This window comes from Balaenoptera borealis (genome assembly GCF_965194805.1).
Source record: "Balaenoptera borealis genome assembly, chromosome: 11".
Taxonomy (NCBI): domain Eukaryota; kingdom Metazoa; phylum Chordata; class Mammalia; order Artiodactyla; family Balaenopteridae; genus Balaenoptera; species Balaenoptera borealis.
Window position 1 is genome coordinate 100,393,772 of NC_138868.1, and position 576,716 is coordinate 100,970,487.

The following is a 576,716-nucleotide window of genomic DNA, read 5'->3' on the forward strand; positions in this document are numbered from 1 at the left end:
AGCCAGCATCATCCCTATTTCATGTACATTCCTGCAAAATAAATGGTCAAAGAAGTACCTAAGCAATCACAGCTCAACAGTAAGATATAACGTGTATGGAGCTGAAGTAATAGTACGGCATAATGTGAAATGCATGGACTTGACTTTCGTGCCACATTGACCTGAATTCCAGTCTCAGCCTGGTCATTTTTACTAATGGTCTTGGGCAGATCACTTAACCTCTATGAAGCTCAGTTTTTAATTCTATAAAATACCTACTTTGGGAAGGTGGTAAAAATTAGAAGTAGCATATGTACAGTGCCTGTTATCTGGAAGGGGCTCAATAAGGGGCAGATGCTATTAACTACGTAGGTGTTGGAGCACCGAAAGCTCAGGATGCCACAGGCCTTGTGAAGAGGACACAGAATAAAGGCCAGAGTGCTACCACATCCTTACACAAAAGCATCTTGGGATTGTATCAGATTACAGCCTAGAGCTCGCTATTGAGGACACTGAAGACAGAGACAGGAAGTGAATTGATCAGGGTCACACGGCAAACTAGTGACAGAATCAGGACAAAATCCTAAGTAAGTCTGGAAGGTTCAACTTAATGCTCCTTTTCTGTAAGACAGCACCCTCGCAGAGGCCCGGGCTCTGCTCTGACCTGCCCCTGTTCCATTCTGATGTGACAATTTGTACTCCTCCTTTGCACCCAGTGTGTCCCCTCACGACGGGCAAGAGAAAGAGCAGATGAGGTGTGTTTCTAGGGTCGACCAGGCCGGCACAGACATCCCCGTCGCCATGGCAACCCCAGCTCGGTCGGGGAGGACCCGCTCCTCCGGCGCCCCCTCCCAGTCACGCAGCGGACGTGACACGTGCGACGGGGTCACGTGTTGTTGTTGGGCCGGGAAAGCTGCTTCCGGGTCAATGCAGGACACTGGGCTCCGGCGGCCGGAGTGGGGGACGAGGTGAAGCGGATCCGGTCTGCGGCCGGCCGGGAGCAGGCCGGAGGCTGAGCGGCGGCCACGGCGGCGGCCGGGAGGGGGGAGGAGAGGCGCAGCCCGAGGAGCCGCCGCAGGAGCTCCCCCGCCTCCCGGGCTGAGGGGTGAGTGGAGCCCGGGCCTGCCGGCTCCGCCGGGTTCTCGAGGCCCGAGGGGCTCCCCTCCGGAGCCGGGGTGCCGTGCGAGGAAACAGCGGGAAGAAGTCGGAGCGGGACGAGGCCTGCCTGGGCGAAGGGGAGGATGGGACATCTGCCCGGTCCGGAGGGAAGATGGGGCCGGGCCTGGGCTGAGGCGGCGCGGGGAGGGCCTGGGCTGGGAGAGGGAGTCGGGGCCCGGGTTGGAGGAGGGCGTCTGGGGGAGCCTGTCCGAATTCCTGAGAATCCGGACTTCTCCCTGTGCCCCGGGGGCGTGGGGGATGAGGAGAGGCCCCCTGGCTGGTAGGAGATGGAGACGACTCTGGGGCTGCTGGGGAAATAGGAAACTTGCCTCTGAACCACTGAATCAAAAAAAATCAAAAAATCAAAAATAAAATAAAGGACGTTTCCCGAGGGAGGTTTGGTGGGGCACGGAGCGGACTGGCATTCCCAGGCTCTTGGGACTCTAGGCCTGCTCCTGCCGGGGGCTGGTAGAAGGATGCGGTAGTTTAATAAGGACTTTTGGGAGAATCATTTTGCCCCCAAGACAATTAACTGACAGTGAGGCGATTGGAGTAGGATGGGGCCTGGGAGGAGGGTACCCCGTCCTGGGATCTGGGAAAGGGGAAGGGTAGGGATCTGTGAGGAGCTTCATTCTCCGCTGAGAATGGGGAGTACAGAGTTCAAGGTCCTCTTCTAGGTAGACATACTGGGAATTGGTGAAGCGAGAAGGAGATTTAATACTGTCTTCTCTTGGGGCACAGTGATTCTAGAAGTTGTAGTTCAGGAAAGTTGGTTGGAAGACTAGAACTGTTTATAGTCAGTGGAGGAAGGAGGAGCTCTAATCTGAAGGTTGCTAAGCTACCAGAAGCTTGTAGGCACCGCCTAGGTCTGTTTGGGGAAGTCAGCAGTTCTTTGAGGTCCAGATACAGGTTTAGTTGAGGCATGTCCCCATTCTTTTTATGCTGCCCTGGAGCTCTTAAATTGGTTTCCACGAGTCCATCTTGAGCTAAGAGATTATGTGTCGGTTCGGAGGACTAATGAAGACATTCAGCCTTTGAGTCCTGAGGCATTTGATCTAAATCTCTAGGGTAGGAGCTTTCAAACTTTTTAAAAAATCATGCTCCATAGTTAGAAGTACATTTTACATCATGATCTAGTACATACCGACATAGGAATGAAAAGTTTCACAAAGCAGTATTTACCCTTGTTACTAATGATGCATACTGATAATTTCTATTATATTTCATTCTTTTCCATTAAAAAATGCTGACTAAATCCACTAAATTGATACATGGGTTACAAGTTGCAGTTTGACAAACACTCTCGCTAAGGCACATTTCTTTGGCTTCAATTAGTGTCTTCATGTATGTTTCTAGAGAACAAGGATGATTATAAGGAGATGGATGGGGAGGTGGGGAGGTAGAGTGGAACCCACCTGGTGCGACTGACTGCTTCATTTGTTTACATATTTATAAGGTGTAGCAAATTGTACCATAATCTTCATCATTGATAGCTTAATGTTGCCTGATCATTTGTGAAATTTTTGAAATAAGTGTGTGCTTTAATTTTCTCTATCCTTTGCTGGGTCTGAGAAATATGAGAGGCCTAGTTCCATATAGTTGATTCATCCCTACAGCATCTTTAAGGTAATTTTATTTTAATCTTACAGTGTTAATACACTAATTTTGCTCTTCTGCTATTTAAAAAATCTCAAGCTGAAACCCATACTTCCTTACTCCCATAATTAATGTATGGTATACTTTTTCTACATGATTAAAGGTGCAGGTTCATGGCTTTAGTAACTTAATCATAAACTTAAGTATAACTTTGAGTCAGTTAACATCTTAATTACCCCCATAAAAATGGCGTTTTCATCTGTTTATAAAATAGGTTAGGTCCTTGTATGAGTAGTATTACGATAAACGTTAATGAGTGTTGGTGAACAAAGTGAGAAGCCTTCATGTGTTGCCATGTTTAAAGTCCTTTTAAAAGTTGTCACACAGCCTGTTGTTACAGGGAGTTGAGTGTCAAATGATGTTGCCTGATTTCAGTAGGTACCTTTATAGGGTGTATTTAAGACCAGTTTAATAGTTTTAATTTTTGTTGAGGATGCCTTTGTATTATTTGGAACATGGAATTCAAAGGCACAGCCATCAGGAAAGTATTGCCCAAATTAAAGTTTACCAGTGGGGCCACATTCTTGATTAGATGCCTTATGAAAGCACTCTTAATATCTTCAAACTTTGTGTGTTATAAAATATATCTTTCTTACCTTTAACTATTGACTATGTCTTGGTTACTGATGAGAGGGGCTGTGCTGGCATGTATCAGCCGTTCTTTAAAAATTACCTTCTAATCAGGTAAATATTTGTTTTAAAATATTTAGCTTTAAAGAATGTTTAAAAGTTTTCTTTTTGTGGTAGGTGTTTGGGACATTAAGGAAGATTCTCATTAATTTCATTTTTCTGGGAATCATGTGTACCTGTCAATAAACAGTTGTGGAGAATTTACCCTGAGTGATTGTGTGTGCTTTTTTTATAGTTTTCATTTCTTCTCTTGAACCTCAGACTCTTAAGTATTTCCATTTATAGCAGGCTCTTTTCCCCTTCTAATATTTGCTTCCAAACTGCTGTGGGTTTGGAAATTAGATGCTTACCTTTGTTAGAACTTTGTGTAGAATGAGATTATATAGCTCTGAATAAAGTTCTTTCATTTATATATATGTTAAATATAATATATATATAAATACTTTTTTAGTGTATCAACTATGTGACATGTATTTTGGCTGCTCAGAGACCTGTTAGCTGACATCTTAGTCATGGGCTGTGTTTTAAATAAGTGAACTCTGTATATTTTGGGCCTAGTTGGCTGTATAGAAAAAGTTGTAAAGAGTAATATGAAACTGATAGTAATACAATTTGGACCTAAGGGGTGAAGAAATCATGTAGCTGTGATTGTTGCCTTTGTCCTGCATGCAATTCATTGTTAAGAGGTACCGTTCTTCCCTTTTTCTTTGCCACTACTGTGTTCTAGCTTTTATTTCTTTGGGATTGGAATGCTAACAGCCTAACTATTCCCGTTGTTCTCAATCTACTTGATCTTGCATAGCTTCATCAGAGGACTCTTCCAAAGAATATTGCTGTAATTTATAATTTCCCTCCTCAAAGACCATTAGCAGTTTCCCAGTGCCAGCACTGAATAAAGCCCATAGTGTTCAGGTTGACATTGAGGGCATTCTACAGCCTCTACTTTTTACTGACATTATTTTTGCATTCCTAAATGCAGATCCTCTGTTCCTGCCAAGCTGTCTACTTGTCGTACCTTCCTTTGTATGTAACATTATTCCTGAAAGTCTGTGGGAAACATGTTCCCTTTCTTCATGAAATCCTACTCGTCTTCATTTCATTACAGATGATCCTTCTTCCTTGAAGTTTCTCTTGCTGTTTTGTTTATACTTCTTTTCCTGTATTGCTTTGTATTTACTGTTTGTGTATCTTGTTTCTGTCTCTTTTAGATTGTCAACTCACGGAGACAGAGGCTCAAACATACTCAGATCTCTAGGACACCTAGCACATGTTTTATCACAGGATAGTTCTTGGACCAAGTGAATCGGAATTGATTGAACTAATGGTTAAAATTGCAGATCTCTGGAAATTCTGCCCTAGACTTACTGAATCAGAATCTAGGAATCTGCCCAGGTGATTCTAATGTACAGTAAAATTTGAGAATTGCTGACCTAGCATGATGCTTTAAAATACAGTAGGTACACATACAATTTTTTAGCAAATGATGTAAATGAACTGAGCAGTTTCAATTCAGCAGATTGGTTTGATTTGAGGGCTTTGGAGTCAGCCTAGATTTGAATCTTCTTTCACTCACTAGCCATCTGACTAGCCTCTCTTTGCTTTAGTTTTCCGATGTGTAAAATGGGGTTAATAATAGTACCACTTATAAAGGTGTTGTGAGAATTGAATGATATCACAAAGAAAACAACATACTCCAAGGTAAATAGTGAACTCAGTAGATATTATCTGCTTTTGTCATTATGATGATCATGATAACAAGGCTCATCAAAGTAATGAAACTTGAGAATAGATTCAGTGTCAGTCATTGTTAAGCAAATTGCTCGTGTTCTCAAGAATTTAGGCTTAACATTTATTTTCCATTTTAGACATAACAGTTGGTGGACCTATATGGTGTTTAGGTTTAAATTCATAAAAATGTGTTTTGCCTTCTTTAGAAGGATTGGTACCAAATTAACATGTTAGATTTCCACCCCCCCCCCCCCTTCATCTCCCTGAAGGATAAAGTGCAGACTTGTAAACAGAGGACCTTAGCCTCTTGCCATCTGGTCCTGCAGGCCCGTCTTCATCTTCCAGCCCTTCTCCCTCACACTCCACACCAGCCACACTGCATTTCTCACTTTCACTTATTTGTGCCTTTCCCCCTTATTTTTCATCTAGGAATTCCTGTGACCTCTTTTAAGACTCAGGTTTATGTGTGGCTGACCTTCTTGAAGAGAGTCACTCCCTTGGTGTTCTCAAAGTGCTTTGTCCATACTTACGTATTACCCTTGTGTACATTGGTCTTCTTTTTGGAGGGAAAAGGATTTAGTCCTGGCCTATGGTCCCAGTACATTGTATATAATTAGTCTACCTCCGCTAGAAGCAGAGGTGCCTGGGGGTTATTTGACTCATAAGCTCTCCCATTTTTCTGGACTTTCCTACTCAGTTTTCATAATAATAACTACAATTTACTGACCACTTGCTAGGCCAGGTGCAGCTAGATGCTTTAAAAACGTTTTTTTTTTCATTTAAACTTCACAATGACTCTATGAAATAGCTATTAATAGTTTCATTTTACAAATGAGAGAGCAGGCATAGAGAGGTAAATAACTTGCTCAAATTTCAGTGCAGATTCATGATTGAACTCAGGTTGAATTAGGAGAGTTAAACAGATGACACACCTCCGTAGCTCAGGACTCTGGCTATGTGAAACTTTCACTAATTATTCGTTAATGGTCCTTAGGATGTGATCTATTACTAGTACTGTTGAGAAAAGGCTTCAACTAGAATTCCTCTTAGATTAATGCTTTTCCAGTGATTTTCAAAGTTTCTTTCCATCTGTAATACCTCTCACTGGTTTTTCTGATTTTCACGTCACTGTCAGAAAATACTACATATTTATTTAAAGTAAAAATTCACTTTTTTGTTCATCCAACAGATATTTGTTGCCATGCGCCTGACACTGCTCCGTACCACACTGAGCTGGACTGACAGATCCCTGCTTTTGTGGGACTTTGGTTCTGGGTGGAGTTTATCACTAAACTAATAGATCGGGATAAGTGCTGTCAAGAATGAAAGAGGGTGAAGTGATAAGTGATTGCTGGTGGCAGTGGTGCCATTTTTAATGGGCGGGTTAGAGGCAGCTTCATTGAGAAGGTAACATTTGTGCTTACATTTATTTGAGGCTTAAGTGCTGAGATGAAGCCAGCTAAGCCAAGAGCCAGGAAAAGGTCATTCCTGTAAAAGCCTTAAGAGGGGGAATCAGCTTGGCAGGTTTGAGAAGTAGAAAGCCATGCTGGCTGAAACCTAGTGAGCTAAGAAAAGGGTGTGAGGAGGTAAGGTTAGAGAAGTAAGCACAGAACAGATAAAATGAAGCCCTGAAGACTATGATAAAGATTTGGATTTTATTCTGAGTGTGAAGGGAAGCTTTTGGACAGTTTAAAGGACATGATTTGACTTAGATTTTGAAAAGATCGCTTGGATGATCTTGGAGAATGAATTATATGGTCATGAGTGACCCGGAGGAAGCTATTGCAGCAGTCCTAGCGAGAGGTTGATGGAGGCTTAACCCAGAGTAAAGTAGAGGAAATGGCAAGAATTGGGCAGAATTGGGGTGTTTTAGAGGTTGGTTAATTACAGGGATGTGAGAGGAAGAGAAAAATCAAATGTAACTCTGGAGGTGGGGACTTAGTGGAGGAGGAAACAGGTTTGAGGAGGGAATTAAGAATTCTGCTTTTGCCTCCTGTGTGCCTCTCCCCGATGATACACCCCCACCCTCCAAGGGTACCACAGTTCTGAACTTTGTGTTTATTATTCTCTGACTTTTCTTTACAATTATCACCTATGTATGTAACGCCAAACAACACCATGATTAATTTTCTATTTTTTAAATTTTGTTTAAGTGGGATTGTGCTATGTATATTCTTGTGATTATTTTATCCATTTAACGGTGTTTTTAAAAGTCATTCATGTTGCTAAGGAAGCAGTCATAGTGAATGATCAAGTATTATGTGTTGTTGCTGTGTAAACATTTCATTTTATGAATATAATGCAATTTATCCCATTGCCTATTCTTGCATGTAAGGGCATTTTTTTGGTCAGGATTTTTGTAATTTCAAACAATACCGTTGTTGTGGACATTCTTGTACTTTTCTCCTGGTGCACATTACAAGTTCCTGTAGAGTTTACACTGAGAAGGAGAATTTCTGGGTCACAGGGAATGTGCATCTTCAACTTCACTAGACAATGATGAATGGTTTTCCAAGGTATTTGTACTCTCACTAGCAGTAGAAGAGTTCCTATTCTTCCACATTTTCTCTAGCACTTGGTATTGTCAGAATTTTTAAGCTTTGCTAATTTATATAAAATGGTAGTTTGTTGAGATTTTAATTTCTGTTTCTGAATATTATTGAACTTGGACATCTTTTACATATATTCATCAGTCTTTTGAATTTTATCTTCTGTTAAATACTTGTTCATGTCTTTTGTCCATTTTTCTGTTGAGTTGTTTGCCTTTTTCTTATTGGTTTTAGGAGTCCCCCATGTTAGTTACAAGTGTTGCAAGTATCTTCCAGTTTTTGGCTTGTCTTTTTCGGTGTTTAAAGTCTTTTGATGATCAAAAGTTTTTCATTTTACTTCTCCTGTATGGTTTCTTTTTGCATTTTGCTTATGAGATAGTTCCCTAAATCAAGATCTTAGAGCTCTTTTCCTATTTTAAAAAAATAACTATTTTCTTCTCATAGGAGTAAAGTTTGCTTTCCACACATTAGCTGGATTGAATTTTTCTGTGTTGTGAGATGAGGATTCCCTTTCATTTTCCCCAGATTTATGTTCACTTGTCCTGGGACAGTTCTTGTGTAGTTTAACCTTTTCTTACTGATGTCTATGACGCTTGCAGCTACATTTACATAGGCCTGTTTCTGGGCTCTCTTTTCAATTCCACTGATCTATTTTTTTTCCTCCAGAGTTTTCTTTACAAAGTACAGTTGATTCTTGTTATTCATGGTACTTATGTAAAGTTGCCGTGAACACCAAATTAGTGAATATGGAACCGTTGCTCCCAGGGGAAATGTAGGGTTAGGGTCCTGCCAGTCTTTGCACACAGTATTTTCCTCAAGTGATCAATACCTGACTTTGTTTTTTGTTTTTTTTTTAAGACATCTTTATTGGAGTATAATTGCTTTACAATGGTGTGTTAGTTTCTGCTGTATAACAAAGTGAATCAGCTATACATATACATGTATCCCCATATCTCCTCCCTCTTGCGTCTCCCTCCCACCCTCCCTATCCCACCCCTCTAGGTGGACACAAAGCACTGAGCTGATCTCCTCCCTGTGCTATGCGGCTGCTTCCCACTAGCTAGCTATTTTACATTTGGTAGTGTATATATGTAAAATGATTCTGAAGAACCTAGGGGCAGGACAGGAATAAAGATGCAGACGTGGAGAATGGACTTGAGGACATGGGGAGGGAGAAGGGTAAGCTGGGACGAAGTGAGAGAGTGGCGTGGACATATATACACTGACTTTGTTTTATATGTGTTTCTGTTTAAAGACACCTTATTCAATATATATTGTTGATTCATTAACTTTGGATTCATAGTGAACAGCACTATAGTTAGAATAAATCTCATCTAACACCTATTTTCTCCATAAGGCACATAACAACCTTCCTGTGCTTAGGGACATAGCATCGCACTGAGGGGCCTTTTTCAATAGTAAAATCAACAAAAAAGCACAAAAATATGAAAAACCTGGCACTGAATAGACCGTGAAAAGGACACTTGTTTACAGTATGAGAGCTGAAACAAGAAGGCAGAGTGACGCCTTGTTCTGTCTCAGCTGGAAATGTACATGTCTGTCAGGTGACTCAAATTTTTTCTTACTCTGCAAGTATCTGCAGATGACTGTGAAAATGTTGCAAGTATTGATTTTGGGGTTACAAATTCGAGTAGGTGAATTTGCAAATAAAGAATTTGCTAATAATGAGGCTCAACTGTATTATGAAGTCTGGGGAGGCAGTTTTTCAGGAACTTTAGCACTCTCCCTTCCCTCTTATGCTTAGACATATATTTATAACATTTTATTTTAAAATAATGATTTAATGCAATGAATCTCTCAAATACTAAGTTCTGGTTGACGGGTGCCATTATCTCAATGAAGATAGTTCATTTTTGAGAATATTTTTATTATTATATTTATAACATGGTATTGTTATTTAGTTATAGGTAAATGAATAAAGAATTTTAGGAAAGAATCATGACTCTTAAAATGTTGGAAACAAGTCCAGATTATTAAACCCTTATTATTGTGACTTATATGAGGATCATATTTTCTCATAGGTACTATTGGCAACTTAAGGCATACATTTTATAAAGGCAGGTCCCTTTGGAGATTGTAGTTTAAATGTTAGCTCTATTAATCCCTCATCCATTAGTGACATTCTTCCATGTGAACACCAGTAAAGGAATCCAAGAAAAATGTAGGATTGTATACATTATAAATCATATCTCCTACAAAATGCGTTTATTGAGACTTGGCTAATTTATCCCTCACTTACTGTTTAAGATCCTTAAGTGAATTGTTGGCATTAATTTGATAACTGCTGAGAGAGTAAGAACCAGACATTTTGGACTTGACCTGTATTTATCTTTTTTTTTTTTTTTTAGTATAACATATTTTATTTATTCCCTATTTTTTGAAGTATTTTTATTGTGGTAAAATATATATAACAAGTACCATTTTAACCAATTTTAAATATACAGATCAGTGGCATTAAGTACATTCACATTGTTGTACCACCATCACCACTGTCCATGTCTAGAACTTTTTTGTCCCCAAACTGAAACTCTGTACCCATTAATCAATAACTGCCTATTCCCCACTCTCCCCAGCCCCTGGCAACTATCATTCTACTTTCTGTCTCTGTGACTGTGACTACTCTGGATGCTGCATGTAAGTGGAATCGCATAGGATTTGTCCTTTTGTGTTCGGCATACTTCACTTAGTGTTATGTCTTCAAGGTTCATCCGTGTTGTAGCACGTGTCAGAATTGCCTTCCTTTTCAAAGCTGAGTAATTTTCCATTGTATGTACATACTGCATTTTGCTTATCCATTCATCTGCCTATGGATATTTGGGTTGTTTCCATCCTTTGGCTATTGTGAATAATGCTGCTATGAATATTGGTGTACAAATAGCTATTCAAGTCCCTGCTTTCAGTTCTTTTGGTATATACCTAGAAGTGGGATTTCTGGATCATATGGTAAATCCATGTTTAATCTTTTGAGGCACTGTCATGCTGTTTCCTACAGCAGCTGCACCATTTTACAGTCTCAGCAGCAATGCGCATATATTCCTCTTTCGTTACTTCACTGTGCCTATTGGTCTGAAGTATGGCAGAAATGATTAACTCTTGCATATAAGACATGTAGTATAGTATAGATACCAAAGTTATATATTCAGTATTAAATCTACTGTGGCTGTAGTTTTTGCAGAAGAATTTAGCTTGTGCTCAGAAGCAAGTATTTCTGGCTCTGTTACTGATTCATTGCCCTATCATGTGATCTCTTACTTTTGGAATCCCCATGGAGAGGTAGACGTAATTAGTAATTCAGTGGTGGCTCTGATGCATTTTTGTTCGTAACTACTCTGAGCTGAGTTTATTAATACACCTGCTTTTCATACTTTATAAAATACATTTGATATGCACAATCAGAAGCGATTAGAAAACTCACTGATTAGCATATTTATTGAGTGCCAATTATGTGCAAAGTTTCAGTCCATGATAGGTAGAAAGAAGCACTGTGATATGGTTCTTACCCTCAAGAGCTATACAGTCTAAGGATATAAAGCAAACAAAAAAAAAATCACAACACTATGCATGAGTTAATAAAGGGACAAAAATGAAAAGAATCCATGCCAATATGTGATTGATTAATTGCCCACTGAATATTTTAGGCAATAAATATTTACCATGAGCTCAGCTCAGAGGAAACAGATCATTATGGCAGGAGGTATCTGAAAAGGCTTCATCTCCGAAGTATATTCTGAGTAGGGCCTTGAAGGATGCATAAAATTTAGACAGGTGGAGAAGGGAAGATCTTCTAGTTAAGGAGGAGTGACATTATAAATGTCAGACATTTTACTGCCTGAACATTGGTGATGGGAGTAGTAACAGTGGTAGCAGTAGCAGCAAGAGTAATAGTAAGCCAGTATTTAGTGAGTGCTCTCCATGTGCCAAGCACTGAATGAAACCTGTTTTACCCATGTTATCTCCATTCACTCAGCAACCCTATGAGCTAGGAGTTAGGGGCTATCTGTTACCCCTTTTATAAGTGAGGCAGTGGAGACTTAGAAACCAAAGTAACTTTCTTGTAGTCAAATGGAGTGGTGGAGTCCGTCATGATTTACATCCCGGCAGTTTGGTTCTAGAACCAGCACTTATTACCACTAGGCAATATCACCATAGGGCAATAACATTACTATAGCACTAAATATGAAAAGGGCTAGTGAATTTTTTTAATAACCTGTAAACTTCGGCAACCTCTCTGCGTGGCTGATGTTTACATTCTGGCAATTCTTCGCTGTGAGCCAGAATGGTCTGTAAACTCTAGAAGGCTGCAGGGTGATGAACTAGTAGTCCGTTCCTAATGAGGCCTTGCTTTAACTTGATAGCCTCTGTAGTTACTCACAAGTAGAGATGATGGGGTAATCTGTTCTATAAACAGCTGAGTTTATAGAACAGATTGACCTTAAACTTGTGTATTCAGAGCTGAAAGATAGCATGTGTATACAATTTTCTTCTGATGAAAACCAATCCATTCGAGAAACTAATATTTATTGCTTTTTGGCAGGAAAGGGAAGTTGAGAATATTTTTTTCCCCTTTGGTGACTAGACCAATCAGTACTGCTGCTTAGTTTTGTGGTTCAGTTACTTTGACATGGTTACAAGAGGTATTTTGGCTGTAATGAGTTTCATAAATTTTAATAAGTTGTGTTTCTATGATTTGTGCATGATGCTACATACTGTTGACATGAATTTTTTTTTTTTTTTTTTTCTTTAGTGAAGACAGCATGGCTCAACAGATTAGGGATACAGAAAGTATGACTTAGCCTGCTGGTTGGGCCACAGAAACCTGAGCAAGTCACCTCAGTTTCATGTCCTGTAGATAGAGATAAGTGTCAGTTTGTCTGTTTCAGAAGATGGTTGTGGAAAATTACTAGGCTTTCAAATGATTGTTAATCTCAGTTTGGGGACACTCGGCTTTTGGGGAGCATCGATTCAAGAGTAAATGTTTCTACTCCTGAATTTCGAGTAAGTGCAACATAAAAGCCTTGAGATTTTCCCAAATTGAATCTGGGCCACATAGAAAGGTAGGGATGGATGCAGACTTGTTTGTGAAGGGGTTGGGAAGGGGGATAAGGGTGGACTCTCCTTGGAATTTATTGAAGTAAGGGGTGTGGTGAATATTAAAGTTTTTGTGTTGTTCTTGTGATTGCTGAAAGTTGGTGGAAAGTGCTTTTCTGCATTCTAAAGTGCCTAATTTCATAGGGATATAGACAATTGGTGTAAGCCAACATTTCTGGACAGTTAGAAGGTACAGGAATTAAGAAAGAAGTTCTTAGAAATATTTTCACACAAAGAGGTACTTACATCTAAATAGTAGTATTTTCTTAAATTTTTTTCCTCTCAAATACTTTCTCATCAAAATAATAAAATTCTTGGGCTAGTGCATTTGCATCAGAAATTTCGAGTGCTACGTAGAATAGACTACTAGCGTGAGAATCAGTCCTGTTTGCTAATTTGCAGTTGTAGATGAGAAAACTTTGTCTTTTGTCCAACATCAAATGTGCCTTGTATGCAGTATAGTTCTTTAGTAGAAAATACAGACAGCTCTGGGGCCGTACTCACTGATAACGTAGAGTCACAGTTTTAGATATTTTGGTGCCACTAATATAATGAAATAAAGAATTTGGGTTAGATATTTTAATACCTGTGGCACTTTTAAGGAGTGCTATGATAAGTGAAGAGGGTAACAGTGCCCTACTAATAGCCCAATTCAAGGACTGACCAGGAGTCTGAATTCACATTTCATTTGGCAATGTTGGATTAAAAAAAAAAAAATTTTTTTTTTAATTAAAAAAAAATCTACCAAGAAAAGTTGATGTGCTACATTATTTCACTTGGTTATAGTTTAGTATACAGTTGAGAAGGAGACTTTGAGAAATAGGGTGGTTCATAGTAGGGTGTGAAATCATGGTGGTGTGGTGTGTTATGATAATGGACTTATCAGCTACGCTCAAATTTTGCACTTGGCATGCTCAGAGTCAATTTGTGAATTAGTAAACTATAATTCTACAGAAGAGTTCTGAAAGGTTATTAGAATTAGTTTATTTTCCTTACTTCTCATCCTAAGAAGGCATCCACTTAGGTATATTACATAATGCTCAAGGAGATAACTGAGATAGAATTGTAGATATATGTACTTTATGATAAGTGAAGGTAGAAGTGCCATACAGAATGAGACTGTCTAGCCTAAGTATGTTGACTTGGACAATGTCTTTAATGTGTTTTTATGGGAGAGATTGCTGTCATTCATGAGTTCAGCTGCAAAAGCTTGTTAATGGAATACTCTACAGACTTCAAAAATGATTGTATATGTATATATTTATGGATATAGAAAGTTTTTCATGAGCTGTTTAGTGAAAAGGCAGGTTACAGAGCTATATATCTAAAAGTAATTTAATCTTTGTGTAAAAGTCATGTATCTACATAGCATGGAAAGAATGGTCTGAAAAAATATACACCATAAAGTGCATCCTCAGGCTTTTAATCTACTCTCTAAATCTGTCAACCAAAGCTTCCTGGTATGGCTGTGGCTCTAAATATGCTTCAGATAAGAAAAGCTTTTTGGTAACACTTATTTACATGCTTAGCTTAGCTAATGAAAAGTGAAACTACATCTACATGGGGTTATAGGTTTTTTGCTTATTTTCATTTGGTAATTTTTAAAAATTCAGAATGTATATCGCTAGTGTTTTTAAAGCAGTTATTTAGAAAAAAGCTTATCAATAGACCCTTTTTTCCTTTATTTTTTAATTTAATTTTTAATTGTATAGTTGATTTACAGTGTTGTGCTAATTTTTGCTGTACAGCAAAGTGACTCAGTTATACACATGTATATATTCTTTTTTAATATTCTTTTCCATTATGGTTTATCTCAGGGGATTGGATTTAGTTCCCTGTGCTATACAGTAGGACCTTGTTGTTTATCCATCCTAAATTTAATAGTTTGCATCTACTAACCCCAAACTCCCAGTCAATCCCACCGCCCCCCGTTGGCAACCACAAGTCAGTTCTCTATGTCTGTAAGTCTGTTTCTGTTTTGTAGATAAGTTCATTTGTGCCATATTTTAGATTCCACATATAAGTGATATCATATGGTATTTGTCTTTCTCTTTCTGACTTCACTTAGTATGATAATCTCTACCTGCATCCTTGTCTCTGCAAATGGCATTAGTTTGTTCTTTTTTATGGCTGAGTAGTATTCCATTGTCTGTATGCACCACATCTTCTTTCTCCATTCCTTTATTTGTTCATTCATTTTTATCTTTCCTGGAGGTAAAAATATGTAAAATACACATCTACTTTCCCAGAGTAATTATGTTTTATTGGGTACACTTTTGCTGAGGATCAGAAAGATTTAGGAAACAAAACAACAAACTAAAGTCCCAGCTACCTAAAACGTCCAAGAATCTGGCAGGGTTTAGATATAGTGGAGGTCTTTCACAAAAGGAAGCTTTCCAGGGGTGAGGTTAGAAGTCCATAAAGTAAAAGTTAAATGGGCTTAAAAAAAAAAAACTTCCAAAAATTGAGAAAGCTAGTAATACTAAGAGATTCTTTGATGCTATCCAGATTTTCCTCCTTAGCTTTGTTTTTTTTTTTTTTTTTAAATTAATTAATTAATTAATTTACTTTTGAATTCTATTTTATTTTATTTTTTTTATACAACAGGTTCTTATTAGTTATCTGTTTTATACATATTAGTGTATATATGTCAATCCCAATCTCCCAATTCATCCCACCACCACCCCCCTCTCCCCCCACCTTCCCTGCCCTGGTATCCAAACGTTTGTTCTCTACATCTGTGTCTCTATTTCTGCCTTGCAAACCGGTTCATCTGTGCCATTTTTCTAGATTCCACATATATGCATTAATATATGATATTTGTTTTTCTTAGCTTTGTTTTGTTAGTTTTTTGACCTGCTCCATGCCCCTACCCGCCAAACTCAGCCTATAAATTCCTCTTTTGTTCTTTTAAAAAAAAGAACAAGATATAACAGCTCTCTCTCTCTCTCTCTCTCTGAACACTTGGTTTTTCTTCATCAACTGTCCCATCTCTTCTGTTTTCATCTAAGCTTCTCAAAGGCATGGTCTATACTTACTGTCTTCATTTATTTACTTCCTTAACTCCCTAAACTATGGTTTCTACCCCCTTGTCTGTACTGAAAGTGCTTCCACTAAGGTAAACAAACTCCTACTTGCCCAGTCCTTTAGTGATTTTAAAATTCTCATCATTTTTGACCCCTTGATATTCTACATAAAGATCGGTCACCTCCATCCTTGCACAATATTCACAGCAATCTATCAAAGATTTTCTTACTTTTATCTCTATAGAATAAAGTCAAACCTGAGCAAGGTCAGGCATGAGCTGACTACTGTCCACCTTTCAGTCGAATCTCCTGTCTCCCCTGCTCCCCACAAATATTTTATGTTGTAGCAATACCGCTTAATGTCTCTTGTGCTGGTTTATTTTCTATTGTTTCCTGTGCCTGGAATGCTCTTCTCCACCCTGTTAACCTAATCTTTGTCATCTTTCAAAATGGCTCAGGATTCACCTCCTACTTCCTTGATCATACTTCCAAAAAGTTAATCACTTCTTGTGTTTGAATTCACAATTTCTGGGTGGCTTATTTCAGGTATGCATTATCTTCCTGTATTTCCCTCTAGGTTTTGGATGCCCTGAGGGCAGCATTTGGATTTTATTCATTCTCACTTTCTTTAGTATTTAGCTTGGCACAGATTGGGTGTCTGGTTCATGTTTGTTGAGTGGAATCACACGAGACTGTAAGCTTTGTGAGGGCACACATTTTATGAATAAATGGGCAAATAAGCCTAATTGGAACCACTTGATAAGATGCAAAAAAGAGAGAAAACTAGATATATTTGTTGTCTCCATTTTTATTAAACAAGTGGTAAAGAAATTCTTATTCTCAGATTGTCTTGTAAAGGAAATAGGCATCTGAGAAGAGAAAAATGCCTGGAATGAAATGTCATCTGACCAAAGGAACCCTAAGGTGAAATTGTGGAGCCTTTGGCCAAAATGTTTAACCTAAGTTTTATTTTCACATATTTGGTAGCAAAATATTGGCAGGTAGCTTTTAGAGTGTGGTTTTTTTCTGCCCTTCTCTGATGAATAGATGAGATTGGTTAGTTGTATATAAATGGGTCCATGTCAAATGACTGAAAATAATTTTAAGCTACTTGGGAGTGTTTCCCTCCTTTCTATTATTTTTATGCTATGAAAACTCTTCCTGGGTGTTTAGCCTCATCCTACATTAATGCATATTTTGAATTATTGCAATTTATTTTTTAGAACTCTAAATCAGTTCCCAACTGTTTATTATTCCAATAACTTGAATCTTGCTGTAGGACGCCCCACTCTTTTGTTAGTCTCCACAGCAGGAGGCAACTGGGAGGCCTGAAGCTCCCCAGTATCCTTAGGCTATGGCTTTGTAACCTCTGCCTGCTGGGGCCCTTGTAGTTCCAGAGTCGCAATAGTTTGGATACCGTTTGGGTAATTTGGATGAACTATTTGGGTAACTTTTATTCACACATTTAACTTGGCTAGCAAAGGAAGCGACATGGAAGATCTGAGGGTGTTCTTCCCACCCCTCTGTACACTTCATAGTGGAGCTTTTGCTTTGCCCTTGTTAAAGCCACGGTAATGACTGAGAGTGCCACGAATCATTTCCCCCCCTTCTTCTCAACCCTACCTCTCATTCTGATTGTAGTTTAGTTCTGAGGCTCAGATGTGTTTTGTTCTGCTTTCTTTTTCTTTACCAATGCTCTTTTACAAAAGTATTTCCGTTTGGCCACCCATTTTATTTCTCTTTTCTTCCTCAATTCCCAATTCCTTTAAAAGTTATTATTAATATTATATATTTCACATGGTCGAGTTTGGCATTTTTTTCACAGACAGTTGATAATATTGAGGACTTAAAAAACACTTTGACAAATGATTAGGTCATTCCCAGATAAATCACTTAAAAATGTTTTGTATTTTGAAAAGATAATGTATGGAAAAAAAGGGTGTGTATGCACCTGGTGAGTTCAGGCGGTTCAAATGGTTGAACAGTGAGAAGGAAATCTCCTTTTCACCTTATTCCTCATTTCCTCTCTTTGGAGTCAACCACAGGTATTAATTTTACTAATTTCTATTTTATCCTTCTGGAGATAGTCTATGCATATATAGGCAGATAAACCTATTTTTTGTAAGATTTAAAATGCATGTTTTGGGACTCTGGGGTAGTATTTATATTTTTTGGAAGTTGTGAGTGAGGCTGGTAGTCTTCCCACTGTATGAAGTGTGGTACTTTACCATAAAATTTTTTGGTGAAGTAAATATTGATCTTGCATGCCAGCATAAGGCTATATCTTGCATCTCTTCCACTGTTCGTGGTCAGACATGGCCTATTTTCTGTTTCCAATTGTGTTGAGTTTCATACTAATTTTGACCTGACCTTGGGAACGGAAAGTACAAATTGATAGCGATTGAGGTTACTTAGATGACTGGGCTGAGCACCTTATCCTCCAACTTGCACTTTTACCAAGTGCTTTATGAAAGCATATTATAGTCAGGATGTGAGGCACAAAGGAGTTGAGATTTTCGCAGGCACACTCCATGACTTGGTAATGGAACCAAGGAACATCAGCCCAGATTCCTGGCTCCCTGGCTTTAAGCACCAATTCAGCACACTTTTACAAATGTATTAGACCTCTGCCAACTGTAGAAGGTAGTCAGATGTTATTTGACACTGGTTCTTTCCAGAAAGTCATAGATTACCCCTCCACCTCCAAAAAAACCTTTTAAAAGTCTCCAGTTAAAGATCTTCTTCCGTCCTGTATGTCCTCATTTTTCAATCTATTTGGTTTTCAGTTTTCCTTTCCCACCTACTGTTCCTCCTCCAACTGCCCCAACAGATTTTGAGTAGATTTATGTCACTGATCCGTTTTGCAATCTTAATGTTCTAATTCAAAACCCATGTATTATTGTGTACACTATCTGCATGCCGGGAATGCTGTTCCAATAGAGTATCCTGGAAAATGACCAATGAAGGTGACTGGCATTGCTTTTAAGTCTTTAGGAAAAAAAAAAAAAGCAGACTATTTGGAAGAATTGTGAAAGCATGGGGCCATAAGGAGTAACTTTTAAGTTCCCATGATTGCTTGCTTACTAACACTTATTTTGACTTGCCTATGTTTCTAACCTCACCATCCCTCATATCAATTTTAATAATATAATAGCCAGTTATTTAACCAGCAAAAGCCAGTTTATTTGGGAATAGACAGAGGATTTGCAATTTGAGATATGCAAACTGTGGCAGACCACAGGCAAATCCAGAGAACAAGGAAGGGGAACTTGCTTTTATAGGGGAAATGAGGGGAGGGGGAGCGTGTTACAACCAAAGAGTCCATTGGGGGAAGCTGGGAGTCCAAAGTGTGGAGGTTGGTTTGGCTGCTGTGGTCTCTGATTGGCTGGGCTGTCATTGAGCAAAGAGTTTTCTTCTTCCTGCTGGATAGTAAAGTAGGCAACACTTTCCTGTCAGAGATGTAGGCCTGCATCTCTTCCCGTTTGCAGTAATTAATGTTGCATGGCAAGGGTGAGGGCTCTGCCTATAGGTTTGTCCAGACTCCAATTTTAGCTGAGGTTTCTTTAATTCCACACTCAGCTTGTCTATATTTAAATTGTGTATAAGATTATTGCCCTTGGATTGAAGAGGTTGGAGTTTAAGTGATTCTGAAGCTTCCAGTTAAAAGATGCTATTTAAACTCGGTGACTATTATTTTGACACTGACAGTTCAGCACCCTCCCACACACTTTTTATTCTTTTGAACTGCCAGTTGTATGGAAGATAGCAATGTAACTTCTTTGACTTTTTGTTAAACATTTCTGAAAATTCTGTTGGCATTCTGCTTGAGACAGGTCTTTGATAAGAACTATGATGCCTGTCACTAGTGGCATAGCGCCTGCTCTGTGTTGTCTGCTGTTGGTGATGACTTTACATTGAAAAAGAACCGTTCCACCTGAAAGTTCCTGGAGTCCTAGATGAACCCACACAGTTCACTTTTGACACAGTGCTGGGATAGAGGACAGCAGCATATACTTACCACTCTGGATAGAAAGAACAAACTCTCTTGTCCCAAAACAGGCTCTGTTCTTAAGCTCCCAAATGATGACCCTGACCAAGGGCAGCCCTATATTTTCAAGGTGACTTGTGATATACTTGTTATGAAATGTATTACATAGTCTAAACTTTGATAAATTGTACAGGTAAAACTTTTGGACATGTGCTCAATGAGTGTCTACTCTGTGTTCTAGGCATTTGTGAATTGATTTCACAAAGTACAGTAGTCGTGGTCCTGGTAGTAATCTAGAAAATGGGACAAGTTTAAAGACCACTTTTATATTTATGCCCTTTTCAAATTCTTGTTACAAACCCCAGAGGAAAATTTTAGCTCATCCATAGTGGGAAAATTAAAGTAGAGAGAGGTTAGATAACTAGCTTATGTTTTACCCAGCTAGTAAATGACAGAGCCTAAGTTTTCTCTTTATGTGCTTTCTACCATACTACAAATTCCTTTTATAATTAATAACATTTGTGTGTTTTAGAGCTTTACAAGAGCCCTATAATCTCAATAGTGCACTTGTACATTTTAGAGCTCTACAGTAACGCTGAACTCCAAGCAGTATGGATATTAATATCTTATTTTACAGAATAAGACGTTTGAGTCCCAGAGAAATACGCCGTCTTGCCTGATGGCACAAAACTCTTAAGTGGTAGAAGCGGGTGGGACTTAAACCCCCTCCTCATCCTGAATCTTCTGCTCTTCTGCTCAGCATACTGGAGGCTCGTGATTTTAGTTCTCAGCAGCATTTACTGAGCCTTTACCGTGTGTAGTGTACTCTGCCAGATGCTATGAATCAATACTGAAAAAGTAGAATCACATAGCATTGCTCCCCTTCATAATGTAATGGTGGAGTTAGGACAATCGCATGAGAAAAATACCTAACATTCAGTATAATTAAACTGTATAAGCAAAAGTAAACCAGTGCAGCATAGTGAAGTAAATACATCACCACCAATGGTAAACAGTTTGGAGTACGATCTGGGTCGTACCAAACAGCCTTTTAGAAGTTTTTTAATGCTCATTCCTGCTGGTTTATCCTAGGACCAGGTACCAGTAGTCATTCTCAGACTCTCCAGCTGTACTTGCTGCTTCTCTATAATCTATAACCATATTCAGTTCTCTCCTAATTTAAGAGGAAAAATCTTGGCAATTGCCCCCAATCCTGTACTCTCTCCTGTTCCTGCCTACCTTATCAGCCTATCTTCTTCCTCCCCTTCTCACCAAAACTTCTCAAAATGTTGGCTATACACTTCACTCTCTGATCATCCTTTTTACTTTTCCGTCATGACTTTGCTTCCTCTGCCTGTATCTTAAATATCAGTGTCCCAGAGAGTTCTAGTGCCCTACTATTCTTATTCATGATATTTCCTGATGAGGTCCAAATCTTCGCCTCTAGCTCACATTTCTCACCCAACTTCAGACTGTTCCCCTGAAACAGATGCCTCAGACTGAACATGTATAAAATAGAATTCCTCAATTTCCTCCTTAAAACTAGATCTCTCCATATTTTCTTTTTTCTTAGTTGTGTCACTAGTCACCTAATCACCTGTACTAGAAACCTGGGGGTCAGCCTTGACTCCACCTTCCCCTCAGCCCCTATAACTCCTGAAAAGCTTGCTTTCTAAGTTGATCTTAAATCTATTTGTACTACCACTGTACCACTTTGGCCCTCATCATCTTTCCCCTGTATTTTTGCAGCATCTAACTCTTCTCCCTGCCTGTCTTACGTGTATGCAGTGCCTAGCTTAGTACCTTATAAATAATTTATTCTCAATAAATATTTCTTGTATGAGTAAATAAATAAATTTTGATGATTTCTTGGTTTCTTGTAGAATTTTAGGAAAGGAAGATGGATCAACCTAGTGGGAGGAGTTTTATGCAAGTATTATGTGAAAAATATAGTCCTGAAAACTTTCCTTACCGCCGTGGGCCTGGGATGGGAGTCCATGTCCCAGCCACACCTCAGGGCTCTCCTATGAAAGGTAAGAAAGATGGGGCCTAAAACATTTATTTACTGGAGCTTACTTAGGACATTAAACCAGAATATTGCCTTATTTGCAAATGATTCCCTTTATTTTGAATTATGAGTTGAATAGTCTTTCTCCCTTGCTGTGAGTTCAGTTTTTTTGAAAACCTGAAAGGATTTATTTTCCTGCAGATTGGCCAAAAGCTATTTTAGTTGCACTCATAGGGTGAGAGCAATATTTGAGTGATAATATTTCAAGGAACTTAGAGGGTGCAGATGGTACAAGCCTGGCCTGTGCCCTCAGTGACCTTACAGCTTATTGGATTACAACATATTCACATTTACAAAAATATATAATAACACAAGGTAGTTTATGTTGAGTCAAATGAATGGCACAGTGATTGGGAAAGAAATTTAGAGAGTTAATTTATATGATCAAGAAAGGGTTCAAAGCTATGGGATTTGAACTAACCCTTCAAGAATGTAGAATTTGGTTAGAGAGGAGATAAAGACATTCTAGGAGGGAGATTATTATGTGAGCAAAGATCTACAACTAGAAACATGCAAGGCATGTTTTTGGTTTGCATTTTAGCTTAGTGTTGTAATTAACTTATTGGAAGCATTCTTTGTAGTTATGGGAGATTAATATTGAACAGTGTTTTTGTTCCTGTGTCCAAAGGTTACTGAATGTTTATTATTTCTCAATGCAACTATCTTATCAATCCATATAAACTGAAACAGCAGAAAGAAGTGGACTTCTTACTTGGTCATTTTTTTCAGGATCCACTCCCATTCTGAGAAAATTGATTCTGTGAAAAGTACTAAGTTGAAAGTTCATATTATTTGAGGCTTCCATTAATGAAATATACTTTTGTGAGCCTTGGCTTTATACCAAGTGGGAAAAGAGTGGTTGAATTCTCATATTTATCCTTTTTATTAGAGATAGGAAGAGTAATTTTATTGACATATTTTTTTTTAATTCATGTGAATCACTTTATTTTGATATTTGCTTTATTGAGGTGGTATTGACGTATTTTTGAACAAGCAATAGTTTGACTGAATTCATTGAATGGTTTAAGACTCTAAAACATTTTCTCTCATTATAATTATATACTTTTAAAAGTCTAATTTTCATAAGGGACAAATTCTACATGGATATGAAAGGGGAATGATTGATGGACAAGTATGGGAGAAAGATATAGATTTTTAAATGGATCCACGTAAGCGAGGAAGATTCCTTGAGTGATATGAACTTGAAGAACAGAAGTGGTTTAGCAGATAGACTGTCTAATGGTTTGAGATAATTTCCAAAGGCAACAAAAGGTGAAAATACAAATCAGACAGAGAGAAAAGAGCTATCCAGAATGATACTTTTGAACTAAATTTAAAAAAGAAAGAATTGAGGCCAATAAGAACACAGTGGTAGCCCTGACATGAATCACATGGATCTAGTGTCACATGATAAGGTGACAGCATGGATGATGGTTCTGTTGTTGGTAGTTGGGATAAACAATGCTGCCAGGGGGTGAAGCCTCCAGGACTTTTTGGGGGGTACTGGTCTAGTACTTCTGATCTCCTCCTGGGCCATATTTGGCTGTCTCCCCTTAGAATTCAGTACCCTTGGATCCCAGCATATCTTGTATTTTCAAGGTCCTTGTGTAATTTCACACAATTTGATTTTGATTCCTGGTGGCTGAATGTATGTAGACAAGAATTAGGCTGACGTAGAAAGTATTTTGTTTCTCCCATGATTCAGATCGCCTCAACCTCCCAAGTGTACTGGTGTTGAACAGCTGTGGAATAACCTGTGCAGGAGATGAAAAAGAAATTGCTGCCTTCTGTGCTCATGTGTCAGAACTAGATCTTTCTGACAACAAACTCGAAGACTGGCACGAGGTAAAGTTTTTATACTGCTGCATTTTGGTGAAGTGCAGCAATAACTCACTGTATTATTGTTTATGTTGTTACGTATGCTGCTGAATTCTGGTTCTCACTTGAGATTCTTCTCTGTATGTCTCAAGAGAAATAACTGCCTGCTTCAACTGTTTCTATGGTGATTTTTCAATGAACTTTGTTATTGCTGATTTGTTTTTCATTAATGTGAAAAGCACTGAGGAACTTTATTCCAGGCACCAAGAGGTTAATAAGACCACAGAGGTTTAGATTGCTAACAGTGCATTAAATGCTCTACTATTTCACTAGTTTACACATCCTGTGCCCATTCTCTGCTACTACTTCAACATTTATTACTATAAATTGACATAAAAATTACTGGAGCTCGAAACTAAGGTTATAAAAAATTTATTCTTGTTACTGAAATTTATTCCAAATCTTTTAGAACTTTTCCTTATTTTAAGTTGCACTGGTAATTTGACATAACTGATGCCTTTGACCTCAGAGTAACTCTAAACCAAGTTGCACAAATAAAAGTATTATGACATTTTCTCTTATTATTATATATAACATTACCTACCTGATTATAACATGACCTGATAGAAGCTAGCCTTAAGAATAAGAGAGAAATAGTTCTTCCTACTTAATTTCCTGCCTTAATTTAGGTTCTTATTTCCTGTTTGGAAAAGTGTCCTAGTGGGTTTTCCTGACTCTGGTTTTACTCTGCTTCCTCTAAGCTAACCTTCTACGGTGCTACCAGACTCCTTTTAATAAATGAACTGTGAGTGTGAAACTCTCCTGCTTCAAGTCCCTTAGCTGCTTTTCACTACCTCCAAACTATGGTCTGAACTCTCTAAGTGTGACCCTCTATCATACGGCCCTTTGCTATTTCTAGAGTTTTATCTCCATCTTTAGCCATGTGCTTTTCTTGCAGCTCATGATAAATCTGGACATGAAAAGCTTCCTTGCTTTTATTCATTCTAAATCTACTGTTCTCTTTCTCCTCTGTCTACCCAGTTGCTTCCTGTGTATCTTTCAAGACTTGGCCCAAGTTGCTGTTCCTCTCAAACTTTCCCTGACTCTCACTCAGGCAGAATTAGATTATCCTAACACCTGTATCATGTTGCTATAAAGGGATTCATTACATTGTAGGACAATCACTTGCTTACTTGACAGTTTTCCTACTAGACCATGAGCTTATTCAGGGTTTTGTTTTTTATCATCAGCACTGGCATTCTAAGCATTCAAATGTTTGCTAAATGCCTTAATGAATAAATGATTGTATCTTCAGGTTTGATCAGGCCCACTTGTTCTAACTTTTCCTGTGATCTTAAGACATTCACTTAATCCTTCATCATCCATAAGACAGGACTGTTGATAAAATTAATCATCGAGACACTTGGTAGATATTAAATGTGATACAGATTCTAAGACAGCTTTCTTGTTTAAGAAAAATCTATCTATAACCCATTTTTCTTTAGCTTTTCTTATATTCATCTATTTCATAGCCTTGTTTAATCTGGTATCTGTGCTACCAGTTATATTTCCTATTTTTATTAAGATGTTTACCAAAATTCTTTGAGATGCATGTCACTTGATTTCTAAGTCATGTGTTAATATATACAGATTTACTTGGCTGTTCCAAGAAACAACCTCTATTTGTCCACGTAATTATTGATTGATTTACTTATCCAAACAACTATTATAGTTCACTGTTCAACAAATTGCAATCTGTGCCTTCTGGGTCCTTTGAGATGCTTAATTGACACGCATGCTCTGTCCACACTGCACAGATGCAAAAAGAACTACCTTGTTAGTCCTCCTTCTCCACAATTCCCTCAGTAGTCCTGCTGAACCTCTGGTGAGATTTTTGACCTGCATGGGTGACAAGTCAGACCAACTCTTACCCTGAATCATTTCAGCTCCTATGTTCACAGGCTGATTCCCCTAAATTTATTTCTTTGGGAGTAAAAATCTCGTAAAGGTGTTGTGCTTTGTGCTTTCACCTATACTTTGACCACATACATAAGCTTTTGCTAACTGGTAGAAACAGTTTAATAGTGATATAGTTGCTACCTCAGAAGAACAATGTGTGTCAACATGGATCAGAACACAGAGTTTACACTAGGTAATTCAGCCTTTTCTCTGCTTAGACAAAGGTCTCCACTGAAAATTTTCCAGCTCACATTGACAGATACAGCCAGAGGGTCACATGTTTGTTTGTACTCTATTGGTGCTCGGTTTGTATATTCCTGTAAGTGCCCTATAGTCCGATTTCAGGCAGTTTTCAAATGAATGTTTGTTGCTGCTACCTTTCAGGTTTCCGTTTATTTTTGTTTTCATCATTCCTTTATGTTTTGTCCTTAACCTTAACTGTAGTTGATCCCAATCTTCTAGAATATATATCAGAACACAGAGAGATGGGAGAAGTACTGACAACGAAAGAATACTGATTTTTAGGATTGATTAAACTCTTTGCCAAGCTGCAAAATACCTCATAGGTCACAGTTTTAAGACATTACATTTCAACCCATTGCAACCCGTGTATTTGATTACCTAGAAGATCATTTGTCCCTGGCCATTAACTAAGTTTATTTCAGCCAGTATTTGATATACCAACGTGGAACAGAATAATCTAGTTGGTTCTTTTAGTGTTTTTGAATGATCACTAATGTTATGAGTATCTTCTTTTATAGTTTAAACTACTGGCTGCTTTATATTCAGAGACTAATATAAATATGAGTGAGAAGTGTAATACTTTGGGGAGAGGCAAAGATTTGTCTCCATCCATCTAAAACTGGGCATCTATGTATAAAAAAAAAAAATGACGCATTTTTTTAGCTTTTGATTTGAATTTTTTGGCTAAGTAGATTTTTGACTTTTCCCAAGGTACCTCTTTTTTCCTCCTTTCCTTATCAAAACCATTTTATAAAAGACATTACGCTAAGCAGTTGAGAGGAGGGAGGAATTCACCATGGGTGAGATAGAGAATAGCTTGGGTATAAATTACAGATTGTTATCTTACTACCCTTTCCCCATTTTTCTTAAAACTTTAGTTTCTTCCTTTTCAAAAGTCAGAGTAGAGGGTCCCCTATTAAATCATAGAGTTTTGGAGATCTAAAAGGTGATCTAAATTCATCTCCATGTTTCTGCACATGAGTGTCCTGAACTCACTCCAGCTAGAAGTCTTTATTTTTAGAATTTAAAAAAGAGAAGTCAGTATACTGCCCTAGACACTCACTGAATAATAATAGCCTTTACTATTAAGACATTTTCTACCATGAATACATTTACTTGTGTAATGAATACAATATTTTCCAGAATATTATCATTAATTTAAGGTTACACAAAATCCTTTTTAATTTTAACCTTTTAAAGAAAATATTTACTTCTAACATATATTATTTTTCCTGCTTGGATTATTAAACTATAGTCCAATTTTATCTTTTTTAAGATATTCTAGGGCTAATGAGTCATTATTTTAAATCTTTATTCTCATTGGACAGTAGTACAGATGCAGACTATGAAGAAGATCACATCATGTATCTGCTAGCCTTGGGAATTCTTTCAGAAATTGCTTCAAAGACTCTGATAGTATCCACTTTGGGGGATGTTTTCTTCTTTATTACAAAAATAAAATATGAAGGGTTGTGGTTAGCAAAGGTTTATGTGTTGTTTACTTAACTAGGGTTGCACTATAATTAGCAGTTATTCTCCATGCTGTAGTTGGAGCACAATTCCTTTTCATCTTTTTTTTGCCCTTAAAAGAGGTGAAGCAGATGTGACAGGGTGAGAGAGTGTCATGGACATATATACACTACCAAATGTAAAATAGATAGCTAGTGGGAAGCAGCCGCATAGCACAGGGAGATCAGCTCGGTGCTTTGTGACCACCTAGAGGGGTGGGATAGGGAGGGTGGGAGGGAGGGAGATGCAAGAGGGAAGAGATGTGGGAACATATGTATATGTATAACTGATTCACTTTGTTATAAAGCAGAAACTAACACACCATTGTAAAGCAATTATACTCCAATAAAGATGTTTAAAAAAAAAAAAAAAAAAAGAGGTGAAGCATAGCTAGTCATCATCTTATGTATGAAAGGCCTTCTTCATATATTGGTATCCAGGTGGTAGACTGCAGTGAAGGATTGGTCCTTGTGTGGACTGTTTAGCTGTGTTGTGGCCACACACTAAACTCCAGATCCTAACCATGTATCACACAAATGCTTGTTACCATTTTGTCTCAGAAGAGACCAAACAGGAGAATATATGCTGACTGATATGAATCTCTTATATTTTAAACTGAAGCCTAGTGTATTTTCCTCTGAAAGATAGCTTAGTTATTCATTTATAAAATGAAAATAAATACGGTACTACTTCAGAGGGTGTGTTAGAATAGATGAACTAGTGTGTGTGAAGACCATTCCCTCTGACATACTTCTCCGAACCTCCTTGGAATTAATTTACTTCTCACTGATTTTAGAGCTCCTAAACTGTACAGTACATAGTACACAGACCTAATGTAAAGTACAGACTCCCTTTTCTTTCTCCCCATAGTCCTCGACACTGGATACATTTTTGTCATTACCTATGGAGCTCTGAAAAGAAACAGATATCCAGGTCCCAACCATGAAGCTTGTCCCACCTGTGAAGCTTCTGATTCAAGAGTTTATGGTGGCTCCTGGGAATCAATATATTTTTTAAATTCTACTAATGATTTTAAATATGACATATTTAAATAAATATGATATGACATATAATCAGGGTTGAGATACTGGTTCATACTGTACATATCCTATTAGTCATAGTTACATTTATTAAATGGTTTTGTGCCATTAATTTAATCAACAAACATTAAGTGCCCACTTTGCAGTAGTGAACCAGGTAAGTACTATCCCTGCTTTTACATTCTCTTGGGCAGTAGGTAAGGAAACAAGTTTCTAAAATATGTACCAATCACTGTTGAGTGCTTTACACATGTATCTCATCTAATCCTACCAACAATACTGTAAAATAGGTGGGAACTGTTTTCTCTAGTTTACAAGTGAGGAAACTGAGATTCGGAAAGGTTAAGTAACTTGTCAAACCACACAGCTAGGAAGTGTTAGATCCCACTTTGAGTCCAGGTTTTCTGATTCTAAAACCAATCCTAACTATTCTGTTCTACTCCTTTTCTCATAACTTCTAGTTACCATGTCGCCTGGCTGATTGACGCTTAATACATTTACTGGGCTTCTAGTGTTTATATCATACTTGTTTAAGCTAGTTCTTCATTTTTTCTGGTTATATTTATGATTTACTTGTTGTGGTGTATTGGAAAGAACAGTGGCTCTGATTTTTAAATCCTAGATTTGGCTTTTGTGACCCTGAAACCTTACTCAAATTATTTAACATCTCCGAGCCTCAGTTTCCTCATTTATTAAAATAAAAGAATATTAGTTACCTTGCAAGTTGCTTTGAGAATTTAGTGAAATAAGTTATATTTTAAAAACCTAGTACAATGCAGAGCAAATAGTTAAGGTCAGTAATCAGTAAAGCTCATTTCCTTTTCTTTTTCTGTCTACCAAGATGCTAGCTAAATCATTAGGTTGATGATCATGTTTTCTCTTTTGTAATATAGTTACGGATGCTTTTTATTTCTGAGTAGATATATTTTAAAGTTTGGGGCATCTTTGAACCAAGCCAAAACTGTTTTCCAAGTGATTGTGACTATGTGATCAATTTTGAATACCTGAATTGTTACCATGTAGTCTTTAATAAACCTTCAATTAGCCTTAATATTCTACTGAGGATGGAAGGAAGGAGATATTCAGAGAGAATTACTGTACATGACCCAATCCCAGCTCTTGAAAACTTGTAGCCTAAAATGTCATCTAAATGATCTTTTCTCCAAAATATCATGTAGTGATATCAAAGAGAATATTATACAGAGTAGAATCAAAAACTTTGCCAAAGGTAACATGGAAAATTTTTCTTTTCTTCCATTAATTTTCAGTTATGCTACTATTTCATAGAAAGAGATTAAATTATTTGCCATGATTTGTCGCAATTATTTATGCCTCTCTGCGGGTACCATCACTAAATAGGACTCCATAATGTAAATGGCCCTTTGCCCGGAGACCCACTCACTTAGGTTTTCTTGAGTATGATTGTTGTTTAAAAGCTCTGATTGCTGCCTGATATGCTTTTCCTTCTTTTCTCCACAGGTCAGTAAAATTGTGTCAAATGTTCCCCAGTTGGAGTTTCTAAACCTGAGTTCCAACCCTCTGAATTTATCGGTTTTAGAAAGAACGTGTGCTGGGTCCTTCTCCAGGGTTCGAAAACTTGTTCTCAACAACAGCAAAGCTTCTTGGGAGACAGTGCACACGATACTGCAGGAGTTACCAGAGTAAGCCCAGAGAGCGCGACAGAGAGGGGGCCATGTTGCCGTCTGTGTTAGTACAGAGAGTTACTGCTGGTCTCCCATCTCAGAAATACTAGAACTGCAGATTGAATGGAGAATGAGGTTAGAAAAATGGAGTAATTAAATGAGGCTGTGAGGGTAATCTAGTAGCATTTTCACTGGAATACTTGTTCAGTGTTGGGTAGCACCAAGACATGGGATATGTCATCCTTTGGCGAGAAGATATCCCTGAGAAGCACTTATCGTTTCGAGATCAACCCAGACTTTTTCCATTTTAATCTTCTGATTACCTGATTCCAGAATTTTGCCTTAGCACTTTTCCTTGGGAGGAAAAAAAAATCATAGTGTCTCTAAAATATATTAACACTCAGATGATTAAGTGCCTACCTTGCATGATGGGAAAAAGGACCTAGTATTCCTTTCAATAATTTAAGCAGGAAATTATACTTTTGTTTGTCAGCTTAGAAATGCTCTGTTATGTTTTGTTTATATCTATCTTTGTATATGCACATAAATATTAAAAGGAAGTAGTTTAAAGAAATATATGAAGCTGTAGTCTCCTTGACTGTCTAAATATGGAAATTATAAAAAATTATAAAAAAAAAATTACGGAATCTGGTCTCAACTTACTTATTCCATCTTAGTTTCTCACTCTCCCTCTAATGAGATTGGTTTTCTCACTGCATGCAACATCTAGCATGGCATGGAATGAGCTTTTAAATCCCACTTCCACTTACTATCCTTATGACCTTTGATAAGCTTTTGTCTATAAAATGAACATAATTGTCTATAAAATTGCAGAAATAGAAGTACAGTCTATAAAGCACCTGCACAGGACCTGACACAGGGTAGGAATTCAGTAAATGATAGTCATTATTTCTTTTTCTAAATACTTGTCATGTTGTTTCTAGAATTTCCTTCTGTGTCCTCTCAATTTACCCAAGTCTACCCCTCCTTCAAGGCCATGCATCCTTTCCTGACTATTCCAACCACAATTTCAATCCTATCCCTATATGAAGTACTGTTGTACTTACAGTTAGTGCTGCTTCATTTAGCACTTATTTACTTAAGCACAAAATTAATTTAGTACTGGGTTATATCATTCTCTGCTGTTTTATGTATTTTAGGTTTTGTCTTCCCAGCTGTACTTTAAGCTTCAGAAAGACATCTTTATAATTTTCTCTACAACACCTAGCAGAGTCTCATACATAGTAGGCGCGTATTTATTGAATGACTGAAAATAGGTGCAGAGTAGAATCTTAACTGCTGTAAACAATGCAATATTTCCTTTTTCCTCTGCAGTTTGGAGGAGCTCTTCCTGTGCCTTAATGACTATGAAGCAGTGTCTTGCCCTTCCATTTGCTGTCCTTCTCTTAAGCTACTACACATAACAGACAATAACCTCCAAGACTGGACTGAAATACGCAAGTTAGGGGTTATGTTTCCTTCGCTGGATACCCTCGTCCTGGCCAACAACCATTTGAATGCTATCGAGGAGCCTGATGATTCATTGGCTAGGTTGTTTCCTAATCTGCGATCCATCAGCCTCCACAAGGCAGGTGAGGAACAGGCCTGTTCTCATTCTACATGCAGATTGATCTGAACTTATGCATGAAATACAGTGAAAGTGTATTTCTGTCACTCACAGCTCTGCCTTCTTACAGGATGAATTTCAAGAGTGACATGCAGATGCCTATTTTTTTTTAATTAATTAATTTATTTATTTTTGGCTGCGTTGGGTCTTCGTTGCTGCGCACGGGCTTTCTCTGGTTGCGGTGAGCGGGGGCTACTCTTTGCTGCGGTGCGCAGGCTTCTCACTGCGGTGGCTTCTCTTGTTGTGGAGCTCGGGCTCTAGGCATATGGGCTTCTGTAGCTGTGGCTCACAGGCTCAGTAGTTGTGGCTCGCGGGCTCTAGAGCACAGGCTCAGTAGTTGTGGCGCACGGGCTTAGTTGCTCTGTGGCATGTGGGATCTTCCCGGACCAGGGCTTGAACCCGTGTCCCCTGCACCGGCAGGCAGATTCTTAACCACTGCACCAACAGGGAAGCCTGCAGATGCCTAATGATTAGCTAAATTTAAGGCATTCATTTCCATAAATGCTCTGATAAATATCAGCATTTATCAAATATTTGTTTGGCATAGCATTATATTAGCTATTAATATTTTGTATATTAAAGGGGTCATGCTATGAAAGGAGTGAAATGAAATTGATGAGTTGGATAGTAAAAGGCAGGGTAAAAAAAGTACAGAGAATTACAGACTAGACTGTTTTGTCTGGATTTAGGTTGAGGAATCCCAACCTGCTATGGCTTTCAAATTCTCACTTTCCTTTTCTAGTGTTTACATATAATTGATTACCAGTTTGTTGCCATCTGATTCTGTATATCACAGGAATGAATATTTTAGCCTATTTTTTAAAATTAATTAATCATTTTTTAGAGTCTTTATATTCACAGCAAAACTGAGCAAAGCTCCCATATACTCCCCGCCCTACATGGGAACAACCTCCCCCGCTATCAACATCCCAGCACCTAAGTGACACCTTTCAGTTTACCTGCACTGACACGTCATCATCCAAAGGCCATGGTTTACATTAGGGCTCACTCTTGGTGTTGTACATTCTGTGGGTTTGGACAAATCTGTAATGACACACATTGTAGTATTGTACATAATATATAGTTTACTGCCCAAACCATCTTCTGTGCCTATTCATCCCTCCCTCCCCCCTAATCCCTGGCAACCACTTATCTTTCTGCTGTCTCCATAGTTTTGCCTCTTCCAGAATGTCATATAGTTGGAATCATACAATATGTAACCTTTTCAGATTGGCTTCTTTCACTTGGTATTACGTATTTAAATTTCCTCCATGCCTTTTCATGGCTTAATAGAATGTTCCTTTTTAAGCACTAAATAATATTCCGTTGTCTGGATGTACCACAGTTTATTTATCCACTCACAAACTGAAGGACATCATGATTGCTTCCAAGTGTTAGTTTAATTAATAAAGCTGCTGTAAACCTCCATGTGCAGGTTTTTGTGTGGACATAAGTTTTCAGTTCATTTGGGTGAATAACAAAGAGTGCAGTTGCTAGATCATATGGTAAGAGTACATGTAGTTTTGTAATAAACCGCCAAACTCTTTTCCAAAGTGACTGTATCATTTTGCATTGCACCAGCAATGGATGAGACTTCCTGTTGCTCTGCATCCTTTTTTTTTTTTTTTTTTTTTTCAGTTTCAACATTTATCAGCATCTTGCTTCCTGTATTTATCCCCCATACTGTTTTTCCTTTGGGGGGAATATTTTAAAAGCAAATCTCAGCAATCATGTAATTTCAGCCTTAAAATCTTCAGTATGTATCTTTAACAGATAAAACGTACTCTCTTAGTCTACAACAACCCTCTTACCTGCACCTGATTTTTTTTCTATTGTCCCTTTCTACATTTATGTTGCTTCATGTCCTTGACAGCATTTGGTGCTGTGAGTGTTTTGGCCTTTGGCCATTCTAATAGGTGTATAGTGGCATCTCATTGTTGTTTTAATTTGCATTTTCCTGATGGCATATGATGTGGAACATCTTCTCATATGTTTTACTTGCCATCTGTACATCTCCTTTGGCGAGGTGTCTGTTCAGGTTTTCCACCCATTTTTTAATCGGATTGTTCATTTTCCTGTTGTTGAGTTTTAAGGGTTCTTTGTATATTTTATCAGTATGCCTTTAGCAAATGTATTCTCCCAGTGTATGGATTTTCTTCTCATTCTCTTGGTATTGTCTTTCAGCCTATTTTTAAAACAACTACATAAGTAAAAATAATTCTGACCCATAACTGAAAAAACATAAACGGTTTATTCCACCATGGAGATTATATGGACAGGAATTAAGTCTTAAAAACAAGTGATTTGCATAAGGAAGCTGTTTATTTCACAACTTGACATCCCTTGAGCTAACTCTATTCTTCCTCCTAGATGGCAATGCCATTCTGAAGGGAAGAGGACAGTGACCTGGGATGGTTTTGCACCAGGGTCCTCACAAACTGCTCCTCTGCCTTTACCCTTGCTGAAGGTTGATAGAAATAGGAAGGGACTACGTTGTTTTCTGCAATGGATTTAATGTGTCGTAAAACTGACCAGCTTCATTATTACAGGGATATTTTTCCTACCAGTGCCAAGTATTGACTTGACTTGGATGATACATTTGTTCACAGCTATAGGAAGAGTTTCCTTTTAGGTTTGAACAATCTTAATTTGTTTCATGCTTTCCTACCCAAGGGTTCAGTTTTTTTGTTTTTGATTTTGTTTGTTTGTTCTAAATTTTGAAACTGATTTCCCTGTCCCCAAAATGAGGACAGTTGAAAGATGATATTTAGTTTCGGGTTCTATTGACCTTGCCCATTTTAGTGTTTGTTAGGTAGACATTTACTCTGGCAGTGTCCACTCTGATCAACAGTTATGTTCTCTGAGTCTCTGTCTGATGAAAGAGTTGATCACATCACTTTTTCAATTATGTAATCATGGCATCCATCCTGCTTATTAAACCACCAGTGACCCCCTTTACCAGCCATTTGGGTGGAGAATCAGTAGATGAGTGGCTGTTGGAGAATAAAGGGGGTCCCTCGAGCACTGGTATCACAGGGATAAGAGAGGTTACAGGGGAGTTTTTATGGTGTTTTATTCCATTCTTTCCTTGGATAAAGAAAAATTTCAGGATCTCTGATAACTAGTTTATGATCATTTTAACATTTCAGAACCTATTAATGGAAATAAATTTTTTTGCTATGTTTATCTTCTCATTTGTGCGCTTTTCTGGATTTACTTAAACAATATATTTCTCAAATTAGGTTTGCAGTCCTGGGAAGACATTGACAAACTAAACTCATTCCCTAAACTTGAAGAAGTGAGGTTGTTAGGAATTCCTCTTCTTCAGCCATATACCACCGAGGAGAGAAGGAAATTGGTAATAGCCAGGTCTGTTGTACTGATTATTCTGCTTTCTTTTCTCGGGGCTTTGTTGTTTCATTTAAGGGATAATGCACTGTTTGGGGGTGAGGGGAGCGCACTGTATGTTTATCCATCTCTAGAACAGACTGCTTGAAGGAGCTGCTTCTGTAGCTCCAAATCCTAGAGGAAAAGGAATGCAATATGATGAGAAAAATGTGAAATATAATTGATCTGCCAAGACCACTGAAAAATTCCCTCACAAATCTATTCTATTTTTATACTTTTCAATATTTACAATATTTGAAATCCTGTTTTGGGTCATGAAGAAAAAGTAGGTATAATAGGGAATCAACTCTATTTTAGTTACCCTTATTTTCTGTGTTAACATAGAAGTCATTTAAAGTGTAAATACCTGAAAATTGGGCTGTTTCATTAGTGTAAAACTTAAGAGAGTAGCATCTGTGTTTTCGTCTTCAATGGAGATTGACTTAAATGTGACCACCATGCTGTTACCTTCTTCCTCTGACTCCCCTGCCTTTCGTGTCTCAGCCTCTGCCTCCCCCAGACTACTGAAATGTCCCATGAGGGTTTATTTTTGTATGTGTCTTTAGCAGCAGTAAGGCTTGACTAAGATGTACAGGGCCATGGAGTTTTGATTTGTTCTCTCGTGTACTATACATAGTAGTTTTGACAGGGGAACAGTAGGCTTTAAGGTTCCCTAAAGAAGAGTGGTTCTATAAACCAGTTTGATCTTTCTGACCAACTAATACCTAGCAGGTCTTTACTGCTTTCCAGTTGTTAACATACACAGTAATGTCCCACTGAAGAAATAAATTTCAGCATACTTTTCTTCTACGAAGAGTAAGTCTTGCAGGCCTTGTAGTTTATTTTCTTTACACAGTTCTTTTGTAAATATAATAAATGAATTCCTGAACTATATGACCAACTTGTACTGACTGCTTTGTAGACCTGTGCTGTCCAGTATGGTACAATCAGCCATGGGTGACTTTTGAGCACTTGAAATCATGGCTAGTCTGAATTGAAATGTGCCGTAAGTGAAAAAGACACACTGGATTTCAAACACTTTATATGAAAAAAAGAACATTTAAGTATTAAATTAAGAACATTTAAGTATCTTAGTTATTTTTTTAGTATTGATTATAGATTGAAATGATTGTATCCTGGTCATATTGGGTTAAATATAATATACTATTAAAATTAATCTTATCTGTTTTACTTTTTAAAATATGGCTACTAGAGAATTTAAAATTACGTGTGTGGCTTGCATGATACTTAAGTTGGACCGTGCTGCCTAGGATCTTATTTTGAAAGGTGAGGTATGGTTGTAAAAGGTCAGTGTCACATCCAAAAATGAAACTTTAGATATTTTTGGTCCTTTTATTTTATACCACGTTAGTTCATGCTGGTAGTTGTACACGAGGAGAGCTACATCAAATGAGTCCTTTCAAGAGAATAAGACTGGGCCTCAAACCAATAATTTTATTTCTAAGGCTAAGTATTTTTATTATCTTAAAATGTCTCTTTTGCTTTTTATTTATAGATTGCCATCGGTTTCCAAACTTAATGGCAGTGTTGTCACTGACGGTGAGCGAGAAGATTCAGAGAGATTTTTTATTCGTTACTATATTGATGTTCCACAGGAAGAAGTGCCATTCAGGTAAAAATCCCTCATCAGCTTAGCAACACTTTAGCAACTATTGAGGCAACCTAAGAACTATTGCTTTAGAGCAAAATCTAATAATTTGTTGTTGGACTCTCTCAGAGAACTTTGGTGATAGGTTAAAAAATAAAGGAAGAAACGCAGAAAGCAAACCTGCTTTATCTCATTTTCCACAGTGTATTTCTTCTAGCCTTGCACTTGTATTAAGAATGGCTGGGTAAGTACGTATTTGACTACTTCTAGTAGTTCCCACTCCATGTTCCTTATCATCAATTCCTTTTTGATCCTCTTCTCCAGGAGCACATTTTCACCCATCCCCAAAACTGGTTTCTTCTTTCGCATTGCATCTGCTTTTAAGATATACTATGTGCTGCAGTTTGGAAGATTTGACAACTGTGCACGAGGTTTAGAGAATATGAGAAAGGGACTAGAAAATAGACTCCTGAGGGAATATTAAAGGAATTAGGATGGTTGAGTGGGAATAGAAATGCTGAGGCCTAAATTAGTACCTTTAAGTATATGAAAAGTAAATATGTATTGTTTGGTGAGAAACTACCTTCATTATTCTGTAAATGTAAAGGAAATGTAGCAGATATGATATACGTAAATATAAAGGAAAAAAAGACCCCCCCCAAACAGGTTTCTGGGTGTTGGAAACTAGAATCAGTTACCCCCAAATTTATATTCTTTTCTTAATGACTTTAAGAATAATACGAAATCCCACTCGGCAGGAGGAGTTTCAAACCAACAAGATGCAAGTTAGCACTAAATGTGAGTCAAATCACATTCTAGTTATAAATTTCTTTTGTCCTTCTGGTTACAAATTTCTGTGATTCTAATTCATTCTTACTGAACATTACTTTTTCCCAAAGTTCTCTATTATTTACAGACTTTAAGGGGGTCGCCATTCTGTAAGGCTCAACCAGTGCTGTGTAAAAATATCTGTGCTATTATCAGTAGAATTTTAAAGCTTAAGCATTTAAAAAATATTAGACAAATTAAGTAAGGATTTTGAAGCTAACCTTTTAAAATTAGCTAAGAACAGCTAGGTAGGGAGAGATATGACTGCCTTTTTAACACAACCCAGAAATGTTAGGTTAAACCACATGAAAATTTTTTCGGGTTAAAAAAATGGTCTGATAACTATAGTTTTCATTTGATTCAATCTAACGTATTAATAAAAGAAGTAAATATTCTGGATTTGAGCATACGTCTATCATTATAGTTTACTTATCTTCCAGTCTGCTACAGGAAGCAGTATATACATAGGCAGTAAATTGTTTCTGTCCCTGATGGCATAATTATCCTAAAGTGCATTTATGCCTCTGTAGTAGTCAGTGTGCTTGAATGCATGTCATGGAAACCATCTTTAATCAGGGGAGGACTTTACTGGAGGGATATTGAGAAACTAAAAGAATTGCTAGGTGGGCTAGAGAACCCGGTTTAGACAGGAACCAAGGGAGGCAAGGATAGCCAAGGTTTCGACTTACAGTCTTCTTTATATATTTCTGTTGGCACTACAACGCTGGACTTAACCACTGAACACTTGCAGCCGTGTCATGGAGTTTTGATTTCCCCATAAGTGCTGAAAATAATCCCTCGCTGACCTTTGCTTCATTCCCTAAGGGTCAAAACTATGCATCTGACCAATTGATTGGGTATGTTTAAGGCATGTGCCCACACTCTGTCTCCCAAGAGATTAGGGAAGACAGATTATCTTCTCCACTTTGGCTTCTGCAATGAGAGGTAGACTCTTGCTTCCCCTGATCTTGGGACTTCCCCCCAAATAGGAACAACTCAGCAAAAAGGATGTCTACTATAGTCCGACACTTTGACTTCTTTGACTTTCCCCATAGTTATATATTAAAAATTATTCTTACCTATCCTAATAAATTTCTTGTATAAATGAAAACACATTTCTCTCTCCCTGAAATGAGATAACCTATTCTAATCCTACATAGACTGTGAGCAATTAGCTACTGCCAAAGATTTATACAGTCAAGGTATTTTAATTACCACTCTGGCCTTGCTGCCTATTTATGTAATTATGCCTCCTTTCTCACTCAGTAGTAGTTAGAGGCCACTGCTTCGTCTCCTCCTTCCTTCTTTTTTTTTTTATTCTTATTAGTCATCCATTTTATACACATCACTGTATACATGTCAATCCCAATCTCCCAATTCATCCCACCACCACCCACACCCCCCGCCACTTTCCCCCCTTGGTGTCCATACGTTTGTTCTCTACATCTGTGTCTCAGTTTCTGCCCTGCAAACCGGCTCATCTGTACCATTTTTCTAGGTTCCACATATATGCGTTAATATACGGTATTTGTTTTTCTCTTTCTGACTTGCTTCACTCTGTATGACAGTCTCTAGATCCATCCACATCTCTACAAATGACCCAATTTCGTTCCTTTTTATGCCTGAGTAATATTCCATTGTATATATGTACCACATCTTCTTTATCCATTCGTCTGTCGATGGGCATTTAGGTTGCTTCCATGACCTGACTATTGTAAATAGTGCTGCAATGAACATTGGGGTGCATGTGTCTTTTTGAATTACGGCTTTCTCTGGGTATATGCCCAGTAGTGGGATTGCTAAGTCATATGGTAATTCTATTTTTAGATTTTTAAGGAACCTCCATACTGTTCTCCATAGTGGCTGTATCAATTTACATTCCCACCAACAGTGCAAGAGGGTTCCCTTTTCTCCACACCCTCTCCAGCATTTGTCGTTTGTAGCTTTTCTGATGATGCCCATTCTAACTGGTGTGAGGTGATACCTCATTGTAGTTTTGACTTGCATTTCTCTAATAATTAGTGATGTTGAGCAGCTTTTCATGTGCTTCTTGGCCATTGTATGTCTTCTTTAGAGAAATGTCTATTTAGGTCTTTTCCCCATTTTTGGATTGGGTTGTTTGTTTTTTTAATATTGAGCGGCATGAACTGCTTATATATTTTGTAGATTAACCCTTTGTCTGTTGATTCGTTTGCAAATATTTTCTCCCATTCTGAGGGGTGTCTTTTCGTCTTGTTTATGGTTTCCTTTGCTGTGCAAAAGCTTTTAAGTTTCATTAGGTCCCATTTGTTTATTTTTGTTTTTATTTCCATTACTCTAAGAGGTGGATCAAAAAAGATCTTGCTGTGATTTATGTCAAAGAGTCTTCTTCCTATGTTTTCCTCTAAGAGTTTTATAGTGTCCCATCTTACATTTAGGTCTCTAATCCATTTTGAGTTTATTTTTGTGTATGGTGTTAGGGAGTATTCTAATTTCATTCTTTTACATGTAGCTGTCCAGTTCTCCCAGCACCGCTTATTGAAGAGACTCTCCTTTCTCCATTGTATATCCTTGCCTCCTTTGTCATAGATTATTTGAACATAGGTGCGTGGGTTTATCTCTGGGCTTTCTATCTTGTTCCATTGATCTATAGTTCTGTTTTTGTGCCAGTACCATATTGTCTTGATTACTGTAGCTTTGTAGTATAGTCTGAGGTCAGGGAGTCTGATTCCTCCAGCTCTGCTTTTTTTCCTCAAGACTGCTTTGGCTATTTGGGGTCTTTTGTGTCTCCATACAAATTTTAAGATTTTTTGTTCTAGTTCTGTCAAAAATGCCATTGGTAACTTGATAGGGATTGCATTGAATCTGTAGATTGCTTTGGGTAGTATAGTCATTTTCACAATATTGATTCTTCCAATCCAAGAACATGGTATATCTCTCCATCTGTTGGTATCATCTTTAATTTCTTTCACCAGTGTCTTATAGTTTTCTGCACACAGATCTTTTGTCTCCCTAGGTAGGTTTACTCCTAGGTATTTTATTCTTTTTGTTGCAGTGGTAAATGGGAGTGTTTCCTTAATTTCTCTTCCAGATTTTTCATCATTAGTATATAGGAATACAAGAGATCTCTGTGCATTAATTTTGTACCCTGCAACTTTACCAAATTCATTGATTAGCTCTAGTAGTTTTCTGGTGACATCTTTAGGATTCTCTATGTATAGTATCATGTCATCTGCAAACAGTGACAGTTTTACTTCTTCTTTTACAATTTGTATTCCTTTTATTTCTTTTTCTTCTGTGATTGCCATGGCTAGGACGTCCAAAACTATGTTGAATAATAGTGGTAAGAGTGGACATCCTTGTCTTGTACCTGATCTTAGAGGAAATGCTTTCAGTTTTTCACCATTGAGAATGATGTTTGCTGTGGGTTTGTCATATATGACCTTTATTATGTTGAGGTAGGTTCCATCTATGCCCACTTTCTGGAGAGTTTTTTTCATAAACGGGTGTTGAATTTTGTCAAAAGCTTCTTCTGCATCTATTAAGATGATCATATGGTTTTTCTTCTCCAATTTGTTAATATGGTGTATCACATTGATTGATTTGCATATATTGAAGAATCCTTGCATCCCTGGGATAAATCCCACTTGATCATGGTGTATGATCCTTTTAATGTGTTGTTGGATTCTATTTGCTAGTATTTTGCTGAGGATTTTTGCATCTATATTCATCAGTGATATTGGTCTGTAATTTCCTTTTTTTGTAGTATCTTTGTCTGGTTTTGGTATCAGGGTGCTGGTGGCCCCGTAGAATGAGTTTGGGAGTTTTCCTTCCTCTGCAATTTTTTGGAAGAGTTTGAGAAGGATGGGTGTTAACTCTTCTGTAAATGTTTGATAGAATTCACCTGTGAAGCCATCTGGTCCTGGACTTTCGTTTGTTGGAAGATTTTTAATCACAGTTTCAATTTCATTACTTGTGATTGGTCTGTTCATGTTTTCTGTTTCTTCCTGGTTCAGTCTTGGAAGGTTATACCTTTCTAAGAATTTGTCCATTTCTTCCAGGTTGTCCCTTTTATTGGCATAGAGTTGCTTGTAGTAGTCTCTTAGGATGCTTTGTATTTCTGCAGTGTCTGTTTTAACTTCTCCTTTTTCATTTCTAATTTTATTGATTTGAGTCCTCTCCCTCTTTTTCTTGATGAGTCTGGCTAATGGTTTATCAATTTTGTTTATCTTCTCAGAGAAACAGCTTTTAGTTTTATTGATCTTTGCTAATGTTTTCTTTGTTTCTATTTCATTTATTTCTGCTCTGATCTTGATGATTTCTTTCCTTCTGCTAACTTTGGGTTTTGTTTGTTCTTCTTTCTCTAGTTCCTTTAGGTGTAAGGGTAGACTATTTATTTGAGATTTTTCTTCTTTCTTGAGGTAGGCTTGTATAGCTATAAAATTCCCTATTAGAACTGCTTTTGCTGCATCCCATAGGTTTTGGATTGTTGTGTTTTCATTGTCATTTGTCTCTAGGTATTTTTTGATTTCCTCTTTGATTTCTTCAGTGTTATTTAGTTATTAAATAACTTGGTTATTTAGTAATGTATTGTTTAGCCTCCATGTGTTTGGGCTTTTTACGTTTTTTTTCCCTGTAATTGATTTCTAATCTCATAGCATTGTGGTCAGAAAAGATGCTTGATATGATTTCAATTTTCTTAAATTTACTGAGGCTTGATTTGTGACCCAAGATGTGATCTATCCTGAAGAATGTTCCGTGCGCACTTAAGAAGAAAGTGTAATCTGCTATTTTTGGATGGAATATCCTATAAATATCAATTAAGTCTATGTGGTCTGTTGTGTCATTTAAAGCTTGTGTTTCCTTATTAATTTTCTGTTTGGATGATCTGTCCATTGGTGTAAGTGAGGTGTTAAAGTCCCCCACTATTATTGTGTTACTGTCGAGTTCCTCTTTTACAGCTGTTAGCAGTTGCCTTATGTATTGAGGTGCTCTCATGTTGGGTGCATATATATTTACAATTGTTATATCTTCTTCTTGGATTGATCCCTTGATCATTAGGTAGTGTCCTTCCTTGTCTCTTGTAACATTCTTTATTTTAAAGTCTATTTTATCTGATATGAGTATTGCTACTCCGGCTTTCTTTTGATTTCCATTTGCATGGAATATCTTTTTCCATCCCCTCACTTTCAGTCTGTATGTGTCCCTAGGTCTGAAGTGGGTCTCTTGTAGACAGCATATATACGGGTCTTGTTTTTGTATCCATTCAGCACGCCTGTGTCTTTTGGTTGGAGCATTTAGTCCATTCACATTTAAGGTAATTATCCATATGTATGTTCCTATGACCATTTTCTTAATTGTTTTGGGTTTGTTTTTGTAGGTCCTTTTCTTCTCTTGTGTTCCCCACTTAGAGAAGTTCCTTTAGCATTTGTTGTAGAGCTGGTTTGGTGGTGCTGAATTCTCTTAGCTTTTGCTTGTCTGTAAAGCTTTTGATTTCTCCATTGAATCTGAATGAGATCCTTGCCAGGTAGAGTAATCTTGGTTGTAGGTTCTTCCCTTTCATCACTTTAAGTATATCATTCCACTCCCTTCTGGCTTGTAGAGTTTCTGCTGAGAAATCAGCTGTTAACCTTATGGGAGTTCCCTTGTATGTTATTTGTCGTTTTTCCCTTGCTGCTTTCAATAATTTTTCTTTGTCTTTAATTTTTGCCAGTTTGATTACTATGTGTCTCGGCGTGTTTCTCCTTGAGTTTATCCTGTATGGGACTCTCTGCGCTTCCTGGACTTGGGTGGCTATTTCCTTTCCCATGTTAGGGAAATTTTTGACTATAATCTCTTCAAATATTTTCTTGGGTCCTTTCTCTCTCTCTTCTCCTTCTGGGTCTCCTATAATGCAAATGTTGTTGCGTTTAATGTTGTCCCAGAGGTCTCTTAGGCTGTCTTCATTTCTTTTCATTCTTTTTTCTTTATTCTGTTCCACAGCAGTGAATTCCACCATTCTGTCTTCCAGGTCACTTATCCGTTCTGCCTCAGTTATTCTGCTATTGATTCCTTCTAGTGTAGTTTTCATTTCAGTTATTGTATTGTTCATCTCTGTTTGTTTGTTCTTTAATTCTTCTAGGTCTTTGTTAAACATTTCTTGCATCTTCTCGATCTTCGCTTCCATTCTTTTTTCAAGGTCCTGGATGATCTTCACTATCAGTATTCTGAATTCTTTTTCTCGAAGGTTGCCTATCTCCACTTCATTTAGTTGTTTTTCTGGGGTTTTATCTTGTCCCTTCATCTGGTACATAGCCCTCTGCCTTTTCATTTTGTCTGTCTTTCTGTGAATGTGGTTTTTGTTCCACAGGCTGCAGGATTGTAGTTCTTCTTGCTTCTGCTGTCTGCCCTCTGGTGGATGAAGGTATCTAAGAAGCTTGTGCAAGTTTGCTGATGGGAGGGACTGGTGGTGGGTAGAGCTGGCTGTTGCTCTGGTGGGCAGAGCTCAGTAAAACTTTAATCCACTTGACTTCTGATGGGTGGGGCTGGGTTCTCTCCCTGCTGGTTGTTTGGCCTGAGGTGACCCAACACTGGAGCCTACCTGGGCTCTTTGGTGAGGCTAATGGCGGACTCTGGGAGGGCTCATGCCAAGGAGTACTTCCCAGAACTTCTGCTGCCAGTGTCCTTGTCCTCACAGTGAGCCACAGCCACCCCCCGCCTCTGCAGGAGACCCTCCAACACTAGCAGGTAGGTCTGGTTCAGTCTCCCCTGGGGTCACTGCTCCTTCCCCTGGGTCCCGATGCACACACTACTTTGTGTGTGCCCTCCAAGAGTGGAGTCTCTGTCTCCCCCAGTCCTGTCGAAGTCCTGCAATCAAATCCCGCTAGCCTTCAAAGTCTGATTCTCTAGGAATTCCTCCTCCCGTTGCCGGACCCCCAGGTTTGGAAGCCTGATGTGGGGCTCAGAACCTTCACTCCAGTCGGTGGACTTCTGTGGTATAAGTGTTCTCCAGTCTGTGAGTCACCCACCCAGCAGTTATCGGATTTGATTTTATTGTGATTGCGCCCCTCCTACCATCTCATTGTGGCTTCTCCTTTGTCTTTGGATGTGGGCTATCTTTTTTAGTGAGTTCCAGTGTCTTCCTGTCGGAGATTGTTCAGCAGTTAGTTGTGATTCTGGTGTTCTTGCAAGAGGGAGTGAGAGCACGTCCTTCTACTCCGCCATCTTGAACCAATCTTCTCTTCCTTTCTTCTTGAAATTGAAACGGGCAACCTGATTTTAGTGTATCCTACCAGCATCCCTGGCCTGTAGAATGTTTTCCAAAGATGTGAGTGTTCTACTCACTAATGTATTTTTCTTTTTTAAAAAATAAATTTATTTATTTATTATTATTGATTTTTAATTTATTTTATTTTTGACTCTGTTGGGTCTTTGTTGCTGAGCGTGGGCTTTCTCTAGTTGTGGCAAGCGGGGGCTGCTCTTAGTTGTGGTGTGCAGGCTTCTCATTGCCGTGGCTTCTCTTATAGCAGAGCTCGGGCTCTAGGTGCGCGGGCTTCAGTAATTGTGGCACGCGGGCTGAGTAGTTGTGGCTCGCAGGCTCTAGAATGCAGGCTCAGTAGTTGTGACGCACGGGCTTAGTTGCTCCGTGACATGTGGGATCTTCCCAGACCAGGGCTTGAACCTGTGTCCCCTGCACTGGCAGGCGGATTCTTAACCACTGTGCCACCAGGGAAGCCCAAATGTATTTTTCAAGGCCTTAGAGAAGGAAATGTCTCTGAGTCCTTTTAGGGTCCATAGATGGAAATGGGTAAAGGGGTAACATGGGTGACAATAATTTCCATCATTCCTGTATCCTGAAGTTTTTGAATTCCTCCTTCCACATTATCTCAAATAATTTATGACATCTCAACTTCCTTTAGCATAGACCACCATTGAGTCCAGTTTCCAGTCAGTCAACTAGACAAATACTTAGAACCACTCTAAATGATTCTAAACCACTGAAGCTAGCCACTGAGGCTAGATTTTTGAATTCAGAACCTTTGGTAATATACCTACACAAAATCAGCTGGATCTAGAATTGCTTTTCTTTCCTTGGTTAACACACTCATTTCCTATATTCCCTGTATTTATTTCCTATATGCTTGTCCATATAAGTGACCAAAGTCTTGTAAATGTTTTGATATTTTTGTAATTCACCCCACAGACCATGCTGTGATCTGATGGTAGTGCAGTAGAGTACATATGTGGAAGGATGAGGCAAATGGGGAATTAGTTTACACTTGCAAGGTAATTCCCTCAGGCAAGGGGATTTTACTGCCTTTTCAAGCAGAAGGGGAACAGTCCCACTGGACCCAGCTAGCAAGGGGGGCCTCAGTGAGGTTTAGGGATTCAGGATATTCCCAAGTCCTCAGAATCCTCCCTTATACTGCCATCCAATTTGTTCTCTCTCTCCAATCAATGCTCCAGCTTTCATAGAATAGTCCCAATATGGATGCAAGTTTAACTGACCTCTAATTCAGCAACCTAGAGCATCAAACCTTGTGTATTTGTTTTCATAGCTACCTCAGCTCTGTTGTTGTAAGACAGAAAAGATCCTTTTCTTAAAAGTACCTGGGTTTCAGTCTGTGCCTGAAGCCTAGTTTATAGGAATTTGACCTTAATATTCTCTTTATGTAAGCTGTCTTGTGCGCTTAGAATAGCAGATGCCCATAGTCTTGAATCCTTCATTCCCTTCATGTTGTTTTATTCTTGACAGCACTCTCTCAATCTCCTAGATCATTTCATGTGAACTCAAGTGATAATTACTTATTTCACCACTCCATGTCAAGGACTTGCAGAATCCCTTCTATGAAAACTAATATGATATTCACTGGCCTCTACTAGGCCAGAAACCAATCCCAAATTGCCCTTAATTACCTGAGGTACTATTGCCAGTAATCTACTCCCTAGTACCAGTGCACACAACAGAAATCAACTCTGGCCAATTTAAGTAGGATAGGAATTTAGTAAAAGAATAATGAATACTATGTAGCACACAGAATTGACAACATTAGAGAGTTAGGCTTGGGCAGGATTGAGGGGAAGCAAGGCACAGCCAAGATTTCTGTAGACCTCACTATGTAAACTGTGTGCTTCTTACACTGGTTACTACACAGTCATCAGCAAGCTGCTCAACTTCATTGCCCTCAGACATTTGCAGCCATGTCTTTGCATGCTTGACTCTTCTCTATCTTCTGTGAATAATCTCTGTCAGACCTTATGTCCTTGCATTACATCTTAATATTTAAAATCCCAGCTATATTTAGACAGGTTTATGTCACCTACCCATGTTCTAAATTCCAGGGAGTGGAGGAGGAGAATATCTACTCCTCTTTAGCTTCTGTAGTGGGAAGTGGTTTCTGCCTCTCATCTGTCTTGGGTTTCCCTCAAATCAGAAGGGCATTCAGATGCTGGACAGCCAAAGCTGACGTATACCCACTATAGTACATGTTCCCTAGTAGTTTTCTTGTAAGTTTCCTGGTGGAATGTTTTTTGAGCCATTGTGATGTGCCAGGGACTGTGTTAGGCGTGTTAAAAAGAACTAAAATAGCTTTCATGCTGATGCGAGATGAAATGGTGAATAAGCACAGAGGAATTTATATTAAAATACATTCATTATGAATTAAGAGTGATATATAAACAGGGTATTAGTACCATACTTACCATACCTTTAAATTGTCTTCCAAGTTATATGCATAATTTCTCTCCAAAATGCCAATGAATAGTGAATAGCACAGTGCATAGTTAGTAAAAGGTGAAGACTTGACTGCCTGGATAATTCAGTGTTTCATACAGAATCACATTTGAGCCTTAGTTTCCTTGGAGGGATTGAGGTATCCATTCATTTTGAGGAAAAAAAATTTCCTTTCATTTGACCATGGGTTTTTAAAATCAGTGTTTAACTTCATTTTCCTATAAATTCTAACTTCTACGGCATCCTTCCCTAGTTGTTATGTTCCCTGAGCTTCTCCTCCTCCTCTCATTTTCCTGTCTTGTGCCGTTCAACACCAAATACCTTTGCTCAACTTAGACATAAGTAAGAAACATTAGCCAAAATGTCTTTTGAGGTCATGAATAAAAAGCATTTATGATCAGTTTAGTGTCCTTTTTGGTAGCAAAGTTATTTTGTGAGTCAGTTGGATTATTCACACACATCTGTTTCCATGTGATTAGTCATTTTGGCAACAGAAGACTTTAAAGATGATCCAGAAATTTACATATTCTGTTTTTCTATCTCAGAATAAAATACAAGCTCCAGTTACCTGTATGACTTCAACTTTTTTCGATGAACAGAATAAAATGTTTAGAGGACTGACAGGAGACATACTTATTAAGAGTGTTATAATTCCTTACAGGTGCTCAGGTATCATCTTTATTGCCTTCTACTGTCAGGTGGAGCTGGAAGTTTAGCCTCTCTACTGTAGCTGTTTATGGTGATAATGGACTAACACACCCACAAAAAGTGAGGAATCGCCCATATGTTTCATGTTTATTTACTTTGTGAAACAATAGGAGACGAAAAATCTCTGTTTCATGATTCTTGGCCTTTAAACATCATAGTGTTTGCTTTTCCAATCAATGGACTCTTTCTTTTAGAGCCTTCCTCTGTGCCTTTTCTCTTCATGGCTTGTGTAGCAGTGGTGTGCTATTTCAAAATCAGTTCAGTTTGTGCTGCAGGTGGTTGAAAAGATGTCCTCACTGGGTTGGTCATATTTCAATCATTGAACTCTCATATTTTACCAGGAGACCTTCTAGGAAATAACTCTAGATTCTAATAGCTGGGTTTCAAAGGACAGTTTAATTTATTTACTGAATACCTACTATGGACTAAGAGGCTTAGAGCCAGAAGCTGAAGATAAGACAAAAAAAGCAGTGTCTACTCTCAAGAAGCTTGCCATCTGGACTAAGCTAGAGATATATTTCCTCTGCTGGAGCCTCCTCATGTGCCCAACCTCTAAAAACTCAGTTATCCCAGGATTTGGTGCTTGCACCTCTTCTCTTCTGTACTCATCCCCTAGGTACTTTCATCCAGTCCTGTGGCTTCCCATGCCTTTTGATTTCAAATAATTGCCAAAATTTATACCTTCAGCTCTGATCTGCCCCTAAATTCCAGACTAGTATTTCCAGATACCTACTTGACATCTCCACCTGGACGTTTAAACCTAATGTGTCCAAAACTGAACTTTGGGTCCCTCCTTTCCCTTTCCCTGGCCCCTTCCCCTCCCCGCCTTATCTCCTGCTCTGCACATTTTTCTCCATCTCTCCATTTTTCCAGTTGCTCAGGATTAAGAGTTGGGCGTCATCCCTGATTTCTCTCTCCCACACCCCACGTCTAGTCCATTTGTTCTTGTTTTTATTTTCAAGCCTGCCTTCAAAAATATATATAGAATCTTACTACTTCTTAGCGTCATTTTAGTTCAAGCCTTCCTAATCTCTTACCTGTGTTATTGTAGTAGCCCTCCAATTGCGCTACTGAGACCACGCTCGTACCGCTCACTGTACAACAGGTCAGTAAATCGAGAGAAAAGTTGTTGGGACAACAACAGCGTTATTTGGAAGGCCAGCAGACTGAGAAGATGGTGGACTGGGGTGCCAAAGAACCATCTTACTTGAGTTAGAATTCAAGCTTCTTTTATATTAAAAGCGGAGGGGTGCGGCTGCTTGTTGCAAACTTCTTGGTGTGGGAGTCATTTGTTCTTGCAGCCGTCCAAATAGGTCAGGTCAGGTCAGGTCACGATGTTCCTGTAAACCTCCAACAAGACAAATGTTATTCTCTGTTCTGCAACTTTTTAATCTCTACATGAATGAAGAGTGTTGTACTTTTAATGGTCAGAGCCGTGAGAATGGGCTATCCTATATATTTCAGGCTATAGGCAACATTCTTAACTTGTAGCAAAAGCAATAGAATACAAACGTTAAGTAAAAGTAACAGATCTAATATGGAGTCAGATTTGTTCTTCCTTATTGCAATTGGCCTGCCTATATCCACCCTTGCCGCCTATAGCTTATTCTCCACGTGGCAGCCGGTTTATAAGAATTCAAGTATATGAAAAAAAAAGCCTTGCTGTTCCTCAACGCACTAAGCACACTTCTACCTCAGGCCTCTGCGTTTTTTCCCCTGTCCAGAATGCACCAGGTTAACTGCTTGGCTCTCTCCCTCTCTGATGCCTCATCAGAGACCCCCTCCCTGACCAACCTAGCTAAACTAGCACACCTCTGTCTCCTATCATTCTCTTAACCTACCATTCTTTTTCTTATTTATCAACACCTAACTCACATTTCTTATATATTATCGGTCTCCCCTGCACTGTACTGTAAGCTCTGTAAAGGCAGGGACTTCTCTTTTGTACTTTGCCCTATCCTCAATGCCTAGAGCAGTACCTGACGATATAGCAGCTGTTCAGTAAAGTGACTGAATCTTCAAATTATGCTCTGGGAGCACAAAGGAGTACTTAGCTCTGCTGGAAGAAGTGGGACTTTCTAGAAAATGGCAGTTAATCTGGTGAAGGTGAGGGGAGAATATTCCAGACAGAAGGGAGTATGTGGGAAGTCAAGGCACAGAGGTATGAAATAACTCTTTATATGTAGTGAACTACAGCAGTTTCAGTATGACTTAGTGAAAAGCAATTAAGTGGGAAGTAGTGGCAGATAACACTGGGGAGGAAGGTAGAAAACAGGGCAGGTCATTCGAGACCTTGGTATGCCATGCCAGACTAGGACTTTTTCTTGTGGGCCGTGGGAAATCATTGAAAGGCTTCAGTGGGAAAGTTATGTGGTCAGATTTTGGTTTGTATCTAGAAGGAGAAGCTGAGAGAGACCCAGGGACCTAGTTAATAACTGAGACTTGAGTAAAGGAGGATATGTGTATCGGAGGTCCTTTATGTCTCTTTACATAAGACTGAATTTCACTGCAGAATTTGAAGTAGTCCTTAGAAAACACCTTGTGAAATTCTACGTGTTTTCTGGTATTTATAGCCCTGATTTCTCTAGGGGTATAAAAGTACCATTTAGAGAGAAAGAAACCTCTACGTTTATGAATCTGGAACATTTTAAAGTGTACCTGTTTATTATTTCTGCCTCGCCATTTATCAGATGTCTGTCCACATTGCCTATATTTATCAGTTCTTCTTTTATTTTGTATTTGCTTTATCTCTGAATTTCCTGAGAGATTGAATTTAAATTACTTATTTAGTACTTAACTAATACACAGTCCCCCTCTGTTTATTTTTAAAGAGAAACAAAAAAGAAAAACCATGTAACTTTTCTTTTAGAAATCAACATATCATGTATCTTTTGGGGGTCCAATGGTTTCTTTTTGTTTTTGAGGACAGTCAGGGAAAGTAAATTCATTGATTTGGGATGTCTTTTTCCAGACTTTAGAATTTTGGTTTTCATGAAGAGAAGTTAGAGGCATAGCTACAGTGAACAATTATTTGACAGGAGGAAATGCTGTTGTCAGAGACAGAGTGGCAAAGCCAGAAATAGGTTTTCTTAAAGGCATTTCTTTGCTTTTATTCTACTTTAGTACCTCACTTTGTGTTTGTCCCAAGGAGTCCCTAAACTGTGCCCCGGGAAATCCTTATTTATGATGTCAAGGATTGTAGTAGGCATTCCTCACATGCTTATTGGATTGTCATTAGTGGTAACCAGCTTTTTAAAATATGGAGAGTATGTTTTTTCCTGATTAAGACTAATGGCTTTTCTAAATAGAGCTGATTGTATCTTCATGTTATTGTGAGAGCAGGGCAGCAGCCTGTATTTGGACACCACCTCAATGAAGGCTTATTTTGTCTTGGATGCTGGAGAAATCCTAGTGTGCTGTGTCCGTTACCTCATATTCCTTCCAGACAGAGGACCTGCTGTTGTGAAGGAACATTCCTACATTGGACATGAATCTCCTGGGGTTCTCCATATTGCCAGGCTCCATCATCCTCTGACAAGGGCCGTGACACAGCACTCCTCACATTCAGCTGCGAGTCTGATGAGGAACAAAAGGGGCTTTCTCCTTGGCACACCATGGACGGCCTCTGAAATGTTAGCTCTCCCTGTTGCTTACAGCTTTTGTCATTCCGATTACCTTGGACTTGATTGTGACTTCTTTCCACTTTCCCAGCCCAGCAGAAGATAGGCTACCTTCCTCATCTTGATTAGAGTTATACATGAGAATTTGAATATAGCTGCAAAGGAAAGAAAGAATAAGAGCCAGCCTTCCCAAATCATGGTCTTGGGGGAAATTTTCTTTGGTGTCTGAACTTTTGTTTTGGCCAGGGCAGGGAGCCAGTTTTATCTTTTTTGTTTTTGCCTGCTTTTTAGATTAAAAAAAAAATACTGAGAATAATAAAACAAACACTCATGTTCACATTGTTCAGAGCTGATGATTTTTAATATTTTGCCCTTTACTTCAAGTTTATTTTTTCATTGAAATAAATAATATTACAGATAAAATTGGAGTACCTTTTTGCCTCTGTTCTTAGTCCTATTCTTTACTCTAAGAAGTAACCAACCACTGGCAAGAATTTGATGTATATCCTTGATGTCTACTTATTATACTTTATATATCCGTTAAAATATAAAGTAGGATCTTATAATTCTTTGTCAATATACATTGCAATTTCTTCTTGTGTAGCTTTTCAGTCTGATCTTTTCACTTTGTATTTTGTTGAAAAGAAGTTTTAAAAACTTAATATGACATGTATCAATCCTTTGCTCTACAGTTTATTCTTATTCCATCTTATTTAAGAAATCATTTCCTTTGCAAAGATCACTGAAGGTAATCTTCTGGACTTTCTTCTAAAAGTGTTTTCACATTTATGTCTTTGATCTATCTGGAATCTATTTTTGTGTTTAGTGTCAAATAGAGATCTAAGTCTTGTTTTTTTTCTTCCATATTGATAATTGGTATTCACCATTGATCTGTAATGCCAGCTCTGCTATAGATCTAGTTATTTTATGTGCATTCATGGTTCTTTGTCAGGGTCCTGCTCTATTCCATTGATGTATTTTTTTTTTTATTGGCGTATAATTGCTTTGCAATGTTGTGTTAGTTTCTGCTGTACAATGAAGTGAGTCAGCTATATGTATATCCCCTCGCCCACATATATCCCCTCCGTCTTGGACCTCCCTCCTACCCCCACCCCCACCCCACCCATCTAGGTCGTCACAGAGCACCAAGCTGAGCTTCTTGTGCTTTATAGCATGTTCCCACTAGCTATCTATTTTATGCATGGTAGTGTATATATGTCAATCCTAATCTACCAATTTGTCCCACCTTCCCCTTCCCCCTCTGTGACCACATGTCTGTTCTCTACGTCTGTGTCTCTATTCCTGCCCTGCAGATAGGTTCATCTGTACCATTTTTCTAGATTCCATATATATATGTGTTAATGTACAATATTTGTTTTTCTCTTTCTGGCTTACTTCACTCTGTATGACAGACTCTAGGCCCATCTACATCTCTACAAATGACCCAATTTCGTTCCTTTTTATGGCTGAGTAATATTCCATTGTATATATGTACCACATCTTCTTTATCCATTCCTCTGTCGTTGGACATTTAGGTTGTTTCCATGTCCTGGCTATTGTAAATAGTGCTGCAGTGAACATTAGGGTACATGTGTCCTTTTGAATTATGGTTTTCTCAGGGTATATGTACATTAGTGGGATTGCTGTGTCATATGGTAGTTCTATTTTTAGTTTTTTAAGGAACCTCCATACTGTTCTCCACAGTGGCTGTATCAATTTACATTCCCACCAACAGTGCAAGAGGGTTCCCTTTTTTCCACACCCTCTCATTTGTCCATTCCTGTACCATTACAAAATTGCTCAATTATACTGCTAAATTATAGTAAGTCTGAATTCCCAAGTTGAATTTGGTTGTAAAATATTAAGTGTTCTTTTTCAACACTGCAGAATTTAATTTTATAATGTTATTTGGGAATGTTTCCCTATATTTTCATATTTTAAATTATACTATAATATTCTTTTCTACTGTTCTTTTCTGGTTTGAGGTTGGTAATTTTATATTTTTCTATGAAATTATTTTAAGTTTAAAATTCTGTAGTCAGGGACTTCCCTGGCAGTCCAGTAGTTAAGACTTCACCTTCCAATGCAGTGAGGTATGGGTTCGATCCCTGGTCGGGAAGCTAAGATCCCACCTGCCTTGTGGCCAAAAAAACCAAAACATAAAACACAAGCAATATTGTAACAAATTCAATAAAGACTTTAAAAATGGTCCACATCAAAAAAAAATCTAAAAAGGAAAAAAAAACTTAAAAAAAATTTTATAGTCGTTCATAATATTCTTATTATTTGAGGGTAGGTGTTTAAGTTTTTAAATTATTTTCTTCTATTTAGTTCTCATTTGGACTAAGTAATATTTCCACATAATACCCATTTGAAAATTTTTAAAAAGGTATAGACCAAAACCCACTTTTGGGTTTTGTTTGGAAAACAAAAGTTTTCTCACTTTTATCCTTAGCAGCCACTCAAGTGTTTGGTCCCTAGGCAACTACTGACACTAGTTTCTTATTATAGTTCTCATTGCTATTCAGTGCATATTTTTTTGTACATAAATGGTACAAAGAAGTACACATCTTGCCTTTTTCATTTATCAGTAGATCCTCAATATCATTACATGAGGGATATTTGTGATTAAAAAATGTCCTATATCAGTATTTATCTCCTTTTTCTTTCCTGTTAATGTTTATTTCTGCCTTTCTCTTTATTCTTCATTGGTCCTCCTAAATGATTATTTTTTAGTAGTGTCCTTTGTTTAAAATCAGGTTTACTGAGATATAATTGACATATAGTTCTACCCTTTTTAGTATACACTTCTGAGTTTTGACAAACACTACAGTTACATAACCGCCAACACAATCAGAATATACAACAGTTCCATAACACCCCCCCCCACAAAAAAATTTTGAATTCCTCAAACCTTCGTGTATTCTGCTGTTGTTGGATGGAGTGTTCTATATATTTCAGTTAGACACTGTTGATTGATTGTTTTGTTCAGATCTTAATCTTGCTAATTTTCTGTCTAGTAAGTCTATCCTTTTCTGAAAGGAGGTGTAGGTAGCCTTTTTTTTTTTTTTTAAATCAATTTTTTTTTTTTTTAAATTACACTATACTAGGTGTGCTTTATTTATTTATTAATGGCTGTGTTGGATCTTCATTTCTGTATGAGGGCTCTCCCCAGTTGTGGCAAGCGGGGGCCACCCCCCATCACGGTGCGCGGGCCCCTCACCATCGCGGCCTCCCCCGCTGCGGAGCACAGGCTCCAGACGCGCAGGCTCAGCAATTGTGGCTCACGGGCCCATTTGCGCCGCGGCATGTGGGATCTTCCCAGACCAGGGCTCGAACCCGTGTCTCCTGCACCGGCAGGCAGACTCTCAACCACTGCGCCACCAGGGAAGCCCTAGGTAGCCTTTTGAGTCTGGTTTCTGTTACTTAGCATAATGCATTTGAGATTTATCTATCTTGTGTGTATCACTAGTGAGATCCTTTTTACTGCTCGGTAGTACACAGTTTATTTAGACATTTATCAGCTGAAGTACATTCTGGTTGTTTATCCTTTTTTGGCAATTTATTAAGAAAGCTATTATAAACACTCACCTATGAGTTTGTGTGTGAACATAAGTTCTTATTTCTCTTGGGTAAATACCTAGAGGTGGAACTGCTCAGTCATTTGGGAAGTGTGTGTTTAACTTGTCAAGCTGTTTTCCAGAGTGACTGTACCATTTTGCTTTCCCATCAGCAACATATGGGAGTTCCTGTTGCTCCACATCCTCACCACCACTTGGTATTTTCAGTTTTCTTGTTTCTGTCTTTAATTTTAGCCATTCTAATAGATACATCATGGTATCTCATTGTGGTTTTAATTTGTATTTCCCTTGTGACTAATGGTGTAGAGCATCTTCTCATGAGCTTATTTGCTATCCAAATACCTTCTTAGATGAAGTATCTGTTAAAATCTTTTGCCCACTTTTGTACTGGGTTATTTGTTTTCTTATTATTGAATTTTGAGGGTTCTTTGTATATTCCAGATATATGTCCCTTACCAGACATGTGTTTTGTAAATATTTTCTCTCAGTCTGGCTTGTTATTTTATTTTTTATCAGTTTCTTTCAAATAGCAAATGTTTTTGTTTTTTTTTTTTAATTAATTAATTAATTTATTTATTTTTGGCTGTGTTGGGTCTTCGGTTTGTGCGAGGGCTTTCTCTAGTTGTGGCAAGTGGGGGCCACTCTTCATCGCGGTGCGCGGGGCCTCTCATTATCGCGGCCTCTCTTGTTGTGGAGCACGGGCTCCAGACGCGCAGGCTCAGTAGTTGTGGCTCACGGGCCCAGCTGCTCCGTGGCATGTGGGATCTTCCCAGACCAGGGCTCGAACCCGTGTCCCCTGCATTAGCAGGCAGATTCTCAACCACTGCGCCACCAGGGAAGCCCAGCAAATGTTTTAAATTTTGATGACATTCAACTTACTGATTATTTTCTTTTATGGATTGTGCTTTTGGTGTCATATCAAAGAAATCTTTGACCAACTTAAGATCACAGGGATTTCTTATGTTTTCTAGACGTTTTATAGTTTTAGGTTTTACATTTAAGCACATTTATTCATTTGAGTTAATTTTTGTATATGGTTTAGGATATAGGTTAACTTTTTGTTTTGTTTTAATTTGGGTATATGAGTGTCATTGTTCTAGGGGTATTCATTGATAAGACTATCTTTTTTCTATTTAATTGAGTTCATACCTTTGTTGAAAATCAATTAACCATATAGGTAGACTCTCTATTTCTGGGTTCTCTGTTCTTTTCCATGATCTATGTGTCTATCCTTTTGCCAGTATTATGCTGTCTTGATTACTGTAGCTTTAGAGTAAGTCTTGGGATCCAGGTAGTGTGGGTCCTCCAACTTTGATTTTCTTTTCAAAGTTATTTTGGCTATTCTAGTTCCTTTGCCTTTACGTATCCACATTAGGATAAGCTTGTTGAATTCTAGAAAAAAAATTTCTGCTGGCATTTTGATTGAGATTGTGTTGAATGTGTAGAACAATTTGGGTAGAATTGATATCTTAATAATATTGAGTCTTCCTGTCCATGAACCAGTATATCTCTTGATTTATTTGTCCATGAACCAATGTATCTCTCCATTTATTTTTCTTTGATTTCTTTAAGTAATTGGTGTTTGGTATTTTTTCACAAAAATTCTGCACATATTTTATTACATTTTTACTTAAGGATTTCATGTATCTAAGTCCTATTATAAATGGTACTATTTTTTAATTTCACTTTTCAATTGTTCATTGCTAGGTATAGAAATACAATTGTTTTTTGTATATTGACCTCGTATCCTGCAACCTTGCTAGACTTATTAGCTCTAGTAGTTCTTTTGTGAATTCATTGTCGGCAATCATGTTGTGTATGATGAGGCACAGTGTATGTCTTCTTTTCCAATCTATATGACTTATACTTCATTTTTTTATTTTCTTTTTTTTTCTCTTTCCTTTTCTTTTTCTGCATCTCTTGAGAAATTCATGTAGTTTTTCTTATTTAGTGTCCATTACAGGGAATTATATTAACTGATTTCTTAAAATGTTTAACCAGCCTTAAATTCCCAGGATAAATCTCATTTGCTTATTATGTATTACCTTCTTATATGTTGGTGGGTTAAACTTGCTAATATTTTGTTGAGGATTTTTATGTCTGTTTTCATGAGGGATATTGATCTGTAATTTTCTTTTAATGTCTTTGCCTTGTTCTGATACTAGGATAGTGCTGGCCTCATAAAATGAGTTTGTGAGTGTCCTTTCCTCTTCTTTTTTCTAAAAGAGTTTGTGTAGAATTAATTTTTTTTTTCTTAATTATTTTGTAGAATTTATCAATGAGGCCATCTGTGTCTGGTGTTTTCTTTACTGGAGGTTTTAACTATGATTAAATTTATTTAGTAGATATAGCGTGATTCAAGTTATTTGTTCCTTCTTGAATGAGCTTTGGTAATTTGTGTCTTTGAAGGAATTCATCCACTTCATCTTAGTTATTGAATTTATAGGCATAAGGTTGTTCATAATATTCATTTATTACAAACCTTTAGTGTCTGTAGAGTCTGTAGTGATGTCTCCTCTTTTAGTCCTGATATTGGTGTCTTCTTTTCTTGATCAGTCTGGCTAGAGGTTTATCAAATTCACTAACCTTATGGACCAGCTTTGGGTTTCATGGTTTTTCTGTTGTTTATATGCATTCTATTTCACTGATTTCTGCTCACATCTTTATTAGTTCCTTCCTTCTTCTTGCTTTGAGTTTAGTTTGCTCATCTTTTTCTAGTTTCTTAAGGTGGAAGCTTAGATCATTGATTTGAGACCTTTCTGCTTTTCTTTTACAGACATTTAATTCTACACATTTTCCTTTAAACACTGCTTTAGCTACATTCTATAATTTTTGATATATTGTATTTTTATTTTCGTTGAATTTAGAATATTTCCTAATTTTTCTTGTGACTTCCTCTTTGACCCGTGGGTTATTTACAAGTGTGTTGTGTATTTTCCAAATTCTTGGGGATTGTTGTTGTTCTGTTAATGATTTCCAGTTTAATATCATTATAATCAGATAACATATTTGTATTATTTCAATTATTTTAAACCTATTAAGGTATGTTTTGGGCCTAGAACATGGTCTATCTTGGTTAGACTTCCATATGCACTAGAAAAAAATGTGTGTTCTGATGTTGCTGGGAAATGTGTATTAAAAATGTCAGTTAGGTCAAGTTTTTAGTGTTGGTCAAGTCTTTACATTGTTAACAATTTTCTGTCTGCTTGTTCTATCAATTACTGAGAAAGGAGTACTGAAGTCTCCAACTGTAATTGTGGATTTGTCTATTTCTACTTCCAGTTCTATCAGTTTTTGCTTCATTATCTTGAAGCTCTGTTGTTAGATACATACACATTGAGGATTGTTATGTCTTCCTGTTTGAGCTTACCTCTCCCTGTCTAATGGTTTTTGCATTATCTCTAACCAGCTCCCCAGACCCCTGGTCTAGAACCAGCTCTTGTAATGGATTTTGGAGACCCTATCCCACGGATTATAGAGTTAGGATAAATCTAGTCACCTAAGCAGCAGGTGATTTGATTCAATTCCTGTTGGTAGAGCTATCTTATTACTTCTTTTACCTAGACCCATTGATCAAAAGAGGTAGCCCGAGGCAGTGGATCTGCAGCAGTTTTTTGCCTCCTTGTTTCATGCAAAATAAGAAATCTTATTTTCTTATTCACGTCACCCTAACCCTACCCCTCCTTCAGGCAGTGAACCTGTCTTGAGTTCCTCTCTCTCCCGTGGAGTATTTTTAATCTCCTTTGCCTAACAGGAACTTAACTCCTGACTGCTACTGCCTGCTTTGGACCTGGGGTCCAGTGGTCCTGTGGTTTCAGTTGTATGCTTTGTATTTCTGTTCAGTTTCTGGTCCATGGAGATGTCTGTTGTTTTTGAGCCTGGGTATGTCTTCTTGCAATTCAACCCCTTCATATTTTATCCATTTTACTCTGTATTTGGAGCAGAAGTGCATTAAAATGTCAATTTATGGAGCCATTTTGATCAAGGTTTTAACCATATTGATAAATGTAGATTAAAATAATTATTTTAACTGCTGTGTGGTATTCCATTTTATGACTAGGTATCTTTATCCATTTACTAGGCAATTTTGACAACACTTGAATTTAAGAAATGGTGAATTGAAACAAAATTCTATGACTCAAGCCTTGATGAAAAACTATATGGAAAATACTAAGTTCAGTTTCAGATACTTTGCTATGCATGAAAGATGAGAATAAATAATTCTGGAGGTAGGTGGATTACAGAAGCTTGAGGAAGACAAGTGGGAAACATCTGTGGCTTAAGCTAAGTAAGAGAATGAGCTCTGTGATGGAAGATCACAAAGAGAAAAGGGAAAAGAATCGGAGTGAGTTTTGAGTGCTACCCAAGTGTAGATGGTAAAAAGAGAACCTGTAAAGAGAGATTGAAAGGGGACATTTGAAATGTAGAAAGGAGAAGAGAATTTCTAGAACAGTATTCATTATTGCAGCAAACCATTAAGATGATGAGACCTGAGAAAGAATGATGGTCTGAGAACAAGACCTCAGTTCTAATTTCCACCCTTGCATTCACCAGCTAATAGACTTTGGGCTAGCAAACTGGCCCTCTATTACTATATCTGTAAAATATGTAATAGATAATCTCTACGATCCTTTCTGCCTCTGAAATGTGATGTTTATGTGTTTTAATAAATAAAATATTGGTGACCTTGAGGAAACTGTTTCAGTAAGAGTGTAAAAGCCCAGCTGTAGAATGCTAGGGAGATTTCTTTGATATGCCATGATATGATACCATACCAAAAAGAGAGAAAGCATACCATACAAGAGGGACTAAATAACAGCAGTCAGATATTTGAAATGTATTTTGAATCCTTCGTAATGCCTTGGGAAACAAAGTAAATTTCGTGAATGTTTTTCCTCTAGTTATACTTAATGATTTGTTTCAACCCAGGGAACCATAAGAGATTTTTCATGTTTTATTTGTTGCCTTCCTTAAAGAGAGAGATGTATGTACTAGGGATTTATTTTGGAGTAAAATAGCTTTATTTAGAATAAAGACTCCAGTTGGTTCAATATGGGTCTGCATTTGAGAATCAATAGAGTAATAGAATTGTTAGCTTAAGACTACTATAGGCCACCTGTGAGCACACTACTGGGATACCGGTAATCCCATTGTGGTATATGTACCTGCATAAAATGTAAATCCCATCATTCTTCTCTAGGATGCTCCTTGAGATTGCGAGCTGCTTCTTTTATGGATTTGGAGCTATGAGGTCCAAATGTGTGAGCTTTCTGCCAGCTCAAAGCCTTTGGTTCTAGGCCTCCTTTAGTCTTCCAGGTTCCTAAAAATTATGTAAAATATTTAATGTTCATATTATTTAGTTAGAATAGGTTTTAGACTAGTTAGAGCTGAAAATGAGTTAACCTTTAGTCTCTATCCATCTTTGGGTTTTAGGTTTTGTCATAAGTTCACCCTCAGACTAAGATTTATGGTAGGAACATTCAGTCTTTTTCAAGTAGTGTGCCAAGTCTTTATTCTAACTTCATAGACCTGTGACTGATTGTGATTGAGGAAATGCTCCCAGCTATCTTAGGAATCAAGAGTGAAAATGAGCAATAAGAGAAAGGGGCATACCTCTCCCAACCTGACCATCATGCTACTAAAATCTGCTCGTGTGTCTGTCACATCAGGCAGGTGTGCCATGGACCAGGAACGGCTAGTGTGTGAAGGATTACTTACGTGCACTGGGAGTGGAGCTGCCCTACCCTAGCTCCACTAAGCATGGGTTCATTCCCCAGTCCCCCCTTTGTTAGTGCCACCTTCAGCCCCACCCTACCAGTAGCCTGATTTTTAACTGCTCACCATTAAAAAACCCTTAAAGTTGAAAGAAGCTTTTCTCCTTGTGGGTGTTTTTATTTAATAGGAAGAAAAAAAAAGCACAGTGCCAGTTTGCCTGTGGGTAGTGTTCTTCACAAGGTTTCAGCTAGCATTTGGTTCCCATTTATCATTCTCAGTTGCCCATGTGGTCATGCTGGCCTTCATGCTGTGTGTAGTAAATTTTGTTTTTGTTGTGATTGATCATTTTCTGTTAGGAGATCATGGGGGAATGATATTCAGAAGTTCTGAACACAAACACAGACAAATATGTATTACAATTTAACATTTGCTTAGTGTAGTACATCCTTGTCAATAATATCATCCAAGGTAGACTTATAGCATTTTGCCCACTTCAGAAGTGAGACTTATAAATATTAAATATTTTTTAATAATCAGATAGAAGTACTGACTGGTAGAATATAAATTGAGATCATTAATTTTGAAGACTACTTAGTCATCAGAAATCATTTACCACTTACGACTATAGCTTTGGGAAGAAAAAAAGCCCTTTACCTCTTAAGACTATAGCTTTGGGGCTGATGCTAAGCAAAGCTCAGATAATACAGAATACACAGATATAGTTCACACATAGTTTAGATGAACTTTTGAATAATGAATAAAATATCTAAGCTGGAAGACTAGGTAGAAATTGGTTTCTAAAATTTACTGGGCATTTTGTAAAATCATGATTTCTTGTATCTACTGATTTGCCCTGCTTAAAGATAATCCAAAATAAGATACTTAGGAGTAAACATATTATCTTAAAATCATGATCTTTACTTATGTAACTTTTAGGGGAACATATTCAGTGTATATAGTGAGTTATAGTGAGTCACAACTCTAATGCTTTTTCTTCATTTTTACAGCATAAAGAGTGAATATTTGTTACCCTAGTCCCTATCCAAACTTTTATCCATATGTAAAACCCTGCTGGATTTACCTGAAAATTAATAAGTAAACATTGCTTTTAAGATTAAATAAGTGGAAAGCAAGTACAGGGAGTGGTAATGTCAATGGCACAAAATAAATTTGGAAAGTTAGGTAGGAACGAAATCATGAAGGGCCTTTTATAATCAATGTATTAGTTTTCTATTGCTGCTGTAACTAATTGCCATAAACTTAGTGGCTTAAAACAATATATACTTATTATGTTATAGTTTTTATGTGTCAAAAGTGTGGGCACAGGATGGCTTAACTGGGTTCTCTGCTTAGGGGAGCCAAAATTTTGCCTACCACAATTATGTTAAAGAGTTAGGGCTTTATTCTGATGGGTCTTGTGTGATTTTAAGTAGAGGAGTGTTGTGGTCAAATTTGTGTTTTATGACAATGACCTTGGCTGTGATATAGACAAGGGTCAATTGGGGACCACCCTGAAGTCTTGGGAAACCATTTGAAAGAGTATCATTTGAAATTCAGTTATAGATAACAGAAGCCACAAACTAGCTATTTTAAGAAGAAAGGGATTTCATACAGGGAATAAGGTGCTTACAAAATCTTTGGAAGGGCTGCCTCCCTAGGATTATCCCTAGAGCAGTACCGCAGAACTAGCCCACCAAGGGCACTGCTACCTCTGCTAGCATCAGGTAAGGGGAGACTCAGGAAGCTGCTGTCCCCGGTGCTGGATCACACCACCTTAGCTGTGATCTGGAGATCAGCAAGCTGCTGCCAAGGGTGTTGACTCCAGGCACACACTGCTTGAACCACAATCTGGTAATTAGGAAGCCTCTACCCAAGCTGTTCCCACTCCATGTCTGCTAAATCCACTATGTCTCTCCCCAGGGCTGTTGAATGAGACTGATGGAAGTTAAATCTTACTTGCAAAGGAGTGTGGTAAATGTAGTTTTCAGCTTTGCAGCACAGAAAGGCATTCTAGGAGGAGGCTGAAACAAATACTGAGGAAAATTACCCAGCTTATGCATCCAAAGAAAGCTGTAGCAATCCAGGTTGTTAATGACAGTGGCTTGAATTTACAAGACAAGTGGGCAAGAGAGATGAAGATAGATTCATGAAATATTTAGGAATAGAATTAGTATGACACGGCAATTGATTGAGTGGGAGAAGTGGAGAGGAGAGATAGGAAGGAATCAGGATGACTATTCAGTTTCTGGCTAGGCTGATTAGACAGTTTCTGGTGCCATTTGCTGAGATAAGGAAGACTAGAAAAGATGGTTGGGGAGTAACAATGAATTATTTCTGGACATGTTGATTTTGAGAAAACTGTAAGACCTTTTAGAGTGTCCTAATTTATAGGTCATTTAATTTGTAGCTAGACTTGACCAGTTGCAGACTAGTTTCTGCACAGGGACCATAATTTTGTGTACAAATATGTTTGTGCTTGAGATAAATTCAGTTGACTATAGTGTCAAGTATAAATAAGTCTAGGATTATGCAGTTATTATTTTAAGTTTCAGTTTTATATTTAAATAGATTCAGGGCTTAACACTAGTTCTTTAATCTCATTGTTGAGTAGTGTTTTTCTTTTTCAGAAGGACTCATGGGTGCCCTGTTCCCTAAGTTCTTGTTTCAGAATATTTGCTTGTTAAATTTATTTCTGAAAAAAACTTGGTGAGGTATAATATTCCTGGGTCATACTTCCTAATTTACTTACTTGGTAGGTAATGTGTTATTTTGCTCCTGTTTCTTTCACTGGTGCTGAAATCTCCCTTTTCATCTTATTCTGCTGTTTATCATTTATCTTTGAGCTCCTGTTTTATTATATTTATGCACTTATTAATTTCTAGACCTTAGAGTATTTGTGGGGCATTTTCTTTTCATTCAGTTATGTTTTCTTTCAGATTGAGTTCTGCCTCTGCCTTTTACTTAATGTGTTTCTCTCTTTTATTCCTTTTGCAGTGGTATGTGCTTAGTTGCCATTTTGTGTCTTATGTTCTTGCTTATGTATAAAAGTGGATACCTCTATCTACACCATCTCTTTACTGAAGCATAGTATAAGTAAACTCCTTGACCCCTTTGCCATTGTTCCTTTTGTCCCTCCTGGGCAGAGCTTGAGAGCCTGAGGTATTACAATTCTATCTACTTTTCTGTAGTCTGAAGGGAAAATATCCGTAGAATTGGGTTCAGCTTATTTGACCCCTAGGTTCTGCTGTCTTTTCCAAGATTTTATTAAATTATCATAACCTACTTTCACTTACTTAAAGGCATATGCTAGGAGATTGGGTGAAGGAAAGGTACCTTTGGACTTTGAATCATTTCACTTTTTCAGTTTGGAGCCTTGGAAAATTTCAAGTCCTGGTAGTTTTGTATTTTGTTTGTGTGGACTGTTTTGTTTTGTTTTGTTTGCCATTGCTAAGATCCTGACATCCTGGCAGTGGGATGTAGAGACTTCTGGTCCCAAAGGTGTTTCCTCAGTCTTCCAGCTGACTCCTCACCCCCCAGCCCAGTTTGCTCTAGATTAGGAAGTATTGGTCAGTATGCTCAGGATTTTGTTTCCTTACCTTCTTTCTCCATAATGGCTTCTGGGGGTTGAGGTAGGACCCTTGCTTAACAGAACCACATGGTACTTTTGGTTCCTTTTAAAAGGTTATGGCAATAAGGCAGTTTCCTCTTTTCCTGTATTAGTTGCTGCTGGTAATATTTTACCCTTTTAAAAGAATACCATTTGGGGCTCAAGTCCTGGGAGAAGACGATTCTATAATCTGTTTCATCGTACCATCACCTTTTCCAAGAAGTCCTACCTAAGTAGATTTCAATCATATATTTTCTTAGTGGTGTGTGTGTTTTAATAATGTAAGTCCCAGACAGCAGGAATGTAATGTTAATACTTTTTATTTGCATATGAACTTAGAACTTACAAAGTGCTTACTCATCTGTTATTTTATATGATTCTTATGACTGTCTTATAAGGTAGGAAGGGCAGACTTATTATCCCAGTTTCACTAGTGAGGAATCTGAGATCCAAAAGGATTGAGTGAGTTGGTAAGTCACACAGCTAATTATAAGATGGAGTCAAGACTCTGAAGTCAGGTCTTCTGACTCCAAGGCCAGTGCTATTTTACCATACCTGGTACTCCCCTTCATGGACATGATTACTTCCATCCCTGACCACAGATGTCTTACTACAGCTTCCGTGTTCCTACCAACCTTATTATAACACTGACTTTACTGAGTTAAAGCCAATAGTAGGGTGGAGAACGTGGCGGGGGTAATCTTATGACCATTGTATTCTGATCCCGAATTAACCTCAGTATATCTTGGTTATAATAAAGCTAATATTAGATCTTTTCAGCATTTTCCCCCTCTCTGGTTTGTAGGAAACTGCTCAGCTTTCTCAATGAAATCAAACCTAGATCCTCCAAGGCTGGCAGCGGAGACAAGATTTTCCACATGGAAACTTGTCCTCCTGGGCCCTAGTCTCACCTCTATAATTCACTTTCCTCTTGGTGTCTTTGGCTGTTTATTCCTGCCTTGATCAAGGAACTTGTGTCCCTCATTTACCACTTTTTTTACAAGAACGTATTCTTGACTCTTCCACAAACTCCTTGTGTTACAGTCAACTAGGCTAGGCTGGAACATTCAACAAAGCATCACTGAAAAAGCTGAGTTAACAGCTAACATACAACTAGATGTTTTTGTTTGTAACTTATGCCTTCTCCAGGGGTCAGAAACTGCTGGCCTACATCCATCTTCCCATCTGTTACCAAGGAACACGTGCTTAGATATCTGCCTGCCTTGATGATGATGCCCAAGCAAGCAGGCTCTACAGAGTGATTAGACTTCTCTCTATAATCTTTGTAGTGTCTACTTTTCTTCTAGGTTCTCCTTTCCTTTCTAAGCTGATTCTTATGTAAAGATTAGCAACAGGCATGTTGGCCATCTTTAGGAGACACTCTTCCCCGATCCACAAGAATGGGGTTTTACTGTGGCCTCAAAAGGGCAACGATTTCAGATCACAGATTCTACAATAGTCACCCAATAGGTAGGTAGGCAGGTAAGTAGATATCATATTAGACTAGAATATTAGAAAGATGTTGAGAATAACAGTGTAGTTTACCTGTAGTTCTGAAGAAGTCAAAAGTTCATGCGCTAGTGGCTTAAGTTGTCACTGTTTTGTTTTGTTTTGTTTTTTTATCCTCCTAGGTATCATGAACTAGTCACAAAATATGGGAAGTTGGAGCCTTTGGCGGAAGTGGACCTGAGACCCCAGAGCAGTGCGAAAGTAGAAGTCCACTTTAACGACCAGGTGGAAGAAATGAGCATTCGTCTGGACCAAACAGTTGCAGAACTAAAGAAACAATTAAAAACTCTAGTGCAATTACCCACTAGCAACATGCTTCTCTACTATTTTGACCATGAAGCGCCCTTTGGCCCAGAGGAAATGAAGTACAGCTCTCGAGCCTTGCATTCTTTTGGCATTAGGGATGGAGACAAAATTTTTGTGGAATCCAAAACAAAATAACCTCCGCCAGCCTTGTGAGAACACACACATTAGGACTCGCAGGGCATTTGTTCCCATGAGGTTTCCTTCAGGAGGGAGAAGTTTGCTCTGTTTTGTTTTGTTTTCTTTTCTTTTGTTTAGGTTTCAGGGGGGTTTTGTATATCTCCCCCTAGAATGGGTAGGGGGCTGTTTTTGGTATTTTCTACCACAGATTCCTTCTACTCCGCCACCAGAATTGGCCACATCTCCAGTTTCTGTGCCCTCCCTCATGAGAGGGGACCAGGCAGCCGCCGACTTCTTACTGTGTTCACTGGGATCTGTCTACCGCTTGGTCCTCGTGACCACTTAGGTGTACTTGTGACGATGGCGTGAACAGCCTTGTCCCCTCAGAAGAGCATCTTGCACTTAAATCAGGAAACAAGGAATCCTTCCAGGAAGGGCCAGCACATCTCTCTCCCAATTCCTCCTTTTTCCCCCTCCCTCTCTCTCCTTTCCTTCTCGGGTTCAGTTTTTCATTTTGACTTGTGTCCATACATGTTTACCTTAGTTTTATTCTGTCCATAATGAACTCCTTATTTTTCAACTTGGGTAACTTTTTTCTTCATTTCTCCCTTTTGAAATAATTTCAAGTGTGTCAAGCATTTGTCAACCTGATTCTGATCTCAGGTACTCAGTTAGAACCTATAGCTCTGTTAGGGTCTGGAAGAAGAGCAGATGGAATGTTAGAATTCCAGGAAGCACAGGCACAGCAGCCTGACCACTCTGTATGTAACTATCTCAATTTTAATGTTCCTCCCACAGTATATCAGCCATTACTGACATGAGCTACGTCACATTCCAGAGTTCTTCGCTTTTTGAATGTATTTCTTCGTATCTATCTATCTTTTTCATAACTTTAAACTACTGGGAATGGAGGCCTGACTTTATGAAGAATCCAACAGAGCAATGGATATACGTGCCAGGAGAGCTGAGAATTAGCTAATAAACTCTCTGTAGTGTGCATGAGGGAGTCAAGTGGGGGGGAGTACGGGAGAGCGAGTACTGTGACTTTCCTGCCTGTCATCATTTGAAGCTTTTGCTCTTGCACTTTGCATTCGAAGTGGGAATTTTTAATCAAAGGGAGCTTTGATTCCTAGTTTTTCCCTGGGATTTTGTGATGTCATAGTTGGACAATTCTTTTTGTTTTACATTTCAGTTTAGTTGCCCCTACAGAAGAACAACTCTGACTAATCTCTGAGTAAAGCATTAAGTGTCAAAACTTCAGATTTGCCTCCAAGTCATATTTTTTGCAGAAATGTATTTAAAGCACTTTCCTTTAAAAGGTAGCCCTTACCTGCCCTGAAATCTTTTTGTTTGTTCTTCTATTCCTTTGTTAATCAGTGTAATCTCTTTCTTTAATATATGTCTTTCTGGATCCACCATGTTTACAGATAGGAGACTTAAGAAGGACTTAGTGCACCTGGGGCAGAAAATGTGCACATGAAGTATTTTTCAAAGAATGTAATTGTTACCCGATTGCGTTTGACCTTTTGACCTTTGTTACATGATTCCGTCCCTCCTACAAATTCTTTCATTTCTTTTGAAATTTTTAGGTGACTCTTGTAAACTCTTCACGGATGCTACTTTTTAAATTGTCCTATGCCATGATAGCAGATGTTTATTCTCTTAATGCACTTCAGGTTCAGTATCTGTAAAGCCTTTGACCCAGGCCTGCTGAGTCAAATCTACATTCACTGTAACATTGAAAGTGGAAACCAAAGGGTTTGAGGAAGATGCATGATGCCTGTTCTCCTTCTGCTTTATCTTTCAAAATCATAAAATCATAAAAATGAGCAATGGAGATCCAGGCTGGGTATAGACAAGAATAATTATTTTGCAATCACATTTTCCTGACAGGTTTTTGGAAGTGGGAAAAAAGTGTGGCAACAGTGTCAGGAAGATTAAAACTGTGGATGCTTTGTGTATGTGTGTGTGAGTGCAGACGAGTTTGAGAGAGAAACAGTGTAACTGAGCTTTTGTCAGCCTGAGAAACAGATGCCCCCTTATTTTTTGAGGTTGTATGACCCCCGACTGTCCCACAGCAGAAAGCAGAGCGAACACTTATGCTTTAATCATCAGTGGAATGATGACAATTAATAAGATATTTTATATATGACAAAGTTTTATGAAATGCTTTTTTACTGTTAGAGACCTGTTCCTTCTGCTATTACACACCACAGTGCTCCACAACTGCAGGCATAATTCTCCGATTACACAGTTGCATGTCGGGGAACTTCTCATTTAATTCAGTGGCCGTGGGTATTTTTAGGGCATTGTAATTGATTGTTTTAATAATTGCTAAATGATTTTTGATGGAGACAAGATCTAATGCAATTACCGGTCTTTTAGAGTTACAGAACAGAAGTAAATGAGAAAAGATATTTGAGCATGTATACGTGTAGACTGATTTGGGTGGCTGAGGAAAGATGCTGCTTTTGAAATAAAATTGGTGCTGTGTAGACACTTGTAACCAAAATTATTTTTATAACAGGTCAAAAAGAAGGAGAGGAGAGACCATGGACTTTTGAGTCTACAAGTTATGCATAATTGATTGTAGCTTATCTGTATTTTAATGTTAACTTCATCCAGATTCAGTGAGAGCATATTATTGACATTCATGAGGCAAAATTCTGTCATAGCCAGTGTTACAGATATGTTGCTACAGGCACAGTGTATAGAACATATCTTTTCTAAAATAGAAATTTTTGTCAGTTCTGAAAAAGGAAAGGAGTAATAAAAGAAAGCCAAGTAAAAACTGAGGCATCATTTTCATGTGGGCATGTAGCTGCTGACACCACAGTGGAAATCAGTTTTTGAATTTGAATTTTTGAAATATCCCAGATTGCTTTAAAGAAAAAAAAAAGTTCAGAGTCATATATCTTTTTTTATTATTGAAAGTTTCTATTGTTTCTGCAACCTATTGCCACCATGGCCATAAATACATAAGAAAGCAGCAGATATTATATAACTCTTGTTCCTTTAAGACCTTTTGGTGAAAACAAGCCCAAAACATGAGCTATGTGTAACAGAGCCGAATGTTATGATGCTATGTTTTAAAAGTTTGTTTACTTAAAAAAAAAAAAAGAAGAACGTTCAGTTCTAACCAGATGTTTCACCTATGATGCTAAATTACTAAATCAGCAGTGTTATGAACAGGGAAGACTTGTTGCACAAGGAACTATCACCATTTGAGGCACGCAGGTGATAGTTTTACGAGCGCATGTGTGACGGTGGCTTGCTCCATGGGAGGTGCTAGGCTCCAGGGCAAATAAACAAGAGTACAGAATAATAGATTGTTCTAAGCAATGTCATTTCTGTTTATGAATTTGATTTTCCCCTCATTTCATGTTAGATTGACATGCAAACAAACTGCTTTCAAGAACACCCAGAAGCTCTCTTGTGTTACCAGGTGTGTTGTGAACAATATTTTTCATAGGTGCTTCCTTCAAATATATGTCCATTGTAGTGATGGAGAGGGACTGGACTCTCTCAGGCTCTTTACTTGCCAGTTGTCTCCTGCAGTTCATGGAAATATATATTTTATTTTAGAATATAATTTAAACATGAAGGTCTATTCTTTGCACTTTTATTAATATATATATAGATATATAGATAATCTTTAAAAAAATTAAAAATCTAAAAGTCCACTTTCTCTTTGTGTTCTGATTTTTTCCTGGAGTCGTGGGGGTCAAGGTGCATGTTTATTTTTATACAGCAGAAAGTCAACATCAGTGCTGTGGTTGAGTCCTCTGGGGAACTGGCCTAAGCTGGTAAAAGAGTTTGACCAGCGTAACAAATTTAGTTGGCATCTTGCCAAAGTTAGAAATTAAACCGGCAAAACAGAGGTTCATAGGAAATATGTTATTGCCTTTTTGTTAGCAAAGTTTTATACTTCTAACATGCTCTTTTAAGGATGAAAACCCACGTTTGAGCTATTCGGCATCCCCGTTTTTGAGTAAGAATCTCATTTTGATGAATTAAAAATTTGCGACACTTTTTCACGTGACATTTCTTTCCTTTGAAAAATAATTTTCTATAAGAATTAGGGTTTGGGGCACTTGAACCGTATCTGCTTATCAGTAATTTCTTGGTAATCTGTTATGAATTAGCCTTGTACCAAGAACTAAGGTCCAAGAGCTATATATATACTTTATTACTGTATTTAGAAGACAGAATCTATTAAATTCTTTCTCAGTGCTTCAGAAGTGCGTTAAGTATCGCGATCTGTTTAAATGTAAGATTATTTCTACCTCTTCAAATTTCAAAAAATTATAGTTTTAACCTCTGTGCTAAGTTCTATTTAGTATTTATTATGAGGGTCTCTGAGTTCTTGCAAGGTAGACATATGTCAAGGCACCCAATACCCATTGGACTGAAAAATGCTATAACTTCCACCAGAATGCATATAAAAGAAGGAGGTTAACCCTTGAAGTCACATTTGTCTTTCCAGCTCTTCTCTGGAAAAGAAGTTATCTGTGTTCTCCAACTTAGACTTAGGATTTCAGGATTCAAATTTAGCCAGATAACTTTTAAAACACATAGGTCATGATAGATATTAACATGAGTCATTTCATCTACTTTTAAGTCTTTAATGTAACTAAGATTTAGGAATTGAGTTAATACATGAAAGGGATAGCATACCATATTATATCTCCTTAAAATATAATGAATTTCTGAATCCTTTTCCTTCAAAAATTTGAGAATAACACTAAAAATGTGTAGTTTTTTTTTTTAACAAACTGATCTATTAAAATGTTCAGCTATATATACTTGCCTAGACATATGAGTATAGAACACGTGAACATCTTATGCTTCTCTTCAGTGCGGTTTAGGCACCTGAGCAATTTGCGTTCTGTTTTAAGGCACACATATCAAGAGGGGAGTAACAAACTCATAATCCAAGAGGGAGATGAGACAAAAGCGCAGTTGCTGGTCCTGTGAATCAGTGCCAGGGATCCAGGCTTACAATTTTCATTCTCATGTTTCTTCTAAACATTAACAATGAGCGTTTATTATCAGCCAGGGCCCAATCTAGATGCTCTACCTATATTAAACCCTTTTGATGTTCACGACATCCCTGTGGTTCAGCACTGTTAATTATCCCCATCTTCTTAACTTGCGAGGCACAGATAGGTTGAGTAACTTGCCAAAAGTCACACCGTTGATAAATGACAGCAGAGCTAGGATTCAAACCCAAGCAGTTTGGCTGCAGTTGAGAGCGGTACTATACTACCTGCTGCTAAGGTTCTCCTCCATAGCCCTCCACAGTCACACCATTATTGTTAGTCTTTATGTTTCACTAAAACACTAAAGTGAGATGTTCGTCCATATTCACTTACTAAATTGATTTGCTCTATAACAAAATCACTGATGCGGCTGATAGCTCTAAATCCAAATTGGAACTTGTCCTCATGCCATTTTCAGAATTGTAACACTGTGATTGGTGTACATCCATTGTCCTCCTTACTCTCCTGGGAGGAGCCAGATTGGACACTTGTCATGGGTGCTGTTGACAAGAAGAAGTGAACCTGCAATATGACGCTGAACACCGGTCACTTGGTCTTCAACCTGAGGACATTCTAGAGCCTGAACACTTTGTTTTCCGTGAACAACTAAAGGTGAGACAGGTCACTCAGTTTTGACTCAGACTTTTATTAAGGAGGCATCCGTGTTCAAGTGAACTTGGTGTTTATAGGGGGGAGAAAAAGTAGATAATCTAATGGAGGTTTTGTTATGGGAAAGGTTGAGGCTGTCACTTTGTTCCTCTTTAAAATTCAAGGCAGAGCCTTGTGAGGAATATAAATATTGCTCACAAAATAGAGGAGGCAGTTTATCTATTATGGTCTGTGAGATCTAGGTCTGCCAAAAAATTACAATGCAATTTCAGTTTACTGAGTCTTTCACAGACTCTTCATCCTTGAATGCTTCTTAGTCACTATAAGTAATACAATTAAGGTGTTAAATAAATACGAATGGGAATAAGAGGAGGCAGACATTAAAAAAATACAATGTTTTCTGAACTACCTGATACATTTGAGGGCAGATGTAAGCCTTATTCCACTGTTAGAGTATACAACTAAGACATTATAAATTGCTTTGGTTGTGTTAAAATTTTATTTGGTTTATAGTTCAGTTTGTTTACAAAAAGACATCTTTTAAAAACCATTTGTATTTCATTTTAAATGGAAAACATTCACATGATTCAAAAATCAAGCAATATAAACAAAGTATACACTGGAAAATTCTACTCTAACCCCTGTACTCCATCTTTTATTAGCTTTTTGTGTGTCTTTGCCGAGTCAACACAAATAATAGCAAATGAGAATATACTTACTGATCCCTTTTTATACAGCAAAGTTAGCATATTATATACCATCGTGCACTTTGCTTTTTTTCACTTAAAATGTATCCTGGAAATCCCTCTATAGCAACATATACGAAATCACCTTACCCTTTGTTTACAATATAAGATATAGTATTCCATTTATAGATGTGATTTATAATTTATTTGACCAATACCTTATTTGATAGACATTTGACTCTTTCGTTGTTCTCTCTCCCAATCTCCCTCCCTCTTTCTTTCTCTCTTTTTTACTTTTTTCAATTTGCTGCAGTAAAAAGCATACGTTCTTTTACATGTTTGAAATAAATCTGTAGAACACATTCCCAGAAGTGGGACTGCTAGATCAAAAGGTCAGAGTGTTTGTAATTTTGGTAGATATTGCCATATTGTTCTCCACTGGAATTACATAAAAGAACATTTTTTTTTTCTGATTTTAATACTTGTCACATCCCTGCAAAGTCAAAGACTTTACTGATCTTGGGCTTGATACGTGATTCCTGGTTAGTGCAACCAAGATGGCATTCTTCCCAATTAGGCATGCAAATCTAGGCACTTGAATTCAACACATAATAGATTTGCATGAGCCATGCATATCGTCTGTCTTATGAGCTCTCTTTCCTTGGAATCTGCAATTTTTAATCATTGGTGAGTGAGATTTCACCTCTGCTGGAGAAGGTATATGTATTATTTATCCTTAACAATGTATGAGCATTTGTTTTAGCTGAGTGCCCTTGAAAAGTGATAGACAAATAGCGCTAAAACCCTCTGTTTATTGTCTGCAGTAAGCTTTAATCAGAGCTGCTTCTTGCCGACCAGTGAAATTCTTCTGGAACTACTTGGTGCTACTTGGTGAATAGGGAATATAGAGTGTCCCTCCACTCCCCCTGCCCCTTTTCAACATTATTGCTAATGTGCTAACAAGGATGTTAGAATAAGACCAATTGTGAGGTTTTTTTGGTTATGTTGGTCTACTTAGAATTAGCTATTATAAACTCCTTGCCTAGAGATAGATACTAGAGTTACTTTCAGAAAATATCTGTGAGTCCTTGTTTAAATTTCAGAGCTGAGCATCGTTTATTATTGAGATCTTAGATCTAGAAAATCCTGCTAGTTAATAAACATTAATGTTACTCAATGTGATTTTCAAAGAGCCAATGCCATTTTTCTCATAATTAAGAGTCCAGTGTCTAGAGTAAGATCAGCACAAAAAGAAAATTACTTAGAGGCAAATAATATTAATTCTTTAAAAAGACATGTTCTAGAGCATTTGTGCTACAATTTAAACTCCTAATGCTTGCAGCTTGCCGTTAAATGATTATTACCATGACACTAGTAAATATGAAAATTTTAGAAATATGACATCAGGTTTTTAAACATTTTTCTCTTAAGAATGAAAAACAGACTTCAGGACAACCCATGAAAGTTAACCCAGGTGTCCAAGAATGAAGATTCCAAGGCAATAAGAGAAGCAAACTTCCAGATGTGGTGCTCTTCAGACCCTTTCATTGTGAACATCTTTACTGTTCAGGAGAAGTCTTCATGAGCATAATTGCATTTTCTATATCACCTCATCCATTTCAAGGATTCTGCTATGGCTAACTACCATTTTCAGGGAGAACGTAAGCATAACCTTCGATGTAATCACCTCATCCAGCTAGATCTAGGAGGTTGAATATTATTCAATCAGTGGATAAGTGGTAGAAACAACTGCACTACAAAAATATCTGGAATCTCCATGGGAGATTATACAATGAAGCAAAATGGCTTGTATATTTATCCAAGACACCAATGTTGCAGATTCAGATGGCTAGGAAGAAGATGCTAAGGTGGAGTTAGGAGCGCAAAAGGTTTATTGGGGAAAAAAAAAAAAAGTTTATTGGGGAATAACACCTGTGAAAGAAAAGGGGAAGAAGAAAGATGGGGCAGGAGGGGGCATCACACCATGCAGTAGCCCTGACAAAGTCTGCAAGCCCAATAAGATGTTCTGGAGCAAAGATTTCCTATTAGAGGTGTCCCACTTAGGTCCTTTTACCAAAGCTTTTCTCAAGTCATTGATGGAGGAACACAGGAACATGATCTCAGCTTGAACACTGATGCAGACACCAAAGGAGCCAACAGTTGGGAGCTGTCAGCTAACCATACTCCTCGTGGCTGGAAAGCATTCTTTTCTTGAAGGTGGATCTGAGTGGTGCACGTCTGTATGTACCACAGTCCACTCCGTGCCGTGTGTCGATGCAATTCTCCATCCATGATCAGGGCCAGCTCGTCCAGGGCTCTGGCAGGCTTCTCTTCCTGAGGGGAACCTCAGAAAAGGGAGGTTAGGGGAAAGAACTACAGCCCATGACACTGCAGATGGTTTCAGAGTCACGACTGGTACCCACCGTCTCCCTCTTCCATTGTCCGTTCTATCACCTCTGCTGGTCTCAGTGGTTTACCTAGTGGTTTATCCCAAACCCTGACTCCTGAGGAATCTGAATCCCTGGTAACTATATGCTGCTCAGACTTGGGTTGCTATGCTTGTCCATCACATTCACAACTGGGCAAGGGAGTAGCAGCAAGAGCCACCATAATGGGTCTCCTGAGTTCCACACATCTTACCCCTTGAACCTGTCATGCAACAGCAGCTCCACCTCCTCCTGCTTCTCAGGGCCGTGGATTCCTAATAGGATGGTGGCTCATCTTTCCTGCTGGTCTCTGCAACAAGGAACCCAAAGTACCCAGGCAGCATCACAGCCATAGCTTGTAGGTCTGTGGGACTCTCTCCGTGTCCCCTGGTGAGAGCATGCCTTCTTGGGAACCAGGATGTCAAACTCTGCACAACCTAGAGATGAGGGGTTGGGAAGCCAAAGTCCCTCAATAATCATTGGGAGTACTTGCAGGTGGGGCTACTCCTGCTTCCACACTTTGGTGCCTGGACCCATGCATTCCTCCAACTGGGGACACTGCTCCAATCAGGGGCTCCTACTGTAATCTTGGGCCCACACTCACATCCCCTTTTTCGTAAAGTGGCTTCCCTAGTTGGATGCTATTTTGCATGAAATTCTATGCCTGTGGATCAGGCATTCTGCAAGCCTCTCACTAGTGGTGCTGGCTAAGGCCCTGTGGGCAGGAAAAGCATACACATATCCAGAGTCCAGGTCTATTCCTGGGAAAAGGAACCATTGGCCCTTCCAGGATGAAAGTGGTCCAGTGTAGTCATTTTGCCACCAAGTGGCCAGTTGGTCTCCCCGAGGAACAGTGACAGACTGAGGGCTTAGCTTTTGTCTCTGTTATTGGCAGGGTGAACATTCAGAGGCCAGGGTAGCTAACTCAGCCTTGCTAAATAGGAGTTCATGCTATTGGGCTCCTGCATAACCTCCATCCTTGCTGCTGTGGCCACTTCATATACGTGCCCATCATACCAACACTGACAAAGGCTGCTTCACGTCAGCTGCCCAAGTCATTTTGTCTACTTAGTTGTTTAGTCCCTCTTCTGTAGTGGATGCTTTCTTTTGGGTGTTAACATAGGACACAAAGATCTTCACACTTCATGTCCATTCCCATCTGTCTATCCACATGTCTCTACTCCAGGCCTCCTTGCCACTTTTTTATTTCCAGGCCCTTGTCCAACTGGATATGTGATTCACCACTGCCTACGAATTTGTACATGTTCTAACATCAGACCACTTTGACACAGAGTACTTGGGGGCAAGATATAATGCCCCCAAGTCCACCCATTGGGAAAATATTCCTCTATCATTGTCTTTCAAGGCCACCCTTGCATGAGGCTGTAGTGTGGCCACCATATGCTTTGGGCTTGCAGACACACACCAAGCCAATCCATCCACACTCCAAGCTTAGGCTTTTTCGTCCTCCTTCAGCTTGTCCTATGCACCGCCCACCTCGCACTTCACATAGGGCCATATGTGTTATCTGGGTCGTGGGGGGGTAACCAGTATAACTCTGAAAGGTGACATGGATTCTGGGCTACCTAGTCTGGCAGCTTGCTCATTGCCAGTCCAAGACGTGCAGATATGCCATTTCCATCTTAGGGTAGATTGCTGCTGGGACCCCCTGACTTTATGTCTTGGAGGGTCCAACAGGGCCCAGAAATTCATGAGGGGAATTTCTGGGCACGTGGTCACTTGTATCTTGGTCAAATGTTCCATCACAGGGTTCATTCTCATGCCAGGAGCTGATTTTCAGGAGGTGTGTTATTTTTTGCTGTGGATGTCATGACTTTGCTCCAGAACTCCAGGGACCTGAGTTATGGTTTTCCCACTGGGGTTTGCAATAAACAGCACATTTCATCTTTTTCTGCCCCTAACATCTCCGACAACAAAGCACCTACTGAACATATGACCCAAGTGGCAGGGTTGCTTGCATTACAGTCTGGAGCTGCTACAAAGCTCTTTCATGCTCTCAACCCAAGTCAAAGCTGGCTGAATTCTGTGTCACCTGGTATGTGGGCTGGAGCAGTTTTTGTAGGTACGGAATATGTGGCCTTTAGAACCCAAAGAAAGCTACGAAGAGGGAAGAATTTCTTTGTAGAGAGGTTGCAAGATGCAGCCATTTGTTTTTTGCTTTGGAGGGGAGATCCCAGCATGTCTCCAACTACTGGATTCCTAAACGTGTTACTGAAGTACTAGCCTTGAATCTCTGAAGAATGTAACTCCCACCTTCTGGAGCACATGTGTGTCACCCAGGCCTCCGGCCACTTCTTCCTCATTGTGCCAGTCAACGTTGTCAACGTTGTGAGTCAAGGTGATGTTCTACAGGAGACATTCCATCCAATCTCAGCAAAACTATAAATGTATATTGCTGTCTGTTCCATTTGAAAATGAACTCTTTTTCTGATCCTCATGCCTGAATCAGATAGGGAAAAAAATGCATTTGCCCAATTAACGGCCACATGCCATGTATCTGAAGCCATGTATCTGAAGCCATCTGTACTAACGTAGTATCTCCAGCAAAGATACGTTAGTACAGCAGATGCAAACCGGAGCTACTACTTGGTTGAGCTTGCAGTAGCCCACAGTTATTCTTCAGGATCCATCTTGCCCAATTAAATGGAGATATGATAGATCCCACCACCCCTGCTCTCTAAGAGTGACACTAATCTTCACCATCTTCCCCCAACCCCAGAATGCAAGACTCTTTTGTATTTACTACCTTGGCTGGAGTAGAAGGATCAATTTCCTTCCTTGCTATGGTAGCTTCTACCACACAGACCAAGGAACCAATGTGTCAAGTATATTAAACCCAATTATATATAGGGACTTGGGAACTGACATCCAGGTAGGTCTGCAGCCCCTATGGGCCTGCTGGGACTTGGCCAGGTCTCCTTTTGTTTCCTTGGCCTCTCTGTTTTCACTCTAACAGGGTCTTTGGGTATCAATGTTAACTCAAACCCCTTGTCCAACAGTCCACAAGATATCTAGGCACTCCCCTCCCCCAGTCTACAGTCAATCAAGTAAATGACCATAGGTCTTTTGGGGGAAGGACTGAGAGAATCACTACTGTACACACTTGTCATGATGTTGCAGGATTCTTCCCTTTGGTAACCTGGTTACCTTTTCAGTCTATGGATTCCAGATTTGAAAAACTGACTCAGATCCACAAACTGAGCAAGAGATCAAGACCTTTCATTGGGGCAACTGTCTTTGGCCTCTTGCTCAACCATTCTTGATCTTTTTTATTATATATAGTAAGCAATACCCTTGTTGGCTGCCCATCTACTTTGCCCCTTGGATGCCATGCTCTATTAATCATCTCCATAACTCTCTATGGATCAGGGCCTCTTGGCTACGAATCTGACCTGCTTGGTTATTATGAAGATTCGACCCCCTTGGCTTCAGGCAGTAGAGTGCTGCTACCTGGTCTCTGTTGTTCCAGGTGCCCATCATCCCCATTGCAATCGGACAGTCAAGTTCTGTGACCACCACTCCTGCCATCAGCCCTGACCTGCAGAGCTGACCTGACCTGACCTGCAACCCTGACGCACTGAGCTTGTTTGTGATGCTGGTGCTTCTCTCACCAGCATATTCCTGCTGCCTTTGGTGGATGATGTGTCTGTCCTCTGGGCCTTTCCGTGGAACATGATCATCTGTTGGGTCTTCTGGAGTCACATAATATACATGCGTGTCCGTGTCTCTGAGAATTTTAATCCCTTCTTCTGCCATCTGCCACAGTAATTTGGGCATTTCAACCCCAATGTATATACATTATATACATATATATATATATATATATATATATATATATATATATATACACACACACACACATATATATATAAAATCCCAATGCATAAAATTATATACACAAGTCCAAGGTTTTCCCAATTAGACCCTGATTTTGGCATAGTAGAGCTGCTTCAGTTGAGCCCTTGACATAGCCTTTGTCACCTCAACTAGGTTCTCCAGAGCAAAAATTGCCCATTAGGGGAGTCCTGCATTGGGTGGAAAGTGCTGAGGCAATTGTCCCACCACCTCGCCCAGTCACGGATGGGGTTGCCCTTGGCTCCAGCAGTGAGGCTGAGCCTGAAGGAGCTCACAGCTGGAGGCTTGTGGCCGTCCACACTTCTCACTGCATCATTTCAAACTAGCTCAGATCTGACTATTTCTTTCACAGAGGGTGTAAGAAACTTAAGAAAACAAAACAAAACAAAAACAATCAGGATATAAGGCTTATTCTACTCATTTTTAGGAATATTTTTTTGTTTTGTGTTTCGTTTGAACTGCCTTTCCTCCTGCCTAAAAAGCAGCATCCGTTTATGCCATCTTTGTAAAACACAAATTGTCTTGGGTTACTAGCTCCAAGCCACGCCCACACCACCTTTGGTCTAAATCTTGTCAAATCTTGGCTCACTTCACCCCTTCAAACAGAATAAACCCTCCTGCCGACATGGCATAAAAAGAGATTTTTGTCACTTTTTCCTCTGTGACCACTGAGTGTACACCCGGAATACACACTCACTAACTGGCTCCCCAGCCCAACCAGCGATAAACCAGCTCAGTCTGTCCTCAAGCACCTGGCACTTGCTTGCACCCAGATTCTCAGTCATTCTGATCCACTTATGCCGCCATCTTGTGTATCTGGTTAGCCCAGGTGGCATTTATCCCAGGAGCAGTCCTGCCCAAAAAAGGATGAAACATTTAATATGGGTCAAAAGGCTGAGATACAAATATCCACGAGTGCATGAAGAAAGTAGACCAAAGCAATTACTATGACACTAGCAGTTTTTAAAATAGAACCAACTATTTTGCTTCACAACATTTAGGTTGACTACTGGACTGAAACCTTAACAAAGGCTGGGCAAGGAAATGCTCTTTGAGGTGAGTCTTGGATTTGAGTTTAATTGTGTTTCGAACAGGCACCCAAAAACTCAGATTTTCTGTTACATAAATATGTGCCTTTGGGAGGAAAATAGTCATTTGACATCTGTAAGTAAATACATGTGGAGAATTCGTAAAACCTACTGAATTACCACGGGATTATGGGGAAAATATTGAATAATTTAGACTGAAAAACTAGTTTCCCAAACCTCTTGTCCATTTTAGAACAATTTGCTCAAAACTGGAACTATGTCTTTTAATAGAGTTGGCATTTAAATGTCTGGTCAGAGAGAACTTTGAAGCAATTTTTAAATTCCCATTGATTTACAGAGAGTTTTCTCCTGCTACCTTCAAATGATTTCCTTTTTTTAACAAGTCTCACTTTAAATATTTTGGATAGTAAACTTGGTTTCTGCCTTAGCCAATGTTTCTCATTCTGCATCGAACCAGACACCTTTTTACCTTGTTCACGATGCCTTTTAAATACTTACTGCAAATTTTCGTCAGGAGGGGTCTATCTGTCCCCACTCCCTCCAAGGACCCTCGCTGGGTATCTGTGGAGGTTTCCAGAGCCCTTGGTTTTTCCCTTGTGAAAGATCCTGCCTCGCGCTGGTTACCTGTCCCCTGGCCTAACCCCCTGCCCTGCGGTGTATCAGAGGGAAAAGGGCAGGAATAAAACCTAGAAAAGTTTGAGACAGTTTCTTTCAATACTTCATGCATACCTGTGAAAAAACAGGGTAGAGCCTATTTGTGGCAGCTGTTCAAAAGCAGAGAAACAAAAAAAGACTTTGGTAGAAAACCAACTTTATTTAAATATTGGAGGCAGCAGCTTTGTTTGGCGTTTGAATCCCATGCTGGTGGATGCTAATTCCGTAACATTATACAGTTGCCTTTTTTTGGGTACAAAGGTAGAAGGGGGGTTTTCTTCTGTGTTTTTCAGTGCAAAGTGATTCCGATCAGAAAGGACCAAGGTTTCAGCTCCAAGTAACTGACATTTCCATCTGAATCTACTCTCTCTTTTTTTTTTTAAGGGGGGAGAAAAAGGTCTAGTTTTTCAGGAAAAGAACCTCTCTACGCAATCCTGAAACTGATCTTTAGATTTACTTTTCCTTAATCAATAGAAGAAAAACTTGATTGCAACTCAACACTTATGTGACTCTAGCGCAGGACTAACTGAATTTTTGGTTTTGAGAGTAGGGGATTCAGACATCATTTCAGGAATCAGAAATAATTGGCAGCAAGTGGGGGAGAACTGACATGACTTCTTGTTTTACTTAATTTTTCCTGGCTTACCAAGATTTGGCTTAATATTTCCGACTCCATTCCTCCAGTCTCTGCAGAACAGGTTAGTGACATTTTTCATAAATACAAATATTTAAATGAATCCTCCTTCCTGCTCTCTGAACTGCTTCCCTAAGGACTCCAGTCTTAAACCTGCCTGACATCTCCTTCTGCTAAAAGCTGTGTGTGATCTCTGCTAAAGGCTTACTCCCATTTTCAGCAAAACTGACTAATATTTATTATGTGCTTAAGATTTCAATGTGTGTGCTTGACAACTGAAGATTTACAGTAAAACTCACAGAGGAGATTCACTGATTTTCCATGGAAGTCTGGCTGAAGAATTGTGATAGCTTCCAATAATTAGAGAAGGGTTTTTAGTTTTAAGAATGCTATTGGGAGCAAACTTCAGTGTCTACCCATGCACTTGGTGCTGACGCAGGAGTATGTATAATTTGGAGCTTGCATCTCAGCTCTACAGAGCGGCACAGATCATCCAAGGGGTAAAGCCACGGGTCCAACGGATTGTAACTAAAATGAAAACAAGTTCATTTTTGTGATGTTCTTTCTCTAATTAATTTGCTGTGACTAATTACTTGCTTGTGTACCGGATTCTATTTTTATTGTAATTCCAAGGAGCCACCCCTGGCATGGTTCTTTTTTTATTACATGTCTATTATTCATTTCACATACGGAAAGTCAGTGGACAGTCTTCTACAGCCTGTGACTCTGGTCTGTACTTCAGAGTGATGGACTGGCTCTATACTTTACAGAAGGTGATGGCAAACTCTAAATCCTCCTACCTGTAGGACCACATTGTGTTTTAACTGACTTTTATGGGATCCTGATTGAAAGCTGTTGTGAAAATTAGGAGAGCCTGGTCTCACAGAGGATGGATATCTGTTCTAGAGACATAACAGGCATCTTTAGAGTGGGGTCCTGTTTTTCAGGGCTTTAGTAGCTGGAGAGTAGATGCCTTTCCTTGACTCATTGCCGTGCTCATTGATTCTTTATAACTTCCTGACAATTTGAATGATCTCATTACACTTCCAGACTGCTTCTCTCGGGGGAATCTAATTTGTTCATGAGGTGTTGAACATAGGAGGGCCCGCCAGCATCCAGGGCATTTCATCCTGGCTCAGAACTGTTGATGTCGTTATGTGAATGTTCTATGATGGTTGTGATGTGTCTTGGGATTTGCCACCAAACACACCTGGTGTTCTATTTACTCTGGCAAGCTGGGGATTTTTTTTTTCTTTTTCTTTTTAAAATTCCAGGATGAATTATTCATCATTACTTAGAATTTGGGTCTCTTTCATCTTCGCACTTGTACGGCACCAAGGTGAGTACTACAAAATTCCATAAAGCTCGTGATTAGCATGCCCTTGAACTTATAAAGAGACGCTTTTGTTGGAACTGTAATTGTCAGGGCAGGTGTACATGTGTCTACAGTTACAACAAGAAAAATGTAAATTAAATTCTGCCGTCAAGGGCAAAATACATTAACTTTGAATGATGTTCATTTACATTCCTACTTTTTCTTATTTCACTTTGAACACAGTTTGTATATACCAAGTTGCCCCATGTCAATGGAATAAATCTTTAAGATAATGCAAATTATTTTCATTAAAAGTACACGGGGTAGGTGTGTGTGCATGCCATGCCTGATGATTGATCCCAATGACGGCATTTAACTGGTGGCACAGACTTTAAAAAATACACTTGTTTAAGCCAAAATCAGGGAGTTCCAATGGCATTAATGTCAGTGACTTGAGTATCAGTGGCCATTTACAATGGCCAAAAATCTAAAGCTGCAAGTGAAATAAGAAAAATTTTCCCCTCCGTGATTCCTCCTTTTTCTCTATGTAGTATTGCCCCGGGTAGGTAGGAGATCACATGCATTTCTTTCTACAGTTTTTGAATTTTAGGCAAGAAAGGTGGAAAACTCTATATCGATTTGAAACTTTTATGGCTAAAATTCTAGAGCATCTTCTTTGTTTTGTTTGTTTAGTTCAGCGGACACATGATTACAAGTCTGAGTGAACAGATCTATAAGGCGTGTGGAGCCCTAACATTTTTCTAGGATTGGATAAATTTAAGCAGTTGTAGCAGGCAGGCTATAGTGTGAAACCCCACAGTAATGAGTCCCACTGCCTCTAACCTCGTACTCCTGCTCTAAGAAAGTATGTCTTATTTGGTGAAAAAAAAAAAAAAAAAGTTCTGGTAACATAAAGTTTATTGTAACATTCCTGGCCTAAAATCAGCATGGGTAAGGAGATTCTTTCTTTTGTTAACTCTGATTCTGTTGATAGGCTATGCTGTTAACAAGCTATATTTTTATAATAGTAATGATTTCTAAGGTAGGAATTACTGTAGTTTAAACCTACTCCCTTTTATTAGTCATTTTTTTAATTCAACAACTATTTGATAAGTACTTACAATATTAGATATCTCGATTATTTGTATTCTTCTTAAAATTGAAAATTGTTGATTGTCCATCCTTTCCTGTTCAAAATCATGAGCTGGTTAGGATCGTTCCTGAAGGGATGAATCTTGCAAATTTGTGTCACCTTTGGAGCAGAGAAAGAAGTTAGGGACAATCTCTCTGACCATAGTTTTCTGTCTCCTCAGGAGGGGCATGGATTTCTCATGTCCTAGGCAGATTGGCCAACACTGCCCCGAATACCAATTAATCTTTCCATTCAAATGATTACAATTCAGCGTGAATTTGAGACCTTGTTCACACTTGGACATCACTTCTAAAAAGTTCCCCATGAAGGATAAATCCATGACACGATTTGATTTATTATTATTAATTTGAGAATGTTCATTACCCTTCACATTTAATAAGTACCTGTGTATAATTCTATGATAGGGATTATGAAGAGATTTTTTAAAAAATTGCTTCCTTCTAGGAATTTGGAATTTGTTACTTCTATGTAATTATGACTGTTAGAGAAACCTTTTTTGTCTACTGATTGTGACATTAAATAAACCACGTGGGCTGAGTGCCCCTGTGATAAAACTAACTACAGCACCTCCCAAAGATTTCCTTTGGTTGGCTTCACAGAGACTTCTGAAGGTTGGGGGGGGGCGATGCTTATACACTAATGACCAGGTTCGTTTTCCCCACTTCCCTCTGATGCTAGTTAGCCCTGGGAAACAGAGCAGCTCTTCCTCCAGGCAGACCTCCCCTCATTCCCTGCTCCACGAGGAGAGAAGCTGGCACTTGGCCAGGCACTACTGAGCTGCTTTCTGGTCACTCGGCCACTCTCTTACATGAGCTGCTCTCTGCTCACTTAAAGGCTCCCAAAAGAGCAGGGCAGCCCTTGGTGGTTTCTCGCCAGCCTATCGGCTCCATCAGCACAGAGCAGGGATTTTCCCAAGGAGGGGCCCCCCGACCTGAGGATGGGGCATCAACATCTGCAAGCAGGTGCCTCACGAACTGTCAGCAGAAGCCCCAGATGGATTTGCCACACATGATTTAAGAAGATGGAAGCATAGATGATGTTCAATTGCTCTATTTTCATCCAAGAAAAGAAAGGACAGAGGCAAAGAAACATTACACCCCAGATATAGATTATTTCATAAATGCCATTGGACCTGATCATCAGAAATGTAGACCCTGGGGAAATTGTCTAATTTCTCTTTCTGAACTGGGCCACCCCTTGCAAGAGCTTGGATGAGAAACTTCCGAGAAACAAGCCAGCTTGCCAAGAGAGGTGGTGACACGGTTACAGGAGGGGAGCTGTGTGTCTGTGTGATGACTCTCACCTTTGACCAGGATGATGAGTAAGCGCCCCGAGCCTCCTCCCCAAAGAGTGCTCAGAGGCCCAACCTCCTTGGCCCCAGAGGCTCCCATGTCTGTCTTTGTAAACAGGAGCTGGGCAGAGAGAGACTTCTCATGGGGCCGGAGCTCAATCAAGGTCATTCACAGGCCAGTTACTACAAACCCTCTCTTCCCACTCTTGTCCCAGATCCAACTATTGTTTATTTCCTCTGTGATCTGGTATCTTCTCCTATTGTGCATCTGGAGGAAGGGGACTCCTTTCAGGAAAAGACTTGATAGTAGAATTCTTGAGCTAGAAGGGAGTCTCGTAGCCACCGGCCACGTTCTCTGTACATTGCCTTCCGATCAAGGATTCAGCGGGCTAAACCACACCAGAGCTAGAGGCACCTCTCAGTGCTCTGAGAGCCCCAGGCAGGGCTGACTTCACAACCTTGCAGCCAGTGTTAACCACTGCTGTCTCCTAAATGTATGGAAACGTAGAAATGAAGCGGGAAGTGATTTCTCTTAAGGAGAAATGCCATCACTTCCACGCTCCCCTTTCCAGAGGCAGAAGATAACGCACCGTGTCCAGCTGAGGTTGAGGATAAATGAAAAGGCTGTCTGACTTACACGTCGTTTGTAAGACTTACTGAAAGAAGCTGGCTTTAGTGGGTGGGAGGAAAGCAGCCTGCCGAACCGAAGAGGGATCGGCCGTCTACCTAACCGCCCTCTCTCTTGACAGTTCAGCCCAGGGAGCTCATGTATCCATTTTGGCAGAATGACACCAAAACCCCTAAAGTAGACGACGGAAGCTCATCTGAGATTAAGCTGGCCATCCCCGTCTTCTTCTTTGGCGTTCCTTACCGCACCATCTATGTAAGTGACAAGCGGCCCATCTGTTGCTCTAGGGCTCTCCCACCTTGTTGGTCATTAAGGAAAAGTATTTTAAATACTTTCTTCCAGGGCTCTGGGAATGGAGGATTTGTCGGCAGCCCAGATGACGAGTTCTGAGATTTCATGAGGTGACAGGTTTTATGATTAAGAAAGTCAAAGGTATATTTCATGGCTAATGTTCATAGCGGAGGAGTATACAGAGCAATGGATTGCTTTTGCGGGTGATTAAACACCCAAGTGAAGCAGAGGCCCCAATGCCAGGAACATCATTTCTGCCACTAGACAAGATAAAAAGATACAATGAACCACAATAGGAGCAATAACAATTTTCTTTCCCTTCTTGGGGTGTGAAGACTTTAGGCATCTGCTCTTCTTAGGCTTCCTACCAATTTGGAGCAGAGTCAGAGCAGAGGGGTACTCAACTATTATATAAAGGTTGTTTGCAGAATTGGCCAACCTCACCGGGTCTGAGATACGCCATAGGGTCTCATTGTCAAAGCTGCATGAAGAAATGGTGTCATTTGCTGTCAGAGCTCTGCTGGGCACCTGTGTTCTCAGGTTATTTTTGATTTTTTGATAATTGGAATTGCTGCTAGTGAGACTACAGCACATTGACAAGAAGATTCAGAGCAACTGAACCTGTCTTGATTTTCGGCCTTAAAAGAATTGAGTGAAGCAAATGTAGATTATATTACAGCCTATTCTATTCTGCGCCCTGCCCTGGAAGAAGAAATAAAACTCCAGGCACCTCCATCTCTGGCTTCCTCTGCATCCGGGACCTCTATCTTCCCCAACTTTTGATTGATAGCTCAAGGCTGACTCCCACTAGAAAAGAGTTCCCTCTTCCATTACGTAACCTGTGGGCCTTGAACTTGCAGCATCAGCATCACCTAGGCACTTGCTAGAAATGTCACTTCTCAGGACCCACCGCAGACCTACCGAATCTGGGAGGGGGCCCAGCTATCTGTTTGAACAAGCCCTCCAGGGAATTCTGATGCCCACAAAAGTTTGAGAACCACTGCTCTTAACTATAGAATATAATCAAAACACATCTGAGTCATCACCAACTTCCTCTGCTAGTCTGTGTGTTTTAATTACACCACTGTTCCCCAGAAAACACATTGCTCCGGCATCCTGAAATGCCTCTTATGCTCTACTCACTGTAGAGCCTCCTTAGTCTATAACAGCTGATTGTACGTTTCTGAATGTGTTGACCTGATTTTGGAGATGAGAGGGATGCACAGGATTTCCATTCTGGAAGCCTTGGTCTCCTAGACCGCTAGAGCACATGTATTTAGTCAAGCTCCTCTTTCTCCTCCATTGTACTAAGTGACATGGAGTCTGAATAATTCTTGCCTTTGCAGAAGGAGGGTCCTTAATTTGGGGGAGGCTTATTTGAGGGCAAATTTTTCCTTGGGTTTCCAGCACTTTAAGTCATGCAGTCTTGTTCAGGCTTCTGGGTTGTTCACTGATACTTGCAGACAGTAGACTCTCAATGTCCTTGTAGCTGGATCTCCAGCTTCCTTTCCAAACTGCACACCCTTGCTTCCCAAATAGGTTGACATACCCTTGGCCCAGGTACGATAACTTATCTCTGGGATCTGGGTCACTGTTAATGTCCATAATATTACTAATTAAATATGAACCTAACAATAGAATGTTCTCTATTGAGGAATTGCAAGTATTCCCACCACAGACACTCCTGCTGTTGAAACCATACAAGCCTCTGGGTTAAATTAGCTTCATGTACCAACATATTGAGCTGCAGACACAGGCAGAGGCAAATTGTTTACAGATCCTGTTTATGAGTATATATATCGGCTTCTTATTTGCAGTAAGGTTTAGTAATTTAATAAGTTTACTAAGCCATTTACAAATCATGAAGAAATCACCATAAGATAGTCATTTACATATACAATGTAAAGTTTTCATGTCTCCATTTTGTGCAGAGACTATACAAAGAAGCTAACAAACTACAAGAGCTGTAATGGAATTGGGCTTATCTGTAGATTGTAACCTTACCTTTTTCTGGGTACCGAGTGGTTCTGACATCAATAGAAATCCTTTAAATGTCTCATCCAGGGTGGGATATGGTTCATCTTGAGATCTGAGTTTGGTGATGGAGTATTTGATTTACCTTTTACTGACACTCCTCTTTTGTCATGTAATAGGAATGAAGGTCTAATATAGAGTTCCTCAGTTTTTTAATCTAACTTTCTGCTTCCATGTTTTTTGGTTTCTTTCCTGTCTATTTTGCATCTGTAACTCTGGATCTTCTTTACTGCCTACATAGGCCACTGCCTAGCCCAACACACACACACACACACACACACAATCCAGTAGCATTTGATAAGTATAAATAAAGACAGGATAGAGAACATGAAAATGAGGCTGATTATTAATAAGAAATGCAGCTGGCTACAAATTGAAAGTGAAAGGAAACCAATGAGTTTGTCTGGAAGCAAATGAACCTCCTAGCTGAGAAATGGAAGCTGCTGTTTGGGGGTTCTGGTTCAGTAGTTTAAAAGTCGTTTCCATTCAGATGATTAGGCAAGCGTCTGTCTTGGTTTATGACTCTGAAATTGTCATAGTCTCAGATCCACTGTGCAAAACCTCTTTTATTTTTGTAGGTCAATAACAATGGAGTTGTTTCATTCAACGTGCTAGTGAGCCAGTTCACGCCCGAATCTTTTCCCCTGACGGATGGGAGGGCCTTCATTGCTCCATTTTGGGCAGATGTGCACAATGGGATTCGAGGCGAGATCTATTACAGAGAGACCATGGACCCTGTCATCTTGAAAAGAGCCACCAAGGACATCAGGAAGTATTTCAAAGACATGGCAACCTTCTCTGCCACTTGGGTTTTCATTGTGACCTGGGAGGAAGTCACGTTTTATGGAGGGAGCAGCACCACACCTGTAATCATTCAAATTTTCCCTTTTCCACTTCGTATTCTGACGTCTAATTCTTGTCCATCTTCACTACTGTGAAGGAGTCTAATTGTTAGAGCTGAAGAATGTCAGTTTCCTTGAGTTAAACTGAGGAGTCTTGCTACCCACTTTCCAGGAAACAGAGGGAGCTATCACACCTAACCAGTCCAGTCAGCTGTAATATTTCAGAAGATGTGTCATCTCTATCACGAACCATTACAAATGTCTAAAAAGAAGCCCTCCACAATTTTCTTGCAGTAGGTAGCATTCCTATTTTGCAGGAGAGTGATTGAGGCACTGAGACCCCATACGATTAGGGACCCACCAGGAACCCAAAGGTTCCTTTTCCTTACCAGAGGGCCAAATGCCTCTCTCCATCAGCTAATTTCCTTTTTTTCTTTTTTCACAAAACCTGATAGGAAAAGGAAACTAGGGTGTCAGTTTGGAGCCAAATGATCTGGCTCATTTTATTATGTTATGACCTTTTTAAAAATTGTGACCAGAGCTAGAATTATTCATATTTGATGCTAATTGGATTGGGCAGTTAAAGTGTTTCATGAATAAAGTTTCAGCATCTGCTCAGAAATCCTAAATGGGCAATCAAATAAAAGTCATATAAGAAAGATTATCACTGGCATTATTATAGAGATCATCAACACTCTACATAAAGGGACAGAACATTAATTTTCAGGAAAGCCTGCAGTTTGTTTGGATGACTTTGGCAATGGAGTTTTTTGAAGCAGCAGATGCGTCTTCAATGTATAATTTCCAGTAAGCAAAGACACTCAGAAATCTTCCCTCCGCTTTCTTAGGATTATTTCCAATTCCATCTGTTTTCCGATTTCCTTGGCGATGAGTCAGTTGTTTCAGGGTGGAACAGAAACTACTGAGTTAGAGACAGAGGTGGAGAAGTGCTGGGCTTGCATTTCGTAGCTGCCCTGCTGTGAGCACCCGGCCTCTTTGCACCGTCTGACCAGAGCATTGCAATGCACTTTATCACTAAGAGGTTCTGGGGAACAGAAAGATACAAGTTTAAACAGTGGATGCACTGGCTAGAAATAACCTCTAAAGAAGCAAAAATTTCCCTCTGTCATGTAATGGATTGCTAATGACTCCTTGGGTGATGTTTTATGTCCTTGAACCTCATACCTTACAGCTTTAGGATGCAGGATGCCAGCGATCGATAAATTTTAGTGTCAGAGGGAGAAAACAAAAAGAGAAGAACTGCCCATCAAATGCTGACCACCAGTTTTTCAAATAAACTTCTGTTGGCAGTAAAAATGGCAAGACAATTTAGATACTTCCTGGTTTGTACTTTGGCGTAAATTTCTGGACTAGGTGAGGACTCTTTCAGTGAGGATGAATGAGGTAACATCTAAGTGCTTTGAGCTCCTTGGAGAAAAAGATGATAAAAATCCTCCAGAGCTGCGGGAGTGTCCATCCGTCCCTGTCTTCGAAATCGGCCCCCTCTTCCATCTCCCATTATCCCAGGCCCCCCCTTCTTTAGAGGAACACGTATCAACAGACCAACTAAACACTGGGCATGAGAGACCTTTTAGAAGCAGAAGCCCAGTAGAAAGTCAAGAGGATCTGTTTACTTTAAGGAAGGAAAACTAATATTTACTGAGGCTGACTGTCAACCCAGGGCTGTGATAGGCTATCTTTGCAAATCATTTAACCCTCACAAGCATGTTCCCAAGGAAGCTCGGCCGTCCACTTTAAAGGTGAGGGAACAGGCCCAGAGAAGTTAAGTAACTTGCCCAAGTGCCAAGAAAAGGGATTTGAACCTCATATGAGGCAGAGCAGGGTGCAAACCCAGTCTCCTAACTCTGAATGCTAAGCTCTTTCCTCAGCTGCCCCCTCCAGGTAGCGTTAGAAGTCCTCTGAAGTATAAAAGGGCTTTTCAAGAATTAAAAACATGGTTTTACAAGAACAGATCCAGAGGAGTCTTACAACCCATGTTGAAGAGTTACCTGTGGGGGGGTGGGGTGTGAGAGTGAGGGAGAAGGTGCATGAGGGCGAGCCAGCTTCTGGAGCGTTCTTAGGATGGCTGGCTGGTTTTAACGTGACTTCTGGGATCAGACATGGGTTGCTTTCAAGACCTGCTTGGACCAAAGATATTTCCAACTTCATTTCAGGGGAAGGAATTCACATCCGGAAGGAGCATCCTGGTCTGAAGGAGGGTTTAGTTTTGGTCCTTGTGTGACCTTGACTTTATGCCTTTCTCTTGAATCTGACCCCACAGCGGCCATATAGGTGACTGCTCGGTCCTCTCTGTGTCCCACTTTGCCCTTTTGTTGAGCGGGGCCAGAGAATGGAGGCATAAACCTGGGTGGCTCTATCATAAACGCCATCAGCTGTGGCAAGCACAGAGCTTGAGGAGAAAGTTCTCGTGTACAAAAAGGGCTTTTCTTTACTTGCACCTTTTCTCCCTCCCTGGGACTGTCTAGGATGGGAGATTTGGGGCTTCTAAGATCCTTTACCCCAGTTTGATTACACAGGATAAGGATGTGGGTCTTCCTCTGCATCTGACAGAATGTTAACCAGGACGGTATCGGGCAGCTAGGAAAATGCTAGGTTTGAATGGAAAAGGTCGAAGCAGCCTCTCCTTTTAACTCTATTTTTTACTTGAATTTCCTGAAAACATGCATCAGGGGGTAGGGATTAGCAAAGGGAAATAGTAAAGGACAGAGTTTGCTACAGCTTGTTTCTGGAAACTGTTTGCAAGACTGATTTGAATGTATATAACATCTCTGTCCTAAAAAGTTGAAACTTAAAACCGTGTGTAATGACAGTGCACGAAGAGATCAGACTGGGAGCTCTGGCTCCAATTCTGTTTTCTGTTGCTGGGTCATTGTGGAATTTCCAGTAATTCATTTCCCTGAGCCCTCAGTTTTCTTAGCTCCTACGATGGGAATGGGCCAAAAATGTGCCCGTCTTAGCATTGGTTGAGGTACAGATGGGCGTGGAGAATTTTGCAGATATAAAGTGACGCATAAATGCTCCATTAGAGGAGCAATTTCTCCCCACAAAGTGCTTTTTAAAAATCACTTTCCAACCTGCATTTAAAAGAGGGGGAGACGTCTCACCAAGATTAGCGGAGTGTTCCAGGAAGCGAGAGAGCAGGGCCCATCCCACCACTAGAGTCACACCGACTGGCATTTTCGTGCTCTGCCCTCTCCCTCCCCATCCCCCCACCCCACCCCCACCCCCGCCCTACCCCACCTGCTCTGGGAACAGGTGCTCACAGCCCTCTCCCCAGCTCCACTAGTTCCTATAGTTTATTCTCATGCTGCCATCTATAGGTGCCCACGTATTATCACACGCTGAGTCGGGCCGCTGACTTTCCTGTCTGGTACCTGTCAGAGATGTAAGAGGGACGCTGAGTCAGCCTCTAGGTTATTCTCAGGCCATTTCTCTTCTGGATGCACAGCCCCACATGTCTTGCTTTTCCCACTGGAGGGGAGAACATATTTGGAGAGAAGGCGGAGCACCGAGGCTGGGGTCGGAGCAGCTCTGAGCTGCTTGCGTGGGGAGGGGGCAGGGTAAAGGGAGCTGCTACCGGGGAGAGGAGCTCCTGGGGGTATGAGTCCTGAGCCCGCCCACCCATTCGCATCCTGCAGGTGAACACCTTCCAGGCCGTCCTGGTGTCTGACGGTTCCTATACGTTCACGCTCTTCAATTATTACGAAATCAACTGGACCACGGGGACGGCGAGCGGCGGTGATCCCCTGACGGGTCTTGGGGGAGTGATGGCACAGGTAGGCGCTTCTCTGGCTCATCCTCCTATGTGTTTCTGAAGCACTGCACTCTCTTCTTATGCTCTCAGCATCTGGGGGGGATCCTGCTTTGAACTGGAGAAGCGTGTCTGACCCTGCAGGTTGACTGAGGGACTAGTGTTGCCCATCTTTGATACCTGGATCCGGGTGTGGCATGAACTAGCGGGCCTTTATCACCTGAAATGGGGGCCCCAGAGACTCCAGGAAAAGGGGTCTCTTGATTTCAGGTGTGCTGAAAACAAGATGGTGGGCGAGTAAACCAAGGTCGGGGCGGCGGGTTGGGGGGGAGTTGATGTGTGTGCTCGAAAGTCTGCTCTCCCTTTTGTGCTCTAGGCAGGATTTAATGGTGGAAACCTCACCAATTTCTTCAGCCTTCCGGGGTCAAGAACCCCTGATATTGTGAATATCCAAGAGACCACAAACGTCAATGTTCCAGGTCGCTGGGCATTTAAAGTTGATGGGAAGGAAATTGACCCAGCCAATGGCTGCACCTCCAGAGGTAAAGGCATTTCCTCTTCTCTGAGGCAAAGCAAGGTTTGTTTCGTTTAGATAGACAGGCAGGCTTTTAAGCCACGGTGGGGGGGACTCATTGCTGATGCTTTACCCTTTGAAGTCTCCCGTCTGGGTTATGGAGATCAAGGTAATTTTCGCATGCACCTTCATCACTCCAGGAGCTGAAACCCTGCGCTGGCCATACTGTGGTTTCTGAAGTCTTTGCCTGGGGTATGAACACAGGTCCCCATTGGGAACTGCTCCAAAGTGGATGAGGCTCTTGAATGATTCCTCAGCCGGAGGGACAGAAGGGAGCCCTCCTGTTTAACATTATTTTTGTTGTCGTTGTTGTTGCCATTTCCCCCTTTAAATTTTCCTTCTCTTCTTTACTCCTGCTCTGCCATCTGCACTTTGTAGATCCATGGGAGTGGGTGAACTTGGAGCATCACCAAGTCTGTACGAGAGTAAACCAGTACTTCCTAGTATGATTAGAAAGAAAGGAAAAAACATGTCATAGTCTTTAGGGTAGCTTCTCCTAAAATCCTCCAAGCAGCAGCAAAACATGCAGGAATTTAGGGCGAAGCAAAGTCGGCTTTAGGTCTGTGTGAACAAGCTGTAGGTGAACCTCAGTGGGTTTCCTTTACATGGGCATCCAAAGTTTGGAGCCTCCTCTGAAACGTCAAAACCCCTTTGGAGGTACAAAACAGTCCAGGACTCTCACAGGGACGCCATGGTTTATAGATTCCTGCTTCTTATATGTCTAAAAGTATTCAGAAAACAGGATTTCTGGGCATATTTCTGCCTCTAGGAGTGGAGGCTATAGCAACTAGAATTAGTCAATCATCTATCCATCTGTCTGTGCATTTATCTACCCATCCACTCACCCACTCACCTACCCACCCATCTACCCATCTACCCATCCGTCCATTCAGCCTTCCAGCCACTGCATCTTTCCAAATGCGCTTAGCCACTCTCTTAGGTGCTGAAGATGGTGCTTGCTCTGGACCCCCGTGACCCTACCATGGTAGAGAAGACAGCACAGAAACAGTGATGACACGATGTAAGACCTATTATGAGAGACATGAGTGCAGGGTACTGTGTAAGCACAGAAGATGACCCTGGGGAAAATGCTTCCCGATTCCTAAGAAAGTTATGGGTTGGGATGAAAATTTCAGGAGGTCTCTTGCCCCCCTTCCATTGAGAGCATGGCCAGGTGACCTCTGTGTCTCAGCAGGCCTGAGGGCTTTGATTTGTGTAATAATCAGAAGAGCCATATTCACCTGATCTGAAATGCCCACACCCTCTGCCCCCATCCCCTGCGCTGTGGTCACCCTTATCAAACCTCTGCTTTTGCTCTGAGGAAAGGTCTTTTGTGAAGATGGCCTGCCTGGGCATCCTTGCTTCTGTGGACTCTGTAAAGTCCTCCATGTTCAGAAGAGCAAATAAATGTTTAGAGCTAAGCCAGTATTAAACTGGACAGAAAAGAATCTAGCTCCAAAGGTCACCAGGATTTCAGAGATTGCGCTCTCCTCCCTTACAGAGTGTAAACACATCTTCATCTAAGGTCTGTGAAGATACCAAACCAATGCTCCGTTATCTCTCTCGCTTTTATGGCCTGGGCTAGGGACCTACCCAACGTCTCTCGCCTTTGTCCAAGTGTCATGGAGCTGACTGGCTGTGGCCGTGCTACCTAAGTGCCGGGTGACAGCCTCTCCTTGAGTCCCGGGAATGAAATGCTGTGATAATGGAAAACACTGGCTCGCAGAGCTGTGGGGTTGGTCAGATGCCAGCTGCGTACAAAGTCCTCACTTTGACTTCATTCTTTCCCTCCTGAGTTATGGCTTTGGGTTTCATATACAGGACAAATTCAATCTCCTCATACAGGCTGCTGTGCATTTTAATGTGCCACTGGACATACATCAGTCTAATGAGATGGGAATTTGGCCTGGGCAATAGCAGGGGAAGTGTTGCATAGAGCTGGTTTATTATATCATCATTTTGCAAACAGAATTATCTCAGAGAGTCTACCTTTTTGTCCAAACCTCCTCTATTCAAAGGCATTTCTCCCTCATTTATTGGAAGCCTGAGAAAGCGGAGACTGGAAATCATACCGAGCAGAGGCTGCTAGAATATGTGCAGCCTGGGTGAGTGCCAGAGGGCATTGAGGTTGGAGGGGCCTGTTTTCAGGGCTGATGCATCTGACCTACTGGGACTGTGAACACATCTATTATCCCGTCCAGGGGCCGCATGAAACATAACTGCCCGCTGAGACATAATTGTTCCTGTCGGACAGACATTGAAAGGACTGTCCAACTGCCATGCTTCTGCCTGGGTTCACCTGGCAGCTTTGTGCTCTGCACTAGGTATTCAGTTTTACAAAAATTTGAGAAACCTTTTCAAACTACAGTTTCAAACTATAGTTACTCCTGGTGTATGATATTGTTTACAATTCTTAATGTTGTATCTTTGATACCTTCCTTTTCAGACAGTCTCAATGTACAAATACTTCTACCTTATTGACCTGTGCCAACTTTTTATAGCATCTCTGTTCCCCAGGAGGCAGGGATGAGAAAATAACCTTGTCCACATTCTATGGGTTAGAACATGAAGACAGGTGGAAGTTCAGTCAGTAGTCTTGGCAGTTGATTGCAGACTTGTGACCATTGCCCAGTTCTCTTGACTCCAACCCCCAACCAAGGATTAGGTCATAGCCCCCAGCCCAGAGATGCTCCCGTTGTCAGCTGAAGGTTGATGTGAAGAACTGGTAGATTTCAAGGTTTTTGGTGGGGGAAATCATTCATTTAGAGAAATGGTTTTAAAGACTGAATGCCTACCAAGGCAATAGAAGTATTTAAAACATTAGCACATCCCTTAGAACCATTTCCCCTCCCCATCTCACTCTCCTCCTGACCTAGATTCTGTCAAGAAGTTCTGTCCAGGGGATAAAGAGAGAGGAGTGCTGGACTTAGACCGGGCCTAGGGTGAGGGGAGAAGACAACTCGTGTAGGTGTAAGTTTTGCCTAAACAGTGTCTACAGGATTTATGAGCCCGGGAATGTGGGAAGCCAGGGGTCAGCCCTTTCCAGAATCTTCCCAGGAGGCCTGGGATTTATTTGTGGGTCTGACTCCTGATTCTTTTCTGGCACGTACTGAGCCCCCAACAGCTGTTTGTTGAGTGAGTGGATGAGTGAATGAATGATCACGTTAGCAAATGAACCGACAGTGTTGCCAAGTTACCCAGGGTGTGGGGGAGGGCCTTCTTTCGGAATACCCTTCCTCTTATCGCCGAAAGGAAGGCAAGGACTGCCGTGTGTCCTGGTGTATCCCATGGAGTGAGACAATGTGTCTTTCCTTGAATGAAAGTGTGCTCACCAGTGGTGGTGACAATAATGTCAAGAGCTTAGATTGGATTCAGACAGACTTGGCTTGGAATCCCGGCTTCGCGGTCGAGTTGCTGAGTGATTTGGATGAATTACCTAACTTCTCTTAAGCCTCAGTTTCCTCACTTGACAAGTGAGGGCAACACTTCATATCTAATCGGGTTCTTTTGTGGATTAAACGGTATAAGGCAAGTAAAGCCTTTAGCCCGATGCTGGGCACAGAAGGTAAATGCTCAATAAATGTTAGTTCTCCCGTCCTTATTCCCCAGGACAGTTCCTTCGGCGAGGGGAGGTGTTCTGGGATGACCTGAACTGCACCATCAAGTGCCGCTGTCTGGATTTCAACAACGAGATCTACTGCCAGGAGGCCTCCTGCAGCCCCTACGAGGTGTGCGAGCCCAAAGGCAGATTCTTCTACTGCAGCCCGCTGGAGACCAGCACGTGCGTGGTATTTGGGGAGCCGCACTACCACACGTTTGATGGCTTCCTCTTCCACTTCCAAGGCTCCTGTGCCTACCTGCTGGCCCGACAGTGTTTGCACACTTCCAGCCTCCCCTTCTTCAGTGTGGAGGCCAAGAATGAGCACCGGGGGGGCTCAGCCGTCTCCTGGGTGAAGGAGCTCTCGGTGGAGGTGAATGGCTACAAGATTCTCATCCCCAAAGGAAGCTATGGAAAAGTCAAGGTGAGCCCCTCTCCGTCCTTCACGGGGAGATGGAGAAGCTGGAGGTACTTCAGCCTGGGGAAGACGTTCCCAGATCTACTGCTGTTTGCCCTTTGTACCAAAAGATGCATGGATCTTTGTAAAGATCCATGCAAATATCTTGTAAAATTCTTTACTAGGCTAAATTTCGCTTGTACAAGAGCTAACCTAAGCTTTCTCTTTGACATGTCTATCTGCTGTTTATCTTAAAGTACATTTAAGCCCTTAGTTGACACAAACACACACACACACACACACACACACACACACACACACACACACACACACACATCCAAGCTCAGACGTAACTGGGAACAGAAGTAAATTGTTTCTCATGAACATGGCTTGCAACAATGGTAGCCACATGGCCATGCCCTGGAGACAGTGTAAACACAAAGTACAAACCTGTAATTCACTACAGCTTTTGATTAACAATCCTCACATCCCCCCATCCTGTTTACCCAAGAGCTGTGGCTTCATTCTCCGGGAAACATCCAAACTGATTGGTGTAGCCATAGGCACTGCCTGCCTGTCCAGGCAGCTGGAGTGGGCTCGGTGACTTCTTTAGTGAAGCCTGGGTGGAAAGTTCCCCTGAAAGCTTTACCCAAACACCGCTTTAACAGAATCCCCCACTCCTGCTTGGAATGGGAGAGAACACGGATCTCTGTGGTTCGTTTAGCATATGCAAATGACTCCTGTCCCTGTCTACCTGGATTTCAGGCTGGGGCATTGACAAAAGAGGGAGAACAAAAAGCCAGTAGCAATTACTCAATTTGTGGAGGCCCCAAGTTTCATGATGTTAATGGAGACCTCGTGGCAACCGTATATTTATTCAAACAATAATAACCAGGACCTCAAGGGGTTGATTGCTGCAACCCTATGCAGTCCTTAATCCCCAAGCATGGAGGTCATCACAGAGATTACAAACCAGAACTGATGCCAGTGCAGGGAGGTCTTTCTTTTTTAAAAAAACGTGTTGTAGTTTTAATTGATGCAGCGTGTCCAACAAAAGGCAGGACCGAGGAACTAATTCCACTTTTTCTGGCTCTGCCCTTCCTAGGTCTGTGCAGCGTATCAGTGTCATAATTAGAAAAGTGGGCTATTACAGCGGTTAAAATGCCAATTTGCTTGTTATTTGGTTAGTCTCCCTAGAGACAGCTCTGTAAATCAAATCAGAGGTAAGAATTCGGCTGCAGAAGTTTGGGGTTTTTCCCTTTCAAATTTCTGCTGTGCTGTTGAGCACTACACTTGTCCTTGTAGGTAGATGCTAACGTTTCCAGCTAGAAAAGTGTTTGCTAGCTCTCCCCTACTTCCTTGTCTTGTGGGGATGATGTGTACAATATCTGAAGTTGGAAAAGAAAGCTTCACGCTGTATTCCTAGTTTCCATTTTGATTAAAATTCTTTTCCCTTCACAGTCAGACTCTTTTTTTTAGAAGGAAAGGGGCACCAGCAGCTCTGCTAATTTTGCGTGGCTCTCTTCCATCGTCCGAGCATAGGGCATGGATTCCTCAATTTTCTGTAGCGACAGGGAGATGTGGACGTGAATGTAAATGTTTCAGAAAGAAAAGGTTATGTGATTCCAACTGCAAGCAAACAATGGCTCCCTTTTCCTTTTGCCAAATGGCTTCCGAGCGTCTCTGAATACACCTGCCCTGCTGGGGAGGGTGCCTCCATGGATGACAGAGACCCCACCCGGGGTGAAGTGGGGACAGGCAAGGGGGGGTGGGAGGCAAGAAGAAGCCTGATTTGCCGACTTCCAGACACGCAGGGCGGGGCCTTGCAAACAGATCTTAACGAACAGGTTGCCTTTCTCCATATGCTGGGGTTAGGAACTTGGGCTCTGAATATGCATTTTCCCCCTTTGAAATGTTCTCAAGTGACAACATAAACAATTTAGGATTGTGTATGCTAATGCGGCCAAAGAAAGCCAGCTAACATCCGTATATAGTAAATGTCTCCTTTTAACTAATACTTATCAGTTTTCATCTTTCTCCCCCAGATAAAACTGAGTAGTTTAGGGTACACCAGGGAAAAGAGTGCCAACGCCAAATAGCTGATGGTGACAAAGAGCTCTGATTCTAGGGTCAGATCTGCACAAGCCTTGGGCCACCACTGCCAGCTGAGTGGCCTCTCTGAGCTTTACTTTCTCCACCTGTAAAACGGGGTAATCGTGTCATGTCTAGAAGGCAGGGCTCTTTGCTGTAGTTTGGACTTGGCTACCCCAACTCAGCACTGGACAAAGGCAGCAGGAAGCAGTGGAGGGTCTGGTCCTGTCACCCACAAATTATGAAAGCCCTGAATCTCAATTTCCTCATCTGCAAAAGGGGGAGATGGTAAGGACCTTCTTAGGTTGTTGTGAGGATGAAATAGGATAGCCACGTGTGCGACAGCTAGTACAAAGCCTGGCACCCAGTAGGCACTCAATACATGCTCATTCCCACACTGCCATTCCCACCGAAAGTTCTTCTCATTCTAAGACCTGTCCTACGATGCTACTTCTCTCTCCTAACCTTGCTCCCACCTAACCTTGCCCCTACCCACTCCTGGGAGAGACACGGTTAAAGGGGGTCCTGGCTGGTACACAGGGAGAAGAAGGGAAGCAAACAGGGAGACTCATCAACATTGGCGCATCAGGAGCTGAGGACTGGGACAGCAGGAAAGAAATAAGAAGCCATGGGCTGGGGGAGAGTCCCCAGCTGCTCCCACTCTGAGCCCTCTGCGGTACAAGCACAGGACTCTATAAGGTGTGGTTGAAACTGAGACATGCATGAGAAAGAAAGGGGGCGAAATGACCACTGAGGCTGGAAAAAAAAGGGAAAATCTGGGCAATGCCAAAGGGCAGCGTAGGGACACAGGCAGTGTGCGTGGGACGAGATCGGATGCAGCAGGGGGACGGTTGCAACATCCAGAGACAGTCCCCCCCGCCGCACCCCGTGGCTCCTGCTCTGAAGCACAACCACTGTCCTTTGTTAGCAGGGGCTGAGGGAGAGGAGAGGAGGGCATTCAGCGAGGGAGGTATTTGGCATTTATGATTATACCTCCTTGGAGAAGATTTCACTTCCTACATCTCAGCATAGAGCAATACACAATAATCACCCAGCGCTCTTGCTGGCTGACCTTCCTCAGAGTGTGGCTTTTCTCATCCTTGCTGGCTAACTTGCTACCTGGGAGATAAGGATAAATCAACCAACTCCTGGGTGTTTTTTTTTCTACTTCCTGCTCTCATAGGATGGCTTACATCTCAAGCCTGTTTTTTTGTTCCCTTCCCCAATAAGTCATACTAATTTCTAGAGAATTGCACATGCCATTAGCCATGGTAAACCTTGGGAGTGTTGCTTGGACAGTCTATTGTCTCACTTCCTAGACAACCCAGAGAGTTGCAGCAATGGTGGCACTAAAGACCCTTGATCTTCCCGTGTGCCAGAAATCAGTACAGGCGCAGGGCAGCCTGGATGTGCACTTACAGTCAGCCCACCCAGGGCTGTTCTAGGACTAACCGTCCATTCCAGCCCTCAAAAGCGATGTCTGGAGATGCCAGGCACGTTAAGTGTGAAAAGAAGAAAACTAACTCTGTTGGAGGCTTATCAAGCCGCTTACACGTGGGACTCACTCTTTTTTTTTTTTTTAACATCTTTATTGGAGTATAATTGCTTTACAATGGTGTGCTAGTTTCTGCTGTATAACAAAGTGAATCAGCTATATGTACACATATATCCCCATATCCCCTCCCTCTTGCGTCTCCCTCCCACCCTCCCTATCCCACCCCTCCAGGTGGTCACAAAGCACCGAGCTGATCTCCCTGTGCTATGCGGCTGCTTCCCACTAGCTGTCTATTTTACATTTGGTAGTGTATATATGTCCCTGCCACTCTCTCACTTCGTCCCAGCTTACCCTTCCCCCTCCCCGTGTCCTCAAGTCCATTCTCTACGTCTTCGTCTTCATTCCTGTGGGACTCACTCTTGATTCTTCCCCCATTTCTCACTCCCCACTGCAAAAAGCCCCAGGCCCTGCGGAGTGTCCTCCACAGGCTGTCCCTCCTCCACGTCTGGGTGCAGGTCAGGCCTCGCCCTCATCAGCCCTGGCCTCCAGCACCAGTTGCCCTCCTGATTTCTCTGTTTCTAATCTCCACCTACTTCAATACACCCTTCGTACTGGCCAGAGTGGACTTTTTCCAACACAAGTCTGACCATATCCTTCTCTTACTTAAAACTTTATGGAGCTCTTCCTACAGAAGAGAAATCCAAGTTGTTGTTTTTGTTTTTGTGGTGTTTCGTTTTCTCTTAAAAATCATGCTTCAAAGGGCCTCCAAGATCTGTTCCCAACACAGAATTCAGAGCAATTCTTCCAAAACGGAAGTCAGATCATGTCAATCTTTTGCTCTGGGTGCTCTCTTCGCTCTCGGCTTCCCTCAGAGTCACAGCCAAAGTCTCTACAATGGCTGACAAGGCCCTGCCTGTTCTGGCTGCTCTTATCTCTCTGCCCTCCCCGACCACTGCCTGCTCCTGGCGCTCCACTCCGGCCACACTGGCCCGTGCGAACCCAGCACCCAGCACACTCATCCCCAGGGTCTGGCCGTCCCCTCTGCATAAGCCAGTCTCACCCCAGATAACTGCCCGGCTTCTTCCTCATCTCAAATATCCCCTTCCCCGTGGGGTCTTCCTCGACCCTCCTGTCTAAAATTAGTAACCCTCTTCCCTAGCACTTTGGATCCACATTCCCAGCTTTATTTTCCTGCAGAACACTTTTCTGATGTCATTATGTATTTTACGTATTGGTTTTGTTTGCTGTTGGTCTCCTGAAGAGGAATAGACAGTTCCAAGAGGCAGGGATTTTCATCCGTTTCACTCATGGCTAATCCCCAACTCTTAGAACAAAGCTTGACACACAGAAAGGGCTGAGTTGACATCTACTGAATGAATGGACCCTGCCTGTGTCCAGCTTCCTCTCCAGCTGCCCCTTCCCTTCCCTCTGCAGTACAGTGACACCCTGATGACTGTCCCTATTCTCATGCAGCTACTTCTAACCACGTGATTTTATTCACTTGTCCTGGAATTCTCTGCCCCCTACTCTTCCTTCAGCTGCTTCTGTTTATCTCTAAAGACCTAGGTCAGACTTAACTGCCCCTAAAAAGCCTACATGACCCCCCCTCCCCAGGCTGGATCAGTGGTCAGGTACCATTCTCCCACTGCATCACTGCATCTCCTATGAACGCATATTTACAACTGTACGTCATAAATATCCATTTGTGTCCATCTTCCTCAGTAGACCTAGACCTCATAAGGGGCAGGGACAATTACTTTTTTTATTCTTTATTTCTCAGCACCTAACATCGTGCTTGGTACCCAGTAGGTGTTCGAATTTGTTGTGTTGAACGATGGTGTGACATAGGCCTGGTATCAGGAAGTGACAGGGTGAAACACTCAGAGAATAACACCAGGGCAGCCTCAAAGCTCGATGGTGGGGACAGTTTATAGGGCACCTTCCAGCTGGGAGGAGGGGTCGGGGGTGCTAAGGGCAGCAAGGGGGTCATGGAAAGTATGTGCCTTAAGCTGAGACTTAAAGAATGGATTTCGAGGAGAAAAGGGGAAAAGCCAGGTAACTAGTCTTTCAAGAAAAGACGTGAAGCTGGCCCAAGAGCCAGCCAGGAAGTGTTGACAACCACCTGGTCCCCAGAGGGGTTTAGAGTGGCACTAAGCAAGGCACGTCTGTCACAACTCAAACGCCAGCCTGCTCTCGAAGGTTCTGGGGCCTCTGCCTTGCTGGGAGGCAAGCCCGCTGGCACCCAAGGCTTTTGGGGGCCACTCTCTCTGTGGTGCTGAGTGGCTCCATCCCTCCCCCCTTTCCTGACCTCAGCTGGACCCACTGCCCTGGCCCCTGCTCACCTGCCTTTTTACTATTGCTGTTGTTGGCAGGTGAATGACCTAGTGGCTTCTTTGCCCGTCACCTTAGACTTGGGGGCGGTGAAAATCTACCAGAGTGGCATGTCTACTGCCGTGGAAACGGATTTTGGGCTCTTAGTGACGTTTGACGGCCAGCACTACGCCTCCATCTCCATCCCAGGCTCCTACATCAACTCCACTTGCGGGCTTTGTGGGAACTACAACAAAAACCCTCTGGATGACTTCCTGCGCCCCGACGGCAGGCCAGCCATGTCAGTCCTAGACCTGGGAGAGAGCTGGCGGGTCTACCACGCCGACTGGCAGTGTGACTCGGGCTGCGTGGATAATTGCACCCAGTGTGACGCGGCCACCGAAGCCCTCTACTTTGGCCCCGACTACTGCGGCTTCCTCAACAAGACCGACGGCCCCCTGTGGGAGTGTGGCACTGTTGTGGACCCCATGGCCTTCGTGCACAGCTGCGTGTATGACCTGTGCAGCGTGAGGGACAACGGGACACTCCTGTGTCAGGCCATCCAGGCCTACGTCCTTGTGTGCCAAGCCCTGGGCATTCCGATCGGAGACTGGCGAATCCAGACTGGGTGTGGTAAGCTGGCATCCTGTCCACACGGAAGGCCACGCCTGTGCAGGGGGTGCCGGGAGAGGGTTTCGGGGCTCCTCTGAGAGCTCCCTGTTAAGACACATTGGCCGAGAGTCAGGGTGAGGTTGAAATATAGCAAATGATAAAGAACGAACTGTAGAAGCATCTTGACCTTTCTCCTCACCCAGTACTGTGGCCAGAAAACAAGAAACCACTTAGTAAACTTATTAAACCACTGATGGGCATCCATGGTCAGGAGATACGGAATGCGTGGCCGGAAGAGGGCCCTTAGCAGGGATGGCCCGGGCAGAGTTGAGCAGGGAGGGGGCCGTTTCTGAGCTGGAGGTGGCCGTCCCCACGGCTGTTGGGGAAATGTGGACACTGGCCTGGGGAATCAAGAGCCGTCTTTGGGAGAAGAATGCACCTCCCAGATGGAACCCAGGGCATTTTTGTCCTTGGCTGTTTCCTCTCTACTTTCAGTGCCTTCAGGTTCTGTGACTTCTGCCCTAGAGCACTTCAGCTGGTCCAAAAGGGGCAGTAGACAGGGCAGGTAGCAGACCCGGAAGGAGGCCTTGTTCTAAAATGCCGGGTGGTGAGGAAAAAAGCCCCCAAAGTGCGGGAAATCCAGCTGTCCCCTTGGAATCACACTTTTGGATTGAGCGTTTGGAACAATTTAGCTATCTTATGTTTTCCTTCTATCCAACTTACACCTCTCTCACTTTTCCTAGTTATGTAAATGTTGAAAACGAGCAAACGAAAAACCAAATTGCTTCTTGGAATTTTGTTTCTTTCCTGGTCCTTGGTTTCCTCCATATGAGTAAACCGAAAAATATTATCCATGCATTTGAGAGTGCTATGGAGGTGAGATTTAAAAGTTTCTTTCAGTTCCAAGGCCAGAGAGCGATTTTTTTCTATCCGTATAGGTTGGATTCATATAAATCAATATGTATCAGAATCAATTCTTGAGAATTGATCAAGATACTAAAAGAGAGTATATTTAAATGTTTTTGTGTGTGTGGACTGGCCAGCCTCTATCACGCCTGGAGTATACAAATCCTGATTCAAGTTGAGATTGAATATGACTTCTCTTTGATCCTTGTGTAATCCAAGAGCATCCAATTGCCTAATTTTTTGCCTATAATGGCTATTTTTTTTCTAGTGGTACTACCTTCCTACCCTCCACATTCCTCTCCCTGTCTCTCATTTTAGTGGGATGAATTGTATTTAATTCAGAGAACTCGTCTACCAGGCTCTTGAGCCTCCGCCTGTTGGGGTCAACCAGACTCAAACCAGACTCAGATGTTCTTAAAATAAGAATCGAAGTTTTCCACGGCAAGAAGGGCCTTCAGAAGGCATCCAGTTCCAATTCAGTCTCCTGGGGGAATAGGCACACAGGTTCTTTTCAGATAGCTAAGGTTCTTTCTATTTTTGACAGAGAATTCATTTTCACAGTCTTCTTTGGTCCCTGTTTGAAAGTTCACTTTTTCAAATTCCTCCTCTAAGAGTTAGATTTTTCATTTCTCCTGTGAGTTGGATTTATTTCCTCCTAGGAATGGGCCGTGTTCTTTAAAGTCAGACCAACTTATATGCCCATCGGTTGAAGATCTTAAACCATCTCAATGGGTGTAGTTCACCCAGTACTAACCCTGTATTGAATAATCAGTCGAGTCTAGTTAGGATGGGAACCTGAAGTTTTATTTCAGTCAGGATGATCAAATGAGATCCCACTCCATCCCATTGCTCAGTAGTTACTACCAAAGCAGTTGCGCTCCTTGCACACCCTCCGTCTCCCTTCCCCTAGTGAGTGGTGGCTTGGCCCTCCGTCTAGGTGCCAACTGGTCCAGAAGGAGCGTTCCTCCTCCAGGCCCCCGTGCGTGGTGGATCTGGCCGGTTAGCCCCTGGGTCATTCACCTTGTCACGCTCTCTCCTCTCCCCCACGTCAGTGTCCACGGTGCAGTGCCCGAGCTTCAGCCACTACTCCGTGTGCACCAGCAGCTGCCCGGACACGTGCTCAGATCTGACGGCCTCCCGCAGCTGCGCCACGCCCTGCACGGAGGGCTGCGAGTGCAACGAAGGCTTTGTCCTCAGCACCAGCCAGTGCGTCCCGCTGCACACGTGCGGCTGTGACTTCGACGGCCACTACTACGCCATGGGCGAGTTCTTCTGGGCCACGGCCAACTGCACGGTGCAGTGCCTGTGCGAGGAGGGCGGCGACGTGTACTGCTTCAACAAGACGTGCCGTGGCGAGGAGGTGTGCGCAGTGGAGAACGGCTACCAGGGCTGCTTCCCCAGGCGGGAGACCGTGTGCCTGCTCAGCCAGGACCAGGTGCTGCACACCTTCGACGGCGCCGCCTACGCCTTCCCCGTCGAGTTCTCCTACACGCTCCTCAAGACCTGCCCTGAGCGGCCAGAGTACTTGGAAATCGACATCAACAAGAAGAAGCCGGACGCAGGACCTGCTTGGCTGCGGGGTCTCCGGATCCTGGTGGCTGACCAGGAGGTCAAGATAGGAGGCATCGGGGCTTCGGAGGTCAAGGTAAGACGCTTGCGGCCTTGGAGACTTTTCTGATGAGTCCCGCCAAGCGAAGGAGCCACGCTCTTCAGGCTTGCCTGGCTGCCTCTGACCGTGAGCGGATTCTAGGAAGGCAGTGATTCCGAAATGGGAGCATTTTCTAACTGTCAGCACCAAATAAACGTCCATCAGGTGGAGACCTGGAGTGAAGCTGGAATTTCTCGAATTAGAGCAGGACTAGCTCGCCAGAGTAGCAAATACTTACAGGATGCTTACTGTGTGCCAAGCACTATCCTAAGCAGTATCACATTCATCCTAAGAGGTAGATAACATCATTATTCCCATTTTACAGATGAGAAAACTGAGGCACAGAGAGGTTAAGTAACTTCCCCCGGGACACACAGCCATAAAGTGGGATTCAAGCCCGGGTCAGCTGGCTCCAAAGTCTGTGCTCTTTACCCTGTACTATGCTGCATCTCCTACCTGTAGATGGGAATCCGTGTGGAGTAGCAGAAGGGGTGCCTGCCATGGTGCCTCACGCCCCGCTGTCCTGGTCTAAAATATCCATCACTAAGCATGCAGACTCACAGATCATTAGTAAGAAGGAATCTTGGGCATCATCGAGTGCAACTCCTTGTTTTCACATGAGGCTCCCAAAGGGCTAAATGAGGGCTGTGGGCCTGACAGCTGGGAGGTGACAGAGCTGGGGTGATGGAGGGGGAGGGAGGAGCAGATCTCCCTCCTCCCAGTGCCATGTGCATTTCATAATATCACATGACATCTAATTTAGAAAACAAAAGTCAATGCAGTGAATAAAGCATACATCTACAAACTGAAAGGGTTGTGTTTTTACTCCCATTGACACACTGGCAGAAATTAATTTATCAAAATAATAATAGGTAGATAGGTGGATGGACAGCTAGATAATTAGATATATACTGTGTGCTTCCAAGGGGCTGAGACCCAGGAAAAGTAAAATTTGAAGGGAGAAGAAGGAGGCAGGACGTCGGGGGCAGGAGGAAGCCACACGTCTACGGTGACTGTTGCTCACACTTCAGTTGTGTTTGGAACTAGCTGAGGGTCTCACACACACACACAAATAAACAGCAAATGTGTTGGATCAGAGGAGCCTGGAAAGAAAGAAACAAAGATGTCCACGAAAAAAACAGTTGATGTCTGTGTGGTCTCCGCCCACTGTCAGCTTCTCGACCTTACTCCAAGGGCTAGCCATGGGGCAGAGCCACGTCTTTATTCACAGCCTAGGAAATTGTGGGCACCCTGTGTGTATCTGGAACTCATGATAGCGATTTGATTTTTCAGGTGGACGGTCAGGAAGTGGAACTGCCTTTCTTCCATCCTTCGGGGAAGCTGGAAATTTATCGAAACAAAAACAGCACGACCGTCGAGTCCAAGGGTGTCGTGACCGTGCAATACTCAGACGTGGGTCTGCTGTACATCCGGCTGTCCACCGCCTACTTCAACTGCACGGGGGGCTTGTGTGGCTTCTTCAACGCGAACGCCAGCGAGGAGTTCTGTCTCCCCAGTGGCAAGTGCACGGACAACCTGGCGGTGTTCCTGGAAAGCTGGACCACTTTCGAGGAGATCTGCAACGGGGAGTGCGGGGACCTGCTGAAGGCCTGCGGCAATGACTCGGAGCTGCTGAAATTTTACCGCAGCCGTTCCAGGTGCGGCATCATTAACGACCCCTCCAACAGCTCCTTCCTGGAGTGCCACGGCGTGGTCAACGTCACCGCCTACTACCGCACCTGCCTCTTCCGCCTGTGCCAGAGCGGGGGCAACGAGTCTGAGCTCTGTGACTCTGTGGCCCGGTACGCGAGCGCCTGCAAGAACGCCGACGTGGAGGTGCAGCCCTGGAGGACCCACGACTTCTGCCGTGAGTTCGGGTGACGCCATGGGGGCGGCCGGCCGGGGCGGGGCGTGGATAACTGAGACCCCGGATCTCCTTCTCTTCCTGGTGCAATCGCACTCAAGGACAATCTCATTAACCCTGTACATCTTCCCTAGTCTGATGTGTCTTCTGGAAGGCTCGTCCCCCCAGACCAGACTATTGCGCAACTTTATTGTTGTTTCTAATCACACCATCCCTCTTCGTTGTAGAACAATTAGCTATTTACCCTTGGTTATTTCTAGCAGAGGGAACACATCATGTCAAAGGACCGGAAATCTTTGTGATGGCTCAGTGGGCGCCTTCTCTCCTGGCAAGGCAGGACCCCATTCATTTCAGCCCACGGTGATCAGTCAGGGTGCCTTTCCCGGAGTAGAGATTAGCCCCGCTCCCCAGGGCAAACCTGACAATGGTTCTTGAGAGAGTCCCATGGGCCTGGTTGTTCATTTTGCCCCCAGAGTATCTGACCCCTCTCAGCAGTACTTGTAGTAATGAGAATAATTGCTGGGAAGACGAGACATATAATCCCCTCGGTTCTGGGGGAGCCCAGGGGGAGGAGTAAATGGAAGGGTAGAAGGAGAAGTGGCTGAGGGGGCGGGACCCAGGCCTGGGGCCAGGACTGCCCCACCTGGACCACACCTCCCACCCCTTCCCCACCAAGAAGGTCGGCCCTCACGAAGACCAGCGCCACCACTGAGATTCCATCCTTTACATCTGGTTATGTCTCTTCCATTATATTTCTTCCAACCTAAGTTTGTTTATTTTTTTAACTTTTTATTTTGAAATAATTTTAAAGTTACAGAAGGGTTACAAGAATATCTATATAGCTTTTACCCAGATGACCTGTTGTTAGCATTTTGCCCTGTTTGCTTTGTCATTCTCTCTCACTGACTCTCCGTTTGAAGGGAAGTTGCAGACATCGTGCCCCTTTGCCCCTAAATACGTTAAGTGTATATTTCCTTAGAATCAAGACACTCATTCACAGCACAGTACAGTTACTGACCTTAGGAAATTTAACACTGATGTGATAACTTAATATCCACTTCAATTTTGCCCGTTGACCCAGTCGTGTCCTTTATGGCTTTCCCCCACACCTCAGTGCAGATCTAGTCCGCGACCACATGGGGCATTTAGCTGTCATGTCTCTTTGGTCTCCTTAAGTCTGGAACAATTCCTTAGCTTCTTTGTCTCTTATGATCTTGTCATTTTTGAAGATTACAGTCTCCCCCCTTTTGAAATAGAATAGCCCTCCATTTGGGTTTGATGCTTCGCCATGGCTGGGTTCTGCTCTACATCCCACCCAGCCCCCTGCGTAGGAGAGGCGTGTTTTCCTCGTGGTATCAGGTCACATGTGGGGCACGCTCTGTCCAGCCTCCTCTCGTTGGTGATGGGCACCCCCCCTGGTCAGGGGTTGTCAAATATCACCACTCTGTGTCACTACGTTTCTATCTTGTGACTAATGAGCAATCTGTGGGGAAGTACTTTACGACCATGCAGCACCCTGCTTGTCATCACGATCCCCCTCCTCGACTTAGTGCCCACTGATGACTTTTACTTGTACTGATCTTCAGCATGACGATTACATGCTGACAGTTTACAGCTCCAGCACTCTCTCCACGTGTACCCGTCAGCAGATGTCATTTTACTGTAAGCCAGAGCCCTCCTATCTCTTCTGCCTGCCTGTCCCCTATCTATCATCCATCCACCCATCCATCCATCTATTTATTTACCTCAATCATCTATCTATCTCATCAACATGGACACACAGATACCTGTTTTTTTCAATGATGTATGTTTCATATCACATTTGTTATTTTGGCATTAAAATTATGACAGATTTGGCCTGTGGGTGCCCCTTCCAGGTGCCTCCTACGTCCTTTGGATATGCCTCTGTCATTTTCTTACTTTCCAGATTAACGAGATGCTCCACATCACCTCTTAAACTTCCCTGCCCCAGCCTAGAATCAACCATTACTCCGAGAACTCCTGATTCATTTTGGTGGGGAATGTTATTAGAAGCTAAGGTCTGGGTGAGGCTCACCCATTGCTACTGGGGTATCCTTACCTTGCCTCTAAGCCTTTGCAATAGTAACATCTTAGCCAGAGCTAAGAATATCCCCCCCGCCTCCCCCCCTACACACACATATTGTTATTTAAAAATAATGCTCTGATTTCTGAGCACTGGAAGCCCAAAGGAGCATTTGGAGTATCATCTCAGAGCTGGGCGGTTACGTCCCTGGTGACCCTAATCACACTGGGGAGGGATTCATAACAGAGGCTCTGAATCTGCAGGTGGAATTCTGGAAGCATGCTCTTTTCATAAAGTCACCTAAAGGGAGGGAGGCTGCCAGGTTTCTACTGACCACCACATCTAGTGGGACCTTAGAATGCCTTCCCAAAGCCTTCTCTTTAACCCGCTTCCCACATCCTCTTTCGCCCCGCCTCCAGCTTGTCTAAAATGACCTCCGTCCCTGCTTCTGTACTCAACTTTCTAGCTATAGTTCATTCACGTTACGGGATTACAGAGTCTGCCGCATACCAAAGCCATTTTGGTGCCAGGCCGTGTCTGTGCCATCCTTTTAGCCTATGAACTCCTACCCAGCAGGAAATGTCTCTGGATTGTTTTTTTGTACTGCACGAAGCCCAGTCTGGTGGCATGGTTCACGCGAAGTAAGTGTGGCGGGATGACAGTGATTCCCTCTTTTTCCGGGTGCAACGCCTGCTGAGACTCACTTCTCCCCATCCTTCATCAGGGCCTGCAGAGCTGGAGCAAACGCTCACAAGTGCCTTTTTTAGAGAGAGACTTGTGGATGGAAGCAGCCACGTGGAGCATGGCTTCCTTGGGTGGAGGGCCAGGGCTCACACTTGATTAATCAAGTCTCTGGGTACTAAGGGGTTAATCTGGTCAGGGTTTTGCAGAGAGTGGGGATTGGATTGAGTGACAGCTGCAAATCAGGAACACAATCTTCTTTGGACCTGGAGACAGGCAACCACTGCTTCTGTGTTCAGATATTTTTAACCAGCTTTCGCTGGCAGAGCCAGGCTGCCCAATTAAGTAATTTCAGAGGCATTTCAGGAGCCAGGGGAAGTTTTATTACTTCATGTCTGTATGTTCCAGACTTTCAGACACATTCAGACAACACAATAAGTCATAAAACGAGAGCCATTTAAATAAGTCATGTTATTTGCTATCACCATAAACCTGCAGTCAGTGTTATTCATAATTTAGAGACAAATGTGAAAATCGCTCTATACAGACATATTTAATCAGTGCTGAACTAGCCTACAACTAGTCAGTGGAGGTGGAGACAGTCCTTTAGCCCAGAGGGAAAAAAGATTGGCTTTCAGTCCATAGTGCAGAACTGTTGAGCTGGTACTTGTGGGCAGAGCTATTATTGCCATGCAATTTCTCTATAGTGTCCTTTGTGTCCTTGGATTATAAAACCCTCTTAAGGAGTGATCGTATGCATAAGACCTAAAGAAAGCCTTAAAGGCAAGATCTTAAACTCCCAGGAGATGGTGAGGACGTGCACAGATCTTGAGAAAACACAGACCTGTGGGTAGATTTCTTCTGCATTCCTGGGTTCATCCCGGCTCATGTCAAGTTTTGACAAACAAAAATAATAAAGAGGCATGGGAAGTTACACGGAATTCCATGGTGAGCCACATGTGCTGTTATTTTATGTGCTGTGCTTACTGACGCAGAGTCTTGATCTATCAAGGAAGGCTTCTGGGCAGAAGAGTGACTTGAAATGAAACTTGGAGGGTGGGTAGGATTTGGCTTTGTAAGGGCCGTGCAGGAGGGGGCAAAGGGTGTGAATAAAGGAGGTGGGCAGGACCATGTGCTGAGGTCAGTGAGGAGGTGGAAGGGGTCAGAGGACACCAGGAGCAGAGAGATGAAAGACACAGGGAAAGTCCAATGTGTAGAGTAGAAACACCTCCATGAAACCTATCTGTAATGGAGGGAAGTGCAAGAAGGGAAAGGGCACAGTGTTTATTGAGACCCTACTGTGGGCTTGATATATTACGTTATTAATCCTCAGAACAGCAGTCCTAGATAAGTACTGTCCTTATTTAATCAGAGAAGAAACTGAAGCTCAGAGATGGTACCCACAGGTCTCTACAGCATCAGAGCACTTGTTCCTTCCAGGACTCTCCATAGTCTTTGAGTCAGGAGACTCAGAGTCGGGAGATGCAGACTCGAATCTCTCTCCAGTACTTAACAGCTGGATTAAGTCACTGAACTTCAGTTTCCTCACTTATAAGACAGGGGTGATATGACTGTCCTTACCATCCAGATTGTTGAGAAAATTACCCTAAAATGCCCAGAACAGTGCCTGGCGTGCCGCAGGTGCTCAGAACAGGCCCATGGTCCCAGCATCTTCTACATGAAAAGCTAAGTGCGCTAGAGGAGCACGTGAGTGAGGGGCTCGCTGAGCCTTGGATCACCCCAAATGAGGATGGCAGTGGTGCCGATCACATGGCATTTGCTGAACTCACCGTGCTGGACAAATAAGTCCCATGCAGTATATATCCTTGCACGCACACACATGCACACACACTATGCACACAGCCATACATGCACACACATGCACACACCCATGCATACCAATGAGTGTACACAGACTCTGTCTCTGACCTCTGTCCCTTTCTCAATCCCATCTCCTCCTCGCCCACCCTCAGCTCTGGACTGCCCGGAGAACAGCCATTTCGAGGAGTGCATGATGTGTACAGAGACCTGTGAGACCCTGACGCTGGGCCCCATCTGTGTGGACAGCTGCTCCGAGGGGTGTCAGTGTGACGAGGGCTATGCCCTTCAAGACAGCCAGTGCGTCCCCCGGAGCGAGTGTGGCTGCAACTTTGAGGGACACCAACTTGCCACCAATGAGACCTTCTGGGTGGACCTGGACTGCCAGATCTTCTGCTACTGCAATGGCACAGACAACAGCGTCCACTGTGAAACCATCCCCTGCAAGGGTGACGAGTACTGCATGGAGGAGGGCGGGCTCTACTACTGCCAGGCCCGCACCGACGCCTCCTGCATCGTCTCGGGCTACGGCCACTACCTGACCTTTGACGGCTACGCTTTTGACTTCCAGACCAGCTGTCCGCTCATCCTGTGTACCACAGGAAGCAGGCCGAGCTCGGACGCGTCCCCCAAGTTCATCGTCACAGCCAAGAATGAGGACCGGGACCCGTCGCTGGCCCTGTGGGTCAAGCAGGTGGACGTGACCGTGTTGGGCTACAGCCTCGTGATTCACAGGGCCTACAAGCACACGGTGCTGGTGAGCGGTCACAGGCCAGACCCCAGGAGGGGAGCCGTGGGGATGTGAGGATAGGGGTCCCGGGTCAGCAAGTCAGGCTGCAGCTGAACCAGGCAGATCCAGAATCCAAGGAAAAGCAGAGGCTGTCAGAGCAGAGAGGGACCCTGGAGATTTCCCATCACTTTATCTTACAGATAAGGAAACAGGGCCCTCAGAGAGAAAACTGCCCAAGTTGCAGGCACCAAATTAGGGACAGATTCAGCTCTAGGAACGGTGCCTTTCATATTGTAGCAGAGTGTGTTGGAGACGGCACAGACCTAGATGGAGTCCCAGCTTGGCTACACTGAGCGGCCTCAGACAGTCGCTGTGTGTATACGAGAATGTGCACCTAGCATGGGCTAGGCGTCAGTCAGTGGTACTGCGGTCTAATCCACCTCCTTCCCTTCGTAGAGATCAAACTGTTTGCCTCCTTGGGCCTCCTTCTGCCTCTTTCAGTCTCCCTTTCGCTCCCAGGGGACCTGGGAGTTCAGGAGTCTTGTCCACATCTGGAGCACCCTGGGGCTCCCTTGCAGTCTTCTTACTTTTCACTCCCTTGACCATGAAGACAGGAGCAGGTAGGGGCTGAGGAGTTCCATGCACTCGAGTCCAGCCGGAGGATGTCAGCCCCAGCCACAGGCCGGCCACGCCTCCTCCAAGGGCCCGCCCTGAGCAAAACTTGGGACACCCGCAAGCCACTGCTTTAGCATTTTGGACAAGCTGACTTAGGATGTCAACCTTTCAACACCATCCTCCCAGGTCTGCGGTGTAATTTATCTCTAAGGAGGTTCCTCTTCCGCCCATATACGTTCCCTTTCAAATTCTGAGCCGTTAAAGACTTCCTTGGGCAACTCTGCTGATTTCTTTCTTTCCTTAGAATTTCCTTTAACCCCCTTCTCTGACAAAGAGAGGTTTCTGAGCTTCTTAAACTGTCTTCCCTTTCACGTTTACTGGAAAATGTGCCTTCTTAGCATCTAAGATGGAAGTCTCACTATGAACATTCTTCTTCCTTTTCTTGGATATTTTACCCAAACTGCCATTGTTTCCCTCTGGGTTTCACCTAACAGTTGGTTCCTCTATCATTTATGGCATTAATCATACTGTATTTTTCCATGATGTTCATGTCTAGCTCACTCAATACTCATAGTGGACTTCTTGAGGGCAGGAACCACACCTAATCCATCTTTATGTTAAATGAATATACCGTGTGCTATGACACTCAAAGCGTTTGTCAAATGAACGAAGGAGATGACATAATAAGCCCTTTCTTCCAAGGTTCCTACGACTTTTATTTTGCTGCTGGTCACTTCTTCAGCAATTTAAGAGATGAAATTGCCACCTGCACAAGTTAGGAATGCACCAGATGCCTTGCTTTTAGCCACAAAAGGTTTCCAGCAGATGTCCGGATAGTCAAAGCCGCTCTTCACAATAACTTCCCTCTCCTCCATTTTCATCAACTGTGTTAAAACAAACACATCAATCATTTTGTCCATGTGGCTGCATCATATTTTTCCTTTTCTCCTTTGCTCCTCCTCTGACATATTTCTACCCTTAGATTTATAAATTTGGATATCGTTCCTTATCTCTGTGACATTCAACACTTTTCCACCTTTCTACCTTTCAGGTTTTTTTCTTCTTCTAAAATATAATCTGTTAACAGGCCCTGTCCTACCCATTATACTATGAAAGCGTATTTTCTGCCTTGTGTTACATGCTCTCAAGGTTTAGGTATATAGACATCTGAGGCTACTCCTGTTTTCTGACCCAGTTATTTTCACATATAGACACTGGATCTTCATGAACACTTGTTCTTTTTCCTGCTCTCCCTTCTCTCCTCCCCGGTGGCTGATTATCCTCTCTCACCAGGTGTTTCCCTCCCTTTGGGTCAGCTCACCTTCCAGGCACGTGTCTCATGAGATGCACTCATGCCTAAAGTCAAGAGCCGTGAGAACCACACAGCTGGTTTCTTCCTCCCACAAAGAGATGCGAAGGGAAGGGTATATTAGTCCTTAGGGCTGCTGTCACAAAGCATCACAGACTAGGTGGCCTGAAACAGCAGAAACCTATTCTGTTACAGTTCTGGAGGCCAGGAGTCCTAAACCAAGGTGTCCTCAGGGCCATGCTCCCCCCGAGGTCCTAGGGAAGCCTCTGTTCCAGGCTTTCTTCCAGCTTCTGGTGGTTGTAGGTGACCCTTGGCTTGTGGCAGCATAACTCCAGTCTCTGCCTCCATATTTTCATGGCCTTCTTCCCTCTGTGCCAAATCTCTCCCTCCTTTTAAGGACACTAGTCACTGGATTGAGGGCCCACCCTTTCCCAGCATGATCTCATCTTAATGATTACATCTGCAAAGACCCTATTTCCAAATAAGGTCACGTTCACAGGTCCTGGGGATTAAGACTTCAATATATCTTCTGGGGGGACACAATTCAATCTACAACAGGGAGTAATTAGAGAGTAATGGGCATCAAGGAGGGACTGATTAAAGGGGTGGGGGGACCCTTTCCAAGGCTCGTCTTTCTAAGTCACCAGATGTCCAAAATGCCCAAGCTGGGAATAGAGTGTACAGCTTTCAAATCTCTGACAGGAAGACCAAGTTCAGGATGCTTGAAGGCTCTTTTCTTCTGGGGCCTAGGGGATAGATTTAGCATTTACTCTGAATTATTAATATGCATTACAGGATCTGCTTGTTCAATGATTTGCGTTTGTTTTTCCCATGATGTTATTATTAGTCACCATCTCTCCCTGAGAGAAGAATAACGGCCGTCATAATGACAGCGCGCGGTGAAGCGCCAGGCAAAACACAGCACAGAGCCCGGGTCACTGCTGGTGCTTGCAAAAACAGAGCTGACATGGAAGTGACTCCTTGGGACACCGGGTCCCTCTGTGATTCTGACCTTTCTCTGCATTAAGCAGTACTGAGGATGTGGGGAAATCCACCAAGCCGAGGGAAATTAGAAATAAATATGCTATGTGTATACCAGCCAGGGAGTGGGAGTGAGTGACAGAGGTGAGCCTCTCCCGGGCACCGCAGAGCCCGCGCCTCAGCCGTCCACAGCCCAAGCTCCACAGAGACGGCCTGTCTCCTCCATCTCCCCCAGGCTTCTGCACAGCCGGGTCCCGTGTGGTCCAGGCCAAGGGGAAGGCTCTCAGGACCTTCCAGAGCTGGTGTTTTTATCACTGACTGCCCACCCCGTGGCCATCAGAGAGGAGGGAAGCTTTGAGTATCACTCTGGCTCAGTTGCATCGGATGGGCTTGTATTGACAGGCTGTTCTGTGCCAAGCCCTGTGGGTAGAAACGTGAGTCAGACACGGCTTCTGTCCTAAGGGAACTCAGGGTCTAGTGGGAGAGACAGAGGTGTTCGCAGGGAACGTCAGCGTGATGTGAAGTCCCAGAAAAATGTGACGTGCAGTGGGGAAGGGGGGTGTGTCGTGAGAGAACAGGTTGCCTGAGCCGTCTGGGGGGATGGAGGGAAGGCTTTCTGCAAGAGATGACCCAGAGCTGAGCCCTGAAGGCATCCGTTGGCCAGGCCGAGAAAGAGGCAAGGGCGTCCTAGGACAAGGAAACGTCAGTGGAGACCCAGGGTGGGGGTGTGAAGGGGACCTCAGAACAGCTGAAGAACAGCTGTAGCAGCAATCAAGGCCAGTTGTTTAAAGGAAAGCTCGCTACTGAAAAGCGAATATGTGGCCTTATTTCCAATACTTCAGTATTAGAAACACATTTCCCCCACACATCCCCATGCCCTGCTCTCTTCCTCCTCTGCACCGGCCTCTTCCATCCATCCTTACCCACCCCTCCCTTCCTCTGCCTCCCTCTTTCCCTCCGTTTCACAGGGACAGACAGGGCAGTGATGTAGGGGTGGAGGTCGCATTCCTGGGGCCTGAGAGACAGGGAGAAGCCGGGCAGGCCTGTCTGCGTCGAGGCCTTCCTTTCCCAGGTGCTCCTGGGCCGTGACAGGACTCGAAGGCCTTCAGCTGTAATCCAGGCACATGGCCTCCCCAAGGTATCGCCCCCTCCTTGACACCCAGTAGCCAGGAATAGAGAATGCAGAGAAACTCGGGAGGAAAAGCCAGCCAGCACACATGAGCCCTTGGGTGCTCAGCCTTTAGTTTATCCTTGTGAGTCGTCAAGGCTCGTGGGAGTCCCCACGGCCTCTGCTGCCCTCAGTGACTTTGCGCACCTGTGTTCTCTGTCTCTGGGCCTCCCGGTTGAGAAAGTCATGCTCACCAGGCATGATCTCTCTCCTCCTCCTCCCCCCTCCATGCTGTCTCTGAAATGACCCATCACCATGTCCTCTTCACCTCCTCTCCTCGTTCCAGAGAACGAATTATCTCTTCCCCTCTCCATGGCCACTCTCCACCTGCACCATCTCTTTTTTGCCCTCTCAGGCTCTTGCCTTTCTGTCATCTCCTCCCCCTCCCGTGTCTTGGGCCTTTCTCTTCAACCCATAAACATATTCATTCTAAGATAAACCTTGACCCCGATTCAATCCAATCCCTCTTCTAACCAATCCCTCTCCTCCCCTTTCTTACCAAACTCCTGGAGACAGACATCTCTGCTTCCATATCCCCTGTTTGCTGTTTAACCTCTGCAACCTAGCCTCTGGTCTCATCACGCTACTGAAGTTCTCTTACTAAGATCACCGGTGACTTCTTCTTTGCAAAATGAATGAGTCTTTTCCAGGCTTGATTTCATGGGACATTACAGACGAGGCCCTCCGTGGTCCAGGCCCTCCCCGCCTCTCCATCTTCATCTCCCATCATCCCCGAGGTCACATTTTATGCTCCAGTATCATTCAATTGCTGTAATTCCTCATATTTATGAGGCGTTTCCCCTCCTCTTGGCCTCGGCTCAGGCTACACCCTTTTCTTGGGATTCCCTTTTCTTCACTCTCATTCCTTCTTTTTTTGTTGTTGTTTTGTTTTGTTTTTAATTTTTATTGAAATATAGTTGATTTACAATGTTGTGTTAGTTTCAGGTGTACAGTAAAGTGATTCAGTTATACATACATATATGTGCGTGTGTGTGTGTATATATGTATATATACATACACATATATATAGTCTTTTTTTACATTCCCTTCCATTATAGGTTATTACAAGATATTGAGTAGAGTTCCCTGTGCTATACAGTAGGTTCTTGTTGGTTATCTATTTTATATATAGTAGTGTGTATATTTTTTAAAATTTTTATTGGAGTATAGTTGATTTACAATGTTGTGTTAGTTTCTGCTGTACAGCAAAGTGGATCAGTTATACATATACATATATCCACTCTTTTTTAGATTCTTTTGCCATATAGGCCATTACAGAATATTGAGTAGAGTTCCCTATGCTATACAGTAGGTCCTTATTAGTTATCTAGTAGTGTGTATATTTTATTCCCAAACCCCAAATTTATCTTGACTGGCCAACATCACTCAGCCTCCAGGACCGGGCGTGGGCACCATCCTCTGCGGGCATCCCTGATTCTGTCCCCAGGCTGAGTCTGGTGCCTGTGCATCTATTTATCTCTATCGTTGCTTTTATCAGACGATGTTGTTATTACCTGTTTATGTACTTGTCTCGGCCACATGCCTGTGAGCTCCTAGGGAAAGAGTCCTATGCTTTATTCCAGCGTTTAGCACGGTGCTTGGTGCACAGTAGTGCCAAACTGATGGCTCATGGATGAATGAGTGAATTCTGCCTGGACCAATATTCATAGACAAGGAGATCGCTGAGTTGAAATTTGAAGGGTGAAAATTACCCCAGAGAAAGAGAGGATGGGGGAAGGGCACCATTGCTGTCTTAGGTTGGTTCCCTAGAGGTAGAGTCTGAGGTGGGGATTCCTGAAAGTGAGGGAAGAACCAGGGGCAGAGAGCTCAGCGAGGATGTGGTCTAAGTTGGACATCAGCCTGGGCCACCGGGAGCTCTGGTGCATGACCTGTGCACAGAGTTGGTCCCCTGTGTTGGTCAGTCATTGGCCGAGGGCTGCCCTTAGGGTGGGGGTAGGGCTGGATGGGGGGGTCATAACCTCCTGGGCCAAGGGGCCCCCGTTTGGCCAAGGCCAGCTGCGGGTTACCGTTAACTCACAATCACAACTGCTAAGGATGGACACAGAAAGCACCACCACACTCGCAGCAAAGGAAACAGCACGTGGAATGGGGCAGCTCGGTCCATCTGGGGAGCAGCAAAGCGCTGGGTATGGCTGGGGTGGAGGAAGTGAGTGGGTTGGGTCTGAGAGGCAGGGACCAGCTCCTGGAGAGCCCTGTACCATGTGCTAAGCGAGCCCCACATTTTATTCAAGCTGTGGAGGGGGTTTTAAGTATTAATTAATTGCTTTCAATTGCATTAAAAAATATTGGAGAGGCAGTGGTGAGTGGCTGGAGGAGAGGGGCAGTACCGGGGTAGGGAGACCAGCTGGGGGCATATTCAAGAGTCAAGGTGGAGGGTGATGAGGGTCTGAACTGAGGTGGTAGCAGTGGGGCTGGGGGCGGGGGTGTCAGATGGGAGAGAGATTAAGGAGGTCAGGAGGGGGGTTATTTCCGGGCAGGGAGCAATCTACGACCACCCTGTGGGCGGCCACCTTCTTCTTTCGGGAGGAAGACCAGCTCTCCTCTTAGCCCTCACAACAGTCTGTTTCCCATCAAGCACTCACCCAGCCAGGGGCTGCAGGATTTGGCTCATCTGCATCAAAATGGTGCAAGGGCCCTGCAGTTCTGGGGTTTGACGTTAAGGGATTTCCTTGCTTTCTGAATTTAAAATCTATGGGAGGACACATGCATCAAGTGCCCTCTCCATTGTGCTGGGCGCCCAGCAGGGAGTGAGGGGAAGGTGGATGTATAGATCAATAAAGTGTGGTCCCTGCCCTCAGGTTGCTCCTAACCTTGTAGTTGAGACAGAGGTGTAGACAACCAGCTATAATATAAGGCAGATGTGATGTGTGCTTCAATAGCAGGGTATACGTGCTTGATCTTGGCCAGAGGTGCAGGAGAACATGAGAGAAGTATAAGTAACATGTTCTGGTTGCCCAGACGAGGGAGTGATTCATCCTGACCACCAGCTCCAAAAATCTTGCCTTATAGAAGAGCCGACATTTGAGCAGGGTCTGGGGGATGAGAAGGATGTTGGCAGGTAAAGAATGGCATCCTAGGCAGAGGGGCCAGCAAAATCAAGTCATTCTTCAGGAAAAAGAAGATCCTAGAGGAATTAATAAATTGGGGCTTGTCTAAGATAAATCCACAGTAAAGGTGGAAATAGAAACACAAGAGTTTTAGGTTTGGGTATTTTAGTCTAAACTTTAATTGAATTCTTATTACCCTCTCATTACCTTGGAGAAAACAATTTGAACTCCTGGAGGGAATAATGCTATAAAGAGAAGGCACTGAAATAAATAGGTGTATTAGTGTACAAAGGATAGTCATTTAAGTCTGTCCAAATCCTAATAATAATAGTTGAGGGACAGAAACAACACTAAATGTGAAGATTACATTCAACCTGCTCCAACCCCCCGTGGGGCTGCCTCTCAGAGGCTAATCATTAGAAAAGCAGGGCGGGGCTGTCTGGGCCACCTGTATTTGTCTGTGCCGACCCTCTTGCTCTTGCAGGTCAACAATGAACGGCTCTATCTGCCCCTGAAGTTGGGACAAGGGAAGATAAACATCTTTTCCTTTGGCTTCCATGTGGTGGTGGAAACTGACTTTGGCCTGAAGGTTGTGTATGATTGGAAGACCTTCCTGTCCGTCACGGTCCCTCGGGGCATGCAGAACAGCACCTACGGCCTGTGTGGCCGCTATAACGGCAACCCCGAAGACGACCTGGAGATGCCCATGGGTCTGCTGGCCTCCAGCGTCAATGAGTTTGGACAGAGCTGGGTGAAGAGGGACACCTTCTGCCAGGTTGGCTGTGGCGACCGCTGCCCTTCCTGTGCCAAAGTGGAAGGTTTCTCCAAAGTGCAGCAGCTCTGCAGTCTGATCCCCAGCCAGAACGCGGGCTTCACCAAGTGTCACAGCAAGGTCAACCCCGCTTTCTTCTACAAGAACTGCCTGTTTGACTCTTGCATCGATGGCGGCGCCGTGCAGACCGCCTGCAGCTGGCTGCAGAACTACGCCAGCACCTGCCAGACCCAGGGGATCGCACTGACCGGCTGGAGGAACTACACGTCCTGCTGTGAGTCCTTCCCGTTGTCTCTGCTTCCATCTTGATTGGTGTGGGCAGGCCGGTCATCCGGTACAAAGTCAGAGCAAACTGAGTGGGGCAATTTCAGCAAATGCACTTTGGAATTGAGTTTGTTACCTGAAACAAGAGATCGAACCGCCCGGAGGCTCCGTTTTCTTATCTATAAAGTGGGGTTAATACCGCTTATTTCCTGTATTCCTCTGAGGATGAAATAAGATCACGTACATAAAGCACAGAGCACCACACATGGCATTTGGGCTCAGCAAGGGCACAATGAGATTCTAACAAAGGATGAATCGAGGGAAGAGTGAGCTAGTAGATCGCTTAGTTTGTTCTAGAACCTCATGGACCCGTCATGAAGTGTACTGATAATTTATACACTTTCTCTTAGTGTGTTTTTCTATTTGATTCATATATGTCATGTATCCATCTCTGCGTTGATGAAATATAGCAGAATGTTAAAAGCATTGGAAAAAGAATTAGATACACCTGAAATTAACATTAATATTGCACATCAACTATATCTCAATGAAAAAAAAGAAAAAAGAAAAAGAACTAGAGCTCCTGGATTCTAGCTTTGCTCTGTCCTTAAGGATCGGTGTGACCTTGAAGCATTTCACTTTTCCTCCCTGGTCCTTAGTTTCCCCCTGATAATGCTCTGCCTACACTCTATGCTACAGAAACGTCAGGAGGATCAAATTAGGTAACTGAAAGCCTGGCACACGCCATGCATGTTAAGTGGTATTGTTAACATTCGTGGCTCGCTTTGAGCCAAGCCCAGTGCTAAACACTTTATCAGCATTTGTTCCTCCATAACCCAATTAGTCAGGGAGAAGCTGAGACTCAGAGGAGTTAAGTAATTTGCCTAAGGTCCTACTATCTCAGTGGCAAAGTCAGGGTTTGACCTTCCAGCCCCAAAGCTCCTGCCCTCAACTCATACACGTCATAGTGGAATAATTTGTCTGCATTTAGCACATCACAATAGGAAAAGACGGGGAAGAGAAACCAGTATTGGTCTTAGGCCGATCTGCCTTGGTCTATTTTCCCATCTCAATCTCATTAGCTATAGCAAATTTCTTTTAGGCCTAACTGTATGAAAAAGGCTACAAATGGATGCTGAATGCAAAGAGCTCTAAATAAGTGACCCAGCAGGGGTCCCGGAGAGTAAACTCCCTTTTCATCCTGGGAAAGGGAGATTTGGATAAAAAACCAGAAACAGTGTTGTCGTTTAATGCTCACACAGTTCATTTACATCCCACATAATTGGATTCGTGTAGATTGGGAGGCCAGGGTGGGAGGAAGTGGGGAGGGGGAGGGAAAAGATGCCATTTCAGCCATGCTCAGTCCCTGAGTGAGGGGCTGGGGGGAGCGATGCCAGTAGGGGTGACTGTCCAGACTAATTGGCCTCTGGTGACTTTAGTAAAGTAAATATGCCTATAAAAAAGTCAGGGTCTGGATAAATCTCTAGAGCTACTCTGGATTCACTGGGGTGAGCTCAGTGGGGTGAGAGAGCTTGCCTTCCTCTAAATCAGCAGACGAGGCTGTAGACACAGGAGCCTAAAGATGGTGCAGGATGGGGAGACAGTTTTAGGAAGGAGACACTGCCTGCTGCCTCTTGAGACCTGCTACAGGGCGTTCCCTCTTTTCCTGTAGCCATGCCATGGCGACTGCACTGCTGTCTGGCGTGGCTGGGATGGGGAGCAAGGGATAGTGTATGCCCACATCCATTGCCTCTAGCTGCAATGGGCAGGGAGATCATAGGGAAGAATTGTTTTTAGAGGAGGCTAATTCCAGGAAGTCTCACCTTAATTTATGGGTATCAATTTTTGTCACTCACAGGAAAGAAAAGGAATCAAGTTAGTAAGCCCTCATGACCTTACCTTTGAGGAGGAAGGTCCCCTACTTCTCTGCAGCTTGGACCCATGGGGCTGAAACTGGTGCAGGATGGGGAAACAGTTTGGGAAAGGGATACCCTTCATAATGCATATGAAAACTATTTTTCTTGTCCGTCTGTCCCCTCCACCAGCAACTTTTCCTCTCCCCTCCTCAAAGTTCTGTCCAGACATCGGTTGCCTACTCTATACACAGTCACGGGGAGTTCCATCCAAGGCACTCAGAGCAGAGTCTGTCCTGCCTCACCCTTGGCCACGGGCCCCATCCGGGCCTAGATAACTGCCTGCCAGCAAGGCCCAGGCCAAGCGTCCTTACCACAAGAGGGATAGACCTTCCCCCACCTTGGCATTTCAGGACAGGGGCCAAGATCCAAAAGAGAGCTCCTGAAGAGGTGGTGGTGGTGACTGGCAAAAAGAAAAGCTAAAATAAGAGAAAAAAATTATACTTTAAAGACGGCGTGTGGGTGGAGATTGGGGGGCGGACACAGTTGGAGACAGCTTAGTTTTCCATTTTGAATTTCAGAACAGAGAAAAGCCGTGGGAGATGGAGTCCTAACTCAGCCAATTCAATCTGAGAGATCAGTGAACAGAGGCTGCCTTGAATACAGTTGTTTGTAACCATATCTGACATGACGTTAATCTCTGAGAAGCAAGGGCAGAAGAGCATCCCTCTGCCCACCCCCCGCTTCTACTAAGAATTAATCCATTTCAGCACTCACATGTTGAGATATGAGAATGGTGTTTTCAGGAGAAAAAGGATTAAACCAGAATTGCCCGTTAAATGTACGCTTTATTGGTAACAAGGTAGAATGCTGTTGGTTTTCAATGATATTGGCTGTTCCTATCAATGGGATAATTTATTACTCAATTACCTTCTTTGCAAATGCATTGGAAAACTCCTTCACCCAAGTTGAACAAACAGACTTGGGGTGGGGGGGAAAAGGGAGGCCGATTGTCTTAATTACTAACCCATCCCTAAAATTCTTTCAGCTGAATTTGTCATTCTTTCAATCCCTTAATGGAGGACCTAAAGTAGAGCACTGGATGGTGAGGGTACGGTAAGAGAAGCAAATAATAAATGCATAGCAGGTATTTAGCTCTGCCCACGTGCCAGGCACTATTCTAAGTGTGATATGAGTCCTCACTCATTGACTCCTGTAACTTTACAGCAACCCTGTAAAGTAGGCACCATTAATAGTCCCATTTTCTAGAGGAAGAAACTGAAGCTCAGAGTAATTCAGTGAGCTCGGCAAGGCAAGTGGCTCGGGTAAGTTGGAAAGTGCCTCCAGAGACAGTGCTCTCCCTCTGTGCAGTGCTGCTTCTTTTACCCTGGTCAGGCCAGGAGGCCCTGAGGAGCTGGGGAGCCCCCGGGTACTGCAGAGGGTGTACAGCTCTGTAGGATCAGGTCTGTGAAGGCATCTTCCAACCTCAGTGGGCCATCATGAGAATTAACTGTGATGATGTCTCATAAACCAGGCCACCTGGTGCCTGACATCTGGTACGTGGTCAGCCAAGTTTGAGTATCATTATCATTTTCTCTTTTATCAGAGGCAGCTTTTGCTACTTCAGAGTCCTGGGTCCAAAGTCTGGTAATTAGGGGGTTTCTTATATATTTCTCTGCAAACTCAATAAATTCTAGTGGAACAACTTTTAAAAATTCCTATTACTATTACTACAACTGCTCCTACTATTAATAACAGAAGCTTTCATTGAAGTACCAGGCACTGTACCAGAAGCTTTGCAAAATCACGCTTCATTTTATCTTTACTACTTATTATCCCCATTTTACAGATGAGGAAGCAGAGGTTTAGTGAGAGTAAGTAACCTGCCCAAGGTGACACTGCTAGTTAGTTGCAAAGCCAGGGCTCAAACAAGGTCAGTTCTATTGCATTGCTGCATTGCTCCTCAGAGGGACCCACACATCCTACCCACCTGGGGCACAAAGGCTACATCAGTCCACTGGCCACAGCAAGAGATACATTCGTGACCGTGATAGAAATCCAGGTGTAGAGGAATCATCACTCTCAGCTCTTAGTACTTCATTTGGGTGGAGAAAATCAGAATTAGGAATTTGGAAGTTTGTTTTCAAGAATCAAATATTTATTAACCACCTGTCATGTTCTCAGCACTGTTTTGGGGGCCATGGAAGAATCAGAAGTATAAAATAATGAGTGTATTGTCTAGTTGGGGAAATAGCACCAGCATACTTGAAACAACAGTGAACATCTCTAAATCGGTAGTATATCTTCCCAGATATTAAAATGTATTGTAGAGTTTCAGTAATTAAAACAAGTCAATACCGGCACATTCCCAGAAAGACCAACCAGTGGACTGATGAGAAAGTCCAGAAACAGGCTCAAACACTAAAGAGAAATTAGTATATAGTAAAGCTGGCATTTCAGATCCCTGGGGGGAAATGTACTATTCAATAAGGGACAAACTAGCGGGCGGAAAAATATTTAAACCCTTCCTTCATTTCCTCAATCAAAAATAAAATCCGGGGGGTGGTGGTGGGATGAACTGGGAGATTGGGATTGACATATATACACTAATATGTATAAAATAGGTAACTGATAAGAACCTGCTGTATAAAAAATAAATTAATTAAATTAAATTAAAAAGAAAAAGGAATGAAAAAAAAGTCCAGACAGAACCAAGATTAAACATAAAAATTTAAGTTATAAAACTACTAGAAGAAAAACAAAGGAGTATTTTTGGTAATCTTGCAGTAGAGAGGGCCTTTCTAAGCAAAATGACCAAAGCCATAAGGGAAAACCTGATAAACTTGATTACTTTAAATTTTTAAATTTCTACATGGCAAAAACATAATCAAAACCACAAACATACTAAAAAAAAAAAAAAAAAGAAGCAAAGTCAAAAGACAAATGATAAATATTTTTAACACATGACAGACAAAAGTCTATTTTTAATTTATAAAGAGCTTTTACAATTCAATAAGAAAAAAATTCAACCAACACAAAATGTGCAAAGGAGGTGAAAAGGCAGTTCACAGAAAAAGACATTCAAATGGATTACAAACAAATGAAAAGACAACCAACCTCACAAAGAATACAAATGAAATAAGGACATAGCAGATATGGCATTAAAATTGTTTTATTGTGGTAAAATACACATAACATAAAATTTACTATCTTAACCATTTTTAAGTGTACAGTTCAGTGGCATTAAATCCATTCACATTGCTGTGCAACCATCACCACCATCCATCTCCAGAACTCTTTTCATCTCGCAAAACTGAAACTCTGTACCCACTAAATAATAACTCTCCATTCCATAATATTCCAGTAATTCTCCACGCCACCCCACCCCGCCCCAGCCCCTGGCAACCAATGTTCTACTTTCTGTCTTTGTGAACTTAACTACTTTAGATATCTTAGAGAAGTGGAATCATACAGTATTTGTCTTTTTTTTTTTTAATTTTTTTTTGGCTGCATTGGGTCTTCATTGCTGCACGCGGGCTTTCTCTAGTTGCGGCGAGCAGGGGCTATTCTTTGCTGCCGTGCGTGGGCTTCTCATTAGGGTGGCTTCTCTTTGTTGCGGAGCACAGGCTCTAGGCACGTGGGCTCAGTAGTTGTGGTGCACGGGCTTAGTTGCTCTGAGGCATGTGGGATCTTCCCGGACCAGGGCTCGAACCCATGTCCCCTGCACTGGCAGGGGGATTCTTAACCACTGAGCCACCAGGGAAGTCCCCCAGTATTTGTCTTTTTGTGGGTGGTTTATTTCACGTAGCGTAATGTCCTCAAGATTCATCCTTGTAGTATACTGCAGAATTTCCTTCCTCTTTAAGGCTGAATAATTCCATTGTATATAGACATTTTGCTCATCCATTCATCCATTGATGGACACTTGGATTGCTTCCATGGTTGAGCTATTGTGAATAATGCTGCTATGACAACGTGTATAAATATCTCTTTGAGATACTTCTCTCAAATCTTTTGAGTATACACCCAGGAGTGGAATTGACAATAAGTTCATTTGTACCATTTTTTTAGATTCCACATATAAGCGATACCATATGATATTTGTCTTTCTCTGTCTGACTTACTTCGCTCAGTATGACAATCTCTAGGTCCATCCATGTCACTGCAAATGGCATTATTAGTTTCTGTAAAACTTTTAAGCAAACCTATCTTTAATGATTGGCTAACACTTACTGAACACTTAGGTGCTTGGCACTGTTGTAAGTACACAGACTCACTCATTCCCTCCCAACGAGCCATGAAGTGGTGCCGTGGGTATCTGTGTTGTACAGATAAGGAGCCGAGGCCCAGAGAGATTAGGTAATGGCTCCAGTCTCTTACAGCTTGGCTCCAGAGCCCAGACTCTTCACCAGGACCCCAACTGCCTTCCAGAAAAGCATCTACATGCATTTGAAAACCACAGAACATAGCTGACATGGGTCAGTCTGTATACACAGGCAAACACACAGTGCACGTTTGCCTTCTCAGAAATCAAGAGGCTCAGGGGCCTACCGTTTATAAACTACTGTCTTAGAAAAAGGTTCTTGAAGTTCTGAGTTGGTGTTGGTATAAGAGTAGGGAGTTTTGCAGATAAGTTGGGACTCCACCTGGGGCTTGAAGAATGCAGGATTTGGATAGGCTGGGAGGATGAAGAAGGGGATGGAGAAGGGAGAGCAACACACCTGGGGACCTAAAGGCAGGAGTGAATATAGGGCGCCCCCGGGGGGCCATCCAGTGACCCACTGGAGTCAAGATGCCTGTTGGGAGATGGGTTTAAGGCAACAGGTTCTAGAGGACCTCAGGAAACAAGGCTGAGGACAGGACAAAGATGGTGTGAGGAGCCTCGTAACCTCCATCTGCTCTTTGCTCCATTACTTCCGCAGGGATAAGTCCGATAGAGGCTTTCCATAAGCAGAGAGAGTAGGAAAGAGGGAAGGTGGCAAAGCTTCCTCCCCGCCGGGCCTCAGTCTCCGCAAGTGGGTGAGCGATGGGCCAGAGGAAAGCGTTGACCGTCCTGGTGACTCTTGATCTTGACTCTCGTCTCCCGTTCCAGCCGTCACCTGCCCTCCCAACAGCCACTACGAGAGCTGCGTGAGCGTGTGCCAGCCGCGCTGCGCCGCGATCCGCTTGAAGAGCGACTGCAGCCACTACTGCGTGGAGGGCTGCCAGTGCGACGCCGGCTACGTCCTCAACGGCAAGAGCTGCATCCTGCCCCACAACTGCGGCTGCTACTCTGACGGCAAGTACTACGAGGTAGGGGCGCCCCGCCCGCCGGGTCCTCCTTGCCGGGCAGCAGATTTCTCTCCCGCTCCAAGAGGAGGGCCACGGTGGACCCATCTTCCCACTTGATTACGAAGATTGTGGTGTGGATTCGCAGGAAGGCAGAGCGGGGGGGGGGGGGGGGCCGAGAGGTCAAGGACAGGTCTGGTGAGGCACTTGCGCACGGAGTACCGGATTGGGAAACTTGTTTGGGTCTCACTCTCCCACCCCTCCTCGCTAGCATTTGTGTTTCTCTCTCCTCCACGCCTTTCTCTAGGCCCTTCTGATTCCTTCTCCTGTAAATCTTAGTTAGAAAGCTTCTGATGTGGCCGCTGTTTGGAAATAGGACGGCGGTGAATCTGACATTTGTAGCTGTCTCAGCTAAGGACACTTTTAACTGGAAAAGATGGAGCTCGAGGCTGGCAGACGTGGCTTTCCCTCTTCTGCTTATTGCAGCTCCATTAGAGGAAGTGAGGGCTGCCATCTCTGCGTGCGTCATTTGTCAATCTAGTACCATCCCCCGAGAGCTGTGTCCTACCCTCTGCTTCTCTCTCTTTGGGGGCTTCACATAAAGCTGATGAAGATGCCCTTCTTCGACGTCATTGAGTAAAACATATTAGCTTACAAAATCATTTACTTTTCCACCCTGTAATCTTTCTTTATGTGCTGTAATGCTAGGCTAGAAGACATCTTTCCTGGAGAGGGTATTTAGCCCTTGGTTCTGCCTCCAGGCCATTCTCTGTTTAAAGGATATCAACACTGTACACTGGCGAGTAGACAGTTAACAATAGCATCGATGCAATAGCTGCTATTTGCAGATCGCTGTGCTAGTGGTATCGTTGGGGATGATAAAACATGTTCCCTGCCCTAAGGAACTTAAAAATCTATTCAGGAGAGGGGAAAAAAAATGCACTTTAAAGAACAAGAGGACAATTACAAAATAACATATCAACAAGTGAAATATAGTACCCTAGAGAACTAATCAATTTTAAGATGAAAAAGAGCCGCAGCATTAAAAAAATCTAATTGAAATGTCTGAACTGGAAATAAACTAGGCAAAAAATAAATAATGCCTCCTTTCTGTAAAGATGCATTGTTCTTGTTCAAGAACAACTAAGTTGGCTTTACTTTGAGAGGAAATAAAAGAAAATCAATATGGACGTTACCTTCGGTCTCATTTTCGGTGGGAAATTTGTTTAAATGTTGTATTAGAAAGACGGGGAAAAGTAGAGCAAAATAGTAAAATTGATCAAAGAAGGCTTCTTGGTAGAGGTGAGTTTTGAAGTTAAGCTCTTAGAAATATTGATTATTTGAAAGGAAGGGGCAGAACATGTGGGAGAAAATAATAATAGGTTCCGTTTTCCCACAACCTGGGAGAAGAGATAACCAGGCTCAAAACTGAAAAACACTATTATAATCTCTGCTCCCCTGTCCGGAGATTTACTGAAATGTATCCATCTAGCAAGTGTGTCATGCACCCCTCCACGGAGACCCTGAGTGTCTGTGACATAATGGAATGAGATTTGGGTTTGATCCTAGCTGAACCAGTGCTGGTGATGTGACATTGAGCAAACTGTGTCATTTCTCTGAGCTTCTGTTGCCTTATCTACAAAACATTACTAATAATACCAACTCAATATGGTCATTGTATAAATAATTTATGCCAGGTGCCTTAGTACCTGGCACCTAGTAGTAACTGCTATTGTTTTTGTTAATTCTCTTAAGAAGCATTTTATAAATGAAAAAACTAGGTGTGTTAATGAAATGATGCGTGTAAAAGCCCTTGGAGCTCTCAGGAAGGCACACTACAGCTCTCGGCAGCTATTAGCACTATAAACATTATTATCCACTTTTCATCAGAAAGTCAGTGGGTTTTGACAACAACATATATCTGGGAAGTAGCAAACTCACATAACAGATAATCCACATCTACTTGCCACAATTCAAACAAGCTTGGAGCCTTGTTTATTCAACAAATTTCTTTGGAAATAAAGAGAGAATACATCTAGCCATTAGCATGTAGGGTAATCACCCAGCTGTCGTTGTCAGGTCTAATTAAGGTGGAGAAAGCAGCACTGGGCCCGTCTCTTTACTGTGATGCTAGTTTCATGATCAGGTTCTCCTGTGGGATGAGTTATTTACCCTTGATCATATCCACATACGTCAGGTTATTTTTCTCTTTCCACCCATGTCATGTCTGACTTCTTATCAGAGAGAGGCCAGCCCATCCGCTCAATTATTCTGCAAATCTGATAAGAGAAAGAAAGTCAATATTTTACAGGTCTGGAAGGAGGGAAGACTTGGTTCCAGGAACTACTTCATTTTGAGAATGAAAGAATCAGCAGTGCCCTGGAATCTTGAAGTGCACCAGCCTGAGAAAACTTTTCCTGGGAGATCTCCCCCTCTACCTACTTACCCTTGGGTCTGAGTCAGATCTGTATTTGATATCCAGGGTTTTGATAAGTCTATAGTTAAAATGGAAAACGGTGACCAGACAGTAGCATAGGCCCATCTTGTGCCATTAAAACACCTCTGGATAGCACTGCTTTAGAAAATTGAATTAATGCCCCGAGTGGCCACATCTCTATGAACTAGTCCACTCGTTGGGACCACACTCCACTTGGACAATCATGACCAATTTCCAACAGTTCCCTGGCATTCTTGGTCTAGAACAAGTACAAGATCAAGAGCATGAAGTCCCCAAGCAGAGTCATGTCTACAGATTGCAGAAAGAGTGAAAAATAATAGCTGCCACCAACTGATGATACACTTGGTTGTAGTATTAAATATAACTTTATATAATTCCTCACTGTCTGAAAGAGGATGAGTGGTTCTTCTCCGGTAATAACAGCAGCTATTATTTATTGAGTACCTTCTCTCAGCCGGAAAATGTGCTTCACACGTCTTATTTAATCTTCACAACTGCCTTGCAAGACATTATTATTATCTCCAGTTTAGAGAGAGGAAACTGACACTCTGGGAGCTTGGTAGTGCCCCTCAGGGTGGCACGTGTAGAGTGGCAGGGCTGGGATCAAACCCCAGGTGGCCTGATCTCAAAGCTCTCCTTTCATGGAACCTCACTGTTATCTAGGTCTCTCACTTCAGGACATAGAAATGGAGTATTTGCAACAGAAGTAAATTAAAAGTAGATTAGATACAAGGAAAACCTTTGGAACAGTGAGTATTGTGGAATGTTGAAATGGTTCATCATAAGAGTTGGTGATCGCTTTCTTTTAACCTATTTAAGATTGAAGGGTGGGGTTTATCATTACTGAGTGAATTTAAATTTCTTCCTTCAAGTGGAGCTGGTACTTGTTAGATTAATTTCCTACCAAATTTTTTTCCTCTTCACTTAGTTCCTCTGGCAGCTGCCCATTCCAGTTGGTTGGCTGTGATTAGTTCTACAGTCCAGCCGTAAAGATTCCCAAATTCTTGACTGAAACCAATGAAGACTAAATTGCGTATTGTTTGGCATCTGAGTTACATGCAAGGGATGCAGCGTTTGAATTGAACCAGCCTCCCTACTGCTCCTTGTTGCAAATTCCAGCCCCATTGCTGATAGGCCAGCCCCGCCTGGAAAGGGTCCAGGTGGACTGGGGTTTGGGGTCCCCAACTCTGACCATAGCCTGAGTTGCATGCAAACGGCGCCTCTCTTCCAGCCCAAGCAGCTGTTCTGGAACAGCGACTGCACGCGGCGCTGCCGCTGTTTCCGGCGCAACCTGATCCAGTGCGACCCGCGCCAGTGCAAGTCAGACGAGGAGTGCGCGCTGCGCAACGGGGTGCGCGGCTGCTTCAGCACCAAGACCTCCTACTGCCTGGCGGCCGGCGGCGGCGTCTTCCGCACCTTCGACGGCGCCTTCCTCCGCTTCCCGGCCAACTGCGCCTTCGTGCTCTCCACCATCTGCCAGAAGCTCCCCGACATCTCCTTCCAGCTCATCATCAACTTCGACAAGTGGTCGTCCCCCAATCTCACCATCATTTCGCCCGTCTATTTCTACATCAACGAAGAGCAGATTCTCATCAATGACCGGCACACTGTCAAGGTGACGAGCCTGTCCTTGATTCTTAAGAAACGTACTCTGGAACGAGGGTGTGTCTAGGGGGCTGTTTGCTGTGGTTTTCCGTGAGGTTTGAGGATAATAGGCTGTTGCTTCATACGTACCATACACCGATGACCAGATTTTAAAAAATGAAAATATAAAGATTCTATAAGCGTAAGCGTGGGCCCCATTTAGTCCTTGACTAACGATTTCCAAAGGAAATGTACAGTGTCTCAGGGCTATAAGGTCGGTGTGGGTGCTGATAGAGCCTCAGGTGATAAAATGGTAGCTAAGTCAACTTTTACTCTGAATTAATTTCCAAAAAGCATCTCATTTGTTTTTAAGAGCCTTTAAAATTATTCTTGGCTCTGCCTACCTGTACCAAGACCCACTCTTTCGTCTCTGCCATCCTTTCTAGAAACTGAGAGAAGGCAAGCGTTTGCCTATAAACACAGCTACCTAAATAAAAACGGGAGGGAGATGCAAGAGGGAGGAGATATGGGGACATATGTATATGTATAGCTGATTCACTTTGTTATACAGCAGAAACTAATACACCATTGTAAAGCAATTATACTCCAATAAAGATGTTAAACAAACAAACAAAAACGGCAGGGAGGGATCATCCCTCGCTATGAGAGCGCCCCCTGATGACACACCAAGGGAAAGAAAACAGAGGAGGGATATGGTGGATTTCTCTTAGGTTGGCCCTTCCCTAGGCCTGCTGCCTGGCTTCTTGTGAATCTTAGACCCGTATATAAATAAATGTGAATCTCCAACCCACCCCCGGAACTAATACACCTCTCCAACTTGCATTCCTCCCATCCCTCCATTTAAGAAGATAATCTGCTCGGAACTAGTGCTGGTGACCCCCAGCCTCTCAGCTAAACCAGGCTGTTCACAGCAGACAGACCAGAGCCGTGGAGTCAGCACCCCCTACCCCGGGTTCCGGTTCCAGCTAGGGGGGGCCAGGGAGAGAGCCAGCACACGCATAGGAGCATTTTTGGAATTGAGTGTTACTGTACCTGCTTTCTACCACCGACCCAGATAATTGTGCACTGGGAGTATCTTTATTTGAAGAGTCATCAAATAGCTTAGTATCCAGCATTAGGGAAAAGACTGGCAGTATTTTGCAGGCTTAAAAGGAAAAGTCTGGATTTTAATACTGGTTTTTAACGTCAATGAAAGCTGCTACTGTTTCTGACACTCCAATTCCTTTTGCAAATTGGCCCACATAGACAACAACTGCATTGGTCCAGAATACAGCAGCAAGAAAGTGAAAAGGGACCACGTGAGAGCAAAACTGACATTGTGCTGAATAAAATACCCCCAGCCACCAAAATAGTAAAGAATCATATTTTTTAAAGGCTTCTGCTTTTTTTAAGAAATGAAAGTTACTAATAACCTGGGGTGGGGGGGAGAAGAATTTATTTTGTAAGTACAGGAAAGGCATGTTATGTTCTGTCCTAAGGGCTAAGAAAAAAAGAAACTGTTATAAAGCAAGAAAATGACAAATGGAGAAAATACTGTGCCTATAGGACCTCTGGGAGGGTACCTCCTGTTTCAACATTATAAACAAGAAAACAATTAACATAGCAATGATCCCCAGGTTCATTTTAACCGTGTTAGACCCTCCTTAGCACAGGATTGGGATTTCATTTTCAGTAATTGGTTTATGCTAGAGAGTGTTTTATACAAAAATCCAGCCATTTGTTGTGAGTTATACTTTTCCATCATTTTTTTTTTTGTATCTCTCTGCCTCCATATTTTGTTTCTTTGGGGGGAACTGTGGACAGTTAGATGAGTGAGGGCTCAAATTCTAGGGCGGGGGTCAGCAAAATAGGAAATTCAGCCAAATCTCCTCACTGCCTGTTTTTGTAAATAAAGCTTTAGTGGAACACAGCCTCACTCATTTAGTTACTATTGTCTCTGGCAGCTTTCCTGCCACGAGGACAGAGTTGACAGAGATCATATGGCCGCAAAGACTAAAATATTTACTCTGGCCCTTTACAGTAAATGTTTGCCAGCCCCTGCTTTGAGGGTCATATACTTTTTCTTTCTCCTTTGATAGGTGAATGGCACACAAGTGAATGTTCCGTTTATAACCGGGTTGGCAACCAAAATCTACAGCAGCGAGGGGTTCCTGGTGATCGACACCAGCCCTGACATCCAGATACACTACAATGGTTTCAACGTCATAAAAATCAGCATCAGTGAGAGGCTACAGAACAAAGTGTGTGGCCTTTGTGGCAACTTCAATGGGGACTTGACCGATGATTACGTGACCCTGCGGGGGAGGCCTGTGGTGAGCAGCGTGGTGCTGGCCCAGAGCTGGAAAACCAATGGCATGCAGAAGAGGTGAGAACTTGCAGCCGCTAGACTCAGGGGCCCCCGTCCTCCCACGTCCATGACAGGTGTTGCTGAGGAAGGGACTTTGTACAGCGTCACCCTTCCGGACTCCTACAAAGAGCTAAGCTGAAGGTCTTTGGAGTTTTCATCATACAAATAGGCACAGCAGTTTCTTGAACAGCAGAGGGAGGAACTAGGCTTAGATGATAAAAGTCTAAATTTTTTGTGTCATCCAGCCCTCGGCTAAACAGAAGCGTGTGCCCAAAATTAGAATTCTGAAACCATGGCCAGCTGCCCAACTGCAACCGGGCACCCCTGCTGGGGGGTGGGATTAAGATTTAACCCAGGAGATGAGGGCTATCCCTTGCTCCCCAGTGCTGAGACTGTGTGTCTGTGACTCTTACCAGAGGCTTGGTTTTGTGCAGGTAGAAGTTGGTGGGAATCAAGAAAGCCTTTTAAAAAGCAGAAGTCCGCGAGGTTATTCTCAGGCCCCTCTCTGGCCGGCTGAAATAGAATGAGTTAGACAAGTTACTCCAAAGGTGTTTAATTTAGGGCCCTTCTGGGCTGCTGAATTATGTTAATTCCTCTCAGGAGCTATAGATATGCTTCTCTTTCCTGGCATTTCTTTGCTTGTATAATGGTTCTGTCCCCTTGTGCTTTAATACGCCAAACATCAGCTGAATACCCAGATGTGAAAATGAAGCTCCAAACCCTCTTTGACCCTTCTGCAGGTGTAAACTGAAAAATGTGCCGTAAGTTAGACTATCCTGTGAATTATGGGACCCAGAGCTGGAAAGAATCTTGGGCACCATCTGGTCCAGTCTCTTTTCTAGGTGAAACAGAGGCTAGAGTGGAATGATTTACTTGAGGGGGTCCTATAAGTGGCAAAGCCAGGATTAGATTCCAGAATTCCTAATGTGATACTTTCTCTAAAATGTCACTTCTAGGACTCACAGTTAGAAAAATGACTACTTTGCACATTTAAGCTATTCTGGGGCTTCCAAAGGTGAGCAAGATTCAGTTCCTCCTAAGGAATTATGAGTCTGTTTAAGCTTCCTTTCCCTTCATTTCTTCCTTTATTTCTTCCTTTATAAACGATTTCAGCCTGACACCAATTTTCTTGTGATGATTTTACTTTTGGTCTCTGATAGCTAAACTGGAACTGGTTGAGAAGTTTCTGGACTTCCTTTCAAATCTTTAATTCTACCAACTGTCATTGCTATTATTATTAATAGTGATAGTAACTATCATTATTATTGGTGGTGGTTGTTATTATATGAACACCTGTTAATAGTTAATTGTATCAGTTATATCAAAGGTTAATGGTGATTATATCAATATCTACCTTTTGTCTGACACTCTGGCAACCAGTCCATCATTTTATTTTACCCTCATTTACCCCAGTGGTGTAACAATAGAAATTACCTTGACTTTCCTAAGGTCACATAGTCTGTTAGTGTTGGGATCAGCATTCCCACACTAACTTCTGGGTTAGCTAAGAAGGGCACTGCCATGGTCTGCCCTTTCATTGGCCATCTTGGATGCCTGGTTTTGCTTCCCACCCTGACCAGACCTCTCGCCCCCAGCTGCAACGAGCTGCAGTTCTCCCAGTACGCGGCCATGTGTGACAACGTGCACATCCAGAAGATGCAGGGCGACGGCTACTGCCTGAAGCTCACGGACATGAAGGGCTTCTTCCAGCCCTGCTATGGGCTGCTCGACCCCCTTCCCTTCTACGAGTCCTGCTACCTGGACGGCTGCTACAACCACAAGAAGTACCAGCTGTGTGGCTCCCTGGCCGCCTATGGGGAGTCCTGCCGCTCCTTCGGGATCCTCAGCACCGAGTGGATTGAGAAAGAGAATTGCTGTAAGAGAATTATTTTATTTCTGCAGACTCTTTGCTAAGTTGAAAGCACAGCTTTGCCAGTGGCATCACTGTGTCCAGGGCTGGCTGGCTGGTCTGCATCTCGACCCATAGATCTGGTCCCAGGGTTGGAGGGTGGAGAGCTGTGAGCTGTAGCAGATTCCATGGGGCGCATTTTCAGTGGAACCTGACTCCCCTCTAAGTGCCTGACCAGTTATGGAATTCGGAACACCAGCTGGGGAAGGTGAGGTTCTCTGGGTTGGAGGAGCACCAGTGTAGTTAGTGACTTTAAGATAGCCGGACAGAGTATAGGATTCCTGATTGATTTCAGTGCCCCGAACTCAGCTCTACACAGGCTCCCTTAACATGGGTCAGAGCCCAGATCAGAAAGAGAAGGCACATGGCAAGTGGCAAGTTGAGTTGGAATTGAGCTGGCTGTATCTGCCTGGATGCAAGGAAGCCATGCTTGGATTCCTAAAGGGATTACACGTATCTTATTGAGAAAATAAAGATCTGTCGATTCTTGCATTGTTTTTCTGTAGTAAGAAAACTATTTTGATCTGCGTTATCCATTATTCTCTTTGTTCATCTTCTTACCATGTTAATCAAATACATGGAGCAAATAAATATGTACATAATCACACATAAATTTGTCATATCCATATATCTGTGTGCATATACATAATGATCAATCTGTCCCATGAATGCAGTATGACATTGCGGCCGACAGGATGTGTGCCTGTCCCTCGACGTGCACCACCAACCCAATGTGCATACAGGTACCGCCATGAAAACTGGCCCTGTTCATTCCAAGGCTGAGCGTGCACATCAGTACCTTTGCAGACCAAACCTGAGCAAGAGTAGGGATGCACTTACTTCAGAACCTGAAAGCGATGTGGTTCATTAAAATATGCATTCAGTGATTTCAGAAACTCTTAACAAGCAAACGACCAGTCTCTGTTAGCAAGCAACAGAAATAGTTTGTTTGGTAACTTTAATATTTTACCCTGTTCTGTTAATAAACAATACTTTAAAAAAAACCTTAACTGTTTTGAACTTTAAAAATTGTCTGGATTTTTTTTTTTTAAAGTACGAATTTTTGCTTTTAACCTTAAAACTTCCCTCTGAATTGGGCATGTTGTATTTGCCAAGTGGTAGGTGGACCACCATGTTTGTAAGTGAGGTTCTTTCCTTCCTGGAAGCTGTAACCTCCACGCTTTCTTTCCCTTATTCTCTTGGGTGGTTTTCATATTGTGTTAATCAACCAGCACATTCATGGAGTGGCTGTTGTGTGCTTAGCACTGTGTTAGGTGCTGAACCCACTGGGCAAGTAAAAGGGTCTTTACAAAAGGAAGCCTTTAAAGAGTAAGTGTATTTAACTGATGCTGATGGTTTTCCTTCAGTCTTCTTTCTAGGAATTAAGACAGCCTAATGCTACGCCATACCTCTCCTCCCACCTATTACAATAGTTACTTAGCAGAGGGTCGGGAGAAGCACCTGCAGCTATGGGATAGCTCAGGGGTTTTGTTTTGTTTTTGAACTCTTGAAGAGAACTTGGCTCATGCTGGGATTGAATCATTGCTGTTTCTTCAACACTCACCATCATATGCCATGACGACGAGGAGGATTATTACACCTGGATAGGGAAACGGTCTTTAAATAAAGAAGTGAGTGTCTACTAAATCCTAATCTTCTCTAAAAGGAAGTCGATAGAGATCTAATACTGAAAAATCAAGAAAAATAGTACACTGTGATATTTCAAAATATGGATGTAAAAACTAGAAGAATTAAAAGATTTAAAATAGTTGTCTCAGCAGCATTAGAACTGGAAGATAAGAAGATTGGGACATGGGATTGCCATTCTTCAATACAGCATTATTTGACTTTTTACCAGTATTATTTTGATAAAAGTAAAAATTAAATGAAAACAGTTTTCTCTTACCATTTACAAACATAGAGTTAAATATCCAAAGAAACCACCAAAAGACTTTTAAAATGACTAAGAAAAATAATTGGGAAGTGGAGAGGGGCTAGGCAAGGGACTGCTATTTTTCACTTTAAGCTTCTCAGTACTACATGTTTTTTTTTTTTTTGGCATGGCAATTTGACAAAACTTTAAAAATTAAAATTTTCCAAGGGAAAACAATTAGAAATAACAACTGAAATACGTAAGTGAAATTTGCTTTTGTTATATTGAGTCAAATCATCAGAAAACAAACTCATATCAAGAATAAAATAAAGAACTCAAAAAAAAAAAAGTGAGTGTCTAAAAGAAATGCTCTCAATTAGTAGTTCTCAAATTGAGATGTTGACGAGCTCACAGGTGGCCTATGGGCTCATCTGCTACAGAAATATTTATAATCTGTTGGTGATGACACTTCACATACATTTGTATTTTACTTAGAGTTTTCCCCTTTTTGGTAAAACAGTACCATTAATCTAAGTCAATCCTGGTGAGTTGTGTGTAGATAGTTTGTCTATTTTTATAAAATTAAGTAGAAGTTTGTGGGGTAGCTGGACCATGAATCAAAAAAAGACTAAGAAGTCCTGGTTTGAGGGACCTCTCTGGGACCTTACTGGCCATAAAATCTTCATTGTTGACAAGTATTTTTTGAGCATCTACTATGAGGTGGCTGGGTGCTGGGAATCTAGAGGTAAATGGCTTGGACCCTACTCTTTATATAAATATAACGATACCAATGCGTATGATTGTGGTACAGAGCAGGAAGTGCAGTAATCTCGGGATGTCCTGGCCGTTAAGCGTGTCTGTGTATTCCATCTTCCCCACTTACCTTCACCTGTGTGTGACCTTGGGTGCACTTCAGCTGTGATGCCAAGTTACGACACTTAGCTGGCAGAGTTTGTAAGCGTTGGAAGAGGTAATGCCGCCAAAGCATGAAGCACATAGCAAGAACCTAATTACTAGCTATCGTCATTATTTCCCAGAAGGCTGCCCTGTCTGTTAATTTGCGTCTGCCATCTGACCACACCAGGTCCACTGAAGTGGCGAGTCCAGAGTGTGACCACATGCTGCCGTGCACTGGTGTGAAAATCAAGTTGTGTTTCTGTTTGTTTTCCTTTTTAGCAGGAGTGGTTGAAGATCCCTGTCTGGGGGCGGACTGTCCCAATCGAACCTGTGAGCTGGAAAACGGAGGGGAGCTGTGTGGCTGCGTGGAGCCCCCGCCCTACGGAAACAGTGAGTGACACCTGCCGCCCCCCCACCCCCAGCCAGACAGGCCCCGCGGGAGACGCCCGGCAGCCACGTAGGAAGGCTTTCGGGTGGGAGCCCGCACGTCCCACACTGTGGGTTAGAAACCCAAGTAACGAAGCTTTCCTGAGCATTTAAGCAGAACAAGGAAGGAACCCGACCTCTTCAAAGCAGGCTAATGTTCGTTTCCTTGTAGCTACATCCTTTTCTTCAATAAATGATAACACGCAAATTGGGACATGCATAGAATCAGCCAGCTCCATCTGAGTCCATGTTCAACATCAGAGGGATCCAAATTGATCTTTTAGACTCACAGGGAGATAAGGTGGTTTGACGAAAACATGAAAGAATCAGGACGAGAGTGCCAGGTGCTGTAAGACGTGTTTAAAGCCAGCTTTATCTGGCCCGAAGCTTTTCGGTGGGTCCTGAAGAAAACAGAAATGTTGAAGCAAACGGCAAACAACTAGGACTCCAGGTAGGAGTCCCCTTAAGGTAGGAATGGCCTTGTCCCCTGGCCAAGAGCGCACTCGTTTTGTCGGCTTGTGGGGGACCTGCTTTGCTTCCCAGCTCCGTGTCCTTGGCTGAACCGAGGAACTCAGAAGGCACATGCCACGTTTAGCATCATCAGAGAATGAAAGCCTGGTTGACCAGAAGGCTCCACAGAAGGGGCCCACATGTGCTGTTCAAAGGCTTCACCTAAGCAGATAAAAATATTTCTCTCTGTTTCTTTAGAGCTTATTAGCCTGTGTTTGTGTACTCACGGAAAATGTCCATTGGTGCATTCCATTTCAAAAAACAAGAGCTCCGAGTGCTGGCCTGGGTACCAGCTGGGCTGTGGAGTGGCCTGACCAGGGCTGCCCTTACTTGGGGCATGTTCTTTAGCCAGGCCACAGTGAGCCAGATGCGGTATGGAGCTTACAGGCAGTAGCTACCACCAAAGTGGGGCGGAAATACTGGGTTTAGGAAGAAAAGATCAAAGACACTTTGTATAGCATTTTCATCTTTAAAAAAAGGCTCTCTGGGGACTTCTCTGGTGGTCCAGTGGTTAAGACTCCTCGCTTCCAATGTAGGGTGCGTGGGTTCGATCCCTGGTTGGGGAACTAAGATCCCACATGCCGCACGGCATGGCCAAAAAAAAAAAAAAAGGCCCTAGCATTGCCCAAGTTATTGCTTTGAATGAGTTCATATACTCATTTAGTTTGATCAGAGCTTCATTAGAAATGCTGCAGCCTGTGTGTGAAGACCATCAGCCTCTTCTAAAGAGAATGGGGCGCCTCGCCCACCCACACAGCATGACCAACTCCCACTGACGTGCCTTTCATAATGACTGTTTCCCCACAGACTCCCACGACATCATTGACGCAGAGGTGACCTGCAAGGCTGCCCAGATGGAAGTGTCTATATCTAAGTGCAAACTCTTCCAGCTCGGCTTCGAGAGGGAGGGTGTGCGGATCAATGACAGGCAGTGCACCGGCATCGAGGGAGAGGACTTTATCTCCTTTCAGATCAACAACACCAAAGGGAACTGTGGAAACATTGTGCAGGTGAGGAATGAGGGCAGGAAAGAGCATCTGGCTGAGGTGGTGGCAGCTCCAGGTGTTGGCACATTGATTGTTCTTAAGCCAACTTCAGGGGTTCGACTTAGAAACATGCTCCTTGGAAAACAGCAAAAGGCATGCGCGAAAGGAAGGACAGCGGGAAAATAATCATTGGGTGCTAAGTGGTTGAACTGAAAGCAAGATGAGTGACATGCTTCCTTCCCTGGTTTGCGCTGTCTGCTGTCATCCTTTGCCCTGCATGCTGCCACATGTTTTTACCTCTCATGCTTCTGTTGTTCTTCCAGGTAAAGACAGCTGGGTTCAGCTATTGCAGGGTGTAAGGGTGTCCCAGACATCACTTAACAGTTGGCTGCAGAAATACAGCAAGGTCACAACATTTTGTGTCGGGTTATCCAATTCATAGGTTAGCAAAGCATCTCACTTCTCTTCCTCCTGTGCCTTCCTACTGTCTTTTTTTGATAACTGTGTTCATTAACACTTTTTATCAGGGAGTGAAAGGTGCAAGACGGTGAAACATGTGTGTGTTCATCTTGGTACTTGTGGGCATGTCTGGTACAAGATTTGGCGGAGGCTGGATTTTGAATTAAGACTTGAAAGAGAAGATACATATTACCTCAGGATGGCAATACTTCATGCTGTCCCCAGCTTGGGTTCCCACAGATAACTGGGGACTGGTTGTACTTAGAATTCAGTGGTACATGACATCGCCCTCCGTGGGCATTCAAGGTTATCAGACTGAAGGGTGCTGTTGACATCTATTGTAATACTTTTTTTTTCCAGTAAGTGCTGAGACTAGCTCCATCCTGATTTATATTGGCCTCTGGGTTATATATGAAATGAAGCCATTTTTCCACTTTCCGGCCAGTGGATTTGAAATGCAAGCCACATACTCACGCCCAGATTTAATGATTTCTGACCTCCCTTTGCTTTGCAGTCCAATGCCACTCATATCATGTATAAAAACACCATTTGGATAGAAAGTGCCAACAATACTGGCAACATCATCACCAGGGACAGGACGATCAGTGTGGAATTTTCATGTGCTTATGAGCTGGATATCAAGATCTCCTTGGACTCTGTCGTGAAGCCTATGCTAAGGTAGAGAATCTCGTGGGCTGTGCACGTTGCTCTGTCTTTTCCTTGACGGTTAAGGTTAGCACAATCAAAACTGCTAGCATCTGTCTTTGAAGCACTAGGGAGAGAATAATTCATATCTTCTGAACCTAGATGCCTTAGACCAGCATTGTTCGATAGAACTTTCTACAGTGATGGGAATGTCCTATATCAGTACTGTCCAATACAGTAGCTGTATGTGGCCATTGAGCACTTGAAATGTGCCAGGGGGAGAGAGGTGCTGAGGAATTGAATTTTTAATTTTAATTAAAATTAGATTTAATTATTTAAATTTAATTATTAGACTTTACTACTCTCTGCTTGGCCTTCCCTCTGCATTTTCAGCTTGGAAAACGGTAAGTAATTGAACAGATAACGTTGCTTGGGGTTCCCCGACTTACGACTGTTTCCCTTGTAGCGTCATTAACCTGACAGTTCCAACCCAAGAAGGCAGCTTCACCACCAAGATGGCGCTCTACAAAAATGCCTCCTACAAACATCCATACCGCCAGGGCGAAGTGGTGCTGACGACTCGAGATGTGCTGTATGTAGGGGTCTTTGTGGTTGGAGCCGATTCCACGCATCTGATTCTGACGCTGAACAAATGCTACGCCACCCCCTCCCGTGACAGCAATGACAAGCTCCGATACTTCATCATTGAAGAAGGGTGGGTAGCCTCTTCTTGGAGGACAGTCTCAGAGCCTTTAGTATCAGATTTGTCTACATTGTTTTTTAGGGAAGAGAATGAGAGCTAACATTTGTTGACGACCTACAGGGCGAGCATTTTGCACCCAAGAACTATCTAATCCTGATGACAACGTATGAGGTAGATATTATAAGCCCCATTTTACAGATGAGAAGGCTGAGGCTTAGTGAATCAAGCAGTGCTTAAAATCACACAGCAATTTAGTGGTAGATCACCAGTTCCATGTGGCATTAACTACAAAATGCTTTACTCTCAATGTGACCCAAGAGGGCATTCTGTCCTGCCTACTTTGAATTTCAATCTGAGTTGAATGTGGATTATCTGCAAATGAAAGGATGTAAGGAGAATAACTAAAGGTTGGTGAATAGGACATCTATGAAAATTAAAAAGGGATTAGAATAATAGCTTATAAACTTTTTTTTTTTTTTTTTTACTCACCAGTATATGCCCAGCACCTAGCATATTTCCTGAAACAGAGCGGTTATGCAACAAAATTATTGAATGAATGAATAAATGAATGGGTGAATGAAAAAGAAGAAAAGACTGTGGCCCAAACAGCAACCATGATAATTATCTTTATTTTATAAAAACACTTACTGGTTTTGTCAAGCAACAATACTTTTTTAACAGGTTTATTGCATACATAATTTATATACAATATAATGTACTTGCCCTAAGTGTAAAATTCAATGATTTTTAGTAAATGTACAGAGAAGTGCAACCATCACCATAATCTAATTTTGGAACATTTCCATCATCCCAGTACCATAATTCTTAAAAGCAGTTGACTATGTTAATCAAAATTCTTTCTCTTATAAGTGGTAGAGACCATTTCAAACTAGTTTATGCAAAAGCAAGGCACTTAATGGTTACAAAACCGAATCACATTAAGTAGTTGCAGCTTCAGGGATGATTGGGTCCAGGAAGCCAGATGCTGTCAAGACTCCCTCCCTCCCTCTATCCGTTGCTCTCTGTTTCTCTCTGTCTCTGTCTCTCTCTGTCTCTGTCTCTCTCATTGACCTCGTTAGACACTGGCATTTTTTTCTGCATTGTAACCCCCAGGAGTGAGCATTCCTTCTAACCCCAATTCAGGGAATCCCTGAGAAGGAGTATGATTAGCCTTTCTTGGATGGATTTCCTCTGCCTTGTTTGGAGGAGATGCAACATTAAATTGCCTGGTGTTGGGGAGGGCAAAGTTTTTCTTGACCCTCTTAGGGTTCCTGGCTGGGTCTGAACATTAAATGGACAAAGACAGATTAACAGGAAAAAAGCATAACATTTATCTAATGTAAGTTTTAAGTGACATGGGAGTCTTCATAAGGAAACGAAGACTCGAAGAAACAGTTCAAGCTGAGTATTGTTATGCCTGGTTTGATGAAGAGTGGACAGTCGTGGAGAAGGTCAAGAGTATGTGGTAATTGTAGTAAACTGTGGGGAATCTTAGCCAGACTGTTCAGATTCTTCTCAGTGTCCCTTTGTTTTCAGAAATAAGGATGCTCCTTTCCTTCTGGTATAGGGAGGGCACCTCTCACATAAGGGCTTTATGACCTGTTTCAGGTGAGAAGAGTGACCTTCCTAGTTCTGCCATTTTCTCAAACTCCTTCAGCTTAAAATATTCAAGGTGCCAGGTTTGGGGGTAGTGTTTCTTGAACCCTATCCCAGGCCTGAGTCAGCATGCCTCCCTGGAGTGGTCAGGGAGTGCTATGGATACTGTAATTATCCATAAAGTTGGGGAAGGAAGGAATGGTTCCCCCAAAGAAGAAGAGTACGGTTCTAGGTGGACAAACAATAAATAGCCACTATTTTGCACATGAACAGGCTCAGAGCCTGTACGCAGCTCACCCAAGGACACCCAACCAGCAAGGGGCAGAGGAGGAAATCTTTCAAGCACCAAGACGCATCAACTCCCTACCTGGCCAGGTGTGGCTTGTGGCCTGCGTTGCTGAGGCATAGAGTGGGATTTTCAGCAAAGCCCTCCTGAAGGCACTATCTTTTTGAGTTGATGTTTAGCCTCCCTAGAGGCAGAGGGAAGGACTTGGTGACTATGTGGTGTCTCTACAGGCCCAGATGCTCCGGCTAACATCACAGGTCTCCGTTTCTTCATCTGTTCCCTTCCTCCCCCTCCCCCCGCCCCAGCCATGGTCCTTTCCCAAAGTAAAAGAGCTACGATCTGAGCCGCTGTACAAATGCAAACCTGGGTGGGCAGGCTTGGGCCGCCTTTGAAGGACACTGTGGCATTTAGCATTTTTTAAATAGTATTTAATAGAGTTGACCCAGAGAGGGAGAGTAAGTGAGCGGGTTCGTAAATCTCAGCTCCCCCCAGGGTCTGGATGAAGGTCTTCAAATTAAACTGTTGTTGGGTGTGAAGTAATTTCATCCTGTGAGAGAATTTAATTCATGCGTCCTCTTGACCTTTCTTGGAGGGATGTGGTTATTGGTTTTTTCCAGTGAGCTTATGGGAAAACTGCTGCTCAGTGCTGAATGACTGAGCAGCAGAATGGGTCCGCATCAGAATCTCGGGGGAGGGGTCAGCCGCTCCTCTCCAGCTACGTTGGGGGCAGAGACGCCACCGCCATCTACCAGTGATGCCAAGGTCTGGGCACACGAAGGTCAGTTCTCTGTTCTCTTCATGTGCCCAGACAGAGGAAAGGACACTTGTTCCTCTGATAGTGGACAAAGGATTCTAGTGCTCGGCTGTTTTGTCCCCTGAAGGCGGCATCCAGACAGCCTGTCCCTGCTTCCCGAGGCCCCTTCCTTCTGCTTCCTGTTTTTCTGACACTTAAACCTCGAATCATCTCTCTGGGAGTTGGGGGTCTAGTTAAGACAGAAGGTCTCCGTGAAGACTGGAGGGCTGAGAACATTGTAGAATCCTTGGACCAATTTAGATTATTCAAATGAGTCACAGTGACAAGGAAAAGTATGGCAAGTAAGTTTTTGTTTCAAAGCATTTAGGAAACTATTGCCTTATGGACTAATTACCAAACTGAATAGGTGTGGAAACGCTGAAGGATAACTTCAATTTTTAATTTTCCTTATCACGAAGCTATTGAATCCTGGGGGCCAGGGGAAGGAAACATAAGGAAAAGAGTCACCCTCTTTATCTTGATAAGATCGTTTTAAAGAGTTTCTTGGCCACAGTGGGCCAACCTTGGCCATGGAAGCACAATTCATTCATTTACTCACTGATTCATCCAGTCTAAAAAAAGATTTTTTTTTTTGGCCTAAAAATTAAGTATAATTTTAATACCATATTTCAAACAAAACAGTTCTGAGAGTTAATACTGTACATAATGTTTCAAAAGTAAAAATACAGCTTTATATATACACATACACGTTCTCTCAGAGCTGAAAGATGGGTCATAGCTTTTATTGTTTCTCAGGCAAATATTTGTGTGAGTTTGACTAAAGAGCATCTAAGTATTCTTTTAAATTTATTTTTCATTTTTTATTTATTTATTGTTTTACAGTACATCCTTGTTGGTTATCTATTTTAAATATAGCAGTGTGTACATGTCAACCCCAAACTCCCAATCTATCCCTTGCCCCCAGCCTTCCCCCCCTGGTAACCATAAGCTCTTTCTCTAAGTCTGAGTTGATTTCTGTTTTATAAATAAGTTCATTTGTACCATTTTTTTTAGATTCCACATATAAGCAGAATATCATATGATATTTATCTTTCTCTGTCTGACTTACTTCACTTAGTATGATAATCTCCAGGCCCATCCATGTTGCTGCAAGTGGCATTATTTCATTCTTTTTAATGGCTGAGTAATATTCCATCGTATATATGTACCACATCTTTGTAAATACTTACTGCGTGCCCTCCAGTGTGTTGGAGACACAGTGAGGACTACACCTTGGTTCCTGCACCCCAGGGGCTCAGCAGGGTGTTGTTGGCAAATCCAGGCAAAGCCACCTGTTCCTGCCTGGTCAGGGCATGTTTATATAGGAGGGGGAGCCATAGACGGGCATTGGAGAAAGAGCAGGGTTAGTTAGCAGGGGAAGAAGTGCAGAGAGGCTTCCAGGTGGGGGAAACAGTACGTGAAAAGAACCTGGGGCATAAGAGACTGTGGTCCATTTAAGAAACTCTAACAGGTGGAGGTGAGATACCTGTGTCCCTGCCTGTTGGCTCAGTACCACAAGGAGAGGGGAAGGGAGTGATCCCTACATCCAAACAATCGTTCAGCTCATCTTTGACTGCTGGTCCGTCTTCTCCAGCTCCCACCTGTTTTCACCTGTGGGAAGATTTCCCAATAGAGCTTGAAAAAGGGGCCCCTGCCAAAACTGATAATTAACTGAAGAAAGTACAGAAGATGTAAGGACTCATCTTGTGTTTATTAAACTGATATCAGTAAAACACAGCATTGTGAGGGGGAGGAATGAGAAACTGGCGGGTAGGGAAATTGAGTGCAGGCCCTGTGGTCATTTTGTTTTTAGTTGCAGTTAAGATCCTAATTTGAGGTGCTATTTGCTTTTCCAACAAACTGAAACTATAAGGGAGTCGTAATAAATGACAGACCCACACACTCCAGAGGTCACCTTCAAACGCAAAGGCATTTTTACCGTTCATGATGGTTTTTGTATGAAACATGAAAGTGTGAAGCAGAGAGTCCCTTTTTTCCGAATAGGTGTCAGAACATTAAAGACAACACCATTGGCATCGAGGAAAACGGTGTCTCCCTCACCTGTCGCTTCCACGTCACCGTCTTTAAGTTCATTGGGGATTACGATGAAGTCCATCTGCACTGCGCAGTGTCCCTCTGTGATTCAGAAAAGTACTCCTGTAAAATAGTAAGTGAGAGCATGAAAATTCAGTGCTTAGCTTTATTTCTCTCAGTTCCAGTTTTCCCCACGTGGGGAGTCACGAATCCCAACGTCGGTGGCTCTTTAGAGTTCTTTAGGACTCACTGTATCTGGCAGTGGCTGAATTGGAACCATCTTCAGAGGCCTAGGAGTGGCAGTCGTCTGTGCTGGAACAATAAGAGAGCAGGGTAGAATGATGACCATTTACTCCTTTTATCTGACTTAGAAATGTCAGTCTGTTGTTGGCATAACACTAGACCAGGGTTTCTCAAACATCAGCACTACAGACATTTTGGACCAAATGATTCTTTGTTGTAGGGCTGCCCTGTGCTCTGTAGGCTGTTTAGCAGTATCCCTGGCCTCCACCCACTAGACCCCAGTATCACCTCCTCCCCACTTGCAACACCCAAAATGCCTCCTGACTTTGCCCAGTGTCCCTTGGGGGGCAAAATTAGCCCTGTTTGAGAACCAATATGCCAGAGTCTCAAGGAGCCAGGCCCCCTGCATCTGAGGTGAGCGATGGGGCCAAGCTCCCCTCCACCACAGAAGCAAACTCCCGGGCTCAGGATACACTTTATCCAGGTGTCCTTTAGACAGGGATTATCCCACAGATCATCCAAATCCACATCCAGGCCTGAGGCTCTGGAGGGGCTGGTGGGATGAGGTGACAAACCAATCATCTGGTCCATGCCAGGCTTACATCCCCACCACGTACGGCTATGTCCCTAAGACTTTATTGCACTAGTACCTGGTCCTTAACCTTTAACATTGCAGCTTTATGCTCGCCCCATGTTGGCCGAATCGAGATGTGAATTATGGTCAGAGCTACTTACAGATGCTGCTGAAAACATTGTTCTCTGATCTGATACAGGATCCTCCTCCCTGGGAAGGGAGCCTCTTTGAATCTAATTCTAGTGTGGAGAATATATTTAATTCTGTTCAACATAAAGCCCTGAGTCCCAGTGGGCTCAATGATCAAGAATGGATTGATTCTAATTAATCTGAGCTGCAGTCCTGCTCCAGGCTGAGCCACTGCCTCTTTTGGAGGTGGAAACGTGGTGAAGAATAAGTTATCAGCTTAATTGTGTGAAATTTTCCCTCCGGTGTTCTGTCTTTCAGAATTGCCCTCAAAATTCCAGGATTGCCACAGATTACGCCAAGGAACCTAAAGAACAGATCATTTCAGTGGGACCTATTAGGAGAAAAAGTATGTATGTTCCCTAAAACACACTATAAATGATTCAAACAGTGGGATTTGAAGGCTCGGGCTAAGTCTGGGGTGTGTTTTGCCTATGAGGTGAATCTGGTGAACAAGGAGCTTGAGGACGCCAGTTTGGGGACCCCAGTTTGAGAAGCCTGCCCGCTTCCATAATGAAATCTTTTCACGGACTATTAAAAACTCATGACAGTATCGGGATTTTTTCCTTCCACCCCTCTCTTGAAGGCCTTGCCCTTAGATACGAGTTGAAGAGCTGGACTGTCTGCAGGTAACTTGTCCAGCGGCTCTTTTTCAGGGCTGGACTGGTGTGAGGACAACGGAGGGTGTGAGCAGATCTGCACGAGCCGCGTGGACGGGCCTCTGTGCAGCTGCGTGACAGGGACCCTGCAGGAGGACGGCAAGAGCTGCAGAGGTGAGCACGACTCCCGTTCAGGGCCGGCAGCTGGGGACATAGGAAGTTCTTGACCCTGAGAAGGAGACAGTCCTATGTGAGGCCCACTCGGTCAGCAACTGATCTATGAGACTTCCAGAAAGTAAGAAGGAGAGATGAGGAAAACGCCTAAGGAATTCTAGCATCATTTTGGTTTTTTTTTTTAAACCTTTTGGTCCCTGCTCTTTTATCTAAAAGATGAAAGTGATTTTTTTTTAAACATCTTTATTGGAGTATAATTGCTTTACAATGTTGTGTTAGTTTCTGCTGTATAACAAAGTGAATCAGCTATATGCATATGTATATCCCCATATGCCCTCCCTCTTGCGTCTCCCTCCCACCCTCCCACAGCTCTAGGTGGTCGCAAAGCACTGAGCTGATGTCCCTGTGCTATGCAGCTGCTTCCCACTAGCTATCTATTTTACATTTGGTAGTATTTATAAATCCATGCCACTCTCTCACTTCGCCCCAGCTTCCCCTTCCCCCTCGCCGGGTCCTCAAGTCCATGCTCTACATCTGCGTCTTTATTCCTGTCCTGCCCCTAGGTTCATCAGGACCATTTTTTTGTTTTTAGATTCCATATATATGTGTTAGCATACGGTATTTGTTTTTCTCTTTCTGACATACTTCACTCTGTACGACAGACTCTAGGTCCTTCCACCTCACTACAAATAGTTCAATTTCATTTCTTTTTATTGCTGGGTAATATTCCATTGTATATATGTGCCACATCTTCTTTATCCATTCATCTGTTGGTGGACACTTAGGTTGCTTCCATGTCCTGGCTACTGTAAATAGAGCTGCAATGAACATTGTGGTACATGACTCTTTTTGAATTATGGTTTTCTCAGGGTATATGCCCAGGAGTGGGAATGCTGGGTCGTATGGTAGTTCTATTTTTAGTATTTTAAGGAACCTCCATACTGTTCTCCATAGTGGCTGTATCAATTTACATTCCCACCAGCAGTGCAAGAGGGTTCCCTTTTCTCCACACCCTCTCCAGCAGTTATTGTTTGTAGATTTTTTGATGATGGCCATTCTGACTGGTGTGAGGTGATACCTCATTGTGGTTTTGGTTTGCATTTCTCTAATGATTAATGATGTTGAGCATCCTTTCATGTGTTTGTTGGCAATCTGTATATCTTCTTTGGAGAAATGTCTATTTAGGTCTTCTGCCCATTTTTGGATTGGGTTGTTTGTTTTTTTGATATTGAGCTGCATGAGCTGCTTGTATAGATGAAGGTGATATTTAAAGAAGGAAGTTACCCAGCCATTTAAGTACCAAATATTGGCCTTAGATCTGGCCCCAAGTCTACCTGGGTTGAGCTGCGACTGGGGTGTGTGATCCAAGAAACAAGGTTTCCTGCAATAGCCTTAGCTGCCAGGTGTCCCTGGTACCCTCTAAGTTAGCAGGACTCTCCTAAAGGTTGGGTTAATTTCGCTTCCTTGCTACCTGAGTCCAGGCCATTTGGAGAAAGTGGGTTCTTGGCAATGAAGAAAGTAGGTTCCTTTACTGGAATACCACAAAGATGTCTGATCCATGTCAAACAGGTATATTTTTTTTCATAGGACTTACTATGTCTCTCTCTGTTCACAGCCTCTAATTCTTCCATTGAACTTCAAGTTTGGACGCTGCTTCTCATCATGACCCAGATTTCATTATGGCATTTTGTCTATACATCAGGCACGACCTCATAATTAACTCAAGGTTGCTATATAAAGTACTGTAATTTACTTACTTCAACTCCCTGTAGGATAAAAGGTGTGTGCCCTTAAGTCAAAACCTATTTGAGATTGCCCACTGTCTCAAAGTGATGCCACCTGCCCCAAACGGTCAGGGTTCCAGAAAAGAGGGAAGTGTCATGCTCCTCTTTCAAGGTATGCAACTGGACTTCTAAAAGCCAGTTGTGGAAAACATATATCTTGCTTAAAATTTCCAAATAGTTGTCACTAGAAACGTTGGTTCGCATGAAAAACCGGTAAAGGAAAAAATTCTGGTTAGACAAGTCTGTCGGAAATCTGACCAGAGAAATCTATCCCACCAGTGCTGTTTCTGTATCATAGTTTTTATAGAGAAAGGGCCTGTTGGAATAATATTGAGTACTCAGAAGCGGTGATTGGAAGGTTTGACTCCCTCTAAGGAACCTCTCTGGTGTTTGGAAGCATCTGACCTCGACGCGCCTGTGTTACTCCCCTCCCCACATCCGCCCCTGTGTCCTCCAGCCCTGCCGGGCCACGTGGCCCCCGCATGTATTGTTTGCAGACCTGGGGACCCCAACACCCCATCTGTCTCTTCAGACCCAAACTCTTCTCTCTCACAAATCAACCAAATCATTTTTAACGTGTTTTATGCTTAAATAAACTTTGTGTTCAATTATTCTCATTACTCTGTGGCTGGAATCATACTTATCGATGTTAAGCTTTGCACACTAAATAGCATCCTCTGATTAAAAAAAAAAAAAAAAAAAAAACAGCAGCAGCAATTGGAGCAGGTAGGCCCTGCTGGCCAGCGCTTTAATGCGTTTTGTTATGCGGCTATTTGTCCTGACAGAGCATTAGCAGGGCGTTTAGTGAGGTGCCATGTGGAAGAGAAGCAGGCATCGTCCTCTTCTGTATGTGGCACAAAAAACCCACATTTACTATAATTAACTACATAATAGAGGGCCTGGTAAATATATCCCTGGGGTGCCTCTGTTTTTAAGGTTAAAAACAAAGTAAACGCCACTTCAAGTTTATTTTGAAGTTGTTTTGGATTTAAGCTGATGGCATTTTTTTCTTTTTCTGGGAACTCTGGGAAACGCTGAGCAGAAATCCTAGCGTCCTTGACCGTGGGTTGTGGGTACGATTCCTGTTGTCTTACGTATAAAAGGCCCGGCATCACACTGTCACTGGGCTGAAGAAGCGGGGTATAGACTGAGTCTGCGCTGAGCGGCTTTGCTCTCCCAGCCCCGGGGAGGGTCCACAAGCTCTAGCCTGGCAGTCATAGATGCTATGCGGCCAAGAGGACAACCGGTATTGATGGAGAAAAATATGCATCTGCTTCAACTTAGACATCTTAGGATCTTTTGGGAAAATGCTGAACATTGAGATGGATTAAGGAATCAAACCATCTGTTCTAGGAGAGACACAGTATCTCTTCCTCACCAGGATGGAAATTGATGTTATGCACATGGTTTTTTTCACGTGAAAATCCTCAACTCCAGACTTTCCCCCACTTCAAGATCAGCAGATTCAGAGCTCCATTCTCATTTCCATAGTCTACGGTTTAGGTTTTCACAATCAGATTCTGAGTTGAACACAATAACATCTCATTTATTTTTTTTATTTGATTTCCTTAGATGAATTTTAACTGAAGACATACAAGGAGGAAATGTTTTCATATTTAATAACGTCTCTTTAATGATTTTCATATCAAAGTCACTGGAAATTTCTAAATTAAACACTATAATTGTTTTTTAGATTTTTTAATTAAATCCTTTCTTGCCACACTTTAATTCTTGGCCTTTGGTTTTCTCACTTGGTTGACATCTTTGTCTGTCATCAGGATAAGCTAGGTGTGGAGCCATATTAGAACACCCCAGAATCTCAGTGCCTTAAACAACAAAGATTTCTCTCTTTCTCACATCAGGGGGCTCTAATCCTTACTTCCATTCTGGGAGGGAGGTTGATGAGACTTTATTATCTTTTTTTCTCTCAACAGAACTTATTGAACAATTTATCCTTTCCCCATGGGACTTCAGTACCACCTCTATCATATATCAAGTTTCAACCTCTGTGGTTCTGTTTGTGAGCTCTTGATTCTCTTCCATTGGCTTATTTGTCTGTTCCTGTGTCAGAATCACATTATTATTGAGATATAATTGACGTATAGCATTACATCAGTTTCAGGTGTATGACATAATGATTCGATATATATATATATATTCACACTAGGAAATGATCATCACAAAAGTCTAGTTAACATCCATCACCATACACAGTGACAATTTTTTCTCCTGTGATGAGAACTTTTAAGATCTACTCTTTTAGCAGCTTTCAAATATGCAGTACGGTATTATTAGCTATACTCACCATGCTGTACATTACATCCCGAGGATGTATCTATTTTATAACTGGAAGTTTGTATCTTTTGACCCTCTTCACCCATTTTACCATGCCTCTAGCAACCACCAATCCATTCTATGTTTTTTGTTTTGTTTTGTTTTTAGATTCCCCCCTATAAGTAAGATCACAGTATGCTTGTCTTTCTCTGTCTGACTTATTTCATTTAGCATAATGCCCTCAAGGTCCACCCATGTTATTGCAAATGGCAGAATTTCTTCCTTTTTTATGGCTCAATAATATTCCATTGTATATATAGACCACATCTTCTTTAATCATTCACCCATAGATGGATACTTAGGTTGTTTCCATATCTTGGCTATTGTAAATAATGCTGCTGTGAACACGGGGGTGCAGGTATCTTTTCGAGTTAGTGTTTTCATCTCCTTTGGATAAATGCCCAGAAGTGGAATTGCTGGATTGTATGGTAGTTCTATTTTTAATTTATAGAGGAACCTCCATACTGTTCTCCACAGTGGCTGCACCCATTTACATTCCCACCAATGAGGGATTCCCTTTTCCCCAAGTCCTCACCAGCACTTGTTATTTCTTGACACTTCATTATCTTTCGATGCTGCCAGCTCAACACGAGGCTCTGGGGCTCACCGCAGCAAGGGGTCACACCCCAGAAGGGACACACACACTTCTGTTCCCATTTCACTGGCCAAAGCAAGGTACATGGCTGGAACTAACTTTCAGAGAGGGGCAATTGTGAACTTCCCATGAAACTGGGAGGGAGAAGAACTGACATCTGTGGTGATGGCTGCTAAGTAGTCTCTGAGCCAGTCATGCCTATCTGTATCAAAGAGAAACACATCTACGGAACTAAAAACAAACAGGCCCCTTAGCTGACTGTCTGCAAGGCAGAAGAACTGGGAGATGATCCTGACCCTTCTACTAATTTAATTCTCGGCTTGAAATAAATCATTTGAGATCACAATACCTTAACTTTCCTCTCTATAAAACAAGAACTTTAAGCTTTTTCAAAAATATTCTTAGGTTAGAAAATGACATGATACAAACATAAACCATATGATATCATATATTTAGAGAACTCCAGAACACTGCCTTCTCCTGCCACTCAAAAAGATTTGCTTCAAGGAAGCGGGGCAGGGGGCTGGGGGACTGGGGTGATGGGGAAGCACATGTTTAGTGAAGGTGAAAAAGGAAGTTAATTGGGAATCTTATTAACTTGGTATTTCTCTGATATCAAAAGAAACAACATCTCGGGGTCTGGCATTTCTGACAATTGAGAATTCTATAATTAGTTTCCTAACCAGTAGTAAGTATGCACTCTGCTCAAAATCCTAGTGCCAAAACTTGAAAGCACGAATTGTTTCACATTGTCTAATATTCTAGCTATTTTTAGAACCATTTGACATTTAGTGAGAGCTTGAAATCTAATAAAACTTCTTTCAACCAAGGAAATTAAGTAATTATCAAAAAATGACAATCATACACATTTAAAGTAATAAAGAATTACTTCTTTACTAATTCTGAATTAATTTAGCATCTACCCCATTTTGAACCTTCCAGCCTCTCTCCTTGAACTCAGGGGATTTCTGCATCCTGTATAGCAGTGCAATTTGGTCCTGGTTAGGAGAACACGATGGCATTTTTCAGGGCCCTGATTCACGGGAATCTGCAGCACAACTCAGTGAAAAAGAAAATCAAACAGCACCCTCTAGTGTCCGCGTTTTATTTTTGCATGAAACCCAAACGTATATTGAACGACACCAATCAAAATATGATTTCTCCCCCTCCTCGAAACCTTAGATGTGGAACATTACCAGAATATAGCTTTAGAGAACACATCAAATGCCAAGGACATTTCTGGAGAACAGTGTGAGATTTATTCTTATGCACCCAGTAAGTATCATTCCAGGAAAATATCAGCTCTTGGTATCCCATGCAAATTTTGCCCTTAATATCTATCTCTCTAACGTGTTGACAAAAATAGCTGTCGAGAAAAATTAAGTATCTCTTTAAAATGCTGAGAAATAAACAATGTGATCAAGAAAAGCCATGAAATATTTAGCGGTCTTTCTTTTCCCCCAGCAGAACGTGAAATACTTTCTTATGAATCTAAAGCACAACAACCGTAACTCTGGTCTGACTAATGGAAGACTCTGTTTGTGATGGTTTAATTATGTTTGCTGAAATATGACTCTCATATAAGACAACATCTCCGTGGCAGAGGGACAGATCTCTGTCTATAGACAGAAATAAAACACAAAGACTCATCGTTCCATGAATAACTCGGTAATCAAATTCTGTTTGCTAAGGAAACAAATGGAGGAAGAATGTTCATTGTACATTTTGCAGTGTGTTTGCTTGCATGTGGCCTCTGGCTTAGCTGCTGTTTCATTCATTAGCATAAAATATTGATGATGAAATAGTTTTGAAACTTAGACATTCTCTCATCAGATGAAATAATAATACCTTATGCTCATGGAGCATTTTTCATAACAAATGCTTTCCTACCCGTATTTACTATTATTCAATCCTAAATCATGCTGCATTTTGACAGAGAAATCAGAGGGAAAGTTTTAGGTTGAAGTTATAATGGTTTAAAGTACTAGCTAAGGAAGAATGCAAACCCACTCATATATGTGTGCTTGTGCTTATAGGTTTATTGAGTAATTTCCAGCTTCTTATGAGACATATGAGAATGATAGCAGTCTTTTCAGCCTTTTGTGCCTTTTAAGAACAAACAAACCATGACATACCATTCTTGATTTCCCCCACTAACTCCTGAATTTCTTTGGGGAATAGTTTAGGGTACAATAATCCACTGATATTACCCTATTTTTAGTTGGGCAAAAATATATGATTTTACTGAAAAGGATAACATATTTACTTATTGTTCTTTAGGTCTTGAAAATCTTTGCATTGGCTCTATCTAGAACTCACAAAATTTTTCTGATTTAAACACTCTATTCACATAGAAATATGCTATTAATTATATGTTAATCAAAGACAAAAATGCGTGGCTCCTGTACTTTCCTCTTACCTGCCACAAACATTCTCAATGCAACCAGCCGTCCTAGTCCTTGAATGTAGTTTAAATATCTACGTAGATCATTCAAATCAAGGAGTTACAAGTGTATATTCAATGATGTTCTCCATGAGTCTCTGAATTCACGACTGCAGAACGCTGTTAAGAAATATCTGCATCCCTGCAAAAGAGGAATTCTGCTCTCTTGAAGAGTCCTGATCAGAAAGCAATTTGGCAAACTAATTCGACAAGGGAAAATGATGAATGATAAATGAACATAAAATGTGAAAGTGTCTAGGTGTTGTAGCAGAATATTAAAGGCATAAAGTGAGAACAGTGGATAGCACAGAACACTTTTTTTTTTTTTCTCTAAAAAAGCCACAGATTCTAAATGCTTACTTTGAACCTCCAAGACAGGAGTGGAAATATTCTAAATATTAATTCCAGATTAGCAGAGTCTAGAGATGCTTGGCCCCTGTAGATTGTATTCACATCTCCCATGTGTTAACATTTATTAGTTGTACTTTTGCCCTTTTGGCCCTTTTCATAAACAATTACTTTCACTAGTTAACTTTAAGTGGAAATCAAGAACTAGGCCAACAGAGGGAGAGAAATCTTACCACATTTATCTTAAAAACCCACCACCACCTTGGACCATAGTGAACAATTTAGCGAATGACTGCAATCAGTTTAAATGCACACTATTTAGGCAAATTGCCCTGAAAGCACAGGTTGCCTAAATCCTAGGGAAACACATCTCCACACACAATTTTAAATATTTTTAATTTTAGGAAGAGCAGTTTACGACAGTCACAACAAATGAGGACTTTGTTGTGTTCCCAGGTATTATTATACTCTAGAAACACAAATTCATCAAAAGTCAACTTTCCTGGGTAGACCCCCAAAGAGGCACCCGTGACTCCTAGAAGCCAGGAGACCTCACAGCTAGAGCAGTATGAACTCTTTATATTTCCTCTGCCTTCGAGTTTTCCATACTGTGTTGGCAGCTTGAAACTATAGAACTTAAAATTGGATGGTGGTTGAAATTTTCCATAATAAAATGTTGTGGAATGTATGGGTGTATTTCTAAGTCTTCTACCAAAAAGTGTCATTCTGAGGTGCTTGAATATTACAGAAACAACACAATGCCTCATCTTTTAGTCTAATCTTAGAAGTGGGTTCTTTAAATGCCACTTCCAAAACATGAAGTGATCACTGACAATGCATGCTTCTATGGCAGCTTTATTTTTATCAACAACTGAAAATGCAAGCATTTTCACAAATTCCTACATTATTTATCCCAATCCTATTCTGGGTTTTTCCTTCTCACCAGAAGAATGTAAATGTTCATAGGTTGGTAAAATGAGAGTGGCATAACCTTTCAGTTTTGTGAAGGTAGGACAAGAAGATTTCACTCCAACATGTAAGAAAGTGCAGCTGAGGACAGTAGAGAGAACGCAGACGGATCGGGGTTGGCCCTTACTTCTCATGGGACCTTGAGAGAGCCAGGTTGACCAGATGCCATCAAAGGTAACTAACTTCCCCTTCTAAAAATGACAAGAAAAGGAAAGTTCTCTCTTGCGAAAACTCCTAAGCAGATTTCGTTAAAAGGTAGGAGAAAATTATCTTAATTCTCTTTCTGAGATGTTTGGAAATACTCTAAGAAGGAGAACCGTGACTCCCTCAGATTTAATTCAGTGAGTGAAAATCTAATGGAATCCAGATCCAAGAAATGAAATGTAAAGACTGGATTACCCTGAGGAAGAAAGTTTGAATTTAATAAAATATTCCTTGTAGACACTAAGCCATATAAAGGAAAGAACAAAGTGTCTTGATACAATTACCTTCTGAACAAATGCATATTTTAAAACAACACTAAACTGATTACGTTGCACAACAAGTAAATAAATATTAAGTCCAGTTCATAAGATACATAAGAAATACCAATAATTTCCCCCTAGGATGTTGTAAAACTGTTTCCTTGGCCATTCTCTTTTGCCTAAGTCCCAGTCATCGACAGCTAAGGTTCCATTTACTTCTACAGGTGTGTGTGTGTGTGTGTGTGTGTGTGTGTGTGTGTGTGTGTGTGTGTGTGAATGTAAGACTCCAGGATGAGTTGTAAGAAAAGACTCACATTATGATGAGTCTTAAAATTTGAAGTATTTAGCTCTGAGTTTTTCTTCTCTAAAATGTTAAATATTTAGCAAAAGTTCTATTTAATTTCTCCTGAGTTAGATGAGGAATCTATTGTTCAAAATCCATTCAACTCCATTTGTTATGTTTTCAGATTCTCAAAAATTTCCATGGTTCCCTCTGCCAGCTTGTCTAGTTTTGTCACGATAACATCCAAAACCTGAGAGACAGAAAAGAAATTCTGAGATTTTTTTCTTATGAAAGAAATATGGTCCTCTCAAACTGATCTCAAAAATAAAAAAATGGGACCCAAGACTCTCATTACACCATGTGAAATAGAGCACTTGGCAAATACTGGAAAGCAAAGTCCCCTGAGGCAAAAAAAAAAAAAAAAGGAAAGAAAAGAAAAATTCCTATCCCTAAATATCAGTGTGTGTTTGTTTTACTTTGTTGTTGTTGTTTTAGGCAGAATCAATGAACGGAATCAAACTTCTCTTTAAAAGTAATTTGGAAAAACATATATGTTGCTCCCTTTTTCTTGTATATTCCTCAAAGCTTTGTCGGAAATGTAAGCTCATGAACCAGACACAAATTCCAAGAATGGCACTGACTTCAAATCAGGACTGTAGCTGTCCTTTGCAATAAAGTGTAAACTCAATGGAAATTTAGAAGTCAGTTCGTCGACATTTAGAAGTTTCCTGTGGATTTCTCGGGTCCCCCTGAAGAGGCAACTCTCCTGCTTATTTTTTCCAGCTATCATTAGTCTTTGATGACTTGGCATGTCAATCCAGCTCATCCAAATCATGTCAGAACTGAGAAATAGTTTAAAAAGGAGCCCTGTTTAGTTAACCCTGAAGATTAGAGTTTTTAAATCAACCGAAGAATTAAGACTTTTTTAAAAGAACCACAGTTATTATTTACTTACCGTATTCCAACCCTGTGGTGAGGACTTTTCATCTATTTCCTTTATTCCTCCTAAATAATCCTATGAAATCATTATTTTCCTATTTTATAGATGCTGGTCTAAAGAAGTTAACTTGCCCGAAGTCATTTTATTTGATTTCCCAGAATATTTGACAAAGTTGAAAGAATTATTGCAAGGGATCTTGTCTGGGCATCTTAGCAAATAAAATGCCAAATATGACAGGTTATCCATACTGTCATACTGTATACTGCTGGATACTTTATGTTATCCAGCATCACTAAGAGAGAGGTCAGTCAAGTACTCTGTTGTCCTTGGAGGGTTATCATGTGGATTATCACATTTTAAAAGAATTTTAGATTTTTTATGCTAAAATTAATTTTACTCTAAAATTCCACTGAACAGGAATTGATTTTACTCCTAGCATAAGAGTTCAGAACACAGATTCTGGAGTCAGACAGATTCTGGGTTTGAGTCCTAGTTTCACCACTTACTAGCCAGATACATTTCATTCATTCATTCATTCATTTTTCAAATATTTATTGATTGCTTCCCTTGTACCAGGTATTGGTCTACAGCAGTAAATGAAAACTGATAAAGATGTAATTTCCAAAGGAGAAAAGTCCTATGAGAAAAGCAAATAGGATGCTATGGGGGGAAATGGGGGTAGAAAATTCATTTAGATACAGTGGTCAAGTAGGCCTTCTGAGTGGTATCATTTCAGCTGAGATTTAAGGGAAAAGAAGGAACCAAGCAAGCAAGAAGGAGGGGGTTCAGACAGGGGCCAGAGCAAGGGCAAGGCCCTGAGGCTTGAGAATGGCATTTGCAGGGAAAAGGACAGCTGGTGTGGGTTGCCACATGCTATGGCTGGAGAGGTAGGCAGGGGCCTTTTCAGTCATAAAAAATCTGAATTCTATGTCAAGGGCAATTGTAAGCCACTAGAAGATTGTTAGTAGGAGAGTGGTATCATCTAATTTACTTTTTAAGAAATACTTTATTTTTTAGGGCAGTTTTTGGTTCACAGCAAAATTGAGCAGAAGCTACACAGATTTTCCAAATATCCTCTGCCCACACACATGCATAGCTTCCCCCACCATCAACATCTTACACTGAGCTGTGCATTTGTTACAATCAATGAACCTGCATTGACACATCATCACCCAGAGCCCATAGTTTACACTAGGGTTCACTCTTGGTGATGTACGCTCTATGGGTTTTGGCAAAAGTATGATGACATGTACCCACCATTAGAGTATCATACAGAATACTTTCATTGCCCTGAAAACCCTCTGTGCTCTGCCTATTTATTCCTACCAATTTACATTAAAAAATAACTCTAAATGCTATATGGAGAATGGATTCGTAGAGAGGAAGCAGGAAAAACAAGTGACTTGTACAAGGCTGGGTGGTTGGCAAAAGCCCAGGGACTTAGGAAGAAATAGATGACTTCGAGCTATATTTTGAAGGAAGAAGCTATGAGACTAAGTCATACATGGGATTTGAAGATAGGGCAAAGATAGAAATCAAAACTGTTTCTGATTTGTACAGCAGGATGGATGATGATGTCATTTACTGAGATAGAAAAAGAGTGAGAAATAGTGTCAGGGAGGAAATCAACTGTTCAGTTTGGTACATGTTGAGCATGCAATGTCTGTAAGAGATCCAAGCAGAGGTGTCAAGTAGGCAGGAACATATATGACAGGAGCTTGTCAGACTAGTCTGGGGTGGTGATAAGCCATATATAGGAATCCTATACATTTAGATGGCATTTAAGCAGAGGACAGAATTAGAGAGAGAGAGAAGGGGCCCCACTTTCAGGGGGCCTGAGAATCTGCAGGATCAAAATTTAGAGGTTAGGAAGAGAGGGAGGAGTGACCAAAGGAAACTGAGGAATAGCCAGGAAAAGCCAAGCAAAACTCAAGAGGAAGTGTGACTGATACCAAGGAAAGAGAGTATTTCAAGCAGGATAGAGTGGCCAATCGTGTTGAGTGTAAGAAGATATCAGGCAAGTTATTTAATCTTTCTGAGAACCTACCAAATCTATAAAATAGGAATAATACTACTTATTCTCTATGCTTTTTCGAAGTACTTAGTGAAATGACAAATCTAAGCCACTTAGCATGGGGCTCTGTATATAATAAGTATACAGCAGGCTTTTTTTTTTTTTTCAATCTTCATTATCTCAATGCCATCTTTGTCGTTGTACTGCATGGAAGAGAAGTTAGCAGAGGACCGTGTTTCTAAGAATGCCAATTTAACTGCCTTTTACTATTTCTCTTTCCTTATTGACATTACAAATCATTAAAAAGGTATAAGAATAAATTTCTTCTTGTAGTAAAACACTGCTTTTCAGTGTCAGTGAGAGAGTATACCATGAATTACTTTAAAACCTGTTTTATTTGTTTACCATTCCCTAATACCCTTTGTCTGTCCTGTAAAGTGTTTGAGTGGCTTCTTTTTCCCAATTAATTTTAACCTGCAGAGGGACCAAATCAGCAAAGTTATTAACCTCTTAAGAATACTAGCCCACTTACTGTAAAAGCATTCATATAGATACCTCTTATTGGAATGTTCTCCAAAAAGCTTGCTGGTGTTTCTGAATGCTGAAGTACTGTCTAAAAGGGAAAATTATTGAGCATGCAGGCTTTCCAAAAAGGTATGAGACATTAAAAGCTATTAAAAACAGCAAAGCATTAATGAAAAGAAAATGAGCAGTTTTCATTTATTAAAAATTATGTAAACATACTCATTTCAGACCCATTATTATTGCACTTGGATATTTTTCCTAAATGTTATCAGCAGGTAGAAATATAAGATGAAAAATTGCTCTTAACTAGCACTTAAAAATAGAAACTTCTCTTCAAAATAGTGATCCTCACAAAGTCCTATTGAGGTTAGTTAGACTGATAACAATCCCATTAGCCTATGAAAATTCAACCAATGAAAATTTAAAGATTAAAATAAATTTTCTAAGAATCCAAGAGTAATTGAAGGACTGCTCCTCTATCATCCTCCAAATTGAACACTTGGAAATTTCCCCCAATTAATTAAAAAGATGCATCTCAAACCTTACCAGGTGTCCGCATCCCCCGGGCCACGGACCAGTACGGGTCCACAGCCTGTTAGGAACCGGGCCGCACAGCGGGAGGTGAGCGGCAGGAGAGCGAGCAAAGTTTCATCTGCTGCTACCCATCGCTCCTCGTCGCTCTCATTACCGCCTGAAACATCCCCCCTACCCCCCCCATCCCTCTGTCCGTGGAAAAATTGTCTTCCACGAAACCGGTCCCTGGTGCCTAAAAGGTTGGGGACCACTGCCTTATACGATGCAATGGAGACCAGTCTATAAGCAAAAATAACAGGTAATTCTCTATAAAAGAGCTTATTAATTTGTTAGTATTATAGAACTAGTGGATATATATAGAACTAGTGGATAAATATAGAACTAGTGGATAAATATCCATGAAAGAGAAAGAGAAATATCCATGGAATATGAACTGGCTACTTGAACCCTAATTCTGATTATTGCCCCAGGGCATGAATGAGCTTGAACTGACCTTGACGCTTTGGTCCCTTCTAGCTGCTCACTTTTCTTCCTCTTCTCATCCATGTTCCTACTCACTCACACCTTCTTCTTTCCCTTCCTCTGGCTCTACTCCAACAACTCTTTAAGGCAATACAGGAATATAGAAATAACCCCCAAATGCATTATTTAGAAGTAGGTGAGAAAAAGGGGTAAGAACATAAAATAGTATAAAAAATTATACGTTTTTTTTCATGTCATGAAATTCTACATAGATGCTAAGGAAGAGCCACTAATTTGGTTCTAAGCTGCGTAGGAAACAATGCAAAGTCACTCGATGGAGTGTCTATAGTATAAAAACAGACTACTTAGGATAAGTAAATAGGTATAATCATTTAGTAAGTCCAACTACTAGACTTCTGTTGGGATCTACATATTCGTGGGAGGTATCTTTTGTCACCATGACAGCCATTTAAACCCAGTATCAAAATAAATTGAACTAAGAAGGAGACCATCAAATTGCTGTATTATAAAGAATAGCATAATTATTCCCTATACTTAGAGCAGAAAGAACTTGCTCCTAAGTGCTCTCATAAGGAGAATTAACACATAAGACAGAATTATAACATAAGAAGTGACCACTTATTGAGTATGCACTCTGTGCCGGGCTTTATGATCTGCCCTCTCCATACATTATATCATCAATTATAGCTTCATCCCAGTTGCTGGCATGAATTTTAAAAGGCCATTTCCTTCTGCCAGAGCCCCTCAATGGCATCATGCCAAAGTTCAATTCAGTCAAAGCCATTCTGCACAGTCTGGGGACACAGCTCTCTAAAGATGTGGCTTGATTGTTGTCTAAACTTAGAGCAAAATTGCGGCAGGGGAACTACTTATATCAGAACAGCCTGGAGTGTGTATTAAAAATGCATGTTCCGGGGCCCTCTCCATACTAACTTAACAGAATCCTGGGGGTATGTCCAGGAGACAGCATTTTAAACATGTGCTCAGGTGACTCTTAGGCACCCTTGGTTACAGAGGGGCTGCCAAACGGTTTCTTGAGCAGTGGTCTTCAAATGTTTTGATTGCCCACTCAGTAAGAAATTTTCTGAGCATGCTCCAATATAATATTTATGCTTATGTACAAGTTAGATATCGGTACTAGTTTACTAATATATTATGTATATTATAAAGCATATTTTTTAAAGATGAGGCTTTAAGTAATTATTATGTAGGGATATCTTAGTAAGAGCAAAGTACAGAATAAGCTTCATTATTCTTGAAAATTTTCAATACTTAGCCAGAATTCTATAATCATCAGGCACATAGCAGCAAATTAATTGGGTTTTCTAGTGTCAATGTTATTTTTACTTATGAATGTGATTTCTAATTTATTAAAAGGCTTTGAGACACATGTTTGTAAATAATGGAAGAAAATGTCCAAATGTTCACTTTGCAGAATTGCAAATGTTTAATTAAAATTTTTGTTGTGAAGTAGGTTATATATATACAAGAGAGTGTATAAAGATAAACAATCATAATAAGCTGAACACCCACGTACCAACCACATAGGTCACAAAATAGAATATTACCAATACATACCTTGAAACCTCCCTGTATGACTCTCCCCAATCAAATCTATGCACGTAACCCTCCTCAAGATAATCAATATCTTTTAAATCATTCATATTTTCTCCTTTTAATTTTACCGCCTATATATGTAACCTTAAACAATAAATGACTTCCCTTTCCTTTGTTCAAATTGTATATAAAATGGATCACACTGTATGTATTTACTGACTTACTTTTTTCACTCAACACCATCATTTTTGAGATTCATCCATGCTAACGTGTGTAGCTCTAGTTCATTCATTTTTACTTTTGTATACAGTCGTCCTTGATATCCTTGGGGGATTGGTTCCAGGACCCCCCTCAGACACCAAAATCCACACATGCTCAAGTCCCTTATATAAAATGGCACAGTATTTGCATAAAGCCTACATACGTCCTTCCGCATACTTTAAATCACCTCTAGATTACTTATAATACCCAATACAATGTAAATGCTAGGTAAATAGTTGTGAATACAATGTAAATGTTGTGTAAATGATCGCCAGTCCACAGCAAATTCAAGTGTTGCCTTTTGGACCTTTCTGGAATTTTTTTTCCCCAAAATATTTTCAATTGGTGATTGATTGTATCTGCAAATGTAGAAGCCAAGGATATGGAGGGCCAACTGTAGTACTCCATTATAGGAATAACCCACAATTTATTTACTATTCTATTATAGAAGGACATTTGAACTGCATCATGTTTCTTTTACTGTTGTTATCAACAGTGCTACCACGCACATTTTTCCTTCCCAAGGTATATATCCAGGAGTGAATTTGCTGGGTCACAGGGGATGTTCAACTTTACAAAGTAATGCTAACAGTTTCCCAAAGTGATTGTATCCATTTGTTCTCTGAACCTCATGCATGAGAGTTGACATTGCTTGGCTTCCTTGACCAAACCTGGTTTTGTAAATCTTTTTTTATTTTTGCCAATTTGTTGAGTGTGAAACAGTATATCGTATTTCTTGTTTAAGTTGTCTAGATTACTATTAAGGTTAAGTATCTTTACATGGATTTATGAGTCATTTTTGTTTCTTCTTCTGTGCCATCTGTTTATGTCTTTTGCTCAATTTTTCTGATAAATTGTCATTCTTATTGATTCGTAGAATTCTTTTATATTCTGGACTCTAATCTTTATGATTACATATGTTGAAAATATCTTCTCCCAATTTGTGATGTTTTTACTCTACTGTTTTTGTAAGGAATACACATTCTTAATTTTAATATAGTTGATTTATCAATCAATAATTAGTGGCATCTGCCTGTGTGTGTTTTTAAAAATCCTTTCTTACCTCAAGTTCATAAAGCACTTCTCCCCAAAGTTTTAAAATTTCAAGTTTTATATTTAAGTCTTTAATCTACTAGGATTGATTTTTGTATGAGATTGGAATACACTTTTTCTTTTCATTTGGTAACAAATAGCCCAAGCACCATTTGTAGAGTTATCCTTTCTCCATTGTTTCCCAAAGCCTACTTTGTGTGCATGGATTATTTCTGAGTTCTCTATTTTATCCACTGGCCTATCTATTTATCCCTGACCTAAAACCACACTATCTTGATAACTTACAGCTTTATAATAAATCTTGATACCTAGAAGGACACATCCTTCGATTCTGTTCTTTCTATCAAGAATGACTTGGCTGGAGACCTTCAAGATGGCAGAGGAGTAAGACGTGGAGATCACCTTCCTCCCCACAAATACATGAGAAATACATCTACATGTGGAACAACTCCTACGGAACACCTACTGAACACTGGCAGAAGACGTCAGACCTCCCAAAAGGCAATAAACTCCCCACGTACCTGGGTAGGGCAAAAGAAAAAAGGAAAAACAGAGACAAAAGAATAGGGACGGGACCTGCACCAGTGGGAGGGAGCTGTGAAGGAGGAAAGGTTTCCACGCACTAGGAAGCCCCTTCGCGGGCGGAGACTGCGGGTGGCAGAGGGGGGAAGCTTCGGAGCCGCGGAGGAGAGCGCAGCCACAGGGGTGCGGAGGGCAAAGTGGAGAGATTCCCGCACGGAGGCTCGGCGCCGAGCAGCACTCACCAGCCCGAGAGGCTTGTCTGCTCCCCCGCCGGGGCGGGCGGGGCTGGGAGCTGAGGCTCGGGCTGCGGTCGGATCGCAGGGAGAGGACTGGGGTTGGCGGCGTGAACACAGCCTGAAGGGGCTAGTGCGCCACCGCTAGCTGGGAGGGTGTCCAGGAAAAGGTCTGGACCTGCCGAAGAGGCAAGAGACCATTGTTTCAGGGTGTGCGAGGAGAGGGGATTCAGAGCACAGCCTAAATGAGCTCCACAGACAGGCATGAGATGCTAAAGGCTGCTGCTGCCGCCACCAAGAAGCCTGTGTGCGAGCACAGGTCACTCTCCACACCGCCCCTCCCGGGAGCCAGTGCAGCCCGCCACTGCCAGGGTCCCGTGATCCAGCGACAACTTCCCCAGGAGAATGCGCGGCGTGCCTCGGGCTGGTGCAACGTCACAACGCCTCTGCCGCCGCAGGCTCGCCCCGCATCCGTACCCCTCCCTCCCCCCGGCCTGAGTGAGCCAGAGCCCCCGAAGCAGCTGCTCCTTTAACCCCGTCCTGTCTGAGCAAAGAACAGGTGCCCTCAGGCAACCTACACGCAGAGGCGGGGCCAAATCCAAAGCTGAACCCCAGCAGCTGTGCGAACAAAGAAGAGAAAGGGAAATCTCTCCCAGCAGCCTCAGGAGCAGCGATTAAATCTCCACAATCAACTTGATGTACCCTGCGTCTGTGGACTACCTGAATAGACAATGAATCATCCCAAATTAAAGGTGATGGACTTTGGGAGAAATTATATATTTTTTTCCTTTTTCTCTTTCCATGAGTGTGTATGTGTATGCTTCTTTGTGTGATTTTCTCTGTATAGCTTTGCTTTTACCATTTGTCCTAGGGTTCTGTCTGTCCATTTTTCTATTTTTATTACTTTTTAATTTTTTTATTTTTAATAATTATTTTTTATTTTAATAACTTTATTTTATTTTCTTTCTTCCTTCCTTCCTTTCTTTCATTCTTGCTTGCTTGCTTGCTTTCTTGCTTTCTTTCTTTTTTTCTCCCTTTTCTTCTGAGCCGTGTGGCTGACAGGGTCTTTGTGCTCCAGCCGGGTGTCAGGCCTGTGCCTCTGAGGTGGGAGAGCCGAGTTCAGGACATTGGTCCACCAGAGACCTCCTGGCTCCACATAATGTCAAGTGGTGAAAGCGCTCCCAGAGATCTCCATCTCAACACTAAGACCCAGCTCCACTCAATGACCAGCAAGCTACAGTGCTGGACACCCCATGCCAAACAACTAGCAAGACAGGAGCACAACCATACCCATTAGCAGAGAAGCTGCCTAAAATCATAATAAGGTCACAGACACCCCAAAAACACACCATCAGATGTGGTCCTGCCCACCAGAAAGACAAAATCCAGCCTCATCCACCAGAACACAGGCACCAGTCCCCTCCACCAGGAAGCCTACACAACCCACTGAACCAACCTTACCTAATGGGGGCAGACACCAAAAACAACGGGAACTAGGAACCTGCAGCCTGCGAAAAGGAGAACCCAAACACAGTAAGTTAAGCAAAATGAGAAGACAGAGAAACAAACAGCAGATGAAGGAGCAAGGTAAAAACCCATCAGACCAAACAAATGAAGAGGAAATAGGCAGTCTACCTGAAAAAGAATTCAGAGTACTGATAGTAAAGATGATCCAAAATCTTGGAAATAGAATGCAGAAAATACAAGAAACATTTAACAAGGACCGAGAAGAAATAAAGAGCAAACAAACAATGATGAACAACACAATAAATTAAATTAAAAATTCTCTAGAAGGAATCAATAGCAGAATGACTGAGGCAGAAGAACGGATAAGTGACCTGGAAGATAAAATAGTGGAAATAACTACTGCAGAGCAGAATAAAGAAAAAAGAATGAAAAGAATTGAGGACAGTCTCAGAGACCTCTGGGACAACATTAAACACACCAACATTCGAATTATAGGGGTCCCAGAAGAAGAAGAGAGAAAGAAAGGGACTGAGAAAATATTTGAAGAGATTATAGGTGAAAACTTCCCCAATATAGGAAAGGAAATAGTTAATCAAGTCCAGGAAGCACAGAGAGTCCCATACAGGATAAATCCAAGGAGAAACATGCCAAGACACATATTAATCAAACTATCAAAAATTAAATACAAAGAAAAAATATTAAAAGCAGCAAGGGAAAAACAACAAATAACATACAAGGGAATCCCCATAAGGTTAATAGCTGATCTTTCAGCAGAAACTCCGCAAGCCAGAAGGGAGTGACAGGACATATTTAAAGTGATGAAAGGGAAAAACCTACAACCAAGACTACTCTACCCAGCAAGGATCTCATTCAGATTTGACAGGGAAATTAAAACCTTTACAGACAAGGAAAAGCTAAGAGAATTCAGCACCACCAAACCAGCTTTACAACAAATGCTAAAGGAACTTCTCTAGGCAGGAAACACAAGAGAAGGAAAAGACCTACAATAACAAAACCAAAACAGTTAAAAAAATGGTAATAGGAATACACATGTCGATAACTACCTTAAATACAAATGGACTAAATGCTCCCACCAAAAGACACAGACTGGCTGAATGGATACAAAAACAAGACCCATATATATGCTGTCTACAAGAGACCCACTTCAGACTTAGGGACACAAACAGACTGGAAGTGAGGGGATGGAAAAAGATATTCCATGCAAATGGAAATCAAAAGAAAGCTGGAGTAGCAATTCTCATATCAAACAAGACAGACTTTAAAGTAAAGACTATTACAAGAGACAAAGAAGGACACTACATAATGATCAAAGGATCAATCCAAGAAGAAGATATAACAAGTATAAATATTTATGCACCCAACATAGGAGCACCTCAATACAAAAGGCAAATGCTAACAGACATAAAAGGGGAAATCCACAGTAACACAGTCCTAGTAGGGGACTTTAACACCCCACTTTCACCAATGGACAGATCATCCAAAATGAAAATAAATAAGGAAACACAAGCTTTAAATGATACATTAAACAAGATGGACTCAACTGATATTTATAGGACATTCCATCCAAAAACAACAGAATACACTTTCTTCTCAAGTGCTCATGGAACATTCTCCAGGATAGATAATATCTTGGGTCATAAATCAAGCCTTGGTAAATTTAAGAAAATTGAAATCATATCAGGTGTCTTTTCTGACCACAATGCTATGAGACTAGATGTCAATTAAAGGAAAAAAATCTGTAAAAAATACAAACACATGGAGGCTAAACAATACACTACTTAATAACCAAGAGATCACTGAAGAAATCAAAGAAGAAATTTAAAAATACCTAGAAACAAATGACAATGAAAGCACGATGACCCAAAACCTATGGGATGCAGCAAAAGCAGTTCTAAGAGGGAAGTTCACAGCAATACAATCCTACCTCAAAAAACAAGAAAAATCTCAAATAAACAATCTAACCTTACACCTAAAGCAATTAGAGAAAGAAGAACAAAAAACCCCAAAGTTAGCAGAAGGAAAGAAATCATAAAGATCAGAAATAAATGAAAAAGAAATGAAGGAAACAATAGCAAAGATCAATAACACTAAAAGCTGGTTCTTTGAGAAGATAAACTAAATTGATAAACCATTAGCCAGACTCATCAAGAAAAAAAGGGAGAAGACTCAAATCAGTGGAATCAGAAATCAAAAAGGAGAAGTAACAACTGACACTGCAAAAATACAAAGGATCATGAGAGATTACTACAAGCAACTATATGCCAATAAAATGGAAAACCTGGAACAAATGGACAAATTCTTAGAAAAGCACAACCTTCCAAGACTAAACCAGGAAGAAATAGAAAATATAAACAGACCAATCACAAGCACTGAAATTGAGACTGTGATTAAAAATCTTCCAACAAACCAAATCCCAGGAGCAGATGGCTTCACAGGCAAATTCTATCAAACATTTAGAGAAGAGCTAACACCCATCCTTCTCAAACTCTTCCAAAATGTAGCAGAGGGAGGAACACTCCCAAACTCATTCTACGAGGCCACCATCACCCTGATTCCAAAACCAGACAAAAATGTCACAAAAAAAGCAAACTACAGGCCAATATCACTAATGAACATAGATGCAAAAATCCTCAACAAAATACTAGCAAATAGAATCCAATAGCACATTAAAGGATCGTACACCATGATCAAGTGGGGTTTATCCCAGGAATGCAAGGATTCTTCAATATACGCAAATCAATCAATGTGATACACCATACTAACAAATTGAAGGAGAAAAACCATATAATCATGTCAAGAGATGCAGAAAAAGCTTTTGACAAAATTCAACACCCATTTATGATAAAAACCCTCCAGAAAGTAGGCATAGAGGGAACTTAGCTCAACATAATAAAGGCCATATATGACAAACCCATAGCCAACATCATTCTCAATGGTGAAAAACTGCAACCATTTCCACTAAGATCAGGAACAAGACAAGGTTGCCCACTCTCACCACTGTTATTCAACATAGTTTTGGAAGTTTTAGCCACAGCAATCAAAGAAGAAAAAGAAATAAAAGGAATCCAAATCAGAAGAGAAGAAGTAAAGCTGTCACTGTTTGCAGATGACATGATGCTTTACACAGAGAATCCTAAAGATGCTACCAGAAACTACTAGAGCTAATCAGTGAATTTGGTAAAGTAGCAGGATACAAAATTAATGCACAGAAATCCCTTGCATTCCTATACACTGATGATGAAAAATCTGAAAGAGAGATTAAGGAAATGCTCCCATTTACCACTGCAACAAAAAGAATAGAATACCTAGGAATAAACCTACCTAAGGAGACAAAAGACCTGTATGCAGAAAACTGTAAGACACTGATGAAAGAAATTAAAGATGATACAAACAGATGGAGATATACCATGTTCTTGGATTGGAAGAATCAACATTGTGAAAATGACTATACTACCCAAAGCAATCTACAGATTCAGTGCAATCCCAATCAAACTACCAATGGCATTTTTCACAGAACTAGAACAAAAAATGTCACAATTTGTATGGAAACACAAAAGACCCTGAATAGCCAAAGCAATCTTGAGAAAGAAAGCAGAGCTGGAGGAATCAGGCTCCCTGACTTCAGACTATACTACAAAGCTACAGTAATCAAGACAGTATGGTACTGGCACAAATATAGAAATAAAGATCAATGGAACAGGATAGAAAGCCCAGAGTTAAACCCACGCACAAATGGTCACCTTATTTTTGATAAAGGAGGCAAGAATATACAATGGAGAAAAGACAGCCTCTTCAATAAGTGGTGCTGGGAAAACTGGACAGCTACATGTAAAAGAATGAAATTAGAACACTCCCTAACACCATACACAAAAATAAACTCAAAATGGATTAAAGACCTAAATGTAAGCCCAGACACCATAAACCTCTTAGAGGAAAACATAGGCGGAACACTCTATGACGTAAATCAGAGCAAGATCCTTTTTGACCCACCTCCTAGAGAAATGGAAATAAAAATAAAAATAAACAAATGGGACCTAATGAAATGTAATTTTGCACAGCAAAGGAAACCATAAACAAGAAGAAAAGACAACCCTCAGAATGGGAGAAAATATTTGCAAATGAAGCAACTGACAAAGGACTAATCTCCAAAATTTACAAACAGCTCATGCAGCTTAATATCAAAAAAACAAACAACCCAATCCAAAAATGGGCAGAAGACCTAAATAGACATTTCTCTGAAGAAGGTATACAGATTGCCAACAAACACATGAAAGGATGCTCAACATCACTAATCGTTAGAGAAATGCAAATCAAAACCACAATGAGGTATCACCTCACACCAGTCAGAATGGCCATCATCAAAAAATCTATAAACAATAAATGCTGGAGAGGGTGTGGAGAAAAGGGAACCCTCTTGCACTCTTGGTGGGAATGTATATTGATATAGCCACTATGGAGAACAATATGGAGGTTCCTTGAAAAACTAAAAATAGAACTACCATTCAACCCAGCATTCCCACTCCTGGGCATATACCCTGAGAAAACTATAATTCAAAAAGAGTCATGTACCACAGTGTTCATTGCAGCTCTATTTACAGTAACTGGGACATGGAAGCAACCTAAGTGTCCATCGACATATGAATGGATAAAGAAGATATGGCACATATATACAATGGAATATTACTCAGCCATAAAAAGAAACGAAATTGAGTTATTTGTAGTGAGGTGGATGGACCTAGAGTCTGTCATACAGAGTGAAGTAAGTCAGAAAGAGAAAAACAAATACCGTATGCTAACACATATATATGGAATCTAAAAAAAAAGGTTATGAAGAACCTAGGGGCAGGACAGGAATAAAGACGCAGACGTTGAGAATGGACTTGAGGACATAGGGAGGGGGAAGGGTAAGCTGAGACGAAGTGAGAGAGTGGCATGGACTTATATATACTACCAAGTGTAAAATAGATAGCTAGTGGGAAGCAGCTGCATAGCACAGGGAGATCAGCTCGATGCTTTGTTACCACTTAGACGGGTGGGATAGGGAGGGTGGGAGGGAGACGCAAAAGGGAGGAGATATGGGGATATACGTATATGTATAGCTGATTCAATTTGTTATAAAGCAGAAAATAATACACCATTGTAAAGCAATTATATTCCAATAAAGATGTTAAAAAAACAAACAAACAAAAAAGAATGACTTGGGTATTCTTAGGCATTTACTCTTCTATATAAATTTCAGCATATATAATGTGCTCTTCCATATAAATTCACATAAACAAAAGTTATAAATTTCCCAAAGTAAAACAACACAAAAAAACCTGTTGGGGTTTTGACTGGAATTGCACTGAATCCAAAAATCCATTTGAGAACTGACATCTTTATAACATTGAGATTTCCTACCTGTGATTCTCTATTTATTTAGATTTTTAATAATTTTCCAAATATTTGCAATTTTTTTCTTCCCAAGGTTTCATATATCTCTTTAAAAATTCCTAGGTATTTGGTTATTGTTGTTATGTAAATGGTATTTGTTTCTGAATACATTATCTAACTGCTGCTGATGTGTTGAAAAACAACTGCCTTTTATATATTGAGTTTCTATCTACCAATTTCTACAAGCTCCCTAAATAACTGTGATATTTTATCTGTAGAGTCTTTGGGTGTTCCATATATACAACATATAATCTGAAAATAATAATTCTGTCTTTTCCATTGCCATTCTTATACCTTTTACTTTTTTTCTTTTTTTACTGTGTTGGTAGGATATCAGGGATGCTCTTCAATATGAGTGATGGCAGCTGCTTTTGTCTGATTCCTGATCACAAACGAAAATTTTCAGTGTGTCTCCACTAAGTATTATCTTTGCTTTCCAACTTTTTGTGAACACCCTTATAAGTTTATGCAAGTTCCCTTATATTTTTACTTTGTTAATAGTTTTCACTATGACTGGATGCTGAATTTTCTCAAATGCTTTCCCAGCATCTATAGAGTTGATCATATGATTTTTCTCCTTTAACTTATGAATGTGGTGAACTGCTTAATTGATTTTCTAATATGATGCCAACCTTGCATTCCTAGGAGAAATACAACTTGCTTGTGAAATATCAACCTTTGGAGCATTGTTGGATTGCTAATAATTAGTTTATATTGGCCTATAGTTTTTATTTTCTTATGCTGTCCTCATTGGAATTTTATACCAAAATTATGCTATAGTCATACAATTCGTTCCAGAATATTTCTTATTTTTAAAAATTCTTTGCAATTGTTTTTGGAAGACTGGAATTGCTTTCTCTTTTGATGTTTTATAAGAACCATGTAGCCCTAGAGTTTTCTTTGTGGAACAATATTTAACCACTGACTCCATTCCCTTAATCCCCAACTACTGTGGTTCTCTATTTCTTTGAGTCAGTTTTGTTTTTAATAAAATATTTTAATATTAATTATTATAATCATTATAAATTATAAAATAATTATAAAATAAATAAAATATTTATTAATATTTTTAATAAAACTGAATCTTAGCAGTTATATTTCTCTAGGGAGTTTTCCATTCTATTTAAATTTTAAATGTTATTGGCATTAAGTTGATTATATCTTTTTAATGTCTGTAACATCTCCAGTAATCCCCTCTCCCCTTTTTTTCATTCCTGACATTGATCTTTTGGGCCTTTTCTCTTTTTTTGTTAATCAATCTTGGCAAAGATTTGTCAATTCGTGTTTCAAACAATCAACCTTTGGTTTTGTTCATCTTTCCTACTTGTATTTATGTGTTCTATTTTATTAGTTTCTGCCTTTGTTTTTATTACATTCTTTCTTTGAGCTAATTTTGCTATTTCTTTAACTCCTCAAAATGTAGAATTAGCTAAGTAATTTTGTATAATTCTTTTTTTCTAACATAAGCCTTTGAGGTTATAAATTTCTTTCTAAGAACTACTTTAGCTTGATCAAAATTTTTGATATGTATTTTTATTGTTACTCCTTTAAAATATTTTCTAATTTGTACTGCAACATTTAGTATTAAGTTTAGTGAAATTTTATAAGCTGTACATAATACTGCATGACTCCAAAACTCACTTAAAATTGTACAGTTGTTTTCATATTATAGATGCTTGATTTTAATCTAATTATTGTGTGTGCTTATGCTTAAAATGTCGTTACTGTATTTTATCTATGATTTCTTTGTAGGAGTCTTTTTAGCCATGTTCAGTTGGAAACCATAACACTTAAAAGTTAGTGTAGGGGCTTCCCTGGTGGCGCAGTGGTTGGGAGTCTGCCTGCCAATGCAGGGGACACGGGTTCGAGCCCTGGTCTGGGAGGATCCCACATGCCGCGGAGCGGCTGGGCCCGTCAGCTGCAATTACTGAGCCTGCGCGACTGGAGCCTGTGCTCCGCAACAAGAGAGGCCGCGATAGTGAGAGGCTCGCGCACCGTGATGAAGAGTGGCCCCCGCTTGCCACAACTAGAGAAAGCCCTCGCACAGAAATGAAGACCTAACACAGCCATAAATAAATAAATAAATTAAAAAAAAAAAAGTTAGTGTAAACTGCCTAAGTCACAAATGATGAAAGGTAACGAATGAAAGTACCACTGTTAAGCCGTCCACATTGTGAAGGTCCCACTCTTTCCTCAGAATACTCAGGTAACTGACTTACAAATCAAGTGAGGGCATCAGTGTTAACAAATTTATTAATTATTATTAAGGTTTAGTTTGTTTCTCTTGTTAGCTAGAAATATTAATATAAATACAGTTTTCATGTTTTCTTCCCACCCACCCCCTGTGTATATTTGGAGACCACTCATTTGGAGCTGTAATTCTCATCCATGGGTGGTAAGAGCAGGACATCATCTCCCATGGGGACATATCAGTCTTTAAGGGGAAACAATATGTTTGTATAATAAAAAGTCATGTTTAAAATTATATTATACTTATATATTTGGAAAACAACAAAAATATCTGTTTCTTTTATAATACAAACCACACAAAAGATTGACATCTCGGCTGGTGGAAATTTGCAAAGGATGCAATGATTCTCAAGAGGAATGCACATCAAAATCTCTGGGAAGGGGGAGAGATTTTCATATTTATCATAGGAGGGCTTGGTATCAAAAAGATTAAAAAACATTGATCTATATTGACAAATGATTAGACTACATCTCTTTTGTCTTTGCTTTGCAAAAGTGCTTGCTCCCTACAGAACTACTGATAGATATTGCCTGGTAGACATCTGGAGGTCAGCTAGGCTTTGTTGCCAAGCAGAAAGAGAACAATCACTTTTACACATATTTGAGCTGAGAATAAGTCCTATAATATACATCCTCAGTACACACTGGCCATTATAATTCCCTTCTCCACTACAGTTCCCAAATCTCCCACCCTCCATTCTTTTTTCCATCTAAATTAAAAATTGAGAAAGGGTATGAGGAAGCCAAGGACATGACACACCAAGGGCCATGAGGCACTGGTCAAGAAATGGCTTTTATTTTTCAATATCTCATTCTTCAAAATGAATGTTATATAAAATAATTTAAATTATTGATGTTAGCAAATGTTTATGCGGTATGGAAAAAAATCTCTCACAGAAAAATATCCCATATAAAATACATATAAGTATATTTGAGTAATGCAGGCTCTCACTTTCCTAATTCAGTGTCCACCATTGCAAAATGATGCTTGAATGATTCATTCCAGAAAACACAGTCTCATGCATTTTAATCACTCCTATCAAGTGTTTCAGAAGAAACCTATCAATAAGTTGTTTACCAGCAAATATTATAACCTACACGATAGACCAGTCATTCTAATTACACTTTAAAAGAAAGAGAAATGAAAACCACTTACAGGAACTTCTCTTATTACTGTTCCTGCTGCTCAAGCATAGAAAACAAGAATTCCCCTTTCCACATCTGCTTGTACAAAGGGTCATGTTTCCATGCCTTGCCAGAAACTTATCTTAGCTCTTGGAATAGTAAATATAAAAAGAACTGAATTTTAGACTCAATGACAAGATTATTTTGATATATAAAAGTTAACCACCAGCAAATACAACCTAAAACCTACCAAATATTCCTTAGGTTGTCTTCTAAGTGAGAGTGTGCTTTTTTATTTTAAGAGTAGGTATCATCTTCTTGAGAAAGTCTTTGAGCCCAAAGATGCGGAAGGTGCCCACGTAGATGTTCCCTAGCACCTCGTACTTAGCACACCATATTGTAATTGCCCATTTACTGGTCTGTCCCACACTAAAATACAATCCTTCTCAAGAAGATACAGTATAGTTAATCTATTTTACTCTCAGTATTTAGCACAGTGTTTTTTGGTCCGTAGTAGGAATTCAATAAATAACTGTTAAATTAAATCTCAAAATTTCACAAGATTGCAGATTAATATAGATTGTTTTATCAAAAATAAGTCCCCGGTGTTATGGACTAACCAACCACTCCACTTACTCTCATCTTTAATAATAATGGTTTTCCAAGTGGTCCCAGACCAGCAGCAGCAGCATCACCCAGAACTTGTTAGGGATGCATATTTTCAAGGGACCCCTCCTACACTGTTTGTAGGAATGTAAGTTGGTGCAGCCACTATGGAGAACAGTAAGGACGTTCTGATCCAGCAGTCCCACTCCTGGGCATATATTCAGAGGAAACTATAATTCAAAAAGATATATGCACCTCCATTTTCATTGCAGCACTATTGACAATAGCCAAGACATGGAAGCAACCTAAAAGTCCATCAACAGATGAATGGATAAAGAAGATGTGTCATATATATATATATATATATAATGGAATACTACTCAGCCATGAAAAGGAATGAAATAATGCCATTTGCAGCAACATGGATGGACATGGGCCTAGAGATTATCGTACTAAGTGAAGTAAGTCAGAAAGAAAAAGACAAATATCATATGATATCACTTATATGTGGAATCTAAAATATGACACAAATGAAACAGAAACAGGATTAGGGACATAGAGAATAGACTGGTGGTTGCCAAGGGGGAGGGGGGTGGGAGAGGGTTGCATTGGGAGTTTGGGATTAACAGATGCAAGCTGTTATATATAGAATGGCTAAACAACAAGGTCCTACTGTATAGCATAGGGAACTATCCTGTGATAAACCATAATGGAAAAGAATATGAAAAAGAATATATATATATATATATATATATATATATATATATATATATATATATATACACACACACACACACACACATATATATATGTGTATATATAACTGAATCACTTTGCTGTACAGTAGAAATGAACACCACATTGTAAATCAACTATACTTTAATAAAATAAATTTTTAAAAAAGAGACCATATATTATATGAAATGTCCCCAATAGGCAAATCTCTAGAAACAGAAAGCAAATTGGTGGTTGCCTAGGGCTGGGGTTGGGAGGAAACTGCAAGTGACTGCTAAAGGGTACAGGGTTTCTTTTTGGGGTGATGAAAATTGATTCTAAAATTGATTGTGGTGATGGTTGCACAACTCTGTGAATATACTAAAAACCACTGAACTGTACACTTGAAGTGGATTCATAATATGGTACATGAATTATATCTCAATAAAATTGTTTAAAAAAAAAAAAAAGAAAAGCACATTTTCAAATCCCATCCGAGACCTACCAGATCAGAAACTGGTGGTAGGGCCCAGCAATCTGTGGTTTAACAAGCCCTCCAGGTGATACTAACATTTTTTAAAGTTTGAAAGCCACTACCCTATAAGGTTTTACTTTCCAAATGGTGTACTGCACTCCCAAGGCAGATAATTTCCTAAACACATACATTGATGAAATTGCTAATTGAGCTCACAGCCTTGCATAATGCAAAAGGGTCACATTCTAGGCTACATGTTGATTTTGCCCAAGACATAACAAGCTAGGTTGGACATTAGACTTAATTTTACACGCTCACAGGTTGCCAAGAAAGAGAATGTTGATATTGCAAGAGCATAACCAAACAGACTACAGGCTTTCAAACTGTCTTCCTTGGATCCCTAGAATTCCTTACAACTCTACAAGTGCCACTGCAGAATAGATGGGACTGCAGACCTCCCACCCTCCACTACAAATAGAGCATCTGTTTCTGTTTCCCACATTGGGGTTCTCCATATGATTTCACGTGAATAAAGGATTCAATCTCTGAAACCAAAAAGGTTTCAAGATTACTGACACAGTGTTCTGAATGGGTGGGAAAACTTACTCAACCAAACTCAAGTAGTTTTATTAGGTAACTCTTAATCTTTTCAAGCAATCAAGTGCAAGGTGAGTCACAGTGATCTGTTCCAAACAAGAGTGTTCACTATGAGAAGCAGAATTGGTTCTTTACATACGTGATCTCAGGTGTCTTCACAATGGCCTTATGACATAGGCACTATTTTGTCCACTTGATAGATGAGAATGCTGAAGGACAGAGGTCAAGTAACTTGCCAGAGCATCACACAGCTAGTACACAGTGAAGTCAGATTCTATCCTACACAATCTGGCTGCACAGACTCTGAACCAAAAGCAATATGTTAAATTGTTTTAGTTAAAGTGCTGAAATTTCCAAAAGATTTACTTTATGTATGTATGTGTGTATATATTCATATATACATATATCTGTATATATGTATATATATATATGAATTCTGGGAGACAAGGGAGTGGCATTATAGCGAGAATGCTGAGAATGTCCTGCCGCACAGCCCAAGTTTATCTCCCGCAATAGATCACAAAGAGCTACCTGTTAACTGTTAACTCTTCTGATGATTACAAATTACCACAGTGCATGACTTCCAAATTTGGGAGATGTTTGTCCAAATACGAATGTGCCCTTGAGAGTGTTTCCCGCATAAGAGAATTGTTTATCAAGCATGTCATGGCAGCAAAAAGGCTGAGAACTGACCGTTGCTTTAGAGGGTATACATTGCAGTTGTGTGCTGATTTTAATTATCTACCAGCCAGAGGATGCTGTGACCTAGTACACCTTTTTAAGATTCTAAAATGACTGAAAGCTCATAGTCTTGCAAAGAGACAAAAATGTTTGGGAGATTTTGTTGTATAAGTTGCAGAGTCATTTGTTGGAAAAGAAGAAAAGGCAAAAATTAAGAAGTGAGAGATGGGCTTCAAATGCTTAGGGGAGCTGGGAGCTGAATTTTCCAGAGAAAAATATTCCTCAGTCATCTTTAACATAGCCATCCAGGCCTCCTTAATTCCTAATAACATTCCTGATGTTTTATTAATAAATCTTGAGGAACATGGATTATTTATTTCTAGATTTAATTCATTTAATACATGAATAAACCTCTCCTCAAGCTGATATTTACAAACAGCACCTAGCCATATAGATCACTTACAGAATCAGGATGCAAATCAAACTCATCATACTCTCATTGCCTTTTCTTCAACATCTCATTGCACAATAAAATATTTGGCTATTGGAAGATCTACATCAACATTCTTTGTATACAGTGTACTCTTTCTCAGTACTTTGTATACAGACCTCTTTCTCAGTACTTAAAACACATTTGACAATATATTTTCAGTTTTAAAATCTAAGCTTAAGAAGACTATAAGGGTGATATCAATGAAAATGACCTCCAAAAATTCTCTACTCTATAAAAGAAATGGGAACACTGGCGAAAATTGTCATGATCAACTTTTCAGAACTCTGGAAATTAATCAAAGGCTATAAGCAATCAGGGAACATTTTTTCAAGAAAAAAGGCTGAATCTTGATAAGAACAATGAGCCTTGTGCCATTTAACTTGCCCTATTTCCATCCCTTTCTCACTCTACGATAACCCTGAAAACCAACAGCCCACAATCACAGTTAAAACCAGCAGCCTGGCAACCACTGAAGGTAGCAAAAAGGAGCTGGTGTTCATTCAAAACACAATAGGATAACAAAAAAACTGGGGGTAAAATAAAAAGTTGAGGAATAAGATATTTATGTGGGGCTTTGCAATTATCTGCCATATTCCTGGGAATCTAGAGGGCCACGTAGTTGCATAATGCTGTGCACATGCTCTCACCATGTCCATTTTACATTGTACTGGAGGTTCAAGCCAGGGCAAAATGGCAAGAAAAAAAGGAAGGCATCTAGCTAAGAAAGGAAGAAGCAAAAGTATTTCTATTTGCAGATGTCATGGTGTTATTTTTATAAAACCTCAAGAAATCCACATATGCAAAAAATCTATCAGAGCTAATAATCAGGTTCAACAAAGTTGTAGACACAAGAAACAACTGTATTTCTATACAATCCAATAATTTAAAAATTTAAAGTCTATTTATAATAGCATCGATAAGAACAAAATCCTTAGGAATAAATTTAACAGAAGAAGTGAAAGACGGGTATATTGAAAACTGTAAAACATCATTGAAAGAAATTAAAGAAGGCCTAAATAAGTGGAAACACATACCATATTCATGAGTTGGAAGATTTAATGCTGTTTGATTATGTATTAGTTTCTTACAGCTACTGTAACAAATTACCACAAAGTGGGTAGCCTAAAACAATAGAAATCTATTCTCTCCCACAGCTGTGGAGGTCAGAAGTCTGAACTCAAGGTGTCCTCAAGGATATGCTCCCTCTGAATCTTTCCTTGCCTGTTCCAGCTTCTGGTGGCTCCAGGCATTTTTTGGTTTGGGGTTGGTTATATGACTCCAATCTCTGCCTCCATCTTCACATGGTCTTCTCCCCTGTGTGTCTTGAGTCTTAAAATCTCCCTCTACCTTTATCTTATAAGAACAACTGTCATTGGATTTAGCTGTAAATCCAAGATGATCTTATTTTGAAGCCCTTAACTTAATTACATCTATAAAGAGTCACTTTTCAGAAAAATCCACATTCACAGGTTCCAGAGTTTAGGACGTAACCTATCCTTTTGGGGCAACCATTCAACCCATTACAGATGGAAGGACTCTCTAAATTGATTCACAGAGTCAAAATGCAATCTTTATCAAAATTCCAGCTACCTTTTTTTCCCCTAGAAATTGGGAAGCTGACCCTACAGTACATAAGAATACACAAGGGACCTAGATTGCCAAAACAATCTTGAAAAAAAAATAACGAACTTGAATGATTCACACTCTCCAACTTTAAAACTTAATACAAAGTTACAGTAACTAAGACTGTGTGGTACTGGCATATGCCTACTTAGATCAATGGGACAGAGTTGAGAGTCCAGAAATAAACCCATACATTCATAGTTTATTGATTTTTGACAAGGGGATCAAGACAAGTCAATGGGGAAAGAATAGTCTTTTCAACAAATGGTTCTGGGACAACTGGATATCCACATGCAAAAGAATGAATTTGAACCTCTCCCTCACACTATACACAAAGATTAATTCAAAATGAGTCATAGACCTAAATGTAAAGGCTAACAGTTACATTTCTTGAGTAAACTCTTAGATAATTATTCCTTTGGGTTAGGCAATGGTTCCGTAGATATGACACCAAAAGCAAAAAATAGATAAATTTGACTTAATCAAAATTAAAAACTTTTTTGCTGAAAGGGCACCATCAAAAAAGTCAAAAGACAACCCACAGAACAGGAGAAGGTATTTGCAAATCATATATCTGATAAAAGACTTGTGTCTAGAATATATAATGAACGCTAATAACTCGACAATAAAAAACCAAATAATCTGATTTTAAAATGGGCAAATTATCTGAATAGATATTTCTCCAAAGAAGACATACGAATGACCAATAAGGTCCTGAAAAGATGCTCAGCATCATGAGTCCTTAGGAAAATGCAAATTCAAACCACGATGAGATAACATTTCACTTTTCCACTAAGATGGCTAGAATAACAAAGACAATATAACAAGTATTGCCAAGGATATTAAGAAATTGGAAACGGGGGGATTAACCAAGATGGTGGAGTAGAAGGACGTGCTCTCTCTCCCTCTTGCGAGAGCACCAGAATCACAACTGGCTGCTGGACAATCACTGACAGGAAGACCCTGGACTTCACCAAGGAGGATACCCCACGTCCAAGGACAGAGGAGAAGCCACAGTGAGACGGTAGGAGGGGTGCAATCAGAGTAAAATCTAATCCCATAACTGCTGGGTGGGTGACTCACAGACTGGCGAACACTTATACCACAGAAGTCCACCCACTGGAGTGAAGGTTCTGAGCCCCACGTCAGGCTTCCCAACCTGGGGGTCCGGCAACAGGAGGAGGAATTCCTAGAGAATCAGACTTTGAAGCCTAGTGGGAATTGATTGCAGGACTTCGACACAACTGGGGGAAACAGAGACCCCAGTCTTGGAGGGCACACACAAAGTAGTGTGTGCATCGGGACCCAGGGGAAGGAGCAGTGACCCTGGGGGAGACTGAACCAGACCCAACTGCTGGTGTTGGGGGGTCTCCTGCAGAGGCGGGGGGTGCTCTGTTTCACTGTGGGGACAAGGACTCTGGCAGCGGAGGTTCTGGGAAGTGCTCCTTGGCGTGAGCCCTCTCAGAGTCTGCCATTAACCCCACCAAAGAGCCCAGGTAGGCTCCAGTGTTGGGTTGCCTCAGGCAAAACAACCAACAGGGAGGGAACCCAGTCCCACCCATCAACAGTCAAGTGGATTAAAGTTTTACTGAGCTCTGACCACCACAGCAACAGTCAGCTCTACCCACCACCAGAGCCTCCCATCAAGCCTCTTAGATAGCCTCAACCGCCAGAGGGCAGACAGCAGAAGCAAGAAAAACTACAATCCTGCAGCCTGTGGACCAAAAACCACAGTTACAGAAAGATAGACAAGATGAAAAGGCAGAGGCCTATGTACCAGATGAAGGAACAAGAAAAAACCCCAGAGAAACAACTAAATGAAGTGGAGATAGGCAACCTTCCAGAAAAAGAATTCAGAATAATGATAGGGAAGATGATCCAGGACCTCGGAATAAGAATGGAGGCAAAGATTGAGAAAATGCAAGAAATGATTAACAAAGACCTAGAAGAATTAAAGAACAAACAAACAGAGATGAACAATACAATAACTAAAATGAAAACTACACTAGAAGGAATCAATAGCAGAATAACTGAGGCAGAAGAACGGATAAGTGACCTGGAAGACAGAATGGTGGAATTCACTGCTGCGGAACAGACTAAAGAAAAAAGAATGAAAAGAAATGAAGACAGCCTAAGAGACCTCTGGGACAACATTAAACGCAACAACATTCACATTATAGGGGTCCCAGAAGGTGAAGAGAGAGAGAAAGGACCAGAGAAAATATTTGAAGAGATTATAGTCGAAAACTTCCCTAACATGGGAAAGGCAATAGCCACCCAAGTCCAGGAAGCGCAGAGAGTCCCATACAGGATAAACCCAAGGAGAAACACACTGAGACACATAGTAATCAAAGTGGCAAAAATTAAAGACAAAGAAAAATTATTGAAAGCAGCAAGGGAAAAACGACAAATAACATACAAGGGAACTTCCATAAGGTTAACAGCTGATTTCTCAGCAGAAACTCTGCAAGCCAGAAGGGAGTGGCATGATATATTTAAAGTGATGAAAGGGAAGAACCTACAACCAAGATTACTCTACCCGGCAAGGATCTCATTTAGATTTGATGGAGAAATCAAAAGCTTTACAGACAAGCAAAAGCTAAGAGAATTCAGCACCACCAAACCAGCTCTACAACAAATGCTAAAGGAACTTCTCTAAGTGGGAAACACAAGAGAAGAAAAGGACCTACAAAAACAAACCCAAAACAATTAAGAAAATGGTCATAGGAACATACATATCGATAATTACCTTAAACGTGAATGGATTAAATGCACCAACCAAAAGACATAGACTGGCTGAATGGATACAAAAACAAGACCCATATATATGCTGTCTACAAGAGACCCACTTTAGACCTAGGGACACATACAGACTGAAAGTGAGGGGATGGAAAAAGATATTCCATGCAAATGGAAATCAAAAGAAAGCTGGAGTAGCTATACTCATATCAGATAAAATAGACTTTAAAATAAAGAATGTTACAAGAGACAAGGAAGGACACTACATAATGATCAAGGGATCAATCCAAGAAGATATAACAATTATAAATATATATGCACCCAACATAGGAGCACCTCAATACATAAGGCAACTGCTAACAGCTATAAAAGAGGAAATTGACAGTAACACAATCATAGTGGGGGACTTTAACACCTCACTTACACCAATGGACAGATCATCCAAAATGAAAATAAATAAGGAAACAGAAGCTTTAAATGACACAATAGACCAGATAGATTTAATTGATATATATAGGACATTCCATCCAAAAACAGCAGATTACACGTTCTTCTCAAGTGCACATGGAACATTCTCCAGGATAGATCACATCTTGGGTCACAAATCAAGCCTCAGTAAATTTAAGAAAATTGAAATCATATCAAGCATCTTTTCTGACCACAACGCTATGAGATTAGAAATGAATTACAGGGAAAAAAACGTAAAAAAGACAAACACATGGAGGCTAAACAATACGTTACTAAATAACCAAGAGATCACTGAAGAGATCAAAGAGGAAATAAAAAAATACCTAGAGACAAATGACAATGAAAACACGACGACCCAAAACCTATGGGATGCAGCGAAAGCAGTTCTAAGAGGGAAGTTTATAGCTATACAAGACTACCTAAAGAAACAAGAAAAATCTCAAGTAAACAACCTAACCTTACACCTAAAGGAACTAGAGAAAGAAGAACAAACAAAACCCAAAGTTAGCAGAAGGAAAGAAATCATAAAGATCAGAGCAGAAATAAATGAAATAGAAACAAAGAAAACAAAAGCAAAGATCAATAAAACTAAAAGTTGGTCCTTTGAGAAGATAAACAAAATTGATAAGCCATTAGCCAGACTCATCAAGAAAAAGAGGGAGAGGACTCAAATCAATAAAATCAGAAATGAAAAAGGAGAAGTTACAACAGACACCGCAGAAATACAAAGCATCCTAAGAGACTACTACAAGCAACTTTATGCCAATAAAATGGACAACCTGGAAGAAATGGACAAATTTTTAGAAAGGTATAACCTTCCAAGACTGAACCAGGAAGAAACAGAAAATATGAACAGACCAATCACAAGTAATGAAATTGAAACTGTGATTAAAAATCTTCCAACAAACAAAAGTCCAGGACCAGATGGCTTCACAGGTGAATTCCATCAAACATTTAGAGAAGAGCTAACACCTATCCTTCTCAAACTCTTCCAAAAAATTGCAGAGGAAGGAACACTCCCAAACTCATTCTATGAGGCCACCATCACCCTGATACCAAAACCAAAGACACTACAAAAAAAGAAAATTACAGACCAATATCACTGATGAATATAGATGCAAAAATCCTCAACAAAATACTAGCAAACAGAATCCAACAACACATTAAAAGGATCATACACCACGATCAAGTGGGATTTATCCCAGGGATGCAAGGATTCTTCAATATACGCAAATCAATCAATGTGATACACCATATTAACAAATTGAAGAATAAAAACCATATGATCATCTCAATAGATGCAGAAAAAGCTTTTGACAAAATTCAACACCCATTTCTGATAAAAACTCTCCAGAAAGTGGGCATAGAGGGAACCTACCTCAACATAATAAAGGCCATATATGACAAACCCACAGCAAACATCATTCTCAATGGTGAAAAACTGAAAGCATTTTCTCTAAGATCAGGAACGAGACAAGGATGTCCACTCTCACCACTATTATTCAACATAGTTCTGGAAGTCCTAGCCACAGCAATCAGAGAAGAAAAAGAAATAAAAGGAATACAAATTGGAAAAGAAGAAGTAAAACTGTCACTGTTTGCGGATGACATGATACAATACATAGAGAATGCTAAAACTGCCACCAGAAAACTGCTAGAGCTAATTAATGAATATGGTAACGTTGCAGGATACAAAATTAATGCACAGAAATCTCTTGCATTCCTATACACTAATGATGAAAAATCTGAAAGAGAAATTATGGAAACACTCCCATTTACCATTGCAACAAAAAGAATAAAATACCTAGGAATAAACCTACCTAGGGAGACAAAAGACCTGTATGCAGAAAACTATAAGACACTGATGAAAGAAATTAAAGATGATACCAACAGATGGAGAAATATACCATGTTCTTGGATTGGAAGAATCAACATTGTGAAAATGAGTATACTACCCAAAGCAATCTACAGATTCAATGCAATCCCTATCAAATTACCAATGGCATTTTTTACGGAGCTAGAACAAATCATCTTAAAATTTGTATGGAGACACAAAAGACCCCGAATAGCCAAAGCAGTCTTGAGGCAAAAAAATGGAGCTGGAGGAATCAGACTCCCTGACTTCATACTATACTACAAAGCTACAGTAATCAAGACAATATGGTACTGGCACAAAAACAGAAACATAGATCAATGGAACAAGATAGAAAGCCCAGAGATTAACCCACGCACCTATGGTCAACTAATCTATGACAAAGGAGGCAAAGATATACAATGGAGAAAAGACAGTCTCTTCAATAAGTGGTGCTGGGAAAACTGGACAGCTACATGTAAAAGAATGAAATTAGAATACTCCCTAACACCATACACAAAAATAAACTCAAAATGGATTAGAGACCTAAATATAAGACTGGACACTATAAAACTCTTAGAGGAAAACATAGGAAGAACACTCTTTGACATAAATCACAGCAAGATCTTTTTTGATCCACCTCCTAGAGTAATGGAAATAAAACCAAAAATAAACAAATGGGACCTAATGAAACTTCAAAGCTTTTGCACAGCAAAGGAAACCATAAACAAGACGAAAAGACAACCCTCAGAATGGGAGAAAATATTTGCAAACGAATCAACGGACAAAGGATTAATCTCCAAAATATATAAACAGCTCATTCAGCTCAATATTAAAGAAACAAACACCCCAATCCAAAAATGGGCAGAAGACCTAAATAGACATTTCTCCAAAGAAGACATACAGACGGCCACGAAGCACATGAAAAGATGCTCAACATCACTAATTATTAGAGAAATGCAAATCAAAACTACAATGAGGTATCTATCACCTCACTCCTGTTAGAATGGGCATCATCAGAAAATCTACAAACAACAAATGCTGGAGAGGGTGTGGAGAAAAGGGAACCCTCTTGCACTGTTGGTGGGAATGTAAATTGATACAGCCACTATGGAGAACAATATGGAGGTTCCTTAAAAAACTAAAAATAGAATTACCATATGACCCTGCAATCCCACTACTGGGCATATACCCAGAGAAAACCGTAATTCAAAAAGACACATGCCCCCGAATGTTCATTGCAGCACTATTTACAATAGCCAGGTCATGGAAGCAACCTAAATGCCCATCAACAGACGAATGGATAAAGAAGTTGTGGTACATATATACAATGGAATATTACTCAGCCATAAAAAGGAACGAAATTGAGTCATTTGTTGAGAAGTGGATGGATCTAGAGACTGTCATACAGAGTGAAGTAAGTCAGAAAGAGAAAAACAAATATCGTATATTAATGCATGTATGTGGAACCTAGAAAAATGGTACAGATGAGCCGGTTTGCAGGGCAGAAGTTGAGACACAGATGTAGAGAATGGACATATGGACACCAAGGGGGGAAAACTGCAGTGGGGTGGGGATGGTGGTGTGCTGAATTGGGCGATTGGGATTGACATGTATACACTGATGTGTATAAAATTGATGCCTAATAAGAACCTGCAGTATAAACAAACAAACAAAACAACTAATACTAAACTTTCATTGGGTTATTTTTATGGAAATATGTTAATATAAATGTTTCAGACATTACATGAAATTTCTAAAAATCTAAAAAAAAATATATATATATATCATGATCTTCAACTTCAAGTCATTGCAATTTAACAAATGTTGCAGTGCTTACTACATGCAAGGCACTGTGCTAGCTGGTTAACTTCCCTCCTCCCCCACTCTCAGTGTTGTCAGACATGTGTCAGACATGGTCCTTTTAAAAATCCATTGTTGCTTTTCACTTGCCTCTCAGAGAGTATTAAAGATATGAATCGTGAAAAAAAAAAAAAAAGAAGACACTGATTTTCTGAGACAAACCTCTTGTACAAAATAAATTGAGAGATAATAAATCTCTATATAAAAATGATTGTACACACACACACTTATATGCCCACAAACACATATTTACCTTTCATTTTAAACAAATCACTAGGAAAATAAGGGTTGAAGGAAAAGTTCCTTGCTCCTTTACAAGGTAGGCAAATCAACATAGGGTAAAAATAATACCCCAAGTCACCTAATCTATTTTGGAATAGTAAAACCAAAAGAGATGAAGAATCAGTTTTATCTTGGGGAAGTTGTTTCTGATTTTAAAATGTAAGCACAATACACATGATGATAAAATGGACTTCTCAACTCAGAATAAATGAACTTTTATGAGTGTACATAACTCTAAAGTAATGATAATGAAGTAATTCAAATAAAGGGAAGGTTGGTGTGTGAGATGTCTCCAAAATTTTTCATAATATTTGGTTTTCCCTTTACTTAGGACTTCTTTTAAACAAGGCGAAAACTTAAGGTTTTCTGGCCTGTTTTGGACAAGTTGTTATGAATTTTAGCATCTCATCTTTAAATCTCTATTCTTGAACTCCAAATGTTTCCCTCGATTACAGTGTACAGTAATAAACAACTGCTACTCTCTGCTTGTTCCCACCCACTTGTACAAGTAAGTCTGTAGTATTTCAGGACCTCTGATTTGGTTTTCAAGAGGCTTTTTCTTGTCACTGGCTTTCCTCCATCTCTGCTGACCCAGGCCTCCAAGAGTGTGAGGGATAATGGGATACACTCTCCGAAGAGTTTGATGCCTCTCTTTTTGTTTTGCTCATCACTGTATTAAAAACATAAAATTCTAACTGAGTAAATTTGAAGATCGAATTGGCTTTATTCAATGATTTATGAATCGGGCAGCATCCCATTGAGCAAGTAGAAAGGAGCTCTGCGGAGCTGTAAAAAATGCAAGAACTTTACAGGCAGGAGGGGGCAGAAAAGGGAAGTTTCTAGCTAAGAGTGGATTGTTTCAGGCAGGGTCACCTTCCTTTTGGGGGAAGGTGGGGGGTCACCCCTCTAGTGCTGACCAGGTAATTCCAGATCTATTGGTGAAAGGTCCCATTCCTGAGAGAGGCTGAAACTGCAATTAGGTTAGCTATTAAGTCTTGGTTTGCTGATGTGGGACTTAGCACAAGTGACTCCATTTGGGGTTTGTTGTTTCTTTACTAACAACTGTATCTCATTCCTAGCTCTTAACCCCAGTACCTAGATACTTGCTGGTGAATGGATGACCAGACCAGTGAATTCAGAATTTCAGAGAAGTTCTTTATATTGAGAGACAGGCAGAGAAATGGCAGTTCTACCACCCAGTAAGTTTTGAACTCTTGCAGGTCTGATGCCCAAATCAAGCGTGGGAACGTGAACAGTGAGACTGAGTGAAAACACAGCAGTTCTTTGTGTTTCTGTTAGAGAAACACTGGTGGGAGACAGAGGACAAAGGAAGGAGACACAGGACTGGAGTGACCTCAGCTGGGGGCGGGGTTTCACAGTGTTGGGTGCTGCAGAGAGGTAGTCAGCAGGAGCAGGGGCTGTGTACATCATCAGAGGCATTTTTAATTTTATTTTATTGTTTTTATTGACGTATAGTTGATTTACAATCTTGTGCCAATCTGCTGTATGGCAAAGTGACTCAGTTATACACATATAGACATTCTTTTTTTATATTCTTTTCCATTACAGTTTATCACAGGATATTGACTCTAGTTCCCTGTGCTGTAGAGTAGGACCTTGTTGTTTATCCCTCCTATATATAATAGTTTACATCTGCTAATGCCACACTCCCAGCCCTTCCCTCTCCCACCCCCCTCCTCCTTGGCAACCACAAGTCTGTTCTCTCTGTCTGTGAGTCTGTTGCTGTTTCATAGATAGGTTTATTTGTGCCATACTTTAGATTCCACATGTAAGTGGTATCACATGGTATTTGTCTTTCTCTTTCTGACTTACTTCACTTAATAATCTCTAGTTGCATCCATGTTGCTGCAGTCATCAAAGGCATTTTAGAAGAGGCTCTGCTTGCCATAGCTTCTGGCAGCGTTGCTTCCTACAGTGGAAAGAAGAATGTTGTTGATGGGAATTCCCAAAGTTAGGCTAAAGTGGGGGTGAAGTAACTTTTCTAGGTGAAGAGGTGATCTTTTTTTTTTTTTTTTTTGATTTGTGTGTGTTTTATTATATATTAGTCTCTTAAATCAAATAGAAGACAAAAAGTGGAGCTACAAACCGAAGTTACAACAGTACTAGCTTTTCTCGTCGCCCGTCTGTCTACTTTTACCAGGGGTCTTTATTTCTTCATAAGGCTTTGAGCTACTGTCCAGGGTCCTTGACTGCAACCTGAAGAACTCCCTGTGGCAGGCGGGTCTGGTGGTTAAGAACTCTCTCAACTCTTGATTAACCGGGAATGTCTTGATTTCTCCCTAATTTTGGAAGGAAAGTTTTGCTAGATATAGGATTCTTGGTTGACGGTTTCTTTCCTTCAACACTTCAAGTACATTGAGTCATGCCATCTGGCCTCCGAGGCTCCTGATGAGAAATCTGCTCAATGACCTTCCTGGCAAACCTTCTCTCAGCTTCATAGACTTTCATAATGTACCGTATCATGTCTTATGCAACAGAACATTTTGTATAGTATCGTGAAGTCAGTTAAGTTGTCACGTTATTTTGAGACCAGAATTTAAGGAAAAGGAATTGAACATTTCAAGTGTAGACATTATGAGGTCTCTAAAATTATTACACATTTTCAAACTAGAAATAAAAAGGCCACTGAAGTATCCTGCAGATTTTTATTTATAACAAAGTGAATACCAATATCTAATAACACACGTAAAGAAAAATTTCTTTGGGATCCTTTTTCCTAAGTGTAAAGGGGCCTTGAACTCAAAAAGTGAGAAAACCACTGTGGTGTATCCCCAGCGGTGATGGGTCCATTTCTTGCTCTGACCTCAGAGTGCACCATTGTGATGTACTTCACAAAGCCCTATGAAAGAGAAAGGTGGGCCCAGGTTTTTGGTCCTTAGAGCCCAGGAAGCTGCTTTTGGTGACCTGACGGCCTTGGACCTACAGTTAGCTTGTGTTTTCCTTGTTTCTGCCATTTTGTTGATTTTCGTTTCTCTTTTCTCTACTCTTTTTTATTTGTGTCATTGTTCTTTCTGCAGTTAGCATAGTGAGTATTGTTGGTATAGTTAATACTTGATTAGCATAGTTAGTGTAGTTAGTACTAGTTAGCGCTGTTGGTACAGTTAGCGTAGTTAGCATTGTTAGTAGAGACAGCATACTTAGCCCTGTTAGTACAGTTTGCATTGTTAGTTAGCGTAGTTAGCGTTGCTAGGTAGTGCTGTCAGTCAGTGTAGTTAGCAGATCACCAGGATGCAGGGCCTCACAGCCAAATCTGCTGGCAAGAAGGCTCATATTGATGACTTCGAGATCCTCCACACCATTGGTGAAGGCACCTTCGGTAAAGTGAAGTTGGCCCGGCACATTCTGACCGGGACACAGGTGGCTGTGAAGGTCATAAAGAAAAGGCGTCAGAGCTTCTCAAGTGTCCAGGCACTTTTCCGGGAAGTGTGCAGTCTGAAGGCTCTGAATCACCCCAATATTGTAAAACTGCTGGGGGTGATTGACACAGAGGAGACATTTTTCGTGGTGATGGAGTACCTCAGTGGGGGGGACATGTACCGCTATTTGAAGACCCATGGCCGTATGACAGAGGCGGAGGCCCGAGGCCCGTTCCAGCAGCTGCTCTCCGCCCTGCAGCACTGCCACCGGAGGGGCATCGTGCACCGGGACCTGAAGCCACTGAGCCTTCTCTTTGATTCCAACATGAATATCAAACTTACAGACTTTGGCCTCAGCAACAAGTGTGATGACATTGTCCAACTGGACACGATCTGCGGCACACACCCTTATGCTGCCCCGGAACTCCTCCTGGGGCAGAGCTCCAGCGGCCCTGCGGTGGACGTGTGGAGCTTGGGAGTAGTGCTGTACACCATGGTAACTGGGTCCCAGCCCTTTGTGGGAAAAGACTCCCAGGAGCTGCGGAAGCAAATCCTACAAGGGCAATACCCCATCCCACCTTATCTGTCTTTGAAGATAAGGGATCTGTTACAAAAAATGATTGCCCTCAACCCCAGTGACAGAGGCACCTTACCTGACCTCATGAGGCATCCATGGGTCAACATGGGCCAGAAGGAGCCACTCCAGCCACCCTGTGAAGAGGACCTGGAGGTGACAATGGTGAGGACTCCGGGCTTGACTTGCGACCAGATCCAGGACACTGGGACAGGCAGTGTGAGCTCCAAGAAACCCAAGGTGGAGGTCTCCATCATAACTCTGAAGCCCTTCTCTTGCGGGGACCTCTGTGGCAGTGAACTTGAGGCTTCTCCAAGCCCTGTGGTGTCCTCCCTGCAAACCAGGTGGCTCTACCACAGAAAAAATGTGCAGCTGCAGGAAGACCAGCAGGCAGGGCAGAAGACCGGTGAGTCTGCCTGTCCCCCACCCAGCCTGGAGGCGAGGACTGCCACCCCCAGCCCAGCCCCCCAGTGTGGCACTGGGACATCCACCTCCAGCAGCAGCAGGATGGGAGCCCCAGAGGGAAGCAGCTGCCCCCTGGGTGTGTCCAACACTGGAAGGTCCTCCCACGCTGGGCAGCCTGAGAGTGTGTCCTCATCCACTGTCTCTGGCCAGAGCCAGAAAAAGCAAGGGGTGGCTGGGAGAATCTGGAACTTTATTTTGAAACATCTTTGTTGCAAGCTGCCCAGCATGAGGCGTCATAATAAAGTGAGCCCATGTGAACCCCATGCATGACCGAGGCAGGAAGGTCAGGCCGCCGCGCTCCCTGGGGCCCGGTCCAGTGGAAGATGGGTGTGTTCTCTGCACGGCCTTCAGAAGCATCGTATCCAAGACCCTGGCCAGCTCAGAGGATGGTCCGGAGCAGCCCGGGCGACCGAAAGCGAGGTCACTGTGGATGCAGGTCTGCCCCTCAACCCCCACCTGGGTGAAACTTGAGAGACTGGACTGTCATTCCTGGGGCACGTCTCCCCTCCCCTACTCTTCTGTCTTCCGTGTTGGTGGGGGAGGGGGATAGTTCTTGTTCCAAGAACTCCTTGGTTCTTCCAATTCTAGTTAATAAACTTGATGCTCCAGAGAGATGCATCACACTCTGCTTCGCGTCGTCCCTGCACAGAATTGGGGCTGTGCCTTTTCCAGTGAGACAAGCGTGCAGCCGTGGAGCTCTTGGAGGTAGTCAGAACAACTGAAGGGAAAAATGACCTAAGAGAATTAGCACAGCGACTCCCAACAGCAACAGCTGCCGCAGTGCAGGGCACAAATGCAGAAAGTGTGTATTCCCTTCCTGCACTACCATTCCCGAACATTTTCAGAAGGGCCGAGGGGAACTTTTCGTCCCTGCGGCCTGTGTTAATTACAACAGAGAGGCCCATTAACAGGATCACAAGGTCCCGTGAACCAGCCTCTGCGCGGTGTGGTAAGGTCCCTGTGCAGCTGAGTTTCATGACTGTCGTGCAGCAATAAAGCAGTCTTTATTGAATTTGTTACAAAAAAAAAAAAAAAAAAAAAAGAAATTGGAAACGTCATACACCGCTGTGGGGAGATAAAATGGTGTAGTGCCTTTGGAAAACATTCTTGCAGTTCCTCAAAACGTTAAACATAGAGTTACCATAGGACCCGGCAATTCTGCTCCTAGGTATACATCCAAAAGAATTGAAAACACATGTCCACACAAAAACTTGTACACTAATGTTCATAGCAATATTATTCATAATAGCCAAAAAGTGGAAACAACCCAAGTGTCCTTCCACTGATGAATAGAAAAATAAATATGGTATCTCCCTACAATGGAATATTATTCAGCAATCAAAAGGAATGAAGTACTTAAACATGCTGCAACATGGACATACCTTGAAAACATCATCAGTCACAAAAGGCTACATACTGTATAACTTCTTTAATGTGAAATGTTCAGAATAGTCAAATCTATAGAGACAAAAAGTAGAGTATTGGTTGTCTATGCTGAGGGAAAATGGGGACTGCCAATGGGTATAAGATTTAATTTTGAAGTGACGAAAATGTTCTAAAATTGAGTATGGTGATGATTGTACAACTCTGTGAATATATTAAGAACTACTGAATTGTATACTTTAAATAGGTGACTTGTATGGTGTGTGAATTATATCTCAATAAAGCAACAACAATAGATGAAATTGGGCAAAGGATGTAGGGATCTATTATCTTTTCAACTTTCCTATAAATCTAAGATTGCTAAACTAAAAAAGTATATTTAAAAAGATTATAAAAGTAATAAAACTATTTGTACGAACATTAGAAAATACAGTAAGAAAACATGAAGGAAAGAAATAATTTCCATACCTGGCCTTCACAAACAACTTTATTAATATTATTTTGATACATGTACTTCCAGATTTTTATCTTTGAATTTTTTAACAAGAATGATATTATAATATACATGATTTTTGTTCTTCTCTTTTTCTTTTTACTGAATAACTCTTCATCCTTATGACATACATCTATAATAACATTTATAATGGCTACTGAGCATTTTATTACCATAAATTATCTAAGTAATCCCCTAATTTATACATTTAGGTTGTTTTAAATTTTATTATTTTATTTTATTTATTTATTTTTTTAACATCTTTATTGGAGTATAATTGCTTTACAATGGTGTGTTAGCTTCTGCTTTATAACAAAGTGAATCAGTTATACATATGTCCCCATATCTCTTCCCTCTTGTGTCTCCCTCCCTCCCATCCTCCCTATCCCACCCCTCTAGGTGGTCACAAAGCACCGAGCTGATCTCCCTGTGCTATGAGGCTGCTTCCCACTAGCTATCTATTTTACGTTTGGTAGTGTATATATGTCCATGCCACTCTCTTACTTTGTCCCAGCTTACCCTTCCCCCACCCCGTATCCTCAAGTCCATTCTCTAGTAGGTCTGCATCTTTATTCCCGTCTTGCCCCTAGGTTCTTTGTGACCATTTTTTTTTTTTTTTAGATTCCATATATATGTGTTAGCATATGGTATTTGTTTTTCTCTTTCTGACTTACTTCACTCTGTATGACAGACTCTAGGTCCATCCACCTCACTACAAATAACTCAATTTTGTTTCTTTTTATGCCTGAGTAATATTCCATTGTATATATGTGCCACATCTTCTTTATCCATTCATCTGTTGGTGGACACTTAGGTTGCTTCCGTGTCCTGGCTATTGTAAATAGAGCTGCAATGAACATTGTGGTACATGACACTTTTTGACCTATGGTTTTCTCAGGGTATATGCCTGGTAGTGGGATTGCTGGGTCGTATGGTAGTTCTATTTTTAGTTTTTTAAGGAACCTCCATACTGTTCTCCATAGTGGCTGTATCAATTTACATTCCCACCAACAGTGCAAGAGGGTTCCCTTTTCTCCACACCTTCTCCAGCATTTATTGTTTGTAGATTTTTTGATGATGGCCATTCTGACCGGTGTGAGATGATATCTCATTGTAGTTTTGATTTGCATTTCTCTAATGATTAATGATGTTGAGCATTCTTTCATGTGTTTGTTGGCAATCTGTATATCTTCTTTGGAGAAATGTCTATTTAGGTCTTCTGCCCATTTTTGGATTGGGTTGTTTGTTTTTTTGATATTGAGCTGCATGAGCTGCTTGTAAATTTTGGAGATTAATCCTTTGTCAGTTGCTTCATTTGCAATAAATTTTATTATTTTAAACACTTTTAATGAATATTCTTGTAGATAAGTTACTGTATACACTTATGATTACTTACTCTGGATTAATTTCTAGAAAGGAAAGTGCTGGACAATAGGTATGTATATTTCTTCCAGAAAGACTTCTGCACCCACCAATCACGTATGTGACTGCTTGTTTCTTCGCATAACTTCCCAAACTCCCCAGCTTACTATCATTTTTGAATCTTTGCAATTTGATGGGTGGAACACAGTAGCTTTTCTAATTTAATTATCTGACTGTTAATGACTGAACTACCTTCTTTTCTCCCTCCCTCCCTCCCTCCCTTCCTTCCTTCCTTCAGCCATATGTGTGTTTTCTTTTGTAAATTGGCTGCCTTTAACCAATTTCATAATTGGGAGCTTGTCTTTTACTATGGATTTACTGATATTGAGAATATATCTTAAATAGATATATAAATGTACATTGCAAAGTTTATTCTCAGGTCATTCATTTACTTTTTAATTTGTGTGGGGGGGTTTTAAAAAATCTATACAATTTAAAATTTTATAGTTCGGGACTTTCCTGGTGGTCCAGTGGTTAAGACTCCATGCTCCCAATGCAGGGGGCCCGGGTTCAATCCCTGGTCAGGGAACTAGATTCTGCATGCTGCAACTAAAAGATCCTGCATACTGCAACTAAGACCCGGTGCAGCCAAATAAATAAATAAATATTTTTAAAAAAATTTATAGTCCAACGTTTCTGTTTGATGTCATATTTAGAAATCCCCCCCATTACATAAATATTTACCCATCTTATGATTTTATCCATGCCTTTTTTTCATAAGGTGATTCTCCTTTTTTTTTTTCTTTTGCTCAGTTTAGATTTATTTGTTTTTTCTTATTATTATTTTTTTTTTGGCTGCACCACACAGCATGCAGAGATCTTAGTTCCCCGACCAAGGATTGAACCCGTGCCCCCTGCAGTGGAAGCGTGGAGTCTTAAGCACTGGACCACCAGGGAAGTCCCTCTACTTTTTCTCTGGCACTATTTATAATGCTCTGTAGCTCTCTATGTTTACGTATCTTCAAACATATCCAGTGTCCCCCATTTCCATCAATGGTATCACCAGCAGTAGCCAAATTTGTCAATTCTTCCTTTAAAATTTAGCTCACATTTCTCCTTTCCTTTTCCATTGTTCTTAGTTAAGTCTCCCTGAGGTCACTCCGCTTCCAAATTGTCCTCCACGTAGAGTTCTCTTTCGAAATAATATTGCTGCACTGTTCAAAACCACCAATGACCTGTTTGCTGATATAAAATAACATCAAAATCCCTAGACCCTGTGCTCAATATCCTCCCCAGTCAGGTCATTCTAACTGCACATCCCTTGAAACACCTTCGCGAGGCTAGCTCGTCAAGGTACCTGTGCAAAATCAAGTGCAGGGCAGTGGGAGTGACACGCACCATGGAAACTGAAGCTGACCGTCCCCTCCCAGATACCACTTGTATTTTATTTTATTTTACATTTTTATTCTGGTTAAAAAAAAAAAAACCCCACACATATCACAAAATTTGCTAAACATTTGTTTTGGACTAATTTCAGACTTATAGAAAGGTTTAAAAATAGTTCAAAGAATTTTCCGATATCTTAGAAGATAAATCTTATGCCTCTTCCCAGATTCCCCAAATGTTAACATACTTAACAAAGAAACCATGCTTGCTCTAGCATTCTCTTGCTTTCTCTCTCTCCATGTTTGGACACAATGCTCCTTGTATTGTGGATACAGAGGAGGATGTGCCCGCACCCTCCCACCCTCTTACCGCCTGCTGTTGGCTGTGATTCATTTTTTCAGGGGTCTCTACCCAACTCGAATGAAAAGTCCCAACCTAGGGTTTTAGCATTGAAACTGAACTGAGAAAGAGTTCGGCCTCTCCTGTAGGAAAGGCATACTTGTCAAATGCTGGTGGCCTGTTTCCTGCCATGGAGGCGGGGACCATAGGGAGAGGTGGGTATGGGCTCAGCAAAGAGGGCAATTCCTCAGAGGAATTGGGACAGAGGGAGTCTGGGACAGAAATCCCCACACATGTTTACTCCTGCTGGAGTTCTTAGAGTTCTTAGAAGTAACTTCATTAAAAAGCATGGGAGATTAATCCTTTGTCAGTTGCTTCATTTGCAAATATTTTCTCCCATTCTGAGGGTTGTCTTTTCGTCTTGTTTATGGTTTCCTTTGCTGTGCAAAAGCTTTTCATTAGGTCCCATTTGTTTATTTTTGTTTTTATTTCCATTTCTCTAGGAGGTGGGTCAAAAAAGGGTCTTGCTGTGATTTATGTCATCGAATGTTCTGCCTATGTTTTCCTCTAAGAGTTTTATAGTGTCTGGCCTTACATTTAGGTCTTTAATCCATTTTGAGTTTATTTTTGTATACAGGGATATATGTATACCTATAGCTAATTCACTTTGTTATAACAGCAGAAACTAACACAACATTGTAAAGCAATTATATTCCAATAAAGATGTTTAAAAAAAGAAAATTAAAATCACCTGTTTTCCCACCACCCAGAAAAAAAAGGAAAAAAAAAAAAAGCATGGGAATTAAAAGCTAAGTGCAGATGTTTGGATACAACGACACAGGAAAAACTGAGCAAGTGCACAGGTGTTTTAGGAAGATGACCTCTAGCAGTGATATTCAGAATGGTATGGAAGGAAAGGCCTGGTGACAGGAGCCCACCACCTAGGAGGCTGTTACTGTAGCCAGGCAACTAGTCAATCTGCTAAATGCTGAATATTTTTCCTTTGATATGGCTCTTGAGCTCACCACTTATTACGTAATTCGAGCCCTCCTCCTAGCACCCACTGTGGTCTTGTACCTATTTGTTGAGAGGTCTACCTCCCTCCACTGGGTGATACCATTCATGGGGACCATTCACCTCTGCATGTAGTAAGGATCGTTGTAGGGCAAATAGGACATAGTGTTCATGCAGAAACCTCAGAGTCAACTTCAGACTTTTGAACCCCACTTGTATTCAGTTTTAATAACTATGAGATCTTAGGCAAGAATTTTTGAACCATAATCTCTTCATCTTAGCTTTAACCCTTTATCTGGCTACTGTGAAGAGTAAATTAGATTACACAGTCAAAGCATAAATGCCTGGAACATAATAAGATTCAATTAATGTTAATATTGATATTAATATTATAGCTAGCCAAGTGTCTGGCACATGGTAGGTATTCAACACGGTAGGTAATTGTTTTTAATATATTTATTAATAATAGATTTTTTAAATTTGAGTGATACCACAAGTAGAAATGAGGGTGCTGGGCACGAGTGTCTGCCCCACACAGTAAATGGAGTCTTGGCATAACTCTGAATAAAAATAGTTGGATCAGGCTTCCCTGGTGGGGCAGTGGTTGAGAATCCGCCTGCCGATGCAGGGGACATAGGTTCCATCCCTGGTCCAGGAAGATCCCACACGCCACGGAGCAACTAAGCCCATGTACCACAACTACTGAGCCTGCGCTCTAGAGCCCGTGAGCCACAACTACTGAGCCCGCATGCCATAACTACTGAAGCCCGCGCACCTAGACCCCGTGCTCAGCAACAAGAGAAGCCCCCAAAAAGAGAAGCCCGCTCACCGCAACAAAGAGTAGTCCCTGCTCACCGCAACTAGAGAAAGCCCTTGCGCAGCAAAGAAGACCCAACGCAGCTAAAAATAAATTAATTAAAAAAAAAGTTGGATCTTTGGGCCACATATAACATAGTTAATAAGGTTCAGCTGTTATTTAATCCCTTCAGTAGCAATTGCATTCACAGTGCTGTAAATGGCTGTTTGCATCAGGTTATCATCAAGAAAATCCTTCCAAACACTTTTAATCCCATCAGTAGAGAGCTCTCAAACTTTACTCATCCAGCAAAACATGATTAGGTGATTCAAGGTAGACTTGAAATCAATAAAATAGAGAGGAAAATTCAACACTTTAAGAATGTGTATACAATCTATTTTGTTTTCCTTCCTTCTCTCCACCTTCAAAACTATATAAAGGGGGAAATAGTATTTAGCGGTTCAGAATAAAGACAAGCCAGCCATCAGACTTCACAACTGCTCCCCTCCGTGTGGTTGTCACCTACTGAGTCCTACTTGGTCACTCGCTCTCATTTACTCGTACCTCTAGTTCTGGCTCACTTGCCCTCCTTTCTATCTCTACTCCTGTCATCATGCTTACTGATTTCAAATGCCTTGGACTTGTCAGGTCTCTGACTTCCACCTCCCCCTCAGCCATCATTTCCATTGTCATACCCTAACCCTCATCATCTAAAGAATTGAACCCAATCTCAAAGCTTGATTTCAAGCTTCACACTCCTGGACTACCATCTCTTAGCCTTTCAGCTCATTTACTCCCATTCTAGCAATTCTCTGATCCCGGCAGAGCCTGCAAGCTATTGATCTGACCACTTCTCCATCCATCACACCCTTCTTGCCATCATTCCCTTGTTACCTACCTTAGATTCTATGGTCCACTATATAACCACTCCCGTGCAACCACACTAAAACCTCTGCCCAGCTTTTTCTGCATAATCACCTGCAAAGTGTCAACCTTAGTTCAGTGCAAGATTCTGTGTTCTACATGCCTGCAGCCCATAAGCTGAGCACTGCTAGAGAAAGCCACACACATTTGCTCATTGGTTTCCCTTTGAATGAATGATTAAAAATTCTCCAGTGGGCAGTCATCTCAACCAGTTGTGCTATATTTTCTAGTGAATTCTCTCTCTCTCTCCAGAGACTGTTTCCGACCTTAATCTCCCTCCTTAAGCCTCCACCTTCTACCCCACTCATTCTTAATTCACTGAGAAAAACCAGCCATCAGATGAGCAATCCTTCACTCTCCCACCAGCAAATCTACCAATCTCCATGCATCTGTACCCACTTAACCTGCCTTCTCTCCTGTTACAGTGGACAGTGCACACCAGCTCCTATGAGAGGTAAGTATCTCCTCTTGTGCTTAATATCCCACATGCTCTCGCCTTCTCAACAACTTTCTCCGGCAATACTTTCTTTTTCTCCTGTATCATCAATCTCACTCTCTTTACTGGATCATTCCCATCGGCATACAGTTACGCCTTAATAACTTTCCCTTGACTTTCTGCCCCAATCTTTCCCTTGACTCCCACATGCCTCTCAAGTACCACCCAATTTCTCTGCTTCCGTTCATAGCAAAAATCCTTGAAGAATTATGTACAGCTGTATTTCCACTGTCTCAACCACCATTCTCTCTTCAACCTGCTTCAGTCAGGTTTTGGTCTTCATCCCTTCATTGAAACTATTCTTAATTAAGTCACCCATGACTTTTAATATTGCCATTTGCAATAGTCCCTTCTCTGTCCTTGACTTACCAAACTTCTCAATAGCAATGGACACACTTTTTAAAAATCAAATTTATTGATGTATAATTTACAGATAATAAAAGGTACACATCTTAAGTGTACAGTTTAATGAATTCTGACAAATATATACATCTCTGTAGCAACCACTACCACAAGTAAGATATAGAACATGTCCCTCACCCCCAAAGGTACCCTTATGCCCCTTCCAATCAATCCCCACAACCACCCTGATCCTAGACAACCACTGATACACTTTCTGTTATTATACTTTAAATTTTTCCTAGAGTTTTATATTAATGGGATTGTATATTATATTTTCTTTTTTTCTGACTTATTTTGCTCAGCATGCTTCTGAGATTTATCTATGTTATTTCATCTATCAGTGGTTCATTCCTTTTTATTACGAGCGGTATGGAAGCCATCTGCCTGTTGATAGACATTTGGGATGCTTCCCGTTTGGGGTTTCTACAAAGAAAACTGCTATGCACATTCATGTACCAGTCTTTGTGTGGACATATATTTTCATTTCACTTGGATAAATACTTCGGATTGAATTGCTGGGTCATAAAGTGGATCTTTAAATGTATGAGAAATGCCAAGTTGTTTCCAAAGTGGTTGTACCATCTTACATTCTCCTCACCAGTCATCAGAGTTCTAGTCACTCCACACCTCACCACACTCGTCATTGCCCATCTTTTTTAGTCATTCTAATAGATGTTTTGTGATATCTCATTGTGGTTATAATTTTCATTTCCCTGATGACTAACGATGTTTAACATCTCATGTGTTCATGGGCCATTTGCATATATTTTTTGTAAAGTGTTTGTTTAAATCTTTTGCTTATTTTTAATGGGCTGTTTTCTTATTACTGAGATACAAGAGTTCTCTATATTCTAGATAAGGCCTGGGTCACTTACATGTATTGTAAAATTTTTTCCCCACTTTACGGCTTGTCTTTCATTTTTTAAATGGTGCTCAAGAGAGCAGATTTTAATTTCAATGAAGTTCATTTTATGAATTTTTTTCTCTTATGATTCATGCTTTTGTGTCCTATCTAAGAATTATTTGCTGACTCCAAAATCTCAAAGATTATATTCTGTTTTTAGCTAGAAGTTTTGTAGTTTAAATGTTTACATTTTGGTCCATGATTTACTTTGAGTTAATTTTTATGTATGGTGTGAGGTAAAGGTTGAAATTCTTCCTTTCTATAAAAATACCGTGCTGTTCTAGTACCGTTTGTTGAAAAGACTGTCGTTTCTTCATTTAATTACCTTCTCTCTCTAATCAAAATCAGTTGACGATACATGCATGGGTCTACTTATGAATTCTATTCTGTTCTAAGGGCTTGATCAGAGGCTTCCCTCTTTTCTTCTGTCTATACCTTCTCCTTCCATCAGAGATTAGTAGGTGTTAATTAGAAAACATGAGTGGGAGCACAAGTGGGTAGAAGTAAGTGATGGAGAGGAAAAAGAATAATAATGTGTTAGAATGATCAGCATGGACAGAGTCCTGGAAGTGAGAGCGAATATGATACATGGAAACTGACTGAATATGCCCTCAGTCTAGAACATAAAGGAGGAAAAAGAAGCATGAGACAAGGGAAGGGAAAGTTTAAGAACAGTCTCGTAGGCCATGCCAAGTTTGTACTTAAACCTGAGAGCAATGGGGAATTGACGTAATCAGATGTGTGTAAAAAATAATATTTAATGGTCGTATATAATAAATAAGTTTGCAGTCTTTAAAATAAAGTTTGTGAAGAACATTTTGCCACTTCAGAAAATTCACATTGTTTCATTTGAAAATTAAGATCTGTATGAACTACGTAAAATTTATATTTTAATATGAGCATTTAAAAAAGACTAAAAGGAAAGTGTACCGACTGGTTAACAGTAGTTATTTTTGAGTATTAAGATTGCAGATGGCTTCATTTTCTTCTTTTTACTTTTCTGTAGTTTTAAATTTCTTACAATTAGTCTGTATTAAATCTGTAATAAGATATTTTTAAAAGCATGCTAGAGTATATGTCTTATTTTTAGAAGCGGTGCAAAATTACCGTTAAGAAAGATTATGCTGAGTGACGTGACCATCGTGGCAGAGTAGGAGACACCACCCTCCAGCCCCCGACAAAGACCAACAATTAGACAGCTATCCACAAACAAAAATGGCTCTGAGAGAGTTCAGAGTCCACTTAAGAAACTTCAGCAACACAGTAGAACAAAACACTTGAGAATAACCACACAAAAAAGGAAGGAAGAACAGAATCATGTTGCCTGCATCATCCCAGCCCCCAGGCGAACCCTGCTCAGCACCAGGAGGGAGCTCCCCAGCTTGAAGAGCTCCCCTCGCTGGGAAAGGGAGAGTGAGAGCTTTATCAGCTGCTTAGGGCACCGCACAAGGGACTCACTTTGGTCTCACCCCACCCAGAAACTGAAAAAGCTGAGACATATAGAGATAGCTAGGGACAAGGAAGAAAAGCAGGGCTACCAGTATTAGCCACATAGCGGAGCGACCGTGGTTCCCAGTGACCTGCTCTGCAGAGGACACCAGCAGCTTTTGCCACTGAAGAAACCAATGCCCAGGAGAGCCAGCATGGACCCCCTACAGAGTCCACCATTGAGACTTCCTCCAAAGGTTTTCCTGATCACAGATGCCAGCCACCTGAGCATCCATCCTCAACTTCCCTCACCCCCAAAGCCGGGCAGCCAGGCCCAGCCTCTGTGGCTATATGAATACAAGATGCCAGCCTAGACCCAGGCAGCGGACCCCTCCACACACTCTGTGCACATCTGGGGCTAGCTAGCCCCTCCAGCTGTGCACCTGCACACGCTTGGCCTGACTTCCATCACTAGTCTCCACTGCTATGTGCACACCCTTGAGGAGATCCTGCAGGCACAGGAGTGAATGCCAATAGCCAGGGGCCCAACAGTGGCTTGTGGGCCTGGATCCAGCCCTGTCTCCTGACACTGGCCTGTCCTGCTCAACTCACCTGCAGCTAGACCTTCCACCTATGCACTTGCCTGTCCCCAGGCCAACACCTATTGCTGGCCTCCACAGCTATGCTGTGCCCATAGGGAGACCCTGTAGCCACAGAGTGGACACTGACGGCCAGGGCCCCTGCAGCTGCCAATGCACCCATAGTTGGCCCTGGCACCTTGCTGCTGACCCTGACCACCACCACTATGTGCTTTTCTGTACCTGGCCCATGCCACTACAAGGCATCTGTACCCAGCCCCCACAGACAAGTGTCTGTACATCACCAGCTCTGGCCACCACCACTGCCTGCCCTGGTCCCTAGCCACTGGAACTGGAGGCACCAATGAGGACTCTAACAGGCCTTGCAGCCATTGCAGACCCTTGCAGTCCTTGTCTAGGACCACGCAGTTGTTGATGTCATGGACCCTAGCAGCCCAAGCTGATGAGACATCATAACCCCCCGACGTGGACCATCACAAGTTCCCACATGTGTAGACCTAGAGTCACAACATGCTCCAGCGTGCTGTAGAGGTCCTTCCTTACCAAGGTCAGTCCATAAAATCTGAAAGGGACTGTTTCTTCACATACAAGGCTAGAGAGATCACAAAGAATCAGGGAACCATGACACCACTGAAGGAACACAGTAAACTTCCAGTAACCTCAAGAAAATGAAGATACATGAATGCCTGATAAAGAATTCAAAATAATTGTTCTCGAGATGCTCAGAGAGCCACAAGAGAACACAGATAAACAATTTAAGAAAATCAGGAAAACAATATGAAACAAAATGAGAAGTTCAACAAAGAGAAAACACAAGAAAGAACTAAACAGAAATTTTGGAGATGAAGAATACAATGACTGACCTGAAGAATTCAACAGAGAAGTTCAATAGCAGACTGGATAAGCAGAAGAAAGCATCAATCAATAATTCAAAGACAGATCATTTGAAATTATCCAGTCAGAGGAACAAAAAGAAAACAAATTAAAAGGAATGAAACGAAGCCTACAGAACTTACGGGGCATCCTTAAAAGAAACAATTGATGCATTATTAGGGTCCCAGAAGGGGAAGAGAGGGAGAAAGGGAAAGAAAACTTACTTGTGCTCGCTTTGGCAGCACATATACTAAAATTGGAACCATACAGAGAAGATTAGCATGGCCCCTGCGCAAGGATGACACGTAAATTTGTGAAGCGTTCCATATTTTCTGAATTGGGAGACTGGGATTGGCATATATACACTAATATGTATAAAATAGATAAGTAATAAGAACCTGATGTATAAAATAAATAAATAAATAAAATTCAAAGAAAAATAAAATAAACTGAGAGAACAAGGAAAAAAAAAAAAAAAAGAAAACTTACTTAAAGAATAATGGCTGAGAACTTCCCAAAACAGGAGGGAATTAGACATCCAAGTTCATGAAGCTAACTGGTCACCCCAAAATTTCAACCCCAAATGATTTCCCCAAGATATATTATAATAATGCTGTCTAAAATCAAAGACAAAGAGAGAATCTGGAGAGCAGCAAGAGAACAGAAGCTTGTCACTTACAAGGGAATCCCCATAAAGCTATCAGCTGCTTTCTCAGCAAAAACTTTATAGGCCACAAAAGAGTGGGATGATACATTCAAAGTGCTGAAAGAAAAAAACCTGCCAGCCAAGAATACACTACCCAGCAAAGTCATCCTTCAGAAATAAAGGAAAGATAAAGACTCTTAGACACACAAAAGCTGAGGGAGTTCACCGTAACTACACCTTCCTTACAAGAAATGTGGAAAGGAGTTCTTCAAGAACTTCATGAAATGGAAGAATGTTAATTAGTAACATGAAAATATATATGAAAATACAAAACACACTAGAAAAATATATAATCAAATTCAGAATACTCCAATACTGTAACATGATGGGTGCTAATATTAAACTCCAGCATAAAGGTAAAAGGGCAGAAGTATTAAAAATAGCTATAGCTACAATAATCTGTTAATGGATACACAGCATAAGAACATGTAAATTGTGACATAAAAATAATAAGATGTGGAGGAGGGAATAAAAGGGTAGAGTTTTTACATGCAATTGAAATCAAGTTGTTATCACTTAACATAGACTCTTAAACCTGTCTATAAGAAGTTTCATTTAGGGACTTCCCTGGTGGTCCAGCAGTTAAGATTCCATGCTACCAATGCAGGGGGCCCAGGTTCAACCCCTGGTCAGGGAACTAGATCCTGCATGCTGCAACTAAGAGCCCGCATGCCACAACTAAAGATTCCACATGCCACAACTAAAAAGATCCTGCAAGCTGCAATGAAGATCCCATCCCCTGCAATGAAGATCCCGCATGCCCCAACTAAAGACCCAGTGCAGCCAAATAAATAAATTTAAAAAAATTTTTTTTTAAATTAAAAAAAAAAGTTTCATGTAAGCATAAGGGTAGCCACAAAACCAAATCTATAATAGGTAAAGACAAACTAAAAAGCAGGAAATCAAAGTACACCACTACTGAAAATACTCAATGCACAAAGGAAAACAGCAAGAGATGAAGAAAGGAACAAAAGAACTATAAAACAGCCAGAAAACAATTAACAAGATGACATTAATAAGTCCTTATTGACCAATGATTAATTTAAATGTAAATGGATTAAATTGTCCAACCAAAGTATATAGAGTGACTGAATGGATAAAAAAGCAAGACTCAACTACATGCTGTCTACCAGAGACTCACTTTGACTTTAAGGGCACACTCAGGGTCAAAGTGAAGGAATGAAAAAAGATATTTGATGTAAATGGAAACCAAAAGAGAGCAGGGGTAGCTATACTTACATCAGACAAAATAGACTTAAAGTCAAAAACTGTATTAAGAGACAAAGAAGGTCATTATAAAATGATAAAGAGGTCAATGTATCAAGAGGATATAACAATTATAAATATACAGGTATGCAACATTGGTGCTCCTAAATATATTAAGCATACACCAACAGATACAAGGGAGAAATAGACAACAATACAATTATGGTAGGGAAATTAAATATCCAGTTTTCAGCAAAGGATAGATCATCAAGACAGAAAATTGATACAGAAACACTGGACTTGATCTATATTTTAGACCAAGTGGATCTAGCAGAAATATATAGAGTATTCCATCCAAAAGCAGCAGAAGACACATTCTTAAGTGCACATGGCACATTCTCTAGGATAGATTGTATGTTAGGCCACAAAACAAGACTTAGCAATTTTAAAAAGACTGAAATCATACCAAGTACCTTTTCCAACCACAATGGTATGAAATTAGAAATCAATAAAAAGAGAAAAACTTGACAATCCATAAAAATGTGGTTGTTCACTCCTGAACAACTAATGGGTCAAAGAAGAAATCAAAAGGGAAATAAAAAAATATCTTCAAACAAATGAAAATGGAAACAACATACCAAAACATATGAGATACAGCAAAAATTGTTCAGGTGGGAAGTTTATAGCAATAAATGTGTATATTAAGAAAAAAGAAAGATCTCAAATAAACTACCTAACTTTACGTCTCAAGGAACTAGAAAAAGAACAAACTAAGCCGAGTCCAGTGTTAACAGAAAATAAGGAAATAACAAAGATCTGAGCAGAAATAGAGAATGGAACAAAATGGTTTTATGAAAAGTTAAATAAAATTGAAAACTTCAACTAGACTTACTAAGAAAAAAAAGAGAGGGCTCAAATAAATAATATTATAAATGAAAGAGGGGACATTACAACCAATACATAGAAACCCAAAGGATTATAAAAGACAACTACGAACAATTATATGCCAACAAATTGGACAAACCTAGAAAAAATGGATTAATTCCTAGAACTTACAACCTACCAAAACTGACTCAGGAAAAAAACAGGAAAACTGAACAGACCAATAATGAATAAGGAGAGTGAATCGCTAAACAAAAACCTCCCAACATAGAAAAGCCCATAACAAGATGGTTTCATGGATTAATCCTACCAAACATTTAAAGAGGAATTAATATCAATCCCTCTCAAACTCTTCCAAAAAGTTAAAGAGGTGGGAACACTCCCAAACTCATTTTATAAGGCCAGCATTACTCTGATACCAAAGCCAGATAATATCACTACAAGAAAAGAAAACCCTGATCAATATCAACAGGTCAATATCCCTGATACATATAGAGGCAAAAAATCTCAACAAAATACTAGCAAACCAAATTCAGTAGCACATTAGAAGGATCATACATCATGAGCAAGTGAGGTTTATCTCTGGGATGCAAGGATGGTTCAACACATGCAAATTAATAATGTGAATCACATGATCATCTCAATAGATGCAGAAAAAGCATTCGACAAAAGTCAACATAGTTTCATGACAAAAACTCTCAACAAAGTGGGTACAGAAGGAACATACCTAAACATAATAAAGGCAATATATGGCAAGTCCACAGCTAACATCATACTCAACAGTGAAAGGTAGAAAGCTTCCCTCTAAGATCAGGAACAAGACAAGGGTGCCCACTATTACTGTTCCTATTTAGCATGGTACTAGAAGTCCTAGCCAGAGCAATTAAACAAGTAGAAGAAATAAAAGGCATCCAAATAAGAAAAGAAGAAGTAAAATTGTCTTGGTTTGCTGATGACATAATCTTGTATATAGAAAATCCTAAAGACACCATCAAAAAACCATTAGAGGAAATTCCCTGGTGGTCCAGTGGTTAGGACTCAGTGCTTTCACTGCAGGGGCCCAGGTTCAATCCCTGGTCAGGGAACTAAGATCCTGCAAGCTGCATGGTGCAGAAAAAACAAAATTAGAACCAAATGAGTCCAGTAAAGTTACAGGATGCAAAATCAATATACAAAAATCAGTTGCATTTCTGTACACTAACAATAACTATCTGAAAAAGAAATAAAACAATCCAATTTACAATAGTATCAAAAAGAATAAACTACTTAGGAATAAATTTAACCAGGAAGTGAAAACTGTAAGACATTGATGAAAGACATTGAAGATGACATAAATAAATGTAAAGCTATTTCATGCTCATGAACTGGGAGAGTTGACATTGTTAAAATGTTTATACTACCCAAAGCCATCTAAGGACAGACTGCAAACTCCATCAAAGTTGTATTTTTTACAGAAATAGAAAAAACAACCCTAAAATTCATATGTAACTACAAAAGACCCCCAATAGACAAAGCAATCTTGAGAAAGAACAAAGGTGAAGACATCACACTTCTTGATTTCAAGGCAATTACTTCATGATACAGGCATAAAAAAAGACACAAAGACCAATGGAATAGAACAGAGAGCCCAGAAATAAATACACACATACACTGTCATCCAATATTTGACAAGGGATTCAAGAATACTCAATGGGTAAAGGACAATCTCTTCAATAAATGGTGATGGGAAAACTGGATAATCACATGCAAATGAATGAAAATTGATCCCCTATCTAATACCACTCACAAAAATTATCTCGAAATGGATTAAGAGCTTAAATGTAATACCTGAAACCATAAAATTCCTAGAAGAAACCATAGATAAAAATCTCCTTGATACTGGTCTTAGCAAGGCTTTTTTGATATGACACTAAAAACACAAGCAGCAAAGGAAAATAATCAGTAAGTGGGAGTACATCAAAGTAAAAAGCTTCTGCACAGCAAAAGAAACAATGAACAAGATGAAAGGCAACCTATGGAATAGGAGAAAATATTTGCAAACTATCTCTCTGACAGGAAGTTAATATCTAAAATATAAAAGGAGCTCATATAACTCAATAGCAAAATTAAAAACTCACAAATAATCCTATTAAAAAATGAGCAATGGGCCTGAATAGATATTTTTCCAAATAAGACATACAAATGACCAACAGGCACATGAAAATGTGCTCAACATCACTAATCATCAGAGAAATGCAAATCCAAATCACAGTGAGATATCACCTCACACCTGTTAAAATGGTCATTATCAAAAAAGATAAGGGCTTCCCTGGTGGCGCAGTGGTTGAGAATCTGCCTGCCAATGCAAGGGACACGGGTTCAAGCCCTGGTCTGGGAAGATCCCACATGCCGCGGAGCAACTAGGCCCGTGAGCCACAACTGAGCTTGCGCATCTGGAGCCTGTGCTCCGCAACAAGAGAGGCCGCGATAGTGAGAGGCCCGCGCACCACGATGAAGAGTGGCCCCCACTTGCCGCAACTAGAGAAAGCCCTCCCACAGAAACGAAGACCCAACACAGCCAAAAATAAATAAATAAATAAATAAAATTTTAAAAACAAAAACAAATTTAAAAAAAGATAAGAGATAACATGTGTTGGCAAGGATGTGAAGAAAAGGGAACACTTGTGCATTGTTGATGTAATGTAAATTGGTGCAACCACTGTGGAAAGCAGTATGGAGTTTCCTCAAAAAATTAAAAATACAACTACCATACGATCCAGCAAATTCCACTTCTGCATATAAATCCAAAGGAAATGAAATCACTATTCTGTGTTACCGCAGCATTATTCACAATAGCCAAGACATGGAAACAACCTACGTGTCTATAAATGGATGAATCTAGATTTAGATATAAATAGATATAGATATACACAGTGGAGTGTTTATTCAGCTTTTAAAAAAATGGAACTCTTGCCACTCTTGACAACATAAATGGACTTTGAGGGCATTATGCTAAATAGAATAAGTAGACAGAGAAAGACAAATGCTATATGATCTCACTTATAGTAAACTCTAAAAAAGCTGAACTCATACAAGCAAAGAGTAGAAGTATGCTTACCAGGGGCTGGGGATGGGGGAAGAGGAGATGTTGGCCAAAGGGTACAAACTTCAAATTATAAGAGGAATAAGTTTGGGGGGGGGCTAATGTACAGTATGGTGACTATAGTTAACAACATTGTATTGTATACTTGAAAGTTGCTATAAGGTTAGATTTTAAATGTTCTCACAATAACAACAATGGTAATTATGTGAGGTGAAGGATGTGCTAACTAACCTTACTGTGGTAAACATTTTGCAATATATACATGTATTAAATCATTGCATTGTGCACCTTCAACTTATACCATATTATATGTCAATTATATCTCAATAAAGCTGGGTGGGGGGAGAATAATTAAGCTGTAAATTTCTTGGATTACAAAGTTTGAGTCTTACGGTTTTGTTTATTTCTAGTTCTGAGCTCAGTGTTTTGTAGATCTTAGGCACAGCAGATGAAGAAACACAACTTTATGGGATCTCAATCAGTTGGTAAAAAGCAACATTTCTGAATTTAAAGAAACATTCCCTAAGGGACATACAAATCACAACACCCATGTCTGGTTTAAACCAATGTAGACTGCTGGGTATACTTCTCACCAAATCATGCTTTTGAAATATTTATTTATACTTTCTCTGCTTTGAATAAATGGCTGTAAATGAATGAGAGAAAATTTTGATATGATCTGATCACTTAGGATAAATATTCTACTTACATAAATACAAACTGCTGTTATTATTTTTGCACCTCACTCTAGAGGCCTGAGCCAGCTTTTAAAATTTTACATACAAATTTGCTCACGAACTGGTTAGCCAAATGGATAAAGCAAAGGCAGTGAGCCAGGAAAATTTGCATCTGGATTCTCTGTAGGACTCTGGGAAAGTGTTGCCTTGCAGTCTCAGAGGCAAATTTATTTGTGTAGTACAGATGGTTGCCTCAGAACAGTTTGTAACACAAATTGCTATTATAGTGTGTCATTCTCATTAATTTAGAACCATATCAGTTTTGTCCCAGTTACAAATGGATAAAAAGTCTGTTGATTTCAAACTTTCAATTATATATACATATATATATAAAAATAATAATATATATACACATATACATGTATGTATGTAGATATCTTAAAATATATCTACTTTAACTCAGGAGGTAAGATAAGGATATGTGAATGATTCTAACCCAAGTGTCTGCCTCCCTTTTTTATTTATTTGTTTATTTATTTGTTTGTTTGTTTGTTTTTGGCTGCGTTGGGTCTTCGTTGCTGTGCGTGGGCTTTCTCTAGTTGCGGCGAGCGGGGGCTACTCTTCGCTGCGGTGCACAGGCTTCTCATTGCGGTGGCTTCTCTCGTTGCAGAGCACAGACTCTAGGCGCATGGGCCTCAGTAGTTGTGGCACTTGGGCTCAATAGTTGTGGCTCGCGGGCTCCACAGCACAGGCTCAGTAGTTGTGGCGCACGGGCTTAGTTGCTCCGCGGCACCTGGGATCTTCCTGGACCAGGGCTCGAACCCATGTCCCCTGCATTGGCAGGCGGATTCTTAACCACTGTGCCACCAAGGAAGTCTTTTTTTATTTTTTTAATTTATTTTTTAAATTGAAGTATGGTCAATTTCCAATGTTGTGTTAATTTCTGCTGTACAGCAAAGTGATTCAGTTTTACATATATATACATTCTTTTTTATATTCTTTTCCATTATGGTTTATCCCAGGATATTGAATATAGTTCCCTGTGCTGTATATACAGTAGGACCTTGTTGTTTATCCGTTCTATATATACTAGTTTGCACCTGCTAATGCCTCCCTTTCTTGAGGGAGCACTTTCCTCTAGCACATTTAGGGATTGGTATTAGGTTGGTTCCTGGGTCAGTCCTTGTAACATCTGCTACCTACTCCTCTCTTCTGTTTTCTGCTCATTTTATATCTGATCATTACTCAGATTAACTTCTCCTGATGTGAAGCTGTTATATAGCCCAGAGGGTCTCCATGGAATCGTGCTTATGTGGATTCCGTTTGATGGAGAAGATCATGGGAAGCTCCTTAGAGGTACTTTCTCTTGAGCCAAGTCTTGTAGGATGCAAGGGAATAAGCTAGACACGTGAAAATACTTTCCAGGGAGGGGACAGCATGATGTACTTATTCATTCAGGCGAAAGGGTGAATTTGGAGCTGAAAGGCAACATTGATCACGGGCACAGTATACCCGTAGACACATGAATTGTTTGGCTTAGCTGGAGTTAAGAGATGAGCCTGCAGAAGTGACAAGATCATGAAGGGACTAGAGTATGTAATGAATATGATTATGCAGATACAGGCACTGTTTGCAGAATTTAGTGTGGTCGACAACTATTTCCCTTTACTTCATATTTTGATTACTTTTTTTCTGCCTGAGTTGAACCCACCTCAGTCTTTCTGGCATGGGTGATCTAGCAGTCTAGTTCTGTCTCACCTAGTTAGCAGTGCTCTTGAGAGTATTATTAAAAGCCCTCTGGCTTGTCTCACATTCTCCCAGCCTCTTTTCCCAACAACTGCCTGATTTGCTCCCTATTTCTAAAATTAAACCAATAAGAGTGAGAATTTAGATAATTCATCTCCTTTCTAGCAGAGCATTCCATGACAGACCATATCATGAGCTACTAGCCTGACTCTGGATTGGCTGCCCTTAGGTGAGGCCCCAGCCTCGGTGGTGGTAGGAGGGGTGGGTGGGGTAAAGATGCAGAAATCACATAGTACAGAATGTGCTACCAAAGGCTGTTCCCTCAGCAGGAATTGTGAGCCGGGGCTGTCCCCTTTGACCAGGCCCTGGGTGTGGCAGGCACTGTACTGGCATGGGATCAAGGCCCAGCTCCATCACTCACTAGCTATGCTGCCTTGAATAAGTGACTTAATATCACAGAGCAACTGGACCCAGATTCTTTAAACTGAGAATGAAAAGTACTTAACCTGCAGAGTGAATATGAGCTTTGGAAATAAATATATATAAAGTATCTGCTTCATAGCCAGTGCTCAATAAATGGTGATACACACACACCAAACTTTACTTTTTTAATTTTTAAGAAGCACATCATGCTTAACCCAGTTTATAGATGAGGCTTTTCCTAATCACTGCATTTATTGTTGAACAAGTTAAGTTTTTTCCAATTTCAACTTTATAATTTGACACTGTAGTTAAACATCATCATGAATATAGTCTTATCTTTTGAATTATTTTAAGATAAATCCTTATGATATGCTTCATTAGAACAAAGGATATGAATTTCTATGGATTTTTAATGCATATTGTCAAATAGGGATTCAAAATGAATTAAAGAATAATTCTTAAAAATGTTGAGCTTAAAAATTATCTTGGAGACACACCTAAATAAATATTACACTTGCTTTTTTTACTTTTTTCTTATTTATAGATGTAAGTGGTATTTTATTGCTGTTTAGATTTGTGTTACTATGATTACCAATATTAGATTTTAAAATGTTTATTAGTTGATTTTCCTTTTGTGTAATTGGACTGTTCATGTACTATACTGATGAGATTTACAAAGTGTATATATTATATGCATATACTTATAAACACACAAATACATATACACACATATTAATCTCATTTATGATACTCATTATATATTAAATTTTTATGTGTAATTTCATATATTTATAGATTTTCCACTTTGCCATACTATTTGAAATTTCTGTTTTTATATCAGTGCTAGATTTAAAATGCATTCTAATATATGGAATGAATAGTCCCTTTTCCTTACTTTCTTTTCTCTTCTTTTTTTTTTTTTTGATTATTTACCATCATCAAGATGGTTGCTTAGTGGGACTTCCCTGGTGGCACAGTGGTTAAGAATCCGCCTCCCAATGCAGGGTACACGGGTTTGAGCCCTGGTCCGGGAAGATCCCACGTGCCACGGAGCAACGAAGCCCATGCACCACAACTACTGAGCCTGCGTTCTACAGCCTGCGAGCCACAACTACTGAGCCTGTGTCCCACAACTATTGAAGCCTGCGTGCCTAGAGCCTGTGCTCTGCAACAAGAGAAGCCACCTCAATGAGAAGCCCACGCACAACAACGAAGAGTAGCCCCAGCTCAACACAGCTAGAGAAAGCCCGCACGCAGCAACGAAGACCAAATGCAGCTAAAAATAAATAAATAAATTTATAAATTAAAAAAAAAAAAAAAAAAAAGATGGTTGTTTAGTAAGACTAGTAAAGCGAGAGAAAATAACCTTGACATCATGACTGATAAAGAAAAAGTCAGGGAGAAAGTAGAAAATTGTTGGAATAAAAAAGGATATAACAAGTGCACCAGGGATTTTTAAAATAAAACAATATTGTGGACAACTTTCTGCCGATAAGTTAGAAAACATAGACAATTTCCTGCAGACACAAATGTTACTGACTAAAACTGACTTAAGGAAAAATGGAAAATTTCAATGTATCTAAAACCACGAAAGGAATTGAATTAGGAGTTTACAATCTACAATCAGCAGAGTAGATAGATACATAAGTAAAAAGCCAACGAACTTATATGTAGCTTCTGAGTCACAGTGTTAGTTTCTAAATTAAGGATCAGGACATAATGAAACCTGATATAAGATTGATTTTATTAAAATTTGAAAGAGGGCTTCCCTGGTGGCGCAGTGGTTGAGAACCTGCCTGCCGATGCAGGGGACACGGGTTCGAGCCCTGGTCTGGGAAGATCCCACATGCCACGGAGCAACTAGGCCCGTGAGCCACAGCTACTGAGCCTGCGCGTCTGGAGCCTGTGCTCCGCAACAAGAGAGGCCACGACAGTGAGAGGCCCGCGCACCGCGATGAAGAGTGGCCCCTCTTGCCACAACTGGAGAAAGCCCTCGCACAGAAACGAAGACCCAACACAGCCAAGAATGAATAAATAAATAAATAATAATTTAAAAAAAAAAAAAAAAAATTTGAAAGAGCCCTGTGATGCCCCTCTTTCTCTAGTGCCCTAATGCTATAGACTGGATATTTGTGCCCTCCCCCAAATTCATATGTTAAACCCTAATGTGATGATATTGAAAGGAGTGATTTGGGGGGAGGTGATTACATCATGAGGGTGGAGCCCTCATGAATGGAATTAGTGTCCTTATATAAAAGGCCCCAGAGAGATCTCTTACCTCTTTCTCTGTGTGAGGATACAGCAAAAGAAGATGGCCATCTACAAACCAGGAAGTGAATGTCTTCCATGTCTGTCTCACCAGACAGTGAATCTGCCGGAGCCTTGATCCTGGACTTCCCAGCCTCCAGAACTGTGAGAAATAAATGTTTGCTGTTTATAAGCCAACCAGTTTATGGTATTTTTGTCATAACAGCACAAATGAACTAAAACACCTGAACATGTGCTTATTTTGCTTAATGGTTAATCTAGGGTTCTTTCTCTGTCTCTAACAATAGAAGATTTATCTAGATTAGTGTTTAATACTATTCATGTTATACTCCATTCTATGCACTGAAAGTTTGTCTTTTCCAAATTCATATGTTGAAGCCCTAATCCCCACTGTGATGATATTTGGAGGTAGGACCTTTGGGAAGTAATTAGGTCATGAGGATGGAGCTCTCATGAATGAGATTAGTGCTCTTATAAAAAGAAACATGAGAGAGATTATCTCTCTCTCTCTGCCATGAGAGGATACAGCAAAAAGGTGGCCATTGTAAACCAGGAAGAAGGCTCTCACCAAGAACTTGACCATGATGACAAGTTGGACTTCCAGCCTCCAGAACCATGAGAAATACATGTTTGTTGCTTAAGCCACACAGTCTATGGTATTCTGTTCTAGCAGCCTGAACAGATAAAGACACTCTACCATACTAATACGAGAATGTAAAATCCAATCCTTCTTATGAATATCCATACTCTAAAATATATTTACACTTCTATAATTAAAATATTCAAGAAATTCATCCAGAGAAGGGTATTCAAGATCTAGCCTAGACATTGTGTAATTTATGTATTGAGGGTTTTTCTTACTGTTCTATTGAAATATGCTCCACGATGCTTCCAGTTGGAAGAAATAGAAAAACCAACCAAGCGCATTTGACTCAAACACTCAAAAACTGACCAGCTGGCATTTACACAAAGTCCAGAGATGGGGCAGCCTGCAGGGTTGATTGTTTGAGCAACTCACTTGTGTCATCAAGAACATAGGTTCTTTCTATCTCTTTGCTCTGTAACCACAGGGTTTGTATCATTCTACGACTGGTGACTGGTTCCCCTCTGGGTTGTAGGACAGCTGCTGGTTACAGTAAGGCCCGCTGACTTCTTTATTTACATCCAGCAGATGAGAGAAATTGCCTCTCCCTAAGACAACAAATGGAAAGTCTTTATCTTCAGCCTTTGGGGGCCAGTTTACATCCCCCCACACAACGGTAAGGCTAGTTCCTCGAAGTAATCCCTGGCTTCCTGACCAGAGGCCACCAATGGAGCTCAGCTCACTTCCTCAGAGCTCATTGCTGCCACACAATGGGAAGGGAGACAGAATGTTGAGGAAACAAGCATGCCACCCACTACAAAAGATCTGCTCAGAAAACACTCATGCTTTTGCTGAAGTGACACTTGATTGCATGTTCATTTGGGAGTTTGCTTTACAAAAGGAATTGTAGTGTTTCTTCCAATTAGAGTCCAAAGTAGATCGTGCAAAGGTCAAGTGCCGGTCAGAAATCGCTGTTAGATTTCAGGCAATTTATAAAGTATCAAGGCTCCAACATCAATAAAAAGCGTAAACTGATTTTTTTCAACCTAATTGGAAAACCATGTCAGCTGTCAGATAAATCATTTAAAGCTAAAGGTGCAGCTAAGTATTAAGGGCAATGAATATATCCAAAGACATGCAAGAGAGATTCTTTCAATCCAGGCAAGACCATTCCACTGACAATCTAAGGCTGCCTTATACCACAGCATTGATGTATAACCACTAAGACATAACATCCATTAGAAAGCATCAATGCTCTTTATCTGTAGGAAGCTTATTTATCAGTGTGATAGCATCTACATATATAGAACACACTTTTTTCTCTTTAAAATTTGTATGAAGTCATACATGCACATTGTAACAAAACTCAATCAGCATCAATAAATAGTAAAAAACCAAATGTAAGTTTCTTTCTCACTTAATTTCCCCAGAGTGCCCTTCCCTAAAGGTTTATCAGTTTCTTGTGTGTTCTTCCCCAGATATTCTATATAGGTGACAACATATACATCCTTTTAAAAAATATGAATGGGAACACATGCTATGTGCAGTTCTGTCCCCTGCCCAATTTCATTTAACGATATGTTCGTACATATAGAGGGACCTAAATCTTGAATAGCTGCCTGAGTACACCCCATGACTCTAAAGCAGAGGTGAGAGCAGCACTGAGCTCAGATGAAGAATGGGGTAGGAAAGAGTCATCCAATGCTCAGGCAGGGAAGATGCAGTTACTAACAGGAGGTCTGGAGGAAAGCACCGCAGCACCTGAAGTAAGGGGGGAAACCTGCCAACAAGGGGCAAAAGTGATGCAGATAAAGGAGGCTGGGGTCTCACAAATTACCTGAGGTTGAGTTTTAGTCTTTCAACCAGTTAGAGACAAACCAAAGAATTTTACCATGCGTCTGGAGACAAAGAGTTCTTCACTCAATCAATCAAGATTTTTTTTCTATTTGTGTACGTGGTTTTTGAATGGGCTATTTTTTTTTTTTTAATATCTGGGGAAAACCGTAATTCGAAAAGATACAGGGACTTCCCTGGCAGCCCAGTGGTTAAGATTCCGTGCTTCCAACGCAGGGGGTGCAGGTTTGATCCCTGGTCGGAGAACTAAGTTCCCGCATGCCGCACGGTGTGGCCAAAAAAAAAAAAGATACATGCACCCCAATGTTCACTGAATGGGCTATTTTTGAGTAAACGCCTTACATCCCAGTGTATTCCTTCAACTGGAGTATCCCTGTATTTGAGATTCTCTAATTCACCACTAGATGGACCTATTTGATATTTTGTCTTCCAAGAAAGAGAATGGTTTTTTTATTCAGTGAGATCTTCCTAGCAAGGATTTAGGCCACTGACCTTAACACAAGATTTATTTGAGTTTTTAAAAATATAAACAATTCATTCATACAAAATAATGAATAAACTGTACTCATATACTTAAGTGATGTTACTAAAAACAAATACCTCTATGTTAAACCTCCTGGTTTAAGAAATAAAACACAACCCAAATCTTTTAAGCCCACCATGCCCCCTCTCTGAGCTTTTCCCTCCCCTTTTCATCCATAGGAAACCAGCATTCTGAATTATAAATTACTAGCTACTTTAAAAAAGTTTTATTATGTATCCCTAAATAATATAATATCTAATTTTTACAGGTCTTGAAACTTATATAAAGAACTCATATGTATTTTTTAACATTTTTCTCACTCATCTTTCTATTTCTGAGATTCCCCCATCTTGATATGCGTATTTCTAGTGCATTTTTTAAAACTGCTCTATGATATTGTGTGGTATAAATGGATTAAAATTCATTTACCCATTTTACTGATTTGGGACTTGCTTTTATTTTCATTCAGTGCTATGATTTTAAGATTCTCATTTTCATTCATGCAGCTAAAATTTAGATAGATTAAACGTTCTTGCTGTGTAGTCTAATAATTCCAGTATCAATCTTGGGAGTCTGACACTTTAGTTTCTTATATTTTTTTCTGCTGACTTTTGTTTATTTGGGCTTGTTTCTTCATGTGTTTCAGTAATTTTTTTTTTAATTGTGAGTGCATGTTCCTTTGGTGGTAATTCTCTGAAAATAATGTTTTCTTTTTGTTTTCTCCTCCATGCTAATACATCTTTAATTAGCCAAAGAAGCTCTCTACTTCTCTCCTCTGGAAATCATCTCACCCATTGCTCTGTTTGGCTAATAGTCTTTGTCTCTGTCTTCAGCAATACTGAGGCAAGTACTCTTTCTTTGGTGCAGGGAAATCCATTGTTTGCAGTTTTCTCCAATGATGAATATGTTGGAAAAGCCTGGTGGCAAAGCTATTGCCATTGGCTTCCTACACATGACTCAGGTCAAGAGTCAGGTTCTCTCTCTTTCTGTGTGTGTGTGTGTGTATGTGTGTGTGTGTTGGTGATACCATCAATCTGTCCCAGGTTAGCACTTTCCATCAATGTACATGGGTTAGCAGAACTTGATGAAATGGCTAATTGATTTGGCCAAAGTCCAAATCAATCCAGAAGATGTCCATCTGGATGGTGCCCACAAAGATCTTCCTCACTTCACAGAACTTATACTTGGCCTCCTCAGGCACAATTTGATGAACAACTTGGGTCACAGATCAGACGGAAATTCCCACCACTCTTGTCAATGTTGATGACACCCATGCAACTGGCAGGGTAGCTTAGATCAGTGTGCAGCCTGCCCTCAATCTTAAGGAACCATGGTGTGCAGATCTTCTTTACTTTCTCTCCTGTACTGACACACTTGAGTCCCTTCCTTAGTAAAATGATGAGAGGGCCCAGTTGATGCATGAATGGCAAAAACATCAGTTAGGATGTCCAGCATCGAATGATTTGGAACTGCTGTGTACTTCAGGACCATAGGTCATGATTATCCTAGGCATAGGAAGAGCTGAAATCAATGCTTCACAAGAATTACACAGGGAAGATTTGACCCACTAGTGCCAGGCATCTGGTATTCAGACCATGTAGGTAGCATGAATTATGTCCCCAAATCAGCACTAGTGTGAGCTTTCTTTTCTTTTCTTCTTTCTTTCTCTTTCTTCCTTCCTTCCTCCCTCCCTCCCTCTTTCCTTCCTTCTCTTCTTCCTTCCCTCCTTTCTTTCTTTTTCTTTCTTTCTTTCTTTCTTTTTCTTTCTCTCTCTCTCTCTCTCTTTCTCTCTTTCTTTCTTTCTTTCCCTGTTTATCCTAGAGCCACACACAAACAGACAAACCTCCCTTTGAAACATTATTTTCCACATCAACCCTTCTTACAGTTCTGGCTTATGCTAGAATCTTGGATTCTACTTCCCACCATTCTTTGGATCCAGACTTTGTCTCCTATTCATTACAGGCCGTTAAAAGCTGAGGCCTTCTCAGTTCTAGTCACAAGGGTACCCTAACAATAACAACAAACCAGATAAGCTACAAAATCACAATTTTTTAAACCCACCAGAGATCTGAGGATAGAACGAAATCTAACCAAATGAAAATCTAGAAAGTAAAGAGGCCTTTCTTTAAGAGTAGAGACCTATAGGTGTTTTCATTCTAGCAGAGCAACTGAAAGAGGACAGAATACATCATAGTAGGTGATAAAGAGAAACCAGCCATATTTTAATGAATTTGTAAAGACCGCATGTGAGCTACCATGATGCATTAGAATCCCAAGGAACCCCAACCACAGAAAGAGTATGCACCTACCTGCCAACTATTTCCCACAGGCCTTCATCAAGGGCACATAGATAGTATGCTGAAGGCTGAAAGGAGAGCAAAAGAGCTTAGAGAGATCCCATATAAGGTGCTCAGATCTTTTCCGAGTTGAGACAATGGCCCATTGCAGAGAAGTAGCAAGGCAGAAAGAAGAGATGAGAAATCTCTCTGCAGCACTTGGGCTTTTACTGAGTGCAGAGCAGTAACTGCCAGACTGAAAGCAGGACAGTAGAGCATAGAGAGACCTCCTTAGGTACATAAAGGTAGGGATGGAACTGAAGGACAAAGAGATATTTCCAGTGACTTGAAAAGCTAGAATTCAGACTGTTAAGCAGAGAGGGAAATCACTCATGGCTCAGAAAGCTGTAAATTAACAAAGAAACATCTGATGTCTTACTGGTGCTTATTTGGTGCTTCTACAGGGCTAGGGATTCTTAGCATCCTGACAGAATAAGGGATGAGCGATTTTCTGGAGGAAATATTATTTACTTCAGCCACTAATGCTCTTTTATACACTATGTCCAATGTACATTTAAGACTATGAGACACACAAGGAAGCAAGGAAATGGACCCCATGATCATGGGAGGAAAGAAGCAGACTGGGAGATGAATCAGATATTGGAATTGTGAGAGAGGGACTTTAAAATAACTACAAAAATGTGTTAGAGGACCTACTAGAAAAGCTGGAGAACATTCACAAACATATGGGGAATGTCAGCAGAGAGATGGAAATGATAAAAATGGATCACATGGAAGTGCTAGAAATGAAAAATATGCTATTATAAGTGAAGAATTTATTTGATGGGATTAGAAGCAGCCTGGACACAAAGGAAGAAAAAGATCTATAAAGTTAAAGACAGTAGAAATTATATAAACTGAAATGAAAAAATAAAAATGAGAGAAAATACAATAAAGTATCTGAGATCTATGGGACACATAGATGTAACAATTAGAGTATGACAGGAAAAGGAGAAAGAATGGGGCCGAAGAAACCATTGAAGAGATAATGGCTAAGAATTTTCCAAAATTTTTTAAAGATTTCGATTAGCAAACTCTGAGCATGTGTGTGCGTGCACGCGCGCACACACACACACACACACACATAGAACACCACACACCTAGGCACATCAGACTCAAACTGCTGAAAACCATGATAAAGAGGAAATCTCAATAGCAGCCATTATATATTACATACAAGGAAACAACAGTAAGAATGATTGCTGACTTCTTATTAGAAACAAGGTGGGCCAGAGACAATGAAAAGACAACTTTTAAGCACTTGAAGAAAAAAAAGACAACCTAGAATTCTACATACAGCAAAATATATCCTGCAAAAGCAAACGTAAAATAAAGACATTTTCAGATTGACAAAAGTGAAGCAATTTCATCTCCAGAAGAGCTGCACTACAAGAAATGCTAAAAGAGTTACTCAGGCTAAAGAGAAATGATGTCAAATGGAAATTTAGAGCTGAAGGAAGGAATGAAGAACACAAGAAAAGTATGTGGGTAAATAAAAAAAAGACCGATTTCATTATGTTTAAGAGATAGACATACACTTATATCTAAACTGCTTTAAAAGACTATGGGCTACTTAAAGCAAAAACAATAACAATGTTTTGCGGTGTTTATAGCGTATGTAGAGGTAAAACACATGACAGAGCACAAAGGAAGAGGAGAGAAATAGAACCATATTGTTGTAAGGTTCTTATACTGCTCACAAAGAAGTATAATACTATTTAAAAATAAACTATGATAAGTCAAAGATGTATATTGTAATCTTTAAAACACCACTAAAAAATTCTTCAAATAGGAATAGCTAGAGAAGGTAAAATGGAATTCCAAAGAATATTCAATTCATTTAAAACAGGGCAGAAAGGCCTGGACCAGCTTCGGAGCAATGAGTGGGTCAGTGGGTGATGAGTGGGGACTAGGTGCAGTGGCCAGGGGCTGGGGGTAGACAGCCTGCCCCTCACGCCCAAGATCCTCAACTTGTCATGAGGTAGCAGTGTGTTGGCAGACTGGTAGCACCTGGAGTGACTGTAACTGCAGAAGTTGAATATCCAGGACACGTTGAGGTCCTTCATCAGGAAGAGGAGCCCCCAGAACATCTAGCTTTGAAGGCTTGCATGTGGGAGAGTTGGAGAGCTGTAAGAAACAGAGACTCCACTCTTAAAAGGCTCATGCAAAAACTCATATGCTCCGAGACCCAGTACGGAGGCAGTTATTTGAAAGACGCCTAGGTCAGACCCACTTGCTGATCTTGGAGAGCTTCCTGGAGAAATAGGAGGCAACTGGGACTCCCCGTGGGGACACAGTTGCTGGCAGCAGCCATTTTGGGGAGGTCACTCTACCACAAGGACGTTGGTGCTGGCAAGTGCCATTTTGGAGTCCTCCCTCTAGCCTTAGTGCCAGGGGATTCCCTGCCCACCAGACAGTCGGCACCAGTACTGGAACACCCCCAGGCTACACAACCAGCCACCCCAAGACCTGGCCCCATCCACCCGCAGCTGGCAGGCTCCAAACCAGGCAGGGCTTGGCAGCCAACTGGGCCAGGGACCAGCCTCACTTACCTGTGTGTCCATAGTAGTTGGCTCCACCACATCAGAAGGGCACATGCAGCCCACATAGGGGGCGCTCCTAGAGCACATAGCTCAAGGGACCAGAAGGGTGTGTGCTGCTGGACCCCATAGGACATCTCCTGCATAAACCCACTTCTCCAAGATCAGGAAATGTAACCAACCTATGCAATACCTACAAATAAACACAGAGAATTAGGTAAAATGAGGCAACACAGGAATATGTTGCAAACAAACGAACCAGATAAAATCCCAGAAGAACTAAGCAAAGTGAAGATAAGCAATCTACCCAATAAAGAGTTCAAGATAATAATCATAAAGATGCTCAACAAACCTGGGAGAAGAAAAGATGTACACAGTGAGAAGTTTTACAAAGACTTAGAAAATATAAACAAGAAGAACCAAACAGAGCTGAAGAGTACAATGACTAAAAATTACACTAGAAGGAATCAACAGATTAGATGATACAGGGGAACAAATCAGTGAACTGGAAGACAGAGTAGTCGAAATTACCCAAGCAAAGCAGAAAAAAGAAGAAGAAATTGTTCTAAATGAGAATAGTTTAAGAGATTTCTATGACACCATCAAGCATACTAACATTCATATTACAGGGGTCCCAGAAGCCAAAGAGAGAGAGAAAGGGGCAGAGAATTTATTTGAAAAGATAAAAGCTGAAAACTTTCCTATCCTGGGAATGGAAACAGGCATCCAGGCCCAGGAAGCACAAAGAATTCCAAACAAGATCAATCCCAAAAGGAATGCACAAAGACACACTGTAATTAAAATGGTAAAACTTAAAGATCAAAAGAGAATCTTAAAAGCAGTAAGGGAAAAGCAACCAGTTACATAAAAGTGAATTCCCATAAGACTGTCACTGACTTTCAGTAGAAAGTTTCAGTAGAAACTTTGCAGGTCAGAAGTGAGTGACATGATATAATTAGAGTGATGAAAGGAAAAAACCTACAGCCAAGAATACTTGGCAAGGCTATCATTCAGATGAAGGAGAGATAGAGCTTTACAGGCAAGCAAAAACTGAGAGTCCAGCAGGACTAAATTGGCTTTACAAGAAATGTTAAAGGGACTTCTCTAAGTGGACAAGAAAAGACTACAACTAGAAATATGAAAATTACAAAAGGAAAAATCTCATTGGTAACGGCAAATATATGGTAAATGTAATAGATGAGCCACTTTTAAAGCTTAAAGGTTAAAATAAAGATTAAAAGACAAAAGCAGTAAAATCATCTACAGCCACAATAAGTAGTTAAGATATACACAAAACAAAAAGATGTAAAATATGAAGTCAAAAACATTAAACTTGGGGGGGGGAGAGTAAACATGCAGGGTTTTTTTTAATGCATTTGAATTTAAGAGATCAATTTAAAAAAATTTCTTGTATTTAAACCACATGGTAACCACAAACCAACAACATATAACAGATACACACAAAAAAAGAAAGAGGAATCCAAACATAACACTAAAGACAGTCATCAGATCACAAGGGAAAAGAACATAAGAAGAAAAAAGGAATACAAAACAAACAGAAAACAAGTAACAAAATGGTAATAAGTACATACATATCAATAATTACTTTAAATGTAAATGGACCAAATGCTCCAATCAAAACACAGAGTGACTGAATGGATACAAAAACAACACCCATATACATGCTGCCTACAAGAAACTTGCTTGAGATGTACAGAAACACACATACTGAAAGTGGGGGGGATGGAAAAAGGTATCCATGCAACTGGAAACAAAATGAAAGCTGGGGTAGCAATACTTAGACAAAATAGACTTTCAAACAAAGACTATAATAAGTGACAAAGACATTACATAATGCTAAAGGGATCAATCCAACAAGAATATATAACAATTGTAAATATATATGCACCCAACCTAGGATCACCTAAATACATACAGCAAGTATTAACAAACATAAAGGGAGAAACTGACACAACACAATAAAGCCAGCATCACCTGTATACCAAAACCAGACAAAAGTACCACAAAAGAAGAAAATTTCAGGCCAATATCACCGATGAACACAGGTGCACAAATCCTCAACAAAATATTAGCAAACCAAATTCAACAATACATTAAAAGGGTCATCCACCATGATCAACTGGGATTTAACCCAGGGGTGCAAGTATGGTTCAATATTTGCAAATCAATCAATGTGATACACCACATTAACAAACTGAAAAATAAAAATCATATGATCATCTCAATAGAAAAAGCTTTTGACAAAATTCAATGTCCATTTATTATATTGATAAAACCTCTCAACAAAGTGGGTATAGAGGGAACAAACCTCAACACAGTAAAGGCCATATATGACAAGCCCACAGCTGATATCATATTCAACTGTCAAAAGCTAAAAGCATTTCCTCTAAGATCAGGAACAAGACAAGGATGCCCACTCTCACCACTTTTGTTCCAACATGGTATTGGAAGTCCTAGACTTATCAACCAGAAAAGGAGAAGAAATTAGAGACATCAAATTGGAAAGGAAGAAGTAAAACCATCATTGTTTGCAGATGACAGGATACTATACATGAAAATCCTAAAGATGCCTCAAAAAAATCTATTAAAAATAATAAATAAACTCAGCAAAGTTGCAGGATACAAAATTAACAAACAGAAATCTGTTGCATTTCTATACACTAACAACAAACTATAAGGAAGATAATTTTTTTAAAAAAAAAACTCATTTACATTGCATCAAAAAGGATAGAGTACCTAGGAATAAATCTAACCAAGGTGGTAAAAGACCTGTACTTGGAAAACTATAAGACATTCATGAAAGAAACTGTAGATGACACAAATAGATGGAAAGATATACCGTGCTCATAGATTGGAAGAATTAATGTCGGTAAAATGACCATATTCCCTAAGGCAATGTACAGACTCAGTGTAATCCCTATCAAAATACCAATGGCATTTTTCACAGAACTAGAACAAATAATTCTAAAATTTGTATGGAAACACAAAAGACCCCAAATAATCTTGAGAAGGAAGAAAATAGCTGGAAAGTATCATGCTCCCTGACGTCAAACTATACTAAAAAGCCACAGTAATCAAAACAGTATGGTGTTGGCACAAAAACAGACACATAAATCAATGGAACAGAGTAAGAGAGCCCAGAAGTGAACCCACACTTATATGAGCAATTAATCTATGACAAAGGAGGCATCATACAATGGGGAAAAGACAGCCTCTTCAATAAATAGTATTGGGAAAACTGAACAGCCACATGCAAAAAAAATCTAACTGGACTACTTTCACACACCATATACAAAAATAAATTTTAAATGGATTAAATACATAAATGTAAGACCTGAAACCATAAAACTTCTAGAGAAAACATAGGCAGTATGCTCTTGACATCAGTCTTAGAAACATTTTTTTTTGGATATGTCTCCTCAGGCAAGAGAAACAAACCCAAAAATAAACATTAAACTAAATGGGATTACATCAAACTAAAACTCTCCTGTACAGCAAAGAAAACCATTAACAAAATGAAAAGACAACCTACTGAATAGGAGAAAATATTTGCAAATGATATATCCAATAAGGGGTTAATATCCAAAATATGTAAAGAACTTATACAACTCAACAACAACTTAAAAAATACAACCTGATTTAAAAATGGGCAGAGGAGTTGAAGAGACATTTTCCCAAAAAAGACATACAGATGGTCAACAGGCACATGAAAAGATGTTCAACATCACTAATTATGAGGGAAATGCAAATTAAAACCACAATGAGATATAACTTCACACATGTTAGAATGGCTATTATCAAAAAGGCAAGAAATAACAAATGGTGACAAGGATGTGGAGAAAAGGGAACCCTCCTACACTGTTGGTGGGAATGTAAATTGGTGCAGCCACTATGGAGAACAGTATGGAGGTTCCTCAAAAAATGAAAAATGGAACTAACTACTGTATGATCCAGCTATCCCATTTATGGGTATTTATCCAAAGAATATGAAAACACTAATTAGAAAAGATATATGCACCCCTATGTTCACCACAGCATTATTAACAAGAGCCAAAATATGGAAAAAACCTAAGGGCCCATCAGTGGATGAATAGATAAAAAAAGATGTGGTATATATGTACAATGGAATGCTACTCAGCCATAAAAAAAGATGAAACCTTACCATTTGGACAACAAAGATGAACCTCAAGGTATTATCCTAAGAGAAATAAGTCAGACAGAGAAAGACAAATACTGTATGATTTCTCTTGTATGTAGAATCTAAAAAACAAACAAAGAAAAAAAACCAAAATAAATTAACAAACTAAACCAAACAAAAACAAATACATAGATACAGACAACAGAGTAGTGGTCACCAGAGAGGATGGGGCAAAATGGGCAAAGGGGATCAACTGTATGGTGATGGATGAAAACTAAATTTTTGGTGGTGAGCACGCTGTAGGGTATACAGAAGTAGAATTATAATGTTGTACACATGAAACATATAATGTTATAAGCCAACGTTACCAAATAAACAATAATTTTTAAAAAAAGAAGTAAAATGACAAGATCAGGGCTTTAAAATCTTGGGTCAAAGTACCAAGAGAGAACCATAGAACTTCTAGGAATCCCTTGAAAAAGTCTCTTATCTTTTGTAGTCTCAGGGGTTGATATGTCCAAAAAAACAAAAACAAAAACCCCAAAACACATTTAAATTATTATACTGAGGATTGCAGAATTACGATATACAGCGGTCACTTCCTTGTCAAGTCTCTTATGTAAAACTTTGGATGTTAATTGAAAAAGAGTGAGATCTTGAATACTGAAATGATGATATTTACGTGTGCATTCCAATGAACTGAGAAACTTGAACATCTGCATTCTTCTGTTCCAGTGAAATTAGCACTTCCTTTCTCCCAGGCTTGAAGACCCCACAATTTTTTCCCTTAAAGCAGATCCTGATTCTCCTCAAATGCACCTCCACCATCTCTCATTGCTTCTAGATATAAAACTAGAGTTATATTCTATTGTAATCTAGGGCAGGGATTGGCATTTTTTCTTTAAAGAGCTGCATAGAAAATATTTTAAGTTTGCAGGCCATAGAATCTCCGTTACAACTATCCAACACTGTTGTTGCAAAAGCAGATATAAACAATACGTTAAAAAATGGGCATTACAGTATTCTGATAAAACTTTATTGACAAAAACAGGTTGTCATCTCACAAGCCAGAGTTTGCTAATCCTTGCTCTATGGGGATGTGTACAAGGACTGACCCAGGAAGGTCATCAAAAGGATTGCAATATTTTGCCAATTTATACGATCAAAAAGCTGAGACTGAATTTTAAGAGCACTAGACCAGGTAGGAATTTATTGATAAGGGTAAATATATCAGAGCTTCTGTTTTCAATGTTTAGCTTGAGCAGCTAGGAGTGGCACCTACTCCTGATGAATTGTCAGCTCTCCTTTAACTCATCCCTATCACCAGTTAGTTGAGGAAGGAAAAACGCAGAACTAGTTTGCAGATGATGATACACCATAAATTGCTATCAGCCAGAAGTGGATAGCTGTAGAGTTAATAGCTGCACTCAGGGTAGCCCTGAATGACAATGAGGAAAAGGGACACTCCCACTGGGAGCATTCATCTCATATAAGCAGTGCATCTAGTTGTTCAGTTTGCCCAGAAAGAGAGATCGCCAGATCTATACAGACTTATTTAGATTCGTGGGCAGGGGCTAACGCTTTGGCCACATTGTCAGGCACTTAGAGGGAACAAGATTGGAAAGCTGGTGACAAGGAGGTCTAGGGATCAACTTCTCACAATGGACACAGTGTACGAGGACATTTGAGTCTCAAGTGAATTCATAGATCATTCATTGCTGAGGCAGCTTTCAATAATTAGGTGATCAAGATGTCCTGTTCTGTAGGTCATTAGCAGCCTCTTTCCATGGCCATTCAAGTATTTGCCCCGCAAGTTCAAGTAAAGTGGGTAGATGGCACACACCAAGGTTTTGCTGGGATCACCGACATGCGTGTTCCTCACTAAGGTTCATCTATCTAAGCCAGTGTGAAGGCCCAACTGTTAACAGAAATAAATGCTGAGTTCCTAACATGGCACAATTCCTTTGAGGGAACAGTTATCCACAGGGTAACAGGTTGATTTCCTTAGAAATCATCATGAGAAGGGCAGCAATTTGTTTTCACTGGAATAGATACTTATACTGGATAGATGTATGCTTTCCCTGGCCATAGCTCTTCTGCTAGCAACACCACGCACAAACTTCCAAACGACAATTTACCATCATGGTATCTCACGCAACACAGCTTCTGACAATGGATTTCATTTTACAGTAAAAGAAGTGATCGTACCCACAGGATTCGCTTATTTTACCATGTATCCCATCAACACAAAGCAGCTGGCAGTACAGAACAGTAGAATGGCCTGTGGAAGATTCAATTATAGCTGAATAAATTCAACTCAGTTCAGGTTCAGTGACAACATCATGAGGGGCTGACATGCCCTCATACAAAATATGGTATATGCTCTAAACCAGCAACAATCTATAATACTGTTTCTCCCATAGCCAGAGTATAATTTTTTCTCTCTCTCTCCCTTTTACTACTCTTCTATATAAGTCATAATGGTGAATATTAAAATTTTAATTTGCAGTTACATATCAAAGTATGATTGTGATTGTATTAGAAAAGAATGATTATTACCCAGATATAGCTAGTGACTCATGGAACGCTGAGGCTTCACTTTTGGGGGAAGAGGGTGGATGTTTTTGTTTGAAGAAGTGATAACTGCATCATATTAGGCAGAAATGGGATGCTTTGTTATTACTTTTGTATGGAAGATAAATATGGACAGGAGGGGTTGTAAGAATGGTGAGTAACCCAATGGTTGGACGGTGCCATACTGTCTGCTGTTAACTCAGCACTATCCTCACCCCTTTCTATCCTTTCCTCTTTAAGGGGCTGGAAGGATAATGACATTGCCAAGAATTCCTTGCCAATAAGCTTCCAATTTATAGGCAATTAGGAAGATGGAAGAGAAGTATAAACTATCATTTCTCCTCTCAAGAAGGTAGATGTACTGGCAAAAGGCAGATGCGAAGCTTGCAACAGCTTTTGGATGAACTTCTGCAAATCACCCAATTCAGTGTTATGGGCAGCTGAGATCACTGGCAACTGTTATCATGATTCTCTACTTTCTGAGTGTCTGAAAGGCAGCACCAGTTCTCCCTTGACTCTCACTTCCCCTCCCGCTTCGATGATTTTATAAGCATCAATTCACTGTACTAAAGCCCTTACTATTAAAATATCTAGAATGGTCTGTGTTTTCCTGAATGAACTGGGACATATATATGCAATAAAACATCCATGATATATACACATACATAACGATCATAATATCTGACTAAAATAATTTAATTTTCAGTTCAATTTTTCTAATACAAGCTTGTTTTCTAGTTCTTATACCTGCAATATGAGTCTGAAGAGCTAAGATGAATGACCTCATTCAAGGTTTCTCAATATCAGCACTACTGGCATAGTGGGCTGAATAGTTCTTTGTCATGAGGGCCAGTCTTGTGTACTGTAGGAGGTTTAGCAGCACCTCTGGCCCCTGGCCTCTACCCATCAGATGCCATTAGCACTACCTCTCTCCGCTCCCAAATTGTGACAAAGTAAAATGTCTTCATATATTCGCAAATGTCCTCTGGAGGGGCAAAATCACCCCCAGTTAAGAACTATTGGTATACAGGAACTATCTGCACTGTTTTTACAAATTTTTTGTAAGTCTAAAATCATTCCAAAATAAAAAGTTAACAAAAAAATCTTCCAGACACACATTGATTAGCTAGTGAAGTCTTCAAGCTATTTAAGGAAAGAAACAATACCAATCTTACACAAACTCTTCAAAGACTAGTAAAATAAATAATATTTTTCAACTTATTTTGAGGCCAGCATAAGCTTCATACTCAAATCTGTCAGAAATATTCTAAGAAAGGAAAATTACAAGCTAATCTCACCCAAACATATAGACAAAAAAACCCTAAACAAATATTAGCAAAGATTATCTTGGCCAGATATAAAAGACTACATCAAGGCCCAGTTATGTTTACTTCAAGAATGCAAAGTTGGTTTAATACTTTAATGCAGTCAATGGAAATTCACTACATCAACAGAACAAAGGTGAAAAATCATGTGGTTGTCTCAATAGATACAAAAAGAGGATCTGATAAAATTTTCAAAATTATTTCATAATAAAATATCTTAGCAAATCAGGAATAGAAAGAAACTTCCCTAATCTGATCATAGGTGTCAATAAAAAATTATAGCAAACATGGCATTTGAAGCAAAAGACTGGAAGCTTAATTCTTGAGAACAGGAACAAGACAGAGATATTCACTATCAACAATTCTATTTAATATTGTACCAGAGGCCCCCAGCCAATGTAATAAGGAAAGACAAAAAAATAAGTGGATTGTAAATATGAATATCATTATTCATATATGACAAGATCACATATGGAAAGCCAACAGGTCTCTAGAAAACTATTAGAACTAATGAACAGATTTAGCGAGATTGCTGGATACGAGATCAGTATACAATAATAAATTGTATAAAATAAAAAAATTTAAATACAGTAATACAATTTGCCCTTGGTATTTATCCAAAGGAGTTGAAAACTTATATCCATACAAAAATCTGCACACAGATGTTTACAGCAGTTTTATTCATAACTGACAAAATGTGGAAGCAACCAAGATATCTGTCTTCAGTAGGTGAACGGATAAACTGTGGTACATACAGACAATGGAATATTATTTAGCACTAAAAAGAAATGAGCTATCAAGCCATGAAAAGACATGGGGGAACTTTAAATGCATATTATTAAGTGAAAGAAGTCAATCTGAGAAGGGATCTAACTGTATGATAATATGATATTCTGGAAAAGGAAATAATATGAAGACAGTAAAAAAAAAATCAGTGGTTGCCAGGGGTCGTGGGGGGCAGGGGGGGACAGTGAAAATACTCTGTATGATACTAAGATGATGGATACATGTCATTATACATTTGTCCAAAGCCATAGAATGTACAACACCAAGAGTGAACCCTAGTGTAAACTATGGACTTCGGGTGATTATGATATGTAGGTCCATCAGTTGTAACAAATATACCACTCTCGTGGAGGATGTTGATAACGCAGGAGGCTACGCATACTTAGGGGCAGGGTGCGTAAGAGAAATCTCTGTATCTTTCTCCTAATTTTGCTGTGAATCTAAAACTGCTCTTAAAAAAATTTTTTTAAAAAGCAAAAAAATTTAAATAGCTTCAAAGGCATCAATCATCTAGGAAGGAATCTAATGAAAGCTGCAAGATTTCTACAAAAAAATCATTTAACATTATTGAAAGAAATTAAAGGACACCTTTAAAAAAATGGAAGGTCATACCATGTTCATGAGTCGAAAGACTCAATGTTGTGAAAGAATCAAGGCATCCCATAACAATCTATACACCCAAGGCAATCACAATCAAAATGCCAGAGGACTTTTTTGTTAAAAATTGACAATCTGGGGAATTCCCTGGTGGACCAGTGGTTAGGACTCAGCGTTTTCACTGCCATGGCCTGGGTTTGATCCCTGGTCAGGGAACTAAGATCCCACAGGCCACATGGTGCAGCCAAAAAAATAAATAATAATAAAATAATAATATTGACTATCGGATAATAAAATTTACATGAAAATGCAAAAAGGCCAGAACAGCCAAGATGATCTTTAAAGAGAACAAAGTTAGAGGGTTTATACTACTGGATATCAAGTCTTATCATAAACCTTCAGGAATGAAGACAATGTGGTATCAGTGCAAGAATAGTTAGAAAAAGCAATCAGATTCTAGAAACAGACCTTATATATATGGATACTTGGAGTGTTGACAAAGATGGCACTACAGAGTGATGAATAATAGACTTTATTTTTTTTCAGTAAATGGTGTTGGGTTAATTGGATAGTCATGGGTTGGGGTGGGTGGGGGATGAGTCTTGATTCTTATATCATACCGTACATAAAAATTAATTTCAGGTGGATTGTAGATCTAAATGCAAAAACTAAGACAATGTTTTCAGAAGATAATTTAGAATGTCTTCGTGACTTTGGGGTAAGCAAAGATTTCTTAAATAGAATCCAAAGAACACCAAATATAAAAGAAAGATTGATAATTTGACATTAGAACTACATTAGAACTGAGAATCATCCTCAAAAAACTAAAAATAGAGTTGCCATATGATCCAGCAAGCCCACTCCTGGACATACAACAGGACAAAACTCTAATTTGAAAAGATACATGCACCCCTATGTTCATAGCAGCACTATTTACAATAGCCAAGACATGGAAACAATCTAAATGTCCATTGACAGATGAGTGGATAAAGAAGATGTTGTATATATATATACAGTGGAATATTACTCAGCTATAAAAAAGAATGAAATAATGCCATTTGCAGCTACATGGATGGACCTAGAGATTATCATACTAAGCAAAGTAAGTCAGAAAGAGAAAGATAAATACCATATGATATCACTTATATGTGGAATCTAAAATATGACACAAATGAACTTATGTATGAAACAGAAACAGACTCACAGACATAGAGAACAGACTTGTTGTTGCCAAGTAGCGGTGGGAGGGTTGGATTGGGAGTTTGGGACTAGCAGATGCAAACTATTATATATAGAATGGATAAACGACAAGGTCCTATTGTATAGCACAGGGAACTATACTCAATATCCTGTAATAAACTATAGTGGAAAAGAATATGAAAAAGAATATATATATATATATATATATATATATATATATATATATATAACTGAATCACTTTGCTGTACACCAGAAACTAATACAACATTGTAAATCAACTATACTTCAATTTTAAAAAAAGAAAAAAAAACTGAGCAACATATCATTTGAAATAGCATAAAAATCAAATACCTAGGAATAAATTGAACAAAAGATGTGTATCAAAAGATGTCATTAAGAAAAACAAAATTCAAGCTACAGTTTGGGAGAAGATACCTGCAATACATATAATTGAAAAAGTATATTTCCAGAATATATAAAGATTGGCTACAAAGTAATTTTTTTAATGTAGACAATTCAGTAGGTAAATATAGAGGTGAAATGTCAGAAGAGGCACATCAAAAAAGTAGATATTCAAATGGCCAATAAACATGAAAACATTAGTCAATGAGGCAGTTTAAATTAAAACCAGTATCTATGTAAAATACCATTACATACCCAAAGAATAGTTATAATTTAACAAACTGATAGTATCCCATATTGGGTACCGCAAAAGAATCTGGAGCAACTGAAACTTTTATATGCTACTGTTGTTGGCACGAGGATAGACAAATGTATACCTCTGGAGGAAATGTAAATTGCTACAAACATTGAAAACTTGTTTGACAGTAATGTACTCAAGCTAAACATATGTAAAATCTAAGATCCAGCTATTTACTCCTACAGATATACAAAACAGAAATGCATACTTACATGTATCAAAGATGTATGTAAGAAAGTCCTTGACAACATTATTTGTAAGAGTGCAAACTGAAAACAACCTAAATGTTTATCAACGGTGTAATGGATAAATAAATATCATATAGTCATACAATGGACTACTATGCAGAAAAGAAAATAAAGGATTGCTACACTGACAATTTGCATTAACCCACAAACATACTATCAAATAAATGACACAAAAGACAGAAGAATAGGAACAGAATTATTCTAATCATGTAAACTTCAAAAACAGGCAAAACAAATCTATAATATTAGAAATCAGGGGGCTTCCCTGGTGGCGCAGTGGTTGAGAATCTGCCTGCCAATGCAGGGAACACGGGTTCGAGCCCTGGTCTGGGAAGATCCCACATGCCGCGGAGCAACTAAGCCCGTGAGCCCCAATTACTGAGCCTGCGCGTCTGGAGCCTGTGCTCCGCAACAAGAGAGGCCGCGATAATGAGAGGCCCGCGCACCGCGATGAAGAGTGGCCCCTGCTCGCCGCAACTAGAGAAAGCCCTCGCACAGAAACGAAGACCCAACACAGCCATAAATTAATTAATTAATTAATTAAATTTAAAAAAAAAAGAAATCAGGATGGTGACTACCTTTGGTTAGGAAGGAATGTAACTCGGAGGGGGCATGAGGAGGGTTCTGGGGTGCTGGTAATGTCTTCTTTTTTATCTGGGTGATGGTAACATGTGTGTGTTAATTTTGTGATCGTTCCTCAAGATGTACATTTGTAGTTTGTATGTTTTCATCTGTATGTATGCTATATGTCAATAATAGTTTATTTTAAACAATGACAAGTGCTATAACTGAGGCATATAAGATATGCATGGTGTGTATTGAGGCAGACAGAAGGGAGTGACCTAAAAGGCATGTGTTAGGAGTTGAATTGAGTTCCAAAAAAAGATAGGTGGAGTCCTAACTCCTAGTATTTCAGAATGTGACCTTATTTGGAAATAGGGTTGTTGTAGATAAATGTTAACTATTGATAAAATGAGGTCATGCTGGAGTAGGGTGGGCGCTTAATTCCATATGACTGATGTCCTTAATAAGAAAAGGGGAATTGGAGCAGACACAAGAGAGAACACCATGTAATACCAGAGGCAGACGGTGGAGTGAGGCAACTGCAAGGCAAGCAACACCCAGGATTGATGGCCACCACCCGAAGCTAGGAAAAGGCATGGAAGGCTCTTCCCTAAAGGTTTCAGAGGGAGCATGGCCCTGCCAGCACCTTGATTGTGGACTTCTAGCCTCCAGAACTGTCAGACAATACATTTCTATTGTTTTAAGCCACCTAATGCGTGGTACTTTGTTAGGGCAGCTGTTGAAAATGAATACAGTATGCATTAGTGTTCTATTTTTACATAGGAGGCAACTGAAGTTCTATGTCACTGAACTAGGGACCAGACTAAAAATTAGCTCTGGCATTTAAAGTCCATCGGTGACAAGCAAAGCGGTGAGTAAATAAAAGATGTTTGGGGAAAAAAAACCCAGCTCTCTGACATTTGGACCAGCCATTCCATGTTCTTTCCTTTACCCAACATTTTCTAAAGCAAAGATTTTGGAAATAGTTTTCTCAGTAGAGAAAAATGCCGGTAAATAAAATGCCAGCCTCTTTCATCAGAAAGATGACTTTCATTCTGTTTCTGATTATTTGGTGACCTAGGTATCTGGGTAAACTTTTTCATGAAAATCTCTCTCCCCACCTCCCACCCCTCACCTCCAGCCCCAGGGGACTCCAAAGGAAAGAAACACACTCACAACATGAGTGCAGCAAAGGGAGGGAATCACTGGTGAGAATTTAGAACTGAAAGCCAGCTCTCAGGCCAAATCCTTGTCATCTTGGTGGTATTAAACACTTCAAAATGAGAGTTGAAATTAGAGTGATCTTGGATTAGCAGAATCCCCAGAAGCCTGACAGAAGCAAATTAAATTCCCCCATGGAGAAATTCATCTCAGACCTCAAAGAATTCCAACAAATAGAACTCAACGCACGCAGCCCATCCTCCTCTGTCTCGTTTATAAAACGATGCTCAGCTTTAGCCACATTATAGTCACATTTTCTCATCCCAGAACATGCTACATGCTTTGATTTGTCACCCATTGCAGAGGCAGCTCCTCTGACCTTCTAGTCACATCTATCACCTGACACGGGTGACTCCCATTTCTCCTTAAAGTCTTAACTTGAGCTGTGAAGCTGCTTTGAGTTCCTTAGACAAAGTCAATATTCTCTCTGTGCTCCAATTCTATTCAGTCAAATTTTGTATTTACAATTCAAATTTCCTCAGGCCCCACCAGTCCACGGTTATGAATGCCAACACCTCAACATGAATAGTTCAAATGTCACAGATTATTTGCTCCTTGACCGTAGGTCTCACCCAAAGTCTCCCTTAGTTATTTCTGGGAACTTATGGGTGTGATGTTATGTTCTGCTGTGGCATGGCCTAGCAGGCGTTTGTTTACCTAACATTTGCTTTTCCATGTCCATGTGAATTGCCTTCCTCTCCTTTGCAGTCCTAAAACCACTACCTCTAACATCTTTTGTCTTTGGCTGAGGATGGTATTTAAGGTGAGGACTTTGGCCATTTTGGTGAGTTATTCAGATTTCCTGGGTCTCTCCCATGTGTACATGTTATTAAACTTTTGTTTGATTTTTCCCTGTTAATCTGTTTCATGTCACTTTAATTCTTAGACCAGCCAAAGGAACCTAGGATAGAGGAAGATCTCTTCCTTCGCAACAGCCTCATTTTATCCCCTGGTTCTGAAGCAGCATTTCTTCCATTCCCTGTAATTCACAGGGTTCTTTATGGATACTGCTCCTTCAACTACTACCTTGTTAAAAAACACAATTCAATCTGGCACATTTGAAGATCCAGTTGGCTTATTAAACAATTCACGAATTTGGGCAGCATCTCATCTGGCCAGCTGAGAGATACTCACAGGAGTTGTACAAAATGGAAGGTTTTTCCTTTGCTTATTTCTTAAGAAGAATTGTGTTTAGTGATTATTTTATTTTTTTAATAAGTTTTTTAAAATATAAATTTATTTATTTGTTTTTATTTTTGGCTGCGTTGGGTCTTCGTTGCTGTGCTCGGGCTTTCTCTAGTTGTGGTGAGGGTGGGCTACTCTTCGTTGTGGTGCACGGGCTTCTTGCAGTGGCTTCTCTTGTTGCGGAGCACGGGCTCTAGGCGCACAGGCTCAGCAGTTGTGTCTCACGGGCTCTAGAGCACAGGCTCAGTAGCTGTGGTGCAGGGGCTTAGTTGCTCTGCAGCATGTGGGATCTTCCCAGGCCAGGGATCAAACCCATGTCCCCTGCATTGGCAGGCGGATTCTTAACCACTGCACCACCTGGGAAGCCCCTATTTAGTGATTATTTTAGATGGTGATATTATAGCACTCATCCATGTGTAAATTATTTCACATAGGGAAGAGTTCTGACCTGTACCTATTATGGTTCTTATTGAAAACAAAACAGGATGTGCATTTCTGTCATGTTATGAATATATTTCTACTTTATTTTGAAACATTTGCCAAACTAATTACTATAACACTGTGTAACATTAAAAATGTTCAAGGACTGCTTAGCATTAGAAGCAGACTATATCCCCAAATTCTAAAACAGCAGCAAGTGTTGTTGCTTGTATAAAGATAAATGATAATTTTTAGACTAATTTCCATAGTGCCCTGTTGGCATTAGCACTACCATTGTACCCTGCTGTATAATAAACAATCTTAGACATTTATCAACTGTTGATACAAATGTTAGTCCTGTCAAATACAAATTGGCAGGTGCCATCTACCTCTACAAGGATTAAATCATGTGCTGCTGCAGTGGCTGACTTTCAATACCCCCCCGAAAGGAGCTCAGGGTGGAGAGCAGAAATGAGGCATTCCGTGCTCTGGGAAAAACTGGCAGAACAGATCTTCAGATAGATATTTTCAGGAGACGATTTTATGAGCCCAATTCTTATATCTCCTCATATCTAGAAAAGCACTAAAATCCTTCATGGTCATGTCTGCTCCTCATGACTAGCAGTACCTTCACAAGACTAGCAGAAACTTTTTGCAAAAAAATATGTGCTTGTTTGCATGTACTCCTGATTGACCAAAATCACATGTATACTGACCTTCCCCCCTACCTCTTTGGAGCAGTTTCTCAGAGCTATCTGAGATGCTATCTCCCGGGCTATAGTCCTCATTTTGCCCCAAATAAAACTTAACTCACAACTCTCACGTTGTGCATTTTTTTTAAGCCGGCAGTCCCTAACCACTTTTTATGTTTTAAATTTTTGAAATTCAAGTGTAACTGCCATAACATAAACACTAGACTGTAAAAAAACAACAAGAACAAAAAAACCGAAATGGAAGGTTTTTATAGGCAGAAAGAGGGTGGGACAAGGAAGTTAAAAGAGTGGGTTTTTTCAGGCAAGGTGACCTTCCCTTAGGGGAAGGAAGGGGTGGGGGGGGGGGTGGTCTCAGGCAGATTAGCTCACCAGTGCTGACCAGGAAATTCCAGACTGATTGGTTTAAAATTCCACTCCTGGGAAGGGCTGCAACAGCAACTCCTTCTTAGTTTGCAATTTTAGGGCAAGTGACTCAACCTTGAGCCTTTCAGTTTCTTTTGTAAAGAAAGAAGAACAAAGAGCATCTCTCACCACCCACATGGCAAGAAACCAATCTCTCTGACAATAGCCAATGAGAACCTAGCAGCTGCCAATGGCGGTGTGGGTGAGCTTAGAAGCAGAACTTTTGAGGTTGCTGACAGTCAACTGAGTGAGTTTGGAAGGGATTCTCGCCAAACACAGCCTTGAGATGACTGCAGCCCTGGCTGATACCTTGACTGTAACCTCTGAGAGATCCAGAGCAAGAGGCTCCAGCTAGGCTGCAACCAGATTCTCGACCCACAGAAATTGTGAAGCAAACGGTTATTGTTCCATGCCCTTATGTTTTGGGGTAATTTATTACAAAGTAATAGATAACTATTACAGAAATGGAAACTCTGACTTTAGCTGAACAAATACACTACCAGAATAAAGACTACATTTCTCAGCCTCCCTAATAGTTAGATGTGGTCATGTGACCGAGCTGTGGCCAACAGAATGTGAGAGGTAACACGTGGAGTTTTTAGATTGGGTCTTTGAAAAGCTATGCATGCTTCATACCCTCTTTCCTATTTCTCTATTTAATATGCATAAAGTTATGATAATGACAAAGCTACAAGATGGAAAAGCCTAGATTCCTGGATCACCATGTGGAGGAGGGCTACCCACTGACCAGGATCATCCATTTGACCTGTTACGTGAGTGAAAAATAAATTTCCACTGTGTCTCAGTCATTACAATTTGAGGGTTTATTTGCTACCATAGATAACTATGCTAATTTACACCTTTATGTGAAAGGAAAATAAACTTTTCTCTGGAGTAAATCGCTAATATTTTGGGTGTCTGTCACATGAAGCCTAGCCTACATTCTTATCAATATGTATACCTTAAGAATTTTATTTTTAATCTAAATATTTATTCCCCAGTCATTAAAGCCTTCTTTTGAGTATGGTTCTTCTGACTGGAGTTCTGAGTAGTCTTTCTTGTATAGACTGTACCTCTAGTGCTTTGCATTGGATTTCCAGTTTCATTTTGTTCAAAGTGGAGACAAATAAAGACTCTTGCAAAGCAGATTGAATGCAGACTACTACTAGATTTGAAGGCTTTTAAACAATTCTCTAGTCTGCTCATCAGTGAATTCGGTACAGTTGCAGAATACAAAATTAATATACAGAAATCTGTTGCATCTCTATACACTAACAACAAACTATCAGAAAGAGAAATTAAGGAAAAGTCCCATTTACAACCACATCAAAAAGAATAAAACATCTAGGAATAAATCTAACTAATGAGGTAAAAGTCCTGTACTTGGCAAACTATACGATGCTGATGAAAGAAACTGAAGATGACACAAACAGATGGAAAGATATACTGTGTTCATGGATTAGAAGAATTAATATTGTAGTATTAATAATACTACTCAAGGTAACCTACAAATTCAATGCAATCTCTATCAAAATACTAATGGCATTTTTCAAAGAACTAGAACAAATAATTTTAAAATTTGTGTGGAAACACAAAAGACCCCAAATAGCCAAAACAATCTTGAGAAAAAAGAACAGAGCTGGAGGTATCATGCTCCTTGACTTCAGGCTATACCACAAAGCTACAGTAATCAAAACCATATAATACTGGCACAAAAACAGCCACATAGATCAATGGAACAGAATAGAGAGCCCAGAAATAAACCTACACACCAGTGGTCAATTAATATATGACAAAGGAGGAAAGAACATACAATGGAGGAAAGACAGCCTCTTCAATAAGTGGTGCTGGGAAAACCAGACAGCTACATGTAAAAGAATGAAATTAGAGCATTCTCTAACACTATATACAAAAATAAACTCAAAATGGATTAAATCCCTAAATGTAAGGCCAGAAACCATAAAACTCCTAGAAGAAAACATTGTTAGAACACTCTTTGACATAAATCGTAGCATATTTTTTTGGATCTGTCTCCTAAGGCAAAGGAGACAAAAGCAGAAATAAACCAATGGGACCTAATTAAACTTAAAAGATTTTGCACAGCAAAGGAAACCATCAACAAAATGAAAAGAAAACCTCCTGAATGGGAGAAAATATTTGCAAATGATACAACCAATAAGGGGTTAATATCCAAAATATATATACAGCTCAAACAACTCAATATCAAAAAACAAACAACCTGTTTAAAAAAAGAACAGAAGACCCTGTATAGACATTTTTCCCAAAAAGGCATACAGATGGCCAACAGGCACATGAAAAGATGCTTAACGTTGCTAATCATCAGAGAAATGCAAATCAAAACCACAGTGAGATATCACCTCACACCTGTCAGAATGGCTATCATCAAAAAGACCACAAATAACAAATGTTGGCAAGGATGTAGAGAAAGGGAACGCTTGTGCACTGCTGGCGGGAATGTAAATTGGTACAGCCACTTGGAAACCAGTATGGAGGTTCCTCAAAAAACTAAAAATAGAACCACCATACCATCCAGCAATTCTACTCCTGGGTATAAATCTGAAGAAAACAAAAACACTAATTAGAAAAAATACATGTATCCCAATGTTCACAGCAGCATTATTTACAACAGCCAAGATACGGAAGCAGTCTAAGTGTCCATCAACAGATGGATGGATAAAGAAGATATGATACACACACACACACACTGGAATACTACTCAGCCATAAAAAAAAAAGAAATGTTCCCATTTGCAACAACATGGATGGACCTGAAGGGTATTATGCTTAATGAAATAAGTCAGAAAAAGACAAATATTGTATGTTATCACTTATATATGGAATCTAAAAAATAAAACAAACTAGTGGATATCACAAAAAAGAAACAGACTGTTATAGGGAACAAACTAGAGGTTACCAATGGGGAGAAGAAAGAGGGGCAAGATAGCGGTATGGAGTTAAGAGGTACAAACTACTATGTACAAAATAAAGAAGCTACAGGGATATATTGTACAGCACAGGTAATATAGCCAATATTTCTCATAACTTTAAATGGGGTACAATCTATAAAAATTTTGAATCGTCATGTTGTATACCTGAAGCTAATATAATAATATTGGGGCTCTTGCATGTTACCACTACACCAGCAGTGCTGATGTAAACCACTATAATATGATAAATCAACTGCATCACAATTAAAAAAAAAAGAATTGACACAAGGGTTAGAATTAGCAAACAAGAATATTAAAGTAGTCATTATAACTATGACACACACACACACACACACACACACACACACACACACACAAAAGAAAGGTAAAGTAGAGACATGGAAGATAAACAGTGCTGCCCAACAGAATTTTCAATGATGATGGAAATGTTCGATCCCTACAGGATCCAGTATGATAGCCAAGAGCCACAAGTGGCCAGTGAGCCCTCGAAATCTGCCTAGTGCAACTGAGGAACTGAATTTGTTATTTTTTAACTTATTTAAATTTAAGCACACATAGCTAGCCTCTACCATATTTGACATCACAACACTAGAAGGTCTAGGAAAAAAATATCATCATTGGGAGGCTCTCAGGGAAATAATGGTTCCTTTTCCTCTTAGATTAGGATGATTAAATCTTATCAAAACTAAGCTTGCACAACCAAAAGTAAACTTAACGTCACTGACTTTACTTCTTTACCAATCATTCTATCCGTGTTTTTGTACTAAACAATTCTATACATATGCTTACTGCTGCTAATATTACTGTAATTGTTGTTGCTGCCGCTGTTCTTCTTCCTTTACACCTCCTTCTTGGGCATAAGGGATACCACAGTGCAGAAATATGAGAAGCCATGGTACATATTATCCTAAGCATTCCAGAGCTTTCAATATGCTCTGCAGTAGTACTTCACAGAGCATTGAGTACAAAGGTCTTTTCTTAGCAGGCATGCAAGAAATGCTTTTGACAATAAAAATCTGAGAAGACAACACCTGAGAAAAAGATTGACTCAATAAGTAACTCTCTAGTTTGTTTCTAATTAGGCAAAACCATTTCAGTAAAAAAACGAAATTGAGGCATGCTCTCCACTGTGGACAACAGAAGTCAGAGGGGAAAAAAACATACAAGAAACGTCTTCCTAATATGATGAGATATTTCAGATACACAGAAGATATATGTTCTGTGTATCTGATGTTAAAAATTATGAGGCAGTAGAATTCCTATTATGGGAGATAATTTTTTTAAGGTCTAAATTTAGTTAATTTTAGTATTAATTTCTTGTCAACAGTTCTGGGTTACTTATAATTAATGTGATTCTATGCATATAATGTATTTATTTATTTTTTTAATTGAAGTACAGTTGATGTACAATATTATATGTTATAGGTGTACAATATTGTGATTCGTGATTTTTAAAGGTTATACTTCATTTATCGTTATTATAAATATTGGCTATATTCCTTGCATTGTACAATATATCCTTGTAGCTTATTTTATACATAATAATTTATACCTCTCAATCCCTTACATGGGAGATAATTTTTAAATACTTCATCAAAAAACCACTCTGGAATGTTTACCTTAACTATTAGTAAAGGAAATAGCAGTAGTACGATCAGAAAACCAACAAGTATTTTACTGAGGAGGGGGAGATAAATACTTAATGTAAAATTTAAACATGCCTGGATAATGTGATGAAGACATTTCTAAAATTGAGAAGGAAATAAATATACAACAAAATGCACATATCTTTAAAATTTCTCTAGACTTTTATAACCACCTGACCCACACCCAATTCAATGTGTATTTTATGAGCATTCATCCTTATCTGGTCTTTCTGAAGAATTCTTCTTAGTTTTCATAGAAACAACAATTATTTTTCTTGGCAGACTCAAATTTTATCAATTTATGTAATTTAATTTCCCAACCTTTCATAAATCTATCAATTTTTGTAACATAATTTCCCAATCTTTCAAGAGAAGTGTGTTATTTTTTTTAATCTGAAGTTAATTCAAGTAAAGGGGATAAATATACTTGTAGACTAACCAACCACGCAGGCGAGCTTTACCCTACAGCAATCACAAATCCGGAAACCTTGTACTAGGTAAACACCTTTAAACCACATTTTAATTTTCCCCAGAAATGAACGTAAAAATCTTAATCTCAAAAACTAAAGGATGCAATAAGAACAATAACAAAGGAAACAAAAGTGAAGAAATGTGAATTAGAAAGTAGGAGGTAATTTTACAATACATACAAATATCAAGCCATTATATTGTACATCTGAAACTAATATATGTTAATTTAAAAAAAGAAGATAGGAGGCAAGCCACAGATATTTAAAACAATACTCATATAAAAGGTTTTCATGATTAGAGTCTAATAATTTCTCCTCTTACACTGCAGCACTTTTGGTGATCCTATAAGGAAACAAATAATCTTCTCTAAAGTTAGTCATCTCTCACTTTCCGGTATTTTCTTCTATCTATCACTCTAGAGGGAACAAAATCAAAGGACTTTCTTCGGATTTTCTTCTGATGGTCAAATTCACTAGAACAGTGGTTCCCAAACTTTATCAAACATGGGAATCAATCCAGGGTTTGTTAAACCCAGCTTCCTGGGGTCCTCCCAGAGCTTCTAATCTAGCAGGTCTGAGGCGGCTCCCAAGAACTTGTGTTTCCAGGAAACTCTAAATTTGTTGGACACTGCTGGTTGGACTTTGAGAACCACTCCTCTGAGGCTTCCAGAAGGTTTATTTACAAGTGTGACCACTGCAATTCATATTTAGAAAAGCTAACAACGACAAAAATAAAAACCACACACGCGCGCAAAAGCAAACCTCTAGGAATCTACAGATACTCCCGTTTAGTCTGCATAGATCTGCTTTATCTGTACTACGAAAAGGTTTCTGGCATTTCAACACCTACCTAAACTGGTTCAGCCAAATTCTAGCCATTCAGTGTTATAGAAAAGAGCAGGCTGGGGTTGAGAAATACGTATTACCAAGTTGTCTAACAAGTATTGGCGCCTCCTTCTCTTAAGTAGAAAATGCTTCCAACATGCATTTCAAAAGAAGTATCATCTAGTTCCCTCAAGGCAGAGCAAGGATTGTTTGCATAAATAACGTAAACCTGCTCCGTACAAGACTTTGAGCTACACACACCAGCGCCAGTGAAAAAGCAAAGAAACAAATACAACCTGAAACTCCACCCTGCACCACCTTAGTACCTAAATCAGGTCCTCTCCTCTCTTCAGTCCCTGGGAACGAAGGGGGCGTGTTGGAGCGCGCGGCGCCCACGTGACCGCCGAGAGCCCCTCGCGGCCAAGTCACGCGATCTGCCGTCATATCGGCTTATGCCGCCGGCCTCTGATTGGTTGGCGGCGCCGGTCGCCCTGAGCGTGGGGTCAGGCTACGCCCTTCCAGACCTTGCTTGCTTGCTGACAGACGCGGTCCAGTAGCTGGAGCGGTTGGGGCCCCGCAGGAATCGAGTCGGCAGCCGGCGGCGGACCCTCTCTAGGTAGGGATGACAGGGGGGCGGGGAAAGGAGGGAATACACCTGAGCTGGAAGCGACAGAAGAGGAGGAAAAGGGGGTGGAGAGACTAAGGCAAGACGCAGGTGGGGAAGTTGAGAGTGCGTCTGCCCCCTTCTTCAGCTTCCCGCAGGCGTTCGTTGACTGCCTCCTAGATGTAAGGCACTAGGCAGACTCTGGGGTTCTGTCTGCGAAACTTGACCTGAGGACTCCTGCGCTGACCGTTAGCAGAGACGGCCAGGTAGCCGGATGTCCTGAAAACAATTGGCGAGGCGGCGGCTGTGATGGGGAGCGTGCGGGGCGCAGGGCACGCGCGCTGGCCGGGGCTGGCGGGAGGCTGGTTGCCGCCAGAGACCTCCAGATTAGGGGCCTCTGCCCGGACAGAGGCGGGGTATGTCAGGGCACAGGGAGAGGTGAAAGAAACAGACATGTGCATGGGCCTGAAAAAAATGAAATGTTTGATGTTGGCTATTGGGGATCTCTTATCCAAGGCAAGTTTGTCCACTGAACACTAATAAAGCATTTTGCGACGGATTTCCCTCTGTTCTTGGGGGGATTTTTTTTTTCTTTCAAGCAGCAAAGGAATTAGGTTGAAGCAAGCCCCAGTTACAGCAGTGTACTTAGGATGGAGGGACAAGCCACGGTTTGAGAAGACAAGAAGGGAAGGGAAATAACCTATTAGTTTAGCATCCTAATAGGAAGAATCATGTCTGCTAGCATCCCTGTGTAACAGCAGAGCAAATTTGGAGGTGGTATAGGAGATAGTTTACAAACTGGAAAGTTTGTGGTAGCCAAACCACCTGTCTTTATATCACCTGTAGGTGATATAACTTTATAACTACCTGTAGGTTACCTGTCTTTATATCACCATTGATTTTTTTCTTTTTAAGTTTCTAATGATAGGCACCTAAAAATAAATACATGACCCTTGCTCGTTTACAGAGTGCTTTCCCATTCATTATGTAATATAATTAACATGGGATAATCAGAATTCCGCATCTGCATGCCTACACCTAGATATTACAATGTAGTAGCTAGGAGAACAGGCTCTGGAATATACATCCCAGCTGTTACTTGTTATTTGTTACTGTTACATTAGTTAACAACTTATTTAAATATTCCTGCCTTCATTTTCCCTATCTTTAAAATGGGGGTTATAGAAGTATCTACCTCATAGAGTTGTGAGAATCAAGCGAGGTGATACATAAAAAGTGCTTTTTAAGTAATACCTGGTTGTCAATAAATGTTAGCTATTATACTAACAGTATATTATCTATACTTTTAAAGTAAAGCAGAATGACTCAAGTCATTTTAAGCCTAATTGTATTTTGTTGATAAGTATGTTTTAAGAAAAGGTTTCTTTGTTTCAGCCAAAGTAAAATAATGTAAGTTTCTATTTGTTAGGGGTACTTAACTTAGGGTCTGTAGAGCCCCTGACTTTAGTGGATATAAACCCTTTAAAATTATATGCAAAATGGGCTTCCCTGGTGGCGCAGTGGTTGAGAATCCACCTGCCAATGCAGGGGACACAGGTTCGAGCCCTGGTCCCAGAAGATCCCACATGCCGTGGAGCAACTAAGCCCACGTGCCACAACTACTGAGCCTGTGTTCTAGAGCCCATGAGCCACAACTACTGAGCCCACGTGCCTCAACTACTGAAGCCTGCATGCTCTAGGGCCTGCGTGCCGCAACTACTGAGCCCACATGCTGCAACTACTGAAGCCCGTGCACCTAGAGCCCATGCTTCACAACTACAACAAGAGAAGCCACCACAATGCATAGCCCGAGCACTGCAACAAAGAGTAGCCCCCACTCGCTGCAACCAGAGAAAGCCCACGCACAGCAACGAAGACCAACGCAGCCAAAAAATTAAAAATTTAAAAAAAAAATTCTGTGCAAAAGTATGTGAGCTTGTAGAGTCATTGCGAATTTAAAAATTTAAGGAGCTGAAGAGATACTAATGAAGAAGCAGTAGAACTTGGTTCAAGTCTGTGGATTTTGCAACTAGCCAGGGAGTGACTGAATCCCTTCTCCAGCATTTGTTTACTTGATGACTCTGGGAATTTTCTGTGTCCAGCTTTCTTATAAGACAAGAATAATGCTAGTACCTGACTTTTAGGGTATATCTTGAGAGTGTTAAATGAGTTAATATTTACAGTACCTCATATACAGTAAATATTGATATTAGAAATGAACTTATTTCTTTAAAACATCAAATGACATCTTTTTCTACTATAGGTTAAAGTGATTTTGACCCAGCTTTGGTTCCTGTAACAGTAGTAGTAATAGCTCCTATTTGTTGATGAGCTTCCCTGTGTCAGATAGTACCACACCACTATGTACTTCGTCTCTAAATCTTAGAACAATTCTATAAAGTAGATATGCTTTCTCCATTTCACAGATGTGGGTTTGAATATAAACTTCAAAGTTGAATTGCAGTTTTGAAATCATAATTGTTAGTGATTTCAAACTTTTTTAATGTTAGATGTCAGAAATTACAGCAATATATTTGTGAGTACCTAATTACTACATCCCACAGATAGAATTAATTGAAACCAAAATCTGAAAACACTTAAAAACAGGTTTCATCTCACAGTATCTCAACTGCCTCCAGATGGACGGAGGTTCATTCCCTCCTCCCTTCTAGGTGCTGGTTTACTGTCACAGCAGTTATGTACAGGGCATATGCAAATCAACACAACTCGCATGGTCTTCAGTTAAAAGCAAAATTAAAGAGTTTTTTATGATTAAGGACTGAGATCTTATTAAAGTTTTCACTTACATCGGATATTAAAGGTTGAATAAAGACGATTCATGGTTAATGTTTGAGTTATTTTTGGCTACACGGTGCTGTCCCAAATACTATATGGAATTATGGCTGTTGGCACTATAGGTAACATGCAAGACTAGTTCACCAACTCTTACCAACCTTTAGTGGTATAGCAATATTCTTTTGAATTGTTGGGTTCTTCTTCATTGTTTATGTTTCTGGTATTACTTTATGTATGTGACCTGCTGCTGCATCCCTTATGGCTTCAACTGTTGCGATACTACTAGGCTCCCTTTTGAACTTCAGATTCATATTTGCATGTAGTCTACTGCTTTCGCCTAGGAGCCCAGGTGAGCCACAGCAATTAGACTTAAGACCCAAACTAGGGACTTCCCTGGTGGCACAGTGGTTAAGAATCTGCCTGCCAATGCATGGGACACGGGTTCGAGCCCTGGTCAGGGAAGATCCCACAGGCCACGGAGCAACTAAGCCTGTGCACTGCAACTACTGAGCCCACGTGCCACAACTGTTGAAGCCCATGCACCTAGAGCCCCTGCTCCACAGCAGGAGGAGCCACCACAATGAGAAGCCCGTGCACCGCAATGAAGAGTAGCCCCCGCTCGCCGCAACTAAAGAAAGCCCACGCGCAGCAACGAAGACCCAACTCAGCCAAAATAAATAAATTAATTAAATTTTTTTTAAGAAGACCCAAACTGAACCCATCATTCCTCGCACCCTCAAAGTCCCTGTTGCACCCAAGTCTGCTAGCTCCACAGTGTTCCCTATTTTGATTATCATAGCATCACCATCCATTCAGGCAAGGTAAAATCTCACAATCAACATAGATTTCTTTCTTTCTTTTTTTTAATTGAAGTATAGTTGATTTACAATGTTTTGTTAGTTTCTGGTGTACAGCAAAGTGATTTAGTTATACATATGTATATTCTTTTTCATATTCTTTTCCATTATGGTTTATTACAGGATATTGAATATAGTTCCCTGTGCTATACAGTAGGAGCTTGTTGTTTATCCAGTCTATATATAGTAGTTTGCATCTGCTAGTACCAAATTCCCACTAGATTTTTTCTTCTTTCACACTCCAGTATCTAATCAGTTAATCAAGCCCCATGGGTTATCTTACTTGCTAAGTCTCTGATGAATGTGTCTATTCTCACAGCTATTGCCTGAGGTCAGGCGGTCATCTTCTCTAAGTTAGTCTACCTCAGGAGCAACCTAGACTCCCTGCTTCCCATCAGTACGATATATTCCTAATGGGCCACATCCCTTGAACCATGAATGGACCATGACCTTTCCATGCCTTTGCAGTTGTTATTTCTACTTGAAATAGCTATTCCTAACCTTATTTTTTTTTCTGGTAATGTCCTTCAAAGCCCAAATCAAAATTCTTCACTATACAGCCTTCTGTTGTAAGCTGAGGTAGCTGTGTTGTCTTTTCTGATTTCACACAATTTGCATATATATACCTTTATTATAGCACTTGTCATATTGATGTAACTATTCATTTCTGTAGTTGCCTTACCTTGAAGGTGGATTTAGACTATATCTTTTTAATCTTTGTATGCTCATCACCTAGTGCAGTGCTTGATAATTGTTGTTTGAGTGAATTAGCAATACATGATGAAGGATGTATGTCAATATCTGCATTAGTTGAGTAAAAATTTCTTTCCATGTCAATGTGAGAAAAAATGCTTGCAACTCATATCACAAACAAGGGGCTAAACACCCTAATAAATAAAGAGCTTCTAGAATTTGATTTTAAGAGACTAAAAACCCAGTGGCAATTTTCAGACTGGTTTTTTGTTATTGTTGTTGTTGTTCAAAAGTTTTAATTATAGATGAGAGGTGTTTGGAATACAGGACACATTTCCCACTACAAACAGTGCAGTGAAGAAGGAGGAAGTAGATCATAAATGATAAGAGTCAGTGGTCAGCTCACAGAAGCTGACCATGAAGTTGTGGAACTAGATTCAGGATCATGAATATAGAATCGACTAAAGTTTTTCAAAGTTTAAGCATCTGGAACAGGAGTTGGCAAACTTTCCTTTTAAAGGGCTAGATAATAAACATTTTAGGCTTTGTGAGCCATGCTGTCTATTGCTGTGACTCAGCCTTGACTTTGTAGTACAGAGAAGCAGCCATAGACAACATAGACACATCTGGACATAGCTGTGTTCCAACACAGCTTCTTTACAGAAACAGGCCCTGGGTTCGGCCCATGGGCCACAGTTTGCCAGCCCCTGACTGGGGTGGCGAGGAGGGGGAGGTGAGGAATAAATGTATTCTAGTTGTCACTGCCAAGAATACATCTCCCTTTGTTCTGTCAATGAGAGTTAGGGTTAGTCACGAGAATAGATAGTCCCTGACTTCTTTGGTTACAGTCACAGAATAGATACCTTTTAGGGAATTCATCTTAAGTCTCAGCATTGAAGCAAAAATCTCTGAAATATGAGTCCTTTTAGGAGAAAGATGCTGCTGAAACTTGCAGCTGAAGGGGTAAACCATTTGCCTGAGTACCTAGTGCCCTGTGTTCCACATCTTTACTATTTGCCATGTTTACTCTTGCCATATCCTATGGCAATAGGACATGGTGGAAGAGAACACTAAGGTGCAATTAGATCTTGACTTATGCTACCTTTCAGCTTGACCTTGGAGAAGAAACTTCCTGGGCCTCAGTTTCTCTAACTGAACTTCAGTGTCGCTATGTATTATATCAAGAGACTGAACTAGAGATGACATTGAAGATCCTTCTGGCTCTAGAGATGGCATTTAGTGAATTCTGGTAGCAGCAGACTTGTACTACATATACTTATGAAGGCAGGAACTTCATATATAGTGTTTCTGAAAATTTTTTGCTTTGAGAAATGTCAACATGGGTAAATAATTGTTGTACATGTTTATCCTTTAGGGGCTAAGATGGATCTTGTACTCAATGCTGCAGATTATTATTTTTTTACACCATACGTATATCCAGCCACATGGCCAGAGGACAGCATCTTCCGACAAGCTGTCAGTCTCCTGATTATAACAAATCTCGGTGCTTATATCCTTTATTTCTTATTTGCAACGCTGAGTTATTATTTTGTCTATGATCATTCATTAATGAAACACCCACAATTTTTAAAGGTAAGTGATTTTCTTACCTATTTTTTAATTATTACAGTAAAAATGACAATGTGTATTTGTGAGATTTTCAGATTAAACTGGTTTTAATCTTTTTAGAGTTTCTGAAAACAGCCCCAAATGGGTTAGATATTTTTGGAAAGGCTAATCCCCTCTCTGTTTTCTTTAATTTAAACGGATAAGTAAGCTGTACTTTTTTTTTTTTTAAGTTTTTTTTGAGGGTTTTTTTTTAAAATTTATTTATTTTTGGCTGCATTGGGTCTTCGTTGCTGCACGCGGGCTTTCTCTAGTTGCGGCGAGCGGGGGCTACTGTTAGTTGTGGTGCGCTGGCTTCGCATTGTGGTGGCTTCTCTTGTTGCAGAGCACGGGCTCTAGGCACGTGGGCTTCAGTAGTTGTGGCACACGGGCTCAGTAGTTGTGGCTTGTGGGCTCTAGAGCTCAGGCTCAGTAGTTGTGGCGCACGGGCTTAGTTGCTCTGCGGCGTGTGGGATCTTCCCGGACCAGGGCTCGAACCCGTGTCCCCTGCGTTGGCAGGCGGATTCTTAACCACTGCGCCGCCAGGGAAGCCCCTACTTTTTTTTTTTTTTTAACTGTAAGCCTGGTCTTGCTAGATACATAGACAAGAATTTCTTTGCTGATAGTAATGAATAAATAAATGTATACATTTGTGTAATTGTTTTGATATTTGACTTTCACAAACTGAAATTTGCTTTTACTATGTATATATTTTTTGACCAGATAATCCAAACTCAGTAGATTCAGACTTGTGTACAATCACTTTTCTATTTCAGTTATTTGTATTTGTCAGTCACTACAAGGACTGAAAAAAAATAGAGAGGGTTGGGTATGAAAGTTAATTATGAAAGAAATGATTATTCTCTAAATAGAACTTTGGAATAGAGATTTTGTGGGAAGGAAAAAAAGTTTCAGAATTTAAAATATTTGTTGCATTTGCTTCCTACAAAAGAAATGTTTTTCTTACACACCGACGCCCACATAGTAACACTTCAGTAGAAGCAATTTGGAGGTAAGCTCCTTCATATAAAAGAGATTTTAAAAATCCAGTCCAGAACAATTTTATGCTAGTTTTGTTTACCATAGATTTTATGGTTTGTAAGTATTGGAAACTTCATTTTCAGAACCAAGTCTATCGAGAGATTATGCATTCTGTCCAGTCAGTGCCATGGATAAGCATCCCCACGGTCTCAGTGTTCCTGCTAGAGGTGAGAGGTTACAGCAAACTATATGACAGCATAGAGGAGTTTCCATACGGTGAGTATATAGTGTAAATGTCGGGAACAGATGGGTTTCTCTAAAGAACCAAATCTGCTTCTTTAAAGTCTTTGCTGTAGATGAAATTGTGCCCAGGGGAAGATTGGCATGATCAGAGCTAGAGCCTTGAATTTGTTTCCTATTATCTTTATTGAATTCAAACATCTGACAAAAAAGCTCAAGTAGTACATGATATTTATAAAAAATCAGAAAACACCGATTTTTTAAAAATAAATCCATCATTCTGCTACCTGGAAACTGTAACTCTTTTGATGTATATTCTTTCACTTTTCTATGCCTGTAATACTTCGTTATTTACATTACAAAATTGAAACCCTTACTATGCATACTGGTTTGAACTCTGATTTTTTTCTCTTTGCAGTGTTTATGCCCATATTTTCATGTCAATAAATATTGACATTATACAGTATATATTTATAGTATTGCATTGTATAGATATCCATAGTTTATTTAAATGATCCATAATTTTTAGACCTTTAGATTGTTCTTGGTTTTCTATTATAAACAGTACTACAGTAACTAAACTAAAATTTTGTGAAATTCTGGAATTATTTCATCAAGATACATTTCTAGTATCTAGTATTAGAAAGTAAGAATCATAGTTAACATTTATTGTTGATATGTACCAGCGTCAGTTCTAAGCTTTTCACGTGTTACCAATCCATTTTATTCTATTAATTCTATGAGGTAGGCACTATTATGATGCTCCTTTTATAGGTGAGTAAATTAAGTGTACAGAGAATTTCAGTAACTTGCCAAGCTCACTTAACAAATAAGTGGTGGATCTGGGGCTGGAATCCAAGCTTGCTGGTGTCAGCACCCCTGCTCTCTAAGTAAGAGGTTAGCTATTTAAAGGAGGGAACAAAAATTACACACCAGGGTGCTGAATTGGCTCAGCCTTGGAAAGTGGATCAAAATATGAATAAAAATAAAAGGAGAGAGGGCATTCTAGATAGTTTGAGTAAAAGTATAGAGGTAAGACTTTGAAGATGTTGGGAGGATATTGAGTGAACCAGCCTGGTTAGTACACGAGCATATGAGGTTGGAAAGATCAGAAGGGGTTGGGTTATGGAGTAAATGCTAGGCTTACAGTATTTCAAGGGAAAATAAAATTCTAAGCAGGGGAGGTAATATGTAAAGATATGTTTTATGAAGATTAATATGAAGAAAAAATAAATAGCATTATTCTCCAGCATTTAAATGATAAAGATGCCATAGGGGTTTACTCTTTCTGTTTCATAAATATCCTCATAGTTTAATGAAGAAATATTGTAGGTGGGACTCTTCAAGTTTTTATGAGAGGGAAATGAGCAGATCCCAGAGAGTCAAGGGAGATGGAGGTTGTGATGTACTGAATTAACCAAAGCAGATAGTTAACAGGGTTTAGGTCTAGGATCAAATTTTGTCTTCTTAGATGGACATGTCAAAAGTAAACTCTGATCCTTGGAGCTGAATCTTGATTCTGCCATATCCTGTTGTCTCTTGTAGGCTGGTTTCGGTTAATTGCTAGTGTACTGTCCTTTCTCTTTTTCACTGACATGCTGATCTACTGGATTCACAGAGGCCTTCATCATAGACTTGTATATAAGGTAATAAGGTAGAGTCATTTGTAGGGGAAGAGAGAAAATACACATTTCAGCAATGTATAATTATAAATCCTGTCTCTGTTTTCAAGAATTTCTTCTAACTTATTAAATACCTAAGTAGCCTTAGTCATGACAGGTACAAGGTACATTTTGTTTGTATCCTTCTTTATGGGTCTGGAGGGGCTGTGTTAAAATCTTACTGTCTTGGGGTAAAGAAGAGGAGGGAATTTTATAAAGTAATTGGCTAAATTCGAAGGGATTTTTTTAGTTAGGTCATTTCTCACACCATGAGCATGAAAAGCTAAGTCAGTTGTTGCACTGGGTAAAGCCTGTGGCATTAATGTGGTCTTCTTTTCTTCTGTAGCACTTACACAAACCTCATCATATCTGGAAGATTCCAACTCCATTTGCAAGTCATGCTTTTCATCCTCTGGATGGTTTCCTTCAGGGTCTACCTTACCACATATACCCATTTATCTTCCCATTACACAAGGTAGTTTATTTAGGTTTGTACGTCCTGGTCAATATCTGGACAATTTCTATTCATGATGGTGATTTTCGTGTTCCCCATATCTTCAGGCCATTTATTAATGGCTCAGCTCATCATACAGACCACCACATGCTCTTTGACTATAACTATGGACAGTATTTCACATTGTGGGATAGAATTGGAGGCTCATTCAAAAATCCCTCCTCCTTTGAAGGGAATGGACCACTTAATTATGTGAAGAAGATGACAGAAGAAAAGCGCAACAGCCATACAGTAAGTGGTTGTAACAATGAAAAATTACTCAATGGAGACTTTACAAAGGCTGAGTAGATTATTGCCCAATTATTAAATATTTTTAACCAAGGAAAATAATCTACAGCCAGGACGCATAGCAAGTGAAAATCAGTATTATGGGTACAGGTGAGGAACGACCATAATGGTAGAACAAGGGAACATGCCTTGAGCACCATGACTTTAACCTCGTGCTCAAAATACTGAATGTTGGTCTAAGGGAGAAGTTGTGTCTTTCCAGCCAGTAGATCTGTAATTTGTATAGCCTCAACAACAGTTTTTTAAAAGGTAGAGGATAAATTATTGAGGGGACTAGGTTATGTCCTTTTGCCTTAATTCATCCATATTCATTAAGTAAAATTCATTGTGCTTAATGATATCAAGACTAAACACCATAACAAAGAAGTACTAATATGAAGATGGTTCCTTGTTTCAGGAATGATTAAGTACTCAGAATTGGTATGGTAACATCTACTTGTACTTTGTGGAAGTGGAAAAATCAGTGTGAAAAAAAATCGTGATATAATGTATTAGTAGCTCAGTGACCTGATTAATAGCAGGTGTTATAAGATTATTGTCTTCCTACACATAGAAAACTTATTCTCTGGAGACATTGTCAACTGTTGTGTTTTACTGATGAACAAATAAATTGGAATTTTAGAAAATATTCATACTACCATGATTTAATACAGATCTGGGATTATTTAAAGATTTTGATGGTTATTGTTTTCAACCATTATTTAATAAGTGTAAAATTATATGACCCTGATTATATTTAGAAAGGGAAATTTGATGCCCAAATAATATATTAGACACCATTGGTTTTTTAATTAAATTGATGCACTGCACTTTTGGTATGTTTCAAAGTTACAATCCTGTGATTTTCTATAAAAGGAAATAATTGCCAAATATTTAGGCCTATCACTGAAGATTAGTTTTGAAATCTTATTTCCCCTCCTCTTTCTTCATTTTTCCCCACTCCCTCTGCAAAAATATTTAACAAATACTTTCATAAAGAAATGTCATGTGTTGTAACATAAATATGTTGGGAAAACATGGTTTCCAAAGGCATTCTCTAAGCTGTTTATGTAAAATCAATAAAAGTTGATTGACTATTATTAAAGTGTATCAGTTAAATAATGTAACAGCACAAAGTATTCTTTACAAATTTTATGTCAATCTGAAACCACAGAAATGATGTGGGTTGTCAAAACTTTTAGAATATCTCCAAATGTTTGATATCAAGGGGAGAAAGAGAGAAGGGAGTATCACTGTCTTTTTATATTTCACATCTTTTATTAGATTTGAGTGTTTTAGCAAGAGACCAGTCATAAAAGTTAATGCTTGGAATCCAGAAGAAAATGTTGTTTCTGTTTGAGTTCCTGTTACAGTGTTGCTTTACTTAAACATACCAGTATACCAGTTAGTATTTTGTAACTGGTCAGTGCAGCTAAGTGCTTTTCACTAATCCCCCGTGGTCCCTGTGCTCCACTCTGCCCAAGAGAAAGAAGGAAATTAAGAAGAAGTAAACTTTGTTTCCCATAAAAATGAAAGCTAATATTTATTGAGCTTTTACTCTTGATAAGGCATTGTTGAAAGTCCTTGACATAAGGACAATGGGACCCAGTTGTGTAACTTTTCCGAGGTTATTTCTCTCTCATGTAAAGTCCAGTGTGGATGTTTCAGGTCAGTGGACAGTTTTCCACAGTCATCTGAGACCCAGGCTCCTTCCACCTGAGAGCTCTGCCGTCCTCCCAGTTTACAGCGTCTTCTCTGTTGAAGGAGCCTGTAGGGGAAGAGGGGAAAGTGCATGTGGAAAATTTGTATGGGTCAGGCCAGGATAGTTGTACATATCCCTCGCCCATGTTCCTTTGGACAAAACTTAGTTGTATGGCCTATCTAACTGGAGTAGATTCTGGGAAATGTGTCCAACTATGTCCCTGGGAGGACAGGGTAACCAGTTGCTTGACCAGCTAGCCATTTTGCCATTACTGTATAATTTATTTCCCTCTTTTTGAGGGTCCCAGTAAAGGTATTGAAGGGATGAATGAGCTCAAAAGTATTTCAAGTTATCCATGCACTGGATGTCTTAGTGCTCTTAATTCCATAACGTCAATTATGAGTGTTAAAGTTTCCTTAGATTCTTAATATTGTGTAGCTAATAGAAAAGAAAGGATATAATTGGGGTGAGGGAAGCTTCCTCAGAGGTCTTAGTAGTAATCAAACTAGTCTCTGTCCTCCCTCCTTTTTTAAGTGCTAATCTTATTAAGCAGTATTATGTTAAGTAGTCTGACCATCTTTTTGGTACCACCACATCGTCCTGTTCTCCATTAGAGGAATTCACAGCATTTATGGAAGTGAGGACCTAAATTCCTTCCCACGGGAATATCAAGTGAAAGACGTTCCCCCTCGACATTCAGACCTCCTATAGTTATAGAAAGAGAAAATCAAGATTACATTTTCCACTGTTATGGTAAGAATTGGGAAATGGATGGAGGCAGTACAGAGCACATTTGAAAAACCCAAAGACTTGGGACCTTCAAGATGGCGGAGGAGTAAGACATGGAGATCATCTTCCTCCCCACAAATGCATCAAAACTACATCTACATGTGGAACAACTCCTACAGAACACCTGCTGAATGCTGGCAGAAGACCTCAGACTTCCCAAAAGGCAAGAAAATCCCCACGTACCTGAGTAGGGCAAAAGAAAAAAAACAGAGACAAAAGAATAGGGATGGGACTTGCACCTCTGGGAGGGAACTGTGAAGGAGGAAAATTTTCCACACACTAGGAAGCCCCTTCACTGGCAGAGATGGGGGGAGGCGAGGGGGGGAAGCTTCAGAGCCACAGAGGAGAGCGCAGCAACAGGGGTGCAGAGGGCAAAGCAGAGAGATGCCCACACAGAGGATCAGTGCTGACCAGCACTCACCAGCCCGAGAGGCTTGTCTGCTCACCCACCGGGGCAGGTGGGGGCTGGGAGCTGAGGCTCAGGCTTTGGAGGTCAGATCCCAGGGAAAGGACTGGGGTTGGCTGTGTGAAGACAGCCTGAAGGGGGCTAGTGTACCACAGCTACCCGGGAGGGAGTCTGGGAAAAAGTCTGGACCTGCTGAAGAGGCAAGAGACCATTGTTTTGGGGTGCGTGAGGAGAGGGGGTTCCTGCACTGTGTGCCCACAGAAGGCAGAGCACTGCCTAAGCAAGCTCCAGAGAGGGGTGTGAGCCATGGCTATCAGCTCAGACCCCAGAGACAGGCATGAACCACTAATGCTGCTGCTGCTGCCACAAAGAATGCTGTGTGCAAGTACAGGTCACTACACACACACACAGATGCACACGCCCCCCCCCAGGAGCCTGTGAAGCATGCCACTGCCAGGGTCCCAAGATCCAGGGACAACTTCCCCAGGAGAACACACAGCGCGCCTCAGGCTGTTGCACAGTCACGCTGGCCTCTACCACCGCAGGCTTGCGCTGCGTTCCAATTATGACTACCGTACCCCTCCCTCTCTCTGGCCTGAGAGGGCAAGAGCCCCCTGATAAGCCACTGCTTTAACCCCCTCCTGTCTGGGCGGGGAACAGATGCCTGGGGGTGACCTACACGCAGAGGTGGGGCCAAAACAAAAGCTAAACCCCAGGAGCTGTGTGAACAAAGAAGAGAAAGGGAAATTTCTCCCAGCAGCCTCAGTAGCAGTGGATTACATCCCCACAATCAACTAGATAAACCCTGCATCTGTGGAATACCTGAATAGACAACGAATGTTCCCAAATTTGAGGCAGTGGATTTTGGGAGCAACTGTAGACTTGGGGTTTGCTGTCTGCAACTAATTTGTTTCTGATTTTTATGTTTATCTTTGTTTTTAATGCTTGTTAGCATTGGTGGATTTGTTTATCGGTTTGGCTGCTCTCTTCTTTTCTTTAATTTAAAAAGTATTTTATTTTATTTACTTTATTTTATTATTATTTTTCTTCTGAGCTGTGTGGCTGACAGGGTCTTGGTGCTCTGGCCCGGTGTCAGGCCTGAGCCTCCAAAGTGGGAGAGCCGAGTCCAGGACATTGGACCACCAGAGACCCCCCCAGCCCCACGTAATATCAATCAACAAGAGCTCTCCCAGAGATCTCCGTCGCAAAACTAAGACTCACCTCCACCCGACGGCCAGCAAGCTCCAGTGCTGGATGCCCCATGCCAAACAGCTAGCAAGGCAGGAACACAACTGCACCCATTAGCAGAGAGGCTACCTAAAATCATACTAAATTCACAAACACCCCAAAACACACCACTGGACGTGGCCCTGCCAACCAGAAAGACAAGGTCCAGTCTCACCCAGCAGAACACAAGCAGCAGTACCCTCCACCAGAAAGCCTACACAAACCACTGAACCAACCTCAACCACTGGGGGCAGACACCAAAAACAATGGGAACTACGACTTTGCAGGCTGCGAAAAGGTGACCCCAAACACAGTAAGTTAAACAAAATGAGAAGACAGAGAAATATGCAGTAGATAAATGAGCAAGGTAAAAACCCACCAGACTAAACAAATGAAGAGGTAATAAGCAGTCTACCTGAAAAAGAATTCAGAATAATGTTAGTAAAGATGATCCAAAATCTTGGAAATAGAATACAGAAAATACAAGAAACGTTTAACAAGGACCTAGAAGAACTAAAGAGCAAACAAACAGTGATGAACAACACAATAAGTGAAATTAAAATTTTTCTAGAAGGAATCAATAGCAGAATAACTGAGGCAGAAGAAAGGATAAGTGACCTGAAAGATATAATAGTGGAAATAACTGCCACACAGCAGAATAAAGAAAAAAGAATGAAAAGAATTGAGGACAGGGCTTCCCTGGTGGCGCAGTGGTTGAGAATCTGCCTGCCAATGCAGGAGACACGGGTTCGAGCCCTGGTCTGGGAAGATCCCACATGCCGCGGAGCAACTGGGCCCGTGAGCCACGACTGCTGAGCCTGCGCGTCTGGGGCCTGTGCTCTGCAACAAGAGAGGCCACGATAGTGAGGGGCCCGCGCACCACGATAAAGAGTGGCCCCCGCTTGCCACAACTAGAGAGGGCCCTCGCACAGAAACTAAGACCCAACACAGCCAAAAATACATAAATAGATAAATTTCTTAAAAAAAAAAAAAAAAAAGAGGACAGTCTCAGAGACCTCTGGGACAACATTAAACACACCAACATTCAAATTATAGGGGTCCCAGAGAAGAAGAAAAAAAGAAAGTGTCTGAGAAAATATTTGAAGAGACTATAGTTGAAAACTTCCCTGACATGGGAAAGGAAATAGTCAATCAAGTCCAGGAAGCGCAGAGAGTTCCATACAGCATAAATCCAAGGAGAAACATGCCAAGACACATATCAAACTATCAAAAATTAAATACAAAGAAAAAAATATTAAAAGCAGCAAGGGGAAAGCAACAAATAACATACAAGGGAATCCCCATAAGGTTAACAGCTGATCTTTCAGCAGAAACTCTGCAAGCCAGAAGAGGGTGGCAGGACATATTTAACGTGATGAAAAGGAAAAACCTACAACCAAGACTACTCTACCCAGCAAGGATCTCATTCAGATTTGACGGAGAAATTAAAACCTTTACAGACAAGCAAAAGCTAAGAGAATTCAGCACCACCAAACCAGCTTTACAACAAATGCTAAAGGAACTTCTCTAGGCAGGAAACACAAGAGAAGGAAACGACCTACAATAACAAACACAGAACAATTAAGAAAATGGTCATAGGAACCTACATATCGATAACTCTCTTAAATGTAAATGGATTAAGTGCTCCAACCAAAAGACATAGACTGGCTGAATGGATACAAAAACAAGACCCATATATATGCTGTCTACAAGAGACCCACTTCAGACCTAGGGACGCATACAGACAAAGTGCGGGGATGGAAAAAGATATTCCATGCAAATGGAAATCAAAAGAAAGCTGGAGTAGCAATTCTCATATCAGACAAAACAGACCTTAAAATAAAGACTATTACAAGTGACAAAGAAGGACACTACATAATGATCAAGGGATCAATCCAAGAAGAAGATATAACAATTTTAAATATTTATGCATCCAGCATAGGAGCACCTCAATATATGAGGCAAATGCTAACAGCCATAAAAGGGGAAATCGAGAGTAACACAATCATAGTAGGGGACTTTAACACCCCACTTTCACCAATGGACAGATCATCCAAAATGAAAATAAATAAGGAAACACAAGCTTTAAATGACACATTAGATAAGATGGACTTAATTGATATTTATAGGACATTCCGTCCCAAAACAGCAGAATACACTTCTTTCTCAAGTGCTCAGGGAACATGCTCCAGGATAGATCATATCTTGGGTCACAAATCAAGCCTCGGTAAATTTAAGAAAATTGAAATATCAAGTATCTTTTCTGACCACAATGCTATGAGACTAGATATCAGGAAAAAATAGAAATATGAACAGACCAATCACAAGCATTGAAATTGAAACTGCGATTAAAAATCTTCCAACAAACAAAAGCCCAGGACCAGATGGCTTCACAGGCAAATTCTATCAAACATGTAGAGAAGAGCTAACACCTACCCTTCTCAAACTCTTCCAAAATGTAGCAGAGGGAGGAACACTCCCAAACTCATTCTACGAGGCCACCATCACCCTCATACCAAAACCAGACAAAGAGGTCACAAAAAAAGAAATCTACAGGCCAATATCACTGGTGAACATAGATGCAAAAATCCTCAACGAAATACTTGCAAACAGAATCCAATAGCACATTAAGAGGATTGTACACCATGATCAAGTGGGGTTTATCCCAGGAATGTAAGGATTCTTCAATATATGCAAATCAATCAATGTGCTACCCCATATTAACAAATTGAAGGATAAAAACTGTATGATAATCTCAGTAGATGCAGAAAAAGCTTTTGACAAAATTCAACACCCATTTATGATAAAAAAAAACTCTCCAGAAAGTAGGCATAGACGGAACCTACCTCAACGTAATAAAGGCCATGTAAGACAAACCCACAGCAAACATCATTCTCAAAGCTGAAAAACTGAAACCATTTCCTCTAAGATCAGGTACAAGACAAGGTTGCCCACTCTCACCACTGGAAGTTTTAGCCACAGCAATCAGAGAAGAAAAAGAAATAAAAGGAATCCAAATAAGAAAAGAAGTAAAACTGTCACTGTTTGCAGATGACATGATACTATACATAGAGAATCCTAAAGATGCTACCAGAAAACTACTTGAGCTAATCAATGAATTTGGTAAAGTAGTAGGATACAAAATTTATGCACAGAAATCTCTTGCTTTCCTATACACTAATGATGAAAAATCTCAAAGAAAAATTAAGGAAACACTTCCATTTACCATTGCAACAAAAAGAATAAAATACCTAGGAATAAACCTACTTAAGGAGACAAAAGACCTGTAGGCAGAAAACTATAAGACACTGATGAAAGAAATTAAAGATCATACAAACAGATGGAGAGATATACTATGTTCTTGGTTTGGAACAATCAACATTGTGAAAATGACTATACTGCCCAAAGCAATCTACAGATTCAGTGCAATCCCTATCAAACTACCAATGGCATTTTTCACAGAACTAGAACAAAAAATTTCACAATTTGTATGGAAACACAGAAGACCCTGAATAGCCAAAGCAATCTTGAGAAAGAAAAACGGAGCTGGAGGAATCAAGTTCCCTGACTTCAGACTATACTACAAAGCTACAGTAATCAAGACAATATGGTACTGGCACAAAAACAGAAAGATAGATTAATGGAACAGGATAGAAAGCCCAGAGATAAACCCATGCACATATGGTCACCTTATCTTTGATAAAGTAGACAAGAATATACAATGGAGAAAAGACAGCCCCTTCAATAAGTGGTGCTGGGAAAACTGGACAGCTACATGTAAAAGAATGAAATTGGAATACTCCCTAACACCATACACAAAAATAAACTCAAAATGGATTAAAGACCTAAATGTAAGGCCAGACACTATAAAACTCTTAGAGGAAAAAATAGGCAGAACACTCTATGACATAAATCACAGCAAGATCCTTTTTGACCTACCTCCTATAGAAATGGAAATAAAAACAAAAATAAACAAATGGGACCTAATGAAACTTAAAAAATTTTGCACAACAAAGGAAACCATAAACAAGACGAAAAGACAACCCTCAGAATGGGAGAAAATATTTGCAAATGAAGAAACTGACAAAGGATTAATCTCCAAAATTTATAAGCAGCTCATGCAGCTCAATATCAAAAAAACAAACAATCCAGTCCAAAAATGGGCAGAAAACCTAAATAGACATTTCTCCAAAGAAGATATACAGATTGCCAACAAACACATGAAATGATGCTCAACATCACTAATCTTTAGAGAAATGCAAATCAAAACCACAATGAGATATCACCTCACACTGGTCAGAATGGCCATCATCAAAAAACCTCCAAGCAATAAATGCTGGAGAGGGTATGGAGAAAAGGTAACCCTCCTGGAGTGTTGGTGGGAATGTAAATTGGTACAGTCACTATGGAGAACGGTATGGAGGTTCCTTAAAAAACTAAAAAAAGAACTACCATATGACCCAGCAATACCACTACTGGGCATATACCCAGAGAAAACCATGATTCAAAAAGAGACATGTACCACAATGTTCATTGCAGCTCCATTTACAATAGCCAGGACATGGAAGCAACCTAAGTGTCCATCAACAGATAAATGGATAAAGAAGAAGTGGCACATATATACAATGGAATATTACTCAGCCATAAAAAGAAACGAAACTGAGTTATTTGTAGTAAGGTGGATGGACCTAGAGCCTGTCTTACAGAGTGAAGTAAGTCCAAAAGAGAAAAACAAATACCGTATGCTAACACATATATATGGAATCTAAAAAAAAAAAAATGGTCCTGATGAACCTAGGGGCAGGACAGGAATAAAGACACAGATGTAGAGAATGGACTTGAAGACAGGGGGAGTGGGAAGGGTAAGCTGGGACGAAGCTATTTTTGTTTGTATTATTGATTTTTAAGAATTCTTAATATATTGGCACAAATCCTTTGTCAGATATATATATATGATGTTAATTCCCATCTGTGGCTTCCCTTTTCATTTCCTTAATTGTGTTTTGATAAGGAAAATTATTTAATTTTGATTAAGACCAATTTTTCAGTTTTTGTCTTTCACAATATTACATTTTATGTCCTATCTAAGAAGTCTTTGCCTATCCCAATGCAAGACTGGAATTTGGGGGGGGGGGTATTTTTGATAATAAATTCAAACTCTTAATAGACACAGGCTTTTCATTCTTCCTCTTCTGTTTTGATACACTGCTTTTCAAGAAATTTGTTCATTTCATTTATCAAATTTATTGCCATAAACGTTGTTTGCGACGGTCCCCTATTACCCTTTCATTGCCAATAGGATGGGTAGTGATGTTTCTTTTTTAATTCCTGATATTGACAATTTGTGTTTTCTTCTTTTTCTTAATCAGTATTGCTGAGGGAATAAGAATCTTATCGATCTCCTTTAAAGAACCAACTTCTGACTTTGCTGATTTTTCTCCATTGCTTCTCTTCAATTTCATTAATTTCTGCCTCTATCTTTTTATTTCCTTTTCTTTATTTTGAGTTTATCTCTTTTTTACCCCCAGCTTCTTTCTTCTTTTAAGAGTTTTTGATGTGGACCATTTTTAAAGTCTATATTGAATTTGTTACAATATTGCTTCTGTTTTATGTTTCGGTTTTTTGGCCACGAGGCATATGGGATCTCAACTCCCCGGCCAGGGATTGAACCCACACCCCCTGTGTTGGAAGGAGAAGTCTTAACCACTGGACCGCCAGGGAAGTCCCATCCCCTAACTTCTTAATGTAGAAACTGACATCATTGGTTCATTTTTACCCTTTATGAACATAAACATTTAAATTCACAAAATTCCCTCTAAAGACTGCTGTGACTGTATCCCACAAATTTCGATATGTTGTGTTTTCATTATTACTCAGTTCAAAGTATTTTCTATTTTCAATGAGATTGAGTAACTGCTTTGTGCAATACCTGTGCACAGCCCTTTACATGCATTATCTCATTTAATTTTCGCCAGATTGGCACCAGTCCTGGAATGCCACAGGCCAGGCAGCTAGCTGGGTGGGGACACGACCCCACCTACCAGCAGGCCAGCTGCCTTAGAATCCCTTGAGCCGCCAGCTGCCCTGGGACCCAGCCCAGGGCTCCATTGGGCCCAGGACCTGGCCCCAACCACCAGCAGGCCAACACTAGCCCTGGGACCCAAACTCAACCACCAGTGGGTGGACACCAGCCCCAGAAGCCCCTGGGCCACACCTCACCCCCCCACCAGCAGGCCAACACTAGCTCTGGGACCACCGTGGCTCTGCCAGCTTTGTCAGGACCTAATGTACTCACTAATGGGCTGTCACTAGCCCCAGGACTCCCTGGTCTTAGCCCCACCCACTTGCAGCCAACTTCAACCCTGGGACTCCCCCAGGGCCCTGCAGCCAGAGACAGTGGAATCTGGTTCCACCCCCCACAGGGTCAGCACTAACCCTGTGTCCCCCTGGGCCCCAGTGGGTGGACATCAGCTCTGGGTCCCCCACCCAGCAGCCAAAGACCCCAGGACCCAACTCCACCCATCAGTAGGCAAGCACTAGCCTCTGGACCTAGCCGCACCCACCGAGTGAGGTGAGCACCAGCCTGGTGGGCACCAGCCTCAGGAGCATGGAGCTCTGGCCCTACCCACCAGTGGGCTGACACTCGACCCAGGACCATCATGGCACTGCAGCCAGCCACGTTAAGAATCAGGCCCATGCAGCAGCAGACCAGCAACAAAAGTGGGACTCCTTTGGCTGTGCAGGGTTAGGGTTAGGATCTGGCCACACCCCACAGAGACCAGCAGCCTCCACACAAGGCAAAGCCTGGAAACCAACCAGACCAGGGGCCAGCAACACCTGCCAGTGTGGCCACAGTCGTCAGCCAGTCACAACAGCAGAACCCAAGCAGCCCTCATAGATGGCACCTCTAAAGCATATGGCTCTGGTAACCAGAGGGGAGTGTACTGCTGGGCCTCATAGGACGTCTCCTACAGAGGGGACTTCTCCAAGACTAGGGAAATGCAACCCACCTACCAAATACATAGAAACAAAGACAGTGAATTAGGCAAAATATGATGACAGATGAATATGTTCCAAACAAAAGAACAAGATAAAACCACAGAAGAAGGACTAAGTGAAGTAGAGATAAGCAATCTACCTGACAAAGAGTTTAAGGTAATGATGAAAAAGATGCTCAAAGAATCGGGAGATGAATGCATGAACAGAGTGAGAAGTTAGAAGTTTTTAACAAAGAGTTAGAAAATATAAAGAAGACCCAAACAGAACTGAACAATACAATAACTGAAATTAAAAATACACTAGAAGGAATCAACAGTAGATTAGATGATACAGAGGAATGGATCAGTGAACTGGAAGACAGAATAGTGAAAATCACTGAAGCTAAACATAAAAAAAGAAAAAAGAATAAAAAAACTTGAGGACAGTCTAATTAAAGAGACTAGGACAACATCAAGAGTATGAACATTCACATTATGTGAGGTCCCAGAAGGAGAAGAGAGAGAGAAAGGGGCAGAGAACATATATTGAAGACTTCCCTCACCTGGGAAAGGAAACATCCAGGTCCAGGAAGCACAAAGTGACCCAAACAAGATCACCTCAAAGAGGAACACACCAAGACACATTGTAATTAAAATGGCAAAAATTAAAGCTAAAGAGAGAATATTAAAAGCAGCAAGGGGAAAGCAATGAGTTATATACAAGGGAACACCCATAGGGCTATCATCTGACTTTTCAGCAAAAACTCTGCAGGCCACAAGGGAGTGACATGATATATTTAAAGTGATAAAAAGGAAAAAGCTACAACTAAGAATACTCTACATGGCAAGGCTTTCAATCAGATTTGAAGGAGAGATCAAAAGTTTTACTGATAAGCAAAAGCTAAAAGAGTTCAGCACCACCAAACCAGCTCTACAAGAAATGTTAAAGGGACTTACCTAAGTGGAAAATAAAAGGCCACACCTAGAAATATGAAAAATACAAAGAGATAAGATAAATTATTCAATGTCACATTGAGAGTTTGTAGGCTGGAATGATAACTCTGGTGAGAAGGTTAAGAGAAAGACAAAATATCATAAATTGGGTGTTCAAATTCCCTCTAAAGCAACTATGCTAATGATATCATGTAGGGCAACTCCAATTGTAAACTTTTTTTGCGGTGCTGCAGTTGTGGGAAAAGTAATGCCTTGATTTATTTATTGGGCTGTTATGGGTAGTTCTTATAAAATTCTATTGTTCGAAGTCCCATTCTACAGGAAATTAAGGCATTTGCTCATCAGACTTCTGGATTAAGAGCTGACCTGGGAAGTTTCCACCCCCTTAGGGGTGCCAAGCTTCCAGCTGCTTGAGTAGCAATTAGAAATTAGGTGCTTCTTCTCCTGTACCCATAGTAGCACTATTCACAATAGCCAGGACATGGAAACAACCTAAATGTTCATTGACAGATGAATGGATAAAGAAGATGTGGTACATATATACAATGGAATACTACTCAGCCATAAAAAGGAATGAAATAATGCCATTTGCAGCAACTTGGATGGACCTAGAGATGATCATACTAAATTAAGTAAGTCAGAGGGAAAAAGACAAGTACCGTGTGATGTCACTTATATGTGGAATCTAAAATATGACACAAATGAACTTATGTATGAAACAGAGGCAGACTCACAGACATGGAGAACAGACATATGGTTGCCAGTGGGGAGACGGGGTAGAAGAGGGATGGATTGGGAGTTTGGGGTTGACAGATGCAAACTAGTATATATACAATGGATAAACAAGGTCTTACTGTATAGCACAGGGAAATATATTCAATATCCTGTGATAAACCATAATGGAAGAGAATATAAAAAACAATGTATATATATGTATAACTGAATCACTTTCTTGTACAGCAGAAATTAACACAATGTAAATCAACTATACTTCAATTAAAAAATAAGTAAATAAAAACTAAAAAATAAAATAAAATGAGGAATAGAAAAAAAAAGAAATTAGGTGCTTCTTGATAGAGAAAGGTCTATGGGGCCAACCTTAGAACTTGGTCAGGATGAAGGATGAGGATTCAAAGGGTTAAGGAAATGTTTTCTCTCTTCCTCCTCCTGTTTCTCAGCAATTCAGTCCTGCAGGTCAGGTAGGGTCGAGGAGGGAAGACCCCATGTCGGGGACAGTCTGGTTGCAGGCACTGGAGTTCCAGAAGGTTGAGGAGTGCTTTGTGGTCCCTGCGTGGTTCAGTATATGCATTACACTTCAAAATAAGGTTTCAGAAGATATTTGATTGATGTTTTTTTAATAAAAATAGTGAATGAAGAACTCACGGGGTGTTGTTTTAGAGAAGGTGGTCGAGGAAGCCCTCTCTGAGGAGATGACATTTGAGCAGAGACCTGGATGTAGAGAGAGAGCGAGCAAAGCCATGTGGTGTCTGGAGAAGAGCCTTCAGGGCAGGTCTTTGGTGTGACCTGAGCCTGGGGAGAGGTGGCAAGTTTATAGAACTGGGAAGAAGTTTATAAGGGCAGAGGTAAGGAAGTGAGGAGGCCAGAAGAGGGGCAAGGTGCATCCAGGTGGTCTGTAATACATAGGAGTGAGGACCAGGGCCTGTGAGCGAAAGGAGAAAGAATTTGAGGTATAATGTTTGATGACAGCACTGCGGGGTTGGATCAGTCTCAGAAGTAGAGAAATCTTCACACCTCTGTCTTATCGGTAGTCAAACACCTTGGTCTTGGCTTGGGTCACTGAATAACCATGGTCAGCTAACTCACCGGTCCAGGTGTTTGTTCCTCACTTGTCAAAGGAAGGGTCAAACCTTCAATCTCTTCCTTTTCTCATGAAATGGTCTTACCTAATACACATTAAATATATGAATGAATGTTGATAACCGTGCAAAACACAGATATGAAAGTTACAGTTGCTTTGAAAGGCTGGACTAAATGTAAATATAATTTGGGGAGAATTTTCTTTGTCACAGACTCTGCAATTATGTTCTTTCCAGTGGGTTTTTTCTCCCCTATTTTGTTCTGTTGTTTTTTCTGGCTGAGGCTGAACAGTTGCTGGGATCTGACTGTAGGTGGAGCAGTTATACTTCTCCCCACGTTATAGCAGGCAAAGCAGGCAGGAGCACCCACCCTTCGTGTCTAGACAGAGGACGTGCGTGGAATCATAAAATCTCTGGACAAGAGGGCTCTTGAAAGGTCATCTACTCCCTCATGTCTTTAGAAAATCCTGCTGCTCAACCAGCCAGGTGATGATGCACCCTCCCTGCTGTGTTCCGTTTAACTGCATTTAAAGCTCCACTGTTCCATTCCCAGTCATGTATTTTAGGATCAACAACAAAACACACCAAAAACACAACCTCCAATTAAAATCCAGCGTGTACCTGTGCGTATGTCCCTTCCCAGTGGGACTACATACCCCTCTTGGTGCTGCTGGAGATCAGGGTGGCTCTCTCCATTCTGATGGTTTACTAAGTGTCATCTCTGGATTCTCATGAAACAGTTTGTTTATCTTAGATTGAGATTTCCCAGTATTTTGGGTCCTGCTATAGAAAGGGAAAAATTCAGGCAAATATATGTACAAAATGGTAAAATCTGAAAATCAGTGGGGCAAGATCTGGACAGAAGCAACATCCCCACAGGGCCCCAGGAAGACCCCATCCCATCACTTGTCACTCACCCAGAAGCAGGCATATGAAAAGATTTTTTTTCAACTCTGTGAAACTACTGTGGTCCTAGAAGTGTTTCTATGAAGTCAATGTCTGTGTATCTAATCCTGTTTCTCCATTAGAAATCACAGGGTTTCCCCCTCTTTTGAAAAAATCTAGGTCTAAGAGTTAATACAGCCACATTTAAGGGTATCTTAAATATTTTTTAAATATTTAAGGGACAATGTTTTCATGATCAGCTATTAATCATAATACTCCAAGTAGGTTACAGAGAATATGTGCAAACCACTCAGCAAGACTAAAGGGAAAGAAAGCCAGTAGTTATTTAAATCAGATGTTAGACACCTTCTCAGTTAAACTCTCACCAAGTCTTCTACAGCAGGAGAGTAGCACAGCTGCCTTCGGTGTTGCCACCTTTTCCTCCCCAGTTTTATTCAAGTGCTTAATTGTTTTGCATGAACAGATTGCTTTAGGAGCACAGTTGATTTGCAGATGGGAGAACACAAGGCCCATCTTCCTGAAGGGATGTGAAAAGTCTCAAATATGTTCAGATAATGCTATTATTATTTAGGTAAATTTGTTCATTCAACTAGAACATAGTTGTGAGCACCTAATGTATATTGGGCATTGGGCTAAGAGGTGGGATAGAGCAGTGAACAATTAAACACGAACGTCATAAAGATATAGTGAATATTTTTATAGGAAAGGTACAGAAGTCAGCAGGACCTAACCTAGCCTGGAGGTGAGGACAGGTCTCCCAAAAGGATGCTGCACTTAACCAGAGACCTGAAGGTGACAGGTGGGTGGACCATTAGAGAAGGGCTCCAAGTAGAAAGAACTGGATGGAGAAAGGTTGAGAGTTGAAAGAGCGTGGACCATTAGAAACTGTGAAGGTTAGGTCTAGCACAGCCAGAATGTAGAATTCCAGGAGGACACTGGAAAGAGACTGAGGCTGGAGTATAAGGTAAGACCAAATCCTGGGGGGCTTTTCTGACCAGCAAAGAGTTTTGATTTTATCCTAAAAGCAATGGAACACATTGATGAGTGTATTCAGTGAAGTGATAGGATAAGATCTGTGTATGACAAATATGCTGCCTGCTGTGTGAATGAAAGGGTGACAGGGGGATATAGATTTGAAAACAGCATAGAGATGTTAATAAAAGCCATGAGAGAGATGGCCCAGAGAGTGGGTGTTGAGTGAGAAAAGGGCCAAGGACGGGATCCTAAAGGATATTTGAAGGACAAGCAGAAGAAGAAGCAGAAGCAGAAGCAGGAATGGGAGTGGGGGCAGGGGGTGGAGGAGGGGAAAGAGGAGAAGGAGGGGGAGGAGGAGAAGAAGGAGGGGGAGGAGAAAGAGGGGGGGGAGGAGGGGGAGGAGGAGAAGGAGGAGAAGGAGGGGAGGGGGAGGGGGAGGAGAAAGAGGGGGAGGAGAAAGAGGGGGAGGGGGAGGGGGAAGAGTGGGAGCAGGGGGTGGAGGAGGAGAAAGAAGAGAAGGAGGGGGAGGAGGGGGAGGGGAGAGGGAGGGGACGGAGGGGGAGAAGGGGGAGGAAGGGGAGGAGGGGGAGGAGGGGGAGGAGGGGGAGGAGGAGGGGAGTGACCAATAAAGGAACTTGGAAGGAGCCAGAGACCTGAGGTTATCCAGGAGAATGTTGCTTTGTAGGAGCCAAGGTAAGAGACTGCTTCAAAAAGGAGGGAACATTCTGACTTACTTCACTCTGTATGACAGTCTCTAGGTCCATCCACCTCACTACAAATAACTCAGTTTCATTCCTTTTTATGGCTGAGTAATATTCCATTGCATATATGTGCCACATCTTCTTTATCCATTCATCTGTTGATGGACACTTAGGTTGCTTCCGTGTCCTGGCTATTGTAAATAGAGCTGCAATGAACATTTTGGTACATGACTCTTTCTGAATTATGGTTTTCTCAGGGTATATGCCCAGTAGCGGAATTGCTGGGTCATATGGTAGTTCTATTTTTAGTTTTTTAAGGAACCTCCATACTGTTCTCCATAGTGGCTGTATCAATTTACATTCCCACCAACAGTGCAAGAGGGTTCCCTTTTCTCCACACCCTCTTCAGCATTTATTGTTTGTAGATTTTTTGATGATGGCCATTCTGACTGGTGTGAGATGATATCTCATTGTAGTTTTGATTTGCATTTCTCTAATAATTAATTGAGAGCATTTCTCAAATGATTAATTGAGAGCATAATGATTAGTGTTGAGCATTCTATCATGTGTTTGTTGGTAATATGTATATCTTCTTTGGAGAAATGTCTAATACCGTATGCTAACACATATATATGGAATCTAAAAAAAAAAAACAAAAGAAAGAAAAAAATCATCAGAAGAACCTAGGGGCAAGACGGGAATAAAGATGCAGACCTACTAGAGAATGGACTTGAGGACATGGGGAGGGGGAAGGGTAAGCTGGGACAAAGTGAGAGAGTGGCATGGACATATATACACTACCAAATGTAAAATAGATAGCTAGTGGGAAGCAGCCGCATAGCACAGGGAGATCAGCTCTGTGCTTTGTGACCACCTAGAGGGGTGGGATAGGGAGGGTGGGAGGGAGATGCAAGAGGGAGGAGATATGGGGATATATGTATATGTATAACTGATTCACTTTGTTATAAAGCAGAAACTAACACACCATTGTAAAGCAATTATACTGTAATAAAGATGTTAAAAAAAGACAAAAAAATAAAACTCAAAAAAAAAAAAAAAAAGGAGGGGACAGTCGGTGGTGACCATGCTGCCCGGCAGCCAAGCGAAGTAAGGCCCAATGAGCATCTAGAACAGGGAGGGCGTAGGTAAGCTCGTGGCGCCAGTCTCTGGAGGATGGTGGGGGCGGGAGCTCGACTACAGTGGGTACAAAACGAACGGTTGGCGAGGACATGCACTTCACGAAGTAAAGCTCCAATTCTGGGGATAAAATAGAGCCCGTAGTGGATGGTAGGGGATTGGGTCAGGTGGAGGGTGTTTTATAAGTATGAGTAATTTGGAGGATATTCAAGTACCAAAGGAAGTGAAAGATTGAGCAGATGGATGTTATTGAGAAGGCTGGAGAGGCTGAGATTCAGGGGACGAGTAAGGCAGTAGCTGAGGATGGGAGGAGGAAGGACCCTCTGCTGTCACAGGAGGGAAGGGGACAGAATGGGCAGGGACCCTGGGACGTTTGTGGGTTTCATGGCAAGAACTTGAGAGTGTTCAGGTCTGATGACTCATCTGCTCTGTGAGGGAAAAAAGGAATAAGAGTACCTTTTTTGACACAGCCGTTGTGAAAGTTTAAAATCCTAGCTGAAGAGGACATTTTTTTTTAAAGGGGTGGGGGGCTCTCCATTTCAGCTTGGTCACAACCTCTTTTTTTTTTCCCCCCCATTTATTTATTTATTTATTTTTGGCTGCATTGGGTCTTCATTGCTATGTGCAGGCTTTCTCTAGTTGTGGCGAGCGGGGGCTACTCTTCGTTGCGGTGTGCGGGCTTCTCATTGCGGTGGCTTCTCTTGTTCTGGAGCACAGGCTCCAGGCATGCAGGCTCAGTAGTTGTGGCACACAGGCTTAGCTACTCCGCGGCATGTGGGATCTTCCCAGACCAGGGATCAAACCTGCATCCCCTGCATTGGCAGGTGGATTCTTATCCACTGCACCACCAGGGAAGCCCTAGAGGACATTTTTTAAAAAGTATTCTTGATGTTGAGAGAGAGAGGGAATTCCTAAAAAACAAACTTAGTATTATTTATTTAGTATTGTATTTTTAAAAACAAATTTAGACACACGTAATTCACAGTCAAGACAGAGTTTGAAACTAAGAAACATTGTGAAATTCTGCTTATAACAGTTGATGGTGGGTGCCCTAAAAATATGAAGTCCAACTAAAATTGTATATCTTACTCTAATAAACATTTTATGATCAAACCTAATGGTTAGATGAATTCAAGAAATTCACCTTACATGTCTGTATTTCATGTGTTTTTTTGGATCAGTTGAACAAATACATAATCACTAGTTGCAGTAGGATTGCATTAAAATCAGATAGCTTGATAAACTTTATAGAACTGGATGATAACACAAGAACCTGAACTTAATTAGATATGTGTATAAAATGCTGGTGATAAGCAAGTGCCTCCTTTATAAATTTTTAAAAATATTTTATTTTATTTATTTATTTTTATTTATTTTATTTTTTGGCTGCGTTGGGTCTTCGTTCCTGTGCATGAGCTTTTCTCTTGTTGCGGCAAGCGGGGGCTACTCTTCGTTGCAGTGCGCGGGCTTCTCATTGCAGTGGCTTCTCTTGTTGCAGAGCACGGGCTCTAGGCGCATGGGCTTCAGTAGTTGTGGCACACGGGCTCAGTAGTTGTGGTGCACGGGCTTAGTTGCTCTGCGGCATGTGGGATCTTCCTAGACCAGGGCTTGAACCCATGTCCCCTGCATTGGCAGGTGGGTTCTTAACCACTGCACCACTGGGGAAGCCCCTGTGCCTCCTTTAATAGCCACTAAAATGCACTTTAAATGCATACTAAATAGCACAGCATGGTCCAAGAAGAATAAACACAAACAGAGTCAATGAAGTTTGAAGAAATTAGAATAAATGAATCATACTTTTATCCACAGGGAGCCCACCCTGGGGGAGGGGGGAGAGGCTGTAGGGAGGCCTCAAAAATTTTTTGTTTCCTTGTCTTATCATTACGCAGAATCCACTGTTCCAAACCTTTAAAGAGTTAATCCTCCTAAATGAAGCTGAGATCTTCTTTGTGGTATCATTTTTAAGAGGAGGAAGGCTTTGTCCTCTAGAAAGGACCTATAGAACATTAGGAGGTCTCCTGAACAGCAGGAACCAATGTTCCTTTTGTTATAACTCAACCTATAATTTTCTCTATTTTCTTTTTTTAAAATTAATTAATTAATTTATTTATTTTTGGCTGCGTTAGGTCGTCGTTGCTGCGCGTGGGCTTTCTCTAGTTGTGGAGAGCGGGGGCTACTCTTCATTGCGGGGCACGGGCTTCTCACTGCAGTGGCTTCTCTTGGTGCAGAGCACGGGCTCTAGGCGCACGGGCTTCAGTAGTTGTGGCATATGGGCTCAGTAGTTGTGGCTCACAGGCTCTAGAGCACAGGCTCAGTAGTTGTGACGCGTGGGCTTAGTTGCTCCGCAGCATGTGGGATCTTCCCGGACCAGGGCTCGAACCCGTGTCCCCTGTATTGGCAGGCAGATTCTTAACCATTGCGCCACCAGGGAAGTCCCAATTTTCTCTATTTTCAACCCAGGTACATAGTCAGGAAGAGTCCCCATAATGATTACAGGAAGTAATCATTATGATACTTCCGATCTGAGCTCCTTGGGCCTCTTCTCTGAAAAAAGTAACCTGGTATTAATTGTCCTCTATAATAAGGTGGGAAGGTTAACTTGAAACCCAGTTGTACAAGAGCACAGAAGCTGTCTGTCTCATTCTAAATAAATTATAATGACTTCAGATTTGGTGCAGCCATACTGGAAGCCTTACTCCCATGTGTTCTACTCCAGCGAATGTGCCAGGAACTATTGATGTCAGCCCCATTTCCATTTGTCACACTGGAGTTTGTCACACTGTTTATTCACAACAGCAGAGAGGAAACAAAGATTAACTCATTTCCTGAAAGTCACCACCCCGGTTCCTCAAGAATCTCAAAGCAACTTGTAGGTGCCTCAAATCCCTAAGCCAATAGTGGCTATGCTAAGACATGCGATATCTTGGCCATCCTTCTCATCCTTCCTGGCTCTATTTCAAGACGGAACCCAAAGGCCATACAGCTAATGGTGTTGAAGGGGCCAGGAGTGACCACCAGGGAAGCCCTGCTCATATGCTTCCTTCCTCTATCCCTCTCTCTCTAGTTAAAATCTACTGAACTACATGCATCTTCTTGAAAGGCTTTCCAATCAGCCCTGCCTACCCCTGTCATCTTATTCTTCTCTCCTCCATATATTTAATCACTTGGAAATGTCAGGCTTGCCTTTGCTTGTTGCATATTAGAGATTTTTTTGTATGTGTTGTGATGATGTGTCCCAAGGAAGGGATCCTGGGCAACTCTCCTTCTCTTCTTGTTTCCTAGGATGCTTATTCCAGGTTCTCCGTGGTGCAGGCTCAGACAATGCTATTCACAATTGGACTCTTCATTTGTAGCAGGGTTGAGTATATGAGTTCTGGCATTGAACAGACCTGGCTTTGGATCCTGCCTCTTGCCACTTGCTAAGTTTGGAGCCTGGGAAAGTTATTTAACTTCTCTGGGCCCCATTTTCATCATTAATAAAATGAGAATCATTATGGCAAGTACTACTGTAGTATTATCAGTATCCAGCAGACAGTGGGTTTTAATCCAGCTGTTATTAAGAGTCTGAGATTTGACCTTTACTCTTCACAGTTTTGTAAGGAAAGGAAAGAGACTGTAGTTTTTTGGTTCCCGTGCTGGATAAGGTATTGCTTTTGTAGATACTAGGAGCCCAAGGTGAAGGCATTTTCATTTCTCTTTTAAATAGTAAGAAGAACCGTCACCAACTACTCAAATGGAGATGAGCCTTAAATCAGACTGTATTAACCTGAATAATACATTATGATAATCTTATTCTGGGTCTCGAGTAACCCAAGGTCGAATGGCACCCAGCCTCAGCTAAATAAGCTGCATGAATTTCCTATAGAGATCTTACGACACAGCTGAGAAAGGACTCATGCTTTAGTACATTTTCCGTGAGTGTGTGATAAATGAAAAGGAAATAGTAACTTTCATTCCTCTCACGTAACCAATGTTTATTGGGCTTCTTCGTATTAGGTGAGAGTAACTGTGCTAGACGCTAGTGCCAGGGGACTTCCCTGGTGGTTCAGTGGGTAAGACTCCACGCTCCCAATGCGGAGAGCCTGGGTTCAATCCCTGGTCAGGGAACTAGATCCCACATGCATGCTGCAACTAAGAGGTCTGCATGCCGCAACTAAACAAGCCCACATGCCGCAACTAAATATCCCGCGTGCCACAAGGCACATGGCACAAGGAAGATCCCGCATGCCGCAACTAAGACACTGCGCAGCCAAAATAAATAAATAAATAAATATTTAGATGCTAGTGCCAGGATGACCCTGTCCACCTGCCCTTGTGGGCCTTAGAGTCATAGGTGATCCCACTGACAAGAAAACGAACAAATAAAAGAAGCTAATGTGGCCATGGAACAACCAGCCCACTGTAAGCTGGAGTCATAGCGGGGGCTCCACACTGGTCAGTAAAGGCCTGTAGAGGGGTGATAATTAATCCTGAACTTAAAGGATAAGAAGCCAACAACCAAGAGAATGGGGAAGAGGAAACGACAGGTGGGAGAGTCTAAGGTTAGAAAATCCTGGCTGTGGCTTTAGGAGCCAAAGGTATAAAAGAGTCAGGAGCTTGAGGTGGGAGGGGACTTTCTCAGAACTGATCTTGTTCCCCCTGCTGCCTCTCTGAGTATTTCAGGAACCCATTCAAAAATGTCCTCAGTGAAATGCAAATCAAAACTACAATGAGATACCACCTCACTTTGGTTAGAATGGCCATCATCAAAAAGTCTACAAATAATGTTGGAGAGGGTGTGGAAAAAAGGGAACCCTCCTGGACTGTTGGTGGGAATGTAAATTGGTGCAGCCACTATGGAGAACAGTATGGAGGTTGCTTAAAAAACTAAAAATAGAGCTACCATATGACCCAGCAATCCCATTCTTGGGCATATATCTGGAAAAGATGAAAACTCTAATTTGAAAAGATACATGCCCCCCAAAGTTCATAGAGGCACTATTTACTATAGCCAAGACATGGAAGCAACCTAAATGTTTATCTGCAGAGGAATGGATAAAAAGATGTGGTATATACATATACAATGGAATATTACTGAGCCATAAAAAAGAATGAAATAACGCCATTTGCAGCAACATGGATGGACCTAGAGATGATCACACTAAGTGAAGTAAGCCAGACAAAGACAAATATTACATGATATCACTTATATGTGGAGTCTAAAAAATAGTACAAATGAACTTATTTACAAAACAGAAACAGACTGACAGAAAGCAAACTTTAACAGATACACACTATTATATTATATATAAAATAGATAAACAACAAGGATTTACTGTATAACACAGGGAACTATATTTAATATCTTGTAATAAACTAAAATGGAATAGAATTTTTAAAAGAATATAGATATATACATATATAGGTGTAACAAAGTCACTTTGCTGTATACCTGAAGCTAGCACAATATTGTAAATCAACTATACTTCAATAAAAAGAAAAAAAAATGCTCTCAGAAAGCACCTTCCTACATATTTCACAAGTTAAAAATATGTTATTAAAACAAATTGAAAGTTTCAATAGAGCGTCACAATTTCTGGAAAGACGTTTCGGGCTGGGGAACCTGAACTGGTAACAGGAATTGCATTATTATTTTTAAATGGTCCATCTCCACCTTTTAGTATAAGAAATGATTACGCCTCAGATCCTTCTGTGTCAGGGATCATCTGGATATTTAGCTGCTAGAGACACCTATCATGTGTAACAGGCTTTCTCTTTTATGATGAATTGCAATACACTTGTGACTCCAAATTTTTCTCCTGTTCAGTTTTCTTTAATGTTTTTGAAAACAATCATTCTACATTTCTTTTTCTTCCAATTAAATAAAACTGTCTGAGAACTAAATGAAAACGTTTTGGGAGCACTCTGACAAGACTTTTAACACCATCGTTAGGCTCTCATCAAGCTTCTTCTTGGTTGGGTCAGTTTGACCTGCTGTGGGGTTTTTGCAGATTGAAAGTCCACAACCCCTCCTCCCTCCCACTTTCATTTCTGGAGAGATGTGTTCTCACAAATCACAGAAACTGAGAGACATTGCCCCAAAGTTGCACGCCTCCCATGCCACACTTCCCCAGCCAGTGCCACCGCCCTGCTCCGCTCAGGCCTGAGCCGGGACCCAGGGCCCAGCACTGAGGCAGCGAGAATGGCCCCACTCACTCACCGCCCCTCCCGTCATTCCTCTCTCAGCCCATTTCTCCTTCCTCTTTAGCTGCGTGAACTTCAGCCACTAGCACTGTCTTAGAAGCATCTCACTGACTTTCACAACAAATAATAGATCCTTCAAGAAGAAAGAAACCAGTCACCTTCCTTCATGGGTCTTTAAAACGATCATCGTGGGACTTCCCTGGTGGTCCAGTGGTTGGGACTCCGTGCTTCCACTGCAAGGGGCATGGGTTCGATCCCTGGTCCGAGAACTAAGATCCTGCATGCCATGGGGCCAAAAAATATAAATAAATAAATAAATAAATAATAAAAATAAAACAATCATCATAATGATAACGAAAGCAACAACTCCATGATTTACTATTAAATGAACTAACATATGTAAAGTACTTCTTAATGCCTGACATATATTCAATGAGCAATACATATTAAATATTAGCTATTATCATTATTATCATTTTCATGGATTAACATACTAAGTTTCAGGGGACTTCCCTGGAGGTCCAGTGGGTAAGACTTCACGCTCCCAATGCAGGGGGCCGGGGTTTGATTCCCTGGTCGGGGAACTAGATCCCGCATGCATGCCGCAACTAAGAGTCCGCATGCCGCAACTAAAAGATCCCGCACACGGCAATGAAGGTTCCGCATGCCGCCACTAAGACCCAGCACAGCCAAAATAAATAAATAATGTCTAATATTATATAAATTACAGGTATACAATATAGTGAGTCACAATTTTTAAAGGTTATACTCCATTTATAGTTATTATAAAATATTTACTATATTCCCTGTGTTTAAAATATATCTTTGTAGTTTATTTTATACCTAATAGTTTGTACCTCTTAATCCTCTAACCCTATATTGTCCCTCCCCCTTTCCTTCTCCCCACTGGTAACTACTACTTTGTTCTCTATATATGTGAGTCTGCTTCTTTTTTGTTATATTCACTAGTTCGTTGTATTTTTAAGATTCCACATATAAATGATATAATACAGTATCTGTCTTTCTCTGTCTGACTTATTTCACTTAGCATAATGCCCTCCAAGTCCATCCATGTTGCTGCAAATCACAAAATTTCATTCTTTTTATGGCTGAGTAGTATTCCATTATATATATATATATATATATATATATATATATATATATAATCTCACATCTTTTTTTATCCATTTATCGTTAATGGACACTTAGGTCACTTCCATACCTTGGCAATTTTACACCCGTTTTACAGATGAGGAAACAAAGATGGTAAGAAGTCAAGTGCCCAAATTCACACTGCTGATTCATTTTGGAGCTGGAGTCAAAGCCAGTCTCCATAGACTGTGATGTCTATCCTCTAAGTCGACTGTAGTTATGTTCAGGTGGGAATGATTTAGGGACAGTCTTTGAAAAAGCTTAGGGGGATCATCAAGCTGAAAGGTTCTCTTGGATTTGAAAATTTTATAATGAAGACTTAGATGATTCATTAAACATGGAATGCATCTGGGTGGGGTGGGGAGAGGAATAGAAGAAAGGAAGAAGAAAAGAATCATTAACTGAGTGTATATTTGTACATTTACATTTATTGTGCTCCAATTCCATAACTCTATTGCACTGCAAGTGCTTTAATAATAATTTCATGTTTTCCACTAAGACACTAAAACATCTTATTGAAGGAGGTCAGGAAAGTAGCTTCCTCAGAGTGCAGTCAGAGAAAAATTAGACAGTTGCATTTGGGGGACGGTTTTTCAATACAGAACGACACAGAGGTGTGAAGATGAATGAGCTGACCTCGTAGGTCCTTTCCAGTCCCGGAGCTCCAGAATTTATTTGCCAATGAAAATGTCAGGCTTTTTCTTCCATAAAATGATGTATGATGGTCTGAGTACCTTCCCCACTCCCACCCCCACCTCCTCATATCTGATTAAAAAACAAAGATTAAATCAGCAGAAGCGATGGAAAGGAAGATTTTCTCCAGGAGTGATGAGGTTTTCCTGAGACAAGGCAACAGGAGGAGTAGAGGGAGTTAAAAGAAAAGCATAGTGGTCTGGGAGGGACGAGCTGAGCCAGGCCTCAGCTGGGTGAAAGGATGGATCCAGGCACAGAGCAGGAGGATGGGCCCAGGCATAGAGTGGGAGGATGGGACAAAGGACAGATGCAGTTGAGTTATGAGGGCCACGACTTTGCATTAATCAACAGGCATAAAGTGTAAACCAGGTCTCTACTTTTGAGAAGAATATACTCTAGTTAAACAAACCAAATTAATGCATATGAAACAATTTGAGAACCATCCATTTTTAACCAGGAGATAAGAGGTCAGCCTTGAATCAGAACTCATTCATTCAACAAATATTCCTTGCCTCCTCTGTGCCAGACACCGTTTGGGGTACAGGGGATACAGAAATGACCCAAGCGGTCCTAATTCACTATCCTACTGGGGGAGACAGAAAATAAACAAGATCAGTAAGTAAGACACATATTATTCTAGTCAGTGTTAGTGCTAAGTAAAAAATAAAGCAGGGAGGGACTTCCCTGGAGGTTCAGTGGTTAGGACTCCGTGCTTCCACTGCCGGGGGCCGCATCGATCCCTGGTCGGGGAGCTAAAATCCTGCAAGCCGCGTGGTGATGCCAAAAATAAAAATAAAAGCTTTATAAAAAGTTTTATGAAGAGGGATGTAGCTGAGTAAGAGAGCTAAGGGCGGAAAGGAGAGGGTGATGATGAAATCTGGTGGAGGACTCCAGGCAAGGGAATGGCAATGCAAGGTCCTGGGGTGAGTGGACCTGGTGGGTAAGAAACAGTGAGGACACCAAGGTAGCTAAGTAGAAGGTGGAGTCAAAAAGTTCAGTGGCTAGGGACTTCCCTGGTGGTCCAGTGGGTAAGATTCCACGCTCCCAACGCAGGGGGCCAGGATTCGATTCCCTGGTCGGGGAACTAGATCCCACATGCTGCAACTAAGAAGTCCATATGCTGCAATTAAGAAGCCCACATGCTGCAACTAAAAGATCCCCTGGGACTTCTCTGGTGGCACAGTGGTTAAGAATCCGCCTGCCAATGCAGGGGACACGGGTTCAAGCCCTGGTCCAGGAAGATCCCGCATGCTGCGGAGCAACTAAGCCCATGAGCCACAACTACTGAGCCTGCGCTCTAGAGCCTGCGAGCCACAGCTACTGAGCCCAAGTGCCATGACTACTGAAGTCTGTGCGCCTAGACCCTGTGCTCCGCAACAAGAGAAGCCACTTCAGTAAAAAGCCCACGCACCCACTTGCTGCAACTAGAGAAAGCTCATGCGCAGCAACGAAGACCCAACGCAGCCAAAAATAAAATAAAATAAAATAAAATATCCCCCATGCTGCAACGAAGATCCTGCATGCCTGCAACAAAGGATCTCACATGCCGCAAGGAAGATCCCGCGTGCCACAACTAAGACCAGGCGCAGCCTAAATAAATAAATAAATAAATAAATAAATAAATAAATAAATAAAATTTTAAAAGAAAAACATTCACAGGGGCCAGATCACGTGGGACACTGAACGAATTTGAAAAGACTTGGGCTTTCCCATTTGGTGAACTGACAGCCACTGGAGGCTGCTGAGCAGAGGAGGGACATGACCTGACCTACATGGTAACAGGATCCCTCTGGCGCTGTGCTGGAAATGGGCTGCACCCCGTGAAGGGTAAAGCAGGGAGACCAGTTAGGACGCTGTTCCAATAATCCAGGCAAGAGATGATGTTGGCTGGGACCAGCAGTAGTAGCAGTAGAGGTGGGGGAAAGTAGTCAATTTCTGGATCTGCTGAAATGCTAGACCATTAGAGGAGAAAAGGAAGACAAGTCTCAGTGGAAGGAAGGAAAGCTCTTGCTAATGATCTGCCCCTCAATATTTCTGTCACATCTTGTCATCTCAGCCAAAGAAGGGTGAGGCTGTGTTGACTGACCATGTGATGGCCTAACTCGTGCTCTTAGTTGGTTTCCACTGAAAGTTGTGCCAAAGGGTCATATTTTCCATATTTGCAGGTGACTGACCCTTATTTGCACCAAGGGCTGTGCTGGGCACTTTGTATGGAGCTGCAAAGAGACATGAGACACAGTTCTTGGTTTCAAGGTGCTCTTAGTCTAGTGAGGGAGACAGGTGTACAGGCAACAATTTCAATGTGATGGAATAAAGGAAGAGCCCAGGGTACAATTAAGGGCACAAAATAGGGCATTTGGCTCAGCCTTCAGGGAGAAAGGTGGTTGGGGGGTTTTGCAAGATGTAGGAGTTAGCCAGGAGACAACCACGGGGAGGATATGTTAGGCAGAAGGGCAGCAAGTACAGAAGCACGGAGATGTGAACTCGGACAAGGCATGCGTGGACCTCTGTAGGCTGTGTGGGTCAATTAGCCCGGTAAAGCCAAGACTCACCTTGATAGTGAGCCATTTGGCTGCCCTGTGCTTAGGATCACAAGTAGAGGAGAAAAGATTCACCGTTCCTCCTAGAAAAATCAACCCAAGGCATATATTTTATCCCTGACTTGGATCACCAATGCCTTTAAATATCAAATTAATATTTGATATCTGTGTGAAGCCTGGAGACCAAATATCTAGTTTCAAGTCCTGCCTTTACTACTCGTCTGACCTTGAGTAAGTCACTATTTCTGTGACTCTCCATTTCTGCAGAATAGGAAAGCAATAACATATGCCTCATAGTGCTGCTGTGCGAACAAATGAAATAGGTCTGCAAAAACATTTCCTGAAATGTAGAGAGCTGTCAAATATTAGTTACCGTGTTAGAACTGAGTAATAGAAAAATACCGCTATCTGCTGATGCCCACTTCTCTTTCATGCCCTCATTGCCACCAATAGTATTTCATAGACCACTGAGTTCCTTGCTCTTTCCATTTTCACCCAGTTTGCAGGAGCCTCTAGTCTTCTCTTTCTTCTCTAACCCCGCCAATTCCAGGGTAGGTCACCATTTCCGTAGTTATTGTGTCCTCTCCCATTCTGCCTGGTGTTCATGCCAAACCTTCACTCCATTCTCAAGCCCCAACATTTTCTCAGCACATGACCTTGCCTCCTATTTCATCAAGAAAGCGAAGGCCACCAGCATGAACTTCTGCTTCCTCTGTCTCCTCCAGTCTCCACCCAAAACATCAACACAACGTTTATCTCATTTATAAACACACTTCACCCTTTTTCAGGTCTCAGGGAAGAAGGTATCTCTTCTCCTGTTCAAGATAATCCCCACCCCCCTCTGCACACTCACACACACCCTCCTCCCTACCCCCATCTCAGCTTTTTATTCATGATCTCCTTCACCCTGAGATAGATCTCGTTCCATCCATACTCCCTTTTCTTCTATAAATCTACTCTTTTGCTTTCTATTAGCTCATTGCCCTCAGCCTATAAATACATCAAGATTCACCTTTTGAGGAGCAAGTCTCTCTTGACCTCCCCTTGACCTCTCAGCCAAGCATCTTGAAAATAGCCCCAATAATTGGGGTCTTCACTTCTTCAACCCACTGCCACCTGGCTTCTGATCAGACCACTCAACTCAAACTGCTTTCAAGAACATCACCTCCAAATTGCCAAAGCCACTGGACACTCCCAGTCTAAGTCTACTTGGGCCTTTCTACTGTGTTTGACACTATTTCTCATTCAATTCTTCTTGAAATTCTCTACTTCTTTGACATCTCTTATGAGTCTCCTTCTACATCTCTGATGATTGCTTTTTGTCCTATTTCACAGAGTCTTCCTCATCTGCCAACTTCTTAAATATTTGAACCCCCCCCCCCAAAGGGCTGCTTTCTGCCCCACTCTTTCATCTTCCTACACTATCCCACGTGTGCTGGATCTTCTCCCCTGAAGTAGCTCAGGACTCACCTTTCTCGGGTAGATTGCCTATCTCCACTTCACTTAGATGTTCTTCTGGGTTTTATCTTGTTCCTTCATCTGGAACACACTTCTTTGCTGTCTCATTTTGTTTAAATTTCTATTTGTACTTTCATGTATGTAGTAGCTTAGTTACTTTTCTTGACCTTGAAGAAGTGGCCCTCTGTAGGGGATGTCCTATGTGTCCCAGCAGTACCCGCCCCTCTTGTCACCCAAGGGCCAGGGACCAGTTGGTCCCAGGGTAGGTTCTGACCTGTGTTTGCAGACTCAGTTCCCCAGGCTGCAAGATGGTAGTTTTCTTGCTTCTGGTGTCTGCCCCCTGGTGGGTGAGGCTGGTCTAGAGTCTTGTGCAAGGCTTCCTGGTAGGAGGGGCCGGTGCCTGCCCACTGGTGTGTGGAGCTGGATTTTGGCCCTCTGGTGGGCAGGGCCATGTCTAGGGGGTGTGTGTAGAGGGGCTGTGGGCTCAGGAAGTTTTAGGCAACCTGCCTGCTGATGGGTGGCGCTGTGTTCCTGCCCTGTTGGTTGTTTGGCCTGAGGTGTCCCAGCACTGGAGCTCACAGGATGTTGGGTGGGACCAGGTCTGGTGCTAATGACCCAAGCAATTTGTCTGCCGCCAGGTATAGGTGAACACTCCCCAATATGTCTGCCACCAGCTTTTATGACCCCAGAGAGAGCCACTGCCACCGCCCCCCCCCCAGGAGACCCTCCAAGACCAGCAGGTAGGTCTGGCCCAGGCTCCTATGAAGTCACTGCTTTTGCTCCGGGTCCCGGTGCACATGAGACCTTGTGTGCACCCTCCAAGAGTGGAGTCTCTGTTTCCCCCAGTCCTGTGGAGCTCTTGCAATCAAGCCCCGCTGGCCTTCAGAGCCAAATGTTCTGGGGGCTCCTCCTCCTGATGCCAGATCCCCAGCCTGACGTGGGGCTCAGAGCTCTCATTCCTGTGGGAGAACTTCTGTGGTACAATTATTCTCCAGTTTGTGGGTCACCCATCCAGGGGGTATGGGATTTGATTGTATTGTGAGTGCATCCCTTCTACTGTCTCGTGGTTTCTTCATTATGTCTTTGGATGTAGAACATCTTTTTTTGGTAGGTTCCAGTCTTTTTTGTCAATTCTTCTCAGATATACTCCTCAGCATTCACTCCAATTTCAGAACTCTCCAATTCTCCCTGAGGAGAAGTAAAGGGTGAGAGAGTGGGCAGGAAGGGATAGGGGAGTGCCCTCCATACGGGAACAAGCCACAGGAATGGAGAAGGAGTGTCCCCTTCCTGTCACCTCACATTGTGTGCCTTTTATCATTCTGTTTTGACTCCCCAGAATACTGTCCCCATTTTTCACCTGCCTACCTTATACTCATCCTCCAAGATTCAGGTCAGATTTGACCTCCTTCAGAAACCCTCTGTGAATCCCCAGGATGTGCCGCATCTCCTCTGGGCTCACATGTCTTTCAGAGCACTCATCTTAGTGCAGGGAATGTCTATTAAGTTGCCTGTTTTCCTTATGGGGAACATCATGCCTTTCAACCTTGTATTCCTAGCGCTCAGCACTGGTATATAGTAAGTACTCAACAAGTGCTCCATGGACTGGGCCAAGATCATCTAGACAAACCTCTTCATTTGATAAGTGACCTTGAAAAGCTCCATGTTGTATATTGAGGGTATCGGTAGCAAAAAAGATAAGACTTGGAGTCAGGTAGATTCAGTTTCCAATGCTAGACCTACCACTTATTAGCTGTGTGCCCTTACACCAATTACTTGTCCTCTCTAAATCCCAGTTTTCTAATCTGGAAATAAGGATAATACTACCTTCCTTACCAGGTTGGTATGATAATTAAATACGTTAAGATAAATCAATCACCAGCTCACTAGTGCTTGGCATCGCTTACACACTAAAGAAACAATAACTGCATTCTTTTATTGCTACTTTCATTAGTAAATTGTGTTTTATTTGAAAAAAAAAGCTTAGTTGAATGAATTTAGCAATAAAGGTACAATTCCCACCCTCAAGGAACTAAGAGTCTAGAGAAAGTGCTCGCAATGGGGATTCTGTATTTCTACAGAATTCTGTAGACCTCTGCGGATGATTTTGTATTTCCAGATTTATGAGTCAGCATTCTCCAGAAAAAGAGAATAGATAGGATCTATATAAAGAGGTTTATTATGAAGAATTAGCTCAGACCGTTTTGGAGGCTGAGAAGTATCATGATCTACTGTCTGCAAGCTGGAGGCCCAGGAAAACTGGTGGTTTGATTCTAGCCCAAATGGAAAGGCCTGAGAACTAGGAGTGCCCATAGTGTAAGTCCCAGTCCAAGAGCAGGAAAAGACAGATGTTCCAGATAAGCAGTCAGGCAAAGAAAGAGAATCTCCCTTCTGCCACAGTTTTGCTGTATCCAGGCCTCAGGGCTTGGAGGATGCCATTTCATATTGAGTGGGGCAATTGGCTTTACTCAATCAGATCCAAATGCTAATCTCTCCGAGAAACACCCTCACAGACACATCCAGAAATAACGTTTAACCAGATATCTGGGCACCCCATGCCCCAGTCAAATTGACACATAAGATTATCTGTCACACTGGATAAACTTTTGTAGTTTTAAAAGATAAACTTTATCACCTGAGAGAATCTTATTTATATTACTTATTTGGTTGTGCTGGGTCTTAGTTGTGGCTGGTGGGCTCCTTAGTTGTGGCATGCGAACTCTTGGTTGCAGCATGCATGTGGGATCTAGTTCCCTGACCAGGGATTGAACCCAGGCCCCCTGCATTGGGAGTGTGAAGTCTTTTTTCTTTCTAACATCTTTATTGGAGTATAATTGCTTTACAATGTTAGTTTCTGCTGTATAACAAAGTGAATCAGCTATATGTATACATATATCCCCATATCCCCTCCCTCTTGCGTCTCCCTCCCACCATCCCTATCCCACCCCTCTAGGTGGTCACAAAGCACTGAGCTGATCTCCCTGTGTTATGCAGCGGCTTCCCACTAGCTATCTATTTTACATTTGGTAGTGTATATATGTCAATGTTACTCTCTCACTTCATCCCAGCTTACCCTTCCCCCTCCCTGTGTCCTCAAGTCCATTCTCTACGTCTGCGTCTTTATGCCTGTCCTGCTCCTAGGTTCATCAGAACCAATTTTTTTTTTTAGATTACATATATATGTGTTAGCCTAGGGTATTTGTTTTTCTCTTTCTGACTTACTTCACTCTATATGACAGACTCTAGGTCCATCCACCTCACTACAAATAACTCAGTTTTGTTTCTTTCATGGCTGAGTAATATTCCATTGTATATATGTGCCACATCTTCTTTATCCATTCATCTGTCAATGGACACTTAGGTTGCTTCCGTGTCCTGGCTATTGTAAATAGAGCTGCAATGAACATTTTGGTACATGACTCTTTTTGAATTATGGTTTTCTCAGGGTATATGCCCAGTAGTGGGATTGCTGGGTCATCTGGTAGTTCTATTTTTAGTTTTTTAAGGACCCTCCATACTGTTCTCCATAGTGGCTGTATCAATTTACATTCCCACCAACAGTGCAAGAGGGTTCCCTTTTCTGGGAGTGTGGAATCTTAACCACTGCAAGGCCTCATCTCTCTTTATTGATTTACAGCAAGTCTTTATCTAACCCACTATTATACTGCCCATGTATATAATAGGGCCTGGCAGGTAAGAGAGGCACAATGCATTTATTTAATGAATAAATAAATGAATGAAAAATAGGTCTTCGATAACTACTTTAGAAACAAATTGACACGATTTTGATCATTATCTTCACAGTGTAGTCCAAGGACTCACCTCATTGCTTATGAGTCCTCACCCTCAGCCCCACCATCCACTCTGCTCCACATGGCCCTCTTGCTGCTTCTCACTTATGCCAGCAGCACCCCCACCCCTGCTCAGAGCCTCTGGACTCAGCTGCTCCCTCTGCTTGGAACATTCTTCACCTCACGGATAGCCCTGAATCACTCCCACACCTCCATCAGGCCTGTGCTGAAAGGTCACCTTTTAAGTGAGCCATCCCCAACTGTTCTATTTTAAATTGAAATTTCTACTCTCCACACTCCCTACCCCCCTGCCCTGCCTTTGATTTCTTTCTGTCACATATATCAGCATCTGAGAAATCATCTATTTAATTTATTTATTTATTTAGCATTCATTCATTTATTCATATGTTTACCCCTCTCTACCCTCCACAGAAAAAAACCTTGTCTATTTTGTTCACTGCTGCATCCCCAGTGCCTAGAACAATGTCTAGCATATAGTAGGCAACCAAAAATATTTTATAAATGAATGTGATGGAGATTACATTTCCCAGTCTCCCTTGCAGCTTATTTGGCTCTGTGACTGGGCCATGGGTGTAAGCAGAAGTGATGGCACAACTTCCAGTTTATTTCTAATTTAAAAGATAAGCAGGGACTTCCCTGGCGGTCCAGTGGTTGGGACTTCACCCTCTAATGCAGGAGTATGGGTTTGATCCCTGGTCGGGGACCTAAGCTCCCACATGCCTCCTGGCCAAAAAACAAAAACATTAAAAAAAAAAAAAAAAAAAGGAAGAAGCAATATGGCAACAAATTCAATAAAGACTTAAAAAAAAAAACAAACATAAGCAACTGTCTGCTCCAGCATGTAAGGAGCTTGGAAGTCACCACTCTATCCAACAAGTAAAAAACTGAACAAACTGGAAAATCAACAACTTTTCTTAGGTCTGTCAAAAAAGTTAGATCACAAGGCAAACCACTGCCCCTAAAATTAGAGAGAAAAATGGGCAGATACAGAGAACCACAACTTCCCATCCAATAGCAACAGAATACACATTCTTCTCAAGAGCACATGAAACATTCTCCAGGATAGATCATATGTGAGGCCACAAAACACGTCGTAGTACATTTAAGAAGACTGAAATTATATCAAGCATCTTTTCTGACCACAATGGTATTAAACTAGACATCAAAGACAGGAAGAAAACTGGAAAATTCACAAATATTAATCAACATGCTACTGAAAAACCAATGGATCAAAGAAGAAATCAAAAGAGAAATCAAAAAATATCTTGAGAGAAGTGAAAACAGAAATACAACATACCAAAACCTATGGGATGCAGCAAAAGCAATTTTAAAAGGGAAGTTCATAGAGATACATGCGTACATTAAGAAAAAAGAAAGATCTCGAATAAACAACCTAATTTTACATCTCAAGGAACTAGAAAAAGAAGAACTAAATAAGCCCAAAGTTAGAAGGAAGGAAATTACAAAGATCAGAGTGGAAATAAATAAAATAGAGACTAAGAAGACAATAGAAAAGATCAATGAAATTGAGCTATTTTTTTGAAGATAAACAAAATAGAAAAACCTATGTCCAGACAAAAACCTGCACACTAATGTTTATAGCAGCTTTATTAATAATTGCCAAAACTTGAAATCAATGACCATGTCCTTCAGTAGTTGAGAGGAATAACTGTGTTGTATCAGACAATGGAATATTACACAATGCTAAAAAACCAAGAAAAAACATGGAGGAAGCCTAAATGCATATTATTAAGTGAAAAAAGCCAGTCTGAAAAGGCTGAATACTGAAAAATATGAAAGGCTACATACTGTAGATTTCAACTATTTGATGTCCTGGGAAAGGAAAGGAAAACTATGGAGACAGTAAAAAGATCAATGGTTGCCAGAGGGTGGGGGAAGGAATGAATAGGTGGGGCACAGATGATGGTTAGGTCAGTGCAACTATTCTGTTTGATTCTACAGTGGTGGATACATGTCATTACACATTTGTCCAAACCCACAGAATGCACAACAATGTGAGTGAACCCTAACTTAAACTATGGTCTTTGGTTGATAATGATGTGTCCACGTAGGTACATAGATTGTAACAAATGTATTAATCTGGTGAGGGATGTTGATAGTGGGAAGTATGTGCATGTGTGGAGACAGGGGGGATATGGGAGCTTTCTGTACTCTGATCAATTTTGCTGTGAACCTAAAATAAAGTTATTAATTTTTAAAAAATGATAAGCGGTTTGCCCTGAAGTTCTTGTCTCTCAATTTCCCAGAAGCCGAAATACAGACGTGATTATGGCTCACCCTTGATCACGCAATGACATCACCCCACTATATGGCAGGTCACCGAGACTTGGGAACCTGGCTCTTCAAAAGAGCTCATGGGGCAGAGCCCCCTGCTCACCTGCCAGCCTGGGCTGCTCACATTGGGACTGTGTATATAAGAAAGAAGGGGGTGTCACTTTTTGTTACAGCAGCTTACCCTTTACCCAACCCATAGAATAAATAAATGAATGGATGAGTATATATATCACACTTTAGTACAAAAGGGCATCTAAAGTGGATTAGAATAATTTATGAGGTGAATTAATACAAGTCCACATAAAGATGGACCAAGTAAATAAGACATTATACACCAGCAGCAGGAGTAGTATGCAAAAGAACTGGGGATTAGAGAGTCACTGCACTGAAGCAATGAGTTTAATTCACAAAGCCTGGAAATTAAGGCAAAAAGAGAAACACATGTTCTAACTCGTGTCTGATGAAAAGAGTTATACATTTTCTTTTATATGATTTCAGAAAATTCAGGGAGTATGTATTTCTAGGGACTATGTATTTATAGCCATAGGATCCTACAATCACTGGTGGTTGGTGGGAGTGACGCTGGGAGGAGGGAAATTTTCAAGCACTAAAAGACATATCAGATAAATTATAAGCCCCTCAGGGTCAGAGACTGTGGTTTTTCCCTCCCCCCACCTCCCCTCCCATGCTTCCCCTTAGTACCCAATCTCGCCTTGGAAAGTGTGACTCTGCCATTCCTCCCTGGGGACTGGGATCTCTAAGAGCTGGTCCCTGAAGAGGAGAGAAGGCAATGAGGACAGCACTTGGGGGAATAAAAATTGAAGCCTGTAAAGCTGTGAGGAAATTCTGTTAATCATCAAACTGTAACTTCTCAGTAGAGGAAGTCACTTGATATTTTCAGCCAACTCTGGGAAAAGCAACACATCTATTTAATGCTGACCTTAGATCACCTCTTCATTCAGTAAGATCATTCCTCACCTCCCTGAAGAGATTTGCTGGCTTGGAGAATATCAGCCTCTAGATTGCTAGGAGCTTTGTAAGTTTTTCTTTCTCCTCTCCACCCCAGTTCTTCAAGTTAAAACAAAAATTACAGCCCTTGGAAGAAAAGAGGGCACATAAATAAGGTGGTTCCAGCTGATGAAAGGGACTCTTGTAAATAAGGTGAAGTTTGCCAGTTCACCATAATACCACACAAGTTTCAAAGTATTTGAGATCTGATAATAATTTTAATAAAAAATATTTCCTGGGCTTCCCTGGTGGCGCAGTGGTTGAGAGTCTGCCTGCCGGTGCGGGGGACGCGGGTTCGAGCCCTGGTCTGGGAGGATCCCACATGCCGCGGAGCAACTAGGCCCGTGAGCCACGATTGCTGAGCCTGCGCGTCTGGAGCCTGTGCTCCGCAGCGGGAGAGGCCGCGATAGTGAGGGGCCCGCGCACCGCGATGAAGAGTGGCCCCCACTTGCCACAGCTAGAGGGGGCCCTCGCGCGGGGGCAGAGACCCAACACAGCCATAAATAAATAAATAAATAAATAAATAAATAAATAAATAAATAAATAAATAAAAATTAAAAAAAAAAATTTCCTATTCATGGGCATTATAAACATTTTGGAAAACACAAACACAAAAAAGAAAACCTTATCACCAGCCTGCGATGACCACGATTACTATTTCAGGGTTTGTCTGTCTCTTGAAACGGAGCAGGACCCTACGGTCCTTGGCCCCCATGTCCTTAGCCGGGCTTTTGTCTGCAGAAAAACTTTAGCCAAAGAATAAGTTTAATCAGAGAAGTGAGAAAATGCAGAAACAAAGGAAAACAGTCAAACGAGACCAAATCATAATACTTTAGTCTTTAAGCAAAGTCAAGGACCTTTGGCTCCTCCTCAAGGGCTATAGATAATATTCTGAGCCACATCCTGTGAGCTGTCTTATAGATACTGAAACCCCCATCAGGTGGAAGAAGTTACTACATGATGACCAGACTGTAGCCATGACATAAGCTGCCACAATTCCAAGAACTGGCCTCAAATAAATGGGAACAAACCGATCCTGGAACTAAGGACTAACTGTACTTAAAACAATCAAGATGATGCGATCAGACCACCCCATGACCGATTTCAAGATGACTGTCAGAGCTGACTGTGCTGTTTCTGCACGTAGCCCCCTCCTTCCATCTATAAAATCTCTTGCCCACTGATTGTCCCTTGGGGGAGTTGGCCTTTGGACAGGTGTCCGCCCTCCCCACTGGTTGCCGGCCTCCGAAATAAAGCCAGCCTTCTTACTGGAGAACCTAGTGGCAGGGCAGGAATAAAGATGCAGACGTAGAGAACAGGCTTGAGGACACTGGCGGGAAGGGGAGGCTGGGACGAAGTGAGAGAGTGGCACTGACATATATATACTACCAAGTGTAAAATAAATAGCTAATGGGAAGCAGCTGCTATAGCACAGGGAGATCAGCTCGATGCTTTGTGACCACCTAGAGGGGTGGGATGGGGAGGGTGGGAGGGAGGGACACACAAGAGGGAGGGGATATGGGGATATATGTATATGTATGGCTGATTCACTTTGTTATACAGCAGAAACTAACACAACATTGTAAAGCAGTTATACTCCAATAAAGATGTAATAAATAAACAAACAAACAAGTAAATAAAGCCAACCTCCTTTCCACCAACCTTGCCTCTTTGTTGGCTGTTTGAGCGGCGGGCAGCTGGCCTCCACTTTCGGTAACAGTTTCGCGGCGCCTAACGTGGGGCTGTGCTCTCGCGACATCTGGCTCCCCGGGATTTCCGGAGCAGAGCCTCTGGCCGTGGCGTCGCGCGCCAGGATGGTGGCGATGAGCTCGCTGCTCTGGATAGTTGGCCCCGAGAGGGGGATTTGGGGGACACTCCTAGCAGCTGCTGAAACCATTTGTTTTGGGGATCCTCCCTGTTTCTCTCCTGCTCGGCGCTGGCTGCCAACGTAACGCTTTTCCTTGGTGGAATGGAAACATGCATCTGGATGGGCTGACGAGCTCCAAGACCGAGTGAGTCCACCGGTGTGCACCCGGGCAGACTTCTCTTTTGAGCACGAAGTGATATTTGGGCATTTTGCCAGTTGGTTCTGATGTGTCTGACGTTGAGGACCGTTTGTGAGCACTGAGTGTCATTTGGGGACTTTGCCATTTGGGTGTCATTTGGGCATTTTATCGGCTCCGGAGTGGCGAGCAGCTGGACGCCACTTTTGGTAACACTGTGGGTCTCCCCACCTCTGAAGGTCTCTCCATCTCTTGTCTCTCCCTACCTCTTTCTCTGTCTTGCAAAACTGGGATCATAAAGTACACAATGTTCTGTAACTTGCTTTTTGGTTTAATCCTATGTAAGAAGGATTAAAAAATTTTTTCCCCATTTTTAAACACAGACAGCCACGAGAGGATGATTCAGCTCAAAACTCTTAATTTAGGGCATGTTGATGTACAGCTGCAGTTCTCCCATTCACAAATACTCACTGGGTGCGCACGGGGTACCAGGCTCTGGGCTGGTGGTGAAAGAGAGCTAGTCTCATGGAGTTTACAGTCCAGTAGGGAGGAACGATGCTGAACGAGTCATCACCAGCGGGGTAACTATTACATAAAGAGAAGCACAAGCGTTCTCAGGGATACATAACAAGGGCCAGGTTAGGGCAGAACAGCGGTAGCTCAGAACTGTGTTCCTGAAGAGGAAATCCCCAGATCTCGCTGCCATTATCTCAAGGCCAGCTTGCCTGCTTGCTGACTCTCTCCATGCGTGAGAAGCACATGGGTCATTCAGGCTGTGTTTTAAATAGAACTCTGCTCGCCAAAGTCAAACCATCCCCCAAATTCAGTGCGGGAGGAAATGAACCCTCTCTTATACCGCTGTGAGAATTTAAACAGGTACACTCCTTCTAGGAAAGCAATTTGGTGACATGCATTTGAAATAACAAGTTTAAAATGGCTTAAGCTTTGATCCAGAAATTCCTTAGCAAGAGTCTACCCTAAGAAATTAGTGAGAAACTTAGACACAATTTTATGTACAAAAAGTTCTTGGTACAATTGTTTACAATAATGGAGAGGGGACTGATAACCTAAATTTTCATCGAAATCCGGAAGGTAAAATAAATTATAGTCCTTTCATTCAGTGGGATATTGTATAATAAATAGGAACAGCTACCATTTGTTAAGCATTTACTATGTCCTAGAACCTGTTCAAAGCTTTTAAAATATTACTTTCAAAGAATATTTAATTTATGGGAAATTCTTATTATATAAGGTTGAGAGGGAAATGGGAGTCAACAGGTTTTATTTATATTCCAATTTGTATTTTATCATGCATTTATATGCACATACAATGAAAAAATACCAGAATGCTAATGACTGTGGGATTACCAGTGACTGGTAATTTCTTCTTTTTTCTATATTTCTAAATTTTCTGTGATAAGGATCCATCAAACAAATTGATGTCTTTTAAGACATACTATTTTTTTTTTTTTTTTGGCCACGCCATGAGGCATGAGGGGATCTTAGTTTCCCGACCAGGGATCTAACTTCCTGCAGTGGAAGTGCAGAGTCTTAACCACTGGACCGCCAGGGAAGTCCCAAGGCATACTATCCTTTAAAAGCACATTCAAATGTTATTAATGACTCCTTTTGATTAAATGCTTAAATATGAAAAAATCAAAGGCCAGGATATATCAGATGGTTGTTAATAAATCTGCAGGTGGCCCTGCTTCCTAAGGAACAGTGGGTTTGCAGGATGGGCACCAGATCCACCTCTCCACAGGTCAGATCCCACCTGGGTCTCCTTAGATAATTTGGAGTTGCTTCGGAGAGAATCTGGGCTTGAATCCTGATCCTATTACTTAGTGGGTAGACCTAACAGCTCACTTCACCTCTCAAATTCTCAGTTTCCTCATCTGTAAAATGGGAATCATAACAGCTACCTCATGGAGTTGCTGTGAGGGTAAAACGATACCCGGGACAGGCAACTGCCTCTGCCGAGTGCCTGTACATGCTGGCTTAGTATCAGCAGCTGGGGGCTGCCCCCGAAGGGCCCACAGTTGAGGTTTACTGTGATTGGCTTTGCTGGTGAGACACACACAGGTTCTGCACAGCCATCTGCCTGCGGGCTGGATTATGCTTAGCTGAGGGTTCCACTTCATGGATGACAGCTGTGGCAAAGTTGAAGCATGACCTTCAATCTCCTGCACTGCTGACGGGAGGCCTGATTCTGACAAATGGTCCTGCGCTCTCAGCACCCATCACTCATGCCCTGTCAGAAGGAGCTGGTCACTGTTCCAGGCACCAGCCCAAAAAAGGGGGAGAGGAACACTATTTAGGCTGCCCGGCCACAGTGTTATTTCTCTTTTTTTCTTTAAAAGGGGCTCAGCACAGTACCATACACAGTCAGATATTTCAACAATCAAGGCTTTAGGAAGTAATTTTTAACTTTTATTTTAAAGCAGTCTCTGAGAATTTCAGGTTCTGAGGCTTGCAGAGAGACTAAATACAAAATGTAACATTCTGGCACTCAGTTGCCGGAAGGGTTGTTGTAGAGTTATTCCCCAGGGCTGGCCTTAAAATAACACCTCCTTTGAAATTTTGGAAGATGTACTGACAACCTATTTTGTCAAATGATTCTTCTTTGGGTGGTGGGGTGGTTACCAGGCTGAGCATAAGGGACACACACACACACACACACTTACCATAATCAGTGTCAGGCACTTAAACTGAGTTGCGTTGCTGACTGCTCTCAAGCTTATGGTCCACTGTAGCACCTGATTCTTTTCACCGACACACTCAGCTCTCTCCCTGCATTTGTGCGAATGAGTTGCCCTTACCTGCATTTATCCCAACCAGACATCAAAGTAGTAGTTTCTGACTTGCTGCTTCTCCAATCTCATGGACCAGTTGAACCACAGGGAAAGCCCAAGTGGCAGCTGTCCTAGATCTATGGGCGTGTGGGAGTGTTACCCCTAAAAACGGGAGCTCATGTCCATGGGGGCTCTAGAGGCAAAGCAATAATTTCAAAGCTGGACATCAGCAGGAAAACTAATGAGACCATTTAAATGTGTTAATATGATATGAGTGTAAAATTAACAACCCTTTGATCGCTGAGTCACAAACACCCTCCTGAGGTCAATCTGGATGCCACAGAGAAGACTGTCTCTCCAGGGCAGGGTGCCAGCCAGGAGCGGGAAGGCACTGGAGCCTGGGGATGACCCAGCTGCATCTTAAAATTAATACTGTGTTAAATTAGCCCCCCATGTAAGTGCTGTCGTCCTGGACTGCTTGTGGGAGCAACAGCTGGGTGTATGCGGAGTCCTGCCTCAGGACCATTCTTCCTCTTTTGGTTAATCAGTGCCAAACAATAAAGGCAAAACTGCTGCCTTAATAATCACTGTATCTACCACTTCTCGAGTGCTGACTAAGCACCCAGCGCTGTGCTAAACCCTTTATGTGCCTTACCTTGATTAGTCCTTCTAACGTCACTGTGAGGTGAGCACTTACCTAAAAGATGTGGAAACTGATGCTGTGAGTGTGACTTGCCCAGCCTCACAGGCAAGTGGGCGAGCTAGGATTTTTGCTTGTGTCTACCAGACGCTAACAGATCCTCTTTCTTTTTTTTTAAAAAAAATTTTTATTTAAGTATAGTTATTTACAACTTCGCACTAATTTCAGGTATACAGCATAGTGATTCAGTTATTTTTTTGCAGATTATATTCCATTATAGGTTATTACAAGATAATGAATATAATCCCCTGTGCTGTACAGTAAATCCCTGTTGCTTATCTATTTTCTGTATAGTACTTTGTATTGGTTGATCCCATGCTCCTAATTTGTCCCTCTTCCCCTTCCTCTCCCCTTTGGTAACCCTAAATTTGTTTTCTATGTCTGAGTCTGTTTTGTTTTGTATATAGATTCATTTGTCTTATTTTTTAGATTCCGCATATCAGTGATATCATATAGTATTTGTCTTTCTCTGACTTATTTCACTAAGCATAATATTCTCTAGGTCCATCCGTGTTGCTGCAAATGGCAATACTTCATTCTTTTTTAAGGCTGAGAATTATTCCATTGTATATATATATACCACATCTTCTTTATCCATTCATCTGTTGATGGACATTTAGGTTGCTTCCACATGTTGGCTATTGTAAATAGTGCTGCTATGAACACTGGGGTGCATGTATCTTTTTGAATTAGAGTTTTCATTTTTTTCAGATATATACCCATGACTGGGATTGCTGGATCATGTGGTGGCTCTATGTTTAGTTTTTTATTTATTTATTTATTTATTTTTGGCTGTGTTGGGTCTTCGTTTCTGTGCGAGGGCTTTCTCTAGTTGCGGCGAGCGGGGGCCACTCTTCATCGTGGTGCGCGGACCTCTCAATGTCATGGTCTCTCTTGTTGCGGAGCACAAGCTCCAGACGTGCAGGCTCAGTAGTTGTGGCTCACGGGCCTAGTTGCTCCGCGGCATGTGGGATCTTCCCAGACCAGGGCTCGAACCCGTGTCCCCTGCATTGGGAGGCAGATTCTCAACCACTGCGCCACCAGGGAAGCCCCTATGTTTAGTTTTTTAAGGAACCTTCCTACTATTTTCCATAGTGGCTGCACCAATATACATTCCCACCAACAGTGTAGGAGGGTTCCCTTTTTTCCATACCCTCTATAGCATTTGTTATCTATAGACTATTTGATGATGGCCTTTCTGACTGGTGTGAAGTGATACCTCATTGTGGTTTTGATTTGCATTTCTTTAATAATTAGCAATGTTGAACATCTTTTCATGTGTCTGTTGGCCATCTAACAGATGCTCTCTTAACCTGCAGTGGGTACTTCCTTCTTACGAAGGGTCAGTGGTAGGCTTCCTTCATGCAGGTCAGGGGGGTTGCTCTAGCATCTTACAACCAAAGTCCAGATACATTTCAAACTGACAGATCCTTATCTGTTCTTCTGATGGGCTGGGGTAGAGGTATCTACATTTTGGTTTAGTAAGGTCTATTCCTAATCCTACCACCATCAATAGAACATAAGAAAAAGCAGGAGCAGGCTGTTGTTGAAATGCAGCCCGGGAGTTGGAAGAAGTCTTACAGAAATGAATCTTCCCCACAGGACATCTGGGCATCTGTTTGTTGCCCAGCACTTTCTGAACTAATCTGGATCAGAGAGCAGGCAACTGTGACCTCATCCTGATGGCCTGCCATCAGGGGTAATGGGAAGCCACCCAAATGGCCACACCGCCCACCTCACACAGATGCATTCTAACTCCACCACCCCTTCCTTGCCCATTCCAGGGACCCCTGAGCCGACAGCAGGACTGCCTTGCTGAAGTGTGTTTCCTGGGACACTTTAGAGCCAAGTCCTGGCATATCGTGTCATGTCGCACAAGTCACACTGAAGCCAGTCTCTGTCAGCAGAGACTGGAAGGCCTTTCTGAAGCTATTAGAAATCCAGCCAAGAAACCCATCCCTCCTTCTGAGAAGGGAAGAAAGAGAGGCAGTCAGTTGACAAGGAAGGAGAGATCCTGGCAAGAAGCATAACCCAACTCCCAGTGCCAGGGTAAAAGGGAGAGAAAAAATTAAGAAAGAAACAGCCAGCAACTTATGCTCCTTTATATTTTCACAAACAAGATCCCCTGGCTGACCTTTCAGGCCAGCTGGGGAGTTATCCCCCCACACTGAGCATGCAAATAGGGCCTGCGCTGTATCTCTCTGCTACTGTCTCCATGGCTGCTCCTAGGCCTTGCGTAACCCGCCTGGGACCGCCTCTGTTGCACCAGAGAATCCCAAATAAACACAGCCTGGCTGGAGGCAAAGGTGGAGTCAGGAATAAGGATTCAATATCAGGATGGTCCTGGGGGCCCATGTGCTGAAATCTGTTCTGGAGCATGAGTCCTGCTTGCTAAGGCACAGGCTCACCCCCTCATGCAGAGAGCAGGATGCCAGCTACACCAAAGTGGGAAATGGGCTCCCCATGCTGGACCTTAAGAGCTTGGGCCACTCTCCCACTCACTGTCTTAAAAGCATAGAAAGATAAATGGCCCTACAGACCACCAGAAAAGTGTCTGCTTGTCCTTTGGGTTATACTTCTTTTTTAGCACATCACACCTCTCCACCATCCCCCAAATTCAATACATTCAACACCATCCACAATTTAGCCTGAACTTAGTCTCAAAATCTGTCTCCAGCTGCCAGGACACAGACAATCTGGGCAAGTGCCTGTTCTCTAACCTCCTATCAAACTTGCCGTGTCTTTGCTTGAGCCATTCACTTTGCCAGGCATGCCCCCTCCTCACCTCCTCTTAGCCAGTAAAACCCTACCTATTGCCAAGGGCCAGCTCAAATGCCACCTCTATCATGATGCTCTCCCTCATCGTTCCAGCCACAAGTTATCTATGAAATATGGACAGGACCCCTCATATGGCCCTTCCTGGTTCTCATGTTTACCGTACCACAAAAACTCTTTGTGGTTAGTGAACATTTCTTGTATTGCTTTGTATTTCTTACATCAGTTGGTTCTATACAGTGCAGCCATTCTTTCTCATTGTTCTATCAAATTGCAGTCCCTACCTTCTAAATATGGTATCTCTCTGTCCCCTCTAAATGATGAACTTTCTGACTTTCTTCCTGGTCTGGTGGTCTCTGCAGATTCTGGCACACTCAGAACTACACTTTGGGAGATTCCTCTGGGTGTTTCACAGGGAGTGGAGCTGGGAGAAGAGTCTGGTCCAGGGTGTTGCACAACGTTTGCATACCTTCATATAATTTGTGCATGTGGAATTGTGTGATATGGCCATCCTGATGAAACCAGAAGGTGGAAGATTTGTTAAGAGCCCTTTTTAACAGTCCAGGAGAAAATCCAACATAACTCAGCTGAAGGAGAGGCAGAGGAAATGGGGAGAGGAGGACAAATATAAGCAACGTTATAGAGGGAGATGTGTAAGGCTATAGGGAGACTGGTTATTTTGCTCTTACCTAATATCCATTCTCTCTTCTTGAAACAGAATTCTGATTGATCTTCCCTTGAGGAACCAATTTTACCATTTCAAGCCATAAGGCTTGAGTGGGGCACGTACCCCAAACTTGGCCAATGAGAACACCATATCCCCCAGGGACTGATTTTTCCTGGTGCTATCAGAAAAGAGACTCTTCTTAAAAATTTTTTTTTTGCTGGGGTGAAGCTAAAGAGCCTCCCAAGAAAGAAAACAAATAGAAAAAACAAAGCAAAAAGACAAAGTCCAGTTAATATTTTTGAGACTTTAGATCCTACTGTGGTGGAAATCAGTGAACTTCCCCATCATATGAGCTAGTCCATTTCCTTTGGACATGAATCAGCTGAGCCATATTTCCACAACTTTCAACAGAGGGTCCTAACTAACATAAGGACTGGGGGCCAAATGTTGGACACAAGGGAAACTGAAGAGTCAAAATGCCCTGATGTTTGGGGAACTGGGAGGAAGGTGACTACCACCATCAATTGCTATAAACACAAACGACAAAATGGTCATGTAAACACCAATGTTTAGAAAACAATACACGATATGAGCTAAAATTCATGTGAAAAATCCAACCAAGATTAGTGTGTTCAGAGCAAAAAAAGAAGGTAGGGAAAACGGTACAATTTTAACAACCAGTAGAAGGCAGTATCAGTTTAGTTGCTATTCACCATCAAGTGACCTCTTCAAACGGAAAAGAACAGCACAAATACTACAAAAAGAAACTTCAGTGAAGATGTGTGACAGTCTAGCAAAAAAAAAAAAAAAAAAAAAGAATTGACTCACTAAACGTGTGTTCATGTCTCCAGGCTGATTTATTTTATATCCTTGAATATTGGAGGAACTTGCAGGTGTGGACTCAGCATCACTCCAAGTGACCTTTGAAAAATCATGGAAAATAGGAGATATGCCGAAAGATAATGTCTCCACTTTCAACAAAGGAAAAGGGATGACTTTTGAAAACTTCACATGGAAAACCTAGACCTCAACCTCCAGCAGAAGTCCAGAGTTGATTATTAAACAAATGGATGTGCATACTTAAAAGATGAACGTAGTGGTCACCAGTAACAAGTGTGATTTCACATAGAAACAAGGCATATGAGCCTAACACATCATTTCCAAAGTCTTTACAATGCCCACGAGGCCCTTCATGATCTGGCTCCTGCGTGCCTCTCCTTCCTGGTCCCTTACGCTCCCACCTCTTCCACTTTTGCCCCTGCCCCACAACATACAGGTACACACACTCACTCTGTTCCAGCCATTCTGACCTTCATTCTGCTCCTGGGATGCTCCAAATTCATTCCTAGTGCAGGGACTTTGATCTTACTACTCCTGGGACCTGGAGCCCTTGTCCATCTCATTTTAGCATAGCACGGTCCTTCTCATCTATTAGATCTCATCTCAATATTACCTTCTCAATAGAAGACTTTATTAAAAGGACCTTATCTAAAATGATGGGATTTGTTTACCTCTTTATTCTCTCTCTCCGTTCCCTAAAGCTGTGCTGTCCCACACAGTAGCCACATGTGGCTGTTGAACACTTGACTGTACTAAGTCCTCACTGATATTGTGTAGGTAGGTGAAAATACACACTGGACTTTGAAGACTTGGTATGAAGAAAAGGATATAAAATGCCTCATTAAAAATAATTTGTATATCTTGAGTTATATACAACATACTATTAAAATTAATCCCACCTGTTTCCTTTTACTTTTTTTAATGTGGCTACTCAAAAAATAAAATTACATGTGTGGCTTCTGTTACATTTCTATTGAACAACAATGCCCTGGGGGGCGGGAAAAATGCTTAAGAAGAAAGACCTTATCTGTGTTGTTTGCTGTAAATATATATCCACATTTGGAACCATAGCTGATACATAGTAGGTACCCAATAAAAAGTTGCTGACTGAGTTAATGATCTGCTTTTTTAAAAAAATAGGGTCACTAGATCGGTACCTCTTGGAAATGCTTTGTCTTTCATCAGAGCTTTTGACAAAAGTTGTTATTTGTTCACAGCAAATTCAAAGTCAGTTGAAGGGTCATGCCCCAGGGATGTTGATTTGAGGTCACTGGGATAAACTACTTTCAGAAAGAAAGAGGGAAAGCAAGTTCAAATTATTGGATGTCACTGAATCTAAGTCACCATCTATTGTAAATGTTGCATCATTTTATATATAAAACAACTAAGAAAAAACCACTACCAAATAAACTAAGACACAGCATTGATTCTAAGCTATCATCAGAGGTGTTAAAATGTGGGGGAAATGTGTGTCTCAGAATCAATGAAATATTGTATAAATGTCCCCAAAAAAGAAGGTGATAATTCCCCTTGATTGTCCAGCCAGACTCCATCTGGACCATACATGTGGAGGAGGTCATCCTCTCATTCCTTCATTCCTTTCCTCACTTCACTCTGGTGGGAAGAAGGTCTTTTGTAAGACAGATAAGAAGCCAATATTTTTATCATAGTAACTCTTTGAAAATATGCTATGAGAGATGGTCCAAAAGTGGTGTTGGGATCGTTCCATTCTAAAGAATGTGGAACACTTAAATGTACTCTTATGACCGAAAGTAGGGAATTCAGCCATCCTTCGAGGGAGGACCCAGGGAGTTTTGGGTATGGAGTGAAGAAGGAGGGACCCCAGAGAAAGAAGGGGACTCCATGAGACCCACGGGGTTGGCTGTGAAGACTGAAAACATCTGCAGGAGAAAGCAATGCTTTGGAATGTCCTTTGAGTTCTGTGTGGTTATGACAAACTGGTTGTACGGTTTTTCTTTCTTGTAACGGATTATGCCTGCACTCCTCTGGAGGATCCTGGGCATATGAACTATTTTGACTGCAACAGCTTAAGAGAGATATTGACAAATTATCTAGACCGATAATTCTCAGGTAGCGGTTTGCAAACCATGAGCAGTGTTGGGTTCTTTGTCACTGTGTGCTCCTTGGGGTGGTGTGGAAGGTACCCAAGCAGGCAGGCCGTGGAGCTTCACCCCAGCTCCTCTTTATTGTTTTTCTCTATTTTGCTTCCATGCAGGTATTCTAGTAACCCAGAGTTGCCGGGACCACCTTCAAATTGGAAGATTCCTTACTCATAGGTCTATTTTTCAATCTTTAGAGTTAGCTAGTAGAGGTTGATAGGCTACAGTTAGAATTAACATGTATGATAAGACCTCACCCTTATCACTGGAAATAGCCTATATTTGAAAATTCCTTGAATTCAAAACTCCATCCTAATGGCCCTCTTGCTCACTACCCTCCCTTGAAGGTCCTGCTTCTGTGTAAGATTTTGTTTTCTACCTATATATCACTTGGCTAAAATAATTTTGAAAACCACTAATCTGAAACAGTGGTTCCAAAACATAGTCAAACAGTGATACACTTTGCTATCACAACATCACTGATGTTACAATACAGATTCTTGGGTCTCATCCCAGAACTACTAAGTCAGAATCTCAGGCTGTTGTCCAATAATAAAGCCAATTGCCTGACAAACAGGTGACCTGTCCATCACTGGACGTGTTCAAGTGGAGGCTAGATGATCAGATTTCAGTAAAATCAATGGAAGTTTCTTCTTTGGGAGTTACTTTGACTTAGAAAATCTCTTTAATATTACCTCCAAAGTCTCTGACTTTATGACTAAAAGGCCCCCAAATTCTCTGCCCTTAGCACTAGTGACCTGGTAGACTTGTGGACCGAAACAACAGAGATCCAGGCATCAGCGGAGTGTTAACCCTCCCAGAAATACTACTAGTGCTTTAACAGGAATAAGGCTTCGTTATGGTAATTATGAATTGGTTCTGATATATTTCCCAGACGGAAGAAATCAATAGAACCAATAAAAGAACAGAGAGGAAAAATGACAAGGATAATTCAAATTCACCTTTCAGTTAGAAGATAGTAAATTTTTACATTTGAATATGGAATACCTATTGATATATTACAAACTGGATAATGCAACTTAATTAGCAAGCACCAACTCAGCCGGAGTGACAGTGCTTTCCTGCTTCCTCTGTTCTTCTCTCCACCTCATTTTCTTCTTCCTCACCAGGGACAGATAGCGTAAACTCTAAGACTGAACATGTCAGTGCCTGCCCCTCTGCATCTCTCAACTGTAGGGTCTAATCACGTAGGTTCAGCCCTGCCCTACTTCTTCTTCTTTTTTTTTCATTTGGCCGTGCCCTGCACCCTGTGGGATCTTAGTTCCCCGACCAGGGATGGAACCCACGCCCCCTGCAGTGGAAGCTTAACCCCTGGATGGCCAGGGAAGTCCCAGCCCCGCCCTACTTCTGAGCCAATCCTGAGCAAGTTGTGCTTGCATGTATTCCTTCATTCAACAGATATTCATTGAGCCCTTGGTTTAAAACACGCCTTATATGATGGGAATAAAGATATGAAGGACATAATCCCTCCTCCTTCAGGGAAGTAAATAGGGAATTCTTGTAACCAAACTTGCGTAAATCCAATGTCTAATTATGAGCACTCATTTGTATCAGCCTTTTCTTAACCCCAAGCACACATGCCCAAGCCATTCAACAGGATTTCTGCCTTCCTTTCTCGATCACACCCCAGTTCCTATGCTGGGACTGTAGGCTTGCCTTGAGCCCCACCTCACTTGATTGAAATCCTACTAACAGGTCCCACTTTATTCTCCTGGGGCCAAAGTTGATACCCTTGATACCAGGATCCAACTGAGATGGCCTCTTGCCATCTCCCCCTCTCCATCCCCATGCTGCCACCAGCCTGATTTTGATGTAAATAGGGTTTCCTAGGTCTCATGAATCTGAGGGTATAGATGAAATCATAGTAACCATAATAACTCATCTTTGGTACTATTGGCAGTTACAGGCGTGGGTTCCAATATGTATTATGGAGTTTTTAATATTTTCATTTTTCATTCCTGGATCGCTTCACTCCAATAATTGCTGGACCTGGTGGCCCTCTAAGAAACTGACTAGGTGCTGTCCTGAGAATTGCCCCTCTTCCTTTTTGAGCGAGACTTTTCCCCAGAGTCACATGCCTGGTGATCTCTTAGGATAAATTCTCATCCTTGGGTCCTTATGAGAATTGTCTTCTGACAAGCCGCCCAGTCAAGTCACCAAATTTCTGAGGCTCATCATCTACCTTAACAGACCAACTGCATCAGACCCCTTGGACATTTACGTTGCCTCAAGTCAAGCTCAAATTTGCCCAACCCTATGGATGCTGCTGTGGTTTGAATTGTTCTCCCTGCCCATAAAAGATTTGTTGAAGTCCTAACCCTTAGTATCTCAGAATGTGACCTTATTTGGAAATAGTATTGTTGCAGACATAATTAGTTAAGACGAAATCATGCTGCATTAGGGTGGGCCCTTAATCCAATATAAGTGGTGTCCTTATACAAAGAAGGAAAGTAGATACAAACTTGCACAGATGGAAAGCAACATGGAGACACACAGAAAAAATGCCATGTGATAACAAAGGCAGAGATTGGAGTGATGCTGCCACAAACCAAAGAATACCTGAGGCTACCAGAATCTGGAAGAGGCATGGAAGGATCCTCCCCTACAAGTCTGAGAGGGAGTATGGCCCTGCCAAGTCCCTGATTTCAGACTTCTAGCTTCCAGAACTATGAGACGATAAGTTTTTCCTGGTGTAAGTCACCTGGGTGTGGTACCTTGTTATGGTAGCTGTAGGAGACTAATACAGATGCCATATTACCCTCTTGGTTATCTCTGCAGGGGATTCGAAGGAAGGAGGGAGACTACGGTCCTGCTCTACCATAAAACTGTGTATCTGACTTTAGTCTTTTTTACCTTACAACTGTGTTATTTATCCCCAGAGTCACCTGTCCCTCACTCTTGCTCATTCCCTTTTCCGTGCCAGCTGCTGAGACTCTTGCTGGCTTCCCAGCTTCCCTATTTGATTCACAGCAAAAGCAAAGACTCTGTCTTTCTGATTTACATCTTAGGGACATAAAGAAAAGCAAGTGATTTTGTGTACAAGATTTGTTCTCCTAGCATCTTTGGGGTTGCAGGCTATATGAAGAAAAAAAGGCAGATAATATGCTGTCAATCATATTCCAAGATAATACATGCTCACTATCAAAGTAGATTTGCTTTTAAATTATTCATCTACCGGTGGTTCTGATCCATACCACCTCCCCTACCTTGTGAGAAGAGATAAGGAGATAAACTGTTGCTTCAAGATTGAGCAAAATTAATTTACCTACGGGGAAACGGACCTATCATCACAGATTCACTTAACATATTATAAGCTATACTAACTCATAAAACTAAGAAAAGTTAGAATTCTTCACTGCAAGTTTAGAAATCATTTCAAGCTGGTTTAAAAAAAAATTATTATAAAAAAAACAGAAGCAAAACAAAAAACTAGGGTGTGCCCAGACTGAAGGGCCAGCAGAAGGGCACTGGAAGTAGAGACAGAAAAGCCCCCTGTATTTGCTCTCTACTTTTCTCTGCTCTTCTCTCTATAACTGATTTGTGTTTTTTGTTTGCTTGTTTTTGTTTTGTTTTTGTTTTCTGAGGACCAGCTTTCTTGGTGCATCCACCTACTTGGTGAAAATGCTTCATAAATTCATGCTACAGGTCGAGCAATTAGTCTTCTCTCAGTCTCAATTCCTAATTCCTGGTAAGGGACTCTGATTGGCCCAGCTCCAATCAAGAGCTCATCTCTGCACCAATCAGGTGTAGTAGGGGTGGGGCAAAGCAAGGAGTGGGCAGCACCATAAAGCTGGAACATGGCTGCCGAGGGTCACCCCTTGTGGGTGTAAATAGCAGTGTCAAGGAAAATGGGCTAGCTGGGCAAACAATCATAAAGATGTCTTTTATTATGATGCTCTAAGAAGCTTCTCTAACCAGCCACACAAACACAATAGTAATGTCAGGAGAAGACTAGAAATAGACCAGCTAATCAGCTCCTTCCTTGTTCTCAATAAGACTCAGAGATAAGATTAAGGGACAAATCCTAGTGACTGACACCATGCTGTACTTAGAATTGCCCCTCTGCTGACAGCTCTTTCTCCCAGGATGTATTCTCTGGCAGGAGACTCCTCAGTCTTTTAAGCAAATGAGTTCTGTTAACACCAGTAAGCCACAGTGCAAAGAGAGTAAAAGATCCTCTAGACCACTGAGTGTGGTCTCTATATCTGGGGCCAAGGAAGGAGTCAGGTTAAAAATATGAAAGGAGTCAGGTTCTTAGAGGATAATTTTTAGGAGGATGCGTTAATTGCCAAATGCTTCCTCCTTACTTCCTTCTAGAGAATACAGTGTTGGGTGCAGGAAAACAAGTTATTGTATAGAATGATCTGAGTTCAAATTCTGTTCCCACATTATCATTAAGACTTGAACAAAGACAGAGAAGGACAAATTCTGTGTGGTATCATTTATATGTGGAATCTAAAGAAAAAGGGGGAACTCGGAAGCAGAGAGTAGAATGGTGGTTGCCAGAGGCTGGGGCAGGGGTGAGGGAAATGGGAAGATATTGGTCAAGGGTACAAACTTTTAGTTATAAGATGAATAAGTTCTGAGGATCTAATGTACAGCATGGTGACTAGAGTTAATATTACTGTATTATATACTTGAAATTTGCTAAGAGAATAGATCTTAAGCGTTGTCACCATCCCCCCTAAAAAGGTAACTATATGAGGTGATGGATGTATTAATTAACATGATTGTGGTAATCATTTAACAGTGTATATGTATATCAATCATCATGTTGTACACTTTATTTTTTATTTTATTTTACTTATTTATTTTTTTACAGCAAGTTTAGTTAACTATTTTATTTTATTTTTTTAATATAATTTTATTTTTTTTATACAGTAGGTTTCTATCAATTATCTATTTTATACATATTAGTGTACACATGTCAATCCCAATCTCCCAATTCACCACACCAACACCACCCCCCAACCCTGCTTTCCCCCCTTGGTGTCCATACGTTTGTTCTCTACATCTGTGTCTCTATTTCTGCCTTGCAAACCAGTTCATCTGTACCATTTTTCTAGATTGCACATATATGCATTAATAAATGACATTTGTTTTTCTCTTTCTGACTTACTTCACTCTGTATGACAATCTCTAGGTACATCCATGTCTCTACAAATGACCCAATTTCGTTCCTTTTTATGGCTAAGTAATATTGCATTGTATATATGTACCACATCTTCTTTATCCATTTGTCTGTTGATGGGCATTTAGGTTGCTTCCATGACCTGGCTATTGTGAATAGTGCTGCAATGAACATTGGAGTGCATGTGTCTTTTTGAATTATGGTTTTCTCTGGGTATATGCCCAGTAGTAGGATTGCTAGGTCATATTGTAATTCTATTTTTAGTTTTTTAAGGAACCTCCATACTGTTCTCCATAGTGGCTGTATCAATTTACATTCCCACCAGCAGTGCAAGAGGGTTCCCTTTTCTCCACACCCTCTCCAGCATTTGTTGTTTGTAGATTTTCTTATGATGCCCATTCTAACCAGTGTGAGGTGATACCTCATTGTAGTTTTCATTTACATTTCTCTAATAATTAGTGATGTTGAGCAGCTTTTCATGTGCCTCTTGGTCATCTGTATGTCTTCTTTGGAGAAATGTCTATTTAGGTCTTCTGCCCATTTTTTGATTGGGCTGTTTATTTTTTTAATACTGAGCTGCATGAGCTGTTTATATATTTTGGAGATTACTCCTTTGTCCGTTGATTCATTTGCAAATATTTTCTCCCATTCTGAGGGGTGTCTTTTCACCTTCTTTATGGTTTCCTTTGCTGTGCAAAAGCTTTTAAGTTTCATTAGGTCCCATTTGTTTATTTTTGTTTTTATTTCCATTACTCTAGGAGGTGCGTCAAAAAAGATCTTGCTGTGATTTATGTCAAAGAGTGTTCTTCCTATGTTTTTCTCCAAGAGTTTTATAGTGTCCCATCTTACATTTAGGTATTTAATCCATTTTGAGTTTATTTTTGTGTGTGGTGTTAGGGAGTATTCTAATTTCATTCTTTTACATGTAGCTGTCCAGTTTTGCCAGCACCACTTATTGAAGAGACTATCTTTTCTCCATTGTATATCCTTGCCTCCTTTGTCATAGACTAGTTGAGCATAGGTGCATGGGTTTATCTCTGGGCTTTCTATCCTGTTCCATTGACCTATATTTCTGTTTTTGTGCCAATACAATATTGTCTTGATTACTATAGCTTTGTAGTAGAGTCTGAAGTCAGGGAGTCTGATTTCTCCAGCTCTGTTTTTTTCCCTCAAGACTCCTTTGGCCATTTGGGGTCTTTTGTGTCTCCATACAAATTTTAAGATTTTTTGTTCTAGTTCTGTCAAAAATGCCATTGGTAATTTGATAGGGATTGCAGTGAATCTGTAGATTGCTTTGGGTAGTATAGTCATTTTCACAATATTGATTCTTCCAATCCAAGAACATGGTATATCTCTCCATCTGTTTGTGTCATCTTTGATTTCTTTCATCAGTGTCTTATAGTTTTCCAAGTACACGTCTTTTACTTCCTTAGGTACGTTTATTCCTAGGTATTTTATTCTTTTTCTTGCAGTGGTGAATGGGATTGTTTCCTTAATTTCTGTTTCTGATCTTTCATTGTTAGTGTATAGGAATGCAAGAGATTTCTGTGCATTAATTTTGTATCCTGCAACTTTACCAAATTCATTGATTAGCTCTAGTAGTTTTCCAGTGGCAACTTTAGGATTATCTATGTATAGTATCATGTCATCTGCAAACAGTGACAGTTTTACTTCTTCTTTTCCAATTTGTATTCCTTTTATTTCTTTTTCTTCTCTGATTGCTGTGGCTAGGACTTCCAAAACTATGTTGAATAATAGTGGTGAGAGTGGACATCCTTGTCTTGTTCCTGATCTTAGAGGAAATGCTTTCAGTTTTTCACCATTGAGAATGATGTTTGCTGTGGGTTTGTCATATATGGCCTTCATTATGTTGAGGTAGGTTCCCTCTATGCCCACTTTCTGGAGAGTTTTTATCATAAATGGGTGTTGAATTTTGTCAAAAGCTTTTTCTGCATCTATTGAGATGATCAATTGGTTTTTATTCTTCAATTTGTTAACATGGTCTATCACATTGATTGATTTGCGTATATTGTAGAATCCTTGCATTTCTGGGATAAATTGCACTTGATCATGGTGTATGGTCCTTTTAATGTGTTGTTGGATTCTGTTTGGTAGTATTTTGTTGAGGATTTTTGCATCTATATTCATCAGTGATATTGGTCTGTAATTTTCTTTTTTTGTAGTATCTTTGTCTGGTTTTGGTATCAGGGTGGTGGTGGCCTCATAGAAGGAGTTTGGGAGTGTTCCTTCCTCTGCAATTTTTTGGAAGACTTTGAGAAGGATGGGTGTTAGCGCTTGTCTAAATGTTTGATAGAATTCACCTGAGAAGCCATCTGGTCCTGGACTTTTGTTTATTGGAAGATTTTTAATCAGAGTTTCAATATCATTACATGTGATTGGTCTGTTCATGTTTTCTATTTCTTCCTGGTTCAATTTTGGAAGGTTATACCTTTCTAAGAATTTGTGTATTTCTTCCAGGTTGTCCATTTTACTGGCATAGAGTTGCTTGTACTAGTCTCTTATGATGCTTTGTATTTCTGCAGTGTCCATCATAACTTCTCCTTTTTCATTTCTAATTTTATTGATTTGAGTCCTCTCCCTCTTTTTCTTGATGAGTCTGGCTAAAGGTTTATCAATTTTGTTTATCTTCTCAAAGAACCAGCTTTTAGTTTTATTGATCTTTGCTATTGTTTTCTTTGTTTCTATTTCATTTATTTCTACTCCGATCTTTATGATTTCTTTCCTTCTACTAACTTTGGGTTTTGTTTGTTCTTCTTTCTCTTATTCCTTTAGGTGTAAGGTTAGATTGTTTATTTGGGATTTTTCTTGTTTCTTGAGGTAGGATTGTATTGCTATAAACTTCCCTCTTAGAACTGCTTTTGCTGCATCCCATAGGTTTTGGATCGTTGTGTTTTCGTTGTCATTTATCTCTAGGTATTTTTAATTTCCTCTTTGATTTCTTCAGTGATCTCTTGGTTATTTAGTAACATTGTTTATCCTCCATTTGTTTTGGTTTTTTTTTTTTTATATTTTTTCCCCTCTAATTTATTTCTAATCTCATAGCGTTGTAGTCAGAAAAGATGCTTGATATGATTTCAGTTTTCTTAAATTTACTGAGGCTTGATTTGTGACCCAAGATGTCATCTATCCTGGAGAATGTTTCATGTGCACTTGAGAAGAAAGTGTAATCTGCTGTTTTTGGATGGAATGTCCTATAAATATCAATTAAATCTATCTGGTCTATTGTGTCATTTAAAGCTTGTGTTTCCTTATTAATTTTCTGTCTGGATGATCTGTCCATTGATGTAAGTCAGGTGTTAAAGCCCCCACTATTATTGTGTTACTGTTGATTTCCTCTTTTATAGCTGTTAGTATTTGCCTTATGTATTGAGGTGCTCCTATGTTGGGTGCATATATATTTATAATTGCTATATCTTCTTCTTGGATTTATCCCTTGATCATTATGTAGTGTCCTTCCTTGTCTCTTGTAACATTCTTTATTTTAAAGTCTTTTTTATCTGATATGAGTATTGCTACTCCAGCTTTCTTTTGATTTCCATTTTCATGGAATATCTTTTTCCATCCCCTCACTTTCAGTCTGTATGTGTCCCTAGGTCTGAAGTGGGCCTCTTGTAAACAAGCATATATATGGGTCTTGTTTTTGTATCCATTCAGTGAGCCAGTGTCTTTTGGTTGGAACATTTAATCCATTCACATTTAAAGTAAGTATCAATATGTATGTTCCTATTACCATTTTCTTAATTGTTTTGGGTTTGTTTTTATAGGTCCTTTTCTTCTCTTATATTTCCCACTTAGAGAAGTTCCTTTAGCATTTGTTGTAGAGCTGGTTTGGTGGTGCTGAATTCTCTTAGCTTTTGCTTGTCTGTAAAGCTTTTGATTTCTCTGTCGAATCTGAATGTGATCCTTGCCGGCTAGAGTAATCTTGGTGGTAGTTTCCTCCCTTTCATCACTTTAAATATATTATGCCACTCCCTTCTGGCTTGTAGAGTTTCTGCTGAGAAATAAGCTGTTAACCTGATAGGAGTTCCCTTGTCTGTTATTTGTTGTTTTTCCCTTGTTGCTTTTAATAATTTTTTTTTTTGTCTTTAATTTTTGTCAGTTTGATTACTATGTGTCTCGGTGTGTTTCTCCTTGGGTTTATCCTGCCTGGGGCTCTCTGCGCTTCCTGGACTTGGGTGGCTATTTCCTTCCCCATGTTAGGGAAGTTTTTGACTATAATCTTTTCAAATATTTTCTCGGGTACTTTCTCTCTCTTTTCTCCTTCTGGGACCCCTATAATGCAAATGATAGTGAGTTTAATGTTGTCTCAGAGGTCTCTTAGGCTGTCTTCATTTCTTTTCCTTCTTTTTTCTTTATTCTGTTCCACAGCAGTGAATTCCACCATTCTGTCTTCCAGCTCACTTATCCGTTCTTCTACCTCAGTTATTCTGCTATTGATTCCTTCTAGGGTATTTTTCATTACAGTTATTGTATTGTTCATCTCTGTTTGTTCTTTAATTTTTCTAGGTGTTTGTTCTTTCATTCTTCTAGATCTTTGTTAAACATTTCTTGCATCTTCTTGATCTTTGCCTCCATTCTTTTTCCAAGGTCCTGGATCATCTTCACTATCATTATTGTGAATTCTTTTTCTGGAAGGTTGCCTATCTTCAGTTCATTTCATTGTTTTTCTGGGGTTTTATCTTGTTCCTTCATCTGGTACATAGTCCTCTGCCTTTTCATTTTGTCTGTCTTTCTGTGAATGTGGTTTTTTTCCACAGGCTGCAGGATTATAGTTCTTTTTGCTTCTGCTGTCTGCCCTCTGGTGGATGAGGCTATCTAAGAGGATTGTGCAAGCTGCCTGATGGGAGGGATGGGTGGTGGGTAGAGCTGGGTATTGCTCTGGTGTGCAGAGCTTAGTAAAACTTTAATCCACTTGTCTGCTGCTGGGTGCGGTCGAGTCCCCTCCCTGTTGGTTGTTTGGCCTGAGGCGACCCAGCACTGGAGCCTACAGGCTCTTTGGTGGGGCTAATGCCGGACTCTGGGAGGGCTCATGCCAAACAGTACTTCCCAGAACTTCTGCTGCCGGTGTCCTTGTCCCCATGGTGAGCCACAGCCACCCCCCGCCTCTGCAGGAGACCCTCCAACACTAGCAGGTACATCTGGTTCAGTCTCCTATGCAGTCACTGCTCCTTTCCTCTGGGTCCTGATGTGCACACTACTTTGTGTATGCCTTCCAAGAGTGGACTCTCTGTTTCCCCCAGTCCTGTCGAAGTCCTGCAATCAAATCCTGCTAGCCTTCAAAGTCTGATTCTCTGGGAATTCCTCCTCCTGTTGCCGGACCCCCAGTTTGGGAAGCCTGATGTGGGGCTCAGAACCTTCACTCCAGTGGGTGGACTTCTGTGGTATAATCGTTCTCCAGTTTGTAAGTCACCCACCCAACAGTTATGGTATTTGATTTTTTTGTGATTGTGCCCCTTCTACCATCTCATTGTGGCATCTCCTTTGTCTTTGGATGTGGGGTATCATTTTTGGTGAGTTCCAGTGTCTTCCTGTTGATGATTGTTCAGCAGTTAGTTGTGATTCCAGTGCTCTCACAAGAAGGAGTGAGCGCATGTCCTTATACTCCGCCATCTTTAACCAATCTCCCTATGTTGTACACTTTAAATACATACCAGTTTATTTGTCAGTGATACCTCAATTTAAAAATTAGAATTAAAAAAAAAAAAGATGGGAAGGTACTTAACCTTTCTAAACTATCTGTGATGTGGTCATAATAGTACCTCCTCACAGAGCTATTAAGGATTAAGTGAGATAATTTATTACAAGTGATCAGCACAGTGACTGACTTAATACTCATCTACAGCTATTAGTGTTAGAGCCATATTTGACATAGTACCTTTTTTGGCTTCTCTGCAGCCCTAGCCCAGCATTCTCTTCTATGATTTTTATTTTCTATGCTAGAGAAGGTATCCATAACACAAATCCTCAAATCTTAGGTGTAATTCTGTTTTTTTTTTTTAGGGGAAAAATCACAATATTTAGCCAAAACCAAGAATCTAATTTTTTCAACCATTTTTTAATTGAAGTACAGTTAATTTACAATATTGTGTTAGTTTCAGGTGTACAGCAAGGTGATTCAGTTTTATATATATATGTGTGTGTATATATATTCTTTTTTAGATTCTCTTCCATTATAGGTTATTACAAGACATTGAATATAGTTCCCTGAGCTCTACAGTAGGTCCTTGTTGTTAATCTACTTCATATATAGTAGTGTGTTTATGTTAATCCCAAACTCCTAATTTATCTCCCAACTCCACCCCACCCACCCACCCCAGACCCCCCAGCTATCCCCTCTGGTAAGCATAAGTTTGTTTTCTATGTCTGTGAATCTGTTTCTGTTTCATAAATAAGTTCATTGATATCATTTTTTTAGATTCCACATATAAGTGATATCATATGATATTTGTCTTTATCTGACTTACTTCACTTAATATGATAATCTCTCGGTCCATCCATGTTGCTGCAAATGGCATTATTTCATTCTCTCTGTGGCTGAGTAACATTCCATTGTGTGTATATACCATATCTTCTTTATCCATTTATCTATCGATGGACACTTAGGTTGCTTCCATTTCTTGGCTATTGTGAATAGTGCTGCTATGAACACTGGGGCGGGTGCGATTCTGTTTTATACAGAAGATCCCCTGCCCAGCATTAGGGTTAGGAGAAAAACCATCAGCCTATAAATCAGCCTTCCAATAAAACTGTAAATACCACAGAGCCCATACAGCCTGTGAGGTTGGCCTCTCTACAGCTTGAGCTGGGTATATGGGATTGGGGAAGAAGTTTAGGATGCTTTGGAGAGAAAACGGAGGAAAACAAAATATTATTAGCACTCTAGTAAATCAATCACAGATGGCCTTCAAGAATTAACCCAAAGCAGAATGCTCATTTTCAGAAAGCGCCTGCCTTCTTAAAATAATCTGGAAAAGTCCCAAGGACATCTCCTATGTAAGTGATCCAATATTCACTGCTTCAGCAGAAATGTGGAAAAAAAAAGTCTTTGTTCTTGCAGTCTTTGCGCCTCCCATTTTTCCTGACAACAGTAGACAGGGGAATAGCACGTAATGATTCCACCGGATGTGGAAGAGGGACCCCATCTCCCGCCCTGGGAAAGGGCTGGTGCACTCAAAGGTGAGCTTCACTGCAGGCAGGTGCAGAAGGGAGGATTTGCCTCCTGGGATCCAGGGTATGACTATCACCCAAAGGGCACCTTAACTGCCTTCCCTCTCCTGCCTTCTGTAGCCAGTGGCCCTTGGCACTGAAGAGTTGTTTATTGTGTAATTAATGAAAGGTAATGGCCCTTGCAGATACTTTACCAGGGAGCCCCAAATTCAAACTCATGCTACTGATTAAGATGGACTCTCCTCCACTCCTCTTAATCACCCAGCTCTGTAAAATGTTTGTAAAGCTCACAGGGCCTCCAAGAGTACCCTGGGTTGTTAATCTCAGCATTAGCACCCTCCTCTCTCAACTGAGATCCCTACAAACAAAATCACAAAAGGGCCTATAAAGCAGAAGGGGAGCCATTACTTTTTCCCTTTAGGCCTGTTACCTGCTTTATCCTAGCGGAAAATCTGCCCAGTCAAGAGTTCTTGGTTGGCCGACCAGAGCCCCAAGCTGTGCTTCTGCTCAGAACTTCCAATACATGGTTAAAAATCATAGCTAATGCTTCATGGAAATAAATATTTCAAACCACTCACTTTCTGGCCTGCCAGATGGCTGCATTTCACACTTCCAACTGTGTCAGACTCCAAAAAACTCAGCGACCCCAATTTTGCAATGGGGTTGATGATCCTGGACGAGGCATTGGGGTGGTGGATGGGTAATATAGGAAGGGCTTTTTTTAATTAAAAAAAATTTTTAATGAAATGAGTTCCACTTGCTTCACTCAGGTATCATAGAAACATCGTTCATGGGTAATTCCACAGCAGAAATTCCAGTTAGCCAACACAGTCAGCGAAAGTCCATCTCATATTTATATTTATCTGCCCACACTGACTCCCTCCTCACCTCAAATCCTGCATCAGTTTAATCACCTGTGTCTCTCTTGCTCCCAGCAGCAAAGACTCAGGGAGCACCAGTCTTCAAGGTGGGTCGACACACTTGGAATTCTTTGCACTTTGGATACAGATGTACATACACAGGAGCCCAAGTAGGACTGTGGGGCAGAGTCCTCTGAATCCTTTTAGATCCAGGGTTTTCTTAGTCCATTCGGGATGCTATAATAGAAAATCGTGGATGGGGTGGCTTATAAAGAACAGAAATTTATTTCTCGCAGTTCTGGAGGCTGGCAAGTCCAAGATTCAGTGTCTCTGGTGAGTGCCCACTTCCTGGCCCATAGCTGTCTTCTTGCTGTGTTCTCATGTGGCAGAAGGGAAAGGGAGCTCTCTGGGGTCTCTTTTATAAGGGCACTAAGCCTCTTTAGGACCCACCCTCAGGTCCTAATTACCTACCAATGGCCACACCTTCTAATACCATCACATTGGGGATTAGGATTTCAACAGATGGATTTGGGGGAACATAATGATTCACTCCATTGCAAGGGTCTTGGTTTCTCTTATGTCCTTCCTGACTGTCTTTCAGGACTTGTGCTGAAAAAGGTATCAAGATAGTAGGTCATTGAAGTCTCTTGTTGCCTTATGTTTGGTAGTAGTACTAGTATTTTTATTATTATGTAAGTAATATATATATATTCATTAAAGAAAAATTAGAAAAGAAGAATAAATCAGCATTTTGCATTCTTATAAATCAAAGAACGCAAAATTCAAAACATACATACACACAAACCACCCTGGATCTTTATAATACAAAGAAAACCAGTACTAACATTTTATTGTATATTTTTCCAGACTTTGTCTGTATGTAATTATATACACACATATGTATTCATAATAGATTTTGTGACACCAGTTTCAAACTCTATCTACGGTTTTGAATTTTTTTTTTTTCATTTAACAAGGTATGGTGGACATCTTTCCAAGGCCATACAAACCCTTCTGTACTCATGTGCACACACACACACATACACACACACACACAGTATCAGGATCCCTTGCAAATAGGAGCTTCCTCCCCAAAAGATGCCCACAGATCTCAAGAAGTTCAGCATCAGTGATGAGTTTAACTAAGAAGAACAGGAGGATAATTTTTCTCCCTGGTTCCCATGGATGCTCCCAGTCTCAACTCTGCTCCAATCTAAGTATCAGAACGGGCTCGGAAGGGGAGGAGGGTGACCCCATTGGAGGCAGCATGAGAAGAGGCTGAGGTCAGGCAGTGTATACCTGCAGGAATACAGGACCCTCAACACTAAAGCTCTGGGAGCGTAAACTATGGGAGCGGTTCCAAAGCAGAGGCCCTTGCTCTCATCTATCCTCAGATAAGGTCTGACATGCAGCATAAAAACATAAATCAGTGAGCTGTGGATTTTGCCTCCCTAACTAATTAGCATGAGAAATGTCATGTCCTTGGCAGCCCCCACTGCCTCTCTCTCAGCCTGCGAAGCCAGCTGAGAGTTTTAGCAGCTGGGAGCCTCCTATAGCCCTGCCAGCCAGCCTTTTCCCAAACGCGAGGGGACTGACACCATCCTCGTGTGCTCTGCCAACAAGCCTGGCAAGAAAGCTGCTCTCCAGAAATCAGCACCTCCAAACAAGCTGCCCCAGGACAACTCCTCACCTGACCAGCAACCTGAACTACAAGGGGCCTTCAGAGTCCTCAGGGCACCAAGTCCCCTGAGCTCTAGTGACCAGCAGGAGTAGCCTTTGCACAGAAACTGTAACGTGCGTGAGATGCACAAGCATCCTGCGCCCAGCACACTAACTGCTCCCTGCAGAGTGCGTGGTGCCAGCATGAGGAAGCTGAACATCCTTCAGCCAGCCATGCATTAGGTCAATCACCAAGTATGTATTAAAGGCTTCCTCTGTTTTCCCGCCTATCTTTCCCATTTCTTACCTGTCACAATGTCTGGTTCGTTCTAACTCTTTAACAGTTGCTTTTTAAAAAGTTATTGAGTCTGCCCCTTCCTCCCCAGTTCTTCATTAGTTTTGCCCTCAATGAAGTTGATTGTGGCAGATGTAGTTGTATCTGTCCTATACATCCTCAGCTCCTTCTTTTTTGGGTAACTACACCAGCTTATCTTCTAGGGAAGTGTCCTTAACCCAATCCACAGGGGTGGACATGTCACTATGGCCTGGACAGTCATAGTGCCCAACACACCTGTCCACAGGGAGGGTGTGTTCCCTGCAGAGTCAATCAGAGTGCTTCTGTGAAATGTGATGTAAAGGTTCTGGGAGAGAGAAGGTCTCTTTCACGTCTGAATCAAGAGCTATAAGGATATAGTCTTGACATTTCCAGCAACCACTGTTCCTGCCATGTGGACATAATCTGTCTGTAGGATGAGAGAATATAACACATTAAAAAAAAGAGAAAACTGGCAGAGTCAAGAGATGGAGAGAGATCTGTTGACCTCGTTTGCATTCCTGGATTCTGCTGTGCACTTACACCCTGCTATATGACTCTCTCTCTCTGTCTCTCTCTCTCTCTGTCTCTCTCTCTCTAGCTTAAGCTAGTTTGAATCGGGTTTAGTGAATTTTAACTGGAGAGCTGACAAATACACCTCTAGACGGTGTCCCTGCGTCTCATCTCACCCCCACATCCTTCAATCTGTTCTCCTTGATTCTACCAGAGTGAACTTTATAAAATATATTATGACATAAAAATTTATAAAATACAAATATGATCGTATTATTTCCTTATCTCAAATATCAGTGACTCAACATGATGTACAGGATTAATTCCACACTCCTTATCATGACATATGGTCTGATGGCTGACTATTTTTCCATTCTCACTTCTAATCATTACCTCACTTCCCCTCCTTACGACCCTAAGTACAGCCATTGCTTCATACTCTACACTCCAGCTTTACAAACATATTTGTCATTTCTTTACCATGCTTTGCTGTTTGTACAGGTTCTTGCCCTCTCATTGCTTCTTGGTTGCCTGGTGAACTCACACCCATCCTTCAAACCTCAGCTCAAGGGATGCTGACTTAGTAGGTAGAACTGGTCAGTCTCTCTTTGGTGCCCCACGATATCCTGTACATACCTTCATGATAACATATGTGCCTCTGGATGTGCAGTTGCTTATTTTACCTGACAATCTCAATCCTGGACTAAAGCTTATTGAAGTCAAGGCTTATGTCTTATTTGACTTTGAGCTCTCAGCACTTAGTTCTGTGCTTGGCATGCAGTAGGTATACCATAAATGTTTGATAAATAATTGAACAAATGAATGAATAATGAGTGTGCCCTGAGGATGGCATAGCTCAGGGAGGTTATGTCAACAATCACATTTAAATACGTCTGGGACAAGTGGGTCCTACTATTTACCTGCTTATCTTCTTTCCCATCTCCATTTCTATCTTGTCATTGTGCTGTCCCAGCCTGGAGGGTATTAGAAGGGGTAACTGATGAAACAAAATGAAAGTTTATCCCCCAGATACTCAAAATATTTTAGGAAAAGCCACGCATTTGGCTTTTTACCATTCAACATCATTCTCAGGAGGCAAAGAGGGGCACAGAAACAGTCAATGTCCACTGACTCGTGGCTCCATGAGGCCCAGGACCGTGTATGTCTCCTTCATGGCGATGTCCCCAGGCACTTAGAATAGACATCTCCGAAGTATTTACTACATGACTGAGTGACTGACAGGTCCCATGTCAAAGGCAGAGCAGTAACAGAACCTCAGCACCTTGACTGCACCCAGTATCTCATCTTTCCCCGGCCAGACATGTCATTCTGTTTTCTAAAGCCTGTTGACAACTCCTGATTCCTCCTGGCATGGCGATGCCAGTTCTCAAGCATGGCTCGAGCTGAGCTCACAGCCTCTGACTTCAGCCTCATCAGCTCAATTGTCATCCAGGGGGCCAGCCTGACCCACCATCCGTGAGAGCTGGCTCTTTGCCTTTTCAGGTGACAGCACCTAAGGACTGATCTAGAGAGGGAGCTGGCATTCAGGTCATGCTGACACTCTCTCAAAGAAGGGAAATGGGACAGAGTTCTTCCTTAAGCAGCACAGAAGAGACTCACCCTGACAGCGGAGCACCAGCCCAGTCGGGGGCTCTAACCGGGTCCAATGGAGGGAATCAGTTCTGATATGAACTATCTCTTTATCTTATTCACTGAGCCTGCAGGTCCTGAGGGAACTTGTGTAAAGTTGGGGAGGTGGGGAGGGAAAGAGAGTGTTTTCTATGACAGCAAATGCAAGTAAATAAAATGCTTGGGACAGGGAGGCGTGATAAGAAACTAACTTTCTACGGTCACTAAATTGAGGATTAATAAAAAGTTAAACTCCAGGAGAAGATGGCCCTTTTTTCTTCTCAGTCACCAGCTGATGGTGTTTGAGGCATGGGAGAGAACCAAGGCCCACAGGGATGCAGGAGAGAAATAAAGCAGTGGGGTGGGTCATGCTTCAGTTACCACCAAACTCACTTGGCCTACACCTTCTCAAGACCACCAGGCAGGGGGAAGGCAGGGCCACCAGGGAACCCAAGAAGGAAGGAAAAGAGCCAGAGGTGGGGAAGGGAGGAGGAAGGGGGCACAGAGCTGAGCGTCCAAGGAGGTGATGCTGGTGGGGGTTGCCCAGCCAGACCTACAGGGATTTTGAAGGGGCCTGAGAATGAGAGCTCTCCCTAGAGAGCTCTAGAGGAAGTTGCAGTGAGTGGGCTTCTCCGGACAAAACCAGCTTTTTATAAGGAGGGAGGGAGTTGAGAAAAAGCCTTCACAACTCTGCGATGTTGATAAAGTTTGAGTATGGGCTCTTCCAGTGACTTCTTTTCACATTGAGCAAGTTCATTCTCTCTCTAAACTTGGGCCTCCTCCTCATCCATAAGATGGCAATGATAGTGTCTTCCTCATAGTCATTTTGGGGGTTAAGTGAGGTGATTCATGGCACACATGGAACCTAACAAATACTAGATTTTCAATAGTACCGCTTTCTTCATTTGCAATACCAAGTTGGTAATGGCATTGAGCAGACTCAATACGCTAGCAGTGGCTGTAGCCAAAAACAAGGAACAACTGTTCTTTGTTCAATAAACCTTTGTGAGCACCTTCCAGGCTCTCTTGCCACGAACTTGAATACACAGGGTGGTGGAACAGTTGGTCACACCCAGTCGCACCCTCCCATGGGAACTGCCTTCAGGGGGCATGGCTGGGCATCCGATCCAGAGAAGGGACAGCTCCGTATAACCAGCAGTGAACCACCTTTGCAGTGCACATGTCACATGGAAGTATAACCACAGGAGAGCACGTGGAGAGAGAGCTGACTGCATCTTCAACGCAGGCATACCTCTTCTTATTGCACTTCACAGATATTGAGGTTTTGTGTGTGTGTGTTTTTTTTTAATTGAAGGTTTGTGGCAACCCTGAGTTGAGCAAGTCTATCGGTGCCATTTTTCCAACAGCGTTTGCTCACTTCCTGTCCCTGTGTCACATTTTGGTAATTCTCACAATATTTCAAACTTTTTCATTATTATTATATTAGTTATGGTGATCTGTGATCAGTGATCTTTGATATTACTGTTGAAACTGTTCTGGGGCATGACCAACAACGCCCAGGTAAGACAGTGAACTTAATCACTAGATGTTAGTGTGTTCTGACTGCTCCACCAAGCAGCTGTTCCCCCCCTTCCCCTCTCCTCATCCTCTGTATTCCCTGAGATACAAGAATAGTGAAATTAGGCTAATTAATAACCCCACAATGGCCTCCAAGTGTTCAAGTAAAAGGAAGAGTCACGCATCTCTCACTTTAAATCAAAATGACTTAGAAATGATTAAGCTTAGTGAGGAAGGCATGTTGAAAGCCGAGATAGGCCACAAGTGAGGCCTCTTGTGTTGAAGTTAGCCAAGTTGTAAATACAAAGGAAAAGTTCTTGAAGGAAATTAAAAATGCGACTGCATTTTTGGTGGTTAAGAATCCGCCTGCCAATGCAGGGGAAACAGGTTCGGGCCCTGGTCCGGGAGGATCCCGCATGCTGCGGAGCAGCTGAGCCCGTGTGTCACAACTGCTGAGCCTGTGCTCTAGAGCCTGTGAGCCACAACTACTGAGCCCACGTGCCGCAACTACTGAGCCCATGCACTACAACTACTGAAGCCCACGTGCCTAGAGCCCGTGCTCCGCAACAAGAGAAGCCAATGCAACGAGAGGCCCACGCACCACAGTGAGGAGCGGCCCCCACTTGCCGCAACTAGAGAAAGCCCGCGAGCAGCAACGAAGACCTAACGCAGCCAAAAAAAAAAAAAAAAAAGCTATGCAGTGAACCCATGAATGATAAGAAAGCAAAACAGCCTTATTGTTTGCTAATGATGCCAAGGAAGGGTCCAGAAGAAAGAAGCAGAGACTAGATATTTAGGAACAAATCTCCGTAGCTGACTCAAGAGAGAGAGATACGAGATCCTTTGATTTTCTTTTTATTTATCCATTACTATGTGGTAGGAATTATACTTCTTTTTTTTTTTTAACATCTTTATTGTAGTATAATTGCTTTACAATGGTGTGTTAGTTTCTGCTTTATAACAAAGTGAATCAGCTATACATATACATACATCCCCATATCTCCTCTCTCTTGCGTCTCCCTCCCACCTTCCCTATCCCACCCCTCTTGGTGGTCACAGAGCACCCAGCTGATCTCCCTGTGCTATGCGGCTGCTTCCCACTAGCTATCTATTTTACATTTGGTAGTATTTATAAATCCATGCCACTCTCTCACTTTGTCCCAGCTTACCCTTCCCACCCCCCGTGTCCTCAGGTCCATTCTCTACGTCTGCGTCTTTATTCCTGTCCTGTCCCTAGGTTCTTCAGAACCTTTTTTTTTTTTTTTAGATTCCATATATATGTGTTAGCATACGGTATTTGTTTTTCTCATTCTGACTTACTTCACTCTGTATGACAGACTCTAGCTCCATCCACCTCACTACAAATAACTCAATTTCATTTCTTTTTATGGGTGAGTAATATTCCATTGTATATATGCGACACATCTTCTTTATCCATTCATCTGTCGATGGACACAGGTTGCTTCCATGTCCTGGCTATTGTAAATAGAGCTGCAATGAACATTGTGGTACATGACTCTTTGAATTATGGTTTCTACAGATAATAAAAAGGTGGCTCAGAAAAGTTAAGTAATCTGCTCAAGATCCTTCAACTAATAAGTGTCAAAGCCAAGGATATTTCCAACCTCAAAGTCTACTTTCTTTCCACTCAGTGATTGTTCACTAGAGAAGCAGCATAACATGATGGTTAGGAGGACCAAGTTTGGAACCGGATTGCCTCAGCTTTAAAGTAAGGATAAGGTGCCTACCTCAGAACATTGTTATGAAGATGAAATGAGTTAATATTGCTCAGCACTAAACAGATGTCAGCTGACAGCGGTGGTGAGTTAGTAGCAGCAGCAGCAGGCTGGGTTTTCCTTTGTGTAACCATTAGGAAGAGAAGGGTGAATGGGGTTTAGCAGGGTTGTGGATTCCACTGCAAGTGAGTGAAATAAGAAGTCATTTATGTCACTGAAGTATAGGGCACCTGGTGAGAAAATTAATGAGAGGAAAGACTGTATGTTGGGTGTTAGGTGTTATGCCTGAGCGGCTTTGACCAGGACTGTATCTCCAGAAGGGGGATGGGAGATGAGGGCGAATGACATGTTGAGTGTGTCCACTGGCTACTGAAGCCAGGGGCTGAGACCCCCCCCAACATGGGGAGTCCAGGAAAGCTGAAAGGAGCTACACTTGACCTGGATCTTCTCGTTCCCACACCACCCCTATCCCCAGATCACCTCTTGCCTCTCTCCCTCTTCAGAGTTCCATACACTTGCTCCAGTGGTCTTGAGTGCCAGGACTCTGTGATTTCACATCAAGGCCCAAGTGCATTTTAAAAGAAGCAGCTTGGTAATATACCTGTCCCTCTGTGGGATTCCAGGACTGCTGATCTCAGGCAGCGAGACACAGAGTGAGCCCACGAGCTCAGGCGGAGGTGCCTTTGTGACCGCTTTTCATTGGGCTGAGCTGGCTGTACCATAGTTCTCAAACCTGTCTGTGCAGAGAAATCATGCAGAGAACTCTTAAAAAAAAGGTTCTTCGGCTCCACTGCAAACTTTCTGACTCAGAATCTCCAGGGATGATGAAGAGGACAAAGACCCCGGGGGACAACGTCTCTTGCTCTTAAGGTTTAGCAGAGCCAGGGCTGCATGCAGCCCCACACAGAGGGGTGTCCTCCTTGCCTATCAAGTGGGGGGCCCGCAAAGGCCCAGTGAGCAAGCACCTGGACTTGGGCAGAGCCTGTCAGCGCCAACCTGGTGTCCTGGCCAATGCCTTTCCTTCCCACCTTCTCCTGGGTGTCCTATGCCACTGCCCTGTGGTGGAGGAAACCTCCCCCGGCCCCACCATCATCACCACCTCCACTGCAACGCCCGCCCCAACAAGATAAATGTAGGTGCTTTTTATTGAATGCATTATACTAAGTATTACATTCATTATTCCCCTGAATCATCACAACTATATGAGGTAGTCACTTTTTTTTTTTAATTATTTATTTATTTATGGCTGTGTTGGGTCTTCGTTTCTGTGCGAGGGCTTTCTCTAGTTGCGGCAGGCAGGGGCCACTCTTCATCACGGTGCGCGGGCCTCTCACTATCGCGGCCTCTCTTGTTGCGGAGCACAGGCTCCAGACGCGCAGGCTCAGTAGTTGTGGCTCACAGGCCTAGTTGCTCCGCGGCACGTGGGATCTTCCCAGACCAGGGCTCGAACCCCTGTCCCCTGCATCGGCAGGCAGACTCTCAACCACTGCGCCACCAGGGAAGCCCGGTAGTCACTATTATTATCCTCATTTTATAGATAAGGAAACCCAAACCGAAAGAAATTAAGTAATATGCCTATAGGCACAAAGCTGGTGTATGGTCGGACTTGACGTTAGGTTGATCCAGATCCAGAATTGTAATTCCTAACTCCTGCACTTTGCTGCTTTTACTAGTTCTCAGCCACTAAGTCTCACAGATACGGTGTCTCCTTTGTACGGAGGAAAACTGTTCTGTTGTGTTTTGGAAGTTGTGCGCGTTCTGCCCTGTGAGGGCTGGAGATGGAGCGACAGCTTGTCATCAGCGGCTTGGAGCCACCTTCCCTAGCAATAGGCTCCTGTAGAGAGCCTTCGAGGCACTGTTCTGAGACTCACAGGTACTGCCTTCCTGGGCTTCTGAAACAGGGCTATCGAATGGGCTCCCTGCCAGCCAGAGGCCACCTGCCTCCACAGTATAATGCCTGGGGCTCTCACCCTCCAACACAGCCACCGAATGGCAGTAACCTGCAGTGAGGCACGGAAGTGGGCATTTTGTACTCCCCTCCCTTGGTGTGGCGTCATATGCTTGAACTACTAGATCTCAAAGAGGGCCCTGAATATCACCTGTACTCCCTGCATGGTGCTTCTCAACCCTCGATGCTCTTTCCAATCACCTGGGAAACTTTTAAAAAATACCACTGCCTGTGCCCTACCAACCAGACTTTCTGATTTAATTGGACTTGGATGGTGCCCAAAGTCCCCTGTGATTCTAATGGGTGACCAGGTTTGGGAAGCCCAACTCTAGGATATTGCTGCTGGTCTGGTGCTAAGAATGTCGTTTAAATTTTGGGAAGTGGTTTTTCTGTCCCCCTGGAGAAACTCAAGTAGCTTTTCTACAACGAGAGGGAAGCAGTTGGCTCATTTTGAAAAAAGGTTGTTTCTCTTTCCTTTCTCCATGTGAACCAGAGAATCCCTATGTACTGGGGTCTCGTGAGAGCAGAAACGCTCCAGACAAAAGCTGTCTGCCTCAGCAGTCCTGGTGGAGAGACCGCACTGAGGGCCAGAATCAGAGCCCCCTGTATAGCCAGGAGAATGAGGATACAAATGGTAGACTCGGAGGGCTGGATTCTGGTAGTTCTCCTGGAAGGACTGTCTTCAGCCACCCCATAAGGAGAGCTGTCTCTAAAATCTGTAGAAAGAAGTCTGCCACTCTCCCCTTACCTCATTCCTCCATCTCACAATACTTGTCTAACAACTTTCTCACATCTAACCCAAATCCCTCCTGCTGCAACGAAACTACAGTTTTCTTGTTTGTCCTTGTCTGAAACAAAGGACAGCTGTTCTCACTTGCGCAGATCTCTTGAGGACTAGTTGTTGGAGAGGCTGGTGGCAGAGGGTAAAGACAGAATTGTCTGACCTTGGTTTTGTGTAAACCCTCAGGTAAAATTCTTCTCTTCCTCTGGGACCTTAATGGGCTAAACAGAAGGACATTCAAGTGGAGGCTCCTCGATTTCACTCCTGGAATGAATAACAGTGACTTGGGGTTGTTATTGTTCATTCTGTTTCTTATAAAGTGGATGAAATTGTTTTGAGGAAAGGCCCCATCTAAGGAACAAACCATCCTTATTTGGATTCATTTCACTGTTTCCCCCCCACCGCCACCACCACCACCAATAGCTTCACCGGAATTCTGTGAAGCAAAAGGAAGGACAGATAAAGCCAGCATGTGAACTGGCTGTTTTCTGTAACCTACAGAAGCTAGGAGGACAAGAATGGCATGAGGCTGTTGGGTTTAATATGTGTGGATTTGTTCCAAGGGAAAAGTCTATGCATTGATAAACTGAGCAGAGGTGGTCATCTGAGCATCTTAGGGGACTTAACCTCAAGTGTCATGTTCCTGCTTGTTTGTGGCTGTGTGGTCTGTGTCCTGGCTTCATAGTTACTCCCAGCATTTGGAGGAAAAGAAAAAAATAACCCTACCTGCTCGGTGACTACTTGGTTGAAAACAAGTCTGCAGTCTGTTGGGCTGAATGTCTCATTTCTCTTCCCCTCCTGCCCCGATGCCATGCTGTTTAGTTATAAGTGTCTCTTGCCAGTTTTCCCCATCAGGATAACTACATTCTTAGTGTTGTCCTCGGCAGATTACCAAAATAGAATTTATGATTCATTGACCCAAATTATGTTCCCACTGACAATATCTGAAGAAATCCTGTTCCACAATGGCTTGCTGAGTTTACAGAAAATATACATCACTCCCTGGAATTCACCTGCCCCAACAAGGCCAACAGAAGAGCAAATTAACTCTTATCTCCTCAGAAGTCCTTGATGAAGAACATCCTGGTCTTGGCAATTCACTACGTATTTTCAACAAGTTATGAGAAAGCAAGATTGTTATAGTGTTTTTTTTTTTTCTTGGCTGCATCGCGTGGCATGTGGGATCTTAGTTCCCCTGACCAGGGATCGAACCCGCGCCCCCTGCAGTGGAAGTGTGGAGTTTTAACCACTGGACAGCCAGGAAAGTCCCTGTTATGGTTTTTATGTGAATTGCAGTTAAATCCCGAGGCATATATGAAAGCCTTTTCTGTGTGGACAACCATCTATTTTCATAAACCGCAACTCTGATATCAGGTCCCTTGCTTACTTTGTGCTATAAGCACCTTAAGGCATCACAGACATTCTTCTCAGCAGGTATGTAAAGCGCATAGGAACCAGACTCTATCTTTCATTTGTCTTGCCCATGATCTCAAGGAGGAAGTAAAGTAATCTAAAAGTTAAGAAACCAAACATATGTTGTTTTCCTTAATAAATAAACTTCTCCTGTAGTGATTTTTGCTTTTGTACACTTGTTTCAGAATGAAATAAAGTAAAAGTTAAAAACCTAGTTCATTAGTTTACAAGCTGTTGAGCAGAGCTGAGTGGAATCCTTGCAAAGCAAAGTAAAAGCATGACGATGAGGTGAATTTACTCTGCCCCGTCTCTCCCACTGAATGCCGCTATAAAAACTGGAAAGAATGCATAGAGCAGCTATTTGAGGACTCTGAAAAATAAATGATAACAGGTGGATTGGGAAAGAAGACCAGAATTTGAAGTACCACAGAACCAGCAATGAGTCAACTCCTCTCACTTTTTTCCCCTTGGTGTCCCCTGGCTGGACTCAAGGCAGCTTGAAAACTGAAAGTGAGAACCAGACATGGATAGAGAGTTCCAGGAGAAGCCACCACTTCTGACTCAACAAGCAGAAAGGGGACTCCTTAATGCTTAGGGGGAGTGGAGAAAATGGCCCACTTTTCCTTTTCTCTGTTCTGTTGTGTCCCAGTCCCCAGACAATCTCGAGGTGGTGGTGGTGTGGCCGCAGTGGGGCCTGTGGGCACCTAGAATCATGAGAAAGGGGAACCTCCCACTCTAATTTGAGGAGCTGTGGTCTCCAGGGTGTGGGTGCTCCCCTGTTGCTATTACTATCTCTCTGTTCTGCTGCCACTTGGCCCCAGATTTAGTTGCACTCGTGGAAGTACGCAGCAGAGCAAGGGAGCCCCAGGGACCCAGAAAGTACTGGAGAGATTATGGAGAAGGAGGACCTTGGGACATTGTTGATGAATTTCTGAGCTCACCCACAAGCTTCACATGCATGAATCCAACCCTAAACAACATATTAAAGACTTTGAAAACTGAACTATGGGAGAGACCGCTGCCGCCATCCCAGACTGGCCACAGGGTCATTACATGTGGGGGCAGATCTGAGTAGCACTGCAAAGGCTTTAAAAACAGAGCTGACCTTGGAACTGACATCACACACGCAGAAGTATATAGTTGGAACATATGTCCTGAAGACAGCCAGGTTACTTGCCTACTGAAAGAAATGTATCAATACTCTTTATAGGATTTAAACAAGACCCGGTGTCTCACAGCATAATATTGAAAATGTCCAGAATATAATCTAAAATTACTTGGCATCCAATGAACCAAAAAAATCTCAACTTGCACAGGAAACGGTAATCCACAGATGCCAACAGTAAGATGGTACAGATGTTGGAATAATCAGACTTTAAAGCAACTATTATAAAAATCCTCCAAGAAGTAAGGTTCAGCATTCTTAAACCAAATAGAAAAATAGAAAATCTCAGTAAAGAAATAGAAGATATTAAAAAAAGAACCAAATGGTAATTTTAGAATTAGGTAATACAATAAATTTAAAAAAATGCATAGATGAGGTGCATTTTATTTATTATATTTTAAAATAGCAGAATGGAGATATTAGAGGAAAGAATCAATGAACTTTAAAACAGATCAATAGAAATCATCCAATTTCAACAGTAAAGAAAAAAATTGAAAAAAAACAAAAGAGAGCAGTGCCTCAGGGACTTGTGTGACATTGCCAAATATCATTGGACATTTTTCGGTCTAATATTGATGTCATTGAGTCCTAGAAAGAGAATGGAAAGAATGCAGTGCAGAAACAATATTTGAGGAAATAATGGCCCAAACTTTCTAAATTTGGTGAAAGGTATTAATGTACAGATTCAAGTAGTTCAGCAAACTCACAAAAGTAGAAATCCAAAGACATCCTTACCAAGATCCATCATAATAAATTGTTGAAAATGAAAGAAAAAATCCTGGGAGCAGCTAAAGAGAAAGGACACAAATAGGAAATAATAAAGATAAGAGCAGAAATCAATTACATCGAAAAAAATAGAGAAAAATCAAAAGTTCATCTTTAAAAAGATCTATTACATTGAAATCTATCTCTGTCTTTCTTTTTTTTTTTTTTTTTTTATAGGCTTGGACTCAGACCTAGGTTCAAATGCTGACTTTTTTTTTTTTTTTTTTAGATTGATTGATTGATTGATTGCTATGTTGGGTCTTCGTTTCTGTGCGAGGGCTTTCTCCAGTTGCGGCAAGCGGGGGCCACTCTTCATCGCGGTGTGCGGGCCTCTCACTGTCACGGCCTCTCTTGTTGCGGAGCACAGGCTCCAGACGCGCAGGCTCAGTGGTTGTGGCGCACGGGCCTAGCTGCTCCGCGGCATGTGGGATCTTCCCAGACCAGGACTCGAACCCGTGTCCCTTGCATTAGCAGGCAGACTCTCAACCACTGCGCCACCAGGGAAGCCCTATCTCTGTCTTTATCTCCCCTTCCCCACAACTTCAGCCCCTGGAAGCTCCATTTCCTACGTCAGTTACTACATTCCTCTCTCCCTCGCTTTCCCCATGTATAGGGTCTCTTCTCTTTGGGTTGCCTTTGTCTTTTTTCTCCTTTCCCCCTTATCCACATCTCCCCAAATCCCTTTCATATCCAACTCAGTAAGACAAAAACTCGTCATTAGTCAAAATCTTTACTGCCAGTCGCAGCTCAGGCCTCTGCTTGGGCTTCTCAGCTCATCTAAGCCCTAAGTATGAACTATACAATGCTGCAGAGTCAAGGCACTGTCTTTAACAGGCTTGAGTTTAACCAGGGATTGATGCTCAGAGAGAGAGGGTTTAGAGTATGTTCTCTTGTTCTCTCTGAAGTACTTACCTAAAATTCCTTAATCCATGAAGCATTTTCATGCAAATTCTTTATCCATTTATTCCTTCACAGAGGTGAAATACTTTCAAAGCACAGAGGATTACTGCAAATCATTGTGGGCAAAGATTTCAGTGTGGATTCAGGATATTGAAAAACATAAGAACATTGCCATGTCTTCACGTCATAAGAGAGGATATCTTTTTATATCTACATATCACTAACTTGGAGGGTGATGATCAATCTATTGTCATTAATTTACCACACAGACTTATTGAGAAGCAACTATGTGCAGAGCACAATTAAAACTTTGAGAAACTGCTTTTGACTGTTAAAAGAAGATTTGTTTGGACAGCTACCTCCTGAAATAGCAAAGTGTTATTGCCTGCTTCTCCAGAATCCTGGTTGGAGCTTGGAAATTAAACCCTTAGTGCATTCAAGCAGAAGTGGGACAGTTTGTCTCCCCTACACGAAGGGGCAGGTAAGGGAGAGTGGCCACGCCTGACAGTTCACCCCAGAGAGAGCAGCTCCCTTTCCAGTCTGGATACAGGCTCCACCTGAGCCCCTAGCAGGGCCACATATATGGGTGAGGAGGCTAGTTCCCCCTAGAAAAGCAGAGCCTCTTAAATAGACTCTGGACTTTAAGACCAGACAGTCCTCCCTGGAGTGGGGAGGGGGGATGGGGGGGGACATCTGAGTCTCCTCCCTCCCCTCCCCCACCACTAACCAATGGCCTAAGTCTCTTCCTTGAGAAGGCAGCTGCTCTTCCTTAGCAATCTCTGTCTGCACACCATGCCCAGCCTTATCTAGCATCTTCAGACTAGCTTCCTTGCCAGCCTCACCGACCTCAGCACCTGATCTAACCTCCCACCTCCCACTAAGGGAGCCATTGCTCACCCTGAAGGGTTCATGTCTATTAATACAAGGCAGAAGGGGGAGAGAATTGGGCTGGTCCTCGGGTCAGCACTGTCTTACCACATGTTTCTCTGTAAATCACCATTTCAGAGTCCCATTCAGGGTCTCTGCCAGAAACCTGACTGACGAGGATCCAGGAGGGGCCAGAGCTTCACATTTGATCCCTTTGAAGCCAGAGAGAACATTAAGCATTTTCCATGCCTGAGCCTGAGGCTGATGGAGTGCAGAACATTTGGTGTGTCCCACATATAGAGTCTGTAAGGCCTGAGATTCCTGGTTTCTAAATGCAGTAATGTTTATCTGCACTGTTGCCTTGGTAGAGTTCCCAGTCCTGACGATGCTTCTGAGTTACCTAGGGAGCTTGTTAGAGATTCCAGAGTGGCTGGTTCCATGCATGGTCTGACGAGCTGGAGCCTAGGAATCTGTTTTTCACAATATGCAACTGGGATGAGTCTGAGGCAGCAGGTGCACTAAGCTGGCATTTGGAAACAATTGGTGTATGTCACAGTTTTGAATAATTTAAAGAGATGAGCTGATTTGACCTCCCTGAATCTTAGACGGTAATTGTGGCATTTAGACTATTCTCAGTTGTTCCGGGACCTCTAAGATTCTAGCTATCAAGGCCATATCGTGGTTTTTTCAGGACACCAGTTCTGCACACCTCCAATTCACCCTCCGGAACAGAAAGCGTTGACAGGAGCAAAGCAGGGCTGGCTAATGTGGAAAAGCTCTTAAGCACAAAGAGACACTTGAACAAACTGGCATTTCCCCTAAACAGTTCTCAACAGCCTTTTAAGAATGCAACATAGCCGAATGTATTTTTAATCATATCATTCAGCTCACTCACCATCTCCCCACGATCCCCTATGGCTTCCTCTAGCGGTCACTTAGAACATCAATTTCCAAAAATGCTGGGTACAGGCCCAAACTAGCATCTTCATGGAATTTTCTTTTTGTTTTTAAATATTGCAAGGTTACCAACCAAGGCAAAGACTCTAATCAGAGCCTAAGAGAGCAGTCATTGTCATCTATCCACTCATGAAGCCAAACTCTGGAATTCACCACTGTGCTAACACTAGTCCTCTCAGTATTTAATTCTATAAGAGCAAAAGAATGGAAACAAATTAAATGCCCTTCAATGAGGAGCTGATTACCTGAGAAAGGAGACATCCACACAATGGAAAATGACACAGCCCTAAAAAAGAATGAAAAATTTGTATGTGCTGATTTGGCAAAATTTTTATAGATGTGATGTTAGTTGAAGAATGAAAGCAAAATGCAGAGTCAAGGAAATGACATATGTATGTATTTGTTTATATCTGATTATATGTGCATTCCTGGAAGGATATATTTAAAAAATAACATCGCTTGCCTCTGAGAAGAACTAATGGACAATGTGTGTGTGTGTGTATGGTATAAGGGAGGATTCACATATAGTCTTTTATACTTTAGTTAATGGATTACCTATTCAAAACATTACATTAAAATATATATGTACACTAACAACTCTCTACATTGAGAAAACACAGGTAATCCAAATGAAGCTAAACATTAAAGCATTTATATTTAGTTTTAGTTTGGTTTTACTTTTTTTTTTTTTGTAACAGATTTGCCTCTCTAATCATGTTTTGCTCACCCTAATTTTAGGCCAGATCTGAATTATATGAACACACACACCATCTGGACAGTAGGAGGAAGCAGCTAAGAATCCAGTCTGGGAAAGAGCATTTGCCTTGAGTAACTGATGTGCAAATAATGAAGAGTGGCTATGTTCGCAGCCCTTTTGTCTCCTGAAGGTGAAAGTCAAGACCCACTGCTAGTGTGCCCTAGAATTTGCAAACTCTTACTAACAGTCAAAGAGTCTGAGTCAATCTAAAGTTAAGACAGCTGATCCCCAAAATGGCCCCAATTATACCTCTCCATGCAGTCATGCCCTTACTCTTTGACTTGTAGCTCTTCTTATCAAGAGGTAGAGTCTAATCCCCAACTTCTTAACTCTGGACTGGCCTTTTGAGTTGCTTTGGCTAATAAACGTTAAGCAAAAGTTGTGGTGCCCCATATCCAGGCCTAGACATCAAGAGGCCTTGCATACTTCACTCCCTCTCTTGGAACCCTGCCTTGGACGAGCCCAGACATGGGCTAGCTGCTAGGGTGAGAGACCACATGGACTTGAGCTGAGGTCCCAGCTATGGGAGAGAGCCCAGCAAGATCAGCAGAGCCAACCTGCTGCCTGAGTGCAGACACCTGAGCATCCCCCTGGGATCAGAATTGTCCAGCTGACCTGTACACTCATGACTTAAATAAAGGTTTATTGTTTTAACCCACTGGGTTTTTTTTGAAGCATAGTTAATTTACAATGTTGTGTTAGTTTCAGGTTTACAGCAAAGTGATTCAGTTATAGATATAGATTGATAGATAGATACAGATATATATGTATATATTCTTTTTCAGATTCTTTTCCATTATACGTTATTACAAGATATTGAATATAGTTCCCTGTGCTATACAGTAAATCCTTGATGTTTATCTATTTTATATATAGTAGTTTGTATCTGGTAATCCCAAACTCCTAATTTATCCCTCCCCACTTTCCCTTTTGGTAACCATAAGTTTGTTTTCTATGTCTGTGAGTCTATTTCTGTTTTGTAAATAAGTTCATTTATATTATTTTTTAGGTTCCATATATAAGTGATACCATATGATATTTGTCTTTCTCTGTCTGACTTACTTCACTTAGTATGATAATCTCTAGGTCCATCCATGTTGCTGCAAATGACATTCTTTCATCTTTTTTATGGATGAGTAATACTCCATTGTGTATATATACCACATCTTCTTTATCCATTCATCTGTCGATGAATACTTAGGTTGTTTCCATGTCTTGGCCATTATAAATAGTGGTGCAATGAACATTGGGGTGCATGTATCTTTTCAAATTAGAGTTTTTGTCTTTTCCAAATATATGCCCAGGAGTGGGATTGCTGGATTATATGGTAACTCTAATTTTAGTTTTTTAAGGAACCTCCATACTGTTTTCCATAGTGTAAGCCACTGGGTTTTGTGGTCATTTCTTACATAGCCTTATTGTGGCAACAGATGACTGGAACAGAACTCCTTTGCTGCCCTAGTTTTGTTTCTTTTCTCTCTCTAGTGCTATACTGTTGCCTTCTCACTACCCACCCCTAGGTCTCCATTGTAAACTCCCTTATTAAAGAACATCTATCATGTGTCAGATCTTTAATGCACAGTCCCTGACTTCAAGGGATGGACAGCAAGTGGGGAAGCAGATAGACAGGACTGAGTGTGCACTGACTGAGTGTGCATGAACTTATAGAAAAGGAGCACTAGCTCAGCGTGGAGGTTCAGCAGAGTTTTCTGGAAGTGACCTCTGAGCTGTTTTAAAGGATAAATAAATGTTTATCAGTGAAAGTTGGCAAGGGATTTGCAGGCAAATGGTATGACACAGGGAAAAGCATGGGGGCCTGTGTGTGAGACATCTGCCAGCAGTGAAATGTTCCCTGCACTTTTCTCTCCCATTTCTTTTTTTGTTTTAATATTTATTTACTTATTTATTTGGCTGCACACGCAGGATCTTCGTGGCGGGATGTGGGATCTTTAGTTGCTTAGTTGAGGCATGTGGGAGCTAGTTCCCTGACCAGTGATCGAACCCGGGCCTCCTACATTGGGAGTTTAGAGTCGTAGCCACTGGACCATCGGGGAAGTCCCTTCTCTCCCATTTCTGATCTCTTCTGGCTTCTAATCTCCACCCACCCCTCCCCGCCGCTTCTTTTTTTGCCAGATTCCCCCGATTATAGTTTCTTAGTAGTCTTTTAGAGCCTTGCTATTCAAAGTGTGACCAGCAGACAGGCAGCTGTAGCATCACCTGGGAGCTTGTTAGAAATACAGATTCTTAGGTCCCATCCCAGACATGCATCAGAATCTTCATTCTAACAAGGTGCTGAGGTGGTTTATTTGCACAGGGAATTATACCCGTTATCTTGTAATAACCTATAATGGAATATAATCTGTAAAAATATTGAATCACTATGCTGTCCACCTGAAACTAACACAGTACTGTAAATCAACTATACTTCAATTAAAAAAAGTTTGAGGCATGCTTCATTATAACACTAGTATTAGGGGGATGGCTAACAACTTGCCCAATAACTGAATCAGCCACACAAACTGTTGAATAGTAAGCTTTTCAGAATGTAAGTTCACCTGCAGAACATGTACTGCTTGTACCAACTATATTTTTAGACTATCTTCTATTAATATAGCTATTTTTCTTGAAGACAAGTTTTTATCTCCCTAATTAGATTGTAATCAAGCACTATGTTTCCTTGATTCATTACTCTTGAGCACCTCAGGCAGAAAGAAAATGCTGAGGTGACAGAGACAGAATCTCCTGTTTCAGAGTCTGCAATCTAGTTTACTATGAACTGCAACTCAGCCTCAGGCCTTGCTCTGCTCCTTGCTAAGGGATATTCCTGGACAAGTTTCTTGATGTCACGGAGCCTCAGTTTTCTCATCTACAAAATGGGTGTAACACATAATGTGTTGCAAGTTCATTGTAAGGATTAGAGGTGATGGGTATAAAGTGCTCAGGAGGAGACCTGGCACAGAGTTGGCATTTCAGAAATAGGTGACATAAAAGAGAGATAAACAAATATGCTGACACTGCAGAAAAAGAAATTACATTTAATTGAGGGAGTCAGAACAGGCCTTGCAAAAGAATTAGTACTAGGGAATTCCCTGGTGGTCCCGTGGTTAGGACCCTGCATTTCCACTGCAGAGGGCAGGGGTTCAATCCTTGGTCGGGAAACTAAGATCCCACAGTATGGCTGGAAAAAAAAAGAACTAGTACTAGAAATGGCAGTGAATCCTCAGACAGGCAACAAAACAGAGATTTTATAAGTGAAAGAAAATAAATAAGTAAACACATTCTCAGAGAGGAGATTGCATAAGGCAGGGGTCCCCAACCACCCCCAACCCCGCGCCTGTTAGGAGCTGGGCCGCACAGCAGGAGGTGAGTGGCTGGCGAGCAGAGCGGAGCTTCATCTGCCGCTCTCCATTGCTCCCCATCGCTCTCCATCGCTCCCCATCGCTCCCCATCGCTCCCCATCTCTCTCCATCGCTCGCATTACCACCTGAGCCATCCCCCCCGCCTCCACCCCCTTCAGTGGAAAAATTGTCTTCCACGAAACCAGTCCCTGGTGCCAAAAATATTGGGGACTGCTGGCATAAGGCACTTTTGGGAGACCAGGAAGTCATCTGATTTTTCCCCCTGATTTGTGAATGTATCAGTAGAAATGGTCTTTTTTTTTTTTTTTTTTGGTGAAGTAGAAAAGAATAGCTTTATTGCTTTGCCAGGCAAAGGGGGCCACAGCAGGCTAATGCCCTCAAAACTGTGTGTCCTTAGACATGGTCTTTTAAAAGGTAAAACAATTCAATAACTTTAAAAAAAATATATCGATGCATTTAAACAGTTGCCTTTACTGCAAAGATTAAAATGAAAAATTAGATCTCCCTGAAAATCTGGGCCATATGGTTCCGGCACATCGTGGTTGTCCACGCAGATTCAGCCGTTGTGCTGGCTGCCTGCTGCCCAGACAGTGGGGTGAAGTCAGGACAGAGCCCCTGCTTCAAGCATGAATGCCTCTGTCTTCTCTTGCTAACACATTCCCTCTGCCACTTAAGAATGCACAGAGCATTTACCAGGTCGGGAATGCCTGGCTATGACAGCACCATTTGAGAAGTAAAGAGTCTATTTATGAAGATAATGGCAATACCCAGGCCAAGCCCACAGTGGGAGAACCTTGGCTCCTAATTAGCAAGAGCGGTGCATTTTAATGAGGACACTCGGTAGGCAGTTGGCTCCTGACTTGACTGCCAATGAATCTGGGGCAGAGGGAGGGTTGGCAGAGAGAACATGGAGCAGGTGAGGAGAAAAAACAGAAATGTGCACATCTCTTGGAAACCTTAAGCCTTAGAATTATTTGATTCCCCCATTATCCTGGCTGTCATCCCATAGGTTGCTTGTCTGAGAGCAAATTGCTCTTAGAAGAAGCAGCCGATCTTGGGTGAGCCAAGGTAAGCAGATGCATCAGTTTTAGCAACCCTGGAATTATTGCTGGAATACGGAGCAGAGGCCTAAGGGGATGGAGGCCCAGAAACGTGGGCATTTGATCTCTCTTGGAAAGCAATCAAGCAATTGCTAAGAGACCTATGGAGAAACCTGAATTCTTTGCATTTTTCTGATTAGGCAAGAGAGAGCAGCAATGGCTCAGGCCTCCATAAACTCCATGGAGGTGAACTAATATCATCGAAGGTAATTTAAGCCAGAATTTCAAAGTCTGTTACTGAATGCTGAAGGTATACTGCAGATAGATGACATAAAGAAAGCAGAACTTCTCAGCACCTATGTTGTTTCTGAATTCTGTCTCAAGGAGATGAGCTCCCCACTGAAAGGGTGAATGACCATTCCTAATTGGGGATAGGTTCTCCAAAGTGCACGAACACCCTAATGCTTTAATTGACTTCAGATCTTGAGCTCCTGAAACTTACACCAAAAGAACAAGTAACTTAAACTCTAGTTCCTTATCTCTGATGCATCAGGGGCAATGAGAGAAGGACTGAAAGACAGAATTATTTTCAGAAATAGAAAAGATTCCTAGAACTACAGGCCTGTGAGTTTGACAGTGAGCCCAAGCAAGATAAACAATGGGATTTTCAAAACAATGTTTGGGGCTACTGGAAGAGAAAGAGGTGAACTTTAGGAATAGGCCTAAGATGTCCACAAAAAAAGTCATGGTAGACACTTCCAGTTATCCCCCAATATCTAGTCTTTGCTTTTTCCATAGTAACAGAAATTTTAGCAGAGCAAATGGATACTATACTAGTTTCCTGCTGCCACTGTAACAAGTTGCCACAATTAGTGGCCTAAATCAACACAAATTTATTGTTTTATAGTTCTGGAGGCCAGAAGTTTAAATGCGTCAGCGGGGCTGCATTTCTTCTGGAGGCTCTAGGAGATAATCTCTTTCTATGCCCTTTCCAGCTTCTAGAGGCTGCCTGCATTCCTTGGCTTGTGGGCCCTTCCTTCATCTTCAAAGCCACCAGCATAGTATCTTTAAATCTCTCTCTGTTTCTCTCTCTCAGTGACCTCTGCTTCCATCCTCTGCCTTCTAACTCTCCTGCCTCACTCTTTTTTTTTTTTTTAAATATTTATTTATTTAGGCTGCCCAGGGTCTTAGTTGCAGCATGCGTACTTCTTAGTTGTGGCATGTGGACTCTTAGTTGTGACATGCATGCGGGATCTAGTTCCCCGATCAGGGATCCATCCCGGGCCCTCTATGTTGGGAGCTTGGAGTCTTACCCACTGGACCACCACAGAAGTCCCTCCTGCCTCACTCTTAAAAGGACCCTTTTACTACATTGGACTCACCTGGAAAATCAACAATAATCTTCCCATCTCAAGATCCTTAACTTAATCACATCTGCAAAGTCTTTTTGCTATATAAGGTAACATATTCACAGGTTCCATGGATTAGGACATGGGCATCTTGTGGGAAGGGGACATTATTCAGCCTACCTGAGCTACCCCAAATAAAAAATAAATTTCCCAGCCTCACTTGCAGCTAGATTTAGAGTATTAGACCAAGTTCTGGGAATGGCTATGGGCAAAAGTGAAATATGCCTTTTCTGAGTCATGTCCCAAAACAAAGATGCATGTTATTTGCTAAAATGCGGATGAGTGAGTCCTTTTGGACCATGCAGATGAGGGCTGTATGTAAGTGTGGGTCAGCAACAAGAGCCTATGTCCCTGCTAATTCCTTGGAGCAAAGCCGGCATACCAGCTTGGACTTTTACATGAGAGCAAAATAAATTTCTGTCTTGTTTAAGTCCTGCAGAAAGAATTATATCCGACTCAATACAGGATTCTAGAAGACCAGGGAACTATAACTGACAGGGTTTTGTTACTTTAGCAACATTCCTCCAAGTCTCCTATGATTTCAATATACTCAAGTTGGAGAAATATGGATTAAAGCCATAATTAGGTGGGTTTATAACTGCTTGAGTGATTATAAGGATAGAGATTAGTAGGTTGGTATTAATCTCTACAGAGAAGTCTTAAAGTTATGGCCTCGTCCACGCTCTGGACAGGACAGACCACAGCTGAAATGCTTCATTTCCTTCCAAGGGTCTCACTTGTAGAGGACTGCGGATGTAGGAGAGTACATCAGGAATGGTAATGAAATGGTGGAGGCACTTGAGTACACATCATATAAGAAAGAGTTGAAGAAGCAGCAAAAAAGATACAAGAGGGGCCTTTATTTGCTCTAAGGCACAATGCCAAGTGAGATGGGGTAGAAAAAAATGAGAAAGATAGATTCCTTGTCTTCTCTTCTCACAGGGGCCAGGGGGCATTTATATAAATGTATACAAGGTAACCCACCACTTAGCTTGCAGGATGGACCATTAAGAACCTATTTTATGGGGGTTCTTTGGTTTGTTTCTATTTTGTTTATGTTTTGTTACTCTATCAGAAAGTCCTTTTGTCCATCCCTGGTAGATGATGATTCATCAGAAAGGATGGGAAACATTGTTTTACTCTGGGAAGAAATCAACTATGTTTCTAGGAGTCGGGTTCTCTCTACCCCCATGTGAGGGCAAACAAGGTTTAGGGTGTTGCAAAGGGTGGACAAACTTTCCAGCCCACCATCAACCATCAAGCTCTTCAGGAGGACCAGTAAGCCTTTTTATGGTTTAAAAAAAAAAAAAAGTGAATTAGAAGAATAGGGGCTTTTGAGAGTGAGGCCAAAAAAGAAAATGGGTGGAAAATTGAAGAGGAAGTAAGGAGAGGGGCCCTGAGTATGGGGGCATCTACTCCTGAGAGTTGGATCAGGTTGGACCATGGCCCAAAAAGTGCCAGGGTCAGTGGACCCCAAGGAGAAGCATGGTGAGCGGTAATGCGTGAGAGTCCTGTGCAGGTCTGGGAGCTGTGAACTCCAGGGCCTCAGCCGAGAAGCCCTTCATCGGGGCATGAGTGAGATTCTGGCCCTGTCTGTGCTTCAAGTGCTCGCCTGCCAACCTTCCACCCACAATCCCCCAGGACCCTCACGAACCCTAGGGGGTCACCACAGTTGGCGGTGGTGCTGGCCTAGGGCGTGTTAGCATGTTCTGCACTGGGGCTGCCAGGAGTGAGTATCCCTGTTGCACAAGTGTTTATAACATTGGGATAAGATGGGTTCTCAGAAGCAGGGGCATTTGGCCCAGCCTTGACCTAGCCTCAACCTAGATAAGCTGAAATGTTGTTCAAGTTTCCCTTTATGGATAGGTTCTGGGGAAATGTCTGGTTTCTCTCTCTCTCCATGTCCAATTCTTAGGAAAGTTCGGAACAGTTTCCATTCTATAAACCAGCTGAACAGCAACTTCCTTTGTCCTCTAGCCCTTTCTGTGCCCTCTCCACCCTCTAGAAACAGTTTGCATCCCTCTTCCTGCCTGGGGGGGGCGGTCCTCAGCGTTCTTCCTGCCTCCTGGGTACGGTTTCGCCCACCCATGGTAAGGGTGGCTTGCAGGCTGTGTGAAAGATGGGTACTAAAAGATGCTGTACACCAATCTGGCTTAGGATAAATACCAATCAGTGACAATCAAAGAGTACTTCACAGGCAGAAAGAGGATTGACCCCCTTTCGGCTCCCAGCCTGTGGAGGTGTCCATTTGTTTAGCTGATAGAACTCTGGGGATGGGTGATAAAATGGGGCATGATCTCTTATTGGCAGTGACTACTCAGAGGCCCCTGCCTGAAATCTGTGCTGCATCTGCAAGTACTCAGGAGCAAGAGCTCGCAAGAGTTAAGAAAATGATCATTTCCTCAGAAAAAGAAATGTCAAGTGATCTCAATGACATTTTTCCAGCCTTCAAGTTTTATATTGAGTCCTGCTGGTGTTCCACAAACAGAACTTTAATAGCTCCCGTTAATTGGATGCCTGCTGTGTTTCAGGAGCTTTCTACACAACACGTTAGGTGGAGAGTTATCTGTCTCAAAGTAAGAGAAACTGAAGCTCATGGTCGGTCCGCGATCTGTGCAGTGTCATCTGGGGTAAGGCGTGAGGCTGGGGTCTGAACTCAGGTGTGTCTGGTTCTAAAGTATGTGTTCTTTCCATGATGCTTCCCCAGTAACATGGTCAAACTGCAGAGAGACAGAGATCTGAACAGGAGTTTCTTTAAATTCTCCACAGTGTGTAATGCATTACTCTCTGTGTAATCATTTTACCACCTTCTGCCTCTCCGTACCAAAATGCCTGGGAGAGGGTTTGCATCAGGCGGTTTGCCCTGTCCCAATGGCAAGCGCATGTACAGAGCTACAAAGACCCCAAAGCACCTGCTTACCTTCACGTGTCTGGTGCTTTGGGCAAAACCCCATGCCTCCCACCCACCGAAGCAACCCTGTTTTGAACAAATGGGAGTTCATCTGGGGGACAATCGTCCATTGTTCTTCTGATGAATTGCCGTCCTCCTCCCCAGGGGCTGATGGGCAGGTATAGATTGCCATGAACACTCAGTCTTTGCCTGGGCACAAGGAGTATTTGTGCACCCTGCAAAGGGCAGCAAAAGAGTAAAGAGTCCCAGGTCTTACTAAACCGCTGTGTTCTCTTTCTCATCCACTGTCTTGCATACACTAGAGAAGCCAAGTAAATATTTGCTAAATAATGAAAACTGACTGCGCACCCATGGCATGTGGAGCAAACCAAAGGACAGGATCCAGGTTCTTACCACCTGATCCAAAATCCAAACCACAGAAATAGGAGAGGTAGTTAGAAAATTGTGTCATTGAAAGAACCGGTTACTTTAGCATCATCATGATACTCATATAATTCTGACTGTTCTCGCTGCCTCTGTTTACATGGCTGAAGAGTCTAGATCAGGTAACCACTAAGGTTTCTATCACTTGGGTTTTATAATGTAATATGTAATTTTTAGGGGGAAAATAACAAATTTTCTCACCAAGAAAAATGTTCCCCCTGAGTTACAACAATTCAGGGAATTGGATCTGAACTACTTCTCATTCAAATGTCTGATTTTTTTTTTTTTTTTTGGAAGCAAACTAGCAGAAATGATGATTTTTAAAACCTAGAACAAAAATTATTTCACAAAATTAGAGCCTTACTCTGAGTGACACATTAATAATGGAACAAGAGTACTGAATAAATTTCATTAACTTTGTCACTTCATAACAATAGGACACCAGAAGGGTGATTAAATTTATCTCCCTGACACAAGTGATAACTCCATACCAAATGCAGTGTTATGTAGTGTAGAAAATGGCATCTTTCCCCTTTGTGTTCTAAAATGTTAGGTAATGACACATAAAAAGTAATTAATAGATTCCTAAACTCGGACTTATTGAACCGAGCTCAAATTAAACCGAGTTTCTTTTTTAAATTAATGTTTATTTTTAACACAGTAATAAATGTACGGAGTAAAATGAAAAAAAAAAAAAAAGTCAAATGGTACTGAACAAACAGAAGAAAAATTTGTTGCATACTTCCTGTCCCTAGCTCCACTCCTCAGATGCATTGACTTTCGATTTTTAAGCTGTTTATTCTGGTATTTATTTCTGTACTTATAAATAATTTGCTTATATTATTATATCTTGGTTTGACAATTTTAGGTAATATCTATTCATCTTTGTATTTCAGGAGATGAGGATTTCATGCTCTTATTCCGTATTCAATACTTACATTATTATAGCATTTATTACTATTCATTAGAGCAGTATACTACTAAAAATTAAAGAGTAGTATGGTATTATTGTTTCCTTGTTGTATAATTTGTTTTCGAGAGTTAATGATTATTTTGGTTCTTTCATTGCTTAAATTTTAAAAATCTAGGCCGAAAGTTAATAGGTAATAATAGATTAGGTGATGAAATCCTATTGGCATTCTAGAACCTTAGGCTAAAAGTAATAAGAAGAAAAGTAGTAGGGATAAATGCACATGTAGTACATTTAAGTTCATCGAATCATTTGCATAACTATAAGACGGAGACTCAGGGTTTGAGAGAAAGAGAGTTGTATTCTTTCACTGATCTCAAACTCCACAGGAGTCAATAGTATAATTCGGTTGTTAAAATACAATCTTAGGCTATATTAATTGAAATATACTCTCGAGAACAAGAAGGATGATAATCCTTGTCTATTCATGTTACATAAGCAACCTATTCTGGTTCCATTTTTTAAGAAAAGCAAAACTCACAAGAGAGTATACAGAATACATTGACCAAGGTCATGAGAATCTGAAAAACACGTCCTATGAGAAATAGTTGAAGGAAATTGAGATGTTTAGCCTGGGAACGTCTTAGGAGGAAGTTACAATTGTCTTCAAATATTTGAAGGGCTATTGTGTAGAAAATGAGATAGATTTATGCTCCTTGAGTCCAGGGACAGATGTAAGACCAACGGGTAACTGTCAGAGAGGCAGACTCAGTTCAGGTGAGCACAGAACTTTCTAACAACTGGATCTACTAACATTTGTGGGGGACCTTGCCTTTTTCCCTCCAGCATCCACTCTCTCTCTCTCTCTTTTCTTTTTTTTTTTTTCCTTTGGTAATAGCACTTTATGCTGGGCCCTTGGCTGATCAACTGAAGATTACATATTTTACTCTTCCTTGGTATGGCTGTGAAATTAGGTTCAGGCCAGTGGGATGTGAACAGAAATGATGCATACCACCACTTGCTAGTGCCCTGAATAGGAAAGGAGCATTCCCTCTTCCTCTCTCTCTCTCTCCCTACAGTCTGAAATGTGGTCATGACAAATCTTTGATCCTGTGGACAAACCGAGAAATTGCAAAGCAACAAGATGGAAGGAGCTTGAGTTCCCAGTACCAATATCCAACACCCCTCTCTCAGCCTTGAACTACGTGAACTGTTAACTAAGAGAGAAACTTTCTATCCAGTTAAAATTTCTACCGGTTAAGCCACATGTTTGGATCTTTGTCATACTAGTTGTAACTTGTATATTAAATAATGGAGATGCCTTCCAAACAGTGGTCTTGAGGAAGTCATCACTGAGTCCTCCCTTCCCCTTATTCCACTGTTTTTTCCAACACCAAGAAATTAACTCATCTCTGACACTCTCTACCTGAAGTTAGCATCAGATCCCACAGATTAAGGGCTCAGTACTACAAGACTGTTCCCTCTGCCCCCTTTAGTTGCCAGTCCCAAGTCCAGGTAGTTACCTGTGCTTCTGACCTATGTGCTATAGATTGGAGAGTCCCACAACCCCCTCCTTGGGTTCAGTGAATTTGCTAGAGTGGCTCACAGAACTCAGAGAAATATTTACTTACATTTACCAGTTTATTATAAAAGGTATTATAAAGAATACTGATGAATAGCCTGATGGAAGAGCCACATTGGGCAAGGTATGGGGAAAGGGGCGTGGAGTTTCCCTGCTCTCTCTGGCCACGCCACCCTTCCAGCACCTCCACGTGTTCACTAACCCCAAAAGCTCTCTGATCCCTGTCCTTTTGGATTTATATGGAGGCTTCATTACATAGGCAAGATTGATTAATCATTGGCCACTGATGATTAAACTCATAAACTCAGGCATAACCTAAAGGGGTTTGTTAAGAATAACAAGCCACTCCTGTGACCTTTATGGCTCTGGAGCTATTACAGGAACCAAGGGCAAATGACCAAATACTATAGCAAAATATGCTCCCGTTACTCTTATGGCTTAGGAAATTCCAAGGGTTTTGAGAGCTACGTGTCAAGAATAGGAATGAAGACCAAATATACATTTCTTATTATAAATCACAATATCACACTTATTTCTATATGTTATAGGCCCAACCAGACAATCTTACACATACCATTTTATACAATTGTCTCTTAAATCAGCTAAGAGATGAAAGAACACAAAGGCATTTACACTGCCTTTTAAAATTACATAATTATCTTTACTGGTGCTCTTTGTTTTTATTGTGTGGATTTGAATTACTTCTTGGTGTCACTTGCTTTTATCCTGAAGAAGTTCCTTTATTATTTCTTGAACCCAGAGGAAAGGCAAGCCTGGAAAAAGTGGTTTCCTTCAATAATGAACAGCAAAGAGAAAAATGGAGAAGTGGGGAAAATCAAACAGGCAAATGACTCGCCAACTACTCTAAAGCACTTGTATAGTTGCATTACTAGAAATTTGAATAGGCCTGCTTTACTGATTCATTGAATTTCAACTATTTCAACTATATTGCCAGATATGGGTCTTGGTGTTTTTAAGTGTACTCTATTATGTAATGGTTAAGAACTTGGGCTTTTAATCAGATACAGACGAATTCAAACCTTGAATATGCCACCTACAAAATCTGTGACCTTAGGAAAGCTACTTAAACCTCCGCAAATCTCATTTACCCATCTACAAAATGTAGTATATGCCACATAGAGTTATTTGACAATTACATGAGAAAATTCATGTAAAGTGTTTAGCCTTCCACACAAATACTTAGTAAATGGCAAGCTTTAAAAACATAGTAAGGGATATAAAATAGGTAACTAATGAGAACCTACCATATAGCACAGGGAACTCTACTCAGTGCTCTGTGGTGACTTAAATGGGAAGGAAATCCAAAAAAGAGAGGGGATATATGTATAGGTGTAGCTGATTCACTTTGCTTTACAGCAGAAACTAACACAACATTGTAAAGCAACTATATGTCAATAAAAATTAATTAATTAAAAAAAAACATAGTAAGGGAATTCCCTGGTGGTCCAGTGGCTAGGACTCCTCTATTCCACTGCTGGGGCCCCAGGTTTGATCCCCGGTTGAGGAACTGGGATCCTGCAGGCTGCGCAGAACAGGCAAAAAAAACCCAAAAAACAAAAAAGTAATATTGGACTTAGGGTTTTTAAAAAATTTTTATTGGAGTATAGTTGATTCACAATGTTCTGTTACTTTCACGTATACAGCAAAGTAAATCAGTTATACATATACATATATCCATTCTTTTTTAGATTCTTTTCCCATAGAAGTTATTACAGAATACTGAGTAGAGTTCCCTGTGCTATACAGTAGGTCCTTATTAGTTATCTGTTTTGTGTGTGTTTGTGTGTGTGTGTGTGTGTGTGTGTGTGTGTGTGTGTGTTGGCTATGGTAAATATTGCTGGAGTGCAGAATTGCCAGCCTGTGACTTTTTTTTTTTTTAATAAATTTATTTATTTATTTATTTATTTTTGGCTGTGTTAGGTCTTCGTTTCTGCGTGAGGGCCTTCTCCAGTTGCGGCGAGCGGGGGCCACTCTTCATCGCGGTGTGCGGGCCTCTCATTATCGTGGCCTCTCTTGTTGCGGAGCACAGGCTCCAGACGCACAGGCTCAGTAATTGTGGCTCACGGGCCCAGTTGCTCCGGGGCATGTGGGATCTTCCCAGACCAAGGCTCGAACCCGTGTCCCCTGCATTGGCAGGCAGATTCTCAACCACTGCACCACCAGGGAAGCCTAGTTATCTGTTTTATATATAGTACTGTGTATATGTTAAGCCCAACCTCCTAACTTAGCCCTCACCCCTACTCTTTTGCCTTTGGTAACCATAAGTTTGCTTTCTACATCTGTGACTCTATTTCTATTTTGTAAATAAGTTCATTTGTATTGTTTTTTTTTAAGATTCCACATAAAAGTGATATCATATGATATTTGTCTTTCTCTGTCTGACTTACTTCACTTAGTATGATAATCTCTATCCATGTTGCTACAAATGGCATTATTTTGTTCCTTTTTATGGCTGAGTAATATTCCATTGTATATATGTACCACATCTTCTTTATTCATTCCTCTGTAGATGGACATTTAGGTTGCTTCATGTCTTGGCTATTTTCAGTAGTGCTGCAATGAACATTGGGGTGCATGGATCTTTTTGAATTATGGTTTTCTCTGGATGGACTTAGGGTTTTTACCAACAGATATCAAATTTATCTTTATATTGTAAACAATTATAAAACTGTTATGTTACCTTCAAGCTTTAAAAGTTGTGTTCCAACTTTTTGAACTTGAAAAGTTATATTCAAGCTTTAAACAATAGATACAGGAGGAATTTGATTCTTTAAAAAATAAAAACTTTAGGTGGGCTCCACATTCATCACATCTTTCTGCATGGGAGTTATTTCCAAACAGTATGAGAGAGAAAAGAAAGATGGAAGAAACAGAGATTGGAGGTGGGGGGCCACGAAGGTGGCTGGATTTTACAGAGCAGAGCATTAGAGGGCAGGTAGCAAGCCATGCAGAGAAAGAGCTCCAGAAATTAGCCTAGGGTAACCTTGAGTCTTTGGCCAAGTACAAAGTTAAATATGTACATTGCAAGACTAATGTAGGCCTGGCAGAGAATAGCTACTAGAGGATCAGTAAGATCATCAGAGATTCTGGAGGTCACACAGTACTGGGGGGAGATATTGGAATTCCAACCAGCCAGAAATCTTGCTGCACAACCCTTGCTCAACACTTGAGACCATGCCTTAAGAGTAAGACTACTCTTGCCCAAAGTTAGGATTATTCTAGATCCATTTTAATAAAACTTAAAAACAAGTCTGAACAAGATAAAGTAACCCCTCAACAGAAGAACTACCTTTCAGAACAGAATTCAAGACTCTTTGTAAAAAGAGAGCAAAATCTACCTTCTAAAAAAAATGTAGCATTTACAGTATCCAAACAGACAATCAGAAATAACTAGACATATGAAAAAGATGAAAAATATAACTCATAGCTGGAAGAAAAAAAGTCAATAGAAAAGACTGAGATGATGGAATTAGCAGACAAAAACTTTAAAAAGAGTTATTATAAATGTGTTAGAAAATTTAAATGAAAAAAATGGATATAATGAATATGATAGAATGAAAAATAGCTCCCTCAAAGATTTATACATCCTAATCCTGAAACCTGTGAATGTTACCTTATATGGCAAAGTTTTTGTGGATGTGATAAAGAATCTTGAGATGGGAGATTATCCTAGGTTATCTGGGTGGGCCTTAAATGCAATCACATGTATCCTTATAAGACGGAGGCAGAGGGAAATTTCTCACACACACACCTAGAAAGAGGAGAGAGAGAGAGAGAGATAAGGGAAGACAGAGTAGAGAAAGATCTGAAGATATGGGCCCTAAAGATTGGAGTGATATGGCCACAAGCCAAGAAATTCACCAGAAGATGGAAGAGTGTGAAACAGATTCTCCCTTAGAGTCTTGGAGAGGGTGTGACCCTGTCAACACCTTGATTTCAGCTCAGTAATACTGATTTCAGACTTCTGGCCTCCTGAACAGTGAAAGAATACTTTTCTGCTATTTTTAGCCACCCAGTGTGTGGTAATTTATTACAGCAGCTGCAGGAAACTAATGCAATAATGGAATACAGAGGGAGCTCAACAGAGAAATGAGAAGTATTTTTTAAAAGCAAATGAAAATAATAGTGAAACAATAATGAAAAATAAAATATTTGAAATGAAAATAATCACTGGATTTTTATTTATTTACAGGATATTGGACACTTTAGAAAAAAATCAGTGGTCTGGAAGATGGGGCAATAAAAATTAAACAAATTGGATCACAGAGAGAAAAAAAGAGTGAAAATAAAACAAACAGAGCCTTGGTGCATTCGTTATGAGACAACATCAAGTGGTCTAAATATTTAAGCAAGAAACAATACCCATTTTTCACATATACTTTTAGAAAAAAAAAAAAGGAGAGAACACTTACCAGCTCATTTTATGAGTCCAGAATTACCCTGATATCAAAATAAGACAGGGACATTATAATAAAGGAAATTATAGATAAGTAACCTTCTTAGACATAAAAGAAAAAATATTTAACAACATATTAGCATACTGAATCCAGCTATATATAAGGATAGTACATCATGCCCAAGCAGGCTGCAGGCAGGAATGCAAAGTTAGTTCAATAATAAAAATCAATCAATGTCATTCACTACATTAAAAGAATAACGGAGAGGGCTTCCCTGGTGGTGCAATGGTTAATAATCTGCCTGCCAATGCAGGGGACACAGGTTCAAGCCCTGGTCTGCGAAGATCCCACATACCGTGGAGCAGCTAAGCCCGTGTGCCACAACTACGGAGCCCACACACCACAACTACTGAAGCCCGTGCACCTAAAGCCCATGATCCTCAACAAGAGAAGCCACTGCAATGAGAAGCCCGTGCACCACAACGAAGAGTAGTCCCTCCTCGCCGCAACTAGAGGAAGCCCGTGCGCAGCAACGAAAACCAACGCGACCAAAAAATAAAATAAATAAATTTACAAAAAAAGAATAAAGGAGAAGATCATAAGATTGCCTTAATAGATGCAGCAAAAGAATTTGACAAAATCCAACTAAACTCTTAGCAACCTAGAGAAAGAAGAACACTTCCTCAGTCTGATAAAGGGCATTCATAAAAACCCACAGCTGACATCATATTTAATGCTAAAGGGCTGAAGGCTTTCCCCTTAGACTGGAAACAAAGCAAGAATGTCTATTCTGACAATTCTATTAGTATTAGCCAGTAAAACAGACAGGGAAAAGAAATAAAAGACTTACAGATTATAAAGGAAGATATAATAGTACTTTATTCATAGACAACATGATAGTGTACTTGGAAAATGATTCTAAAAATCTACCCAAAAAACCCAAACTTAATAGAAATAAGTGAATTTAGCAAGGTCACAGGATATAATTTCAACATTAAAAAATCAATTATATTTCTATACACTAGCAATAAACAATTGGAAATAATTTTTAAGTATTATTTATACTAGTATTAAGAAAAATCCTTGGGGATGAATTTAATGAATGATGATTGAGAACTACTGAGAAATTGAAGAAGGCCTAAATACATGGAGAGCTAGACCATGATAGTCGATAGTTCAACAGACTGGGGAGACTATGGGGAAATGGCATTGCTGTACATTGTTTGTGGTTACTTTTTCTAAATACATACTGCTTAAACTGTTACATAATAAGATAATAAGAATTGCTACCACTTAGTGCCAGGTGTGACTGACAAATTAAATTCCTAAAAGGGCTGCTCTGATCTTGGCACTTTCCTGCTCAAAAACTCCTTTTTGTTCATAGAATCAATGACAAACTCCTCTGTCATTCCCAGACCCTCCACTATTGGTTCCAAGCTCCCTTTCTATATTCACCTCCCACGTCATCCCCCACATACATCCTACACTCCAGCAACACTGGATTCTTTGCCATTTCCCAATTTTTTTTTCTGGCATCTTACAGGTACATTTCTTCATGCCATGTGTAGAGTAATGTTCCATGTTCCCATCTAACAGAGCTTGCTTAAATTTACAGACAGACTGATGTTCCACCTGATGTGCACTCCAAGTAAAGTTGGTTAATGATGACCATGTGCAGACTCAGGACTCAAAACTTTTAAAGCATTACTTCTTTTACCAGCACTCTTGATTTCATAAACGATGAAGCCCATCAACCCCATTCCTCCCCAAATTTCCTGGTAAACTTGTATATAATAGGGCTTCCTGGGGATCCAAACTTTTTTTGAGGGGGGAAAGAGGCCTACGCTGCGCAGCTTGTGGGATCTTAGTTCCCCGACCAGGGATTGAACCCTGGCCTTCAACAGTGAGAGTGCAGCTCCCTAACCACTGGGCCGCCAGGGAATTCCTCAAACATTTTAAATAAGGCTTTGAAGCATCTCTGTGCAGAACCAATGGCTCAGGCCACTCCAAAGCCCCACATCCAACAACTTGGAAAGGTCACCAACTGATGATTTTTTTTTTTTTTTTTGGTGACCCATAAAAGGATTGAACACCAAATGACCAATTTAAGATTTTGACCTTCATGTCTTGGCTCATGTTACTGTCTTCCTTTAGATGAGTTAGATGACTCTTCACCCCATCACACCAGCCATCCTTCTTTGTAGACTTGTCCCCAGTGGTTTCAATACTTAGCACAGTGTGGGGCATATAATGTTCAGAAGGTACAGTAAGTAGTTGCTGAATGAATAAGAGAAGAAAAATGGTTCATTGACACCAATCCCAGAGTAAAGGATAACTGTATGCACTTGATTCCGAATAAAGACAAACGGGGATAAAATGCATGGTAAACAATGCAGACAAATCCCCTTAATTGACAGGCCTCTTTGGGAACAGATTGTCATAATGAGCCAAATCCACAATCATTCCAATTTTAGAAAATTCAGAGAAATTTAGTAATTGTTGGGCATTTATTTGTTCCTTCTATTGTTTACTTATAGAATTACCAAATTTTTTAGTATATAGATGATCAGTGAAGGTTTCGATTGATTTATTGATTGAAATATCCCCTGTTGTAGCCAAAGGAGAGTTTTGAAATTATCTAGACAAGGAGCCTCAAATAAAATTGCTCCAACTGATACAGGTGTTGTCATACACCCAGGGCTGGCTTTATTGGTGCATGACCTGTGCAGTTACACAGGGCCCCGCACTTAGAAGGACACTGCACTTTGTTTAATGCTCTACTGTTGCTATCTTGAAATTTTTAACAAGGGGCTCTGAATTTTCATTTTATGCAGGGCCCTACAAATTATGTCACCAGTCCTGCTTATACCCCCTCACTCCCCATCATTCTCTCCCTCCATTTACCTCTTCAGCCATAACACAGTTCCAATGCCTAGAGAGAGGGAGAGAGCATTGTATGTGGAATATTGGACGTTGCATCTCCTCACCTCTCCAACCTTTAGAATTTCCTGTCAGTCCTCCCTCTCTGATCCCTAATAAGAATGTCTGGAGACTTCTAAGCTAGTCCAAGTTTTCCATTTCCTATTTGAGAGAACCAAGATCCAGAGAGGCCAGATATAGCTACCATTTAAATAATTTAAATGAATGCAATCAGGGACATTAATGATTAGATGCTCCAGCATGGCGGGATACAGGATGAGAACCTATTCCTGTCCCAGATGAATCCTGGTCCTAATCCTAGGCAGAGCTCCGAGTTTCTGACCTCTCTCTCCGGCAATATTCCCATCTCCATCTCCACTTCAACGCCAAGTAATATCCCTCACTCAGGAGGCCTTAAACAATCACCTCTACTACCATATGATCCTGCAGTCCCACTCCTGGGCATATATCCAGAGAAAACCATAATCCAAAAGGATACATGCACCCCAGTGTTCATTGCAGCACTATTGAAAATAGCCAAGACATGGAAAAACCTATATGTCCGTCAACAGAGGAATGGATAAAGAAGATGTGGTACATATATACAATGGAATATTACTCAGCCATGAAAAAAGAATGAAATAATGCCATTTGCAGCAACATGGATGGACCTAGAGATTATCATACTAAGTGAAGTAAGTCAGACAAAGACAAATATCATATGATATCGCTTATATGTGGAATCTAAAAAAAAAAAGGGTACAAATGAACTTATTTACAAAACAGAAATAGAGTCACAGATGTAGAAAACAAACTTATGGTTACCAAAGACAAAAGGGTGGGGGGAAGGGATAAATTAGGAGATTGGGATTAACATATACACATTACTGTATATAAAATAGATAATCAACAAGGATCTACTGTATAGCCCAGGGAACTCTACTCAATATGCTGTAATAACCTATATGGGAAAAGAATCTGAAAAAAAATTGATATATGTATATGTATAACTGATTCACTTTGCTGTACACCTGAAATTAACACAACATTGTGAATCAACTATACTCCAATATATTTTTAAAAAGGGGGGAGGTAAATTCCCTGGCGGTCCATTAGTTAGGACTTGGCACTTTCATTGCTGGGGCCAGGGAACTAAGATCCTGCAAGCTGCACTGCAAGGAATCTTACTTTTTGAGTGGAATCCTGTTTCATTTTTGGTACACTTTGGTTATTAGAAAGTATTTTCTCTTTATAAAGAACAACAATCAGACTCTGCTAATTCCAGTCTTGGGGACTGATGCCTCTATAAAAATGACAAGCAACAAACTTTACTTCCTTCTCCACATAACTTTTCAAATAATCGCAAAGAGCTTTACTTCCACCACCCCTTCCCCAGAGGCTGTTTATTTGTTTTTCTAGCTGAATACTCAATTGTTTGCAATGTTCCATAGTGATGTGGTTTCTAAACACCTTCCTATACTCGTCTCTTCTCTCTCGTGACCCTTAGAGCTATTAAAAGATCCTTAGGTTATAAAACGAAAATAGGACAATGCAAAAGTATTATAGCATGTATTTTGTTTTGTTTTAATTTGCTGACCACAAAGCTGGTAATAAAGTTATACAACCAGAAAGACTGCAGCTAAGATTATAGGAAAAGAGTAGGTATGTATGTCAAACCTTTTGGTTGCAAATGACAATACCCATCTGGGACTTTCTTAAGCAAACATGAGACCATCTTGATCAGAGAGCAAAGACCCCGCTTCCCCTTCAGTTCAGCTGGAATAGTTCCAGGAAAGAACTGTGATTGGTTAACGTGGGTCATTGTCCATCCCTGGGCCAGCCAGTCAGAGTTGGGTAAGAAGAGGAACGTTCTACCGGGATCCCTTGGCTGGAGGAGCAAGGGTGGGTAGTGAGCACTGTTTTCAGAAGGGAGGGTGCTGGGCAAACAAAAATAGGTGTGCCCTACAGTGCGTAGGCCAAACAGTCAAAGAAAGATACTAAGGATTAATATTCAAAGGAAGGGGCTTCCCTGGTGGCACAGTGGTTAAGAATCCACCTGCCAATGCAAGGGACACGGGTTTGAACCCTGGCCCGGGAAGATCCCACATGCTGCAGAGCAACTAAGCCCGTGTGCCACAACTACTGAGCCTGCGCTCAAGAACCCACGTGCCATAACTACTGAAGCCTGTGTGCCTAGAGCCCGTGCTCCACAACAAGAGAAGCCACCGCAACGAGAAGCCTGCACACCGCAACGAAGAGTAGCCCCCGCTCACCGCAACTAGAGAAAGCCCAGGTGCAGCAACGAAGACCCAATGCAGCCAAAAATAAAAACAAACAAATAAATAAATAAATTTATAAAAAAATATATTCAAAGGAAGAGGAGAGACAATAACCATATTATATGGATAGAGTTAATTAACAGCAATGCCGGGAAAAAATTTTTAATTAGCTAATGAGTAACATATACAGCTTTTTTTTTCTTCCAGTTTTTTTGAGATATAATTGACAGATAGCCCTATATCAGTTTAAGGTGTACAGCATAATGATTTGACTTACATACATCATGAAATGATTATCCCAATAAGTTCAGTGAACATTCATTATCTCATAGAGACACAAAATTAAAGATATAAGAAAAAAAACTTTTTCCTTGTGATGACAATTCTTAGGATTTACTTTCTCAACAACTTTCATATGTAACATACAGCTGTGTTCATTATATTTACCATTTACATTGGCTTCCTAGTACTTATTTATCTTATAGCTGGGAGTTGGTACCTTTTGACTGCCTCATTCAATTCCCCTTCCCCTTACCCCCTGCCTCTGGAAACCACAAATCTGATCTCTTTTTCTATGAGTTTGCTTATTTGTTTTGTTTTTGTTATTGCTTTTGTTTTGTTTTGTTTTGGCTGAATTGGGTCTTCATTGCTGCACGGGTTTTCTCTAGTTGCGGCGAGCAGGGGCTACTCTTTGTTGTGGTGTGCGGGCTTCTCATTGCGGTGGCTTCTCTTGTTGCAGAGCATGGGCTCTAGGCACGTGGGCTTCAGTAGTTGTGGCACGTGAGCTCAGTAGTTGTGGCTTACAGGCTCTAGAGCTCAGGCTCAGTAGTTGTGGCGCACAGGCTTAGTTGCTCCACGGTATGTGGGATCTTCCTGGGCCAGGGCTCGAACCCGTGTCCCCTGCATTGACAGGCAGATTCTTAACCACTGCGCCACCAGGGAAGCCCCTGCTTATTTGTTTTTGAAGTGCAATTGTTTACAACACTATGTTAGTTCCATAGTGATTCAATATTTCTGTATGTTTTAACATGATCGCCACAGTAAGTCTAATCACAATCTGATCATTTTGAAACATACAGAAATATTGACTGGCTATGGAACTAACATAGTCTTGTAAATCAACTACATACAAAGATATTACGTAGGTTGTTGACTACATTCCCCACACTGTAAATTTTATACCTGTGATTCATTTATTTTGCAACTGGAAGTTTGTACCTCTTAATCTCCCTTACATATATAGCTGTTTCTTTTTTGAAGGGAGATAAATGGGTAATGAGCAAACAATAAAACGTTGAGTATATTAAATTTTAATTGTGTCTACTGAAATGAAATCTGGTGGAAAAGAATTATACTTATTTAAATACACTTTATGTTAAGTTCTAAAACCTGTGCTTATGACATGAGTTAATACATGTATGAAGGTGCTTTGAAAAATAAACCAGAAACAATTTGTGACCACATGAAAGTGGGAAAGAGCAGACCATTGAGGTGGTAGAACCTGGCAGAAAGAGCCTGTCATTCTCTGCCCTTGGCAGCGCTCCTAGGGAAGAGGCGCACAGAGCATGGGCTGTGGGCGGACGCTCAGACTGCATTTCTAATATGCTGTTTTCTTGAGCACCGGAAAAACCCAAAGAAGAACACTTCGTTTGTCTAATTAATGATGGGTTTTCATTGAGTGCCACCCCAGAGCCCGCAGACCACAGGCATATGTGTATTAGTGGCTCCCCAGAGCCAATAAGGCATCTAAAATGTCAGCAAGCAAGGCCACAGAGTGCTTCTACTTTCCACAGAGTGGTCGGAGTCTGCTGAGTTAACAGCCCAAATCTGACCACACAGGCCTGGAACAGTGTACAGGGAGCAAGTGAGGGGAAGTGAGCCAATACTGGATCTAGGCCAGTCAACCTTCTGAAAACATGTGCCAGCAAGGGGCAGGGGAGACACTTGCCAAGAGAAAGCTTGCCTCCTGGGACTGTTTCTCATGGAGATATAATGCCCTGGCAGACCAAATGCTCCCACTGGTCCAGCACAAATGCTTCTTGCCTCTCCAAGCCTGCAGAGCAATTGCTCTGACAGGGGTCTCTTGAGATGAAGGAAGATCAATGCAGCTGCCTGGTAGATAAATGTGACTTGGGGGTCTTTGGATAGCTTGTCATGTTCTGTCAGGGGGCTTTGGTTGTTTACACAAAATGAGAAAAAAAAAAAACACAACTGTTGAGCATTGAAGCTTTTGAGATTTTACTTCCCAAGGAGAACCCTGTGGGCGTTTTAAAATCAATCAGCAAATATTTATCAAGAAGCTACTATCTGCAAGGTATTGAGCTAAACTGTTGTAGACTCACAGGAGTGGTGTAATTAAGCTGTACATATGAGATTATTTTATAAGCAATGCCCCTATGTTTATATATCAAATAAATATTGTCTTCTTCAGTGCAATCACATCTTAGTCCAATGGTGTTGTCTGTGTAGAAAGTATTTTCAGAAAAGCTTTTCTTTGTGCATCACCTTCAGAGTCTGTGATACATTCTTTTGAATAGTCTCATGTTGTAAAGCTACTGAGAATAAATGCAAGATAAAATTGAGAAGTACATTTTCTGATAAAAAAGGACTAAAGTCCGCACAAAGACTGTGAACATTCAGAGCAGCTCTATTCGTAACAGCCAAAAACTGGAAACATCCCAAATATCCATCAACTGATGAGTGGATAAACAAGTATGGTACACACATACAACAGAATATTATTCAGCCATAAAAAGGAATGAAGTATCAATACATGCTGCAACATAGATGAACCTTAAAAACAAAAACATTGTGCTAAATGAAACAATCCAGTTGCAAAAGCCCATATATTATATGATTCTTTTTATACGAAATATCTAGAAAAAGCAAATCTATACAGTCAGAAAGTAGATTAGTGGTTGCTAGGACTATGGATGGAAACAGGTGATGAAGATATTCTAAAATTAGATTGTGGTGCAACTCTGTAACTTTGCTGAAAATCATTGAAATGTGCACTTAAAATGGGTGAGTTTTATGTAAATTACACCTCAATAATTCTTTAAAAAGTAAATGAAGTGCAATGATTATAAAGTACCCAAACTGGTTTTAGGGGTGACTTGTGAACCAGTTCTAAAGTAAATGTGGGAAATGGAGAGAACTAGAAAATTGCCCCTCCCAAAGTTCCAGAATCAGTTGGGCAATAGTAGCACTTTGACAATGAGGGTAATAAAGAAGGTGAGGCGTATGTCTGAAGAGAGATTCAGGTATCCGTTTTAAAAGAAAGGGAGTCGTGGTATTTATCGAAGAACAAAAGGGCTGTGATCTTGAAGGAGTGAAATATCAGGAATATTTTTGTTAGCTGTGTTTTGAACATTTAGAATATATGGTATGTGTTATCAAATTATTTTGATGATGGAGGGGCTGGTTTCACTCATCATCCTGCCCCTGGGTGTACAGATCCACACACTTACATGTGTACAGTCATGAAGCTATGATCATACCTTTCCAAGGAATGTGATTATTATTCACCGTCGGTGAAAGAGACACTTGAAGGAAGTGGTCAAGATGGCCACTTCCAGGGGTGACTGACAGCCAACTCTTGTTCATATACAGTCTGATAGGGCTTCCCTGGTGGCGCAGTGGTTGAGAATCCGCCTGCCAATGCAGGGGACACGGGTTCGAGCCCTGGTCTGGGAAGATCCCACATGCCGCGGAGCAACTAGGCCCGTGAGCCACAACTACTGAGCCTGCGCGCGTCTGGAGCCTGTGCTCCGCAACGGGAGAGGCCGCGGCGGTGAGAGGCCCGCGCACCGTGATGAAGAGTGGCCCCCACTTGCCACAACTGGAGAAGGCCCTCGCACAGAAACGAAGACCCAACACAGCCAAAAATAAATAAATAAATTAATTAATTATACAGTCTGATAGGCACTACTCCCGCAGTGCTAATAACTATTACTGAGCTACTGCCTTCCCCTAAGCCTACAATCCACTGGAGAGAGGATATATATATATATATATATATATATATATTCATCTAACAATAAATGAAGTAAAATAAATTAATGTCAAACCAGTAAAGGCAATTTTTCTCTTTTCAAAGTGTGAGTTGATGGCAGAATAAGAAATAGTGAGGCTTTCATTTTTATGGGCCATTTGCAAAACCCCTACATAAGGAATAAGAAAGAGCAGTCATGAGGAGGAGAGATCTCCAAATGAGAGACGAGGGACGTACTGTTCTTCCTCCCTCCCTCCCTCAAATGTCTCTGTAGTGATGGGAACCTTCTGCTCAAGTCCTTTTGCCCCAAGTCCAAGAGAAATAGCACCACGATGGATATTGCCTTTTCAAAGTCACAGATACATAGAACTAACTCCTAGCTGCAGTTCAAATGAATGACTGCGTTTTAGATTTCAGCCGACACAGGGTTGAAATCCGTCTCTCTTTGGCATAGTCCCCGTTTCCCTGTAGAGTTGAAGTGCGCAGCCTGAGGTTTTTCTTTAGTGGATGCACAAAGGACATCTCTCTCCCCCATCTCAGTTTCTTGTCTTGAGAGTTCTTGCCTGAAGTCCAGAATGATTTTCCTATTGCACGCTAAAGAATAAACCCACACAAAGTGACTGCCATCAAGCTCTGTGCCAGGGTGTGGTCATGGGATTAGGAATTTACAGGTCCAGTTCTGTAGGATTTTGAAAGCTTTCACACAGCAGGGAACTAGGCTTGTTAATTACTTAGATAAGTGCTAGTTGACCTGTAAAATGCAGGATTAAGTTGTTGTTAAGATTTGCTCCAACTGGCATTAGGGAAAGTTGGAGGGTTTCAGTTCTCCTGAGGGATGGAAAGATGCATGCAGATTTGTGCTGCAAAACCAGATGGACTTCACGTGTCACGGCAGGGCCTCTTAAGAGATGCCTGAAGAATAAGAAGAGGAAGCTCAATAAATGTACACTGTGAGAATGGAGTTACTTGACACATTATAGCCAGCTGAAACCTGATATTGAATCAAAACACCAAGCTACCAGTCACTAAGGAGGGAAATCCAGAATAAAAGCAGTTGGAGGAACAAGCCTAAGACGTTTTTCTGGGGATGGGGAATATAACAAATTTTAAGCTTTTTTTGTTGAAAGCTTAAAATTTTCACTGAATGTTCTCACTGTTACTGGGATCAGTGTCTGAGCACCAGGCATTTCTAGTGTATTTCAGTAGGTATAGTAGCAGGGGAGGCTCAGCACTTAGTTGCTAAAACTTTACCTAGGAAGCAATTGTGAATTAATCATTATAACACATGAGCATATTTCACGGTACTGTGTTAAACTGTTTTGCGTTTGTGTCAGCTTTGGAATATAAATATCAGAGGACACTGATTGTTTTCACTTGAACTCAATTGCTAGTGTTTAGCATAGATTCTACAAGGACGCTTAAACAGTATTATTGGATTTTGATGACTTTAAAAAGGTCAGCAAGCTCAACTAAAGAGTTAGAAAAACACAACCTCTCACCCCCTTAAAATAAATGAATGCTAGCCAAGAGTGCCTCCCAGATCTGTCATAACAATAAAAAAAAATTTATCTCCCAAACTAAGCCATAGAATTAAATCACCATGTCGGTCACCTCTTTTCTAATTATCACAAATGTGTGACTTAGCTGGATGAACCATTGCTCAAGAGGGAGCATTAAAGTACAAACATTAACCATGATAACTACCCAAAGGCACTAAGTAGAGTAGAAATGTATTTCTAAGAATGAGCAGTGGCCGGAAGATATTCTAGATTTTCGTTGAGGTCTATCAGGAGCAAGGGGAATTGCAGCACTGCTCAAAGGCAAATAAGAGGGAGCCTACTGTCCACAAGCGATGGGGCCAAAGTACAGTGCACCTAAGAAAAGCAAGAACCAACCAACGCCCACGTTCCAGGTCTCAGAGGGCAGGAGGAACACAGATCAGGCTGCTTGAGCAAAGAAACCATATCTTAGGCACAGCAAAGAGGAAATTAGGTAAGAGACAAAGGGAAGGAAGAGATTTTTGACTCAAAGAAAGAAGAAGGAGAGGGAGAAGAGGGAAGGAAGTTTTTTTTGTTTTTTTTTTTAACATCTTTATTGGAGTATAATTGCTTTACAATGGTGTGTTAGTTTCTGCTTTATAACAAAGTGAATCAGCTATACATATACATATATCCCCATATCTCCTCCCTCTGGTGTCTACCTCCCACCCTCCCTAACCCACCCCTCTAGGTGGTCACAAAGCACCGAGCTGATCTCCCTGTGCTATGCGGCTGCTTCCCACTAGCTATCTATTTTACATTTGGTAGGGTATATATGTCCATGCCACTCTCTTACTTCATGCCAGCTTACCCTTCCCACTCCCCGTATCCTCAAATCCATTCTCTACGTCTACATCTTTATTCCTGTCTTGCCCCTAGGTTCTTCAGAACCTTTTTTTTTTTTTTTAGATTCCATATATATGTGTTAGCATACTGTATTTGTTTTTCTCTTTCTGACTTACTTCACTCTGTATGACAGACTCTAGCTCCATCCACCTCACTACAAATAACTCAATTTCATTTCTTTTTATGGGTGAGTAATATTCCATTGTATATATGTGCCACATCTTCTTTATCCATTCATCCGATGATGGACACTTAGGTTGCTTCCATGTCCTGGCTATAGTAAATAGTGCTGCAATGAACATTGTGGTACGTGACTCTTTTTTTTTTTTTTTTTAAACATCTTTACTGAAGTATAATTGCTTTACAATGGTGTGTTAGTTTCTGCTTTATAACAAAGTGAATCAGTTATACATATACATATGTTCCCATATCTCTTCCCTCTTGCATCTCCCTCCCTCCCACCCTCCCTATCCCACCCCTCTAGGTGGTCACAAAGCACCGAGCTGATCTCCCTGTGCTATGCGGCTGCTTCCCACTAGCTATCTATTTTACATTTGGTAGTGTGTATATGTCCATGACACTCTCTCGCCCTGTCACATCTCACCCCTCCCCCTCCCCATATCCTCAAGTCCATTCTCTAGTAGGTCTGTGTCTTTCTTCCTGTCTTGCCACTAGGTTCTTCATGGCCTTTTTTTTTTTTTTTCCTTAGATTCCATATATATGTGTTAGCATACTGTATTTGTTTTTCTCTTTCTGACTTACTTCACTGTGTATGACAGACTCTAACTCCATCCACCTCACTACAAATACCTCCATTTCATTTCTTTTTATGGCTGAGTAATATTCCATTGTATATATGTGCCACATCTTCTTTATCCATTCATCCGATGATGGACACTTAGGTTGCTTCCATGTCCTGGCTATTGTAAATAGAGCTGCAATGAACATTTTGGTACATGCCTCTTTTTGAATTATGGTTTTCTCAGGGTATATGCCCAGTAGTGGGATTGCTGGGTCGAATGGTAGTTTTATTTTTAGTTTTTTAAGGAACCTCCATAGTGTTCTCCATAGTGGCTGTATCAATTTACCTTCCCACCAACAGTGCAAGACGGTTCCCTTTTCTCCACACCCTCTCCAGCATTTATTGTTTGTAGATTTTTTGATGATGGCCATTCTGACTGGTGTGAGGTGATACCTCATTGTACTTTTGATTTGCATTTCTCTAATGATTAGTGATGTTGAGCATCCTTTCATGTGTTTGTTGGCAAATTGTATATCTTCTTTGGAGAAATGTCTATTTAGGTCTTCTGCCCATTGTCTGATTGGGTTGGTTTTCTTTTTTGATATGGAGCTGCATGAGCTGCTTATAAATTTTGGAGATTAATCCCTTGTCAGTTGCTTCATTTGCCAATATTTTCTCATATTCTGAGGGTTGTCTTTTCGTCTTGTTTATGGTTTCCTTTGCTATGCAAAAGCTTTTAAGTTTCATTAGGTCCCATTTGTTTATTTTTGTTTTTATTTCCATTTCTCTAGGAGGTGGGTCAAAAAAGATCTTGCTGTGATTTATGTCATAAAGTGTTCTGCCTATGTTTTCCTCTAGGAGTTTTATAGTGCCTGGCCTTACGTTTAGGTCTTTAATCCATTTTGAGTTTATTTTCGTGTATGGTGATAGGGAGTGTTCTGATTTCATTCTTTTACATGTAGCTGTCCAGTTTTCCTAGCACCACTTATTGAAGAAGCTGTCTTTTCTCCATTGTATATCCTTGCCTCCTTTATCAAAAATAAGTTGACCCACCTTATTTTGCGTGGGTTTATCTCTGGGCTTTCTATCCTGTTCCGTTGATCTATATTTCTGTTTTTGTGCCAGTACCATACTGTCTTGATTACTGTAGCTTTGTAGTATAGTCTGAAGTCAGGGAGCCTGATTCCTCCAGCTCTGTTTTTCTTTCTCAAGATTGCTTTGATTATTCAGGGTCTTTTGTGTTTCCATACAAGTTGTGAAATTTTTTGTTCTAGCTCTGTGAAAAATGCCATTGGTAGTTTGATAGGGATTGCATTGAATCTGTAGATTGCTTTGGGTAGTAGAGTCATTTTCACAATGTTGATTCTTGCAATCCAAGAACAGGGTATATCTCTCCATCTGTTTGTGTCATCTTTAATTTCTTTCATCAGTGTCTTATAGTTTTCTGCATACAGGTCTTTTGTCTCCTTAAGTAGGTTTATTCCTAGGTATTTTATTCTTTTTGTTGCAATGGTAAATGGGAGTGTTTCCTTAATTTCTCTTTGAGATTTTTCATCATTAGTGTATAGGAAAGCAAGAGATTTCTGTGCATAAATTTTGTATCCTGCTACTTTACCAAATTCATTGATTAGCTCAAGTAGTTTTCTGGTAGCATCTTTAGGATTCTCTATGTATAGTATCATGTCATCTGCAAACAGTGACAGTTTTACTTCTTTTATGATTTGGATTCCTTTTATTTCTTTTTCTTCTCTGATTGCTGTGGCTAAAACTTCCAAAACTATGTTGAATAGTAGTGGTGAGAGTGGACAACCTTGTCTTGTTCCTGATCTTAGAGGAAATGGTTTCAGTTTTTCACCACTGAGAACAATGTTGGCTGTGGGTTTGTCATATATGGCCTTTATTATGTTGAGGTAAGTTCCCTCTATGCCTACTTTCTGGAGGATTTTTATCATAAATGGGTGTTGAATTTTGTCGAAAGCTTTTTCTGCATCTATTGAGATGATCATATGGTTTTTCTCCTTCAATTTGTTAATATGATGTATCACATTGATTGATTTGCATATATTGAAGAATCCTAGCATTCCTGGAATAAACCCCACTTGATCATGGTGTATGATCCTTTTAATGTGCTGTTGGGTTCTGTTTGCTAGTATTTTGTTGAGGATTTTTGCATCTATGTTCATCAGTGATATTGGCCTGTAGTTTTCTTTCTTTGTGACATCTTTGTCTGGTTTTGGTATCAGGATGATGGTGGTCTCATGGAATGAGTTTGGGAGTGTTCCTCCCTCTGCTATATTTTGGAAGAGTTTAAGAAGGATAGGTGTTAGCTCTTCTCCAAATGTTTGATAGAATTTGCCTGTGAAGCCCTCTGGTCCTGGGCTTTTGTTTGTTGGAATATTTTTATTCACAGCCTCAATTTCAGTGCTTGTGATTGCTCTGTTTATATTTTCTATTTCTTCCTGGTTCAGTCTCAGGAGGTTGTGCTTTTCTAAGAATCTGTCCATTTCTTCCAGGTTGTCCATTTTATTGGCATATAGTTGCTTGTAGTAATCTCTCATGATCCTTTGTATTTTTGCAGTGTCAGTTGTTACTTCTCCTTTTTCCTTTCTAATTCTTTTTTTTTTTTTTTTTGGCACATTGGGTCATCGTTACTACATGTGGGCTTTCTCTAGTTGCGGTGTGTGGGGGCTACTCTTTGTTGCAGTGCACGGGCTTCTCATTGCAGTGGCTTCTCTTGTTGTGGAGCATGGGCTCTAGGCACGCAGGCTTCAGTAGTTGCAGCACACAGGCTCAGTAGTTGTGGCTCACGGGCTCTAGAGTGCAGGCTCAGTAGTTGTGGCGCACGGGCTTAGTTGCTCCGCAGCCTGTGGGCTCTTCCCAGACCAGGGCTTAAACCCGTGTCCCCTGCATTGGCAGGCGGATCCTTAACAACTGTGCCACCAGGGAAGCCCCCCCCCCATTTCTAATTCTATTGATTTGAGTCTTCTCCCTTTTTTTCTTGATGAGTCTGCCTAATGGTTTATCAATTTTGTTTATCTTCTCAAAGAACCAGCTTTTAGTTTTATTGATCTTTGCTATTGTTTCCTTCATTTCTTTTTCATTTATTTCTGATCTGATGTTTATGATTTCTTTCCTTCTGCTAACTTTGGGGGTTTTTTGTTCTTCTTTCTCTAATTGCTTTAGGTGTAAGGTTAGGTTGTTTATTTGAGATTTTCCTTGTTTCTTGGGGTAGGATTGTATTGCTATAAACTTCCCTCTTAGAACTGCTTTTGCTGCATCCCATAGGTTTTGGGTTGTCGTGTTTTCATTGTCATTTGTCTCTAGGTATTTTTGGATTTCCTCTTTGATTTCTTCAGTGATCTCTTGGTTATTAAGTCGTGTATTGTTTAGCCTCCATGTGTTTGTATTTTTTACAGTTTTTTTCCTGTAGTTGATATCTAGTCTCATACCGTTGTGGTTGGAAAAGATACTTGATACGATTTCAATCTTCTTAAATTTACCAAGGCTTGATTTGTGACCCAAGATATGATCTATCCTGGAGAATGTTCCATGAGCGCTTGAGAAGAAAGTGTATTCTGTTGTTTTTGGATGTAATGTCCTATAAATATCAATTAAGTCCATCTTGTTTAATGTATCATTTAAAGCTTGTGTTTCCTTATTTATTTTCATTTTGGATGATCTGTCCATTGGTGAAAGTGGGGTGTTAAAGTCACCTACTATGATTGTGTTACTGTCAATTTCCCCTTTTATGGCTGTTAGCATTTGTCTTATGTATTGAGGTGCTCCTAATAGACTGCCTATTTCCTCTTCATTTGTTTGGTCTGATGGGTTTTTACCTTGCTCCTGCATCTGCTGTGTGTTTCTCTGTCTTCTCATTTTGCTTAACTTACTGTGTTTGGGGTCTCCTTTTCGCAGGCTGCAGGTTCCTAGTTCCTGTTGTTTCTGCTCTCTGCCCCCATTAGGTAAGGTTGGTTCAGTGGGTTGTGTAGGCTTCCTGGTGGAGGGGACTGGTGCCTGTGTTCTGGTGGATGAGGCTGGATCTTGTCTTCCTGGTGGGCAGGACCGTGTCCGGTGGTGTGTTTTGAGGTGTCTGTGACCGTATTATGATTTTAGGCAGCCTCTCTGCTAATGGGTGTGGTTGTGCTCCTGTCTTGCTAGTTGTTTGGCATAGGGTGTCCAGCACTGGAGCTTGCTGGTCATTGAGTGGAGCTGGGTCTTAGTGTTGAGATGGAGATCTCTGGGAGCGCTTTTGCCACTTGGTATTATGTGGAGGCAGGAGGTCTCTGGTGGAGCAATGTCCTGAACTCGGCTCTCCCACCTCAGAGGCACAGGCCTGACACCCGGCCGGAGCACAAAGACCCTGTCAGCCACATGGCTCAGAAGAAAAGGGAGAAAAGTAAAGAAAGAAAAAAATAATAATAAAATAAAGTTATTAAAATAAAAAAATATATTATTAAAAATAAAAATATTAAAAAGTCATAAAAAAAAAGAAAGAAAGAAGAGAGCAACCAAACCAATAAACAAATCCACCAATGATAACAACAGCTGAAAACTATACTAAAAAAAAAAAAAAGAACAAAAAAAAACGGGCAGACAGAACCTAGGACAAATGGTAAAAGCAAAGCTATACAGACAAAATCACGCAAAGAAGCATACACATACACACTCACAAAAAGAGAAAAAGGAAAAAATATATATATATATATCTATATATAAAAAAAAGGAAGAGAGCAACTAAATCGATAAACAAATGTACCAATGATAATAAACTCTAAATACTAAACTAAGGTAAACATAAAACCAGAAACAGATTAGATGCAGAAAGCAAACCCCAAATCTACAGTTGCTCCCAAAGTCCACCGCCTCAATTTTGGGATGATTTGTTGTCTATTCAGGTATTCCACAGATGCAGGGTACATCAAATCGACTGTGGAGATTTAATCCACTGCTCCTGAGGCTGCAGGGAGAGATTTCCCTTTCTCTTCTTTGTTCACACAGCTCCTGGGGTTCAGCTTTGGATTTGGCCCCGCCTCTGCGTGTAGGTCGCCTGAGGGCGTCTGTTCTTCGCTCACACAGGATGGGGTTAAAGGAGCAGCTGCTTTGGGGGCTCTGGCTCACTCAGGCCGGGGGGAGGGAGGGGTACGGATGTGGCGTGAGCCTGCAGGTGGCAGAGGCCAGCGTGACATTGCACCAGCCTGAGGTGCACCGTGCATTCTCCCGGGGAAGTTGTCCCTGGATCACGGGACCCTGGCAGTGGCGGGCTGCACAGGCTCCCGGGATGGGAGGTGGGGACAGTGACCTGTGCTCGCACACAGGCTTCTTGGTGGCTTCAGCAGCACCCTTAGCATTTCATGCCCGTCTCTGGTGTCCGTGCTGATAACTGCAGCTCACACCATCTCTGGAGCTCATTTAGGCGGTGTTCTGAATCCCCTTTCCTCACGCACCCCGAAACAATGGTCTCTTGCCTCTTAGGCAAGTGCAGACTTTTTCCCGGACTCCCTCCCGGCTAGCTGTGGTGCACTAGCCCCCTTCAGGCTGTGTTCACACAGCCAACCCCAGTCCTCTCCCTGGGATCCGACCTCCGAAGCCAGAGCCTCAGCTCCCAGCCCCTGCCCACCCTGGTGGGTGAGCAGACAAGCCTCTCGGGCTGGTGAGTGCTGGTCGGCACCCATCATCTGTGCAGGAATCTCTCTGCTTTGCCCTCCGCACCTGTGTTGCTGCGCTCTCCTCCGTGGCTCCGAAGTTCCCCCCCCCCGCCCACCCCCCCTCCCCCCGTCTCTGAGAGTGAAGGGGCTTCCTAATGTGTGGAAACCTTTCCTCCTTCACAGCTCCCTCCCACTGGTGCAGGTTCTGTCCCTATTCTTTTGTCTCTGCTTTTTCTTTTTTCTTTTGCCCTACCCAGGTACATTTCTTGCCTTTTGGGATGTCTGAGGTCTTCTGCCAGCGTTCAGTAGGTGTTCTGTAGGAGTTGTTCCACATGTAGATGTATTTCTGATGTATTTGTGGGGAGGAAGGTGATCTCCACGTCTCACTCCTCTGCCATCTTGAAGGTCTCTCCGGGAAGGAGGTTTTAAGGTGACTGAGTGACGACATGAAGAGGTTAATGCCATTGAAAGACGTGTAATTACTTACAATTCCTGAGAGCAGGGGGCACCTGTGCCACACAGGGCCACATGGAGAAGCACCGGGTTTGGTTAGAAGGCAGAAGCAGGACGTAGGGGAAAGCACAGGCCACAGTCTTTATTGGGGTTTCTGTGGGAAAGATGAGGTTGGACAAGGTAAACAGCTTGAGGATTGGCTAGTTTGAATAATTCCCATAAGTTCTGGAACAGAGGGACTGGGCCTAGTTTCCTGGTACCTGGCCCTGGGTTGATTTAAGGCAGGGGAAATATTGGTTTGCTGTGTGAGAGTTAGAGAAAGGAGGTGGTTGGTAGTATGGCCTCAGGATTGGTTGGTCAGTTCATAATATGATTTTTGTGCACCCACGTAAGCTGGATCACAGGGGAGACATAAACTACTTTGATTATTAGCTTGACCCTGTGATTAATGGATGCAAAAGGACAAACAGAATCTAAGAAAACACAGAACATGGGAGTCTTATCCATCCGCATATATTCATAGTGCCTAGTTCACCACTGTACGTGGAGTAGAAGATCGATCAATATTGATTGGTTGGTTGATTGGTTGGATGGATGGATAAGGTTTTTGGTAGTTGAGAAACTTCCCTATTTTCCCTAAATCATGCCCCTCCTATAGCAGAATTTGCCAGCTGCAGAGATTTTATCCCAAGTTGCTCAGTGATGAAATGGCCTGGGTCAGAGAAATGTTGATATCTTCTTGGTTTAGGCAATTTTTGCTAGAAGGTACCTCCGTACTCATTTTATTCTTGACCTATTTTTTTATGCTTCACCACAAATTCTTGACCTATTTTTTTATGCTTCACCACAAAGGAAACATAAAAAATGTTTCCTCATTTAATAAGAATAGGGGCTGCAAATGGGAATATTTGGTGTGTCCTCAATAAAGGTAGAAATGCTGTGGTGGCTCCTCCTGTCACTCACAGTCAAGTCCAAATTTCTTAAAGTGGCCATGGCAGGTCATATGAGACCTGGCCCCAATACCTCTCTGGCTCCTCTCTCAGTGCACTCTCCCTCCATCACTCTGCTTAGTCACTCAGGCCTCCTTGCAGCTGAGTGACGACATGAGTGACACAGCAAGCTGGGCCTTTGCATTTCCTCTGCCTTTGCCTGAAATGCCCCCAGATAGCCACATAGCTCTCTTTGTCAGCTCCTTCATCTTTCTAATCAAATGTCACCTTATCATAGAGGGTTTCCCAACCACCATATATAAAAGAGCAAACCACCCCCCTTACACACACATACACTTAATTTTTTTATCCTTCATATTGTTTCACTTTATTCATAGCACTCATCACCATTTGGTATATTATGTACTCTTTTGTGTGCACGTACCACACACACACACACACACACACACACACACACACACACCCCATACCTAGTAGAATAGAAATTCCATGAGACCAAGAGCTTTGGCAATCCCCAAACCTAGAAGAGGGTCTGGCACATGATACATAGCTGTTGAATCAATGAATGACCCTAATAAGAGCACACATGCCCAGAATTCCCATTGGATAAGAGTAAGTGGCTACTGAATGACACAGCTTGTTCTGCAAGAAAATCACTGCCCCCCCGCCCCACAAGTTACTCCTCCTATTAGCCTTCATCTGGGTAGAGGGCACCATCACCAAGCATGCAGAGTCACCTATGACTCCTCTTTTCTCCTCATCCCCTTTGTCAGTGTATCAGCAAGTCCTAGAGTAGCAACCTCTTGGACACATATTACTATCCCCTTCTCCAGACTAAACCCTGATTCTCTTTCACCTAGTCTCCTAACCTATCTCTTCTCTTCATCTCTTGACCCATCCCCACTTCCCATCCTGTTCGTACACAGTAACCAGAGAGGGCTTTTTAAATCTACCTAAGATCATATAACTACCCTAAAAGCCCTTCAGTGTCTCTACAAGCTTCCTATTATGGGCCCCAGAATTCTGCATGATCCAGCCCTGCTCACTTTTATACTCATCCTTTGTCACTCTCCTTTGCTCACTTTGCTCCGGACCTCCTGGTTTTCAGACTTTGTGAGGAGCCCAAGTTGATTCTGGTCTGAAACTTTCTTACTTGCTTCTTCCTGCTCCTTTGTGAATGGCTGGTTCCTGAAGATCATTGTTTACATCTCAGCCCGAATGTCACCTTCTTAGAGGGGCCTCGACAGACCAGTCTGTCTGCAGCAGGGCTCCTCAAGCTATTCTCTACCACACCACCCCGCTGAACACCTCATAATTAGCAATAATTTTATTTAGTTGTCCGTGGAATAATTCTTTCGACTGGACCCTGAGAAGTAACTCTGTTGGTAATGGTAACATCTTAGAAAATATATCAGGCCAGAGAACTTGCACCTTTTTTCCTCTCCTGGAGCGCATTCTCACCTCTACATTCAGCAATGAATTCTCCCTTACTCTCTTCCTCCAATTGTCCCCTAATCCTTTAATCAAATCCTGCCCTTCTGAAAGTAGCCAGGTGTCAAGGGTGTATGTTAGCATGAGTGGACGAACTCCAGTTGATTGCCAGTGTCTGCCTTGAGTCCCGTGTTGAGAGTTCTCAGATGTGTCACAAGCTGAATGGGATACTCTGCTTTGACAAATGGGCAGTGTCCATCACTGGTTAGGGAAGGAGCAGTGTTGGGGTATGTGGCCATATATTTATCAGACCTGGCAGAGTGAAGATATTTGACTTGATTGTTCCTTGCCCCCAACATTATTTACAATTTCAATCTTACTTCTTTTTTTTTTTTTTTTTTTGGTGGGGGCTGTGTCTCAAAGCTTGAGGGATCTTAGTTCCCAGACCAGGGATTGAACCCGCACCGTCGTCAGTGAAAGCACGGAGTCCTAACCACTGCACCGCCAGGGAATTCCCTCAGTCTTATTTCTAATCTGGCATAAAAGGTTTTGCTTCTGGAAATAAATTTCAAATGTCACCAACAAAAGAAAAATACATCTCATAGATTCAGTAGCTTCTACAATCATATCGCTAAGGAAACAAATACTTTTTGAAGGATCTACAAGCATCCTTAAGTGCTTTTGAACACATATCTGACTTAATCATCACACAAGCTCTCAAGAATTTATTATCACGTTTTCATGTAAGAAAATTAAGCTTTTAAATATAGATTCTTTCCCTCCAAGCAGCTGTAAATAGTAGAGCTGGAATTTCACTTCTGCGATTTGCAGAGCCCAAGATCTTTCACTACACCAGTAAATAAGTTCCTCCTTTGTCTTTGCTTACAGCAGTCCTGGGCATGAGGGGAGAGTAAAGGGATAGTTATACAGACACAAAAGAGAAGATCCCCTGCCCATGAGTCGTCACTTAGGAAAGCAGGAGGTACACTCATATCCTAAGACTTATGAAGTTTTAAATCCATATACAAACCAGAGAAGGTGAACCTAATTGAAACTGTACCCACAATTATTGTTTATATGATGAACAACATGTAATTAGATCTGGAAGTGATTAATCAGGAAGACTTCCTAGAGGGAATAATTTCGTATTAGGGTTTTGAAAGAGTAATGAAACAATGGGGGGAGGGATTCTGAGAACAGGAAAATGAGAATCTCATTCATAAGTTTATTAGTTCTAGTTTTCCAGATGGACTGTTTGGAAGCTGTATAAAGGCATCATCTTTTATTTTTTTGGAAAATTCTATTATGTTTTGTTTAAATGGCTGAAACTCCAGGGGGCCTGCCAAAGTTATTTTTAAAAATTGGTCATTGAATTGAAACTATCTAATAGATGAATTATAAAGGTCAACTGTCAGAAAACACCCTCACTGAAAAATAAGGGGTAATCATGAATTTATCACAGAAGAATGATGAATAATATGGCCGTGTTCTCTTTTCATTGTCTTTTTGGCTTTACCCCAATGGAAAGAAAATGCAGATTAAGGAACTGAGAGTAGGAAAGAATAAATACGGCTGTTGTTCATGACCAATCTGTGCCAAGACACTTTCTTTTTCTGTCTCACAGGTGTGTCTCTAGTTACTATCTGAGGAGGCGGGGGGGTTAGTTGGGGAGGTGGTGCAGCAGAGTGACCCTTCCAGTTTTGGTTGTTTTTTTTTAATAGTAAGTTTTACTTTTTTACTTTTTTTAAAAAAAATAAATTTATTTATTTATTTTTGGCTGCGCTGGGTCTTCGTTGCTGCGCATGCGCTTTCTCTAGTATCGGCGAGCGGGGGCTACTCTTCGTTGCGGTGCGCGGGCTTCTCACTGCTGTGGCTTCTCTTGTTGTGGAGCGAGGGCTCTAGGCACGCGGGCTTCAGTAGTTGTGGCACACGGGCTTAGTTGCTCCGCGGCATGTGGGATTTTCCCGGACCAGGGATCGAACCCATGTCCCCTGCATTGGCAGGCGGATTCTTAACCACTGAGCCACCAGGGAAGTCCAGACCCTTCCGGTTTTTAAAATCTAGATTGTAATCGCTAGATGATCATCATCAACCAGTGGTCCACCAGGATGTACAAAGAGTTCTCATGGTGACTGGGCAGAGAGGATGACCTCTGACCTGTCCTTGATGCCATCAAACCTGCAGTGCTCCTTTTTTCCAAACTGAATACACATTAAACTCCATGGGTGTGAAAACAGCTTTATATTGGAGAGTTTAGAAGAATGTTCAAGCCAAATGGACTTAGGGGCTATAGTGGATAGCTGTCTTCCAAGCTTTCCTTCTGAGAAATGCCCATAGAAATCACACTATGTGATTATTGTGGGTACGTGTCTCCAGCTAAACAATCGGAATACCCCATCCTCCTGGATAGAGAAAAATGAGCATGTGACCTCATCAGGGTCCTGTTCAGGAGCTGATACAGACTGAATGTTATGCTAGGGAGAGAAGGTACTCTCTTTTCTTTTTATGCATATGGATGACACAAGCCAGGGAAAACTCGCAATCATCTTCGCTGTCACCTGGAGAAAATTGGCCTGGACCCAACAGAAGTAGCTGCCTGTGGAACTAAGGGGTGGTGAAAACCATAGTCCGTATGCTGTAATTTGAGCCCCTACGTTCAGCTGGACCTGAACTTAGATCGCCTCTTGGACTTCTTTTTTATAGAAGTGTAGTATCGCGATTTATAATAAGATATAATTGGTCTTCATTTCCTTTTCTGGCACAGAGCTCCTAAAATCCTTGGAATTTCTTAAGTGATAGGAGAGGTAAAGGTGTATTTTGCCATTTATAACAAGCTCCTTTCAACCATGCCTAAGTGTATGTTAATGAGGTGATTTTGGAAAGCCCCTAAGGATGGGGGTTTGTTGCCAGGGGAACAAACCATGTCTTTAGGTGGTTGGAACTTTTAGCTCCAACCCCCTGATCTCTGGGGAGGGGAGAGAGGCTGGAGAGTGAATTAATCACCAACAATTAATGATTTAATCAATCATGCCTATGTAATGAAGCCCCCATAAGAACCCAAAAGGATGGAGTTTGGAGAGCTTCCGGGTTGGGGAAGAACTCATCAATGTGCCTGGAGGGTGGTGTACCCCAAACTCCATGGGGACAGAAGCTCCTGTGCTCAGTACCCTTCCGTACGTTGCCCTATATATCTCTTCTTCTGGCTGTTTATCTGTATCCTTTAACATCCTTTTTAATCAACCGGTAATCTAGCAAGTAAACTGTTTTTCTGAGTTCTGTGAGCTGCTCTAGCAAATTAAACAAACCAGAGGAGGTGGTCATGGGAACCTCTGACTTATAGCCAGTCGGTTAGAAACACAGATAATAACCTGGATTTGCAAGGGCATCTGAAGGGATGGGGGTGCGGTCTTGTGAGATGAGCCCTCAACCTGTGGGATCTAACGCTATCTCCAGGTAGATAGTTCAGAACTAAATTGAATTGTAGGACACCCAGCTGGGCTCTCAGAATTGCTTGGTGTGGGAAAACCACCTCCCACTTTCAGTGACCGGAAATGTGGTAGGGGTGAGTAGGGGAGGAAAACACAGAGATTTTCCTTTGCCAGAAGCCAATAAGGGGACTTTCCTGGTGGACCAGTGGTTAGGACTTCGTGCTTCCACTGCAGGGGGCACAGGTTCCATCCGTGGTTGGGGAACTAGGATCCCACAAGCTGAGTGGCACGGCCAAAACAAAGAAGCCAGTAAGTGCCCTTTAACACTGAAGGTAGTTTCAGTTTCTACGGCTCTATGGCTTACATCCAGGGGCAAGGGACAGCAGGAGATCAAGTACTGGGCTTATTCTAATTTGCTCCTGTGTGCAATTGTCTTAGTCTGATCAGGCAACTATAACAGAATCCCATAGACTGGGTGGCTTATAAACAACACACATTATTTCTCACAGTTCTGGAGGCCAGGAAGTCCAAGGTCAAGGCCCCAACAGATTCAGTGTCTGGTGAGAGCTCCCTGGCTTCCAGACGCTGCCTTCTGACTGTGCCCTCATGTGGTGAAAGGGGCAAGAGAGCTCTCTGAGGCCTCTTATAAAGGTACTAATCTCTCACAAGGGTTCTACCCTTGACCTAATCACCTTCATGACATAATCACCTCCTAAAGGCCTCATCTCCTAATACCATCACACTGGGGATTAGGGTTCAATATATGAATTGCAACACACATTCAGTCTGTAGCAACTCTCTACAAAGAGTAGGACCTTAGTGCTTAAGCTTTCGGAGGGTGTCCCTGGTGGATATTCCCTTGAACCTCATTTTCTCTCTCCTCTTTCTCTCTCATTTTTATTAGTCTTGACCCTTTGATGCTTTTCTCCTCTTCCTTCCCCATCCAATCCCCTTTTCTCCTGGATTCCACTACCTTCCCAGGAGCAGTAGTTAAATTTCAAGGCTTTTTTTGTATTATAGTAAATTTCACATCGTCAGTCTTTACGGCTATGGGTGGTTTTGCTTGTACCCTCAGTAGGACTGCTCTGAAGCAAGGAGGGAAGGTTCCAGACTTAGGGTTCCCTGGCTTCCCCAGGAAAGGAAGCAACTTAGCATCAGTTCTGAGGATGAAGGGTGGGAGCAGGAGGGCACTATTCCACACTGGGCTATGGGTGCCTTCTTCCTGGGGACATCTGTAACCAAACACAGGTCGTGGATTCAAGAACTAATTCAAGATAAAAATCTTCATCTGCTCTCATGAAGAAATGCATATTCACCTATTATCATAAATTTGACACTGGGAGAGCGATAATCCTAGCCTCATTTTATGAAGAAAGCATTTATCCCTTTATTATCCTGAGTTATATATCTCTACTTTAATGGACCCAAATCCCAGAATAAGCAGACATTGAACAGCTTTGGGCCCAGACCCCTCCTTCCAGACCACGTGTTCTATTTCTGGGGCAGGTAAAGCTGAGAGGCTGGACTGGGAAGAAAAATGTCAGTTTCTCTACCATTGTGGCAAAAGATTATCTAAGATCTCCTTCAGGATTGTGAGGAATAAAATATTCAAGAAAACTGGCTTAAAATTGCTTTTGACCCTAAGCTGACTTGATGCTTAAAATCAGAGCTTGGGGAGTTCCCTGGTGGCCTAGTGGTTAGGATTCTGGGCTTTTACTGATGCGGCCCGGGTTCAGTCCCTGGTTGGGGAACTGAGATACCGCAAGCCGCGTGGCATGGCCAAAAAAAAAAAAAAAAAAAATCAGAACTTGAAACAACCATGCATGTGCTCAAGAAGGTTTTTGACTCCAGGAAAAATTTCAGGATGAAGTTAAACAGTTCTTTTCTATTTAAGCCTGGAGGGAAATCCAAAAGTAGTTTGAGAAGAGACTGAGAATAATTAAAAGGCAGAGAGAAAGAAATCAGATTATACCTAGGTATTTGTACTTAAATAGTATTTATGTATTAATTAACACCATATAGCTCTATGTGCCAGGTACTGTTCTAAGCACTTTAAAAATATTCACTCATTTAACCTTCAGAACAACCTGATGAGGTCATTTACCTTAAGGTTAGCATGTCATTATTTTAACAACATTTTACTAATGGTAATAATTATAATCGCTAGCATTTTTGAGTGTTCACTGTACTCATACCTTATATACATTATTTCATTTAACTTTACAACAATCGTAAGAAATAAGTACAATTTTTATGACTATTTTATGGGTAAAAAAACAAAACAGAGAGGTTAAGTAACTTTCCAAAAGCCACACAGCTAATAGGTGGTAGATTTGAATATCTAACTTTAAAGCCTGTGTTCTAAATTACTGTACTATACCTATTAATACTCAGTTACTCTTAACATTTTACTGTTTTCATACGGTCTTAGTTTCATATTCTCACATAATTGAGTTTAAAAAGCAAGCATATCTAACACTAATACATATTTAACAAGATTATTACCAAGTACTATCATCCATCTGAAGGCAGCTTATTCAAATTGGAGGCATAGTACGCAGGATAAAATGAAGAGCTTTTTGAAAGTTCTCTTTGCAACAAGCCAAACTCATAAGGTTAGAGGATAAAATCATAGTCGGTATATAAACTTGCCTTGGGGACAGTTATTTTGATCTTCATTTCTATGCTGTCAGTTTGACAGATGTTGATTGAACATCAGAAGTGTTCTGAGATGACACATGCAATTCGGTATTTTAAGGAGAGTTTAATAAAGCTATGATTTACAAAGTGTGGAAAATTTGCAAGGAATAGTGCAGTATTCTGGGCTAATAACCATGGGGAAACTCTTATGTTCCCTAGGCTTGTATGGAGGAGAGCTGCCTGACAGGAGCTGGGACGAGGCTAATCCACAGCTGTCTGGAGGGTAGGAAATTGGGGGAATAACTACGCTGACTGCCTTTCTTTACCACACTATGATCTGCTGCCAGCGCTTCCGATTGGCCAAAGACAACTGGGAGCCAGAGGGTCAGGGGTTCTGTTGAAGTGGTCCATACTGCCAGGCTCTGGGAGCACTGAGCCCGGTGAGTAGGGATGGAGACTGACCTAAAGGTCAACGGACCATATCCAGGAAATTGATATTGGTCCAATTCGGTACACGTGCTTTGTTAAAACTGAATTTCCTAGCATGCCAGATTAAGAACCAGCTCCTGGATCTAGAGAATCTCTATCAAGTGTGGATCCCTGTACCAGCCTAACTAATTGGTCACTCTGACGATTGTAATCCTCTCTCAATCCCCCTCTCTATCATTTAAATTCAGAAAGGCCTCTGACGCAAGTTGGATCAGCCCCCCACCTTGGTCCCCTTCATGTCCTTCCCAGTCAGCTGGCACAATGAGGTGTAGAGCTCTGAAGGTCCCTCCAATGAGCTCAAATCCTAGCTCAGTGTTTACACTTTGATCTGACCTCTGGGGTGGCCCCGTTTGTTGTTCTTGCCAAAGGCTTCCTAGGGAAATTTCACAATTGTGTCTGCTCAACAGATATCTGCCCTGAGGTAAGCTTGGAAAGGTTACAAACTTAAGCAACAACCAGAAAACCTGGCTCCTGTTCCCAGACTTGTGCAAAGCACATGTAGTTGCTGCACCGGCAACCAGAAGAGGTGCTGGAGGTGGTATATTTATTCAAGCCGTCGGGTGAGGGAAAGTGTCAACATGTTAGCCCAGCTCAGCTTCCCTTCTTGATCCTTACTTAGAAACCACCTGAGGCAAGTATTACACATGAATAACTCATCCTTTTTTCCTTTAATGGTACCTGATCTCATATGGCTCACCCCCACCAGGATGCCCCACTCTAAAGCTTGGCTCAGCTTTGCTTTCCTGGATGATACTCGATGCACTGGTTCTTCCTCTCTGCTCTGGTCTCTATAAAAACGTACAGTGGACCCTGGAACAATATGGGTTTGAACGGCACGGGTCCACTCAAAGGCAGATTTTTTTCAATAGCAAATACTATTGCCACTGGTTGAATCAGCAGATGCAAAACATGGACTACAGGGGACCCGTGGGGATGGAGAGCTGACTCTAAGTTATAGGAGGATTTTCACCTGCTCAGAGGGTGGGCCTCCCAAACCTCAGTGTTGTTCAGGGGTCAACTGTACTTGTCCCAAGTATCATTTCTCACATTGGGTTGAAGAAAATGGGAAGAGATTAAAAGAGAAAACTAAGCAACTATCTGTTGCTAAGTTAGCGATGTTGTTCTCAATGTGGGCTCTGCCCCATACTAGCTTTTTGATTGTAGCTTTAAAACCTCCCACTCCCCAGCTCAGTGGCTGAGACGTCTTAGGTTTCAATTCTGAGGACTGAGGTTAGGCTGTTGAGCAAGGAAGAGCCAAATTCTGGGTACACACAGCGCTCTTTTGAAAGCAAAGATTTCCCCCTACTACGGTCACGTGCGATCATGAGAAGGAAGAGGTGAGGATGGAGAAATGAGTTCCTAGTAAGTGCTGAATATATTTGACATGGTTTTTGTTTATTTAGACCAAGCGACCAAGGTGGAAAGACTATTGCAAAATGTCAGCATAACATTGCTACAGTTTCCTGCTCCTGGTTCCCACGCCTACTAGAGTATGCCTGCATTTCCCTTGGCTAGACCATAGCTTCACTTTATGAGATCTATTCTATGGGCTCCAGTGCTTCCACCTTGATGAGAATAAATCCATTTCTCCATCTCTTTAATGAACATTTGCTTCTTGTCTTATCATGTCCCCTCATCAGTCTCCTTTCATATGGCTCTAGACTACCCCGCTATAGAAACCTGACAAAACTCAGACAAATAGAATAGATAAAGAAGAGTTAAAGTTCTTACTGCAGCAGTTTCTGCCTCCTTCTGCTTCCATTGAAATTATAAGTATAATGGAGGCTTCAGCTCATCTACTAATGATGCAACGAAAGTAGGGGGGACTCAGATTACATAAAAGAAGGGCTCCCTGGCTGGAGACATGAGAAGTACTGGAACAAGAATGCTGTAGACTCCTCTTCCCAGATAACCTAAAAATAATGGGAAAGAAGATTGTCATTTGGGCTGGTTGAGGTACCTAGAGCCAAGAGACAGGGCAAAATGATTTTGGCACTTCTTTTCCCGGGACACAGGAGAGCCTGATGATTAAGAGCATGGACTCTGGAGTCAAACATACCTGGAAATGAGACCCAGTTCTATCACTTACTAGCTGTGAAATCTTGGGCACGTTACTTTGCTTCTCTGCAGAGAGTTATAATGAGAATTAAATAAGACTAATGGATACAAAGTGTTTAGTATAGAATCTGGCACCAGAGAAGGTACTTCACAAACATTAGCTTCTGCATTTAGCCTTGAGTTGTAGTCATCCTTTTCTTTCAAACCCCCATGCCCATGGCACCCATGCGGGCCCATTGTTGTGCAAGCACAGAGCTTAGTTCCTTCATATCCAGCCCCAAAGCTACAAGTCTCTTATCAGTCAGCAGAGATTGTAGTTTCCGATCTAACATTGTCTTGTAGTTCCCATAGAAAAGTGTCCCCAGGTCCTATTTTTTCATTCGTCTACCTCCTGTAGAACCTCATGAAGATGCTACTGCTGGTGGCTTGACTGTTTCTCTTCATTCAGGTCTAGAATTGCTTGTTCAAAGAGCTAGAATCGGGACTTCCCTGATGGCTCAGTGGTTAAGCATCCGCCTGCCAATGCTGGGGACATGGGTTCAAGCCCTGGTCCGGGAAGATCCCACATGCTGCGGAGCAACTAAGCCCGTGCGCCACAACTACCGAGCCTGCACTCTAGAGCCCGCAAGCCACAACTCCTGAGCCCACGTGCCACAACTCCTGAAGCCCGCAGGCCTAGAACCCATGGTCTGCAACAAGAGAAGCCACAACAATGAGAAGCCCGCGCACCGCATCGAAGAGTAGCCCCCGCTCACCACAACTAGAGAGAGCCCACGCACAGCAACGAAGACCCAACACAGCCAAAAATAAATTAAAAATAAATAAATAAATAAATTTATTTAAAAAAAAAAAAAGCTAGAATCTTTGAGCTGGGAGGAACCTTGGCATCGTTTAACCTGGGGTAAACGCTATGTTACAGGTAAACCTAGCATGGGCACAGAACTCAAACTGTGGGGAGTGGTCTTTACAGGGAAGTCTTACAGGTGCGGTGACTTCTGCATAAAATCTTCAAGGAGAGGCAGAAGTTGATGAGAAATGGGGGTGGGGAACATGTTTAACAAAGGAAGTGTGCAAACACCATGGGTAGTAAGATATAGGAACATAGCATGGCTAAGGGCTTGGGTGTCAGGAGGCAAGAAAAGATAAGGCCAGATAGGGGAAGAGTTTCAGAAAAGAAAAAGAAACAAAAACATTTTAAAGTGCTTTAAAGTTTTTAGCAACATAAATTTCCTTATCTACATTGACTGCTCGAAAATAGAAGACAAACACAGGTACTGCCTTTTCCAAAATATATGATTAGTACGGTATCATGTATACCAAGGTCTTAAAAATCTGAGTTTATTTTTTCTTAAATGACTTAATCTGAACCCTCCACAGTATCTCTGACAAGCATTTACTCTAGCTTGAATACTTCCAATACCGAGGAGCATAATACTGGGAGAGGCAAGTAATTTCATCCTTTCATTTATTTAAATTTATTTTAAATTGAAGTATAATTACATACAGTAAAATGCACAGACCTTAAGTGTACAATTTGATGAGTCTGGACAAATATACCTGTGTTTCCAATGGCTAAATCAAAATGTAGAAAATTGCCATCACACAGAAAATCTCCCCATGATCCAACCACCCTCCCTCCACCCTCCCTCTCCACACCCTCCCACAGGTAACCTCAATTCTTTTTTTTAAATTAATTAATTAATTTATTTATTTATTTTTGGCTGCTTTGGGTCTTCGTTGCTGCCCATGGGCTTTCTCTAGTTGCGGTGAGCAGAGGCTACTCTTCGTTGAGGTGCGCAGGCTTCTCATTGTGGTGGCTTCTTTTGTTGCGGAGCATGGGCTCTAGGCACGCGGGCTTCAGTAGTTGTGGCACGCGGGCATAGTTGCTCCGTGGTGTGTGGGATCTTCCCAGACCAGGGCTGGAACCCATGTCCTCTGCATTGGCAGGCGGATTCTTAACCACTGGGCCACCAGGGAAGTCCTTTTTTTTCCTCTTTGAAAACCTTTTATTTATTTATTTTTAGCCTGTGCAGCATGCAGTTTCTTAGTTCCCTGACCAGGGATCGAACCCACGCCCCCCGCTGTGGGAGCATTGGACCACCAGGGAAGTCTGGTAACTACAGTTCTGATTTCCATTCCCATAGATGAGTTTTGCCTGTTCCTGGACTTCACATAAATGGAGTCATTCAGTGTACGTACTCTTTTCATGTCTGGCTTTTTTCCCATAACGTAATATTTTTGAGACTCATCTATGTTGCTGTATGTATTAATAATTTATTCCTTTTTATTGCTGGACAATATCCCACTGTACAAATATACCTCAATTTGTTTATCCGCTCTCCTATTGATGAACACTTGCATTGTTTCCAAGGTCTGGCTATTAGAAATAAAGCCACAATTAACGTTCTTACACAATTTTTTAGTAGACATATGATTTCATTTCTTTTGGAATTCCTGGATCACGAGAGGTGAATATTTATAAGAAAATGCCAGTTTTCCAAAGTGGCTGTACCATTTTATCCTTTCACCATCAACGTACAAGAGATCCAGTTGTTCCACAGCTTCTCTAGCATTTGGTATTGTTAGAATTTAACAATTTTAACCCTTCCAGTGGGTGTGTAGTGGTATCGCTTTGTGGTTTTAATTTGCATTTCCCTGTTGAACAATGATGCTCAGAATCGTTTTTATGTGCTTATTGGCCACACACACATTCTTTTTTGTGAAGCGTTAGTCCAAGTTTTTTGCCCATTTAAAAATATTGTTTGTCTTCTTATTGTTGATTTATAGGAGTTCTTTGTATATTCTGTTTATGAGTCCTTTGTCAGAGACATATCTCTGTCTGTAGCTTGCCTGTTCATTTTATTAACAATGCTTTTTGATGATTAGAAATTTTAATTTTAATAAGGTACATCGAATCAATTTTTTCTTTTATTGTTATGTTTTTACATGGCCTAAGAAATCTTTTCCCACCCAAGTCTTTGCATATATATTCTCCCATATTTTCTTCTGGAAGGTTGATAGTTTAGTTTTTACATTTAGGTTTGTGATCCATCTCAAATGAATTTTTGTATATGATGTGAAGTAGGGGTTGAGGTTCATTGATTTCATATAAATATTGAATTAATCAAGTACCACTTAAAAATGATTTTTCCCCCACTGAATTGCCTTTGTCAGAAATCATTTGACTCTATGTGTATGATTCTGTTTCTAGACTCTCTATTTTTTCCCATCTATCTGTTTATCTATTTATGCCAATACCACACTTTCTTAATTACTATAGCTTTACAGTAAGTGTTGAAATCATGTAGTATAAGTCCTTCAAATTTGTTCTTTTTCAAGATTGCTTTGACTATTCTAGGTCCTTTATATTTCTATATACTATCAGCTCACCAGTACATTTCATTTTTTAATAACTCAATTGTTAGAAGTTCTATTTTTATTTGAACTTATCTTTCCTGGCTCTCCTGTAACGTCTTAGTTCTGCTCTGTAAAGAAATGTGAATATGGCTACTTCTTCTTTCACAGAGAAAGCAACATGGTGCTGGGGAGAAAGCTTCCCCTTTGGAGCCAGACATCCAGGGGTTTGAATCTTGACTCTGGTTGTATGTCTTCTGCAAGTAACTCAACGTCTCTGATCTTCAGTGCCTTTGTCAATGAAATGAAAATAATTCCCACTATACAGGATTGCTTTGAGAATTTGAAAGAGTACATATAAAGCACTGAGCCCAGTTCAGGTCTTGGCACATAATAGACACTTAAAGGAAAATCTGAAGGTAGTGACTATTATTATAAATGCTTAAAGATGATGACTGAGCTGTTCCCCCTGCCAAATCTATCTTAGGTTAAATATCCCTAGTTCTTTAACTTTTTCATAAAATCTGGTTTCCAGACATTGCTCCCACAAGTTATATTTGAAATATTAAAAAATCAGTAAGACAAGGGCATGAACCAATCAGGTTGGGCACAAGCCATTGGGCAGGATCAGGGTCAGGGAGACCCCTGTGGACCACGCATTAATCTTTTAGTTACTGGGTCCTAGGGGAAGTCCATGGTGTCCTGGGGGAGGGGGAGGGGGACTGGGATGGTAAGGGGCAGTGGGAGGGGGGTACTCAGGGGCTAGAGCAGTGACTATTTGCCAATAAATACGCAAATATTTTGATGTTTTTTAGAAGCAGGGTACCAGTACTGGAGCTTGCCTGCTGATTCTCAGCTGTGTTCTCTCCATTACTACGCTCTAATTTTGGAAGTGACTGTTGGTTGTTCCCGGGTATTGTTTTCCCCTCAGGAACAGAACCCCTGATTTGTAAGTGGGCACAGGGATGCTCAAAATAGTGCCTCTACCTCCCAACATCCCTTGTGGGTGGGTGTGGACATATAACTAAGTTCTGGCCAAGAGGACGTGAGCAGAAGCGACGTGTGCACTTTGGGTTTGAGCCCTTTCTCCTCCCCACTGTCTGGAAGGAGGATGTGCCTGGGAGCCATCGTGGATCATGCAGTTGAAGGAGGTACCCAGGGACGGCAGAGCAATGAGACAGAAGCAGCCTGAACACCTGGCAGTTTCGCCAAGCGAGGCTGAGATACCAGTTTAAGAGAGAGAGGAATACACTTTAGTCTTGTGTGAGCCACCATCAGTTTTGGGTCTCTGTGACAGGCAGCTGAAATTTTGTCACAGCTCATGCACTGATCCTGAGAACCTTGGACCTGCTACTTCCAACCTCAGCTTAGCTTCCCAACAGGGCCACTCTAGAGCCACATGGGAAAACTGGTCTCAATCTGTTTAGCTATGCTTAGTCATTAGCTTTTTTGATCTATAAGGGTAGCCACCAAGTTAGAGCAGGTACAGATTAGTTACTCCCTGTTACAGGCAGAGTTGTGTCCACCCACCAATTTATATGTTGAAATCCTAATCCTCAACACCTTGGAAGGTAACTATGTTTGGAGATAGGGTCTTTGAAGAGCTGATTATGTTACCTGAGGCCTTTAGAGTGAGCCCCAATCCAACCTGACTGGTGTCCTTATAAGAAGAGGCAGAGACCCCAGGGGTGGCCATGCACAGAGGGATGACCATAAGAGGACCCAGCGAGAGGACGGTCATCTGCAAGCCAGCGAGAGAGGCCTCGGAAGAAACTCACCCTGCTGACACCTTGATTTTGCACTTCCAGCCTCCAGAACTGTGAGAGAGTACATTCCTGTTGTTTCAGCCACCTTGTCTGTGGTATTTTGTTATGGCAGCCTTAGCAAACAAATATACTCCCCATAACCTCACTGCCAGGTTTTAACGACAGGAAATCTCACAGCTGGTTCTGCCACGCACGCAGGCATTTATTACGCATCTGTGAGTAACAGGGCACGTTAAGAGACATCTCTTTTTAGGTACTCTCGTCCCACTTTACTTGAATGTGCTTTACTAGACGTTGGTAACAGGCAACCAGAATCCTCAGACCAAGCACACAGGATGAGTCAGAGAACAAGAATCTGCCAGCTCTGAGGCTGGAGCACTTGTTATATTCTTACACCTGTTCACGCAATGAATGGATGTGTCTATGAAATCTTTTGGACGAGCCATATGCCTTAAATACTTCTGAATTCACTACCAGGAACCCATTTCAAATACTCATTAAGCTCATTAACAAGCCACTAATGAAAAAATATTTTTAACATTTGTTATGCTAGTTAGTAAAAAAGAAAATCACGTGTATTGATTGAGAGTAGAATAACCAAAACACTTGTAATAGCTGCCTCTGGAGTGTGGGCTTTCTGATGAGAGCCTAGCCGACCACCCCAGAGGCATGCCTTCCTGATCAGGGCAAATGACTATCCTAGGGTGCTGCCCAAATGACACTGAATATCTCACTGTTCAGGCTGGAGACTTAAATAAACGACAGGCATGAGCATTCCCACCGAAGGAGAATCCGTGGCTCTAAAGGAAAAACATTCTCCCTGTGTGTGTTACTTTATACTCCACACTCGGCTACAATACTCCTTCACTTCTGATACCAGATACATGGGTTTTCCACACACTGAGCAATTCTGTGACACCAGCTGGGTGTCCTACAATTTAACTCAATTTTGACACTGTCTACTTGGAGATCACATCAGATCCCCAGGTTCAGGGTTCGGACTGCCCTCCTCCACTTCAGATGCCAAGCCCAAATCCAGGTTGTCACGTGTGCTTCTGACCAACTGGCTGTAGATTGGAGGTTCCCACAACCCCCTCCTCAAGTCTGGTTAATTTTGCTACACAAATGAAACAAATTGATTAATTGGCTCAGGGAACTCAGGAAAACATTTTACTTACTAGATTACCAGTTTATCACAAAAGGATATAACTCAGGAACAGGCCATGGAAGAGATGCTTAGGGCAGTGCGTGGGGAAAGGGCACGGAGATTTCATGTCCTCTTTAGGTACACCCACATCTCTACGTGTGCCCCAACTTAGAAGCTGCCTGAACCCCATCCTTCTGGGTTTTTCTGGAGGCTTCATTACACAGGCATGATTGATTAAATCATTGGCCATCCACAGTTGATTTAACCTCCAGCGCCTCTTCCCTCCCCAGAGATTGGGGCAGGGAGGTGGGATTGATAGTTCCAACCCTCTAATCTAGGTTGGTTCCCCTGGAAAGCAGCCCCCAGCCTTAGGGGCTTTCCAAAAGTCACCTCATAAACTCTGGTGCAGCTGAAGGGGGCTTGTTATGAATAACAAAAGACAACTTTATTGAGCCTATCGCTTAGGAGCAAGGGTTTTAGAAGCTCTGTGTTAGAAATGGGATGAAGACCACATAGTTATTTCTTATTATCAATCACAATAGTTTACATCTGTCTCCTATTCTGTTGCTGATGGAAGCTTTTGCTTATTCATAGTTGCTCTATTGTCTGTAATTGACTTTTAACTACTTTAATATAAACAGTGTCATGTATGAGTGTATAAATTAACTTTAATCCCTGCCAGGGGCATACAGTTAACATTTAAAGGGTCCTAGTCAGGAATCTACACCCTAAGTGGGGTCTGCATGTGAATGCACGCTGCAGAGGTGACTCCCTCCACCCAGAACTTGCAGCATCATGATCTCAACCTGAATCCGAAGATGCAGGAATTAGCATAAGAGATACTAGGAATAATTTTTCATTGGTGAAATTGATGCTGCTTAAGAAACGTGGTTGTCTCGAATGGGCTTGAGTGGACAAGCTGTAAGAATCCAGCAAATGGCAGGCCAACTCCTCCTCCAGAGCTGTGCTTATTACCAGGTGGCATTCATCTGGTCTCTTGTGCCTCTGCTTAATGGGAAACTCTGTTGACTGATTTGACCAGGAGTTTGGTGGATCCCTGGCCTCAGAACACTGCGACATCTTCCTAGGGTCCCTGTTTTCCTGCAAGGGGCATGGGGGGTGAGAGCAGGGCTCGTCCTGAGCCTCCAGGAACAGGCTGCAGGAAGGCCTCTGTGCCTGTTTGCTAAGAAATGCTTGTGCGTATGGCTGAACCGGATGTGGGACTTGCTTGTTTTGCCACATGTCCCTGGGTGGATGGGACACAGACAAACCTGAATAAAACCCTGACAATTGCTGACTGGCCAACTGATTTAGCAACAATCTCTCATCTGAATTTTCCATAATAACCGTAGGTATCATTTAGTGAGCAAGTTTTATGTACCATGAAACCTTGACATATACAATCTCACTTAATCCTTTAAACCTGCAGAGGTAGGCAACTCATTTACAGATGAAGAAAGTTAGGCTCTGAGAAGGTACCTGAGAAGATCCAGCAGGTGCACAGCAGAGCTGGGGTATAAACCCAGGTGAGCTGCCTCCCTACTGTCTAAACTCAGGCCTCTAGTCTCTCCACACTGCTCCCATGTCAACCTCTTGTTCCGTTTATGTGATTAAATGATCTTGGCAAGATTAGACCATGAGGAGGAAGGGGGACAGAGGGCCAGATCTGACTTTATTTTTTATTTTATTTTACTTTATTTTATTTATTTATTTTGGCTGTGCTGAGTCTTCGCTGTGGCGGGCAGGCTTCTCTAGTTGTGGCACTTGGGCTCGGTAGTTGTGGTATGCGGGATCTTAGTTCCCCGACCAGGGATCGAACCTGGGCCCCCTGCACTGGGAGTGCAGAGTCTTAACCATTGGACCACCAGGGAAGTCCCCCAGATCTGACTTTAGTGGGCAGAAAAAACTGAGGACACAGTGGGTGCCCCCCTGCTGGGAGGCAAATAAGGCAGATGGGGGAGCAGGGAGCACACACCATGCTTGGCAGACAGTGAAATATTCCATGGCGTCATTATCACAGAATAGCAGCCTTTTAGAATTAAGAATAGTCTTAATTTGCACTTCGTTGAGTTTTTCATTTACATAATGTTAGAATGCAAAGAAAATTCATACACAAAATCCACTGCTAATTTGGCATTGAAGTTCTTGTTGAAATAACCACTGAAAGGGAAAGGATTTTTCGCTTAGCGCTCAGCTTGGGTGGCTGGACTAACTCTGGCATTGGGTCAAACCTCAGATGAGAACGTATTTGCCTCTGAGTGGATGCATATGGTATGCCTCCAAACCCTAATCACCGTTTCAGTCATTTATTTGGTGTGGAGGATTTATTAGAATTTGTTTAAGGGCTCTGAGAAAATGTATTCCTTTATCCAGGGCCTCATTAAAAGCGCTTGCAGTTTTAAGTCCAATGGGAGTGATCATTTTTACAGGTGCTAACTCAGGTGATGACACCATGTAAAATCTCCAGTGTGATGGATTTCGAGATGGCAGACAGTGAGAGGTATGATCCGCGGTGCCCCACGAAGGATCCCACGTGTGATAAACAGGTGCCTCCCGGTAGCAGGAAGTATACAAAGCGGTGATTGTGGAGCATAGGTTATGGTCCTGGTGAAACAGCCGCCCATCCGTAAATCCCCTGGACCATAGTCCCGACACAGTTAGATGGGGCTTTCCTTGGTTTCTCTGACCTTTGCCTTCACAGCCTCTGACAGCAGGCACCACCCTACCTGTTTGCTCCCATACCCTCCCTTGCCATCATCCTTTTATTTTGAAGCTCTTCCTCATTCCCCTCAGGCACATAAAATAACCTCCTGTTTCTCCTGGACACAGCAATTTCAGCCTTCTCCCTCTCCACACCCCACCCGCAGACACACACTAGAGACCAGGGCTCCAAAGGTCTGGTTCTCTAGAAAGTTCTCCCCAGTTCACTCTCCCCAAATCCATCGATCATCTTTGTCTTCAAAACCGAGCTCTTTCTCTTATTAAATGATAAACTGGGGCATGTGACACATTTTAAGAGTTTATTTGAGCAAAATTTGATTCAAATCAGCCAGCGCCCAACTGGAAACGGTTAGGAGAGCTCCGTCACAGGAGCCTGGAAAGACATATAGAGAAGGTGAGGAAGCAAAGAAAGGAAATTATTGATTGGCTATAGCCTAAAGCTTAGTCAGCTGTTCGTGATTGGTTGTCCCTAGGTTTCCATTTTTTAACCTCAAGGCATGTACAGGCTTAGGCTTTGGTCTAAAGCATTAGACCAAAGCATTAGAGCCACTTCAGCCTAATGGCCTCCTTGTTTAATTAATTTAACGCTGTTTTCACACATTTCTGCTATTTGTGTCTTTGCTTTCTTCAAGTTCCTTGGGAGTGGTGGCTGGATTTTTACAGACATTTATACTCTATTATCCCCATCCTTGGGCAGTAGGTAATGACAAGGTCATATGTATAACTATGTCAAGGGAAGGAGTCACTTCTCAGCTATGCTGACTCACCTGGTGCTGAGAGAACCCTCAGCCATCTTTCCAGTATCCTTTGATGTGGACCCTAGGATGGGAAATTCATCTCTCAAGAGACTTAATTCAGAATTGTTCTTCCTAAATAAATAAATAAATAAAATTAAATAAAAACCACACAAAATTGTTCTTCCGTACAGAACCAACTGTCAATGGGTGTGAGTAGCGGGGGTGAGGGCAATGCCACCTCATCCCCACCCAGCTGTTCGTTTCAACTCAGCAGGATATAATCTATTAAGTGCAAGACTGGAGAATAGGTCAAAAGACACAACTATAATTTAGAAAAGGAAGTTTAAGTACCAAGATAGCTGCTGTAATGAAAGGTAGAAATTATCAACATCTCAAGAGAGGCATAAATCAAGGTAGCAGGGCTTTGGGGTGATTGAGGGGAATCTGGGCAGAATCAAGAAGTGACTTTTTACTTGAAGAGTGAGCGATGACTGGGGTGGGGGGCATTTTTATCTCATTTCGACTGGTGCAGGAAAATGGAAGGAGGATTTCTGGGGATCCTATGTCCCTATTAGAATGAGAGGTGGGCCAAAAGGCCAGACAGCCTGCCTTTTTCCCTTGTCTGGATGGCCCTGGGACCGCTTCAGGGCATCTGTTGAGCTAAAGCGTCACACAATTAAACCGAGTCCTTTCCTATTGGCTCGGTGGTACCTCGGCTCTCTAGCACCTAAAGCTGTGCTCGCCCTGTTATTGTATTGCAGAGGCTCCAAGGGAAGGTTGCATGAGCCTTAGATATGTAATTATTCAGGGGTTTTCAAAGAATTTCCAGCTTTAGTTCCTCCCATTCACTCCAACCCCAGGAGGGTGAGTCCTATTCTGTATTCCTGGGGAAGAGGATAACTTCCCATTGTCTTCCGACTGGAGGGTTTGTCCTGGAGTCTACATAACAATCAGGAAATTTCCAAGTTTTCGTTTCACACGCTTTGTGAGAAGGTTCTAAATGCTTTCTTCTTACAGAAGCTCAAGAAGTTGAGTTTCTGAGAGCTAGAGGCCAGAACTCGAGGGAAGCCTCTAAAACCTGCCCTCCTTCACAGGTCTTGAACCCAAAGCCCTCTTTTGAAAATTTGAAACCAAGTCCCTCATTCCATTTATCTTCCAGCAGAGCAGGGAAAACAGGATTTAACTCGTGAGCTCTGTAACATTACTCTCTACTTGAGCATCGCGCCTCGGCTAGGCGCCCAGGTGGACAGTGTTAGTTTACGGAGGGTTAAGGCAGGGCTGAGCTGTGCAAGAGGTGAGGACTTGGGCAACTGTCTTCTCCTTTCAGTCCTGGTTCTCACTGCTCCACCCCACCCAGGACTTGAAACACCAGCTCTTCTCTCTTTCTAATGGAGATATCAGATGTGGTAGAAAAAGTCAGAGAACCCCGGTTTGAATGTAAACCTTACAAACTACGTGACTCTGGGCAAGTCTGTCCTTCTGAGCCTTAATTCTCAAAATCTGTAAAATGGGCTGTTGATAATGCCTGCTTTGGTCCCCTCTAAAGGGTTGCTGTGAGATGAAATCCGTTAGACAACGCTGTTATAATGCAAATAGAAGTCACTGCTGTGTGAAAGTAAGTTACTACTATTTTCAGAACCCCCTCTTTGGATTTAATTTATTCAAGAGTGAGAATCTAAGCTACTTGTTCTATGTTCTGGGTGCATCTGTATTTTAAACCTCATCAGTTATCCTGGACTTTGCCTTAATTAGAGGCATTTTTAGCAACAGCAGGAGGAAGTTATTTCTTTGGGGCTGGAGGGTATTTCTAGCTCACGCTGGCTGGCGAGGTAAATGGTAGTTACTTGGCTAAAATGGTGTGGAAGAGGGAATAAAGTTTGCCACTCTAAGCATTGGCAAGGCGGTTCCTTTTCTGCTTTAGCGACTCAGAGGTCTGGTTGTGACTCAGGTTGGGCAGCTTTGGGAGAAAGAAGTGGTGGAGGGCAGATGGTGGTCAAGCTCTGAGATTCAAGCACATCTGCCTCTTGACCACTCCCCAGCCCTCACCACGAGGCATAGGGTGTCTTGCCCTCCCTTCATTCATACACAGATGTTCCATAAACGTCACTGGGTACCCACTGTGTGCCAGGGTCATGCTGAGCACTGGAAGCATAGACTTTGATCAAGTTGAACCTGGTTTTGCCCTCTTGCTGCTTGTAGTTTACGAGGAAAATGAGGTTGAATAAGTAATGTGACCAGAGAGAAAGTATCAAAGACTGCAGGGGACCTAGGGCGTTAGAGGAAGGTGGTGTAACCTAGACTAGGTGCAGAGGGGGGCCTCTTGGAACCTGAAGGATGCATAGAATTTGGCCAGGCCAGGGGCTGGGCAGGGAGGGAGGGTGAGGAGACAGATGCCAGCTTTAGGGAAGGCCAGGAGGGGAGAGAGAGAGAACAGAAAGAAGTCCACTTAGGCTTTTGGGATTTTTTCTTCTGCCTTCTTCTTTGTGACTGTCCTTGTTGCTATTTTAATTGTGACTCCATCTGGTTAAAAATGTGGGACACTGGTAACCTCTGGGTGGTTTTTCCTTAGCTCCATCTCTAGCTTTAGCTCAGGATGTCTTAGATGGGGCAGAAGGACAGAGGAGGGCAGTTTAAAGTCTGACCCTAGGCTCAAGACATTTTTTTACACAGTTATAAGTCTAGTGTAAATTTCCCATGCATCTTGATTTTCCTCCTGGTGTTGGGCAGCATCAAGAACAAGGCCATGGGGACTTCCCTGGTGGCGCAGTGGTTAAGAATCTGCCTGCCAATGCGGGGGACACGGGTTCGGGCCCTGGCCCGGGAAGATCCCACATGCTGCGGAGCAGCTAAGCCCCTGCTCCACAACTGCTGAGCGGCCCCCGCTCTCCACAACTAGAGAGGGCCCACACACAGCAACGAAGACCCAGTGCAGCCAAAAATAAATAAATAAAAATAAATTTATTAAAAAAAAAAAAAAAAGAACAAGGCCATGCAAGTTGGGGTGGAGGGGGAGGGGATCCTGCCTTCTCTCGATCTACCTTCCCACCCCAGTGTCGATGTTTTGGAGGCACGGAGGAAGTGGCGGCTTGTTTACAACCCAGATCCGGTTTTGAAGGTAGGAGGAACATGCTGCTCAATTGCACAATTCAGCCCTGGCCTGTGGCTGCTCCCATCTCATGCCCAGGTGGGGGTCCTGAAGGGGGCGGGGAATGGTCAGGGCTGCAAAGTCTCTTTTTATTTCACGTAGGAAGAAACCAATGCCCAGAGAGACCAGACGATCAAGGGCAAAAATCACACAGTAACTTAGTTACAGAGCAGGACTAGAATCCATGTCTCTAATGCCACCTGTGTCCAATACTTCTGTCTGGGGCCTTCACAATTTGCATGGTAATTTTATTTTACATACATTCTCTCCTCTGATACTCTCAGCAGTTCCGTGCGATAGGCAGGAATTAAGATCCTTATTTTGCAGATGAGAAAACTGAAGCTCGGAGAGATTGTTTGGTTATGAGGCTCCCACAGTCTCAGGGTTTGCTGATTATCCACCTTAGAACAGCTTGGAAGGTAGATAATGATTACAGAGGAGGGCTTTCAAGGAGTAAATTAACCATGTTTAAGCATTCTTGCCAGTTCTCCAGTATCCACGGTGCAAATCAAAATCAAAATCAGCAAGTAGCTGGTCCTGCCCTACTACTCCTTCCCTACAAATTGCCGTCTGAACCTCAAGCCAGCAGTTTGTGTGGGAAAAGCAGCTCCCTATCTTCAAATCCACTCTTAGGGGACACATGTTTTCTGCTGGAACTCTGACACTCGCTCTTGTAGAAAAGGTTCTCATTAAATATATGTTGAAATAAACAATAATTGAACCAGCTGCAGGGTGTTCTGACTCTAGCCACGTTCCCCTCATTTTCCCTTGGGGGTTAAATAGGGGTCCATGTGTCTTTGCTGCTGGTCTGGGGAGGCCACAGGGTGGTCCGCACCTGGTAAGGTGATACTGACAAGGCAGTGCTGGTCCAGATGGGGAGTGGGAGCTGGCAGTGGCTCAGTGGCTTTCCCAGAGGATAAGTGATTTGCTTAGTGGGGAGAACCGGGTGATTCTATGATTTTGGTGAGATGGACAGAAAAGCTGGGGGAGAAAAGCAGGGGTGCGAGGAGGTAGGGGACTGCAGAACGCGACGCCAGGTCCCCAGCAAGTCTGGCATGGGGTACGGGAGGGTGGTAGAAGGCTGGATTTAGGGAGGCAAGGAAAGGCTGTCCCTCCTTTGTCAGGTTGTCACCAGGGGTGGTGCTAGGTAAGGGAAGGGGGTCTGCTAAGCTAACTGGAGAGTCCTAGAGGGCAGGGGTAGGACGAGGAGCATTTTGGGGGCACTGAAATGACCATCCCCTCCTCCCTCTAAACCAAGGGCTTGCATGCAACTCTAGAAGTAGTCTCTCCTTCAGCCCTGCTTCCTCTGTCTTATCAAAAACCAGGGTTTGAGTCCAGAGCACAGTGAAACATAAAATGAAACAGAGGACAGGCCTTGGCTGCTCCCACAAACCTGCAGAAAAATATTGACCTTAGGTTTGCCTCTGCAGTTCCAACAGCAGTTTTATCTCCTTGTGTTTCAAAGAAGGTCTGGATCTTCCAGCTGCATGTAGGGTTGATTTAAAGTGCGTCCTCCCCACTCTTTGGGTGTCTGCCCCCACTGCCCCCAGTGGCAAGCTTTACCCCCTTGGGAAGGGGACTTGCAGCAAGCAGGGTTGGCTGTGGGCTGAAGGGACTGGTGTGCGTGCCCGTTTTGGGGGTGAGGTAGGGTGGCTCAGTGCTCGTTCACCCAGGAGGGGGTCACAAGTAAGCCACTGTGCTGGGGCCATGCGTCCCGCGCGGGTATTGTGTGTGCAAGGGACCATTGTAAAACTGTGTGATTGTTGAGGTGTGGCGAGTCCCTTGTCAGACGTGCCCTTGCTTTTACTGCCTCTGTGCCGGATGTATATTTACTGTGCTCCGGGCAGGGGCAGTTCAGCTCGATCAAGGGTAGTTTTGGTGCCCAGAGTTATTGAAACTGTGTGAGTTGCACCATGGGGGCGGGTTCATCTGGACTTTAACGTGCCCGCCGCGTTCTCGGAGCTAATTTTCTCTGGCTGTCCGCGCTCCCCCAGAGGTGGGGATGCGACAGCGGACGGCCGAGGTGGTCGTGTGGCGGGACAGGGGGCTGTGCGGTCGGGAGAGGAGACTGGCCGCGGTTGAGGACGACCTCGACGCGACCCGGCAGAGGAGGCGAGAACTGCAGGGAGGACGGGCGAGCCCCACGCGACTCCCGGTTGCCGCAGGGCGCACGGGCGACGAGTAGCGCCCGCCAGGGGACCGGGCCGCGCGCCCGCTGCCTTGACTTCCCCATCCCCTCGCGGGGGAGGGGCCGCAGCGAAGAAAGTGCGCGAAGGGGCCGCGGCGGCGAGCCTCCCACGTGACGGGGCCGCGCCGAGCAGAGCGGGACCCGGCGGCGGCGGGCGCAGCAGGGCGGCCTGGAGCCCCGGGAGCGGCGCGCGCGGCCCCGGCCCGGCCGGCGTCCCGGCCTCGCGCTGCACATTCTCTCCTGGCGGCGGCGCCACCTGCGGTCGCGTTCGCCCGAACATGGCGACACGGAGCAGCAGGAGGGAGTCGCGACTCCCCTTCCTCTTCACCCTTATAGCGCTGCTGCCGCCCGGGGCTCTCGGCGAGGTCTGGCCGCAGACGCTGCCCGGCGGCCGCGCGCCCGGGCCGCAGGATCGGGGCTTCCTCGTGGTGCGGGGCGACCCGCTCGAGCTGCGGCGTGGGGCGCGCGGGGCGCCCCGGGGGGCGGACGAGAAGCCGCTCCGGAGGAGACGGAGCGCTGCCCTGCAGCACGAGCCTATCCAGGTGTACGGACAGGTGAGCGGTCGGCCCCCGCCTTCCCCCGGCTCTCTCCTCTCCCTGCGCCGCCTCACCCCCGCATCCATCCTTGGCTGTCGCCTCCCAGGTGCAGGCACCGCTGGGGACTTCCCGGCTGGCGTTTGTTTTTTTCCCCTCCTCACATAGGAGTACAACCGTCAGCACTTGAATCGCCTTGATCTTTCCTTTTTCCTGTCGATTTTAGCAAACGGATTCCAGGGCACTCGCGGGGTGCACTGCCTGTTTCCCCAGGGTGTGTGCTCACCGGTGGAGTTTCCGGCAGGTATCGGAGGGGTGCAGCTTCATTTTCCGTGTGGATAAAAGACGGGCTTTCTTTCGTGTATCATCAGTTAGCAGCCGAGGCGAGCACCCTGCAGATGCAGTACGTTTACCCAGAACAGTCAGAGGAGGGGTTTCCACACTTACCGTTTTTAACCACAATTAAGGTGGGCAAACCTGAAAGCTTACTCTTAGGGTATAGTCAAAGCAAGAGGGGTGTGTGTGTGTGTGTGTGTGTGTGTGTGTAAGGGCTGAATTTTTTTTTTTTTTTTTGGTGGTGAGGGGTGAGGTTCTATCCGTTCCACACCCCTCCCCCTCCCCGCCTTTCAAAATATTGACTTTATTTTGGACAGGAATATCCCTCATGACACTTGGGAATTTGAAAGACTGCAAGAATTTGGTGGGCATTATTATTCAGTAAGTGATTTATTTCTATCTAGGCAATGGGTTTAATTAGATCATAAGGAACATGAATTTCACTTTTATGGCAGGACTTACTTCTGGCCATTACAAAGCGAGTTTGTGGGTTAGTATCAGCGTTGGCAAAATTAATTTGTCCGTGTTATTGCCTCATGAGACTCGCAGTCCTATGGTTGAGACTGACATCGGCAAAACTGGAAGGTTGGTGGGGGAGAAAAAGTGGGAACAGTGGAGGTGGTCAATTACATGATTTCTAGAGTCAAAATATTCCCTTCAAAGTAGAAATGGAAAGATGAGTCTGAATTCTGCATCTCTTCACTGATTTTCCTTTAGCCATTTCTTCTTCAGGAAATATACAGAGTTAAATGTTCAACCCTTGGAGCCAGGAAGAACGTTATAAACCGTCTCCCCTATTGTGCCATTTTGTTGATGACCACCAGAGCTGGGAAAGGTGAAGTGACTAGCCCAAGGTCACATGGGGCAGGGTTGCCTGCTCTTTAGTTTTTGTCTGCATTGTCTCAGTGACCTTTGAGTGATCAAATCGTCGCCCTCTCTTTATACAGTGCTTCTTAAATAACTTTTTTCTAAAGTAAAATGTATTGGCAAGAGAGGGGATAGGGATGGAGGTGAGAGGATGGGAGCATTTGCCTTCCGTCCACCATCAGCTCCTGGGCAAGAGCGTGTGCCAGTGGGCATATAACTGCTGGTGGGCATGGGCTGCTGAGGCCTGCCTGTTTGGCTCCCTCGTGGGTCCAGATCCTTGTTCCCTTCCCCACCCCCATCTGAAACTTCTTTTTTGTATTGTTGAAAGAAGTCAGCAAGGTCCTTGCTCCCCACAGGGATGCCAGCATCCTGATGGAGGATGGGGGAGGGAGAAAGAGAGGCTCCCTTGTTCCTTGAGGCTTCTCCATCAGCCCAGCTCTGCTGTGGGCTTGAGTCAGCTTTCTGGGGGCTGGGAGTGGAGAGCCGCGGGAGATGATCCCTTCCGGAGCTCAGGTCCCTAACATCTATAGTTTGGGCTGCGGGAACGGGAGGAGCTTCCTGGTCACAAAAATATGCACACAGGTGCCATTTCTTCCTTGGGTTTGGTTTGTGAAAGCTCCTGGGGATTTGGGGCCAGTTAAAGATGAACTGTGTTCTTCTTGGGAGGGACTAAAAAACCCTCGGCTTTTATATTTCTGAGCCAGATTGAGTTTGGTTCAGTGGAAGGTTGGAGAACTAGCCCTCGGACTCATAATGAGGAATTCCCACCAAGGGTGAGGACCCAGAGCAGTGTTTTTTCTTCTCTGAGGCCTCCTCCCTGTGCCATTGTTGTTGGTTGCCCTGAAGTTAATAAAACTGGGATTAACTGGAATCTGTAAGGATTTGAGTTAGATAGAAGGAAGGACTTCCTGGTCCTGGGCTTTCTGCTACAAATAGTGTCTGGTGCAGACCCTTTAGACTGCAAGCACAGGAATCAGTAACTGAAGGGGTCTGGCCTGTCCCTCTTGGAGCTCTGGTGGGCCGCCCAGCTATTTGGAACAATCTTTCTAGCAAAGATGTCCATTTGCCTCTGTTTTCCCTGGGACAGACCTGGTTTATACGTTGTCCCTGATGGTTATGAAAAGTGCTGTGTTCACTCAAAAAAGTGTCGGGATGCAGACTATAAATTAGATGGCCATTCTGCTTCTAGCCCTAAGCCAATTCCCACGTTATACTCCCCCCCAATCCCCGCCCTTTAACTTTGAAATGTAAGGAATTGCCATGTTTTTCCATAGTGTCACTTGAATTCAGTGTGATTCTATATAGGGATGGGGGTGCAGATGAGGGGGTGGGGAGAGTTTTCATCCCTGCTTTCAGAAAACTTAGAATTTAAGGAGGAGATAAAGCAGATGCAAATATACAGGCATGGAAATGTACCAGACAGGGGCAAGGAAACATGGACGTGATACACCAGCCACAACTCTTCAGTGGGGTGTGAGTGGGTTGTTTGATATGGGAGGGCATGGGAGATGGAGTGATAAAGGGTCAGTGGGCTCAGACACTCTGCAGCTTCTTGCTCTCTGACCTTTGAGTGAGGTTAAGAGGATGCCTGGCAACACAGATTAGGGCTGGAAGCAGAAGCTGCCTGACGGAAGAAGCCCCAGGGGTGATGTTCAGGCCACCAGCTCCAGGGAGGGGAGCAAGAGGGCTTTTGCATCTGAGAAAGAGCCCTGTGTTGCAATCAGTGTCAGTTCTTTTTCTCTGGCTCTGCTAACCTATGGAGTAAACTAGGCTTAGTTGTGTCCCTTCTAAAACAGGCCAGATCCAAGAAGGGGGATTCCAGAATTCTTGTCACACTGGATTTCCTCCTGATTTTATGTCAGCTCCATGCCTCTGTGCCACCTGCTTTTCCCTCTGCCTCAAATGGTCTTTCCCCTGTTTCTTTCTTTGCTTGCAAAACCCCTATTCCATTTTTCAGCATCCAAGGAGTACCTCTTAGTATTCCCAGGCTCTGGTGGGAAGAGTTCTTTTGAGCTTGGTTACAGCACTGACTGCCTGGTGTTCTGATTGCTTGTTTAACTGTTTCATCTCCCTGTTTGCTCCTTGAGGGCATGGATCAAGTCTCTCCTCTGTGTCCCTGGCACTTGGGAGGCCCTTAATGAATATTTGTGGACCAGCTGCCCACCTGGAAAGAGAACGGCCTAGAGGGTAGGAAGCACATCCAAGTTATAGAAAAGGTATTTATAAGGAGGACTGTCGTGAGCCCACAATGGAGAGTGGAAATGAGTTGGCTCAGGATGTGGGTCGGGGAGCCCTGATTTTCCTGTGCTATTCTGGGGTTTATTTTGAATGAAGAGCTGGGATTCTATCATACAGAATGCTCTCTTTTAGGGCCATCATGGTATTGCTAATGGTATTGTTTTGGGGAAAAATCCTTTGGAATGAAGCGCAAAGCCTAACAGGATTTACAGGTTTATTTTCCTTCCAATGAGCTCTCTCTTCATAATTCCTGCTTTTTAGAGTCCAGGGAGTATTCAGTGTCCTGATTTGAGACTGAAAATAAAGTGTCTGTTACAGCACAAGGCCCTGAGACAAAGAGCCTCCTTTGGGGGTGGAAGACTGTGTAGCTTTAGATCTCTTTGGGGTAGATTCTTGTATGATACACTTGCTTGGGAAAGAATTGGCTGGTTGATTCTGAAGTTAGGATGTTTGACCTGTATGCTTCCAAAAGATGAGAAGGCAAAGCATTTGCGGTTTCAAGTTGACTTCTTCCGCATAGGTGAAGGATTCCTTGGCGTTTTGGGTTGGCTTGATCAGGGGTGCGACCTTGAAAAAATTCCTGGTCTCACTTGGCATCTTTTCTTGGGCACAGTTCTTGGCTCGGTCTCTGGCCACTGTTTAATAGCTGGCCCTGTCTCGGGGCGTGGCAGGTGGAGGCTTTGAGAGGTGGAAGGGATGGGAGGCAAAGGGACAGGGAAGGGGAGTGAGGAGATGGAGAATGAAAGGGATGAAATGGAAAGCCATCCAGTCTGTTTATTTAGCCTTCAGTAGGTAATGCATGTTTGCAAAACAATATTTGAACAAAAGAGTATGTAGTGAGAAGTAAATTTCTCTCCCTTACATGACCCCATTCACCCAGTGTCCACGGTCATCAGTTTTTTGTGTGTCCTTCCAAAAACGTTCTACACATTTGTAACCTATATGGACATAAAATTTGAAACTTGAAATATCAGCGGCTTTCTATTATCCCTAGCCCCTGATATCATGAATAATGACATCAGCTCCAAAATATATTTATGGCATAATTACTGTCAATAGGAAGGGAGCTACCCGAAGTGTCAGAGTATAAAATAGATTGTTACTTCTCCTCCGGGCCAGGGTGGGAAATACCAGTCCACTTCAAGGATGCCGGCCAGCTAGGGCCAGGAGAGCAGCGTTATATAGCCCTCTTGTCACCTGGAAAGGTGCTGGAGGGCAGTTCCCTAGAGATGTAGAGCCCAGGTTTGTGAGAACATCAGAATACTGAGATCACGGATCTTGGCTTTAACTCATGTTCTTTTCGAAAACGTTTTCTTTAGATTCTGTAAAGTGGAGTTAATAGTATGCTTAATAAACGGCTTTGAGACCTGGGATCCAGGAGGCAGATTCCGACAGCAGTGAACATCCCAAAGCAAAAAATGGATGCTGTAGGAACATTTCATTGTCGTATTTTGGGCTGTTCCTCCTTAGAGATGACGGCCATCTTGGTAGTGTCATTGTTTAATCCCAGGGCCAAGGATGGATGGAGCCAAGCCTTGTACTATCCCCTGTAATGGACAGACACAGGAGCATGCAAATAATCTGGAGAGCAGGTAACCCAAAGAATAACCTATTTGCCTTTGCTATGTATTTATTTAGTGGTGTTGTTTTTTTCTTAAGGATCAGTTTACCTTCCTAATTAAATTTTGCTTAGGTGAATATTAAAATGAGTTTGCATTCTTTGAGCAGCTGATATGCAAAATGGCCGGCATACCTGTGTTAAGGGAAAGCCAGTTTGGGGTTTAGAATTTTTGATAATAATTCAGATGTAGATAATTTGAGAGTTGACCACGTAGAAATATATTAAAACGAGGTATTATAGTAACCTTTCCTCCATTTTTTTTAGGTTCAGGTGTGATGGAACGTAAAGGAGAGCTCACTGCATTTTGGTTTGAATGTTCATTAGTATTTCAGCAGAAGTGGTCTGGGCTGCAGGACTGAGGCATCTTTGTCGAGCACAAAACCTTCCTGTGCATTCCCTAGGTATGCCGGAATCCGTTGGCACATGGCATATTCAGTCCAGCCATGTAAATGCAAAAATCAATTTCCCTCAGTTTAAAATGAGCTGCAGTTAATTTCGACCTAATTTACTGGTTTATCGACCTGTGAACCTTGGGTCTTCGAAGAAGTGGCATGGGCAGCCTTCTAGCATCCAAGTGGCTGATGATGCCGTAAATCAGAGAAGGTGGGTGGACTGCTGATTAAGATCAAGATTTGGGTTTCCTCCCGTGTTACTGTGAGACCCTCAACTTTTTATTGTAACATGAGGAATGCTTTGAGCGTTTTGGGCTGGGTTCCATAAAAATAGGACTGCATAAGTTACATGACTTTTGTAGTCATGACCACAACAGGGAGTTAAAAATAATTACAAAATTCTGTTATCCACTGCGTTAATTGTTAATAATCATGGTAACATCCATGGTCATGTCACTGCTTCTGGCCAGGAGCTGGAAGGGTTTATCTTCCTGACGTCGTGTCAGGTCTTCTCTTCAAAGGATCTTCCCGCCATGACAGAAATATTCTGGATCTGTGCTGGCCAGGGTGTCCGCTAGCCATCTGTGGCAGTTGAGGCTTGAAATGTGGCTGGTATGACCGAAGAATTGAATTTATTTTCCTTTCATTGAATTTTCATCGAGTTAAATTTAAGTTGAAACGGCCCCATGTGGCCCTTGGACAGCATAGCTTTAACCGGTTGCGTGAAGTTCCCTTTCCCAGTGGTGGCAACTGGTGCTTCACCCAGGGGAGAAGCTTGTAGCCACAGCAAGGCCTGTCTTGGTTTCCACCACAAACGGGGGAGGGAAAGCGAGAGTTGAGGGCTGCTGTCTGAACCTGAGGCTTTGGTGGCTGCTGGCTGCCAGGTTGAGTGTGGGGAGACCCTGGCCTTTCTTTCCCGGGTAAGGCTGCATCAGGGGGTGTGGTGGAGGGTGCCGTGGGTGCCCTGTTCATCTTAGCAGCTGCCTCTGCACAGCTGTCTCCTCCCATCAGGGACCCGGGCACTGGAGGCTGACCTGTGTGCCTTCACTTTTGATGTGGCTTTGCCCAGACAGCCCACGTGGCCCGGGTGGTGTGCAGACCCTGTGCATCTGTTTAGCCGAGAAAGCTGTAGCTGGTGCCTTAATGTGCGGGCCACCTCCCCACCCCTGCCCTCCGCTTCCTGGGCTCGCCTTGTCTTCCCTCAATGCAGCCAGGTCTGTCTTCCGTCCCTGCAGCCCTGCAGGCTGGCATGAAGACAAACAGTGTGGGCGTGGGCGTGGGGTCTTCATCACCGCCTGGGACCCCCGCCTCCCGCCAGCCCTCTAACCCCGCACGCCGCTGCCGCTGCAGGCGCTCGGCTCGGCAAATCGGGACCCTTCACCATGATTTATCTCCAGTCCCCTGAATTAGATGCAAAACACCACTACAAATTCTCAGAAAGGCAGGCTGATGTGATTACGTCCCAAATTGGAGTGGCAGACAAGGGCAATAAAAAGATGTACTTGTATCATATTCCTGTTTTGTGCCGTGTAGGGACCAACGTGTGGTTTATTATCTCCCTCCCCCTCCCTTTGTTTTCGTTTTTCAAATGAGGAAAGTAACCAATATTACATCTTTTATTTAGAAAAGAAACTAGCCTGTTGAATAGAAACCCTCTGCCCCCAAATAACTGGATCGAAGGGGGGAAGATGGCTGGGTTGATTCTTACCTAAATAAATGAGGGTTTGAGCCAATGGGTGGGTCCTGAATGGCGATTTTAATGTGTTAGTTGGGACTGAGGTGAGATCCAGTCTACTTTGATGGTCTGGGGAGCTGAATAGTGTCAGGGTGAAATTCTTCACTCTTAGGAAACCTCTGCGTCCAGAAGAAATTGGGAGAAGCTGGGATAATCTGATGGAGCTTGGAGGGCCGGGGTTAAAAATAACCCTGGGAGTAAAAGCCAGTTTAGGGACTGTCTCTGGGGAGCCTGGCGTGGGTGCATCTGAGAAGAGCCATGTATGGGGGAGGGGCCCAGATAGTAAAGGACTCTAGTTCTCTGTTAGCCCAGGGGATACAGGCAAGACGTTTCCATGTGGGTCTATGCCAGGGGCCTGGGGAGAAGGCCTGCCCCAGGGTCCCAGCAGAGGAAGGTGCCAATGGCAGGGAGTGGGGACAGAGGTGGCTGGGTGGGGCCTGTGAGGCTGTGGGAGGGTTTGGAAGAGACTTGAAATGTTTTAAAGCTGTGCTCCATTAATTGGGTAACATGAGACTGTGTACCTATAACCTACCTCATCTGTATGTATTTAGTTCCCTGAAGTTCTCTGAATAGTTCTTTAAAGCAAATCGTGCAGTTAACTGTGCACGTGGTTTGCTGGATTGGGCGAGGTGTGCTGCTGTGGAGGTGAGGCAGCGGTTCCTGCAGAAACAAGCCTCGGACCTGGAGAGGGGAAGAATTCAGGAGTGGATGTGGAGAGCTGGATGGAGGAGAAAGGCTGTCATCACAGGGTTGCGGAGTTAAGCTGGTGGGGGGGGGGTGCCCAGGGGCTTCTCCTGCCCTCCTGGTAGCAGAGACATCTCACAGGACTGAAAGGTTGGCCTTAAACCACTGGTAAGGTGAGGTCTTGAGGTGTTTGGTTCTGGGATGTCATGTAAATACTTTCCCCTTGGGGCAAGGGAAGTGCTAGAAATCAGTGCCACCTCTGCGTTGGTTGGTTCGTTGGAGCCTTGGGAACCGGAGCTTGGGTTTCCCCACGTTTCGAATCTTGGGTGTGGAGTGAGGGGAAGGCTGCCTGAGCGCAAGGCTTGGCCACAACTGGCTTCTTTTTTTTTAATAAATTTATTTATTAATTTATTTATTTTTGGCTGTCTTGGGTCTTCGTTGCTGTGCGTGGGCTTTCTCTAGTTTCAGCGAGCGGAGGCTACTCTTCGTTGCGGTGCACGGGCTTCTCATTGCTGTGGCTTCTCTTGTTGCGGAGCGCAGGTTCTAAAGTGCAGGCTCAGTAGTTGTGGCACACGGCCTCAGTAGTTGTGGCTTGCGGGCTCTAGAGCGCAGGCTCAGTAGTTGTGGCACACGGCCTCAGTAGTTGTGGCTCGCGGGCTCTAGAGCGCAGGCTCAGTAGTTGTGGCACACGGCCTCAGTAGTTGTGGCTCGTGGGCTCTAGAGCGCAGGCTCAGTAGTTGTGGCACACAGCCTCAGTAGTTGTGGCACGCAGGCTCAGTAGTTGTGGCGCACGGGCTTACTTGCTCCACAGCATGTGGGATCTTCCCGGACCAGGGCTCTGACCCGTGTCCCCTGCATTGGCAGGCAGATTCTTAACCACTGCGCCACTAGGGAAATCTCCATGACTGGCTTCTGAGCTTGACCCAGACATGCAGTGTTTCACCAGTGTATGTATGTATGTTGTTACTTCCTGCTCTTAGGCCTCAGTGTTCCAATCCTGGTGATGCTCACGGTAATTTTTTATGTGCTGCCATTTTGTGAAGAATGGTTTATTTTGGTATAAAGACCATACCAATAACAAGAGGAAATAACGTTTTAGCATTTTGAAGTTTATGAAATATATTCACGGATAAGATCTCATTTGATTTGCAGGTAAGCCTGTTTATTTATTTGTTAATTTTTTTTTTAGCAATGTGAAAGGAAGTCTTTATTTGTTTTCTAGGGAGGACTAGTAGCCAGGATCACTATTAAAGACTAAATCTTAATAAGAGGCATCCATACATTAAAAGAAATACCAGCACATATTTTTATTCTGTAATAATTTTGTCTCTCTCCCCTTTTGACATCCCTAAGAAATCCACTTTGCCAAAGAATAACTTTCCCCCTGCAGAGCTTTTCCAGTACATGTCAACACAGTGAATTTTCCCTCCTTTAGTAATAAAGCAGAAGTGTCCAGGGCACCTTCTGTGGCCAGGCTGGTGGGCAGCTGGGATGTTGGTTGGCAAGACCCTGAATTGTGTGGATGTTGCTCATAGGGTGGTGATGGTTCGAGCAGAACTTTCCACTGGCTCTGTGGTGTCACACATCTTCAGGTAAGATTTTTCTCTGTTCACAGATGAGTATCTTGAGGCTCCAAAAGGCAAACGGACGTCCCCCAAGTTGTGCAGCCCATCAATCATCGAGACCAGGACTCAAACCCAAGCCTCTGACTTGTCTCAGATTTACGGTGGCACCTTTCCTTCTTGTAAATATTCCAGTGAACGCCTTGCTTTCAGCCAGGGGTCCAGTGGCTGTGATCTCTTTTGTTCCCCCTTCAAAACCTAGAGATCTCATATAATGCCACCCTTTCCTTGGCTCTCCTGGCTACACTAGTTTACTTTTAACTTTTCAAATTTGTCAAGTTCCAGGTCCCTCCCCGTTCCTGGATTTCGCTCTGTTCTTCCTCTGGATCTGTCTTTTCTGTTCTCCATCCCTTTTGCCCTGGACTCCTCCCTCTTCATCCTTATGGTACCCATTGGGGGTCTTGTCTTCAGTGCAGCCCTGCACTTGGTTATGCCCCCCCCCCGGCTCCCACATTTAACATCTGTAAGCATTATTCATGAAATTAATTGTTTAACGTTTGTTTCCCCTACTGATTTAAGAGTCATGAGGCAGGACCTAGAAGTCTGCTGTTTCTTTGACACCTAGTAGAGCATCTGGTATGTAGTAAGTGCTCAGTTAATCTCTGCTGAATGAATGAGGTGGGGGGCTATTTATGGTGGAGCTGCAGAGCCAAAGTGGAGGGTCAGGGAAAGTGGATGTTCTGGAACCATCCTACACAGGTGAATCGTGATTTAAGGCTTGTCCTGGTTCAGGGTGTCCAGCAGCCAGTAGACACCGGTGAGGGGCTTGCTGTGCTCTCAGTGCTGTGTGCCCCACTCTGCGGTCCTGGGTTTTAAGGCAGATGGAAACCCCACTTCTAGATCTTTCTTTGGGTTTAACCCCATCTGCAAGGTGTGGAAGGTGGTTTAGATGTTCCCTGAGCTTCCTTCTGGCCCAGATATTTTCTTCTTTTTCTTACTTGCCAACTGGTGAATTAAGGGGTGATTATTTTCATGACAAAGAGATTTTTCACAGTTGTTTTTTTTTTTATAGGGAGCCCTCCCAGAACAGCAGAGCAGGCTATTTGCTAAATGACAAAGTGGGCTTCACCAGGAGGGAGTGGCAGATAGAGGTCAATGGCGGGTGGATTCTACTTGCCGAAGATTAATCAGAACTAAAGTCTCTCTGAGCTGATATTTTAAGTCAGGAAGAGGCATATAAATAAATCTCAAGAGAGCTCATTACTCTAGTTAAGGAGATTATAGTGAAATGCTAAGTTTTTTAGTCGGAGGTCTTTCTCCCTTTGTTTCCTTGTCTGTGAAATGGGCAGCCTGCATTGATCAGAGAAGTAGTTAACGAGTTCTCTGGGTGAAGCATCAGTGAGAAAAGTCAAAGGAGTGAGTGGAGAGGCCAGGACAGGGCCTCTCTGCGGGGAGAGAAATCTAGCTCTTAAACTAGATTTCAGCTCTCCTTCGGAGGTGGAGAGTCCAGGGAGGGAAATGAGCTTACTAAATATAGTGGGAACACAGTCTCAAAAGGGGACATGGAAGGGTGATTTGCATAACCAGCATTTAGGTCGTGCAAACAGATGGTCTGAGAAACCTTGTTATGCTTGGACCTTGGGTGTCTGTCTTTGGTTTCCTCGGGTCCGTCCTGCAGCACCGAGGATTTAACAGCTACCTCTGTCCTCGCAGCTGAAGGACAGGATATTTGTTTTATACTTCACTGTAGAATTTTAAAAATGCTTTTTTGTATTTCACTGCTAGTGAGGCAGAGGAATGAACCAGGCTGCCTTATTTGTCCTTCTCATCCTGTGTTCTGGAAAGAAGGAGTGGTGAGGGCTACAGGCTGTGGGTGTCTAGGACATCCTGATCTTTGGGTTTGACCAATTTGAGAGACGTAATGGCAGAAGAAATGAATGGAGATGGCATGAGACCCGTTCCATTAAGGGCCCCCATCCTTCTGAATAAGACTCAATGACTATACAGATTTTGGTGGGTTTTATTGTAAATTTCTTATTACTTGTCAGACTTGTCGCGCTGATTTCCCCCAGAAGCTCTCTGTGTACTCTTGACAGGTGAGAAGTGAGTAAAGAGCCCCAAAGGGTACCTAGCCCTGAGTGGGCCTCACTGTATAAGCAATCACCACCTTCCCACAACGAGCAATTTCTTTGTCCTCCTTCTATTTCTAACAACCCAGAGCTTGGAGCTTGGGTGGCAGCAGCTTCTTCCCCCTCTCTGAAGAATGAAGCAAAACACTTAACCTCTCTGGAACACCGGGGCCTGCCAGGAGACTGAGACAATGTGTGGGTTGACGGGGACCCAGGTGGTGACTGTTGTGAGCTGGGAAGTGGACGCTAGCCCTGAGCCTGTGGCCATTTCTCCAGCCAGGGACCAGCCCCGCAGGGACGCTGTGGCTTTGCAGGTGCTGCTGACAGCATTTTGAAGGATTGCTTTGACCAGAGACCCACTCCTCAGCCTGCCTTCTCCATGACTCACCCGAGCTGCATATTTTGATAGCATGAAGGATCGAGGTGGGGGAAAGAAGCATTTCTTACGAGTGGGAGCTCCTAGGTATTGCATCAGCAATTGAGAAGTGTAATGTTCTTTGCAGGTCATAGACAGAGGCTTTTAAAAAAATTGAGATGAAATTCACATAACATGAAAGTAACCATCTTAAAGGGAACAATTCAATCCGGTGGCGTTCAGTACATTCACGATGTTATGCCACCACCATCTCTATCCCGTTCCAAACCATTTTCATCACTCCAGAATAACACCTCTTACCCTTTAAACAGTTACTCCCTATTCCCACCTCCCGCCAGCCCCTGGCAACCAGCAATCTGCTTTCTGTCTCTGTGGATTTACCTGTTTTGGATATTTCATATAAGTGGGATCATGTAACATGTGACTTTTGTGTCTGGCTTCCTTCCCTTAACGTAGTGTTTTTGAGGCTCATCCACGTTGTGGCATACATCAGGAGATCATAGGGTTTTAACAACTACCTGGGACACCCAAAGACAAACCCTCACGGAAAGAGTGAGGCCTCCAGCCACTGTCATTCAAGCCCCAGGTTCTGCCAGGAGGAAGGGAGTGAACTAGATTCATCGTTCCCTAAATAAGCTACATTAGAGACACCAGGGGCGTGTCCTTTAAAAATACCCATTCCTGGGCTCCAGTCAGAGGGTTCTGAATCAATAGGGCTGGGGTGGGGCCTCTCTGGGGACTCTGGTTGTTAGCTGGGTTTGGGACCCCTGAACCGGATGACTTCTGGGGGGCTACCTTGACTCTTAACGATCTGCCTGTGATCTTAGCAGAGGCCTGAACCTCCGACCCTGATGCTGTTTGTTGTTTATGAGGCAGTTTCTCTGTGCAGAGACTGCTGTGGCATGTGATTTTCCCGTTTGCCTTCTGAGGGGGAGGCATTGGGCCCCCTCCCTGCTGCTTTTTTACAGCTCCAATTAATTGTGGCTCATTTATCAAGCTCCACCTACGCCCTGTGAGCTGGAGATCCGAGAGGGAAGGTTGTTCACGCTCCGGGGTTGTAGTTAAAACTGAATGCACATCAAGGTTACGTTCTGGAAAAGCCACCCTCCTATCGGCTCTCACTCCCTCCCAGACTGGTGTCTTCTGGGTCCATGTGTGCCCACTCCTCTCCATGCGGTCTTTGGGACCCGAGTGAGCAAGGCTGATAGGAGTGATCTGGAAATCGGGAAGCCTGCAGCTGCACCAAGAGGGCTGGTGATGGGGGAGGCTAGGGGCTGAAGCCGGGAGGAAATCCCTGGGGATGGAAGAGGACCCAAACGAACCGGAAACCACCCACAAAGTGCAGGGACCCAGCACTGGCACCTGCAGGTGTTATGATCGCTGGGAGCTGCTCTTGCACCTCTGGTTGCCTGGTCCCCGTCCATGGAGGGCCTGCTTTGCCTTCCTCCCTTTCTCCTGGGGTGGGGACGAGGGGATGGAGACCAAGGGGGCATGGAGAGGCGGAAAGTGAGGCCAGAGAGCACGATAATGTCTTTGCCTTAGTAAACCGGACAGCTTGCCAGCCTGCCTGGTGCGTGCTGGATTCCCACAGCTGACTCTGCACTGTGCTCTGGGGGGATGGGCACCTGGGCTTTCGTGGGGATCAGCCTCAGCCGGGCAGGCAGCTCCCCAGGGAGTTACTTCCTGGCCAGGAGGTGTTCGGGCTGACACCCCGCCAAGGGAAGGAGCTGAGCTGTCGTGTGAGTTGCCTGGTGGCCCTTGGACCAGACGTTCCTTGCCTGAGACTTTTTTTTTCTCCCCGCTGGGCTACCCTTTTAGGAGTGAAAGGGACATCTAATAAAATCTTTTTTTTTTTTTAAAGGTGTTTCACCAAGCTCGCCTTCTGGGCTTGCTTTGTAAAAAAGCCCTTGGATGTTCGGATGCCTCCTTTGTGCTGCTCTCACCCCTTCACCTCTCCTAGGATTGGTTGAGGGGGCCCCATAAATCTCATGTCCTCTGAATAGAAAGACTTGAGCAAGTTGTGTTCAGTCCTTGTTTCCGCTCTGATCACTGTAGGCTTTGTAACCTGCTCCGAGCGTTATTTGATTGTGAACCTGCCCATGGGGCTGTTGTGAGGTTGCCCGAGTGCAGCATTGCTGGGCTTTAAATCTCAGACCCTGGATGAACTTAGTGATTCTTCCAGGTTCCAAATCCTTTTCGACTGACATTTGCATAAATCCTCAATTTATTCCCCTCTGGTTCTAAGTGTGAGGATGTTTTGGAGGGAGAAGGCTGTTAGCCTGAATTCCCAGGGCACCTTTGCCTGGTGGGCTTCTGATCCGTCGATGCTTCCAGATTCTTCCCAGGGGCGAGGGCCGGCAGGAGAGGGGGAGAGGGAGGGCTGGAGGAAGGCTCTGCAGCTGGTGGCGATTCCCTTAGCTGCTTTCCCCCTGAGCATCTGGAAGAAATAATTTACTTATTTCTATTTTTTGTTTGCACGTCTCTGTCGATGCCTGCCTGGACTTACCTCTCTGGGAGTGAGAAGGAACGTTTTGGAATGACATATTTTCCTAAAAAAAAAAAAAAAAAAATCCAGGGTCTTTCTGTTTAAAGAGGCCTCATTTCACCTGTTTCCCCAAAGAGCTTGGGTCCTGGATCAAATTAGGTGCAGGTGCTTAAGACCCAAAGCAATGTAGTTAAGGATTAGCTCTTTTGTTATTCTGTCAGCCAAGTTGGTGGCACAGGTGTTTCCCTTCTCCCTTCAGACGTCTGAGAGCACTACAAGGAGTGGGCAGGAGGAGGAGGGGAAAGGAGAAAGCAGCTGTGGGAGGGAGGGGAGGGGGAGGGGGAGGGGGGAGGGGAGGGGGAAGGGGGAGGGGGAAGGGGAGGGGAGGGGGGGGAGGGGGAAGGGGAGGGGAGGGGGGGGAGGGGGAGGGGAGGGGAGGGGAGGGGAGGGGAGGGGAGGGGGAGGGGAGGGGAGGAGAGAGGGGAGGGGAGGGGGAGGGGAGGGGAGGAGAGGGGAGGGGACGGGAGGGTTTTCTGCACTGAGGGCCTATCAGCTCAGGTGTGTACTTTGCATGGGCCCGGGAGGTGGGGTGGGCGGGGTAAGGTGGGGGTGGGGAAGCATGCTGGTGGACTCTGCAGAGGCTCCTGGGAGTCCAGAAGCTCGCTTTCCTTCTCCTGTTAGCGAGACAAGCCGAGGTTGAAGGGGCCGATGGAATAGGCTTCTCCCAGGCATTGCTTGTGCTCTGGATTTTGGAGGGGGGGGGGGACTTGTCCTGAACGTTCACACCAGCTCTCAGAATTTTTGTGAGTGTGGTCATCAGTTGGCTCTTCCCACACGGAGGGGGGTGGGGTGAAACGGTTGCCTCAGATGTGCCAAGATGCCAGCCCCTGAACTGTCCGTCAGTGACGGGTGAAAGGAAAAATAAGAGGAATGGAGTTAGCTTTTCATAAAGCAGAACCTGTCGGAAAGAACTGTTCTTGATTCTGAGAGTCTGTCTTTCCTTTTCCTCAGTTTTCCGCGTTAAAACGTCCTTTCTTTGAAACATGACGGTGATTCTAGATGGCGGTTGTATGGCTTTGGAGGGGGGCAGATACGTAACAGGTGAATCCCAGGAGCTCAGTGGTGTGAATGCATCTCCCAATTATGAGAAGTTCAAAACAAGTGGAGGGCCTTCTCCTCGGGGACTCGGGCTCCTTCTGTCCTGTGGCCCCATTCTCCTCTGGGACTCTGGGGTCCTGAATGCAGCCTGCGGGTAGGGAAAGAGAACAGGGCCGTGTAGGGCCACACCCCACCGTAAGGCCTGGGCCACCAGTCTGCTGTGTCCTCACGAGGCCGGGGACAGAGATCCAGAGAACAGCCAGCCACGCTCTGACACGGTGGCTGTTTTCATTAATGTTCTTTCCTGGCAAAGTAGAGGTGGCCGACCAATCCTCTGCTGGCCTGCCTAATTCATCTCCATTTTCCTGGTTTACAAAACCCAGAAGCCTGGGAACTACTGTTCGCAATAAACCGAAGGTCATTTCTGTGGAGTCCTGGAAAATATTTCCTTACTTGGAGTACTTCAGAAGTAACTAAATAAAGCTGATGTTTTCCTTTTGTTCCTCCTTGTTATGAGCTAAGGATAAGCAACGTCACCTGGAGGCCAGAGAGAACCAGTTTGAACAGAAGTTTGAGAGCATGTGGTCTTTCTGGCTTGTGTCCCTTTTTTAAACGAGGAAGATGCTTCAGTGTTTTGGTTTCACATCTGAAGAGTGCATGTCCCATGTATGGAGTAAGGATGAGAATAACCAGAGGTTGATTTCAAAAAGGACAAAAATAAGCCATGTTATTGGTTATGCCAGTGAGAGCCTGAGAAGATTTTTTGCAATCCGGTTAATGCCAAACGGCAGAGGGCTAGTGTTTCTTCTTGGGGAAGTTGAGTCTGGTGGAATCTGCAGAGAGGGGAAAACAGGCCACCCTGGCCCGGTGCTCCAGGTTGTAAGCACTGTAGTCATGACAGAGGGGGAGAGAGTCTTCCTTTAGCAAGTTGGTGGCCGTCACTCATCATGGGTCCTAATTTCTGCGTTGGTTTGATCTCTTTCAGGTTAGTCTGAATGATTCCCACAATCAGATGGTGGTGCACTGGGCCGGAGAGAAGAGCAACGTCATCGTGGCCTTGGCCCGGGACAGCCTGGCGTTGGCGAGGCCCAAGAGCAGCGATGTAAGTGTTGGTGTCGCTCTGGGCGTTCCTCTGTGCGGCCGGGACGCCCTTTTCTCATCCATCGGGGTGATCACGCCAGACGAAATATGGGGTAACTGGGAGAATCCGGAAAATAACTTATATCCCTCATTTGCTGAACACGGGGTGGCGCAGCCAGCGTTGCCAGGAGACCCATGTGATGTGTGGTGACTTTTGTGCAGTGGTAGGGTGTGATCTGGATCGTTGCATGTGCTCAGCAGAATGCCGGAGGTGCGTTCCTGGGCAGAGCTGTCGTTCGGCAGTGGAGCCCGATGGAACCGAATGGGTCTTTCCCATGTGCTGATTTCTTCTAACCCGTTACAGGTGGGTGAGTCCTTGAATCTGAATCGCTCAGACTCTTAATTTCCACAGTTGGCACCTGACAGTGTTTAATAGCCTAGGTGCTTTGAAGACATTAGACCAAGGGTCACACACTCAAAGACCCGTGATAGAGGCCAGGTGGGTAACGGGCAGGGGCGAAGCTGCCTCCACGTTTATAACACTCTTCACCTCCACAAGGAGGAAGGGTCTCTCCCATTTTTCTTGAAGTATGTGGCCCTCTGGGACTTCTTCCCACTTTTGATAGAGATGCAGGTTCAAGAAGCATTCACCAGTATCTTGATTTGAACATGGTGGTGAACGCTGCTTGGTCTCAGGGTGCGAGACGCTGGGAGGTGGAGGGACTTTGAGCTTCTGGGCTGTTATTGGCTCTCAGCTCTCGTTGCCATGCAGGGCCCAGTGCTGCTGGATCTGATGTTTTGAGAGAAGCTCAGAGGTGGGGATTTTTACATGAAAACTGCTGAGTCTTACAAGTTGGCAGCTGACGTATAGCTTTTACAAACCCTGTGTGGGCCAAGTAAAACATATATGAGGGCCAGAGTGAGCCCTTGGGTCCCAAGTCTGTGGCCCCTTCTCCAGACCTCCCCTTGTGGGGAAGAGGAACAGCCCCTGCCTCGGGTCAGGGTGAGGCTGTGGACAGAAAACCACGTTGTGGAGCTTCGGTCACTCTGCACTCTGGCCAGAGGAAAGCCCCTGATGACTTGGCGAGCACTGTCCCATCAGCCTAGAGGACACACTTGGAATTCTTGAGCCTAGATTTGGTCTCCATGAGGCCCCTCACTCTGTATCCACCATCTGGTTTGGATGTGCTCCAAGGTAGGGGACCAGAGGGCGCCCCAGGGGCTGTTTTCTAGTGGGCTGAATGGGGGCAGTTGGGGAGGGCAGACGAAGGGCTGGCCATCATGATGTGTAACTTGGCCCAGGGTGGGTGCTGAGCAGTGGTGGTGGGAAACCACTGCAGCTGACAGCCAGTCTGGGTGCAGTGACCTGGTGCAGGGCTAGGCTTGTTTGGGGCCGTGACTTTGGCCCAGTTATAAATGCGATCAGGGTTGGCAAGCGCAGATGGCAGTGTATCGAAGACTGTTGGCCTGTGAGAGTCTGTAGGCCCCTGTATTCAGCATTATCACCATCCAGAGGCATCTCTTTTGAGCACAGGAGACAGCTCTCTGCCCTACTGTATTAAGAAATCCTCAGGGTTTTTATGTATTTTAAAAATTCTTTGTGCAGATAGTATTTTTGGCGAAGACCTATCTTTTTACTGTTTTGTGGTACAAACAGGAGCCCAGAGGCATTCAGTGATTTGCATGGGGTCACTCAGCATGTCTGGGGCAGGGTTGGGGCTAAGACCCCATCATGTACTCAGTGCGTGAGGGTATAGTGTTGGCACGGTGACCAACATTAGTTTTAGCACTGAAAGTCCTATATCCTGGGACCCTCCTCAGTCTTGGATGAACCAGGAAGGTTGGTCACCCTACAGATATTGCCAGTCTATCCAAACCCAATTCTCACTCTGCCTAAATATTTGGGTGATTCTTACTAAGGACCCATTGAACATTTGAAACGATAAACTATTCTGGAATGAAGTATATGCTAAGATTAAGTGGAAAGGAAACTTCGTGCTTGGAGATAATAAATTGGGACGGCAGAGATTTCCCTCATCAATGCATAAGCTACATTAAAGAACTGGCAGATGAAACCGAGATGTTCTTATGTGAAAAGTTAATGCAAAAATAAATTCTGACTCAGAGGCAGGAGTAGGTGGTGCTGGAGTAGTAACAATCTAAATTTTCTTTAAAGATTGGAAGCACGGTTCACAGGGCCCCCGTCAGCAATCCAAAAGGAACAGAACCTATACAAATTAGGAACTGTGTGAGTTGGAGAACGGCCAACTCATACATATTCAATATATAAAAAAGGGATAGATCTGGAAGCTGGAATCCCGGAAGATTTGCTCTTAAACAGAAAAAAAAAAAAAAAAAAGAATATCCGGATGAACTTGTAGCCAGTGTGAGCCCATGAAGCATGGCTCCTGCAGGACCTGTCTTTTTCTGTGCTAAGTCTGTAGATGAAATGAAAGCGAAGGTGGTGTTTATCTTGACCGTCCCCGCCTCTTCCTTTCTGCACCCTCCTGATGTATTTTACCAAGTACTCAGTTGCCACATAATTGACCAAAGAGCTTTCCAGAGATAGTGTCTACCGGAAGATCAGAATCAACCAGGGGAGGCATCAAGAATGGTAGGACTCACTGCCCTTGTACCCAGAGTGGTGTGACAGTGTGATTGGTGCCCCTGGGGATAGGCAGGGGAGCAGGGCCCGCGCCCGCCGACAGGGCAGAACTTGGTAGCCTGTGGGAGCCGGAGTCTAGCTGAGCCCCAGGTCTGAGAGCAGAATGCATGGGTTTGAATCCTGGCTCTACCATCCATCAGCAGTCTGACCTTGAGCCAATTCCTTCATTTCCCCTTGGTTTTCTCATCCATCAGTGAGATCATCCTTGTAAAATCTTGCTCCCCAAAGGGTGGTCTGCAGACTGGCAGTGTGCGGGTTTCATGGGAGGTGGTTAGAAATGCAGAATCTCTAATCTCACCCCAGACTTCCTGAATCTGAGTCTGCATTTTGACCTGTGTCCTGCTGGGTGATTTGTAGGCGTGTTACAGTTTGAGAAGTACGGGTGTAAAGTACTTAGAACAGCACCAGACACGGAGATGTTTTCTGGACATTTTAACCCTTCTCCCCCCTCGTCTCTCCTCCTCCTCCTCCTCCTCCTCGTTATTATTATATGGTTTTGAAGTACAGGGGAAATAATGTAAAACCGTTCACTTTGAAGGACCATCTTTAGCGGTAAGACTGATCTAACTAGTGACTTTTGGCAGTTTAGAAACTGGGTATGGAATTAAGAGATACAGACTACTGTATGTAAAGTAAATAAGCCACAAGGATATATTGTACAGCACAGGGAAATATAGCCCTTGTTTTGTAATAACTTTACATGGAGTATAATCTATAAAAATATTGAATCACTATGTTGTCTACCTGAAACTCATATAATATTGTAGATCAACTATACTTTAATTAAAAAAAAAACAAAACTCCTTCCTTCTTTATTTAGTTAAGGGAGTAGTGTCCTGTGGAGGCCAGAGAAGACTAATTAGTACAGAAACCTGTGTCTGGATGCAAAGCAAACGGTAGAAGCACAGGATGAGTGAGCCTGGGGGGGCGTTTGCCTCAATTCACCTGGAGCTCGTTGTGGGCAGTGAGTGAGGCAGTATGCTAGGGAAAGAAACCCTGACCCAGAATGTACCAACGGGGGTGCTGTGTGGAGGCCGTGAGGTCGTCAGCCCACTTGGCCTCGTCCGAACACTGGAAGAGGCCCTTCCAGGGCTCTTCACCGTGGAGGAAGGTGGGTAGCTGTGCACAGCCCCGAGCTTGCCTTTGCCCTATTGATCTGTTGATCGAATAGGGATAAGAATTGTGAGGATAGGATCAAAATACCATGTTGGAGTTGTTCAGCCTGGAGAAGGGAAGCAAGGTAGGCTGATGAGCAGTTTGAGAGCCTCAGGCGTAGCGTGGACCCTCACATGCCTTCCTCACTTCTGTGTAGTACAAGCCCCAAAGGGATGGAGTTTGCTTACGGACGAGAACGTTAAGGGGGAGGTTTCTGGTTTTGAGGGTGGCCGCACCTCCACCACCAGTGGGTGATGCAGAGGTGTGGCGGGGTGTCTGGGGAAGGCCCCGGGCTTCATTCAAGGTGGTGTTTTCTCTCTCCATCCGGTGTCCCTTCCAGTGCCTGGGCTGTAGCTTTGGTGCGTGATCTTCCTCTTTTAGCAGAGAAATGTAAGCGTGCAGAGGAAAACATTCACCCAGAACGTTGACTTGAGAGAGTGGAAAGTCAGCTGAACTTGGGCTTGGAGGAACCCTTCCTAGTTTTGTCAGTTTCTAGCAGCGTGACCTTGGGCTAGTCGTTCATTTCTCTGAGTTTTATCTCTTAAATGTAAAGAGCTGTTCACTGAGTCACGGATCCATTCATTTCACTCTCTTTTGTTCACTTACAGAACACATGCATTTACTCATGCTGTGGTTTATAATGAAATTTATTCATTTCAGAATTCTTTTCTGAGCACCTGCTATGTTCCAGGTCCACGGAAAGTGGCAAAGGAGAGACTCACTCACGGGGTTTTTAAAGATGAAGAGAGTTGATGTATACAAAAGAGTATTGTTACTGAAAAATGCTGCCCCATGTGAGCTTATTATCACACTTGTGCCTCTGAGGAGGTAACTCGGAGTGGATTATCCATGTAGGGAACGCTAGGGCTGGAAGGGGCCTGAGCTCCCTTTTGGAGAAGCCGTCAGTTTGCTGCGTGTGACTTTGAATGTCACAAGGAACACTTCACGTCTGTTCTTGGCCTGGAGGATGGAAGTGAGAAAGTACCGCTTGGTCTTCTACCACTCAAATGATCTGTGAACTCTCAACCTGCTGAATTTAGGAAGCTGTTTTTGTGGCAGCCCCTTACCGTGTGTTTGGTAGTCGGGGAACACGTGCTGTGCTTAAGCGTGTGTGTTTGTAACAGGAATTCTTCCAGATATTGGCAGAGGTTCTGTCTGTGCTCTTCCAACCTCGACATCTAATAAATATTAATAACGCGCATGTGCGCTCAGTTTTCTCTGCACAAATGTCGTGTAGTTCATTGTTCACGTGGGGGCATCGTTTACCAGCAGTGACGTGTTTACATGCCCATTGTGTGAAGGGCCGTGTCTTTGTATGCCTGGCGTCTAGCGCAGTACCTGGCTCACATGAACCTCTCAGAATGTGTTTGCTGCTGAGTCGATGGGATTCGTCCCGAGTTCCCATTCTTCTTGGCATTCACCTGTCCTTTTACTTTAACGCTTTCCCCAATTCTAACTCAGTATTATATTCATAGTATTGACATTATAGTGTGATATTCATCTGTCAGGCTCATTTTTAACCCACTGACTGTATTAATTTCGCAGTGCCTAGGTAGTAAAGTCTAGGGACAAACTATCTGACAGCTTCCATTTCTTCCATCCCTTTCTTGAGATTTGATGGCTTTCAGGTAGCCTCCGGGCACCTGGTAGACACTCAGTACACAAGTTATTCTTCTGTTTCATACCTGTGGTTACCGGAGAGCCAGAGACCTGGAAGCAGGAGAGAAGTAAATACCATTGGCAACTGCATGGCCCACCCTGCTGTTCCTCTAAACTCAGAATCTCCCACGTTACAGGGTCGGGTGCTGGAGGAGGGGGGTTCTGGGACCCCTCTGTGCAGCCTCTGCGCATATTTAATCACTTAGCGCTGCTCTCTTTTTCATCTCTGGGGCTACTCTGTGAAAACCCATGAGGGTTTTTTTTTTTAATCGTCTGGAATGCTGTAAGGACAGAACTCCCCAGCAGAGGGATGAGAATTAGATTACCTTTTGGGGACATTTCAACAGATGGCAAAACAAATTCTCAATCCCTTCCCCTCAGACAATCACATTTTCTCAGCCTCTGGATATAGTTCGTTAAACACTCAACCCGGCCGTGGTGAGGAGCTTATCATGGTTTCTGTCTGCGTGTCTCCCCCTCCAGGGAATTGTTGTGGCCTCAGAAAAGAGGCCACCGGCTTGGGGACAGACACAGAGGTGACCTGCTTCTCCTTTGGGGGTTGTCTTCAGACCTGTAATTTCATGGTATCAGGGACCCGTTGGGAACCACATTCAGGACGCAGGGGACGCGTTTGCAAGTGGAGGCGGAGGGAGCCGCCTTTCTGCCACTTTTCTCACCGATCCTTTTCTTCTTTCCCACCTCCATCTTCCAGGTTTACGTGTCTTACGACTACGGAAGATCATTCAAGAGAATCTCAGACAAGTTGAACTTTGGCGAGGGGAACAGCAGCGAAGCTGTGATCGCCCAGTTCTACCACAGTCCTGCGGACAACAGGCGTGTAAGGACGTCACCTGTCGTGACTGCGTGGGGCTGTCTTTTGGGACCACGGCTGTGCTACAGGAGGGCTGGGAGGTGCAGCGCTTGGGCGTCTTTGCAGCGTGACAGGCAGCCGGGGACTGTTTTTCTGCTTACCTAGGAGTCGGTGACAGAAATGTCATTCTCAGGGCAGAACTGTGCATAATCAAGCAGGCCAGGTCCTGGCCAGGCAGGATTTCTAGACAAACAAGGGCAGGTTAAAGCCCAAAGAATCTGCCAACTGCCAAATAAGTTGCCTGATTCATAGGTGGCAAAAATGTTACCCAGGGCCACTGGGGCTTGCACTGGGGTCTACTCTGGGTCTTCCAGGGCAGCTGCTGAAGTCTTGGTTTCATGGGTATCACCAGTGTGTGTGCACACGTGTGTACCTGCGTGTGCATGTGTACCCCCCCCTTCCCTCCAGCCTATACCTGGTCTAGAAGGGAAAGCCAGGGCAGCTGATACTGCTGTGGCTCCTGATTTGTTTTCCCAGCTGTCTTCCCTGGGGCTTTGTTTCTGCAGTAGAACCCGGGCAGTTTGATTTGGAGAAAGCCTAGACTTGAGATGGCCCTGGGCCCCAGGGAGGAAGAGGGGGGTGCAGGAATCAGGCAGCCTGCAAGGCTTTCCTGTTGGTTAGGTAGCTTTAGCTTGGAGAGCTGTATTTGGTTGCCTTCTTCCCCACTCTAGCGATCCCTAGCTCATTTCCAGGATAGGATGGCTGCTTCTAAGGATGCTCGAAAACTAGCTTCTTAGAAGCAAAAGCGAAGGTACGGGGTAGCTGCTGCTTTTTGCTCATCCAGAAAGGAAGGAGAGCGCGAAATCCACAGGGTCCTCTGACCAGGTCCCCCCCACCCCCCCCGCAGTGCTGGCTTCTCAGGTTGCCTGTGGTCTGTTAGCAGGGGCTGTATTCAAAATATTTAGCCACTGGAATGGCCCTGACCAATCAGAACAGACCCAATCTGGCGGGAGCTGGGTTTTGAAGGCCACCCTGCTGAGGCAGGCATTAACCTTTCAGTTGCTGGATTGTGGGCTGGTCCTGGGGAGGGCACCAGGCCAATGGAGCTTTAGGAGCGGCCGCTCATGGGTTTAAACTGGCTATTTACTAACAGAAGCAATTGTTCTTTTTTTTTAAATAAATTTATTTATTTATTTATTTATTTTTGGCTGTGTTGGGTCTTCGTTTCTGTGCGAGGGCTTTCTCCAGTTGTGGCGAGCGGGGGCCACTCTTCATCGCGGTGCGCGGGCCTCTCGCTGTCGAGGCCTCTCCTGTTGCGGAGCACAGGCTCCAGATGCGCAGGCTCAGTAGTTGTGGCTCACGGGCCTAGCCGCTCCGCGGCATGTGGGATCTTCCCGGACCGGGGCACGAACCCGTGTCCCCTGCATTGGCAGGCGGATTCCTAACCACTGAGCCACCAAGGAAGCCCTAAGCAATTGTTTTTTTAACGACTAGAATAGGTGCTACTGGTACCTACTAGTTAATATCAGCCCTGTCCGATGGTCTCAAAGTGGAGGGGCAGTTAGGACAAACTCTCCTCTAACCTAACTCCAAGGTGACCGAGCAGTTCTTCCCTCTGTGAAGAAAAGCACAAAAAGGGGTTGGAATGGGTTCTGTAGTCTGGACAGCAGGCCCGCCACGCGCCCTGCACCCCCCCCCCCCCCCACTGCAGTGTCAGGCCTGGTACTGGGGACTCCCAGTCCCTCGAGTGACTGGGGAAACCTGCCCCAGGGTGCAGCTTGCTGGCTGTGTTGCATCTCCTGTGGATTGATCTGCCTCTCAAGAATCAAACAACCCTTGGATTAGTCTCTACTTCAGGTTGTACCTATCCATTATCATTATTAGTAGTAGTAGTACTATTACACATTGTCCCGAAGTTAACTCTTGCTGAAGTTGTGGTCTTGAAACTGCTCTGTTGTCCCTTTCAGCCCCATCTCGTCCCCTCCTCACCTCTGACCGCAGGGCACAGATGTCTGTAAGCAGGTTCCGTCTCCCTTCCTGCTTGTCGCGGGTTGCAGTGAGCAGCTGCTAAACCCGCCCGACGGAAGAGTCAGAAGACAGGAAAGATGAAGTTCGGGGCTTGCGGCGGGGGGTGGTTTAGTGCAGGGAGAGGATCTGGGGCTTTTGAAGCAGACGAAGGAGCAGGGCAGGGGCTAGGGCAAGAAGGAGGGAGAACCAGGAAATGGTTGCAATAAAGGAGCTCTAGGTGCTGCAGGTGAGGTGGGAGCCGCGGGCCCGCGGCCTCAGTGCTGTCACCTTGAAGAGGAGGGCTGCTTCGATTTCTCAGGGCTGAGTTGGGGATGATTTGGAGTTCGTGGGAGGATGCATAGGGCTGCCTTCTTGGAGAACTTGGTGGCTGTTGGACCTGGGGCCTGGAGCAGGCTGAGTGAGGTTAGGGTTGCTGCCTTCCCTGTTGGGTTTGTTAATTCCCCAGAGGAGGCTGTCTGTTACCCCTCCTCAGACTTCTCAGGAAGGAAGTGACTCTTACTGTGCCGATGACTTTGGTTACTCTTGCCGTTGTCCCTTGGAAGGCACATTGCCCCACTCGACCTACCACTTCCTGAGAAACATCCCCCATGGCTGAGTGCTTTGCCCTCTACACCAGGGTGCTGGGCCCAGGCACATCACCTGTGCACAGATGTTAGCGTGGCTGCCACGGAGGGCGATTGGAAATGGTGGAAATGACTGTTCGCAGCTGCTCGGAAGGGCTAAGATGTCATGAAAGGGCCACGTGGAAGTGTGGGGGGGCATGGCCTGCAGGAGGGGAAAGAAGGTGCTGCTTAGGTAAATGGAGCGGCTGTGGGGTCATGTGAGAGTTTGGGTCTATTTTCGAATCAGCCCGCCGTCCCACTTCCTTCTTTGCGGTCCCCTGAGGGCCACCGCCTAGAGCGGTGTGCGGCTCCAGCCACCTGACAGCTCCACCAGCCTCGCAGCGCACCCGAGATCAGTCGGCCATGTCCAGACATGTCTGGGCTCTTTGAAGGTCACTGGATGTGTGGTCAGGTTTCCCAGCCTCCACAGATGCGAGAGCTGGTCCTGCCTTTTTCCAGGCAGAGGTTGGTCCCGGGTGAGATGGTGAAACGCTCTCTCTTCTTTCCCTTGGTTCCCACCTCCTGGAGGTGAGTTCGTTCACTGCTTCGTCTGCCCAGCCTCCTCTCACGGTACTCTTGGCTTCTTCACTCGAAACTGGAGAGAGTCACTTAGGCTAACATGGGGATGAATTCTGTAGCGACTTTTGTTATCTTCCCGGAGGTCTTTGTGTTTTAGGAGGGAACGTAGCGTTAAGCTAAAGGAAAAGATGAAGCACGTCTGGAATATTAAGTGATTGCAGACATGCTTGGAGAGGTGATGGGTGGTGGTGAAGATGCTCCTGAAATTGCCCAGGTTAGGAAGCATTTAGTAGGTCAGCTCTGCTGGCCAGTCTGCAGGGTCGCCTCGAGCAGACTTGACAGCCAGGCGTCCCGGGACTAAAAGCAGAGTAGCACGTCCCATGCCTTCCTGCTCTGTGCACATTTGAGGAGGTTACTTAGCGGCAGGAAGCACGTGCCTAAGGGTGGGATGGAAGCTGCAGGTCATTAGAGTAACGTTGGATCAGAGAGGTGAAGGCTTCGTGGGTGCTCAGGACTAGGGCTGGAGCTTCACAGGTGGGCAGATTTCTGTAGCTGGAGCAGAGCTGGTGGGAACCCTAGGGGATCAGGGAGGAGAAGGACATGGGCAGAGGCTTCAGGGGGCCAAATGTGTTTTCTCTGCAGGCGGGGAGGGGAGGGTTTGCACTGAATGGCTTAATGATGTCAGTGGGGCCCCACCTGAAGAGGGAGGAGTTTGCCCCCTGCCTTGAGGACTGGAGAGAGCCATGGAAGAACCTTTGAGTTGGCGGCTTACTGTGAATACTGTCCCTTAGGGACCTGTGTCTGGTCTGCCGGCAGCATGCAGGATGGGCTGGGAAGGGCAAGGTTAGAGAACGGTCAGAAAGGGAGCCCGTGGGTTACTATAGGCATGAAGTTGCCCAGTCACTTTACCAAACCTAATATCCACCCTCTAAGGGTCTCACTCCCTGCTGGTCCTAGAAGCCAGGAGGATGAGTAAAACCCAGTGCCGACCCCAATTTCCTCATAGTCTCTAGTAGGACCACGGGCCACGCTAGTAGCACTGGGAAGAAAAAGGAAGGCACTGATTGTGAAAAACCTTTTAGAGGAAAACCTAACAGGGTAGGTGGCCGATGGAAAGTAAGGGAAGGCAGTGGAGTAGAAACCAGACCCTAATGGTGAGTAATGGGGCTGGGGAAGGCGTCACGTGGATAGGGCTTGGGACATGGGGAGGGAGAAGTGAGTTTTGGGGGGCAGGTGGCGAAGAATTCAGTTTTGGACAGAGAGCAATATCTGGGCACATCCGGGTGGAGATGCTGACTGAGAAGGTAAAGAAGGTCGTGAAAACTACACTCTTGGGAAGACATCAGGATGGGCGTGGAGATTTGAGAGTCTTGGAATGCGTGCTCCTGGAGGGGCAGTGGTGGAAGCTTTTGGAAGGATGAGCCGTAAACCACGATAGCAGCCGAGGATGGAGGAGTCAAGGTCACCTGAGGGCAAGGAGCTGAAGAAGACAGAGGGGCTGGCAAGAGAGAGTCAAAGACAGATGGTCAGGGGTGGGGCGTGGAGCGTCGATGCGACAGTGTCGCAGAAGGCAGGAGCGCTTCCAGGGAAGCTTGGGGACTGGATTAGGAGAGGAGGCACTTCACTGAGCCCAGCAGTCCAGGCCAAGACCTATGGATTCAATTCGGGAAAGGCTGCCTTTTTGTTGGAAGGAGAGAGGTAAGGTTTGATGAACCAGCCAGACGCTGATACGAATGCTGCCTCTTCCTGGTCACCTTGGGCAGCCGACCTGTCTAAGCATCAGTGTCCTCGTTAGTAAGAGAGGAGATGACAGTGTCATAGCCTGGAGTTGCTGCGGGGACGCTGTGAGTGAAAAGAGGCAAGGTGTGCAAACGTTCAGCCCAGTGCCTGGTGCATACTAAGTGCCTCTTGAAAAATTGTAGCTATTGGACTTCCCTGGTGGTCCAGTAGTTAAGACTCTGCACTTCCAATGCAGGGGGCACGGGTTCAGTCCCTGGTCGGGGAACTAAGACACACATGCTGCGCGGCGCAGCCAAAAGGAAAAAAAAAAAAAAGAAAAAAGAAAAATCATAGCTACTGTCATGAACATCGTACATTCTGAGGCCGGACATGTGATTTCTAGGTCCTCAAATGTGAAACTGCAGGCAGCCATGGGATAGGGGTTTCTGGAGAAAACTTCTCAAACTGAGAGAACACTCCCTCCCCCAATAACCAAGACGGTTTCAGAGCAGGAAGATGGGCTGTGTTATTTCTAGGGGACGCTTTTATGCCCCAAATTCTGATGATCCTCTGAGGGTCATAATTGTTTTTATCACTTTGCCTTTGGTTCCGCTAGTTTTTGCTTTCATACCATTTACTAGCCTTTAGAGTTAGATGTAATTAGGCTTCTCCAGAGTTTGGAGTTTTACCTTAGATGCTGTGGAGGAAACAGAGGAGAGAGAACGCATATAACACACGCCTGGGAAGCTTACAGACTGGATGTGGGGAGAGAGCGTGAAGGAGAAGGAGCTGGAATGTAAGAAAGCAACGTTGTAGACAAGTGCGAATTGTTTCTGCAGGCTGAAGCTGTTAGTGCTGAAAGGGTTCCGAGCTGAAGCTGGGTCTGGAGCAGGTGGAATCAATTGGGGAAAGCGTCCTTGGACTGATTCCTTTGCATCATTGATTTCTAGGATGTCAGTGGCTGAGTTTTGGTAGCACTGGGTCCCCCCCGGCTCTGGTTCTGGGTCACAGTCGTCCTCTGAGTCACCCTGTACTCCTGGGAGCAGGGGACGTCCTCCAGCTCTCTGTGTGCACGCAAGGCCTGCCCCCTTCCGGGCTTTCCAGCCTTCTTTCCTGGTATTTCCCTCAAGCCCCAAGACTGCCAGCAAACCCATACTGTATTTTTTTTCCTTCCTCTTTTGTTCCCAAACTCAAACTGCCCTCGACTTGGCATGTTCCTTCCCTGTGGAAGTCTTGTCTGCCCTTCAAGTCCCAAATGTTCGGTGGAGTCATATCCGATCTCCCAAACCGGAACTGATCTACAGTCTGTGCTCTCACAGGACTCTGTCCATGGTTTCTCAGTTAGTCTCATTTCCCCTTGCATTGTAGTTGGCTGTAGACGCGTCTTTCTCCCACGTTAGACTGGAAGGTGCTTAAGGGGAAGGATCCTCTGCTTTCTCTGGGGCACCCTCGGCCTCTGGTCCAGGGTGAATATTCGGTGCGCATTTGTTCAGTTGAATTGCTTTGATCCTTTCCCCTTGAGAACTCTTCAGGCCGGCAGTCACTCTCCAGCCTGACTTGTTCAGAGTCACTCACCCGTGGGGAAGCAAAATAAGCTGAGGCCCCTGCTTGCCCGCTGTGCCCCGGAGTGAGTCTGCCTGCCCCAGTGGCAGCTGGGTCCTCGGAGCTGCCCTGTCACCTGGCACGGGGGCAAGAAGGGGAAGCTAAGCTTCCTGGGTGGGTGATGTCGGGGGTCTTCCTGGAAAGGTGTGTCGGAGGATGCACGGGTAGTGAGCTGGCCCACCCGTGTGCAGCCAGTCTGGAGAGCAGGCCTTCTCTGCCCGGCTTCCGAGAGCCACCCTCTGATTGTGACCGGGTGACCCCCCCAGGGAGTGAGAAAGGCCAAGTCAGTTGAAAGAAAAAATAGAAAGGCTCGACTCGCTTCATTACCTGGGTAAACAAGAGCACCATCTGGCTTCAGCACGGCCCGTCTGCACCCTTCCTTCGCCGAGCCTCGTGTGGTGTGCACCAGGGACTCTTTATTGCCGGGAGATGGCAAGAAAGCCATGTGCGAGGGTGCCGGCCCCTGGCCTCTGCATGCGTGGGCGCTCAAACTCTGTTGGGGAAGGGGTGTTTGGGGCGCGGCCAGGCTCTGCCCTGAGCTCTCCTCCTTTCCCTGCAGTACATCTTTGCAGATGCTTATGCCCAGTACCTCTGGACCACGTCTGACTTCTGCAACACCATCGAAGGCTTCTCCATCCCATTCCGGGCAGCTGACCTCCTCCTGCACAGCAAGGCCTCCAACCTCCTCCTGGGCTTTGACAGGTCTCACCCCAACAAGCAGGTAAGAGAGCTTCCGGAACACGGTCAGCTGGGGCTCCTTGAGGTTTCTGTTCTGCCCCAGTGGATCGCCTGTCCTTCGAGTGACCTCCCCCAGCCCCTCCCTCCTCCTCTCTCAGGCCGAGCCTTTGTAGCTACTATTTCACTTCCCACGGCTGCAGAAAACTATATCCCCCTGGCACCCTGGGTCTGCATCCCAGCCGGGGAGCAACACCCAGCCCCGGCAGGCCCTGTTAGTTACACATCAGGCCCTTCTTGCTGCAGGGACACCTCTGTTAGTCCTGGGGGTAAATCGGGTCTCTGGAATTAAATCAAAGAGAGCCAGGTAGGGAAGGCTGGCATCTGAGCCGTGCTGGGACCTCTTGTCGAATTTCTGTGCTACCTTTCCCATCCTCCACCTTAAACATACTGCCCTTGCCTACCATTTATTTGAAGTTACCATTCACTTAAATATTCTTGCTCTGTGTGTGTGTGTGTGTGTGCACGTGTGCACATGAGCGCACGTGTGTGTGTGAATATAATATAAATGTGTGCATTTTCTTCCTTTAACCCGGATTTGAAGGAAAGGTGAGAGATGGGGAGAGAGCCCAGGTAAGTTTCTATCTCAAGGTTAAAACTTGCCAAGTCAAGAGTATTGATGTGGCATAATCTTGTGAAACCTGTTGGCCCTGTAGGATTGGGTTCATGATGAGTTTCAAATGGCTTTGCTCAGAGGAACCTTGGAACAATTCTTTTTCTTTGCAGGTTGTTTAACCAAAACATGACCTGTTTATCTTCACTTGCCTTAGGGAGTAACCCAAGTATGGGCTGTTTACCAGTGTAGGTGGATTATTGTTGTTTTTAGTCTCCTGCTTCTTACTCCCTGGTCCCTAGGGCCACAGGAACCCTCAGGTTTTGTCTTTGGAAGTTGAGGGGCAAAGATCAGCAAGTCAATTACTCATGGCCACACCCTGTGTATTCAGGGGATTCCCTAAGTCCTCTCCATTCAGCTTTCATCACTGTGTCCCATTATGGGTTTTCAAGGACACTGTTTCCCAGGTGAGAAGTACTGAGTATAATCCTTGTTTTCACCACCACTTGAGGGTCAGTCTTGAGTAAAATATAATTTCTGATAATCCATAAAAGGAAGACAAGTCACAATCGTTTTTCCTTCCTTCCAATACTGAGGTACTGAGACCTCAGTAACTGTATGGAGAGGAATGCAAAGGTGAACTGTCCTGCCCTTCCTGCCCTTGTTGGCACGTGGGGTAACCGAGTTGGGTAATGTGATCTCCCCACCTGTCTTCACAGGTGACGTATTGTTGAGGATGGGGTTTCCATGGGTGTGTGCTGGCGATGCCATTCAGGGATCTTACATCACGCCTCTCGCATCATGACCGCTTGTCGCTTTGGTCTTTGCAGCTATGGAAATCAGATGATTTTGGCCAGACCTGGATCATGATTCAGGAACATGTGAAGTCCGTTTCTTGGTAAGTCGTGCCATCTGAGAAATTTGAGTTACATAATCCCCTTGCTTCAGTTCTAGCTCCTTCATGCAGGGCAAATCTGCCCTCCCCTGAAATGTGAAGCATCTGGTTCAGGAAAGACACATTCCAGACCCAGGAATGAGAGCTGCAGGTATTACAGACTCCCCAGGGGTCTGGGGGGGTGAGGAAGGAAGGTAACTTGTGAGAGGAGTGACAGAGCTTTTGCATTTTTCAATCCGTCAGGGAATCCAGGGGGATCTTGAAGCTCTTGCACGTATTAGAATTTCTAAAAGACCTTCATTTTTAGAGCATCATATCAGAAGTGGGGATTTTTCTCTAAAATTCGTTCATTTGTTCATTCATAACATATATTTTTTGAATGTCTGCTGCATATAAAACAGATGCTTTAGGGTGTAAGAAGTTGAATAACTGATGGATATAGTTATTAAGGAGATTGCAGTTTAGGAGAGAAGAAAAGACATTTTGTGCATGTAACATACATCATGAAAGAAGCACGAAGTCCCACGGACATAGCATAAGAAGCCAGAGGAGGGCCACGCTCCTTCCAGGTGGGTCATAGGCAGCTCCACGGAGGCGGTTACTGTTGATCCAGGATGCGCACACCAGGTAGGGTGTGGCTGTTTGGAGGTGTGCAGGCTGGGAATTCCAGATGGGAACAGAACGGCCCAAGGCAGAGACGAGGCATCATGGTGCTGGGGTGGAGAGCCCTGAGTCTTATCCTTGGACAGTGTATTGGGTGAAATTTGGAAAGGGGTGTTGGTGTCACAATCTGCAGTGCTTGATAAAGGAATTTGGACTGAATTCTGAAAGCAATGGGGAGCCATTGTAGGTTTTTGAGAAGGAAAGTGAAATCAACAGGGCTAACCTTTCAGAGATTGTTTCTCGTCTTAGTCACTTCTGGTCTCTTACTGTTATGGGGATGATGTTTATAATCTTGAATTTGTACATACGCAGACGAATGTGTAGAGCAGACTCCCAGGAGTGGACTTGGTGGGTCAGTGGGAAAAAGTCAAACCATTCACACCCACCAAACTTGATACCTCTTGATCTTCACCACCCTGGATCAGCTCTACCCATACGTAATCTTCCCCGTTTCAGTTTCTAGTTGCTCAGGTGGAAAAACTCTGAGTCATGACTGATTCCGTGTTTGTTTCATGCTTCACGTTCAGTCCATCAGGAAATCCCTTTGGCTCTACCTTCAGTATATACCCAGGATCCACTACTCAGCTACTGCTTTACTCCAAGTCACTGCTGTCACTCATTAATCATCCAACTGGTCTTTCTACTTCTACTCTTGTCCTTCTACAACTGATTCTCAGCATGGCCATATTGATCCTGTTAAAAGCAGATCAGATCATGTTGTTCTTCTGCTTTGAACCCTTTCATGTGCATCATTATTTTTCTCAGATTAAATGCCAGCTACATTCCTACCACAGGGCCTTTGCACTTGCTATTTTCCCTGCTTAGAATGCTTTTACTAAAGATATGTTTGTGGCTTGCTCCTTTACCTCATTCAAGTCTGCTCAAATAACATCTTCCAGATGGGGCCTATCCTAAGGATCCCATGAAAATTGCAATTATTCCTGTCATTCCCAATCGGCTGTAGCCTGATCTGTTCTTTTTTTGCACAGCACTCATCACATCCTAATATACTCTTATTATGCTTATTATTTGTCTTTCTTCAATAGAATAAAACTACACGAGAGCATGGACTTTTTTCAGTTTTGCACTAATATATCCCCAGTGACTAAAGCATTGAAATTGTAACTTTGCCAAATTTTCTATAGAAAGTGTCAAATTTTGCACTCATTCTCAACAACATAGAATTATGCCTTTTTCCACAGCCAATGTGTTAGTATCTCAGTATAGTTGTAGTTTTTTATTTTGTTTTATTTATTTATTTACTTACGTGGTTGCGCCGGGTCTTTGTTGTGGCTCGCGGGCTCCTTAGTTGTGGCACGTGGGCTCCTTAGTTGTGGCATGTGAACTCTTAGTTGTGGCATGTATGTGGGCTCTAGTTCCCTGACCAGGGGTCAAACCTGGGCCCCCTACATTGGGAGCAAACACTGTGCCACCAGGTAAGTCCCTCAGTATAGTTTTAATTTGCATTTTTCTTATTATGAATGAGTTTGAACATCTTTTAACCTAAGGGTCATTTTTACTTCTTTTTTGGGGACATGTCTCTTCTTGCCCTTTGCCCTTTTTCTATTAGATTGTTCATCTCTTTATTACTGATTTCCAGGAGCTCTTTATATATTTGAGATTGGTCCTTTGTGATATGAAAGAGCTTGTATGTGTATGTTCATTTATATTTATATTTTCCCGTTTGTCATTTGTTTTTTGACTTTTACATGTAGTTTTAGTCCTCATTAAATGTAGTGGCCCCACAAGATGTAGATCCTGTCTGTACGTCTTTTAGCTGTCTGTTTGAAGAGGAATGTCTTTGAGTTCGTATTGCTTCCTTAGTAATTAAGGACAGTAAAGGATGGAGCAGAGAGGGGCCTTACAGCTGCGTATCTTCAGGCTCCAGTGGACTTCCTTTTTGTAGAGGGCAGCTCTTTCTGACTCTCATTATTTTCCTTGGGCAGAGGTTGTAGAGTCTTAGAGAGATTAAAACCACACTCTCATCCGAGTACAACCTCTACCCAGGGAATACCATTAGAACTTTTTTTTTTTTGCTTTTTTTGAACTTTAAAGGGTCAAATTGCTCTTTTTTCTGTTTAGAGAATCATATATTAACAGGGCAAACCAGCAGGATTACTAAATAAAGAAGCTTCACGTTTGGGAATTTGTGTGTTGTACCTTCTGTCTCTGTGCAGACATGCAGATAGATATCCTAGGGGAAAGGGCTGGCCTGTCTTATTGTAGATAATTACATGTCTGGTGTCAGGGAATTTCAGGCTATTTGGGGGATTTCTCCTAGGATCCCCCATAATACGTGGGAGTGTAATCTAACCTCTCAGAGAATAAAGGCACACTTTGTTCAACGATGCTTGGCAGCCTAGGAGCAGCAGGGGTGAGGAAAACCAGTGATTTATGTTATCCAGAGCTGGAGATTGGCAAGACAGGACAGAGGATGAGCCATGGGGGCGGGTTTCAAGGATGCCCTGTGGAGCACCCCTGAAAGACTGTAAGTGAGGTGGGTGAGGCCAGGTGAGGACCAATGACAGTGCTCAGAGACAGAGCAAGGCTTGGAACTTCCAAATGAGGGTAAAGAGAACAGGAAGTCAGTGTCAGTGAGCATGGACAGTGGGAGGCTAGCGATTGCCAAGTACAGGAATTTGTTGGGGGAGCAGCTCTCAGGAACGAGAGGTTCAGATGTGGATTACGGAAGAGAATTGGGATGAACGTCACAGCTCTTTCTTTCTTTCTTTCTTTTTTTTTTAAGGTTAGACTTTATTTTATTGCCTAGATTCTATTTTTTTTAATTAATTTATTTTTTATTATTTATTTATTTTTGGCTGTGTTGGGGTCTTCGCTTCTGTGCGAGGGCTTTCTCTAGTTGCGGCAAGCGGGGGCCACTCTTCATCACGGTGCGCGGGCCTCTCACTATTGCGGCCTCTCTTGTTGCGGAGCACAGGCTCCAGACGCGCAGGCTCAGTAGTTGTGGCTCACAGGCCCAGTTGCTCTGTGGCGTGTGGGATCTTCCCAGACCAGGGCGCGAACCCGTGTCGCCTGCATTAGCAGGCAGATTCTCAACCACTGCGCCACCAGGGAAGCCCTCACAGCTCTTTCTGTTGCTAGCTGTTGGCTGCTGCTTTTGGTTACGAAGGAATAGTAGAGGTGAGCTCCACCTCAATATCTGGGTAAAGGTCCCTTCCTCTCTGCCTTTTTAAAAATATCCAGTGTGTTTTAATTTGCCTATCCTCTAGGGTAGAGGAAGTACTTTAATCAGTACTTCTAATTGTGGAGAAGAAGAGAACACGTCCTCCCCACCCCTCCCCTGCTCTGCACACAGAACATCTCATGGTGAACATTAGTTTCTCGCGTTGGGACCGGCTGGTTTCTCCAGTGTCCGACCAAGACTTCAGATTGTAGGGCCAAAGTCAAGTCTTCCCCCTTTGCAAAAAGAGGCTCTTTTGTTTTTCTCTTTATCTTCCTTCTTTTCTTCTTCCTCCCTTCCTCCCTCCTTTCTTTTCTTTTCCTTCCTGTCCCTTCTGTCTTGGAACTTGCTCCTGACAATGCATCTTGGAAGGAATTTCCTATCATTGCCTTCATTATCCCGAGAGCCATTGTGTCTACAGAACCGTACAAAGATGGTTTGTATGAATTAATCATTAATGAGTCCTTCTGCTTCTCCTTGGGTCATCACTGCACCCTTACTGTGAAGCTCTCCTCCAGATTTCTCCAACTGTTTTTCCCTCTTGCTGAATGGTCCGCATGGCCTTGGTGTTCTTGTGCATGTTAGGAAACCTCGGGGAGGTTAGTTGTCCTCCCAGGCTGCTCTTAGGGCCCTTCTTTGGGGACACACCAGGGCAGAGATTCTTCTCTGAGGTAGTTTGATTTAATCACTTTGCAGTTTTCAGTTTGGAAGAGCTTCTGTAATATGTCCATGGATCCATGCAGCAAAGATCAATGCAGCAAGGAACTCTATAGGATAAAAAGAAATGTAAGACATGGCCTTTGATGGAATCTGTATTCTGTCTAGGAAGCTCAGACAGACACATTATGGTGAACGGTATAATATAGTGGGTAAGAAGCTCCATTGTATAAAGTGAGAAGACTGATTCCAAAATCCACTTAAGGCAGTTTTCTCCCTTTTCTTGAACTCATAAAAAAGGCTTGGAATTGAGACGCATTGTTAGTGATGGGAGAAGGGCATGGGGGAAGGCTTCCTGGAAGAGGGGGACTTGCACTTGATCTCAGAAGACGAGTAGGATTTGGCTGTGCAGATCAGAGTATATGCAGAGGGCATCCAGGCAGAGGGGGCTAGTGTGGACAGAAGCACAGAGGGAGAGGTGAGCCCTGCGTTTCTGAAGGACGTCAAGGGGATCGGTACACTTGCCTTTCACTTTTCCTTCTTTAACCTGTCCTCTAGCCCCACTGGAGCTTGCCTGGAGTGAAACCCAGGCTGCATTGTAAACAACAGTACCAGCAGAAAATACTTGACAAGTGGCAATTCCTTTCCCTCTCTACTGAGCCAAGGAGCCGTCAAAGGGATGTGTTTGCGGCACAGAGAGAGAGCATCACTTCTAGCTGCTGCCATGGTGACCCTGAGTTCTCACTGATGGTCTGCATGGCAGGACCTCCACGCCTCCAACAACTCAATGTGGAGATGATGACAACCGCTTTTTTTTTTTTTCTTCCAGGGGAATCGATCCCTACGACAAGCCGAACACCATCTACGTTGAACGGCACGAACCCTCTGGCTACTCCACAGTTTTCCGAAGTACAGACTTCTTCCAGTCCCGGGAGAACCTGGAGGTGATCCTGGAGGAAGTGAGGGACTTCCAGCTGCGGGACAAGTACATGTTTGCCACAAAGGTGGTGGTAAGTTCGAGGAGTAAACTGCTTTTGCATGTCCTTTCTGAGGGTGGGCGTTCTGTGATCAGGCACGGAGGGTCCATGCAAGCAGGGACGGAATGCACGTGCCTGGGGGAGCTTGACTGCAGGTGCTGGATGTAGCTGGACACTCCCAAGGGGCCTGGAAGGTTCTGGGAGGTCAAGGAGCAGAAAAGCTTAGACAACCACTCAGTGTCTCTGGGTGCTAGGAATTTGGTCCTTTCCTGGTCCAGGCATCCTTGACCAACACACATTTCTTTGAAATCCCAATGAAAAGAACACAGAAAGGAGGGGTGGGGCTAAGTGGCTTTTTTTCTTTAATCCCACTACCTGACTTCCCTGCAGCTCAGGCCGATTTCTTGGGGAGGTTTGGACACATGTTCATTTACATGGCTAATAGAATGTGTAGTCATTGGCTAGTGGGAGTTAATGCTCTAAGAAAAGCAGTACTTAAGCTTCCAGCTGTCAGTAAGTAGCTTAACTCTCAGGCTTTGGGAAAATCTTGATTTTATGTGTTGGAGCCACATGCTGAAATGGAGGGCTTGCTCATTTAAAACCACAGTTGATTATTTAACAGGACTTGCCTTGCAGCTGTATCAAGTTGCAACCATACTGCCCTTGGGTAAAGGAAAAAACCAGGCCTGGCCAAGAGTAGGTTGGGCTGCTCTTGCTGGGGGGTGTAAGCTTGCTTTCATAACGCGACCATTGCCTCCTTGACCTCAGGTCTGACGGAGGTCTCTGGTGCCTGGGCGGTTGCTCTTTTCTGTCGTTGTTAACCTTAGGGACTAAAATCAGATGTCATGTTTTCCTCCAGGTTCTCACTTATTTATATGTTGGTAGCTGGCCAGGCAGAAGCAGGTCAACCCCCTTGGTAGGATCCTAGGGTGGAGAGAGGACTTCCCCAAAAGGGAAAGCAGGCAGCGAGGTTGGAATCAGAAGAGAAGATGCGAGAGGCTAAAGGCCAGAGGGGTTCCCCATTACACATCTTGAAAAATGTTTTTTAAAACCACCAAACTATGACAAGTTTTCTTCTGTCAGGCTGTTTGCCTTGAGTCACTCCCTGGATCATTTGCTTCCTGCCTTGCCTGTCTGTCTCTTTCTCTTACACACGCACGTGCACACAGAACAGCCCAAGGACACAAGCATCCTTGAGTTGCTTCAGGCAGGGATGTGCTGGGAGTGCAGAGGTGAGCGGTCAGGCCTGAGGACTGGTACCTTGTGACATCCGGTTGGGTGACCCCAAGTTCCAGTTGTGTTTAAAACCTTGTCTCCAGTCCTCTGGTGCTCATAGGTCTTTTTTGTTTTAGTCTCTTGGGCCTGTGCTTTTTGTGATTTTAATTTCTCAATTTTAAGGCCCAGTGACTGATTCCCAGATTTCTTTTACTGACTGAGCTGGGAGGGTCTGAGGTGGAGAGCACTTGTGCATTCCCTTATCCCTATTATTTCTAGATCTCACACCTGAGAATAAGTTATATCCCATTTGGAGCTTTCTGTGCCTCTGTTCTGCCATCACAGCTATGTCTGTTCTGTAGACATAGCTGATTTGCAGAGTGCCGGTGGTAATTTCTTTACTATTCCTGGCCAGTGGTAGGATCAGGGGCCGTGTCTGTTTGATCATCACTGATGCAGTACCCAGTGTCTTGCACAATGCTTGATACATAGCAGGTGTACAGTAGAGTTGAATGAATCTTTGCCTGCCTAATTTAGGAAGATTAGGCTACTGGGGTTTTCTTTGGGGGAGGTGGGATTGGGGGATATTAAATTCTTAGTTCTTTTATTGTCAGCTCTCAATTCTGTGTGTGGCTTATTGATTTATATGGTATTGGTGGCAAAATTGTAGTTGTGTTGGCTTCTTCCTTCAGCACATGGATGGACCACCAGATTCCAAGGTCAGTGGTGTTAGCTAGAGGCTCCAGGTGAGAAGAGCTAGGCCACCTCCTGGAAGTGTTGTCCTAGGGTCACCTGCAGCAACATCAGCAAGGGCCCTTGTTACAAATGCAGATGGCAGGGCCCAAATGCATTCTTTCCCCTGAGCATCCCTAGGATGCCTAAGAGTCTCCAAAATTTGAGACATTCTTCCCTAAAGCCTTCTATATGCAGAAGCTTTCAATGATAGTTATATTATCAAAGGAACGTCTCTCAATGGATAGGTTGATGAGAGAAGAAACACAACCGGCAGTGGGTAATAAAATGGGTATTTTTCTCCTTAATACACTAGAGTCCTAAGCCATAAGGATAAACAGCATTGGCCTTGGTTGGATAACCCTGCCAGTAGGAGTATTGAGGCCTGCAAGTGTCATTTCTTACCCGGGGTGTGCCTAGCACTCTGGTTGCTGGTTTTGGGGAGTTCTGAGTGACTTTAATGTTAAATGGATTCAAATCAAATTAGGAAAGTCAAGAAACTAATTGTAAAACGACAGAAAATTGATTTTGGGCGATTAACTCTTTTGCTTTTTTCCGGCACTGGATGATTCCAGTTCTTTGCAAGTTAGTACTTTGGAACATGTCTGGGCAGCCATCTGGGTTCTGGACTGGAGCTGGTTTTCAAGTCTTCCTAACTCTCTGGGGCCCTCCTGGCCTGGCTCTTAACTTCACATGTGCTTTGTATCGGATGCCCTTCAATTTTGTTTTAACCCAAGTTTAATTTTTATTCCTTGGTTTTTGACATGAAATTCACTTACTTAATAGTCCACATCATAGAGCCATTAACGCAACAGGGAGGCACCTCTGCAAAGGGACCGACATCAGTGTGTGAACTTGGTGAGACACAGCCGCGAGGTACTTCCTGGTGGATAACAGTAGTTGCCGAACAGTTGGAGGGAGGTGAGGGCTGGCTGCTGGTCTCCAGCTGCCCTCCCAGCCCCTCTTGAAAGCCAGGCTCAGACATTTCTTGCACAGACGTGCAGCAGTGAGCCAACACCTGATGCATGAGCTTGATGGAGTCTCCTCTCTGTTCTTACAGGTGATGCAGACACAGGGTTCTAGAGCAGGCTTGGCAAACCATCATCCTTCACTTGTTTTTGTCAATGAAGTTTTATTGAAACACAGCCATGCTCATTTGCTATGTGTCACCTGTTGCTGCTTTCATGTTACAGTGGCAGAAATGAATCATTGCATAGAGGCAGGATGGCCCACAAAGTCTAAAGTATTTCTATACAGACCTTCACAGAAAAAGTTTGCCAACCGTTGTTTTAGAGGCAGGATTCTGTTCGCCTTTCAGTCAACATCGGGCAGCTAGAATCCTCCAATGCAAGAGCTTGATAAATCTGAGGCATAACCCCCAAGAGTTCAGGTGACAGGCCTCCCTAAATTGCTATGCCCTTTTCATGCCAGGGTGTTATCTTTAGGATATTATGGCTAATTCAGATACCTTGCATTCTGCAGATTTCCTGAGAGAACTCATTTGGACTTTCATTATTCTGACCAACCAACCACTAATTTCACTATTGGAAGCCAATTTCTAACCATCATTATGCTAATTTAAAGTCTCTAAGGCTGATAGAGTTAATGGAAAAACTTAATTATTGCCTCAGAACTATGGGCTTCTACACGGGAGGTTAGCTGACCACGGCTGGGATGTGACTTTTAGGATAACTGCCCAAAATCTGACTATTGACGAATTAGTTTAATTATGACATCACTTAAATGTCTCCAAACATAGACCTAGGTATATGCACTCACTGCTTATAACTCATACAACAATAAAACTCAAACGTTTTTACGGATTAAAAATAAAACTATAATACCAATATGTTTAAAATTAATTTTTTATAACACCAGTATTGAGATATAATTTGAACAACGTAACATTCACCCTTGTAAAGTACACAATTCAGTGGTTTATTTCACGAGGTCACGTAATGCTCACCACGATCTAAATCCAGAGCATTGTGGTCACCCCCAAAGGAAACTTCATACACATTAGCAATACTTTCCACTCCCCTCTCCTTCCAGCCCCTTGCAACCAGGAACCTACTTTCTGCCTTATGGATTTGCCTATTCTGGACATTTTATGTAAAGGGAATCATATGATATGCGACCTTTCGTCACTGTTGTCTTTCGTAGTATCGTGTTTTCAAGTTTCATGCATGTTGAAACAGGGATCATCAGGGTCAACGTAGTTTTACGTTCGCTGCTTCTTTCTCCTGCCAGATCAAATCTCTGGTTGAACCCCTCTAGCAAATTGTTGTTTTGAGTTATTGTACTTTTCAACTCAAGAATTTTTATTTGTTTCTTTTTTTTAAAAAATAATTTCTGTTTTCTTTATAGATATCCTCTATTTGGTGAGACAGTGTTCTTATACATTCCTTTTTAATTCTTGAGACATGATTTCCTTTAGTTCTTTGAATGTGTTTAGGATAGGGGATTTAAATTTCTTGGCCGATAAGTCCGATATCTGGCCTTCCTCAGGAACAGTTTCTATTGACTGGGGGGGGTGTGTGTGTGTGTGTATGTGTGTGTTTGTGTGTGTCATGTGTATGGGTGATACGTTGCTGTTTGCTTGCCATTGTTTTGGTGGAAAACCAGACATTTTAAGTGATATAATGTGACAACGCCTCATATCAGAGTAACCCATTCCCAGGGGGGGCTTTTTGTTGCCTTTTGTTGGTATTATTGTTGCCTTTGTTTTGTGAGTTTCCTGCATTCATTTTGTAAAGTCTGCATCCCTCATTGGGTATGGCCAGTAAAGTACTGACCATTAGTGGTCAGCTAATGACCGAACAGAGATTTCCTTAAGTACTTTGAGCCATTCGTCTGGCAGCCTTTGCTGAGGGCCTCTGAGTGTGTGTTGGTGGCATGCCTTCTACAACCCTGCCTTAGCCTCTGCTTCTTGTTTGTGTAGAGACTCAAGGTTGTTAGCTGGATGTGAGAGATTAGGTCCTTTCGGTTCTTTCTTGAGCATAGCACGGCCCTTTTGTGTGTGACCTTGTAAATGTCTTGGAATATTTCAGAGCTTATCAAAGCTTCTTACGGACATCTTCTTCCCCAGTTTTTCCTTTTACGCTTTTTAGTTCACCTTTTGCAGTTCCAAGCGATAATGTTTCTCCAGCAGCTGTGGTGTTAAAACATTTGCCACTTGTCACTGTTCCTCGTAAATGCCCTGGCTACAGGTCTGTGTGTACAGGGAGCTGAGTCATGTTATATAAAGAGAAGACCTGAGAATGCAGCTTTCAAGCGAGTCACCAGGCAGATCAGATCTGACAGTCCTCTGGCTGTGGGGCATTTGGGAACTCCAAACCTGTTCTGTCCTCTGCAGTGGCTGCTGGGCTGCTGGTTTTCACAGCTGTTGTAGCTGTGAAGCTGTGGGTTTCCCAGGCTACCACAGAGCTAGAGAGAAAAGGGATGGGATTAGAACAAGTTAAAACATCACCAAGTTAGCTATTCTTGCCGGGCTTCAGTCGTTGTCTTGAATAAATGCTCCTTGAGTTTTTGCAAGCTTTTATTTCATTTTCAGGATTCTGAAAAAGTTGATTTTGAGAATTTTTGTCAGTGTTCTTATTGTTTTCACAGATGAGTGGGTTTTTAGAGTTCCTTACTTCGCCGTTCCAGAAGTGCTTTCAATTAATATTAACTTTGCAAACTTTTTATTATGGACATTTTCACATCTACATAAAAGAATAGTTTGTACTGATATGACCTCCCCTTGTGCCTTCATTCAGTCTCAATAGTATCTACGTTTGCTAATCTCTTTTCAGCTGTCTACGCACTACTTATTTTTTTCCTGGACTGTTTTAAAGCAAATCCAAATATATCATTTTATCCATAAATTGGGTATAAACAACATGAATGTGGATGATATTTAGCTGAAACTTTGTTACTGCTTTGAAGGAGAAGGTGGCAGGGAATCTTACAGCCCAGGTGCTTCTGAACCAATGTCTTTGTCCACCACGTGCCTTGGGTCCCTCATTTCTCCCACCAATTTTCTCTGTGAAACTTTCAGTTGAATGTTCATTGTGACATCCTTTGACCTTCACTTGGCAAGAATATGTCATTTATTTAGTTCCTTTCTGCTCTTTTCTCCTGCCCTCCCATTTCTTTTTGCTATTGACGAATCTCAAGCATAAATGTACACTCACTCTCTGAAATTCAGATTATTCAGAATCTTATATTAATTTATTTTTTACTTATCAGAACTGAAAATACCAAATGGAAAAAAAATCTTATAAATTCTCAGACCCTATAATATTGGTGTAAATTAAAACATTTAAATAATTCCAAGTCTTTGGTGAAGGTATGTGTGCTGGTTGATGTATTAATGGAATAGCCTTTCAGGAAGGCCATTTATACTATAGATCAAAAATGGAAAATTTGACCTAGGAGTTCTAAGAATGCATCCTACGAATATTCTTGTGTAGCTGTGAAAAAGGTAATACATACAAGTACGTTCATTGAAGGGTACTTCTGGAAATAACCTAAATGGCCATTAATAGCTGTTAAATCAAAGATGTCTAAGATACACCGTTGATGGAAAAAGTTTAACGGTAGAACAGTACTCTGTTCATGAAAAAAATTGAGTTGCACGACAGTATTTCTATCATGATCTAATTTGTATGTGAAAAAGAAATTTGGATGTACAGTTTGGCACTGTGTTTGGCTAGCAGACTAGAAATAAAAGCAGCTTAGCCAAGACGGAGGTTTATTTTTCCCTCATCAGTGCTGCCGGAGGTAGGCAATCTAGGGCTGGCATGTTGGTGCCCTGGTGTTATTGGGGTCGCAGGCCTCTATCTTGTTGTTCTACCATCCAAACAAATGATTTCCATTCTCAAAGTTCCCTCATGGTCCACGACACTTGTACTAGCCTTCGAGTCTATTGGAGTTAAGAAGAATTAAGGACAGACAGAAAGGTCAAAATAGGACCCCTCCTAGCTGATTCAGTCTCTTTAAGCAGCTTTCCTTGAAACCCAACACAATAGTCTGTTTACATCTCATTGACTGGTACTCAGTCGCATGACCACACAGAGTTGTACAAAAGGAAGAGAGCCTTAGTCTTTTACTCAGGTGGCCATCAGGGTCCTTTTGCCAAGGATGAAAGGGATTAATGGATGTTGGGGTAAGTGTAGCAGTGTCTGTCACTCTGAATATGCTCATAGGTGATTGCACAGAACATTTCTGAAGGAATGGCCCAGAGCCTGTTACCAGTGAGCACTCGGGAGCAGAGCGGAAACCGATCTTCTGCATTTTACCTTATACCTGTCTGTATTGTGAGATGTTTTTCATGAGTATGTTTTACTTTTATAATAATGGTAAAGGAAAACCCAACATCAACAAAAACCCATGGTTTATTAAGAAATACATCTTACAATCAATAGTGTGTCATAGTTTCATTGTTAATACTTTTCTTGGTGGTAGTAAAATATCACAATAACTCGTCTACAAATGCTTTAGGAATGAACCTGATTATCCAGATTTAGGAATAATTCTCTCGGAAGGAAGTGGGATGGATGTGTTTAGAGGTTTTTCATGACCTTAGTATTCTGTGATTTTTGCATTTATGCCTTGCTATCCATTCTCAATTCTCAAGCCTCCCAGCAGCCATCATTAAGAACATTTAACTAATGATGCGCCTGAATGTCAGTGAGAAAAGTGGCTCCCTTCTCAGGTATAACTGCAGTAGGAAGTAGTGACAAAACATAAAGCATAAAAAATATGTGTTTCACTGATATCTGTGTATTTGTATATATTCATAAGAATTTATATAGGGTGACTTAAATCATCTGACCTTTATACATAGTTATAAAACTTTATTGACTTAAGGTGGGCTTTTGGAATTTATACATAGCAGTTTTGCTGGGAACTCTTCTCTCATTCAGGTGATACATTTTGTGTTTTTAATCAATCCATCATTTCTATAGCCCCATACTGAGGACAAGCTATTATGTGGTTTTCAGGGTGCCATTTTGAAAAGGCAGTCTTCTATACTTCTCTACCTGGCTTCTTTAAAACAGACTACTTTTAACCAGTGTTCAGTGGTGGCTTGAAAAAAAAATGTGTGTGTGTGTGTGTGTACACACACACACATTCTGCTGCTCAAATGAATAGAAAATAACTTCATGTTCATCAGCTTGCTCTTCACAGTACTTATTGGACATACATGAGCATATGTATTAGTAGTTGTTGTATTACAGTTAAGAGAAATTGGCATCTTCCATACGCTATAAGAATTTAAAATCTATAATAAACAGTAGCAACATAGCCAAGGATAAGTGAAGCCTTCTGGCTGGGGATCCCGACATTCTAATCAGTTGGGTGATAGTCATGCTTGCGAGGATGTCCACATGAGGATGGGCCTCCCTGACTGTTTTCGTAGATGTGCAGCATTTGCCTTCAGTTCCCGGTCACAGACTTGTAGAGCTGGAAAAAGCCACATAGAGCCTTTACAGTGTTTCTTATCCTTTTTTGAATCATTGACCCTTTTGAGAACCTGGTGAGACGTTCTCCCTAGCAAAACGAGTGAGTACATCTACACAGAAAATTGGCATATATATTTCTGGGGTTCCCGGACCACTTAAACCCATACCCAAAGTCCTGATTCAAATCAGCTTCTCATTTTATAGATGAATAAACTAGAACCTAGAGAAATTTAGAGCTAGCTCCGAATCTAGTGCTTTTATATACATTTTCAAGCTCCCAGCGGTGGTTTAATATCTCTAAAATGCAACGTGATGTGGTCAGCATCATGTGGAGTGAGTGCATCATGTGGAGTACTGTGTATGCTACCAAAGAAAGCATATTCTAGCAAAAGACCTTAATCATTGAGAAGTCTTAAAAGATTGAAAAATAGAATCAATGAAAATCCCCTTCAACTCTTGGTACAAATTAAAGCCCTGTGACTTGGGGATCCTAGCGATCTGCAAATAAGAGTAGAAGGAGGAAGAGGGTATGTTTTTATGCGTATCAGGTGTGTGACTGACCTCACCCTGTGGTGGTTTGGGGGCTGTAGGCTCCTCCGCCCCGTCTGTCTCTCCATCAGACAATTCTCTCCCTTTTCGCTCTCTGCTTAAGTTTTGGCAGCCACCGCCCCCCTCGCCAAGCTCAAGTGCTCCCATCATACCATTGTTCTTCCTCTTCATATGGTATCTGGAGTATCTAATATTTATTGCAGACCAGGTATCTAGGATAAAGTGGTAGAGCCCAAGCTGCCCAGTGACAGCAAACGTTGCAAAAATGTGCATTTGCGGTCACACTCTCTATTTTGTGTTTTTAGTTGGATCAGAGGGGTCTGACTTTTCTGTTTCCTTCTTCGCTCATCCTGAGTGGCGATCACATAGTACAGTTGATTTTTTTTCCTCTTCCTTGGCAGCATCTCTTCGGCGGTCTGCAGCCATCCTCTGTCCAGCTCTGGGTCTCCTTTGGCCGCAAGCCCATGCGAGCAGCCCAGTTTGTCACAAGATATCCTATTAATGTGAGTGGGGTCCACGCTGGGGTGGGGAGGAGTGCCATTGTCCTCATGCAGAGGTTAGAGGGAGGGTGATGGGGGGTGGATACCTGATGGAGGCTCCCTGAAGTCACTTTCTAGATTGGTCTCGAGAGAGAGAGAACCATTATGCTTTGGGCATCTTGGTCTGTTTTCTCCCTCTTCACTTTTTGAAGTGGAGCTGAATGGGAGCCTTAATTTGCTTTAAGTGGAGAAGGATTGGCAGAGAGGTTTGGAACCAGAGTCAATGGTCTCAGTGTGCTAGTGCTGAAGGAATGGGAGGTTAGTGACAGCAGTAGTTATTTATTAAGTACCTGCTGTGTTGCTCGCAGATGGTGAGGTTCCAAAAGGGGATAGGATTTGAGTCTCACCCTTTTAGAAACAGATGGGTTGGAGAGCCTGGGAGCAGAGCAGAGGAATAAGCCATGTACAGTCAAAGGCTTGACTATGCAGTATGTGTTAGAACATAGAGAGCGATAGGGAAAGTCAGTGTGGGCTGGGTCATCAGAGAAGTGACCGCGGGGAGGAGGTGGCATTTGGAGGCCTTGATGCCAGGCGTTGGTGTGATGGAAGGTTAGTAACTAAGAGGAGGATGTGACGGAGAACACGCTTGTCCGTTCTTTGCTTTCTCTGGGTTCTGCCTTCCTGTAGTCACCTTAGAGAAAATGACAGGGAAGGAAATGCACCTTAATCCATATTGTACTTTGTACTAACGATAGGGAGACATTCTTAACTAAAAGTGATTTCTGGGTCATTTTTGGAGTTCAGGGCTCATTCTTATTCTGTGTCCCACCTGCCAAGAAGAGGTTTGCTCTGGCCGTAAGGCAGCCTCAGGGTCTCCAAAGAGAGAGTCGGCCAAGCTTCTTTCCCGACATGGGGAGGCTTTCCGTGGGCTCCGAGCCCACACTCCTCACTGGGACATTTGGAAGTCATTGCTTTTAGTGTGCACTGGGACAGTCCACAGGGCCTGTGTGGTTTTTTTTGACTTGTGTCTTTTTTGACTTCTGACGCCGAAGGAATATTACATCGCGGATGCGTCCGAGGACCAGGTGTTCGTGTGTGTCAGTCACAGTAACAACCGCACCGACCTGTACATCTCGGAGGCAGAGGGGCTAAAGTTCTCGCTGTCCTTGGAGAACGTGCTCTATTACAGCCCAGCAGGGGCAGGCAGTGACACCTTGGTGAGGTAAGGAGACCGGGAGGCCCTCCCTGCTTTCTTACTCCTGCACGACCTCTAGTTGGGTGGTTTTCAACATTAGCTGCACATTTGGATTCACCTCGGCAAGGAGGTTTCAGAAACTCCGACTATGCCTGGCTCACCTTCTTAGAAATTATATTTTATCTGGTTTGGGGTGTGATGGGTGTGTGAGGATTTTAAAAAGCTCCTCAGGTGACGTTTGTGTGAAGCACAGGCTGGGCACCGCTGCCTGGGTGACACTTAGGGTCACCGCCACAGTGTCAACCACTCCTTTGGGTTCCCTTCATTCAGTTACCTGGTTTTGTGGTCTCAGAGCCAGTGGGAAAGAGCACTTGCAAAATATCATCCACTCTGGACCAGCTGCTATATGTGGCCGCAAGGCCCTGCTTCTGTGTGACTCTGGTTAATTGACATCATTACTCTTTTCTTCAGTAATTGCAAGGTATTGTTCTGTGGTGTCTGTGGAGAGATACCAACATCACTGATCCTTTGTCAGCAAATCACATGCCTGGAGTGGTCCTGCAGTAACGGGTGTTCTCTGGGTCGTGGAGGAGTCCGGGGTTTGGGAGGGGTGGATGCCACGAATCTGTGGGTGGCACTGTGATCCGTCAGTGCCACAGGGCCATGTATTCTCACTTATCGTGTGACAACCCAGACTTGTGTGTGTCTGACTGTGATTACGTTTACTCTCTGCTCTTGGGGAGAGCCATCCGGTGGACCTGACTGACTGGTCTGCAGTGGGGTCTGGCCCAAAGGCCGTGACCAGCAGGTCAGAGGGCACGTCCTTGCTGCCCGCCGTCCCTCTTCATGTTGCCAGTTCATTCAGTCATCAGTTCATTCAGCAGGTATGCTGCTGCTTGGTGCCTGGTGATGTTGCGTGTACAGCCATGAAATATTGTATCCAGCAAGGAAAACTCAGGAGGAGGCCCCCATTCTATGGAGCTTTTGTTCTAACTGGGGGAAGACAGAATATAAACAAATATGTGATCTGCTGATAATGGTGAGTGCCGAGAAAACAAATAAAGCGAGATAAGAGGACAGAGGGTTACGAGGGTGTTACTTTATATTGGCTGGTCGTGGAAGGCTGTTTCAGGAGGGAGACATTCCAGCAGGTGCCTGAATTACACGAGGAAGGGAGCCGGGCACGTACCCCGGGGAAGAGCATGGCAGGCGGAGGGAACAGGAGACACAGGGGTTCCGAGGTGGGACTTTGTTGGTTTATTTTAGGAGCAGTGAGGAGGCCAGGGTGGATCAAACAGCTGGTGGAGGGGAGAGAACATCCCCAAGACACAGGAACCAAGAGCACAGGGTTCAGGTTGTGTAGAGCCCTCAAGGGCGTAGAAAGAACTTTATCTTTTTCTCCTTTTCTTCTTTTTTTCTTTTTTGTGCGGTGTCCTAACCACTGGACCGCCAGCGAATTCCCTATTTTTTCTTCTAAGCATGATGGAGGGTTTTGACCAGAAGCTGGACATTATTTGATTTAACCTGTTACATTTTTGGACACCATTTTAAAAACTGTGAATTGCATTATGTAAAGAAAAGTGCATAAAACATAAATGGGTAGTGTTAATAAATAACTTTCAGTGAACGCTCATGTGACTTATCTTTTAAAGAAGCCATCCTGGATGCTGTGTGGAAATTAGACAGCAGACTTTCATGTGTCTGGTGGGGACATGAGTGAAAGCGGACTTTGATGTGTCTGGGGGGGAACCCCAGCTGTGAGAGCACTGCCGGAATCCAGGCCAGTGGAGATGGAGGTTGGCTGGACCCCGGGGCGATAGCAGTGGAGATGCTGGAAATGGTCAAATTCTGACCATTTGCTGATGGATTGGACATGACGTATGAGAAAAGGAGGAGTCAGGGACCCACCACCGCTTGGCCGGGGTAGCTGGTACAGTGATGGTTTCAGACTGACGGAGAGGGCTGGGCGAGGTGCAGCTGTGGGGAGAAGATCAAGAGTTCTGGTTTGGAGATGCCTATTAGATATCCAAGCAGAGAACTTTCTGTGTGGTCTCTGATATGCTTTTCTCACCCTGTTTCTTCTCCTTTGGAGGTACTGTCATCTTTTACTCCTTACTTTTTTTTTCCCCAGTGTAGACTCACAGGTTATTTATTTATTCTGGTTTTTTCCCCCACACACAGGTTATTTATTATTCAGTGTCTTATAATGTGTTATAAACCATTCCTGCCGTGATTCATCCTCAGGTTGTTCTGGTGTGGTCAGTCACTGCCCCTTCCGGCTGGCTCCTGTGGCTTTTTTTTTTTTTTTTTTTTTAATTGAAGTGAAATTCTCATGATGTTATCTTAACCATTTTATTAAAGTAAACAACTCAGTGGCATATAACACATTCACAGCGATGTGCAACCACCAGCTTTATCTAATTCCCAAACATTGACCTTTGTATTTCCCCCAAAGAAAACCCCTTCCCGTTCAGCAGTTTCTCTCCACTCTCCCCTCCTCCAGCCCCTGGCAGCCCCCAGGCTACTTTCTGTCTCTACGGAGTTGCCTGTTCTAGCTATTTCATATAAATGGAATCATGCCATAACACCTGACCTTTGTGTCTGTCTTTGTGTCTGCTTCACTTTGTGTAATGTTTTCAGGGTTTATCCACATGGAACACGTGTCAATCAATACTTCATTTCTCTGTATGGGTGAGTCATAGTGGCCTTACTTTTTTATAACTAAAGTCATGAACCACTCTCTCTCTGGCCTTTTGCCGACTCTTTGTCACCTTTGAGAGCCTCCAGCTATGGGGCTGATAAGTCACGGCTTGGCCAAGGTTTCCTTGACTTCTGCATTTGTGAGCTCTTCAGGATGGAGATGGCAGGGCAGAGCAGGAGCCCGAAGCTGCAGAGAGCAGCTCCCCAGGAAGTGGGAACCTCAGTGACGTGGCCATACGGCCACTGCGCACAGACAGATGGCCCTTTATGCAGTTACAAACGTTCCCCCCCTCCGACTCCCTGCCCTGCCTGACCACTCGGTCTAGTTAGGAAAATGAAAATAGATTTATGTCAAGATTCATAGATTGACATCCTCCTTGGCCTTCTTATTTTTTTTCTTCAGATTTTATCTCGGGACTGGAGATGTTCAGATGTACTCACTTGAATGACCTTTGTCAGCTGCGTCTCCATCTCAGCATGATGACATGGGACAAGGGTGAAGGAGCAGATTATGTGGGCAGGCTGGCTTAACTTAAAAAAAAGAAAACCACACCAAACCAAACGAGCTATTCTTTGAGCTCAGTGGGAAAGTGTGGTGCCGAGGACCTGGATCTCTTTACTTAGAGACCGGGAGAAGGAATTCTCACCAGGGGTGACCCTGACCTTGTGAGAAGTGCCAGGTGGAGGCAGCGTCTAGATGGAGGGACGGACGTGGTGGGCCCACAGGGCATCTTGAGGAGGATGTGCTGGGTTTGGGCTGAGGGTGGTCGAGGGGGACCTGGTGAGCTGCCTGGCGAGGGGAAGAGCAAGTGGTGAGAGCCAGGGAGAGAAAACGAAAGAAAACGGACTCTCCGGGGGAGATGCTTGGGTGAGTCAGGTAGTTGTAGGGTGCAAGGCGTCAGAGCAGGAGATGACAGGGTGGGCTGGGACCTGGAGGAGCGTGGGACGTACAGAGGACAGGCTTCTGCTTGGATTAAAAAAATAAAACACCAGGAGAGAGACCAGGGGGAGAAACAGGGCTCCTGAAAACGAGAGAAATTCAGACCTCTCAGATAAATTGAAAGAAGCCAATACGGGGACCTCACGATGCTAGGATCACAGGCAGAATAGCCGAGGTGAATGGAGGGCAGCGGGGAACAGACTTGGGGCCCATTCCTAAGGAAGCAACTGAAAAACAACTAAAACAGACCTAAGGAAACCACGAGTCAGAACATTTGGTCTCAGCGCTGGTGTTATCTGGAGGACCTTCCTCCATCTCTCAGCTGGGGTGGCCCTGCCACTTCTGTGTGCGTCTTTCTGTCTGAGGTGGCCAGCAGTCATCCAGCTCGAGATTTGTATGACAGATGAAGGGAAAGTGCAGTTCTGTGCTTTTTTACAAAGCCCAGTGGCTCAGAACCCTCCAAATAAAGGACCCGCTTCCATTTTTACAAGCCACGTGTGAACTGTGGCTACCCTTTCTGAGAGATCTGTTTGTAACGTGTGTACCATGTCAGAACAAAACTTCTTCCCAGGGAAATTACAGTATCTGGGCTAGCAGTTAAGGCCGCGGAGGGTCTTCTTCTCCGCTTCACTGTTAATGAGCATAACCTCAAGGTTTCCAGAGCCATCCTTGTTGGATATACCACGCCTTTGGGAAGGGGGTTCTGCTTTGCTCCCTGACAAATCCTATCGGCTTCTGTCTGATCAGGGTTTTGGCTAATTAGTTGTAAGTATCTGGACAGTGGCTGTGTAACCCCTTAGCTATATTCCTATAGATTGGGTTAGATTGTAAGCCTCAACACTATAATTTTTTAAATTGAAGAATAGTTGATTTACAACGTTGTATTAATTTCTGCTGTACAGCAAAGTGATTCAGTTATACATATATATACATTCTTGTTTATATTCAGTTCCATTATGGTTTATCATAGTATGTCAAATATAGTTCCCTGTGCTATGCAGTAGGACCTTGTTGTTTATCCATTCTATATATAATAGTTTGCATCTGCTAACCCTAAACTCTCAATCCTTCCCTCTCCCACCACCCCCTCTCCCTTGGCAACCACAAGTCTGTCCTCTATGTCTGTGAGTCTGTTTCTGTTTCATAGATAAGTTCATTTGTGTCATATTTTAGATTCCACATGTAAGTAATATCATATGGCATTTGTCTTTCTCTTTCTGACTTATTTCACTTAGTATGATAATCTCTAAGTCCATCCATGTTGCTGCAAATGGCATTATTTCATTCTTTTTTATGGCTGAGTAGTATTCCATTGTATATATGTACAATGTCTTCTTTATCCATTCCTCTGTTGATGGACATTTTGGTTATTTCCATGTCTTGGCTATTGTGAATAGGCCAGCACTATAATTAGTATCTGGTGAGTTTGGTTTAACGTTTCCTGTTTGTCAGGGCTCACTGGAGGATTTGGGGTCAGTTTCATTAGTGGAGAAATAAATGTGACTCTGACATCAACTTTTCCGTGTTGTATTCATCATTCTGAACCCCACGTGAGGAGTGATAGGTCAGATGAGCATCTTGGCCTTCAAAATTACAAAACATCACTTTTTAAAAAGGGCAGATTATTCAGCCATAAGAAGGGATGAAGTACTGATACAACATGGATGGACCTTGAAAACATTATGCTAAGAGAAAGTAACCAGATACAAAAGGCCACAAATTGTATAATTCCATTTATATGAAATATCCAGAAGAGGCAATTCCATAGAGACAGAAAACTGATCAGTGGTTGCCAGCGTCTGGGATGGAAAGAGAAAGTGGGGCATGACTGCCAGTGGGTACAGGGTTTCCCTTTGGGAAGATGAAAATATTCTGGGACTACATAGTGATGATGGTTGCATAACATTGGGAAGGTACTTAACGCCACTGAATTGTGTACTTTAAAATGGTTAAATTTTATGTTATTTAAAATAAGAACATGCCAAGCAAATAATGAATTCATGCTCACAGCTGTTTATTTTCTCTTAATGTAGGTATTTTGCAAATGAACCATTTGCTGACTTCCACCGCGTGGAGGGGTTACAGGGAGTCTACATTGCTACTCTGATTAATGGTTCCATGAATGAAGAGAACATGAGATCAGTCATCACCTTTGACAAAGGGGGGACCTGGGAATTCCTTCAGGCCCCAGCCTTCACGGGGTATGGAGAGAAAATCAACTGTGAGGTATAGATGCTTTGCTCTTGTTTGGATTGTTAATACACACTTTTAACTGTAGTTCTACTCTTACAGTTCCCAAACTCTGCATCAAGATGCCTTGGGGTGCCATAGTGAACGCACAGGGGCACCATGGGATATTTTAAGTTTTTGAGGGAAAAACTGTGATACTTGACGTCTGTTGGTCACCCTGTGAATTACTATCTTGAGTTAGTTCACAGTTTCAACATTAGCTCATGCTATATGTCTTTTGCTGACATATCTTTGTGAAGCTGGATTTTTGGCAGTTGATGTGATAAAAAACAAGTAAGAAAATCAGGTTGGCACAGGAAATGATGGTAGTGATATCTGATTAGATTCCAAAGTTTGAGAAGATGTGCAGTGCCCAAAAGGTGTCTACATACTATTATTAAGTAATTGTGGTTATTTAAGAATGAAATAAAATTTTATGTTTTCTTTCAATTTATACACACACACACAATATTATTTCAAACTGCTGCTAAGTTATTAGGACATATACTTATTAAGTTGTTTGGACTTAACTATGTAAAAAAACAAACATTGGTATTTCTTCTGACCTGAGGCTGTTATAAAAAAAATTACTGAGATACCAGTTGTGCTGGGAACCAAGAAAGTCTGGGGACCTGTGCTGTACAGCAAAGTGATTTGCTGGGGAACGTCTTTTAAAATTCCTCCCTGAATATAATTTAGGATTCTACAGTTTTCCCTACCTGTGGCTTCATCTGAAAAGCTCATGATACTAAAATGTGTTATTTGGTCCCATTCAGTGTTGCCATTCGCTTAAGTGGTTCCTTCCTTTTCCCTGGGGAGAAGTCTGTGATCGTGGTCCTCGGCTTCATGTGACACCCCACACACCTCCATTTTCATTTCTCTAGGGGATCTAGGGTGTGTAAAGTAGGCAGGTGGAAGGAACTCGGAAAAAAACAGTAGTACTCATTTTTGGAGAAACCAAAACATTTTAGTTAGACAATTACCTGGTCTTTTGGATTTTTGAATTTCATTTGTCCATGGTTAAATATATTGACTCTCTTGTATGCTGTATCCGTGGTCCTTGGGAAAATTATTTTGGAGACTCTTGTTCTAGAATGTACTTCTTGATTTTTTTTTCTTTTCCTTTTTTTTTTTGTACTTCTTGATTTTTCTTCCCTATTTGGTAACAGGTCTGGACTTACCACATCGAGTCTAGCTTTGGAGAGAGGCAGGTTATAAGCAGGTGCAGATAAACACCTAGGTGTTGTTTCACTGCAGGATATAGATTTTGGAGCATGTGGTAGGGGTCCAAACCTTGGTTAAATAAAATGAATAGTATTGTTAAAATCCAGCTGCTTCTTTCCCTGACTGATCAGTTTATTTATGAACTGTACAACAATTAGTAATCAGCTTTTAGTTTCTGCTTCTGATTTTAGGTGGTGACAGAAAAGGTGAGTTGGCAGATATTTCTTTGAGACTCAACCTAATTTGCTCCAGTTTTCATTTGCTGAACTTTGATGCTAGCAAGACAGATATTTGTTAGAGAGATCCTTTTGTTATAAAAATAAGTATATCTAGCAAATCATGTCAGTTTTTACCTGTAACATAGGCACACATAGAGATACCCTATCTAGAACACCAGACAAGGCTAAGTAACATTTGACAGTCACTTTCTGGCCAGGAGAATCAGGTATGACCCTATAGCAAAAGGCATTGTTTGCAGAACTATTAAAATCTGAACATAAGTGATGGAGGCCAGTTTGAATAACCTGAAGTCTTGCAGAGGACACCTGAAGACTTGTTGTACAAATGCAGACTGCTTAAAAAAGTTTAATGTGACTCTTTTGGTGTTTATATCTCATATGTGTTGTACATCTGGGAGCTTATCAGTGAGACTTTCTGACTTCTGAGTCTTAGTTTTTTTTCTGACAGAGTTGCTTAAATCACATTTGAAATACATCTTCACTGACTTAGAAAATAAGTACCATGAAATCATTTCATTCTCTTTCATTCATTTGAATGACATGAGAGAAATTCTAGGTAACATGAGAGAGTGATAGCTTTCCTATCTACTTGAGTTGGCACTGATTTCTTTTTTAATTTTGATTGAAATATAGTTGATTCACAATGTTGTGTTAGTTTCTGGTATACAGCTAAGTGATTCAGTTATATATATATATATATGTGTATATATATATATATATATATATATATATATATATATGTATGTATGTATGTATACACACACACACACACACACGCACTTTTTTAGATTCTTTTCCATTATAGGTTATTACAAGATATTGAGTGCTATACAGAAGGTCCCTGTGCTATACAGAAGTTCCCTGTGCTATACAGAAGGTCCTTGTATGTTATCTATTTTATATATGACACTGATTTCTAATTGCTATTCTCTGAGAGCCTCAGAAGGAATTTTTTCTTAGGATTTTTCTCTTTTCTTCCATGAGAGGCATTTACGTGGTTCAGATGATCACATCCACCTGGGGGAGTGTGGGGACAGCCAGGCTGTGGCTCGGGTCTCCTTTGGGCCAGATCTCCTTCCTCTGTGCCGACGGCAGCGTGGGCCCAGGAGGCCTCAGCGTTTCACGGGAGGCCTCTGTGTCGTGTCGCGTGCTGACGGCTCCTGAACTTGCGTTCTGTAGCTCTCCCAGGGCTGCTCCCTCCACCTGGCCCAGCGGCTCAGCCAGCTACTCAGCCTCCAGCTCCGAAGGATGCCCATCCTGTCCAAGGAGTCGGCGCCCGGTCTCGTCATCGCCACGGGTAAGTTGGCTTGGCCTGTTCTCACTGACGGGTTAAGCTATTGGCTTACGTGCAGCCAAATACACAGTGACCGCTGCCACCTAGGGCAATACTGGCTGTTCGTGGTTCTGAGACATCTTAGCTGCTAGATGACTCAGAATTTCTGGTTGAGCAAGATGATTATCTGACGTATTCTTGACATTAAAAATACTTACTCTTCCTGCATTTTAGGTTCGGTGGGAAAGAACTTGGCAAGCAAGACAAACGTGTACATCTCCAGCAGTGCTGGAGCCCGGTGGCGAGAGGTCAGCCCCCTCCCTCCACAACCCCTGCCCTTGTTTGTGGGAGAATGTGGACTGTGCCTTGACATTTCAAGGACACGCATGGCTGGTGGTGGAGGCCAACGACGCCAAATATGGTTATAAAATAAAGAGAGGTACCCGGAGCCACACTGACAGGGTCGGCTGCACTGATGTGTATTCACACCCCGTGATGTGGGCTTGTGATTTTGCCAAAAACGTTACTTTGAATCCGAAACAGACTTTTTAAAAAACAGCCGTGAATTTGTGTAAATATCCCAAGATTATAAGTTCCCTAAGGATAAGGCAGTGTCTGTTTTGTCACTTCCTTACTCCTGGGACCTAGCAGCGTCTGGCATGGACACGTGGTGCTCGGTAACTGTTTGCTGAATCCATCAGCACATTGTAATGTATTTGTAGCGGTGTCAGGTCTGACCCTGGTTACTTACTTATTTTTGCATATTAGCGAGGTTAAAGCCAAGCCCCTGCCCCGCCCCCTTCCCTGACTGGCTGTACTGGGCAGGGGTCCTCCATCTCACTCCGTGCTATGGCAGACTCTGTGCTGTGGAAGGAGCCTGTTTTTGCCTGAAGGTTGTGTGACTGATTTGGATCCTTAGGAATTGATTGTACCAATTCTGAAGGTGGGGCTAGTTCTCTAGTCCCCAGATGCTAGCTCAGCCTTGGACATTAGAGAATTCCCAAACTTGTTGGAAAAAAAAAAAAAAAGTGTTTTTCACCAGTCTGCCATGAGGGAGACAGGCATCTGGTCTCATTCTGTAGGGGCCGCTGTGCTGTGTGTGCAGGGAACTGCTGGGGTAGAACTCACCGGATCTCTCGCGGGCCAGACGTGACGTCAGGAGGGCTGTGGGATTCTCGGGAGAACCAGCAGACGGCTCCCGTCCTCATGGTGCCCTTCCTGGGGATGCAATACCTACACTTTTCAGAGTGAAATACATAGTATGTGAAGCAGTAGTAATACCCAACGTTTGTTTGGGTCTTGGCCTGTCACATACCTTATCTCGTTCGAGGTAGGGCTCTCTGTCCCTCCATAGATTGTGTGTGTGTGCGCGCGTGTATGTGCATGCATGTGTGTGTAAGGACTACACAGCTGTCCAGTATGGTAGGGAACATAATCACGTATTCGGATGAGGGAGATCGTTAAGGCCAGAGTAGTCAAAAAGTGTGAACACTCTGGAATTTTCGGGGCATCCTTGTCCAGCTTCCATGGGAAAGATTAAGCAGCGGCTTCCCTCTTCCCTGGAGCTGGACATTCCTTTTGAAATTGGGTGTCCTCTCCTCTGCGGATAGGCCGGTGGTTTGTTTGTACCTTCTGATGTTGGTGTAATCTGGGGTTTGAACGTCTGCAAGTGATTTCCTTCTGGGGAGAAGGCAGTGTCTTGCTGCTCCTCCAGTGAAGTGGTGTCTGGCTAATGCTGGGGCAGCTGTCAGCGCCTCCCGCCAGGCACGCCCCACGCCGCCAAGAGGCAGCCATCGCACCAGGGACCTTAGTTTTGGAGCTAGCAGGGACTAACTAGGGGATGAAGAGGTTGAGACTGTCTGTGTGAGCGGGCATCTGAGCCCCCATGGGCAGCCTTCTCTTTAGAGGGACAGTCTCGGGTGTGTGAGGGGGATAGATGGTGGCCAGGGAAGAGGAAATGGGATGCAGTTGACAGATGCTGCCTAGAAAACTGATGACTAGAATTCTTGTTGCCCTTCTCCTACTAATAAATTGTGCAAATTCTCAGATCCACAGAGTTCCATTTTTGCACTTAAAAAAAAAAAACTTTGTTGAGGTACAGTAAACTGCGCATAGTTAAAGTATATAATTTGATCAGGATTGATCACCATCACTACACCTTCACCCACACCACAATTAAGACAGCTGCATCACCCATCAAAGTTTCTTTGTGTCCCTTTGTAATTCATTCCGGTCTCTACCCTCATCCCTCCAGATTATTAGCATTTTCTAGAATTCTGTATAAATGGACTCATACAGATGCAGTCTTTTGGCTTTGAGGTTCATTCATGTTGTTTCATTTATCAGTGATTCTTTCCTTTTTCATTGTTGATCAGTATCCCATTGTGGGGATATTCCACAGTTTCTTTATCCATTCGTTGATTGATAGACAATTTAGTTTTTGCTGATTACAAATATAGTTGTTATAAATATTTAATTGCATGGTTTTGAGGTGGACACATATTTTTATTTCTCTTGGGTAGATACTGTAGGAAGGAATGAGTGGACAACCTGGTAGATATGTCTAGCTTTTAAAGGAATTACCAGATTATTTTAAAGTATCAAATTGTTTTCCAAAGTGGATGTACTGTTTCATGTTTCCACCAGCAGTGTGTGAGCTCTGATTGCTTCAGGTGCATGCCAACACTTGATATGGTCAGTCTTTTAAATTTTAGACATTTTATTAACTGCATATGATATTTCATTGTGGTTTTAATTGGCATTTCTTTGATGACTAATGATGTTGAGCTTCTTTTTTTCTTTTTCTTTTTGATGTTGAGCTTCTTTTCATGTGTTCATTGGTCATTTAAAACTCTTTTGTGAAGTGTCCGTTCAGATCTTTTATATATTTTAAAGAGTTATGTTTGTCTTCTTATTGAGCTGTAAGAGGTTTTTTTTTAATATATTCTGAATTTAAGTCTTTTAGGTGTGTTATAAGTTTTTTCTCCTAGTCTGTGTCTTGCTTTTTTGTTTTCTTAATGGTGTCTTTTGAAGAGCAAATGTTTTTAATTTTGGTGAAGTCTAATTTATCAGTTCCTTTCTTCTATGTTTTTATGTGCTTTGTTGTTCTGAGAAATGTTTGTCCTTCCCAAGTTAGCAGAGATTGTCCCCTATGTATTCTTTTACAGGTTTTATAGTTTTAGGCTTTAGGTTTAGGTTTATGATCTATTTTGAGTTAATTTGTATATCTGGTGTGAGGGAAGGGTTGATACTCATTTTTTCCTTATAAACATGCTATTGGTCAAGCACCACTTGTTGAAAAGACTTCTCTTTTCCGCATCAAATTGCCTTGGTACCTGTTTGAAAATCAATTGGCCGTATGTGTGGGTCTCTTTCAAGACTTTCTGTTCTGCTCCATTGATCTATATGCCTGTCTCTTCACCAAAACCAAATTGTCTTGATTACTGAAGACTTAAGAGTAAGGGTTGAGATCAAGTGTGGTAAGTCTTGCAATTTTCTTCTTTTTAAAAATTATGTTGACTTATTCTAGGTCCTTTGTCTATCCACATAACATTTTATTTTTTTAATTTTTTTTAAATTAATTTTTATTGGAGTATAGTTGCTTTACAATGTTGTGTTAGTTTCTACTGTATAGCAAAGTGAATCAGCTATATGTATACATATATCCGCTCTGTTTTGGATTTCCTTCCCATTTAGGTCACCACAGAGCATTGAGTAGAGTTCCCTGAGCTCTACAGTAGGTTCTCATTAGTTATCTATTTTATATATAGTATCAACAGTGTATATATGTCAATCCCAATCCCCCAGTTCATCCCACCCTCCTTCCCCCTTGGCATCCATACGTTTGTTCTCTACGTCTGTGTCTCTATTTCTGCTTTGCAAGTAAGATCATTTATACCATTTTTCTAGATTCCACATATATGCATTAATATATGATATTTGTTTTTCTCTTTCTGACCTACTTCACTCTATGACAGTCTCTAGGTCCATCCACATCTCTACAGATGACCCAATTTCATTCCTTATAATGGCTGAGTAATAATTCCATTGTGTATATGTACCACATCTTCTTTATCCATTCCTCTGTCGATGGACATTTAGGTTGCTTCCATGTCCTGGCTGTTGTAAATAGTGCTACAATGAACATTGGGGTGCAAGTGTCTTTTTAAAAAAATTTTTATTGGAGTATAGTTGCTTTGCAATATTGTGTTAGTTTCCACTGTACAGCAAACTGAATCAGCTATACGTATACATATATCCCCTCTTTTTTGGATTTCCTTCCCATTTTGGTCACCACAGAGCATTGAGTAGAGTTCCCTGTGCTATACAGTAGGTTCTTATTAGTTGTCTATTTTATACATAGTATCAATAGTGTATATATGTCAATCCCAATCTCCTAATTCACCCACCCCCCCCTTCCCCCTTCGTATCCATATGTTTGTTCTCTATGTCTGTGTCTTTATTTCTGCTTTGTAAGTAAGATCATCTGTACCGATTTTTTCACATTCCACATATATGCATTAATATATGATATTTGTTTTTCTTTTTCTGGCTTAACTTCACTCTGTATGACAGTCTCTGGGTCCATCCACGTCTCTACAAATGACCCAGTTTTGTTCCTTTTTATGGCTGAGTAATAGTCTATCATATATGTGTACCACATCCTCTTTATCCATTCCTCTGTTGATGGACATTTAGGTTGCTTGCATGTCCCAGCTATTGTAAATAGTGCTGCAATGAACATTGGGGTGCATGTGTCTTTTTGAATTATGGTTTTCTCTGGGTATATGTCCAGTAGTGGGATTACTGTGTCATACGGTAGTTCTAATTTTAGTTTTTTAAGGAACCTCCCCACTGTTCTCCATAGTGGCTGTACCAATTTACATTCCCACCAACAATGCATGAGGGTTCCCTTTTCTCCCCACCCTCTCCAGCATTTACGGTCTGTAGATTTTTTTTATGATGGCCATTCTGACCAGTGTGAGGTGATACCTCACTGTAGTTTTGATTTGCATTTCTCTAATAATTAGTGATGTTGAGCATCTTTTCAAGTACCTCTTGGCCATCTGTATGTCTTCTTTGGAGAAATGTCTATTTAGGTCTTCCACCCATTTTTTGATTGGGTTGTTTGTTTTTTTGATATTGAGCTGCATGAGCTGTTTGTATATTTTGGAGATTAATCCTTTGTCAGTTACTTCGTTTGCAAATATTTCCTCCCATTCTGAGGGTTGTCTTTTCATCTTGTCTATGGTTTCCTTTGCTGTGCAAAAGCTTTTAACGTTAATTAGGTCCCATTTGTTTATTTTTGTTTTTATTCTCATTACTCTAGGAGGTGGGTCAAAAAAGATCTTGCTGCAATTTATGTCAAAGAGTGTTCTGCCTGTGTTTTCCTCTAAGTTTTATAGTGTCTGGCCTTACATTCAGGTCTTTAATCCATTTTGAGTTTATTTTTGTGTATGGTGTTAGGGAGTGTTCTAATTTCATTCTTTCACATGTAGCTGTCCAGTTTTCCCAGCACCACTTATTGAAGAGGCTGTCTTTTCTCCATTGTATATTCTTGTCTCCTTTGTCATAAATTAGGTGACAATAGGTGCTGCGTGGGTTTATCGCTGAGCTTTCTATCCTGTTCCATTGGTCTAAATGTTTGTTTTTGTGCCAGTACCATATTGTCTTGATTACTGTAGCTTTGTAGTATAGTCTGAAGTCAGGGAGCCTGATTCCTCCAGCTCCGTTTTTCTTTCTCAAGATTGCTTTGGCTGTTCGAGGTCTTTTGTGTTTCCATACAAATTGTGAAATTTTCTGTTCTAGTTCTGTGAAGAAAGTCATTGGTAATTTGATAGGGATTGCATTGAATCTGTAGATTACTTTGGGTAGTATAGTCATTTTCACAATGTTGATTCTTCCAATCCAAGAACATGGTATGTCTCTCCATCTTTTTGTGTCGTCTTTGATTTCTTTCATCAGTATCTTATAGTTTTCTTCGTACAGGTCTTTTACCTCCGTAGGTAGGTTAATTCCTAGGTATGTTTTTCTTTTTGTTGCCACGTAACACTTTAGAATCAGCTTGTCAATTTCTATAAATCCTGTTGGGATTTTTACTGGGATCACATTGAATTTATAGATCAATTTGGGGAAAATTGACATCATAACACTACTGGGTCTTCTGATCCATGAATGTGGTGTGTTATGCCATTTAAAAAAAAATTTCTCTTAGCAATATTTTATAGTTTTCAATGTGGAGGTCTTGTATACTTTCTTTTTGTTAATTTTTTGGTATTACTGTAAATGGGACTTTCTTTAAAGTTCATTTTTCAGTTTTTGCTATAGTATATAAGAAGACAATTGATTTTTATATATTAACCTTATATTCTGCAACCTTGCTAAAATAATTCATTAGTGTTAGTAGTTGTTTTGTAGATTCAGTATAAGCAGTCGTATCATCTGCAAATAGGGACAGTTTTATTTCTTCCTTTCTGATCTTTACTTGTTTTATTTCTCCTTTTCTCTCTTCCTTCTCTTCCCTTCCCTAATATGTAATAATATGGTAATATGTAACATGGTGTATTATGTTAAAGGAAAAACTCTTTTCCCTTACTCTCAGAATACTTCTGATACCAAATGTGTGGGAGTTTTCCCATCACAGCAAGCAGTACTCCAACTCTCCAGACACCCACTGGATGTCCTACAATTCAGTCAGGACACATGCTAGCTGGAGTTGGCACAGACCCAGAGTCTAAGGGCTCAGTCTCACAAGACTGCCCCACCTGACCCCACTTCAGATGCCAGTTGCAAGTCTCAGGTTGTCACCTGTACTTCTGACTGACCAGCTATAACCTGGGGGTTCCCGCGACCCACTCTTCGGGTTCAGTAATTTGCTAGAATGGCTGACAGAACTCAGGGAAATATTTATTTACATTTACCCGTTTATTATAAAGGATATTTCAAAGGATACAGATGAACAGCCAGATGAAGAGTTACATAGGACAGGGTCCAGAAGGGTCCCAACCATGGAGCTTCTGTCCCCGTAGAGTTGGGGTGTGCTGTTCTTCCAGCATGTGGATGGATGTGTTCACCAACTTGGAAGCTCTCTGAATCCTGCAGTTTAGGGATCTTTTTTTTACTAATCATTTGACTTTATGTATTTATTTTTTAAATTGAAGTATAGTTGATTTACAATGTGTTAGTTTCTGGTGTACAGCAAAGTGATTCAGTTATATATATATATATATATATATATATATATATATATATATATTCTTTTTCATATTCTTTTCCATTATGATTTATTACAGGATATTGAATATAGTTCCCTGTGCTATACAGTAGGTCCTTGTTATTTATCTATTTTAATGGAGGTTTCATCACATAGACGTGATTAATTATTAACTCACTCTCCAGCCTCTCTGTCCTCCTGGGAGGATGGAGGTGGGGCTGAAAATTTCAAGCTTCTAATCATGCTTAGTCTTTCTGTTGACCAGCCCCCATACTGTCCAGGAGCCCACCATGAGTCTCCTCATTAGGACAAGAGACTCTCCTATCACCCAGGAGGGCTGTAGGAGCTCTGTTTAAGACACACTCCTGTCACCCCCATCAGTCAGAAAATTACAACGGTTTTAGGAGCTCTGTGTCAGGAACTGGGGTCCAAGACCAAATATTAAAACAAAAGGTGCTCCTATTGCTCTTCATCACTTAGGAAATTACAAAGATTTTAGGACCTCTCACCAGGAGCCCAGACAAAGACCAAAGTTTATATTTCTTCTTATATCACAGTATCACAAATGTAATATGTAATACGGTGTACATTAATTGGTTCTTGAATATTAAACTATCCTGGAATTACTGGAATAATTCTTGAACCCTACTTAGTTACAATATATTATCCTTTTAATATAAGGTTAGTATTTTTTTTAATTAATTAATTTAATTTATTTATTTTTGGCTGTGTCGGGTCTTTGTTGCCACACACAGGTTTTCTCTAGTTGCGGCGAGCAGGGGCTACTCTTCGTTGTGGTGCGCGGGCTTCTCATTGCGGTGGCTTTTCTTGTTGCGGAGCACGGGCTCTAGGTGCGCAAGCTTCAGTAGTTGTGGCTCACAAGCTCAGTAGTTGTGGCTCACAGGCTCTAGAGCGCAGGCTCAGTAGTTGTGGCACGCAGGCTCAGTAGTTGTGGCGCACGGGCTCAGTTGCTCTGTGGCATGTGGGATCTTCCCGGACCAGGGCTCGAACCCGTTTCCCCTGCATTGGCAGGCGGATTCTTAACCACTGTGCCACCAGGGAAGCCCCTGTAAGGTTAGTTTTGATTTGCTAGTAGTTTTTAAAAGGTTTTTGTGTTACTTATGAGAGATATTGCTCGGTAATTTTTTTTTTTTTTGGTAACGTCTTTGTCAGGTTTTGGTGTTAGGGTAAAACAAACTGAGCAGCAATTCTTCCTCTTTTATGTTCTGATAAAGTTTGTGTAAGAGTGGTTTTCTTTTTTCTTGAATCATCTACCAGTGAAGCTATCTGGACCTGGAGTTTTCTTCTTGGGAATGTTTTTGTTTAGAAATTGTTTCTCGGGCAGATAGAGAACTATTCAGATTTTCTGCTACTTATGTCCATTTTGGTGAGTTGTATATTTTTAGACATTTGTCCTTTCATCTAAAGTTATTGAATTTGTTGGCTTAAAATTACTCAAGGTATTTTCTAATGTTTTAAAATGTCTGTAGGATTTGTGGTAATAACCTGTTTTCATTCCTGTTATTGGTGATTTGCATTTTTTTCCTCTATTTTTCTTGATTAGTTTAGTTAGTGGTTTGTCAATATTATTGATCTTTTCAGAGCACCCGCTTTTGGCTTTAATTTTCTCTGTTGTCTGTTTTCTATTTTGTTGATTTCTCCTCTATAGTATTACCTTTCCCTTATCCTTGTATACTTTGGATTTACTTTGCTTTTCTATTTGTAGCTTGTTAAGGTATAACTTTAGGTTATTGAGTTTTAGATCTTTACTTATGTAGGCATTTGCAGCTCTAATTTTCCCTGTAAATACTACTTTAGCTGTATGCCACAAATTTAGATGTGTTGTATTTTTGTTGTCATTCAGTTCAGAATATTTTTTAATGTCTCCCTTGAAAATTGAGATGTAATTCACATGCAATAAAATGTACCATTTTAAAGTGTATGGTTCAGTGGTTTTAGGTATATTCACAAGTGATGTGATGTGCAGCCATCACCACTATCTAGTTCCAGAACATTTTTATCACTTCATAATGTCCCTTTTGCTTTTTGTCTTTGTCTGATAAGTTATTTAGAAAAGGGTTGTTTAGTTTTCAGATATTTGATATTTTCATAGATATCTTAATTTCCTTGTAGTCAGATAATACATTTTGTATGATTTCAAGTCCTTTAAACTTAATGGAACTTGTTTTGTGATCCAGCATGTGGTTTGTCTTGGTGAATATGTCATGTGCATTAGCAAAGAATGTATATTCTGCAGTTGTTGGATGCAGTGTTCAACAGATGTTATTTATATGAAGGCGGTTGATACTTGTTCAGACCTTCTACATAATTTGGGGTTAGTTCTATAAATTGCTATATATTGCAGTTTGGGGGGGGCTAGTTCCATAAATTGCTATATATTGCAGTTCTGTAAATTGTTGGTGGTAAAATCTCCAGCTATGATTGTGGAATTGTCTTTTTTTCCTTTAAATCCTATCAATATTGCTTCATGTATTTTTACGCTCTGTTATTATGTACATATTTATAATTATTTTTTCTGATTTATTGTCCCTTTTATCGTTATGGAATATTCCTCTTTATCTATGGTAATACCCTTTGTCTTGAAGTCTTTTTTATCTGATATTGAAAGTCACTTTAACCGTCTTATGTTTACTGTTTGGATAATATATCTTTTACTATCCGTTTACTTTCTACCCATCTGTGTCTTTACATTGAAGTGTTTCTTATAGGCAGCATATAGTGAGGGTCTTTTTAATTTATTCTGATAAGCTCTGCTTTTTAACTAAATGCTTAGACCATTAACATTTAATATAATTATTGATATGGTTGGATTTAGGTTTAATATTTTATGTATTTGTTTATTTAAATTTTGTTTTTTTAAATTATTCTGTTCCTCCTTTATGGCCTCCTTTTGTATTATTTAGGTATTTTTAGTATTCTATTTTTATTTAAATATTATCTTTTTGATTATATTTCTTTGTAGTATTATTATTTTTTTAGTGGTTGCTCTAAGGATTACAGCATATATATTTAATCTTTCATAGTCTTCTTTGAATTGATACTGCATTTAACATAATATTACACTTAACATAAAATTTAGAAACCTTGCAACCAAATAAATCCCTTTTCTCTTCTCCCAACTTTTTTGTTTTCATTTTTTATCATATTGACACATATTGAAAAACTCAGCAATGTCTTTGTTTTTGCTTTAATCATCATATGGATTTTAAAGAGCTTAAGAGGAATAGCAGTCTTTTATATTCACCCAGATATTTACCATTTCCCTTGCTCTTCCTTCCTTCCTGAAGATCCCTGTTTCCCTCGGTAATTTCACAGCAGCCTGACGATATGCCTTTAGCATTTGTTGTGGAGCAGATCTACTAGCTATGTGTTCTCTTGGTTTTCCTTTTCTTGATTTTCCTTCATTTGAGAATCCCGGTAATTCACCTTCATTCCTGGGGGATGTGTTTGTTTGATATTGTATGCTGGATTGATAGTAATTTTCTTTCCATAGAGGCATACCTCATTGTATTGTGCTTTGTAGATATTGTATTTTTTACAAATTGAAGGTTTGTGGCAACCCTGCATCAAGCATGTCCATTGGTGCCATTTTTCCAACAGCATTTGCTTGCTTTGTGTCTGTGTCACATTTTAGTGATTCTTGCAATATTTCAAACTTTTTCATTATTATTATTATATTTGTTATGGTGATATATGTTCAGTGATCTTTGATGTTACTACTGTGACTTGCTGGAGGCTCAGATGATGCTTAGCTTTTTTTTTAATAGCAGTAAAGCACTTTTAATTAAGGTATGTACATTGTTTTATTTAGACATAATGCTATTGCACACTTAATAGACTACAGGATAGTGCAAACATAACTTTCATAAGCACTGAGAAATCAAAAAATTCATATGATTCACTTCATTTTGGTATTTGCTTTATTGTGGTGGTCTGAACCACAATATCTCCAAGGTGTGTCTATACCTTAAAGATGTGCTATCCTCCTATGGGAAATCTATAATCATTTGTTACCATTTTCTGGTATGTATTGTGTCATTTTCCTTAAGACGCTTCGATATTTTTTCCTTATCTTTGGTTTTCAGCAGTTTTGTTCTGATGTCTCTAGGTGTGGTTTTCTTTGTGATGATTGTTTTTGGGGACACTGATCTCTTGAATCTATAAATTTATCTTTTTCACCAAATTTGGGAAATTTTCAGCCATTATTTTTTCAAATGTTTTTTCTGCTTCAGTCCCTTTCTCTTGTTCATCTTGGCCTCCAATTACACATAGACCTTTTGTTATTGTCCCACAGTTTCTTGGGGCATTTTTCCTTTAAGTCTTTTATTCTGTATGTTCTTTAGAATAGATCATTTTTTTAAAAAAAATATTTATTTATTTTTGGCTGTGTCAGGTCTTAGTTGTGGCACGTGAGATCTTTTGTTGAGATGTGAGGGCTCTTTGTTGTGGTGCTCAAGCTTCTCTCTAGTTGTGGCACGCAGGCTTCAGAGCGCATGGGCTCTGTAGTTGCAGCACACAGGCTCTCTAGTTGTGGCATGCGGGCTTAGTTGTCCTGTGGCATGTGGGATCTTAGTTTCCCAACCAGGGATTGAACCCATGTCCCCTGCATTAGAAGGCGGATTCTTTTTTTTTTTTTTTTAACATCTTTATTACAGTACAATTGCTTTACAATGGTGTGTTAGTTTCTGCTTTATAACAAAGTGAATCAGTTATACATATACATATGTTCCCATATCTCTTCCCTCTTGCATCTCCCTCCCTCCCACCCTCCCTATCCCGCCCCTCTAGGTGATCACATAGCACAGAGCTGATCTCCCTGTGCTATGCGGTTGCTTCCCACTGGCTATCTATTTTATGTTTGGTAGTGTATATATGTCCATGCCACTCTCTCACTTTGTCACATCTTACCCTTCCCCCTCCCCATATCCTCAAGTCCATTCTCTAGTAGGTCTGTGCCTTTATTCCCGTCTTGCCACTAGGTTCTTCATGACCTTTTTTTTTTCCCCTTAGATTCCATATATATGTGTTAGCATACTGTATTTGTTTTTCTCTTTCTGACTTACTTCACTCTGTATGACAGACTCTAACTCCATCCACCTCACCACAAATAACTCAATTTTGTTTCTTTTTATGGCTGAGTAATATTCCATTGTATATATGTGCCACATCTTCTTTATCCATTCATCCGATGATGGACACTGAGGTTGAGAAGGCGGATTCTTAACTACTGGACCACCGGGGAAGTCCCAGAATAGATCATTTCTACTGTTCTGTATTTATCTTTAAATTCACTAATTCCTTTGTCATCTCTATTCTGTCATTGAGCCCATCAGTGAATTTCCTATTTCAAATATTTTATTTTCCTGTTCTAGAATTCATTCCTTTAAAAAAATAGTTTCCACTTCTCTGGGAAGAATTCTTGTCTTTTGCTCATTTCAGGTGTGTTTTCCTTTACCTCATGGAACACAGTTATAAGAACTGTTTTAAAGTCTTTGGTAATTTCAGCGTTTGGATCATCTTGGAATTGGCACCCATTGATTGTCTTTTCCCTGGAGAATTGGAAATTTTTACCGATCCGTTTGTATGTTGAGTAATTTTGGATTGCATCCCGGACATGAAATGAAATCTTCTGGAGGATGTTGCTGTTTTTGTTTTAGCATGTAATGAACCTGTGCAGATTCGGACTGTAACTTCTGTCTTGCATTCTTTGGAGATCTCAGTTCAGATTGCTAAGTCTTTTCTGTGCTAGTTTGGGTCTGTTCCACGAACATACAGTTTAGGGGTTAGGCTGAAACATATGTGAGTCCATCCACAGAATTAGAGGGTTTACTTCCTCATGCTCTCCCCTCTGGGATTCCATCTACATTCTCTCCATCATGCAGGGGCTTCTTTTCCTGACTCCTTAGGCAGAAAGTTTCCATTGAAGGTTCAGCTGCCTGACTGGGACTAATGTATTCTAGGCTGGGGCATTCCCTCAGGGCACAGGTGTACCAGGAAGCCCCAATTGTTTGGGTAGTTTCTCCAGGTTTTAAATCCCCTTCATAAGCTGCCTTATTTTGTTTACTTTTCAGCATCCTCGGGTAGCTGTCTTTTTGTATTGAATATTTTGTCCAAATTTTTTAGTTGTAATTAACAAGAAGGATGGGCTGTAGTGGGCTTATACTGTCACAGTCAAACCAGAACTCTAGTTGGTTAATTTTTAATAGCTGCTTGGTGAGGGTCAGAGATGTGGGTTTGACTCCTGCCTCTGCAGTTTACAGTCTGCCACTTTAATAGGAACTCCAGTTTCTTCATTTGGCAAAAAAATATTGGGACGTGAGAACTTGCTCTGCCCAGCCCCAGGGATGTGTGGATCAGATGAGATAATGGCTGTGAAGTGCTCTGGAAACGGAAAAATCGTATTCAGGTGGTTGATATCCCTGCTGTGTGTGTGCATGTGTGTGCCTGAGTGTGTGCTCACGTGTGTGTGTGGTGTGTACCATTTATGCCCGGCCATCTCCATGGCAGTGACATCGGCACTGGCTCTCTGTCTTCAGGCTCTTCCTGGACCTCACTACTACACATGGGGAGACCATGGCGGGATCATCATGGCCATCGCCCAAGGCATGGAAACCAATGAGCTGAAGTAAGTGTCTCTGATGAAGCTTTTTCACATCACACTGTTCTCCCAGAAATTTAACTCTGTGATTATAAACGGATTATCTCTGTAGCACTAGGTTATTGACAGCACAATTTGTGCCTTGGGAAATTACTTAAATTTTTCTTGTTTATTAAGTGGGAATGATAATCTGCCCTTCCTATCTCAGAGAGGAACAAATGAAATAATTTTACTGATTTGAAAAAGCACAACTCTATATAAATATAAATTAATAATGACTTAAAAATTAACTAGAGGCTCTTCAACTTGTCTTTCTTTGCTTTGTGTGTGACACACAGAATTATTCATAGAATGAGTAAGAATAATAATAAATAATAATGGTACGTGAGTAGTGATTTCAGAATACATATTACTTGATAGCCAAGTGACTTTTACTGTGATACCTTTGGTTTTGGGGTTCTTGCAGATAGACCTGGAAAGGACATTTGGGGTTAATGACTTCATTTTCTAGATGAGAAAACTGAGGCTCAGAAAGGTAAAGTAACTTGCCCAAGATCCTCCCCTTTGTTAATAACAGACAAGACTAGCACTCAGGTCTTTAAATTACGTTCTGTACTCTTTGCAGTACATTCCTCTGAAAAGCAAAAATGTCAACAGTTAGTAACCTCTGCTTTCTTGAGTCTGATTTTATCAGAACCAATTCTTTCATTACTTTTGTCTGAGTTAGGACAGAAGTTAATTTTGTTAACATTCGGTCAGGACAGACTATCTCTCACTTCTCCTTGTTTTTGGGCTGAACCCATGAGACAGATTGCTAAAAGAGGGGGAGAGGGCTCCTATAATCATCTTGTTTAATGCAAGGGAGAAAGCTTTCTTTTCCTTGGCTCCTTTTAGAAACAGGGCCAGCAGCAAGAGAGAGAGGTGGGTGGTTTGAAAAAAGAGCTCTTAGCTGGTTTCCCCTGTGGTTAATTGGACATGTGCTGAGCGACCTGGCCTCCAAGAAGCAGAGAGAAGCAAAATCCCGGTGTTCTGCGCTCCACCTGGCTGGTCTCTGGTCTGTGCAGCTCTGGTCAGCGGCTGCTTTAGAGCCAGGAGTCAGAAGAAGTCCTGTTTGTACGCAACAGACTGTGTCCCCATTCAGATTGACGTTTGCTCAAATGAGGACAGTCACAGGGTACATGCTTCCCACATTCGTGTCGTCATTTATTTATCCATTAATTTATTAATTCCCATCTCACACATCTCACGAGCACTGATGGTGCCTGGTGATGTGTATCTAAAGAGACATAGGATGTTTTCCTTCACTGTCAAGGAGTCCATCCTCTAGTGGTGAGATACACAAGTACACAATGCGATGTTTGGGACGCTCCTTGAGAAGTACGGTAGGGGACGTAGTTTGGCTCCCTGGGAATACATTTCATTCTGTGTGTGGCAGTCAGACTGCAGAGACAGTTCCTGATTTTCCCTGTTAAACTCTCCTCCAGATTACATTTGCATTCCAAGCTGGCTTCTCTGGAGTAGTTAATGTGATTCTGGTCCTCTTACACCATCTGTCGGTGCATATGTGCTCGGAGAACGCAGCGTCATTGCTAGCTAGCTGCAGGAAAACATGATCAGGAAAATAGACCTGCTGCCAGAAAATCACAGTGCCCTCGGCAGACATTGAACAATGATTTTGGGGTGGTAGACTTTAAGGATATGGACCCTCTAGCATCCCTCTATTTGCACAGGTCATGTGGAGGTGTCTGTAGGTATGGTTCAAATAAAACATTTGCAAATATGAGAATATGTTCAGGCCTCCTATTGACAGGTGCGTGTGTCCCAAATATCAGTCAGTCTGAGCTTACCCAACATCTGTGTAGTCTAGCCACCTGGCATTTGTATATTGCTCACAGAGTTTTTTTTTTTTTTTTCTTGCTTCTCCTGCTGCTCTGCTTTTGACCTGTGTGCTATCAGCTTCATCAGAAGAGAAGCAGGAAATAAATATTGTAATTAGTTCAGATCCTTAAACCACATGAGTGAAGGCTGTTTCTGACTCACCTGGATTTCTGTTGCTGGTCTAGGACTTCAGACACGTCTAAGTCTGGTCTCCCCAGCCATGGCCATGGCTCCCTCCTTTGAGTCTCATAGTATTTATTGGCGGCTGTCTCATTGATTTGGCACTCATCGCATGCTGCCTCCTTTTGTTAGTTACCTTTTCATTATATGCCTGGTTTCCTCAACTCATTAACAAGGTCTTTGTAGACAAGGATTTCTATTCTATGCAGGCTAGCAGGCACTTAGTAAATATTTGATTGTTCAGATAAATAGGTCATGCACACTTAGTCTTCCAAGATTGCTTATTTTTTTCCTGGTTTATAAAACTGGAAAGGGTGGGGTAGCGTGGCAATCGCACAGTCCCCGGGGGTGGGGGCACTTCCGTTATGCTCTGTTGTAAATGATAGTCCCTGGAGCTCAAACGTGAGTAGGGGTCCCCGGATGTGTGCAATCTGGTGAGAATGTGACTGTCAAGAGTTCAGGTCCACGCTGGATGGAAATGGAACATATTTCTGTTAAGCATCATTTCAGGTCAATTACGCAAACATTTGTTGAATATCCACAAGGAGCCAGATGTTGTTCTAGGAACCGAGGATGCAGAGGTGAATGAGGCATCCTTTGGGAGCTGTCCAGCCCCACTGTGGCTCTGAGATGTTTCTCAGCCAGCTGGAAGGAGAGGCCGGGGGAAGAGCTTTCCGACCCAAAGCTTATCCAACCTTAGGGAGGAAGCCGTAACAACAGTAACCCTAGTGAGAGGTTTAGTGGGGACAGAGGGTGGAACATTGCTTAACGTAAGAGTTAAGTTTTGGGGTGTTTTTTTTTTGGTTGTTCTTTTTCTTTTTTTTTTTAAGTTTATTTATTTATTTAGGCTGCATTGGGTCTTCGTTGCTACGTGCGGGCTTTCTCTAGTTGTGGCAAGCAGGGGCTATTCTTTGTTGTAGGCTGCAGAGCATGGGCTCTAGGCATGCGGGCTTCAGTAGTTGTGGCTCACGGACTCTAGAGCACAGGCTCAGTAGCTGTGGCTCACGGGCTTAGTTGCTCTGTGGCATGCGGGATCTTCCCGGACCAGGGCTCGAACCCCTGTCCCCTGCATTGGCAGGCGGATTCTCAACCGCTGCGCCACCAGGGAAGTCCCTGGTTGTTCTTTTAAATAATTCATGTCTTTCTCTCCCTGATTAGCATAGTTAACTAAGAGTTCATGATTACTTGTTTCAGCTTCTGCCTTGATTCTCCACTGAAGCTGTTTTCTTTGTTGCTGTTAATTGAAATTGAGAGTAAGAAGTGGAACGCTTTGTTTTGCTCCTGTTTTCTACATGTCTGAAATGAATAAACAAGAAACCTCTACTGGGAGTGACTTATCCCTTCGTTCAGCATGCTGTCACCGTGAACCTGCTCAGGTGATGCAGGTCATTCTTGTGTAGAATCAGTGTTTTTCAGAGAAGGGGCTGTTGTGTTTTCGCACTCTGACCAAAAACGGACCCAAACCCAAGCTTGTCGGCTTGACAGTGAGGGATGAGATCAGTTTCCGTTTCTTCCTGGCAGTTTGCCTGTCAGCATAATGATATTGGTAGTTACTAATAATACCTTGGACTTTCCCCAAAGCATCTTTCCTCATAGGAGATGTCAGATTTCATAGGGCTTCCCTCTGGGGAGTCCTGAAAAGCCACTGCGAAGACTAGACCCAGCAGAGCAGCTGTCTTTTCTGGACCTGAGTTCTGGAAGCAGCTTCACAGTTCTGGAACGTGGGAGATGGCGGTTAACCTGTCCTCGTGGCTGCGGAACCTCCTCTCCTAGTAACTTACCTGGATGGTTGCAGAGAGAGCCAGCCCCACCCCCACTTCGTTCTCACCCCCGTGTGGTGTCTTTGGCCCTGTGAGTTATAGAGGAACAGGTATTCTTATCAACATTTAACTGTTGAGAAACTGAGAGATGGGGTTAGGAAAAAAAAAGAAAATACAGTGTAGTTCATTTAATTTCCTTTAACAAAAAAGCGTTAATTAATGCCCCTCTGTGTGCCAGGGGCAGAAAAGTGAGTAAGAGGTCTTATTCCTGATGAACGGCAGCCCTAGTAGAAGATGCTCGCAAAATCAGGTCATTTAAATATAGTAGGTATGTTACTGAACCAAACTTGGGTCCACTTGCCCATCTACTGACACTGGGCTGTGGTGAAGGAAAGTGCAGCGTTTATTGTAAGGCATCAATCAAGGAGTCCGGGACAGCTAGTGCTCAAAAAGCCCGAACTCCCTGATGGGTTTTAGCAAAGCATTTTTTTTTTTTAAAGATTTATTGATTGATTGATTGATTGCTATGTTGGGACTTCGTTTCTGTGCTAGGGCTTTCTCTAGTTGCGGCAAGCGGGGGCCACTCTTCATTGCGGTGCGCGGGCCGCTCACTATCGTGGACTCTCGTTGTGGAGCACAGGCTCCAGATGCGCAGGCTCAGTAGCTGTGGCTCACGAGCCTAGTTGCTCCACGGCATGTGGGATCTTCCCAGACCAGGGCTCGAACCCGTGTCCCCTGCATTGGCAGGCGGATTCTTAACCACTGTGCCACCAGGGAAGCCCTAGCAAAGCATTTTTAAAGGCCAGGTGAGGGAGGGGCGTCGCAGAGTATGTGATCAGCCCTGCACAGTTCTCTGATTGGTTGATGATGAGGTAACAGGATGGTGCCACAGGGGTTAACATTATCAATCCTTAGGCTCCAGTAGACTCCGTGCTCATGGTCATCAAGTAGTTAACGTCTTCCAGTTGGTGGTGGTTTTAGCATCTATAAAACAACTCAGGAAATGTGCATCATATTACTGTTATCTAGGTATGTCAGAGAGGAGCTATAGCAGAGGACCTAGGGGAGGGGTCTGTCCCATAGGGTCCTGCTCCGTTACAGGTGTAAGATAGAGGTGAGCACAGGGTGTGGGGCGGCCACAGAAGGAGGGCCAGTAATGCTATCTGGGAGACAGGAGAAGGCTTCTCGGAGGAGAGGAAACTTGAGCTGAGACTTCAAGGGTAAAAAGCAATATTGGAATGCCACCCCAGGTTTAGAAAGAGCTTGAGCAGAGACCAGCATGAATCAGAGTGCAAGGTGCAGTTCTTTAGTATTGACAGAATGTAGATCTTGGCGGGGGAGCAGTGTGAGGAATGAGGCTTGGAGTAGCTGTGTGGTCAGGGGCCAGGTCCCCTGCGGACCTTACACGCCACACCAGAGACATTAGACTTTGCTTTTGAAATGATAGGGTCCCTCTGAGGGTTTAAAAAATAGGGGAATGACACGGCTACTGTAGAAAGATGGCTCTGGCAAGTTGAGGAGCATGAATTTAAAAGGACCAAGACTGAAGGTGAGAGGTGCTGCTTAGGTGGGGACCAAGCATTTTGAGGACTAAGTGTTCAGGACTTGCTTTTTGACTAGACGGTGTCAGGGGGGATGGGGGGGTGACAGGGCAAGATGATCGTATCACTCATAGAAAAGCAGAGGAAAAGGAGTTGGCCTGAAGGGCCATAGGATGAGTGCAGATGTGGACAAGTTGAACTGAAGTGGCTGTGGGATGTCCACGGGGAGATCCCCAGCAGGGATCTGGACATATTACATCATCTGGTTCTGTCTTCCACTGCCCGTTGCAGGAATTTTCTCTCTGTCATCTGTGATGGATGATCACCCAAGTCTTTGCTTAAATAATTCTAGTGATGGGGACTTTGCCAAATCAAAAGGAGCTTCCATTTCACTTTGGACAATTTGTTGTTCATTTGTTCATGCACTTAGTATTTATTCATCCATTCCTTTATGAATGGACGTTCTCAGGTCAGAGAGAGCCCAAATTCTCCTCACTCCCGTTGCTATGCAGCGGGCTCAGCTTCCAGGAGATACATCCAACAGATATTTTCTCTTCTGCCTGAAAGCCTTTCAGAGGCATGAGGACCCCTCCCTCTCCTCTTGAGAGCATCTCCTATTCCATGGCAAACAGCCCCCGTTCCTTCCCTCCTGTGCTGTAGGATCCTGAATCTACACCCTCTAGCTTCTCCTTTGGGCCCTCCTTACAATGTCAGAGCTTTAAGATGTGGAGCCCAGATCTATCCCCAGCAGCCTGAAACATGCGTCACATTGGCGTTGATACCAGCATGATCCTAGACACTCAATTTCTGTTAATAAAAACCCTAAGACAGTTTTTTTTTTTGCCCTATATCATTACCCTGTTCTGAAATCAAGAGTTACCCTGAGAAAAGGAAACGGGATTCATTTATTGTGACTTGTGTGTGAAACAATTTGAGCTCCCAGCTCCGACTTCCTTCGTGTCTAAGTTCTCTCCAATCAACTGTTTCATACTCCATTCTTGAAACAACTTTTTCTTCTTAAGGGAAATAAAACTACTTTTTCTCATCTAGTCTTGAGATCTTTATCTGTCCTCGTGGTTCTTTTAGAGATTATTAAAAGGAGCTCTGCCATCATACCTTTAAATCTTTCAGTTCCCTAGAATGTGCTTTATTTTGCATTCATTTTCCTTTAACTTCCATGTTTTTTTTCTGCTTTGTCCAGTTTGAAGATCATTCTCTTTAATAAAGACAAAACCAAAATAGAAATTGACTAACTACTTCTGCCTCTTTTTCTGTCTTTCCTATTTATACCATTAACCATCAGATGGATGAGCCTATTCCATTTCTCATTCTTTATAGAACTTGCTGGGTAACCAACCCACGTCTCACTGCCCACTGGTCTCCCAATTATTTTGGTAATTTGAAGCATAATCCTTGACTTACTTTGAGTTTGAGTTGTTTGGCCACTGTTTCTACAGATGACTAGCTGTAAGAATGACAGCTAGAATTAATTAGCAGATCGCTACTGCTCTGTAAGTTTCTGCCCTTGGTTAATATGACTCTTTTCTCATCTTGAATATGTTTTTTTAAAAGTCTGAGCTCATCAAGGACCTTCCTCTCCAGCCACACATTGGTGTTTTAAATTGAGTGTCTACCACTGCTTCACTTAGTTAGTGTATCTTTGGTTGTATTATGTTATTATTATATTATAGTCCCATCTTCTTGAGACCTTTGGCCATGAGATTATGTCTATACTTCTGTTTGAACATTTTGAATTCTCCGTTCCTAAGGGCTGGGGCCCTACGTCCTCTTTCACGACTATTAGGCATATAAAGATGGCTTGGTTTGTTTTCTTGCAAGGTTCTTGTCACTTTCACTTCACCAGCACAAGTTCTCCTTTGGAGGTCAGAATTCGGTCCAGAACAGATGTTCCCTTAACTGTTGGCAGTTGATAATGTGACTACCATGTCTCCAAAATTTTGAAAAAGCACTGTTTTTTAAATGCACAGTTTATTCTTAGGTTCAGGGCTGTACTCGGCCATGCACCTGCTTTTTAGTCTCGTTAATATGTTATGGTCAGAGTCTGCTGGGAACTTCTCAAGAAATGGGATGATTCATTTCCTGAGGTTCTCTCGGGTTCGAGGAGCTTTTAAGTAGAATTACCTAGGCAATGTGCAAATAGGCAGACTTCCGGCATTATCACACGGATAGCTCCCATCATGTCTAGTTAATAGGCTGACTCTGCTGGTTCAGTTTGCTTTAAAGATGGCGCTAAGCCTTTAGCTCATCACCCTGCTACAAGAAAGAGATTGAATGAGTTACCTTATCCCCGTAGCTGCTTCAGAGTTAGCTGAAACCAAAAGCATATCAGCCAGAAGAGAATTTCTCCTCTTAGGAAGATCTGTGGAGGAGATTGCTTAGTCCCCATTGCCCTGTAGCCCCACCACTAGGTTTAACCCATAGCACTTCTTGCAGAAGTACCAATTTTAGTAATCTCAAGACAAGAGGAAGTGTTTGGATTGAATGATGTTGTAAAAAGAATTACATCAAGTATTAAGATCCTGAGTGAGTAAAACTGATATCTCAAAAACATGGGAAAAGTGAAAGAAAAGTTTTGTATATAATTTGGATTCGAGAGACCCAGTAGCTCTGTGACCCTAATGAACCCCCTCTTAATTGAGTGGTTTCTCGTGGTGAACATCTCACCAGCTTACTGGGTGATGAAGCAAATATCAGGCACACTTCCCTCTCCTTCTCCTCCTTCTCCTCTTCAATACAAAAGATAATTTGAAATCAATACAGTTACTTCAGTGCTGCTTTTTTTTTTTTTTTCAAGGGCTTGCTCTCTCATTCTGATGTAGTCTGTCTTGGAGACTTTTCTCAGGACACACTTTCCTCCAACTTTTTAATTTTTAAGACTCTGGGAAAAGTTGGAAAAATTGTATAAAAATTACTCATGTAACCTCCCCTATAGCTCCCATAACAATCACCAATTGTTAACATTTTGTCCGTTTGCTCTGCTTTTGCCATCTATTTATCCTGTCTGTCATCTTTCTATCCATCCATCCGTCCAGCCATCCATCTGTCCAGCCACCCTTTTTTTTTGGAATCATTTGAAAGAAAGTTGCAGCTATTGTGCCCCTTTATAGCTAAATACTTAAACATATACATATCTCCAGGAAGTAAGGGTATTTTCCTACACAATCAGAATGCCATTATCATACCCAAGAAAATGATCATGAACTCAGTATTACTTATAGACTATTATATTTTCTCAGTTGTCCTTTACTATTTGTAGCTGCTGTGTTTTTTTCTAATCCAGGATTCAGTCCATGTTTACATATCGCATTTGGTTATTATACCTCTTTAGTCTCTTGTAATCTGTAACAAGCCCTCTGCCTCTTTGGTTGGTTGGTTGGTTGGTTGGTTTTTCATGGCCTTGATGGTTTGAAGAATCCAGACCAGTTGTCATGTAGAAAGTTCCACATTCTGAATTTGTCCAATCGCATGGAATAGTGGTGCCTAGATGATGTGGTATCCTCATTGCTTTATCCAGGAGGTACACGATGTCAGGTTGAATCACTGTGAGTGATGCTAAGTTTGCCACGGGTTGTAACTCAGATTGTCCGCTGTAAATTACATTTCCCCCTTTGCAGTGAGTGTGAGTTGATATCTTTAGACCGTGTGAACACTCTGGTCCTCTTGTCTGACTCGGTTGTTACGGTGGGGGGTTAGAGTACAGTCACTTTCCTCATTCCGTCATTGTTTTCAACATTTATTAGGTAGCACTGTAGTATAATAAAAAAAAAAATTCCCTCTTCCCTTTCTCTTCCCTTTTGGTATCATTTAGAGACCCATGCCCTATTTTCATTCAGTGTATTATCTGTTACCATCATTTCTCTTTGTTAAGTTCATACTTTCCCAGACTGGCCAGTTGGAGCCCCATCAGGGTGGCTCCCACGTCCTTTTGGGTCATCGGCATCCATCTGTGAGCACTTCCCCCCCTTCTGGCACAACCTTAAATTTGCCTGGCTTTAGCCCAGGATCAGCCACTTCTCCAAGGAGCCCTGGTTCCTCTTACAGATGAATGTTATCTGGAAACCAAGCTCTTGCCCTGGAGACTTTAACCGCAAGGATCCTTTTACTTGCATCTGGGCAGGTACAGCACCAACGAAGGGGAGACCTGGAAAACATTCGTCTTCTCCGAGAAGCCGGTGTTTGTGTACGGGCTTCTCACGGAGCCTGGCGAGAAGAGCACTGTCTTCACCATCTTTGGCTCCAACAAAGAGAACATCCACAGTTGGCTGATCCTCCAGGTCAATGCCACGGATGCCTTGGGTAAGCTGCTGCCTCCTTGGCCCTTTGCATGGAAATACCTATTGACCAAAGCATCAGCGTAGAGACTGTGCCCTGGGAAGAGTTTGTGATCCATTGAAGAAGATGGGCACGTATGCAGTAAGTGAATGAGAGATTCAGAGGCAGTTGCTCGGGCAGCTGTTAATAGGGCCACGTGTTGTCTTTTGTATCCTCATTTCCTGTGTGGTCACGGGCACAGGGCAGGTTTACGTATATGTGTGCTGAACATGTGGATGAATGAATGCTTGGAAAACGTTCTTCCAAATTAGCAGTTCCAGTTTGGCCAATTCAGTGGGTAACTACTCCTAGTGAGTGATGCAGGGTCCTCTCAGAGCTGTCTGGGGTCTCGTCACCATCTGCTAGCCCAGACCCAGGACCTGTAAATAAGTGAGCAGGGAGAGTGAACCTCCTCGTCGTACTTCTTCCTTCCTCACCCCCACGTAACCCTGCCCTCTGCAACTTCTCTGCCTTGGCTGACGTTATTCCAGCTGTCTGGAAGGCCCCTTGGGTTCAGTTTCCACTTGTTGAAATCCTTCTCATGGATCAGGATCCAATGCACTTGACTGCTAATCCCAACCAAAAGATCTCTCCCCTCTTCTCTGTGTCCCTAGCGTGCGTGTACTCATCACACCTTGAATTACAAATTTGTGTCTGTCACTCTGGGTGTGTCCTCTCCCATCAACTAGATCACAGGTCTTTAGACACAAGACCCTGCCCTGTGCATATTTATATTCTACCCACTGGACGGCCTGATAACCTTATTGTCAGTAAGGGTTTAATGAATGCTTGCTGATTGGAATGGTGTTGAGTTGACAATAGTTCATCAATTTCAGGCAGCATTTAATCTGACCAAAGACACACATATGGAAAAAGACATAAACTACCAGTATAGACATTGGTGTACTTTGGAATTCCTGTAGAAACCACTCTACTTAAATTTCGAGTGGATGTGGGTAGATGGAGTGACTATCCAGGTTGTCTGACCAATTCTCAGCCTCCTTTCATGAAGATCCCATACCTTCCGAGCAGTGACAGCGAATTCTCTTGCTCGTGGGCCATACTACCAGATGCGTCCACGCTGCCTCGGGAAGCAGGCAGGGGACAGTACTCCTGAGTGATTCCATCTCTCAGGGATTCAGCCTCTACCTAACTCTCTGGAGATAAACGCCTCTGGGCACCTACTTCTAAAGGAAACTGCAGAATCTGCTAAAATCTTTCAGAAGTGTAGACAGCGAGCACCAAAGATGCTTGCTTCTTCCCAGCTTTCTCAGATGGACATCCATGTTTCAGGGGACACCAGGAGGCTGCTGCCCGGCCTCAGAGCTGGCTGATTAGAGGGGCGGGCTGGCTCCGGAGGCCTGCACACCCGCTGGGCAGTAACAGGAGGCACGGGAAGTGGGTGGCGGGGCTGCGGGGCGGGCAGGGCAGGAAACCCTGCGTGGGTCTGCCTGTAATGCTGCATTTCCTCCTCCTCAGGGGTCCCCTGCACAGAGAACGACTACAAGCTGTGGTCCCCGTCTGATGAGCGGGGCAGCGAGTGTCTGCTAGGGCACAAGACTGTTTTCAAACGAAGGATCCCCCACGCCACGTGCTTTAACGGAGAAGACTTCGACCGGCCGGTGGTCCTGTCCAACTGCTCCTGTACCCGACAGGACTATGAATGGTGGGTTCTACCTCCATGCCAGGGACTGAGTTCTATTCTGGTCACTCACCGGTGTGGGAAACAGACTAGGGCGTGGTCTTCCCCTGAAGAAAGGGAGGGAATCATAGGAAACAAATATTTATTAAGCATCTCTTATGAGCCGGGAACCATACTAAGCATTGTTTATGTAGGTTATTCCATTTAGTTGTTACAGCCGTGTGATATGGTGGAGGTGTGACACCCAGGCAAGTTGCAGTGATTTATGCAGGAATAGATCACTCTGGGATTTGTTTCTACGAGGACAACCCAAGAAAGGAACACACTGAAGGTTCGATTGTAGGTAACTCCTTTTTGTTAGGAGTCCTATTCTAGAGGGAATTTGTTTCTTTATCTGAAACAAGCGGGGGATTAGTGTTTTATATATATTTATATATATATATATTTGTATATTCATTAGTCCTTGAGTAAAATATCCAAGGCACTGCCTGACATTGTGGAAGAAATGACATGCACACAAATCATTGTAACAGGAGACGGGAAGATGCAGGTACCTTGGAGGAGGAACGGGTGCTTTTACTGGGATTATTGATAGGAAAGAGGAGACTGTGATTTGCTGCTGGGGAATCAGGAAATCTCTGGAGGCAACACTGTTTGAGATGGGCTTTAAGGAAGAAGCATCTGGATACGTGACTGGAGCGTTCTAGGAAGATGCAGCGGCAGCGTGAAGGTGTGGACACAGGAAAGTGTAGTTGGTGGTTTAGTTTGGATGCCTTGTTGGGTGTATGACTGGGGGTCAGTGAGTGGAGATGAGGCTGAAAAGAGAGAATACGGTGGGGTGGAGACTCGGGCGTGGACCATTCCTGTAAGCAGGAGGGTGTCTTTGGAGGTTTTTGAGGAGAGTTGATGACCAGAACAGAGCTTAGCTTTAGGAAGATGATGCTAGCAGTAGAGACATAGGGTCTCAGAGCCCGTAGACAGTCCCCCAAGTCTGTGATCCAACGTGAAATCATTCCAGATTTGCAGGGCTCTCAGTAGAGCGTGGGCACTGATCATAAGCACATAACTCATTTTTCAGTGGTTGCCGAAGCATAAAGAAACCAAAGGTTGCTTTGGGAAGCCACGCTTATCTTGACTGAAGCCAGAAACCTCGGGTGTGTTCTAGTCCAGAGGTGGGAACAGGGCCATAGAGTAAACGTTTTAGGCTTTGCAGGCCATGTGGTCTCCATTGCAGCTACTCAGCTCTGCCTATGTATCGAGATTGCCGCCTAGATGAATGGGCATGCCCGTGACCCGATAAAGCTTTATTTACAAAGCAGCAAACCAGATTCAGGCAATTCCGGTCCTAGACCAGTGCTTCTGAAACTTGAAGGTGCATGTGAATCATCTTGGATCTCATTAAAATGCAAGTCCTGACTTGGTTGTCCTGGGGCCCTGCAGTCGCCCAGGCTCCAGGTGACCCCGAGGCTGCTTCTCTGCAAAGCTGCCCTCAGAGCAGCAGGGCTTTAGACAGCTGAAGACGAGCATCCTCTCCGAAAGCTGTGTGGTCCTAAGATAACAACGTAGACGCTTTCATGGCAGGAGCGCAGAGCTGTCCAGTGTTCCCAGTGATGCCCGCTCAGTGCCCCTCTGCTGCCTTCTGCCCTCCCTTAGAGAACCCTAAATGGTAATGCTAATCGGAGGGATTTTGCTGGTCTGTGGTATCCCTGCCGACTGGATTGAGACTTTGGGGGCCCTGATCATGGAAAAGATTACGAGCCCTCTCTCCTCCCTCTTTTACCCCCGTTAAATACTTGAAAATAAGACAAAATGAAAAATATGTGAGAAAATCTAACAAATCTTGATTTTTGTTTTTGATGACCACTATTATGCTTTTTCTCTAAAATCATCATCGTTTTTCTCTAAAATCATCATCGTTTTTCTCTAAAATCCCCCCAAAACAGCAATAGCAACAACCAAAAGCAAAAGCCAGGGGCCTGGCCCCCATGGGTCTACCATACCCACTCAGCTAAAACCCACTGGGGGCTGAGACCAGGAAATGGCCTGCCCTGCCCCTCTTGGACTTGGGCTTTGGGCCAGATGGGATGGTGGGGTGGTGACCATGCAAATGGTGAAGGGTGTGTTTCAGGGCATCCTGTAGTTCCTCTGTGTGCTGTAGCTTCTAGAAAGGAACCAGCCTGACTGCATGGCTCTTGGAAAGGTTTGGTGGCACTGGCCTGTGGCAGTGGGGAGGGCAGGGTCTGGACATGGACGTGAAGAGAGGAAGTGAGACTCGGCGAGCTCCCGGTGTCTCTCCATTAGTCCTGCTCCTGAGGGACAGCTGTACTTACTTCCAGGAGTCCTTTCGGGCCTCCCTGGGAAGCACAGTTACTTGCCTGTATGTTCCCTGATTTCAGGAGTAGTTTCTTTTACATCTTTATATTCCCCCAGGTTGCCAATAAGAGTGGTTTTCAAACTCTTGACTGCAACTCCTAGTAAGCAATGTATTTTATAGTGTGATCCTGTACCTACACATATTTGTGTATGTAGACACGTACACACATCTATGTAAACAGAAGTTTTATGAGGTAAGATTTACTTTCAAGTGCAATGAATTTTGCAATTTCTTTGCGGGGAGGGGAGGAAGCAGGTCTGGACCCTCCAATATGCTTTCACAGCCCACTAGGTCATGACCTATAGTTTGAAAAAACTGCCCAAGAAGAGTACCTTGCCATTGGAGTAATTAATGCTCTGCCTGGTCCCCCAAAAGGTTTAAAGCAGCCATTCTGTAAAAATTTACCGGATTTAATGAATGGAACATGTTTGGTACAGTAATAAAACTGCTCCCTTCTGAAAAATGCTCTACAGGGTGCTAAATGTAGACTGTGATGTAGTATGTACACGAACCGCTTTGCCCTGTACCTGTTAATACGTTTCCTGTAGTAGGTGTTATACTTGATAGAGTAAGTGAAGGCTTTTGGGTAAAGCACATCAACATGGAAAGTCCCGTTGGATTACGAGCTTATGGTTTGGGCCAGACCTTGGCAAGTACAGCTGCCTTGTTTTAGAGCCGTCAACTCATGCAGACAAGGGCAGGGCCAAGACTAGACCTGGGACCCCTGCTTCCTACCCCAGGGCTCTGCCTGGCTAGCTGGCCAGTGTGGAAGAGATGTGGTCCCCAAATTGCAGAAGGTCTGTGGCCTCAAGGTCTAGGTCCCAAAGTGCACGAGGAGGCCCCCACGGTGATTTTAGGGAGTAGGTGGACATGCTCTTAAATAACATTGAATCCTTGGTTTAGAAAAAAGACGGTTCCTTTAAATTTCTCTTTTAATCCCTCCAGTCATGTCAAGGAGAAAGTCCCACTGGGTGCTAGTAATTCTTCACATTTGCCAATTACTTTTAACAAAGAGAGGGCAGGCCCGGAGTCTTTGGGCAGGGAACTGGGTCCAGCTAAAAAAATTCAATATTATTTTGTCTTTGGCATCATGATCTGTCTCGTTTTTGTCTATTTATGGCATATGATAATGGTTTTCCAGTTACGGCTCTGTTATAAAGTTTCTTTTGAAAATGCATTAGTGTAAAATAGTGAGTATTCGTTAAAGGGACACGTTGAGTAACTTACAATACAGGTGGTGGGCAATAGGGTGGACATCGCAAGGGAGGGTCCCAAAATACCTGAAGTGTGTCAACCAGCGGCCTTACCGAGCCCCAATTGCCTTTTCAGTGACTTCGGCTTCAAGATGAGTGAAGATTTTTTATTAGAGGTCTGTGTTCCGGATCCTGAGTTTTCTGGGAAGTCATACTCCCCTCCTGTGCCTTGTCCTGTGGGTTCTGCTTACAGGAGAACCAGAGGGTACGTCTCACAGAGGTTGCCATGTCTGGGACACAGCGGGTCTGCACTTGGCATGGAGGGCGCAGAGGACCACCTGGGTTCCTTTCATACTCTAAATGCCAGAATTCCAAGGTAGCAGGTTTCAGGTAGCTTGGGGAATATTTAAAACTGCTATGTTTGCAAACTCGTCTCCCCACCCTAGCCCCCGTGGAAAAAAATGCAAGTCTGTAAGCTTCTCTGCAACTCCAGTTGTTTCTTAAGTCATAAACTTCAGCCAGTGCACGTCTTCAGAGCATTGTGTTGAAGAGATACAGTTGACTCTTGAACAGTACACGTTTGAAATGCATATAAGGTCCACTTACATGTGGATTTTCTTCAGTAAATATAATACCTGTATTTTCATTGTACAGATCTTTAAGTTAAGGTGGGGGAAAGTTTGTGTTCGATGAGAGATCACAATATGTAGAATCAAAAGAACTAGGGCTCTAGTCCTGATTCTATTCAGACTACTTGAGTTCCTGCCTTTGGGTGAGTCATTTATGAATTCCTTTGGTTTTGAGGTAGAGGTAGCAGTACTACATGGGTTTTTACCTACAGTGGGGGGGGGGGGTAGGTCAGTGCTCCTAACCCTGGAGTTGTTCAAGGGTCAACGGTATATGCGAAACTCTCGCCTGGGACAGTGCTCCAAATTGTCTGGGCTGCCTAATTTATTTACAGGCAGAAACAATTCAGAATGATTCAACTTCCTTCTTCTTGCGCTATAGGAAAATGAATAGATAAGCTGTATTGTCCATGGATGGGAAAATGTTCCTTTATGACTATTCTTTGATGTTTCTGACCTCTTGCTCTTGGTGGGGTCGGGGGGTGACAGCTATCGGAAGATTTCTGGGGACACCTGCAGTGGAGGAGATGTTGAAGTACGCCTGGAAGGAGAGCTGGTGCCGTGTCCTTTGGCAGGTGAGACATGGTTTCTTCCCTTTGTCTTGTCGAGACATTGTTGAAGCATTCCCGTGATCTCACCCGGCTCTTCAGACTTCCTGGAGAGAAAGAATAGAAGTTATGGGCATCTCAGAGCTCCCGTTTCCCCCTAAGCATGGTATCCAAACAACATTTATTTATAACCTTACGTTTTTATAGGAATGGAAGACATTTTCGGAGGGACATCCCTTTTGTTCATTGAAAAATATTTATTTGGCATCTGTTGTATTCTAGGCTTGGGGGGCTGAGGGCACCCTTAGGCCTTCTGTGTGTTCCTTGATCTGTTTGTTTGTCATAGAAAGAGACTCATGGCTTTCTGGGAAATAGTTAAGTGATCTATCTTAATTTTTATAACAATAATTATGACTAATATTTTAATGGAATTTTACACATTTTAATGTACTTTTCCATGCATTATCAGTTTAGTCCTTAGAACTACCCAGTGAAGCAGATATTATTATTAGCTCCATTTTTTTTTTTTTTTTTTTAATATGAGGAAGCGTGTTCAAAGGAGAGAGTTAAACAATTTATTTGAGGTCACACACCTGGTAGGTGACAAAGCTAAAATTCAGACTCTAAGCCTCACGCTCTTCCTTGGCCATCACTCAACTGGCAGATGAGCGTCATTCCCATTCTTTGAGGTGATCATATGCATGCTGATTGGGGGAAACTTTTGGAGCAGGTGCACATGCTATAAAGGTATAATGTGTTCCAAACATTTCAAGTTGATTTGGTGGTGATGGCACATGTTGAGGTATTTGTAATATAGACGTGAAATTATGATACCTTAACAAAGAGCTAATCTCTTAGCGTCTTTCCTTTCTTTGCTCTGTTTCTAGTCTTTTTCACGTAGGGCTTCTCTTCCCGTGGAGCCCTCCCTCCTGCTCATGCCTCTCGGGGAAGGTGCTGACTGGAGCTGGCCCCACTGGTGGTGGTGGCGTCCGGTGGAAGAGCCATCGGCGCCAGAGGAAGCATGAGCAAGCAGCCTTGTCCTCCGCGGGCAGGGGAGAGCAGCCCTCTCCTTCGCTCACTGCTCGCCAGTTTGCCCTGGTGTTTTTCATGCTAAGCTCATTAGTCCCTTAATTTAATCTTCCATCATTACCGAGTAATTAACATCCCTCACTGTGGAGACTTAAAAAGAACACGGCTTCAGCAGATTCCCCCAAGTGAGCAGATAATATTCAGACAGTCCCCTCACGAGAGCTGTTATTGATGAGTGCTTGGGTGAGCAGGATTTGTGTGATCGCTCTTAAGGGGCTGGAGTAGGTACTTCGGTAATAAATATTTCTGAAGATAATTCAGCGAGGGACAAAACAGTTTGTTTAAAACTGTCTAAACTGGTAGGAAAGCTATTTTCTCTTCTGATAGGACAAGATAGAATAGGGAATGAAGTGGAAAAATCTCATTTGTAGTGTAGGCCACCTCCTAAATGTTTTTTTTTAAAGCATGGAACAGAAAGCAGGGATGTACCAAGAAAGGAGAAGATGGTTTTATAGGACTAATGTGGAACCATAATATGTTTGCAAAGATGAGATAATCTGGTCATCTGGAAGGATTTTTAAGAGTGAAGTAATTTTTCTTCCTTTGAGATTAGGATAATAACGCACATCTCTAGGCTGGGCTCATGTATGGCTGGGATTAACAAAGAATTCTATTTCTTTTCTAAGTTAAGAATTGCACACAAAATGCTGTCTGTTCCTCTACACCCAGTCCTAAGGCAGGTGTTTCAGGACTCAGACTCTACTCAAAAGGCACTAGTTGGTTAGAAGAAGAAAAAAAAAAAAAACCAAAGCAACAGAATGAGGTTTCTAGATGGTAGAGAGATGTGGGGTGAAGGGCTTGCTGCTGTGAATGTGTCTCCGCGTCCCCACGTGGCAACTGCCACGAGAGTCCTTGATTCCAACGTCATTTACAAGCTCGGCACTTTTCATCTCGACTATTCCATCCCCTGGGAATTACAGTGGGAAGGTTTTCTTGCAAACCAAAGGGAGGGTTTTGTTATCATGTGGTGGTAGCTTAGATACTTTTGAAGTGAAGTAATACTGAAGGAAAAGAAGGCAAATTTACCTTTGGTAAAAAATTGTAGGTAGACTTATATTTTGGGGGTGCATTATCTATATTGAAGCCTTTATAAAGCAGAGGTGGCTAAGACATGTTAACTCGTTGAATGAATGGGATGAGAGAGAGAAAACAACCACAGTCACCGTGCAGGCACGCAGCAGAGGGATCCAGATTTGCAACTTGGTCCCAGATGCAACATATTGTCACAACGGATGCCTCAGATATGGATGCAGGTGTGTTGCTCATCTCCATTCCTTTGGAAGAATCTGGATGTTTTCCAGGCTGTTCCCTAAGTGGAAGAGATAGAGCACCAGCTCTTCACGTTCCTAGTTGTCTGACATTAAGTCAGTCTTGTAAGCACTCTGGGCTTCTATTTCTATGTCTTGAAAAATGGCACCATTGGTGTTACACCATTGGGTGTTAAAACATAGACTCTGGATCCAGACCATCTGAGTTCAAGTCTTGGTTCTGCCACTTACTAGTTGTGTGACCTTGAGTGGGTTACTTAACCTCTCTGCTCTCAGTTTTCTCATTTGTAAAATCAAGTTAATAGTAGCTCTTCCATTATACAGTTGTTACTGGGATCAAACAATGCCTGGTACATAGTATGTACGTTGTGTAAGTATTTAAGTAGAAATAGAATCTTTGTGATGATTGTGTTGTAAAACATTTTGTAGGTGGCCAAGAATGTATTATTGCTTTGAAAATATCGTAGGGTGATATAATTGCTCTATGTCATTGTGAACAATATTGAATGGGTGAGTAAATGAATTAGGAAACTTAGCTGTAAGCCTTCAGCGACTTGGGGTCTCTAGTCAACAGGATTACGATGCCACGTGATGCAGTCCTGTGACGAGGAGGAATGTGCTGATCTGTGTAATTACTTTGTCAAGTGTGACCAAAACTTTTAGGCCGAGCTCTGAAGAATAGCTATTGGAGCATGATTACTGGAGGGAATCTAGATTTTTTAAAAATGTAGCAAGTAGACACTTTGCAAAGGAAACAGAGATTCACGGGAGTTTAAGAAACTTGCCCAAGGCAGAAATGTGATTGCTTTACCCACCTTCTGAGTCTGGATTCCTACGTTCTCACTTGACCCACGCCATGTGCAGTGGCTCTGAGGTTTATGGGTGAGAAAAAAGAGGGTCAGACGTGCGAGGACCTGTTCAGCATCCCCAGGTCCAGCCCCCTGTCATCTTTGTGTGTCTGTGCAGAGGAGAACGAGTTCATCCTGTACGCCATGCGCAAGTCCATCCACCGCTATGACTTGACCTCCGGAGCCACCGAGCAGCTGCCTCTCACCGGCCTGCGGGCAGCGGTGGCCCTGGATTTTGACTATGAGCGCAACTGCTTGTATTGGTCCGACCTGGCCTTGGACATCATCCAGGTGCGTCCACTCTGGGTCTGCTCGGGCGGGCTGTGCCTCGTGACTGCCCGGCCCTGGTAAGCTTCTTTCAGAGTGGCCTAAGGAGATGGGTATTGGAGGTTTTAAAGTCATAACTCCTCTCAGGGCCAACGGATGACACTTTTCAGTTTTCTGTTTTAGTATGTTCTTTCCCTACCTACCTCTGTCCTTGTAGGAAGGACAGAGGGAGCCCCCAGTCTGCGGTCTTGCTTATAAGTGAGGTCTCCCTTTACCTGCTGGGAGGATTTTAGGACTCGGTATGTAGCACTATTAGTCCCTCCCTATCGTACCCACTGCCTCGTTAACATCCTTCTTTCCAAGCCATGATATAGTAACACTTGACTTCTCCATAGTTCACGTAATTATCCATTTCAGCTATTCTGAGCACAGTCAAGAACCAGGAAGTAAGCTGTAAAGGTCGCCATGCAGGCCAGATAGATGGCCGTACACTCAGACCCATGCATTTTAAAGGAGGGCTATTTGATATTTATTCATTGCCTATTTAATCCTTTTAGAAAAGCAATTCCAGCAAGTTTTATCTGGACTTCCAACCCAACAGAAATTTTACAGGGCCCGGGTATCCGAGAGGTTTGGTGGAGGGGTGGCAGTGACTATTGCCCTTTACTATCCCAGCGATAGCACCTGATGGAGCCTCCCGAGGGAGGAAAGACTTTTTATAAAAAGCAGACACAGGATTTAAAAAATAACAGCAGTCTGGTTTCGTTTATTTTAAAAGCAGACAGACTCATGCATTTCGGTCATCTCCACCTCATTATTGTGATACAGCACAGCTCAGTGACCGGTGTTCACGATGATAATGCAAGGTGATAGAAAAGATTCAGTTCTGTGTAGTTATTCTGCTTCAAACAGGAAGCCATAATCCATTTTAGAAATGCTTTTATTAAAAACCAGCTTCGTGCATCTGGAACACTTACGAATATAAAAACATCTCCGCCCTCACCATTCAAGCCAATTGAATAAGTGGGTTCCCATCGAAGGGACTGATTTGGCTGGAGGTCATTTGAACATTTCACACCGTTTCTTCTTCTTTCTTTCTCATCAGCGCCTCTGTTTGAACGGGAGTACAGGGCAAGAGGTGATCATCAGTTCTGGCCTGGAGACAGTAGAAGCCTTGGCTTTTGAACCCCTCAGCCAGTTACTTTACTGGGTGGATTCTGGCTTCAAAAAGATTGAGGTATGTCCTTAGTTACGCAAGCAGGGGAGCCCCTGGGCTGTGAGCCAGATTTGACAGAGAAGCAGGAGCCAGTGTGTCTAATTCCTCTGGAGATTCCCTGAGAAATGCAGAGAATGGAGGTCCCGTGTGCGAACAGGGTGCCTGAATCTGTCAAACAGAGATTTCATTAAGATACCTGAATACTTATATTTGGGCTAGCAGAAGCATAGAGTAGTAACAGTAATGATGATAATAATACCGTAGCGTTATTATAATGCCGTGACATCCACACTCGAGTATTATGCCATCAATTAGCATAATGAAGATAATATCATGATTGCCATCCTCATCATTGTTATTAATGATGAGGAGCCCTGTTGGAACCACTTTGCATGAATTATTTGATTCACTTCTCACAGCCACCCTGTAAGGTAGGTGCTCTCGTATCCTCACTTCACCTGTCTGCACCTGAGCTCCGCAGGGCACTAGGAAGGTAAGAAGTCATGGTCTCCTAGGCGTGCTCAACTCCTGCATGTTCCTGCTGAGGCAGTGGGGCACTGCCCCCGCACCTCTTTATACTGATTTCACTGGGGAGACATGACTTGTGGTTTACTGGAAGGCACAGTAGAAGCAGAGAGACCCAGAGAGATGGGAGAAGTTGCATGACAGAAGCCACAAACTCGAGAGACAGACCTGGGTTCAGCCTTTATTCTAGTAGCTAAGTGACTTGGGCAAGTTTCTTATCCCCTCTAAGCTTCAGTTTCTTCATCTGTAAGATGAGGATTCCTTTATCCACTCAGTCATTTGACAAGTGCTGTTTTCGGGCACGCTTTGTGCCAGGTACGGTTTTAGGTCATGATGATACAGCAGGAGGCAAGACACACAGGTCCCTGTGCTGAGAGAGATTAGGTTTTAGTGGAGGAAGCAAAATCATGAAGAAATAAGTCCATCCGTCCTATTGGTGCCACGTGCTGCAAAGAACGTCAGATGGGGCAATGTGACTGTGTGACTGGAGAGAGAAAGTGTCTTGGAAAGGGACATCTGAGCTGAGCCCTGATCGAGGAGGGGATCATTGGAGTGTTCCCCTCACGGGGCGGTTGAGAGAAGGGCGTGGAAAGATGCACAGCGCCGGGCACACACTGAGCGGTGCGTCGGTGGTCTTGTGATTACTCTTTCGCTCCTTTTTTTAACTGAGTGTGGTCAGCGCTCTGCTACAAGGGTGCAGGTAAAGCTTCAGTGTCCACACGCTCACAGTGTACAACTCAAACACTGTGTGTGCAATGGTGTAAGAAGAGTGGCTTCCCCTTGATCGAGGCGGCTCGGAAGGGTCAGCAGAGGAGGTGGGCCTGGGGGCGGATATGGCGGGAGCAGACGGGAGCAGGTATGTCAGGCTTGGGGAACCATGAGAAGACCAGCTTCCCTAAAGGTGTAGGAGCCTGTGTGAAGGAGAGAATGTGGAGAGAGCAGAGTCTGTGGAGACTCTTCAACGGCAAGGCGGTGACTTTGAGAATTTGTTTTGTGGACAAAGCAGAGCCATTGGTGGCTTTGGAGCTTGGAGCCCCGGAGGCGGGTGGAGTTAGTAAACACACAGTGAGCACTTACTTCGTGCAAGTCATCAAGCCCCCAGAACTGGGGGCACAGGTGGCACTGGCTCTGCTGTCAGACTGTGTGAGAATTGTCACCTGAGCCAGAGGAGGGAAGAACTCATTCTGGCTGGAGATCAGGGCAGGTTTCCAGATCAGTCTGTAGGGGAATCAGGCGGCCATAGAGGGACCCATCTGTAGGCGGGAGCCAAGTAGGAAACTTTGCAATGTGGGTCTTTTAAGGAGCTCAGACCCATCTTGGCCTTTTCCCCTCCTTTCTTTTGTCAGGTGGGGAATCCAGATGGCGACTTCCGACTCACGATCGTCAATTCCTCTGTGCTTGATCGGCCCAGGGCTCTGGTCCTCGTGCCCCAAGACGGGTAAGTGTGGTCCCAAAGGAAATCCATGGGTGTCCAATGCTACAACAGACAGATTCTCATGGAAAGGCAAACTGCTGGACAAAAACTTGTTTCTAATGATTGTGGTTGAAATAATCTATGACCTGCAAGTCCTGGAACCATGGCTTAGTCATCCTGGGCGGCTAACTCCATCCCCTTTCCATTAGCAAGCATCAGAATCTCTGCAGGCACCCAGATGTCTCACAGCTGTGGGGTGTTTCTCTAACAAAAGGTAGTATTAAAAGTCTCTCTGGACATAGTCAGGCCTGGTTGGATATTGTAGGGAGTCTTTATCTTGAGTTTAACATGTGATGCACACATTTAACCCCTTGCTTCTTTTCTCTGCCCCCCAGCTTGTGTTTTCTTACCAGCAGTTTGTATGCACTTGGGAAATGCAGAGGTGCTTTTTATTAATTTATTATTAACTTAAGGAAACAGAGCTAAAAGGGAAATTCTGGATGAGGCTTTCTAGCATTTATGATTGAGAATTAGATCGATTTTTAAAAGAAAATTCTGAAAATAAGATATGCATTTGATTAAAAATTTTAAAAGAGAGTAGAAGTTTATGAAATGAAAAATATTTGTTTCCTCCATTCTCTTAACTCTTCACCCTCACATTTCCTAGGGGTAATCATTGTTAACAGTTTCTTGGTTAACAGTTATCATTCAGAGTTTATTTTTACCCATGTACACGTATATGCCCTTTAAACACAGACACACACAGACACACAGACACACACAGACACACAGACATACACACACACACACACACGCGCGTATCAGAAAGGATTATAGGATATTTACTATTCTGCATATTTTGAAAATATTTAATATGGTTTGAAGATTGTTTTATGTGAGCACATGTAGATCTTTAGACATCATAATATTCTTTTGTGTGTACCATAATGTATCACTTTATAGATTAACATTTTTGTGTGTATACATGTATATACACCTAAATATATATGTGTATACACACCTATATATTTTTTTTTTTGGCTAGTATGAACAATGCTGTGATGAACATCTTTGTACATTGTCTTTGCATAACTTGATTATATCCATAGATAAGTTCCAATAAAAGAATTTGGGGGTCAAGTAATTAAGTGGCTTTACGTATTAGAATTAGAAATTATAATAACAATGCTGAACTAACTGGCTGAATTCTTATCTCTTCGGAGCAGTTTCTGGGCTCCCATTTCCCCACTTCTGATGGGATGTGTGCTCTTCCCCGGTTTTGGCCAGGGTGATGTTCTGGACCGACTGGGGGGACCTGAGGCCTGGCATTTACCGGAGCAACATGGATGGTTCGGCTGCCTATCGTCTTGTGTCGGAGGACGTGAAGTGGCCCAACGGCATCACCGTGGACGAGCGGTGGATCTACTGGACGGACGCCTACCTGGACTGCATCGAGCGGATCACTTTCGGCGGCCGGCAGCGCTCCGTCATCCTGGACAACCTCCCACACCCCTACGCCATTGCTGTCTTTAAGGTGGGCCTCACCTGTCCCAGCACTGGGCAACCTGTCAGTGTAGGTGAGGAGCAGACTGAGTTGTAGAGCCTGCTGTCTCCGGGTTTCTGCAGAGATGCTTATGTAACTTAGAAAATCAGCTCATTTCTGAATTGGAGGCGGTTTCTTTCTGCCCATCGGGAGGGATGCCAGACAGAGCTGCCAGGGGTCCAGGGTGCTCACTGTTCACCTTTCCAAGTTTGAGGTTGCATCCCATGAAAATTCCTGGCTTGCCTTTCAGGGTCAGTAGCCTCATTTTGGCTCTGTGTCTTTCTTTTTAATTTTTTATTGTTTGGCTGCATTGGGTCTTCGTTGCTGCGCGCGGGCTTTCTCTAGTTGCGGTGAGCTGGGGCTACTCGTCATTGCGGTGCGCGGGCTTCTCATTGCGGTGGCTTCTCTTGTTGCGGAACACGGGCTCTAGGTGCGCGGGCTTCAGTAGTTGCAGCACGTGGGCTCGGTAGTTGCGGCATGTGGGCTTAGTGGCTATGCAGCATGTGGGATCTTCCTGGACCAGGGATCAAACCCGTGTCCCCTGCATTGGCAGGCAGAGTCTTAACCACTGCGCCCCCAGGGAAGTCCCTGGCTCTGTGTCTTGGTCTCTTGTGAGGTTTGCTCTCTTCATTCCCTGATGTCTTGAGATGAGCCCTGTCCCACCTCTGCCTTCTGGGGGATGGCCTGTCACTTGTGCTTCGACTCTAGAACACAAAATGGTTGTTCAGATTTTCTACGGAAGGGTTCAACTTGTGGTCAAACTTATCGGATGCTTATTGGATAGTTTCTTTTGGGTGGTTCCTTCAGTGTGGTTATTTGGTGAGGTTTGGATAAAATCACTGACTCCTGCATTTAAGTCAAATCTTGATCAGGCAGATCATTCAGCCAGTGAATGTTAGTGTCCACTGCACGATGGAGCTCTTGTTCTGAATGAGGGTCCAGAAAAAAAAAGACAGAAGAGCTGACTAACAAAGGTTTCCTTTTTAGAATGAGATCTACTGGGATGACTGGTCACAGCTCAGCATATTCCGAGCTTCCAAGTACAGCGGGTCTGAGATGGCGATTCTGGCGAGCCGGCTCACGGGGCCCATGGACCTGAAGATTTTCTACCGGGGAAAAACAACCGGTAAGGCAGCATCTCCTCCTTAATCTCTATCGAGTTGATCTCTTGAAAGGGGCTGGGTGTGGGCAGTCTCTGATCAAGCAGCATCTGGCAGCCTGTCATGACAGCATGTGCATTATTTAACTTCTTCCTATGACATCTTAATTTCTTTTCTGATGATACACAAAGAGCTGGAAGACAGCATGTTTTTGCCTGCCTGGAACGCTGGTGCTCGGTGGGTAAATTACACCCTCCTCCTGCCTTTGGCCCCAGACTGATGGGTGGTGTGGCTTCTGTTGCAGCTGGAGAGGCCCAGTGTGCACTTAATCTCCGCTTGGCACCCTGACAGGGAGCGACGCTGTGCTGGGTGCATAGCTTCCGACAGGAGTCCCGTCTTCTCTGGTTGCTCAGATGACCAATTGCTCATTGAGCCCTACTTCCCTCGCAATGCGAGATCTAGTTATATGATGACTTAATTCGCTTGTCCCCACTGTGAAACTCTAAACCCCATGAAGAAGGAGAGTCTGTCTTTGTTTTTGCTCAGTAATCTTACCAATGACCAGCACTCAGTACCTGCTCAATTCATACTTGTTGAAAGAAGAAGGGATGGGGGTGGGGAGGGTTGCTGGTGGGTGTGGAGAATGGGTGTATGAAAGATTGTGGGCTGAGGCTTCAAGGACTGCTGCAAGGCTCTCACTGGCTGGTCCTGGGATCCGAGGCTATTCAGTAGGATACCTTCTTCCTTACTGCACTGCCCTTGCCCCTTGTTTATCTCCCAGCCATACTATTGATTCTAGAGGAGGGGGATCTGGGCACTCCCCAGAAGAATAGTCCCTTTAAGAAGAGCCCTCTTTATCTCAGCAGGATTAAGTGGCATCCTGGGTCTGCTGACTCTCCTTTATTGACAGACTGCTAGGTTTCCTGTTTTGAACTAGAACGTTGATATTGTCTTGTGGTTTTTGGCTGGCCCTGTGCTAAGAGAAAATTGACAAGGGGTTGAAATAATACAGTTATAGATATCATTGCTATCCTTTGGGGACTAATGAAGAGAGCATGAGAACACGCTTAGAAAACTCTAAAGTATCCTAGAAATGGAAGTCTGCATTATTGTTATGTCTTCACAGCTGACCCGTGAGGTGGGCAGGGCTGGTATTATGATCCATGGTTTCTAGATTAGGGAACAAAATCTCAGATGTGAGTTAGCTTTCCCAAAGACCCCTCCCTTATTTAGGAGCTGGGCTTTTGTTCCAGTTCTGCCACAAGACGAAGAAGTCACATTCTTTCTTAGAAGAGGTGCCTGTTTTGAAATAGGGCAGAGAGACAAAATACAAAAAAAGCACACACACACCACACACACACACATGCACACACGCACGCACACACACGCACGCACACACCCCGGGGTCACACACACACGCACCCTGGGGTCTCTCTCACACACACACACACACACACACACACACGCACGCACACACACACGCAAAGACAAAAAAAAGAAAAAGATAAAAAAAAGAAAAAAGAATGAAGTAAGGAGAGAGAAAGGAATCATGCTTTCCAGCTCCAGGGGCTGAAGTCTCAGGGCCTTTGACGGAGGACACCCAGCCCTACTGATCCGCCCCGCTGGCAAGCCGAGGGAATTCTCAGCATTTCTTCAAGTTACCTCCCCGTCCAGAAAAGCAGGTCTGCATTTTGACATGTGCTTGTCAGCATGTGTTGGCTGAGCACACAGCCTCAGCTCCTGCAACACTGTGTTCCGATGAACCTGTAAACCCCGATTCCCCACCCCGAGTCTTGGCCGGTCACTTCATCCCAGCTGCCATGCGGTCACCAGAGCTGTGACCCCAGAGCTACTCTGGCTAGTTTAAAGGAAGATGACTCTTTGAGACATACAGGGGAAATCATGGCCTGTCTCCTGCTTCCCGGGAACCTCTTGCCCGCAGACACAGGGCCAGTGAAGCCAGTTTGTCATCTCTCAGGCCGGTTTGGGTTAAATCAAAGCATTTGCGGTGGCACTTGGCTGCCAGCACTGCCTGTGTGCTGTGGGTGCCTCTTGGCCTTAAACTTGTTTGCTCTATCCTGCCTGCTTTGTCAGACACTGAGAGTATTGCAAGTTCACGATGGGTATTGGCAATCCCTGGTGCCAGTCAAGCTTTATTAACTTTGTTGTCTGCTCCTAACACACACAGGACTTTGTACTAGCCATGTGTAAAGTGATAACGACATTTACTCTAAGGGATTTTGCTGTTTCATAAGCACCACACTAACTTGCTCGTGGGCTTATATAACCTCAGTTAACCTTTCCCAAGTCCATGTGTATTATTATTCCCATTTTGTAGATGAGAATGTGGAAGTCAGGTTCCGTACCTTTTCTCCATCACACATTTAGTAAGTGGTGAGAATTTGAACCATGGCCTAGTTGACTTCAAAGCTTGAACTTCAGTAAAACCATCAGGCTCTGTTCCGTCTATGATCTGTTGTTGGATTAGCAGTACCGTGGGATACAACAGTGATCGAGAAGTACTAGATTTTGATTGATTCTTGTTTAGGATAAGAATTTTGTTCACTTGCAAAGTGCCTCTTTGGGATATTTGGTTATAAACAGATGCATTTTTTGTCTTTATACCTGGCTGTTTTTTACACAGCGTTACTGGAATTAACTCTTCATAGAGAGTGTTTTTTCCTTAAAACAGCTTACTTTGCAAGGCTATTAATGTATGCAACTGATGCTGTAATGGGTTAAAATATTTTGGAGTTCTTGGAATTCTCCTTCAGAGCCTGCAGTAAGCACATGCTTTTCAATATCTATAATGAAGGCAGATATTTATTATGTGGGGTGGATTTGATTTTGGTAATTGTCAAGTATGTAGATAGTTAAGCAAGATAATAGCAATTTTGGCTCCTAAACTGGTTCTGGGGGAATTTTCCAAAGAGGAACTCTAAAAATGTTCTGACTATGCCTAGTGAAGACACTGTGGGGCTAAGTGTTTGGCCCTCGAAAGGAACATCTTTGGAGATGAAGGCTGTCAGCTGTCCACTCTTCACATTGCCCACCTTGCCCGCAAAAGACTGTGGCATCCTGGGTGAGGGGTCTCTAGCTGTGTTGTGGTGGAACTCTGCTGAATCCTCCTTCCGTGCTCTCCCGGGTTCTCTGTAACTAGCACCCCCATTTTCTGTACTGTGGCTTTGGACCTGCCCACACGCTCCTGCCCTGCCTAACTCTTGGGGTCGGTGACTTGGCCGCCTAGGTTGGGGTTTGTCCCTGGCCCTGCCTCTCAGGCTGCAGATTCATTCAAGTCTGTTGAGACCAATCTCCTGAATTACTGCATCTCCCTTTGGGCACTGTACTCTCGCCTCTTGCTTCTTTGGGTGGGAACATTTGCCCTGCATGTGAAAATGTCAGTTGTGTTATTTTACAGACACGACCCATGTGAAAATACTCCTGTCGTTGAGTATTTTTCAAATATTCTATTATTGTTCCATTTCTTGGAACGTCAAACAGTACAGCATCCTTTGAATACAAAGAACATGTTCCAGAACCCCAGATGGGGTTGTTTTCGTTACTGGCAGCTCAGCATTCCCTCCTGCAGCCCACGGCAGGTGTATTTGAGATAAGGGGACAGTGTCTGCCCACGGAACAGATGAGGGGGAGCTGGTTTCTGGCATTTCTGCTCCAGTCAGCAGGTTATTCACTATGATAATCCAGCCTATAGGTTGATGGAGTCACTTGCAAACCCCTTCTGAATGTTTCGTCATACAGATCTCCCCCTGTGGATGTGTGTATTTTATCTACTTGGTAATGCCTTGTGCTCTTGGATCCTTAGCATGAAAGCAATACTGTTGCTGTACCATGGGGGTTTTTATTTTTATCTGTAATGCCAGTTAAACACCGATGAGGTGCCAACACATCCAAGGCTTCTGAGTGTGTCATCACCCATCTGAGTACTGATTGTCATTAATGAACCCTGTTTCCCAACCAGCAGACCAGCAGAGGCGTGGCAGAGCTCAGATCTTGGCTGGCTGGAAACCAATTACTTGGATTTGATTCTGGTGGGGTTCTCTGTCAATGAGATGGCACAGCTGAAGAATCTTTATCAGTTGAGTTTTATCCAAGCATTTATGTTTATTTTTCCCAGTTTTGGTCATGAGTAGTCACAGGCAAAAGGAAAAAATACATTTCTTAGTTTACGTGGCTTTCACATTGCTTTATAGTTGCATCATATTTTCAGTTGTTAGGAAGTGGTTATGGGTCCTCTCTCTCCTTCCCAGAAAGACGTGGAGGGTAGAAAACACCTTTTCCATCGCTGCGCGTCCACAGAGGTCCTCTCTTGAGGGTGCAGTCGAGGATTGTATGGACTCCAGCTGGCTCTCTCTTTGGAAAGCTGAACCAGAGAAAAGATTGGAAACAGTGGGCTAGATCAACAGGAACTGGTCCTTACGTGGGTTCATTGCATGTGGCTTTATTGCCTAATGGGTCTCTGGTTGGTTCCTCATTGAGCTCAGCAGCGGTGCCCTGGCTCAAAGGAATTGAGAAGGGCAGGCCCAGATTTTTGTCTGAGCCCTGTCGTTTCTCAGGTGTATGTTCTAATTAAGGGCTTTTGGGTCACAAGGTATAGTAAACTCACTCAAGCTAACTCAAGTAAAAAGTGCTGTGGAAAGAATGAAGGGGGATAGGAAGGAACCCAATATAGGAGGTGCAGGTGCACCAGTGGGGACTGGGGCTGGGCCTGGCAAAGCCGTCCTCCCTCCCCCTCCCTCTTCCCTCGTCCTGGTGTCATCCTTTCTTCTCTCCATAAGTCGGCTTCATCCTGCTGATCTTACCTGCACGGCTCTGACTTGTACAGGTTTTGGCTTGCCCTGCAGCACCTGTGACACCCATGGGGCATGACTCTCCTCCTGGATCCAGCTCCCCACCTACCCTGTGGTGTCTCAGCATCCCGATTTCAGATTCCCAGGAGGACCCGTGGGTGCCTGGCTTGGTTCCGGGGCCATCTGATCCAGCCGGGGCCCGGCTCACACTCGCCACTTCTTTCTCTTCCTGAGCTTCGTGTTGCTGGGTCTGTAAAAGGAGGAGGTCGCCCTGGGTCTCAGGCCTGCGTTTGGTGCACCCTGGTGTTTACTAACCTGGCCACCGCCATCTGTCTCCTTTCCAGGAAGCACCACCTGTGCGTCCAGGCCGTGCAGCCTGCTGTGTCTGCCCAAGGCCAACAACACTAGGAGCTGCAGGTGTCCAGAGGGTGTGTCCGGCAGCATCCTCCCGTCCGGGGACCTGATGTGTGAGTGTCCTCACGGCTATCAGCTGAAGAACCACACGTGTGTCAAAGAAGGTGCGTCCCTTTCCTTTTCCCACCATCCCCCTTCCCTTCTGTCCCCGCTCCGGGTGTCCTCGATGCACTCATGTTTGGGGTTATTAAAAATGCCCAAGGTAGAAATTAAACCCCCCTAGATACAGACATCCTGGTTCAGGTTCCAAGGCCCGTGATCCCTCAGTCCTCATCCAGAACAGGCCCATGCTGTTCTTTTAAAAATAAAAAAAAAATTGCTTTTAGGATTAATGTCAGGAGATGCAGGCTTTCCTCTGAGTGCCCCTTTCTTTTTTTTTTTCCACCTCTTCCTCTTCTCATCCACGCCCCACATCTATCTTCTCCAGCTTCCGTAAGTCGGACCACCTGACTTGGGCAAGGGTCTGGTCGGACTCCTTCAGAGTTCACCACGTCTCATCCAGCAGCTTCCCGCCCCCCTGCCCCCCGCCCCCTGCCAGCCTGGAAACGTCTGAACTTTCCAGCCAATAGTGCAGAGGACTTCGAGTCCTTCCTCCCAAGCCCTGGCCAAGTGGCTGCAGCGGCCTCATCTCACTCCCCCTTTCAACACGGATTCTAACATTTTCCCCCTGAAAACCTGCTAAATCTTTCTTTCCTGTCTAGTTTTTCCGTTTACCCAAAGTGGCCTTCTGGGCTCTCTTAAGCAATACAAACGGAAAGAAAATGAACCTTTTCTTCTAAGACACAGGGGACTCTCTTTCAGGCTCTTGACATCATCTTAAAGTTGTTTGGAAAGAAATGGAGTGGACACTGAATTCCAGCAGGGGAAGAAGAGGGCCTCTCTATATCCCTGTCAGAATGCCTTTAGTTATCCAAACAGGAGGCCAGTCATCACGTGTTCTCGACCCAGTCGACCAAACAGTGCCTTTTTTTCAGTGTGAGGAATTGTAACTGCTTGCTTTGAAGAAGTCATGGGGTAGAAAACAAATCCTCAAGAATATGTAAAGCAAATCTCCATAACCCTCCTGGTTAATAAATGGAATATATGTGAATATGTATGACCATAGTATGTATAAACTATATAGATACACTGAATATATGTTTGGATCTTTGTACACAGTCCCTTAAGGAGTTCCTTGTGAAATTAGTATTTTATAACATTGATACTAGACCCACCTGGCACCATCACTCTCCTTTTTCATCGTCGTAACCCCCCTCTGACGCTCCTAGCTGCCTCTTCTCCAATTTTAATTAAAAGAGGAGAGAAGGAGGCCTCCTTGGGTGCTTGCTTCCCGGCGGGCACGTGTGTGCGGCATCTCCCTTCCCCTTTGCCGTCTAAGGCATGTTATTTGAGTGAGACAAATGGACACTCAAAAGAGAAAGCCTTGTGGTCCAGCAGGAAGAATGATATTGGTTTCGTTTCCTCCTCTGTCTCCCCCGATGGCCAGAGAACACCTGTCTCCGCAACCAGTATCGGTGCAGCAATGGGAACTGTATCAACAGCATCTGGTGGTGTGATTTTGACAACGACTGCGGGGACATGAGCGACGAGAGGAACTGCCGTGAGTCTCCGCTTGGCCGAGTTTTCGGGATGATAGGCATTTCCCATTACTCGGAAGGCTGGTCCGCGCCTCCTGGGTGGGGCCTGCAGTCTGGGGCCCCCATGATCAGTGATGCCCATTGAAGCGGCTGGAGAAAACACATTTCCATATTAGATATTTATTATTAATTAAAGCAAACCCACTTAAGTAAGCTAGCTACTCATTGCAAGAGATTTACAAATAAGCGTCGCATGGTTGGAACTGAGCTGATTTGGGAGTCGGGCAGTCTGGGCTCTGACTGTGGCTCTTCCACTGTGAATAGAGCTGGTGACCTGGGGCAGGTGACCAGGTGATAGTCCTTGATTTATAAATTTATTGTTTAGCCTTTTCGGAGATGGGAAACAGGCTTTACCTTGTTACCTCCAATCAGTTGGTGCCGGCTACCTGCCAGGCTCAGGAGAGGTTGTTCTAATTGGTGATGCCAGCTTTGGCCTGGGTTGTGGGAACATTGGTATGTGTGCACGTAGATGTCATCTTTGGACTATGTAATCTCTAAGGTCCAACCACGAAAGTATGTGATTCTGTTTAGCAGGGTTTAAGGACAAACAAATAACTACTTATAATGGATAATCTATTTACCGCGAAGTTGGCCATCTTTCTTCAGTTAATTTTTAGTAGCTTCGACATCGTCTCCTAAGGAGGGGTCAGTCAGTAATGTGTTCACCCGTTCACTCAACACGTGTTTATTGAGGACCATGTGTTCCAGGCTGTGTGATAGGCCTGGGGATAAACTGGTGATCAAAGTGGACACAGAGTTTACAGTCTGAAGGGAGGGTCAGAGAAGTAACCAGCCAGGTACATTCGAGCCACGAGCGCTGTGATGGGGCAGCGCCATGAGCTTTGGGAAGGGTGCCCCCATCAGACTTGGGGAGGTCCTTAGGAAGGGGGGGCAGAGGTGAACCAAGCAGAGGTAGAGGGAGGAAAGTTCCGGGCAAGGGAGCAGCATGGACGAAAGCCCTGAGGCCGGCGTGTGCTGCATGAGCAGGGAAGCAGCGTGGGTTATTGAGAATCTGCATGGGAGCCATGGGGTAAGGGGACGGTGGACTGGTGCGGGGGCCCAGAGTAGCAAGGACCTTTGGACTTTATCAGAAGAACAGTTTGGAACCGTTGAAATGACAGGATAAGATTTTGCCTTTGGAAAGATAAAGGCGTGGGCAGAATGAATGAGGTGGGAGAAAGGCCAGAGCAGGGAAGCCAGAGACCAGTCTGAAGGCTTCTCTTCTTTCAAATATTTTGCCTTTGGAAATCCAGAAGCTCATTTATCATTTTGTGCTATAAGGACAGATTAATGGGTGTGTCCCGTCTCTGTGTACCCACCTTGCCTCTGGCGAAGATATTTTGCCAGCCATCTGTAGAGCACGTGCAGGTTCCTATGCCCCTCCTCCCAGAAAGCAACTTCAGAAACAGTCAACTCGTTAACTCATCTGGGCCCTGCATAGGAGGTTATTACCTGACCTTAATCATTTTTCCTCCGTTTCCTTGGTGGCTGCCTTTCACACGGAGGGAGGGGAGCTTACCAACAGCAGATTTGGGAGAGCACTAGCCTCTCCATGTGTTTTTCTTTTCTGCAAAAGGGACACTGATCAAACCTCCTGTACCTACCAGGGTCTCAGGAAGGTGTGATATTTGTGAGGGAATAGCCAAAGCTCCTTACACACATTAATTGATATTAACATCATCGGAGCAGATTCTGCAAAGGAGTTTGTTACAGAAGAGGGTGGGCGAGGAGACACTTCTTAGAATTAACACGTTGCAAGAAAACTGCCCAGACGTAATGAGGCGTAGCTGAAGCAGAGAGCTGTAAACTAGATGACCTCGTGTCCAGTAGCTCGGGATTCCTCCTTGGGTTCCTGGGCTTTGGTTTCTACTAGATGGACGAGCTGGGGTCTCATATTGGTTCAGTGTTTTGCGAGGAAGACCTCCCTCCATCTCCTTCCCCACACCCCCTGAGCTGTGGCCTCACAGGTTTCCATGCAGAGTTTAAGCTTCTCCTCTCAGTGAAGTATGCAGCTGGCTCTGCGCTCCTCCTGGTTTGGTGCAAATGTCAGCCGGGATTGACCCTCCCGAGCCCCTGAGACTTGCTTTCTGCTCTGCTTTCTTGCAATTCCCCGCGGCTCGGGTCCTGGACTAGTCAGATGTGGCAGAGGTGAGGAGGTGAGGGGTGCAGGGTATAAAACGTGGAGCCTGGGAGCCAGGAGGGTGGTACTTACCTGAGCCTTCCTGAGGGTCTCCCTTATCAAGGAGGAGGGGGCAGGCACCCTGTTTCTGGGCACGGCCGCAGGAGGGGGCAGGCCGTGGCTGGGCAATGCTGTCTGGAAGTTAAACGAGGCATCCCGTCAGCTGCCAGGGAAGAGGAGAGGCGTGGCAACAAGGGCAGACATGGGAGGGATGCTGTCGGCAGATCCCCCTTCCTCTTCAGCAGACTCCTGCCCTGGGTGGCTGTCAGCCGCTGGGGGTTTTGACGTGAATCGCCTGCAGTCTTGTCATTTCTGCATTCATCCCCTGCCTCCCACCATGAATTCAATTACGGAGAAGAAACGGAGCCGCAAATCAAAGCGGCCGGGCACGTCTGACTGCAGGGTTGCCGCCCACCTCTTACTTCCTGGTGCTCCCCACCCTCATCCCAGGATTCTGTTCTATCACACCATTCCTTGTGGATTGGCTGCTCTAGGAGCAGCCTTCTTTCCCAAAGCCTTTTCTGGAAGGTTCTAGGGCTTATGCTTAAACCCAGATAATTTCTGTTTAGAAGGGGGAGAAAACTCGAATTATGTTCACATTCTGAGGCAGAAGGGCAAGAGGAAGGATGGGAGGAGAAGTGACATTTGTTTAGAGCCCATTATATTCACATCCTAAGGATGGGTGCTGGTCCCAAACTTGTTTTCTTATTGACCTTCATAATAATGCCAGGAGGGTAGGTATTATCTCCATTTTACAGTAGCGGGAACGGAAGCCCAGGGGGGTTGGGTGAAGTAAGTTGTGGCTGGTGGAATTAAGACCCCTGTCAGGTCTTTGTGTCTGTCATCACAAGCGCTTGCCCACGTTACCTTATCTTCCTTTTGCTGTGGAGAAAACTGAGGCTCAGGAAGGTTAAAATTAATTGCTAGAGGAAGAGGCAGAGCCAGGATTTGAAACCCTGTCTCGCCTGACTGCAGGGCCCCGGTTCCTGCTGCAGAATTTTACCTCACCCTCCCTCTGTCATCTGTATGGTGAGGACCCAGCTTCGTGTGTAAAACTGGGCCTCCTAATGGTAGTTTCCCAGATGAAGGTATTTCTGCCATTTATTTAGGAAGACACCGTCGCTTCTGAGGGGATCTTAGGAGGTTATCTAGTGGAGCGGTCCCCAACCTTTTTGCACCAAGGACCGGTTTCGTGGAAGACAATTTTTCCACGGACAGGGTCGGGGGGCTGGTTTCGGGGTGATTCAAGCGCGTTGATTATGGCCTCTGTGCAGTCAAACCTGATTTATTATGGTCTCTGTGCAGTCAGACCTCTCTGCTAATGATAATCTGTATTTGCAGCCGCTCCCCAGCGCTAGCATCACTGCCTCAGCTCCACCTCAGATCGTCAGGCATTAGGTTCTCATAAGGAACGCGCAACCTAGATCCCTCTCGTGCCTAGTTCACAGTAGGGTTCGCGCTCCTATGAGAATCTAATGCCACCGCTGATCTGACAGGAGGCGGAGCTCGGGCGGTAATGTGAGCGATGGGGAGCGGCTGTAAATACAGATGAAGCTTCACTTGCTTACCCACTGCTCACCTCCTGCTGTGTGGCCCGGTTCCTAACAGGCCACGGACCGGTACCAGGGACCCCTGATGTAACGCATCATGCTGTCTCCCAGCTCAATGACGGTTTCTCACTCTTCCCAGCCCTGTTCGGATCTGGAAGCCGTCCATGGAAAGATAGGCCCTTATCTCCCTTGGTTGTAAATTTCAGGTTCTCACGCAGTTTATTTTTCCTGTAAGTCTAGGTTTCAATTCTGTTGTTGAAATTCATATTACAATTAAAATCTGCTTCCTTCTCTTTTTCAGTTGGCTTTCCAGTGGGATGTTTGTATTTGGGGGGAGTTGACTGGACCTAATGAGCATGTTGTCTCTCTTTCCCATCCTAGCTACTACCATCTGTGATCTGGACACCCAGTTCCGCTGCCAGGAGTCTGGGACCTGTATCCCACTCTCTTACAAATGTGACCTTGAGGATGACTGTGGCGACAATAGCGATGAAAGTCACTGTGGTAAGGGGACGTGATGTCCAGGACTCCTCTTCCAGAGGGGGCAGCACCCCGGCTCATGGGACGGGTTGGAAATGGAGGATTTCTGAAAGCCATTGTGGGATTTATGACATCAGCTGCATGGCCACCTCCTCCATTCACATGGTAGGACTGATTCATTCATAAAGTGATGGACCCTGCTTCCTTGCAGAGATGCTGTTCGCATGAGTGTGAGAATTAGGAAGATTTCTAAATGAATTCAGGCAGTTATTAACAGCTATACAGCCTTAGGCCACGCACGCCTCTGGGCAGCTGTGACGTTAGTGTCCTGAAGACTCAGAGCTATACCTTTGTGAACTGTTTTTTTCTTTTTTTTTTTTAACTGATCTAATTCAGTGAACCCTGTTAGAAGTCAGTGGATGGTACAAACGTTGTTTGAGCATCTGTCTTCTGAATGGAAATTTTTATTTAGGGAAATAGTGTGTTGCAATTGAAGGAGTGGTGGGAATTCTCTAGTTCAGTCCTTTTGATTTCCAGATGAAACACCTGAGGTCCATAGAGGTCAGGGGGCTTATTCAAGGTGACACAGTTAGTTTGTGTCAGAAAAGGGAACTGGGACCGTGTTTCCCACGCCCTTCTTCTTGCGTAATCCTCCCCTGTCAGTTTCACGAGCCCTGTCTTCGTTGATGGGCTCTGGGTACCAAACCCGTAGCTGCTGACTGTCACGGGAGGGAACAATACACAGAGTGCCCCAGCCTGGAGGGGAGTGCGTGTGGGGGCCTGATGCTGACCCCACCGCTGCGAGGGGTCGGTGAGGCCCCGTGGGCTCCCTGCCTGTACACGGCGGCAGGTCCAGTCCAGCTGTGCGTGTGCTTCCGGACGGGGCCTGCATCATCACAAGCGGGGGGTTTGACTCACTGGGACTCAAATAAGGAGCGTGGGGGAAATGCTCCTAGCCTGGATCTCAGCACTTTTCTGGGGGGGGAGTGGTTACGTAATTTTCCTTCATCTTTGTAAAAATACGAAGTTCCAGGAAACGGTCCTTGGGATTTGCACTGTTTTCCCTTCATTCCTCCCACGTCCCCCTCTGCACTCAGAGGGTTAACGTGTGCAGCCAGTTTTGCTCTCGTCGGGAGGAATCGCCACGTGGTTATCTGTTTCTAATGTGTCCTCTCACCCACTCACTGGACACATGTTGGACCATTAAATGGTGTCCGTCCCTCAGATTCTCTGTTCATGGTCCATTCACGCTGGTGCGCCTGAGTCCACCTCAAGGTCTCAGGTGGTCCCTACCTCAGATCCAGGTCCTCTTCGTGAGTCTCCAGACTGTTTCCTCATGAATATCTGCTTCCCAGTTCACCATCAACCTCTCTCACTGAGGCAGCCATCCCCGGGCCCCCGGGCTTGGCTACTCCTGTTTTCCTAGAATCTTTCCAATTCCATGTGAAAATTCTGTTTTGTTAGTATCCCCAGGGCCTACAAAAGATGGTGTCAGTGTAGTTGCCTCTCCTGTCCTGGTCAGACTGCCCTGGTTCATTTGTCTCCGGCCCCCACCCTTCTTGAGACAGCCCCACTGGCCAGCATCCCAGGAGCTCTGCCCACAGGAAGTCACCAGCTTTTCTGTTTCGGGAGCTCAGCACTGATCTCTCTTTCCCTGAGCTGAGCATCTCACATTGATCAGCACACTCGACATTCTCATTACTCCTGTTCTGAAACCGCGGGCTCTGTCTCTGGAAGTCTTCTGTCTCTGGAAGTCTTCTGTCTCTGGAAGTGTTCTGTCTCTGGAAGTCTTCTGTCTCTGGAAGTCTTCTGTCTCTGGAAGTCTTCTGTCGTCTCTGGAAGTCTTCTGTCATCTCTGGAAGTGTTCTGTCTCTGGAAGTGTTCTGTCTCTGGAAGTCTTCTGTCTCTGGAAGTCGTCTTCTGTCTCTGGAAGTCTTCTGTCTCTGGAAGTCGTCTTCTGTCTCTGGAAGTCTTCTGTCTCTGGAAGTCTTCTGGCTCTGGAAGTCTTCTGTCTCTGGAAGTCTTCTGTCTCTGGAAGTCTTCTGTCTCTGGATGTCTTCTGTCTCTGGAAGTCTTCTGTCTCTGGAAGTCTTCTGTCTCTGGAAGTCTTCTGGCTCTGGAAGTCTTCTGTCTGTCTCTGGAAGTCTTCTGTCTCTGGAAGTCTTCTGTCTCTGGAAGTCTTCTGTCTGTCTCTGGAAGTCTTCTGTCTCTGGAAGTCTTCTGGCTCTGGAAGTCTTCTGTCTGTCTCTGGAAGTCTTCTGTCTCTGGAAGTCTTCTGTCTCTGGAAGTCTTCTGTCTGTCTCTGGAAGTCTTCTGTCTCTGGAAGTCGTCTTCTGTCTCTGGAAGTCTTCTGTCTCTGGAAGTCTTCTGGCTCTGGAAGTCTTCTGGCTCTGGAAGTCTTCTGTCTCTGGAAGTCTTCTGTCTGTCTCTGGAAGTCTTCTGTCTCTGGAAGTCTTCTGTCTCTGGAAGTCTTCTGTCTCTGGAAGTCTTCTGGCTCTGGAAGTCTTCTGTCTCTGGAAGTCGTCTTCTGTCTCTGGAAGTCTTCTGTCTCTGGAAGTCTTCTGGCTCTGGAAGTCTTCTGGCTCTGGAAGTCTTCTGTCTCTGGAAGTCTTCTGTCTCTGGAAGTCTTCTGGCTCTGGAAGTCTTCTGTCTCTGGAAGTCTTCTGGCTCTGGAAGTCTTCTGGCTCTGGAAGTCTTCTGTCTGTTTCTTGAAAATTTGGCTTTCTGGGCAGCCAGAGCATTGCTTCCCAACCTTCTTCCCAACATAGGAAGCATAGAAAATGATATTTGTAAAGTGCACCAAGATAAATGGCCAAGGCTGCTGTTGCCTAGAGGCAACTGGTGGCCAGCGTGTGAGGTGTCAGGATCTCAGCACACCTGTGCCCCATCTGTAGCGCACTCCAGTCGTCCCTGGGTATCCACAGGGGATCAGTTCCAGGACCCACCGTGGGTTCCAGAATCCACAGATGCTCAAGTCCCATTGTCGGCCCTCCATATCCACGGATTCCGCATCCACGGATTCAACCAACCATGGATCGTAAACATAGTACATAATGCACAGTTGGCTGAATCTGTGGATGCAAAACCTGAATATCCAGAGGGCCAACTGTACTTGGGCACCATCCTCGAGGACTTCCCATCCCTGGTTAAAGTCTTCACGCGTGCATCCTGGATCATCAGCGGTAATAGGGATATTGGGTGCATCTCTAACCCTTAGGAGCTTTGACCTCAGAGACAGAATTCCAGGCAAGCTTTTGTACTCAGATCCTTGTCTGTGGTCTCACCTGCAGAAATGCACCAGTGCCGGATTGACGAATACAGCTGCAGCTCTGGCATGTGCATCCGCTCCTCCTGGGTGTGTGACGGGGACAACGATTGCAGAGACTGGTCTGACGAAGCCAACTGTACTGGTCAGTGTTCCCTGGACTCCCTGAGCGGCACTTACCTGCTCGTGTGCTGGGTAGCACTGCAGCCCTGCGTGATCGCAGAATCTAGGCTCTAAGAAATGGACCTTAGAGACCAACGAGATCAGTGCTTCTCAGAGAGCTGGTCTGCGATAAGCTTGTGCCGAAAATTTAACCAACTCTCTGCCTCCTTCATTGAGAAGGTCTTGCCATGAAAACATGTTCAGCCGGACAGTCTCCTGAGTGATAGAGTTGATTTACATTTTGGCTCAAGCTTATTTCCTTAGGACCAGTAATAGAGTTTACAGACTGACCCCTGGTCTGGGGACCATACACTGAGTAGCATTGAACTATCTCATGTTTTGGAATGCAGCATCAAGGGGTTCCCTAAACAGTGAAAGCTTAAATTGTGCTTGCACCTGTTTTGGGTAAGATTTTATTGAAAATAAATTTGGGAACAACATTATAGTATGAGAGGAAGGCTGGGTGGTGTAAGGTAGAAGTAATGTTGTAATTCTCCTGTTGGGTGTTAAGTTCACTCTCATTCACTCCACTGTTTTTTGTGAATGAACGAATGAACGAGGGCCGTATACATCATGGTGGACTCGGGGAGAGCAAGGAGTTGGGGAAGTTGTGGAGGCAGGAAAACAAAGCCCACTTCTGATGAGTAAGTTTTCTCTGCAGCCTCCTCTAGAAATTGTCATTCAGTTCTACCCTAAATCGCTCCAGTGATGGAGGTAAAGATGTTTCCTTTAACCCTTTTGTGGCGAGGGCAGATCTGGTCATTCAGGCTTCATTTTGCCATCCACTGTTACTGGATCTTCACTCTCGCGAATTAAATCCCTTAAGTCCCGTGTCTTAATCTCCCTTTCCCCCACAGTACCCCAGCAGTTCTTACACACCGCCCAGCATCCGGGAGCTCAAAGCATGCCTCCTAATTTGTAAAAGCAAATAAAAAGTAGATCTGTTATCATGTCCCACACTTACATATCAGTGTGTTACGTATGCTTTGCTTTAGATTTGCTTTGTGAAGGGCAGAAATGATCTTTTACTCCTCTATATTCTCCCAGTGCCCAGTTCAGAGAACCTCTGTTGATTGGGTAATTGTACACAACTGTAACTCTCTATTCATTTTACTTTAGAGGTGACCTTACGTGGCTTTAAGGAGTAAACGGGGCTCCTCAAAGGCCAGGTACATCACACCGGCTGATCTGTGATGTTACCAGACTCCACTCCCTCGTAAACTCCCCTCCCCACCCCCGCCCCGTATCTTTTCTGGCGCAGTCTCGGTGTCTGCGCCTCTGCTTCTGGAAGGACTGCAGGCGATTTCTTCTCTCCGGGTGCAAGCCTGGCCTGCAGAAGGAGGAATAACCAAGGTCCGCAAAGGAACTGCCATCAGCCCAGGAAGCATATGAGTGCTGTTCGGAAGCTTTGAGTTGGCCAGATAGTTGGTTAATAAATTAGAGGGGTGCACCTGGGCATTTCCGTTTGTAAATTGCGGTATTGAACGAGACTGAACATCCTGTTAGCACGAGCACGTTAGTCAAACTTGTGTTTTAGGTGCATGTGTCGATCCTCCACAGAGAATGAACAGCTTCATTTCTGTGGGTGGGCTTGTCGCAGACTCCTCGTCTCATCTCTGGTTTTCTCTGGCAGGGCTACCTGGGGAAGTGTAGAGTGCTTGCACCACAACTGCAGCCTTGTTCCAATGGCTGTGCTTCCAAACCTTTTAAAGATGATTCTCCTTGTTCGTCATCTCAGAATAGTCAGGGGTCAGATGTCAGCTCATTTTGATGTGTGGCGGGTTGCTTCATTTCCTGGCCTAGTAAATTAAGTCACCTGCAGAGCCAAAGAAAATGGGTCGACTGACTTCCTGTGGGCCTCAGCTCTCATGCATGGTCTGTGCCGGGCATTTTCTTGGCTCTTCCCCTCCCCCTGTTTTGCTTTCCATGGAATTGAGTTTCCTTTATCCCTCACCCCCGCCCCCCGCATTGATTTTGAATGTAAACGTTTCATTTCTGTTCTTTTAGCTGTTGCCCTAGACATCTTATGCATATTCCTAATATCTTTCCCCTCCCCTAGACCTGCTTTGATTCCAGTCTCTGACCACAGTTTCAATACTGACATACTTAGTATATATTTAGTATTTTAAAACACAAAATACTTTGTATTTTAGTTTTACACTTTAAAAATCCTAAAATTAGTCATCATTATTTTTTAGTAACCAAACTTATCTATAGGTACCTACCTGTCTACCACTTCTGCTTCTTGTACCTAATGCTTCCTTTCTGTGCACGTCCTTCAGTGTTTCTTATGGCAGTGTTTCTTAATCTGTGAGTAGTAAACTTCAAGTTTTTGTTTATAGGAACATGTCTTTATTTTGATCTCAAAGCTGAATTCTGATGGATCTGGGTTTCTAGATTTGTAGTAATTTTCCCTAAGTATTTTGATGGAATTATTCCCTTTCTTTCTGGCCTCTTTTGTATTGATTTAAATTCTCCTCTCAGATTATCTGTTCAAACAACAGTCTGACATTCTTTTCTCTCCAGTTGTCTCTAGGTTTTTTGCATTTTGTATCTTTGTTATTCAGTTTCACCTACCTAGGTGTGGGAGTATTTTTATTTATCCTATTTGTTTTCCTTCTAAAATCTGAGGATTTAATCTTTTTCATCAATTCTGGGAAATTACAGCCACTATCTTTTCAGCTATATCTATTTGCTACTTTGTCTACTCTTGTCTTCAGCAGCAACTATCAGCCATTTGCTGGACTGTCTCATTCTGGTGTTCATGCCTCTGGTTTTCATATTTGCTGTCTCCTCATGACTCTGTGCTAGACTCTGAGTTACTTCCTCAGATTTCTCTTCCAGTTCAACAATTCTCTTTTCAGCTGGATCTAATCTGCTGTTTCACACACCCACTGAGCTGTTTTTATTTCCATGGCTATGTTTTTTATAACTAGAATTTCAATTTGGTTCTTTTTTTATATATATAATTTTTGGTGTACTATATGTGTGCTTTAAATTTATTTATTTATTTATTTATTTTTGGCTGCATTGGGTCTTCGTTGCTGCACGTGGGCTTTCTCTAGTTGCAGTGAGTGGGGGCTACTCTTCGTTGTAGTGCGCAGGCTTCTCATTGCAGTGGCTTCTCTTTGTTGTGGAGCATGGGCTCTAGGCACACGGGCTTCAGTAGTTATGGCACACGGGCTCAGTAGTTGTGGCTTGCGGGCTCTAGAGTGCAGGCTCAGTAGTTGTGGCATATGGGCTTAGTTGCTCCGGGGCATGTGAGATCTTCCCGGACCAGGGATCGAACCCATGTCCCCTGCATTGGCAGGTGGATTCTTAACCACTGCGCCACCAGGGAAGTCCCTCTATTTGATTCTTTTTCAAATTCTGCCTTTTATTTTTCAGTGTGCTTTTCTTTATGCTTTATGTTATTTTTTTACATTATTAATCATTCAAGTTGTGTTGATATTAGCATTTCTTTTTCCTCATTCATTCCTAATAGTCCAGTGCTTTATAATAAGGCAGTGCTTTTGTTGTCACAGTAACTAATTCATCTCTTCTGCCCCACTTTTATTTGGCTAATGCTTTTGATCAGGTGTCACAGAGGGTCTTGCTGAGTCAGGAGAGATCTGCCCAAGTCAGAGAATAGGTAGGAGGATAATGGCCTCTATTAGAAACCCTGGTATTCTAATTTCATGATCATTTGCCCCATTAGCCTTTCTATTCTTAGAGTCACAATGAATCCTGCTATGCAAAGGATTCTTCATCTTCCCCAAATTCTTTAGTCTGTATTAAAGTCCATCTCTTTCATCCTTGTAATTAAAAAATATTATCGATTGAGCGTGTATCATTCATCAGACACTCAATGTCAGAGAGCTAGTAAGTAACTCAGAAGACAGAAAAATTCAGAAAAAGGGAATATGTTAAGCATTCCAGCCCTACCTGGCCACTTGAATGAAATGGTGCAAATTAATTAGTCTTTCTTGGCTCAGCTTCTGTGATGGAATCTGGAGATCTCAAACATGCCTCCCAGAATTGTCATTTGGAAACTCCATTAACGCTCTGAAATTGTTTTCAACTGGAATTGAAATGCATAGGCTGAATAATAACAAGTACATCAGTATGGCAATGAGTTTAGGTGACAGTATCTTTTATGAAAGTGAGCAAGGCTTTGGTGAGGAACTTTTTAAAGGGCTGTCAGATTTGTAAAACCAATAAATCAGAAGTATTCCAGGCAATGGCTGTTACTGGGGCAAAGCTCATGTAACATGCATGATACACTTAACTCCTCTTATCAGAGATAAGTATATTTTAAAGAGATGTTTAATGGATTCTGATCGCCAAAGGCTGTAAAATATTGAAACTTCCTGTAGACTTATTTGCATGCTACCGGATATAGCCTTGGTCTTTGAGGAGATAAGACAACAGATGATGGACAACCATTTGTTGTAAAGTGGTTTGAAAAATCAGGTGCTTTGTATTTCAGCCTATTGCAAAAAAATAGCCTCAAAGGCAGTAGAAATTCTAGAGGGCATTGGAAGCCCGTTTTCCCAACCCTTGAGTCACTATTACCAACCATCTCGATTGAATAAATAACTATAGTGTGCACTCAACAACCCACTTTTGTTTGTTTTGCCTCCTTCTGTTACTAGAACGTCCTGTCCGCACAGTTAAACCAAGAGAGCCCGTCTGTCTTGGTTATATTATTTTATGCCAGTCGTAAACAAGGCCAGCCCTGGCTTTCAGCAACAAACAGACACAAACTGCTCTCTGTGTCAGAGGAGGAAAGGGAAATCTGATGCAGAAGGCATTTAATTGTGTTGGTTGGGGTTGAGGCAGATACTATGCATTTGAAATAGTCTTTGACCGAGGTTTTGGGACGTTTTCTAAACGACTTCCAGGTGGCCTCAGCCCATGTATGCAGATGAACCTGTTAATTTATAACAGTGGCTCTGTTTCACTTGCCTTTTTTTTTTTTTTCTTTTAATGACTGTAGAGAACACCACGTATTATTGGCTGGTAGATGTCTCTCTCAACTGTCCAGAAAGTTAGATAATTCTAGGTTTTGGGTACATCTTTTATTCTCTTCAGACCTGAGGTTTTCCACATTTGGAATTGGGTGGTTTATTTAGAATTATAAAATCATGGCGTTTCGGAACTTACAGGGGTCCTTAGGTATGAATCTAGATGATGAAATTGAGGCCTCCACACAGTGGGGACCAGCTTTAGGACCCAGTCCCCTGAGCACACACTGCCTGTCCTTATCCTGCAGAATCTGGATGAGTGAGAAGATAAAGTAGCCAGGTAGAGTGGAGAAAGCACAGGCTTTGGATTTGGACAGCCCTGGTGCTATGACTTCATTATCTTTGTGAATGTGGGCGAGCTTCTTAGTGTCCTAACCCTGTTTCTCATCTGTAAAAGGGGGAATCCTTCTTACCTCATAAGTTGTTGTGAAAGTGACTGATTTTTTAACATGTATATCTGTGCTTGTAACACTGATAAACTCAGAGCCTCAAGCTGTTGCCCATTCAGGAGGCTGCATTCCACCTTAAGGGCAGCCCCAGGTCATACCTGTGATCTAGTACAAGCCTCCTCTCCACTTGGCCCCTGATGGTGATGGGAGCACAGAGGTGAGGGACGTCTTGACCATTTCTCTCTTCTCTTTCGCTGGCAGCCATCTATCACACCTGTGAGGCCTCCAACTTCCAGTGTCACAACGGGCACTGCATCCCCCAGCGGTGGGCGTGTGACGGTGACATGGATTGCCAAGACGGTTCTGATGAAGATCCAGTCAACTGTGGTAAATGCAAATGCTTTGGCCCCCACCCAGAGCATTTCCCATGTCTGCTGTTCAGGAAAATAGACAACAGACAGGCCAGGAAATGGAATAGTGTCCCGCTGTGCCCGGGTACCCACTCTGACCACTAGTGAGCCCGCAATTTCTGTGTGGCACTGCCGTGCAATGTGTAGGCCTGGGTTATGTAGTCTTAATTCTTGGGCAAGCAGGTTGCCTCACTGCTTGTCCATAACAACTTTGAAGAAAAGAAATAGAAACCCACTAACCCACCCGGAGCGCTAAATGCAGTCACATTACCAGTGTTCTGCCAGAAATTAGCCAACAGTTCCTATATAAATGGCATATTTTATGGCTAAGAGGTCTCTGTTATGGCCTCTTGGGAAAATGGCTTACCACTCGTTAAGGCAGAGCTTTTTCAATATGATCTATTTAAAAAAGGATTCTGAGATAATCATTCAAAATTTACCACAAAATAGCTGCCATACAAACACAATACTTAAAATGCTTTTTCACACCAAATTTTTAAAAAATTTTGTTTTATATTGGAGTATAGCTGATTTACAATGTTGTGTTAGTTTCAGGTGTACAGCAAAGTGATTCAGTTACACGTACACATGTATCTATTCTTTTTCAGATTCTTTTCCCATATAGATTATTACAGGGTATTGAGTAGAGTTCCCTGTGCTATACAGTAGGTCCTTGTTGATTATTTTATATATAGTAGTGTGTACATGTTAATCCCAACCTCCTAATTTATCCCTCCCCCCAACCTTTCCCCTTTCACACCAAATAGTTTTAAAGCTCTCTCTCCTTATCCTCTTGCCGTGTGTGTGTGGGAAAGACTCCCTGTTTTGTCCTTATAGTCTCAATACTCTGCTCACACAATACTTCTGACACTTCTTGGCCACCAAATGTGTGTTTTCCATACCAAGCAATTCCCCGACACCAGCGTGTCCTACAATTTAACTCAATCCTGACACTGTCTTCCTCAAGACAGTGTCACATCCCACAGGGGAAGGGCTCAGTCCCACGAGACATTCCCCCACTTCAGATGCCAGTCACAAGTCCTATGTTGTCACATGTTCTTCTGATCAACCAGCTATACATCTGGGTTCCTACAACCTCTTCTTTGGGTTTGATAATTTGCTAGAATGGCTCAGAGCACTCAGTGAAACAACATTTTTCAGTTTATTATAAAAGGTTATGATAAAGGAGAGAGGTGAACAGCCAGATGGAAGAGAGCCCAGAGCCCAGGGCAAGGTATGGGGAAGGCCATGGGCCTTCCACGCCCTCTCCAAGCCCCACCACCCTCCAAGCACCTCCATGTGTTCAACAGCCTGGAAGCGGTCTGGACCACCTACTTTTGGGATTTGGGGGTGGGGCTTCATCACTTAGGCATGATCCATCATGAACTCAGTCTCCAGATCTCTCCTCTTCCTGGAGTGGGGATGGGCTGGAAAGCTCCAAGCCTCTAATCATGGCGTGGCTTTTCTGATGACCAGCCCCCCCCAGTCACCTCATTAGAACAAAAGACACTTCTGTCACCCAGGAAATCATAAGGGTTTTAGGAGCTTGATGCCAGTAACCAGGGGCAGAGACCAATATACATCTTTTCTGTTATTTCATACCATACATCCCTAATTTTCATGGGGTTGTAATCATTGTCTGCATGCTGTTCTATATATTCTGCTCCTTTCATGGCACAATATTAAACAAAGATGTTTCCATACATCTGTATTTTTCTGTGGTTAGCATTTTCATGGCAGATGCCTTTTCTCTTTGTATTGCTATAACGTAGTTTTACTTAGTCCCTCCCTGGTTGAGTAATTTCAGTTTCATACTGTCATGCATAGTAAAACTGTTTGTGTCCTTGGAAATGAAGGCTTCGTTTTCCTTTGAGGTACTTCCTGGGGTATGTCCCTCAATATGGAAGTGCTAGGTCAAAGGTTCTGATCGATTTCCATGGTTCTCATTAAGCGTTTCCAGATTTTATTTCCAAGTGATTATACTGAAAGGTTCTCCATCAGTAATATATGGTATGTTTCCCCAAGCCCCCCTTGATTTTATCTTTTGAGTTGTTTTCACTAATTTAGTGAGTGGGCATTTGTCTTGTACAATTTAAAATTTATACTTTTGAAAAACCTTTTTATGCTGAGTGACATTAACTATTTCCCCAACTCATGGTACTCCTTTACTGTTTCTGTTTGATGTCCTTTGAACAGTCTCCTAAGAATGATGACTTTTTACAGGATTAAAACACATTTTCTTGCCTTATCCCTGATCCTCCTGGGACCATTCCACCAAGAGTTGGGTTTGTAACTGACCTGCTGGAAGTGATTTTTAAGCCACACGTCTGGCGGTAGCTCTCTGTTCAGGAGAAGGGGTGACCTAGTGCTAAGAATTCTACGCTAAGTGCGAAACCTAAGATTCTTAACATTTCTGGGACAAACTTTCTCAAATAGGGCTTTGGTTTACAATTCCCAAAGAATTAAGATGGTGAGTAATTTAAGAGTGTCCTCCTTTTTTCCATCCACTTGAAGCTTTTCTTTTACTTTTCATAAAAAAAAAAAAAAAATTTTTTTTTTGAGTAGGAAAGAAAAATCTGCTCAGTTCCCTCCCTTTGTTGTGTATCCTTTCAGAATCATCTGCTCAGTTCCCTCCCTTTGTTATGTATCCTTTCAGAATATTTTTGTGCATATATGCAGATTTAAATATACTACGTGTTCTTGTCCTGTTTTACACATGTGGTCTGCCACGTACCTTGGTTTTCCACATAACTGTATATCTAGGACTTGTTTTTACGTAGTGCTTCTTCATTCTCTTTGTAACAGGCTTTGTACAGTAATTTACACAGTCCCCTATTGATGGATACATAGGTGGTTTTCAATCTATTACAAACAGTGCTGCAATGAATAACCTTGTGCCTCTGTTATTTTTCACTCGTGTAGGTAGATTACTTTTCTTAAGTGCCATTGCTGGGTCACCGTATGTATACGTCTGTAATAGTGATAGCCCTCCGTAGGGTGGCACAAATTTATACCCGCCCCCTCCCCAGCCCCCCTGGCCAAACAACGATGTGAGTGCCTGCCTGTTTCCTTATTCTGCTGCTTCTTGAATCACATTCCAGAGAAGAAGTGCAACGGATTCCGCTGCCCGAATGGCACCTGCATCCCGTCCAGCAAACACTGCGATGGTCTGCACGACTGCTCGGATGGCTCAGACGAACAGCACTGTGGTGAGTCCTCACCCTGCCTGGGGGGCGCCTTGTGGCTGTGAGTGAAGGGCACACGTTGGACTAAGTGCTTTCATTTCCTCAGTACCTGCCTGCAGTTAGCTTGTAAATGCGGTGACCCCAGGTTCTCGACCAGGGCTCTGAGAGGGATGGAGTTGGGGAGGTGCGGTTTGGGGGAAGGAGAGCAGGGAGGGGGCCGTGGTGGGTGACTGTGGAATTAGGTCATGGTCCATGATCATCTTTGTTCAGCTGCAGTATGTCCTGTGAATGGACCAATGGTTTGGAATTGGACACTTACTTCTCCTACTTCATTGGTTTTCCTAGTTGCTGACTATCACTCGGGTAACAGTTTTAGGCCCAGTGACCCTTTTTATGCCCAGTTTTTTTGGACCTGGAAAGGTTGTCTGGAGTCAGTGGTGCCCATCCTGGGAAAGAGCAGGCTGGAGACCCAGGGACAAGCCAGCGTGGCAGTTCAGGTCTGAAGGCCGCCTTCTCGCCGTGTCTTCACGTGGCCTCCTCTGTGCCTGCATCTCGGGTGCCTCTTATATGGACACCACTCCTATTGATCCTTTTGATCAATTTATCAATTGATTTATCTCCCTTAACCTGGATTACCTCTGTAAAGTCCTGTCTCCAAATACAGTCACACTGGGGATTAGGGCTTCAACATAATATAAATTGGGGGCAGGGGAATTCCCTTGCGGTCCAGTGGTTAGGACTCCGTGCTTTCACTGCCGAGGGCTCAGGTTCGATCCCTGGTCGGGGAACTAGGATCCTGCAAGCTGCGCGGCATGGCCAAAAAAACAAAAAATCAATCAATAAATTGGGGGGGCACAATTCAGTCTGTAACATCGGTCCTTCATAGTAACAGTTTGCCAAGCCCCATATTGGAGAGTCAGTATTTTATTGATAGTGGTTAAGATCATGGGCTTTGACGTCAGGCAGCTCTGGGATTCAGGTTTGGCTCCACCCTCATCCGCTGTGCGCTCTTGGCAAAATACTTAGCACTGCCATCCCCTGTGCTTCATTTGGAAAACAGGAGAGTAAAACCTCTCATCGTATTGTCCTGGGAGTTTAACGATGTACTAAAGCTCAGGGTTTGCGCAAAGCAAGCTCTCGGTGACTGTGCCTGTCACTCCCGTCTCCCGAATGCGCGTCTGGCCAGGGTGCATCCTCCCAGGGCCCACGAGGCCTCCAGCCCCGGGGGCTCACGGCCTCCTTCCCTTGCTGGACCCTTCCAGAGCCCCTCTGTACTCGCCTCATGGACTTCGTGTGTAAGAACCGCCAGCAGTGCCTCTTCCAGTCCATGGTGTGTGACGGCATCATGCAGTGCCGCGACGGCTCGGACGAGGATGCGGCGTTTGCGGGATGCTGTGAGTGGGGCGGGGCGAGGGGGGCCGCTCGCGGGCGCTGGAGAGACTAAGGGGTGGTGGGCTGCCTGGGGACGTGCCTCCGTCTAGTTTACAAGGTCTCGATTGAGGGTCCAGTCTTGCCTTTTCTGAGAAAGCTCACCTTTGTTGCTTCGGAAACTTGCTTGTTAGTTGTACAGATAAACGGGAGGACAGAGGATGACCGAGACCTTGGCCCACACGTCAACTTCACCCACAGGCTTTCTCGTGCCCCCATCACTGAGTGGCCCCCTTGCCTCGCTGCAGTGTCTTCACCGCACTCACTTCCACTTCGCACGCTGTACACTTATTTTGTGGACTGCCTCCCCCAGCTGGAATGTGTGTGCATGAGAGCAGGTCTTGGTCTCATTCACTGCTGCAGCCCCGTCCCCAGCACTGCCCTGCGCGTGTTACATTGGCTTGGCCAAAAAGTTCGTTCGGGGTCTTCGGTAGTGCCACGGACAAACCCGAACGAACTTTTTGGCCAACTCAATAGTAGGTACTTGGTGTCAGTCTGCTTGGGATGCCAAAACAGAGGACCACAGACTGGGGGCCTTCAACAACAGAAAGGTAATCTCTCACAGTTCTGGAGGCTGTACATCCAGGGTGAAGATGGCGGCAGGGTTGGCTTCCTCTGAGGCCCCTCTCCTTGGCTTGTGGACGGCCGTCCTCTCCCTGTGTCTGCACCTGGTCTTCCTGCTGTGCCTGTCTGTGTCCTCATTTACTCTTCTTATAAGGACACCAGTCCTGTGAGATTAGGGCTCCACCCTCATGACCTCACTTCAACTTAATTACCCCTTTCAAGACCTTATTTCCAAATACAGTTGCATTCTGAGTTGCTGGGGCCAGGCCTTCAGCTGACTGACTTTCGAGGGATCCTTCAGCCGTGCAATCTCTTGGTGGAGGACATTTGTTCTTTCCTCTCGTTTCCAAACAGCAGTGTTATATTGAGCTCTTCGGTGTAGAAGCAATCTGGATTTTTCGGGTGTTTGTTCCTTCCCTAGCCCCAGGCCCCGAGTTCCACAAGGTGTGTGATGAGTTCAGTTTCCAGTGTCAGAATGGAGTGTGCATCAGTTTGATCTGGAAATGCGACGGGATGGACGACTGCGGTGATGACTCTGATGAAGCCAGCTGTGGTAAGGAGACCTGGGATCTGCCTCCTCGCGTCCCTGATCTCCGGGTTGAAGGCGCCTGAAGTTAAGGAGGGGGCGCTCAGCCCACTCCGCCACCGGCTTTGCCATCTCCTTCCTCAGCCACAGTTCCTGCCAGTTCTTGAATCTGCGTGTAAGGAATTGAGTCTTCAAGTGAGAACCTACCCCCTAGCAGGGGTTAGGGAGTATTTACTCCGTTTTCTTTTCTTTCCCCAGTTAGGAAGTTCACGTTATATATAAGGAATACGATAGAGGAATTATGATAAATATTTTGGAATGTGCTTCCCCCTCCCCTGTAAAGGTTACAGATGCCACAACGTAATAGAAATCACTGTCACCATCACGTTATCATCAGTAGTTAGGTCATTCCTTTGGTGAAGTGTCAAAATTAAAACCCGGGTATCATTAGCAAGACATAGAGGCGTAGGTCAGAGAATGTGAGATGGAATCCAGGAAGGTGGGCTTTTGCTTGTGGATATGCCCTTGTCTCCCGATGGGTCCGGGAAGCTGCCTTGTCCTTCTCTGGGAGGGTCGGGTGGGCTGCCTTGGGTGAGGGGCCTGTGTGTCCGTGGAGCTCTGTGCTCACACCGTGCGGGGCAGACGACTGACCATGCGGTTCACCCCCCAGAAAACCCCACGGAGGCCCCCAACTGCTCCCACTACTTCCAATTCCAGTGCGAGAATGGGCACTGCATCCCCAGCAGGTGGCAGTGCGACAGGGAGAACGACTGCGGGGACTGGTCTGATGAGACGGTCTGTGCAGGTGAGGGTCCGGGGCAGCCCCATCGCTGAGACATCCGGTGTCCTCCCAGCCGTTCGCACAGAGTCCAGCTCTGTCTCTTTGGTGCCTGGCTTGGGCAGGGATTTTTTTTGGGGGGGGGCAGGGGGTAACTCTCTGAGTTCTTTTCTCTCCCCCTCCCACTGTGAAATCAGCCCGGTTGATTGCTCCTGTTCGGAGGGTTACGCTTTCCAGGGCACAGTGAGGACTTCAGAGCCTGGCTACCCCAAGTGTGGCCTGCAGACCCACAGCTCCTTGTTAGAATCGCGGCCTCTGACCCCGCCCGAGGCCTCGCTCCTGACTCAGCGTATGCGTTGTAACGAGCGTTCTGGGCGATGCACAGGCCATGACACATTTATGTGTACGTGACACACGCCAGGGCAGCACTGGTGCGGGCGGCGTGCCCGTCCCTTTCCTTCTTGGTGTTCTTGTCGCGGAGCTGGTCTCGGGATGGTTGGGGTTAAGTTAAGTGGAACAGGGTTTATCCTCCGTAGGAATTAATTCTCCCACCCAGCCTGTGCGTTCCGAGTCCTTCCACCAGCCTGCATGAGCCCCTGCGAAAACTAACTCATCCGAACGTTAGCCCAAATCAAATCAAATAGGTAAGGTGAACCCGCTCCAGAGAAGGGAAGAGAATACAGTCTGTTCTGACACCCCATCATAAATGATTTTTCACTGTTCAGAACTGTGCCTGACACCGGCCTCCCTGGGCTGGTGCAGCTAAATCTGGGACATCCATACTAGGTTTTGGGACACATTTGGGTCTGAGATCAAGCTTCCTGTAACATTTTGGGTTTCCTTGCTTGGTGTTTTCCTCAGATTCACATATTCTTCCCTCCCCTACTCCCGGGCCCTCCACGTGTCTGCCCAATTACTACCGCTGCAGCAGTGGGGCCTGCGTGATGGACAGCTGGGTGTGTGACGGGTACCGAGATTGTGCAGACGGCTCGGATGAGGAAGGCTGCCCCTCGCCTGGTGAGTGCTGCACCCGGCCCTGGCCCGTGGCACCTGCTTTAAGGACAGGACCTCTGGGGCTACACCCTGGGCACAGCCTGGCTGAGGGCAGAATCCTGCCCTCTGGGACTCTGCTCTGTGGCCAGGCCCCTTCTCACCTCCAGAGCAGGGAGACCCCAGGGAACTCAGAAGTCATCTTCTATCACTGCTCTCTGATCTTCCTGCAGGGAAAGGCCAGCCGCCCTGCTTTCCTCCTTGGCTGTGGTTGGGTCTCCTTTGCTTCCTCTCCACAGGAGGTTACCATGGGAATTATAGGGGAGGTGTCTGCGTGTATTAAACTCTCCGGGAGGGGCGGGCGAGGTACAGAACCCGAGTGTCTGGCTTGCTAGTTGGCGGCCATCCTATTAAAAGAAGGGTAAGCACTGCCATCTAGTGGCTGAACACAGAGAGGCTCTGGAGGTCTGTGAGTGACCGTATTGCCGGAGGTCTTGGTGAACCGTGAGACCGCCGCCTAGGGCACACCCTTAACTGCAGGCAGAATTGTATCCTTTCCTAAACAGGTTTCCATTTCAAACTCAGTTATAATAAAATAATAGATCGTTGCTTGCCATGGTTTACATAATTCTTTTCAGCAAACTTATAGGTCAATAGTCTGATTTTCCTCCTTTAAGACTTGTTTTCATCCCATCTCTTCCCTGTTTAAAATCATCACTGGTTTCCACTTGTCCTTTTGTCCAGAAGATAGACCCTAACCCCTGAGTCCTATTTTCAAGGCCCTGTTTGAGCTGACCTTTCCTTGCTTGCCATTACTTTTCACTTCTGCAAGCTGGGCTCCTCACCCACCCTGGACACACCTGCTTCTTCTCTGCCTAGATTCCTCCAGTAGGGTTTTTGCCCTTATCGGACCCGACCTCGTCCCCCTACTTTCCCTCTCTGTGAAACCCACTGTCGGTCAGGGCAGACAGAAACACAGGTTTCATAGTTAAAGGAGACCTCAATATGTTGTCAGTATTTCTCGAAGTACAGCATGAAGCCCACCTGTAATGGAATCACTTGGGGTGTTTATAAAATTATAGAATCAGAATTTCTGCCTGGAGCCCGGGAGCTCCCTGTGTGAATGGTAGGTTGACTAAAGATTGAGGCTCCTCTTTCAGGCAGGTAGGGTTTTATTCCCCCTCTCAAGACCCACCCCCACAGAGCTTTCATTGAGTTCTGTAGCTGATGTCCACCCCTTTTCCGGTGTCATTGAACTTTGCCCTGTTGTCCTTTCAGCACTTAACTACGAACAGCCACATGTTGCTTCTTGGTCATTGCACGTGTGTAAATCTTTCCTTTCCATAGCGATTGTGCCAGGCCTCGTGTTTTAGTCTGAATCTCCCACTCTGCCTACCCCGATAATAGGCAAATAGCCAGTGCCCGGTAAATGCTTCTCAGATTAAAACAAGTGAAAAAAAACCCTTCTGTCTCTGCCCTTTTCCCCCAAGGCCCATCTCTCTATGTAGTAACTTGATTGTCCCTCTCTCAAAATTGCCTGTTGGTTACTGAAACCGAGCAGGACATTAACCAACTCTAGCAAATGCGGACTAATTCAATGAGCAGATTCCTGTTTAGATGCTGCATTCAGCTTTTTTGAATTCTTTTTTATGTATGTTGCCCACGTAAAGTTAAATTGGCATCTAGCTCTCAGATCTTATTTCTTCACTGGATAAGTCTCTGAACTGGGTTCTCTGCCTCATGTCTCCCCCTTTGCGATTTATCTTCCAAGAAGCCTAATACATACTAATATGTAATTATATCCCCTCGCAGCCTGGACCCCCCTGATGGTGCCCTTACTGTCCAGGTGTAAGCGCCATGATGTGCCCTGGCCCAGTCCTCTGGCCTCATTTCCACCCCCCACCCCACTCTTCTCCATGCACTTTGTTTTAGCAGAGCGCTTCTGGGGGTTGGAGAGGCCCTTTGAAGATCCAGTTATCCAACTATGGAATACAAACGGTATCCCAAAGCTAACCATTGCCTTCTGTTGTCGTTTGTTGGCTCAGGTTATTTTGTATCTTTTGCTGGTGCTTCCTCCCTTTCAGCAGCCTCTTGGTGTAACTTTCCACAAGGTCACCGTGTCAGGTGATCTCTCAGCTCCATTGTTTCCCTTGGAGATCTCCCGTGGAAGAGGAGCTTGGCCTCTCCTATCCGGGCTGACTGTCCTCCCAGCCTGCCGCCCGCCCTTACCCTGGGGCTTCACTGCCCTCCCTGGAATTCTCTTTGCCTTTCTCCTGATTTAGATTCCCCATTTTCCTGGACCTTGTGTCTTGCTTTTTCTTGCTTTACTCCCTTTTTTTGGTGGAGCACACCCTCTGGTAGCTTTGTCAGGTGAATATGATGATATGGTGCCCGAGGACACGGTGATGATGGCCTTCATTCAAGGTGTTTATGTCTTGAGTTTCTCTGGTTTGTGCGGGTTGTCTGGGGCACAGGTATCTTCTGGGAGGTTGCTTCTCCATCCTTAGGACTCGCTTTACTTCTCTCATGTTGCAGCTCCTTTTTTCTATATCCCAGGTCTTTCCTCCTGGTTTTTAGTTTAATCCCACGTTTTGGTAGAGTGCATTTTCCAGAAATTTCCTGAGAAAGAGTACATGGGAGGTATATCTGAGGCCTTGCTTGTCTGAAAGTGTTTTTCTTCCATGTTCAGACCTGATTGGTAATTGGGCTGGGTTTGGAATTCTAGGTTGTAAAAAAAATATATATATATATCCTTCAGAAATTCAAAGACATTCGAATTTCTGTCTTCAGAAAGCAGCTCTTGGAAAATCCAAAGCGATTTTGATTTGAATCTTTTATATGTAATCTGTTTTTACTGTCTGGAAGCTTGTAGAATCTTCCTTTTGGTACCAGTGTTGAAATTACACAGTGATTACACAGTGTGACCCACAGCTGTGGGTCTCTTTCTATCTAATGTGGTGGACACTGGTGTCCTCTTTTATTCTGGAAATTTACATATTTTAGTTTTGGAAACTTTTCTTGAAATATCCCTTAGTATTTTCTTCTCTCTTTTCTTTTTCTTCCTGGAACTCTCGTCAGTAATATGTTGAATCTCCTGATCTAGTCCGCTTACGTTTTTAAAACTTTAAAAAATTTTTCTTTAATCTTTTCTTTTTCTACTTTCTGCAAGATTTACTCACCTCTGTCTTCAAAGTCTTCAACTATGTTTGGGCCTGAGAGAGAGAAGGATGAGATCCCTGTGTCTCGTCAACCTGCCGTCTTTCACCAGAGCTCACATTTCTGTTCAGGTCCCCGTCGTAATTCCTAAAGCACCGAGATCTCCAACACACCCAATAGGTCGCTATTGCTGGCCAGCCCCTCAGTACTAAAAAGTAAATTTTAAAAATCTTTTCTTCTAGCAAATGTCACTGCTGCCTCCACTCCCACCCAGCTCGGGCGATGTGACCTATTTGAGTTCGAGTGCCGGCAACCGAAGAAGTGTATCCCCAGCTGGAGGCGCTGTGATGGCCATCAGGATTGCCAGGACGGCCAGGACGAGGCCAACTGCCGTGAGTCATCGGCGGGGCTGTCTCCCCCAGGGAAGACTTCTGGAGAGCAAGATGTCTTGTGCTTCTGCTTTGTTTCTCATAATAATAATTCTGGTATTATCTCCATTTTAGAGATAGGGAAGTTAAGCTTCAAAGAGGGTCACCTCGTCAGTAACAGACTGGGGTATTTATTCCATATTTTTTTGTACAAAATTGTGATCTTTTCATCAAACCGTGTTGAAAGTTCTTGTAGGGAGGAATACTCCAAAATAACACAGAGAAATTAAATGGGGATTAGTGTAAAATCCTGCACGTACATTAAAAGAGTGAACAAAGTGGGCCTTTGGGACATTAAAATAACAGGGCAGATTGATCCAACACTTACCAAAATTATAGTAGGAACATCTGAGCCAGATAAGTATAGTAAGAAGAACATTAAACATAATTAACAAAGAGGAAATGAAATAGGACCTTCCTCCTGGGTGGGATTAATTCATTAATGGGTATTCTTTAAATAAGTTTCTTTAGCCTGTTTCAAATCTGCCTTATACATAAGGATGTTGCTTGGTTAAGGGTCTTAAAATCAAGGTGTACTCTATCTGCAATTTTCCTCAATCCATTAATCGGATAACCCTATCACCAAAGGAAATGGGATTAGCGTGACATGCCTCTTCTTAGAGAAGCTGGCCCCTGAAGGCCACTACATTCTGTTCTAAGTGCCCATTAATCATTTGTTTAATAATCAGTTTAAGAATTTTTGGAGATTAATGACAGCCTTATTCCCAGTTTCTAAAAACTATGTTTTCTCCCTTTTAACATATTGAGACATGTTTCATAAAGAAACCTCAAACATCCTCCAGCTTTACTGTTCAGCTGTTCTTTGATTATATTTTACCACATTCTTACCAAGTGGAGTAATTCTGTGATGGGGATCTTGGTATTTTCCAAAACAATCCCCTTCTGAGCGTGGAGTCCTTCCCTGACTCTCCTGTATAAAGGCCCCATCACTCTCTTACTATTACTGTCTTTCTGTTTCTTTGTAGCTCTTATCACTATCTAAAGTAACATATTGGTTTGTTTACTCATTTGCTGTTTCTCTGAATAGAAGGTATACTCTATGAGGGTAGGTCCTTTGTCTGTTTGACACATCACCATATCCTTAACATCTTGAATAGCAGCTGATTCATGGTAGGACCTCCATAAATGTTCACTGGATGGATGGATGGATGAATTCCATCTTGGGCTTCTGAGACTGTTCACTAGTAGTTCTCAAACCTTTTCTAGATGTTCTAATGCAGTTTTATATGTAACCGAGCCCCCCCATCCAAGCTCCCCCCAGGCAAACCAATTTTTGCTCAGCAAATGACAGAACTATATGATACAAGGATTCTCCAGGGGATGGGGGATTATGATTTGCAAAAAGCCTCACAAGTGGTTTCGATATTTTCCTTCTCCCATTGAGAGTTACTATATTAGAGCATTCTTTTAAAAAACTGAATTCTGTACCTCCATCCTAGAGACATTCAGAGAAGTCTTAATCCTTCTTTCACAAGGAAACTCATCAGTTGAGGACAGCTGTTATAGTATTCTGCCCCCACCTCCCACTTCCAAACCCTGTATCTTTTCATCTCTAGTAAAAGCTCCCAGGATCCTTTACCTGTTCCTCTTGACCATCCTGGTTGCTCTCTTGAGAACATTATCCAGTTTCTCTACCTACATCTCAAAGTGTGGTTTTCAGAAGTGGATGCAGTGCTTCAGATAGAAAACAGGATCACCTTGTTCTAGAACAGAAGTCCTCAGTGCTGGCCAATTCTGATGAATCACTGTGGAGCCTGTAAATACGACACACGCCCAGTGTCGTGTTTCTGCCTCAGTAGCTTTGGGGCAGGTCCTAGGAATCTGTATGTTTTAGACGTTCCCCAGAAGACTATTAAGAACCACTGTTGTAGATTCTCTACTGTCGGATAACCACCATGGTTTAGTGGTCTGTTTGGATTTCTTCTAGTACGGATAGAGTCATTGTATGGAACATTGTGTGTATATTTCCATGGGGCGGGGAGCACAAGCTGGGAGGAGTCTGATTCTGAGTCCCAGTGGAGAAATTGCAGTTTGAACTCAGGAAACCGAGGTAGAATCCCCAATGTAAGGTCTGGGCAAATTACAATGTTTCAAGTGTGTATTAGTTTCCTATGGCCACTGTAATAAATTACCACAAACTTAATGCCCTAAAATAACACACATTTATTATCTTACAGTTCTGTAGGTCAGAAATCTGATAGACATCTCACTGGCTGAAACCAAGATGAAGGCATGTCTGGGTCCTCTGAAGGCTCCAGGGCAGAATCTGTTTCCTTGCTTTTCTCAGCTTCTAGAGGCCTCCTTCCTCCATTTTCAAAGCCAGCAACATTCCGTCTCTCTGATCCTTCTTTGGTCTTCACATCTTCCTCTTTGACCACAGCTGGGAAAGGGTCTCTGCTTTTTTTTTTTAAATTAATTTATTTATTTTTGGCTGTGTTGGGTCTTCGTTTCTGCGCGAGGGCTTTCTCTAGTTGCGGCAAGCGGGAGCCACTCTTCATCGCGGTGCGCAGGCCTCTCACTATCGCAGCCTCCCTTGTCGTGGAGCACAGGCTCCAGACGCGCAGGCTCAGTAGTTGTGGCTCACGGGCCCAGTCGCTCCGCGGCATGTGGGATCTTCCCAGACTAGGGCTTGAACCTGTGTCCCCTGCATTGGCAGGCAGATTCTCAACCACTGTGCCACCAGGGAAGCCCCAGGGTCTCTGCTTTTAAGGGCCTGTGTGATTGGATGGACCTGCCCGGGTAACCCAGGCTTAAGTCCTATGTCAAGGTCTTTATCTCAATCACATCTGCAGAGTCCCTTTTGCCTTATAAGGTGACCTTAACATGTTCCAGGAATTTGAACTTGAACATCTTTGATGTGGAGGAGCAAGAGTAATTTTAGACCCTCTTTACTGGTGGGGTTGGGTTCTGATATAACTCTCCCTGTCCAGGGTTGAACAAGCACGTGTGAGTCTCTATAATGAAGGCCCAAGGTACGTGAGCCAGGACCCGGTGCAGACCTACCTGGGGTGGCAGATTCGGTTTCTGTAGCCATTCTCATCTTTCTTCTTTTTAGGATCATTTGCAGTTACATTGTCATTGCTTCCTTTTTAGAGCCTCTCATGCAGTTTAAATCTACTTTCCAAACTGGAGAGAACATCAAATTATGGTTTCTAGCCAATGAGTTGCGTAACTCTTAACTCATCCGTGCTCTTTATTTGCGTTATTTCATTGTCTGTGGAAATACTTTGAAAAGCTAAACAATTAAAAAGACTACATACAATAGACATGCCTCTTACTATTGTGATTCATCTCATTATTATTAGTCTCACTCAAACCAGAAATCAGAGGGTCATTCTGGACTGCAGATTAACAATAGGAGCAGATGATCGGGAATAAGTACCGTAGAGGAAGAGCTGCACCTTGTGGATGCCTGCTCTCAGTCAGGCGTATTCCAGGTGCTTGATCTCACTGGGTCCTTGTAGACACAATAGGGATGGAGTTGTCACCCCAGTTTTATACCGGGGAACTGAACTTGGGCACTACAGGCAGACCTCGGAGATTTTGCAGGTTCCGTTCCAGACCACTGCAATAAAGTGAGTCACACGAATTTTTTGGTTTCCTGGTGCATATGAAAGTTATGTTTACACTATATTGTAGTCTGTTAAGCGTGCAATAGCATATGTTTAAAAAATAATGTAGGGCTTCCCTGGTGGCGCAGTGGTTGAGAGTCTGCCTGCCAATGCAGGGGACACGGGTTCGAGCCCTGGTCTGGGAGGATCCCACATGCCGCGGAGCGACTAGGCCCGTGAGCCACAATTACTGAGCCTGCGCGTCTGGAGCCTGTGCTCCGCAACAAGAGAGGCCGCGATAGTGAGAGGCCCGCGCGCTGTGATGAAGAGTGGCCCCCGCTTGCCACAACTAGAGAAAGCCCTCGCACAGAAACGAAGACCCAACACAGCCAAAAATAAATAAATAAATAACAAAAAGTGATTGTTTAAAAAAAAAAAAAAAACTGAATCACTTTGCTGTACACCTGAAACATTGTAAATCAATACTTCAATAAAAAATATATATAGTCAAAACAAATAAATAAATAAATGAAAGGCTCAGGACTTCTTTGAAAAAAAAAATAATGTACATGCCTTCATTTTAAAATAGTTTATTGCTAAAAAATGCTAACCATCACCTGCGCCTTCAATGACTTGTAATCTTTCTGCCACACTTTTGTAACATCAAAGATCACTCATCACAGAGCAACATAATAAATACAGTAATAATGAAAGAGTTTGGAATAGTGTGAGAATTACCAAAATGTGACACAGAGACACGAAGTGAGCAAATGCAGTTAGAAAAATGGCACTTGCTCTGCCACAAACCCTCAATGTGTTAAAAAATGCAATTATCTGCAGAGTATGATAAAGCTGAGCACAATAAAACGAGGTGCGCCTGAATTAAACAGTTAGCTCAGGCTCATACAGAGCAGGATGTAGACCCTGGTTTGTTTGACGCCAAAGCTCTGGCCCTTCCTGAAGGCACATTCCCCTGGTCAATGTCAGATGAAGAGGGATTAGCGAGCCAGCGTGGGGTCCCCGCCACCCGCATCCCCGAGGGTCTTTTGAAGCAGAAGCTGATGAGTTCCCTTTTCCCGAACACGAGAAACCTCTGGTGACCGTGGCCCCTCGTGTGTTGCAGCCACGCGCAGCACCCTGACCTGCACAGGCCAGGAGTTCCGGTGCGAGGACGGCGAGGCCTGCATCGTGCTGTCCGAGCGCTGCGACGGCTTCCTGGACTGCTCGGACGAGAGCGACGAGCACGCCTGCAGCGGTGAGTGTGGCCCCCCAGGACCCCGGGCTCACCCTCGGCCCTGCTGGGTGGGCCCTGAGGTCGAACCCTCTCGAGCTCTTCCTCAGTCTGAAAATGGAAAGGTTCTTGCTCACTGTTGGAGCTGCAGCTGAGGCGAGGCCCAGTCCTGCCTCTGATGCAGCCTCAGCTCACCTCGCCCCTCTCAGGGAAATGTTGGTCTTAGATTGGGTGTTTTTGTTTTTTTTTTGTTTTTTTGTTCTGTTTTCTTTTGCTTTAGTCCTTGTATTGGTACTTGGATCCTTTTATTTATTTATTTTTTAAATATTCTTTTCCATTATGCTTTATCACAAGATATTGAATATAGTTCCCTCTGCTATACAGTAGGACCTTGTTGTTTATTCATCCTAAATATAATAGTTACATCTTAGAATGGGTTTTTTTTTTTAGTTTAAATAATGATAATTTTAATCAAAAGATACTACTTATGAAAAATTAGGTAGTGTTTTAGAATTATGATTTGCTTAATTCCAGTAGTGCATTCTATTATGCAAATAAAACAATTTAACTTGATCTTTCATAGGAGTTTCTTTTAGTTTTTATTTCACATTGGAGTATATTAGATTGGCTTTGGAAGGACATCCCTCGTGTTGAGGCGTCGTTGCTCCCACAGAGCGTCAGGCTTTGTGGTGGGGTGAACGCCATCCTTCTGTCTGGAATGCATTTAGCAGTCATTTGGGGGCTGCTATCACAGTACCACAGACTGAGTGGCTTAGAAGCAACAGAAACTCATTTCTCACAGTTCTGGAGGCTGGAAAGTCGGAGATTGAAGCAGATTCAGTGTCTGGTGAGGGCCCACTTCCTGGTCCATAGACAGCCTGTCTGTTCTGTGTCCTCCCATGGTGGAAGGTGTGAGGGAGCTCTCTCGGGCCTCTTTTACAAGGACACTAATCTCATTTTCAAGGACTCCATCCTTATGACCTAATCATTTCCCAAGGGCCCCACCCCATAATACCATCACATGGGGGATGAGGTTTCAGCATATGGATTTTGGGGGACACAAACGTTTCAATCTATAGCAGTAATGGATCCTGCCATGACATTGTCTTTGGATTTGTAGCGTTCCCTGTTGAGAATCAGGCTTAAATCAGTGCAGATAAGGAGGTGAAATGCAAGGAGAAATGCCATGCTTGGAAATTTAGGAGACCTTGGGAAAGGTTATATAGGAAGGTCTGAACTCTTTTTTTTCTGGGGTGTCTTAAGATAATGGTGGTGGCCTGACCACATCACAGTAGGTCTGCCTGAAACCAAGGAACCTCTTGGGTCCTTTGAAATCCAAGATTTATAAGATATCAATTTCTCTTTTTTCCCCTTACTCTCTCTAGAGGAATTAAATGTATACAAAATACAGAATCTTCAGTGGACAGCTGACTTCTCTGGGGATGTAACTTTGACCTGGATGCGGCCCAAGAAAATGCCCTCTGCTTCTTGTGTGTATAACGTCTACTACAGGTGGGTCCCATCTTTGCCGTGGGAGAAAATGATGTTTTTATTGCCACTGGATGTTCCATAAACGCTGTGTGTGCACAGAGCAGCTCTTTTTTGACGGATTCAGACATCTCAGCCACCCCATGCTGCTTTGATGTGATGCTATCTTTGTTCTCTTGGCCAGGGTGGTTGGAGAGAGCATATGGAAGACTCTGGAAACCCACAGCAATAAAACGAACACAATATTGAAAGTCTTGAAGCCAGACACCACGTATCAGGTCAAAGTCCAGGTCCAGTGTCTGAGCAAGGTGCACAGCACCAATGACTTTGTGACCCTGAGGACTCCAGAAGGATGTAAGTGCTATAGCTTATTTTTATGGCAGGGACAGGACCTTATGTGGGATTTTCAGAGAGTTTCCCAGGATGCTCAGGAGAGTGGGAATAAAAGTACTTGTGCTTCCTACGTGGCTAAGTTTTATGGTCCTGGCTGAGTTGTTCTTATTATGTCACGTTTTTTTTTTTTTTTTTCAATACAATTCTTTTTATTGAAGTATAGTTGATTTACATTGTTTTAGGTGTACAGCAGTGATCCAGTTATACACATATATATGTATTCTTTTTCAGATTCTTTTCCATTATAGGTTATTACAAGATATTGAATATAGTTCCCTGTGCTGTGCAGTAGGTCCTTGTTGTTTATTTATTTTATATATTGTAGTGTGTATCTGTTAATCCCAAATTCCTAATTTATCCCTCTCCCCCGTTTCTCTCTGGTAATCATACGTTTGTTTTCGATGTCTTAACACGATTTCTTTTAATTGAAGTATAATTGACCTACAACACCGTGTTAGTTGCAGGTGTATGACATAGTGATTTGATATTTCTATAATTACAAAATGATCACCACACATAATGTTTTTCTGCCCACCATTGCCCTCTTTCTACCTCTACCTTCCGTCTCTAGGTATTTCCCAGTATTTGGTACTTAGGAGATCATCACTGTTAACGTATGAGACTTGTCAGAAGTATTGTGGGTTCATTTTAAGGAAATTTACCAAAACCCTTGGGTCATAGAGAGTTCCCTAGTTCTTCCCCCTTCACAGTAGTTGACATTGGGTGACTGTGCTTATTCCCGTGATCTTTGCTCCGCAGGTTTTGTGAACTTTTCATTTGCAGTTGCCATCAGAACCATGTTTACATTTGGAGATGTTAATATGAACTCATGTTTATCTTAATGTGCATGTAAATGGTTACACGTAAAATATGTATAGATATGTGTATGTGCACAGGTTAGTACACACACATACTTTTCCTTGCTTTGTCAGCTGAGAAGGCCCAGAAAAACTTTAATAGCCTTGAGCATACCTATCATTCAGATTTAGGTTTCTAATGCCTTCTTCAATAAAAGGACACAGGGCTCCTTGAAGAAATGGTCAAATCCAGGCCTGGGGCAGGAGATCTACAAGATAAGCCTGGAGCATCTGGTAGTGCCAGAGTGTAAGGAAGTGCTTACTAAGTGAAGTAAGTCAGAAAGAGAAAGACAAATATCACATGATATCACTTATATGTGGAATCTAGAAAAGTGATACAAACAAACTTATTTACAGAACAGAAATAGACTCACAGACATAGAAAACAAACATATAGTTACCAAAGGGAAATTGAGGGGGAGGGATACATTAGGAGGTTGGGATTAACAGATACACACTACTAGATATAAAATAGATAAACAACAAGGACCTACTGTATGGTACAGGGAACTATGCTCAATATACAGTGGAAAAGAATCTGAAAAAGTATATATATATATATATATATATATATATATATATATATACACAAATATAAAAATGGAATCACTTTGCTGTACACCTGAAACTAAAACAACATTGTGAATTATACTTCAATTCAAAAAAAAAAAAGAAATTAAGGAAGTGCTAAACAAAACAAACAAAAAAGAATCTATGAGTTATGACTTTGTTAGAATAACATTTGTTCAGTAGAGCAGAGAGAGTGTCAGAGAGTCAGCAAAAGCCCACCAGGGGAAGTGAAATAGAGAAGTTTATTACTCCCAGGTTCTGAAGGCGGTATACGCATGCCTCAAGGGGCCACGCAGGAGGTCAAGGCAGGGTGCAGGCAGCAGGACCTGGGGCACACGCCTTTTTTAGGATTTGTGGGTGGAGTGCTGTGAAGTTCCTGGGCTAGGGCTGGATTGGCCAGTTCACACCAAAAAAGGGGGGTTTTGGTAAACTTCTTGGGAGTCTTACCTAAGGAGCACAAGGGGGAAGGTCCTGGGAGGTGGAGAGACTTAATCACAAGGGCCCTTGGGGAAGTCATGTTAGGGATTTGCATTTGCTTGTGACTCTTTGGGCTGTGATCCAGGGCTTGCTCGGGGGCTCATGTCAATTTAAGGCCCCCTTAGCCTATTTGTCTAAACAAAATGGATGCTGAGGCAGCAATACCATGGGCTAGCTTAGCTAAACTCTAAGTGGAACCATTTTTGAAATATCCCATTCGTGGATCTTCTTTCCACAGATGGTAGCTGAGTCCCTACTACTGCTCAGGAATTAGGTTAGACACTGGAGAATCAGATGAATAAGACACAGTTCCTGCCCTCCAAGGGCTTGCAGGCCATGGCTTGTTGATGAACATTCACTGTATTCACTTGCTGCCATAACGAAGTACCCCAGACTGGGTGGCTTAAACCACAGGCATTTATTTTCTTCCAGTTCTGGAGGCTGGGAGTCCAAGGTCAAGGGTTGGTTTCATTCTGAGGCCTCCTTGGCGTGCAGACGGCCGTCTTCACGTGGTCTGCCCTCTGTGTGTGTCTGTGTCCTAATTTCCTCTTCTTATAGGGACACCAGTCATATTGGGTTAGGGTCAATGACCTCATTTTAACTTAATGACTTTTTTTAAGACCTTATTTCCAAATACACATTCTGAGGTACTGGGGGTTAAGACTTCAACAGCTGAATTTGGGGTTGGAGGTGCTACAGTTCAACCCTTAATATTCATCTTCAGCGGATTATCAACATGAATAACTACTGTGCGGTCAAAATGAAGTTTGACTGGAAAGCACTGTAGCTGGTTTCTGTGTGGTTTCTAATTGGGCCCTGAAGGCAGTCGCAAAAGGGAAGATCCTGAAAGGTCTTAGAAATGCCAGCACTGAAGTTATTAAGGAGCCTACTTTGAAGGGGGTCTCTTCATTTGAATTTAGAGGTTCTGTGCTATTAGAAAGTAAGTCTTGGGACTTCCCTGGCGGTCCGGTGGTTAAGACCCCGGGCTGCCACTGCAGAGATCATGGGTTTGCTCTCTGGTTGGGGAACTAAGATCCTGCATGCTGCGCGGCGTGGCCAAAAAAAAAGAGAGCAAGTAAGTTTTATTTCTTTGTAGCCACGCCAGTGGCTCTCTGGTTGTACGAGAGTTCAGGACAGCAGACGCCGTCCTTGACAATTAAGGTCTCAGCATCAAAGCCCAGGGCCAGTGGTGACTTAGCCCGCCCAAGTGATTCTGTCCTGCAGCCCTTGTGAGCCCCTGGCCTGCGTCAGACTCGCTGAGCCGTGGTCCGACATGTGCAGTCATTAGATGTGTGATGAATGCAAGCAGGTCTTGCATTCTGGAAGAGGGGAAAGGTGTTCTGTCAGCTAACAGCGCTTTCTAGTGGATAGGTCCCACTGCCAGCTCTGGATTCTTTCTTGTCCGAGTTTTTAAGCTCAGGGAAGTTCCTCCAGTTGATGAGTATGCAGATGGATTTTAACCCTGAATTGCCTCTCTTCCAGTGCCAGACGCCCCTCAGAGCCTCCAGCTGTCGCTCCACAGGGAAGTGGAAGGAGTGATTGTGGGCCGCTGGGCCCCTCCCGCCCACAGCCACGGCCTCATTCGGGAGTACATCGTAAGTCCCTGTGGCAGCGGGCTGTGCGCGGGTGAGCACAGGAGACTGCCGGGGCTGGTAGAGCAGAGGCATGCTCTGTGTGACAAGGGCGTGGTTTGCTGTCGCCTTGTAAATAATCATCCATCCTCTGGAGCGTTTGGCATCTCGCCTTCCCCTCTCTCCGCCTGCCTCCTTGCAAGATGTCGGGATGCCCAGACCTTTGGTTACCTGTCCATAGTATTCTTTTTCTCCTCACTTCAGGTCGAGTACAGCAGGAGTGGTTCCAAGATGTGGGCCTCCCAGAGAGCTCTTAGCAACTTGACAGAAATAAGGGACCTACTGGTCAACGCTCAGTACACTGTCAGAGTGAGTGTTCGCATGCGTTTTAGGCGTCCAGGTGGTCTTGGAGCATGGGGAGATGGTTGGCCTTTCATGAGAACTCCGTACCTACCTTTATGAGATGCTTACTCGTGGTGTGCTCAGTACCCAACCTGTTGCTCTGGAAGCCTGTCATTTCTTTCAGTCCCGTAAACCAAGGCCACAGAGAACTTGAAATCAGACTTTGCTCAGATAACCAACAATTGATGGTAATGCAGCTTTACCTGCTTTTAACCCAGATATTCTGCTAATGTTCCAGCTCCAATTACTTTTGCACCCACCTCTTTTCTGCTTATTTTTAGCTGCAGGGAGATGCAGAGCTATGATAAGTAGCATTTAGAAAATGATATTGTGGGGTTCTTATGAAATATATTATCAACATCTTCAGTAGAAAAGAGATTTTGTGCAAAACATGTTTTGAGACCATTAAGTATATACACAGACTCCCTCATAATTTCAGTGCTATCACAATTCCCTTTACCCAGGTTCCCTCCCTTTGTCTCTTTCCCTGTCTTATTTCAGTGGCTGGGGCCTCTGACTCTCCTGAATCCCTCTGTGTATAATTTCTTCCACCCTTATAGCCAAAGCCTCACCACTTCCTCTCAGTCGGGATTCTTACTGTGTGGTATGTTGCCTTTATTTCATACTAATTCGCGCTCTGATTTGAAAGGTGGCTGCAGTGACCAGTCGTGGAATAGGAAACTGGAGCGATTCTAAATCCATTACCACCATAAAAGGAAAAGGTAAGTGATTCCAGCGTCTGCAGATTTAGAGAAGATAGAATAACCCTTTGGAAATAACTTTCAGTGTGACTGGAAAATGAAGAAGCAGAGATCAGAAAACTTCACACAGCCTCCCTCTCCCCGACACACGCACTTTTGTGGGCGTCTCCATAGTGCTTTACACACGAAGTCTTTTGGGGCGACTGTTGAAGGTATTCCTCCTTCTAGAACTGAGCATTTGTTATAATAAAAACATACAAAGGGATTTCCAGAGGCCTTCATGCCCTTGTTCTCAGGCACAGTAGCCAAAATAGAAGGAGTCCTTCCTTCCCAGCCAAGATAAAGATGATCTTGTCCATGTTTATTTGTGGTGTTTTTAAGAGAGTGCCATGCTGACACTTGTTACTGCCCCAGGGGCACCAACCGACAATGCTTAGGTGGTAGTTTCTAGCACTTGAGCTGATCAGAGTCATGGCTTACGACTTGCCATGGACCTGCTCTGCATACACCAGCTCATCTCTTTGAACCCTCAGAACAACTATAAGAACAGATAAGGGACTGGAAAGGTTATGTCACTTGCACACAGTCAGTCAAGTGACAGAGCTGGGATTGGAACCTGATCTCCTGAGTCCAGAGCCTGTGCCCTGAACCACTGTACCACCTGCTTGCCACGCGGGGCTCCTTGCCTTGCACACGTGCCTCGAGGGTGGTGTCGGGTAGGAGCTGATGAAATAGTGGATGAGTGAGTGAATTGAAGCAAGTGAAACGAAGGCTCTGGCACTCTATGGGAGACGGACCAGCTCGTCTTCCTGATTGTAGCTTTGGCGCTTGGGGCTTTCGTTTTTGGATTGGCGGGTGTTAAAGCCAGAAGTGTCGCCTGGAACGTGCTTGGGGGATTTTACTTTAATCTGAGCCTGTGAGAAGTAGGCTCTGGGTCATGGAGAGTCACTATCTGGTCGCCTGTAAAATATGGTGTCGTTGAGATCAGGACAGGGGCAGCTAAACTTAGTGAAGCCAGCCAGTCTGCGGAGCAGGGAGTGTGTGGGTATTGGGAAAAGTGTACCGAGTTCACACTCCCCGAGAGTTTTGATTGTGGTATGATTTTCCTCTGCAAAGTCAGTCAGAACAGACTGACCTTACATACTGAAAAGGAGGGACATTGGAAGGTCATCAGAAAAACAGGTAGTACCTTGAATTCCTTGTCATAAGTCACACCTGCATTTGAAAATCTCAGTGGGGGGGTTGCTTCTCTTAAACTTCCTTAATATGAGTTTGAGGATGAACCCCAACTCCTCATACGTGTGTTGGTTAGGGCATGTGTTAGGCAACTGTGTGCCAAGTCAAAAAGTGTGAGTTGTGATCTGTCTGTGACCTCGTGTCCTAATAAGGTAAGAAGACAGGGTACAGAACAGTGGTGGCGTCACCCAGAATCACCACCTTCATTGGTGAACGCAGTGGATTAGTTATAACAGCAGTGAGAAAAGCCACCATTTTTTGAGCACTGCTTGTGTAGTAAGCACCGTGCGGGTTGTTTTACATGAACTGATCTCTCTTAATCCTTATCAACCCTATGAGTATTCTTATGCTCATTTTGTAGCTGAGGGAACTTGGGAGAGGATTGTGATCTGTCCCCAGCCACCACGATTATAATCCGGGTCAGCTTTACAGCAGCACCCGAAACATTTTGCTCTGAGCTGACTGCCTGAAACTCCTAATGTCCTTTCTTCTTCTGGTTACTGTGTTTTCCTCAAGCCCACTTTCATCGATCATCTGGAGAGACTCCTCCAGATTTTGATACCTCTCTTTGCCACCAAGTCTTAGGCACTCCTTTGAGTCTCTCTTGCCTTGCCAGTATAAGAGGCATATGTGCTGAGAGTCTAATACACGAGTGGCCATTTAAATCGTATCTTCTGATGACGCTGATCGCATCCAGCCCTCTTAGGTTATGCCTGGCAGCACACTGTCAGGTTTCTGGTGGGTAGACCTTCACAGTGACCACCATGATGATCACCACTTGAGCCAAGAGAGGTCTTTTCTCTCTGCTGCCCTCTCCTCGTCCCCTCAGCTCCCAGCTTGAGCTCTGATCTTTTTGAGAATGCCGGTGGCACATCAGCTCTTTAATCTGTCGTGGGAACGGGAGAGAAAGGGAACTGTAGTTGAGTGCCAGGTACTTGACATGCATTATTTTAGTGAATTTTCCCACCTCTGAGAAGTACAGAGGGCATCTCCAGGCTTAACGAGGACAGGTAACTTGCCCCAGGTCACACGGTGCTAAGTGTCTCAACAGGAATTTGAACCCCAGTTTGTGAGACTCCAGAGCCCAGATTCTTTCCATTTTGCCACACGCGCATTTACAAGTTAGGACTTAAGATTCAGCTTGCCGTCAACCTTCATAAAGGACTTGAGCCCTCTGGGAATTTGTTGGTGCCAATACAGGTGGCTCTCAGTGTGATCCCTGTACCTTTCAGAACCAGGCTGAAGCTGGGTTAATGAGGGACATTTACATAATGGAACTTTTCTGCTCGACCTAATTGCCAGGATAGCTGACCGAGCCAAGATAGTTATGTGTTCACCAGGTAACTGTGGACCCAACCTCAGCTTCAGGACAACAGTGGTAAAAGGGAAGAGTAGAAGCAGCCAAAGAAATGCCCTTTCTTCCCCCACTGAAAGATTGCTTTGTCTCTTGAGTTGAAAACTGTGAAGTCCTGCCTTCTTCCCTTTTCATCACCTGGTTTCTCTTTTTGAATCCCTTTTTTGTTCTCAGTGATCCCACCCCCAGACATCCACATTGACAGCTATGGTGAAAATTCTCTAAGCTTTACCCTGTCCGTGCACACTGACATCAAGGTAATGTGGAAATTTCAAACCAGCGGTTGGGTGGGGCTTTACTTTGCATGGGAACCAATACGGCAGAGGACGGGAAGATTAAGAAAAATGAATGACTTGATCCAGCGAAGCTAAAATACCGCACCTAGGTTGGTTCCTCCCCCCACGAAGAACAACTTGAGTCTTCACATGTAATTATTCTGCCTCAGCCTGGTGCCTTTTTTTTTTTTTTTACCATATAATTAAATGGTTCACAGCTACAGTGCAAATAAAGAGTCGGTGTTAACAGAATATGTATGCCCTGTAATTTTCAGCTTTATTGGATTTCCTGGTGCTGAGCGCTAATGCAGAGGTTCCCAAGAGTGAGTCTTAGGAGGGAGTCAGATACCTCGGAAGCATATCCACTTAGATCCACCTAATATTCTCCCCTTCTAGCACCTTCCTCCCCTCTGCTTGGTCCATCTGCTTGACCAGCTTCACCGTGATTATCTGTGTCCCTTGGGTTTCTCAAGTGGCCACACACCTTTCATGGGGTTCTGTCTTGTCTGTCTCTCCTCACATCCCTCCCTGTCTGTGAAGCTGTGGTGGGAGCAACAGCCTGTGCCACTGACTGAACTACAGTTTTGTGTCATGCCTTTGGCTTCAGAGACAGCTGATGCCAGAAATGACCTTGTGTAGACCTTGTCTCTATAGTCTTTGCTCTTGAAAACATTTTAATTTGGTGCATTGGCCAATATTTTTAAAGACCTTTACATCAAATCCTTCTGTGAGCTCATGGGTCTTTCCTGACCCATGGATATGTTTGCTCCTATTAGACAAAAGAGATCTAAGCAAGCCCCCTTTGTATTGACCTCTTGGCCTTGACTGCAAAGACCACCTGAGCTAAGATTGATCCTTAGTTACCGTAATCTAATTACCTTTTCAATTTTTATCCTTTCTGCCTTTTTTTTTGGCTGTGCCACGCGGCTCATAGGATCTTAGTTCCCTGACCAGGGATTGAACCCGAGCCCTCGGCAGTGAGAGCTCAGAGTCCTAACCAGTGGACCGCCAGGGAATTCCCTTCTTTCTGCCTTTTTTAAATTGGTTCTTGTCCTTTCATTATTTATTAAATTTTTTGTGTCATTGAATCTATATGTTGTATTATAAATGGTCTCACATTTGTTTTTAGAAGTGGGAGGGAGTATAAGTATTCAATGATAGCACAAATGGAACTGGTTTAAGAATCCAAAGGACTAGCCCGTCCATTGTAAGAAGGGAGATACCCGAGGAACAACAGAAAAGATCTTCCTTTAGTGTCTGGTGAGCTCTGTGAGTGTGTACTGTTCATGTAACATGGCTCTTGCTTCTTGGCAGGTGAATGGCTATGTGGTGAACCTCTTCTGGGCGTTCGACACCCACAGACAGGAGAAGAGAACGTTGAACTTCCGAGGAAGCATACTGTCACACAAAGGTAGCGCCCTGGAGCTGGTCGGTGTGTAAGGGGGAAGGCTAGACCGGTGCTTTCCTGGCAGTAGAGCTTGTGTGGGGCGCCGGGACAGGTGGGGGGGTCTTCTCTGCAGCCGTTCTGAGTGGGCAGGTGTTGTCCATTGAGGATGCTGTCAGTGACTCCTGAGTCCAGGTGAGGGATCCATTGGGTGGTTCCCCAAATCCCCTTCTAACCTGTTGTCTCTTCATGGAAGTTGGAGGCTTAAAAAGGGGGAAACACTGGAAAGAAGCCAGGTTAACCTTCTACAGATGCTTTTTGCCTCCCAAAAGAGAGTTCCTGGGCTTAGTTACCTGTCTCTCTTTTTACTGCCCTGGTTTGCTCCTTCTTTGCTGATACAAGGTAGCGCAGGGCCTGCTGCATAATTGGCGTTCAGTAAACATTTGTTGAACGAATGGACCAACAGACTGAGCGAAGGAAGGAAGGAGAGAAGGAAGGAAGAGGGTCCAATTCCTCTTGTATCTGTACAGTTAGTGAGTCTCAATTAAAATCCTCATATCTGAAAATGGACTAAAGGAAGGATTTTAATTTATTTCCAAGACAAAACCTTCATTGGTCAAGGCTGCTTGTGAATGTTGAAGAGGACATGGGAGCTTCTACTCTTCCCTTCTAGTCTGTTTGCAAAGTACTTTCAATCCTAACAGGCGTTCTGTTATATACAATATATTTTTTTGGCGGGAGGGAACCGAAGGCTGCCTAAGGAGTTTGTGCAGGAGTATAGCTAACATCGAGCACTTACTGTATACAAGCATTTACCCAGGCACCCTGTGTGTGCTGTTTTACATAACACCTCCAGAACAGTGCGGTGGGATCTACTCATTTTATGGACGAGGAAACAAGGTTCAGGGACTGAGTGATTCCCTCAGAAGGTGGCAGAGCCAGGATGGGAAGCCACACCTCTCTAATTCCAAAGGCTGTGGTCTCATCACCTCAGCATTACACCAATAGAAATTGGCAGAGTCGGGAACAAAAGTCTTACCAGCCTTTGCCTGAAACACACGAAGGGCTTGCTCCACGGCAGGCGTCATGCCAAGCACTTTACAGGCATTTTCTTTTTTTTTGTTCCCGGCAACAGCCAGCTGGTATAAGTGCTGTCACTTTCCTCCATCTTACCAACAAGGAAATGAACTTAGAGAGTTTGAATACTTCATTCTTGCTTGTACAAGTACAAAGGGTAGAGTTGGGCCTTGAACCCAAGTCCTTCTGATTCCAAAGGCTGCCCTCTTAGCAAATCCTCCGTTTGGTTCACTGCTCTTTTAGTTTTTAATAACGTTTCCCCTCATTAGAAAGGGGGCACATGTTTATTACAGAAAATTTAGAAAACAAAAAAGGTACAATCAAATTTTTAATTTCCTATCATTTCACTTCCCAGGGAAACCACTTTTACATTTTGGGTGTTTCCTAAGTTAATACTTTTCCTCCTCATTGATTTCTTTATATCTTCTTAAATAAAATTTGAATAATACTATATATAATTTTATATCCTGCCTTTTTCACTGAATGTAAATAACAGAATTTTCTAGTTTCATTATATATTCTTGGAAACAACCTTTAGTGGCCACGTAATAGTTCACGGAATGCACGTGAAGCTCATGGATGCACATTATTTAACTATTGCCTTGTTGCTGGGCAGTCCGATGATTATACTTTTTTCTACCATAACAAACACTGCGACGGGCATCCTGGTTGCACAAATTTTTGGATCCCTCTCATTTAACTGTGTTGAAGGTTATGAAGGATTTCAAGACTCTCACAAGGCCAAATGGCTCTCCAGGAGGATCGTACCAATTTGTATCCCCAGATGGGCAGCTTTAAAAGGAATTTTCCCATGCCCGTGCAGTGTGTTGCTTGCAGTAGTCATTAATAAATCACGCCGAGTGAATTTGTAAAGTAATAAAAATTCTACAGCATGTGGGGCTCACTTAAATGGAGAGATTACATTAAAAAAAATAGGGTGTGCATATAAAGATATGTATTCCTGACTGCCGCCCCCAGCCCTTTGTCCCTGTTTCCCCAGTTGGCAACCTGACAGCTCATACAACCTATGAGATTTCTGCCTGGGCCAAGACTGACTTGGGGGACAGTCCTCTGGCATTTGAGCATGTCACGACCAGAGGAGTCCGCCCACCCGCCCCGAGCCTCAAAGCCAAGGCCATCAATCAGACGGCGGTGGAATGCACCTGGACCGGCCCCAGGAATGTGGTAAGTCAGCCAGGATGACCCTTGCAGAGTAGGGATGGACTGTCCCCGGCACTAAGCCACCAGACACCCCCAGGGCTTCCCCCTCTGTTGCTGTTGTTTTTCTTCTCACCCCAAACACAAGCTACCCTTGTAGTCAGTTCTGGATTACCTTCTAGAGGCGCCTGACATCCTGCCCCAGCATCCCTTTCTGCATCCTGGCCTGGCATCCAAGACAAAGAGCCCCCTGCTGTTTGCTGAATAGACCTAGTGTGAGGAGGGGGCACATTCCTGAGCTGGGAGTCTCACCTAGGGATGGGTGAGAAGTCACCTGCAGGGACAATGAGTGTCGCACCTGAGGACCATGCCTCAGGCTCCTCTAGCCCCTCCTCACCTACGGGATCCCCCACCCACAGGTTGCTTTCTCTGTCCCCCCAAACACGCCCCGCCCCAGTTCATTCCAGGATGCTGGCTCTACTTGTATATAGGCCTTTTGTTTTCATGTATGCATTTTGACTCACTGGAATTAGATCTGTGCTTCTGTTTGAGCCTGGTTTTGATTTCCCACCTTCCACAGTGTGCACCCTCCTTTGCTTTTAGGTGCACCTTCCCAAGCCTCTTTTCATGCCCCTCCTGCCTCTGCACCATGGCGTCTGCTCTCTCTTCCCTGGAATCCTTCCTCCTCCTCCTGCTGTGTAGTCAAATCCTAGCTCTTCTACTGGATCTCTTTCCCTTACGAGCTGCTAAATCTTTAGAGTTGATGCCATACAGCATAATGTTTCATTAGATACTACGTATCCGATTTGATATCTTCTGTCTACTCTCATCTCCCTAACTAGTTTGTAAGGTCTTGAAGGGGAGGATTGTTTTCTGGGTTTCCCAAATGGAAAAGCATATGGAACTAAATCTGTAATTGAGCCTTAGTGAATCCTCAGTGGCTGGTGAGGGGGAACTGGCGTGCGTCTTGTCTTCTGAGGGCATCCTCAGTGTGCGTTGGGGGCAGGACTGGTTCATGGGGAAAGAACCAGGGTTTGCAAGTAATTGTCTGTGAGATCAGCCGTGAAGAAGGAAGGAGAGGCAGGAGTTAACTGAGCACCCACTGTGTGCCAGGCACGATGCCCGCCCTTCATCCATGGCCTCGCACTTACTTCTCTCATCAGCTCTGTGGGGTAAACGTTCCTGCTCCACCAGTGAGGTGCCGTGGCTCAGAGGGGGCGAAGTAACTGGCCAAAGTCGAGGGTCAGTAAGCAGCAGGCCGAGTTAGAGCTCAGGTCCAGCTGATTTAACAGCCTGGGCTCTTCTGTCGCTCCAGAACCTGACTCTGGGGCAGGGACAGAGATGAGAATGCCCAGAGCCACCCCCTGGTCTCCATTTTACCTGGAAGTAGACCCTTATCACAGAGGGGCCTTTGTCTCTGTTTAAGTCCCCAACTCAGAGCCTGCCCACCTGTCACCCCCAGCTGTCTGCACAGAGTGGGGCGTCGTGTACAGAACATTGGCCCGTGACTCGTTTTTAGTGTCTCACCACACGTGAACTTGGAGGAGGAGCCTAGCCTGGCCTCCTCCTTGCTGAGAGACCCCTTACACTCATGGTAGCCTTCCGAGGGTCAGGGGCCGGTGGAGTCCTCTGGACGAAGCTCTCAGCTTCCACCCGTCCTCATCTCACTGCGGACGCTGGGGTCTCACTCAGGGCTGCCGTCGGCACCACAAGAGCCGCCCCCATCACTGTCTGCGTGGGGCCTTCTTACACCCTGGCTCCGGTGGCTCCAGGGACCCCCTTCCTGGCTCCTGGTTGAAGCCTCCACCCCATGGTGGCCACGGGCCTGTCCTCTCTGGGGTCAGGCCTGCCTGCACCCTGGGTCCCCCTCTGCCATCCCATCTGAGCTCTCTCCTTCCCCTATGGAACAGGTTCCATTCCCATTTGCTCATCTGAGACACACAAGTCCTTTTGCATGTCCCTGATGGGCTCCCTTCATCCCCACAGCTTCTCCAAACTTGTACGGTTTTCAAGTCCCCTTTCTTGCCTGCTCATACGCTCTTGGAGAAAATGCCCTTTGTTTCTACCTTACAAAGGAAGCTTCCTCATGCTTCCCCCATTAGAAACATGCTCTCAGCTTCCACTTTCCCCTCTACGAGGCCATCAGACTCCCACCTCCTGCTTTAAACTCCACGTGTACCAATTAGGCTTAAGAATGGGCGCATAGAACAGGAATGGAGAGTAACCGTGGCTTTCAACAGTTTATTTCCCTCCTAATTACAAGTCGGTCAGCGTTTGGAGTTCAGCCATCTGGGAGCTTCTACAGCCACAGCACAGTTTGATCTGGGCCCCAGGCCCTGCCACCTCCACCCTGTGGCATCACCTTGCAGTCCAGGGGGCCTCCTGGACCACATCACCCTGCATATTCCAGGCAGCGGGAGGGCAGAAGGAGGACACCGCTCCCTGCATTTCAGTGTGTCCTCACCGAGGTCCTGCCTGGGACATCTGCTGGCATCTTGTTGACCAGCCCTGTCACGTGGCCTCTGCTGCTTGGAGGGAGGTGTGGGTGTAGGCATGTTTCCAGGTAGCAGTTCTCACTAAGAACCAGGATTCTACTGAGGGAGGAGGGGAGGATGGGAACGTCCTAGTCAGATGGCAGTGCCCCCCCCCCCACCATGCCCCCTCCACGAGCTTGCACACTTGCTATCCCCTTCGCACCTTGGTCACCCCCTCTTTTCCCCGGTTCATTATGCAGTCTTCTAGTGTAGCATCTAAGCTTCCACATTTGCATCTTGTTATTGGTAATTCTGTTTTTCTTCTCTGCCTGGCTCGCCTCAAAAAAGCAAGCTCTGAGGAGAGTCCGCACCGTATTTATCTTTGTAGGTGGGAAGCCACTGCCTGGCCCAGGGTGCCTTCTCTGTAAATGCTGATGAAACAGATGTTGAATGAAGAATTCTTTGTGAGCTCATTTGAAGCGGTTCCCCGGGTCTTAAATTAGGGCTTTCATGAGAGTGAGGTCACTGGCCACTGAACTGGTGTCCTTTTCTGTTCTCTCCTTTTACCAGGTTTACGGCATCTTCTATGCCACGTCCTTTCTTGACCTCTATCGCAACCCCAAGAGCTTGACTACATCACAGCACAACAAAACAGTCCTTGTCAGTGGGGAAGAGCAGTATTTGTTTCTGGTAAGTTTCCTGTGCCAGGAGTACAGAAGAAGGTTTTATTTTTTGAGGATGTCTTAATTGCTGACCTCCTAGCTCAGACCCAGGACCTGGGGAGCTGGAGATGTGGATTTCAGGATCCACGTGCGATGCATGTGTGCGTGCGCGTGTGTGTATGTATTTGTGTGAGAGAGAGGGTGTGTGAGAGAGAGAGAGAGACACGGGAGGATGGTTCTTTTCCACAAGCATCAGGTTTTTACTTGAAACACAGAATGAACGGCCACTTAACCAACTACAGCTCCCTTGTGCAGGATTGAGAACTTGGCGAATGGGTCACAGGAATAAATAAAAGCTTTTGTCAGATTCCACTTCTAGGAATTTAGCTTACATGCTTTTAAATGTGTGCCAAGGTATATGGAAAAACATGTTTGGTATACTGTTGCTTGTGAAAACAAAAGATTTGGAACAAATTTCTATCAAGAGAAGACTGGTTAAAAGGATTATGGCTTATCTTTGTGATGGAGTATAGTGCAACCATCCAACACAAATACAACAAACTCCAAATGTACTGATTTGGAAAAATCTCCACGCTGTATTATTAAGTAAAAGAAGCGAAGAGCATAATAATATGTGTAATGTTTTCGCATTTGTGTAAAAAAAATTAAGAACAGTAGGCTACACATATACATGCATGCATAAGTACACACATATATAAGTACGTATCTATACACACATACCCGTATATTTGGGCTTATATTTGTGTAAGACATTTCTGGAAGGAAGCACATAAAATCATTACTAGTACTACCTCTGGGAAAATGGATTGGAGATCTTGGGTAGGTGGGGAATTATTCTACATCTTTTTGTATGCATTGAATTTTAATTGTATCCATATGTCACTATTTTGTTGAAACAGTGGTTTGGTGACAACTGCATGAGTTCGAGTGGTGTTTGTTTCAGGTCCGGGCGGTGGCGCCCTACCAGGGGCCGTCCTCTGACTACGTCGTGGTGAGGATGATCCCGGATAGCAGGCTTCCTCCCCGTCACCTGCACGTGGTTCATACGGGCAAAACCTCCGCCGTCATCAAGTGGGAATCCCCATACGATTCTCCTGACCAGGACCTGGTGAGGGGACGCATGGTCTGGTTCGGGGGCGGGTGGGTCCTGTAATGGGGCAAGAAACCTAGGCCTGGAGCTTGGAGCTCAGCAGGAGGTCTCCCCCTATTGCTGCCTGGTCAAAGACGGGGTCCTTACAGGTGCCTCTTCTTCATTGTCACGTCTCCAGTATTCCTGGCTGCCATACTGGTTTGTCCCTCCTCTGCTTTCTCTGCCTTCACTAACAAATCTAAATCTAGCCCACTGCCTATTTTTCTAAATTAAGTTTTATTAGAGCCAAGTTATACCCATTCGTTTACACATTATCTACAGCTGCTTTCATGCTACAAACAAGAGAGTTGAGTAATTGTGGTAGAGACCATCTATTCTTGAAGGCCGAAGATATTTGCTCTCTGAACCTTTACAAAAAAGTTTGCTAGCCCGTGCCCTAAAGGAAGAGGCATTGATTCTAGAAAAAAATCTCCCATTTTCCCTTGCCCAGGCTGCTCTGACCTCCATGCCCTCTGCCCTTCCTGCCGTCCCAGGGGTGGGTGGTTCTAAATGCTTGGTCACAAAGACTCCTCTGGACTCTCAGCTTCTTCCTGATGATTGAGTTGCCTGTGCTTACTCCCTGTCCTGTTATTTTCTCCCTGTCCCCATAGATGTAAGCAGCAACCTGGGAGAAAGTAAATGGGTTTTTTTTTGTCTTTTAGAGCTGGGATTGAACACTTCCATTCATTGTTCCCCTCTGACGACATCCCGACACTATGGCAGTGGTGGAGATGGAGAATTTGAACACTGAACTGGGGTTTTTCTTGCATGTTCCAACCTACCTGCTGCTGCCACCACAAATGTGGTTTTCCCTAGAGTTGTTTTTTTGGGGGGAGGGGAGTAGGTGGATCAAACTGACAATTTTCTGCACAAATCTGGGAGTGAATACTTGTTATAAGGTTGGACATGACTACCCCAGAGGCTTTCCAAAGAACAGAGTCAGACACTGGGGCTCAAAATATTGTTGCCGGGGGTCACAGCCACTGACATACTTATGTTACGTGGGCCACCATTGAACTACAAAGAGTAAAAAAAACTCCAGGTTCCTGATTGCCATTAAAATGTCTTTTTCTTGTCCTAGCTGTATGCAATTGCAGTTAAAGATCTAATAAGGAAGAGTGACAGGAGCTACAAGGTAAAATCCCACAACAGTACCATGGAATACACCCTTAACAAGCTGGAGCCTGGCGGGAAATACCATGTCATTGTCCAGCTGGGGAACATGAGCAAAGACTCCAGTATCAAAATTACCACAGGTAAGCAGACGAGCGATTGGAGGCCTCCTCACCCAGCAAGGCACTCCCAGTGCCGCTAGAACGCCTCTAGGCATGGGATTTCTTTTTTTCCTTTTTTATTTTTTACTTTTTTGAAGACATGGGATTTCTGTCAGTAATTGCAGAGGAAGTGCCAAGACGAGCCGCAGTGTCCATGCTGGGGCAGAGCCGTGCAGGGGTCCCAGGATCTGGGCTGCAGGGTGGTGGCCAGGGCACTGTGGGCTGGGGAGTGGCTGTCATTTTCATATTCTCCATCTCCTTTAGTCTCCCCTCCCCTAGCTGGTTTTGACATTTCCAAGAGAGTTAGGAAATAAAACTGAATATTTACCACTTAAAGCCAAACATTGCATCTGGGCACCTGGACTGAAGTCGTCATGGTTCCTTGTGGCAACATCATATGCAGAAATGGACGGAGACCAGTAACTGGGCAGCAGATTAAAGGGGGATTTGCTGCCAGCTCCAGGCTGGCTCAGCAGTCAGGCTCAAGTTCAGAGAGCAAGTAATAAGCTCAGTTATTCGGACAGCAGCAGACAATATCAGGAGTGTCAGTAACAGAGGCTGGCAGTGTGAACCATGGGCCTGGGCCATGCTCTGTGGTCATTCCAGGGCTCTGTCTTCAGACCGAGCTCCCTAGCCCCTCACTGAGCTCTAAGGCCTCTGGCATTTGGAGCACGAAAGCAGACTGGAACCAGAGCAGAAGTCCAGGTAAACTTTGAACACGGTTCCATCCCGCCCCATCCCTTCCTCCCCCTACCCCATTTGTTTTTGGCCATCCTTGAGTCTAGGTAATGTCCAAATTTCTTGGCTAAAGATATTATAACAACAAAAGAGATGCCAGTTAAAGAGTGTCTACAATGTGCTAGGCTGTATACTAAGCGGTATATGTGTATTATTCCTTCCTTAACCTATCCCTTCAAGGTTAGCATTATTTAATCAACCTTTGACAGACAAGAAAACGGAGACTCAGATGTTGAGCCACTAACTGCATCCTACTTCATCTTTAATTTTCAGTTTCATTATCAGCACCTGATGCCTTAAAAATCATAACAGAAAATGACCATGTTCTTCTGTTTTGGAAAAGCTTGGCTTTGAAGGAAAAGCATTTTAATGAAAGCAGGGTAAGTGCCTCCCTCCTTCTCAGTGACTTTGGAAATCCAATTGAAATGCCATTTTGGAGATGAGCTCGTTAACAGCATGCTGGCACAGAATAAAAAGAAAGAATAGGGCAGGGGAGTGAACTTGAGAATTAAAGGACCATTTTCTGTGGGATTGCTAATTAGTGAAATGTTTATACTGCCCATTAAAGATGTGAATCTCTGCACTAAGCACTTTTGAATCCTGAACTTGTCGTCCCCTGAAAGATAGGGAAATGGGCTGGAGTCGTCACTGTGCTTCCTGAGGCTGGACTGGGGCCCCGTCTTTTCCCAAACAGCCTGAGGGCGGGGCTGTGGCTTCAGTACTGGGGAACCGAGCTGCACTGTCAACCTGGAATCTTACCAGTTTCTTTCCAGTGAGCAGGAAGTGCTTGAAGATAGTCTGTTGACATATGAAAAACACCTTGTTTCATTTTGTGATTAGCAGACCAATTACTGTATTCACAGCAGGAGACAGGAGGAGGAGGAGAGTGGCACCTGGGAATAGATTTGCCATCCAAGGGTGGACGGATTCTCCAGTGGAGCTGGGTTGGCCCCATTGTCAGCAAAGCGTGAGCTAAATAGATACACAGTAAATCAACCGTGGCTACCTCGGGGTAGAGCGTTGGCAAAGAGGCCTACAGTTCTAAATCGTCCCAGTGTGATGCCAGAAGCAAAGCTAAATTAAAATTTGAAAATTCTCACAGCTCTCACAACTGTGACATATAAATGGTTAATATATTTAAGTGTAAAGAAAGCTTTCAGATCAATTCAAAACAGAAACACATTGACCCTTGAAAAACGCAGATTTGAATTGTGCAGGTCCACTTATATGTGGAACCCAGGGTACCACACCATCTGTGGTTGGTTGAATGCAAGGATGCAGAACCGAGGATACAGAGGGTCCACTCTAAGTTATTCTCGGATTTTTGACTGCTCAGAGGGTCAGGGCCCCAACCCCTACATTGTTCAGGGGTCAACTGTGTTATAATATTGAATAAGGAACAGGTAACAAGGTAAAAATTTTCAAGCAGCAGTGAGCAAAAGAAAATAAAGTTTCAGCCTCACTAGTAATCTAAACGGCACAGATACAGCACTTTCACATTAAATTGGCAAAAGTTTTGGGGGAGGGTAGTACCAATATGAGTCATAGTTGGGGAGAGGAGTGCTCTGGGAATATGAATGGGTTCAACCTTCTGTAAGGCACTTTGGCAATAGGTATCAGAAACGTTGAAAGTATTACATCGTTTGATCTAGCAATTCTTCTAGGATTTTACTCTAAGGAAACAGTGTGCATAAAGAACTTGATTTATGACAGTAAGAAAGAGGACACACCCTAAATGCCCACTCGAAGAGGGTTGGTCAAGTAGATTTTGGGTGGCTGATGTTTGTATCATTTACATTTTTTTTCTTTATCCCCCTTATGTATTTTGCAAATGTCCTACACCACATATATATTAGATAGAAAGTAATAAATGCTAGTTACTAGTTTATAAAAAAGAAGGCAGGAGTAGGACTCCAGGCAGGTGCTATTGGGAGACCCAGTTGGGCAGCCGATTGTCATCAGCGTGGCAGGAGCCCGGCTTTATAAAGGTTGGGCTTGCAGTCAGTATTCCATTCCCAGTGGAGAGTTCCAGCATAAGCTTAATGGGTCCTTCTTCCTTCCTCCTGACTTAGAGTTCAAAGAAGAGGCAGGTCAACAGAATGAGAACCAGGAGACCATGATTATGCAGTGGGGCCCAATATGTGGGTAGAAATAAGACGGGAGGGGGTTTGCCGGGGGGAGGTGCTGGTAGCTATGACACTGGAAGACTTGGAGATCAACCGAGAAGTCTGGGAGTCAGTCCTGATCCCAGCCAGCATGCTGGGTTAGGGCTGTTCCAAGAGGGATTTTTCCAGCACAGGTGTCCAAGACTCTCCCCAAGCCGGTCTAAGTAGGATGCTTATTTCACACTCCCCCAGTGAATAGAGCCTGAGCTGCTGCAGTGCTGCTTAGTTCAAGGCCAGGCTGGTCTGGGGCTGAGATCAGCTTGGATGAGCTAGAATGCACGGAGATAGGAAGTGAGCTGCAAGCCAGCAATGGAGTTTGTATAGGCTGTTCTAAGGAGAAATGTCTTGTTTTTATTTTTTACCCCGTGCCTGGAGTCCGCTGCAACTTGGATTTATTATTGGTCCAATCTCATTTCAATGACCTGTTGCTGTATTGTCTGGATTCTTTGTTTCATTTAATATTCCTTGAGATAAGTGGATTGCTGACCAGAACTCTGAATTCTGTACTGAAGTATTTGTTAAAATGGCTTTTGTTAGGTCTGTGCTTTTCATTTCTACTGTGTGGCTCAGAAGTGGGTAGTTATTTGAGATGTTGGGGATGAGGAAGTTCCCCTTTTCTGAATCTAACATCTCAGTGCTAATGTACAAAGAACTGGTACGAAACACACACTGCTTTAGCATCTATAAATGTCTGCAATAAGGAGCTCACAAAATTGGAACCAGTAATAGCAGCTGTCAGATTCCTTATTTAACTTCCTGAGCAATCCCTCCTGTGTTTGTTTTCAGGGCTACGAGATACACATGTTTGATAGTGCCATGAATATCACAGCTTACCTTGGGAATACTACTGACAATTTCTTTAAAATCTCCAACCTGAAATTGGGTCATAATTATACTTTCACTGTCCAAGCACGATGCCTTTTTGGCAGCCAGATTTGTGGGGAGCCTGCTGTCCTGCTCTATGATGAGTTGGGATCTGGTAAGTTGCTGTTGCTGCCCATTTCCATCTTCAATTCCGGGGAAATATATCAAGGATGTAGCATGGCTTGATGAACATGTGTCTTTCTAAAACGCATTTAAAATATTCTTGCAGCTCAAAGGAAAATCATTTATGCATCAGTTTAATCAGACACTGATATATTTAACAAATACTTCCTGAGTCAGGCATGGTGTGAGGAGCTGGGATTATAAGGTGACCATATTCTGAATGTAAAGCAGAAGAAAGGGAGGTTTTGTTTAAAAAGGAGATTCTGCTTGGGAAGCACTAGCTTAATGAGTTTTGTTTTTATTCTTTGGAGGACCGTTCAGAGCTTCTAATATGCTAATATTCCCTAGGATTCTGCAAGTCAGTAGATTATCTCATCACAGACTCCCTGATTTCCCAGCCTTCCCCTTCATCTTCACCGTCAGCCTCAGATCAAAGCCTGAAGTTGACCTGGGATCTCTGTCTTCTGGACACTCACAGACAGCAGTGTCGGGCCATGCTGATGGCAGGGGAGAGGAACCTTCCGTTTACATGGAAATTCTGCTCAGATTGTAATAGCTTAGCCAGGATTTCAACAAATGTTTTGCCACTGGCCTTTGTAGTTCCATTTATTCCCAGCCAAGAACTAACCAGTGCTTAAGCTCAGAATCTTATGTTAGACTTGTTATATGTTCCATCACGCTTCCCGGCATGGCTTCTGGTGGAATCCTTATCCTTGGCATCTCCCTAAAAGAGGGAAACCTTGCACACCACATCCCTTGGAGAACTGTCGCATGTTTGAGGTTTTGAGAAGTTTCTACAGGAAACAAACAACCAAACTCTTCTTGTCCTAGTGTTTTTTTAAATAGAGTCTCCTTTTTAAGTAAAACCTATTAGCAACCTGTGAAATAGACTTTGGGGAAAACTGCTGTGAAGACATCTGCCAGCTATCTTTGTAAATCCAAGACTGTCAGGTGGGAGAATCTCTCAGGTAGACCTCTCGGGCCACGTCCTGCCCCTTGATGTTCACGTCCCCTCGGAGGCGGGGTGAGGACGGGAGCTCACTCATTCCTGCCGCCTCCACCGCGCTGGCTTCCTCTTAACTGCTCCAGCCCAGAGCTTTCCCCCAATTTACCACTTCACAGCTGGGATTAGGTTGGGACACGTGAACCGAGATTTGGGAGAGTTTTTTCCAGTAAGTCAATAGTGCAGGAAATTAATGACGCGGCTACTGAATTGTTAGATCAGGCTCACAGGAAATGGCTGCTCTCTGGCCCATCTTTACGAGGACCTGTTGGGATGAAGCCCTGGGCAGCTCCTGAGCTCTCTCCACAAGGCAGAGCCCTGGCCCGCATCACCTCGCCCTGCACCAGGGAACAACCTCAAGCCTGATGAAGCTCCTCATGGAGACCGAGGAAGTCCACTTTGCTTCCTTAGCTAAAACTGACTCCTGCAAGCCATGTTCCTGCCTCAGGTTCAGACTTTCCCCAGGATTTATGACATAAAAATCTACCCCTTCCAGGAAGGCTGGCTCTAACCCAACAGGGAGATGGCTTTGCCCCAGAGCCCTGTTGCTACAACTTTGTCAGTACATCATGATAAAGCTAGTATTTGTTTAAAACAGTGGGAAGGGAGCATTACTGTTAGGTTATAGAGACCCAAATGGCTTTGCAAAGAGCTTTTAAAAAATGTTAAACGTATATGGAAAGATTCTCTCTCTCTCTCTTATTTAAGTTTAAAAACCTCATAAAACTTCATGAGCTGTTAAGTCAGTACTGCAGTAAAGGAATCTCATTTGTATCACTTAATGGAGCTTCAGGTAATTGCAGTGCAGAGTGACTTTGGTGCCAAGTAGGGGGAAATAATTGCAATCTCGTTAATTAGTGGTCTGATTTCACGTCCTCTTATGTAAGGCAAGCAAGCGGTCTTAAGTAATAACGCTAATGAAATCAGTGTTGGTACCCCAACAAAGGTCTCCCTTCCAAGAGATTATCTAAATAACCAACAAGGCTGTGATTAGGAGCCTAATGTAATTACCGTATTTGCACGCACAAGGCCTGTCCTCCATCACTCACGACAAGGAGTCGGGAAACATTCAGGCGTCACGTGCAGGAACGTGCCACACCGGGCAGGCGGTTCGGGGAGGTGTTGCAAGCTCTTGGCGTTTTGGGGTGGGTGGGGCAGTGAGGGGTTGCCCAGTCCGTTCTCCCGCCCTTACGTGGGAGGCTTACGGGTTGGCCTCTTGCCTTGGCAGGTGGGGATGCATCCGCGATCCAGACGGCCAGATCTACCGACGTTGCTGCCGTGGTGGTGCCCATCTTGTTCCTGATACTGCTGAGCCTGGGCGTCGGGTTTGCCGTCCTGTACACGAAGCATCGGAGGCTGCAGAGCAGCTTCACCGCTTTTGCCAACAGCCACTACAGCTCCAGGCTGGGCTCGGCCGTCTTCTCCTCGGGGGATGACCTGGGTGAGTGCGGCAGGGCACGGGGTTCTTCCTCCCAGGGCAGACCCCACAAAGCCAGGGGCTTGCTGAGGAAACGCCTGCCTCGAGCTCATCTTTTGACGCTAGCAGAGTGCTTTACTAACCAGTGATCCCACTGCTTTGGGTGGAATCAGTTGGAGTCCTTTGCTTTGAAGTTGCTCCTAAATTAAAATACCAGTATTTTCTTAAATAGTGTGCCCGAGACAGGGAGTTCTGTGAAAGAACAGATAGGAGCTTGGCTTTTACAGGAAGGATGGGCAGACCCTGGGCTTTGGGTATTCCCAAAGTATTGGCAAATTCTTAAGAATTTCTGACCCCTCTCATCCTTCACAGACCTGGAGGCCTGACGTCTCTGGAGATGTTAGTCTAGACAAAAAGCCATGCTTTCCCCATCGGCTTCTGTCCAAAGAAGCCCTTCCCATCTTGCTGTTTCTCTTTCTGATGGCTAGCACAACCTCACTGGCCATTCTTCTTTTACGTATCGGTGGCATATGGCATGGCGAAGAGAAGGAAATGTTCCTTTTATAAATGTCCGTGTGCTCAAATTCCTAAATGCTAATTGAGCAAGTAGACCACTTAATAAATGTAATTAAATAGGTGTGTTTTGGGGCCTTCCCCAAACTCGGGCTTGTCCAAACTCAGACTGCTGAATGTGAGTTTACATATTTATTTTTTTCTGTCAACTAGTTACAGTTTTGTTTTGTTTATGCAGACATTTATGTATTCCCTGCTCACTGATCATTCGTTATTAGGTCTTCTCCCTTTTCTTCTCAGTTTCCTTTCTTGTTTTATCACAGGCGCTTGGACTGCCTTGCGTGAATAGGGTGGGTTCTTTGGTGGGTTCTTTGCTTCTGTTATTGGGGGCAAGAGGAATCCACCCACCATGGTGCCGTGCAGGGATCACTGAAAGCAGATCGGCACTTAGTTGTTCAGGATGGTACCAGGGCCCACGAGGGGACAACCATCAGTCTGGCTAAATGCTTAAACCCCTGTAAGATCTTTTTCTTCATGAGCAGTGTGGGTTCAAAGGAGAAAACGGACAGTGACGTTCACTGTGCTAGCATAGGGTGTGGACAACTCAAATTGGGGCACCTAAGCCACCCACTGGACTTTGGGGTAGGGAATAAGTTCCTCTCTCGTCGAAGATTTACTTTTCTTATTTGGTTAATTTCAAGTACCATGAAAATAAGCTTGGCCACCCGTTGATGGGGAACAGGTGACCCAAGAGTGTCCGAGAGAAGCTGGGCTGGGTTTCAGCATCGATTCTTGTGCCTGGCTGGCTCAGCTGCTGACTTTTCCAGCTGGGGCTTGTGCTGTAGGGATGGAGGGTCAGTGGCGGGGTGTGGGGTTGGGCGGAAGTGCCCCGGAACTCACCAAGGACTGATTGTCTTGCCTTTAGGGGACGACGATGAAGATGCTCCAATGATAACTGGATTTTCCGACGACGTCCCCATGGTGATCGCCTAAAAGAGCTTTCCTCACTAGAAACCAAATGGTGTAAATATTTTATTTGATAAAGATAGTTGATGGTTTATTTTAAAAGATGCACTTTGAGTTGCAATATGTTATTTTTATATGGGCCAAAAACAAAAAACAAAACAAAACAACAAAAAGGGGGAAAGAAAGGAATGAATAAACTTTGTCGTAATCAACTGTGAACTTCAAACCAGGTTGATTTTAGTAACCAAATTGCTTTGAGTTGATATTAGTGTAGTCTTACAGGGCTGTGCTTACTGGGCATGCTTTTTAAGTCTGTGAGATAATTTTGGTTCAATAAATTGGCCATTCTTTTTATTTTTCTAAGACACAGAAATGTATTTAATAAAAACTTCGAGAGTGACGGGTAGAATCCCTCCTCCTCGAAAGTATGCTCAAATTTAAAATTTTTTTGCATTTAGTTGCTATGAAAGTGTTTGGGCGTATGACAGGGGAAGGTTCTTTTGTGTTATTTTGTTAATTTATTGGAACTCTGTATAGGGCAAGGCTTTAGTGGTCATCTGACACCACACATGTTATGAGCCCCTCGCCTATAGGGTTGAGGGGTGGGGAACAGAAGCAGTTTTGTTGCCATTCCAGAAACAATCCATTTTTATTCACTCGTGTGTCACACGACGGTGTTTGGCAGGAGAGCATGTTGAGTCATTGCTCCATTTCAGTTAAACAGAGCTGCAGCTCGGGAAGCCCTGCAAGCAACAACTTCCTCTCTCGTATTAATGGATGGATTCTTACTGTACACGCCTCTGTACAAGATGTAGCTTTGAAAGCTACAAAATGATAACACTGCTTTATTATACACTGGTGTCATTGTCATCGCAAAACATTGCTCTGGTTGTGGGAGAGAGTTCTAGATTTGTGCCATGATAGCTACACTGGCAGATATAGTACCTAATTTTTCCTTTTGGGATTTTTTGTTTCGTTTTGTTTTTACTTACCGCTGAAGAATGTCGAATGTAAAGTTTTGTGTTTGTGTTGAGGTGGCCGCTTACTGTCCTTAAAAATCCATTCTGATATATGCAGTCGTTTTGAATTGGGTCAGTGCCTTCTCTTTTCTTCTCTTCTTCCCCCTGCCTCACGTGTACCCCCGCCCAGTTTAAAGAGAAAATGCTCTTCACTCTTACAGAGAGACAGGAGATGTGTGAATTTGAGACCGTTTGATCCAGTTCGTGGTAGTGGCAACGCTAGAGTTGATGTGCTCTGTAAAATAAGCTGGGCTGTATCCTTCTGCCTTTCAATGCCTCCCCTGTATTCAAACCGTGGCCACTTGGCAGGTGTGTGAAGTCCACTGGGGACTGGTGCCCACTCTGGAGACCTAGTATCGTCAGCAGCAGTGTCTAGCATTGTTGTGACGCCTATCGTATGCACCTCACTGCAGAACTTCTTCCTGGACGAGAAGCAGTGAGCTCTGGGGATATTCCAGAGTCATGCTTCTGCATATGTGTCCCTCATCTGCAAGCTTTGTCAAAACCCCATCTCCTCTTAGATGCAATGCATCACCTTCTCACAAGTATTTGCTTCCTTTTAACCAGAAGTATCATTCTTGGCTGATAACATAGTTTTGTTCTACCTGGGGAGTGTTTGGGAAACAAAGAGCCAATTAAAGTTTTTTTTAGTTAAAACATTTTATTTGTGTATATATATATTGTTTGAGGAGTGTTTTCAATTGTAGACGTTTAGTATGTCGTGAGTGGTGGTAAATGACAAACCTTCTTCCAGCATGTTTTTCTTCTATCTCTTTCCTGTGTTATGTTTTTAAAGACTGGAATTTCTTTGGCTTTATCTTGTCTTACCGTGGAGTTTCATTCAAAATTCCGAGCCCTACCACCTCCCCTTTTTATAAATACGCACTTTAAGTAACTGAAAGATGAATGATCTGGTGGGAGGCAAGTCATTTAATCGAACCACTAGAAAGTCTATTTTCTTCTTTTCTTTTTCTGCCAACTTTTTGGTGGCATTTGTGAAAGCTGATATCAAAGGCTCTGAGACTTTATATTCAGTTTTTCCATAGGCAAGCCTTTCTACAGAGCACATGTCTCCAGTTGGCAACTTGAGATATTTCTGAGCTTCCGAGTCTTGTTCCCAGTGCCTGCCAATGCTTAGTGCACCGTACTGTATAGACTGGCCATCACCCCTCTCCTTGGAAAATGCTACTGGGCTGTTGGAAAAAAAGCAGCCTTTTAGGGCTAGAGTATTTTATATAAACAGAAGAGCTAAGTTCCCGAAGACTAAGCTAGATAGATGGAGCTATGTGGAAATTGTCTATTTTTATGAACTTTTGAAGCACGCACTCTCACCTCCCTCTGCATAGCTTTGTGAGGTTTGATGTATATACGCCGTCTGCAAGAGTCCCGAGGTGGGAGCGACAAGAGCAAATGAGAACAGAAACTCCGTGGAGCCTTTGAAGGTGACCAGATAATTGTCTTCACTGTGACCAATTGGAGCCTTTGAAGAAGGGGCTTTTGTACCTCGTTGGAGATGCCACCTCCAAAGTTCACACTGTACAGGGAAAGGGCTTTATTTTCTTCCAGGATGCATTAGAATTTCAGAAGCCCACATTCATGTGGTCGATGGACCACGAGTGGACCACTACAGTTTGGCGGGTGGGGGATTGTGTATAAATTTCCTCTGGAAGTTGGTTTTGCCCCTTGATGGATTGAATGCCCCTCAAGCCTTATGAGATGTGGGTCCGTGTGGATAAAATAACAGAGAGTAGAGTTCTGCAGAGGAACCCATGCCTATGCAGACCTTTTCCCAGACAGGTGAGACACTCCCGTGACCGCTGGCTGCCCTGGCAAGCTGGGTAAATAGGTACGAAGCTGGGTAACTGGTTGAAACTTCTGACTTTGGGAAGAGGGGTTCCTGGGGTTCCATCTCTGGTAGTTTCACTGGGGATATTTGTGGGGGACAGATGTGCAACACACAGCTATATGTTCTCTCTGCCCAATGTGTGACCCACTAGATGCAGCTCTCCAACAATTTAAGGAACTTCTCAGACCAGTGGACATTTTTGGGCAGGGGGACTGGACAATCCTGCCTTCAAATATTCACCTAGTGGTAACTCTCCATCTAGTGAGGTCATGTTCTCAGTACTTCCTTAAGGGCAGAAACCCCATGCTGTCGGGTTTGGTTGGTCGCTTTCCCACTAAGAGTGTCACAGTGAATCCCTGAGACGTTTCTCTTCCTTGCAGAGAATTGGGGGTCCCTCAAAGAAAGGATCCAGGGAAGTCAGCAAACCGGATACCACTTCCATATTGATTTTAGGGATTGACTCCAAAATGCTGTGCAGAATCTTCACTCGTGTTGATAATTGTATCTTGACGTTCCTATTGCATTATTTTTCTTAAAGAAAGCGTGTGCTGCCTTTCAGGTACAATTTTTATGTAATAAAAGCCAGTGCATTAAGTTTATATAGACTACTTTCTATGCAAGACTGAGGTATGGAGCAGATAGTGAGAGATTATGTGTGTTGTTGGGTACACAGATGGCAAGCATGTTTTCAGAAGGGGTACCCCCCAGCAAACATGGGTTGAGGGAGGATGGGTCGTGTATATGTTTCTGCCCACTAATTTTGAGCAGCCCTATTTTGAATTAAATCATCAGAGCCAAGTAACCCAAGAACGGTATTAGTTTCATGTGTAATAGCTCAAATGGGACAAGTACGAATGCTGGAATAGAACATTATTCTCTGATAGTCCATGTCATTTCTCAATTAAAGACTCTTGTTATGAATTATTAGAACCTACAGGCAAAAATCAAAAGTATTTGCAGCAAAATAAAGGCCTACTCTGCTCTTAAGGTGAAACACTGTATACTTGCTTCTCTCCAAAGTGGAATTAGATATTTATCATTTCAGTTGCCTCAGTAAGTTTCCAAATCACTGGTTTATGCTGAAGATTTTACTATATTGTCGCACAGTTTTAAATCATTTTTGTCTCAATGTCAACTTTTTTCACTGAATAAAAATTTAACTGGGTCAAGAAAACACCTCTTTGAAAATCCACTCTCTACGCGTGTCTCGAGTTGTTCTTTGGAGTGCAATAAAGATGGTTAATACAGTCTCCGAACACCATTTGATTTGTCTGTTTTAAAGGCATGTTTATTTCATCGAGAAGAGAACACTAAGACCTGGAATGATTTTGTTATTAACAAGCTGGTCTCAGATGGTGGATCCTCGAAGAACACGATGTCTACTTGCGTTGGCTGAGGAGAGGGGAGGTTTGGTGGCTGTTTTGAAGTAAATAAAGTTATTCTGCCGGGATGACAGCTAAGTGCCTACCTTAAAGCTGTAACTACCTTTGCTAAGAGACAATTTGCTAAGAAGGCAATTTTCAAATCTGAGAGAAGAAAGCACAGCGATATGATGAGCTCTGTGTCAAACAGCGCTTTCGGGAGGCTTCTGGAGGTGATGAAGTCTGTGAGGGATGCCACGCTTGCCTCTGATCAGTGATGAAAGGCAGGTGGACCTACAAAGTCAGGACTGGAGAGTATGGACGGGTGGGAGAGGGCAGGTGCTTTGGTGTAGCATCTTCCGGGATGTTGCTTTTGTTTAAATATTGAGCCAGAATCAATCTCTGAAGTTTTATCAGCCCATTTGGTAGATGAGGAAAAAGAGGCTCAGAGGAGTTAAGTAATTTGCTTAAGGGAAACCGGAAAGTAAATGGCAAAACCAGCCTTCAATAGAACAGTGCTCCTGTTCTGTATCACTGTGCCACCCTGCCTCCTGTCACCATTCAGTGTCAGGGTGAACACCCTCAATCCAGTGCCTTGTGCCCAGAAAAATCCCAAGGGGATACCTACCATCCGGTCATGGCCTAGCCCTTAGGTTCCAGGCTTAGATAGCGGGTTTTGTCGACATATGATAGAGAGTTCTCTCTCGATGGCAAACGCACCTTAACCAAGCTCCTGAGACTGATATGCAACAAAATAACGCCCATTTATTAATTCACCTCGGGAAATCACCCTGTCTCTTAGCAGGTTAACGTGGCCAGTACATTCTCCCCGTGTAAGGAGCTCTACCTAAGAAGCCAGTTACGACGAGAAGGTTGCTTGTTGAGCTTGGGCACAGAATAAAAGTGGGAGGGGTCCGGGCATGAATACTGGTCGCCCAATAAATACTGAACGGACAACGAATGATTGACGTTCCACTAGAAGAAGAATCTACTCCATATGAACTTAGTATTTGAAACCTTCAGGATATAGATACTCCCTGTATCCATTTCTATTTAAGAAGGTCTTGCCAATGGGATCTTAATCCTTGAAGTCCCTTTGCCAGTTTCCCCTGGACAGGGCTTGGGCACTGCCCATGTCTGGCACCCTGAGTCATCTTTTTGTTTTGTGGTTGAGTTCACTCCTCCCCACACCAAAACATTCTGTAGCTGATGTTAACAATGCATTCAGACTGGGCTATAATAATATCTTCCTGGCTTGAGAGCTGTGTTTCTGTAAGATTATTCTGCCTATTATGTGTTGATTTTAAAGTTTATCCCTGGGAAGATACTGTTTATGAGTCCTTGGGGTGACAATGTAGCCCTCAAACTCTGCCTACATTTGTCAGCTATGAGTCTCTGGTTCCCTAGCCCACAGTAAATTAAAAATGGAAAAAGACTATTAAGGCAGAAACCCTGACAACAACAAATGAAAAGCTATCAGAAAATATAGACTATCAAAAACCTCTGTTAGAGATAAAGGAATTCAACAGTTTGTTGGGGCCATTTAGTATAGACCCTATCGGGCCCCAAAGGTACAGAGTCCTACAAGTTACATTACCCACTTGATTAAAATAATAATGGTTCTCTTCCGTTTGGCCCCTGTTCTTTACCAGTTGCTGTGCTAAACTCTTTATAAACTTTTTTTTAAATTCTAAAAGTGATCCTGTGATTTAGATAATTAACCTTTATTTTAAGAGATGAGGACAATTGCTCGTAAGAGAGGCTGAGTGACACCTCCAAGATGTCACATGTAGGAAGTGGTAGAATCTAGACTCAAACCTAGATTTATTCCATTCTTAAGTTTGTGTTCTTATTCGCCATGCTACTTTGCCCTTTTGGTACAATATTAGAAGTCTGTAATAGTAATACTTTTAGGGAATTGAAGGGTGGAGGTAATACATTTTTAAAAGATTTCCACCAGAAAGATTAAAAATGACATTTGGAGACAGAAAGAGGTAAACTTCAATTGCTTTGCAAAATCATATATGTAGAACACGATATTTCCTACTGATGCTAGATCAATGAAGCCTTTTTTTTAAATTGGAATTTTTTTTTTTAAGAATTCAGTAATCAGAAACACAAAGGATTCTTTTGCTTTGCGACAACCCAGTTATATTTTATCAAAATCCTTTGCATCTTGGGAAAAGATGTCCAGTGCACATTTTACTCACCTTTATGTACACGGTGGAGCATACAATTGCACCATGTCCTATTAGGGCGCTAATTGGGCTCACACAAGACCAGTAGGGTCCCAGCAAAAGGAAGTGGCTGCCATTCTTTTTATACAACCCTAACTGGCTTTGATGCCAGTGCCCCATTAATTTTTTCAAAAAGATTATGTGTAGGGTAATTTGAGCCTGCAACAATTTACAGAAGAACAATGATGTTATGCTTTTAAAAATGCTAATGTTATCATTGTCATGTCGCAACCCTATTTAACGCCAGGTGACAACTGGTAATGTTTGGGAATATTTGTGTGAAAACAATGACATATCATACTTAAAACTCAGCATCAGCAAACTTTGAGGAAGAGAAAAAAGGCTCAAATTTAAATGTACATCAGCCTTTTATGAAATTTGCCCTTTGGTTGTATGCTAGTACATAAAGCCTTCAAGATCAATTGAATGAAGAGGTCTCATAATTAAACTTTAGTTTTCAATCTCTCTCTAGCAGAAGCAGAACCTATTAGTTACCCAGGGATTGATCACACCCTAGGTGGTGCTGAATTACCTGGGGGTATGTGTGCCTGTGTGTTTTATGGAATTCTTCATAGGCGGTAGATAGGCAATACAAGAACATCGATCCCTTGATTTCATAAACACACCTTACTTCGAACCCCAAACAGCTTGACTGCTCCCAAGAATTGGCACATCTTCAAAGGAGGAAATTTTAATCACATTGAAATGATTCAAGGGAATGTGTTTAAGACCCTGAATACAATACTCCCAAAAGACGGTCCCTAAACATTTTGACCAATAGTAGTCCTATGGCAATAAGTCATAATAGCAAATAAGTATTGTTTTATTCCAGGCATTGTTCTGGGGGTTTCTTGTGTATTAACTAATTTAATCCTCACAATAATCCTGTAAGGAAGATATTATTATCCTCATGTTATAGATAAGGAAACTGATGCACAGTAAGGTTAAGAAATTTGCCCAGGTACACAACAGTTAGTAAGAGGCAGGGCTGAGATTTGAACACAAGCATCCTGATTTCAGAGTCTGTGCTTTTAATTCTTTCACACAGACACTCCAAGTGACCCTTTGAGAGCCTGATTTGGGTATATACATTTGGAATTTATTTTAACCAGTTTACCTTTTTAAACGTTTTATGTTTTGGATTATAAAAGGAGTTTGTATTCACTATAGAAATTTGGGAAAAATGAAAGAAGCACCAAGAAGAAAATGAGACTTCCTGGTAATCCCAGAGACAACCACTGTTAACATGTGGTGTGTGTCCCTTTGTCACTTTATTTTATATGAGCAATTGCATCTGGTTACAGTTCTATTGTCGTGAATATGACCAAGTTCACGTGGGAGAGTTTCCCAAAGCTCTGCTACTTCTGTCTGTCCTGGTTCCACCACAAAGGCGAACCTGAATGCAAATCTCAAAAGCGGCCTGATACCCTCTTCCCCTTTGTCCCTATAAACAGTTTTGTTATAGACTTACTCTGAGGACCAGTGGAACCAGAGGACCACCATGCCATCAGCTGCATTTCTACGTATCATCACAGTGAAGTACTTTGACTCATCTTCTGTACTAGTGAAACTCATAGGAGGATTTATTTGAGTCACTTCGTGATCTCTGGCTCACTAATTTTTCCCTATTGAGTGTTTTGCTGCTCGGAAATATGGGAGGAACAGCTTTCAACGCATCCCATCAAAGAAAATGGACAGCGTTAAGTAGACATGAGAGCGTAAGACAGATGCATAAACAGAAGGTGCTTTGCAAACATGGTTGTCATATGAATGTGTTTGGTCCCAAGGTAACCTGACTCGTCAAGAGGGATGTGTCTGAGTTCTGAGGAAGAGAAGGGAATGGTCTAAAGCAAGGTGGTGGGATCACTTTGTGTGTTTCTGGGTGATGGGGTAGGAGGAAAAGAAGCACTTGGAAGGAGCTTTGGAGGTATTAATATTTAGTGTTGGATGGTGAACACGTTCTCCATTTCAACTGGGCAGGGGATGTGTTAAGTGGCAAAATAGTTTCCCTAAATATTAAACTGCAGCATCTAGCTTTGCAAGAGCTGGAAGGTAGGACATGTGGATTTTATGTGAATAGATGCTGAGCCCCCATTGGAATCTCTTATAAATGTCTGCAGGTCTAAGATAGGTATCAGGCAGAAAAAGAGAGAATTCCAAGGATTTGGGCAGTACCCAAATAAATCAAAGATTAATATCAGGTGTCAAGCTCAAGGCTGGCAAGACTCAAAACTCCCTGTCAGTCAGGCACCTGATTCCTGGACCCCAGAGCAACATTCATTTAAGAAATATTTTTTGAGCACTTCCTCTGTACCAGGTCCTGCATTAGCCTCTGGGAGAATAATGTAAAAGAAGACAGATAGGATGCTTGCCCTCTGGAACAGCAGAGAATAAACCTCAGGGTTGGCAAGTCACTTATGAGTCTTGTGTAGATGGTGTATGTGATTTCATAGAAGGGGAAACGGAGGCTAAGGATGTTACATGACTTGCTTAAGAGCTCAGCTAATTAGGGAGTTAACCCATCTTAATTCTCAAAGCCTGTGGTCAAGCCTGTGCTGGGGTATCCCATGATTACACTGGGGGAGGAAGGAGGCTCCAGTTCAGCTTCTAAGAGAAACAGTGAAACCCTACTTGGAGGAGAAGAGTGCATCATTGGCTGTGTATCCACATTTTATTAATAATGTCATACCTTGTTTCCTTTGAGCTATTGCTTTTTATATGTGGACTTCCTCAATGGAAGGCAGGATGAATGGAAGACTACAAGCCCACTTCAATAGGTCCAACTCAGGGAGAGAGCATGGTGACATCCTGGTGCTGCAGTTCTTGCCATGTGACTACAGAGACCATTTGTCAAGTCTCCCTAGTGCCGTAGTTTTCTTGTCCATCAAATGGAGTGATACCAAAGCTGACACCACAGGGTGTTGGGAGGTCTAAAGAAACAGATGTGCAAGAGCTTTGAAGCTGGAAGGTGCTGTAGGTTTAGGCAGTTTTTGGAGCTCAGAGACCGAGCTGGGCTGGAGATGGTTGCTGGAGAGGTACATCTAGAATGGTCAGAGTTAGAGGGGTCGGTGGAGATAAAAGCCTGGAGAGAGAGAGAGATGTTGGGAGTGAAAAGAGATCTCAAAGTAACACCCAAAGCCGAGGAGCCTGGGACAAGCCAGATTGGAGCCCTCAGGTGCCCTGGGAGGAGGGAGTATTCAGTCCTGGCAAATGCCTCAAGGAACCATGACCAGCGTCTGCGGGGCACTTCCTCTGTGCCTGGCAGCCCTTCATGCAGAGTTGCGTGTGGTCAAGGGTCTGGGCTCAGATGGCCTGAGTTGGAACCCTGCCTGGGGAGCTGGTGACTCTCGGTGTCTTGCCCCTTTTTGCCCTGCTGTTCCCTCACCTGTAAATAAGGATCCTTTAGCACCTACCTCATAGGGTTGCTGCGAGGATGAAATTAGATCATTAGATACATTAGGTAACGCCTATGAAATGCCACGACTATGAACGCTGTCTAGGAGAGCGACTCTTGTCCTCCCCACAGCCCTGCGAGGCGGACCCTGATTTTAGATGAGACCAGTGGTGTCCTCACAAGAGGGCTTTTGGGGCATGATGTGTGGACGCTAGCTTAGCGTAGGCTGAGCAGGGCGTGGAGGGTGTGGAGGCGCCGTCTTCAGGCTCCTCTTTCTATACTTTCCAGAGAGACCTAGTGCGAGCCGGACCCAGCCTAGCACAGCATCCAGACAGATACTCGTGAAACTGAGTCCCCCCAAAACCAAGTTCCCCTGCCGAGTTTATGATTAACCTCTCTGCACAAAACTTTATTCCCTTTCTTGTCCCATCTCTGTTCCCCTCAAGGTTGAGGGGTATCAAAAAAGGGGGGATTGAAACTGAGCAGGAACCTGCAGGGCCCTCCGTGTTCCCTGCTTCTTGTTTGTAGAAAAAGGCTTTAGTCTCCTAGGCCTCCCTGAGTTCCAAAGAGCAGATTCAAGCAGTTACTAATTAGGGAAGTGAGGTAATGCAGAAACAAAGGAAAAGCAGTTATGCGAGAAAAATAAGGTAATAGTTCGGCAATGAGAGTTCTAATTCCTCCTGAAGGAATATACAATCTGATGCATATCTTTGAGTAAACAGGCACTAAGACGCCCACCCAGGTGGAGGATGGTGATTGCATGCTGACCACGAGCATGAGACCCCAGACTGATTGAAACCAGGAGGTTAATGATTAAGATTCCGTGAATACCACGCTGTTACCTCACCACTAACCAATCAGAAGAAAGTCATGCCCCCTGCAGCCCCACCCCCAAATTTTGCCTTTAAAAAACCTTTCCTTGGCGTTCAGCTCTTCCGAGCATGAGTCATACGTTCTCCTTGCTCGGCGCCTGCAATAAGCGCTGCACTTAATTTCACCACAACCGGGCATCAGCAAATGGGCTTCACGGCATGGCAGGTGAGTGGACTCAAGTTAGATTTGGTAACACTTGCTGCTCCATGTTTGCTGCTGTTGCTGAAAGCGCAAAGAGAGAACCCAGGTCACTGGGCTGCAGAGGGGGACTGGTTGATGCTGGGTGCCTGACCTGGAGGGAGGGGATGGAGAGGGGAGAATGCCCCCTCCATCACCAGCACACTGCACTGGGGGGAGGGGCCCCCCACTCCACCTCCCCCAGCACCTGGCAGTGGCGTGCAGTGGCCTGGGAGGGGGGATGCTGGCCCCAACCCCAGCCCCCTTACTCCACTCCACTCAGCAGTCCCCAGGCTAAGCACTTGGGATGCAAAAACAAAGGAAGGGCCAGGCTCCCCGCCATCCCACCCACAGGCTGGAGGGCCCAGCACTGCCAAGCGCCCTGGCAGAGGCAGGGACACCATGCTGTGGAGGCTGAAGGGGATGGAACAGCCGTACATTTGGGGGAGTTGGGGAAGGTGCCAGCGTGGAGTTGGCACTTGACCGGGGCCTTGCGGGATGAGTAGGAGTTTGCCCCATGGGGGGTGGGGTGAGGGCAGGTGTGTGAAGGCTGTGGTCTGTGGAGGGAAGTCAGTTGGGTGTGGCTGCTGTGGGCCGTGCTGGGGGTGGTTCCGGGTGAGGGGCACGTGGCCGAACCCGAGTTCGTGTGCTCAGACCAGAGCAAGGCCGATCTGAAACGCTGGCGTTTGCAGCAGAGGATGGTTTATGGCAGGACACCAGGCAAGGAGAACAGGCAACTCGTGCTCAAAAGACCCAGACTCCCTGGTGGCTTTCAGGGAAGGGTTTTTAAAGACAACATTTGGGGTGAGAGCTGCAGGGGGCATGACTTTCTTCTGATTGGCTGGTGGTGAGGTAACAGGGCGGTGTGCCAGGAATCTTAATCAGCCCTCTGGTGCCAAACAGTCTGGAGTCTGCGTGCTTGTGGTCAGCATGTCGTCGCCATCCTCCACCTGGGCGGGGTGGAGGGGGGCCTTAGTTCCTGCAGAACTCAAAAGACTTGCAGCAGATTGTTGTGTGTATCCCTTGAGGAGGAACTAGGACTCTGTTTTTATCGCTGATTTAACCGTCTCCTGGCTGCTTTCCCTTTGTTTCTCCATTCCTTCACTTTCCTAATTCGTAATTGTTTGGAACTCAGGGAAGGCTTAGGAGACTAAAGCTTTTTGTCTACAAACAAGAAACAGGTGTGTGTGTGTGTGTGTGTGTGTGTGTGTGTGTGTGTGTGTGTGTGTGTGTGTGTGTGTGTGTGTGTGTGTGTGTGTGTGTGTGTGTGTGTGTGTGTGTGTGTGTGTGTGTGTGTGTGTGTGTGTGTGTGTGTGTGTGTGTGTGTGTGTGGCATGGAGGGGCTTTTGTACCCAGGAGGGTGCTCGGTTTCAATGACATTCTAATACATGGCAGAGCTTCTTCTGGAAAACCTTCTGGAGTCTTCTTCTGGAATACCAGCAGTATCGTCTAAGTCCAGAGGGAAGCATATTGGAGCAACCTCCTGTTTTTCTCACAGTGCTCCAGAAAGGCAGCTCTGGGCTCAGAGGACCTTGAACTTGCACTGAGCATTCAGATCTTACCAGGTGACCTGACTTCCACTTTCTCCTGTGTCTCATGGTCAGGGTGCTTATGAGGTTATCAGAGATGGAAATGTGGGTGAGGTGGATTGAGTAGTGCAGATCGAGTTCAAATCTACCATGTTTTATGCCCCAGATGCATTCTGGAATGTGTCAATCTGTTTTCCGCCAATTCAATAGAATCTTAAAGAAATTAGAGGGAGCTGTCATTTCATGGAGTTCAAACCTGCCTCTCTATCAAATGAAGGGTCCTTTTGTAATGCAAATGTCTGCCCTTCCTGAGCTGTGATTCTGTCTTAACTTTCTTTAAACGACACACACCTCTATGGGGCAAAATGTGGGGCTTACAGGCAGCATTTTCAACGCAGGCAAACGTCCATCCCCCACCTTTGTTGTAACCACTCGCTTTGGTGGTCTTTGTTTATATCAGGTATTATTTTGGCCACTGGAGGGCCCTCCAGATAGAGGATGACTGGAGAATCCCAAATATGTTCCTGAGCCCAGGCTCCAGCTCACACCCAGATTTTTGAGCAGGCAGCACATCTTGCAAATCGGATTTAACTGGGGAGAGTAGCAGTAGCATTGATGTTTCTTTTATTTAGGAATTTAAGCATAAGAGAAACCTCTATTTAAAAGAGCAGCTTTTGGATTATAGTCTATTTGGAGCTGGAAAGGAGGTGTTAATCTTATGTGCGGCGAGTGATCATGCAGAATTCAGCACAGCTTAGAAAAGCGGAGCTTTGAACAAAGGTTATTTCTCTGCGTGAAGAGAATCACACCAAGGTGTATGGAGTGAAGTAGGGCCATAGAATTTATTTTTATAAGGAGGAAAAGAGAGTTTAGATAGGACTGGAAGAATAGTTTGGGAGGTTGGCACCTTACACCTGGTAAAGCACAAAATGACTACTGTTTATTTTCATGCCACATCTTTTCACCCGCAGTTTTCTACTTTATTCTTTGAGTCTAGTTCAGAGATTTTATTTTGCTGAATGTTGCCAAAACACCCTAACTTCTGTGCTCAAAGATGTCCCTGTGGCATGAAAAATTCCAGATCCAGCCCCCCATGGATCAAAACACACACCTGTTGCAAATGAGAAAAAGTCAAGGGAAGAGTCCAGAAAAGAAATATGTGCCAGCGACCAGGTTTCCTCATTTTACAAAACAAAGAAAATTCGTCAGAACTCTCCAGGGCAGATCAATATCAAACCAGACTAAAACAAAGTCTCATGTTCTAATCTCTTAAGGCCTGCAACAAAAACTGAAGTTGATTGTATTGATTTGCATGGTTCCCCTGAACTAGTAATTTTCCACCACCAGAGCAGGGCAGGCTTGACTTGTAAGCAGCTTTGAGGATGAATTTGGGCCCCAGCCATTGAAGAACTTGGTTTCTATGGAAACAGATAAGGCCACTGGAGATACAGCTAGAGTAGGGCAAGATCTGTGAAGACTGAGCTGGTTCTCATATTATTTGTCCAGCTGTGAAATGGAAATGAAACTCTTTCTGACTCATCCCTTAGATGGTGGTGTTACTGAACTGAACTGAGGTCCACTCGCCTGTCATGCAGCAAAGCCAATTTACTGACACAGATTGTGGTGAAGGAAAGTACAGTGTTTGTTGCAGGGCACCAAGCAAGGAGAAGGGCTCATGCTCAAAAGACTCATGCAGAGGACAGCTCTTTCTATATTTATTTGGGGGTGAAATGGAAGAATGGGAAGGACTGAGCCCCAGTAGAGAACCTCAGTTTCCCTTTGAACTGGGGAGTTTATAGGTAAGGTGGGAAAAGATGAGCAGACAGATTGACTCCAGTCCGTAGTAGCAGACTTTCCTCTTCTGGGAACCTCAAAAGTAGGCAGCAGAGAACTGAGGGTGTGTTCAGCAGATGCGTGTCAAGGGAGGTAAAGGGACTGAGTGAGATCTGCGAGCCTGGACCTTTACATTCGACCACAGTTCTTTCCCCTGTAGATTAACCCCTCACAGCCTGTGTCTTGTTGGGGAGCTCTGTTCACATAGCTGTATCTTGGAATTTTGCTTCTCCCAAGGATGAGGCCTGGGGGTCAAGTCTAGGACCCACCCAATTCTGATTTTGGGTGATAGGATGCAGTTTGAATGGTCCCCTAGCAGGGCTGTCCTCTGGCAATGAGCTCCCCGGGAACTGGAGAGAAGGATTTGACTTTAAAGCTGGAGGAATGGAGGTCAAGGCTGACACGGGTTGACTGAAATCAGTTATTTAGAGGATTAGACTACACAAGCGATGATTGGGAGAATCAAACTTCTCAGAATTGCCCCCAAACACTGAGAAAAAGGTCGACTGAGGGTCTGGAATCCCCTCCCTGCCTCTGAACTCACAGCTGTCATTTGTCATGGACACTGACTTGACATTAAACATACATTTTCCTCTGACATATTTGTATTGTTTTAAAAACTGTATGACAGATAGTTGTGCTGAGTGAGTGCTGGGCACCTAGCAGGCAGGCAGTAAATATTTGCTGAACGTTGAAAAAATGCGGTGGCTTGGCTGTCAGTATAGCTCCTATTCAGAACCCATCACCAGCGCTCCATTCACACCGGGCTGGGTGGATTTTACGTCCAAGGGTTGATCAAGCCCGGCCTCACCAGAATAGTCTCTGTGAATACTGGAACATTTAGAGTAAAAGCCACCATGGCAGGAAAGAGGGACGGCTGGGGGAAGTGCAGCTGGGAGTTTTCCTAGAGACGAGGTGCGGTTCCTTTGTTCCGGTAGATTTCAGCCAGAAGGAACAGCAAATTTTAGTGTCTGCAAACCACCAACCAGCTACTCCCCTCCCCCTTTACCTCCTTCCCTCCCAACCTGGGAATTCATTTGCTGCTTCTCCCTCCTCCTCCTCCTCTGCCCCAGAGCAGTCCCCAGGGACAAAGCTCTTTGTTGTGAACACTCCGAGGCAATACGGACTTGGACAGTCTCCAGGGCAAAATCAGGGCTGTCCTCCGAGGAGAGTGATCGCCGGGGCACAGACCCTCCCCTTCCCCCCGCACCTGTTGATCTCCCCCTTCCCGGGGTGAACGTCAAGCCGCAGTGTGCTTGGGACGCACGCGCTTCTACACCAGGCTCAGCAGATGGCGCTGGTGAGCAAAGCCCTTCCCTTCCCTGCCCCGCCCCTCTGCACCGCAGCCGGAGCCTCGCTGGTCTAAAGCGAAAACAGATGTTTTCATCATTTCTGGATCCGGCATGTGACTTGCAGTTCAGCAGTGTGCCAACATAACCCAGAGATGTGCGTTCGCTTCATCCCCCGCAAAATAAAAATTCTTACTTGAACGAGCCTTCCTCCTAAGTGAGCCACTGACGCGTGATCTGTTTAATCCAAGGGCACATGTCTCATCGGGAGCCAAGTGCAAACTGCCTTTGTAGCCAGCCCTGGCTCTATAAATGGGAGGTTTTTTTTTTTTTTTCTTCCCCAGAGCAAAGCCAGGGCGGCCAGACTAGCTATCTTTACACCGAGGGCTGGGGAGAGGCGCTAGCTTTTTAAAATAGCCCTGGTCTGGCAGGCTGGGGACCGTGTGTGCGTGGGAGACAGTGCGTCCCCAACAAAACAGGAAGGCCAGGACGGCGCGCCCTGTTCCCCACGCTCCCGGCAGGTGGCAGCATCGGCCCGGCCTGGCCTCTGCCGCTGGCCAGGCCCAAAGCCGGGCCCTTTTACTTTTGGTGGCCTCAAAATTATTAGTTCCAGATGAGTTCTTGCAATTGTAATATTTGGTTTAACCCAATCTGCCGGATTGCGTCAGCACATGTTCAAATACAGCCGTCTGAAGTCTAACCAGACATCAGAGGCATGTTTCAGGGGGTGTCAACATTCCTTACCCTTTGAAAGAATTAGAAAAAAAAAAAATGCGCACAAAAACCCAGAGGTTGATTTATCCCCCAAACGAAAGAAGGGTGAGCCGCCTGGGGCTGAGGTGCCCGAGAGGGACAGAACAGGGGGAAATTCAGGGAAGGCATAACAATAGAACTTTGTAGGTCGAAGTCTGCTAGAATGGAACTGGATTTATTTGTTGAACTAGGAAGGGACCTCTGGGCTCTTTGAAGGTTAGAGCAAATAAGCAGAACCGGTGAGCATTTGGTTTTCTAAGAGAAGAGCCCTTCAAGTCATGTAGCTGCCATTGTGAGACACAAAATGCTATCCGCCTGTGGATGGGCCTCTGCTCACACTTGGCCTGGCAGCTCAGGAAGGGGGCCGGGGAGGAGGGGCCAGTATTTTAACACAGCTGTGAGGGGTACCCCTAGTCTCCAGCTAGGGACACAGACTGGGTTTCCTAAGGACACCAGCAGAAGGCCCTGGAGGACCCAGTTAGAAAACGCAGGACATCGTGAAGTCGTCTGGCCAGGGGACCTGCTGGAGGCCTCCAGTGTCTTATAAACAGCCCTGCTGCAGTCGGTCACTGCCACACCCTGGTGCTTGACACCCAGGAAACCGGGCACCCACTCTGCTGGCCTCGGGTTTTACAGACGTGTCAGCTGAGGCTAAGAGACTCACCGAGCCCCGGGGAAGAGTAACACATGTGCTCAGGCAGCCCAGGAATCCTGCTCCGATCATCAGACAGGAAAGGGTGCCTTGCTTCCCTTAGCGGAGACGGAGTAGCCTGGCATTAGGAGACAGCCTCCGTCATGAGGCCGCCCTCCTCCTGCCTGCACCCCACTTTCCCATCTGTGCTCAGATTCTTCAAGCACCTCCCTCGAGGTTGCAGCGAGATTCCTGCTAGCCGACCACGGGGAGCCTGGCTGTCTCCCTGCGGGTCTCTGGCTCAACACGGTCCTGATCAAAAGCCGGCACCCGTCTGGCAGATGCTTCGTGTCCTGTGTGTCAGGAGCTGGTGGCGGGTGCTGGCATCGGGCAGGCAAGCAGGCTGATCGGCCATCTTCTTAGATGTGGTTGGGACCTCGCACTCCCCCCTCCCCGCTCCAGCGGCCACCCCACTGCCTGGATTAGACATAGGAAGGGTGATGGGACCTCCACACGGCTAGCTGAACACCTCCATAATGTTTAGGGGTCCAAGCTGCAGACTATTTTCCTCTCAGTTTGGAAAATGCATGTGTCCCTACACGTTGCTGGGGAGATGCTGATGGTCAGTGGTAAGAGCTGCACCTCCATCCTAGCAGATGCTCCGCTTGGGGAAATTATCCAGTCAGCAGACAAGTGAGCACGATACTTACCACAGTCTTTGTACACCAAGAATAGCTGAGAAATTCCAGTATTCCTCTCCACTGCCCCAATAACTTTATTCCCTTCTGAGAATCAGCTTTTAGAGATTCTATCATCCAGGCTGTTCAACCCTGGCTACTTAAGAATCACCTGGATGCGCCCCCAGAGGTGCTGAAATCAGAATGGAAATAGGGTGGGAGACGGGCATCGTAATTTTAATCCGCAGTCCCCCTGCCCCCAGATGATTTTAATGTACACCCGGAAGTTAAAAAAAAATCACTGTGATTCTATCCCAACTTGATGAGCTTCTATCCCAACTAGATGAGGTTCCTAAAAGTTAAGGGGTTTTGCCAAAGCCACTCAAGTTCGAGTCCAGGCCTGGAATTTCTGTATTAAGAGCTCTAGCTCCTCAGTGATGGTCGAACCTCTTCCTCCAATCACTGAGCCAATCACCTCTTCTACTATCACTTTTCCCTGTTCAGTGAAACTCTCCAATGACCACAAACCTGTGTCACTGTTGTTTCTAAGAAATTTGGAAAGAGCAAATACTTCCTGAGGAATTTTCAGTTTTGCTGGTTTAAATAAATGCATACACTCAGAAACGAGAATCACCCTGCACCCTGATGTCCGTGATTTATCACTTCTGTTTCCAAATGGGATTCATGCCTGCACAAGGCCATCATGTAATAACAGCTCTGCAGTGATCTGTTTTTATGGGTGAGGCAAGAGGGCCCTAGAAAATTTCAGCATCATGTTTAGGATTAAGTAGATGACAGAGGCCAAGTGAACGCGGAGCCATCCCCCCTCTCAGACTGGTGAGACTGAGGGCTTGGTTCTTGCCAGCCTTCCCTGTGACTGTTTAAGATGCTGTTTGCTTCTCGTCTTTCCCCACTGGGGTCAACAAGCACCCTCTGAAATAACTCCATCCTGCGGGGGTAAGGAATAGTCACTGGCTCATCCCTTGAGGTAGGGTTTCAGAGAATAGATCTGTGATGCTTACAGGTTGAGTGAATGACCATAAGTCACTGGGAACAAGAGAGGCAAAGATCCTGGATATCATCGAGGTGACCAGGTCAAGTAGAAAGGAAGCTAGATAGGAGTCAGGGGCAAAGGTTCCCTGTGTGGCCTTGAAGGAGCCCTTGTACTTCTCTGGGCCTGAGTTCTCTCTCCTGGACATGACCTCTGAGGCCTCTTCTCACTCTGACATTCCGCAATGAGTCCCTGCTCTCTGGGACCTCCCCATCTTTGGTCAGATGTGAGGGACCAAATTCTTTTCTCTCCTTAAATCAATTACTCTAGAGCCATTTCCCCAGTGGCCTAAGGACTAGTTCATGATGATTAAAGTGGACATCTGAAGAGAAGCAGCTACGGGCAGACGATGACTTGGTCCCCTACCCGGTGCCTGGTGGTCTCACAAAGGACACTTGTAAGTCCCTTCAGTAGAATTCTGTCCCTTCTTGGACGAACTGCCCAGGGATCTTGCATCACTGGGGTTCATTTGTCCATCCACCTGTTTCTTCCATCATTAAACATTTATTAAATACCTACTACGTTAAAAAAAAAAAAAAAAAAAAAAAGATGAGTAAGAAAAGCTTATACCCAGGAGCAACTCTTCCAGATTAAAAGAGACCGAAGAAGCATTATAACGAAATGCAGTGTGTGAACCTTGACTGGATCCTAGGTCCAAGGGGGAAAGCTTGTAAAAGGCATTTTTGAGACAGTTAGGGAAGCCTGAGTGTAGACTGCATAATAGGATTATTGCTAATTTTTTGGATGCTATAATAGTATCACGTTTGTATAGGAGGCACTCCTCATCCTTAGAGGCATTTCAGGATGAACGCCATGATGTTGGCAACTTATCTTCCAATGATTCAGGAAAAAAAAGGCAAATGTGCCAGAATGTTAGCAATTGGTAAATCAAGGATGGAGTGTATTGGATGTTCATTGACTAGTTATTCAATTTTTCTGTAGATGAAAAATTTTCAAAATAAAAAAGTAAGACGAAAAAGAAGTGCCTGTGTCCTCAAGGATTTTACCATTTACTTACCATTTATTCTTTGTCAAGGGCAAGAAGCCATGTGAATCACTATGTTGAATCCGAGACAGAATAGAATGGATGGCCAGTGGAGGTATAAGTAGTAAGTCTTGGAAGCCCAGAATAAAGAATGGCTCGTTTTCCCTGGGGCCTGGGGGGTGGGGGTGGGTGTTGGTGGTAGTGAGGGAAGTCTCCCTAGATGGGGCAATATTTGAGTTAGGTATAGAAAGATGTGTACAATTTCAGTAGGAAGAGGGCAAGGCAGGGGATTTTAGGCTGAGGGGACAGTAGAAGCAAAGTTACAGAGCCGGAAGTTGTCCAGTGTGTCTGGAAGATAATAGGTATGTGAAGGAATGCCCTGGGATTTAAATATTGATTGATGTCAGATGATGCGTGGCCTTGAATGCCATAGGAAAAATTTTCAAAATCTGACCTTAAGATAAACCAAATGTATTCTTCATCTTACATCCACAACTCTTTGCCGTATAAGCGTCAACACTGTTACCTAATTAGTGAATTGTCTATGGCAAACTTGTACTGATGCTTCAAAACCAGCATACGCGACTCAACCCTAAAGTTTTCTCCGACCTCTGCAGATAGAATTAGTCACTCTTTCCTTTTGCATTCCTGTTCCTGACACTCACTCGTGCTCATCGTCCATGTAGTGAGTAGCATGGAAGGCCACTCTTGACAACAGCCAGTTACACCTTTCTCTAGAATTATCCCACTGCTTCTTATTCATCTCCTTTTTGGAGTTCCAGCCCTTAGGCTCCACAATTCAGCTCTCAATCCTTGCCTCAAGCTCTGCTTGCTACGGTAACCAGTCAGTGTTCTCAGGTTCATTGGTTTCCTCAAATTAGCTTGGTTTGCTGGCTCCATGGATCGTGGCTGCAGGAAAGTGGCCTGGCTGATGCTCAGCTCATGCCAGGGACCCACCTCAGCTGCATTAGACTCAGTGGGGCGTCACCAGGGCAGAAGATGAGAGCATTCCTCTTTCATGTTCTCAGCAAATTTGTGTACCTTTATTGCATATAGTATTTATCATACTGTGCTGTGATTATTTTCTTTGTCCATTTCCCCTACTAGATCATGAGTTCCTAAAGGGCAAGTACCATGTCTTAGTCAGCTTTGAATCTCCAGGACTTAGCACATTGCCTGGTACTTAGTAGGTCCTCAATAAATGCTTATTGAAAGAGTGAGTGGATAAAGCAGTGGACAAAGAGGAATATCTTTTCATTGACATCCCTTTGGATTTCTGCACTATTAGTCCCTTATTTGAGTGCATAATTGAGAATTGACTACTTGTGTAGGAACCACCAGCCATAAACAGGTCACAGAGAGTCTACCTTATTGAAGCTCCATCTCTGGGTTTATTTGTGTCAGTGTGAGTT

The 576,716-nt window shown here is 42.8% G+C and overlaps 4 protein-coding genes and 3 long non-coding RNA genes across 11 annotated transcripts; 5 read left to right on the plus strand and 2 right to left on the minus strand.

Moving 5' to 3' along the window:
• The first annotated feature begins 870 nt into the window (after nt 1-870).
• Nucleotides 871-70,091, plus strand: TBCEL (tubulin folding cofactor E like). The gene is made up of 8 exons (XM_082339828.1): nt 871-1,084; nt 21,707-21,856; nt 23,597-23,736; nt 29,940-30,121; nt 31,439-31,695; nt 34,973-35,099; nt 36,634-36,750; nt 66,108-70,091. The coding sequence occupies exons 2-8, from the start codon at nt 21,724-21,726 to the stop codon at nt 66,424-66,426; spliced, it is 1,275 nt and encodes a 424-aa protein (XP_082195954.1). The 5' UTR covers nt 871-1,084; nt 21,707-21,723; the 3' UTR covers nt 66,427-70,091.
• Nucleotides 70,092-70,192: 101 nt separating this feature from the next.
• On the plus strand, nt 70,193-152,568 carry TECTA (tectorin alpha). The gene is made up of 23 exons (XM_082339852.1): nt 70,193-82,723; nt 85,893-86,026; nt 88,675-88,962; nt 92,598-92,735; nt 93,087-93,252; nt 96,894-97,306; nt 103,238-103,808; nt 105,746-106,338; nt 107,635-108,208; nt 112,904-113,505; nt 121,104-121,665; nt 128,601-128,800; nt 132,466-132,849; nt 134,918-135,204; nt 136,782-137,062; nt 140,145-140,255; nt 141,609-141,811; nt 142,761-142,924; nt 143,358-143,606; nt 148,274-148,436; nt 149,568-149,655; nt 149,963-150,079; nt 151,695-152,568. Exons 1-23 carry the CDS (start codon nt 82,660-82,662, stop codon nt 151,793-151,795), a joined length of 6,453 nt encoding a protein of 2,150 aa, XP_082195978.1. The 5' UTR covers nt 70,193-82,659; the 3' UTR covers nt 151,796-152,568.
• LOC309604868 lies at nt 147,962-248,174 on the minus strand. 2 transcript variants are annotated; one of them, XR_014231099.1, is made up of 5 exons: nt 248,082-248,174; nt 225,764-225,944; nt 217,926-218,057; nt 148,554-148,615; nt 147,962-148,426 (listed from the first exon to the last, which is right to left on the minus strand). It is a non-coding gene; the product is annotated as an uncharacterized lncRNA (long non-coding RNA). The 2 variants fall into 2 exon arrangements; XR_014231100.1 differs by lacking the exon at nt 148,554-148,615 and having other exon boundaries at nt 248,082-248,170.
• A 67-nt stretch (nt 248,175-248,241) lies between these two features.
• On the plus strand, nt 248,242-269,704 carry SC5D (sterol-C5-desaturase). The gene is made up of 5 exons (XM_082339844.1): nt 248,242-248,371; nt 254,081-254,298; nt 255,435-255,567; nt 257,077-257,177; nt 257,539-269,704. Exons 2-5 carry the CDS (start codon nt 254,089-254,091, stop codon nt 257,992-257,994), a joined length of 900 nt encoding a protein of 299 aa, XP_082195970.1. The 5' UTR covers nt 248,242-248,371; nt 254,081-254,088; the 3' UTR covers nt 257,995-269,704.
• LOC309604870 lies at nt 269,687-274,049 on the minus strand. Its single transcript, XR_014231105.1, has 2 exons — nt 271,127-274,049; nt 269,687-270,056 (listed from the first exon to the last, which is right to left on the minus strand). It is a non-coding gene; the product is annotated as an uncharacterized lncRNA (long non-coding RNA).
• A 22,353-nt stretch (nt 274,050-296,402) lies between these two features.
• On the plus strand, nt 296,403-355,437 carry LOC309604875. Its single transcript, XR_014231111.1, has 2 exons — nt 296,403-296,714; nt 352,568-355,437. It is a non-coding gene; the product is annotated as an uncharacterized lncRNA (long non-coding RNA).
• A 42,000-nt stretch (nt 355,438-397,437) lies between these two features.
• Nucleotides 397,438-559,770, plus strand: SORL1 (sortilin related receptor 1). Of its 4 annotated transcripts, none has more exons than XM_082339793.1 (48): nt 397,479-397,796; nt 414,284-414,400; nt 420,570-420,695; nt 427,698-427,859; nt 429,257-429,324; nt 434,652-434,832; nt 444,146-444,247; nt 445,276-445,445; nt 451,092-451,284; nt 453,930-454,047; nt 454,258-454,331; nt 467,794-467,882; nt 477,353-477,531; nt 479,026-479,212; nt 482,892-483,020; nt 483,871-483,956; nt 487,253-487,425; nt 488,507-488,638; nt 490,489-490,580; nt 491,844-492,090; nt 493,087-493,225; nt 498,352-498,525; nt 499,908-500,021; nt 504,169-504,291; nt 507,558-507,677; nt 513,351-513,476; nt 516,601-516,708; nt 517,947-518,078; nt 519,098-519,229; nt 519,873-520,007; nt 520,842-520,997; nt 524,369-524,518; nt 529,250-529,381; nt 530,743-530,869; nt 531,030-531,199; nt 534,625-534,737; nt 534,978-535,082; nt 535,765-535,837; nt 538,581-538,663; nt 539,996-540,092; nt 542,143-542,327; nt 545,345-545,464; nt 546,401-546,565; nt 547,668-547,842; nt 548,872-548,978; nt 551,550-551,742; nt 553,982-554,194; nt 555,609-559,770. In XM_082339793.1, exons 1-48 carry the CDS (start codon nt 397,521-397,523, stop codon nt 555,674-555,676), a joined length of 6,636 nt encoding a protein of 2,211 aa, XP_082195919.1. In that variant the 5' UTR covers nt 397,479-397,520; the 3' UTR covers nt 555,677-559,770. The 4 variants fall into 4 exon arrangements, with proteins under 4 accessions (XP_082195920.1, XP_082195921.1, XP_082195919.1 ...); XM_082339796.1 differs by lacking the exon at nt 397,479-397,796 and adding an exon at nt 413,117-413,301; XM_082339794.1 differs by lacking the exon at nt 507,558-507,677 and having other exon boundaries at nt 397,438-397,796.
• The last annotated feature ends 16,946 nt before the right edge of the window (nt 559,771-576,716 follow it).

Coding starts and splice junctions, on each gene's coding strand:
- TBCEL (XM_082339828.1), top strand. CDS start 21,724: ATGGATCAACCTAGTGGGAGGAGTTTTATGCAAGTATTATGTGAAAAA. Junction 21,857..23,596: donor TCAGGGCTCTCCTATGAAAG/GTAAGAAAGATG, acceptor CCCATGATTCAG/ATCGCCTCAACCTCCCAAGT. Junction 36,751..66,107: donor CAGGAAGAAGTGCCATTCAG/GTAAAAATCCCT, acceptor TTATCCTCCTAG/GTATCATGAACTAGTCACAA.
- SC5D (XM_082339844.1), top strand. CDS start 254,089: ATGGATCTTGTACTCAATGCTGCAGATTATTATTTTTTTACACCATAC. Junction 254,299..255,434: donor AACACCCACAATTTTTAAAG/GTAAGTGATTTT, acceptor CTTCATTTTCAG/AACCAAGTCTATCGAGAGAT. Junction 257,178..257,538: donor ATCATAGACTTGTATATAAG/GTAATAAGGTAG, acceptor TTTCTTCTGTAG/CACTTACACAAACCTCATCA.
- TECTA (XM_082339852.1), top strand. CDS start 82,660: ATGAATTATTCATCATTACTTAGAATTTGGGTCTCTTTCATCTTCGCA. Junction 93,253..96,893: donor CAATGGCTGCACCTCCAGAG/GTAAAGGCATTT, acceptor CTTATTCCCCAG/GACAGTTCCTTCGGCGAGGG. Junction 143,607..148,273: donor TACTTCATCATTGAAGAAGG/GTGGGTAGCCTC, acceptor TTTTCCGAATAG/GTGTCAGAACATTAAAGACA.
- SORL1 (XM_082339793.1), top strand. CDS start 397,521: ATGGCGACACGGAGCAGCAGGAGGGAGTCGCGACTCCCCTTCCTCTTC. Junction 420,696..427,697: donor GTCCTGCGGACAACAGGCGT/GTAAGGACGTCA, acceptor CTTTCCCTGCAG/TACATCTTTGCAGATGCTTA. Junction 554,195..555,608: donor CTCCTCGGGGGATGACCTGG/GTGAGTGCGGCA, acceptor TCTTGCCTTTAG/GGGACGACGATGAAGATGCT.